The sequence below is a fragment of the Pleurodeles waltl genome, chromosome 5, assembly GCF_031143425.1.
Source record: "Pleurodeles waltl isolate 20211129_DDA chromosome 5, aPleWal1.hap1.20221129, whole genome shotgun sequence".
Taxonomy (NCBI): Eukaryota; Metazoa; Chordata; class Amphibia; order Caudata; family Salamandridae; genus Pleurodeles; species Pleurodeles waltl.
Window position 1 is genome coordinate 34,564,500 of NC_090444.1, and position 576,716 is coordinate 35,141,215.

At 48.6% G+C, this 576,716-nt stretch overlaps 1 protein-coding gene across 2 annotated transcripts; it reads right to left on the minus strand.

Moving 5' to 3' along the window:
• Positions 1–75,887: 75,887 nt before the first annotated feature.
• Positions 75,888–479,406, minus strand: LOC138295313 (NXPE family member 4-like). 2 transcript variants are annotated; one of them, XM_069233531.1, is made up of 7 exons: positions 479,323–479,395; positions 466,460–466,509; positions 346,806–346,911; positions 228,994–229,721; positions 201,209–201,270; positions 174,939–175,157; positions 75,888–76,910 (listed from the first exon to the last, which is right to left on the minus strand). In XM_069233531.1, coding segments are annotated over exons 2-7 (1,650 nt in total). In that variant the 5' UTR covers positions 466,462–466,509; positions 479,323–479,395; the 3' UTR covers positions 75,888–76,377. The 2 variants fall into 2 exon arrangements, with proteins under 2 accessions (XP_069089632.1, XP_069089633.1); XM_069233532.1 differs by lacking the exon at positions 466,460–466,509 and having other exon boundaries at positions 479,323–479,406.
• Between the last annotated feature and the right edge of the window lie 97,310 nt (positions 479,407–576,716).

Genomic DNA, 576,716 nt, shown 5'->3' on the forward strand with positions numbered 1-576,716 from the left:
TACAGTAAGGAGCCTATCCCTACCTTTTCCAGTAAATGATAGCCATAGGATAGCAGCCCACTGCTTTTGAGGGACATCCTGTACAGCACAGGCCCTCTCAAGTGCAGCAAACCACTTGTTAATGTCATCCCCCTCCTTGTAAGGGGGAACTATCTTATGCAGATTCCTGGAATCATGCTCTTTTGCAGGATGACTATGGGGAATACTGCTGCTGCCACCATGGGTATCTAAACCCATTTTCTGTCTTTCCCTCTCTATTTCTAAAGACTGTCTATCCAAATCCAGCTGTTGCTTCTTGAGCTTCAGTCTGGTTTGTTCCACTCTCAATCTATTGAGCTCCCTTTCCAACAATCTGTCATCAGGGTGGGTGGGAGGGACATTTCTAGATACAGAGGTATGATGGGAATGAACAGAAGGAGACCTGTCCCTTACAGAGGGCACCCTAACAGCTTGGCTACCAGTATAATGTGAGAGCACATCATCAGTATGATGTGATTCAACCTCTGTACCAACTATGCTAGACTGTCTAGTCATGGGCAGGCTGAGAAGTTTCTTTCCTGAACCTTTTCCTGGGGGAGTCCCTGGATCAGATTGAGAACCATTAGCTACTTTTTCTACAGATTGGGCACTTATGGCCTTATCCTGTACTCTAAGCATATTAATTAACAGTTCTAAGGAAGGATTCTTCCCTACACTCAAACCTCTCTCTATGCAGAGACTCCTTGCTCCTTTCCAGCTAAGGTGATCATATGCAAGTTTGGACAGTTCAACTTTTTGGCCTGTGCCAGACATTTTTTAGAGAGAGTTAAAGTGATAGCAAAAGAGAAAAAAGTTTTCAGAACTTTTTGGAAAGACAGAAAAAAACTTTTTAAACTTTTAAGAACTTTTTGAAAGTTTAGAAGTACTTTTCAGCACTTAGAAAAGAGTGAAAAGAGGAAATGCAAAACTTTTTGGCTATGTGTATATACACTGACCTTGTTTTGTATATTTTTCTCTTATGAAAAGTACAATGACAAGAGTGGTAAGTAGTCTCAAAGCACTTATCCCACCACTGCACAACCAATGTAGGAGGCTGGACTGGCTTGTAGTGAGTACCAAGGGGTACTTGCACCTTGCACCAGGCCCAGTTATCCCTTATTAGTGTATAGGGTGTCTAGCAGCTTAGGCTGATAGATAATGGTAGCTTAGCAAAGCAGCTCAGGCTGAACTAGGAGACGTGTGAAGCTACTACAGTACCACTTAGTGTCATATGCACAATATCATAAGAAAACACAATACACAGTTATACTAAAAATAAAGGTACTTTATTTTTATGACAATATGCCAAAGTATCTTAGAGTGTACCCTCAGTGAGAGGATAGGAAATATACACAAGATATATATACACAATAGCAAAAATATGCAGTATAGTCTTAGAAAACAGTGCAAACAATGTATAGTTACAATAGGATGCAATGGGGAAACATAGGGATAGGGGCAACACAAACCATATACTCCAGAAGTGGAATGCGAACCACGAATGGACCCCAAACCTATGTGACCTTGTAGAGGGTCGCTGGGACTATTAGAAAATAGTGAGAGTTAGCAAAATAACCCACCCCAAGACCCTGAAAAGTGAGTGCAAAGTGCACCAAAGTTCCCCTAAGGACAAAATAGTCGTGTTAGAGGGAGAATGCAAGGAAAACACAAATCAGCAATGCAACAACGATGGATTCCTGTCTGAAGGTACCTGTGGAACAAGGGGACCAAGTCCAAAAGTCACAAGCAGCTCGGAGATGGGCAGATGCCCAAGAAATGCCAGCGGTTGGTGCAAAGAAGCTCTTACTAGGCTGAAGAACTGTGAATACTGCAGGAACGACAAGGCCTAGAGACTTCCCCTTTGGAGGATGGATCCCCCACGCCTTGGAGAGTCGTGCAGAAGTGTTTTCCCGCCGGATGGACGCCAACAAGCCTTGCGACACGCAAATCGTGCGTTTGGCGTTTTTGGATGCTGCTGGGGCCCAGGAGGGACCAGGAGGTGGCAAATTGGACCTGCAGAGAGAGGGGACGTCGAGCAAGACAAAGAGCCCTCACTGAAGCAGGTAGCACCCGGAAAAGTGCCAGAAACAGGCACTACGAGGATGCGTGAAACGGTGCTCGCCGAAGTTGCACAAAGGAGTCCCACGTCGCCGGAGACCAACTTAGAAAGTCGTGCAATGCAGGTTAGAGTGCCGTGGACCCAGGCTTGGCTGTGCACACAGGATTTCCGCCGGAAGTGCACAGGGGCCGGAGAAGCTTGCAAAGTCGCGGTTCCCAGCAATGCAGCCCAGCGAGGTGAGGCAAGGACTTACCTCCACCAAACTTGGGCTGAAGAGTCACTGGACCGTGGGGGTCACTTGGACGGTGTCGCTGGATTCGAGGGACCTCGCTCGTCGTGCTGAGAGGAGACCCAAGGGACCAGAGATGCAGCTTTTTGGTGCCTGCGGTTGCAGGGGGAAGATTCCGTCGACCCACGGGAGATTTCTTCGGAGCTTCTGGTGCAGAGAGGAGGCAGACTACCCCCACAGCATGCACAAGCAGGAAAACAGTCGAGAAGGCGGCAGGATCAGCGTTACAGAGTTGCAGTAGTCGTCTTTGCTACTATGTTGCAGGTTTGCAGGCTTCCAGCGCGGTCAGCGGTCGATTCCTTATCAGAAGGTGAAGAGGGAGATGCAGAGGAACTCGGCTGAGCTCATGCATTCGTTATCTAAAGTTTCCCCAGAGACAGAGACCCTAAATAGCCAGAAAAGAGGGTTTGGCTACCTAGGAGAGAGGAAAGGCTACTAACACCTGAAGGAGCCTATCACAAGGAGTCTCTGACGTCACCTGGTGGCACTGGCCACTCAGAGCAGACCAGTGTGCCAGCAGCACCTCTGTTTCCAAGATGGCAGAGGTCTGGAGCACACTGGAGGGGCTCTGGACACCTCCCAGGGGAGGTGCAGGTCAGGGGAGTGGTCACTCCCCTTTCCTTTGTCCAGTTTCGCGCCAGAGCAGGGGCTAAGGGGTCCCTGAACCGGTGTAGACTGGCTTATGCAGAATTGGGTACATCTGTGCCCAACAAAGCATTTCCAGAGGCTGGGGGAGGCTACTCCTCCCCTGCCTTCACACCATTTTCCAAAGGGAGAGGGTGTCACACCCTCTCTCAGAGGAAGTTCTTTGTTCTGCCATCCTGGGCCAGGCCTGGCTGGACCCCAGGAGGGCAGATGCCTGTCTGAGGGGTTGGCAGCAGCAGCAGCTGCAGAGAAACCCCAGGAAGGGCAGTCTGGCAGTACCAGGGTCTGTGCTACAGACCACTGGGATCATGGAATTGTACCAACAATGCCAGGATGGCATAGAGGGGGCAATTCCATGATCATAGACATGTTACATGGCCATATTCGGAGTTACCATGGTGAAGCTACATATAGGTAGTGACCTATATGTAGTGCACGCGTGTAATGGTGTCCCCGCACTCACAAAGTTCAGTGAATTGGCTCTGAACAATGTGGGGGCACCTTGGCTAGTGCCAGGGTGCCCTCACACTAAGTAACTTTGCACCTAACCTTTACCAGGTAAAGGTTAGACATATAGGTGACTTATAAGTTACTTAAGTGCAGTGTAAAATGGCTGTGAAATAACGTGGACGTTATTTCACTCAGGCTGCAGTGGCAGGCCTGTGTAAGAATTGTCAGAGCTCCCTATGGGTGGCAAAAGAAATGCTGCAGCCCATAGGGATCTCCTGGAACCCCAATACCCTGGGTACCTCAGTACCATATACTAGGGGATTATAAGGGTGTTCCAGTAAGCCAATGTAAATTGGAAAAAATGGTCACTAGCCTGTCAGTGACAATTTGGAAAGAAATGAGAGAGCATAACCACTGAGGTTCTGATTAGCAGAGCCTCAGTGAGACAGTTAGTCACTACACAGGTAACACATACAGGCACACTTATGAGCACTGGGGCCCTGGGTTACCAGGGTCCCAGTGACACATACAACTAAAACAACATGTATACAGTGAAAAATGGGGGTAACATGCCAGGCAAGATGGTACTTTCCTACACCAGCGAGGTGAGGCAAGGACTTACCTCCACCAAACTTGGGCTGAAGAGTCACTGGACTGTGGGGGTCACTTGGACAGCGTCGCTGGATTCGAGGGACCTCGCTCGTCGTGCTGAGAGGAGACCCAAGGGACCGGTAATGCAGCTTTTTGGTGCCTGCGGTTGCAGGGGGAAGATTCCGTCGACCCACGGGAGATTTCTTCGGAGCTTCTGGTGCAGAGAGGAGGCAGGCTACCCCCACAGCATGCACAAGCAGGAAAACAGTCGAGAAGGCGGCAGGATCAGCGTTACAGAGTTGCAGTAGTCGTCTTTGCTACTATGTTGCAGGTTTGCAGGCTTCCAGCGCGGTCAGCGGTCGTTTCCTTATCAGAAGGTGAAGAGGGAGATGCAGAGGAACTCGGCTGAGCTCGTGCATTCGTTATCTAAAGTTTCCCCAGAGACAGAGACCCTAAATAGCCAGAAAAGAGGGTTTGGCTACCTAGGAGAGAGGATAGGCTACTAGCACCTGAAGGAGCCTATCAGCAGGAGTCTCTGACGTCACCTGGTGGCACTGGCCACTCAGAGCAGTCCAGTGTGTCAGCAGCACCTCTGTTTCCAAGATGGCAGAGGTCTGGAGCACACTGGAGGAGCTCTGGACACCTCCCAGGGGAGGTGCAGGTCAGGGGAGTGGTCACTCCCCTTTCCTTTGTCCAGTTTCGCGCCAGAGCAGGGGCTAAGGGGTCCCTGAACCGGTGTAGACTGGCTTATGCAGAATTGGGCACATCTGTGCCCAAGAAAGCATTTCCAGAGGCTGGGGGAGGCTACTCCTCCCCTGCCTTCACACCATTTTCCAAAGGGAGAGGGTGTCACACCCTCTCTCAGAGGAAGTTCTTTGTTCTGCCATCCTGGGCCAGGCCTGGCTGGACCCCAGGAGGGCAGATGCCTATCTGAGGGGTTGGCAGCAGCAGCAGCTGCAGTGAAACCCCAGGAAGGGCAGTTTGGCAGTACCAGGTTCTGTGCTACAGACCACTGGGATCATGGAATTGTACCAACAATGCCAGGATGGCATAGAGGGGGCAATTCCATGATCATAGACATGTTACATGGCCATATTCGGAGTTACCATGGTGAAGCTACATATAGGTAGTGACCTATATGTAGTGCACGCGTGTAATGGTGTCCCCGCACTCACAAAGTTCAGGGAATTGGCTCTGAACAATGTGGGGGCACCTTGGCTAGTGCCAGGGTGCCCTCACACTAAGTAACTTTGCACCTAACCTTTACCAGGTAAAGGTTAGACATATAGGTGACTTATAAGTTACTTAAGTGCAGTGTAAAATGGCTGTGAAATAACGTGGACGTTATTTCACTCAGGCTGCAGTGGCAGGCCTGTGTAAGAATTGTCAGAGCTCCCTATGGGTGGCAAAAGAAATGCTGCAGCCCATAGGGATCTCCTGGAACCCCAATACCCTGGGTACCTCAGTACCATATACTAGGGAATTATAAGGGTGTTCCAGTAAGCCAATGTGAATTGGTAAAAATGGTCACTAGCCTGTCAGTGACAATTTGAAAGTAATGAGAGAGCATAACCACTGAGGTTCTGGTTAGCAGAGCCTCAGTGAGACAGTTAGGCACCACACAGGGAACATACACATGCACACCTATGAGCACTGGGGCCCTGTGTGACAGGTTCCCAGTGACACATACATATAGGCCACAAACCTATGAGCACTGGGGTCCTGACCAGCAGGATCCCAGTGACACATAACAAACATACTGAAAACATAGTGTTTTCACTATGAGCACTGAGGCCTGGCTATCAGGATCCCAGTGAGACAGTGAAAACAGTGACAAACACCCTGACATACACTCACAAACAGGCCAAAAGTGGGGGTAACAAGGCTAGAAAGAGGCTACCTTCTCACACAACCCCCCCCCCAAACGAAGGACAATAAGGCTAACCTTGGCCAGTTGAGACTTTATTGTCTAAGTGGTGATAAGTAGAGAGTAGCTCTGCAATAGACTGGTTACTCCCTTTATCATCCACTATATGGTTACTTCCCTGTGGGGATGTAAACCACCCTGTTTGAAGTTTTTTAGCTAACCAACAATGTGAAGATGTATTTTCAGAGTTTCTATCAGTAAGTTTTAGTTTAGAGCAGTGGGAATTATCCACTGAACCTATTTGTAATGATGGAAATGCCAGACAGGGATACTGTCTCAGTAAAGCCATAGCTGGGCAAAAACTTTGTCCATTTGGCTGGAAGAGGGAACAGGGATGCTGTTTCTCTTGAGTTGGAGCAGGGCAGGGATGCTGTCCTATGAGCTCCACACTAGGGCAGGGATGCTGTCCTAAGTGTTGTGAGGCAGTACAGGGTTTCTGCACTAACGTTTCTCTGGGAGGGTTGGAGGGATGCTCCATGTTAACTAAAATGGTGCTCTTTTTCTCACCAATGTTAGTTATCCCACAGAGAGGTACTTCCACCTCAGGGAGTCCAGCTTTGCTAGCTGATGATTCCCTTGGAACAGGTGCCACCCCAGGAGAGGTTTCTCCCACCACAGGAATAGTATCCTGAATGGTAGGGTGGTTAGGGGATACTGTGATACCCTTTTTACCTGTTGATGGAGAGGGATCCTGAGTTTTCAGGCCTTCTCTCCTTTGCTTTTTCATTTCACTTGAAATGAGAGGGAACAATTCCTCAGGGATGCCCAGCATGGCTGCATGGGCATAAAACTCTACATCAGCCCAACCTGAGGCCTCTAATTCATTACCTAAGAGACAGTCTACAGGTAAGCTAGGTGATACCACCACCTGCTTAGGGCCAGTAACTCCACCCCAACTAAACTGAATTATAGCTAAGGGAAGAAACTTAGTGGAGTTATGGACATCAATAATCTTATACTGTTGTCCAATGATGTGTTGATCAGGGTGCACTAGGTTTTCAGTCACCAAAGTGAAACTGGCACCTGTGTCCCTGTAGGCCAAGGCCTCAACACCATTTATTGAAACTGTCTGCCTGTACTTATCCATTGTAAGGGGACAAGCAGCCAGTGTGGCAAGGCCAATGCCACTAGGTGTGACAGAAACTGTCTTGGGACTGATTACATCAGTTTCCACTATGGACCCATAAGTGAACCCAACTACACCTTTTGCTTGACTGTTGCCAGCAGTCCCACCACTAGTACCACTACTGCTAGGGGCACTAGAGCTTGATGTATTAGTGGTGGTAGGCTCAGGGGGTTTACCTGGACAGGACTTATCCCCTGGCCTATGGCCTCTGTTTTTACACACAAAGCACCAAGGCTTTTTAATGTGTGCAGGTTGGGAAGAAGAGGAAGAATTTGTTTTATCCCCACCCTCTGAAGAGTGTTTAAGATTTGAAGTGGGATCTTTGGTTTTACCCTTATCCCCATGCTTATCTTGAGATTTTTCACCATCTTTCTTCTTATTGCCATCTTTGTCACCCCCTGTATGAACTTTTCTGTTCACCCTTGTTCTGACCCATTTGTCTGCCTTCTTTCCCAATTCTTGGGGAGAGGTCAGATCAGAGTCTACCAGGTACTGGTGCAACAAATCAGACACACAATTATTAAGTATATGCTCTCTCAGGATTGTGTTATACAGGCTTTCATAATCAGTAACTTTACTGCCATGTAACCACCCCTCCAAGGCCTTCACTGAATGGTCAATGAAATCAACCCAGTCTTGTGAAGACTCCTTTTTGGTCTCTCTGAACTTTATCCTGTACTGTTCAGTGGTTAAGCCATAACCATCCAGGAGTGCATTCTTAAGAACTGTAAAATTATTGGCATCATTTTCTTTCACAGTAAGGAGCCTATCCCTACCTTTTCCACTAAATGATAGCCATAGGATAGCAGCCCACTGCCTTTGAGGGACATCCTGTACAGCACAGGCCCTCTCAAGTGCAGCAAACCACTTGTTAATGTCATCCCCCTCCTTATAAGGGGGAACTAACTTGTGCAGATTCCTGGAATCATGCTCTTTTGCAGGATGACTATGGGGAATACTGCTGCTGCCACCATGGGTATCTAAACCCAACTTCTGTCTTTCCTTCTCTAATTCTAAAGACTGTCTATCCAAATCCAGCTGTTGCTTCTTGAGCTTCAGTCTGGTTTGTTCCACTCTCAATCTATTGAGCTCCCTTTCTAACAATCTCTCATCAGGGTGGGTGGGAGGGACATTTCTAGATACAGAGGTATGATGGGAATGAACAGAAGGAGACCTGTCCCTTACAGAGGGCACCCTAACAGCTTGGCTACCAGTATAATGTAAGAGCACACCATCAGTATGGTGTGATTCAACCTGTGTACCAACTATGCTAGACTGTCTAGTAATGGGCAGGCTGAGAAGTTTCTTTCCTGAACCTTTTCCTGGGGGAGTCCCTGGATCAGATTGAGAACCATTAGCTACTTTTTCACCAGATTTGGCACTCATGGCCTTATCCTGTACTCTAAGCATATTAATTAACAGTTCTAAGGAAGGATTCTTCCCTATACTCAAACCTCTCTCTATGCAGAGACTCCTTGCTCCTTTCCAGCTAAGGTGATCATATGCAAGTTTGGACAGTTCAACATTTTTGCCTGTGCCAGACATTTTTTTTTTAGAGAGAGTTAAAGTGATAGAAAAAAAAGAAAAAAGTTTTCAGAACTTTTTGGAAAGACAGAAAAAAACTTTTAAAAATTTTAAGAACTTTTTGAAAGTTTAGGAGTACTTTTCAGCACTTAGAAAAGAGTGAAAAGAGGAAATGCAAGACTTTTTGGCTATGTGTATATACACTGACCTTGTTTTGTATATTTTTCTCTTATGAAAAGTACAATGACAAGAGTGGTAAGTAGTCTCAAGCACTTATCCCACCACTGCACAACCAATGTAGGAGGCTGGACTGGCTTGTAGTGAGTACCAAGGGGTACTTGCACCTTGCACCAGGCCCAGTTATCCCTTATTAGTGTATAGGGTGTCTAGCAGCTTAGGCTGATAGATAATGGTAGCTTAGCAGAGCAGCTTAGGCTGAACTAGGAGACGTGTGAAGCTACTACAGTACCACTTAGTGTCATATGCACAATATCATAAGAAAACACAATACACAGTTATACTAAAAATAAAGGTACTTTATTTTTATGACAATATGCCAAAGTATCTTAGAGTGTACCCTCAGTGAGAGGATAGGAAATATACACAAGATATATATACACAATAGCAAAAATATGCAGTATAGTCTTAGAAAACAGTGCAAACAATGTATAGTTACAATAGGATGCAATGGGGAAACATAGGGATAGGGGCAACACAAACCATATACTCCAGAAGTGGAATGCGAACCACGAATGGACCCCAAACCTATGTGACCTTGTAGAGGGTCGCTGGGACTATTAGAAAATAGTGAGAGTTAGAAAAATAACCCTCCCCAAGACCCTGAAAAGTGAGTGCAAAGTGCACTAAAGTTCCCCTAAGGACAAAGAAGTCGTGTTAGAGAAATAATGCAGGAAAGACACAAACCAGCAATGCAACAACTGTGGATTTCCAATCTAGGGTACCTGTGGAACAAGGGGACCAAGGCCAAAAGTCACAAGCAAGTCGGAGATGGGCAGATGCCCAGGAAATGCCAGCTGCGGGTGCAAAGAAGCTTCGACTGGACAGAAGAAGCTGAGGTTTCTGCAGGAAAGAAAAGGGCTAGAGACTTCTGCTTTGGTGGACGGATCCCACTCGCCTTGGAGAGTCGTGCAGAAGTGTTTTCCCGCCGGAAGGACGCCAACAAGCCTTGCTACACGCAAATCGTGCGTTTGGCGTTTTTGGACGCTGCTGGGGTCCAGGAGGGACCAGGAGGTCGCAAATTGGACCTGAAGAGAGAGGGGACGTCGCGCAAGATAAAAAGCCCTCACTGAAGCAGGTAGCACCCGGAAAAGTGCCAGAAACAGGCACTACGAGGATGCGTGAAACGGTGCTCGCCGAAGTTGCACAAAGGAGTCCCACGTCGCCGGAGACCAACTTAGAAAGTCGTGCAATGCAGGTTAGAGTGCCGTGGACCCAGGCTTGGCTGTGCACGAAGGATTTCCGCCGGAAGTGCACAGGGGCCGGAGTAGCTGCAAAGTCGCGGTTCCCAGCAATGCAGCCCAGCGAGGTGAGGCAAGGACTTACCTCCACCAAACTTGGGCTGAAGAGTCACTGGACTGTGGGGGTCACTTGGACAGCATCGCTGGATTCGAGGGACCTCGCTCGTCGTGCTGAGAGGAGACCCAAGGGACCGGTAATGCAGCTTTTTGGTGCCTGCGGTTGCAGGGGGAAGATTCCGTCGACCCACGGGAGATTTCTTCGGAGCTTCTGGTGCAGAGAGGAGGCAGGCTACCCCCACAGCATGCACAAGCAGGAAAACAGTCGAGAAGGCGGCAGGATCAGCGTTACAGAGTTGCAGTAGTCGTCTTTGCTACTATGTTGCAGGTTTGCAGGCTTCCAGCGCGGTCAGCGGTCGTTTCCTTATCAGAAGGTGAAGAGGGAGATGCAGAGGAACTCGGCTGAGCTCGTGCATTCGTTATCTAAAGTTTCCCCAGAGACAGAGACCCTAAATAGCCAGAAAAGAGGGTTTGGCTACCTAGGAGAGAGGATAGGCTACTAACACCTGAAGGAGCCTATCAGCAGGAGTCTCTGACGTCACCTGGTGGCACTGGCCACTCAGAGCAGTCCAGTGTGTCAGCAGCACCTCTGTTTCCAAGATGGCAGAGGTCTGGAGCACACTGGAGGAGCTCTGGACACCTCCCAGGGGAGGTGCAGGTCAGGGGAGTGGTCACTCCCCTTTCCTTTGTCCAGTTTCGCGCCAGAGCAGGGGCTAAGGGGTCCCTGAACCGGTGTAGACTGGCTTATGCAGAATTGGGCACATCTGTGCCCAAGAAAGCATTTCCAGAGGCTGGGGGAGGCTACTCCTCCCCAGCCTTCACACCATTTTCCAAAGGGAGAGGCTGTCACACCCTCTCTCAGAGGAAGTTCTTTGTTCTGCCATCCTGGGCCAGGCCTGGCTGGACCCCAGGAGGGCAGATGCCTGTCTGAGGGGTTGGCAGCAGCAGCAGCTGCAGTGAAACCCCAGGAAGGGCAGTTTGGCAGTACCAGGGTCTGTGCTACAGACGACTGGGATCATGGAATTGTACCAACAATGCCAGGATGGCATAGAGGGGGCAATTCCATGATCATAGACATGTTACATGGCCATATTCGGAGTTACCATGGTGAAGCTACATATAGGTAGTGACCTATATGTAGTGCACGCGTGTAATGGTGTCCCCGCACTCACAAAGTTCAGGGAATTGGCTCTGAATAATGTGGGGGCACCTTGGCTAGTGCCAGGGTGCCCTCACACTAAGTAACTTTGCACCTAACCTTTACCAGGTAAAGGTTAGACATATAGGTGACTTATAAGTTACTTAAGTGCAGTGTAAAATGGCTGTGAAATAACGTGGACGTTATTTCACTCAGGCTGCAGTGGCAGGCCTGTGTAAGAATTGTCAGAGCTCCCTATGGGTGGCAAAAGAAATGCTGCAGCCCAAAGGGATCTCCTGGAACCCCAATACCCTGGGTACCTCAGTACCATATACTAGGGAATTATAAGGGTGTTCCAGTAAGCCAATGTGAATTGGTAAAAATGGTCACTAGCCTGTCAGTGACAATTTGAAAGTAATGAGAGAGCATAACCACTGAGGTTCTGGTTAGCAGAGCCTCAGTGAGACAGTTAGGCACCACACAGGGAACATATACATGCACACCTATGAGCACTGGGGCCCTGTGTGACAGGTTCCCAGTGACACATACATATAGGCCACAAACCTATGAGCACTGGGGTCCTGACCAGCAGGATCCCAGTGACACATAACAAACATACTGAAAACATAGTGTTTTCACTATGAGCACTGAGGCCTGGCTATCAGGATCCCAGTGAGACAGTGAAAACAGTGACAAACACCCTGACATACACTCACAAACAGGCCAAAAGTGGGGGTAACAAGGCTAGAAAGAGGCTACCTTCTCACACTAGCCAAGGTGCCCCCACATTGTTCAGAGCCAATTCACTGAACTTTGTGAGTGCGGGGACACCATTACACGCGTGCACTACATATAGGTCACTACCTATAGGTAGCTTCACCATGGTAACTCCGAATATGGCCATGTAACATGTCTATGATCATGGAATTGACCGCTCTATGCCATCCTGGCATTGTTGGTACAATTCCATGATCCCAGTGGTCTGTAGCACAGACCCTGGTACTGCCAGACTGCCCTTCCTGGGGTTTCACTGCAGCTGCTGCTGCTGCCAACCCCTCAGACAGGCAGCTGCCCTCCTGGGGTCCAGCCAGGCCTGGCCCAGGATGGCAGAACAAAGAACTTCCTCTGAGATAGGGTGTGACACCCTCTCCCTTTGGAAAATGGTGTGAAGGCAGGGGAGGAGTAGCCTCCCCCAGCCTCTGGAAATGCTTTGTTGGGCACAGATGTGCCCAATTCTGCATAAGCCAGTCTACACCGGTTCAGGGACCCCTTAGCCCCTGCTCTGGCGCGAAACTGGACAAAGGAAAGGGGAGTGACCACTCCCCTGACCTGCACCTCCCCTGGGAGGTGTCCAGAGCTCCTCCAGTGTGCTCCAGACCTCTGCCATCTTAGAAACAGAGGTGCTGCTGGCATACTGGACTGCTCTGAGTGGCCAGTGCCACCAGGTGACGTCAGAGACTCCTGCTGATAGGCTCCTTCAGGTGTTAGTAGCCTTTCCTCTCTCCTAGGTAGCCAAACCCTCTTTTCTGGCTATTTAGGGTCTCTGTCTCTGGGGAAACTTTAGATAACGAATGCATGAGCTCAGCCGAGTTCCTCTGCATCTCTCTCTTCACCTTCTGATAAGGAATCGACCGCTGACCACGCTGGAAGCCTGCAAACCTGCAACATAGTAGCAAAGATGACTACTGCAACTCTGTAACGCTGATCCTGCCGCCTTCTCGACTGTTTTCCTGCTTGTGCATGCTGTGGGGGTAGCCTGCCTCCTCTCTGCACCAGAAGCTCCGAAGAAATCTCCCGTGGGTCGACGGAATCTTCCCCCTGCAACCGCAGGCACCAAAAAGCTGCATTACCGGTCCCTTGGGTCTCCTCTCAGCACGACGAGCGAGGTCCCTCGAATCCAGCGACGCTGTCCAAGTGACCCCCACAGTCCAGTGACTCTTCAGCCCAAGTTTGGTGGAGGTAAGTCCTTGCCTCACCTCGCTGGGCTGCATTGCTGGGAACCGCGACTTTGCAGCTACTCCGGCCCCTGTGCACTTCCGGCGGAAATCCTTCGTGCACAGCCAAGCCTGGGTCCACGGCACTCTAACCTGCATTGCACGACTTTCTAAGTTGGTCTCCGGCGACGTGGGACTCCTTTGTGCAACTTCGGCAAGCACCGTTTCACGCATCCTTGTAGTGCCTGTTTCTGGCACTTCTCCAGGTGCTACCTGCTTCAGTGAGGGCTCTTTGTCTTGCTCGACGTCCCCTCTCTCTGCAGGTCCAAATCGCGACCTCCTGGTCCCTCCTGGGCCCCAGCAGCGTCCAAAAACGCTAAACGCACGATCTGCGTGTAGCAAGGCTTGTTGGTGTCCTTCTGGCGGGAAAACACTTCTGCACGACTCTCCAAGGCGAGAAAAATCTGTCCACCAAAGGGGAAGTCTCTAGCCCTTTTCGTTCCTGCAGAAACCTCAGCTTCTTCTGTCCAGTCGAAGCTTCTTTGCACCCGCAGCTGGCATTTCCTGGGCATCTGCCCATCTCCGACTTGCTTGTGACTTTTGGACTTGGTCCCCTTGTTCCACAGGTACCCTAGATTGGAAATCCACAGTTGTTGCATTGCTGGTTTGTGTCTTTCCTGCATTATTCCTCTAACACGACTCTTTTGTCCTTAGGGGAACTTTAGTGCACTTTGCACTCACTTTTCAGGGTCTTGGGGAGGGTTATTTTTCTAACTCTCACTATTTTCTAATAGTCCCAGCGACCCTCTACAAGGTCACATAGGTTTGGGGTCCATTCGTGGTTCGCATTCCACTTTTGGAGTATATGGTTTGTGTTGCCCCTATCCCTATGTTTCCCCATTGCATCCTATTGTAACTATACATTGTTTGCACTGTTTTCTAAGACTATACTGCATATTTTTGCTATTGTGTATATATATCTTGTGTATATTTCCTATCCTCTCACTGAGGGTACACTCTAAGATACTTTGGCATATTGTCATAAAAATAAAGTACCTTTATTTTTAGTATAACTGTGTATTGTGTTTTCTTATGACATTGTGCATATGACACTAAGTGGTACTGTAGTAGCTTCACACGTCTCCTAGTTCAGCCTGAGCTGCTCTGCTAAGCTACCATTATCTATCAGCCTAAGCTGCTAGACACCCTATACACTAATAAGGGATAACTGGGCCTGGTGCAAGGTGCAAGTACCCCTTGGTACTCACTACAAGCCAGTCCAGCCTCCTACAGTCATGCCATTGCTTTTGGAGCTCTTGGCTGGCCTGAAGGTTTTTACTGGCCTTTTTCATTTACTCAGCAAATCCTTGCCTCCCCACGCCAGACTGCATTGCTGGGAACCGCGACTTTTGCAGCTACTCCGGCCTCCGTGCACTTCCGGCGGAAATCCTTTGTGCACAGTCCAGCCTGGGTCCACGGCACTCTAACCTGCATTGCACGACCTCCTAAGTTGTCCTCCGGCGGCGTGGGACTCCTTTCTGCAACTTCGGGTGAGCACCATTTCACTCCATTTCGTAGTGCCTGTTCCAGCACTTCTGCGGGTGGTGCCTGCTTCTGAGAGGGCTCCTTGTCTTGCTCGATGCCCCCTCTATCCCCAGACGCAATTGGCGACATCCTGGTCCCTCCTGGGCCACAGCAGCATCCAAAAACCCTAACCGCACGATTTGCAGCTAGCAAGGCTTGTTGGTGGTCTTTCTTCAGGAAAATACTTCTGCACGACTCTCGACGGTGTAAGGGATCCATCCTCCAAAGGGGAAGTCTCTAGCCCCTGTCGTTCCTGCAGAACCTTCAGCTTCTACTGTCCAGTAGCAGCTTCTTTGCATCCACAGCTGGCATTTCCTGGGCATCTGCCCATCTCCGACTTGCTTGTGACTTTTGGACTTGGTCCCCTTGTTCCACAGGTACCCTCGACTGGAAATCCATCGTTGTTGCATTGCTGGTTTGTGTCTTTCCTGCAGAATTACCCTATCACGACTTCCATTTCCTTTTGGGAACTTTAGTGCACTTTGCACTCACTTTTCAGGGTCTTGGGGTGGGCTATTTTTCTAACCCTTACTATTTTCTAATAGTCCCAGCGACCCTCTACAAGGTCACATAGGTTTGGGGGCCATTCGTGGTTCGCATTCCACTTTTGGAGTATATGGTATGTGTTGCCCCTATCCCTATGTGTCCCCATTGCATCCTATTGTAACTATACATTGTTTGCACTGTTTTCTAATACTATTACTGCATATTTTGGTATTGTGTACATATATCTTGTGTATATTTGCTATCCTCATACTGAGGGTACTCACTGAGATACTTTTGGCATATTGTCATAAAAATAAAGTACCTTTATTTTTAGTATAACTGTGTATTGTGTTTTCTTATGATATTGTGCATATGACACTAGGTGGTACTGTAGTAGCTTCACACGTCTCCTAATTCAGCCTAAGCTGCTCTGCTAAGCTACCATTATCTATCAGCCTAAGCTGCTAGACACCCTATATACTAATAAGGGATAACTGGGCCTGGTGCAAGGTGCAAGTACCCCTTGGTACTCACTACAAGCCAGTCCAGCCTCCTACAGCAGTCGACAGGGAGTCCTCCCTGTAGTGTTGGTTTTCCGCAGGTCGAGCCGGGGGCGTCGGGTGCAGATTGGAAAGTCTCACGCTTCCGACGGGAAACGTGAAGTCTTCAAAGTCGTTTCTTTGTTGCAAGAAAGTTGCAGGTTGTTGAACATGGCCGCTGTTCACAGGAGTTTCTTGGTCCTTGGTTTCAGGGCAGTCCTCTGAGGCTTCAGAGGTCACTGGTCCCTGTTGGATGCGTCGCTGTTGCAGTTTTCTTCGAAGTTGGGAAACAGGCCGGTAGGGCTGGGGCCAAAGCAGTGGTCGTCTCCGTCTTCACTGCAGGGCTTCAGGTCAGCAGTCCTTCTTCTGGTTAAGGTTGCAGGAATCTAGTTTCCTAGGTTCTGGGGAGCCCCTAAATACTGAATTTAGGGGTGTGTTTAGGTGTGGGAGGGCAGTGGCCAATGGCTACTGTCCTTGAGGGTGGCTACACACTCTTTGTGCCTCCCCCCTGTGGGGAGGGAGGCACATCCCTAATCCTATTGGGGGAATCCTCCATCCACACGATGGAGGATTTCTAAAAGTAAGGGTCACCTGAGCTCAGGACACCTTAGGGGCTGTCCTTACTGGTGGGTGACTCCTTCTTGTTTTTCTAATTATCTCCTCCAGCCTTGCTGCCAAAAGTGGGGGCAGTGGCCTGAGGAGCGGGCATCTCCACTAGCTGGGATGCCCTGTGGCGCTGTAACAAAGGGGGTGAGCCCTTGAGGCTCATCACCAGGTGTTACAGTTCCTGCAGGGGGCGGTGAGAAGCACCTCCACCCAGTACAGGCTTTGTTTGTGGCCACAGAGTGATAAAGACACTCTCCCCATGTGGCCAGCAACATGTCTGGTGTGTGGCAGGATGGCAAAAACTAGTCAGCCTATACTGGAAGTCGGGTATGTTTTCAGGGGGCATCTCTAAGGTGCCCTCTGGGTGTATTTTACAATAAATTGCACACTGGCATCAGTGTGCATTTATTGTGCTGAGAAGTTTTATACCAAACTTCCCAGTTTTCAGTGTAGCCATTATGGAACTGTGGAGTTTGTGTTTGACAAACTCCCAGACCATATACTCTTATGGCTACAATGCACTTACAATGTCTAAGGTTTTGCTTAGACACTGTAGGGGCATAGTCCTCATGCACTTCTACCCTCAACTGTGCTATAGTGCACCCTGCCTTAGGGCTGTAAGGCCTGCTAGAGGGGTGACTTATCTATGCCACAGGCAGTGTGAGGTTGGCATGGTACTCTGAGGGGAGTACCATGTCGACTTAGTCATTTTCTCCTCACCAGCACACACAAGCTGTGAGGGAGTGTGCATGTGTAGGAGGCTGGCCTGGTTTGTAGTGGTACCAAGGGGTACTTACACTCTGCACAGGTCCAGTTATCCCTTATTAGTGTAGAAGAGGTGTCTAGAAGCTTAGGCTGATAGAAAAGGTAGCTTAGCAGAGCAGCTTAGGCTGAACTAGGAGACATGCAAAGCTCCCACTATACCACTGGTGTCATATGCACAATATCATAAGAAAACACAATACACAGATATACTAAAAATAAAGGTACTTTATTTTTATGACAATATGCCAAAAGTATCTCAGTGAGTACCCTCAGTATGAGGATAGCAAATATACACAAGATATATGTACACAATACCAAAAATATGCAGTAATAGCAATAGAAAGCAATGCAAGCAATGTACAGTCACAATAGATTGCAATGAGAGCACATAGGTATAGGGGCAAGACAAACCATATACTCTAGAAGTGGAATGCGAACCACGAATGGACCCCAAACCTATGTGACCTTGTAGAGGGTCGCAGGGACTGTAAGAAAACAGTGAGGGTTAGAAAAATAGCCCACCCCAAGACCCTGAAAAGTGGGTGCAAAGTGCACCTAAGTTCCCCAGAGAGCACAGAAGTTGTGATAGGGGAATTCTGCAAGGAAGACCAACACCAGCAATGCAACAACGATGGATTTCCTGACGAGAGTACCTGTGGAACAAGGGGACCAAGTCCAAGAGTCACGATCAAGTCGGGAGTGGGCAGATGCCCAGGAAATGCCAGCTGTGGGTGCAAAGAAGCTGCCACCGGATGGTAGAAGCTGTGGATTCTGCAAGAACGACAAGGGCTAGAAACTTCCCCTTTGAGGGATGGATGTCCCACGTTGTGAAGAAGCTTGCAGAGGTATTTCCGTGCAGAAAGATCGCAAACAAGCCTTGCTAGCTGCAAGGGTCGCAATTAGGGTTTTTGGATGCTGCTGTGGCCAAGGAGGGACCGGGATGTCGCCAGTTGCGTGAGGAGACAGAGGGGGTGTCCAGAAAGACAAAGAGCCCACTCAGAAGCAAGAAGCACCCGCAGAAGTGCCGGAACAGGCACTACAAAGTGGAGTGAACCGGAGCTCACCCGAAGTCACAAAAGAGGGTCCCACAATGCCGGAGGACAACTCAGGAGGTTGTGCACTGCTGGTTAGAGTGCCGGGGACCCAGGTTTGGCCGTGCACAAAGGTAATCCTGGAAGAGTGCACCGGAGCCGGAGTAGCTGCAAAACACGCGGTTCCCAGCAATGCAGTCTAGCGTGGGGAGGCAAGGACTTACCTCCACCAAACTTGGACTGAAGAGTCACTGGACTGTGCGAGTTACTTGGACAGAGTTGCTGAGTTCAAGGGACCTCGCTCGTTGTGCTAAGAGGAGTCCCAGAGGACCGGTGATGCAGTCTTTTGGTGCCTGCGGTTGCAGGGGGAAGATTCCGTCGACCCATGGGAGATTTCTTCGGAGCTTCTAGTGCAGAGAGGAGGCAGACTACCCCCACAGCATGCACCACCAGGAAAACAGTCGAGAATGCGGCAGGATCAGCGTTACAAGGTCGCAGTAGTCGTCTTTGCTACTTTGTTGCAGTTTTGCAGGCTTCCAGCGCGGTCAGCAGTCGATTCCTTAGCAGAAGGTGAAGAGAGAGATGCAGAGGAACTCTGATGAGCTCTTGCATTCGTTATCTAAAGAATTCCCCAAAGCAGAGACCCTTAATAGCCAGAAAAGGAGGTTTGGCTACTTAGGAGAGAGGATAGGCTAGCAACACCTAGAGGAGCCTATCAGAAGGAGTCTCTGACGTCACCTGCTGCCCTGGCCACTCAGAGCAGTCCGGTGTGCCAGCAGCACCTCTGTTTCCGAGATGGCAGAGGACTGGAGCACACTGGAGGAGCTCTGGGCACCTCGCAGGGGAGGTGCAGGTCAGGGGAGTGGTCACTCCCCTTTCCTTTGTCCAGTTTCGTGCCAGAGCAGGGCTGGGGGATCCCTGAACCGGTGTAGACTGGCTTATGCAGAGATGGGCACCATCTGTGCCCATCAAAGCATTTCCAGAGGCTGGGGGAGGCTACTCCTCCCCAGCCCAGACACCTTTTTCCAAAGGGAGAGGGTGTAACACCCTCTCTCTGAGGAAGTCCTTTGTTCTGCCTTACTGGGCCAAGCCTGGCTGGACCCCAGGAGGGGAGAAACCTGTCTGAGGGGTTGGCAGCAGCAGCAGCTGCAGTGAAACCTCGGGAAAGGTAGTTTGGCAGTACCCGGGTCTGTGCTAGAGACCCGTGGGATCATGGGATTGTCTCACCAATGCCAGGATGGCATTGGGGGGGCAATTCCATGATCTTAGACATGTTACATGGCCATATTCGGAGTTACCATTGTGAAGCTATACATAGGTAGTGACCTATGTATAGTGCACGCGTGTAATGGTCCGGGGAATTTGCCCTGAACAATGTGGGGGCACCTTGGCTAGTGCCAGGGTGCCCACACACTAAGGGCCGTATTTATACTTTTTGGCGCACAACTGCGCCAACGCAGTTGTGCGTCAAAAAATTTAACGCCGGCTAACGCCATTCAAAAGCGCCATGCGGGCGCCTTATTTATGGAATGACGTTAGCCGGCGGAGCTGCCTCGTGTGCGTCAAAAAAAATGACTTACACCAGGCAGCGCCGGCGTAGGGGAAAATGGAGCTTGGGCGTAAAAAAATGGGGCAAGTCAGGCTGAGGCAAAATTTTCACCTCAACCCGATTTGCGCCATTATTTTTGACTCCCAACCCCCATTTAAATGACTCCTGTCTTAGCAAAGACAGGAGTCATGCCCCCTTGCCCAATGGCCATGCCCAGGGGACTTATGTCCCCTGGGCATCGTCATTGGGCATAGTGGAATGTAGGGGGGCACAAACCAGGCCCCCCTATGCCACCCAAAAAAAAAAAAAAACCTGAACTTACCTTAAGTTCCCTGGGATGGGTCCCTCCATCCTTGGGCGTCCTCCTGAGGTGGGCAAGGGTGGCAGGGGGTGTCCCTGGGGGCATGGGAGGGTACCTCTGGGCTCCTTCCGAGCCCACAGGTCCCTTAACGCCTGCCCTGACCAGGCGTTAAAAAATGACGCTAAAGCGGCTGGACGTCATTTTTTTTGACCCGCCCACTCCCGGGCGTAATTTTTGCCCGGGAGTGTAAATACGTCGCACATGCCTCGGAGTCATTTTTTAGAAGGGAACGCCTACCTTGCATATCATTAACGCAAGGAAGGTGTCCACGCTAAAAAATGACGCAAACTCCAAGATCTTTGGCCAAAGTATAAATATGGAGTTAGTTTTGCGTAAAAAAAAACAACGCAAATCCGGCGCAAACAGAGTATAAATTTGCCACATTAGCACCCAACCTTTACAAGGTAAAGGTTAGACATATAGGTGACTTATAAATTACTTAAGTGCAGTGGTAAATGGCTGTGAAATAATGTGGACGTTATTTCAATCAGGCTCCAATGGCAGGCCTGTGTAAGAATTGTCAGAGCTCCCTATGGGTGGCAAAAGAAATGCTGCAGCCCATAGGGATCTCCTGGAAACCCAATACCCTGGGTACCTCAGTACCATATACTAGGGAATTATAAGGGTGTTCCAGTATGCCAATGTAAATTGGTGAAATTGGTCACTAGCCTGTTAGTGACAATTTGGAATGAAATGAGAGAGCATAACCACTGAGGTTCTGGATAGCAGAGCCTCGGTGAGACAGTTAGTCATAACACAGGTAAGGGCTTTTCAGGACAGGTGCAGAGCACATGGCCTGCTTCAGCTCCTCAAAAGCTTTCTGACAGTTTGCTGTCCATAATACCTTTTTAGGCATTTTCTTGGATGTGAGGTCATTAAGAGGGGCTGCAATGGAGCCATAGTTCTTAATGAACCTCCTGTAATACCCAGTTAGGCCTAGGAAGGCTCTCACCTGAGTCTGAGTGGTAGGGGGAACCCAATCAATAATAGTTTGGATTTTCCCCTGAAGTGGTGCAATCTGTTCCCCACCAACAAGGTGTCCCAGATAAACCACCTTACCCTGCCCTATCTGGCACTTTGAAGCCTTGATAGTGAGGCCTGCCTTTTGCAGGGCCTCCAAAACTTTCCATTGGTGGACCAGGTGATCCTCCCAGCTGGAGCTAAAGACAGCTATATCGTCCAAATATGCTGCACTGAAAGCTTCCAGCCCTTGCAGGACTGTGTTCACCAACCTCTGAAAAGTGGCAGGTGCATTTTTCAAACCAAAAGGCATTACAGTAAACTGGTAATGTCCTCCAATGGTAGAAAATGCAGTCTTAGGTTTAGCATCTTCTGATAATTTGATCTGCCAATACCCTGCAGTCAAATCAAAAGTGCTTAGATACTTGGCAGATGCCAGTGTATCTATAAGCTCATCTGCCCTGGGTATAGGGTGAGCATCAGTTTTGGTTACCAAGTTGAGACCTCTATAGTCTACACAAAACCGCATTTCCTTCTTTCCATCTTTAGAATTGGGTTTTGGTACCAGTACCACAAGAGAAGCCCATGGACTGTCAGAGTGCTCAACCACTCCTAGTTCCAACATTTTCTGAACTTCTTGCTTTATGCAGTCCCTGACATGGTCAGGCTGCCTATAGATCTTACTTTTGACAGGTAAACTGTCTCCAGTATCTATAGTGTGCTCACACCAAGAAGTGGTGCCTGGCACAGTAGAGAAGAGTTCTGAAAATTGTCCTAGGAGATTTATGCAATGGTCTTTCTGCTCAGCAGTAAGACAATCTGCCAAAACTACACCTTCCACAAGAGCATCTTGTTCTGTGGAAGAGAAGAGATCAGGTAGAGGATCACTGTCTTCTTCCTGTCCCTCATCAGTTGCCATGAGCAGGGTGAGATCAGCCCTGTCATAGTAGGGTTTCAGGCGGTTGACATGGAGCACCCTAAGGGGACTCCTGGCAGTGCCTAAGTCAACCACGTAGGTGACTTCACCCTTCTTTTCAACAATTGTGTGGGGTCCACTCCATTTATCTTGGAGTGCTCTTGGGGCCACAGGCTCCAAGACCCACATTTTCTGCCCTGGTTGGTACTGAACCAAAACAGCCTTCTGATCATGCCATTGCTTCTGGAGCTCTTGGCTGGCCTGAAGGTTTTTACTGGCCTTTTTCATGTACTCAGCCATCCTAGATCTTAGGCCAAGTACATAGTCCACTATGTCTTGCTTAGGAGCTTTTAAAGGTTGTTCCCAACCCTCCTTTACAAGTGTGAGTGGACCCCTAACAGGGTGTCCAAATAGGAGTTCAAAGGGGCTGAAGCCCACTCCTTTCTGGGGTACCTCCCTGTAGGCAAAAAGGAGGCATGGTAGAAGGATATCCCATCTCCTGCGGAGTTTTTCAGGGAGACCCATAATCATGCCTTTGAGAGTTTTATTAAATCTCTCCACCAGTCCATTTGTTTGTGGTTGATAGGGTGTTGTGAACTTGTACGTTACACCACACTCCTTCCACATGGCCTTTAAGTATGCAGACATGAAATTGCTTCCTCTGTCTGATACTACTTCCTTTGGGAAGCGCCCCCTGGAAAATATTCCCAGGAGGGCCTTTGCCACTGCAGGAGCTGTAGTGGTCCTTAAAGGAATAGCTTCAGGATATCTTGTGGCATGGTCCACTACCACCAAGATAAACCTTTTGCCTGAAGCAGTAGGAGGGTCAAGGGGGCCAACTATGTCAACCCCTACCCTTTCAAAGGGAACTCCAACCACAGGCAGTGGGATAAGGGGTGCCTTTGGGGTGCCACCTGTCTTGCCACTGGCTTGACAGGTTTCACAGGACTTACAAAATTCCTTTGTGTCCTAAGACATCCTAGGCCAATGAAACAGGGGAACAAGCCTGTCCCAAGTTTTCATTTGTCCTAGATGCCCAGCTAAGGGAATGTCATGTGCCAGTGTTAGGAGGAACTTTCTGTACTCCTGAGGAATCACTAATCTCTTGGCAGCTCCAGGTTTAGGATCCCTATGCTCAGTGTACAAGAGGTTGTCCTCCCAGTAAACTCTGTGAGAGTCACTGACATCCCCATTAGCCTGTTTGACATCTTGCTGTCTGAGACCCTCTAATGTGGGACAGGTTTGCTGTGCCACACTCAGCTCTTCTCTGGCAGGCCCCCCTTCACCCAAAAGCTCAGCAGTGTCTGCTTCCAGCTCCTCTGGTGTAGGTTCTGCACAGGGAGGGAATTCTTCTTCCTCAGAAGTAGAATCCACTGTAGAGGGAGGGATAGTAGGAAGTGGTTTGCTTCTACTAGCCCTAGCTTTAGGGAGCACTTGGTCCATTGTTCCAGGATCCAAGCTTCCCTGTCCCTTTTGCTTTTTGGCCTGAGCCCTTGTCAAAGCAAAAATATGCCCTGGGATGCCCAGCATTGCTGCATGGGCCTCCAACTCCACATCTGACCAAGCTGATGTCTCCAAATCATTCCCTAATGGACAGTCTACAGGTAATTCTGAAGCTACCACAACTTTCTTTGGACCAGTTACCCCCCCCCAGTTGAGATTTACAACAGCCATGGGGTGGCTTTGTGTTATGTTGTGAGCATTGGTTACTTGGTACTGGTGTCCAAGTATGTGTTGTTCAGGGTGCACCAGTTTCTCAATCACCATTGTGACACTGGCACCTGTGTCCCTGTAAGCCTGGACCTCAACACCATTTATTAGGGGTAGTTGCTTGTACTTCTCCAAGTTATGGGGGCAAGCAACCAAAGTGGCTAAATCAATAGCCCCTTCAGAGACTAAAGTAGCCTCTGTGGTCTCACAAATCAGACCAACCCCAACTAAGTTACCAATAGTGAGCCCAGCTACTCCCTTGGATTGGCTATTAGTAGGTTTGCTCCCACCACCACTGCTATTAGTAGGGACACTAGGTGTAGCAGTAGGGGTTGTAGTGGTAGGAGCAGTGGTGCCTTTCTTTGGACAACTGGGATCTGTTGTCCAATGGCCTTTTATTTCACATAAATAGCACCATGGTTTCTTTTCTTTGTTTTGATTTGAAGAGGATTTGGGCCCACCAGAGTGTTTTTGTGAGCCTGATGAAGACTCATTTTTAGATTTGTCCCCCCCCTTGTCAGAAGACTTACCATCCTTGTCACCCCCTGTTTTCCCGCCGGAAGGACGCCAACAAGCCTTGCTAGTCGCAAATCGTGCGTTTGGCGTTTTTGGACGCTGCTGGGGCCCAGGAGGGACCAGGAGGTCGCAAATTGGACCTGAAGAGAGGGGGGACGTCGAGCAACACAGAGAGCCCTCACTGAAGCAGGTAGCACCCGGAGAAGTGCCAGAAACAGGCACTACGAGGATGCGTGAAACGGTGCTCGCCGAAGTTGCACAAAGGAGTCCCACGTCGCCGGAGACCAACTTAGAAAGTCGTGCAATGCAGGTTAGAGTGCCGTGGACCCAGGCTTGGCTCTGCACAAAGGATTTCCGCCGGAAGTGCACAGGGGCCGGAGTAGCTGCAAAGTCGCGGTTCCCAGCAATGCAGTCTAGCATCGGGAGGCAAGGACTTACATCCACCAAACTTGGACTGAAGAGTCACTGGACTGTGGGAGTAACTTGGACAGAGTTGCTGAGTTCAAGGGACCTCGCTCGTCGTGCTGAGAGGAGACCCAGAGGACCGGTGATGCAGTCTTTTGGTGCCTGCGGTTGCAGGGGGAAGATTCCGTCAACCCACGGGAGATTTCTTCGGAGCTTTTAGTGCAGAGAGGAGGCAGACTACCCCCACAGCATGCACCACCAGGAAAACAGTTGAGAAGGCGGTAGGATCAGCGTTACAAGGTCGCAGTAGTCGTCTTTGCTACTCTGTTGCAGTTTTGCAGGCTTCCAGCGCGGTCAGCAGTCGATTCCTTAGCAGAAGGTGAAGAGAGAGATGCAGAGGAACTCTGATGAGCTCTTGTATTCGTTATCTAAAAAATTCCCCAAAGCAGAGACCCTAAATAGCCAGAAAAGGAGGTTTGGCTACTTAGGAGAGAGGATAGGCTAGCAACACCTGGAGGAGCCTATCAGAAGGAGTCTCTGATGTCACCTGCTGGCCCTGGCCACTCAGAGCAGTCCAGTGTGCCAGCAGCACCTCTGTTTCCAAGATGGCAGAGGTCTGGAGCACACTTGAGGAGCTCTGGGCACCTCCCAAGGGAGGTGCAGGTCAGGGGAGTGGTCACTCCCCTTTCCTTTGTCCAGTTTCACGCCAGAGCAGGGCTTGGGGATCCCTGAACCGGTGTAGACTGGCTTATGCAGAGATGGGCACCATCTGTGTCCATCAAAGCGTTTCCAGAGGCTGGGGGAGGCTACTCCTCCCCAGCCCTGACAACTTTTTCAAAAGGGAGAGGGTGTAACACCCTCTCTCTGAGGAGGTCCTTTCATCTGCCTTCTTGGGCCAAGCCTGGCTGGACCCCAGGACGGCAGAAACCTGTCTGAGGGGTTGGCAGCAGCAGCAGCTGCAGTGAAACCCCCAGAAAGGCAGTTTGGCAGTACCCGGGTCTGTGCTAGAGACTCGGGGGATCATGGAATTGTCTCCCCAATGCCAGAATGGCATTGGGGTGACATTTCCATGATCTTAGACATGTTACATGGCCATGTTCGGAGTTACCATTGTGACGTTCTACATAGGTAGTGACTTATGTATAGTGCACACGTGTAATGGTGTCCCCGCACTCACAAAGTCTGGGGAATTTGCCCTGAACGATGTGGGGGCACCTTGGCTAGTGCCAGGGTGCCCACACACTAAGTAACTTTGCACCCAACCTTCACCAGGTGAAGGTTAGACATATAGGTGACTTATAAGTTACTTAAGTGCAGTGGTAAATGGCTGTGAAATAACGTGGACGTTATTTCACTCAGGCTGCAGTGGCAGGCCTGTGTAAGAATTGTTAGAGCTCCCTATGGGTGGCAAAAAAAATGCTGCAGCCCATAGGGATCTCCTGGAACCCCAATACCCTGGGTACCTTAGTACCATATACTAGGGAATTATAAGGGTGTTCCAGTATGCCAATGTGAATTGGTAAAATTGGTCACTAGCCTGTTAGTGACAATGTGGAAAGCAGAGAGAGCATAACCACTGAGGTTCTGGTTAACAGAGCCTCAGTTAGACAGTTAGTCATCACACAGGGAACACATACAGGGCACACTTATAAGCTCCTGCCCACTCTCGACACTGTCGCGACTATTGGACTTGGTCCCCTTGTCTTACAGGTACTCAGGTCCGGAAATCCACTGTTGTTGCATTGCTGGTGTTTGTTCTTCCTGCAGAATCCCCCTATCACGACTTCTGTGCTCTCTGGGGGTAGTAGGTGCACTTTACACCTACCTTTCAGGGTCTTGGGGTGGGCTATTTTTCTAACCCTCACTGTTTTCTTACAGTCCCAGCGACCCTCTACAAGCTCACATAGGTGTGGGGTCCATTCGTGGTTCACATTCCACTTTTGGAGTATATGGTTTGTGTTGCCCCTATACCTATGTGCTCCTAATGCAATCTATTGTAATTCTACACTGCTTGCATTACTTTTCTTGCTATTAATTACCTAATTTTGGTATTGTGTATATATATCTTGTGTATATAACTTATCCTCATACTGAGGGTACTCACTGAGATACTTTTGGCATATTGTCATAAAAATAAAGTACCTTTATTTTTAGTACTTCTGTGTATTGTGTTTTCTTATGATATTGTGCATATGACACCAGTGGTATTGTAGGAGCTTTGCATGTCTCCTAGTTCAGCCTAAGCTGCTTTGCCATAGCTACCTTCTATCAGCCTAAGCTGCTAGAAACACCTCTTCTACACTAATAAGGGATAACAGGACTTGGCACAAGGTGTAAGTACCTCTGTAGTGTGGTCAGTTTTTACATATCCTTTGCGCATTAGCTTCGGGTTTTAGGCTTTTTTGCATTTTGCCCTGGATGTATTTTATTCCTTTGCTCGCAGCCTAGAGCCTCTGTGCACTTTGCTCTAAATGCTTTTATTCTGCTTCGTACTGTTATTTTTCAAATAGCCAGTTCTACGGTCTTGTTTTCATATCACACTGTTTAGCCTACTTCAGCACTGAAGTTCTCCATAACACATTCACTCTGTGCTTCAGTCAAGGATACAGTCTGGTACATTGCCGATAGACGTGATAGGAGTTTAGTCTTTGGCATTCCTGCGTAGGGACATTTTGTGATCACGCTGACATGTTAGTTATAAAAACACTTCCTTGTCCCAATACACGCGAGAGGGAGATTCCGACCAGGGAACCACAACTAGACGCTGACTGCCTCGTTGCAGATGCTGAATCAGATCACAGGCCTTTGCTCAGGTATGAGGGCTGATGTCTCCCCAGGGATTCAGAAAGACAAGTTAGAAGCTTAACATGCTGTGCTCGAAATAGAACTAGCTAAGGGAGAGTAGAAATTGTTAAACACCATGATAGCGTTGTTCTTATTTTTCACTCTCCTCGTGACTATTTCAATCCTACTGTGTTGTATGGTTCTGGTTATTGCGGCTCACGCCTTAATATCTAAAATGCAGTCGTTTTATTAAAACATTATATAAAACTTACACTGCCTTTGTCATTTGTATATGAAATCATACTGTAAATAAGAGAGTTGGTTTGGATCTCAGTGACCACGACTTCCCTGAGAAGTTCCAAAGATGTCATGCGCTCGGCTGCCTAATCATCTCTTCCCTTTTGGAGAAATGAGGCACTGCTAGTTAGCCGGAGCAAAACCGGATTTAGGGTGACAGAGTTCCTTCCAAGTGGGTCCGACTCAGTCCCCCAAACTGTGAACGATCCTGCTACCCAGAAATCCAGTAGTCTCATTTAGTATAATGAGAGCCCACGCAACATGGTGCCGCCAACGTTTGGTCTGGCTCTAATTTTCGGGTCCGGCTGACTTTCTCGGTCTCATATATATATTGACTCCTCGGTTCCGTATACGGAGACGTCCGTGGCACTGAGGACTTCCACCACCGCAATATAAGTAGATCCTATTAATAGCGGTTGGTTGTTCAAGCTTGAACTTTGAAAGGAAAACCCCGTTATTGGTGTGCCTTCTCTGCCCTAGTGCTATTTTATAATGGCGAATCCTCAAGTAGTAAACATAGCGCTTAATATGCGCCAACCGCTCACGGGACATCTGATAGCACATGGACTGACGGTCCAGGCGGGGTCCAGTCACATTTGTGATGGACGCCCATGCAGCCTATAGGTCAGAACTTTTTTATTCTTGGGTCGTATTTCCAGCAGTTGATGGGGGTACCAACACTTTTCACGATTACACTGTTGCGAATGTCCCTGGTCAGTACAGGGCATATGCATACTTAGAAATACCTTTATCTTATCAAGAACACCATAATTGGCTTGATGGCGCCCTCCCAAACACAGTAGCACAAGTTAGGTTAGGTCCACTGAGTAATGATGGTCCTACCTGGCCTTTAATGGCTACATATACACCATATCCTGCGGTTGCTAACTTGGCAGTGGCTGACGTTCGTCGTTTATATATCGACTTAGCGACTACATACAGAAGACTGGTTCAGTTTGTAATGCAGACTTTAAATACTAATGCAGCGCGTGCTGCTCCGGCACACTCACAGGCAGTGGTTCCGGGTATCAATCCGGCCACTGTACACTCAGTTATGGGTAAGGTACCGGCTAAACGTGAGGACACTCCATTTTGGCTGGCGCAAAAAATGTATACGCTGGAAGCAGTGTTTCCCCATACGGGACCTCAGGATAACCATAGAATATTGACGATGTGTTTGCCGTATGGAATGGTTCCCACAGTGGACCATTGTAATACCTGGGGCACGGTATTTGCCGCGCTCTACACTACAGCACACGGTACACCAACATTGGCTAATCTACCGGAAGTGCTTAAACAAATTCAAGATGAATATGGGGCTGCCCCAGCCTTAGATTTAGGCATGCAGCTGATGGGCAATTTTGCCGCAGTTTCCTCTATTATTTTGAGTAATCTCAAGGGAGAAGCAGTGGCGTTAGCCGTGTGTATGCGTCTTCAAGACGTTCCGCAACTTAATCAGGAGCGGGAAATCCCGAGAATAATAGCAGAAACATATTCCAGTATTGGTCGTGATAGCCTAGGGGCTAGACCACAAAAACCCCAATTACAGGGTAAAAATAGTAAAGATAATGTTACAAATCAGCAGCCTGAGGGTACTAAGAAGCGCTGGGAGAAAAAGCAACAGACACCTAAGAAAGATGGGGGGCAGTCTCCGCAGCCGGAGACCCCGCAGAATAGGTATAATCTCAGGAATAGGGATAATTTGAAAACGCCTGATAGATATCAAAATACTGATACACGCCAATCTCGTTCCTTTCAGGACTCCTCGGACAAAAGAAGTGAGAGAGGTGGGCGGTCAGAGCAGAGAACTGAGTACGTGAAACCGAGACAGGAGTCACAACGCTCAACTGAGGTTTCTGTTAAACAGGAAGAGAAACCGCTCGAACAAAAGCAACAATTTAAAAAGAAGAAAGTGGCAGCAGTCTCATTTAGACATGCCTCTCAAAAAGAGAGTTCTCTTGACGAACAAGACATGGGCGTTAGCACTGTTAGACAGCGCGGCAGAGGTCACAATAGTTCGCCGGAGTCTTCTAGAGCATCTGGAGGTGAAAGCAACTGATGACTTCATACAAGTCGAAACGGCAGATATGCGTGTCTCTGATCCTGATAGAGTATATAAAGTAACTTTGCAATTAGAAGGGGACATTGACCGCATTGTACAGGCCATCTTTTGGGACCATATGGTACAATTGTATGACGTTCTGCTGGCCGAACAAGATTGGCCACCTGACTTTGTTCGCGACTGTCCGGTTGGGGAGGAGGTTATTACACCTTCGTTCTCACCACTTGTTCCGAGAGAACTAGCGGAGTCCTATAGTAAATCATGGGCTCTAGCACAGGCCCGCCCTATATAGAAATAATGTGGGGTGGGATAAACTATCACCTTATCATGTAATTCCAATAAAAGGCAAACCTCAGCCGCAGTATCCTATCAAATTTGAGGCAAGGGCATCGGTTAGGAAAATTCTTACACAATTGGAGTACCAGGGTGTAATTGAACCCTGTGTCTCGCCGATGAATAATCCCTTATTTCCAGTTGCTAAACCGGACCATTCATATAGGATAGTGGTGGATTACAGACACTTAAATGAACATACACGCACATATGCAATACAGAATTCACACAGCGCAGAGCTTATGAATAATATTGTGAGTAAAAAATACAAAACAAAATTAGATATCTCGAATGGATTTTTCTGCCAAAATATAGCGCCCGAAAGTCGGGACTATACCAGTTTCAGTGCGTTTGGCTCTCAGAAAAAGTTTTGTCGTTTGCCTCAGGGGTATAAGAATAGCCTAGGACTATTTTCGGCTCGTGTAACTGAAATTCTGCACAAGTTGGACCCTGAAGCGTTATCATATGTTGATGACATATATTTGACAGACGATGAAATTCTGCAACATCTAAGGGGTGTAGCATGCATTGTTGTGGGGTTTGCTGAAATTGGCTATAAGTTTAATTTTAAGAAATCGAAGATTGCCTTCCTCAGCGTCATTTTCCTGGGTTATGAGTTGTCGAATGAGGGCAAGAGCTTAGCGCCACATTTTTGGGAGAAATGTCCTCAATTGAAGCCTCCTAATACGGTTCGGAAGCTCCAGTCATTGTTGGGGTTTCTGAATTTTGGCAGAACTTACATTCCTGATTATGCTACATGTATAAAACCCTTATACGAGTTGATTCGCCCACATTTTTCGAGTAGATTTTGGACGATTGCGCATACACATATTCTTCGAGATCTACAAGCTGATCTCTTAGCAGTTAAACATTTACACACTAGGGACAATAAAACGCATTTGGTCATCAGGGTAATACCTGGTGCTGTTGGGTTTACATATGTCACCTTTAATGAGGGTGAAACAGTCCTGATAGCATACAAGTCCCACTTGTATTCTGCTGCAGAACATCGATTTGCACAAACTGAGAAAATACTCACTGCTGTACAGATGGCTGTGATTAAAGAAAGACCTCTGGCCCAGGGCCAACGCATCATTGTCGTTTCCCCGATTCAGGCCTTAGAGGCTGTTACTAAAGCGAGTGTTCCTAATTCAAAAGCTTTACACCCGCGATGGATACAATGGGCTACGTCTTTGACAGCCACTGATGTAGATTACATCTTTGACCCTAAACTGCAGACTCAAGAATTTCTTCAATATGAAATGGAGTACCCAGTTCCCGCTGGCACATTGCCTATTGATCAATATCAGGTGGTCATGTACACCGATGGCTCTGCGCAACCAGCGGTTGGGACTAAACAACAGTATTCTGCTGCATGTGCAGTGGTGAGCGGCACTATGGAGGGGGAAGTGTTCTGCCCCCGGCATACTTATACGCAGACCTTGGGTGATTGTACAGCGCAGTTGGCTGAGCTCAAAGCTCTATTGTTAGCCTTGGAACACGCGGATCCGGCGATACTAACCTTGCTGGTCTGTGACTCCTACTACTATGTTCAGTATTTCAATGAATATTTACACTACTGGAGGTTGAATGGGTTCAGAGATTCTAAAGGAAACACCATTAAATACAAATTGCTGTGGGGGAAGGTTGCGAATCTGAAAGAAACGCTTCCTAAAGTCCATGTTGTACATACACTTGGACACCAGCGCGTTGGGATACACGTTGCTGGAAATACTTTGGCTGATGAAGCCGTGAAATCGGCAGTGGTGGTTGCCACTGTGGCCGCAGTGACTCGTTCGAGTTCCAAACCAGACGCAGAGATTTTGGCTGCCATAAAGGCTACGGCTGATGGCACGCCATTTCCTAAAGGATTCCCTTCTAAATATAGTTACTGCATGGGTAGTATGCTAAACGCTGTAGTTAAAATCCCAGGCGTTGGTGTACGTAAAGTGCCCAATAAAGTTGAGAGACCTCGATTAATATCTGCAGCACATGAGGGGGCGGCATCTGCACACGCTGGTGTGGCTGCCACGATTTCGCTCTTACAGGCTCGTTACTGGTGGCCTGGTCTCTATAAAGAGACGAAGCAGTATGTCCTTTGTTGTGACGTCTGTCAACAAATTAAAGTTTCAACGGCTAGACGCCCGCAGCAGACGCCCCTTCTGATTTCAAATAAACCTTTACAGTGTGTGTACTTGGATCATTGTGGTCCACTGACGCCAGATAGTGCATACAAATTTATATTGGTTGCTGTAGATTCGTGCTCCAGATTTGTGTGGGTCTGGCCACAGCGCTCGGCTGACGCTCTGACTGTTATTAAAGATTTGCGCATCTTTGTCGATACATTTGCAGTTGCGGCTTTTTATTCGGACCAGGGCCTTGCTTTTGCCTCTAAGGCATTCAGGGACACCATGGCTTCGTTGGGGGTCCAACTCCAATTCTCGTCTCCATTTCATCCTGAGGGAAATTCGGTCATGGAGCGTTTAAATCGTGATTTAAAGCAAACCTTAACGGCCAGAGTTATAGGTACGGTCGTATTTGGCTAGGCCACCTGTATGGAGTACAGAGAGCACTTAATAACTTGCCTAGAAGGTCCCTGGGGGGTTGTACTTCATATGAGTGCCTGTTTGGAACACAAATGTATGTTCCTGATCTAGATGGTCCTGGTGTGGAGACGGCAGATACGCCCTTTGACATAAATGATCGTGTCACTGTTTTGCAGGATTTACAACAATTCCGTGAAGATAACTCTTCTGCGAGTGCTGCCTCCACAGGAATTAAGGATGAGCCAGTAACGCCTACTGGTTGGATACCCAGGATTGGGGATCTTGTGCGTGAAAAGGTCGCAGTTAAGAAAGAATTTGGTCCTTCTTATCGAGCACCAGTCCCTGTATTAGGGGTTAGCGGCACGAGAACTGTAATTTTACCGCCGCTGCACGGGGCCAAAGGAAATCGCTTTGTTTCCATTGATAATGTCAAGTTACAACATGTGGCCGATTCTGCACAGCAGACCAAGAGGGACACCCAGTAGTTCCGGAATCCCTCTCACTATTGGGGAAGAAGTCCCGCTGCAGGTGATTTGCACCGATGCTGTTTCCTCTCTGAGCTTGGGGAGGGTGGAAGCTGATCTTGCGATTGTTCCACAGACGACGATTAATTTGGAATCTTTTGATCAAGTGGCTGTACGTTCTAATGATATGTCTGAACATGTGGTTTATAGCGTGCCAAGGCGAGAGCCACCATCTGCTTCTTTGTTCACGGTTGCACCTTTTGCACGAACTGCCTCTGGCTGCTTCAACGACACTGATGTTATCGGGTCTGACTCCACGTCCTCTCTATCTTCAGCCCACGGTCCACGTAAGCTGCTGTGTTGGATTAAACGCACATATTTTGTTTCTCCTTGGATCTATTTGTGGCTTTCTATGACTGTAATGACTATTTTCTTGTGGTTGGGATTTGTAGTTACCTTTTTTTTGGTAATACATGGTCATTTTCTTCCTGAACGATCTGACATTGAGCACGTGGAGACGGTGTTGAGACCACATTTTTCGTCTCATATGGTTCGAAGAGACTTGTCCTATGTGAACATTTCTGCAATACCGATTCCGGATGGGATTGTGTGGGATAAAGTGATGTTTGATACATATGGTCCCACTGAATTGATTCAAATACCGTATGTTCTCAAATTATCAATGAATGATATCGTTATACCAGGCATTGTTTCTGATGATTGGGATGTGAAGGCAGTAGATTCTATGCTGACAGAATTACAATATTATACTGTCTATGACGATGAAGATGCTTACCTATTTAGAGATAATCATGGTGACATGTTTTGCTACAATTATTATGGACACCACTTTATTCATAAAGCGAGTAGCCCTAAATCGATATTTGAATATGTGCAATGGGAACATTGCCCGACTCCTCCACAGGGGAGTTCTAAAACGTATTATGATAAATTTGCATATTTTTCTGGGCATAATCAACAGAATGCTAAGTCTTACTATTTTAAAGTTACTCCGTATGCTAATAAGCAAATGTTGTTGACCGATACTAAATTACTGTATTCAAATTTGTTTGTATCTAAACTTTCGGTTGAGGGGTATGAATATTGGTCCAAGACTGTTGACTTGAAAAGTGTCTGGGGAACGAAAAATTGGCAAATGCGAGGCAGGGACACTTTATTTAGGGCATGTATTATTCCTGTCCAAATGATTTTCCTCAATGACACTGTGCAACAGACTAGTTGTTTGGGCTTAGCAACGATTGGGAATTTGAATTTGCCTGGTATTCCTGTCCCTTCCAAATTGAACAATTGGCAGCGATATGTTAATGTCACATTTAGTGAGCTTACACACTGGGTCCAGAACGGTACGCTTAACACTTCATTGATACATCCGGGCGGGTGGTTATTATGGCCCATAGACACTAATGGGTGTCATCAGCGTTTTGTGACCTCTTCAAGGGGGTTCAGGACTAGTAGGGCAGACCCTCGCTACATATCACCAGAACATGCTGATATCATTACTACATACAGCGTGGGGAAGCTTTGTCAGCAATGGTTGAAATCATCCACGCTGGATGCAGTTAAGTCACATCTCACGTTACTGTCTAATGATACTGACTTACAAGATTTTTTGTCAGGACCACGAATGCCGCGGAAGAAGCGTTTTCTATATGAGGTATATAATGAGATTTGGAAACTTTCACAACAGGAGGCAGCGGCCCGGTTGAGACAAATTGATCAGGAAAATTTGATACAGGCTTTGTCTGTTGTGGATAATGGGATGCATACCCTTTCAGACCGTGTTTATACAATTGACAACATCGTTTCCTCTGCTATAGACATTATTAAATCGGATATGTCTTCTTTATATCATGGGCAGAGTCAGACGCGGTCCATCATGCAGCTGGGTTGGACTCTACAGACCTTGAAGGCAGGTCGCGTTCCATGGCAGCACATTCGTGCCAGGGAGATTTTTATTTCCTTTAATTTGACTTGTCAACAACAGCTGATGGCTAAAAAGGAAGCGACATATGTTATGTTAAATATTGAAAAATTGGAGAAACTGCCTTTTACGGTTGCTGAGATTCCATCAGCTGAGTGGTTGATTCATGGGGTTATTAATCTGCCTATCTCCACTCTGCAATTTACTTCTTGTTTAAAGCACATTCCGGTGGGTAGATATGAACGGTTGGGAGACAGTTACATACACGAGGTGTGGGAGCTTCCCTTTCGATACAGGTGTATTAGTGGTTTGAGGGAGGTTTTTGTTAGCGGTAGCGAATGCGAAACTTCTGTCAGCCATTCCATGGTTTATAAACAGCTGTCCTTGCACGGGGCATGTAATGCCTCGATTGCTAACTTAGCTTGTTATCTGAAGGGAGTTCCAGTCCCAGTAATTAAAAACCCTTTCCAGGTGCTTTCAAACGGCAGTTACGTCCTTCTTAACAATGAACCCTGTTGCGGCATGCGTGCCGGAATAGTTTACGTAATCGTTGTCAACAAGGCCGTTACGTGCTGCTGGAATGTGTTGTTTCCCCCCACTCAAATTAGGGAGGTAGCAGACATCTGGCCTCATATTGCTACTTCCAAAGTAAATTTCGACAAGTTGAGTCGACTAAAGGCTCTATTGTTTCAAAAGCATGTGGCCCTTACATCTGTTAGCGAGATCTACGCACTTCAGGTGGCAAGATCATCGGCGGAAATACAGTCCCTTTTAAATACTAACTTTCCGAGTCACTTTGGTGAACTCGTGGGACGTATATTTAATGCGTCCAGCACTGCTGGAATTGCACATTTTTTCAAAGCCGTTGGTGTTGGTTTTGCTCACACCTTCTCTTCCATATTCAGTTTAATACCTTTGGCTATTCACTCTATTTTCGGAAGCATTTTTGGGAGTTTCCCAATTACTTTGGCTTTATTGGCTGGGGTTTTGCTGTTGCTGCTGTTCTTCCGCAATGGCTGTCCCGCCGCGACGAGGTCCTATATTGGTGCTCCCGTCGGCGCAGCTGTGTCGTGAACGCATGATGCAGCATTTTGGAGCGACACTCCTGGGACAATTGGAGTGTGACTGGTCTCTGACATTCCGTCCGGTTTTGGATTGTGTGCAACCCGTGATTCGGTGCCTCTGGTGCTCGTTTGAACATGCACTGGCTCTTTGTCTCTCACTGCAGCGCCCCCCCGGTGGTCGATGCTGATCTGTTGATGTTCCCAATTAGGGCTCATTCCCAGACTTGTGCACTGCGGTTGCGTTTGCTTCGTGAGGCAGTTTATGAGATTCCCTTCCTGGAGGAAGATGGTATTGTCTCATTCATAGGCCCTGCACGGGGTGCCGCCCTGAATGATTTTTGGGCTTTGGAACACACCTGCTCCATGGTACTTTTTGGCGTGGATCTTCTGATATTGACATATATCGAAGTGGAGGAACTCCTGCTTTCTGTTGCTTTTGTCTGACGATTGGATATATATTTTTTTTTTATAACATAAAAGGAAATTGACATTATATCAAATTCGGCTTTATCGTCACATGCTTCCTAAATTTATGACTTTGTTGTCCTCTGACCTTGTCGAAATGTACATTTTATGTCTTGTTTATATCTGGGGCATACTTTTATATTTTTAGAACCACTTGCTACCGACAAGGGGAGGGTGTAGTGTGGTCAGTTTTTACGTATCCTTTGCGCATTAGCTTCGGGTTTTAGGCCTTTGTGCATTTTGCCCTGGATGTATTTTGTTCCTTTGCTCGCAGCCTAGAGCCTCTGTGCACTTTGCTCTAAATGCTTTTATTCGGCTTCGTACTGTTATTTTTCAAATAGCCAGTTCTACGGTCTTGTTTTATATTTCATATCACACTGTTTAGCCTACTTCAGCACTGAAGTTCTCCATAACACATTCACTCTGTGCTTCAGTCAAGGATACAGTCTGGTACATTGCCGATAGACGTGGTAGGAGTTTAGTCTTTGGCATTCCTGTGTAGGGACATTTTGTGATCACGCTGACATGTTAGTTATAAAAACACTTCCTTGTCCCAATACACGCGAGAGGGAGATTCCGACCAGGGAACCACAACTAGACGCTGACTGCCTCGTTGCAGATGCTGAATCAGATCACAGGCCTTTGTTCAGGTATGAGGGCTGATGTCTCCCCAGGGATTCAGAAAGGCAAGTTAGAAGCTTAACATGCTGTGCTCGAAATAGAACTCGCTAAGGGAAAGTAGAAATTGTTAAACACCATGATAGCGTTGTTCTTATTTTTCACTCTCCTCGTGACTATTTCAATCCTACTGTGTTGTATGGTTCTGGTTATTGCGGCTCACGCCTTAATGTCTAAAATGCAGTCGTTGTATTAAAACATTATATAAAACTTACACTGCCTTTGTCATTTGTATATGAATTCATACTGTAAATGAGAGAGTTGGTTTGGATCTGAGTGACCACGACTTCCCTGAGAAGTTCCAAAGATGTCATGCGCTCGGCTGCCTAATCATCTCTTCCCTTTTGGAGAAATGAGGCACTGCTAGTTAGCCGGAGCAAAACCGGATTTAGGGTGACAGAGTTCCTTCCAAGTGGGTCTGACTCAGTCCCCCACACCGTGAACGATCCTACTACCCAGAAATCCAGTAGTCTCATTTAGGATAATGAGAGCCCACGCAACACCTCTGGTACCCACTACAAGCCAGGCCAGCCTCCTACACCAGGGAATGTTGTGGGTTCTTCCTCATAGATCAATAACAGTTTTTTCCACAAACCTGCCTGCAACCTGATATAACGGACTCTTCTGCTGTCTTACAGAAGTTGCAAATTATCATCCTGTATGAGTTACAAAGCTTAAGCTGATTGTCTTTGCACTCATGAACCAACTTGATCGTTGTTGAACATTGCACTTGCTGCCTCTGATTAAGTGCATGTATTTCAGAGAGTATTCAGATATTTAAATTTTGGTGCACATATACCGTTCGTTTCTAGGATTGTCTAGCCTTAAATGTCTCTGTCACTAGGTCTATCCTCCTTTATCATTGTCTCCTACTGCACATTGAACAAGTGGGAACTGACATCTGCAGCTGTTTGCCCAAATCCATAATCTGTCTTGAATTTCTTTCATCAAAACTCTGACTTGAATAAACAAGAAATCTAGTAGGATAGAAAAGTCCCTTGCATGGTGATAGACGTGTACCTCTGCCCTGACCACTCCAGCTGCAGCCATGTCTCGATCCCTGGTGCTGATCTGTTTTTGTTGTTGTCATGGGCAAGCACAATCTCACATGTGGGCCATGACATAGGCCTACCTCATGGATTGCGGTCTTGTTAGACCGCGGGGCTGCCCAAAGTGCTACTCTTACAATGGTGAAAGGCTACTGCTTTTGCAAGGAGGAAGGCGAGCCAGGTTCTTCAGTACACTTCATAGAGTGCTCAGAGATAGGTCGCTAGGAAGGAATCTGGGCACATCTCAGTAAGAGATGGGGCTGATAAGAGAATCATTAATAGTAGGGTTGAGGCCCTTTGTTAACCTTTTGATGCACATCTCACTGTGGCTGACGTCCAGGTGTCAACCTCTAGTCACTCCAATGGCCTGTGTTGCGGGGCTGTCAGATTTGGAGTTGCTCCTTCTGCTATAGACTGCTTTCTAGAGGAAGGGCAAGACAGAGGATTGGGCACTGCAAAAGGAAGCAGATCCCCAACACAAACATCAAAGACTTAGACCCTAAATCACATTTAGTTTCTGGAAATGGACTAAAAGAAGTGGAGCTTAAGGCCCCCAAAAATTGTCAAATGTCAAGCAGCCAGTTGAGCTGTGTGAGGAGAAGCAGCTCCGGAAGGCTTTGGCTAAGACCAGCCAGTCTCCCAGCTAGGTAACGGGATATCACTTAGGGAAATCTAAGTCCACCTGCCCTGTAGCCTGGAGCAAAGCTGCTTGGGTGGATTGAGGTCTAGCAGGGATCCTGGCATGTGGATCCCCATGGCAAGGTGTGAGCAGACAGCTTTGCACTGATCTAGCTTTAAGCAGATTCTAGTCAGTGACCCCATATGCAGATGAGCTGCTATGAAGTTAGCGGTGGTTGCACCGATCGGGCCATAGCCCATACGAGAAGTAAAGTCAATTACCCCATATACCAGAGAGGCCTCTATAAAGATCACTGCCATTCCGATCGGGGAAGTGGAACTCAGGGACCTGCCTATCAAAAACTAGAACTCCAACCTCAGGGGACTGTGTGTATTGTTTGTGTGTATCATACTTCACTTTGTGTTCCTATATAAGTACTCCCTTTTTATCATAAAAGCTTGTACTGAGGTTGCATTCCCCCGTTGTATCCCCTGACATGTGGGATGAGTGAATTTGTCAACAGGACAGGAGTACTGTGGTGGAATGGCTGGATATGATGGAGGGTTAGTGCAGTTCAACCGTCTCTACACTGATTGTTCACCTAACCCTAGGAGATGGTGGAGTGTGGATGGGGACAAGACTTCAGCCTGCTGTTACCCTGCTTTAATAGGATACCCATTGTGTCAGTGGAGGTCATTGAATGAACAGACCGATGACCCTTACGATCTTGCACACACCATGGCCACCCCCTGTCCACACCATGCCATTCCAGTGGGTAACAGATCGTTCTGGCCAAGAAAGCCAGGGGTAGCTGACTCTCCAATAAAGTTTGAAGAACCTTGCAGGAGAATCCTGAGAAGTAACAAAAAGCCAAATTCAAGTTCCTGCCAGTGCTACATGTTGGCCTTGGGAGATCTGTAGACAGAGTAGCCTGGGACAAGGCCCTGGAAAACACATGCCTGAGGTTATATTTTCTTTAAAACATGGAGAATTGTGGTGCATCGGCCCTCCGAAACAAATATAGTTTCCTCTCCTGTTGTTTATTTACCCTCCTTATCCAAATCCCATTAACCTTAATGCTGTTCCCTTACCCTTAACCCTTGCCCTTAACCTTTCCTGTAACACTTAGGGGGTCATTCTGACCCCGCCGGTCATGGACCGCCGGGGCCAGGGTTGGCGGGAGCACCGCCAACAGGCTGGCGGTGCCTCGCAGGGCATTCTGACCGCGGCGGTTTGGCCGCGGTCAGAAGAGGAAAACCGGCGGTCTCCTGCCGGTTTTCCGCTGCCCAAAAGAATCCTCCATGGCGGTGCAGCTCGCTGCGCCGCCATGGGGATTCTGACACCCCATACCGCCATCCAGATGGCAGTATGGGGTGTCGTGGGGCCCCTGGGGGCCCCTTCTGTGCCCATGCCAATGGCATGGGCACTGCAGGGGCCCCCGTAAGAGGGCCCCACTTTGAATTTCACTGTCTGCATTGCAGACATTGAAATTCGCGACGGGTGCAACTGCACCCGTCTCACCTTCCCACTCCGCCGGCTCCATTCAGAGCCGGCGTCCTCGTGGGAAGGTTGTTTTCCACTGGGCTGGCGGGCGGCCTTTTGGCGGTCGCCCGCCAGCCCAGTGGAAAACCCAGAATCACCGCAGCGGTCTTATGACCGCGGAGCGGTGTTCTGGAGGGGGGAACTCTGGCGGGCGGCCTCCGCCGCCCGTCAGGGTTAGAATCACCCCCTTAATCCTTACACTTACCCCTTACTAAATACCTTTAACGTGTTCCCACGTATCTGCTTACCTTTAACTCTTTATACTTAACTTTTTACTCTTCACCCCTTTCTCTTACCCTTGGTTTCACCCATAATCCCTTGACCACTTCAGATTACCTCCTTAACCTTACATCTTTAAACTGGTGCCCCTTTACACTTGACACACAACAGCTTAACATTAAACACTTAGGCCCTTATTATGACCCTGGTCTCACCGCCAACAGGCTGGCTGTGATGACCGCCACATATTGAGTGTGGCGATTTGACATCTGCTAACCCGCCACATCCCCACTCATACCACCGGGGCGGTCGAAGCAGCTGGGCCAGAGATGAGCATCTCTGACCCAGCAGCCCACAAAAGACCGCCAGTGGTATTAGGAGCGGCCTTTCCATCAGGATTTCCGCGGCGGTAGCACTGCCACGAACACTCTGGCGGAAAGGCTACCGGTGACAGGAAATAAGCACAATACCTCCCCAAGCCCCCACTCCCTACATGTACAGCGCCCCCTACCCCTCTTCCCACATACATGCACAAAGACACCCACATGCACCCTGCATACACTCATTCACCAACACTGACATACACGCATTCAGTCACATGTATCCATACATGCATTCACCACAACACTCATACTCGCATTCACCTCAACACTCAGACTTGCATTCACCACAATACTCATGCTCGCATACACACGCATACACACTTAAATTCATACATGCATACACACTTGCATTCATACATGCACTCACTTCTACATTCATACCAGCATACAACCACATATCCACCCATACATGCACACAGGCAGACAACACCTATTCACACGCACACACAACATCCCCCACCCTCCCACCCCTCCCTTATCGAACAATCAACTTACCTGGTCCGGGGAGGAGGTCATCCAGCAGGTAGGGGGCACTTCCTCCTTCGGTAGCACTATGCCATCAGGACACCGCCACGCTGTATTATTGCACATAATACGGCAGATGGAGTCCTTCTGGCGGGGCGGGGCAGGCGGTGGATCGCCGCAGCACCTCCGCCAGCCAGCATGACTACTGCTGGATTTCCTCCCAAAATATGGCAGGAATCCAGTAGTACTTGTGATATTGTGGGCAGAAGACCGCCGTCACTGGTGGTCTTCTAGCGCCCGTGGCTTTGGCGGTCTTGCAATAAGACTGTCAAAGTCATAATGAGGGCCTTAATCTTAACCCCTTACCTTTACATGTTTCACTTCTGCGGACCTTTCCCTAAATAACTCCCATAACCCCTTGTTGTCACCCATAATCCTTTTCCCCTAACTCCTACACTTACCCCCCTATCTTTGCACCTTTAATTTATTTTCCTATTTGCCTGTGTGTGTTTAACACTTTACACTTAACCCTTTATCTTTGCACCTTTCATCTTTTTCCCATGGACACGTACATATAATCTTAACCCTTTATCCGTAGCTCCTTACCCTTAAACCCTTATTTGCATGCTTTATCTTGACATTGTTAATGTCTTACCCCTTTTCATTACTCTTTTCTCCTTACTGAGGGTTTCTTCTGCAATAGTTGGGAAATCGCACGTGTCCAAGCATCTGTGAAGGTCTTAGAAAAGGTGGAGACATCCTGAATGGGTGGATTGCAATAGTCAGGAGTAGGTGTGGTATAGGCAGAGGACCAATGGGGCCCCTAAATGGATGGACTTCATATCAGGTTATTCTGGGGTGATGAAAGGATATGTGTTTAGCATTGTGTAGGAAGTTGGCTCTGTATGTACTATTTCAAAGTAAGAAATAGCATGCACAGAGTCCAAGGGTTCCCCTTAGAGGTAAGATAGTGGCAAAAAGAGATAATTCTAATGCTCTATTTTGTGGTAGTGTGGTCGAGCAGTAGGCTTATCAGAGGGTAGTGTTAAGCATTTGTTGTACACACACAGGCAATAAATGAAGAACACAAACTCAAAGACAATTCCAGGCCAATAGGTTTTTATATAGAAAAATATATTTTCTTAGTTTATTTTAAGAACCACAGGTTCAAGATTTACAATCAATACTTTAAATGAAAGGTATTTCACTCAGGTATCTTAGGAACTTTGAATCAACACAATAGCATGTACAGTTGTGGCAAAAATGGCAATACGCTATTTTAAAATTGGACACAGTGCAAAATTCAACAGTTCCTGGGGGAGGTAGGTATTTGTTAGTTTTTCAGGTAAGTAAAGCACTTACAGGATTCAATGTTGGGTCCAAGGTAGCCCACCATTGGGGATTGAGGGCAACCCCAAAGTTACCACACCAGCAGCTCAGGGCCAGTCAAGTGCAGAGGTCAAAGTGGTGCCCAAAACGCATAGGCTTCAATGGAGAAGGGGGTGCCCCGGTTCCAGTCTGCCAGCAGGTAAGTACCCGCGACATCAGAGGGCAGACCTAGGGGGTTTTGTAGGGCACCGGGGGGGACACAAGTCAGCACAAAAAGTACACCCTCAGCTGCACTGGGGCGGCCGGGTGCAGAGTGCAAACAGGCGTCGGGTTTGTAATAGGTTTCAGTGGGAGACCCAGGGGTCTCTTCAGCGATGCAGGCAGGCAAGGGGGTGGCTCCTCGGGGTAGCCACCACCTGGGCAAGGGAGAGGCCACCTAGGGGTCGCTCCTGCACTGGAGGTCGGATCCTTCAGGTCCTGGGGGCTGCGGGTGCAGTTTGTTTCCCAGGCGTCGGGTTCTTTGAAGCAGGCAGTCGCGGTCAGGGGGAGCCTCTGGATTCCCTCTGCAGGCGTCGCTGGGGGGCTCAGGGGGTTCAACTCTGGCTACTCACAGGGTCGCAGTCGCCGGGGAGTCCTCCCTGTAGTGTTGTTTCTCCGCAAGTCGAGCCGGGGGCGTCGGGTGAAGAGTGCAAAGTCTCACGCTTCCGGCGGGAAACGTGGAGTCCTTTTAAAGTTGTTTCTTTGTTGCAAAGTTGTTTCTTCTTTGGAGCAGAGCCACTGTCCTCGGGAGTTCTTGGTCCTTTTAGATGCAGGGTAGTCCTCTGAGGCTTCAGTGGTCGCTGGACCCTGTGGAACGCGTCGCTGTTGCAGTTTTTCTTGAAGTGGGGAGACAGGCCGGTAGGGCTGGGGCCAAAGCAGTTGGTCTCTCCGTCTTCTCTGCAGGGCTTCAGGTCAGCAGTCCTTCTTCGTCTTCAGGTTGCAGGAATCTAGTTTCCTAGGTTCTGGGGAGCCCCTAAATACTGAATTTAGGGGTGTGTGTAGGTCTGGGAGGGCAGTAGCCAATGGCTACTGTCCTTGAGGGTGGCTACACCCTCTTTGTGCCTCCTCCCTGAGGGGAGGGTGGCACATCCCTATTCCTATTGGGGTAATCCTCCAAAATCAAGATGGAGGATTTCTAAAGGCAGGGGTAACCTCAGCTGGGTGACTCCTCCTTGTTTTTCTCATTATCTCCCCTGGACTTGCTTCCAAAAGTGGGGGCTGTGTCCAGGGGGTGGGCATCTCCACTAGCTGGAGTGCCCTGGGGCATTGTAACACAAAGCCTGAGCCTTTGAGGCTCACTGCTAGGTGTTACAGTTCCTGCAGGGGGGAGGTGTGAAGCACCTCCACCCAGAGCAGACTTTTGTTTCTGCCCTCAGAGAGCACAAAGGCCCTCACCACATGGGGTCAGAAACTCGTCTCTCAACAGCAGGCTGGCACAGACCAGTCAGTCCTGCACTGAACAACTGGATAAAATACAGGGGGCATCTCTAAGATGCCCTCTGTGTGCATTTTTTTATAAATCCAACACTGGCATCAGTGTGGGTTTATTATTCTGAGAAGTTTGATACCAAACTTCCCATTATTCAGTGTAGCCATTATGGAGCTGTGGAGTTCGTTTTTGACAAACTCCTAGACCATATACTTAATATGGCCACAACTGTACTTACAATGGCTAAGAATAGACTTAGACACTGTAGGGGCATATTGCTCATGCAGCTATGCCCTCACCTGTGGTATACTGCACCCTGCCTTAGGGCTGTAAGGCCTGCTAGGGGGGTGACTTACCTATGCCACAGGCATCATTTTGTGTGCATGGCATCCTGAGGGGGATGCCATGTCGACTTTGCCTTTTTCTCCCCACCAACACACACAATCTGCAATGGCAGTGTGCATGTGTTAGTTGAGGGGTCCCTTAGGGTGGCACAACATATGCTGCAGCCCTTAGGGACCTTCCCTGGTCACAGTGCCCTGGGTACCACTGGCACCTTTTACAAGGGACTTATCTGTGTGCCAGGGTGTGCCAATTGTGGGTACAATGGTACATTTTAGGTGAAAGAACACTGGTGCTGGGGCCTGGTTAGCAGGGTCCCAGCACACTTCTCAGTCAAGTCAGCATCAGTATCAGGCAAAAAGTGGGAGGTAATTGCAAGAGGGAGCCATTTCCTTACACATTGGTTTGTTGGATAAGATCAGAAGATGTTTGTTTGAAGTTGCTGTACAAGTCTGACACCTGGTGAGTATTAGAGCAGACAGGCTCAGCAGGCATCCTCTGACTCACTGTGAATGATGTCTTCACCTGTAGATAGTTCAGGGCGTCTTTGACTGGTGGTACGTCCCTGCCTCTGCTAGCCCTGAACTAAGCTTTGTGAATCTGGTATTCTGCCCTGTTGAGTCAGGGCATCTACCCTCCGCTCTGGCCAACACTTCATAGAACATCCTTCCAAGCAATGGGGTAGGATTCTACATCCAGACCTCCACAGCCTACGCGATCAACGCACTCATGCATTGAGATTTCACCAGAAAGCAAGGGAAACCCTATGATCACTAGGGACCCTGGGTGTCAATTAACAATGGCTCCTAATAAAATGTCATTGAAATCAAAGTCATTTTTTTAAATGAATAAATTATACATATATTCACCATTTTTACTCCAACAGTAAATCACAGAGTACAGTGAGGTTCAAAAGTGTCTGTGTGTGGTGCTCAGAAGAGTGACACACATGAAATTGAGAAATAGTTGTGGAAATAAAGATTTTCTCTTAAAATTGTGATCCAATAGCAGATCAGCACATTTGTGACTTAGATTAAAGAAGGAGAACAACAGGACACAGCTCCCAATGACGGTAAACATCCAGATACAACTAGATTACTCAGAACCACCAATAGCAACTAGTCATTTTGCTGATAGCCATTTATGTAACAGTTCAGCCACCTTTACCTCGTTTTGGCAGAAATGTGTGTGGCCTTCATAGTTCATTTGTAGGGTAGCTGGCTCCCTCAAAGAGACTGTTTCACCAAGTGCTGTGATTTAGTCACTGAGCTTCCAATGTTGCACTACTTTTTCGTGGCAAAAGTCAGACCGTGCAAAGAACTCCACACTAGAGGCTCTGACCACAGATCGAGGATTAGCCACCTGGAAGATCCTCTGCCGGAGCATGAAATCCCCCACATGAATTAAAATAGCTCAGGGGTAGTGGACAGTTCCCCCCTTTCCTAGACTGCTGAAATGAAAAATGATGTGCCCAGTGAATCATGGAATCCATATCCCAAGCAAGCAAAGCAGGGAAGGTATCTCTGAAGGACAAAGAATATACCCTCTTGGATCATCTCCTCTGCAACCCTCAGGAATATCTATTATTCAGAGATTATTCCTTTGAGGTATGTTCTCCAGATCATCAATCTTAGATGAAAGACTCTCCAGCAGAGAGTCATGCTTTTGAAGAACGTACTTGTTTTCTCTAACTAACCCTTGAAGAGCGACCTGACTTGCCTCTACAACTCCCCTTTGGGTATAAAGAATATCAAAGCTTCTCAGCAGCTTTCTCAGAACTACCTGCTCTTCAGGTGAACTGTTTTTAACAAGAGAGAGTCCTTCCTATACTCTTCCATGTGCAACTGAAGAAGATTGTAATTACCTGATAATGTGGGAGAATCGGCTGAGGTGACTTTTTGCGGTTCTACACTGGCTGACCATCAAATTAGCAGTTGAAAGGGGTGAGGTCAATTGTTGCTCAAAAGGAAGAGTGCTTGTAGGTGTACGTTCCAGACCCTCTGGACCCAGAGCAGTTCTTACTCAACTTTGGAACTAACAGGTTAAGCTCTCCCTGGGCAAAATCATTGGTGACCAGATCTTCCAGCTGCATTTTGTTCGGGGTCTAGTCCCAGCCTCCATTATACTGCTGCCAACTGCCTCACTTCCTGTAATCTCCTTAGAGCTGGAAAGTAGTCAGTTCCTGAGATCCCTGTCAGCCATATCTCCAGTATCACACCGGGAGAGCTTTTCATCTTCAACATCAGAGAGGCTATCCGAGTTTGAAAGTGGGTAAAAAACATCTGAGTTCTCCTGTGGGTTACAAAATGGGGTAGAGCCAAAGCAGTCTCTTGATCCTCCCTAGAAGTGACCTTCCTCTGCTGTAACATTTGCCCTGGCTTGGTTGCTGACTGGTTCTATCCAGCCTGGCACCTCCAGACACCCAATCTACAGACCTTGGGGGAGAGCCCTGTCTCTGGATTGTAGAACAATGCCTTTCCTGGATGGAGGTGCTAATCCCTCAGGAATGTACGTTGCCCTGCTGGTGAGCTTCAAAGGGATTACCGCCCCTGAAACTCGACCCCCGCCCAGGCCTGTGGCTTGCAGCAGATGGCCTCTGTTTTGCAAACCCCTACGTTTGGCAGGAGCAAAAGCAGGAAACTACACAAAGAGTACGGGGAGTGGCCCCACCTGGCAGCACCACCCCTAAGGTGCTGCCTGTGAGGTGGACACTCCATTTCATTTTCATCCATCTTACATGGAAGGAAAATAACCAATCAGGGATAGGGAAGTGATCCTTCCCACAGGAAGTGGTCACTGTAGTGGTTGCAGCCATCCTAACATAGGTGTCCCATTGGACACTGCCAGGTACCCCCTAAAATGCCCACTAAATTCAGTATTTAGTGGGAATCCTTAGACCAAGAAATCTGATTTGAGGGACAAAAAGAATACCAGCACCAAGAAGATCCAAGGCATGAAAACTATGGACTTGCTGCGCAAAGAAAAGTCCCCAAACCCTGCCTGCTGCACCCAGGACCAAACAATCGCTGCTGCCGAGCTGTTGGGCAACTGGACTGACCTCAAGAACCCCGGCGGACGGACCTCTAGGCTTCAATCAATCACCTAAGTACTACCTCCAGAGTGGAGGTACCACTCTGCTACAAAGAAGAAACCAGTAACCCAGTGAGGGTCACTTCACTGACCAGCTGCTAACTCCCGAACTGGAAGTCGCAGCTGGACCCAATGACACACAAATGAGCGCCATGATAAACCCTGCAAGTGCGCCAAGTTTGGTGGCACTGAACACTCCTTTGGTCAAACCGTGCCAATATCCTGGGTATTGGTCAGCTGACCTCGGACACAAGGAAAACCAGCCTGCCCAGGGCTGAAAAAGGACCAGGAGGAAGCCCTAGTCAAGGGACTTCAGGAACACTGCGGACCTCCCACCAGAGTGCCACTGTTGTCCTGCAAACGAACCTTCAACCGACTTACCTCCAGTTGTAAATGGCATCGTTGAGCACAGCTCCTGGCTCACCGATTCGCTCTGCAACCATTCGCCCTGTGCCCTGCAACAAAGAACCTGCTGTGCCCTAAGGGTTCCTCAACCCTTGCAACTTTGACTCTCCAAGGAGACCCCAAAGAACTACCTCTGAACTTAACTGCACAGACCTTTTCCAAGTGGTCCTCTGCAGTGGCCCTGCACTGTATGAGTATTGCACAAATACTTCACACATATTAAGCCTGACTGCTCAGTGCCAAGCTACCAAAGGGTGGGCACAGGATAATTTGGATTGTGTGTGACTTACCCTGACTAAGATTGTGGTCCCTACTTGGACAAGGGTGTATACTTCTGCCAATTAGAGACCCCATTTCTAATATTGATGTTAAAAAAGTTGTCATGAGTGCTGTAATATCTGGGGAATTATCAGTGCATGGTGGGAGCGCGAGTTATAGTTACCTCACGGCACGAGTTATAGTTATTTGAAAGATTTGTAAATATAACAGGTGAATGTCTATGGTTTTGCATGGGTAAATTTAGAACTTAATTATAACGTCCCTGTACCCTTTGCTTTTTTCAGTGAATTTCTATGTTTTTTTAAACTCTGTTTCCTATGAATTTCTATGTTTTTTTTTATGTAAAGTGTGAGAAGGTAGCCTCTTTCTAGCCTTGTTACCCCCACTTTTGGCCTGTTTGTGAGTGTATGTCAGGGTGTTTGTCACTGTTTTCACTGTCTCACTGGGATCCTGATAGCCAGGCCTCAGTGCTCATAGTGAAAACACCATGTTTTCAGTATGGTTGTTATGTGTCACTGGGATCCTGCTGGTCAGGACCCCAGTGCTCATAGGTTTGTGGCCTATATGTATGTGTCACTGGGACCCTGTCACACAGGGCCCCAGTGCTCATAGGTGTGCATGTGTATGTTCCCTGTGTGGTGCCTAACTGTCTCACTGAGGCTCTGCTAACCAGAACCTCAGTGGTTATGCTCTCTCATTACTTTCAAATTGTCACTGACAGGCTAGTGACCATTTTTACCAATTTACATTGGCTTACTGGAACACCCTTATAATTCCCTAGTATATGGTACTGAGGTACCCAGGGTATTGGGGTTCCAGGAGATCCCTATGGGCTGCAGCATTTCTTTTGCCACCCATAGGGAGCTCTGACAATTCTTACACAGGCCTGCCACTGCAGCCTGAGTGAAATAACGTCCACGTTATTTCACAGCCATTTTACACTGCACTTAAGTAACTTATAAGTCACCTATATGTCTAACCTTTACCTGGTAAAGGTTAGGTGCAAAGTTACTTAGTGTGAGGGCACCCTGGCACTAGCCAAGGTGCCCCCACATTGTTCAGAGCCAATTCACTGAACTTTGTGAGTGCGGGGACACCATTACACGCGTGCACTACATATAGGTCACTACCTATATGTAGCTTCACCATGGTAACTCCGAATATGGCCATGTAACATGTCTATGATCATGGAATTGCCCCCTCTATGCCATCCTGGCATTGTTGGTACAATTCCATGATCCCAGTGGTCTGTAGCACAGACCCTGGTACTGCCAGACTGCCCTTCCTGGGGTTTCACTGCAGCTGCTGCTGCTGCCAACCCCTCAGACAGGCAGCTGCCCTCCTGGGGTCCAGCCAGGCCTGGCCCAGGATGGCAGAACAAAGAACTTCCTCTGAGAGAGGGTGTGACACCCTCTCCCTTTGGAAAATGGTGTGAAGGCAGGGGAGGAGTAGCCTCCCCCAGCCTCTGGAAATGCTTTGTTGGGCACAGATGTGCCCAATTCTGCATAAGCCAGTCTACACCGGTTCAGGGACCCCTTAGCCCCTGCTCTGGCGCAAAACTGGACAAAGGAAAGGGGAGTGACCACTCCCCTGACCTGCACCTCCCCTGGGAGGTGTCCAGAGCTCCTCCAGTGTGCTCCAGACCTCTGCCATCTTGGAAACAGAGGTGCTGCTGGCACACTGGACTGCTCTGAGTGGCCAGTGCCACCAGGTGACGTCAGAGACTCCTGCTGATAGGCTCCTTCAGGTGTTAGTAGCCTTTCCTCTCTCCTAGGTAGCCAAACCCTCTTTTCTGGCTATTTAGGGTCTCTGTCTCTGGGGAAACTTTAGATAACGAATGCATGAGCTCAGCCGAGTTCCTCTGCATCTCCCTCTTCACCTTCTGATAAGGAATCGACCGCTGACCGCGCTGGAAGCCTGCAAACCTGCAACATAGTAGCAAAGACGACTACTGCAACTCTGTAACGCTGATCCTGCCGCCTTCTCGACTGTTTTCCTGCTTGTGCATGCTGTGGGGGTAGTCTGCCTCCTCTCTGCACCAGAAGCTCCGAAGAAATCTCCCGTGGGTCGACGGAATCTTCCCCCTGCAAACGCAGGCACCAAAAAGCTGCATTACCGGTCCCTTGGGTCTCCTCTCAGCACGACGAGCGAGGTCCCTCGAATCCAGCGACACCGTCCAAGTGACCCCCACAGTCCAGTGACTCTTCAGCCCAAGTTTGGTGGAGGTAAGTCCTTGCCTCACCTCGCTGGGCTGCATTGCTGGGAACCGCGACTTTGCAAGCTACTCCGGCCCCTGTGCACTTCCGGCGGAAATCCTTCATGCACAGCCAAGCCTGGGTCCACGGCACTCTAACCTGCATTGCACGACTTTCTAAGTTGGTCTCCGGCGACGTGGGACTCCTTTGTGCAACTTCGGCGAGCACCGTTTCACGCATCCTCGTAGTGCCTGTTTCTGGCACTTCTCCGGGTGCTACTTGCTTCAGTGAGGGCTCTTTGTCTTGCTCGACGTTTCCTCTCTCTGCAGGTCCAATTTGCGACCTCCTGGTCCCTCCTGGGCCCCAGTAGCGTCCAAAAACGCCAAATGCACGATTTGCGTGTAGCAAGGCTTGTTGGCGTCCATCTGGCGGGAAAACACTTCTGCATGACTCTCCAAGGCGTGCGGGATCCATCCTCCAAAGGGGAAGTCTCTAGCCCTTGTCGTTCCTGCAGTATTCACAGTTCTTCAGCCTAGTAAGAGCTTCTTTGCACCAACCGCTGGCATTTCTTGGGCATCTGCCCATCTCCGAGTTGCTTGTGACTTTTGGACTTGGTCCCCTTGTTCCACAGGTACCCTCAGTCAGGAATCCATCGTTGTTGCATTGCTGATTTGTGTTTTCCTTGCATTTTCCCTCTAACACGACTATTTTGTCCTTAGGGGAACTTTGGTGCACTTTGCACTCACTTTTCAGGGTCTTGGGGAGGGTTATTTTTCTAACTCTCACTATTTTCTAATAGTCCCAGCGACCCTCTACAAGGTCACATAGGTTTGGGGTCCATTCGTGGTTCGCATTCCACTTTTGGAGTATATGGTTTGTGTTGCCCCTATCCCTATGTTTCCCCATTGCATCCTATTGTAACTATACATTGTTTGCACTGTTTTCTAAGACTATACTGCATATTTTTGCTATTGTGTATATATATCTTGTGTATATTTCCTATCCTCTCACTGAGGGTACACTCTAAGATACTTTGGCATATTGTCATAAAAATAAAGTACCTTTATTTTTAGTATAACTGTGTATTGTGTTTTCTTATGATATTGTGCATATGACACTAAGTGGTACTGTAGTAGCTTCACACGTCTCCTAGTTCAGCCTAAGCTGCTCTGCTAAGCTACCATTATCTATCAGCCTAAGCTGCTAGACACCCTATACACTAATAAGGGATAACTGGGCCTGGTGCAAGGTGCAAGTACCCCTTGGTACTCACTACAAGCCAGTCCAGCCTCCTACAGGTGGTGGGTGTGCTGGTGATGGTAGTAGTGGCTGTAGAGGTGGTGCATGCAGGTGTGAGTGTAGACGAGACTGGGAGGGAGGAGGGAGACGAGGAGGAGGGGGACACAGTGGAGGCAGTGGATGTTGGTGTGTCTGCATGGGTGTGCTTGGGATAGGCTGAGGTACAGGGGATTGGGTGTGGGTGGAGGAAGTTGGAGGGGGGAGGCTAGACACAGGGACAATGGCTGCCATCAGTGCTGAGGCCAGATTCTGAAAAGCTTGCTGAAGGGCCGCCTGACCAGAATGAATGCCCTCCAGGAATGCATTTGTTTGTTGCAACTGCCTTTCTACACCCTGGATGGCATTCAAAATGGTAGACTGCCCAACAGTGAGGGACCTGAGGAGGTCAATAGTCTCCTCACTGAGGGCAGAAGGGGTGACTGGGGCAGGGCCTGAGGTGCCTGGGGCGAAGGTGATGCCCACCCTCCCGGGTGATAGGGCACGGGGCGAAGGCTGAGGGGCTGCTGGGAGGGCGGTGCTGGAAGGGGGGGTGGCGGCTGTACCTGTAGATGGGGAGGGCACAGATGTTGCTGCCACCACAAAGGAGCTCCCATCAGAGGACGAGTCCGTGTCACTGGTCTCAGCTCCTGTCTCCGCCGTGGAGCTCCCCTCGCCCTCCGTCCCACTGGTCAAGTCCAATTCCGTAGTGTGGCCCTCCATGGCCATGTGGGATGCAGCACCCTCGTGCTCCGGTGCCACTGCTCCTCCCCTGATGAAGCTAATGCACACAAGAACAGGGAGACCACAAAAAGGGGGGGGGGAACGACAGAAGAAAGACATGTTGAGTGCATGCATTACCGCTACCGTTGGCGGACACGACAGACACAGAAGCCCCCTGCACTACGCGCGCTCTTGGGCTCCACTGTTTAATTCCTGGGAAATGGCCTACTAGGCTGTGGACGACATCAACACAAATGGATGACACAGGGGCATGACTAGGTGTAATTGGCACTCTACAGAAGTGCGGTGGGGTGCCACATGGCCTGCCTTACGGAGGGACCTTGCCTACGGAACTCGCCCTGGCCTAGGGAAACCCACAGCCCACCTCCCCCACCCAGACACCTCCACTGCGCGCAAAATCAGCAGAATATGAGTGTACTCACCCCCTTGTGGCTGCTGTGATGCCTTCAAGTGCCCATCCAACTCCGGGTACACCACCGCCAGGATCATGAACATCATGGGGGGTCATGGTGCGAGGGGCACCCCTCCCATGTTGGGAGGCCATCCCCACCTGAGCCTCCACCGTCTTCTTGCTCCAGAGGCGAATGTCCTCCCATCTTTTCCAGCAGTGGGTGCTCCGTCTGTGGTAGACCTCCAGGGTCCGGACGTCGTTGGCGATGGCACGCCAAATATGTTTTTTCTGGTGGGCGCTGACCTACATGATTTGTACTGGGGGATGAGAAAGTTATTTCCAACTGCACCGTCAAAGTGATTGGCCCCCATCCCTACCCTTGCCATGTGGCACATGCACTCACCGTCGTTTCATGCACACCTCACTCTCCCCCCTTCCTTCTTACATCCACTCCTCTCCACACAGGCATAGCCCATACAGCATGCTCCCAGTGTACTTACCTGTTTGTCTGGAGGACCGTAGAGTAGCGTGTACTGGGGCAGGACCCCATCCACGAGTTTCTCCAACTCCTCCGATGTGGAGGCAGGGGCCCTTTCCCCAGACACTCGAGCCATTGTCTCTTCCAGACCGAGGTCACAGCAGCACTTGCGGTGTAGGTCCTCTCCTGTCAAAGATCAGGTATCGAGTGATTGAACATATAGAATATGGCGGTCACGTCCTCAGCGGTGCGTACCGTCACCGCCGGCGTACATCGTCATTGGCTCCTGGGACCCATAGGATCCAATGCTAACCAATGCATCATTGCGTCGCGGTCTTCGACCGCCTACCGCGACGGTGTACAATGCAAGCGCAGTTACCTCACATCCCATTGTCCCACTTTACAGGTCAGGCAGCCACCATTTCAGGGACTCACATGCCTACAATTTCAACTGCGTCACACATACCTCGGCCTTGCCTCAACACTCATACAGGCCGAATTTCAGATTATGATTTGTGTTCTGTGTAAGCTGTGGGTACGTACCTCTGAGTTGGTTGACTCTGTGGTCGCTGTTGTCCTTCATCGGCACCGTCCGCTGGGACATGTGAGGAGATGGCGACATCCTCCGGTGTACCGACCATTGGTGGACCTGTCGACAATGGAGGAAAGACATATGATAATCACATACAGGCTTGACTGTTCCACAATCCAGGAACTGTGTACCCAGTTGGAGCCAGACCTGATGTCAGCTATCTGCCATCCCACAGGAATCCCCCTCAAGTGCAGGTGCTGTCAGCGCTCCATTTCCTTTCAAGTGGGTCATTTCAAACAACAGTGGCCATTACATCAGGGATGTCCCAGCCTATGTTTTCCAACGTGTTGTCCACAGTGTTGTCTGCCCTGCTGAAACACATGCGGAGCTACATCGTTTTCCCTCAGATGGAGGATTTGCCTACAGTGAAAGGTGATTTCTATGCCCTGGGACATATCCCCAACATCATAGGTGCCATTGATGGGACACATGTGGCTTTGGTACCCCCCCACAGGAGTGAACAGGTGTACAGAAACTGGAAGAGTTATCATTCGATGAATGTACAGATGGTATGTTTGGCAGACCAGTACATCTCCCATGTGAATGCCATGTTCCCTGGCTCAGTGCATGACGCCTACACCCTGCGGAATAGCAGCATCCCTTATGTGATGGGTCAACTCCAGAGGCACCGTGTGTGGCTTTTAGGTGAGCACCTGGAAGCTAGTCAGTGGGAATGGTTGTGTGGGTCTGGGGATATCCCTCCAGGTTAGTGTGTGTCTAACAGTTGTCCCTCGCCATTTGCAGGTGACTCTGGTTACCCCAACTGTCATGGCTACTTACCCCAGTGAGGAATCCCAGGACAAGGGCAGAGGAACGCTACAATGAGGCCCATGGGCGAATTAGGAGGGTGATCGAGCGGATCTTCGGCCTCCTGAAGGCCAGGTTCAGTTGCTTCCATATGACAGGTGGATCCCTATGTAGAATGATCTGGCACACCTTCTTTGGTGAGTAGTTCACCAAAGAAGGTGTGCCAGATCATCGTGGCCTGCTGTATGCTTCACAACTTGGCTTTGCGACGACAGGTGCCTTTTCTGCAGGAGAATGGTCCAGATGGCGGTGTTGTGGCAGCTGTGGAGCCTGTGGACAGTGAAGACGAGGAAGCAGAGGAAGAAGACATGAACAACAGGGACTCAGTGATCCAGCAATATTTCCAGTGACACACAGTTAAGAATACAGACCTGCCTACTACATGTACTTAAACACTACTGCCTCTCTACCGTTTGTCGTTTTCACCCAGTGTATGGTCACTGAGTTGTCACTTTCCCTTACGATTTCACAGATGTGGGTCCCACTGTGTGACATCTGCTTTGATTCCTCATGGACTAGAGCTGTGTGACATAGGTATGTTGACATTACCAATGAAAAAGCTTTTTGCCACAGTTATTGCTAATACAGTATTCCGAAATCACATACAGACTCCAGATTGTTTTGTGCTTTAAGGGTGTTTATTTAAGTGCTCAATATTGGAGGGGGTGAGGGGTGATGGCGGAGGAATGTCCATGGCAGAGCACAGTCGATTAGTCTCACAGGTGCATTGCCCATATGGGCATAGGAAGTGGAGCTGGGGCAGTTTAAGGATGGACAGGGTGACAATGTGGGACAGTAGGATGACAATCAGGGTTGTTTCATTTCTTGGAGGGGGTCTTGGCATCGTTCTCTGTCTTTGTCCTGGATCTCAGGGACCATTTGCGAGGTGGTTCTCCCTCTGCAGGGGGTGGGGTGCTGGTGTGGTGGTCCTGTGGCGGTGCCTCCTGTCCACTAGCGCCGGCGGAGGTGGTGGGCAGTTCATCGTCCAGGCTAGTGTCAGGGGACGCTTGTAGTGCCACAGTGTCCCTCCTGGTGTTGAGTACTTCCTTCAGCACCCCTACGATGGTGCCCAGGGTGGAATTGATGGTTCTGAGTTCCTCCCTGAAGCTCAAATACTGTTCCTCCTGCAGGTGCTGGGTTTCCTGAAACTTGGCCAGTACCGTTGCCATTGTCTCCTGGGAGTGGGGGCAGGCTCCCATGATGGAGGAGAGGGCCTCGTGGAGAGTGGGTTCCCTGGGCCTGTACGCCCCCTGTCGCACAGCAGCCCTCCCAGTTCCCCTGTGTTCCTGGGCCTCCGTTCCCTGGACCGTGTGCCCACTACCATTGCCCCCAGGTCCCTGTTGTTGTTGGGGTGGTGGGTTAGCCTGGGTTCCCTGTAGTGGTGGACACACTGCTGATTGACGTGTCCTGGGGACAGAGGTATGGGCCATCTTGGTGGGTGCTGTGCTGGTGTTTCCAGAGGGGGAAGCTTTGTGGTAGCCTGTGACTGGGTGTGGGGAACCAACTGTCCTGAGGTCCCCGATGGGCCGGGCTGGTCATCTAGATCCAATTGGACAGAGGTGCTGTCATCACTGTGGGCCTCTTCTGTTGGTGATGTGGACATGTGTGGACCCTCCTGTCCGGTGACGTTGGGTAGGGGTCCTGCAGGGGAATAAACGGATGGTTATTACATCTGTGTGTGTCATGGTGTGCAATGGGTGGGTGACCGTGTACCCCAGTGCTTGCATTCCTTTGTGGGACCTTGTATAATGGTGGTTTAGGGGGGTGTATGTGTATGTGCAGTGGGCATGCTTTAGTGATGGGTGTCCTTGCTTTGTTGTTGCATGCAGGGCTTGGTGTTAGGATGTGTGGTTTGTGATGTTGGGACATTTGTGAGAAGTTAGAGTGATGGGGTGAGGGTGAGGGTGGGGGTATGTGCTGGCATGCAGGTAGGGTGGTGGATGTAATAGTTAAGATTTGACTTACCAGAGTCCATTCCTCCACCTACTCCTACGAGGCCTTCAGGATGCAGAATCGCCAAGACCTGCTCCTCCCATGTTGTTAGTTGTGGGGGAGGAGGTAGGGGTCCACCGCCAGTCCGCTGAACCGTCAGAACGCACCTTCCCCCGTAGGTTGTTCCACCTCTTCCTGATGTCCTCCTGATTTCTTGGATGCTGTCCCACTGCGTTGACCCTGTCCACTATTCTTCGCCATAGCTCCATCTTCCTTGCAATTGAGGTATGCTGCACCTGTGCTCCGAATAGCTGTAGCTCTACTCGGACGATTTCCTCCACCATGACCCTGAGCTCCTCCTCTGAGAACCTGAGGTGTCTTTGCCGTGCCATGGGGTGGTGTAGGTGATATGTGGGGTGGTGTGTGGCGTGATAAGTGTGCTGATATGTAGTGGTGTGTAGTGTGCAGTGTGTGGAAGTTATGTGGGTGATGGTGTTGTGTACCTGTGGATGCTAGTGTTGTTGATGGTGGTATCTCTCTCTGCCCTTCATTCGTGATTTGTTGTCATAAGGGTTTGTGGGTGATGTGGGTGTGTGTTTTATATAGTATTGGGTGTGTGGGAGTGGTGTGTGTATGTGTATCAGGTGTGTGTATTTCGAATTGTCCAATGTGGCTGTATTTCGTAAATGTGTGTGTATTTTGAGCGCGGCGGTGTGTACCACCAATGGAATACCGCGGTTGAAAGACCGCTGCGTGGACTCGTGGGTCATGGTAATGTGGGCGTATTTCTTTTGGTGTGATGGTGGAGGTTTTGTTTTCGCCAGTTTATCACTGACCTATGGTGTGGCGGACTTGTGTGGGTGTCTGAATTTTGGCAGATTCCGAGCAGTGGGTCATAATAGCTGTGGCAGATTTCCGAGGCCGCGGCGGTGTGTTGGCGGTCTTCTGCACGGCGGTAAGCGGCTTTTACCGCCAGGGTTGTAATGAGGGCCTTAGTCTCTTTTTTGGAGATTATCTTCACTGGGACGAACCTGCAAGTCAGGCCGGGTCGCAGTTGAGGCAAGCCGGCTAGAGTTGCCACGGCGGGTCGGTCCCTCTATGGAGCTTTTTTTCAAAAGTTCTCCAAAGTTCTCCAAACTTCTGGATCTTCTTCCAGATGTTCCTTTAATGTTCTTTTGGGGTCCACAGCTCACCCCAAGGTTCCAGAAGCTCTGAGATGATCATTGGGGGTGTGGACTACAACCCCCAGTATGCACCTGGCGCATACTCATTTTTGGCCACTGGACAGTGGTCAGCTGGTTGGTTTCTTCAGGAGTTGGTGCAGGGGACTCTGGTTAGCAATTTTTCACCTGTAGCAAACAGGGAGTCCCTCCTTGAACCAGTTGAAGCCAGGCAAAGTCCTTCTTGTGGTGAAGCCCAAGTGTGCAGCTGGTGCAGTCCTTCAGAGTGCAGGGTCCAGGTGCAGGCCAGGGGTCCAGCAGGGCAGTCCTTCTTCTCCTGTAGTTCTTCCTTGTTTGAATCTGATGGGGATCTGAGGTGTGGGTGAAGGTCTGCCAGTTGTATCCCTGCTCCTGGGTGAAAAAACAGGGGGGTCCTGGTTCCCCAGTCAGGTGCATGGTCCTTCCCCCTGTGATGGCCACTTCCTGGGAAGTGCGGCAAAAATCAATCCCAGGGAGCAACATTCCTCAAAAATCCTGGCTGAAAGTGATTTTTGGAGGTTACATCTGGCTGAGCCCACCCACTGGTGTGGCTAAAAATCGTAAACACCCCCCTTGCCTGCCCTCTCCTAATCTAATCAAGGGGGCACCTAATTGTCTGGGTTTGCAGGATGTGAGGGTGTTGCTGGGTTGCTCCAAATGTCTTTCTCTGCCTTTGAAGACCAGTTTGGCAGCCCCTCCCCTTCCTGCCTCACCATCTGATGAGGGGAGATCTCCTCCCACAGGCACATCTCTTTGTGTGAAGCCAGGCCACTTCACACCTCATCAAGTCAGCCTGGCCAGGCTGCCAGAGGCTGGCCAATCAGAACACAGCAGCAAAAACACTGCAGGGCTGAAGTTGGCAACTTTTCAGGTAAAGGTTAAAACTCTTTACCGGAACAAGTTATATTAAATCCAACAACTGGAAGTTGTGGGACTTATTATAACAATTAAATTGATACCAAACTATTTGTATCTGTTACTTAAGGGGACTTTTAAAATTAAAATAAAGTCTCCCCATTCTAGCCTATGGAGGCCATTCGCTACAATAAGGGAAAAACAAATTTAGCTGTTTTACCTCACCAGGGCTTATAAAACTATTTTATAAGGTCCCTGCTAATAGTTACAAGGCACCCAGCCCTAGGGGCACATAGGGCACACTTTAGGGGTGACTTATATGTAATAATAAGGTAGTTTAAGACTTTGGAACTACTTTTAATTCCAAAGACGAATTTGCATTTAACTTTAGTTTAAAAGCAGCCAGCAAGGCATGCCTGCCTTTAAAATTACACTGGGCATCTCAGCAGTGCACCTATGGGGGCACTACCTATGCTGGGGTCCCTAAACCTCTATGCCCTTCCATATACTAGGGACTTATAGGTAGGTTAACTTTGCCAATTATAATTAGCCTAATTTGCATATCCACTTTACACAGCGCACTGGCCCTGGGACTGGTAAGCAGTACCCAGGGCACAGCCAGGAGTCAGTAACCACCAGTACCTGTCCAACAAGTGTGAATGGGACCAGGGCAAAAAGGAGGGCTTTCCTACAATGTACATATGTGTTTTATATGTCCTGGTAGTGGAAAACTCCTAAATTCGTTTTCCACTACTATGAGGCCTGCTCCTTTCATAGACTAGAATTAGGTCTACCCTCATATAATTTTTGAGTGGTAGATTCCGACCTGAAAGATAAACGGGTCATATTTAGGATGGCCAGAATGGTAATGGAAATCCTGCTTATTGGTGAGGTTGGATTTTATATTACTATTTTAGAAATTCCACTTTTAGAAAGTGAGCATTTCTCTGCACTTGAAACCATCTGTGCCTTACAGCCTGTCTCCAATCAACGTCTGGTCTGTGCTGGTTGACAACCCCCTTGTGCATCTCAACCAGACAACCACAAACAGAGGACACTCAGTCACACCTGCATTAATTTGCATATTGAATGGGTGATCCTGGGCTGGAAGGGTGGAGGGCCTGACACTTACTTTTCAAAGGCCAGTGGCCTGTCCTCACACAATGGACTGTTAAACCCACTACTGGGACCCTGGCAGACAGGACTGAACTGAACAGGGAACTTGTGCACTTCAAAACCACTCTTTGAAGTCCCCCCACTTTAAAGGCATTTTGGGTATATAAACTGGGTCTCTGACCCCACCAAACCAGACACCTCTGGACCTACACCTGCACCTTGTCACTGGAGCTGCCTGGCTGCCCAAAGGACTCATCTGGACTGCTTTGCTGAGAAGGACTGCTGCCCTGCTGTTGCCCTGCTGGCCTCTGACTTTGCCCAGAAGGACTCTGCCTTCTACAAAAGTGCTCTCCAAGGGCTTGGATTGAGCTTGCCTCCTGGTTTTTTAAGTCTTAGGGCCAAAAAGACTTCATCTCTTCAGGAAACTCTTTGTGTATTGAAAATCGACGCACTGCCTGCCGAAATCAATGTAAAGCCTGCATTGCAACTGAAAAATCTCTGCACAGCTGATCGGCGATGCAGCCCCAACTTCTCGGCTCTAAATTCAATGCAGCACCTACCAGATCGATGCAGCGCTAGTGCTTTCTTCCCATATCTCCAGGATTTTTCCCGCATCATCCCTGGATGTCAAAATATCCTAGCACCGCAGTGAGGAACCAAGACTTTGTGCTGAAAAACGACACAAACCCCTTGCAGTGTGAAAAAAAACAATGCATTGCCTGTGAAGCGTCAGAAAATTTGATGCAACACTCTATTTTCCCACGCATCTTTTCTATGGTCTCTGTGCGTCGTTATTTTTTATACATACCAGGTTCCATGTGTAACGAAGACAACTGTTTATTTCTATGGATTAAGACTCTCTTAAACCTTTTAAAAGTGATATTTCAACTTGTGCTTTTTGGATCTTTGTCATGTTGCCCTTATTTCATTCAGATAAATATTATCTATTTTTCTAAACCTGTGTGGTGTATTGTTGTGGTGTTTTTACTGTGTTACTGTATGATATATTGCACAAACACTTTACACATTGCTGTCTAAGTTAAGCCTGACCGCTCAGTGCCAAGCTACCAGAAGGTGAGCACAGGATAATTTGGATTGTGTGTGTCTTGTCTTGACTATGATTGTGGTTTCTACTTGGACAAAGGTGTATACCTCTGCCAACTGGAGACCCCATTTCTGACAAAGGTCCTTTAGGAGTCCACAACTCATCCCAAGATTCCAGAAGCTCTGAGTTGCTCCTTGAGGGTTAGGAACCCAACTCCCTGAATTTACCTGGTTCAAATCCAAAAATGACCACTAGCCACTGATCAGCGCGTGATGCAGGTGACTCTGGTCAGCTATTTTCTACCTGTTGCAAACAGGGAGTCCCTTCTTGAACCAGTTGAAGAGAGGCAGAGTCCTTTTTGTGGTGAAGCCCAAGTGTGCAGCTGGTGCAGTCCTTCAGAGTGCAGTGTCCAGGTGCAGGCCAGTATTGTTTATGGTAGGGATCTGAGGTGTGGGTGCAGCTCTGCCATATTTATCCTTGCTCCTGAGGTGGAAAGCAGGAGGGTCTCTTGACCCATCACATGCAGGCCAAAACCCTCTTGAGTCACCACTTCCTCTGAAGTGTGGCAAAAATCAATTCCAGGTAGCAACATTCTCCCAAAATCCAAGATGGCAAAAATTCAATTTTAGAGGTTGTGTGTGGCTAAGCCCATCCACTGGTGTGGTTAGGTTTACCTTAGCACACCCCTTTCCAGCCCTCTCATAATCTAATCAGAGGGGCACGTGGTTGTCTGGGTTTGCAGGAAATGAGGGAGGTACAGATGTTGTTCCAAATGTCCTTCCTTCCTTTTGAAGAGCAGTTTGGCTGCTCTCCCCCCATCCTACTCTGCCATCTGCTGAAGCAGCTCTCCTTCCCCAGGCACTTCCTTTGTGTCCAGCCCAGGCCACTCTACACCTCATCAAGGAAGCCTGGCCACAAACTCTTTCTAGGTGCAAGTTATATGGGTTTATTATAACAATATGTTTCATACCAAACTTGAAATATTTAGCTCCTTCGCAGCCTTTATTAATTTAAACTAAAGTCTCCCAATGTTAGTCTATGGAGCCCATTCAGTACAACAGGGGGAAACTAATTTAGCTATCCCCTCCCACCAGGGCATATAAAACATATTTTATAAGGTCCCTGCTTATAGTTACACTGCACCCATCCCTGGGGCACCTAGGGCACACCTTAGGGGTGACTTGTATGTAAAAATAAGGTATATCAAGTCTTTGGAAATACTTTTGATTCCAAAGTCGAATTTGGGGTTAATTTTAATTCAAAAGCAGCCAGCAAAGCAGACCTGCGTTTAGAATTACACTGGGCACCACAGCAGTACATCTATCGGGTACTACTTATGCTAGGATCCCTAAACCTACATGCCCTGCCATATACTCAGGACTTTTAGGTAGGTTGGCATAGCCAATTATAATTAGTCTAATTTCAATATGTCACTTTAATCAGAGCACAGGCCCGGGAACTGTTTAGCAGTGCCCAGGGCACCATCAGAGTCAGGAAATCACCAGCATGAGTGAAAAATGGGGCAAAACGTTTGGGGGCTTCTGTAATCAGCCCAATTTTCTCACAGACATTATATTCTGAATTTACTCGTACAAAACCGCACATGTTGCAGTGAGAATATGAAATATGGCATAGAATATGTCATCAATGATATAAGATATGGAGTAATTAGCTGTGCATGGTGAAGGCACGAGTTACAGTTACCTTAAGATGCAAGTTATAGTTACTTGAAAGAACTCTAACTATAACTGCTGAAATAAATTCTGTGCTTTTGTACAAGTAAATTCAGGACCTAACTATATCGTCCCTGTAACCTTTGTTTCTTTCACTGAATTTATATGTGTTTTTTATCACACATGTTAATATTTGTGTCAGATTGTGGCAAGCCAATCAGGACCTTGCTTTTCCCAAGGATCGAGGAAGATCCGTGGAGGATCCGAGGAGGATCCGCAAATCCACAGATCGGCCCAAAAAATAAATGACAATTTTTGGCCCATGAGGGGTCCCTAAGGGATCCCTTTATGTGTCCTATAGGGTCAGAATACCTGTATCTTGACCCCTTCTATGTTTTTACACTGTTTTTTTCCAACACCCAGCCTCCCCTCCCCAACCAAGCAATGGGAGAAACAAAATGGCACCTGCAACTTCTCTGTTAGGTTGCAGGCAGCAAATCAGGGCCTTGCTTTTCCTCTGAATCCGCAGAGGATTTGAGGAGGATCCACGTCCCTATATATACAAATTTGTCTTCCAGTTAATAACAAGAAAACCACTGAACAGATTCACACCAAATCAAATAAAGGTCACTTTCTGGACCAGGACCGACCTTTCTGCTAAATTTGGTGTCATTCTGTTAAGTAGTTTTGGCTTAATCGCTGTTCAAAATACCTACGGAAAAATGAATGGAGGAAAAGCATTTTGGGACCCTCACTTTTTCTCGGCTCCTGCTTGACCGATCACTCCAAAATTTTCCAGAGAGTATCTGGCAATCTTTTGGGGGTCATTTTGTGAAGATTCATCAACCAGTGCCAAAGATATAGGCAAGTAAAAATATGCTTTTTCTATAGAAACTAGGTCCTAACTATAACTACCCAGTGGCAACCGCTATATATCTTTGACACAGTGCGCAACAAGCAGCTCCACCAGAATGCCCTCGTGCTCCCGCCCTCGCTGCTGCCGTGAGTTCGAGTCCCTCCGCCACCCACAGGCACCCGCCTGCGCCTCATCCCTGGTGCCTAGTGGTGGGCGTGAGTATTGTTGTTCCTACTGTTGTGCCATTTTTTAACTCGTGCCTTTTTTGCTTTGATTGTTCCTTGTTGTTGTGCCTTGTTATTGTGCCTTTTATTGTGCCATCTTAGTTTGCTGTTCATTGTGCCTTTCTCGGGCTTCCCCGCCCGTTTTTGGCCCTGCCTGGTTCCCGCCGCTGCATCCCCTGTGGCCCACCCCTTCGTGCCCCCATTCGTCACTCCCTCCCACCTCCCAGCTGCTCCTCCCTCCCACCTCCCCTTCTTAACGGCGGCAGCTGCGTGCTGCCCAGAGTGACCCCTGACCTGATTTAGGCCAGGAACTACTCTGCGCGACGAGCAGCTCCACCAGACTGCCCTCGTGCGCCCGGCCCCACCTTCACTGCTGCAGCGAGTTCGAGGCCCTCCACCACCCTCAGGCACCTGCCTGCGCCTCATCCCTGGTGCCTAGTCGTAGGCATGAGTATTGTTGTTCCTACTTGTAGGAGGCTGGACTGGCTTGTAGTGAGTACCAAGGGGTACTTGCACCTTGCATCAGGCCCAGTTATCCCTTATTAGTGTATATGGTGTCTAGCAGCTTAGGCTGATAGATAATGGTAGCTTAGCAGAGCAGCTCAGGCTGAACTAGGATACGTGTGAAGCTACTACAGTACCACTTAGTGTCATATGCACAATATCATAAGAAAACACAATACACAGTTATACTAAAAATAAAGGTACTTTATTTTTATGACAATATGCCAAAGTATCTTAGAGTGTACCCTCAGTGAGAGGATAGGAAATATACACAAGATATATATACACAATAGCAAAAATATGCAGTATAGTCTTAGAAAACAGTGCAAACAATGTATAGTTACAATAGGATGCAATGGGGAAACATAGGGATAGGGGCAACACAAACCATATACTCCAAAAGTGGAATGCGAACCACGAATGGACCCCAAACCTATGTGACCTTGTAGAGGGTCGCTGGGACTATTAGAAAATAGTGAGAGTTAGAAAAATAACCCTCCCCAAGACCCTGAAAAGTGAGTGCAAAGTGCACTAAAGTTCCCCTAAGGACAAAGTAGTCGTGTTAGAGGAATAATGCAGGAAAGACACAAACCAGCAATGCAACAACTGTGGATTTCCAATCTAGGGTACCTGTGGAACAAGGGGACCAAGTCCAAAAGTCACAAGCAAGTCGGAGATGGGCAGATGCCCAGGAAATGCCAGCTGCGGGTGCAAAGAAGCTTCGACTGGACAGAAGAAGCTGAGGTTTCTGCAGGAACGAAAAGGGGTAGAGACTTCCCCTTTGGTGGACGGATCCCTCTCGCCTTGTAGAGTCATGCAAAAGTGTTTTCCCGCCGTAAGGACGCCAACAAGCCTTGCTAGTTGCAAATCAAGCGTTTGGCGTTTTTGGACGCTGCCGGGGCCCAGGAGGGACCAGGAGGTGGCAAATTGAACCTGAAGAGAGAGGAGACGTCAATCAAGACAAAGAGCCCTCACTGAAGCAGGTAGCACCCGGAGAAGTGCCAGAAACAGGCACTACAAGGATGCGTGAAACGGTGCTTGCTGAAGTTGCACAAAGGAGTCCCACGTCGCCGGAGACCAACTTAGAAAGTCGTGCAATGCAGGTTAGAGTGCCGTGGACCCAGGCTTGGCTGTGCACAAAGGATTTCCGCCGGAAGTGCACAGGGGCCGGAGTAGCTGCAAAGTCGCGGTTCCCAGCAATGCAGCCCAGCGAGGTGAGGCAAGGACTTACCTCCACCAAACTTGGGCTGAAGAGTCACTGGACTGTGGGGGTCACTTGGACAGAGTTGCTGGATTCAAGGAACCTCGCTCGTCGTGCTGAGAGGAGACCCAAGGGACCGGTAATGCAGCTTTTTGGTGCCTGCGGTTGCAGGGGGAAGATTCCGTCGACCCACGGGAGATTTCTTCGGAGCTTCTGGTGCAGAGAGGAGGCAGGCTACCCCCACAGCATGCACAAGCAGGAAAACAGTCGAGAAGGCGGCAGGATCAGCGTTACAGAGTTGCAGTAGTCGTCTTTGCTACTATGTTGCAGGTTTGCAGGCTTCCAGCGCGGTCAGCGGTCGATTCCTTATCAGAAGGTGAAGAGAGAGATGCAGAGGAACTCGGCTGAGCTCATGCATTCGTTATCTAAAGTTTCCCCAGAGACAGAGACCCTAAATAGCCAGAAAAGAGGGTTTGGCTACCTAGGAGAGAGGATAGGCTACTAACACCTGAAGGAGCCTATCAGCAGGAGTCTCTGACGTCACCTGGTGGCACTGGCCACTCAGAGCAGTCCAGTGTGCCAGCAGCACCTCTGTTTCCAAGATGGCAGAGGTCTGGAGCACACTGGAGGAGCTCTGGACACCTCCCAGGGGAGGTGCAGGTCAGGGGAGTGGTCACTCCCTTTTCCTTTGTCCAGTTTCGCACCAGAGCAGGGGCTAAGGGGTCCCTGAACCGGTGTAGACTGGCTTATGTAGAATTGGGCACCTCTGTGCCCAACAAAGCATTTCCAGAGGCTGGGGGAGGCTACTCCTCCCCTGCCTTCACACCATTTTCCAAAGGGAGAGGGTGTCACACCCTCTCTCAGAGGAAGTTCTTTGTTCTGCCATCCTGGGCCAGGCCTGGCTGGACCCCAGGAGGGCAGATGCCTGTCTGAGGGGTTGGCAGCAGCTGCAGTGAAACCCCAGGAAGGGCAGTTTGGCAGTACCAGGGTCTGTGCTACAGACCACTGGGATCATGGGATTGTGCCAACTATGCCAGGATGGCATAGAGGGGGCAATTCCATGATCATAGACATGTTACATGGCCATTTTCGGAGTTACCATTGTGAAGCTACATATAGGTAGTGACCTATATGTAGTGCACGCGTGTAATGGTGTCCCCGCACTCACAAAGTTCAGTGAATTGGCTCTGAACAATGTGGGGGCACCTTGGCTAGTGCCAGGGTGCCCACACACTAAGTAACTTTGCACCTAACCTTTACCAGGTAAAGGTTAGACATATAGGTGACTTATAAGTTACTTAAGTGCAGTGTAAAATGGCTGTGAAATAACATGGACGTTATTTCACTCAGGCTGCAGTGGCAGGCCTGTGTAAGAATTGTCAGAGCTCCCTATGGGTGGCAAAAGAAATGCTGCAGCCCATAGGGATCTCCTGGAACCCCAATACCCTGGGTACCTTAGTACCATATACTAGGGAATTATAAGGGTGTTCCAGTAAGCCAATGTGAATTGGTAACATTGGTCACTAGCCTGTTAGTGACAATTTAAAAGTAATGAGAGAGCATAACCACTGAGGTTCTGGTTAGCAGAGCCTCAGTGAGACAGTTAGGCACCACACAGGGAACACATACATGCACACCTATGAGCACTGGGGCCCTGTGTGACAGGGTCCCAGTGACACATACATATAGGCCACAACCTTATGAGCACTGGGGTCCTGACTAGCAGGGTCCCAGTGACACATAACAAACATACTGAAAACATAGTGTTTTCACTATGAGCACTGGGGCCTAGCCATCAGGATCCCAGTGAGACAGTGAAAACAGTGACAAACATCCTGACATACACTCACAAACAGGCCAAAAGTGGGGGTAACAAGGCTAGAAAGAGGCTACTTTCTCACACTACTGTTGTGTCATTTTCTAACTCGTGCCCTTTTTGCTTTGATTGTGCCTTGTTGTTGTGCCTTGTTATTGTGCCTTTTATTGTGCATCTTAGTTTGCTGTTCATTGTGCCTTTCTCGGGCTTCCCCGCCCCCATTCGTCACTCCCTCCTGCCTCCCAGCTGCTCCTCCCTCCCACCTCCCCGGCCGAAGGCGCGCCAGAGGCAAGCCCGTCTGCACCTGTCCGCACCTAGACTGCACCCAGCGCCCGTCCCCCTCGCCCACACCCACCCACGTCCCTAAAAGCCTCTACTCCACCGCAGAGCTCCACGCACTGCCTGTGCCCAGGCTGACCCCAGACACACCCACGGACCTTTCACATGTCACTTATAACACTTCTCCTGCAATCAAGCCAACAAACACCACAACAACACCAGACACCCCAACCACCTCAGCTGCATTCTCCTCAACACCCGGTCCGTCCACAAGCACGCCATCGAGCTCTGGGACCTACTCACGACAGTGTCTCCCGACATCACCTTCTTCACGGATGAACCCCTCATCTGAGCCCAACATCGCTATAGGATACTAAGGATACAAAATCACCCGAAGAGACCGTATCAACAAACCAGGAGGAGGAATCGCCATAGTACACAGAAGTTCCATCAGGATTTCCACCAACACCAGCGACACCCTGGATGCTGCAGAACACCTACACTTTCAGGTACACATCTACGCGAACACCACCTTGAGAGGAACCCTCGTCTCCAGACCGCCAGGCCCCGACACCCTATTCTGTGATGCCATCGCCGATGCTATCCGCTCCCATGCCCTCGCCTCCCCGGACTACCTGCTCCTCGGCGACCTAAATTTCCACCTAGAGAACACCAGCAACTGCTACTCCATTGCCCTGCTGGACAACCTCGCACAGCTCGGCCTCAAGCAACTGGTCACCTCGCCCACCCACTCAGTCGGACACACGCTTGACGCCATATTCTCCGCCAGAAGCCACATCACCTTCACTCACACCACCGAACCCTATTGGACTGACCACCACTGCATTCACTTATCCTTCCTGAAGCCCACGACCCACCACTAACAACATCCTATCCCTCACCGCAAGTGGAACAAGATCTCCAAAGAACAGCTGATCTCCAACCTCGCCCAATCTACTCCACCCATTTCCAACGACCCCAATGCTGCCGCCCTCAACTTCAAACGATGGCTCGAGGACTGCGCAAACACCCTCGCTCCACTCAAAAAAACAACCAACACCCGCACCAACAAGACAGCTCCCTGGTTCACCGCTGAACTTCAGACCTGCAAACGAGAATGCCGTAAAATTGAGAAGGCCTGGCGCCAAGACCAATCAGTGAGCAACTTCTCCGTCCACAAATCAGCCACGCGTAAACACCACCAGCTCATCAGCACCACCAAGAGATCCTTCTACAAAGAGTGTATAGGCAACAATGCACCCAACAGCAAGGAACTATTCACCATCATCAAAGAACTCACCAAACCCAAATCCTGTGCCATCGACCCTCTGCACTCACAAGACCTCTGCAAGTCCCTCTCCAGCTACTTCCATCGCAAGATCACAGACATTCATGAAAGCTTCTGTAGGAGGCTGGACTGGCTTGTAGTGAGTACCAAGGGGTACTTGCACCTTGCACCAGGCCCAGTTATCCCTTATTAGTGTATAGGGTGTCTAGCAGCTTAGGCTGATAGATAATGGTAGCTTAGCAGAGCAGCTTAGGCTGAACTAGGAGACGTGTGAAGCTACTACAGTACCACTTAGTGTCATATGCACAATATCATAAGAAAACACAATACACAGTTATACTAAAAATAAAGGTACTTTATTTTTATGACAATATGCCAAAGTATCTTAGACTGTACCCTCAGTGAGAGGATAGGAAATATACACAAGATATATATACACAATAGCAGAAATATGCAGTATAGTCTTAGAAAACAGTGCAAACAATGTATAGTTACAATAGGATGCAATGGGGAAACATAGGGATAGGGGCAACACAAACCATATACTCCAAAAGTGGAATGCGAACCACGAATGGACCCCAAACCTATGTGACCTTGTAGAGGGTCGCTGGGACTATTAGAAAATAGTGAGAGTTAGAAAAATAACCCTCCCCAAGACCAGGAAAAGTGAGTGCAAAGTGCACTAAAGTTCCCCTAAGGACAAATAAGTCGTGTTAGAGGAATAATGCAGGAAAGACTCAAACCAACAATGCAACAACTGTGGATTTCCAATCTAGGGTACCTGTGGAACAAGGGGACCAAGTCCAAAAGTCACAAGCAAGTCGGAGATGGGCAAATGCCCAGGAAATGCCAGCTGCGGGTGCAAAGAAGTTTCTACTGGACAGAAGAAGCTGAGGTTTCTGAAGGAACGAAAAGGGCTAGAGACTTTCCCTTTGGTGGACGGATCCCTCTCGCCGTGGAGAGTCGTGCAGAAGTGTTTTCCCGCCGAAAGAACGCCAACAAGCCTTGCTAGCTGCAAATCATTTGGTTAGCGTTTTTGGACGCTGCTGTAGCCCTGGAGGGACCAGGAGGTCGCAAATTGGACCAGGAGAGAGAGGAGACGTCGAGCAAGATAAGGAGCCATCTCAGCAGCAGGTAGCACCCAGAGAAGTGCCAGAAACAGGCACTAAGAGGATGCGTGAAATGGTGCTCACCCGAAGTTGCACAAAGGAGTCCCTCGTTGCCGGAGACCAACTTAGAAAGTCGTGCAATGCAGGTTAGAGTGCCGTGGACCCAGGCTTGGCTGTGCACAAAGGATTTCCGCCGGAAGTGCACAGGGGCCGGAGTAGCTGCAAAAGTCGCGGTTCCCAGCAATGCAGCCCAGCGAGGTGAGGCAAGGACTTACCTCCACCAAACTTGGACTGAAGAGTCACTGGACTGTGGGGGTCACTTGGACAGAGTCGCTGGATTCGAGGGACCTCGCTCGTCATGCTGAGAGGAGACCCAAGGGACCGGTAATGCAGCTTTTTGGTGCCTGCGGTTGCAGGGGGAAGATTCCGTCGACCCACGGGAGATTTCTTCGGAGCTTCTGGTGCAGAGAGGAGGCAGACTACCCCCACAGCATGCACAAGCAGGAAAACAGTCGAGAAGGCGGCAGGATCAGCATTACAGAGTTGCAGTAGTCGTCTTTGCTACTATGTTGCAGGTTTGCAGGCTTCCAGCGCGGTCAGCAGTCGATTCCTTGGCAGAAGGTGAAGAGAGAGATGCAGAGGAACTCGGATGAGCTCTTGCATTCGTTATCTAAAGTTTCCCCAGAGACAGAGACCCTAAATAGCCAGAAAAGAGGGTTTGGCTACCTAGGAGAGAGGATAGGCTAGCAACACCTGAAGGAGCCTATCACAAGGAGTCTCTGACGTCACCTGGAGGCACTGGCCACTCAGAGCAGTCAAGTGTGCCAGCAGCACCTCTGTTTCCAAGATGGCAGAGGTCTGGAGCACACTGGAGGAGCTCTGGACACCTCCCAGGGGAGGTGCAGGTCAGGGGAGTGGTCACTCCCCTTTCCTTTGTCCAGTTTCGCACCAGAGCAGGGGCTAAGGGGTCCCTGAACCGGTGTAGACTGGCTTATGCAGAATTGGGCACATCTGTGCCCAAGAAACCATTTCCAGAGGCTGGGGGAGGCTACTCCTCCCCTGCCTTCACACCATTTTCCAAAGGGAGAGGGTGTAACACCCTCTCTCAGAGGAAGTCCTTTGTTCTGCCATCCTGGGCCAGGCCTGGCTGGACCCCAGGAGGGCAGATGCCTGTCTGAGGGGTTGGCAGCAGCAGCAGCTGCAGTGTAACCCCAGGAAGGGCAGTTTGGCAGTACCAGGGTCTGTGCTACAGACCACTGGGATCATGGGATTGTGCCAACTATGCCAGGATGGCATAGAGGGGGCAATTCCATGATCATAGACATGTTACATGGCCATATTCGGAGTTACCATTGTGAAGCTACATATAGGTAGTGACCTATATGTAGTGCACGCGTGTAATGGTGTCCCCGCACTCACAAAGTTCAGGGAATTGGCTCTGAACAATGTGGGGGCACCTTGGCTAGTGCCAGGGTGCCCTCACACTAAGTAACTTTGCACCTAACCTTTACCAGGTAAAGGTTAGACATATAGGTGACTTATAAGTTACTTAAGTGCAGTGTAAAATGGCTGAGAAATAACGTGGACGTTATTTCACTCAGGCTGCAGTGGCAGGCCTGTGTAAGAATTGTCAGAGCTCCCTATGGGTGGCAAAAGAAATGCTGCAGCCCATAGGGATCTCCTGGAACCCCAATACCCTGGGTACCTCAGTACCATATACTAGGGAATTATAAGGGTGTTCCAGTAAGCCAATGTAAATTGGTAAAAATGGACACTAGCCTGTTAGTGACAATTTGGAAAGAAATGAGAGAGCATACCCACTGAGGTTCTGATTAGCAGAGCCTCAGTGAGACAGTTAGTCACTACACAGGTAACACAGTCAGGCACACTTATGAGCACTGGGGCCCTGGGTTACCAGGGTCCCAGTGACACATACAACTAAAACAACATATATACAGTGAAAAATGGGGGTAACATGCTAGGCAAGATGGTACTTTCCTACAGCTTCATAACGACGTCACCCACCATCACCACCACTGACACAGCCAACCCCACCGCACACCACCACACCAACGTACTGAGCACCTGGACCCCCGCCAACGATGAAGAAACCACCAAGACCATGAGCACCATCCACTCAGGCTCTCCAACAGACCCCTGCCCCACCACGTCTTCAACAAGGCCAGCCAAATCATCGCTCCCCAGCCCCGGTCCGTCATCAACAGCTCCTTCAAGACCGCCACCTTTCCAGATATTTGGAAACACGCCGAAGTCAACACCTTGCTAAAAAAATCAAAGCAGACCCCGAAGACCTCACAAACTACCGACCTATCTCTCTACTCCCCTTCCCCGCGAAGGTCATAGAGAAAGTAGTCAACAAACAGCTGTCCAGCTTCCTGGAAGACAACAATATACTCGACGTTTCCCAATCTGGATTCCGCAAAAACCACAGCACCGAGACCACCCTCATCGCCTGCACCGACTACATCAGGACCAGACTTGACAAGGGTGAAACCGTTGCCCTCATCCTTCTCAACCTCTCCTCAGCCTTCGACACCATATGCCACAAAACCCTTTGCACACGCCTCTTTGATGCCGGTATTTGCCACAAAGCCCTGGACTGGCTCACTTCCTTCCTCTCTGAGAGAACCCAAAGTGTTTGCCTCCCCCCATTTCGGTCTGAAGCCACTAAACCCATATGTGGAGTCCCCCAAGGATCATCACTCAGCCCCACCCTCTTCAATATCTACATGGCGCAGCTCGCCAACATCATCCGACCCCACTGCCTCAACATCATTTCCTACGCCGACGACACCCAGCTCATCCTCTCCCTCACGAGGAACCCCTCTACCGCCAAGAACAACCTCCACACAGGTCTTCTCACCATCGCTAATTGGCAAGCCACCTCAAACTGAACTCAGGAAAAACCGAGATCATCATCTTCGGACCCAACAAGTCAGCATGGAACGAATCATGGTGGCCTGCCATCCTAGGAACACCCCAGAAACCCACCACCCACGCACGCAATCTCGGCTTCATACTTGACTCATCTCTCTCCATGACTCAGCAATTCAACGCCATATCGTCTCCTTGCTTCAACACCCTCCCTTTGCTCCGCAAGACCTTCAAGTGAATTCCAACAGAAACCAGAAGAACGGTCACCCACGTCCTAGTCAGTAGCAGGCTGGACTACGGCAACGCCATCTACACTGGGGCCACAGCCAAGCTCCAGAGAAAACTCCAACTCATCCAAAACACCACAGCATATCTCATCCTCAACCTCCCTCGCCACAAACACATCTCCGCCCACCTCAGAACCTTACACTGGCTACCCATCAACAAAAGGATCGTCTTCAAAATCCTAATCCACGCACACAAAGCCCTCCACAACTCCGGACCGTCCTACCTAAACAAACAACTTAACTTCCACATCCCAAACCGCCAACTCTGCTCTGCCAACCTCGCCATTGCAACAGGCCCTCGCATCCAACGCACCACATCCGGCGGAAGATCTTTCTCCCACCGCGCCACCAAAACCTGGAACTCTCTCCCCACCACCCTACGTAATACCCAGGACCTCCTAACCTTCAGAAATTGCCTCAAAACATGGCTCTTTGAGCAGTAGCACCCGAACCCCCACACCCCAACCTCCAGCACCTTGAGACCCTTCTGGGAGAGTAGCGCGCTTAACAAATTATTGCTTGATTGATTGATTGACACAGTATTCTCACCGCACAACATTTTTGTTACCGATATTCTGTCAGTGATTCATCAATGAGACATTAATTTATCATTCATAATCAAGGGTCTGTGCTGACAATCTCAGCCCCTCACTTCACTCCACATACACCTATTCTAGAATACCTTAATCAGCTTCGTAGGCAGGCTAGATTAATCTGAAAAATCTCTGTATATATGGACCTGCATCTCACTATGTGCCACCCCCCAGATCAACAGTGTGTTCATAATCTCCCTTCCTGTAGCAGATCTTCCATAGTGGGCTGTGCTTTCACAGGTATTAAGTACAGTGCCACCAGACATTAAGTTATCTTTCCACATTTTATTTAGGAAAAAAAAAACTTAAAAAACCCTTTTATTTAGTTAATTGGTCTTGTCTCGCCACAAAAGTAGTGTTCTGCAGCGCCATGACCCCCTCGGGTGAAAGAGTATGTTATAAGTCTACCAAACATGCCATGGCACAAGACTGAGGGAGGGACAGCCTCCCCGAGAGTGGAAGTGAATTGCCTGAGTTCCGGTGGCTGGAGGGTGAAGATTCAGACATGGAAAAGAGAAGGATCGAGGCAGGGCCACCTTTAAAAATTACATGAGGACTAGGGAGGGTTTGCAGATTAGTTTGTCCGGGGCCACCGCCGCTTGCTTGGTGGTAGGAGTGAGGGGTGGGACTGCAGTTTCTCTTGTTCAAGGTGAGGAAGTTTCTGGGCAGGTCTTGCCCTTTTGGTCGCCCCTAATTACTGATTTAGAGAGACTGATGACAGCTTGGTGAAGACACCTCACACTTCACTGTGCCCAGCGTTTGGGTGCTTCCTGCTGCAAGAAGCATCACTTTACACACAGGCTGTGTCTGGAGAGCAGCCTCAGAAGGACAAGTCCAAAGGACCACAACAAACATCTTCTGAAGTTTGAGACCCACATCCCCTGTCTAGAGCAGGTGCACGAAAGCTCCAGCTCCAGGTTCTTCATGACCAAAGAAAGGAGTGTTTTGCAGAATATTCAAAGGGCAGTTGTGTGACCAGAGCTGGCATCTGTCTGAAAGGTCTCCCAGAGGTGAGGGGACATCAACTGAAGGTTGCACTTTCTGCTGGATGATCTGAGAGACTGCCTAGCAACTAGAAGCCTGGCTTCCTTGCTTAGAAAGTTAAGGGTTCACCCTGGCCCAGCAGGAGGAAAGACTGCTCAGGAAGAGGAGCCCAGGAATGTGGTGAATACCCAGAGAAAGAGAGCCTCTTGAACTGCAGTGGTCCAGAGCACACATTGATTCAGAGAGAAAGCTTCACCGTGAAATTGTTACGTTGTCCCAGAAGAGGATTGTCCTAATGGTGACGTTTGTCTGTATCGACAGAGAAGCTGATCGTGATTGCTAACCATAAGACCTGCCGACATCAGCCTGGACAAATGCTGAAGATGCCAGAATCTTGATGACAGCAGGTGGCTGAATTGCTTTTCATCTGTTTTCCTGGGAGATCATGAATGTAGAAGATGTGGGTAGCACTCGACCTTCCTCCTTGACTGTGACACAGACAACAAGTGCTGAGGGCGTTGTCGGAAGTAAGAACGGCGTAAGACCTGCCTTTTCAACTAGCCAACCTACCATAGGCAGGTCTAGGCACACACACCTGCTCGGTGCCACAATACCCCCACGAGTGACAGTGCGCTTTACACATACACATAACAATGCTGAGTCAAGCACAAAGGACTTGAGACTGAATCTGCCCACATACCTCTATAGGGGTGGGACCAGAGTTATTGAATGCACATTTAAAATCTGTGGAGACGGTATATGATGTGAATCTTATTTACTCTTTTGTTAGGAGCCTGAGGAGGGGACTACAGTGCATAGGGTCACTCCAGGGGAAACAGAGCCTTGAATAGAGAGGTGGTCAGGCAGCACCACATGAGAGGCAGATCTGTGAGCAAGAGAAACACTCTGCCTCTGTGAATCACGTGTATTTTGAAGTTCTTTATATTCCCAAAGACAGGCACTGGACTGCACATTCTAGTTTTTGTGCCTGCTGGTTGATTATTGGGTTCTCGTGTCTTGTCCCAGTTTGGAGAACATTATTAAGATGGGGCCCAGGACACCAACAGCAAACAACCTTCCCCATCATGGACTGGGCCCAGAAGACCCTGTTTACTCTGTGGCACCCGTGTGAGATCTGACAATCTCTTTCACTACTACGACCACCTCGGACAGGAATTAATTACAAATGTAGATTTTGTCACTGTGTATTGTTCAACCACACTAGTACTTAGCACAACAGGATTGGAACAAACACTTGAAATATGATGTTTTTATGGCCTAAATATTTAAATGGTGTCTTACATTATTGTTCATTTGGGTTAATGTCACTGTTAGACATGTGAGTGAGTCAGTCGGTCAGGGAGTGAGTGAGCCTTTGAATAAGTGAGTCAGTCGGTGGAGTTTTAACTTCTTGTTTCAGGGACTGAGCCACCTCAGTCCATGGATCCTCAGCTTCTCAAATATAATCCCAAATCAGTAACTAAATATCATTTGATCTTCTTTGTAGATATTCTTTTTCTAGATTTCCGCCTGACACCATTTTGTGATCCTCAACAGATGAGGGTTAGGAAAAGATTTATTTCGTTTTCGATCACTGTTGGTGACGGGTGCATATTGTTTGATGCAAAGGCAGTGGTGATGTCCCATGCATCAACTACTCCAACGTTCAGACCACGGAATATGGAATTTAATATTGAGTATTGAACAAATCCATGAAAGTCACTAAGCTTTTCGAAGTCTCTCTCCATGTCACTCGTGTTCTCTGTTTTGATGACTACCCGGGTCTCTGGGCTCCGCAGGAAGAGGCGTTCGATGGCCCTGCGGATGTTGATGGCCCTTCGGATGAAGAGATGCATGGGGAAAGCCCGGAAGTGTGCACCAAGAGACAGGGCAATCACTGTATGCTCGTTTCCTCCAACTTGATCGATCTGCCGAGGGATTGTTCGGTCCTCCCTTACCGAGTAGAAGCCACAGGCAAATGGATTTCCATGTTTCTTATACCTGATTTGAATGTTTCTGTCAACATCAACAGCCATTAGCATCTTCTGCCATCCTCCTTCATACAGGTCCAGCTCCTTCAGGGCTGTGGATGAATGAGAAGAGAGTTGAGAATTAGAGGACATGATGCAGTCAACTGAATCACATTCCCTTGCATGCCTCGCCCACGTGTGCAGGTATCAGTCTAATTGAAAGCCTCTTCTATTGACTACTGGGGCTGAGTGAGGCGTTACAGAGGGCGCTACCACATGACGGGCATCATGGCACTGTATGGGAAGCAGAATGTTAAGGGAGTACATCTGGTTGATGTGTGAAGGGATAAGCTGAAAGAGGTTTTCTGAACAGAGACAGGCGTGCTGGCACTGAAGAGGAGAGGGAGGAATGTTCCAGAGAGTAACCATTAGGAATGAGAAATGATGACCGCCTTTTGTGATTCTTGACACTGAGAGCAGGACCGCTGAAGTTGATCTTAAAAGATGGGTAGGAACTGGTCTGGTGAACATACACGTGAAGTTTGGTGGGCTTGTGACTGCTGTGCTCACAAAATATACGTTTATGGGAGGTTAGTTATTTATAGCCTATGGAACTCAGCTGTAACTTGGTGACGGGACTGAGAAGTCCCCTGCATGGTGATGGATGTACACCCCTGCCTGAGTGCCTCAGCTGCATCTGGAAACTTTGTACTGATTTTTGGTCATGGGTGATCATGGATGTGTGCCATGACCTAGGCATGTGTCATGGTAATGTGGTCTTGTTAGACCAAGCAAGGCACCCCAAGCACTACCCCGTAACAGTAGACAGCCACAGGCATGGTGGTGGCAGCACGCCGGTTTTATGTTCAGTAGTAATCAGTACTGTGAACAGGCCTTTTTACGCGTGTCCCAGAAGTAATGCCTACCGGCCACTCATGTAAAGTTGTGCAGCTGGGTCTACTTGATGTTATTATGTACTGCCCTGCAGCGCATGATGCTTGCATCTGTGTGCTTGAATGTATGCGGTTTCCATTTTGAAAAGCAAGGGCCTGGAAAGGCTAGTTGGAGGTGAGGCGTCCAGTACCCCACACAGATGTAGATCCCTGGCTTTCCTGAAGGTGGCAACACACACACTGGAGGAAGCGCAGGTCAACCTCTGTGCACATCAAAGTGCTCTCTGATTCCCGAAGAGTTATTGTTCAGTGGGATACGGACTCATTGTCAGGTGAGATGGTGGGTCTGGTAAGGTTGACACTGTTGGAGCAAGGAATCATAGTATGCTTAGTCCTATGGACCTTTGTGAGGCTGACCTCTGGTCAGCGTCTTCTGCTCCCCACTGCGCAGCTCCACCAGTATGCTGCTGCTCCTCACGCTGCTGTGCAAGCTCTGCTGCTGTGAGTTCGAGGCCCTCTACCCGCTGGCTCCTGCCTGCGCCTCATCCCTGGTAGCCCAGTGGCGAGCCTCTCTCTGTCTCTGCCTTGTTTCTTCTTATTGTGCTTTTTCCTCTTATCTCTTCTTTTTGCTCTTTATCCTGCTTTTGCTCTTTCTTGTGCTTTTTCCTTCGCTCCTCTCATCCTCCCTTCTGCTGCTCCTCTCCCTTCCCGCATCTGCCGCTGCTTCACCCCTGCAGCCCCCCCTCAGCGTCACAATTCCTGCCTCCCAGCTGACAAGCCCCTCCCACCTCCCTGCCCTTATTAATGGCGGCCGCTGTGTGGCTGCACCCCTGTCATGCCGAAGGCTCACCAAAGCAAGCCCATCTGTGCCCAGACAGTTCCCAGCGCCGCAGACCCTGGTTCCCACACAATCCAATGGTACGACTCCAGCACCCTCCACTGCCTCAACACTGGAGGATCCACTGACTGCTACCACCACTGCAATTGCACCTTTATCTGCCTTTGAACCCCGGACCCACCCAGTACACACCCACCAGGATACCTCAGCTGAAGGGCTGCTCAACACCTGCTCCCTCGTCAGACAAGGCATAGAGATATGGGACCTGCTAGACACCATCTTCCCAGACGTCGCCTTCTTCACGGAAACCTGGATAACTCCCACCTCAGCCCCAGACTTTGCCACTGCCATCCCCAATGTCTACAAGATCATCCACAAAGACCACATCAACCAACCAGGAAAGGGTGTTTCCATAGTCCACAAAAACACCCTCCGCCTCACAAACAGCTCTGGCAACCACTCACCCAGCATGGAACATCTCCACTTCCAGTTTCAGACCAGAACAACACCATCTGCTGCACCCTCATCTACAGACTGCCAGGACCCTGCCCCCAATTCAGCAAGACCATAGCCAACTGCATCGGGCCACATGCCCTCACCTCAAGGGACTACATCCTCCTAGGTGACCTCAATTTCCACAAAGACAACCTCAGAGACCAGAACACCTCAACCCTACAAGAGAACCTCACCACCCTCGGACTTGAACATCTGTTCAACTCCCCAACCCATTCAGCAGGACACACCCTTGACCCAGTCGTATCTGCCGGAAACATCCCTGTCTCACACACCTCCGAACTACACTGGATTGACCACCACTGTGTCCACTTCTCCTTCACCAAGAAGACAGAATGCCACAACACCCACCACCACCCCGGCAGAAGCTTGAGCAAGGTCTCAGAAGCCCACCACTGGACACCACAGACGCCAACGCGTCAGCCCACAACCTTCACCAATGGATCTCCAACGGCACCAACACTCTGGCCCCCCTCAGGAAACCCTCCAACAATCAACACCACAAGAAATCAGCTGGTTCTCCCTTGACCTCCAAGAATCCAAGCACACCTTTAGACGATTCGAGAGAAAGGGAAGAAGCAGAAAAAACACGGCAGACCACAAAGCCTTTAAAACTGCCGTCACTGCGCTCTACCTCCTTATCAGAACAGCAAGAAAATCAGCCATTCAGTAACGCTTCAACACCAACGCCTGTAGGAGGCTGGCCTGGCTAATAGTGGGTACCTGATGGTACTTACACCTTGTGCCAGGCCCAGTTATCCCTTATTAATAGATTAGTAGTATTCTAGCAGCTTAGGCTGATAGAGGTAGCTATAGCAGAGCAGTTTAGGCTGAACTAGGAGACATGCAAAGCTCCTACTATACCACTTATATCATATAGCACTATATCATAAGAATCACAATACTCAGAGTTACTAAAAATACAGGTACTTTATTTTAGAGACAATGTGCCAAAAATATCTCGGAGGATATACTCCCTTAGGAAGTAAGTAAAATACACAAAATATACACACAAACCAAAATCAGGTAAGTAAGCAGTTAAAAAGTAGTGCAAACACTGTAGAATACAATAGGATGCAATAGGCCTAGGGACAACACAAACCATAAACTAAGAAAGTGGAATGTGAACCACTTAGGGACCCCAGGCCTAGTGTAGTGTGTAGAGGGTCGCTGGGAGTGTAGGAAAACACTAAGGGTGTCCAAGATACCCCACCACAAGACCTTGAAAAGTAGCAGTAAAGTTACCTTACTTACCCAGAAATACACTAAATTCGTGATAGGAGATTCTGCAAAGACCACAACTGACTGCAAAGCACTGAAGACAGATTCCTGGACCTGAGGACCTGTAAAGGAAAGGGACCAAGTCCAAGAGTCACGAAAGTGTCCAGGGGGGTGCAGGAGCCCACTCAACCCCGGATAAAGGTGCAAAAAGGATGCCTCCGGGTGGAAGAAGCTGAAGATTCTGCACCAACGGAAGATGCCAGGAACTTCTCCTTTGCACAGATGTCCCACAGCGTGCTGGAGGATGCAAAGTTGTTTCCTTGCAGAAAGACCACAAACAAGCCTTGCTAGCTGCAAAGGTCGTGGATGAAGAAAATGGGGTCTGCCTGGGCCCAGGAAGGACCAGGAGGTGGCTCCTTGCAGGAGGAGACAGAGGGGGTGCTCAGCAATACAGAGAGCCCACGCAGAAGCAGGCAGAACCCGCAGAGGTACTTGAACACGGGTTCAAGAAAACTGAGCACAGCGGTTGTCTCCACACTACAAAAGAGGGTCCAACTAAGCCAGTGGTCATCTAAGCGAGTTGAGCAATGCAGGACAGAGTGCTGGGGACCTGGGCTGTGCTGTGCATGAAGGATTCCTTGCAAAAGTGCACAGAAGCCCTAGCAGCTGCAGTTCACGCAGTACACAGGATTACTGTCTGGCCTGGGGAGGCAAGAACTTACCTCCACCAAATTTGGTTAGATGGACCACTGGACTGTCAGGGTCACTTGGATCCAGCTCCTGTGTTCCAGGGACCATGCTCGTCACGATGAGAGGGGACCCAGAGGACCAGTGAAGCAGAAGTTTGGTGCCTGCGTTAGCAGGGGAAGGATTACGTCGACCCACAGAAGATTTCTTCTTGCCTTCCACTGCAGGGTGAAGGCAGACAGCCCCCAGAGGATGCACCACCAGGAAACAGTCAAGAAAGCCGGCAGTATTAGGCGCTACAATATCTCTGGTGGTCTTCTTGCTACTTTGTTGCAGTTTTGCAGGCGTCCTGGAGCAGTCAGCAGTCGATCCTTGGCAGAAGTCAAAGAGGGAGATGCAGAGGAACTCTGGTGAGCTGTTGCATTCATTATCTGACGAGAAGCCCACAGGAGAGACCCTATATAGCCCTCAGAGGAGGATTGGCCATCTAGACAGGTAAGCACCTATCAGGAGGGGTCTCTGACATCACCTGCTGGCACTGGCACTCAGAGGCCTCCATTGTGCCCTCACACCTCTGCATTCAAGATGGCAGAGGTCTGGGACACACTGGAGGAGCTCTGGGCACCACCCCTTTCCTTTTTCCAGTTTCGCCACAGCAGGGGCTGGAGGGTCCCTTGTAGGAAAGTACCATCTTGTCTGGCATGTTACCCCCATTTTTCACTGTATATATGTTGTTTTAGTTGTATGTGTCACTGGGACCCTGGTAACCCAGGGCCCCAGTGCTCATAAGTGTGCCTGAATGTGTTACCTGTGTAGTGACTAACTGTCTCACTGAGGCTCTGCTAATCAGAACCTCAGTGGTTATGCTCTCTCATTTCTTTCCAAATTGTCACTGACAGGCTAGTGACCAATTTTACCAATTTACATTGGCTTACTGGAACACCCTTATAATTCCCTAGTATATGGTACTGAGGTACCCAGGGTATTGGGGTTCCAGGAGATCCCTATGGGCTGCAGCATTTCTTTTGCCACCCATAGGGAGCTCAGACAATTCTTACACAGGCCTGCCACTGCAGCCTGAGTGAAATAACGTCCACGTTATTTCACAGCCATTTTACACTGCACTTAAGTAACTTATAAGTCACCTATATGTCTAACCTTTACCTAGTAAAGGTTAGGTGCAAAGTTACTTAGTGTGAGGGCACCCTGGCACTAGCCAAGGTGCCCCCACATTGTTCAGAGCCAATTCACTGAACTTTGTGAGTGCGGGGACACCATTACACGCGTGCACTACATATAGGTCACTACCTATATGTAGCTTCACCATGGTAACTCTGAATATGGCCATGTAACATGTCTATGATCATGGAATTGCCCCCTCTATGCCATCCTGGCATTGTTGGTACAATTCCATGATCCCAGTGGTCTGTAGCACAGACCCTGGTACTGCCAAACTGCCCTTCCTGGGGTTTCACTGCAGCTGCTGCTGCTGCCAACCCCTCAGACAGGCAGCTGCCCTCCTGGGGTCCAGCCAGGCCTGGCCCAGGATGGCAGAACAAAGAACTTCCTCTGAGAGAGGGTGTGACACCCTCTCCCTTTGGAAAATGGTGTGAAGGCAGGGGAGGAGTAGCCTCCCCCAGCCTCTGGAAATGCTTTGTTGGGCACAGATGTGCCCAATTCTGCATAAGCCAGTCTACACCGGTTCAGGGACCCCTTAGCCCCTGCTCTGGCGCGAAACTGGACAAAGGAAAGGGGAGTGACCACTCCCCTGACCTGCACCTCCCCTGGGAGGTGTCCAGAGCTCCTCTAGTGTGCTCCAGACCTCTGCCATCTTGGAAACAGAGGTGCTGCTGGCACACTGGACTGCTCTGAGTGGCCAGTGCCACCAGGTGACGTCAGAGACTCCTTGTGATAGGCTCCTTCAGGTGTTAGTAGCCTTTCCTCTCTCCTAGGTAGCCAAACCCTCTTTTCTGGCTATTTAGGGTCTCTGTCTCTGGGGAAACTTGAGATAACGAATGCATGAGCTCAGCCGAGTTCCTCTGCATCTCTCTCTTCACCTTCTGATAAGGAATCGACCGCTGACCGCGCTGGAAGCCTGCAAACCTGCAACATAGTAGCAAAGACGACTACTGCAACTCTGTAACGCTGATCCTGCCGCCTTCTCGACTGTTTTCCTGCTTGTGCATGCTGTGGGGGTAGCCTGCCTCCTCTCTGCACCAGAAGCTCCGAAGAAATCTCCCGTGGGTCGACGGAATCTTCCCCCTGCAACCGCAGGCACCAAAAAGCTGCATCACCGGTCCCTTGGGTCTCCTCTCAGCACGACGAGCGAGGTCCCTCGAATCCAGCGACTCTGTCCAAGTGACCCCCACAGTCCAGTGACTCTTCAGCCCAAGTTTGGTGGAGGTAAGTCCTTGCCTCACCTCGCTGGGCTGCATTGCTAGGAACCGCGACTTTGCAGCTACTCCGGCCCCTGTGCACTTCCGGTGGAAATCCTTTGTGCACATCCAAGCCTGGGTCCACGGCACTCTAACCTGCATTGCACGACTTTCTAAGTTGGTCTCCGGCGACGTGGGACTCCTTTGTGCAACTTCGGTGAGCACCGTTTAATGCATCCTCGTAGTGCCTGTTTCTGGCACTTCTCTGGGTGCTACCTGCTTCAGTGAGGGCTCCTTGTCTTGCTCGACGTCCCCTCTCTCTGTAGGTCCAATTTGCGACCTCCTGGTCCCTCCTGGGCCCCAGCAGCGTCCAAAAACGCCAAACGCACAATTTGCGTGTAGCAAGGCTTGTTGGCGTCTTTCCGGCGGGAAAATACTTCTGCACGACTCTCCAAGGCGAGCGGGATCCGTCCACCAAAGGGGAAGTCTCTAGCTCTTTTTGTTCCTGCAGAAACCTCAGCTTCTTCTGTCCAGTCGAAGCTTCTTTGCACCCGCAGCTGGCATTTCCTGGGCATCTGCCCATCTCCGACTTGCTTGTGACTTTTGGACTTGGTCCCCTTATTCCACAGGTACCCTAGATTGGAAATCCACAGTTGTTGCATTGCTGGTTTGTGTCTTTCCTGCATTATTCCTCTAACACGACTCTTTTGTCCTTAGGGGAACTTTAGTGCACTTTGCACTCACTTTTCAGGGTCTTGGGGAGGGTTATTTTTCTAACTCTCACTATTTTCTAATAGTCCCAGCGACCCTCTACAAGGTCACATAGGTTTGGGGTCCATTCGTGGTTCACATTCCACTTCTGGAGTATATGGTTTGTGTTGCCCCTATCCCTATGTTTCCCCATTGCATCCTATTGTAACTATACCTTGTTTGCACTGTTTTCTAAGACTATACTGCATATTTTTGCTATTGTGTATATATATCTTGTGTATATTTCCTATCCTCTCACTGAGGGTACACTCTAAGATACTTTGGCATATTGTCATAAAAATAAAGTACCTTTATTTTTAGTATAACTGTGTATTGTGTTTTCTTATGATATTGTGCATATGACACTAAGTGGTACTGTAGTAGCTTCACACGTCTCCTAGTTCAGCCTAAGCTGCTCTGCTAAGCTACCATTATCTATCAGCCTAAGCTGCTAGACACCCTATACACTAATAAGGGATAACTGGGCCTGGTGCAAGGTGCAAGTACCCCTTGGTACTCACTACAAGCGAGTCCAGCCTCCTACATTGGTTGTGCAGTGGTGGGATAAGTGCTGGAGACTACTTACCACTCTTGTCATTGTACTTTTCATAAGAGAAAAATATACAAAACAAGGTCAGTGTATATACACATAGCCAAAAAGTTTTGCATTTCCTCTTTTCACTCTTTTCTAAGTGCTGAAAAGTACTTCTAAAACTTTCAAAAAGTTCTTAAAAGTTTAAAAAGTTTTTCTGTCTTTCCAAAAAGTTCTGAAAACTTTTTTCTCTTTTTCTATCACTTTAACTCTCTCTAAAAAATGTCTGGCACAGGAAAAAATGTTGAACTGTCCAAACTTGCATATGATCACCTTAGCTGGAAAGGAGCAAGGAGTCTCTGCATAGAGAGAGGTTTGAGTGTAGGGAAGAATCCTTCCTTAGAACTGTTAATTAATATGCTTAGAGTACAGGATAAGGCCATAAGTGCCCAATCTGTAGAAAAAGTAGCTAATGGTTCTCAATCTGATCCAGGGACTCCCCCAGGAAAAGGTTCAGGAAAGAAACTTCTCAGCCTGCCCATTACTAGACAGTCTAGCATAGTTGGTACAGAGGTTGATTCACACCATACTAATGGTGTGCTCTCACATTATACTGGTAGCCAAGCTGTTAGGGTGCCCTCTGTAAGGGACAGGTCTCCTTCTGTTCATTCCCATCATACCTCTGTATCTAGAAATGTCCCTCCCACCCACCCTGATGACAGATTGTTAGAAAGGGAGCTCAATAGATTGAGAGTGGAACAAACCAGACTGAAGCTCAAGAAGCAACAGCTGGATTTGGATAGACAGTCTTTAGAAATAGAGAGGGAAAGACAGAAGTTGGGTTTAGAAACCCATGGTGGCAGCAGCAGTATTCCCCATAGTCATCCTGCAAAAGAGCATGATTCCAGGAATCTGCACAAGATAGTTCCCCCTTATAAGGAGGGGGATGACATTAACAAGTGGTTTGCTGCACTTGAGAGGGCCTGTGCTGTACAGGATGTCCCTCAAAAGCAGTGGGCTGCTATCCTTTGGCTATCATTTACTGGAAAAGGTAGGGATAGGCTCCTTACTGTAAAAGTAAATGATGCTAATAATTTCCAAGTTCTTAAGAATGCACTCCTGGATGGTTATGGCTTAACCACTGAACAGTACAGGATAAAGTTCAGAGAGACCAAAAAGGAGTCTTCACAAGACTGGGTTGATTTCATTGACCAGGCAGTGAAGGCCTTGGAGGGGTGGTTACATGGCAGTAAAGTTACTGATTATGACAGCCTGTATAACTTAATCCTGAGAGAGCATATTCTTAATAATTGTGTGTCTGATTTGTTGCACCAGTACTTGGTGGACTCTGATCTGACCTCTCCCCAAGAATTGGGAAAGAAGGCAGACAAATGGGTCAGAACAAGAGTGAACAGAAAAGTTCATACAGGGGGTGACAAAGATGGCAACAAAAAGAAGGATGGTAAGTCTTCTGACAAAGGTGGGGACAAATCTAAAAATGAGTCTTCATCAGGCCCACAAAAACACTCTGGTGGGGGTGGTGGGTCCAAATCCTCCTTTAATCAGAACAAGGAAAAGAAACCATGGTGCTATTTATGTAAAATAAAAGGCCATTGGACAACAGATCCCAGTTGTCCAAAGAAAGGCACCACAGCTCCTACCACTACAACCCCTACTGCTACACCTAGTGTCCCTACTAATAGCAGTGGTGGTGGGAGCAAACCTACTAATAGCCAATCCAAGGGAGTAGCTGGGCTCACTTTTGGTAATTTAGTTGGGGTTGGTCTGATTAGGGAGACCACAGAGGCTACTTTAGTCTCTGAAGGGGCTATTGATTTAGCCACTTTGGTTGCTTGCCCCCATAACTTGGAGAAGTACAAGCAACTAACCCTAATAAATGGTGTTGAGGTCCAGGCCTACAGGGACACAGGTGCCAGTGTCACAATGGTGATTGAGAAACTGGTGCACCCTGAACAACACATACTTGGACACCAGTACCAAGTAACCGATGCTCACAACATAACACAAAGCCACCCCATGGCTGTTGTAAATCTCAACTGGGGGGGGGGGGGTAACTGGTCCAAAGAAAGTTGTGGTAGCTTCAGATTTACCTGTAGACTGTCTATTAGGGAATGATTTGGAGACATCAGCTTGGTCAGATGTGGAGTTGGAGGCCCATGCAGCAATGCTGGGCATCCCAGGGCATATTTTTGCTTTGACAAGGGCTCAGGCCAAAAAGCAAAAAGGACAGGGAAGCTTGGATCCTGGAACAATGTACCAAGTACTCCCTAAAGCTAGGGCTAGTAGAAGCAAACCACTTCCTACTATCCCTCCCTCTACAGTGGATTCTACTTCTGAGGAAGAAGAATTCCCTCCCTGTGCAGAACCTACACCAGAGGAGCTGGAAGCAGACACTGCTGAGCTTTTGGGTGAAGGGGGGCCTGCCAGAGAGGAGCTGAGTGTGGCACAGCAAACCTGTCCCACATTAGAGGGTCTCAGACAGCAAGCTGTCAAACAGGCTAATGGGGATGTCAGTGACTCTCACAGAGTTTACTGGGAGGACAACCTCTTGTACACTGAGCATAGGGATCCTAAACCTGGAGCTGCCAGGAGATTAGTGATTCCTCAGGAGTACAGAAAGTTCCTCCTAACACTGGCACATGACATTCCCTTAGCTGGGCATCTAGGACAAATGAAAACTTGGGACAGGCTTGTTCCCCTGTTTCATTGGCCTAGGATGTCTGAGGACACAAAAGAATTTTGCAAGTCCTGTGAAACCTGTCAAGCCAGTGGCAAGACAGGTGGCACTCCAAAGGCACCCCTTATCCCACTGCCTGTGGTTGGGGTTCCCTTTGAAAGGGTAGGGGTTGACATAGTTGGCCCCCTTGACCCTCCTACTGCTTCAGGCAATAGGTTTATCTTAGTGGTAGTGGACCATGCCACAAGATATCCTGAAGCAATTCCTTTAAGGACCAATACAGCTCCTGCAGTGGCAAAGGCCCTACTGGGAATATTTTCCAGGGTGGGCTTCCCAAAGGAAGTAGTATCAGACAGAGGAAGCAATTTCATGTCTGCATACTTAAAGGCCATGTGGAAGGAGTGTGGTGTAACTTACAAGTTCACAACACCCTATCACCCACAAACAAATGGACTGGTGGAGAGATTTAATAAAACTCTCAAAGGCATGATTATGGGACTCCCTGAAAAACTCCGCAGGAGATGGGATATCCTTCTACCATACCTCCTTTTTGCCTACAGGGAGGTACCCCAGAAAGGAGTGGGCTTCAGCCCCTTTGAACTTCTTTTTGGACACCCTGTTAGGGGTCCACTCACACTTGTAAAGGAGGGTTGGGAACAACCTTTAAAAGCTCCTAAGCAGGATATTGTGGATTATGTACTTGGCCTCAGATCAAGGATGGCTGAGTACATGAAAAAGGCCAGTAAAAACCTTCAGGCCAGCCAAGAGCTCCAGAAGCAATGGCATGATCAGAAGGCTGTTTTGGTTCAGTACCAACCAGGGCAGAAAGTGTGGGTCTTGGAGCCTGTGGCCCCAAGAGCACTCCAAGATAAATGGAGTGGTCCACACACAATTGTTGAAAAGAAGGGTGAAGTCACCTACTTGGTTGACTTAGGCACTGCCAGGAGTCCCCTTAGGGTGCTCCATGTCAACCGCCTGAAACCCTACTATGACAGGGCTGATCTCACCCTGCTCATGGCAACAGATGAGGGACAGGAAGAAGACAGTGATCCTCTACCTGATCTCTTCTCTTCCACAGAACAAGATGCTCTTGTGTAAGGTGTAGTTTTGGCTGATTGTCTTACTGCTGAGCAGAAAGATAATTGCATAAATCTCCTGGGACAATTTTCAGAACTCTTCTCTACTGTGCCAGGCACCACTTCTTGGTGTGAGCACACTATAGATACTGGAGACAGTTTACCTGTCAAAAGTAAGATCTATAGGCAGCCTGACCATGTCAGGGACTGCATAAAGAAAGAAGTTCAGAAAATGTTGGAACTAGGAGTAGTTGAGCACTCTGACAGTCCATGGGCTTCTCCTGTGGTACTGGTACCAAAACCCAATTCTAAAGATGGAAAGAAGGAAATGCGGTTTTGTGTAGACTATAGAGGTCTCAACTTGGTAACCAAAACTGATGCTCACCCTATACCCAGGGCAGATGAGCTCATAGATACACTGGCATCTGCCAAGTATCTAAGCACTTTTGATTTGACTGCAGGGTATTGGCAGATCAAATTGTCAGAAGATGCTAAACCTAAGACTGCATTCTCTACCATTGGAGGACATTACCAGTTTACTGTAATGCCTTTTGGTTTGAAAAATGCACCTGCCACTTTTCAGAGGTTGGTGAACACAGTCCTGCAAGGGCTGGAAGCTTTCAGTGCAGCATATTTGGACGATATAGCTGTCTTTAGCTCCAGCTGGGATGATCACCTGGTCCACCTATGGAAAGTTTTGGAGGCCCTGCAAAAGGCAGGCCTCACTATCAAGGCTTCAAAGTGCCAGATAGGGCAGGGTAAGGTGGTTTATCTGGGACACCTTGTTGGTGGGGAACAGATTGCACCACTTCAGGGGAAAATCCAAACTATTATTGATTGGGTTCCCCCTACCACTCAGACTCAGGTGAGATCCTTCCTAGGCCTCACTGGGTATTACAGGAGGTTCATTAAGAACTATGGCTCCATTGCAGCCCCTCTTAATGACCTCACATCCAAGAAAATGCCTAAAAAGGTATTATGGACAGCAAGCTGTCAGAAAGCTTTTGAGGAGCTGAAGCAGGCCATGTGCTCTGCACCTGTCCTGAAAAGCCCTTGTTACTCTAAAAAATTCTATGTCCAAACTGATGCATCTGAATTAGGAGTAGGGGCAGTCCTATCACAACTTAATTCTGAGGGCCAGGATCAACCTGTTGCTTTTATTAGTAGAAGGTTGACCCCTAGAGAAAAGCGTTGGTCTGTCATTGAGAGGGAGGCCTTTGCTGTGGTCTGGGCTCTGAAGAAGTTGAGGCCATACCTGTTTGGCATTCACTTCATTGTTCAGACAGACCACAAACCTCTACTTTGGCTAAAACAAATGAAAGGTGAAAATCCTAAATTGTTGAGGTGGTCCATATCCCTACAGGGAATGGACTATACAGTGGAACATAGACCTGGGAGTAGCCACTCCAATGCAGATGGACTCTCCAGATATTTCCACTTAGACAATGAAGACTCATCAGGTAATGGCTAGTCTTATTGTCCTTCGTTTGGGGGGGGGTTGTGTAGGAAAGTACCATCTTGCCTGGCATGTTACCCCCATTTTTCACTGTATATATGTTGTTTTAGTTGTATGTGTCACTGGGACCCTGGTAACCCAGGGCCCCAGTGCTCATAAGTGTGCCTGAATGTGTTACCTGTGTAGTGACTAACTGTCTCACTGAGGCTCTGCTAATCAGAACCTCAGTGGTTATGCTCTCTCATTTCTTTCCAAATTGTCACTGACAGGCTAGTGACCATTTTTACCAATTTACATTGGCTTACTGGAACACCCTTATAATTCCCTAGTATATGGTACTGAGGTACCCAGGGTATTGGGGTTCCAGGAGATCCCTATGGGCTGCAGCATTTCTTTTGCCACCCATAGGGAGCTCAGACAATTCTTACACAGGCCTGCCACTGCAGCCTGAGTGAAATAACGTCCACGTTATTTCACAGCCATTTTACACTGCACTTAAGTAACTTATAAGTCACCTATATGTCTAACCTTTACCTGGTAAAGGTTAGGTGCAAAGTTACTTAGTGTGAGGGCACCCTGGCACTAGCCAAGGTGCCCCCACATTGTTCAGAGCCAATTCACTGAACTTTGTGAGTGCGGGGACACCATTACACGCGTGCACTACATATAGGTCACTACCTATATGTAGCTTCACCATGGTAACTCCGAATATGGCCATTTAACATGTCTATGATCATGGAATTGCCCCCTCTATGCCATCCTGGCATTGTTGGTACAATTCCATGATTCCAGTGGTCTGTAGCACAGACCCTGGTACTGCCAAACTGCCCTTCCTGGGGTTTCACTGCAGCTGCTGCTGCTGCCAACCCCTCAGACAGGCAGCTGCCCTCCTGGGGTCCAGCCAGGCCTGGCCCAGGATGGCAGAACAAAGAACTTCCTCTGAGAGAGGGTGTGACACCCTCTCCCTTTGGAAAATGGTGTGAAGGCAGGGGAGGAGTAGCCTCCCCCAGCCTCTGGAAATGCTTTGTTGGGCACAGATGTGCCCAATTCTGCATAAGCCAGTCTACACCTGTTCAGGGACCCCTTAGCCCCTGCTCTGGCGCGAAACTGGACAAAGGAAAGGGGAGTGACCACTCCCCTGACCTGCACCTCCCCTGGGAGGTGTCCAGAGCTCCTCCAGTGTGCTCCAGACCTCTGCCATCTTGGAAACAGAGGTGCTGCTGGCACACTGGACTGCTCTGAGTGGCCAGTGCCACCAGGTGACGTCAGAGACTCCTTGTGATAGGCTCCTTCAGGTGTTAGTAGCCTTTCCTCTCTCCTAGGTAGCCAAACCCTCTTTTCTGGCTATTTAGGGTCTCTGTCTCTGGGGAAACTTGAGATAACGAATGCATGAGCTCAGCCGAGTTCCTCTGCATCTCTCTCTTCACCTTCTGATAAGGAATCGACCGCTGACCGCGCTGGAAGCCTGCAAACCTGCAACATAGTAGCAAAGACGACTACTGCAACTCTGTAACGCTGATCCTGCCGCCTTCTCGACTGTTTTCCTGCTTGTGCATGCTGTGGGGGTAGCCTGCCTCCTCTCTGCACCAGAAGCTCCGAAGAAATCTCCCGTGGGTCGACGGAATCTTCCCCCTGCAACCGCAGGCACCAAAAAGCTGCATCACCGGTCCCTTGGGTCTCCTCTCAGCACGACGAGCGAGGTCCCTCGAATCCAGCGACTCTGTCCAAGTGACCCCCACAGTCCAGTGACTCTTCAGCCCAAGTTTGGTGGAGGTAAGTCCTTGCCTCACCTCGCTGGGCTGCATTGCTGGGAACCGCGACTTTGCAGCTACTCCGGCCCCTGTGCACTTCCGTCGGAAATCCTTTGTGCAGAGCCAATCCTGGGTCCACGGCACTCTAACCTGCATTGCACGACTTTCTAAGTTGGTCTCCGGCGACGTGGGACTCCTTTGTGCAACTTCGGCGAGCACTGTTTCACGCATCCTCGTAGTGCCTGTTTCTGGCACTTCTCCGGGTGCTACCTGCTTCAGTGAGGGCTCCTTATCTTGCTCGACGTCCCCTCTCTCTGCAGGTCCAATTTGCGACCTCCTGGTCCCTCCTGGGCCCCAGCAGTGTCCAAAAACGCCAAACGCACGATTTGCATGTAGCAAGGCTTGTTGGCGTCCTTCCGGCGGGAAAACACTTCTGCACGATTTTCCAAGGCGAGAGGGATCCGTCCACCAAAGGGAAAGTCTCTAGCCCTTTTCGTTTCTGCAGAAACCTCAGCTTCTTCTGTCCAGTCGAAGCTTCTTTGCACCCGCAGCTGGCATTTCCTGGGCATCTGCCCATCTCCGACTTGCTTGTGACTTTTGGACTTGGTCCCCTTGTTCCACAGGTACCCTAGATTGGAAATCCACAGTTGTTGCATTGCTGGTTTGTGTCTTTCCTGCATTATTCCTCTAACACGACTCTTTTGTCCTTAGGGGAACTTTAGTGCACTTTGCACTCACTTTTCAGGGTCTTGGGGAGGGTTATTTTTCTAACTCTCACTATTTTCTAATAGTCCCAGCGACCCTCTACAAGGTCACATAGGTTTGGGGTCCATTCGTGGTTCACATTCCACTTCTGGAGTATATGGTTTGTGTTGCCCCTATCCCTATGTTTGCCCATTGCATCCTATTGTAACTATACATTGTTTGCACTGTTTTCTAAGACTATACTGCATATTTTTGCTATTGTGTATATATATCTTATGTATATTTCCTATCCTCTCACTGAGGGTACACTCTAAGATACTTTGGCATATTGTCATAAAAATAAAGTACCTTTATTTTTAGTATAACTGTGTATTGTGTTTTCTTATGATATTGTGCATATGACACTAAGTGGTACTGTAGTAGCTTCACACGTCTCCTAGTTCAGCCTAAGCTGCTCTGCTAAGCTACCATTATCTATCAGCCTAAGCTGCTAGACACCCTATACACTAATAAGGGATAACTGGGCCTGGTGCAAGGTGCAAGTATCCCTTGGTTCTCACTACAAGCCAGTCCAGCCTCCTACATCCCTGAACCGGTGTAATGTAATGTAATGCAATGTAATGTAATGTAATTCGAGATTTATAAAGCGTGTTCCTGCTCAAAGAGCATCGAAGCGTGTAGACTGGGTTATGCAAGGAGGGCACCATCTGTGCCCTTCAAAGCATTTCCAGAGGCCAGGAAAGGCTACTCCTCTCAGGCCCTTAACACCTATTTCCAAAGGGAGAGGGTGTAACACCCTCTCTCAGAGGAAATCCTTTGTTCTGTCTTCCTGGGACTGGGCTGCCCAGACCCCAGAAGGGTAGAACCCTGTCTGTGGGTTGGCAGCAGCGGTAGGTGCAGAGAAAACCCCAGAGAGCTGGTTTGGCAGTACCCGGGGTCCATGCTGGAGCCCTGGGGATGCATGTGATTGGCACCCCAATACCAGATTTGGCATGGGGGTACAATTCCATGATCTTAGACATGTTACATGGCCGTATTCGGAGTTACCATTGTGAAGCTACATATAGGTATTGACCTATATGTAGTGCATGTGTGTAATGGTGTCCCCGTACTCACAAAGTCCGGGGAAATTGCCCTGAACTATGTGAGGGCACCTTGGCTAGTGCCAGGGTGCCCTCACACTTAGTAACTTGGCACATAACCTTCACCAAGTGAGGGTTAGACATAAAGGTCACTTATAAGTTACTTACGTGCAGTGTGAAATGGCTGTGAAATAACATGGACGTTATTTCACTCAGGCTGCAGTGGCAGTCCTGTGTTAGAATTGTCTGAGCTCCCTATGGGTGGCAAAAGAAATGCTGCAGCCCATAGGGATCTCATGGAACCCCAATACCCTGGGTACCTAGGTACCATATACTAGGGAATTATAAGGATGTTCCAGTGTGCCAATTAGAATTGGTAAAAAATAGTCACTAGCCTGCAGTGACAATTTTAAAGTCAGAGAGAGCATAAGCACTGAGGTTCTGATTAGTAGAGCATTAGTGACATAGTTAGGCACCACACAGGGAACACATTCAGGCCACAACTATGAGCACTGGGGTCCTGGCTAGCAGGTTCACAGTGAGACAGGCAAAAACAAACTGACACACAAGCAAAAAATGGGGGTAACATGCCAGGCAAGATGGTACTTTCCTACAACGCTCAGAACAGCAAGGAACTCTTCACCGTAGTCAAAGAATTCACCAAACTTAGTACGGACTCCACAGACATCCCACCCTTCCAAGATCTCTGCGACAATCTCACCATTTTCTTCCACCGCAAGATCCAGGATATCCATAACGGATTCACCACCCAAGACACCCCCACCCTGCCCACTGCCATCATACCCCAAAGACTCCACCAGCCTGCCAACCCTCCACCAATGGACCCCCGTCACCTCAGAAGACACCCTCAAGATCATGAAATCAATCCACTTCGGGCCGCGGATAGCCCGGGGGCTGTCAGAGTGCTCTATCACTTCTTTATATACTATATCAAAGTGAGATATATTGTGCACAGAGTCCAGGGGCTCCCCAAAGGCTTAACAGAGGCTAAAGTAGATAATACTAATGCTCTCTTTTGTGGTAGTGTGGTCGAGCAGTTAGGCTTATCAGAGGGTAGTGCAAAGCATATGCACAAAGCACAAAGCACACAGAAAAGAGAAGCACACACTCAATGACTTAACTCCAGACCAATGGTTTTTATATTGTAAAAATATATTTTTAAAGTTATTTCTAGGACCACAAGGTTAAAGTTGCAGGTAAGTACCTTAAAAGACTTGTATTTCACACAGGTATCAACAGTACTTTGTTTGAAATAGGTAAGTAATACAGTTTTTGAATTATTGGCAATAATGTGTTTTAAAAGTGGACACACTACAGTTTTTAGAACAGTTCCTGGGGGAAAGAAGTGTTAAGTTGGTTTACAGGTAAGTACAACACTTACAGTTTCAGGCTCCGGGTTTTAGGAAGTCAACCCATTGGGGTTCAAGTTAACCCCAAACACCCACCACGAGCAACAAGGGGTCGACCGGGTGCAAAGGTCAAAGTTGAGCAAATTTAACATTAGCTCCTATGGAGACAGGGAGTACTCGGGAGGCCTGCCTGCAGGTACGTACCCGCAGCTCGGAGGGCAGACCAGGGGTTATTAGAAGAGCACTGAAGATGTCACAAGAAGGCACCAAACACACACCCTCATCGGTTCAGGGGCGGCCGGGTGCAGGGTGCCAACAGGATGTCAGGTTTTAAATGCTGGTCTATGAGGAGACCTTGGGGGTCCCGCAGAGGCAGCAGGCGAGGTCCAGGGGGTTGTCTCGGGCACACCATCGGTCGGACAGGAAGGAGGACCGCCTGCTGAATGATGATGCACTGGGAGTCAGTTTCTCGAAGGCTTGGGGGCTGCGGGTGCAGTGTGTTCTTAGGCATCAGATATCTTCGTCCGGAGCTTCACCGTCAGGGGGGTCCTCGGATTCCCTCTGCAGGTGTCGTCGTCGAGGGGCAGAGAGGTAAACCCAGGGTGGGCACTTGCTCGCAATCGCCTGGGGAGCCTCTCTTGCTGGATGGACCACCTGGACACGGGCCGTGGATGTCGGGTGCACTGGGGTCAAGACTCATGCATCCGGAGTGAGGTGGGAATCCTTGGTTGTAGGTTTATTTAGACAGAGTCGCTCTGGAGTTCCTTGTCCTTTTGGAAGCAGGGCAGTCCTCTGGACTTGGCAGAGGTCGCTGGGCCCGCTGGACGCGTCGCTGGTCTTTTTGCTGGTTCTTTGAAGCAAGAGACAGGCCGGTAGGGCTGGGGCCAAAGCAGTTGTCATCTTCCTTCTTCTCGGCTGGGAGTTCAACTTAGCAGTCCTTCTTCTTCTTCTTCTTCTTCTTGTAGGCTGCCAGGGATCTGGTGAGCTGGGCTCAGGGAGACCCTTAAATCTTAGATTTAGGAGCGTTCTTAGGGGTCAGAGGGCAGTAGCTACTGTCCCTGAGGGTGGCTACACCCGCCTTGTGCCCACTCCCTTTGGGGAAGGTAACACATTCCTATCCCTATTGGTTCCTGTTCTCCATACCAAGATGGAGGATTCTGCATGGAGGAAGGGTCACCTTAGCTCTGGACACCTTAGGGGTGGTCCTGGCTGGGGGGGGTCACCCCTCCCTGTTTTCCCTTATTTTCCCATCGGACTTACCACCAAAAGTGGGGCTTTGTCCTGGGGCAGGCATCTCCACTAGCTGGAGTGCCCTGGGGCACTGTAACCCGAGGCTTGAGCATTTAAGGCTCACTGCCAGATGTTACGGTTTCCTGCGGGGAAAGGTGTGAAGCACCTCTACCCAGGACAGGCTTTGTTTCTGATCACAGAGTGCACAAAGGCACTCACCCCATGTGGTCAGAAACTTGTCTGAAAGTGGCAGGCTGGCACAGACCGGTCAGTCTTACACTAGCAATTTGGCTAACATGCAGGGGGCATCTCTAAGATGCCCTCTGCGTGCATTTTTTAGTAAATTCCACTCTGGCATCAGTGTGGGTTTATTGTGCTGAGAAGTTTGATACCAAACTTCCCAGTATTCATTGAAGCCATTATGGAGCTGTGGGGTTCGTAATGACAAACTCCCAGACCATATGCTCAATATGGTTACACTGCACTTACAATGTCTAAGAATGGACTTCAACACTGTAGGGGCATATTGCTCATGCAGCTATGCCCTCACCTGTGGTATAGTGCACTCTGCCTTAGAGCTGTAAGGCTTGCTAGAGGGGTGACTTACCTATGCCACAGGCAGTGGTTTGTGGGCATGGCACCCTGATAGGGGTGCCACGTTGACTTTGTCTTTTTCTCCCTACCAGCACACACAAGCTGCATAGCAGTGGGCATGTGCTGAGTGAGGGGTCCCCAGGGCGGCATAATGCATGCTGTAGCCCTTAGCGACCTTTCCACAGGGCTCTTGATACCATGGGTACCTTTTACAAGGGACTTAACTGTGTGTCAGGGCTGTGCCAATTGTGGAAACAAAGGTACAGTTTTAGGTAAAGGACACTGGTGCTGGGGCCTGGTAAGCAGGGTCCCAGCACACTTCTAATCAAAGTTGGCATCAACACTAGGCAAAATGTGAGGGGGCAACCATGCCAACGGTGGCACATTCCTACCCTTGCTCTCACATCTTCAACCGAGCCGGCTCCACCATTGCTCTGAACTGTGCCACACCATCAACTGCTCCATTGAGGCAACCATCTTCCCGGAAGACCAGAAACATGCAGAGATCAGCCCTCTGTTGAAAAGCCCTCCATCGACCCGATGGACCTGAAAAACTGTGGACCCATCTCACTGCTTCCCTTCCGAGCCAAAGTTGTTGAGAAGGCCATCAATGCCCAGCTCCCAAATCCATCAAGACCAACCACATCTTGGACCCCTCCCAATCTGGATTCAGGAGCAACCACAGCACGGAGACCGCACTCCCCACAGCCACAGCTGACATCCGCACCCTCCTCGACCGCAGCGAAACAGCAGCCCTCATCCTCCTGGACCTTTCTGCTGCTTCCGACACCATCTCCCATGCCACCCTCTGCACCAGACTACATGACGCCTGCATCCACAACAAAGCCCTTCAGTAGATTGCTCCTTCCTCACCTGCCGAACCCAGAGAGTGCATGAACCTGCTTGCCAACATTGTCAGACATGGTCTCAACATCGTCTTCTACGCCGACGACACGCAGCTGATTCTCTCCCTCACCGACAAACCATCACCAGCCAAGAACAACTTCCACAATAGAACAAAGGCATTCTCCGCCTGGATGAAAGACAACTGTCTCAAGCTCAACTCTGACAAGACTGTGGTCCTCATCCTGGCCTCCACCCCCTCTGTCTGGGACGACTCCTGGTGGCCCCCAGCTCCCCTCACCCACTGACCCTCATCCTCGACTCCTCATTCTCAGTGGCCCACCGTCAATGCCGTCTCATCATCGTGATTCCACATGCATCGCCTGTCCCGAAATATCTTCAAATGAATCCCCATAGAGGCAAGAAGAAGTAACCCAGCCGGCAGCAAGCTTGACTAGAGTAACGCACTTTATGCCGGCTTCACCAAGAAATTCCAAACAAGACTCCAAAGAATCCAGAACGCTGCGGCTAGACTCATCCTTGACATCCCCACCACAAGCACTTCACTGCACACCTGAGAGACCTCCACTAGGTACCGTTCAACCAAAGAATCACCTTCAAGCTGCTCACACATGCATACAAGGCCCTACACAACATCAGACCTGCCTACCTCAGTCACTGCCTATCCTTTTACATTCCCACCTGACAGCTCCGCTCCATCCAGCTGCCTCTCTACCTCAGGCAATCCCCCTCGCTCATCCAGTACAGAAGGAACCTCACGACCTGGCTCTTCGACTGATCCACATCCTTCCCCACAGCGCCTTGAGACCCTCTAGGTGATAAGCCACACTTTAAAAATACCTGATTGATTGATTGATTTTAGTGGAGGTTGACAGCCAGGTTTGATCCCCAGTTACTCTCTTGGCTTGTATTGTAGGTAATTAAGAACTCTTGGCGACTCCAAACCCAACCCGTTTGTCAGGTGGGAACCACTGTGATGTCAGTGCTGTTACTCTCACTGAGTGAAGGCGGCAACTTTCAAGTCAAGTCAAGGAAATCCTAGCCGAAGGATCACCCATGAGTAGCCTGCCCCAGAGATCACCGCCATTGTGGTACTTACCAACATCCAAAGAGCCAGAGAGAGAATGTCTGACATGGGCTGTCCGGAGGCTGTGGCAGCCCGACACGTCATTAGAAAAAGACCTGGAGAGGTCACAGTCCACCAGCATCAAGAGCCCAGTGCCCACAAATATGTGACTTGGTTTTCCTGCACTCATTGGCTGCCATCAGGTTGGGTAAGGCTTTCTCGGCCTCCTGGGGACTTGCATGAATCAAGTGCATAGTGCTGCTGAAGTTGACTCATAAGGCCAAAAAACAGACTTTGTCACATAGGGACTAGCGTGGGCCAGGTCTGAATGTCATTTTCATTACTGAATGGAGAATAAAGAGTTGCACTAGAAGGGAAAGATGGACTGTTGTTCCTAAAACCACAAGAGACATATGAACTGCCAAGTACTTCTTTTTTAGTCTTCTGGGGGGTAGTGCAGCTGAAGAGTCAAGACTGACACTTGAAGGTAGCGCACTGTTAGAACATCAGACACAGGGAACAGAGATAACATGCTAATGACCATTTGTAGGATGCTGGCCTGGTGTGTGGTGGGTACCTGAGGTACATACACCATATACCAGGTCCAGGGATTCCCTATTAGTGTAGTGTAGTCAGTTTCTAGAAGCCAGGCTCTCTAGAGGTAGCTGTGGATGAGCAGCCACGATTTATCTAGGAGACATGTAAAGCTCATGTAATACCACTGTAGTCACACACCACTTACACACATAAAAGTAAACACTCAGTGTACAAAAATAACAGTACTTTATTTTAGTGACACAATTACCAAAAACTACTAGAGAGGCAACCCTCCAATAGGAATTAAGTAACACACTAGATTTGTACACTAGTAGTCAGGAATAGGCATAGAAAGTGATAGAAAACAGTGCAATAGCAAATAGGCAATAGTGACCCTAGGGGGAGCCAACCATACACTAATAAAAATGGAATGCGAATGCAGGACCCCCACCTAGGTAAGTGGAGTGTATAGTGAGGAGCTGGGGGAACTAGGAAACCCCAAAGGTAAATACCACAGTGCCCCCCAGCGACCAGGAAGAAAGGAGTAAGTTACTGGATTTTCCAAAATGACGATAAAGAAGATAATACAACACCCAGACAAGACTGCGAGAAACCAGCTGGGGATTCCTGAAGAGGAATACCTGTGGAAGAAGGGAACCAAGTCCAGAAGTCACAGAAGTGTCCAGTGGGGGCAGGAGCCACTACCCAACCATCTGTGGTTGCAGGAGTTCGTTCACCATAGGACAAAGATGGTCAGCAATGCGGCCCTGGAGTTGGTGAAGACTTCCTGGAAGATGCAGTCAACGTCCCATGCTGGATGGATGATTGCAGTCGGTCAGTGGTGTGGAGAAGCCACCAAAAAACCTTGGCAAAAGCAGAAGTCACAGTGAGGCAAAAGTGGAACTGCCAGGGACCAGCAAGGTCCAGGAGGACTCAACCCACAGCAGGAGTCCTGGGGCGACCCTCAGCAAGGAAGAGAGTTCACAGAAAAAAAGGCAGCCCCCAGAGGAGAACCAATGGAAGAGGACCCAGGAGTTGCAGAGGAACCCACGCAGCACAACTGGAGAAGGGTCTCACACCGCAGGAGAAGCACGCAGAGGACTGTGCGTCGCAGGAAGAAGTGCTGGGGGCTGGGGCTACACGGAGCTTGAAGCTTGGAGGAGATGCCAACAAGCCTTAGTAGCTGCAAGAGACACGGTGAACAGGGCTACTGTCCTGTGTGGGAAGGCAAGGGGTTACCTTTACCAAAGTTGGACAGCTGGCAGAGAGGACCAAGAGGACTACTCCGGACCACCACCCGCGATGTAGGATCTATGTCGCTCACGATGAGAAGAAATCAACGCAGCCAGTCCTCATTGCAGTTGGTGCCTGCGGATGCAAGGGAGTGACTCCTTCACTCCAAGGGAGATTCCTTCTTCCTTCTCGTGCAGATTAAAAACCGGTTGCCCTCAGAGAGAAACAACCCCGTTCTCTCTTACAGCCATGTGGACAAACTTTTTGCTCAGCTATGGCTTTACTGAGACAGCATCCCTGTCTGGCATTCTCTTCATTTGACATAGGCCCAGTGGACCAATCCCACTGCCCAACTTTAAAAGTTACAAATAGAAACTCTGAGAATTTACGCTCACACTGTTGTTTAGGTAAAAATCTCCAAACAGGTTGGTTTACATCCCCACAGGGAAGTAACCATACAGTGGACGATAAAGGGAGTAACCACTCTATTGCAGATCTTCTCTCCACTTACCACTACTTAGACAATAAAGTCTCAACTGGCCAAGGTTAGTCTTATTGTCCTTCCTTTGGGGGAGGGGGGGTTATGCATGGTTACTCCCATTTCTGGCCTGTTTGTTAGTGTGTGTCAGTGTGTTTTTACTGTCTCACTCGGATCCTGCTAGCCAGAATCCCAGTGCTCATAGTTAAAACCTTATTTGTCAGTGTGTTTTACCTGTCTCACTGGGATCCTGATAGCCAGGACCCCAGTGCTCATAGTGTGTGGCCTATGTGTGTGTTATCAGTATGCTCAATTGTGTCACTGAAATTCTGCTAACCAGAACTCCAGTGCTTATGCTCTCCCTACTTACCAAACTGGTCACTATAGTTTAGTGACTTCAAATTCCAATTCCAATTGGCACACTGGACTCCCCTTATAAGTCCCTAGTATATGGTACCCAGGGCATTGGGGTTCCAGGAGATCCTTAGGACCGCAGCATTTCTTTTGCCACCCATAAGGAGCCCAGACAAACCTTTCTTCAGGACTGCCACTGCAGCCTGAGTGAAATAGTGCCCACACTATTTCACAGCCATTTTCACTGCACTTAAGTAACTTATAAGTCACCTATATGTCTAACCTTCATTTACTGAAGACTAGGTGCAACGTTACTAAGTGTGAGTGCACCCTTGCACTAGCAAAGGTGCCCCCACGTTATCCAGGGCCAATTTCCCGGACTTCGTGAGTGCGGGGATACCGTTACATGCATGCACTACATATATGTCAATACATATATGTAGTTTCACAATGGTAACTCCAAATATGGCCATGTGAGGTGTCTAAGATCATGGAATTGTCCCCCCATTCCAAATCTCGTATTGGGTGGGGGTGCAATCCCATGCACCCTGGGTGCTCCACCATGGACCCCCAGTACTGCCAAACCAGCTCTCTGAGGCTTCCACTGCAGCCACAGCTACTGCCACCTCAAAGACAGGTTTATGCCCTCCTGGGGACTGAGCAGCTCATTCCCAGAAAAGCAGAACAATGCATTTCCTTTGGGAGGAGGGTGTTACACCCTCTCCCTTTGGAAATAGCTGTTACAGGCTTGGGAGGGGTATCCTTTCAGAGCCTCTGGAACTGCTTTGAAGGGCACAGATGGTGCCCCCCTTGCATAAGCCAGTCTACACCGGTTCAGGGACCCCGAGTCCCTGCTCTGCCGCAAAACTGGACAAAGCAAAGGGGAGTGACCACTCCCCTGTCCATCACCACCCAGGGGTGGTGATCAGAGATCCTCCAGTGTGTTCCTGGCATTAGCCAACTTGGATTCCAAGGTGTGGGGGCACTCTGGAGACCTCTGAGTGGCCAGTGCCAGCAGGTGATGTTAGAGACCCCTCCTGATAGGTGCATACCTGGGTAGGTCGCCAATCCCCCTCTCAGGGCTATTTAGGGTCTCTCCTCTGGGTGGTTCCTCAGATTCAGCTTGTAAGACTCCTCCAGGAATTCTCTGTACCCTCTGCGTCAGCTTCTGACCGTCAGATCAACTTCAGACTGCTCCAGGAACCCATGTAACTGCAACAAAGTATCCAGGATGACTCCTGTGACCTGCAACTTCAGCTCCAGCCAGCGTTTGCAACAGTTTCCAAGGTGTGCACGCTCTGAGGACTCCTTGTCTTCACCCTGCACTAGAATACCTGAAGGAATCCCTGTGGAGTGACAGTCATTTCCCTGCTCCTGCAGGCATCCTTCTGGGACTCCTCTCCTGATGACGAGTGTGCTTCCTGGAACACAGGTGGTGGACCGACACATCCCAGATGTCCTAAGGTCCAACTGTCCATCCTTGGTGGAGGTAAGAGCTTGCCTTACCGGTTTGCGGCAGTACCCCTGTGCACCTCGTCATCTCTAGCTCCTTGGGCTTCTGTGCACTTCTTCCAAGAATCCTTTGTGCACAGTGTAACTCATGTCCCCAGCACTCCATCCTGCTAAGCACAACTCGCTGAGTTGTTCTCTGGCGGGGTGGGACCTTCTTTGGTTGTGCTGCACCAACCGCACTTTGCATCTTCTTTGTCCCTGTGTCCTGGGACTCCCGTGGGTGCTACCTGGTCATCTGTGGGCTCCCTCCAGTGCTGAGAACCCCCTCTGTCTCCTCAGTCCGAGTTGAGACCCACAGGTCCCTCCTGGGTCCAGGCAGCGCCATTTTGACGCAAACCTCAAACCTGCTTGAACCAAGGCTTGTTGGACTAATCCAGAGATGCAAACAGCCTGCGTCCAACAGTTCGATGTGGGACATCTCCTGTCCCACGCAGGAACCCGCAGCCATCTTCTTTTGTGCTTTTCTGCATGGGGCTCCTGTCCTTCTTGGAATGTTCTGGGCTTGGTCTTCTCTCTTCACAGGTCTTCAGGTCCAGGAATCCACCGTTTGTTGATTGCAGTCTTGCTTGGTTCTTGCAGTATCTCTTATCACAACTTGTAGTGTGTCGTGAGGAAACTTGCAGGTCCTTACTCCTACTTTCCTGGGATCTGGGGTGGGGTACTTTACTTACCTTTGGTGTTTTCTTACACTCCCAGCAACCCTCTACACACTACACTTGCCTTTGGGAGAATTTGCGATTCGCATTCTGCTTTCTTAATATATGGTTTGTGTTGCCCCTAGGCCTATTGCATTCTATTGTATTTTCTACTGTTTGCACTATTCTATGACTATTTACTTACCTGATTTTGGTCTCTAGTCTATATATTGTGTATAATACTTACCTCCAGAAGGAGCATTGCCTCTAAGATATTTTTGGCCTTGTGTCACTAAAATGAAGTACCTTTATTTTTGGTAACACTGAGCATTGCCTATTATTGTGTATAAGTACTGTGTAACTATAGTGGTATTGCAGGACCTTTGCATGTCTCCTAGTTCAGCCTAAGCTGCTCTGCTACAGCTACCTCTAGACAGCCTTAGCTGCTAGAACACTGCCTACATTTCACAAATAAGGGATAACTTTACCTGGTATTAGGTACCAACTACAAACCAGGCCAGCCTCCTACAATCACCTACCAGGAGGGGGGTCTGACATCACCTGCCTGACCTGGCCGCTCAGATGCTCCCAGAGGCCCCTGTCCTCCTTGGATTCAAGATGGCAGAACCCAGGGACCCTCTGGAGGAGCTCTGGGCACCACCCCTGGGGTGGTGATGGACATGGGAGTGGTCACACCCCTTTCCATTGTCCAGTTTTGCCCCAGAGCAGGGACTGGGGGGCCCTGAACTGGTGTAAACTGGTTTATGCACAGATGGCACCAATGTGCCCTTCAAAGCATACCAGTGGCTTGGGGAGGCTACCCCTCCCAAGCCATGAAACACCTTTTTCCGAAGGGCGAGGGTGTTACCCCCTCTCCCAAAGGAAATCCTTTGTTCTGCCTTTCTGGGCTTGAGCTGTTCAAGCAGCAGGAGGGCAGAAACATGTCTGAGGAGTGGCAGCAGTTTGGGCTGCCTGGAAAACCCCAGAAGGCTGGTAGGAGCTATACTGGGTATCTTCTAAGGAGCCCCCAAGGTGCATGGAATCATACTTCCAATACTGGCAACAGTTTGGGGTATGATTCCGACATGTTTGATACCAAACATGCCCAGGTTCGGAGTTACCATTAGGTAGCTGGACATAGGTAGTGACCTATGTCCAGTACACACATAAAATGGTATCCCTGCACTCACAAACTCCAGGAAAATGGAACTGGAGTTTGTAGGGGCACCTCTGCTAGTGCAGGGTTACCCTCACCCACAAGTACTTGCACCCTGCCCCCTGGGCTAGGAGGGCCTACCATAGGGGTGACTTACAGTGACCAGGTACAGTGCCCTGTAGTGAAAAGGGTGCATGCACCCTTCACGCAGGCTGCAAAGGCAGGCCTGCAGATACACTTTGCATGGGCTCCCCATGGGTGGCATAACACATGCTGCAGCCCATGGGGATCCCTTGCTACCCCAATGCCCTGGGTACCATATACTAGGGACTTACATGGGGCATCAGTATTCCAAATGTGAGGTGTATGTGGTTCAAGTAACTAAGTTTAAAGGGAGAGAGCATAATCACTAGGGGCCTGGTTAGCAGGATCCCAATGAACACAGACAAACAGGCAGAAAATGGGGGTAACCATGCCAAGAAAGAGGGTTCTTTCCTACACCATTGTTCAGACAATATTATTTGTCTTCAGGATAAGATATTGGACTTTTTCTCTTAGGCTCAGCTGCGTGGTAAGGAGGGCCTGTTAAGCTGTGTTTATCAATGTAGGATAAAGCCCAGGGACACCCTGGGTTGTCTATGTACATATGGTGGTCACCAGCAACCGACTTATTGCATCAATTTGGTGTCTGGTGTACCCCAGCGTGGCAGAGTGGTGGGCTCTCTCAATGGGTTCTCAGTGGGGGGGTGCAGTGGAAGGGACTGGTTTACTTCCACATGGATTACTTTCACCTCAGAGGCAATAGGGAATTAAATCCTATGGGGTAATCATATTATTCTCTGGTTCTCTTCCTCTCATTGATGTTTTTTTTTTTGCATTATAATGTTTTCCAGCTTTTTAAAAAAATGCACTGCGGCACCCTAAAAAGCAGTTTTTTGACATTACCAGGTATGTGCGAGAGAGCACCCAGGCCAGGTGAGATGTGGGATTTTTTTGATAACTACTTGTTTAAAATGTGTTATTTAATTTTATTTTACACACAGAACCACCTGTTTTCTGACATGGAACTATCACACGCTTGCCTTTATTAAGGAGGTGGCCCGATGAAGATCTTGTGGAACTAAGTCCCTGGGAGATCGAAATGCATAGGCAAAGGCATCGGGGAGTTGGGCTGCTATCTATGATAATGAACTGAGCTCTTGACACTGGATTTCTTGACACTGTTGTACACCCAAGCCATGGGTCACTTATGAAGGGACTTTTTGCTTTGAAAAAAATGTGTGATCAAAAAAACACTGCAGAACTGTGAAAAGTTGTTGAATGGTTGATCAAGAAAAAGTCTGGAGAGCTGTGAAATGCTTTTTAATGGTGTTTGTTATTAATTAGGTTTTGGTTGTTGGTATTTGTATTGGTTAGGCACTACCTTTTAAGCATTGGTTAACAATATACTTGTTTGTATAGTAAGATTTTTCTGCATGTAAGTAAACTTATTATAAGACATGATGAAAAATGTACTTGCAAGTCCCTTGTAAATGGTACTACATGTATTAAGGGCCTCTAAATTAAATTCTTCTAGTAAGCTGCAGCACTCATAGTGCTACCTACTAAAGTAGCCCTGTACAACATGTCTCAAGCCTGCCACTGCAGCCTGTAGAGCAGTTTTAAACTACCATTTCAAACTGCCAAAATAAACCTTTTGCCAGGCCTAAACCTTTCTTTTTGTATATGATGTCACTCTTAATGTAGGATCTAAAGGCTCATAGGGTAGGGTTCATAGGACATGTGGTTTTAAGGTTTGCATGTCCTGGTAGTAGAAAACTAAAGTTGTTTTTAGCTGTTTTAAGGCCTATCTCCCCCATAGACTCACACTGGGCTACTTTATTACATTTCATAAGTTCTAACTTTAGATTGGGAGCAGACAGAGACATGTTTTTTCATTCAAATGAACTGTAATTTAAAATTCTCTTTTAATAGTAAAGTCGAATTTTAAATTATAATTTTGAAAATGCCACTTTTAGAAAGTTTGGATTTTCCTGCCCAAAGTTTCTGAGGCCTTTCTATGAGTTTCCAGCTTTGTTGGCCTGTTAATAGTTCCCCCCTCAAGAATGTGTATTGGGTCCGGACAGTGAACAATTGGATTCTGGTGTAGGTGGGAGAGATCCTTTCTGGCAGGATGGCTGGAGAGAACATTTCAAAGGACTTTGCCTACAGCCCACACAGGAACCTGAAACGAGGTCTGCCCCTGGCTTGGTCACCTTAGACAGCTTGGAGTCAGGCGACTCCTCTAACCTCCAGGTCAGCATCTGTTCGCCCTCCTCTGTGCAGCTCCACCTGTTTGCTGCTACTACTGCCTCTGCTGCAAGCGAACTGAGTGCCTGCCTGACTCTCAGTTCGAGGCCCATCCCTGCTGGCCTACTGGCCATCTGCTTGTAAGTATCTTTCTGTCTCTCTTTACCCCTGCTTTTTACTTCTGCTTATTTTTCTGTCATTTTTATTTAATTTGGCTTTTCTTTCCTTCTTGTCTCTTTCTCTCTCCTTTCACTCTCCCCACGTTTTCCCGTGCTGTTGCTGCCCTGCCCCCTCCCTCCCTGTGAAGCGCTTTCCCACCATCCCGTCTCCCAGCTGACCGGATCCCCTGCCTCCCTCTGCTTCTGAATGGTGGCCACTGCACACTGAGAGGGCGACTCCTCTGACCTCCTGGTCAGCGTCTGTTTGCCCTCCTCTGTGCAGCTCCACCTGTTTGCTGCTGCCTCTGTGTAGGAGGCTGGCCTGGCTTGTAGTGGGTACCTTGTGGTACTTACACTCTGTACCAGGTCCAGTTATCCCTTATTAGTGTAGAAAAGGTGTTTCTAGCAGCTTAGGCTGATAGAAGGTAGCTATAGCAGAGCAGCTTAGGCTGAACTAGGAGACATGCAAAGCTCCTACTATACCACTGGTGTCATATGCACAATATCATAAGAAAACACAATACACTGATATACTAAAAATAAAGGTACTTTATTTTAGTGACAATGTGCCAAAAATATCTCGGAGGATATACTCCCTTAGGAGGTAAGTAAAATACACAAAATATACACACAATTCAAAATCAGGTAAGTAAACAGATGGAAAACTTGTGCAAACACTGTAGAATACAATAGGATGGAATAGGCCTAGGGGCAACACAAATAATATACTAAGAAAGTGGAATTGTAAGAGGCTGGCCTGGCTTATAGTTGGTACCTTATGGTACTTACACCTTGGGCCAGGTCCAGTTTCCCTTATTAGTAGATTAGTAGTTGTCGTAGTTTGGACCCTTGCTCTGGGCAAGACTGCTGGTTAAAGGATGACAGTACTTTTGCTTGTAGGCGACTATGCCTATCCTACAACAAGTCGCAACTGTTGTCCCAACCTTACCGGCTCAGTAGCAGTACCTCGCCAGAAACACAATAGTAAAACACAATACTCAGAGTTACTAAAAATAAAGTTACTTTATTTTTATGACAATATGCCAAAAGTATCTCAGTGAGTACCCTCAGTAAGAAGGTAAGTGATATACATAAGTTATATGTACACAAACCCAAATCAGGTAAGTTAGAGTAAGAAAAGTAATGCAAACAGTGTAGAATTCCAATAGGATGCAATAGGTGAACATATGTATAGGGGCAACACAAACCATATACTCCAAAATTGGAATGCGAATCACGAATTGACCCCAGTCCTATGGGAGCTTGTAGAGGGTCGCTGGGACTGTAAGAGAACAGTCAGGGTGTCCAAGATACCCCACTCTAAGACCCGTAAAAGTAGGAGTAAAGTACACCTACTACCCCAAAAGGACACAATAGTCGTGATAGGGGGATTCTGCAAGAACAACAAACACCAGCAAAGCACTGAAGATGGATTCCTGGACCTGAGGACCCACAAGGCAAGGGGACCAAGTCCAAGAGTCGCGATAGTGTCCGGGGGGCAGCAGCCCAGGAAACCCCGGATGAAGGTGCAAGGAAGCTGCCTCTTGATGGAAGATGCTTAGGATTCTGCAACAACGAAGAGGACTAGGAACTTCTCCTATGGATGGAAGATGTCCCATGTCGTGCTGAAGGTTGCAGAAGTGTTCCCACACAGAAATACTACAAACAAGCCTTGCTAGCTGCAAGGGTCGTGGTAGAGGTTTTTGGGTGCTGCTGGGGACCAGGAAGGACCAGGATGCTGCCCCTTGGAGGAGGAGACAAAGGGGGCACTCAGCAATTCAGAGAGCCCCTACAGAAGCAGGCAGCACCTGCAGAAGTACCAAAACAGGCACTTAGAAGGTTTGTGAACCAGAGCTGGCTCAGAGTCACAAAGGAGGGTCCCACGACGTCGAAGGCCAACTCAGCAGGTTGAGCACTACGGGACAGAGTGCTGGGGACCCAGGCTAGGCTGTGCACGAAGGAAATCCTGGAAGAGTGCACAGGAGCCGGAGCAGCTGCAAATCACACCGTACACAGGTTTGCAGTCTAGTGTGGGGAGGCAAGGACTTACCTCCACCAAACTTGGACTGAAGGATCACTGGACTGTGGAAGTCACTTGGATAGAGTTCCTGTGTTCCAGGGCCAATGCTCATCAGGATGAGAGGGAACCCAGAGGACCGGTGATGCAGTCTTTTGGTGCCTGCGGCAGCACGGGGAAGATTCCATCGACCCACGGGAGAATTCTTCTTGGCTTTCAGTGCAGGGTGAAGGCAGATGACCCCCAGAGCATGCACCACCAGGAAACAGTCGAAAAAGCTGTCAGGATGAGGCGCTACAATGTTTCTGGTAGTCATCTTGCTACTTTGTTGCAGTTTTGCAGGCGTCCTGGAGCATTCAGCGGTCAATCCTTGGCAGAAGTCGAAGAGGGAGATGCAGAGGAACTCTGGTGAGCTCTTGCATTCGTTATCTGAAGAATTCCCCAGATGAGAGACCCTAAATAGCCAGAACAGGAGGTTTGGCTACCAAGAAAGGAGGATTGGCTACCAAGAAAGGTAAGAGCCTATCAGAGGGGGTCTCTGACGTCACCTGCTGGCACTGGCCACTCAGAGCAGTCTAGTGTGCCCCCAACACCTCTGTTTCCAAGATGGCATAGGTCTGGTACACTGGAGGAGCTCTGGGCACCTCCCCTCGGAGGTACTGGTCAGGGGAGTGGTCGCTCCCCTTTCCTCTGTCCAGTTTCGCGCCAGAGCTGGGCTGGGGGGGATCCCTGAACCGGTGTAGACTGGCTTATGCAAGGAGGGCACCATCTGTGCCCTTCAAGGCATTTCCAGAGGACAGGAGAGGCTACTCCTCCAAGGCCCTTCACACCTTTTTCCAAAGGGAGAGGGTGTAACACCCTCTCTCAGAGGAAATACTTTGTTCTGCCTTCCTGGGCCAGGGCTGCCTGGACCCCAAGAGGGCAGAATCCTGTCTGAGGGTTTGGCAGCAGCTGCAGTGGGGACCCCGGAAAGGCTGTTTGGCAGTACCCGGGTTCTGTGCTAGAGACCCGGGGGATCATGGAATTGTCCCCCCAATACCAGAATGGTATTGGGGTGACAATTCCATGATCTTAGACATGTTACATGGCCATGTTCGGGGTTACCCATGTGATGCTATACATAGGTAGTGACCTATGTATAGTGCACACGTGTAATGGTGTCCCCGCACTCACAAGGTCTGGGAATTTGCCCTGAACAATGTGGGGGCACCTTGGCTAGTGCCAGGGTGCCCACACAGTAAGTACCTTGGCACCCAACCTTCACTAAGTGAGGATTAGACATATAGGTTATTTATAAGTTACTTATGTGTAGTGAAAAATGGCTGTGAAATAACGTGGACGTTATTTCACTCAGGCTGCAGTGGCGGGCCTGAGTAAGAATTGTCTGAGCTCCATATGGGTGGCAAAAGAAATGCTACAGTCCATAGGGATCTCCTGGAACCCTAATACCCTGGGTACCTCAGTACCATATACAAGGGAATTATATGGGTGTACCAGTGTGCCAATGAGAATTTGTAAATTTAGTCACTAGCCTGCAGTGACAAATTTAGAAAGCAGAGAGAGCATAACCACTGAGGTTCTGGTTAGCAGAGCCTCAGTGATACAGTTAGGCACCACACAGGGAACACATACAGGGCACATACTATGAGCACTGGGGTCCTTCCTAGCAGGATCCCAGTGACACAAGGGCTGAAACAACATACATACAGTGAAAGATGGGGCTAACATGCCAGGCAAGATGGTACTTTCCTACAAGAATTAAATAATTAAATGGGCTAAGACAGAGCAAGCTAAGTAGGTTAAAAGTCACTAGGTGACGGGGCACAAGTCTGCAAGCCAGCGGCTAAGCTAACTCCTGTTATCCCATTAAAACGAACTAGGATTCACTACACCCTCCCCATTGCCGTAACAGGTATGACGAAGGTACAGGAACCCAAACGCAAAAATTGCTCTGAACTAAAAAGCCAAAAGCATAAAATCAACAAAAAAATCTTTAAAACGTGTTAAAAAGATAATAAAAACAATTCCGCGAAAACACATACAGAGATGTTAATGTCAACCGTGACAAGCACAGCGTGCCAAACCAAAGTTAATTTAAATGCATAATTTTGAATCGGGAATGGCAAGTCAATTCATCAAATTATTTGCTGTACGCATGATCTTGAAGAGTGTCATCGAAGTCACCAACCAAGGACCTAAAAAATGAGTCAACATCATCTGATGTTAAATCGAGTGCTGGGTGGACAACCGGATCCACAGAGCAGTAGTGAGCAGTATTTCCTGGTGTAACGTTATCCGTTGTAGTGTCCTCATCCACGGTAGATCTCAAAACGGAAAGCTGATAGGTGGCCTCGCGGAGCAACCTTAGTCTCAAGGGGCATGACCGTGTATGACCACTCATCGTGGACATCAGCAGTTCATGGCCCACAGGAGATGTCGGTGCAAAAGCAAACAGACCATGGGCAGATGTTCAAAGAGGCACCATATGCAGCAGAAGACTGGTTGTATGCACCAGAGAAGGGGCCAAAATGACAACGACCAGTCATGCTCCAATTCCACTGCAAGGGTGCACCGAAGATCCGAACCATGCGCTCACGGCACAGTGGAGTTGGTGGGAGCGGCTCCATTGCTCTGCGTTGCTGGAAAGAAACAACTACTGCGAATCAGAAGAAATAGCAGTAGTAGTACGCCAATCAAAGCCAAATTAATTGGAAAGCCACCAAACACACTTGAAAAGAGCGAATGGATGGCTGACGGGATGACTCCGAAGACAGTCTGGAAGATGGACACAAAACCAGATCCAACAGCCTTAAAGAAATGAACAATCCCAGTGGTGCTTGAAGCATTGAATATTCTGGATACCAGTTCTCCAAAGTGCTTGGGGAAGTTGGTATTTCATAGGGATTGTATCTCAGCTGATGATCTCGCAATCTGGAGAGCATATGTCTCCTTTGCGGATGTCAAGGCGACCTGTTTCTGAAACAATAGCGCCTTTAGCTTGCTCAGCTTGTCATAGCTCACATTACTAGTATCTATGTGGGGCCACATGTTAGATACTTTTATCTCACATGTGGGGGGAAACAAAACATGTCCACAACACGTAACAACCTTCGAGACCGAGATTGCGTAGGCAATTCCTGGTTGCATGCCGCAACAGCTTTGATCGTTCAGTACCACATAACTTCCATTGGAAAGTACATAAAATACTAGGCGAATCAAAGGGACGGGAGTACCCTTCAGCAAACAGGCCAAATTTGCGACCCCCGCATTGCAAAGACCATGAAGAGACACCTGCTTGCATATCATGGAATGACGAACAGCAGTCTCACATTCGCTAAGAAAGACCTCTGTTTCGCCCCTCAGATAACTCCCACTCTTCCTTAATATAGCTCTCTCCTAGTTGCTCGTACCTTCCTACTGCAAGATGTTTCAGGCAGCTCGAGAAACGAAAGGTCAAAATCGGTAAATTAACTATGCCAAGTAAGAGCCAGATAGTTGAAGGACACTCTGCTACCGAGAAGGGCAACTTATCTACGTGAAGCATGGTGAAACTAGCCTCCCTTTTAGCTATTGTCTGTTGTTCCTTGGAAAAATTAAAAGCAGTGAAGAATTCACTCGCATTAATATACTTCCATGGAATGCGGCCACTTTTCAGTGTCTGTAATGTCCAACCTAGCTGCATGATGGAACGTAGCTCTGTTTGCCCATGATATAACCGGGACAAGTCTGTCTGAGTGATATCAATAGCAGACAACACTATGCTTGATAGTGAATAAATCCTGTTGGACAGTGTATTCATGCCGTTGTCGACAACTGCTAATGCCTTTTCTAAATTTTCTTTATCCAATTGTCTTAAATGTGCAGCAGCCTCAACCTGGGAAAGTTTCGAAATTTCATTGTACATAGCATATAAAAACCTTTTTGAGCGCTTTTTCCTAGGACCCAGCAGAAAATCCAGCAAGTCTACAACTTCAGAAAGAGTGTTCAGGTGTTTCTTAACTGCGGCTAACGTGTTGGTCTGTACCCATTGCTGGCACAGCTTACCCACACTGTATGTCGTAACTATACCTGTATGTTGACACGATACAAAGCAAGGGTCTGGCCTGTTAATTGATAAACCCCCTGAAGAGTTCAAAAAACGCGATTGACACTCATTAGTGTCAGTGGGCCATATTAACCACCCGCCGGGACTGGAAAGTGAAGAATTGTAGGTACCAGCCTTGACCATTGCATCTAGCTTGTCCTCAGTGATATTAAGTAAGTATTGCTAATCTTTAAACCTTGCTGGAGTGGGGATACTGGGCGTGTTCAAGTCTTTAATTTTTGCTAACCCTAGACAGGATGTCTGCTGAATAGTGTCATTTAAGAAAATCATTTGCACAGGAATCAGGCATGCTCGAAATAAAGCCTCCCTACCATGTATCTGCCAATCTTGTGTTCCCCATACACTTTTCAAATCAATAGTGCTCTTCCTGTATTAACCTTCAACTGCGAGCCGGGAAACAAAGGGATCTGAATAAATCAGTTTTGCATCAGTTAGCAGAACTTTCCTAATTTGTGCCAGAGGTATTTTAAAATAATACGACTCTGCTTTTATTGTGTCATGCCCATAAAAGTATGTACATTTATCACTATAGTACTTTGGGCTCCCCACCGGTGGTGTAGAACAGTGTTCCCACTGTGTGTAGTTTAACACTGGCCTGAATCTAGTGGCACGGTGTAGGTAGTAATGTCCCCAATAGTTATAGCAGAACATTTCCCCATAATTCATTGTATATTCATATACATCAACACTTTCAAAAGCGGAATAGTCCTTCATTTCAGTTAGCATGGAAACAACTGTTTGGACATCCCAATCATCAGAGACATCAGGTGTAATTACATCAGTCATTGAAATTTTAAACACGTATGGTATTTGAATAATTTAAGTAGGCCCGTATATATCAAAAGGAACTTTGTTCCACACAATCCCATCAGAAATCGGTATTGCTGTAATATTTACAGGGGACAAATCTCTTCGGACCTTATGTGAAAAATGATATGGAGTTAAAACTTCATCAACTGGCTCCACAGAGGAGCGATCAGGAATATAGTGACCATTTATAAGCAAAAAGAAAACAGTCACAAAACCAATCCATAAAAATAATGCAAAAAATGTCAAACAGAACCATAAATAGTTCCATGGGTATTTCAAATAGTTCTTTTCAAGCCATTGATACAGCTTACTTCTTTTTGAAACAGTGTCAATCACAGTAGTGGATGAATCCGAAGAAAAACCATCAATGTCAATTAAATAGCCAGAGGCAGTCTCTGCAAACACGGGAGCCGGTGCACCATCTGTACTTTGGTCCACCTCACCTGGGGGCTCTTGGTAGACAGTGCCGTTAGTCTGTGATGTGTTTGTGTAAAAAACAGCCAAATCTTGGACCGGGGTAGTCACTGAAGTAGTGACAGGAACTAGCAAGAGCTCATTTTCCGCCCTCCCCATGGTCGAGGAGGTGTCTGGAACAGAATTAGACATTGTTGCATAGTCTGTAGTAGTGTTGTTCATCCTACTATGTAGATGTATGTCCTGTTGGGTAGTGAGAGGGGATCGGGAACCACCCAAGGGACCTCTTGATCTACTGTGAAGGATCGGCCACATGGTGTAGTTTGATGTCATCAATGGAGATGAATCTGTTCGTTTTAGAACCAGACAGTGGTGGTAAGATGACAGTCCTGGTGCCTTGAATTCCCAAGACCGATACAGGTGCTCTTTATGATGGACCGAACTCCTTTTTCACTGTGATCTTGTCACAAACCAGATCCCCAACTTTAGGAATCCAGCCAGTCAAAGTTTTCGCTAAATCCCTTATTCCTAAGGTGGCAGCAGATGATTTATCATCACAAAATTGCTGAAGCTCCTGTAAAACAGTGAGACGCTCATTTATGTCGAATGGTGTTTCTGCTGCCACCATACCAGGGGCATCAAGATCTGGGACATATATTGGTATCCCAAAGAGAACCTCATATGGAGTGCGTCCACCTAAAGACTGTCTAGACAGAATATTCAGTGCTCTCTGGACCCCATATAGGTGATGTAACCAACTGCAGCCTGAACCTAATACTCGAGCTGTTAAGGACTGCTTTAGACCACAATTCCGCCTCCCCATGACCGAATTTCCCTCAGGATGGTATGGTGAGGAGTGATGGAGTTCAACACCTATCGTCCCCATGGTGTCCCTGAATGCCTTAGAGGCAAATGCAGGGCCCTGGTCCGAATGGAATGCTGCAACGCATCTGTACCGATAAAGATCTTTTATAACAGTCCGGGTGTCAGCCGACCGCTGTGGCCATACCACTCAGGATCACCATCAGACCCATGCCCTCACCACGTGTACATCAAAGCCGACGCAGCCATCGCTCCCCAACTACGGAAGGTCATCAACATATCCTTCAAAACAGCAACATTCCCGGAAAGCTGGAAACATGCCGAAATCAACACCCTCCTTAAGAAGCCCAAGGCAGACCCCCAGGACCTCAAGAACTTCCGACCCATCTCCTTGCTCCCGTTCCCGACGAAGCTCATTGAGAAAATCTTCAACACACAACTGACCCGCCACCTCGAAGACAACGACATCCTGGACCCCTTCCAGTCTGACTTCAGACGAAACCACAGCACCGAGACTGCCCTCCTCGCCGCCACAGACGACATCAGATGCCAAATGGACAATGGCGAAACATCAGCCCTCATCCTCCTGGACCTGTCAGCCGCCTTTGATACAGTATGCCATCGCACTCTAAGAACACGCCCCCTCGAAGTCGGAATACAAGAGAAAGCCCTCAAATTAACCACATCCATCCTCTCCGGCAGAACCCAGAGAGTCCGCCTCCCTCCCTTCCGTTCCAAAGCCACCAACATCATCTGCGGCTTACCCCAGGGCTCATCCCTCAGCCCAACACCAACCGACCACGCACGCAATCTGGGCTTCGTCCTCGACTCCTCCCTCTCCATGTCAAAACAGGTCAACGCAGTCTCCTCCTCCTGCTACAACACCCTCTGCATGCTCTGCAGGATCTACAAGTGGATCCCGACAGAAACAAGAAAAACAGTGACACAGGCCCCCGTCAGCAGCGGGCTAGACTACGGCAACGCACTCTACACAGGCATCCCGGCCAAACACCTATGACGCCTCCAACGCATCAAAAACGCCTCCGCCCGCCTGATCATTAACGTACCCCTCCACAGCCACATCACACCCCACTTGAGAGACCTTCAAAACAGCAACATTCCCGGAAAGCTGGAAACATGCCGAAATCAACACCCTCCTTAAGAAGCCCAAGGCAGACCCCCAGGACCTCAAGAACTTCCGACCCATCTCCTTGCTCCCGTTCCCGACGAAGCTCATTGAGAAAATCTTCAACACACAACTGACCCGCCACCTCGAAGACAACGACATCCTGGACCCCTTCCAGTCTGACTTCAGACGAAACCACAGCACCGAGACTGCCCTCCTCGCCGCCACAGACGACATCAGATGCCAAATGGACAATGGCGAAACATCAGCCCTCATCCTCCTGGACCTGTCAGCCGCCTTTGATACAGTATGCCATCGCACTCTAAGAACACGCCCCCTCGAAGTCGGAATACAAGAGAAAGCCCTCAAATTAACCACATCCATCCTCTCCGGCAGAACCCAGAGAGTCCGCCTCCCTCCCTTCCGTTCCAAAGCCACCAACATCATCTGCGGCGTACCCCAGGGCTCATCCCTCAGCCCAACACCAACCGACCACGCACGCAATCTGGGCTTCGTCCTCGACTCCTCCCTCTCCATGTCAAAACAGGTCAACGTAGTCTCCTCCTTCTGCTACAACACCCTCCGCATGCTCTGCAGGATCTACAAGTGGATCCCGACAGAAACAAGAAAAACAGTGACACAGGCCCCCGTCAACAGCAGGCTAGACTACGGCAACGCACTCTACACAGGCATCCCGGCCAAACACCTATGACGCCTCTAAAGCATCAAAAACGCCTCCGCCCGCCTGATCATTAACGTACCCCTCCACAGCCACATCACACCCCACTTGAGAGACCTTCACTGGCTCCCCATAGACAAGAGGATCATATTCAAGCTCCTCACCCACGCACACAAAGCACTCCACAACACCGGACCTGCCTACCTGAACAACAGACTCAGCTTCTACACCCCCACCCGAGAGCTCCACTCTACAGGCCTCGCCCTCGCCATCGTCCCCCGCATCCATCGAAAGACATCCGGCGGCAGATCCTTCTCCTACCTCGCCGCCAAGACCTGGAACACTCTCCCTACCAACCCACGACAGACCCAAGACCTACTCACCTTCAGAAGACTCCTCAAGACCTGGCTCTTCGACCAGTAGCAGCAACCCCCCAACCCCCCAGCGCCTTGAAACCCTAGCAGGTATGTAGCGCGCCTTACAAATGTGCTGATTGATTGATTGATTGATACCCACAGGAATCTAGAACAAGAATCTACAGCGACTAAAATGTATTTGTATGCACCATCAGGCTGTAAGCGACCACAATGGTCCAGGTACACACACTGTAGTGGCCTGTTGGACACTAAGAGGGATGTCTGTGGTGGGCGTTTGATATTAGAGCCCTTTATCTGCTGGCAAATGTCACAGCAAAGGACATACTGCTTTGTTCTTCTGCATAGACCAGGCCACCTGAAGCGTTTCTGTAGGAGTGTTATCGTGGCCGATATGCCAGCATGTGCAAAAGTGACACCCTCATGCGCTGCTTTAATTAGATCTAATCTCTGGTCTTCATTGGGGATCACTCGATCTCCAACCCCAGGAATTGTTGTGAAAGCAACATTCTGCGCACTGATATGGTAAGTATAGTTTGTAGGGTATCCTTTTGGAAGGGGCTTGCCTGCAACCGAGTCTTTAATGGCAGTCAATATTTCATTATCCAATCTCGTCTGAGAACGAGTCACTGAAGCCACAGAAGCCGTAGCTACTGCTGCTTTGGCCGTTTCATCGGCCAATGTATTGCCAGTAACGTGTACTCCTACACGTTGGTTTCTCAATGTATGTACTACATGGACACACAATAGCTTATCCTTAAGATCAGCCACCCTACCCCACAATATTTTGTGTTTAATGATGTTCCCCTTAGAATCTCTAAACCCGTTCAGTTTTCAATGATTGAGATAGTCATTGTATGACTGGACGCAGTAATAAATGTCACAGACTATTAAAGTCTGGCATCCTGGCTCAGTATGTTCGAGCGCTAGAATAAGAGCTTTAAGTTCAGCCAACTGTGCCGTGCAGTCCCCTAGGGTCTGCGTGTAGGTGTTGTGTGGGTGGAAGACTCCATCTTCCATCACTCCGCTCACGGCTGCGCAAGCTGCAGAGTATTGATGTTTAGTGCCTACAGCCGGTTGTGCTGAACCATCAGTGTATGTGACAGTATGGTAGCTGTCTAGTGGCAAGATATTTAGAGGAGCGGGGTACTCTTGTTCGTACTGGAGAAACTCTTGTGTCTGAACTTTTGGATCGAATATATAATCAACATCAGTGGCGGTCAGAGCCGTTGCCCATTGAATCCAACGTGGATGTAATGCTTTAGCGTTACGAACGCTCGCTTTGGTGACAGCCTCTAAGGCCGGCACCGGGGAGACAACAATAATACGTTTGCCCTGGGCAAGTGGCCTCTCTTTTATGACGCCATCTGAACTGCCGTCAGAATCTTTTCTGTAGGTGCAAAACGAAGTTCAGCATTGTAGTATAAATGTGATTTATATGCTATGGATACCGTGTCATCCTCATTGAAGGTGACATAAGTAAATCCAATGGCATCAGCAATTATTCTGATGACCAAATTTTGTTTTATTGTCACATGTGTGCAAGTATTTAGCTTCTAGCAGGTCCTGTTGCATTTCCTAAGGATGCAGCTGTGTTCAACCGTCCAGTGTCTGCTAGAAAAATTGGGCTGAACCAAGTCATAAAGTGGCTTGATCCGTTGTGCATAATCTGGAATGTATGTTCTGCCAAAGTTAAAGAAACCTAGTAATGACTGTAGTTTCTTAAGTGTGTTAGGAGGGTGCAGTTGTGTGCATTTTTTTAGAAAGTGCGGGGCCAGGCTCTTTCCCTCGTTTGATAGCTCATATCTCAGAAATAATACACTAAGAAAGGCTATCTTGCTTTTCTTAAAATTGAATTTGTAACCGAGGTCTGCAAATCCCAAAATGATCCGATCAACCCTTGCAAGATGAATATCGAGGAAGTCGTCTGTGAGATATATGTCATCCACGTAGGATAACGCCTCATAATCAATATCATGTAATATTGATGTTACATCGGCTGAAAATAGCCCCGGGCTATTTTAATAGCCTTGAGGTAAACGACAAAAGCGTTCTGAGAACCAAATGAGAATGCACTCAGGTCCCGACTTTCATGTGCTAAATTCTGGCAGAAGAATCCATTAGATATGTCTAACGTTGTTTTATATTTTTTACGCACTATATTGTTTATTAGTGCTGTGCTGTGTGAATTTTGTATAGCATATGTGCGTGTATGACTATTTAAGTGTATATAATCAATGACTATTCTATATGAATGGTCCGGCTTTGCAACGGGGAATTATGTATTATTCATTGCAGATGTACAGGGCTCTATCACTCCCTGGTACTCAAGTTGGGCGAGGATCTCTCTCACCGGAGCTTTTGCTTCATGTTTAACAAGATATTGTGGCTGCGGTTGGGGTGTAGACCTGATGGGAATAACATGACAAGGAGACTCCTTACCCCAACCTACATGATTGCAATATAACGCAGGTGCCTGTGCTAAAGCCCATTGAGAAGCATAGGCTTCTTTGTCTGCTTCCGGAACAAGATCAGAGAAAGAAGGCAAAATAACATCTTCCCCATGTGGGAGCTTTCAGACGTATTCAGGTGGCCAGTCTCTTTCGGCTAATAGGCACTCCACGTCTCCCTCTATCTGAATTTTTAAACCATAAACCCTATCGGGGGGAGAACGTGGCCATCCGCTGTTTCAACTGCGATGTAATCGCTAGTTGCTGTCGCATCCAGATGATCTTTCAGACTCTGGCGACATATCGTGACCTCTGCTGCGCTGTCTAACAGAGTCACTGCCCACGTCTTGTTCCTCAACAGTGTTCTCAAGTATACGGGCATTTTTAGCTGTCAGTGCTGCCACCTTCTTCTTTTTAAACTGTGGCTTTTGCTGAGGAGTCTTTTCTCTTTTAATGGTAGATTGTTGTGAGTCTTTCTTTTCTTTCACGTATTCAGAATGCCGATCTTGACGGCCCCTTCTCTCGCTACATCTATCCGGTGCGTCCTGAAAGGAACAAGAGGTACGTAAATCAGTACATCTGTCTGGAGTTTTAATATTTTCCCTATTTCTGAGATTATATCTCCTTTCGGAGTTCTCCGGGTATGGAGAATCAGCTCTCTTATTTTGTCTTTCTTTTAAATCTTTTTGTTTGTCCCAGCGCTTCTAAGAGCCCTCTTGTGCCTGCTTTGTACCCTACTTATGGGTGGTACCTTGTAGCTCCAATTTCTTTGGTTTGGCTCCCAAACTATCTCGTCCTATACTAGTATAAGTGTCGGAAATTATTTTCGGTAGGTGTCTCTGTTGTTCCTGGTGTGGATTTTCCCGGAGACGCTGCCGTATTGCCATTGCTACGGCTTCCCCTTTAATATTACAGAGTATTATTGAGGAAACTGCGTCAAAGTTACACATTAATTTCATCCCCAAATCCAGGGCTGGTGCAGCCCTTTGCTCATTTTGTATTTGTTTTAGCACTTCCGGTAAATTGGCAAGTGTCGGGGCACCATGTGTGGTAGTATATATGGCAGGGAAGACTGTACCCCATGTGGCACAGTCATCCAGCAAGGGAACCATTCCAAAAGGCAAGCACATAGTGAGCAGTCTATGTTCTTCCTGTGGTCCCGCATGGGGAAACACAGCTTCCAGCTGATTTGTTTTCTGGGCAATCCACAATGGTATTTTTTCCCGTTCCGGGGGATACTTTACCCATGATAATATGCACTGTTTGTGGATTAATCCCAGTAGCCAACTGATAACCACCAGGTGCTGGCAGTGCTGGACGCACTGGTGTTGTGTTCAATGTTCACATTACGAACTGAACTAATCGTCTATATAATGTCACTAATTCATTATATAAATCTCGCAGATCTGCAGTCAGCATATTTTGTATGCCTGGGTGAGGTGTGTATGTGGCAAACATAGGCCATGTTGGTCCGTCATTACTTAATGGACCTAACCTCACTCTTTGTAGTACATGTGGTAGGGCGCCTTCAAACCAGTTCTGATGCTCTTGGTATTTGAGGGATATTTCATGATACTGGTATGCTTGGTACCGTTGAGGTACGTTTGCAATTTCATATGTGTGGAACGTATGTGTTCTTTGGTTGACCTCAGGAAAGGTGACCCAACAGTAAAATGTTTCTGTTTGGTATGCTTCATTAGCTTCTATTATAAGAGTAACATCCCCACCCTCATCTGTAAGGCCATTCATTAATAAATGTAGTGTTAATGCTTGTCTAGCATTATCAGGAATGTCTATGGCAGCAGCCATTTTGTTTAGAGAAACGGAACACCAAACTGAGGAGTACAAGTCCTTTTATGAGTTTGAGCTCGAACAACCTACAGCTTAGTCAGGTGTTACCTTTTCAGCTGAGGAGGATTTTCCTAAAGACCACGGATGTCTCTGTATAATGGTACTTAGGGTACCTGTTGTTTGTGAGAAAATGATAGCAGGGGTATCCGTAAATTAGTGACAATACACCATTGTTGGTGGTGCCATCTCGTAGTTTGGACCCTTCCTCTGGGCAAGACTGCTGGTTAAAGGATGACAGTACTTTTGCTTGTAGGCGACTATGCCTATCCTACAATAAGTCGCAACTGTTGTTCTAACCTTACCGGATCACTAGCAGCACCTTGTAGGAAAGTACCATCTTGCCTGGCATGTTACTCCCATTTTTCACTGTATATATGTTGTTTTAGTTGTATGTGTCACTGGGACCCTGCCAGCCAGGGCCCCAGTGCTCATAAGTGTGCCCTGTATGTGTTACCTGTGTTATGACTATCTGTCTTACTGAGGCTCTGCTATCCAGAACCTCAGTGGTTATGCTCTCTCATTTCTTTCCAAATTGTCACTAACAGGCTAGTGACCAATTTCACCAATTTACATTGGCATACTGGAACACCCTTATAATTCCCTAGTATATGGTACTGAGGTACCCAGGGTATTGGGGTTCCAGGAGATCCCTATGGGCTGCAGCATTTCTTTTGCAACCCATAGGGAGCTCTGGCAATTCTTACACAGGCCTGCCACTGCAGCCTGAGTGAAATAACGTCCACGTTATTTCACAGCCATTTACCACTGCACTTAAGTAACTTATAAGTCACCTATATGTCTAACTTTTACCTGGTAAAGGTTAGGTGCAAAGTTACTTAGTGTGTGGGCACCCTGGCACTAGCCAAGGTGCTCCCACATTGTTCAGGGCAAATTTCCCGGACTTTGTGAGTGCGGGGACACCATTACACGCGTGCACTATACATAGGTCACTACCTATGTATAGCTTCACAATGGTAACTCCGAATATGGCCATGTAACATGTCTAAGATCATGGAATTGTGATGGCATTGGGGAGACAATTCCATGATCCCCCAAGTCTCTAGCACAGACCCGGGTACTGCCAAACTGCCTTTCCCGGGGTTTCAATGCAGCTGCTGCTGCTGCCAACCCCTCAGACAGGTTTCTGCCTTCCTGCGGTCCAGCCAGGCTTGGCCCAGGAAGGCAGAACAAAGGACTTCCTCAGAGAGAGGGTGTTACACCCTCTCCCTTTGGAAAAAGGTGTCAGGGCTGGGGAGGAGTAGCCTCCCCCAGCCTCTGGAAATGCTTTGATGGGCACAGATGGTGCCCATCTCTGCATAAGCCAGTCTACACCGGTTCAGGGATCCCCCAGCCCTGCTCTGGTGCGAAACTGGACAAAGGAAAGGGGAGTGACCACTCCCCTGACCTACACCTCCCAGGGGAGGTGCCCAGAGCTCCTCCAGTGTGCTCCAGACCTCTGCCATCTTGGAAAACAGAGGTGTTGCTGGCACACTGGACTGCTCTGAGTGGCCAGTGCCAGCAGATGACGTCAGAGACTCTTTCTGATAGGCTCTTACCTGTGTTACTAGCCTATCCTCCTTCCTAGGTAGCCAAACCTCCTTTCCTGGCTATTTAGGGTCACTGCTTTGGGGAATTCTTTAGATAACGAATGCAAGTGCTCATCCGAGTTCCTCTGCATCTCTCTCTTCACCTTCTGCCAAAGGATCGATCACTGACTGCTCAGGACGCCAGCAAAACCGCAACAAAGTAGCAAAGACGACTACTGCAACCTTGTATCGCTTCTCCTGCCGCCTTCTCGACTGTTTCCTGGTGGTGCATGCTCTGGGGGTAGCCTGCCTCCTCCCTGCACTAGGAGCTCTGAAGAAATCTCCTGTGGGACGACAGAATCCTCCCCGTGCAACCGCAGGCAATGAAAAGACTGCATCACCGGTCCTCTGGGTCCCCTCTCAGCACGACGAGCGTGGTCCCTGGAACTCAGCAACTCTGTCCAAGTGACTCCCACAGTCCAGTGACTCTTCAGTCCAAGTATGGTGGAGGTAAGTCCTTGCCTCCTCCCGCTAGGTACTGCGTGATTTGCAGCTGCTCCGGCTCCTGTGCACTCTTCCAGGATTTCCTTCGTGTACAGCCAAGCCTGGGTCCCCGACACTCTAACCTGCAGTGCACAACCTTCTGAGTTGTCCTCCGGCGTCGTGGGACTCCCTTTTGTGACTTTTCGTGGACTCTGGTTCACTCCTCTTCTAAGTGCCTGTTCCGGTACTTCTGCGGGTGCTGCCTGCTCCTATGAGGGCTCCCTGACTTGCTGGGCGCCCCCTCTGTCTCCTCATCCAAGTGGCGACATCCTGGTCCCTCCTGGGCAACAGCAGCACCCAAAAACCCTAACCGCGACCCTTGCAGCTAGCAAGGCTTGTTTGCGGTCTTTCTGCGTGGGAACACCTCTGCAAGCTCCTTCACGACGTGGGACATCCATCCTCAGAAGGAGAAGTTTCTAGCCCTCTTTGTTCTTCCACAGCTTCTACCATCCAGTGGCCGCTTCTTTGCACCCTCAGTTGGCATTTCCTGGGCATCTGCCCACTGTCGACATTGTTGCGACTCTTTTCGACTTGGTCCCCTAGTTCCACAGGTACTCAGGTCTGGAAATCCGCTTTGGTTGCTTTGCTGGTGTTGGTCTTCCTTGCAGAAACCCCCTTCTGTGCTCTCTGGGGGTTATAGGTGCACTTTACACCTACTTTTCAGGTTCTTGGGGTGAGCTATTTTTCTAACCCTCACTGTTTTCTTACAGTCCGAGCAACCCTCTACAAGCTCACATAGGTTTGGGGTCCATTCGTGGTTCGCATTCCACTTTTGGAGTATATGGTTTGTGTCGCCCCTATACCTATGTGCTCCTATTGTAATCTACTGTAACTTTACATTGCTTGCATTACTTCCTTTTGCTATTACTGCATATTTTTGGTATTGTGTACATATGTCTTGTGTATATTTGGCAGCCTCATACTGAGGGTACTCACTGAGATACTTTTGGCATATTGTCATAAAAATAAAGTACCTTTATTTTTAGTATATCTGTGTATTTTGTTTTCTTATGATATTGTGCATATGACACCAGTGGTATAGTAGGAGCTTTGCATGTCTCCTAGTTCAGCCTAAGCTGCTCTGCTATAGCTACCTTCTATCAGCCTAAGCTGCTAGCAACACCTCTTCTACACTAATAAGGGAGAACTGGACCTGGTACAGAGTGTAAGTACCCCTTGGTACCCACTACAAGCCAGGCCAGCCTCCTACACTGCCTTTTGCAGGGCCTCCAAAACTTTCCAGAGGTGGACCAGGTGATCATTCCAGGTGGAGCTAAAGACAGCTATATCATCTTGATATGCTGCACTAAAAGCTTCCAAACCTTGCAGGACTGTGTTCACCAACCTTTGAAAAGTGTCAGGTACATTTTTCAGACCAAAGGGCATCACAGTGGGTTGATAGTGCCCTCCATTGGTGGAAAATGCAGTCTTGGGTTTAGCATCTTCTGATAGCCTAAGCTGCCAATACCCTGCAGTTAGATCAAACGTGCTTAGATACTTGGCAGAAGCCAGTGTATCTATGAGCTCATCTGCCCTTGGTATAGGGTGAGCATGTGTCTTGGTTACTTGGTTGAGCCCTCTATAGTCAACACAAAACCTCATCTCTCTTTTACCATCCTTAATGTGAGGTTTTGGGACAAGCACCACTGGGCTAGCCCATGGGCTTTCTGAAGGTTCAATCACTTCTAAGTCCAACATCTTCTGTACCTCTTGTTTAATGTAATCTCTAACATGGTCAGGCTGCCTATAAATCTTACTTTTGACAGGTAAACTGTCTCCAGTATTGATTGTGTGCTCACACCAGGTAGTTGTACCTGGTACCAGTGAGGAGAGTTGTAGGAGGCTGGCCTGGCTTATAGTGGGTACCTCGCGGTACTTACACATTGTGCCAGGTCCAGTTATCCCTTATTAGTAGATTAGAGGTGTTCTAGCAGCGTAGGCTGATAGAGGTAGCTATAGCAGAGCAGCTTAGGTTGAATTAGGAGACATGCAAAGCTCCTGCTATACCACTTTGTGAGAAGGTAGCCTCTTTCTAGCCTTGTTACCCCCACTTTTGGCCTGTTTGTGAGTGTATGTCAGGGTGTTTGTCACTGTTTTCACTGTCTCACTGGGATCCTGATAGCCAGGCCTCAGTGCTCATAGTGAAAACACCATGTTTTCAGTATGGTTGTTATGTGTCACTGGGATCCTGCTGGTCAGGACCCCAATGCTCATAGGTTTGTGGCCTATATGTATGTGTCACTGGGACCCTGTCACACAGGGCCCCAGTGCTCATAGGTGTGCATGTGTATGTTCCCTGTGTGGTGCCTAACTGTCTCACTGAGGCTCTGCTAACCAGAACCTCAGTGGTTATGCTCTCTCATTTCTTTCCAAATTGTCACTGACAGGCTAGTGACCATTTTTACCAATTTACATTGGCTTACTGGAACACCCTTATAATTCCCTAGTATATGGTACTGAGGTACCCAGGGTATTGGGGTTCCAGGAGATCCCTATGGGCTGCAGCATTTCTTTTGCCACCCATAGGGAGCTCTGACAATTCTTACACAGGCCTGCCACTGCAGCCTGAGTGAAATAACGTCCACGTTATTTCACAGCCATTTTACACTGCACTTAAGTAACTTATAAGTCACCTATATGTCTAACCTTTACCTGGTAAAGGTTAGGTGCAAAGTTACTTAGTGTGAGGGCACCCTGGCACTAGCCAAGGTGCCCCCACATTGTTCAGAGCCAATTCACTGAACTTTGTGAGTGCGGGGACACCATTACACGCGTGCACTACATATAGGTCACTACCTATATGTAGCTTCACCATGGTAACTCCGAATATGGCCATGTAACATGTCTATGATCATGGAATTGCCCCCTCTATGCCATCCTGGCATTGTTGGTACAATTCCATGATCCCAGTGGTCTGTAGCACAGACCCTGGTACTGCCAGACTGCCCTTCCTGGGGTTTCTCTGCAGCTGCTGCTGCTGCCAACCCCTCAGACAGGCAGCTGCCCTCCTGGGGTCCAGCCAGGCCTGGCCCAGGATGGCAGAACAAAGAACTTCCTCTGAGAGAGGGTGTGACACCCTCTCCCTTTGGAAAATGGTGTGAAGGCAGGGGAGGAGTAGCCTCCCCCAGCCTCTGGAAATGCTTTGTTGGGCACAGGTGTGCCCAATTCTGCATAAGCCAGTCTACACCGGTTCAGGGACCCCTTAGCCCCTGCTCTGGCGCGAAACTGGACAAAGGAAAGGGGAGTGACCACTCCCCTGACCTGCACCTCCCCTGGGAGGTGTCCAGAGCTCCTCCAGTGTGCTCCAGACCTCTGCCATCTTGGAAACAGAGGTGCTGCTGGCACACTGGACTGCTCTGAGTGGCCAGTGCCACCAGGTGACGTCAGAGACTCCTTGTGATAGGCTCCTTCAGGTGTTAGTAGCCTTTCCTCTCTCCTAGGTAGCCAAACCCTCTTTTCTGGCTATTTAGGGTCTCTGTCTCTGGGGAAACTTTAGATAACGAATGCATGAGCTCAGCCGAGTTCCTCTGCATCTCCCTCTTCACCTTCTGATAAGGAATCGACCGCTGACCGCGCTGGAAGCCTGCAAACCTGCAACATAGTAGCAAAGACGACTACTGCAACTCTGTAACGCTGATCCTGCCGCCTTCTCGACTGTTTTCCTGCTTGTGCATGCTGTGGGGGTAGTCTGCCTCCTCTCTGCACCAGAAGCTCCGAAGAAATCTCCCGTGGGTCGACGGAATCTTCCCCCTGCAACCGCAGGCACCAAAAAGCTGCATCTCCGGTCCCTTGGGTCTCCTCTCAGCACGACGAGCGAGGTCCCTCGAATCCAGCGACACCGTCCAAGTGACCCCCACAGTCCAGTGACTCTTCAGCCCAAGTTTGGTGGAGGTAAGTCCTTGCCTCACCTCGCTGGGCTACATTGCTGGGAACCGCGACTTTGCAAGCTTCTCCGGCCCCTGTGCACTTCCGGCGGAAATCCTTCGTGCACAGCCAAGCCTGGGTCCACGGCACTCTAACCTGCATTGCACGACTTTCTAAGTTGGTCTCCGGCGACGTGGGACTCCTTTGTGCAACTTCGGCGAGTACCGTTTCACGCATCCTTGTAGTGCCTGTTTCTGGCACTTCTCCGGGTGCTACCTGCTTCAGTGAGGGCTCTTTGTCTTGCTCGACGTCCCCTCTCTCTGCAGGTCCAATTTGCGACCTCCTGGTCCCTCCTGGGCCCCAGCAGCGTCCAAAAACGCCAAACGCACGATTTGCGTGTAGCAAGGCTTGTTGGCGTCCATTCGGCGGGAAAACACTTCTGCACGACTCTCCAAGGCGTGGGGGATCCATCCTCCAAAGGGGAAGTCTCTAGCCCTTGTCGTTCCTGCAGTATTCACAGTTCTTCAGCCTAGTAAGAGCTTCTTTGCACCAACCGCTGGCATTTCTTGGGCATCTGCCCATCTCCGAGCTGCTTGTGACTTTTGGACTTGGTCCCCTTGTTCCACAGGTACCCTCAGTCAGGAATCCATCGTTGTTGCATTGCTGATTTGTGTTTTCTTTGCATTTTCCCTCTAACACGACTATTTTGTCCTTAGGGGAACTTTAGTGCACTTTGCACTCACTTTTCAGGGTCTTGGGGAGGGTTATTTTTCTAACTCTCACTATTTTCTAATAGTCCCAGCGACCCTCTACAAGGTCACATAGGTTTGGGGTCCATTCGTGGTTCGCATTCCACTTCTGGAGTATATGGTTTGTGTTGCCCCTATCCCTATGTTTCCCCATTGCATCCTATTGTAACTATACATTGTTTGCACTGTTTTCTAAGACTATACTGCATATTTTTGCTATTGTGTATATATATCTTGTGTATATTTCCTATCCTCTCACTGAGGGTACACTCTAAGATACTTTGGCATATTGTCATAAAAATAAAGTACCTTTATTTTTAGTATAACTGTGTATTGTGTTTTCTTATGATATTGTGCATATGACACTAAGTGGTACTGTAGTAGCTTCACACGTCTCCTAGTTCAGCCTGAGCTGCTTTGCTAAGCTACCATTATCTATCAGCCTAAGCTGCTAGACACCCTATACACTAATAAGGGATAACTGGGCCTGGTGCAAGGTGCAAGTACCCCTTGGTACTCACTACAAGCCAGTCCAGCCTCCTACATTGGTTGTGCAGTGGTGGGATAAGTGCTTGAGACTACTTACCACTCTTGTCATTGTACTTTTCATAAGAGAAAAATATACAAAACAAGGTCAGTGTATATACACATAGCCAAAAAGTTTTGCATTTCCTCTTTTCACTCTTTTCTAAGTGCTGAAAAGTACTTCTAAAACTTTCAAAAAGTTCTTAAAAGTTTAAAAAGTTTTTTCTGTCTTTCCAAAAAGTTCTGAAAACTTTTTTCTCTTTTTCTATCACTTTAACTCTCTCTAAAAAAATGTCTGGCACAGGAAAAAATGTTGAACTGTCCAAACTTGCATATGATCACCTTAGCTGGAAAGGAGCAAGGAGTCTCTGCATAGAGAGAGGTTTGAGTGTAGGGAAGAATCCTTCCTTAGAACTGTTAATTAATATGCTTAGAGTACAGGATAAGGCCATAAGTGCCCAATCTGTAGAAAAAGTAGCTAATGGTTCTCAATCTGATCCAGGGACTCCCCCAGGAAAAGGTTCTGGAAAGAAAATTCTCAGCCTGCCCATTACTAGACAGTCTAGCATAGTTGGTACAGAGGTTGAATCACATCATACTGATGATGTGCTCTCACATTATACTGGTAGCCAAGCTGTTAGGGTGCCCTCTGTAAGGGACAGGTCTCCTTCTGTTCATTCCCATCATACCTCTGTATCTAGAAATGTCCCTCCCACCCACCCTGATGACAGATTGTTAGAAAGGGAGCTCAATAGATTGAGAGTGGAGCAAACCAGACTGAAGCTCAAGAAGCAACAGCTGGATTTGGATAGACAGTCTTTAGAAGTAGAGAGGGAAAGACAGAAGTTGGGTTTAGAAACCCATGGTGGCAGCAGCAGTATTCCCCATAGTCATCCTGCAAAAGAGCATGATTCCAGGAATCTGCACAAGATAGTTCCCCCTTATAAGGAGGGGGATGACATTAACAAGTGGTTTGCTGCACTTGAGAGGGCCTGTGTTGTACAGGATGTCCCTCAAAGGCAGTGGGCTGCTATCCTATGGCTATCATTTAGTGGAAAAGGTAGGGATAGGCTCCTTACTGTGAAAGAAAATGATGCCAATAATTTTACAGTTCTTAAGAATGCACTCCTGGATGGTTATGGCTTAACCACTGAACAGTACAGGATAAAGTTCAGAGAGACCAAAAAGGAGTCTTCACAAGACTGGGTTGATTTCATTGACCATTCAGTGAAGGCCTTGGAGGGGTGGTTACATGGCAGTAAAGTTACTGATTATGAAAGCCTGTATAACACAATCCTGAGAGAGCATATACTTAATAATTGTGTGTCTGATTTGTTGCACCAGTACCTGGTAGACTCTGATCTGACCTCTCCCCAAGAATTGGGAAAGAAGGCAGACAAATGGGTCAGAACAAGGGTGAACAGAAAAGTTCATACAGGGGGTGACAAAGATGGCAATAAGAAGAAAGATGGTGAAAAATCTCAAGATAAGCATGGGGATAAGGGTAAAACCAAAGATCCCACTTCAAATCTTAAACACTCTTCAGAGGGTGGGGATAAAACAAATTCTTCCTCTTCTTCCCAACCTGCACACATTAAAAAGCCTTGGTGCTTTGTGTGTAAAAACAGAGGCCATAGGCCAGGGGATAAGTCCTGTCCAGGTAAACCCCCTGAGCCTACCACCACTAATACATCAAGCTCTAGTGCCCCTAGCAGTAGTGGTACTAGTGGTGGGACTGCTGGCAACAGTCAAGCAAAGGGTGTAGTTGGGTTCACTTATGGGTCCATAGTGGAAACTGATGTAATCAGTCCCAAGACAGTTTCTGTCACACCTAGTGGCATTGGCCTTGCCACACTGGCTGCTTGTCCCCTTACAATGGATAAGTACAGGCAGACAGTTTCAATAAATGGTGTTGAGGCCTTGGCCTACAGGGACACAGATGCCAGTTTCACTTTGGTGACTGAAAACCTAGTGCCTCCTGAACAACACATCATTGGACAACAGTATAAGATTATTGATGTCCATAACTCCACTAAGTTTCTTCCCTTAGCTATAATTCAGTTTAGTTGGGGTGGAGTTACTGGCCCTAAGCAGGTGGTGGTATCACCTAGCTTACCTGTAGACTGTCTCTTAGGTAATGACCTAGAGGCCTCAGGTTGGGCTGATGTAGAGTTTTATGCCCATGCAGCCATGCTGGGCATCCCTGAGGAATTGTTCCCTCTCATTTCAAGTGAAATGAAAAAGCAAAGGAGAGAAGGCCTGAAAACTCAGGATCCCTCTCCATCAACAGGTAAAAAGGGTATCACAGTATCCCCTAACCACCCTACCATTCAGGATACTATTCCTGTGGTGGGAGAAACCTCTCCTGGGGTGGCACCTGTTCCAAGGGAATCATCAGCTGGCAAAGCTGGACTCCCTGAGGTGGAAGTACCTCTCTGTGGGATAACTAACATTGGTGAGAAAAACAGCACCATTTTAGTTAACATGGAGCATCCCTCCAACCCTCCCAGAGAAACTTTAGTGCAGAAACCCTGCACTGCCTCACAACACTTAGGACAGCATCCCTGCCCTAGTGTGGAGCTCATAGGACAGCATCCCTGCCCTGCTCCAACTCAAGAGAAACAGCATCCCTGTTCTCTCTTCCAGCCAGATGGACAAAGTTTTTGCCCAGCTATGGCTTTTCTGAGACAGCATCCCTGTCTGGCATTTCCATCACTACAAATAGGTTCAGTGGACAATTCCCACTGCTCTAACCTAAAACTTACTGATAGAAACTCTGAAAATACATCTTCACATTGTTGCTTAGCTAAAAAACTTCAAACAGGGTGGTTTACATCCCCACAGGGAAGTAACCATATAGTGGATGATAAAGGGAGTAACCAGTCTATTGCAGAGCTACTCTCTACTTATCACCACTTAGACAATAAAGTCTCAACTGGCCAAGGTTAGCCTTATTGTCCTTCGTTTGGGGGGGGGTTGTGTGAGAAGGTAGCCTCTTTCTAGCCTTGTTACCCCCACTTTTGGCCTGTTTGTGAGTGTATGTCAGGGTGTTTGTCACTGTTTTCACTGTCTCACTGGGATCCTGATAGCCAGGCCTCAGTGCTCATAGTGAAAACACCATGTTTTCAGTATGGTTGTTATGTGTCACTGGGATCCTGCTGGTCAGGACCCCAGTGCTCATAGGTTTGTGGCCTATATGTATGTGTCACTGGGACCCTGTCACACAGGGCCCCAGTGCTCATAGGTGTGCATGTGTATGTTCCCTGTGTGGTGCCTAACTGTCTCACTGAGGCTCTGCTAACCAGAACCTCAGTGGTTATGCTCTCTCATTACTTTCAAATTGTCACTGACAGGCTAGTGACCATTTTTACCAATTTACATTGGCTTACTGGAACACCCTTATAATTCCCTAGTATATGGTACTGAGGTACCCAGGGTATTGGGGTTCCAGGAGATCCCTATGGGCTGCAGCATTTCTTTTGCCACCCATAGGGAGCTCTGACAATTCTTACACAGGCCTGCCACTGCAGCCTGAGTGAAATAACGTCCACGTTATTTCAAAGCCATTTTACACTGCACTTAAGTAACTTATAAGTCACCTATATGTCTAACCTTTACCTGGTAAAGGTTAGGTGCAAAGTTACTTAGTGTGAGGGCACCCTGGCACTAGCCAAGGTGCCCCCACATTGTTCAGAGCCAATTCACTGAACTTTGTGAGTGCGGGGACACCATTACACGCGTGCACTACATATAGGTCACTACCTATATGTAGCTTCACCATGGTAACTCCGAATATGGCCATGTAACATGTCTATGATCATGGAATTGCCCCCTCTATGCCATCCTGGCATTGTTGGTACAATTCCATGATCCCAGTGGTCTGTAGCACAGACCCTGGTACTGCCAAACTGCCCTTCCTGGGGTTTCACTGCAGCTGCTGCTGCTGCCAACCCCTCAGACAGGCAGCTGCCCTCCTGGGGTCCAGCCAGGCCTGGCCCAGGATGGCAGAACAAAGAACTTCCTCTGAGAGAGGGTGTGACACCCTCTCCCTTTGGAAAATGGTGTGAAGGCAGGGGAGGAGTAGCCTCCCCCAGCCTCTGGAAATGCTTTGTTGGGCACAGATGTGCCCAATTCTGCATAAGCCAGTCTACACCGGTTCAGGGACCCCTTAGCCCCTGCTCTGGCGCGAAACTGGACAAAGGAAAGGGGAGTGACCACTCCCCTGACCTGCACCTCCCCTGGGAGGTGTCCAGAGCTCCTCCAGTGTGCTCCAGACCTCTGCCATCTTGGAAACAGAGGTGCTGCTGGCACACTGGACTGCTCTGAGTGGCCAGTGCCACCAGGTGACGTCAGAGACTCCTGCTGATAGGCTCCTTCAGGTGTTAGTAGCCTTTCCTCTCTCCTAGGTAGCCAAACCCTCTTTTCTGGCTATTTAGGGTCTCTGTCTCTGGGGAAACTTTAGATAACGAATGCATGAGCTCAGCCGAGTTCCTCTGTATCTCCCTCTTCACCTTCTGATAAGGAATCGACCGCTGACCGCGCTGGAAGCCTGCAAACCTGCAACATAGTAGCAAAGACGACTACTGCAACTCTGTAACGCTGATCCTGCCGCCTTCTCGACTGTTTTCCTGCTTGTGCATGCTGTGGGGGTAGTCTGCCTCCTCTCTGCACCAGAAGCTCCGAAGAAATCTCCCGTGGGTCGACGGAATCTTCCCCCTGCAACCGCAGGCACCAAAAAGCTGCATTACCGGTCCCTTGGGTCTCCTCTCAGCACGACGAGCGAGGTCCCTCGAATCCAGCGACACCGTCCAAGTGACCCCCACAGTCCAGTGACTCTTCAGCCCAAGTTTGGTGGAGGTAAGTCCTTGCCTCACCTCGCTGGGCTGCATTGCTGGGAACCGCGACTTTGCAAGCTACTCCGGCCCCTGTGCACTTCCGGCGGAAATCCTTTGTGCACAGCCAAGCCTGGGTCCACGGCACTCTAACCTGCATTGCACGACTTTCTAAGTTGGTCTCCGGCGACGTGGGACTCCTTTGTGCAACTTCGGCGAGCACCGTTTCACGCATTCTCGTAGTGCCTGTTTCTGGCACTTTTCTGGGTGCTACCTGCTTCAGTGAGGGCTCTTTGTCTTGCTCGACGTCCCCTCTCTCTGCAGGTCCAATTTGCGACCTCCTGGTCCCTCCTGGGCCCCAGCAGCGTCCAAAAACGCCAAACGCACGATTTGCGTGTAGCAAGGCTTGTTGGCGTCCATCTGGCGGGAAAACACTTCTGCACGACTCTCCAAGGCGTGGCGGATCCATCCTCCAAAGGGGAAGTCTCTAGCCCTTGTCGTTCCTGCAGTATTCACAGTTCTTCAGCCTAGTAAGAGCTTCTTTGCACCAACCGCTGGCATTTCTTGGGCATCTGCCCATCTCCGAGTTGCTTGTGACTTTTGGACTTGGTCCCCTTGTTCCACAGGTACCCTCAGTCAGTTATCCATCGTTGTTGCATTGCTGATTTGTGTTTTCCTTGCATTTTCCCTCTAACACGACTATTTTGTCCTTAGGGGAACTTTGGTGCACTTTGCACTCACTTTTCAGGGTCTTGGGGAGGGTTATTTTTCTAACTCTCACTATTTTCTAATAGTCCCAGCGACCCTCTACAAGGTCACATAGGTTTGGGGTCCATTCGTGGTTCGCATTCCACTTTTGGAGTATATGGTTTGTGTTGCCCCTATCCCTATGTTTCCCCATTGCATCCTATTGTAACTATACATTGTTTGCACTGTTTTCTAAGACTATACTGCATATTTTTGCTATTGTGTATATATATCTTGTGTATATTTCCTATCCTCTCACTGAGGGTACACTCTAAGATACTTTGGCATATTGTCATAAAAATAAAGTACCTTTATTTTTAGTATAACTGTGTATTGTGTTTTCTTATGATATTGTGCATATGACACTAAGTGGTACTGTAGTAGCTTCACAAGTCTCCTAGTTCAGCCTAAGCTGCTCTGCTAAGCTACCATTATCAATCAGCCTAAGCTGCTAGACACCCTATACACTAATAAGGGATAACTGGGCCTGGTGCAAGGTGCAAGTACCCCTTGGTACTCACTACAAGCCAGTCCAGCCTCCTACAACAAGCAACTAACCCTAATAAATGGTGTTGAGGTCCAGGCCTACAGGGACACAGGTGCCAGTGTCACAATGGTGATTGAGAAACTGGTGCACCCTGAACAACACATACTTGGACACCAGTACCAAGTAACCGATGCTCACAACATTACACAAAGCCACCCCATGGCTGTTGTAAATCTCAACTGGGGGGGGGTAACTGGTCCAAAGAAAGTTGTGGTAGCTTCAGATTTACCTGTAGACTGTCTATTAGGGAATGATTTGGAGACATCAGCTTGGTCAGATGTGGAGTTGGAGGCCCATGCAGCAATGCTGGGCATCCCAGGGCATATTTTTGCTTTGACAAGGGCTCAGGCCAAAAAGCAAAAAGGACAGGGAAGCTTGGATCCTGGAACAATGGACCAAGTGCTCCCTAAAGCTAGGGCTAGTAGAAGCAAACCACTTCCTACTATCCCTCCCTCTACAGTGGATTCTAATTCTGAGGAAGAAGAATTCCCTCCCTGTGCAGAACCTACACCAGAGGAGCTGGAAGCAGACACTGCTGAGCTTTTGGGTGAAGGGGGGCCTGCCAGAGAGGAGCTGAGTGTGGCACAGCAAACCTGTCCCACATTAGAGGGTCTCAGACAGCAAGCTGTCAAACAGGCTAATGGGGATGTCAGTGACTCTCACAGAGTTTACTGGGAGGACAACCTCTTGTACACTGAGCATAGGGATCCTAAACCTGGAGCTGCCAGGAGATTAGTGATTCCTCAGGAGTACAGAAAGTTCCTCCTAACACTGGCACATGACATTCCCTTAGCTGGGCATCTAGGACAAATGAAAACTTGGGACAGGCTTGTTCCCCTGTTTCATTGGCCTAGGATGTCTGAGGACACAAAACAATTTTGCAAGTCCTGTGAAACCTGTCAAGCCAGTGGCAAGACAGGTGGCACTCCAAAGGCACCCCTTATCCCACTGCCTGTGGTTGGGGTTCCCTTTGAAAGGGTAGGGGTTGACATAGTTGGCCCCCTTGACCCTCCTACTGCTTCAGGCAATAGGTTTATCTTGGTGGTAGTGGACCATGCCACAAGATATCCTGAAGCTATTCCTTTAAGGACCACTACAGCTCCTGCAGTGGCAAAGGCCCTCCTGGGAATATTTTCCAGGGTGGGCTTCCCAAAGGAAGTAGTATCAGACAGAGGAAGCAATTTCATGTCTGCATACTTAAAGGCCATGTGGAAGGAGTGTGGTGTAACTTACAAGTTCACAACACCCTATCATCCACAAACAAATGGACTGGTGGAGAGATTTAATAAAACTCTCAAAGGCATGATTATGGGACTCCCTGAAAAACTCCGCAGGAGATGGGATATCCTTCTACCATGCCTCCTTTTTGCCTACAGGGAGGTACCCCAGAAAGGAGTGGGCTTCAGCCCCTTTGAACTTCTTTTTGGACACCCTGTTAGGGGTCCACTCACACTTGTAAAGGAGGGTTGGGAACAACCTTTAAAAGCTCCTAAGCAGGATATTGTGGACTATGTACTTGGCCTCAGATCAAGGATGGCTGAGTACATGAAAAAGGCCAGTAAAAACCTTCAGGCCAGCCAAGAGCTCCAGATGCAATGGCATGATCAGAAGGCTGTTTTGGTTCAGTACCAACCAGGGCAGAAAGTGTGGGTCTTGGAGCCTGTGGCCCCAAGAGCACTCCAAGATAAATGGAGTGGTCCACACACAATTGTTGAAAAGAAGGGTGAAGTCACCTACTTGGTTGACTTAGGCACTGCCAGGAGTCCCCTTAGGGTGCTCCATGTCAACCGCCTGAAACCCTACTATGACAGGGCTGATCTCACCCTGCTCATGGCAACAGATGAGGGACAGGAAGAAGACAGTGATCCTCTACCTGATCTCTTCTCTTCCACAGAACAAGATGCTCTTGTGGAAGGTGTAGTTTTGGCTGATTGTCTTACTGCTGAGCAGAAAGATAATTGCATAAATCTCCTAGGACAATTTTCAGAACTCTTCTCCATTGTGCCAGGCACCACTTCTTGGTGTGAGCACACTATAGATACTGGAGACAGTTTACCTGTCAAAAGTAAGATCTATAGGCACAAGTTGGAAAGTTTTGGAGGCCCTGCAAAAGGCAGGCCTCACTATCAAGGCTTCAAAGTGCCAGATAGGGCAGGGTAAGGTGGTTTATCTGGGACACCTTGTTGGTGGGGAACAGATTTCACCACTTCAGGGGAAAATCCAAACTATTATTGATTGGATTCCCCCTACCACTCAGACTCAGGTGAGAGCCTTCCTAGGCCTCACTGGGTATTACAGGAGGTTCATTAAGAACTATGGCTCCATTGCAGCCCCTCTTAATGACCTCACATCCAAGAAAATGCCTAAAAAGGTATTATGGACAGCAAACTGTCAGAAAGCTTTTGAGGAGCTGAAGCAGGCCATGTGCTCTGCACCTGTCCTGAAAAGCCCTTGTTACTCTAAAAAATTCTATGTCCAGACTGATGCATCTGAATTAGGAGTAGGGGCAGTCCTATCACAACTTAATTCTGAGGGCCAGGATCAACCTGTTGCTTTTATTAGTAGAAGGTTGACCCCTAGAGAAAAGCGTTGGTCTGCCATTGAGAGGGAGGCCTTTGCTGTGGTCTGGGCTCTGAAGAAGTTGAGGCCATACCTGTTTGGCACTCACTTCATTGTTCAGACAGACCACAAACCTCTACTTTGGCTAAAACAAATGAAAGGTGAAAATCCTAAATTGTTGAGGTGGTCCATATCCCTACAGGGAATGGACTATACAGTGGAACATAGACCTGGGAGTAGCCACTCCAATGCAGATGGACTCTCCAGATATTTCCACTTAGACAATGAAGACTCATCAGGTAATGGCTATACAGTGGAACATAGACCTGGGAGTAGCCACTCCAATGCAGATGGACTCTCCAGATATTTCCACTTAGACAATGAAGACTCATCAGGTAATGGCTAGTCTTATTGTCCTTCGTTTGGGGGGGGTTGTGTAGGCAAGGACTTACCTCCACCAAACTTGGGCTGAAGAGTCACTGGACTGTGGGAGTCACTTGGACGGTGTCGCTGGATTTCGAGGGACCTCGCTCGTCGTGCTGAGAGGAGACCCAAGGGACCGGAGATGCAGCTTTTTGCCTGTAGAGTCACTGGACTGTGGGGGTCACTTGGACAGCGTCGCTGGATTCGAGGGACCTCGCTCGTCGTGCTGAGAGGAGACCCAAGGGACCGGTAATGCAGCTTTTTGGTGCCTGCGGTTGCAGGGGGAAGATTCCGTCGACCCACGGGAGATTTCTTCGGAGCTTCTGGTGCAGAGAGGAGGCAGGCTACCCCCACAGCATGCACAAGCAGGAAAACAGTCGAGAAGGCGGCAGGATCAGCGTTACAGAGTTGCAGTAGTCGTCTTTGCTACTATGTTGCAGGTTTGCAGGCTTCCAGCGCGGTCAGCGGTCGTTTCCTTATCAGAAGGTGAAGAGGGAGATGCAGAGGAACTCGGCTGAGCTCGTGCATTCGTTATCTAAAGTTTCCCCAGAGACAGAGACCCTAAATAGCCAGAAAAGAGGGTTTGGCTACCTAGGAGAGAGGATAGGCTACTAGCACCTGAAGGAGCCTATCAGCAGGAGTCTCTGACGTCACCTGGTGGCACTGGCCACTCAGAGCAGTCCAGTGTGTCAGCAGCACCTCTGTTTCCAAGATGGCAGAGGTCTGGAGCACACTGGAGGAGCTCTGGACACCTCCCAGGGGAGGTGCAGGTCAGGGGAGTGGTCACTCCCCTTTCCTTTGTCCAGTTTCGCGCCAGAGCAGGGGCTAAGGGGTCCCTGAACCGGTGTAGACTGGCTTATGCAGAATTGGGCACATCTGTGCCCAAGAAAGCATTTCCAGAGGCTGGGGGAGGCTACTCCTCCCCTGCCTTCACACCATTTTCCAAAGGGAGAGGGTGTCACACCCTCTCTCAGAGGAAGTTCTTTGTTCTGCCATCCTGGGCCAGGCCTGGCTGGACCCCAGGAGGGCAGATGCCTATCTGAGGGGTTGGCAGCAGCAGCAGCTGCAGTGAAACCCCAGGAAGGGCAGTTTGGCAGTACCAGGTTCTGTGCTACAGACCACTGGGATCATGGAATTGTACCAACAATGCCAGGATGGCATAGAGGGGGCAATTCCATGATCATAGACATGTTACATGGCCATATTCGGAGTTACCATGGTGAAGCTACATATAGGTAGTGACCTATATGTAGTGCACGCGTGTAATGGTGTCCCCGCACTCACAAAGTTCAGGGAATTGGCTCTGAACAATGTGGGGGCACCTTGGCTAGTGCCAGGGTGCCCTCACACTAAGTAACTTTGCACCTAACCTTTACCAGGTAAAGGTTAGACATATAGGTGACTTATAAGTTACTTAAGTGCAGTGTAAAATGGCTGTGAAATAACGTGGACGTTATTTCACTCAGGCTGCAGTGGCAGGCCTGTGTAAGAATTGTCAGAGCTCCCTATGGGTGGCAAAAGAAATGCTGCAGCCCATAGGGATCTCCTGGAACCCCAATACCCTGGGTACCTCAGTACCATATACTAGGGAATTATAAGGGTGTTCCAGTAAGCCAATGTGAATTGGTAAAAATGGTCACTAGCCTGTCAGTGACAATTTGAAAGTAATGAGAGAGCATAACCACTGAGGTTCTGGTTAGCAGAGCCTCAGTGAGACAGTTAGGCACCACACAGGGAACATACACATGCACACCTATGAGCACTGGGGCCCTGTGTGACAGGTTCCCAGTGACACATACATATAGGCCACAAACCTATGAGCACTGGGGTCCTGACCAGCAGGATCCCAGTGACACATAACAAACATACTGAAAACATCTCGAAGGAACTCGGATGAGCTCTTGCATTCGTTATCTAAAGTGTTCCCAGAGACAGAGACCCTAAATAGCCAGAAAAGAGGGTTTGGCTACCTAGGAGAGAGGAAAGGCTACTAACACCTGAAGGAGCCTATCACAAGGAGTCTCTGACGTCACCTGGTGGCACTGGCCACTCAGAGCAGTCCAGTGTGCCAGCAGCACCTCTGTTTCCAAGATCTTTTCTAAGACTATACTGCATATTTTTGCTATTGTGTATATATATCTTGTGTATATTTCCTATCCTCTCACTGAGGGTACACTCTAAGATACTTTGGCATATTGTCATAAAAATAAAGTACCTTTATTTTTAGTATAACTGTGTATTGTGTTTTCTTATGATATTGTGCATATGACACTAAGTGGTACTGTAGTAGCTTCACACGTCTCCTAGTTCAGCCTGAGCTGCTCTGCTAAGCTACCATTATCTATCAGCCTAAGCTGCTAGACACCCTATACACTAATAAGGGATAACTGGGCCTGGTGCAAGGTGCAAGTACCCCTTGGTACTCACCACAAGCCAGTCCAGCCTCCTACAACCACTTCTTGGTGTGAGCACACTATAGATACTGGAGACAGTTTACCTGTCAAAAGTAAGATCTATAGGCAGCCTGACCATGTCAGGGACTGCATAAAGCAAGAAGTTCAGAAGATGTTGGAACTAGGAGTGGTTGAGCACTCTGACAGTCCATGGGCTTCTCCTGTGGTACTGGTACCAAAACCCAATTCTAAAGATGGAAAGAAGGAAATGAGGTTTTGTGTAGACTATAGAGGTCTCAACTTGGTAACCAAAACAGATGCTCACCCTATACCCAGGGCAGATGAGCTAATAGATACACTGGCATCTGCCAAGTATCTAAGCACTTTTGATTTGACTGCAGGGTATTGGCAGATCAAAATGTCAGAAGATGCTAAACCTAAGACTGCATTTTCTACCATTGGAGGACATTACCAGTTTACTGTAATGCCTTTTGGTTTGAAAAATGCACCTGCCACTTTTCAGAGGTTGGTGAACACAGTCCTGCAAGGGCTGGAAGCTTTCAGTGCAGCATATTTGGATGATATAGCTGTCTTTAGCTCCAGCTGGGATGATCACCTGGTCCACCTTTGGAAAGTTTTGGAGGCCCTGCAAAAGGCAGGCCTCACTATCAAGGCTTCAAAGTGCCAGATAGGGCAGGGTAAGGTGGTTTATCTGGGACACCTTGTTGGTGGGGAACAGATTTCACCACTTCAGGGGAAAATCCAAACTATTATTGATTGGATTCCCCCTACCACTCAGACTCAGGTGAGAGCCTTCCTAGGCCTCACTGGGTATTACAGGAGGTTCATTAAGAACTATGGCTCCATTGCAGCTCCTCTTAATGACCTCACTAGTAATAAGATGCCTAAAAAGGTATTGTGGACAGCTAGCTGTCAGAAAGCTTTTGAGGAGCTGAAACAGGCCATGTGCTCTGCACCTGTCCTAAAAAGCCCTTGCTACTCCAAGACGTTTATAGTCCAAACTGATGCTTCTGAATTAGGGGTTGGGGTAGTGCTATCACAGTTTAACAGTGAGGGCCGGGATCAACGTGTTGCTTTTATCAGCAGGAGGTTGAACCCTAGAGAAAAGCGTTGGTCTGCCATAGAGAGGGAGGCCTTTGCTGTGGTCTGGGCACTGAAAAAAGTTGAGACCATACCTGTTTGGTACTCACTTTATTGTTCAGACAGACCACAAACAAACTATTATGGCTAAAACAAATTAAAGGTGAAAACCCTAAATTGTTGAGGTCGTTCATATCTCTACAGGGAATGGACTATACAGTGGAACATAGACCGGGGAGCACCCACTCCAATGCAAATGGACTCTCCAGATATTTCCACTTAGACAAAAAAGACTCATCTGGGCAAGGTTAACCTTATTGTCCCTCGTTTGGGGGGGGGGGTTGTGTAGGAAAGCACCATCTTGCCTGGCATGTTACCCCCATTTTTACTTGTGTGTCAGTTTGTTTTTGCCTGTGTCACTGGGATCCTCCTAGCCAGGACCCCAGTGCTCATAGTTTGTGGCCTATATGTGTTCCCTGTGTGGTGCCTAACTGTGTCACTTAGGCTCTGCTAACCAGAACCTCAGTGCTTATGCTCTCTCTGCTTTTGAAATTGTCAGTGCAGGCTAGTGACCATTTTCACCAACTCTGATTGGCACACTGGAACACCCTTATAATTCCCTAGTATATGGTACCTAGGTACCCAGGGTATTGGGGTTCCAGGAGATCCCTATGGGCTGCAGCATTTCTTTTGCCACACATAGGGAGCTCAGACAAGTCTTACACAGGACTGCCACTGCAGCCTGAGTGAAATAACATCCACGTTATTTCACAGCCCTTTTACACTTCACTTAAGTAACTTATAAGTCACCTATATGTCAAACCCTCACTTGGGGAAGGTTAGGTGCAAAGTTACTAAGTGTGATGGCACCCTGGCACTAGCCAAGGTGCCCCCACATTGTTCAGGGAAAATTCCCCGGACTTTGTGAGTGCGGGGACACCATTACACGTGTGCACTACATATAGGTCAATACCTATATGTAGCGTCACAATTGTAACTCCGAACATGGCCATTTAACATGTCTAAGATCATGGAATTGACCCCCATGCCAAATCTGGTATTGGGGTGCCAATCCCATGCATCCCCGGGGCTCCAGCATGGACCCCGGGTACTGCCAAACTAGCTCTCTGGGGTTTTCACTGCAGGTACAGCTGCTGTCAACCCTCAGACAGGTTTCTGCCCTCCTGTGGTCTGGGCAGCCCAGTCACTGGAAGGCAGAACAATGGATTTCCTCTGAGAGAAGGTGTCACACCCTCTCCCTTTGAAAATAAGGGTTAAGGGCCTGAGAGGAGTAGCCTCTCCTGGCCTCTGGGAATGCTTTGAAGGGCACAGATGGTGCCCTCCTTGCATAAACCAGTCTACACCGGTTTAGGGATCCCCCAGCCTCTGCTCTGGCACGGAACTGGACAAAGGAGAGGGGAGTGACCACTCCCCTGTCCATCACCACCCCAGGGATGGTGCCCAGAGCTCCTCCAGTATGTCCCAGACCTCTGCCATCTTGAATGCAGGGGTGTGAGGGCACAATGGAGGCCTCTGAGTGTCCAGTGCCAGCTGAAGACGTCAGTGACCCCTCCTGATAGGTTCCTACCTGGTTAGGTAGCCAAACCTCCACTAAGTGCTATTGAGGGTCTCTCCTGTGGGTTTCTCTTCAGTTAATGAATTCAAGAGCTCACCATAGTCCCTCTGCATCTCTCTCTTCGACTTCTGCCAAGGATCGACCGCTGACTGCTCCAGGACGCCTGCAAAACCGCAACAAAGAAGCAAGACGACTACCAGCAACATTGTAGCACCTAATCCTGCCGGCTTTCTTGACTGTTTCCTGGTGGTGCATGCTCTGAGAGCTGTCTGCCTTCACCCTGCACTGGAAGCCAAGAAGAAATCTCCAGTGGGTCGACGGAATCTTCCCCCTGCTAACGCAGGCACCAAACTTCTGCATCACGGGTCCTCTGGGTCCCCTCTCATCTCGACGAGCGTGGTCCCTGGAACACAGGAGCTGGATCCAAGTGACCCCGACAGTCCAGTGGTCCTTCTGTCTAAATTTGGTGGAGGTAAGTCCTTGCCTCCCAACGCCAGACAGTAATCCTGTGTACTGCGTGAACTGTAGCTGCTAGGGCTTCTGTACACTTTTGCAAGGAATCCTTCATGCACAGCCTAGCCCAGGTCCACAGCACTCTAACACTCTGTCCTGCATTGCTCAACTCGCTGACTTGACCACCGGCTTCCTGGGACTCTTTTGTATTGTTGAGACGACCGCTGTGCTCAGATTTCTTGAATGCCTGTTCAAGTGCTTCTGTGGCTGCTGCCTGCTTCTGCGTGGTTTGTCTCTAATGCTGAGCGCCCCCTCTGTCCCCACCTCCAAGGCCGACCTCCTGGTCCTTCCTGGGCCCGGGCAGCATCCATTTCCTTCAACCGTGACTCTTGCAAGGCTTGTTTGCGGTCTTTCTGCGTGGAAACAACTCTGCTTCCTCTAGCATGCCGCGGGACATCTTCTGTGCAAAGGAGAAGTTCCTGGTACCTTCCGTTGTTGTAGAATCTTCAGCTTCTTCCACCCAGAGGCAGCCCTTTTGCACCTTCATCCGGGGTTTAGTGGGCTTCTACAATGGTTGAAAATGCAGTTTGGGGTTTAGCATCTTCTGACAACTTAATCTGCCAATACCCTGCAGTTAAGTCAAAAGTGCTTAGATACTTGGCAGATGCCAGTGTATCTATTAGCTCATCTGCCCTGGGTATAGGGTAAGCATCAGTTTTGGTTACTTGAGTGAGACCTCTATAGTCAATACAAAACCTCATTTCCTTTTTACCATCTTTACTATGAGGTTTGGGGACAAGCACCACTGAGCTAGCCCATGAGCTTTCAGAAGGCTCAATCACTCCCAGATCCAACATTTTCTGTACCTCTTTTTTATGTAATCTCTGACATGGTCAGGCTGCCTATAAATATTACTTTTGACAGGCAAACTGTTTCCAGTATCTATTGTGTGCTCACGGTAGTTGTACCTGGGATCAGTGAGAAGAGGTCAGATTACTGGTCTAGGAGATTTATGCAGTTGTCCTTCTGCTCAGAACTAAGGCAATCTGCAAGCACCACTCCCTCCACTAAGCCATCAGCTTCAGTGATGGAGAAGAGGTCAGGGAGAAGGTAACTCTCTTCTTCTTGTCCCTCATCAGTTGCCATGAGCAGGGTGAGATCAGCCTTGTCATAATAAGGTTTTAGGCGATTGACATGAAGCACCCTAAGGGGACGCCTGGCAGTGCCGAGGTCTACCAAGTAGGTGACCTCACCTTTCTTTTCAACACTGAGATGGGGTCCACTCCATTTGTCCTGGAGTGCTCTTAGGGCCACAGCTTCTGACCTGGGTGGTACTGGGCCAGGACAGTCTTCTGGTCATGCCATTGCTTTTGGAGCTCTTGGCTGGCCTGAAGGTTTTTACTGGCCTTTTTCATATACTCAGCCATCCTAGATCTCAGGCCAAGTACATAATCCACAATGCCTTGCTTGGGAGATTTTAAAGGTTGTTCCCATACCCTCCTTCACAAGAGCAAGAGGACCTCTTACAGGGTGCCAAAAGAGAAGTTCAAAGGGGATAAAGCCCACTCCTTTTTGGGGTACCTTCCTATAAGCGAAAAGGAGGCATGGCAACAGAACATCCCATCTCCTTCTGAGTTTTTCAGGGAGTCCCATAATCATACCTTTGAGAATTTTAATAAGCCTCTCAACCAGACCATTTGTCTGTGGGTGATATGGAGTAGTGAACTTGTAAGTTACACCACAGTCCTTATGCATAGCTTTGAGGTATGCAGACATGAAGTTACTATCTCTGCATGAGGGGAGGGGGGCACATTCCTATCCCTATTGGGGGAATCCTCCATCTGCAAGATGGAGGATTTCTAAAAGTCAGAGTCGCCTCAGCTCAGGACACCTTAGGGGCTGTCCTGACTGGCCAGTGACTCCTCCTTGTTTTTCTCATTATCTCCTCCGGCCTTGCCGCCAAAAGTGGGGCCGTGGCCGGAGGGGGCGGGCAACTCCACTAGCTGGAGTGCCCTGGGGTGCTGTAACAAAGGGGGCGAGCCTTTGAGGCTCACCGCCAGGTGTTACAGTTCCTGCAGGGGGACGTGAGAAGCACCTCCACCCAGTACAGGCTTTGTTACTAGCCACAGAGTGACAAAGGCACTCTCCTCATGTGGCCAGCAACATGTCTGGTGTGTGGCTGGCTGCTAAAACTAGTCAGCCTACACGGATAGTCGGTTAAGGTTTCAGGGGGCACCTCTAAGGTGCACTCTGGGGTGTATGTTACAATAAAATGCACACTGGCATCAGTGTGCGTTTATTGTGCTGAGAAGTTTGATACCAAACTTCACAGTTTTCACTGTAGCCATTATGGTGCTGTGGAGTTCGTACATGACAGACTCCCAGACCATATACTCTTATGGCTACCCTGCACTTACAATGTCTAAGGTTTTGCTTAGACACTGTAGGGGCATAGTGCTCATGCACTTATGCCCTTACCTATGGTATAGTGCACCCTGCCTTAGGGCTGTAAGGCCTGCTAGAGGGGTGACTTATTTATACTTCATAGGCAGTGTGAGGTTGGCATGGCACCCTGAGGGGAGTGCCATGTCGACTTAGTCCTTTTATCCCCACTAGCACACACAAGCTGGGAAGCAGTGTGTCTGTGCTGAGTGAGGGGTCCCCAGGGTGGCATAAGACATGCTGCAGCCCGTAGAGACCTTCCCTGGCATCAGGGCCCTTGGTACCAGTTACAAGGGACTTACCTGAATGCCAGGGTGTGCCAATTGTGGAAACAAAGGTACATGTTAGGGAAAGAACAATGGTGCTGGGGCCTGGTTAGCAAGCCTCAGCACACTTTCAAATCAAAACTTAGCATCAGCAAAGGCAAAAAGTCAGGGGGTAACCATTCCAAGGAGGCATGTCCTTACACAACCCCCCCCAAACGAAAGAGGATGAGACTAACCTTTTCCAAGAGAGTCTTCATTTTCTAAGTGGAAGAACCTAGAAAGGCCATCTGCATTGGCATGGGCAGTCCCAGGTCTGTGTTCCACTATAAAGTCCATTCCCTGTAGGGAGATGGACCACCTCAACAGTTTTGGATTTTCACCTTTCATTTGCATCAGCCATCTGAGAGGTCTGTGGTCAGTCTGAACTACAAAGTGAGTACCAAAGAGGTATGGTCTCAGCTTCTTCAGGGACCAAACCACAGCAAAGGCCTCCCTCTCAATGGCACTCCAACACTCCTCCCTGGGGAATAACCTCCTGCTAATGAAAGCAACAGGCTGGTCAAGGCCATCATCATTTGTTTGGGACAAAACTTCCCCATCCCATGTTCAGAGGCATCAGTCTGCAGAATGAACTGCTTGGAGTAATCTGGAGCTTTGAGAACTGGTGCTGTGCACATTGCTTGTTTCAGGGTGTCAAAGGCCTGTTGGCATTCTACAGTCCAGTTTACCTTCTTGGGCATTTTCTTAGAGGTAAGTTCTGTGAGGGCTGTCACTATGGATCCATATCCCTTCACAAACCTCCTGTAATACCCAGTCAAGCCAAGAAATGCCCTGACCTGAGTCTGGGGTTTTAGAGCTGCTCAGTCCAGAATAGTCTGGATCTTAGACTGGAGTGGCTGAACTTGGCCTCCACCTACAAGGTGACCAAAGTAAACCACAGTTCCCTGCCCTATCTGACATTTGGATGTCTTGATAGAGAGGCCTGCTGCTTGCAGAGCCTTCAAAACCTTCTTCAGGTGGACCAGGTGATCCTGCCAGCTGGAGCTAAAGACAGCACTATCGTCAAGATAAGCTGCACTAAAGGATTCCAAGCCAGCAAGGACTTGATTCACCAACCTTTGGAAGGTGGCAGGGGCATTCTTTAAACCAAAGGGCATAACAGTAAACTGATAATGCCCATCAGGTGTGGAGAATGCTGTCTTTTCTTTTGCTCCTGGTGCCATTTTGATTTGCCAGTACCCTACTGTCAAGTCAAAGGTATTTAAGTATTTGGCAGCACCTAGTTCGTCTATCAGTTCATCTGCCCTTGGAATGGGATGAGCATCTGTCTTGGTGACAGAATTAAGTCCTCTGTAGTCCACAGAAAACCTCATCTCTCTCTTTCCATCTTTGGTGTGAGGTTTGGGGACTAAGACCACTGGGCTAGCCCAGGAGCTGTCAGAGTGCTTAATGACTCCCAATTCCAGCATCTTGTGGACTTCCACTTTGATGCTTTCCTTAACTTGGTCAGACTGTCTGAATATTTTGTTTTTGACAGGCATGCCGTCTCCTGTGTCCACATCATGGGTACACAGGTGTGTCTGACCAGGGGTTAGGGAAATGAGCTCAGCAAACTGTTGCAGGACCTTCCTACAGTCAGATTGCTGTTGGCCAGAGAGGGTATCTGAATAGATCGCTCCATCAACTGAACCATCTTTAGGGTCTGTGGAGAGGAGATCAGGGAGAGGTTCACTCTCAGCTTCCTGGTCCTCATCTGTTACCATCAACAGATTCACATCTGCCCTGTCATGGAAGAGCTTGAGGCGGTTTACATGGATCACCCTTTTGGGGGTCCTGCTAGTGCCTAGGTCTACCAGGTAGGTGACCTGACGTTTCTTTTCTAGCACTGGGTAAGGGCCACTCCATCTGTCCTGAAGTGCCCTGGGAGCCACAGGCTCCAGAACCCAGACTTTCTGCCCTGGCTGAAATTCAACCATAGCAGTCTTTTGGTCATACCAAACCTTCTGGAGATGTTGGATGGCCTCAAGGTTTTTATTTGCCTTTTCCATGTACTCTGCCATCCTTGAACGTAGGCCTAGTACATAGTCCACTATATCTTGCTTAGGCTCATGAAGAGGTCTCTCCCAGTCTTCTTTCACAAGAGCTAGTGGTCCCCTTACAGGATGGCCAAACAGAAGTTCAAAGGGGGAAACCCCTACTCCCTTCCGAGGCACCTCTCTGTAGGCGAAAAGCAGACGTGGCAAGAGGACATCCCATCTCCTTTTGCGTTTTTCAGGGAACCCTATGATCATGCCTTTCAAAGTCTTGTTAAATCTTTCAACAAGACCATTGGTTTGTGGATGGTATGGTGTGGTGAATTTGTAAGTCACCCCACACTCATTCCACATGTGCTTCAGGTATGCTGACAAAGTTGGTACCTCTGTCAGACACCACCTCCTTAGGAAACCCCACTCTGGTAAAAATACCAATGAGTGCCTTGGCTACTGCAGGGGCAGTAGTCGACCTAAGGGGAATTGCTTCAGGGCATCTAGTAGCATGATCCACTACTACTAGTATGTATTGGTTCCTTGAGGCTGTGGGAGGATCAAGTGGACCCACTATGTCCACACCCACTCTTTCAAAGGGGACCCCCACCACTGGAAGTGGAATGAGGGGGGCCTTTGGGTGTCCACCTGTCTTACCACTGGCTTGACAGGCGACACAGGAGACACAAAACTCCTTGACCTTCTGGGACATGTTGGGCAAATAGAAGTGGTTGACTAGTCTCTCCCACGTCTTGGTCTGTCCCAAATGCCCAGCAAGAGGAATATCATGGGCTAAGGTCAGAATGAACTCCCTAAACTCCTGAGGCACTACCACTCTCCTAGTAGCACCAGGTTTAGGATCTCTTGCCTCAGTGTAAAGGAGTCCATGTTCCCAATAGACCTTATGTGTTCCTGTTATTTTTCCATTGGACTCTTCAGCAGCTTGCTGCCTAAGGTCTTCAAGAGAGGGACAGGTTTCTTGCCCCTCACACAACTTCTCCCTTGAGGGTCCCCTTGGGCCTAGGAGCACAACCTGATAAGGTTCTAACTCCAGAGGCTCAGTCCCCTCAGAGTGCAGAACTTCTTCCTGTGAAGAGAGGTTCTCTTTTTCTTGTTGTGTGGAAGCTTGTTCCCCAGTCTTCTTTCCTTTTCTCTAGGTGGGTTGGGCCCTTTTTCCAGGCTCCAACACCACTTTTTCACCCTGAGCCTTACACTGTGCCCTTGTCTTGACACACACCAGTTCAGGGATACCCAGCATGGCTGCGTGGGTTTTGAGTGACTCCAGGTCATGCCAAGCAAACAATCTACAGGGATATTTGAGGAGACCACCACCTGTTTCAGGCCATTGACCCCGCCCCACTCTAAAGTTACCATAGCCATGGGATCTACTTTAGTCTGATTGTCAGCGTTGGTGACTGGATAAGTTTGTCCAGCCAGGTATTGACCAGGGGAAACCAGTTTCTCTGTCACCATGGTGACACTGGCACCTGTATCCCTCAGGCCTTCTACACTTGTCCCATTAATTAAGAGCTGCTGCCTGTATTTTTGCATGTTAGGGGGCCAGACAGCCAATGTGGCTAAATCCACCCCACCCTCAGAGACTAATGTAGCTTCAGTGTGACCCCTGATTTGCTATGGACACTGTTGATCCCACTTGGAGACTGGCCATTCCAGATTTAGCTGGAGTAGAGTTAGAAGTGGAACCTTTCTTGGGACAGGCCTTGTCTACAGTTTGGTGTCCAGGCTGATTACATCTACGACACCAGGCCTTTTTGGGATCAATGTTTTACCCTTGTTCCCAAAATTGAATTGTGAAGAGGCTCTGGGCCCACCCTCCTGAGCAGGTTTTTGGGGCCCTGTTGAAGACTCTTTACTATTTTTCCCTTTGGATGTCTCAACACTCTTCTCCTGGGGAGGCTTTGTGACCCATTTCTTTTGGTCACCTCCTGTGGAAGTCTTGGTCACCCTAGTCTTGACCCAATGGTCCGCCTTCTTTCCCAATTCTTGGGGAGAAATTGGTCCTAGGTCTACCAGATGCTGATGCAGTTTATCATTCAAACAATTACTTAACAGGTGTTCTTTCACAAATAAATTGTACAGCCCATCATAATCATTTACACCACTGCCTTGAATCCAACCATCCAGTGTTTTCACTGAGTAGTCAACAAAATTAAACCAGGTCTGGCTCGAGGATTTTTGAGCCCCCCTGAACCTAATTCTATACTCCTCAGTGGAGAATCCAAAGCCCTCAATCAGGGTAGCCTTCATGAGGTCATAGGATTCTGCATCTTTTCCAGAGAGTGTGGGGAGTCTATCCCTACACTTTCCAGTGAACATTTCCCATAGGAGAGCACCCCAGTGAGATCTGTTTACTTTTCTGGTTGCACAAGCCCTCTCAAAAGCTGTGAACCATTTGGTGATGTCATCATCATCTTCATATTTAGTTACAATCCCTTTAGGGATTTTCAACATGTCAGGAGAATCTCTGACCCTATTTATGTTGCTGCCACCATGGATGGGACCAAAACCCATCTCTTGTCTTTCCTTTTCAATGGCTAGGAGCTGTCTCTCTAAAGCCAATCTTTTGACCATCCTGGCTAATAGTAGGTGATCTTCACTGAGGCTGTCCTCGGTGATTCCAGAGTTGCTGGACCCTCCTGTGAGAGAACCAGTATCTCTGACTATCACATTTGGAATCAGGGTTTGAGGAGCCCTGATTTCCATAACTAGGACTGGAGGTGGGACTTCCTCCACATCACTAGTTTCCTCCTCTGGGAGGTCATCCTCAGAGGGGTTGTTTTTGGAAAACTCTGCCAAGAGCTCCTGGGGCTGTAATTTGGTAGGGTTTGAACCAGTTTTAAAACTTTTTAATTTGCAGAGAGACCTTAACTCTCTCATCCTAAGATAGAAGTAAGGGGTGATGTCGAGTTCCACCACATTCTCTTCTGCATTAGACATTATGGCCCTGATTCTAACCCTGGTGGTGTAACACCGCCATGGCCGGGGACAGAGGAAGCACCGCCAACAGGCTGGCGGTGCTTCTGGGGCAATTCTGACCGCGGCGGTAAAGCCGCGGTCAGAAAAGGGGAACCGGCGGTTTCCCGCCGGTTTTCCCCTGCCCCAGGGAATCCTCCATGGCGGCGCTGCAAGCAGCGCCGCCATGGGGATTCCGACCCCCTTCCCGCCAGCCTGTTCCTGGCGGTTTACACCGCCAGGAAGAGGCTGGCGGGAACGGGTGTCGTGGGGCCCCTGGGGGCCCCTGCAGTGCCCATGCCACTGGCATGGGCACTGCAGGGGCCCCCTAACAGGGCCCCATGAAGATTTTCAGTGTCTGCTTGGCAGACACTGAAAATCGCGACGGGTGCCACTGCACCCGTCGCACCCCTGCAACTCCGCCGGCCCAATTCGGAGCCGGCTTCCTCGTTGCATGGGCATTTCCGCTGGGCCGGCGGGCGCTCTTTTGGAGAGCGCCCGCCGGCCCAGCGGAAATGTTAGAATGGCCGCCGCGGCCTTTTGACCGCGGGGCGGTCATTCGTCGGCGGGACTTTGGCGGGTGGCTGTGAGAAGGTAGCCTCTTTCTAGCCTTGTTACCCCCACTTTTGGCCTGTTTGTGAGTGTATGTCAGGGTGTTTGTCACTGTTTTCACTGTCTCACTGGGATCCTGATAGCCAGGCCTCAGTGCTCATAGTGAAAACACTATGTTTTCAGTATGGTTGTTATGTGTCACTGGGATCCTGCTGGTCAGGACCCCAGTGCTCATAGGTTTGTGGCCTATATGTATGTGTCACTGGGACCCTGTCACACAGGGCCCCAGTGCTCATAGGTGTGCATGTATATGTTCCCTGTGTGGTGCCTAACTGTCTCACTGAGGCTCTGCTAACCAGAACCTCAGTGGTTATGCTCTCTCATTACTTTCAAATTGTCACTAACAGGCTAGTGACCAATTTTACCAATTTACATTGGCTTACTGGAACACCCTTATAATTCCCTAGTATATGGTACTGAGGTACCCAGGGTATTGGGGTTCCAGGAGATCCCTATGGGCTGCAGCATTTCTTTTGCCACCCATAGGGAGCTCTGACAATTCTTACACAGGCCTGCCACTGCAGCCTGAGTGAAATAACGTCCACGTTATTTCACAGCCATTTTACACTGCACTTAAGTAACTTATAAGTCACCTATATGTCTAACCTTTACCTGGTAAAGGTTAGGTGCAAAGTTACTTAGTGTGAGGGCACCCTGGCACTAGCCAAGGTGCCCCCACATTGTTCAGAGCCAATTCACTGAACTTTGTGAGTGCGGGGACACCATTACACGCGTGCACTACATATAGGTCACTACCTATATGTAGCTTCACCATGGTAACTCCGAATATGGCCATGTAACATGTCTATGATCATGGAATTGCCCCCTCTATGCCATCCTGGCATTGTTGGTACAATTCCATGATCCCAGTGGTCTGTAGCACAGACCCTGGTACTGCCAGACTGCCCTTCCTGGGGTTTCTCTGCAGCTGCTGCTGCTGCCAACCCCTCAGACAGGCAGCTGCCCTCCTGGGGTCCAGCCAGGCCTGGCCCAGGATGGCAGAACAAAGAACTTCCTCTGAGAGAGGGTGTGACACCCTCTCCCTTTGGAAAATGGTGTGAGGGCAGGGGAGGAGTAGCCTCCCCCAGCCTCTGGAAATGCTTTGTTGGGCACAGATGTGCCCAATTCTGCATAAGCCAGTCTACACCGGTTCAGGGACCCCTTAGCCCCTGCTCTGGCGCGAAACTGGACAAAGGAAAGGGGAGTGACCACTCCCCTGACCTGCACCTCCCCTGGGAGGTGTCCAGAGCTCCTCCAGTGTGCTCCAGACCTCTGCCATCTTGGAAACAGAGGTGCTGCTGGCACACTGGACTGCTCTGAGTGGCCAGTGCCACCAGGTGACGTCAGAGACTCCTTGTGATAGGCTCCTTCAGGTGTTAGTAGCCTTTCCTCTCTCCTAGGTAGCCAAACCCTCTTTTCTGGCTATTTAGGGTCTCTGTCTCTGGGGAAACTTTAGATAACGAATGCATGAGCTCAGCCGAGTTCCTCTGCATCTCCCTCTTCACCTTCTGATAAGGAATCGACCGCTGACCGCGCTGGAAGCCTGCAAACCTGCAACATAGTAGCAAAGACGACTACTGCAACTCTGTAACGCTGATCCTGCCGCCTTCTCGACTGTTTTCCTGCTTGTGCATGCTGTGGGGGTAGTCTGCCTCCTCTCTGCACCAGAAGCTCCGAAGAAATCTCCCGTGGGTCGACGGAATCTTCCCCCTGCAACCGCAGGCACCAAAAAGCTGCATCTCCGGTCCCTTGGGTCTCCTCTCAGCACGACGAGCGAGGTCCCTCGAATCCAGCGACACCGTCCAAGTGACCCCCACAGTCCAGTGACTCTTCAGCCCAAGTTTGGTGGAGGTAAGTCCTTGCCTCACCTCGCTGGGCTGCATTGCTGGGAACCGCGACTTTGCAAGCTTCTCCGGCCCCTGTGCACTTCCGGCGGAAATCCTTCGTGCACAGCCAAGCCTGGGTCCACGGCACTCTAACCTGCATTGCACGACTTTCTAAGTTGGTCTCCGGCGACGTGGGACTCCTTTGTGCAACTTCGGCGAGCACCGTTTCACGCATCCTCGTAGTGCCTGTTTCTGGCACTTCTCCGGGTGCTACCTGCTTCAGTGAGGGCTCTTTGTCTTGCTCGACGTCCCCTCTCTCTGCAGGTCCAATTTGCGACCTCCTGGTCCCTCCTGGGCCCCAGCAGCGTCCAAAAACGCCAAACGCACGATTTGCGTGTAGCAAGGCTTGTTGGCGTCCATCCGGCGGGAAAACACTTCTGCACGACTCTCCAAGGCGTGGGGGATCCATCCTCCAAAGGGGAAGTCTCTAGCCCTTGTCGTTCCTGCAGTATTCACAGTTCTTCAGCCTAGTAAGAGCTTCTTTGCACCAACCGCTGGCATTTCTTGGGCATCTGCCCATCTCCGAGCTGCTTGTGACTTTTGGACTTGGTCCCCTTGTTCCACAGGTACCTTCAGACAGGAATCCATCGTTGTTGCATTGCTGATTTGTGTTTTCCTTGCATTCTCCCTCTAACACGACTATTTTGTCCTTAGGGGAACTTTGGTGCACTTTGCACTCACTTTTCAGGGTCTTGGGGAGGGTTATTTTGCTAACTCTCACTATTTTCTAATAGTCCCAGCGACCCTCTACAAGGTCACATAGGTTTGGGGTCCATTCGTGGTTCGCATTCCACTTCTGGAGTATATGGTTTGTGTTGCCCCTATCCCTATGTTCCCCATTGCATCCTATTGTAACTATACATTGTTTGCACTGTTTTCTAAGACTATACTGCATATTTTTGCTATTGTGTATATATATCTTGTGTATATTTCCTATCCTCTCACTGAGGGTACACTCTAAGATACTTTGGCATATTGTCATAAAAATAAAGTACCTTTATTTTTAGTATAACTGTGTATTGTGTTTTCTTATGATATTGTGCATATGACACTAAGTGGTACTGTAGTAGCTTCACACGTCTCCTAGTTCAGCCTGAGCTGCTTTGCTAAGCTACCATTATCTATCAGCCTAAGCTGCTAGACACCCTATACACTAATAAGGGATAACTGGGCCTGGTGCAAGGTGCAAGTACCCCTTGGTACTCACTACAAGCCAGTCCAGCCTCCTACATTGGTTGTGCAGCGGTGGGATAAGTGCTTTGAGACTACTTACCACTCTTGTCATTGTACTTTTCATAAGAGAAAAATATACAAAACAAGGTCAGTGTATATACACATAGCCAAAAAGTTTTGCATTTCCTCTTTTCACTCTTTTCTAAGTGCTGAAAAGTACTTCTAAACTTTCAAAAAGTTCTTAAAAGTTTAAAAAGTTTTTTCTGTCTTTCTAAAAAGTTCTGAAAACTTTTTTCTCTTTGTCTATCACTTTAACTCTCTCTAAAAATGTCTGGCACAGGCCAAAAAGTTGAACTGTCCAAACTTGCATATGATCACCTTAGCTGGAAAGGAGCAAGGAGTCTCTGCATAGAGAGAGGTTTGAGTGTAGGGAAGAATCCTTCCTTAGAACTGTTAATTAATATGCTTAGAGTACAGGATAAGGCCATAAGTGCCCAATCTGTAGAAAAAGTAGCTAATGGTTCTCAATCTGATCCAGGGACTCCCCCAGGAAAAGGTTCAGGAAAGAAACTTCTCAGCCTGCCCATTACTAGACAGTCTAGCATAGTTGGTACAGAGGTTGAATCACATCATACTGATGATGTGCTCTCACATTATGCTGGTAGCCAAGCTGTTAGGGTGCCCTCTGTAAGGGACAGGTCTCCTTCTGTTCATTCCCATCATACCTCTGTATCTAGAAATGTCCCTCCCACCCACCCTGATGACAGATTGTTAGAAAGGGAGCTCAATAGATTGAGAGTGGAACAAACCAGACTGAAGCTCAAGAAGCAACAGCTGGATTTGGATAGACAGTCTTTAGAAGTAGAGAGGGAAAGACAGAAGTTGGGTTTAGATACCCATGGTGGCAGCAGCAGTATTCCCCATAGTCATCCTGCAAAAGAGCATGATTCCAGGAATCTGCATAAGATAGTTCCCCCTTACAAGGAGGGGGATGACATTAACAAGTGGTTTGCTGCACTTGAGAGGGCCTGTGCTGTACAGGATGTCCCTCAAAAGCAGTGGGCTGCTATCCTATGGCTATCATTCACTGGAAAAGGTAGGGATAGGCTCCTTACTGTAAAAGAAAATGATGCTAATAATTTCCAAGTTCTTAAGAATGCACTCCTGGATGGTTATGGCTTAACCACTGAACAGTACAGGATAAAGTTCAGAGAGACCAAAAAGGAGTCTTCACAAGACTGGGTTGATTTCATTGACCAGGCAGTGAAGGCCTTGGAGGGGTGGTTACATGGCAGTAAAGTTACTGATTATGAAAGCCTGTATAACACAATCCTGAGAGAGCATATACTTAATAATTGTGTGTCTGATTTGTTGCACCAGTACCTGGTAGACTCTGATCTGACCTCTCCCCAAGAATTGGGAAAGAAGGCAGACAAATGGGTCAGAACAAGGGTGAACAGAAAAGTTCATACAGGGGGTGACAAAGATGGCAATAAGAAGAAAGATGGTGAAAAATCTCAAGATAAGCATGGGGATAAGGGTAAAACCAAAGATCCCACTTCAAATCTTAAACACTCTTCAGAGGGTGGGGATAAAACAAATTCTTCCTCTTCTTCCCAACCTGCACACATTAAAAAGCCTTGGTGCTTTGTGTGTAAAAACAGAGGCCATAGGCCAGGGGATAAGTCCTGTCCAGGTAAACCCCCTCAGCCTACCACCACTAATACATCAAGCTCTAGTGCCCCTAGCAGTAGTGGTACTAGTGGTGGGACTGCTGGCAACAGTCAAGCAAAGGGTGTAGTTGGGTTCACTTATGGGTCCATAGTGGAAACTGATGTAATCAGTCCCAAGACAGTTTCTGTCACACCTAGTGGCATTGGCCTTGCCACACTGGCTGCTTGTCCCCTTACAATGGATAAGTACAGGCAGACAGTTTCAATAAATGGTGTTGAGGCCTTGGCCTACAGGGACACAGGTGCCAGTTTCACTTTGGTGACTGAAAACCTAGTGCCTCCTGAACAACACATCATTGGACAACAGTATAAGATTATTGATGTCCATAACTCCACTAAGTTTCTTCCCTTAGCTATAATTCAGTTTAGTTGGGGTGGAGTTACTGGCCCTAAGCAGGTGGTGGTATCACCTAGCTTACCTGTAGACTGTCTCTTAGGTAATGACCTAGAGGCCTCAGGTTGGGCTGATGTAGAGTTTTATGCCCATGCAGCCATGCTGGGCATCCCTGAGGAATTGTTCCCTCTCATTTCAAGTGAAATGAAAAAGCAAAGGAGAGAAGGCCTGAAAACTCAGGATCCCTCTCCATCAACAGGTAAAAAGGGTATCACAGTATCCCCTAACCACCCTACCATTCAGGATACTATTCCTGTGGTGGGAGAAACCTCTCCTAGGGTGGCACCTGTTCCAAGGGAATCATCAGCTGGCAAAGCTGGACTCCCTGAGGTAGAAGTACCTCTCTGTGGGATAACTAACATTGGTGAGAAAAAGAGCACCATTTTAGTTAACATGGAGCATCCCTCCAACCCTCCCAGAGAAACTTTAGTGCAGAAACTCTGCACTGCCTCACAACACTTAGGACAGCATCCCTGCCCTAGTGTGGAGCTGATAGGACAGCATCCCTGCCCTGCTCCAACTCAAGAGAAACAGCATCCCTGTTCTCTCTTCCAGCCAGATGGACAAAGTTTTTGCCCAGCTATGGCTTTTCTGAGACAGCATCCCTGTCTGGCATTTCCATCACTACAAATAGGTTCAGTGGACAATTCCCACTGCTCTAAACTAAAACTTACTGATAGAAACTCTGAAAATACATCTTCACATTATTGCTTAGCTAAAAAACTTCAAACAGGGTGGTTTACATCCCCACAGGGAAGTAACCATATAGTGGATGATAAAGGGAGTAACCAGTCTATTGCAGAGCTACTCTCTACTTATCACCACTTAGACAATAAAGTCTCAACTGGCCAAGGTTAGCCTTATTGTCCTTCGTTTGGGGGGGGGTTGTGTGAGAAGGTAGCCTCTTTCTAGCCTTGTTACCCCCACTTTTGGCCTGTTTGTGAGTGTATGTCAGGGTGTTTGTCACTGTTTTCACTGTCTCACTGGGATCCTGATAGCCAGGCCTCAGTGCTCATAGTGAAAACACTATGTTTTCAGTATGGTTGTTATGTGTCACTGGGATCCTGCTGGTCAGGACCCCAGTGCTCATAGGTTTGTGGCCTATATGTATGTGTCACTGGGACCCTGTCACACAGGGCCCCAGTGCTCATAGGTGTGCATGTATATGTTCCCTGTGTGGTGCCTAACTGTCTCACTGAGGCTCTGCTAACCAGAACCTCAGTGGTTATGCTCTCTCATTACTTTCAAATTGTCACTAACAGGCTAGTGACCAATTTTACCAATTTACATTGGCTTACTGGAACACCCTTATAATTCCCTAGTATATGGTACTGAGGTACCCAGGGTATTGGGGTTCCAGGAGATCCCTATGGGCTGCAGCATTTCTTTTGCCACCCATAGGGAGCTCTGACAATTCTTACACAGGCCTGCCACTGCAGCCTGAGTGAAATAACGTCCACGTTATTTCACAGCCATTTTACACTGCACTTAAGTAACTTATAAGTCACCTATATGTCTAACCTTTACCTGGTAAAGGTTAGGTGCAAAGTTACTTAGTGTGAGGGCACCATGGCACTAGCCAAGGTGCCCCCACATTGTTCAGAGCCAATTCACTGAACTTTGTGAGTGCGGGGACACCATTACACGCGTGCACTACATATAGGTCACTACCTATATGTAGCTTCACCATGGTAACTCCGAATATGGCCATGTAACATGTCTATGATCATGGAATTGCCCCCTCTATGCCATCCTGGCATTGTTGGTACAATTCCATGATCCCAGTGGTCTGTAGCACAGACCCTGGTACTGCCAGACTGCCCTTCCTGGGGTTTCTCTGCAGCTGCTGCTGCTGCCAACCCCTCAGACAGGCAGCTGCCCTCCTGGGGTCCAGCCAGGCCTGGCCCAGGATGGCAGAACAAAGAACTTCCTCTGAGAGAGGGTGTGACACCCTCTCCCTTTGGAAAATGGTGTGAGGGCAGGGGAGGAGTAGCCTCCCCCAGCCTCTGGAAATGCTTTGTTGGGCACAGATGTGCCCAATTCTGCATAAGCCAGTCTACACCGGTTCAGGGACCCCTTAGCCCCTGCTCTGGCGCGAAACTGGACAAAGGAAAGGGGAGTGACCACTCCCCTGACCTGCACCTCCCCTGGGAGGTGTCCAGAGCTCCTCCAGTGTGCTCCAGACCTCTGCCATCTTGGAAACAGAGGTGCTGCTGGCACACTGGACTGCTCTGAGTGGCCAGTGCCACCAGGTGACGTCAGAGACTCCTTGTGATAGGCTCCTTCAGGTGTTAGTAGCCTTTCCTCTCTCCTAGGTAGCCAAACCCTCTTTTCTGGCTATTTAGGGTCTCTGTCTCTGGGGAAACTTTAGATAACGAATGCATGAGCTCAGCCGAGTTCCTCTGCATCTCCCTCTTCACCTTCTGATAAGGAATCGACCGCTGACCGCGCTGGAAGCCTGCAAACCTGCAACATAGTAGCAAAGACGACTACTGCAACTCTGTAACGCTGATCCTGCCGCCTTCTCGACTGTTTTCCTGCTTGTGCATGCTGTGGGGGTAGTCTGCCTCCTCTCTGCACCAGAAGCTCCGAAGAAATCTCCCGTGGGTCGACGGAATCTTCCCCCTGCAACCGCAGGCACCAAAAAGCTGCATCTCCGGTCCCTTGGGTCTCCTCTCAGCACGACGAGCGAGGTCCCTCGAATCCAGCGACACCGTCCAAGTGACCCCCACAGTCCAGTGACTCTTCAGCCCAAGTTTGGTGGAGGTAAGTCCTTGCCTCACCTCGCTGGGCTGCATTGCTGGGAACCGCGACTTTGCAAGCTTCTCCGGCCCCTGTGCACTTCCGGCGGAAATCCTTCGTGCACAGCCAAGCCTGGGTCCACGGCACTCTAACCTGCATTGCACGACTTTCTAAGTTGGTCTCCGGCGACGTGGGACTCCTTTGTGCAACTTCGGCGAGCACCGTTTCACGCATCCTCGTAGTGCCTGTTTCTGGCACTTCTCCGGGTGCTACCTGCTTCAGTGAGGGCTCTTTGTCTTGCTCGACGTCCCCTCTCTCTGCAGGTCCAATTTGCGACCTCCTGGTCCCTCCTGGGCCCCAGCAGCGTCCAAAAACGCCAAACGCACGATTTGCGTGTAGCAAGGCTTGTTGGCGTCCATCCGGCGGGAAAACACTTCTGCACGACTCTCCAAGGCGTGGGGGATCCATCCTCCAAAGGGGAAGTCTCTAGCCCTTGTCGTTCCTGCAGTATTCACAGTTCTTCAGCCTAGTAAGAGCTTCTTTGCACCAACCGCTGGCATTTCTTGGGCATCTGCCCATCTCCGAGCTGCTTGTGACTTTTGGACTTGGTCCCCTTGTTCCACAGGTACCTTCAGACAGGAATCCATCGTTGTTGCATTGCTGATTTGTGTTTTCCTTGCATTCTCCCTCTAACACGACTATTTTGTCCTTAGGGGAACTTTGGTGCACTTTGCACTCACTTTTCAGGGTCTTGGGGAGGGTTATTTTGCTAACTCTCACTATTTTCTAATAGTCCCAGCGACCCTCTACAAGGTCACATAGGTTTGGGGTCCATTCGTGGTTCGCATTCCACTTCTGGAGTATATGGTTTGTGTTGCCCCTATCCCTATGTTCCCCATTGCATCCTATTGTAACTATACATTGTTTGCACTGTTTTCTAAGACTATACTGCATATTTTTGCTATTGTGTATATATATCTTGTGTATATTTCCTATCCTCTCACTGAGGGTACACTCTAAGATACTTTGGCATATTGTCATAAAAATAAAGTACCTTTATTTTTAGTATAACTGTGTATTGTGTTTTCTTATGATATTGTGCATATGACACTAAGTGGTACTGTAGTAGCTTCACACGTCTCCTAGTTCAGCCTGAGCTGCTTTGCTAAGCTACCATTATCTATCAGCCTAAGCTGCTAGACACCCTATACACTAATAAGGGATAACTGGGCCTGGTGCAAGGTGCAAGTACCCCTTGGTACTCACTACAAGCCAGTCCAGCCTCCTACAGTGGCCGAGAGGGCCTATGTTTCTAAAAGTTGGAATACTTTTTAAGAATCCAAAACTACCTCTAGAACTTAATTCAAACTTTTACAAAACTTTTAAACTCTAAAAGAAATGCTAACAGGGACTAACACAAGGCCCTAGCAGGACTTTTGAAAATTTAGAAAAATAGCTCAAATTTCAAAAATCAGTTTCTAATAACAATTTTTTTAATTTAGTCGTGTGATCAGGTACTGGCTGAGTAGTCCAGCAAATGCAAAGTCTTGTACCCCACCACTGATCCACCAATGTAGGAAGTTGGCTCTGTATGCACTATTTCAAAGTAAGGAATAGTATGCACAGAGTCCAAGGGTTCCCCTTAGAGGTAAGATAGTGTCAAAAAGAGATAATTCTAATGCTCTATTTTGTGGTAGTGTGGTCGAGCAGTAGGCTTATCAGAGGAGTAGTGTTAAGCATTTGTTGTACACACACAAGCAATAAATGAGGAACACACACTCAGAGACAATTCCAGGCCAATAGGTTTTTGTATAGAAAAATATATTCTCTTAGTTTATTTTAAGAACCACAGGTTCAAGATTTACAAGTAATACTTCAAATGAAAGGTATTTCAGGTAGGTACTTTAGGAACTTTGAATTAGCAAAATAGCATATACAGTTTTCTCATAAATGACATATAGCTATTTTAAAACTAGACACACTGCAATTTTCAACAGTTCCTAGGGGAGGTAAGTGTTTGTTAGTTTTTGCAGGTAAGTAAACCACCTACGGGGTTCAAGTTTGGGTCCAAGGTAGCCCACCGTTGGGGGTTCAGGGCAACCCCAAAGTTACCACACCAGCAGCTCAGGGCCGGTCAGGTGCAGAGGTCAAAGTGGTGCCCAAAACGCATAGGCTTCAATGAAGGGGGTGCCCCGGTTCCAGTCTGCCAGCAGGTAAGTACCCGCGTCTTCGGAGGGCAGACCAGGGGGGTTTTGTAGGGCACCGGGGGGGACACAAGTCCACACAGAAAGTACACCCTCAGCGGCACGGGGGCGGCTGGGTGCAGTGTGCAAACAAGCGTCGGGTTCTCAATAGAAATCAACGGGAGACCAAGGGGTCTCTTCAGCAATGCAGGCAGGCAAGGGGGGGGCTCCTCGGGGTAGCCACCACCTGGGCAAGGGAGAGGGCCACCTGGGGGTCGCTCCTGCACTGGACGTCGGATCCTTCAGGTCCTGGGGGCTGCGGGTGCAGAGTCTTTTCCAGGCGTCGGGTCTTTGAAGCAGGCAAACGCAGTCAGCGGTAGCCTCGGGATTCCCTCTGCAAGTGTCGCTGTGGGGGCTCAGAGGGGTCAACTCTGGCTGCTCACGGTCTTGTAGTCACCGGGGAGTCCTCCTTGTGGTGTTTGTTCTCCACAAGTCGAGCCGGGGGCGTCGGGTGCAGAGTGCAAAGTCTCACGCTTCCGGCGGGAAACGTGTGTTGTTTCAAAGTTGCTTTTTTGTTGCAAAGTTGCAGCCTTTGGTGAACAGAGCCGCTGTCCTCGGGAGTTCTTGGTCCTTCTAGATGCGGGGTAGTCCTCTGAGGCTTCAGAGGTTGCTGGACCCTGGGAACGCGTCACTGGAGCTGTGTCTTTAAAAGTGGGGTGTCAGGCCGGTAGAGCTGGGGCCAAAGCAGTTGGTGTCTCCGTTTTCTCTGCAGGTTATTCAGTTCAGCAGTCCTCTTCTTCTTAGGTCGCAGGAATCTGAGTTCCTAGGTTCTGGGGAGCCCCTAAAAACTGAATGTAGGGGTGTGTTTAGGTCTGGGGGGTTAGTAGCCAATGGCTACTAGCCCTGAGGGTGGCTACACCCTCTTTGTGCCTCCTCCCTGAGGGGAGGGGGGCACATTCCTATCCCTATTGGGGGAATCCTCCATCTGCAAGATGGAGGATTTCTAAAAGTCAGAGTTGCCTCAGCTCAAGACACCTTAGGGGCTGTCCTGACTGGCCAGTGACTCCTCCTCGTTTTTCTCATTATCTCCTCCGGCGTTGCCGCCAAAAGTGGGGCCGTGGCCGGAGGGGGCGGGGAACTCCACTAGCTGGAGCACCCTGTGGTGCTGTAACAAAGGGGGTGAGCCTTTGAGGCTCACCGCCAGGTGTTACAGTTCCTGCAGGGGGAGGTGAGAAGCACCTCCACCCAGTACAGGCTTTGTTACTAGCCACAGAGTGACAAAGGCACTCTCCCCATGTGGCCAGCAACATGTCTGGTGTGTGGCAGGCTGCTAAAACTAGACTACACGGATAGTCGGTTAAGGTTTCAGGGGGCACCTCTAAGGTGCCCTCTGGGGTGTATGTTACAATAAAATGCACACTGGCATCAGTGTGCGTTTATTGTGCTGAGAAGTTTGATACCACAGTATCAGTGTAGCCATTATGGTGCTTTGGAGTTCGTGCATGACAGGCTCCCAGACCATATACTCTTGTGGCTACCCTGCACTTACAATGTCTAAGGTTTTGCTTAGACACTGTAGGGGCATAGTGCTCATGCACGTATGCCCTCACCTATGGTATAGTGCACCCTGCCTTAGGGCTGTAAGGCCTGCTAGAGGGGTGACTTATCTATACTTCATAGGCAGTGTGAGGTTGGCATGGCACCCTGAGGGGAGTGCCATGTCGACTTAGTCGTTTTATCCCCACTAGCACACACAAGCTGGCAAGCAGTGTGTCTGTGCTGAGTGAGGGGTCCCCAGGGTGGCATAAGACATGCTGCAGCCCTTAGAGACCTCCCCTGGCATCAGGGCCCTTGGTACCAGGGGTACCAGTTACAAGGGACTTACCTGGATGCCAGGGTGTGCCAATTGTGGAAACAAAGGTACAGGTTAGGGAAAGGACACTGGTGCTGGGGCCTGGTTAGCAGGCCTCAGCACACTTTCAAATCAAAACTTAGCATCAGCAAAGGCAAAAAGTCAGGTGGTAACCATGCCAAGGAGGCATTTCCTTACAGTCATCACACAGGGAACACATACAGGGCACACCTATGAGCACTGGGGCCCTATCTGGCACAACCCCTGTATGAAATTACCATCTTGCCTGGCATGTTTTCCCCATATTTCACTGTTTATATGTTGTTTTAGTCTATGTGTCACTGGGACCCTGCCAGGCGGGGCCCCAGTGCTCATAAGTATGTGCCCTGTATGTGTTCCCTGTGTGATGCCTAACTGTCTCACTGAGGCTCTGCTAACCAGAACCTCAGTGGTTATGCTCTCTCTGCTTTCCAAATTTGTCACTAACAGGCTAGTGACTAAATTTACCAATTCACATTGGCATACTGGTACACCAATATAATTCCCTAGTATATGGTACTGAGGTACCCAGGGTATTGGGGTTCCAGGAGATTCCTAAGGGCTGCAGCATTTCTTTTGCCACCCATAGGGAGCTCTGACAATTCTTACACAGGCCTGCCAGTGCAGCCTGAGTGAAATAACGTCCACGTTATTTCACAGCCATTTACCACTGCACTGAAGTAACTTATAAGTCACCTATTTGTCTAACCTTCACCTGGTGAAGGTTGGGTGCAAAGTTACTTAGTGTGAGGGCACCCTGGCACTAGCCAAGGTGCCCCCACATTGTTCAGGGAAAATCCCTGGACTTTGTGAGTGCAGGGACACCATTACACGCGTGCACTGTACATAAGTCACTACCTATGTACAGCGTCACAATGGTAACTCCGAACATGGCCATGTAACATGTCTAAGATCATGGAATTGTCACCCCAATGCCATTCTGGCATTTGGGGGACAATTCCATGATCCTCCGGGTCTCTAGCACAGAACCCGGGTACTGCCAAACTGCCTTTCTGGGATCTCCACTGCAGCTGCTGCCAACACCTCAGACTGGTTTCTGCCCTCCTGGGGTCCAGGCAGCCCTGGCCCAGGAAGGCAGAACAAAGGACTTCCTCTGAGAGAGGGTGTAACACCCTCTCCCTTTGGAAATAAGTGTGAAGGCTGGGGAGGAGTAGCCTCCCCCAGCCTCTGGAAATGCTTTGATGGGCACAGATGGTGCCCATCTCTGCATAAGCCAATCTACACTGGTTCAGGGATCCCCCAGGCCTGCTCTGGCACGAAACTGGACAAAGGAAAGGGGAGTGACCACTCCCCTGACCTGCACCTCCCAGGGGAGGTGCCCAGAGCTCCTCCAGTCAATCAATCAATCAATCAATCAAGGCATTTATAGAGCGCGCTACTCACCTATGAGGGTCTCAAGGCGCTAGGGGGGGGGGGTACTGCTGCTCAAAGAGCCAAGTCTTGAGGCGCTTCCTGAAGGCGAGGTGGTCCTGGGTGGTTCTTAGGTGAGCGGGAAGGGAATTCCATGTCTTGGCTGCCAGGTAAGATAATGATTTACCTCCAGCGGTGGTTCTGCGGATACGAAGGACGGCGGCGAGAGCGAGGCTGGCTGAGCGACGCCGACGGGTGGGCGTGTAGAATGAGAGACGTCTGTTGAGGTATTCGGGGCCCTTTTTGTGGAGGGGTTTGTGTGCGTGGGTGAGGAGCCTAAAGGTGATCCTTTGGTTGACGGGGAGCCAGTGCAGGTGTTTCAGGTTGGCGGATATGTGGCTGTGGAGGGGTATGTCGAGGATGAGGCATGCGGAGGCGTTCTGTATGCGCTGAAGAAGATTCTGTAGCTTTGCGGTGGTTCCTGCGTATAGGGTGTTTCCGTAGTCCAGGCGGCTTGTGACGAGGGCGTGGGTAACAGTTTTTCTAGTTTCGGCGGGGATCCAGCGGAAGATTTTTCGGAGCATGCCAAGGGTGTAGAAGCAAGAAGACGAGACGGCGTTGACTTGCTTGGTCATGGTGAGGAGGGGGTCCAGGATGAATCCGAGGTTGCGTGCGTGGTCTGAGGGGGTTGGTGCGGTGCCCAGGGCCGTGGGCCACCAAGAGTCGTTCCAGGCGGACGGGGAGTGTCCGAGGATGAGGGCCTCCGTCTTGTCAGAGTTCAGCTTCAGGCCGCTGAGCTTCATCCATTCTGCAACGTCTTTCATTCCATCCTGCAGGTTGGCTTTGGCGGTGGCTGGGTCTTTGGTGAGGGAGAGTATTAGCTGGGTGTCGTCGGCGTAGGAGATGTTGTTGATGTTGTGTTTGCAAGCGATGTTGGCGAGGGGGCTCATGTAGATATTGAAGAGGGTAGGGCAGAGCGAAGAGCCTTGTGGAACACCGCAGATGATCTCGGTGGGTTCTGAGCGGAAGGGCAGGAGGTAGACTCTTTGGGTTCGGTCAGCGACGAACGAGATGATCCAGTCCAGGGCCTGTCCTTGGATTCCAGTGGAGCGGAGGCGGGTTATTAGGGTGCGGTGGCACACAGGGTCGAAAGCAGCCGAGAGGTCTAGGAGGATGAGGGCGGTTGTTTCTCCGTCGTCCATCAGGGTTCTGATGTCGTCGGTGACTGAGATGAGGGCGGTCTCCGTGCTGTGGTTGCCACGAAAACCTGATAGGGAGGGGTCGAGCAGGTTGTTATCTTCAAGGAAGGTGGTCAGTTACTTGTTGACGGCCTTCTCGATGACCTTGGCCGGGAAGGGGAGAAGAGAGATGGGGCGGAAATTCTTCAGGTCGTTGGGGTCAGCTGTGGGTTTTTTCAGGAGAGCATTGACTTCCGCGTGTTTCCAGTTCTCGGGGAAGGTGGCAGATGTGAACGAGTTGTTGATGATGCTCTGGAGATAGGGGGTGATGATGGCGTCGGCTTTGTTGAAGATGTGATGGGGGCATGGGTCCGAGGGGGAGCCGGAGTGGATGGTGTTCATAGTGGTTCTGGTTTCTTCGGAGCTGATGGGGGTCCAGGCGTTGAGGGTAGTTGCTGGGGCTGTAGGTTCAGTGGTGGGCGGCGGGATTTGGGGTCCGAAGCTGTCGTGTAGGTCGGTGACCTTTCGATGGAAGAAAGTAGCAAAGGAAGTTGCATAGTTCTTGTGAGGGCGTGATGGTGTTGGAGCTGGCGTTGGGGTTGGAGAGCTCTTTGACGATGTTAAAGAGTTCTTTGCTGTTGTGGGTGTTGTTGTCAAGTCTCTCTTTGAAAGATGCCCTTTTGGTGGAGCGGATCAGCTGGTGGTGTTCACGGGTGGCGATCTTGAGGGCTGACAAGTTTTCTGCGGTTTGTTCTTTGCGCCAGGTTTTTTCGAGGGTACGGCAGGATTTCTTGGATTCTTTGAGGGCGTCTGTGAACCACGGGGTTTCCTGATGTTGGTCTCTCTTGGGTGGCCTCTGAGAGGGGCAAGGTTGTCGGCACATATGGTGATCCACTGTGTGAGGCTGAGGGCTGCGTTGTTGGCGTCGGTGGTGATAGCTGGTTGGTTATGGTTTAGAGTTGAGAGTAGCTGCTCTGTGGAGATTTTGTTCCAGGGTCTGCGGGGAATTTGTTGTGTGCGAAGGTGGTGGGTCTCACGTTTGAAGATGAAGTGGACACATCTGTGGTCGGTCCAGTGTAGCTCAGAGGAGTGGATGAAGGATATGTGGTTGCTGGCGGAGAAGATGGGTTCGGCGGTGTGGGTGGGGGTGTTCACCAGTTGCTTGAGTCCGAGGTTGGCAAGGTTGTCGAGCAGGGTGGCGGTGTTGGTGTCGTTGTTCTTCTCCAGGTGGAAGTTCAGGTCCCGAGGTGGATGTAGTCTGGCGAGACTAGGGCATGCGGGGTGATGAAGTCGGTGATGGATTCGCTGAATAGGGCGCGTGGGCCAGGGGGCCTGTAGACAAGAGTACCTCTGAGGGTGGTCCTGGGGTCGGTGTGGATCTGGAAGTGCATGTGTTCGGCGGCGAGGGAGGTGTCTTCGGTGGAGGTCGTGATGTTGATAGAGTTCTTGTAGATGATGGCAATTCCTTCCCCAATTTGGTTGGCGCGGTCTTTCCGGGTGATCTTGTAGCCGTCGGGGATGGGTATGGCGATGTCAGGAGCCGAGGAGGTGTTCATCCAGGTTTCTGTGATGAAGGCAACGTCAGGTGCTGTTGTGTCCAGGAGGTCCCATAATTCGATGGCGTGCTTGTGGACGGAGCGTGTGTTGAGGAGGATGCACTTGAAGTGGTTGTTGGCGCGTGGGCCGGTGGAAGGTGTACTTGCAGGCTTGACAGGCGAAGGGTCCATGAGTGCGTTTGGGGCTGGCTTGGTAGCAGTTGGCTGTTTGTCCGGGGTTGAGTGCATTGATGGAGGCGGCGTCGTATCTAAGATGGGGGTTTTGGGTGCGGTGGGGACCAGGGGTTCTGGCGCTGGGAGCGGTCCAGGCGCGGACGGGTGCAGACGGGCTTGCCTTTGGCACGCCAGCGGCGCACCAGCTGCGCACGGCTGCGCGGCGCCGCCATAAGAGGGAATGGAGGGGAGGAGGGGTCAGCTGGGAGGCGGGAGGGGGGACAACGAATGGGAGCGGGGGGCGGGGCCGCAAGGGGACTGCGGCGGGAAAGCGGAATGCGGGGGAGCGGGGAGGCGGGAAGGCGGGAGAGAAAAAGGCAAAAGAGCTATAATGTTAAAAGAGAGAAAAAGGCAAAAAGAGAGAAAAAGGCAAAAGAGAGAAAAGGGCAAAAGAGAGAAAAAGGCAAAAGAGAGAAAAAGGCAAAGGAGCGAGAAAGGCAAAGGAGCGAGAAAGGCAAAGGAGCGAGAATGGCAAGGGAGCGAGAATGGCAAGGGAGCGAGAATGGCAAGGGAGCGAGAAAGGCAAAAGAGCGATAAAGGCAGAAAAGAGAAAAAGGCAACAAGAGAGAAAGAAGGCAACTTAGTAGCAAGCGCAGGAGTGGAGTCTAAGATCTACACACAGGTGGCAGGGGCGTGGACAGGTGGAGCTGCAGCGGCGGGGGAGCGACCTACCCGAGGGTCAAGGGTCGCTCCCAGTGTGTCCCAGACCTCTGCCATCTTGGATTCAGAGATGTTGCTGGCACACTGGACTGCTCTGAGTGGCCAGTGCCACCAGGTGACGTCAGAGACTCCTTCTGATAGACTCTTACCTCTCTTGGTAGCAAATCCTCTTTCCTAGATAGCCAAACCTCCTTTTCTGGCTATTTAGGGTCTCTGCATTGGGGATCTCACCAGATAACGAATGCAAGAGCTCATCAGAGTTCCTCTGCATCTCTCTCTTCACCTTCGACCAAAGGATCGACCGCTGACTGCTCAGGACGCCTGCAAAACCGCAACAAAGTAGCAAGATGACTACTAGCAACCTTGTATCGCTTCATCCTGCCGGCCTTCTCGACTGTTTCCAGGTGGTGCATGCTCTGGGGGTAGCCTGCCTCCTTCTTGCACCAGGAGCTCTGAAGAAATCTCCCGTGGGTCGACGGAATCTTCCCCCTGCAACCGCAGGAAACAATAGACTGCATCACCAGTCCTCTGGCTCCCCTCGCAGCATGACGAGCGTGGTCCCTGGAACTCAGCAACTCTGTCCAAGTGACTCCCACAGTCCAGTGACTCCTCAGTCCAAGTTTGGTGGAGGTAAGTCCTTGCCTCCCCACGCTAGACTGCAATGCTGGGTACTGCGTTATTTGCAGCTGCTCCGGCTCCTGTGCACTCTTCCAGGATTTCCTTCGTACACAGCCAAGCCTGGGTCCCCGACACTCTAACCTGCAGTGCACAACCTTCTGAGTTGTCCTCCGGCGTCATGGGACTCCCTTTTGTGACTTCGGGTGGACTCCGGTTCACTTTTCTTCTAAGTGCCTGTTCAGGTACTTCTGCAGGTGCTGCCTGCTTCTGTGAGGGCTCCCTGACTTGCTGGGCGCCCCCTCTGTCTCCTCATCCAAGTGGCGACATTCTGGTCCCTCCTGGGCCACAGCAGCATCCAAAAACTCTAACCGCGACCCTTGCAGCTAGCAAGGCTTGTTTGCTGTCTGGGAACACCTCTGCAAGCTTCTTCACGACGTGGGACATCCATCCTCCAAAGGGGAAGTTCCTAGTCCTCTTCGTTCTTGCAGAACACCAAGCTTCTTCCAACAGGTGGCAGCTTCCTTGCACCCTCAGCTGGCATTTCTTGGGCTCCTGCCCACTCTCTACACTGTTGCGACTCTTGGACTTGGTCCCCTTGTCTTACAGGTACTCAGGTTCAGAAATCCACTGTTGTTGCATTGCTGGTGTTTGTTCCTCCTGCAGAATCCCCCTATCACGACTTCTGTGCTCTCTGGGTGTAGTAGGTGCACTTTACACCTACCTTTCACGGTCTTGGGGTGGGCGTTTTTTTTAACCCTCACTGTTTTCTTACAGTCCCAGCGACCCTCTACAAGCTCACATAGGTTTGGGGTCCATTAGTGGTTCGCATTCCACTTTTGGAGTATATGGTTTGTGTTTCCCCCATAGCTATGTGCTCCTATTGCAATCTACTGTAACTTTACATTGCTTGCATTACTTCCTTTTGCTATTTTCTGCACAATTTTGGTTTGTGTACATATATCTTGTGTATATTTCTCATCCTTATACTGAGGGTACTCACCGAGATACTTTTGGCATATTGTCATAAAAATAAAGTATCTTTATTTTTAGTATATCTGTGTATTGTGTTTTCTTATGATATTGTGCATATGACACCAGTGGTATAGTAGGAGCTTTACATGTCTCCTAGTTCAGCCTAAGCTGCTTTGCCATAGCTACCTTCTATCAGTCTAAGCTGCTAGACACCTCTTCTACACTAATAAGGGATAACTGGACCTGGCACAAGGTGTAAGTACCTCTGGTACCCACTACAAGCCAGTCCAGCCTCCTACAGTACGTAGGTACCATATACTAGGGACTTATAAGGGGGCACTAGTAACCACTTTTGGGTGACATACTGGGTTACCAGTATGCAGTGACAAAATGTAGAGGAGAGAAAGCATAATCACTGGGCTCCTGGTTAGCAGGATCCCAGTGAACACAAACACACTGACATGAGGCAGAAAATGGGGGTAACCATGGCAAACAGAGGATACGTTCCTACAGTCTGAGAGAGAGATGCCTCCTGAGCAGCACACGTAGGTGGTCTCAGACAGAGACACCTCCTGAGCAGCATACACAGGTGGTCTCAGACAGAGATGCCTCCTGAGCAGTTGAAGAACCAGAACCTTATGGGCCTGACGGCGCAGGGTACGCCTGAAATCTCCTTGGATTCACCTGCCTCAACTAACAGAGACACGGGACACTCTGTCAGGCGTAAAAGATCAGATTTTATTAGCTGCAGCTAGTACAGTTGTCCAAGAAGTACACAAGGTATGTTCTCAGGAGACTGCCACTTTACTTTGTGGCGCACAATCTTATATACCGTATAAAAACATTTATTAACTACATACACTCCCAGAACACATAGAAAGGAGCCAGTAAGAATAACGTAAAGATAGAACAGAGTCAATAGAAATGTCGGAAAACAAGACAGAACAAAGTATCAAGTGACTTAAGGTTGCCTCCCCTCCAGCTGTGTTTGTCACCCCTCCCTTGAACTAATTCATTAACCGATCCACAACGAAGTTGCATGTGGTGCGATAAGTTTGTGTGCGTTTGGAGGACAGTTGTGAAATGAGAGAATACTAGCAAAGGACAGCGAAGGCCAGACGATAAGATAAGATCGGCGGAGAATAGTGTGAGCCTACAGATAGTTGAAACAAGGATTAGAAAACCAGACAGGGATTAGTGTACTCGGTCAGACCTTAATACCAGCCTTGTAAAGATAGAGGCAGAAGACTGTTTTGAACACCATGTTGCAGAATAAGCAGAAAAGGCAGAATGGACTTCGTTCGCTGTGCTGCCTGAGTGAAGGCAACATAAAATGGCGGCGGGCCACAAAATGGCGGGTCGATACGATCGTATTAAAAAATCGAATTTCCTCACAGTACAAGCATGATGTCTCAGACAGAGATGCCTCCTGAGCGGCACACACAGGTGGTCTCAGACAGAGATGCCTCCTGAGTAGGATGCACAGGTAGTTTCAGACAAACGCCCCCTGAGCAGTACACATAGGTGGTCTCAGACAGAGGCCTCCTGAGCAACACACACAGGTGATCTCGGACAGAGATGCCTCCTGAGCAGCACACACAGGTGGTCTCAGACAGAGAGACCTCCTGAGCAACACACACAGCTGGTCTCAGACAGAGATGCCTCCTGAGCAGCACACACAGGTGGTCTCAGACAGAGAGGCCTCCTGAGCAGCACACACAGGTGATCTCGGACAGAGATGCCTCCTGAGCAGCACACACAGGTGGTCTCAGACAGAGAGACCTCCTGAGCAACACACACAGCTGGTCTCAGACAGAGATGCCTCCTGAGCAGCACACACAGGTGGTCTCGGACTGAGAGACCTCCTGAGCAACACACACAGCTGGTCTCGGACAGAGACGCCTCCTGAGCAGCACACACAGGTGATCTCGGACAGAGAAGCCTCCTGAGCAGCACACACAGCTGGTCTCAGACAGCAACGCCTCCTGAGCAGCACACACAGGTGGTCTCAGACAGAGATGCCTCCTGAGCAGCACACATAGATGGTCTCAGACAGAGATGCCTCCTAAGCAGCACACACAGGTGATCTCGGACAGAGATGCCTCCTGAGCAGCACACACAGCTGGTCTCAGACAGAGATGCCTCCTGAGCAGCACACACAGGTGGTCTCAGACTGAGATGCCTCCTGAGCAGCACACATAGATGGTCTCAGACAGAGATGCCTCCTGAGCGGCACACACGGGTGGTCTCTGACAGAGATGCCTCCTGAGCAGCATAAGAATGATGGTCTCTAACAGAGATGCCTCCTGAGCGGCATATAAAGGTGGTCTCAGACAGAGACACCTCCTGAGCGGTACACACAAGTGGTGTCAGACAGAGATGCCTCCTGAGCAGTACAAGCATGGTGGTCTCAAACAGAGACGCCTCCTGAGTGACACACACAGGTGGTCTCAGACAGAGATGCCTCCTGAGTAGGATGCACAGGTAGTTTCAGACAAACGCCCCCTGAGCAGTACACATAGGTGGTCTCAGACAGAGAGGCCTCCTGAGCAACACACACAGGTGATCTCGGACAGAGATGCCTCCTGAGCAGCACACATAGATGGTCTCAGACAGAGATGCCTCCTAAGCAGCACACACAGGTGATCTCGGACAGAGATGCCTCCTGAGCAGCACACACAGGTGGTCTCAGACAGAGAGACCTCCTCAGCAACACACACAGCTGGTCTCAGACAGAGATGCCTCCTGAGCAGCATAAGCAGGTGGTCTCAGACAGACACACCATCCAAGAAGCAGCCACTGGGCTGGATTCACTTGGCACAGACTCCATGGTCACCCTCCTGGAGATCCTCTCCTCGAATCCTGTGGAAAGCCCCCAGTATGTGTCAGAGGCAATAGATGCCCTGCTCAGGAGCAATCATGGAGTTACGACTAAGCAATACTTTCTGGAGAGGTGGGTGTGCAGAGGGAGACCCACGCGGCAGCAGCATAAAGGCAGTCCACTCTTAAGGAATTAATTTGATACAACAGGGGCAGTCTGGTGCACCACAAACCTATGCGTCACCAGTGCAATGCATGAATGCTCCATTATCCATGCATTGAATGGAAGTCATAACAGAAAAAAAGATGTAACCCATTCCTACGTAGTCTCATGCAAGCTCTTTATCGATAAATGGATGTTTTATAGTGAAGGGAGAGTATGCTGTATATCGAGGCTAACATTTAGGACACCAATTAGCAGTAATATGGGCTGATCAAAATCTGAGAGACAGCAGACCAAATGGCTTGGGGGGGGTCCACACAGCCCCCTCTCTCAGTCTATTTTATTTACAGCATAACTTCTGAGAAACAGCAAAATCTATCACTACCCAGAACTAAAAGCAAGAGGTGCGGGAATTCATTCAGCTCCTCAGGGTGTCCCACTGCCCTAGCGTACCCAGGAAAGGGCAGACACACAAAAGTGCAGTATCTGTTTCCTCCTGCTGAACCAGAGCTCTGTCCCACTGAACCTGAGATACGACAGATGAACATGACCCCTGCTTCCCGATACTGCTGGACCTCTCAGCTGCTTTCGACACAGTAGACCAGTGTTCCCCAACCCCCGGGCACCGGTCCGCGGATCAATCGGCACCGGGCCACCCGAGGAACTTCACATCATTTCACTGTGGCGGGCGGCCAAGGCGCAGAGCATATTAAATCAAAACAAGCGGGCCACGGAAAAATTATCAAACATTTACCGGTCCGCGGCGATAAAAAGGTTGGGGCACACTGCAGTAGACCATCCCACCTGCATACACACCCTGGAGTCTTGAACAGGATTCACTGGTTCTTCTACCTTTACAACCAACACCACTTTGTTCACATGGGTATTTCCAGGTCCCAAACTATTCCTATAACTTGTGCAGTCCCCCAGGGTTCCTCTGTTATCATCAACCTCTACAAGGAACCCTTGGGGGCCTTACTCACAGATAACAGCATCACAATTCAACAATGTGCTGACAATACACAACTCTCCTTGAGAATCTCTTATGCTTCACACATCCAATACCTCAAACACTGCCTGTGCCTCAACTTTTCCAGACCTGCATATCCAGTCCTGACCTGAAGTTCAAACCGAGGCAGAATTTCACTTATGTGCCAATAACATCATGCAACATATAATACAAACTCAGCTCAATGACATAAACCTTTCGCGCATTGAACCCCAACGTTCACCATATGCCAAGTCACTTGGAGTCATCCTGGAAACCAACCTCATCCTCCAAGAACACATTGCAAAAACAAACCAAGAGAACCTGGTAATAGCTCTCTCTTCCAAAGAAAGTGAAAGGTTCTTCCAGAAAGCAACCTCAGGATTGCTGTTCAAGCCCTTGTGCCCTCTTACTGGTTGTTGGGGGTGCCTTGCTCCATGGTCTCCCAGATGCCACAGCGGCATCCCTAATGACATTGTCAATACCTTGCAAAGTGTTCTCTGGATGCGTCTTCTAGCTGAGGCTCTGCTCCCACATCTCAGTTCTGTGATGTCTTCTCAACTAGAAGCCTCCTCCTCTTTGACAGGAGTTCTCTCCTGACTCTTCCTATACACGTTTTCTGTTTTGCTGCCTCCCTGGGTATTCCCAAGCCAATGCTGCTGCTCTTCTACAGTGTCATCCGAGCTGGATGTGGTGTAGATACCAAGGTTCCCCTCATTCACTCTAGGACTAAGTTCCACTTACTTTTTACAGTGTCGGTCAGGAAATTCATCCACTGCTTCACCGTTGAGTCTCCCATGAAGTAGATGGTCTTCCCCTTCAGGCAGCTATTGATCTCCTCTGGGGTCCTGAACCTTTTCATGCTACAGGAGACTGGAGTCCATATATCCTGCAAAACGAAGCCTCCGGGGAACGGCGGCCACATCCCGATCTCACACTTCGGTTTTGGAGTGGTGCCATGATCTGAAAAAATATCAGTGAAAATCAATTACACATTCATCAATTCTTATTCAACATTTTTTAAACAGTTTCAGAGCCCTGTGATTTCTTTATGTTAAGAATTTTTCTTGAAGCCCAAACATCTCATTCCATTAGAGCCCCGATAAATTGTGAGCTTGACAACACATTGAGAAGAAGGCGAGGAGGTGGCCGCAGATAAACATTACGGACTGTCTGATCCTAAAATATCCACCAGAGACCTGGCTAAAGATGCAATATGTCACTTCCATTGTCACCTCTTCTGTTTTCAATTGGATCAGAACGCCCGGCTGTAGCCATCGGAGAGACGGACACCATGGTGGGCACAGAAACAAAAGCGGGCCCTTCAGAAGCATTACTATTTGCAGACGACGTCCTACAGAGGTAACTCCCCTTTCCTTTGTCCAGTTTCGCACCAGAGCAGGGACTGGGGGTTCCCTGAACCGGTGAAGACTGGCTTATGCAAGGAGGGCACCATCTGTGCCCTTCAAAGCATTTCCAGAGGCTGGGGGAGGCTACTCCTCCCAGTCCTTAAAACCTATTTCCAAAGGGAGAGGGTGTAACACCCTCTCTCGTAGGAAATTATTTGTTTTGCCTTCCTAGGACTTGTCTGCCCAGACCCCAGGAGGGCAGAAGCCTGTCTGTGGGTTGCCAGCAGCGGTAGCTGCAGAAAAAACCCCAGGGAGCTGTTTTGGCAGTACCCGGGGTCCATGGTGGAGCCCTGGGGATGCATGGGATTGGCACCCCAATACCATATTTGGAATGGGGGACAATTTCATTATCTAAGAAATGTTACATGGGCATATTCAGAGTTACCATTGTGGAGCTACATTTAGGAATTGACCTATATGTAGTGCACATGTGTAATGGTGTCCCCACACTCACAAAGTCCAGGGGAAATTGCCCTGAACCATGTGGGGGTACCTTGGCTGGTGGCAGGGTTCCCTCACACTTAGTGACTTTGCACCTAACCTTCACTAAGTGAAGGCTAGACATATAGGTGACTTAATTAAGTGCAGTGTAAAATGGCTGTGAAACAACGTGTGCATTATTTCGCTCAGGCTGCAGTGGCAGTCCTGTGTAAGAATTGTCTGAGCTCCCTATGGGTGGCAAAAGAAATGCTGCAGCCCATAGGGTTCTCCTGGAACCCCAATACCCTGGGTACCTAGATACCATATACTAGGGAAATATAAGGGTGTTCCAGTGTGCCAATTAGAATTGGTAAAAATTGTCACTAGCCTATAGTGACAATTTTAATGGCAGAGAGAGCATAAGCACTGAGGTTCTGGTTAGCAGAGCCTCAGTGACACAGTTAGTCACAAAACAGCTGTTTTAGGTTTAGCATCTTCTAACAACTTAATCTGCCGATACCCCGCAGTTAAGTCAAAAGTGCTTAGATACTTGGCAGAAGCCAGTGTATCTCTTAGCTCATCTGCCCTGGGCATAGGGTGAGCATCAGTTTTGGTTACTTGATTGAGACCTCTGTAGTCAACACAAAACCTGATTTCCTTTTTACCATCTTTACTGTGAGGTTTTGGGACAAGCACCACTGGGTTACCCATGGGCTTTCAGAAGGATCAATCTCTCCTAGATCCAACATTTTCTGAACCTCTTGTTTTATGCAATCCCTGACATGGTCAGTGTAGGAAAGTACCATCTTGCCTGGCATGTTACCCCCATATTTCACTGTATGTATGTTGTTTTAGTGTATGTGTCACTGGGACCCTGCCAGCCAGGGCCCCAGTGCTCATAAGTGTGGCCTGTATGTGTTCCCATTGTGATGACTAACTGTCTCACTGAGGCTCTGCTAACCAGAACCTCAGTGGTTATGCTCTCTCTGCTTTACAAATTGTCACTAACAGGCTAGTGACCAATTTCACCAATTCACATTGGCATACTGGAACACCCTTATAATTCCCTAGTATATGGTACTGAGGTACCCAGGGTATTGGGGTTCCAGAAGATCCCTATGGGCTGCAGCATTTCTTTTGCCACCCATTGGGAGATCTGACAATTCTTACACAGGCCTGCCAGTGCAGCCTGAGTGAAAGAACGTCCACGTTATTTCACAGCCATCTACCACTGCACTTAAGTACCTTATAAGTCACCTATATGTCTAACCTTCACCTGGTAAAGGTTGGGTGCAAACTTACTTAGTGTGTGGGCACCCTGGCACTAGCCAAGGTGACCCCACATCGTTCAGGGCAAATTCCCCGGACTTTGTTAGTGCGGGGACACCATTACACGTGTGCAATATACATAGGTCACTACCTAGGTATAGCGTCACAATGGTAGCTCCGAACATGGCCATGTAACATGTCTAAGATCATGGAATTGTCACCCCAATGCCATTCTGGCATTGGGGAGACAATTCCATAATCTCCCGGATCTGTAGCACAGAACCCGGGTACTGCCAAATTGCCTTTCCGGGGTCTCCACTGCAGCTGCTGCTGCTGCCAACCCCTCAGACAGGCTTCTGCCCTCCTGGGTCCAGGCAGCCCTGGCCCAGGAAGGCAGAACAAAGGATTTCCTCTGAGAGAGGGTGTGACATCCTCTCCCTTTGGAAATAGGTGTGATGGCTGGGGAGGAGTAGCCTCTCCCAGCCTCTAGAAATCCTTTGATGGGCACAGATGCTGCCCATCTCTGCATTAGCCAGTCTACACCGGTTTATGGATCCCCCAGCCCTGCTCTGGCGCGAAACTGGACAAAGGAAAGGGGAGTGACCACTCCCCTGACTTGCACCTCCCAGGGGAGGTGCCCAGAGCTCCTCCAGTGTGCCCCAGACCTCTGCCATCTAGGAAACAGAGGTGATGCTGGCACACTGGACTGGTCTGAGTGGCCAGTGCCATCAGGTGACATCAGAGACTCCTTCTGATAGGTTCTTACCTTTCTTACTAGCCTATCCTCCTTCCTGGTAGCCAAACCTCCTTTTCTGGCTATTTAGGGTCTCTGCTTTGGGGAATTCTTGAGATACCGAATGCAAGAGCGCATCAGAGTTCCTCTGCATCTCGCTCTTCACCTTCTGCCAAAGGATCGACCGCTGACTGCTCGGGACGCCTGCAAAACTGTAACAAAGTAGCAAAGATGACTACTGCAACCTTGTATCTCTTCATTCTGCCGGCTTTCTCGACTGTTTCCTGGTGGTGCATGCTCTGGGGTAGCCTGCCTCCTTCTTGGACCAGGAGCTCTGAAGAAATCTCCTGTGGGTCTACAGAATCTTCCCCCTGCAACCGCAGGCAACAAAAGACTGCATCACCGGTCCTCTGGGTCCCCTCTCAGCACGACGAGCGTGGTCCCTGGAACCCAGCAACTTTGTCCAAGTGACTCCCACTGTCCAGTGACTCTTCAGTCCAAGTTTGGTGGAGGTAAGTCCTTGCCTCCTCACACTAGACTGCATTGCTTGGTACCGCGTGACTTGCAGATGCTCCGGCTCCTGTGCACTCTTCCAGGATTTCCTTTGTGCACAGCTAAGCCTGGGTCCCCGACACTCTAACCTGCAGTGCACAACCTTTTGAGTTGTCCTCCGGCGTCGTGGGACTTCCTTTTCTGACTTCGGGTGGACTCCAGTTCACTCCTCTTCTAAGTGCCGGATCCGGTACTTCTGCGGGTGCTGCCTGCTTCTGTGAGGGCTCCATGACTTGCTGGGCACCCTTTCTGTCTCCTCACGCAATTGGCGACATCCTGGTCCCTCCTGGGCCACAGCAGCATCCAAAAACCCTAAACGCGACCCTTGCAGCTAGGAAGGCTTGTTTGCGGTCTTTCTGCATGGGAATACGTCTGCAAGCTTCTTCACAACGTGTGGCATCCATCCTCCAAGGGGGAAGTTCCTAGACCTCTCCGTGCTTGCAAAACACCAAGCTTCTTCCATCCGGTGGCAGCTTCCTTGCACCCTCAGCTGGCATTTCCAGGGCTCCTGCCCACTCTCGACACTGTCGCGACTCTTGGGACTTGGTCCCCTTGTCTTACAGGTACTCCGGTCCGGAAATCCACTGTTGTTGCTTTGCTGGTGTTGGTTTTCCTTGCAGAATCCCCCTATCACGACTTCTGTGCTTTCTGGGGGTTGTAGGTGCACTTTACACCTACCTTACAGGGTCTTGGGGTGGGCTATTTTTCTAACCCTCACTGTTTTCTTACAGTCCCAGCGACCCTCTACAAGCTCACATAGGTTTGGGGTCCATTCGTGGTTCGCATTCCACTTTTGGAGTATATGGTTTGTGTCCCACGATGCCAGAGGACAACTCAGAAGGTTGTGCACTGCAGGTTAGAGTGTCAGGGACCCAGGCTTGGCTGTGGATGAAGGAAATCCTGCAAGAGTGCACAGGAGCCGGAGCAGCTGCAAATCACACCGTACCCAGCAATGCAGTCTAGCGTGGGGAGGCAAGGACTTACCTCCACCAAACCTGGACTGAAGAGTCACTGGACTGTGGGAGTCACTTGGACAGAGTTGCTGAGTTCCATGGACCACGCTCGTCGTGCTGAGAGGGGACCCAGAGGACCGGTGATGCAGTCCTTTGTTGCCTGCGGTTGCAGGGGGAAGATTCCATCGACCCACGGGAGATTTCTTAAGAGCTCCTGGTGCAAGAAGGAGGCAGGCTACCCCCAGAGCATGCACCACCAGGAAACAGGCGAGAAAGCCGGCAGGATGAAGCGATACAAGGTTGCAGTAGTCATCTTTGCTACTTTTTTGCATTTTTCAGGCGTCCTGAGCAGTCAGCGGTCGATCCTTTAGCAGAAGGTGAAGAGGGAGATGCAGAGGAACTCTGATGAGCTCTTGCATTCGGTATCTGAAGACTTCCCCAAAGCAGAGACCCTAAATAGCCAGAAAAGGAGGTTTGGCTACCTAGGAGGGAGGATAGGCTAGTAACACAGGTAAGAGCCTATCAGAAGGAGTCTCTGACGTCACCTGCTGGCCCTGGCCACTCAGAGCAGTCCAGTGTGCCAGCACACCTCTGAATCCAAGATGGCAGAGGCCTGGGGCACGCTGGAGGAGCTCTGGGCACCTCCCCTGGGAGGTGCAGGTCAGGGGAGAGGTCACTCCCCTTTCCTTTGTCCAGTTTCGCGCCAGAGCAGGGATGGGGGATCCCTGAACCGGTGTAGACTGGCTTATGCAGAGATGGGCGCCATCTGTGCCCATCAAAGCATTTCCAGAGGCTGGGGGAGGCTACTCCTCCCCAGCCCTGACACCTTTTTCCAAAGGGAGAGGGTGTAACACCCTCTCTCTGAGGAAGTCCTTTGTTCTGCCTTGCTGGGCCAGGCCTGGTTGGACCCCAGGAGGGCAGAAACCTGTCTGGGGGGTTGGCAGCAGCTGCAGTGAAACCCCGGGAAAGGCAATTTGGCAGTACCCGGGTCTGTGCTAGAGACAGAATAGCATTCCATGATCTTAGACATGTTACATGGCCATGTTCGGAGTTACCATTGTGACCCTATACATAGGTAGTGACCTATGTATAGTGCACGCTCGAAATGGTGTCCCCGCACTCACAAAGTCCGGGGAATTTGCCCTGAACAATGTGGGGGCACCTTGGCTAGTGCCAGGGTGCCCACACACTAAGTAACATTGCACCCAACCTTCACCAGGTGAAGGTTAGACATATAGGTGACTTATAAGTTACTTAAGTGCAGTGGTAAATGGCTATGAAATAACGTGGACGTTATTTCACTCAGGCTGCAGTGGCAGGCCTGTGTAAGAATTGTCAGAGTTCCTTATGGGTGGCAAAAGAAATGCTGCAGCCCATAGGGATCTCCTGGAACCCCAATACTCTGGGTACCTCAGTACCATATACTAGGGAATTATAAGGGTGTTCCAGTATGCCAATGTGAATTGATGAAATTGGTCACTAGCCTGTTAGTGACAATTTGGAAAGCAGAGAGAGCATAACCACTGAGGTTATGGTTAGCAGAGCCTCAGTGAGACAGTTAGTCATCACACAGGGAACACATACAGGGCACACTTATGAGCACTGGGGCCCTGGCTGGCAGGGTCCCAGTGACACATACACTAAAACAACATATATACAGTGAAATATGGGGGTAACATGCCAGGCAAGATGGTATTTTCCTATACCTATATGCTCACATTGCAATCTATTGTAACTTTACACTGCTTGCATTACTTCTGTTTGCTATTACTGCATATTGTTGGTATTGTGTACATATATCTTGTGTATATTTGGCATCCTCATACTGAGGGTACTCACTGAGATACTTTTGGCATATTGTCATAAAAATAAAGTACCTTTATTTTTAGTATATCTGTGTATTGTGTTTTCTTATGATATTGTGCATATGACACCAGTTGTATAGTAGGAGCTTTGCATGTCTCCTAGTTCAGCCTAAGCTGGTCTGCTATAGCTACCTTCTATCAGCCTAATCTGCTAGAAACACCTCTTCTACACTAATAATGGATAAGTGGACCTGGCACAAGGTGTAAGTACCTCTTGTAACCACTACAAGCCAGGCCAGCCTCCTACACCTCTTCCAACCTCAGCTTTCTGAGTTCCCTGTCTAGGGTGTTGTCCTCAGTGTGGGAGGCTTGGGAATTCTGAGACACAGAGGAAATGTGGGAATGTGCAGAAGTGGACCTGTCTCTAACTACCTGAACCCTAGTTACCTGGCCTTTTGGAGTGAAAGGTGCCCTACTAGTGTGTGACCCCCTCCCACTACCAGTGTCACTAGGTGGTTTGTCAGCTGTCAGGTCTTTGGAGGAACACTCCCCAGAATCCTCAGGGCCCTCCCCTAAATCTTCCTGGGTACTCTCCTCCTCTACCTCCTATTCCTGGGAATGGGCCAGACTGGTTCTTGTGACCTTCTAGGAGAAGGCTAAGGAGAAGATCAGTGGTAGGGTTCCTACCAATGCTTAAACTTCTTTCTATGCAGAGACTCCTCAAACTTTTAAAGTTTAAACTACCATAGGTGGCCTGGACAACTGTGGGGTGGTCTCTACTACATACATAGTTGTAGGAAAGAGTTTAGGACACAGAAAAAAAAAGTTTAGAAACTTTTTAAAGAAAAGAGAAAAACATTTCAAACTTTTCCAAACTTTTCAAAACTTTTTAGAAAGGTTTTAGAAAGCTTTCAGAAAGAGAGTTAAACTGTTTAGGTTAACTGTGTATATATTTTAAGTATTTTAAATATGTTTTTCTTATGAAAAGCACCAATGACAAAGTGTTACAAGTACTTATGCAACCACTGCACCACCAATGTAGGAGGCTGGCCTGGCTTATAGTGGGTACCTGATGGTACTTACACCTTGTGCCAGGTCCATTTATCCCTTATTAGTAGATTAGTAGTGTTCTAGCAGCTTAGGCTGATAGAGGTAGCTATAGCAGAGCAGCTTAGGCTGAACTAGGAGACATGCAAAGTTCCTACTATACCACTTATATAATATAGCACCATATCATCAGAATCACAATACTCTGAGTTATTAAAAATAAAGGTACTTTATTTTAGTGACAGTGTGCCAAAAATATCTCAGAGGATATACTCCCTTAGGATGTAAAGAAAATACACAAAATATACACACAAACCAAAATCAGGTAAGTAAACAGTCAGAAAAGTAGTACAAACACTGTAGAATACAATAGGATGCAATAGGCCTAGGGGCAACACAAACCATATACTAAGAAAGTGGAATGCGAACCACTTAGGGACCCCTGGCCTAGTGTAGTTTGTAGAGGGTCACTGGGAGTGTAAGAAAACACTAAGGGTGTACAAGATACCCTACCCCCAGACCGTGGAAAGTAGGAGAAAAGTGATACTACTTCCCCTGAAACACACTAAAGTCATGATAGGAGATTCAGCAATGACCACAACAGACTGCAAATTATTGAAGACGGATTCCTGGACCTGAGAACCTGTAAAGGAAGGGAACCAAGTCCAAGAGTCACAAAAGTGTCCTAGAGGGGCAGGTGCCCACTAAACCCCGGATGAGGATGCAAAATGGCTGCTTCAGATGGAAGAAGCTGAAGATTCTGCAACAACAAAAAGGTGCCAGGAACTTCTCCTTTGTGCAGAAGATGTCCCAAGGAGTGCTGGAGGATGCCGAGATGTTTCTTTGGAGAAAGACCGCAAACAAGCCTTGCTAGCTGCAAAGGTCACGGTTGAAGAAAAAGGGTGCTGCCCGGGCCCAGGAAGGACCAGGAGGTTGCCACTTGGAAGAGGAGACAGAGGGGCCCTCAGCAACACAGAGAGCACATGCACAAGAAGGCAGCACCCACAGAAGTACTTGAACACAGGTTGAAGAAAACTAAGCATGGCAGTCATCTCAGCACTACAAAAGAGGGTCCCACGTAGCCGGTGGTCAACTCAGTGAGTTGAGCAATGCAGGATGGAGTGCTGGGGACCTGGGCTAGCCTGTGCACGAAGGATTCCTCGAACGGTGCACAGAAGCCCTAGCAGCTGCAGTTCAAGCAGTGCACAGGATTACTGTCTGGCGTGGGGAGGCAAGGACTTACCTCCACCAAATTTGGACAGTTGGACCACTGGACAGTCTGGGTCACTTGGGTCCACCACCTGTGTTCTAGGAGCCACACTCATCAGGATGAAAGGGGTCCCAGAGTACCGGTGACGCTGAAGTTTGGTGCCTGCTGGAGCAGGGGAAAGATTACGTACACCCACGGACATTTCTTCTTGGCTTCCAATGCAGGGTGAAGGGAGACAGCCCTCAGACCATGCACCACCAGGAAACAGTAGAAAAAACCGGCAGGATTAGGTGATACAATGCCGCTAGTAATCTTCTGGCTACTTTGTTACAGTTTTGCAGGCGATAAATAACAAAAGGCACTCATTATATTAACACAGTTAAAGAAATAGTAATACGTAGTCAGTGTCTGAAAGCAAAACAACATCCCATATATTTCTGGAAGAATATAACAAACATATATTGAAATGAGATACACATAAACTTCAAACGTGTATTCCAATGTCCTGTAATTTATTATCAGTATCCAAGTCGAATTCAATAGATATTGATGAAGATTGTCATGTATGTTGCTCCAATCTGTTTCATGACTAAATGTCAAAGTCCCAAACTGTTCAGTCCATATTCAACGATATTTTCCATGTGTATCATTCGATTTAATCCTCACAGCCGACTTAAACTCACAGCCACCTTCACAGCTAACACGTGTTTCGTCCGGGTGAAGCGATCGGCTCAAGATTTTCCCCTTCTTACGCCAACCTATTTATGGGTTGGTTTGAGGAGAGATGGGTCTGGGGCCCTGTAGGAAAGTACCATCTTGCCTGGCATGTTACCCCCATATTTCACTGTATATATGTTGTTTTAGTTGTATGTGTCACTGGGACCCTGCCAGCCAGGGCCCCAGTGCTCATAAGTGTGCCTGACTGTGTTACCTGTGTAGTGACTAACTGTCTCACTGAGGCTCTGCTATCCAGAACCTCAGTGGTTATGCTCTCTCATTACTTTCAAATTGTCACTAACAGGCTAGTGACCAATTTTACCAATTTACATTGGCTTACTGGAACACCCTTATAATTCCCTAGTATATGGTACTGAGGTACCCAGGGTATTGGGGTTCCAGGAGATCCCTATGGGCTGCAGCATTTCTTTTGCCACCCATAGGAGCTCTGACAATTCTTACACAGGCCTGCCACTGCAGCCTGAGTGAAATAATGCACACATTATTTCACAGCCATTTTCACTGCACTTAAGTAACTTATAAGTCACCTATATGTCTATCCTTTACCTGGTAAAGGTTAGGTGCAAAGTTACTTAGTGTGTGGGCACCCTGGCACTAGCCAAGGTGCCCCCACATTGTTCAGGGCAAATTCCCCGACTTTGTGAGTGCTGGAGACACCATTATATGCGTGCACTACACATAGGTCACTACCTATGTGTAGCTTCACAATGGTAACTCCGAATATGGCCATGTTGTGAGAAGGTAGCCTCTTTCTAGCCTTGTTACCCCCACTTTTGGCCTGTTTGTGAGTGTATGTCAGGGTGTTTGTCACTGTTTTCACTGTCTCACTGGGATCCTGATAGCCAGGCCTCAGTGCTCATAGTGAAAACACTATGTTTTCAGTATGTTTGTTATGTATCACTGGGACCCTGCTGGTCAGGACCCCAGTGCTCATAAGTTTGTGGCCTATATGTATGTGTCACTGGGACCCTGTCACACAGGGCCCCAGTGCTCATAGGTGTGCATGTATATGTTCCCTGTGTGGCGCCTAACTGCCTCACTGAGGCTCTGCTAACCAGAACCTCAGTGGTTATGCTCTCTCATTACTTTCAAATTGTCACTAACAGGCTAGTGACCAATTTTACCAATTTACATTGGCTTACTGGAACACCCTTATAATTCCCTAGTATATGGTACTGAGGTACCCAGGGTATTGGGGTTCCAGGAGATCCCTATGGGCTGCAGCATTTCTTTTGCCAACCATAGGGAACTCTGACAATTCTTACACAGGCCTGCCACTGCAGCCTGAGTGAAATAACGTCCACGTTATTTCACAGCCATTTTACACTGCACTTAAGTAACTTATAAGTCACCTATATGTCTAACCTTTACCTGGTAAAGGTTAGGTGCAAAGTTACTTAGTGTGAGGGCACCCTGGCACTAGCCAAGGTGCCCCCACATTGTTCAGAGCCAATTCCCTGAACTTTGTGAGTGCGGGGACACCATTACACGCGTGCACTACATATAGGTCACTACCTATATGTAGCTTCACAATGGTAACTCCGAATATGGCCATGTAACATGTCTATGATCATGGAATTGCCCCCTTTATGCCATCCTGGCATGGTTGGCACAATTCCATGATCCCAGTGGTCTGTAGCACAGACCCTGGTACTGCCAAACTGCCCTTCCTGGGGTTTCACTGCAGCTGCTGCTGCTGCCAACCCCTCAGACAGGCATCTGCCCTCCTGGGGTCCAGCCAGGCCTGGCCCAGGATGGCAGAACAAAGGACTTCCTCTGAGAGAGGGTGTGACACCCTCTCCCTTTGGAAAATGGTGTGAAGGCAGGGGAGGAGTAGCCTCCCCCAGCCTCTGGAAATGCTTTCTTGGGCACAGATGTGCCCAATTCTGCATAAGCCAGTCTACACCGGTTCAGGGACCCCTTAGCCCTGCTCTGGCGCGAAACTGGACAAAGGAAAGGGGAGTGACCACTCCCCTGACCTGCACCTCCCCTGGGAGGTGTCCAGAGCTCCTCCAGTGTGCTCCAGACCTCTGCCATCTTGGAAACAGAGGTGCTGCTGGCACACTGGACTGCTCTGAGTGGCCAGTGCCACCAGGTGACGTCAGAGACTCCTGCTGATAGGCTCCTTCAGGTGTTAGTAGCCTATCCTCTCTCCTAAGTAGCCAAACCCTCTTTTCTGGATATTTAGGGTCTCTGTCTCTGGGGAAACTTCAGATAACGAATGCAAGAGCTCATCCGAGTTCCTCTGCATCTCTCTCTTCACCTTCTGATAAGGAATCGACTGCTGACCGCGCTGGAAGCCTGCAAACCTGCAACATAGTAGCAAAGACGACTACTGCAACTCTGTAACGCTGATCCTGCCGCCTTCTCGACTGTTTTCCTGCTTGTGCATGCTGTGGGGGTAGCCTGCCTCCTCTCTGCACCAGAAGCTCCGAAGAAATCTCCCGTGGGTCGACGGAATCTTCCCCCTGCAACCGCAGGCACCAAAAAGCTGCATTACCGGTCCCTTGGGTCTCCTCTCAGCACGGCGAGCGAGGTCCCTTGAATCCAGCGACTCTGTCCAAGTGACCCTCACAGTCCAGTGACTCTTCAGTCCAAGTTTGGTGGAGGTAAGTACTTGCCTCACCTCGCTGGGCTGCATTGCTGGGAACCGCAACTTTGCAGCTACTCTGGCCCCTGTGCACTTCCGGCGGAAATCCTTTGTGCACAGCCAAGCCTGGGTCCACGGCACTCTAACCTGCATTGCACGACTTTCTAAGTTGGTCTCCGGCGACGTGGGACTCCTTTATGCAACTTCGGCGAGCACCGTTTCACGCATCCTTGTAGTGCCTGTTTCCGGCACTTCTCCGGGTGCTACCTGCTTCAGTGAGAGCTCTTTGTCTTGAACGACGTCCCCTCTCTTTTCAGGTCCAATTTGCGACCTCCTGGTCCCTCCTGGGCCCCAGCAGCATCCAAAAACGCCAAACACACGATTTGCGTCTAGAAAGGCTTGTTGGCATCCTTTCGGCGGGAAAAAACTTCTGCACGACTCTCCAAGGGGAGAGGGATCCGTCCACCAAAGGGGAAGTCTCTAGCCCTTTTTGTTCCTGCAGAAACCTCAGCTTCTTCTGTCCAGTAGAAGCTTCTTTGCACCCGCAGCTGGCATTTCCTGGGCATCTGCCCATCTCCGACTTGCTTGTGACTTTTGGACTTGGTCCCCTTATTCCACAGGCACCCTAGATTGGAAATCTACAGTTGTTGCATTGCTGGTTTGTGTCTTTCCTGCATTATTCCTCTAACACGACTTCTTTGTCCTTAGGGGAACTTTAGTGCACTTTGCACTCACTTTTCAGGGTCTTGGGGAGGGTTATTTTTCTAACTCTCACTATTTTCTAATAGTCCCAGCGACCCTCTACAAGGTCACATAGGTTTGGGGTCCATTCGTGGTTCGCATTCCACTTTTGGAGTATATGGTTTGTGTTGCCCCTATCCCTATGTTTCCCCTTTGCATCCTATTGTAACTATACATTGTTTGCACTGTTTTCTAAGACTATACTGCATATTTTTGCTATTGTGTATATATATCTTGTGTATATTTCCTATCCTCTCACTGAGGGTACACTCTAAGATACTTTGGCATATTGTCATAAAAATAAAGTACCTTTATTTTTAGTATAACTGTGTATTGTGTTTTCTTATGATATTGTGCATATGACACTAGGTGGTACTGTAGTAGCTTCACACGTCTCCTAGTTCAGCCTAAGCTGCTCTGCTAAGCTACCATTATCTATCAGCCTAAGCTGCTAGACACCCTATACACTAATAAGGGATAACTGGGCCTGGTGCAAGGTACAAGTACCCCTTGGTACTCACTACAAGCCAGTCCAGCCTCCTACACATGTAACATGTCTAAGATCATGCAATTGCCCCCTCTATGCCATCCTGGCATAGTTGGCACAATTCCATGCTCCCAGTGGTCTGTAGCACAGACCCTGGTACTGCCAAACTGCCTTTTCAGGGGTTTCACTGCAGCTGCTTCTGCTGCCAACCCCACAGACAGGTTTCTGCCCTCCTGGGGTCCAGCCAGGCCTGGCCCAGGATGGCAGAACAAAGGACTTCCTCAGAGAGAGGGTGTTACACCCTCTCCCTTTGGAAAATGGTGTGAAGGCAGGGGAGGAGTAGCCTCCCCCAGCCTCTGGAAATGCTTTCTTGGGCACAGATGTGCCCAATTCTGCATAAGCCAGTTTACACCGGTTCAGGGACCCCTCCGCCCTGCTTAGGCGCAAAACTGGACAAAGGAAAGGGGAGTGACCACTCCCCTGACCTGCACCTCCCCTGGGAGGTGCCCAGAGCTCCTCCAGTGTGCTCCAGACCTCTGCCATCTTGGAAACAGAGGTGCTGCTGGCACACTGGACTGCTCTGAGTGGCCAGTGCCACCAGGTGACGTCAGAGACTGCTGCTGATAGGCTCCTTCAGGTGTTGCTAGCCTATCCTCTCTACTAGGTAGCCAAACCCTCTTTTCTTGCTATTTAGGGTCTCTGTCTCTGGGGATTCCTTAGATAACGAATGCAAGAGCTCATCAGAGTTCCTCTGCATCTCCCTCTTCACCTTCTGCCAAGGAATCGACTGCTGACCGCGCTGGAAGCCTGCAAAACTGCAACAAAGTAGCTAAGACGACTACTGCGACCTTGTAACGCTGATCCTGCCGCCTTCTCGACTGTTTTCCTGGTGGTGCATCCTGTGGGGGCAGTCTGCCTCCTCTCTGCATCAGAAGCTGCGAAGAAATCTCCTGTGGGTTGACGGAATCTTCCCCCTGCAACCGCAGGCACCAAAAAGCTGCATCACCGGTCCCTTGGGTCTCCTCTCACGACGACGAGTGAGGTCCCTCGAATCCAGCAACACTGTCCAAGAAACCCCCACGGTCCAGTGGCTCTTCAGTCCAAGTTTGGTGGAGGTAAGTCCTTGCATCCCCACGCCAGACTGCATTGTTGGAAACCGCGACTTTTGCAACTTCTCCGGCCTCTGTGCACTTCCGGCAGAAATCCTTTGTGCACAGCCAAGCCTGTGTCCACGGCACTCTAACCTGCATTGCACGACTTTCTAAGTTGGTCTCCGGCGACGTGGGACTCCTTTGTGCAACTTTGGGTGAGCACCGTTTCACTTTCCTTCGTAGTGCCTGTTCTGGCACTTCTGCGGGTGCTGCCTGCTTTTGAGAGGGCTCTTTGTCTTGCTCGGCGTCCCCTCTGTCCCCAGACGAAATTGGCGACATCCTGGTCCATCCTGGGCTACAGCAGCATCCAAAAACGCTAACTGCACGACTTGCAGCTAGCAAGGCTTGTTGGCGTTCTTTCGGCGGGAAAACACTTCTGCACGACTCTCCACGGTGTGGCGGATCCATCCTCCAAAGGGGAAGTCTCTAGCCCTTGTCGTTCCTGCAGAATCCTCAGCTTCTTCAGTCCAGTAGAAGCTTATTTGCACCCACAGCTGGCATTTCCTGGGCATCTGCCCATCTCCGACTTGCTTGTGACTTTTGGACTTGGTCCCCTTGTTCCACAGGTACCCTCGTCTGGAAATCCATTGTTGTTGCATTGCTGGTTTGTGTCTTTCCTGCAGAATTCCTCTATCACGACTTCTATGTCCTTGGGGGAACTTTAGTGCACTTTGCACTCACTTTTCAGGGTCTTGGGGTGGGGTATTTTTCTAACCCTTACTATTTTCTAATAGTCGAAGCGACCCTCTACAAGGTCACATAGGTTTGGGGTCCATTCGTGGTTCGCATTCCACTTTTGGAGTATATGGTTTGTGTTGCCCCTATCCCTATGTGCTCCCATTGCATACTATTGAAATTTTACACTGTTTGCACTGTTTTCTAAGACTATACTGCATATTTTTGGTATTGTGTACATATATCTTGTGTATATTTCTTATCCTCATACTGAGGGTACTCACTGAGATACTTTTGGCATATTGTCATAAAAATAAAGTACCTTTATTTTTAGTATAACTGTGTATTGTGTTTTCTTATGATATTGTGCATATGGCATTAGTGGTACTGTAGTAGCTTCAAACATCTCCTAGTTCAGCCTAAGCTGCTCTGCTAAGCTACCATTATCTATCAGCCTAAGCTGCTAGACACCCTATACACTAATAAGGGATACCTGGGCCTGGTGCAAGGTGTAAGTACCCCTTGGTACTCACTACAAGCCAGTCCAGCCTCCTACATTGGTTGTGCAGCGGTGGGATAAGTGCTTTGAGACTACTTACCACTCTTGACATTGTACTTTTCATAAGAGAAAAATATACAAAACAAGTTCAGTGTATGTACACATAACTAAAAAGTTTTGCATTTCCTCTTTTCACTCTTTTCTAAGTGCTGAAAAGTACCTCTAAACTTTCTAATAGTTCTTAAAAAGTTTTAAAAAAAAATTTTTCTGTCTTTCCATAAGTTCTGAAAACAGGACATTACCAATTCACAGTAATGCCTTTTGGATTGAAAAATGCACCTGCCACTTTTCAGAGGTTGGTGAATACAGTCCTGCAAGGGCTGGAAGCCTTCAGTGCAGCATATCTGGACGATATAGCTGTCTTTAGCTCCAGCTGGGATGATCACCTGGTCCACCTATGGAAAGTTTTGGAGGCCCTGCAGAAGGCAGGCCTCACTATCAAGGCTTCAAAGTGCCAGATAGGGCAGAGGAAGGTGGTTTATCTGGGACACCTGGTTGGTGGAGAACAGATTGCACCACTACAGGGGAAAATCCAAACAATTATTGATTGGGTTCCCCCTACCACTCAGACTCAGGTGAGAGCCTTTTTAGGCCTCACTGGGTACTACAGGAGGTTCATAAAGAACTATGGCTCCATTGCAGCCCCTCTTAATGACCTCACTTCCAAGAAAATGCCTAAGAAGGTATTATGGACAGCAAACTGTCAGAAAGCTTTTGAGGAGCTGAAGCAGGCCATGTGCTCTGCACCTGTCCTGAAAAGCCCTTGTTACTCTAAAAAATTCTATGTCCAGACTAATACATCTGAATTAGGAGTAGGGGCAGGCCTATCACAACTTAATTCTGAGGGCCAGGATCAACCTGTTGCTTTTATTAGTAGGAGGTTGACCCCTAGAGAAAAGCGTTGGTCTGCCATTGAGAGGGAGGCCTTTGCTGTGGTCTGGGCACTGAAGAAGTTGAGGCCATACCTGTTTGGCACTCACTTCATTGTTCAGACAGACCACAAACCTCTACTTTGGCTAAAACAAATGAAAGGTGAAAATCCTAAATTGTTGAGGTGGTCCATATCTCTACAGGGAATGGACTATACAGTGGAACATAGACCTGGGAGTACCCACTCCAATGCAGATGGACTCTCCAGATATTTCCACTTAGACAATGAAGACCCATCAGGTAATGACTAGTCTTATTGTCCTTCGTTTGGGGGGGGGTTGTGTAGGAAAGTACCATCTTGCCTGGCATGTTACCCCCATTTTTTCACTGTATATATGTTGTTTTAGTTGTATGTGTCACTGGGACCCTGCCAGCCAGGGCCCCAGTGCTCATAAGTGTGCCTGACTGTGTTACCTGTGTAGTGACTGTCTCAATGAGGCTCTGCTATCCAGAACCTCAGTGGTTATGCTCTCTCATTACTTTCAAATTGTCACTAACAGGCTAGTGACCAATTTTACCAATTTACATTGGCTTACTGGAACACCCTTATAATTCCCTAGTATATGGTACTGAGGTACCCAGGGTATTGGGGTTCCAGGAGATCCCTATGGGCTGCAGCATTTCTTTTGCCACCCATAGGGAGCTCTGACAATTCTTACACAGGCCTGCCACTGCAGCCTGAGTGAAATAATGCACACATTATTTCACAGCCATTTTCACTGCACTTAAGTAACTTATAAGTCACCTATATGTCTATCCTTTACCTGGTAAAGGTTAGGTGCAAAGTTACTTAGTGTGTGGGCACCCTGGCACTAGCCAAGGTGCCCCCACATTGTTCAGGGCAAATTCCCCGACTTTGTGAGTGCTGGAGACACCATTATATGCGTGCACTACACATAGGACACTACCTATGTGTAGCTTCACAATGGTAACTCCGAATATGGCCATGTAACATGTCTAAGATCATGGAATTGCCCCCTCTATGCCATCCTGGCATAGTTGGCACAATTCAATGCTCCCAGTGGTCTGTAGCACAGACCCTGGAACTGCCAAACTGCCTTTTCAGGGGTTTCACTGCAGCTGCTGGTGCTGCCAACCCCACAGACAGGCCTCTGACCTCCTGGGGTCCAGCCAGGCCTGGCCCAGGATGGCAGAACAAAGGACTTCCTCAGAGAGAGGGTGTTACACCCTCTCCCTTTGGAAAATGGTGTGAAGGCAGGGGAGGAGTAGCCTCCCCCAGCCTCTGGAAATGCTTTGTTGGGCACAGATGTGCCCAATTCTGCATAAGCCAGTTTACACCGGTTCAGGGACCCCTCAGCCCTGCTTAGGCGCGAAACTGGAAAAAGGAAACGGGAGTGACCACTCCCCTGACCTGCATCTCCCCTGGGAGGTGCCCAGAGCTCCTCCAGTGTGCTCCAGACCTCTGCCATCTTGGAAACAGAGGTGCTGCTGGCACACTGGACTGCTCTGAGTGGCCAGGGCCAGCAGGTGATGTCAGAGACTCCTTCTGATAGGCTCCTTCAGGTGTTGCTAGCCTATCTTCTCTCCTAGGTAGCTAAACCCTCTTTTCTGGCTATTTAGGGTCTCTTTCTTTGGGGATTCCTCAGATAACGAATGCAAGAGCTCATCAGAGTTCCTCTGCATCTCTCTCTTCACCTTCTGCCAAGGAATCGACTGCTGACCGCGCTGAAAGCCTGCAAAACTGCAACAAAGTAGCTAAGACGACTACTGCGACCTTGTAACGCTGATCCTGCCGCCTTCTCGACTGTTTTCCTGGTGGTGCATCCTGTGGGGGTAGTCTGCCTCCCCTCTGCATCAGAAGCTGCGAAGAAATCTCCCGTGGGTTGACGGAATCTTCCCCCTGCAACCGCAGGCACCAAAAAGCTGCATCACTGGTCCCTTGGGTCTCCTCTCACGACGACGAGCGAGGTCCCTCGAATCCAGCAACACTGTCCAAGTGACCCCCACGGTCCAGTGGCTCTTCAGTCCAAGTTTGGTGGAGGTAAGTCCTTGCCTCCCCACGCCAGACTGCATTGTTGGAAATCGCGACTTTTGCAACTTCCCGGCCTCTGTGCACTTCCGGCAGAAATCCTTTGTGCACAGCCAAGCCTGTGTCCACGGCACTCTAACCTGCATTGCACGACTTTCTAAGTTGGTCTCCGGCGATGTGGGACTCCTTTGTGCAACTTCGGGTGAGCACTGTTTCACTTTCCTTCGTAGTGCCTGTTCTGGAACTTCTGCGGGTGCTGCCTGCTTCTGAGAGGGCTCCTTGTCTTGCTCGGCGTCCCCTCTGTCCCCAGGCGAAATTGGCGACATCCTTGTCCATCCTGGGCCACAGCAGCATCCAAAAACGCTAACCGCATGACTTGCAGCTAGTAATGCTTGTTGGCGTCCTTTCGGTGGGAAAACACTTCTGCATGACTCTCCGCGGCGTGGGGGATCCATCCTCCAAAGGGGAAGTCTCTAGCCCTTGTCGTTCCTGCAGAATCCTCAGCTTCTTCAGTCCAGTAGAATCTTCTTTGCACCCACAGCTGGCATTTCCTGGGCATCTGCCCATCTCCGACTTGCTTGTGACTTTTGGACTTGGTCCCCTTGTTCCACAGGTACCCTCGTCTGGAAATCCATTGTTGTTGCATTGCTGGTTTGTGTCTTTCCTGCAGAATTCCTCTATCACGACTTCTATGTCCTTGGGGGAACATTAGTGCACTTTGCACTCACTTTTCAGGGTCTTGGGGTGGGGTATTTTTCTAACCCTTACTATTTTCTAATAGTCCCAGCGACCCTCTACAAGGTCACATTGGTTTGGGGTCCATTCGTCGTTCGCATTCCACTTTTGGAGTATATGGTTTTTGTTGCCCCTATCCCTATGTGCTCCCATTGCATCCTATTGTAATTTTACACTGTTTGCACTGTTTTCTAAGACTATACTGCATATTTTTGGTATTGTGTACATATATCTTGTGTATATTTCTTTTCCTCATACTGAGGATACTCACTGAGATACTTTTGGCATATTGTCATAAAAATAAAGTACCTTTATTTTTAGTATAACTGTGTATTGTGTTTTCTTATGATATTGTGCATATGGCATTAGTGGTACTGTAGTAGCTTCACACGTCTCCTAGTTCAGCCTAAGCTGCTCTGCTAAGCTACCATTATCTATCAGCCTAAGCTGCTAGACACCCTATACACTAATGAGGGATACCTGGGCCTGGTGCAAGGTGTAAGTACCCCTTGGTACTCACTACAAGCCAGTCCAGCCTCCTACACCTATGGGCTGCAGCATTTCTTGTGCCACCCATAGGGAGATCTGACAATTCTTACACAGGCCTGCCAGTGCAGCCTGAGTGAAATAACGTCCACGTTATTTCACAGCCATTTACCACTGCACTTAAGTAACTTATAAGTCACCTATATGTCTAACCTTTACCTGGTGTGTGGGCACCCTGGCACTAGCCAAGGTGCTCCCACATTGTTCAGGGCAAATTCCCCGGACGTTGTGAGTGCGGGGACACCATTACACGCGTGCAATATACATGTGTCACGACATATGTATAGCGTCACAATGGTAACTCCGAACATGGCCATGTAGCATGTCTAAGATCATGGAATTGTCACCCCAATGCCTTTCTGGCATTGGGGAGACAATTGCATGATCCCCCGAGTCTCTAGCTCAGACCCGAGTACTGCCAAACTACCTTTCCCGGGGTTTCACTGCAGCGGCTGCTGCTGCCAACCCCTCAGACAGGTTTCTGCCCTCCTGGGGTCCAGCCAGGCTTGGCCCAGGAAGGTAGAACAAAGGACTTCCTCAGAGAGAGGGTGTTACACCCTCTCCCTTTGGAAAAAGATGTCAGGGCTGGGGAGGAGTAGCCTCACCCAGCCTCTGGAAATGCTTTGATGGGCACAGATGGTGCCCATCTCTGCATAAGCCAGTCTACACCGGTTCAGGGATCCCCCAGCCCTGCTCTGGCGTGAAACTGGACAAAGGAAAGGGGAGTGACCACTCCCCTGACCTGCACCTCCCCTGGGAGGTGCCCAGAGCTCCTCCAGTGTGCTCCAGACCTCTGCCATCTTGGAAACAGAGGTGCTGCTGGCACACTGGACTGCTCTGAGTGGCCAGGGCCAGCAGGTGACGTCAGAGACTCCTTCTGATAGGCTCCTCCAGGTGTTGCTAGCCTATCCTCTCTCCTAAGTAGCAAAACCTCCTTTTCTGGCTATTTAGCGTCTCTGCTTTGGCGAATTCTTTAGATAACGAATGCAAGAGCTCATCAGAGTTCCTCTGCATCTCTCTCTTCACCTTCTGCCAAAGAATCGACTGCTGACCGCGCTGGAAGCCTGCAAAACTGCAACAAAGTAGCAAAGACGACTACTGTGACCTTGTAACGCTGATCCTGCCGCCTTCTCGACTGTTTTCCTGGTGGTGCATGCTGTGGGGGTAGTCTGCCTCCTCTCTGCACTAGAAGCTCCGAAGAAATCTCCCGTGGGTCGACGGAATCTTCCCCCTACAACCGCAGGCACCAAAGAACTGCATCACCGGTCCTCTGGGTCTCCTCTCAGCACGACGAGCGAGGTCCCTTGAACTCAGCAACTCTGTCCAAGTGACTCCCACAGTCCATTGACTCTTCAGTCCAAGTTTGGTGGAGGTAAGTCCTTGCCTCCCCACGCTAGACTGCATTGCTGGGAACCGCGTGTTTTGCAGCTACTCCGGCTCCTATGCACTCTTCCAGGATTTCCTTTGTGCACAGCCAAGCCTGGGTCCCCGGCACTCTAACCTGCAGTGCATGACCTCCTGAGTTGTCCTCCGGCATCGTGGGACCCTCCTTTGTGACTTCGGGTGAGCTCCGGTTCACTGCACTTCGTAGTGCCTGTTCCGGAACTTCTGCGGGTGCTGCTTGCTTCTGAGTGGGCTCTTTGTCTTGCTGGACACCCCCTATGTCCCCTCACGCAATTGGCGACATCCTGGTCCCTTCTGGGCCACAGCAGCATCCAAAAACCCTAACCGCGACCCATGCAGCTAGCAAGGCTTGTTTGCGGTCTTTCTGCACGGAAACACCTCTGCACGACTCTTCACGACGTGGGACATCCATCCTCTAAAGGGGAAGTTTCTAGCCCTTGTCGTTCTTGCAGAATCTACAGCTTCTACCTTCCGGTGGCAGCTTCTTTGCACCCACAGCTGGCATTTCCTGGGCATCTGCCCACTCCCGACTTGATCGTGACTTTTGGACTTGGTCCCCTTGTTCCACAGGTACTCTCGTCAGGAAATCCATCGTTGTTGCATTGCTGGTGTTGGTCTTCCTTGCAGAATTCCCCTATCACAACTTCTGTGCTCTTTGGGGAACTTAGGTGCACTTTGCACCCACTTTTCAGGGTCTTGGGGTGGGCTATTTTTCTAACCCTCACTGGTTTCTTACAGTCCGAGCGACCCTCTACAAGGTCACATAGGTTTGGGGTCCATTCGTGGTTCGCATTCCACTTCTAGAGTATATGGTTTGTGTTGCCCCTATCCCTATGTGCCCCCATTGCATTCTATTGTGACTATACATTGTTTGCACTGTTTTCTATTGCTATTACTGCATATTATGGTATTGTGTACATATATCTTGTGTATATTTGCTATTCTCATACTGAGGGTACCCACTGAGATACCTTGGCATATTGTCATAAAAATAAAGTACCTTTATTTTTAGTATATCTGTGTATTGTGTTTTCTTATGATATTGTGTAAGTGACACTAGTGGTACTGTAGGAGCTTCACTCGTCTCCTAGTTCAGCCTAAGCTGCTCTGCTAAGCTACCATTATCTATCAGCCTAAGCTGCTAGACACCCTATACACTAATAAGGGATAACTGGGCCTGGTGCAAGGTGTAAGTACCCCTTGGTACTCACTACAAGCTAGGCCAGCCTCCTACAGGCCCAGACGCAGCCAAGTGGCACACGGACATACTATACTGGGGTCATTATATTGAAGATTGCCTAATGATTTGGACAGGGAGTGTCGAGCAACTAATTGAGTTTTGTAAATTTCTTAATCTGAATGATACAAATGTGAAATGTACTTACCAGTATAGTAACAGCTGCATTGATTTCTTGGATATACAACTATTCATAGAAAACAATAGAATTCACAGCAGGCTATACAGAAAATCCACTGCATGTAATTCTATCTTATATGCTGCAAGTGCCCACCCACATCACCAATTTTCTGCAATACCTTATGGTGAAATGATTTGGGCGAGACGCAATTGTAGTAAAGATGACGAGTTTGTAACATGCATTGAGGATATGTGTCAGCTGTTTGAACAACGGGGATACCAAAGGCACATTATTAATTAGGCAAGACGTAGAATAAAGTTTATCCACAGGGAGGACACACTAATATCTAAGGAACACACCACTCGAAGTGAGCAAGATAAAGTAAGATTGCTAACAGATTATACTGAAAATTCAAGACTCTTGCGAAAGTTCGTGCATAAACATTGGCATATTTTGTTACGAGATGATACTTTGAGAGGTATTATTGGCACCAATCCTGAAATTACGTACCAGAGAGGTAAATCCCTGAGAAGTATTTTAAGTCCCAGTTATCCTTTAAATCATACCAAGGAGAATTGGCTTTCTGCCCACACAATAGGCTTTCGCAATTGTGGACACTGTGGACTATGTAAATGGGCCAGTCGTAAAAGAACGACATTATGTGTGCTACCAGTGGGTATCAGTAATCCTCATGTGCAAGTGCCCTCGCGTGTTCTCCAATCCCTATTCTTAGTAAGCGAATTGTGCTACCAACATAATAACGATTACATTTGCAAGCGACAGTATAAACCACAAAAGAGGTACCACAATTAATGTTTGATCTAATCTTGAAAGTTTTGCCCGAGTTATCCGTGAATTCCGTTCTTTTACGACTGGCCCGATTTATGATTTCACTGCTACTTTAGCTTTCATTGTTTTACCTCCTCGACAGATGTCATTAACACTAGGACAAGAGCGCTTATGAAGCAGAATATTTTTGGGCGTAGCAACAACGAGTTTTTATTCTCAACATTTGAATGACTGCAAACATACGGTAACTGTAATATGTAGGTAACATTTTGGGTTTGGTTCTTAAATATCAGGGCACATAAGAGGACCGCTATTTAAGTTCACTTGTGATTCGGAAGATTGTGGGGACTATACTTTAAATAGATTAAGAATTCTTATATTAGAACGGTTTCTTATTTCCCACACTTGTGCTCTAACATCACGACTCTTAATCACTCAGTGATGCACAGAATTAAGGGTAGCGATCAGCATATGATTTGACACCTGGAAATAACGTGTTTGAGGATGCATTTGTCTTCTAATATCTATTAACCTTCCATCCCACCCTCGGGTGAATTGGTGGTGGACTTTTATATCATCTTGAAATCTTGATGATTGACTCAGATTTACTTAACAGGAATACCTCTGATATACAATTGCAGCCCTGACGAAGTCATCGGGGCAATCCCCGGATGAGACACGTGTTGGCTGTGAGGTTTAAATCGAATGATACACATGGAAAACATCGTTCAATATAGACTGAACAGTTTGGGCCTTTGACATTTAGTCATGAAACAGATTCGAGCAACATACTTGACAATCTTCACCAATATCTATTGAATTGGACTTGGATACTGATAATTAATTACAGGACATTGGAATACACGTTTGAAGTTTATGTGTATCTCATTTCAATATATGTTTGTTATATTCTTCCAGAAGTATATGGGATGTTGTTTTGCTTTCAGACACTGACTACGTAGTACTATTTGTTTAACTGTGTTAATATAACGAAAGCCTTTTGTTATTTATGGTTTAGAGCTGTGTGTTTTCGCACACAATTAGGGCCCAGGGGTGGGGTCCTTCAAGGGTGCACCGTTTGTTGATATTGTTTCCATTTGATATTTACCTCATTGCCTCGAGCGCTAATTTTCTCCCACTAGATTACACCCGCATTGAGTCAAATTTCAGTTTTGCAGGCCTCCTGGAGCAGTCAGCAATCGACCCTTGGCAGAAGTCGAAGATAGAGATGCAGAGGAACTTTGGTGAATTTTTTCAAATCGTTATCTCAGGAAAAGCCCACTGGAGAGACCCTAAATAGCCCTCAGAGAAGGATTCGCCACATAGTCAGGTAAGCACCTATCAGGAGGGGTCTCTGACGTCACCTGCTGGCACTGGCCACTCAGAGGCCTCCATTGTGCCCTTCTTACCTCTGGATTCAAGATGGCAGAGGTCTGGGACACACTGGAGGAGCTCTGGGCACCACCCCTGGGGTGGTGATGGACAGGGGAGTGGTCACTCCCCTTTCCCTTGTCCAGTTTCACACCAGAGCAGGGACTGGGGGTTCCCTGAACCGGTGTAGACTGGTTTATGCAAGGAGGGCACCATCTGTGCCCTTCAAAGCATTTCCAGAGGCTCGGGGAGGCTACTCCTCCCCAGCCCTGACACCTATTTCCAAAGGGAGAGGGTGTAACACCATCTCTCTGAGGAAATCCTTTCTTCTGCCTTCCTGGGACTGGGCTGCCCGGACTCCACGATGGAAGAACCTTGTCTGAGGGTTGGTAGCTGCGGTAGCTGCAGAGAAAATCCCAGATAGCTGGTTTGGCAGTGCCCAGGGTCCATGCTGGAGCCTCGGGGATGCATGGGATTGGCACCCCAATACCAGATTTGCATGCGGGGAGAATTCCATGATCTTAGACATCTTACATGGCCATATTCGGAGTTACCATTGTGAAGCTACATATATGTATTGACATATATGTAGTGCACGCATGGAATGGTATCCTCGCACTCACGAAGTCCAGGGATTTGGCCCTTGGCAGCGTGGGGGCACCTTTGCTAATGCAAGGGTGCCCTCACACTTAGTAACTTTGAACCTAGCCTTCAGTAAATGAAGGTTATACATATAGATGACTTATAAGTTACTCAAGTGCAGTGTAAAATGGCTGTGAAATATTGTGTGCACTATTTCACTCAGGCTGCAGTGGCAGTCCTGAAAAAAGGTTTGACTGAGCTCCTTATGGGTGGCAAAAGAAATGCTGCAGCCCAGAAGGATCTCCTGGAACCCCAATGCCCTGGGTACCTAGGTGCCATATACTAAGAACTTTTAAGGGGGTCCAGTGTGCCAATTAGAATTGGAATATGGAGTCACTAAACTATAGTGACTAATTTGGTAAACATAGAGAGCATAAGCACTGGAGTTCTAGTTATCAGAACTTCAGTGACACAGTTAAGCACACTGACAACACACACATAGGCCACAAACTATGAGCACCGGGGTCCTGGCTAGCAGGATCCCAGTGAGACAGGCAAAATACACTGACAAATAGGGTTTTAAACTATAAGCTCTGGTATCCTGGCTAGGAGGATCCCATTGGGACAGTAAAAACACACTGACAAACACTCACAAACAGGCCAACAATTGGGGTACCCATGCTAGAAAGAGGCTACTTTCTCACACCTGACACCACAGGGCTCCAGGAGCAGTGCTCCACAGAGTCAACCATACACTGCAGACTGAATGTACAGATGCATCTTCTGAGGGTGGTGAGGGTATGTCCTCACCTCCTGCAGTAAATCCACACGTAGAAAGCAAGCAGAGTAATCCTGTAAGGTTTCCAAACAACCTACATTCATAAAGTAGAGGCAGGCACCACGTGTGCTGTAAGGGGGACAGTATTCTTGCCCTAACTGCTTGTTCACAGAGGCTGGTAGCAGGACTCACCGGTGCAGTTGAAGACCTCAATATCCTGGATGGTATGTGGGATTTCCACTCGAAGGTTGGGCCTAAAAATAATAAGAAAACATAGAATACCTTAAGTACTTTAAAGAAATAAACCTTTTGTGTGTCTCATAGGAGGAATCTATTAGATTACCTGCAGCTGGAAATTCATATTGTTTCAGAATTATCAGTCCAGTACTATACAAGCGACTCAAATATCCAATGAAATGATTGTTGTGGACAGACAGAACTATTACATATTGAAGCAGGACAAATACGTGGACAACATCACATGAACAAGAACAACCACCCGCTTCATAGATACAACTATCAGGACAACAGACAGAACCATCACATGAACAAGAAGACCCATCACATGAAGAGGCACAACCATTGTATGAACAGTAAACACCCATCATACTAAGATGCAGCTGGAAATTCATTTTGGTTCAGAATTATCAGTCCAGTACTATATAAGGGACTCAAATATCCAATGAAATGATTGTGTGGACAGACAGAACTATTACATAGAGAAGCAGTACAGACATACGTGGACAACATCACATGAACAAGAACAACCACCAGCTTCATAGAAACAACTATCAGAGCAACAGACAGAACCATCATATGAACAAGACCCATCACATGAAGAGGCACAACCATTGTATGAACAGCAAACACCCATCATACTAACATACAATCCTAATATGTACAGGAGCAGTCAACACATACTTAGATGGGATCATCATATGAACAGACATGACATCATATGAACTGGAAAAACAGGAACAAACTACATCTGAACATTTACAGCTGTGGCGTGCAGAGGACACGCCCTTGACATGAACAGACACTGCCATCACATAAAAGACACAACCCTCATGATGTAATACAATCACCCTGTGCACAAACACATCATGTAAACTGGAACATTCTTCAGATGCATGAACACAGCCATCATATCAGTAGCACAACCATTGTGTGAACTGGAACAACCATCATCTGAACAGGCACACTCATCTTATGAAGAGGAAAAACCATCATATGAACACAAAACAACATGAAGGACAGACATCACGTAACAGACACAACCATCACATAAAGAGGTACAATCAAATATGAACAGGAAAAACCATTATATGAACAGACAACCATCTGATGAGTAAACACAACCATCATATGTGCAGTTAAAATGCTCCTGTGAACGGGCACATCCATCACTGACCAGGAACATCTGTCATATGAACAGAACATCCATGCAAAGCGACAAACATCAGACGAGCAGACAGAATCATACAGACACACATCACATAAACAGAAACAACTGTAAAAGGAACAATCATCATATCATCAATCATATGACCTGGTACAACCATGAATACACAGACAAAACCACCACATGAACAGGAATAGCCATCATATGAACAGGCACCATCATAAAATGAACAGACACAACCTTCATTGATGAAGCACAAACATGCCATGCACAGACAGACTCATCATATGAAAAGGGACAGCCATCAAATGAACAGGAGCAACCACCACATGGATACACAAACTCAACAACTGGACAGAAGTGACGATCATATCAACAGAAGCAGCAATCATATGAACTAGCACCTCCACCACAAGCACACCTGTCACATGCACAAGCAAAACTATAATTTGATTATACACAGGAACAAAAATATGCATCATATAAGAGGAAACTATTATCATATGACCAGGCACAAGCATTACTTGCACAGATCCTACCACCATCTTCAGAGAGACACAGGTGCAACTGTTACACGTACAGATACAACCACCACCCTCAGAGAGACACAGGTTCAACCATAACAGGCACGGATACAACCTCCACTTGCAGAGAGACCCAGGAGCAACCATTACATGCACAGATACAACCACCAAATGCAAACAGACCCAGACGCAACCATTACATGCACAGATGTAACCACCACCTGCAAAGAGACACAGGCGCAACCGTTACATGCACAGATGTAACCACCACCTGCACAGAGACACAGGCACAACTGTTACACACACACATACAGCCACCACCTGCAGAGAGACACAGGTGCAACCATAACAGGCACGGATACAACCTCCACTTGCAGAGAGACCCAGAAGCAACCATTACATGCACAGATACAATCACCGGACGCAGACAGACCCAGACGCAACCATTACACGCACAGATGCAACCACCACCTGCAAAGAGACACAGGCGCAACCGTTACATGCACAGATGTAACCACCACCTGCACAGAGACACAGGCACAAGTGTTACACACACACATACAGCCACCACCTGCAGAGAGACACAGGCACAACACATTACATGCACTTGTACAAGCACCACCTGCAGAGAGACACAGGGACAACTGTTACACACATACAACCACCATCTGCAGAGCGCCTCAGACGCGAGCATTACATGCACAGATACAACCATCACCTGCAGAGAGACGAAGATGCAATCATTACACACACAGATCCAACCATCACCTGCAGAGATACACAGGTGTAACCATTACATGCGTGGATACATCTACCTGGAGAAAGACCCAAGCGCAACCACTATACTCACGGATACAGCTACAACCTGCAGAGCGACCCAATCACAATCATTACACGCACAGAAACAACCACCACCTGCAGAAAGACACAAGCACAATTGTTACATGCACAGATACAACCACCACCTGTAAAGAGACCCAGGCACAACGTTACATGCACAGATACAACCACCACCTGCAAAGAGACCTGGGTGCAACCATTACACCCACAAATACAACCAGCATCTGTGGAGAGACACAGAGACAACCATTACATGCACAGATACAGCCACCACCTGCAAAGAGACCCAGGCAAAACCGTTACACGCACAGATACAACCACCTGCAAAGAGACCGAGGTGCAACATGTTACACGCACACATACAACCACCACCCACAGAGAGAGGCAGGTGCAATTGTTACATGCACAGATCCAACTACCATCCTCAGAGAGACACAAGCGCAAATGTTACATGCACAGACACAACCACCACCTGCAAAAAGACATAAGAGCAACCGTTACATGCACACATACAACCACCACCTGCAGGGAGACACAGGTGCAATCATTACACACATACAACCACCACCTGCAGACCACCTGCAGAGAGACCCAGGCGCAACCATTACATGTACAGATACAACCACCACCTGCAGAAAGACACAGGCACAATCGTTACATGCACAGATACAACCACCACCTGCAAAGAGACACAGGCGCAACAGTTACACACACAGATACAACCATCACCTACAAAGAGACCCAGGTGCAACCGTTATACACACAGATACAATCACCACCTGCAAAGAGGCCCTGGCACAACGTGTTACGTGCACACGTACAACCATAACCTGCAAAGAGAACCAAAGACAACGAGGCATATCACTTTACATGCAAGCATACACCCACCATAGAGATCTCTTGGTGCCCCAATATCCTGGGTACCTAGGTACCATATACTATGGAATTATAAGGGTGTTCCAGTATGCCAATTGAAATTGGTAAAAGTGGTCACTAGCCTATAGTGACAATTTTAAAGGCAGAGAGAGCATAAACACAGAGAGAGGCAGGTGCAATTGTTACATGCACAGATACAATCACCACCTGCAGAGAGACACAGGTGGAACACATTACACACACACAGATACAACCACCACCTGCAGAAAGACAAAGGTGCAACCATTACACAGACAGATACAACTACCATCGGCAGAGAGACACAGGCGCAACCATTGCATGCACCAAAACAACCACAACAAGCAGCGAGACACAGACACAACAATTACACACACAGTTACAAACACCACCCGCAGACAGACAGTCATCGTATGAACAGAAACATTCTTTAAATGAAGTGGGGCAATAGTCAGATGAACAAGCAGAACCAGTGCAAGCCCAGATACAGCCTGAAATGCAAATCCAAAGCCTTACATTCCCAGCTGCAAATTCCAGCCACAGTCTTCAGATGCCAAAGTACGAGCCTCATAGGCTTAGCTGCAGCCATTAATTGTCCAGATAAACATTACAAGGCAGATTTATTATGGTTGCGCTGTGCTGCACAAAGGGGTTGAAAGCAGTGCACAGCCACATTTACTAAAATGCTGCCTTCCGCTGCTGTCACCCCCTGTGCTTGGACACAAACAAGCTCCTAGGGCCACTTATTACCTTTGCACCAGGGCACATAGGGGTATGTGCAGTTTAGCATAGGATTTGTACTGGATATTTACTCAAAAACATGTGCCAAGGCAAATTCTTAAACATTTCACACGCCATTGCCTTACTCTGCACCAGGGAGGCGTTCCTTGGGCATTGCTGTGGGTTTTCACGTGCAACACCCATGGATTTTGACACATCCCCAGATTTACGAGAGCCTGTAAGTCTGGGGTTGCTCCAAAACCTTATACCTCCAGAGGTGAGGGGTAGCAAGGAGAAATATGTTTTATTTCTCTTAGTTTTTTCTTCTTTCTACATGTGCTGCATTCTGCAGCACCCATACAAAGAGGAAAACACATCTCTGGATTGTTTTTGTACAGGAAGGTGCCAGTGGCCATTTGAGGATTCTGACCAGGTACATTCTGGGAATTGTAGTCCCAACTCCCAAGGAGCAACTCAGAGCTTCTGGAGCCTTGGATCAAGTTGGGGACACTTCAATGACCCAAAAAGGACCTCTGGAATAAGATCCAGAAGTCTGGGGACATTTGGAACAACTGTTATAAACAGTCCCCTAAACTGAACAGTTGCATTTGTGGGAGTTGTAATCCCAGACCCCAAGAGGCAAACCACAGCCTCTGAACCCTTGGCTGGTGATGTGGACCACATTCCTGCATCAAGAAACACTTGTAAGTGTAACAGTGCTACATCACAGGTGGCCTGAACTCGGGACTTTATCCCTGTCCAGTGTGACCTTTTTTTTTTTAACCCTTTGAGCGATTGTTGCTAGTTGCTTTCTAGTTCTGCTAGAAAACATTTATTCCTTAAAAATGTATATCTCCGGTTCCCCTTATCCGATTTTAATTGTTTTAGTGTCATTTTAAAGAAACAAATATACTCTATTTTTATAGATTGGTGTTGGATTTTTATTATGTTTTGTGTTTTACTTATTTACTGTTTTGTGATTTTTAAATGCTTTACACACTTGTCTCCCAAGTTAAGCCTTGTCGCTCTTGCCAAGCTACCAAAGTTGAGTGGGGATTAATTTATTGAGAGCTGACTGGACCCAGTGGGGGTTAGTGACCTATTGCTAAGTGTAGGTATTTACCCGACCTTACCAATAATACAATTTCCAACATTTACTTTAAAAGCAGCAAGCAAGGCAGGCCTGCCTTAAAAAATGACACTGGGCACCTCAGCAGTGCACGTATGGGTGCACAACCTTTGCTGGGGTCCCTAAAGCTACATGCCCTACCATAGACTAGGGACGTATAGGTACAATGACATAGCCAATTATAATTAGCCTAATTTGCATACTCATTTTACACAGAGCAGGGGCCCTGGGACTGGTTAGCAGTACCCAGGGCACCATCAGAGTCAGGAAAACAACAGCAAACAGTGAAAAATGAGGGCAAAAAGTTAGGGGACGTATGCACTAAGACCAGTTTTCTCACATACACACAGGTAGAATTTGATATATATAGGTACAGCCTCATATACACAGGTACAGCCTAATATACACAGGTACAGCCTCATATAAACGGGTACAGCCTCATATACACAGGTACAGCCTCATATACACAGGTGCAGTCTCATATGCACATGTACAGCCTCATATACACAGGTACAGCCTCATGTAAACAGGTACAGTCTCATATGCACAGGTACAACCTAATATACACAGGTATAGCCTTTATATACACAGGTGCAGTCTCATATACACATGTACAGCCTCATATACACAGGTGCAGTCTCATAAACACAGGTACAGCCTAATATACAAAGATACAGCCTTATATATACATGTTCAGCCTCATATGTACATGTTCAGCCTCATATACACATGTACAGCCTCATATAAACAGGTTGCAGTCTCATATACAGAGGTACAGTCTCATATGCACAGGTACAGCCTAATATACACAGATACAGCCTCATATACACAGGTTGCAGTCTCATATACAGAGGTGCAGTCTCATACACACAGGTGCAGTCTCATTTACACATTTTTCAAAAGTAGAGCATTTTCTAGGAAGCCTGCAATGCAATCCTATGGAGGAAAAAAAAGACAGCAATCAAAGTAGAGTGCAACGACTTACAGGACCAATCTCCTGGACTTATGGGGCTTTTGGGGCAAGGCCCAAGGCCACACGAACAGGTCACCTCAGGAGTGTGAGAGGACGGTTCTGGCCATCTGGTTTTGTAGGAGGCTGGCCTGGCTTGTAGTGGGTACCAGAGGTACTTACACCTTGTACCAGGTCCAGTTATCCCTTATTAGTGTAGAAGAGGTGTTTCAAGCAGCTTAGGCTGAACTAGGAGACATGTAAAGCTCCTACTATACCACTGGTGTCATATGCACAATATCATAAGAAAACACAATACACAGATATACTACAAATAAAGGTACTTTATTTTTATGACAATATGCCAAAAGTATCTCAGTGAGTACCCTCAGTATGAGGATAAGATATATACACAAGATATATGTACACAAACCAAAATTAGGTAAGTAATAGAAAGAAAAGTAATGCAAAGAGTGTAGAATTACAATAGATTGCAATAGAAGCACATAGGTATAGGGGCAACACAAACCATATACTCCAAAAGTGGAATGCGAACCATGAATGGACCCCAAACCTATGTGAGCTTGTAGAGGGTCACGGGGACTGTAAGAAAACAGTGAGGGTTATTGAAATAGCCCACCCCAAGACCCTGAAAAGTAGGTGTAAAGTGCACCTATAACCCCCCAGAGAGCACAGAAGACATGATAGGGGAATTCTGCAAGGAAGACCAACACCAGCAATGCAACCAAAGTGGATTTCTGGACCTGAGTACCTGTAAGACAAGGGGACCAAGTCCAATAGTTGCGACAGTGTTGAGAGTGGGCAGGAGCCCAGGAAATGCCAGCTGAGGGTGCAAGGAAGCTGCCACTGGTTGGAAGAAGCTTGGAGTTCTGCAAGAAAGAACAGGACTAGGAACTTCTCCTTTGGAAGAACGATGTCCCACGTTGCGATGAAGCTTTCAAAGGTGTTCCCATGCAGAAAGACCGCAAACAAGCCTTGCTAGCTGCAAGGGTTGTGGTAGAGGTTTTTGGGTGCTGCTGTGGCCCAGGAGGGACCAGGATGTGGCCACTTGGAGGAGGAGACAGAGGGGGCACCCATCAACTCAGGGAGCCCTCACAGAAGCAGGCAGCAACCGCAAAAGTGCCCGCGAAGTCTCAAAAGGGAGTCCCACGATGCCGGAGGACAACTCAGAAGGTTGTGCACTGCAGGAAGGAGTGCCGGGGACCCAGGCTTGGCTGTGCACTTAGGAAATCCTGGAAGAGTGCACAGGAGCCGGAGCAGCTGCAAATCACATGGTACCCAGCAATGCAGTCTAGCGTGGGGAGGCAAGGACTTACCTTTACCAAACTTGGTCTGAAGAGTCACTGGACTGTGGGAGTCACTTGGACAGAGTTGCTGAGTTCCAGGGACCACGCTCGTCAGGATGAGAGGGGACCCAGAGGACCAGTGATGCAGTCTGTCGGTGCCTGCGTTAGCAGGGGGAAGATTCCGTCGACCCACAGGAGATTTCTTTGGAGCTTCTGGTGCAAGGTGAAGGCAGGCTACCCCCAGAGCATGCATCACCTGAAAACAGTCGAGAAAGCCGGCAGGATTAGGTGCTACAATGTTGCAGGTAGTCGTCTGGCTACTTTGTTGAGGTTTTGCAGGCGTCCTGAGCAGTCAGCGGTCGATCCTGTGGTAGAAGGTGAAGAGGGAGATGCAGAGGAACTCTGGTGAGCTCTTGCATTCGTTATCTGAAGAAGTCCCCAAAGCAGAGACCCTAAATAACCAGAAAAGGAGGTTTGGCTACCAGGTTAGGAGGATTGGCTACCAAGAGAGGTAAGAGCCTATCAGAAGGAGCCTCTGACGTCACCTGCTGCCACTGGCCACTCAGAGCAGTCCAGTGTGCCCCCAACACCTCTGGTTCCAAGATGGCTGAGGTCTGGGACACACTGGAGGAGCTCTGGGCACCTCCCCTCGGAGGTGCAGGTCAGGGGAGTGGTCACTCCCCTTTCTTTTGTCCAGTTTCTCGCCAGAGCAGGGCTGGGGGATCCCTGAACCGGTGTAGACTGGCTTATGCAGAGATGGGCACCATCTGTGCCCATCAAAGCATTTCCAGAGGCTGGAGGAGGCTACTCCTCCCCAACCCTTCACACCTATTTCCAAAGGGAGAGGATGTAACACCCTCTCTCAGAGGAAATCCTTTGTTCTGCCTTCCTGGGCCAGGGCTGCCTGGACCCGAGGAGGGCAGAAACCTGTGTGAGGGGTTGGCAGCAGCAGCAGCTGCAGTGGAGACCCAGGAAAGGCAGTTTGCCTGTACCCGAGTACTGTGCTAGAGACCCGGGGGATCATGGAATTGTCCCCCAAATACCAGAATGGTATTGGGGTGACAATTCTATGATCTTAGACATGTTACATGGTCATGTTTGGAGTTACCATTGTGATGCTATACATAGGTAGTGACCTATGTATAGTGCACGCGCGTAATGGTGTCCCCGCACTCACAAAGTCCGAGGAATTTGCCCTGAACGATGTGGGGGCACCTTGGCTAGTGCCAGGGTGCCCTCACACTAAGTAACTTTGCACCCAACCTTCACCAGGTGAAGGTTAGACAAATAGGTGACTTATAAGTTACTTCAGTGCAGTGGTAAATGGCTGTGAAATAACGTGGATGTTATTTTACTCAGGCTGCACTGGCAGGCCAGTGTAAGAATTGTCAGAGCTCCCTATGGGTGGCAAAAGAAATGCTGCAGCCCATAGGGATCTCCTGGAACCCCAATACCTTGGGTACCTCAGTACCATATACCAGGGAATTATATGGGTGTACCAGTATGCCAATGTGAATTGGTGAAATTGGTCACTAGCCTGTTAGTGACAAATTTGGAAAGCAGAGAGCGCATAACCACTGAGGCTCTGGTTAGCAGAGCCTCAGTGAGACAGTTAGGCATCACACAGGGAACACATACAGGGCACATACTTATGAGCACTGGGGCCCTGCCTGGCAGGGTCCCAGTGACACAGACTAAAACAACATATATACAGTGAATTATGGGGGTAACATGCCAGGCAAGATGGTACTTTCCTACAGGTCTGCCCTGATTTTTTGCTTTTTGACCACCTGGTTTTTTACTTTTTACTGTGAGGAGCCTCCTAGTCGGAACTCCCCCACAGTAAACTCATGGTAAAATGGACAGCGCGTGTTTACTGCCGGTGCCACCTTGCTAAGGAAAGGCCGCTGAGGCGCAGCAAGAGTAGGAGGCCCCGGGCTGGTTACACGTGGTCATGTGTGCACATGTGTGTGCACCCATGTGAGGGCTGCGCGGAGAGGATTACTGGTGTGCGCAGACCCAAGAACTGCGCTTATGTATCCTGGCGCAAAAGTAATTATGCAGAGTGGGTGGTGACCTGGGGTAAGCTTCATGAGATGGGTGCACACGCGAGGGATAGTCAGCGTGCTTACTGTCCTTTTACTGCAGGGACACTCCAGTAAATATAAATGGAGAGAGTGGCCTGGGGTATAACTCAGTTCCTCTGGGGTCCACAGAGACCAGAGTAACACCAATGTACACTATAACCTGTATGAAATGAATGATGCAGTAGGTTACAAAAGCATAGTTGTACAACTTATGGGTCATCAAGGAATTTCATATTTCTCTGACTCAGATCAGGATTAAGGTCAAATACTGCTCTACAGCTGCCTGAGCAGGGCCTTGCATCAATCATCCAGCTGTCAGCCCCTGACAGGAAATGAGCGAAGCTCTGGAAGGAATGTTAGGAAGGAGGGACTGAGTTTCAGAGCGCACGTGACCCAAGCTCCTGGCCGACGCCAGTTTGAGCTATCCCAGGAAGTTTGTGCAGGAAGGAGGGGACAGGGGCAAGGAAGTGATGTGGCACATCTGGATAGGCCAGAGGTGCAGGCCTGCTGGACATTTCAACCCACACTTAAAAGGTCCTGCACAGGGGAGAGCTCTCTCTCTGGGCTGGGCTTCACTGCTGGACACTGGGACTGCATACGGGCATCATGGAAAGAACCCCCTGACTGCCTCCTTGGGCAGGGACTCTGCCCCTGATCGACTTCAGGCCCAGCGAGGTGCATGCCAAGGCCAGGTAAGCTGGCCCGCTTACCCCCTTGAGGACCAGTTGGGGGAAAGACAGGGCTGGCGCTGTAGGAAAGTACCATCTTGCCTGGCATGTTACCCCCATATTTCACTGTATATATGTTGTTTTAGTCTATGTGTCACTGGGACCCTGCCAGGCAGGGCCCCAGTGCTCATAAGTGTGCCCTGTAAGTGTTCCCTGTGTGATGCCTAACTGTCTCACTGAGGCTCTGCTAACCAGAACCTCAGTGGTTATGCTCTCTCTGCTTTCCAAATTGTTACTAACAGGCTAGTGACCAATTTCACCAATTCACATTGGCATACTGGAACACCCTTATAAATCCCTGGTATATGGTACTGAGGTACCCAGGGTATTGGGGTTCCAGGAGGTCCCTATGGGATGCAGCATTTCTTTTGCCACCCATAGGGAGATCTGACAATTCTTACACAGGCCTGCCAGTGCAGACTGAGTGAAATAACGTCCACGTTATTTCACAGCCATTTACCACTGCACTTAAGTAACTTATAAGTCACCTATATGTCTAACCTTCACCTGATGAAGGTTGGGTGCAAAGTTACTTAGTGTGTGGGTACCCTGGCACTAGCCAAGGTGCCCCCACATCGTTCAGGGCAAATTCCCAGGACTTTGTGAGTGCGGGGACACCATTTCATGCGTGCACTATACATATGTCACAACATATGTATAGCGTCACAATGGTAACTCCGAACATGGCCATGTAACATGTCTAAGATCATAGAATTGTCACCCCAATGCCATTCTGGCATTGGGGAGACAATTCCATGATCCCCCGGGTCTCTAGCACAAAACCCGGGTACTGCCAAACTGCCTTTCCGGGGTCTCCACTGCAGCTGCTGCCAACCCCTCAGACAGGTTTCTGCCCTCCTGGGGTCCAGGCAGCCCTGGCCCAGGAAGGCAGAACAAAGGATTTCCTCTGAGAGAGGGATTGACACCCTCTCCCTTTGGAAATAGGTGTAATGGCTGGGGAGGATTAGCCTCCCCCAGCCTCTGGAAATGCTTTGATGGGCACAGATGCTGCCCATCTCTGCATAAGCCAGTCTACACCAGTTTAGGGATCCCCCAGCCATGCTCTGGCGCGAAACTGGACAAAAGACTGCACTCCCCTGACCTGCACCTCCCAGGGGAGGTGCCCAGAGCTCCTCCAGTGTGCCTCAGACCTCTGCCATCTTAGAAACAGAGGTGTTGCTGGCACACTGGACTGCTCCGATTGGCCAGTGCCATCAGGTGACGTCAGAGACTCATTCTGATAGGCTCCTACCTTTCTTACTAGCCTATCCTTCTTCCTAGGTAGCCAAACCTCCTTTTCTGGCTATTTAGGGCCTCTGCTTTGGGGAATTCTTCAGATACAAATGCAAGAGCTCACCAGAGTTCCTCTGCATCTCCCTCTTCACCTTCTGCCAAAGGATCAACCGCTGACTGCTCAGGACGCCTGAAAAACCGCAACAAAGTAGTGAAGACGACTACTGCAACCTTGTATCGCTTTATCCTGCCGGCTTTCTCGCCTGTTTCCTGGTGGTGCATGCTCTGGGGGTAGCCTGCCTCCTTCTTGCACCAGGAGCTCTGAAGAAATCTCCTGTGGGTCGACGGAATCTTCCCCCTGCAACCGCAGGCAACAAAAGACTGCATCATTGGTCCTCTGGGTCCCCTCTCAGCATGACGAGCGTGGTCCCTGGAACTCAGTAACTCTGTCCAAGTGACTTCCACAGTCCAGTGACCCTTCAGTCCAAGTTTGGTGGAGGTAAGTCCTTGCCTCCCCACGCTAGACTGCATTGCTGGGTACTGCATGATTTGCAGCAGCTCCGGCTCCTGTGCACTCTTCCAGGATTTCCTTCGTGCACAGCCAAGCGTGGGTCCCCGACACTCTAACCTGCAGTACACAACCTTCTGAGTTGTCCTCTGGCGTCGTGGGACTCCCTTTTGTGACTTCAGGTGGACTCCGGTTCACTCCTCTTCTAAGTGCCTGATCCGGTACTTCTGCGGGTGCTGCCTGCTTCTGTGAGGTCTCCCTGACTTGCTGGGCGCCCCCTCTGTCTCCTCATCCAAGTGGCGACATCCTGGTCCCTCCTGGGCCACAGCAGTATCCAAAAGCCCTAACCGCGACCCTTGCAGCTAGCAAGGCTTGTTTGCGGTCTTTCTGCGTGGGAACACCTCTGCAAGCTTCTTCACGACGTGGGACATCCATCATCCAAAGGGGAAGTTCCTAGTCCTCTTCGTTCTTGCAAAACACCAAGCTTCTTCCATCCGGTGGCAGCTTCCTTGCACCCTCAGCTGGCATTTCCTGGGCTCCTGCCCACTCTCGACACTGTCGCGACTCTTGGACTTGGTCCCCTTGTCTAACAGGTACTCAGGTCCGGAAATAAACTGTTGTTGCTTTGCTGGTGTTGTTTTTCCTTGCAGAATCCCCCTATCACGACTTCTGTGCTCTCTGGGGGTTGTAGGTGCACTTTACACCTACCTTACAGGGTCTTGAGGTGGGCTATTTTTCCAACCCTCACTGTTTTCTTACAGTCCCAGCGACCCTCTACAAGCTCACATAGGTTTGGGGTCCATTCGTGGTTCGCATTCCACTGTAGGAGTATATGGTTTGTGTTGCCCCTATACCTATGTGCTCCTTTTGCAATCTATTGTAACTTTACACTGCTTGCATTACTTCTTTTTGCTATTACTGCATATTTTTGGTATTGTGTACATATATCTTGTGTATATATCTTATCCTCATACTGAGGGTACTCACTGAGATACTTTTGGCATATTGTCATAAAAATAAAGTACCTTTATTTTTAGTATATCTGTGTATTGTGTTTTCTTATGATATTGTGCATATGACACCAGTGGTATAGTAGGAGCTTTGCATGTCTCCTAGTTCAGCCTAAGCTGCTCTGCTATAGCTACTTTCTATCAGCCTAAGCTGCTAGAAACACCTCTTCTACCCTAATAAGGGATAACTGGACCTGGTACAGAGTGTAAGTACCCCTTGGTACCCACTACAAGCCAGGCCAGCCTCCTACAGGCGCAAAGAGAGCGCATCGCTCAGAAGAAAAGGAGGCACTCAGAGGAAAGGCTGGTGCAGGGAGTAAGTGAGACTGGCTCCCTAACATTTGGGAATATTCTAGGCCAGTAGGCATAATTAAAGTACTCCTGGTGGCAAGGAATCGCCACCAGGAGCAAAACAACACCAAGATCATGAAAAACGGCCAAGGAGGCCCAAGATTTCACACGGAAAAAGTAGGTGACGTTTGACCTAATCCAGAGCTAGCGGCGCAGCACATGGGGCTCCGCAGCTGCTCTGGTCGATGCCCCTGTTGTGGTCCAGGGCTCGGGGGGCTGCCCCCAAAAAGAAGTAAGGCTGGGGCCTGCCGTCGTGACCCTCGTGAAGAGGAGCTCGGGGACCACAGACACCATCCCGGGGCCCCACATAGAAGGAAGGCAGGAAGCGCCATTGTGCTCCCCTCGAAAATGTCGAAGGGAGCCCCGGACCCCATCCCAGTGCCCCTTCAAGAAGAACAGTTGGGGACGCTGTCATGTCCCCCGCAAAGATAGCTGCTGGCTGGGGAATAGCCGGGCAGCCAGTATGAAGAGAAAGTCAGAGGCACCGCCGCACTACCTGTGACAAATCGCCAGAGGTGCCCCAGACCTCATCCCAGGGCCCACAAAGAGGCTGAAGGCAGGGAGCACAGTTGCGCTCCCTGGAATGGTGAGGAGGGGCCCGGACTCCAAACTGGGGCCCTGATGAGATGGAGAAGTGAGGGGATTGCCGTCGCCCTACCCCAGGTAGCCTGCCCGGCCGCGGCAGCAGCATGCGTCTGCCCACAGGAGCAGGCACACACCCAATGAAGGGACAGCTCCCGTGGCAGCACCTGGAGGTGCTGGCCGTGCGGGGAGCTGGCAGAAGCGGCCAGGGGTGGTCTCCCCGAGCCACTTCCCAAAGTTACCCACCTAATGGGGGTGTCAAGGTGGGACCAGACACCCCACAAACATTAGGGCAGCCGGGGGTGAGCTCCTCTTGCCGCCCTCCAATGAGGAATCAGCTTGACGGGGTTTCCGGGTGGGACCAGACACCCCCCAACCATGAGGGCAGCTGTGGGTGGGCTCCCTGCCCTGCCCTCAAAAACCAGGAAACATGGCACAAGGCCGCAGAAAAAATTAAGAAAACCCAAGGACATGCAGATGTACCACAAGTCCTTGCGAGGTTGTGCTCAGTTCATGATGAGTTGTGTGCTCAGCTCATGGTGGTCCCAGGAAAATGGGATCACCACCAACCAAGCGCCCATTGCCACGGGGAGCTGCAGGAACAGCACAGCGTCCCCCTACACAACGTTTGTATTCCACCCTCGGTTGGGTGGGACAAAGGAATCATGACCCCCCAAGCATTCCAACCTTGTGTAAAGCCCAAGCATTGGTGAGTTTTTGTTCTTTGCTTGTGGGACTGTACTCTCAAGGGGTGGTGGAGGATATTACATGTAGTTAATCAACAGTAATTTAAAAATAATCTAAAAATAATCCCAATCTTTAACTTATTTCACCATGTTTCTACATGTTCCTTGTTAGTGCTGATTTCAGTAATGATACTGACAACCACCTCTTAGCAAAGTGATGTACTTAATTGCCAGATTTAGGTGTTTTCACTGCAAATTACGTACCAATATGGCATTGGGGGACCAGGAAATGTTTTGCCATGTGGGTTGTCGGATCATATTTCTCCTCTGGGAGACCAGAATGATTACACAATGTCATCCAAGAGTAATTCCATCAATTTGTGTATATTTGTAAATTGTTGCATAGTTTTCAGTAGTGTGTGTGTGTGTGTAATAAATGAACTTTACTATCAAAAGAAAAAGCACAGACTGGGCAAGCATTTCTTGAGTGTCATGCTTGTGTGCTCGTGAATTGGGATTACTAGCCCACACCACCTCCCTTAAGTAAGCCTTTGACTGCTCTCCAACGCTACCCTATGAGAGTTAAGTGCTACAATGGGGTGTTTGGTCCCCAGTGGTGGTTGTGTGAAGACCCATTACTTGTGCAGGTCACACAACTAATGACCCACCTTCCAACAGGGAGGTTCTGGCACGTCCGGGTGCAGGGATTTTTCATGGCGTTGGGTATCTGTTGGAAAATGCGTTATTGGTAAGGGCAGGTAAGTACCTATACTTAGCAATTGGCCATTAACCCCCACTAGGTTTAGTTAGATCTCAATAAATTAACCCCAGCTCAACCCTTGGTAGCTTGGCAAAAAGCGACAAGGTTTAATTTAGGAGACAAAGCGTAAGCATTCAAGTATCACAAAACAGTAAGTAAATAAAAAACAGGATACAGTTAAACAATCCACAACCAATTTATAAAAATAGGAAATATTTTTACCTTTAAAATTACACCGAACTGAAAAACTCCAGATAAAGGGAACCGGAGATGTGATTTTTTAAAGAATTAATGCTTTTTAGTGTTTAGAAACGAATAGCGCCAATCTGGTCATCTGGTCGCACCTCTACTGGGGCAAAGTCAAAGTTTAAGGTAGACCGTGATGGAGCCTTGCTTGGCCGCAGCCCGCTAGAGGCCTCAGACTTAGTTGTTTTCTTGAAGATTTTCTTCAGCAGGACCAAGTCGCCAGTCCAGTCTGACCTCCTGGAACTCTTCCTCGGATACGCGTCGCGGATGCCCTACGTTGGAGATTTCTACGTTCGGACTTAGATGATTTTTCGAGATGAAAATCCTTCGACCGGGGCAAACCTGAATCTTGATCCGACGTCCTTGGAGCCTTCTTCGGATACACTGCCTGTGAGGTCGCGGTAAACTTTCAATGTTCAGACTTAGTTACTTTTTTGGCAATTTTCTTCACTGGAACGAGCCTGCAAGTCGGGCTGGGTTGCGGTTGAAGCAAGCCGGCTAGAGTTGCTGCAGCAGGTCTGTCCCTTTATGGAGCTTTTTTCCAAAAGTTCTCCAAACTTCTCGATCCTCGCCCAGATGTTCTTTTGAGGTTCTTTTGGTGTCCACAGCTCACCCCAAGGTTCCAGAAGCTCTGAGTTGCTCCTTGAGAGTGCAGACTACAACTTCCAGAATGCACCTGGCACAAACTCCAAATTGGCCACTGGACAGTGGTCAGCTGGTCAGTTTCTTCAGGAGTTGGTGCAGGGGACTTTGGTTAGTAATTATTTACCTGTAGCAAACAGGGAGGCCCTCCTTGAACCAGTTGAAGCCAGACAAAGTCCTTCTTGTGGTGAAGCACAAATGTGCAGCTGGTGCAGTCCTCCAGAGTGCAGTGTCCAGGTGCAGGTTAGGGGTCCAGCAGGGCAGTCCTTCTCCTGTAGTTCTTCCTTTTAGGGATCTGAGGTGTGGATGCAGGTCTGCCAGTTTTGTCCTTGCTCCTGGGTGAAAAACAGGGGGTCCTGGTTCTCCAATCAGATGCAGGGTCCTTTCCCCTGTGATGACCACTTCCTGGAAGTGTGGCAAAAATCAGTCTCAGACAGCAACATTCTTCAAATATCCATTATGGCTGAAACTGATTTTTAAAGGTTACATCTGGCTGATCCCACCCACTGGTGTTGCTAAGATCCTAAACACACCCCTCTCCTGCCCTCTCCTAATCTAATCAAGGGGACATCTAATTGTCTGAGTTTGCAAGATGTGAGAGAGGAGCTGGGTTGCCCCAAATGTCCTTCCCTGCCTTTGAATACCAATTTGGCAGCCCTCCCCCTTCGTGCTTCTCCATCTGCTGAGGGAAGTTCTCCTCCCCCAGTCACATCTCTTTGTGTTCAGCCCCGGACACTTCACACCTCATCAAGGCAGCTTGGCCAGGCTGCCAGAGGTTGGCCAATCAGAGAAGGGCACTACAGATCTGAAGTTGGCAACTTTTTAGGTAGAGTTTAAAACTCTTTACCTGAACAAGTTATATTAAATCGAACAATTGTATTTTGTGGGATTTATTATAACAATTAATTTGATACCAAACCTGAGGTATCTGACACTTAAGGGGGCTTTATCAATTAAAATAAAGTCTCCCTATTCTAGCCTATTGACGGCATTCACTACAATGAGGGAAAAACAAATGTGGCTGTTTTACCTCACCTGGGTTTATAAAACTATTTTTATAAGGGCACTGCTTGTAGTTACATGGCACCCAGCCCTAGGGGGACATAGGGCACATCTTGGGGGTGACTTTTATGTAATAATAAGTTAGTTTAAGACTTTGGAAGTACTTTTATTCAAAAGTCAAATGTGCATATAACTTTAGTTTAAAATCAGCCAGCAAGGCAGGCCTGCCTTTAAAATGACACTGGGCACTTCAGCAGTGCACCCATGGGTGCACCACCTATGCTGGGTTCCCTATTCCCTAACCCTACATGTCCTACCATATACTGGGGACTTATAGGTAGGTTAATTTTGCCAATTATAATTAGCCTAATGTGCATATCCACTTTATACAGAGCACTGGTCCTGTGACTGGTAAGTAGTACCCAGGGCACAGTCAAAAGTCAGTAACCACCAGTATGGGCTAGAAGGACATTCCAGGGGAACCAACAGGGGGACTGGACCCTTGAGGTTCATGGGCATGTGGGGGCACCATCGATCCACTCCTCCTCAGGGTGTAGGTCGCAGGTGCAGGGATGTCTTCTGGCATCAGGTCCAGCATTGGAGCTCCTTGCGGATACAGGGGGGCGCGCAGAAACAGTCTGCAGATGTGGACTGGAGGTCTAGTCCGACCGACCCAGCAAGTGGCCTCAGGTCGCATGAGGTGGGGAGACATGGGGACCTTCTGGGTTCTCCTTTTCTGGGTCCAGGGAAGACAGGTGCAGAGGTGTCCAGAGCATCAGATTTTGTTTCCTGATCACTTGCGGTTGCAGAGGAGGGCTGCAGAACCAGTTTGCGGACTCAGTGTCAGAGTCACCAGATCCTCGGGGTCTGTGCACGTTCCGAACACGTCCACCACAAGACAGCTCCAATACTCTTATTAGAATGTCACAGAGTCTAAGAGTCCAAGTGGGGAAAAGGGGACCTGGGAAGGAGACCTGTAGGAAGCAAAAAGGTTAAAACACACAATATCAAGATTATATCATATTAATAATTACTAGAATATGATTCTAAACATTGTCATACTGGAAACATTGATGACTTAAGCATGGACTAAAAATAACTAGGCCTCAAGATGTCTGGATACCTGTGAAGGAATCAAGAAAGATTAATACAACTTTCCAATGAACCTCTCAATGAAATGTTACACATGGATTAGAAACATCAGAACCTTCTAGAATTACGCCTTCAAATTCAAGCATAGTCTTTTGCATGAGGACCAGGAAATAATCTGAATGATTTCTATAACACCATATGAATTGTACTTAAGGAACCTATTATGCACATACAATATAACATCTAGAATGCTAACATTTTTAGGTTTTCTTAAAATGCAAGAACATGAATTGCGCACATTGCGGATTTCCACAAGGGTTTATGAATGCCATGAAACGATTGTGCACAATGAATAACATGAGTTAGTCACAAGAAATGTATCGCGCATCTTGCCAATTCGAAGGCCACCAAGTAAATGCCATAAAGTGGTAGCGCACAATGAACATCGTGATTTAAGCACAAGAAATGAATTGCGCGTCTTGCCGATTCGAATACCACCATGTGAATGCCAAGAAATGGTAGCGCACACTGAATATCATGAATTGAGCACAAGAAATGAATTGCGCATCTTACCGATTCGAATGCCACCATGTGAATGCCATGAAATGGTAGCGTACAATGAAATACATGAATTAAGCACAAGAAATGAATTGCGCGTCTTACCGATTCGAATGCCACCATGCGATTGCCATGAAATGGTAGCGTACAATGAATAACATGAATTAAGCACAAGAAATGAATCGCGTGTCTTGCCGATTCGAATGCTACCTTGTAAATGCCATAAAGGATAGCGCACAATGAATATCAAGAGTTGTAAACGAGTAAAGAATCGCACGTTTTGCTGATTTGAGTGTCAGCATGTAAATGCCATAAAACATCAAGTGCACATTCACACGCACAAGAGTAAAATTCTTTTAACATGCAAATTAGGCCGAAGAACTCGAAAGCCTTCGAGAACGGGATCGGCGGCCCAGCCCGGCCTCCGTCTTACCGCCCTGATCAAGAATCACCGTCAAAGTGAAAGGGCAAGGCCTGGAGGATCAAAGTAGGCCTCCAGAACAGGAGCTCAAGAAGTTGCTGCTGCTCTGCACCGGGGCCTCTGAATAGTGAGCACGTGGAGCTGGGCTGGCTCCCTTATATAGAGTCTTGGCCTAGCCCACAAACCAAACCCAGGCATGCTGCAGGGAAAGCTTCTAGAAGGCCCTGGAAAGGGACCACACCCTGACTCACTCTGAAAGCCTGCAGCAATACATTGCAAATGAACAGTATTTATAAGCACCTTGAACATAAGTCTTCAGGATTCAACTCTGCAGTGCAAAAGGTTAAACAACAGCAGATCAGCACAATGCATAAATTACGTTATCTTGAGAGTGCTGGGTTTTTGCATTCTAGTCGCCCGTAGAGCGCGCACTGCCCTGATGTTGACACTCAGTGGTAAAGTCCACAGTGGGTGAGGACAGGGTGGGCTTCTCTTCAGGAGTGCCTGGGGATCCCACTGACACTGTTGGCCCACTTCAACATGGGCTAGGTGGCTCAGATGCAGTGGTGAAGTCTGGTGTTGGGTTTTTGGCAGTCCTGGTCCTCTTATGGTTTTCTTGGGTGCCTACAGATGATGCAGGGGAGTAGCTCATCTACTCCAAAGGAGTTCCTCCTGGTGATTTGCAGAACACTGGCAACTCTCCCAGTTTCTTTGAGCCTGCAGCAGCAGGACAGGTCAGTGGCTCTCTGGGGGTTGGGTGCAGCAGGCAGGCCGGCAGGGTTTTGGCACCAAGTCAATCGTGCTCCTCGGTCTTGGGTTCAGCAAGCATTTTGTCCGCTTCTCCAGCAAAAATCCAGGGAAGATCTGAGGATCCGGTATCAGGGGGTCCCCTAACTATTCAATTTAGGGGACCTTAAAGGGAGTGAAGGGTAGTAGCCGTGGAGGTACTTACTCTTGGGATCACAACACTCCCTAGATGACCATTCCCTGTAAGAAGTGGGCATCACCCTTCCTAGAGTTCCTAAATTCCATCACACACAAGATGGTAGAATGTCTTAAGTCATGTCCACTTCAGGCTCATCACCCTAGGGGAGTGTCCAGCCTGCAAGGGCGACACGTTTCCTGCATCGTTAATTTCCGACCTGTCCAAGTGCCAGATAGGCCCTGGGCAGGGAGTTTTTGCATCCTCCTCTGAGGAAAGCCAATTCTGCATGCCAAAGGCAGTGGGCTTCTTTGAAGCTCTCTGCCGTAGAATACAGATTTATGGTCATCCTTTTGAGAGGGGTGTGTTACACCCCAACGAGAGAAGGCTTTGTTTCTGACCTCTAGAGAGCAGAGGCTCTCACCCTGGGAGGTCAGATTTTCACTTGTTGGTGGCAGACTGGCCAGAACTGTCAGTCAGCTCACCAGCAGTTGGTAGATTTTTCAGGGGGCACCTCTAAGGTGCCATCTGGGTGCATATATTAATAAATCCATCCTTGGAATCAATGAGGGTTTATTAATACAAGATGTTTGATACCAAACATCGCTAGGTTCAGAGAAACCATCATGTAGCTGGGGAACTCATATTGACCAGTGTCCAGCACATATATCTAAAGTGGCTTCTCTGGTCACTTACTATGTCTAAGACTCGACAAAGACATAGTAGGGGCATAATTGCTCACGCAGGTATGCCATCATATGTAATATAATGCACCCTGCCTTAGGGCTGTGAGGCCTGTGGTAGGGGTGACTTACAGATATTACAAGCAGTGTAAGGGGACATGGCACACAGGCTGTGTGCCATGTCATGTTTGTAATTGTGGGAGCACCTAGTCATGCATTGCAGTCTGCATAAGGTTGGTGCTGGGTCCCTCAGACACAAGTGGCACAAGTTGTGCTGCAGCTCTGAGGGACCCTCTTCAGTACCCATGCCCTAGGTACCAGAGGTACTGTTTACTAGGGTCTTAAAGGGGCTGAATGACCTGGTCACTTGGGGATCAAGTGATCAGGTGTCTTGTTTTTTTAACAAGAGAACACTGGCACTTGGTCCTAGTTAGCAGGAACCCAGTGCACTTCATTCGAAATTGTATGTAAAAACGGGCAAACAGTGGGGGGGATACTGCAACCAGAACCCAGCTCCCTACAAGGGTTCTCCTTGTTTTCCACACATTAACTTTCATGGGCTGCAGAGAGATGACTTTATCAGGCAATCAGTGTTTCTATCCCTATGAAACCTACACAAAAACAGGATAAATAATAATAGAAATAGGTGTGTGTGCAGCCCTCTGTAAGGGACATTTTTCTATGCAATTATTATTAGTAAATGCAACAATTAAACACATTCCTCAAACCTCAGAAAGATGAAAGATTGAGTTGATCTTCCCAGCAATTAAACTAGCAACCTTCAGGTCAACAAAAACCTTCGCAGCAAGTACATGAACTACTGAGCTGTCTCACCAGCCTTATTGATTGAATCCAAACGTGAGCAACGGAGAGCTACCAAGGACCCTCTGGCATTTGTTAAATACATCTACTTCAAATTCTACTACAACTAAATCTACTTCAACTTCTACTTCAAATTCGAAAATAAATGCTCCATTATCCAATCTCGTTTGTGAACGAGTCACTGCAGCCACAGAAGCCGTAGCTACTGCTGCTTTGGCAGCTTCATCAGCCAATGTGTTGCCAGTAACGTGTACTCCTACACGTTGGTGGCCCAATGTATATACTATATGGACACATGGTAGCTTATCCTTAAGATTAGCGACCCTTCCCCCCACAATATTTTGTGTTTAATGGTGTTCCCTTTAGAATCTCTAAACCTGTTCAGCTTCCAATGATTGAGATAGTCATTGTATGACTGGACGCAGTAGTATGAGTCGCAGACTATTAAAGTCAGGCTTCCTCGTTCAGTATGTTCAAGCGCTAGTATAGGAGCTTTAAGTTCAGCCAGCTGGGCTGTGCAGTCCCCTAGGGTCTGCGTGTAGGTATTGTGAGGGTGGAAGACTCTAACTTCCATCACTCCGCTCACGGCTGCGCAAGCTGCTGAGTATTGATGTTTAGTACCTACAGCCGGTTGTGCTGAACCATCAGTGTATGTGACAGTATGATATCTGTCTAGCGTCAAGATATTTAGAGGAGCGGGGTACTCTTGTTCGTACTGGAGAAACTCTTGTGTCTGAACTTTTGGATCGAATATATAATCAACATAAGTGGCGGTCAGAACCGTTGCCCATTGAATCCAACGTGGATGTAATGCTTTAGCGTTACGAACGCTCGCTTTGGTGACAGCCTCTAAGGCCGGCACCGGGGAGACAACAATAATACGTTTCCCCTGGGCAAGTGGCCTCTCTTTTATGACGCCATCTGAACTCCCGTCAGAATCTTTTCTGTAGGTGCAAAACGCTGTTCTGCATTAGAATATAAATGTGATTTATATGCTATGGATACCGTGTCATCCTCATTGAAGGTGACATAAGTAAATCCAATGGCACCAGCAATTATTCTGATGACCAAATTTGTTTTATTATCACGTGTGTGTAATTGTTTAGCTTCTATCATGTCCTGTTGCATTTCCCTAAGGATGCATGTGTGTTCAACTGTCCAGTGTCTGCTAGAAAAATTGGGCTGAACCAAGTCATAAAGTGGCTTGATCCGTTGTGCATAATCTGGAATGTATGTTCTGCCAAAGTTAAAGAAACCCAGTAATGACTACAATTTCTTAAGGGTGTAAGGAGGGTGCAGTTGAGCACATTTCTCTGCAAAGTGCGGGCCAGGCTCTTTCCCTCGTTTGATAGCTCACTTCCCAGGAACAGTACACTGAGAAAAGCTATTTTACTTTTTTTAAAGTTGAATTTGTAACTGAGGTCTGCAAATCCCAAAATGATCCGATCAACCCTTGCAAGATGGATGTCGTCTGTGAGATATATGTCATCCACTTGGGATAACCCCTTGGAATCAATATCATGTAATATTGATGTTACACAGACTGAAAATAGCCCTGGGCTGTTTTTATAGCCTTGAGGTAAACGACAAAAGCGTTTCTGAGAGCCCAATGAGAATGCACTCAGGTCCCGACTTTTGTGTGCTAAGTTCTGGCAGAAAAAGCCATTAGATATGTCTAATGTTGTTTTATATTTTTTACTCACTATATTGTTTATTAGTGCTGTGCTGTGTGAGTTTTGTATAGCATATGTGCGTGTATGACTATTTAAATGTCTGTAATCAATGACTATTCTGTATAAATGGTCTGGCTTTGCAAAGGGGAATAACGGGTTATTCTTTGCAGATGTACAGGGCTCAGTTACTCCCTGGTACTCAAGCTGGGTGAGGATCTCCCTCACTGGGGCTTTCGCTTCATGTTTAACAGGATATTGTGGCTGCGGTTGGGGTGTAGACCTAACGGGAATAACATGACAAGGAGACTCCTTGTCCCAACCTACATGATTGCGGTATAACGCAGGTGCCTGCGCTAAAGCCCATTCAGCAGCATAGGCTTCTTTTTCTGCTTTCGGAACAAGATCGGAGAAAGAAAGTAAAATTACATCTTCCCCATGCGGGAGCTTACGGACGTGTTCAGGTGGCCAGTCTCTTTCGGCCAGTATGATATCAACAGTAAGTTCATCCCAAAATATCACACTAATGGTGCGCTCGACGTCTCCCTCTATCTGAATTTTTAAACCATAAACCCTGTCGGGTGGGAGAACACGGCCGTCTGCAGTTTCAACTGCAATAAAATCACTAGTTGCTGTCGCATCCAGATGATCTTTCAGACTCTGGCGACATATTGTGACCTCTGCTGCGCTGTCTAACAGAGTCACTGCCCACGTCTTGTTCCTGAACAATGTTCTCAAGTGTACTGGCATTTTTAGCTGTCAGTACTGCCACCTTTGTCTTTTTAAACTGTGGCTTTTGCTGTGGAGTCTTTTTTGCTTTTTTAATGGTAGACTGCGGCAAGCTTTTCTTTTGTTTCATGCATTCAGGACGTCAATCTGGATGGCCCCCTCTCTCGCTACGTCTATCCGGTGCATCCTGAAAGGAATGATAGGGACGTGAATCAGTACATCTGTCTGGAGTTTTAATGTTCTTCCTATTTCTGAGATTGTATCTCCTTTCGGAGTTCTCCGGGTGAGGAGAATCAGCTCTCTTATTTCTTCTATCTTTTAAATATTTTTGTTTGTCCCAGCGCTTCTTAGGGCCCTCTTGTGCCTGCTTTGTACCCCCCTTATGGGAGGTACCTTGTAACCCCAATTTCTTTGGCTTGTCTCCCAAACTATCCCACCCTATACTAGTATAGGTGTCGGAAATAATTTTCGGTAGCTGTCTCTCTTGTTCCTGGTGTGGGGTTTTCCGAAGACGCTGGCGTATTTCCAGTGCTACTGCTTCCCCTTTAATATTACTGAGTATTATTGAGGAAACCGCGTCAAAATTACGCATTCATTTCATCCCCAAATCCAAGGCTGGTGCAGCCCTGTGCTCATTCTGTACTTGTTTTAACACCTCCGGTAAATTGGCAAGTGTCGGGGTACCATGTGTTGTAGTGTATATAGCAGCGAAGACTATACCCCATGTGACACAGAGGGAACCATCCCAAAGGGCAAGCACATGGTGAGCAATCTATGTTTTTCCTGTGGTCCCGTATGGGGTAACACAGCTTCCAGCTGATTAGTTTTCTGGGCAATCCAGAAGGGTATTTTTTCCTGTTCTGTGGGTACTTTACCCATAATAGTATGTACTGTTTGTGGATTAATCCCAGTAGCCAATTGGTAACCACCAGGTGCTGGTGGTGCTGAATGCGCTGGTGTGGTGTTCAATGTCCGCATTACGAACTGAACTAATCGTCTATATAATGTCACTAATTCATCATATAAATCTCGCAGATCTGCTATCGTCATATTTTGTATGCCTGGGTGAGGTGTGTATGTGGCAAACATAGGCCACGTTGGTCCGTCATTATTTAAGGGACCTAGCCTCACTCTTTGTAGCACATGTGGTAGGGCTCCTTCAAACCAGTTCTGGTGCTCTTGGTATGTGAGCAATATTTCATGATACTGGTATGCTTGGTACCGTGGAGGTACGTTTGCAATTTCATATGTGTGAAATGTATGTGTCCTCTGGTCCACCTTAAGGTGACCCAACAATAAAATGTTTCTGTTTGGTATGCTTCATTAGCTTCTATTATAAGAGTAACATCCCCACCCTCATCTGTAAGGCCATGCACTAATTAGTGTTGTGTTAGTGCTTGTCTAGCATTTTCAGGAATGTCAATGGTGGCAGCCATTTTTGTTTAGAAAAACAGAACACCAAAATGGGGAGTAAAAGTCCTTTTATGAGTTCGAGCTCGAACAACCTACAGCTTAATCAGGTGTCACCTTTTCAGCTGAGGGGGAATTTCCCAAAGACCACGGACGTCTCTGTATAATGGTACTTACGGTACCTGTTGTCTGTGAGACAGTGATAGTCAGGGTATCCGTAAATTAGTGCCTAAACACCATTGTTGGTGGCACCATGTCGTAGTTTGGACTCTTGCTCTGGGCAAGACTGCTGGTTCAAGGATGACAGTACTTTTGTTTGTAGGTGACTATGCCTGTCCTACAACAAGTCGCAACTGTTGTCCCAACCTTTCCGGCTCACTAGCAGCACCTCACCAGAAACACAATAGTAAAAGGTGATTTGTGGCAGCCTTTACGCATGGTCTCGAGAATAAGACATCTCAGGGAGTGTCGTGGTTAAACGGAGATTACCCTTTTCTCACAGATATATCATGTCTCATACAAACACAGGAAATAACAAAGATGCAGTAGAGTTTCAATAGTTTTTATTTAACACAACTGCAATTTGCGATATGTTGCATGGACTGCAATGATTAGGATAATGAATAGTGCAAGAAACAGAATTGTGAAGACGAGAGTCATTATTACAAAGACCCCCCCCATCCTGCAATGCATGTAAAAGACATACGAGATGTAATGCAAAGCATAACTAGTGGCCTAACTATAAACAAGGCAGCCATCTTAGATGAATTTAATAATTAAATCGGCTAAGACAGAGTAAGCTACGTAAGTTAAAAGTCACTAGGTGACGGGGGCACGAGTCTGCAAGCCAGAGGCTCAGCTAACTCCTGTTATCCCATTAAAACAAACTAGGATTCACTACAAAAAGTGATGGTGGTGCTGTCAAGTATAAATAGGAACACCAACCTAAGAAGTGTTTGTGCTGTACGAAAAACAGTGCAGCTCCACAAACAAGCAATGTTCTGCCAGTGAAAGTAAAGCAGCTGTCGTAAAGCGTGTTAGTGTTCTTTTATGAAATGTATAGTCGCACTAGTGAGAAGTCCGGGCTTTAAAAGTATGGAATCCTTTCTGAGAAGTGCGAGTACTGTGCAGTACAAGTGTGGTAGTAGTGCTGGGAAGTGTGAGTACTGTCCAGTGCAAGTGTGGTAGTAGTGCTGGGAAGTGTGAGTACTGCCCAGTGCAAGTGTGGTAGTCCTGCTGAGACGTGTTAGTACTTTGCGAGTACTGTCCAGTACAAGTGTGGTAGTATTGCTGGGAAGTGCGAGTACTGCCCAGTGCAAGTGTGGTAGTCCTGCTGAGAAGTGTGAGTACTTTGCGAGTACTGTTCAGTACAAGTGTGGTAGTAGTGCTGGGAAGTGCGAGTACTGTCCAGTGCAACTGTGGTAGTAGTGCTGGGGAGTGTGAGTACTGTCCAGTGCAAGTGTGGTAGTCCTGCTGAGATGTGTTAGTACTTTGCGAGTACTGTCCAGTGCAAGTGTGGTAATTCTGCTGAGAAGTGTGAGTACAGTGCAGTCCACTGTCACCCCCCTGCATCCACACAAGCAAGAGTGGATGAAGCTCCTTCTCCTAGCTTGTGGGGAAATCCTAAAACAACTTCCCCCTTCACCTACGGACTTCATCCTCTCTTCTGGAAATCAGGAAATGACTCAAGACCTGGCTGTTCAACTGAGCCCTCAATGCATTAGTGTTCTCAGCACGTGGATACCCTCAGAGGGGATTAGCAACAGCAAATCATGATTGATCGACTAATTGTTCTATTTGTAATGCACAGAATCAAACCATTGTCAGGAAGACAGGTAGCTATATGCCGGATCGCTTGCAATCTGTCAGCATCACAAAACCTGCATTTGAGTCCTAGATTCCTCACATCCACAAACTGTGTGATCCTGAGCAAATTACATTGCCTCAATTTCCTAATGTTTTTTGGAGGGCAAAATATGGTTCAATTTGCAGTTAAGTACAAGTAAACTTTTTTAGCCAAGCAACATATCCCAACACACAAGGCATGTGCATGAATGAAGCAGTTACCTGTCAAAGAGCTGGAGCTCCAGGTTGCTGAGGTAGGTGAGCTCTGTACGCAGGCTTGCGAGTTCTGTGAGGGATCCACAAGGTAGCTGGGTGGGTTTGACACAGTAGAATGCCTCCTCGTCCCTCTCATCAAGGTACTCACACACCTCCTCTTTGCTGTCCAACTCAAACCCACATTGTGTGATGACCTCTTGGGTTGCACTTGTAAACTTCCCCTTGTGGGTGACATATTTATAGCCCATATTTCGCGCTCTCCACAGTGCCGAGGCGCCCTCACTGGGGTGGATGAGGAGCAGTGAGATCCTGACCTTTGCCTCCCAGAAGAGCATGAAATGAACATGGTACGTCCCATTGTTGAAATCTTGGATTGACCCAGAAGCTGCAGCTTTTACACCCGGAGAGTATATCCTCGTCCTTAGAGCATCACCGCCATAGGTCTTCCTGTGGCCCAAGTAGTCGTACATGTCGAGCTGGACTGTCACCTTGTCACCGATGCAGTACCTGTCTCTGGGCTTTACAATGAAGGCCCGGCTCTTCAGTGCGCAGGTGGTGTTGTCTTTGTGGCTGAAGGTGACGTTGGGTACCAGCCGGTCTATTTCACTCATGAACCTCCTGATCTGAAGGTCAGTTTGTGTTGGCTGTGATCCTTTCCTGGACAAGGGGCTATAATTGTCCAGCTGTGATCCTTGGCAGGATTGGGCTTTTCCAAAGTACCTGAAGAGGAGAGACTGACACATAAGGTACCAATTAACAAGACATTTCAACACTGAGCATGGGGAAAAGGAAAATAATAGATATTAAATGAGTCACACAGGGACTTAACTGTCAAACAAAGTATCTGGGCATGGATAGAAGAAAACACATGTGCCCATATTAAAAAGAACATTTGGACAGCTGCTGCTTGAAACCTGTACAGTGCTGTACGCAAATACCGGACCACATTAACAACAAAACATGTTATCCAGTGGAGGAGCATGCAGTCTCTGTGTGGACTTACATGAGAGAGTCAAACACCCCCGCCGACCACATTAGCAACAAAACGTTATCCAGTGGAGGAGCATACGGTCTGTGTGGACTTACATGGCAGAGGCGAACACCCACATTGGACCACATGAGCAACAAAACATTAGCCAGTGGAGGAGCATGCAGTCTGTGTGTAGACTTACAGAGGAAAGGTGAACACCCACTGTGGACCACATCAGCAACAAAACATGTTATTCAGTGGAGGAGCACACAGTCTGTGTGTGGACTTACATGGGAGAGACAAACACCCACTGTGGACAACTTGAGCAACAATACATGTTATTTAGAGGAGGACCACACACTCTGTGTGTGGACTTACATGGGAGAGGCGAGCACCCACTGTAGATCATGTGAGCAACAAAACATGCTATCCATAGGAGGAGCATGCAGTCTGTGTGTGGACTTACCTGGGAAAGGCGAACAGCCACCATGCAACACATTAGCAACCAAACATGTTATCCAGTGGAGGAGCACGCTGTCTGTGTGAGGACTTACATGGGAGGGGCAAACAGCCACTGTGGACTACATTACATTAGAAACTAAACATCTTATCCAGTGGAGGAGCAGGCATTCTGTGTGTGGACCTACATGGGAGAGGTGAACACCCACCATGGACTACATTAGCAACAAAAAATGTTATCCAGTGGAGGAACACACAGTCTGTTTGTGGACTTAATTGGGAGAGGCGAACACCCATCATGGACCACCTTAGCAACAAACCATGTTATCTAGTAGAGGAGCACGCAGTCTATGTGTGGACTTGCATGGGAGAGGCAAACACCCACTGTGGACAACTTCAGCAAAAAAACATTTTATCCAGTGGAGGAGTATGCAGTCTGTGTTGTGGACCTACATGGGAAAGACAAACACCCACCGTGGACAACATGAGCAACAGAACATTTTATCCATTAGGAGGAGCACTTAGGCTCTTTTGTGGACTTACATAGGAGAGGCCAACATCCAAAGTGGACAACATGAGCAACAAAACATGTTAACCAGTGGAGGAGCATCCATTCTCTGTGTGGACTTACATGAGAGAGACCAACATCCATGGTGGACAACATTAGCAACAAAATATGTTATCCGGTGGAGGAGCATGCAGTCTATGTGTGGACTTATTTGGGAGAGGGCAACACCCACTGTGGAACACATTGACAACAAAACATGTTATGCATTGGAGGAGCATGTAGTCTGTGTTTGGACTTACCAGGTAGAGGCCAGCATCCACCGTGGACCACATTAGCAACAAAACATGTTATCCAGTGGAGGAGTACACAGTCTCTGTGTAGACTTACATGGGAAAGGCGAACACCCACTGTGGTCCACATTAGCAACAAAACATGTTATCCAGTGATTGAGCACGCAGTCTCTGTTTGGACTTACATGGGAGTGCATATTTGAGGATGGCGCAAGTACACTATGCAGAGGGTCCAAACAACCACATCTTAGTTTTCAGGGGTTAAAATCAAACCATATAATGCTCTAATTTTTAAGGTAGCTGGTCGAGCAGTTAGGCTAATCCAGGAGATGTGATAAGTATTTGCTGTACTCACAAATCCAATCATGCACCACACACACTTAATGAATAACTCAAGACCAGAGTTTATAAAAATACTTCAGACCTTTTTATAATTTTTAAGACCAAAATATTTTGAATAGGTTAAGTACTTTTCTTGTTATGACTTTTAAAAGTTTGAGCAAAGTTAGTCTTTCAGTGCATAATTACGCACCATTGGAATCAATAGGCGGTCACTTTTAAAAAAATGCATTAAAAATCGTACTATTGAGTTACCAATCTCTTCTTTTGCAGGGTGGTCACAGTGGCCGGTGGGCACCTTGTGCCAGCTGGAGAGCTTGAGGAAGCTCCAGGTTCCGGCGGGAGCAGAGTTGGAAAAGTTCTTGGCACAGGCACAGGGCCACCTGGATGGGCCAATTGGAAAAGGAGCTAGTGAGTTGGAAAGGTTCTTGGCACAGGCAAGGGCCACCTGGATGGGCCACTTGGAAAAGGAACTGGTTTGCAAATTCAAAGTGGTACCTGGGGGTCCCCTTTGGCTGTTGAGGTCACCAGCGGTTGGGGACCCGGGGCACACAGCAGACCCCACAATGCAAGGCCCAGGGCGGCCAGGTGCAGGGAGTTTTGGAGGTCTTGGATGCTGTGTGCAACGAAGTCCACTGGAGTTGGAGGTAAGTCTCTTGGAGGGTCGCTTGCCGGACAAGAGGGGAACTCTGCTCGGAGGTCCGGGGTCTTCCTGAACTCCCTTGACTGGGGCTTCCTCCTGGTCCTTTCTCAACTCAGGAGGAGCTGGTTTTCTCCTGGTCCGATGTCAGCTGATCAGGACCGAGGGTATTGCTCTACCTCGGCCACTGGGGGGTCACAGCACCACCAAACTTGGAACAGTTGGGGGATACTTCTGGACTGTTGTCTGTGTGTCTTTGGATCCAGCTGTGATGTCCGGTCGAGGCGATATACGATTTAGTGAAGTGTACCTCACTGGTTTCTTGGTCTTTTACAGTTTACTTGTTTTCTTGAGTGGTGCCTCCACTCAGGAGGGAGATCTGGGGTGATCCTAGAAGCCTGGAGGTCCCCTGGGTTTCTTGGAGTTGGTCCAGTGTTCAGCTCCTCCACTGTCACGATTGTCGGGACTCTGGTGCAGCAAGCATGGGTCTTAGCGCCTCTTCTGGAGCAGGTGGTCCTTGGTTCTCATCCTGGCGGTTTCTCTGGTGCTGGTCTTCTTGGAATCCTTTTCGAATCTAAAATCTTGGTCCAGGGGAGCCCACTAAATACTGAATTTAGTGGGCATTTTAGGGGGAACCTGGCAGTGTCCAATGGGGCACTTACCCTTGGGTGGCTACACCCACTATAGTGACCTCTTCCTGTGGGAAGGGTCACTTCCCTAAACCTCACTGGCTGTTTTTCTCCATTCCAAGATGGAGACAACTGAATCAGAGGGTCCACTTCGCAAGGCAGCCCTTAGGGGTGGTGCACGGTCAGTGAGGCCACTCCTCCTACCCTTTGTCTGGTTTCCCACCTTTGCTCCTACCAAAAGTTGGGGTTTGCAAAGGGGGAAGCCCTCTGCTGCTTGCAGCAGGCCTGGAGGCTCGAGTTTCAGGGGCTGTAGCCCTTTGAAGTTCACTGCCAAAGTGTTGCACATTCCTGAGGGAGGGGGAGTTAGCTCCTCCACCAAGGAAGGGCATTGTCTTACAAACCAGAGTGCCAAGGCTCTCCCCCAGGTTTGTATATTGGCTGTCTGGAGTGGCAGCTGGATGGAACCAGCCAGCAACTCTGCCAGTTAGGGTTAGCTTTTGCAGGGGGCACCTCTAAGGTGGCCCCTGGGTACATTTAGGGGTAAATCCAATACTGGTATCAGTTTGGATTAAATATTCTGAGTTCTCTGATACCAAATAACCCAGGGTGCAGAGTGGCCATTATGTAGCTGGGGAACCTGTGTTTGACCTCTGCCCAATACATACATTCAAATGGCTGCTCTGTTCACTCACTATGTCCTAGGTTCAGCAAGGACACAGTGGGGGCATATTGCTCATGCAGCTATGCCCTCACATATAGTATGGTGCACCCTGCCTCAGGACTGAAAGGCCTGCTAGTGGGGTGACTTACCCATAACATATGCAGTGTATGGTGGACAGGGCACACAGAGTGTGCCATGTCGAATTTATCCTTTTTGGGTTCCCCCAGTACACTCAGCCTGCAATGGCAATGCTGGGTGTATCTGGGGGCAGAGCCCTTGGGGTTGGCATAATCAGTGCTGCTACCACCAGGGGCCTACTCTTAATATCTCTTGCCCGGGGTACTGGGGTACCCATTTACTAGGGACTTACAGGGGTATTTAAGAGTATAACCAATTGTGCCAAGCATCACAACAGTTTTAGGGAAAGAGCTCTGGCCCAGGGAACCTATTTAGCAGGAGCCCTGGGCACTACCAACTTCTAGAACACATCACCATCAGGCAAAAAGTGGGACCTAACCATGCAAAAAGAGGCCTCCTCTCACAGTGCACTCATCACAAAGCTACAAAACCGCAGACTCACATTTCAATCAAGAGTCTATGAAGCCGCTGCCACACCTGTGAGGCTTTCTGCCCAGCAGGTAATTGGTTATGCAGTGCCTTGCATAAGAAAAGAGCAGGCCAGACAAAGGCCCTCATTATGAGATTGGTGGTAAATCCCGCTTACCGCCACGGTGGTGGCCACCAACATACAACCGCTATGACGGCTATCCGTTCGCCATATTATGACACACACACACCAAACCGACAGAACACAGCCACATACACAAATCTGCCAGCCCAAAGGTCAGTGGTAAACTGTCAGTACCAACATATATGCCGTTACACCAACAAAACAACGCCCATCACATTATGACCCACGAATCACCAAGGCGGACATTCACCGGTGGTAAACCTTTGGTGGTACACACCGCCGCGCCGCGCTCAGAATGGACACCAAAATACTAAACTACACAATATTGGCCAATTAAAAAAAAAAAAAACTGACACCCATACACACAACACACCCATCCACAACACTATAAAAAACACACCCACATTACCCACAACCCTTTACGAATACAAATCATTGCCACCGGACAGACATCAAGACCACTGCGACAACTATACACACACACCCCCATACATCCCTAATGCACTCCACTACACACACCCAACCACAGTACCCAACACCCACACACTTACACATACCACACAACACCCATGGCCCCACAAAGGCAGCCCCGTTTCACAGATGAGGAGTTGCGGGTCATGGTGGAGGGAAATAGTCATGGTAGAGCCACAGTTCTTTGGAGCACAGGTCCAGCAGATATCCATTGCAAGGAAGATGGAGCTATGACGGACAATCGTGGACAGGGTGAATGCTGTGGGACAGCATCCAAAAACAAGGGACAACATCAGGAAGAGGTGGGACGATCTATGGGGGAAGGTATGTTCCATGGCAGCAAGGCACCAGCTCACCATCCAGAGGACTGGCGGTGGTCAATCACCACCCCCCCATAGCTCACAGCATGGGAAGAGCAAGTCTTGGCAATACTGCATCCAGAGGGACTCACTGACGTAGCCAGAGGACTGGACACTAGTAAGTCAACATTTACAACTTATCACACCCCATACCTGCATGCCATCTCACCCCCTTACCCTCACTCACTTCACTCCATCCCACACACTGCACTAACGCAGATGACTAACCCCAATGCTAAGCCCTGCATGCCATACCTGCATAGACACCCATCACCAAAGCATGCACAGCATAGGGGAACTAACAATCCCACAAGACATCACCATACACATTCAAAGGTGGCAGGGCAGCAGCAATGATAGAGTGGAAGCTAGGGATGTACAATATGTCATAGGCCTAAAGCATAATACATCACTTACATCCCCACAGGACCCCCTGTCAATCTCAGTGGAGAGGAGGTGCCACGACCATCTAGTCCCCAACAGAAGATGCCCCCAGTGATGACAGTAACCCTGGACTTCTGGATGAACTGGATTAACTACCTGACCCATCAGGGACCACTGGACAGTCGGTCACCCCAGGCCACTCACAGTCCACTACAGAGCCTCCCCCATCAGTATCCAACACCACAGCACCCACCCAGTGTCTCCACACCTCTGTCCTCAGGACACGCCAATCAGCAGTGTGCCCTCCTGTACAGGGACCCCAGTCCACACCTCGCCCCAAAGACAATCAGGGTCTTAGGGTCAGTGGCAGTGGGAACACCATTCAAGGGACAGGGGCACAGGGCAACAGGGACACTGGGAAGACCACTGTGCGCCAGGGGGAGGACAGGCCCAGGGAACCGACTATTCAGGAGGCAGTTACTAATGTCATGAGGGCTTACCAACAATCCCAGGACACGACAGGCCAGATCCTCAACAAAATGCAGGAGAACAAGCAGCTGCAGGAGGAACACCATCAGGAGATCAGGGAGGACTTGCAGGCCCTCAACACCACCGTGATCTCCATAGCAGGGGTGCTGGCAGACATGGGCAACATCATGAGGGAATAAACAGCAAAGCAGCGAACCACTACCACCAGGCAGTCTATTGACCAGCCCACCACTTCCGCTGCAGCTAGTGTACAGGAGGCCCTGTCACAGGACCCACAGGCCACCAGCACCCCTCCCCCTGCAGAAAGCGAACTACCCCGCAAACATCCCCTGTGACCCAGACAGAAGCCAGAGACACTTGCCAAGAGCAAGGCCACCACCAGGAAATGAAACTCTCCTGATTGTCCCCCTTGTGTCCCACCCTGTCAACTTGTCCACTTTGAACTGCCTTTGCTCCCCTTTCTATGGCCCCTTGGACACTGGACCTGTGCTACAAACATACTGGAACAATAGCCTGGACTTTCCTCTACAATCAACCCATTTCATTGCACTTTTGTAGGAGGCTGGACTGGCTTGTAGTGAGTACCAAGGGGTACTTACACCTTGCACCAGGCCCAGGTATCCCTTATTAGTGTAGAGGGGTGTCTAGCAGCTTAGGCTGATAGAAAAGGTAGCTTAGCAGAGCAGCTTAGGCTGAACTAGGAGACGAGTGAAGCTCCTACAGTACCACTAGTGTCACTTGCACAATATCATAAGAAAACACAATACACAAATATACAAAAAATAAAGGTACTTTATTTTCATGACAATATGCCAAAGTATCTCAGTGGGTACCCTCAGTATGAGGATAGCAAATATACACAAGATATATGTACACAATACCAAAATATGCAGTAATAGCAATAGAAAACAGTGCAAGCAATGTATAGTCACAATAGAATGCAATGGGGGCACATAGGGATAGGGGCAACACAAACCATATACTCTAGAAGTGGAATGCGAACCACGAATGGACCCCAAACCTATGTGACCTTGTAGAGGGTCGCTGGGACTGTAAGGAAACAGTGAGGGTTAGAAAAATAGCCCACCCCAAGACCCTGAAAAGTGGGTGCAAAGTGCACCTAAGTTCCCCAAAGAGCACAGAAGTCGTGATAGGGGAATTCTGCAGAAAAGACCAACACCAGCAATGCAACAACGATGGATTTCCAGACTAGAGTACCTGTGGAACAAGGGGACCAAGTCCAAAAGTCACGATCAAGTCGGGAGTGGGCAGATGCCCAGGAAATGCCAGCTGTGGGTGCAAAGAAGCTGCCACCGGATGGTAGAAGCTGAGGATTCTGCAAGAACGACAAGGGCTAGAAACTTTCCCTTTGGGGGATGGATGTCCCACGTCGTGAAGAGACGTGCAGAAGTGTTTTCGTGCAGAAAGACCCCCAACAAGCCTTGCTAGCTGCAAATGTCGCGGTTAGGTTTTTTGGATGCTGCTGTGGCCCAGGAGGGACCAGGATGTCGCCAATTGCGTGAGGAGACAGAGGGGGCGTCCAGCAAGACAAAGAGCCCACTCAGAAGCAAACAGCACCCGCAGAAGTGCTGAAACAGGCACTACGAAGTGGAGTGAAGTGGAGGTATTGACGTATAAGTGATGTTCTGTTGTCCACATCCTCATCCTCTTCCTCCTCATCCTCACTGTCCTCATGGTCCACTGCTTCCTCAGGGGCGTCTCCAGTCACCTCCTCCTGCAGAAAAGGCACATGATGTCTGAGGTCCAGGTTGTGCAACATGCAGCATGCCACTACTATCTGGCAGACCTTTCCGGGTGAGTAGCACAGGTGTCAGATGGAGGCACCTGAACCTGGCCTTCAGGAGGCCGAAGGTCAGTTCGATTATTCTTCTGGTTCGCCCATGTGCGTCATTATAACGGCCCTCAGCCCCTGTCCTGGCACTCCTCACAGGGGTCAGGAGCCAGAGTCACCTGCAAGCATTGAGGGACAACATTTAGCCTCACACAATGCTATGGGGCTAACACCTTAAGGCATACACTGACATACAGTGGGTGGGGACTCTGGCTCACCTATTAGCCACACCCTGTGCCTCTGTAGTTGGGCCATCACATTTGGGATGCTGCTATTCCTCAGGACAAAGGCGTCATGCGCCGACCCAGGATACTTGGCAGTGATGTGGGAGATATTCTGGTCCGCCAGGCACACCATTTGCACATTCAGGCCCATATTTATACTTTTTTAGCGCCGCATTTGTGCAGCTTTTTGACGCAGAAGCGGTGCAAACTTACAAAATACAATTGTATTTTGTAAGTTTGCACCGCTTTTGCGTCAAGAAATGACGCAAATGCGGCGCTAAAAAAAGTATAAATATGGGCCTCAGTGAGTGAAAACTCTTACGATTCCTGAACACCTGTTAATTCAGGCGGGGGGTACAAACACAATAGTTGTACTGTCAATCTCCCCAATAATAGTGAGGATATGCCTTCACAGTGGCCAAATCTTCAACCTGAGGGAAAACAATGTAGCTGCACCCTTTCCAGCACGATTGAGAACATTGGCTGTGACATTCCTGCTACCAAGCCCATCATCACTTGGAAAGAACCAGTTGCCAGGAAATGGAGCACTGATATCACTTGCACAAGCGGGAGGATCCCAGTGGGATGACGGTTAGCTGATATCGGGTCAGGCTCCAATTGGGCACACAGCTCTGTGATTGTGGCCCTGTCCAGGCTATAGGTGAGTATAATGTGCCTGTCCTCCAGTGTAGCCAAGTCCACAAGGGGTCTGTACACGGGGGCTTGCCTCCTCCTCCTATTCATCCGCAGTGGTTGGTATCTAAGGGACACAAGAGTGAGAACGCTGTCACAATGTGAACAATGGAACCACCACCTCAGTGAACATTAATGTGATGGGACAGTGGGAATGGCAATGTATGTGCAAATCTAGGCAGTGACACAGTTCAGGTTAATCTGATCATTGTCCACCACTATGAAATGGCGACCACCTGTCCTGTGTAGATACAGGTGGAAGTGAGGTAACTCCGCCGACGTTGGGCGTCATGCAGAAGGCGGTCTTGCACCGCCGTGCAATTCCTCATTGGATAATATGGGGCTCTATGGAGTACAGTGGCCAATGGGGATCTGCAACAGCGGTGATGGTGTACACCTCCGCGGATGTGACCGCCACTTTCTATCTGAATCCTCACTTGTTTCCTGACCTTAAACAGGAGAACACTTACACTGCTTGTCCTGCTATGACATGTGTCTGGAACCTACCATGGTCCGTATGACCAGGGAAAGGGCCACTGCCTTCACTGCGGAGGAGTTGGAGCGATTGGTGGATGGGGTCCTGCCCCAGTGCGGATTGCTGTATTGGCCTCCAGACCAACAGGTGAGTACACCTTGGGTACGATGCATGTGGGAAGGATGCATGAAGATGTGTGTGCAAACATCGTGTCATCGGGGGGGAATGTCTTGTGGTGGTGTACATGGTGGGCACCGGCGATGTTTGTGCCAATGGTGATGGAAATGGGATTGGTGGGCTGTATGTGTGACAGGCTGGATTGTATGTGTAATGGTGTCCTCCTGTCTGTATCACCTCTGCAGGTCAGCACCCATCAAAAGAAGGATTTATGGCGTGCGATCACCAAGGATGTGTGGACCCTTGGGGTCTATTGCAGGCGGAGCACCCACTGTTGGAAACGGTGGGAGGACCTGAGACTCTGGGCATGTAAGACCGCAGAGGCCCAGGTGGGTAAGGCCTCCCAACGAGGAAGGGGTGCCCGTCAGAACCTGACCCCCCTGATGGCCCGCATACTGGTGGTGGCCAACCCAGAGCTGGATAGGCACTTGAGGGCATCACAGCAGCCACAAGAGGGTGAGTACAGTGGCAGTTACAACAATAATTGGTAGGCGGCGTGGGATCCGGTTGGTGGGTGTCAGTTAGCGTGTGCCCCTTAATGCCAGACCAGACATTGCTGCGTGATCCAGCTCAAGGATAATGGTTGAAAGGAAAATCCAGGTAATCTAGCTAGGTTGCGTTCCTTGTCAGACAGGGCTTAGTGGGTCCCAGGAGGGGTGTAGTTGACAGTGATTGGCCCTCATCTTGCTGTGGCATCTAGCCAATTCACTGGCAGTGCAATGCATAGTGCTCAATCTTAATCCCTGTGTGTGACGGTGCTGTGTATGCCAACTGTGGTGTTGGTGTTGTAATTGACCCAGTGTTCCCTTTCTCTCTCTCCACCTCTTTTTTTCCGGTCATCCTGTCCATGTGTTCATTAGTATAATCTAGTGGAGGAGCAGGGACACTGGCGACAGAGGGAGCTGCATCCCACAGGACCCAGGAGGCAGAGTCAACCGACGCCGAGGGAACCAGTAGGATGGAGGGCGAGGGGAGCACGAAGGCGGAAACAGGAGGTGACAACAAAGACTCAGATACCTCCTCTGATGGAAGCTTCCTGGTGGTGGTGGACACCTCTGTGACCACTCCAGCTGCAGGTACAGCTGCCACCCCGTACCAGCACTGCCGTCCCAGTTGCCCCTCAGCGAGTTGCCCTTGCCCGCTCACCCAGGAGGGTGGGCATCTTCTTTGCCCCAGGCACCTCAGGCACTGCCCAGTGAGCCATGCGGCCCTGAGTGAGGAGTCTATTGATCTCCTGAGATCAATCTCTGTAGAGCACTCAACCATTGTGAATGCCATACAGGGGCTGGCATTCCAGATGCAGCAATGCAATGCAATGCATTACTGGAGGGCATCCACAGTGGATTGGCGGTCCAACAGAGATCGATTCAGGCTCTGGCCTCCTCTCTGATGGCAGCCATTGTCCCTGTTCCTACCGTCTCCCTTCCAACTTCCACTTCCCAGTCTCCTCAACCCCAACCTATCCCATGCACACATACAGACGAGCATGCACACAAGACAAGAGTGGCACAGTCAAATACAGGCACCACACTTCAGCCCACAAGCACTCACGCAAAACGCCAGACAGTTGCAGACACAACAATATCCACTGCCTCCACTGTCTCCCTCTCCTCCTCCACCTCCCTCACAGTCACGTCCACACTCACATCTGTATGCACTACATCCACCATCAGCATCACCACACCAAGCAGCACACACACCTTCCTAGCAGACACCTCCACAACATCCATCCACGCGTCCCCCGTGTCCTCTCCCACCCTGTCTGTCCCCTCCTCCTAAAGGACACAAACGAAAGCACTCAGACACCCAACAGCCATCCATCTCACACACGCACACTGTCCATGCACCTGCACCCAAGTCCAGCAAACATACACCAACAACCACTCCCTCAACCTCCACTCCCATCCCTCCTCCCCCTTCCCACCCCACTGTCCCTAAGAGGCTTTTCCTTGCCCAACTTAACCTCTTCCCTCCCCCATCCTGGCTGTAAGAGCAGGGTCCCAACGACCCAGCCCAGGACCTCAACCAAACAGTCCACTGGGACAGTGGAGGCCCCTCTTAGTTGTGGAGGCAAGACAGTGAAGTATTCCACTCCACCAGCAAGAATGGTAAGGATCCCACACCTCCTGCCATGAAGGGGAAGAAGCCCGGAACTCCTGCCATGAAGGGGAAGAAGCCCTGAACTCCTGCCATGAAGGGGAAGGAGCCCACACTTCCTGCCATGAAGGGGAAGAAGCCACCAACTCCTGCCATGAAGGAGAAGAAGCCCTCAACTCCTGCCATGAAGGAGAAGAAGCCCTTGACTCCTGCCGTGAAGGGTAAGAAGCCAACAACTCCTGCCATGAAAGGGAAGATGCCCTTGACTCCTGCCATGAAGGGTAAGGAGCCCTCACCTCCAGCAGAGGCTGGCACGGTACCACCACCAGTGGTCATGAAGCCCTCACCTCCAGCTGAGACAGTGCAGCCCTCACCTCCAGCAGAGGCTGCACCTTCACCTGCTGAGACAGTGCAGCCCTTACCTCCAGCTGCGACAGTGCAGCCCTCACCTGCAGCAGAGGGCATGTAGGTCACCGTCCAGGGACTGCTGTACAAGGAGCCCCCTCTAGAACCAGTGTGCAAGTCACCCACCTGAGAGACTGTGACCTTCCACTCCCCAGCAAAGATAATGGGCATGGAGTCCCCTCCAGAACCAGTGGGCAAGTTCCCAACTTCGGCTGAGGTGCCCCACACCCCCATCTCCCTGAGGTGCTTGCCCACTTACAAAATGATTCCCCTGCAGAGTTCTGTGCGGATGATGCCAGGAAGCAAGTTGGGCCTCGGACTGTGCCCTGTGGCCCCGAAGTACTTTTGACTGGGCATTGGCCCTTTGTGGACATTTGTACATATCTCTTTGTTACACAATGGGTTCATTTGGTGGCTGTTCCCATTCAATACATTCTCAGTACTGCCTTATTGTTGTCCTTGCATTATTATGCCATGTGTCGTGTGCCATTGTTTTTCGCCTGCAGCTGGTTGTGTGTATGGTGTGTGTGTGTCTTGTGTGTGTTGTGCATGTGTGTGTGTCACTCTCCTTTTCCTCCCTCCCTCCCTCCCTTGTGTGCTAGGCAGCTGTACTCACCGTCATCGTCTTAGTCGGTGTTGGTGTTCCAGGTGGAGCATGGCATAGAAGAGCATCAGGAAGACTTGCAGTTCCGGTTTTACGGTGCGTTATCCTTCTCTGTCTCTGATGGTGAGTCTTTCGTCTTCTGTGCAGTGTTTCCACCAGGATTTTGATGGCGTTGCTTCTGTCCCAGAAATCGTGGCGGTGTACTGTATTGTGATATGGTGGGCCAATACTTTGACTTCCGCCTGGCTGTTGATGGCTACCACCGTCGTGCATGGTGTTAACGCCCTGGCGGATGCTGTGGTACATTAGCTGTGTTTGGGAGGGATCACTGTCATGGTCATAATTTGGCAGTAATTACTGCCGACCTGTTGGCAGTATTTCCACCACTTTATCACTCACCGCCAATGTTATAATGACCACCTAGGACTCTTATTCTTTTGAAAATTCATATTTTAACTTGTGTATGTTGGATTTTTGTTGTTTTGATCTTGTTTGATTTAGATAAATATTACCTATTTTCTAAACTGCTGTGGTGTCCATTTTGTAGTGTTTTCACTGTATTACTGTGTGTGTTGGTACAAATACTTTACACATTGTTTCTGAAATTAAGCCTGCCTGCTTGTGCCAAGCTACCAAGGGGGTGAGCTGGGTTAACTGAGTGTGAATCTCCTTTACCCTGACTAGAGTGATGGTCCTTGCTTGGACAGAGGGTAACCTGACTGCCAACCAAAGACCCCATTTCTAACAGGCCCAATGATTACAAAGCGACATTTCAAGCCACTAAGTTGCATGCGTTCATGGCTAAAAAAACACAAGCATTGGGAAAGCTAATAGGTCTGTCCTTGGCTCCTGACATTTTGTCTTTGCCAATGCTTTTTATTGAGAACATTTTTTGCAGAAATCCAAACAAGCATTTTCTCAATGATTACAGATGAAGCATGTTGGAGACAGAGGCAGCTCCGGTGGTGCAGAGACCTGAGTGTGAGCCCTGAAGGGTCCCACAGGTGTGTGAGTCAGGAGGGGCCTGGTCAGGATGAGGATACTCGAGGATGGAGAGTATTGAATGACCAGGACTTCTGGCTCTCAGGGTCACCTGAAGGAGGGCATGGCTGTGTGCAGGAGACCTCAAAGGACCGCAGGAGGGGTACAGGAGGCTGAGGCCGGGAAGCAGCTATAAGCAGAATTAAGCCAGCGCTTCATAGTGAGCTGTGAGACTTGCCACCTGCGCCTACCAATAATAATTTGCATTTGAAGTGCAATGGGTTTCGCGTTTGCTCAAGTTAGAGCTATCAGTGTTGTAAATTCCTAACCGGACTTTTCTTGCAACTGAAAAGTAAAACAGTTGACATAAGTGAACCGATTGAAAGCGCCACGGCCGCCATGGGCATGAGCGCAAAGAAGAGACACAAAAAGAAAAAGAGGTTTGCTCACAGTCAAACATATCAGCCAAAGTGCAATTATCCATGAAACAGGGTTGGTGTCCAAGGCAGTCACAACACTGCCCCAAGGAGGGACAAACGGAAAGCATGTACCAATGATAACAAAGGATTTTTGAAAGGCAAGCTCACGAACGAGTGATAGTGATGAGCGTGCGGTGGGCGTGGTTAAAAGCCCACAGATAGATTACAACAGGTCAGGGCGCTTGCGGGCTCAACCTAAAAACAGATTGCCTTCTGAAGTACCAATCCTGAAGTTTTAGACATTTTCTATCAAGGTGCTTTTTGAGCAAGAATGTTTCCTGTAAAGTGAGATAAAGAAAAAAAAACTTCCAAAAAGGCGCATTGTGTCCTTTTAGTGCCAAAATCATATGCAATGCTTCTTCCTTGTGGCAGTTTTGAGCAGTGGTCCAGCAAGAGTACCCGAGGCTTAGTGCAAGAAATTAAAGCGTCCTATGTCTGTTTGGGTATTATACGACAGCTACAATTGTGGTGCATTGGGCCGCTCAAACCCCTGTTCCCAATGCCGCTGCACGTGTTGCACAAATGACAGCTGCTTCCGAAGAGAGTTGCTTACCCAAAGTATAACTTTGATCCCTACGCCATACCAAGTTTTGAGGTATTAACTTGTTGTTTTGATTAGTTGTTACACATGCATCACTCCATCCTTTTCTGAAGAAATCCTTAAAACTTCAGCTACCATTGGTGACCAGAGATTCCTCACTTTTTAGGAGTCAACATGAAGCGTGTGCATTACACTTAATAATTTACCTTTTTCTTGCCACATAATTTAGTCAAAGATGCGAATAATGTGGCCCTACCCTGCCGCATAATTCCAGTGGGACCATGTTAAACCAAATGCATAGACGTGCTGTTTGAAATTCAGTGCTTTCAGCTACTTTCCAAACCGATGGTGGTTGATGTGAGTTTTTAGACAGAAATGTTCTTGGCTTCCTGCGTGTAAGTTCTATCATACTTAGCAACATATTTATACTTTCTTTGTGGTGACTTAGCGTCATTTTTTTTTTTACGCTAATTCAGTGCAAACTTAACTCCATATATTTCTATTTTGACGCTAGACCCGCCTAGCGTCAAAATACTGGAGTTAAAGGCATTTTTTTGATTCGTGAACCCACCTTGCGTCAATGAGATGCAAGGTAGGCGTTCCTGTCCAAACAATGACTTAAGGCCTCTAGCCCCTTATTTATCCTCCAGTGCAAAAAAGGTGCACGGGGGAGGTGGGCCTAAATAATGACGCTAAGCCTGCTTAGCATCATTATTTAACGCCTGGGTCAGGGCAGGTGTTAGGGGACCTGTGAACCCATTTGCATGGTCAAACACCATGGAAAGGGCACACAGGTGCCCACCCCAAGCCCCAGGGACACCAGAGGATGGGGGACCCCATCCCAGGTAAGTAGGGTAAGTAGAGGTAAGTATTTTACAAAAAATGTTAGAGTGCCATTGGGGCCCTGAAGTGGGCCCCCTACATGGCACTGCGTGCAGTGGCCATGCCCAGGGGACCCTTGCCCACTGTTCTGGCCATTGGGATGGTGGGCATGACTCCTGTCTTTTATAAGACAGGAGTAATGTGGCATGGATGGTTTTGCATCTGGAAAAGACGCTAGGCTGGTTAAAGGCATTGTTTTGCCTCTAACCAGCCTAGAGTCATTTTTTTGGTGCAAAACCCCCTTCTCCCATATCGCCACCCCCACCCATCTAACATAATTTTCCAAGACACTAGCCCATCCTTTGCGCTGGCTTACGGGATTCCATAAATTTTGCACCCAGGTGGTGTTCTGGATTGACGCAAGGCAGCGCTATACTTTTTGACGCAAAACTGCATTTGCGCAGTTTTACATGAAAAAGAACAAATATGAGCTCTAGGGGCATATTTGTACTTTCTTTGCACTGAATTAGTGTTATTTTGTTTTACGCTAATTCAGCGCAAACTTAACTCCATATTGATATTTTGACTGTTGACCCGTCTAGCCTCAAAATATTGGAGATAAAGTCATTTTTTGGATGCGTGAAACCACCTTGCGTCAATGAGAGGCAAGGTAGGCGTTTACATCCCAAAAATTACTCTAAGCCCCTAGCGCCTTATTTATCCTCCGGTGCAAAAAAGGTGCACAGGAGGGAAGCGGGCCTACATAATACTGCGATGCCTGCTTAGGTCCATTATTTAACGCCTGGGTCAGGACAGGTGTTAGGGGACCTGTGGACAGTGATGTAGGCATTCAATCTACTGCCCACCCAGAATGCTTTGCGTATGGTATCTAAGCCTTGGGCCTTGCATCTCTGCTGCAATGGGAACTGCTAATAGGTTTTCCTGTGGTGTTAGGCCTGTATCCATCTATATTTGCCTCCCGTGTGTGGAGATCGGGGGCCTCAGTACAACAAGCCAAAAGTTAGCTTCTTCTATTTGTAGAAGGCAGCAAAGGCTCCTGGGAATTTTAGAGCTTACGTTTATATTTAGAACATGTTTTTGTGAATGCAAGAGTCTTTACTTTCCCATCAGACACCTCTTCCTCACACCATAGTTTGAGGGCAGCGTTGAACCCAAAGGTGACCTCAGTGGCACAGCCCGACCTGCCTGCTGGGAAGTCAAGACATGTTCACAAACAATACTCACCTTTCATTGGCTCACCCTCTGTCTGTGTATCCAGCTTATAGTAACTACACTGGACAGCGATTGGTCACCACTGCAGTCAGTAGCTCGGTGGGTTGGGAGCTTGCTGTGGCCATCTCTCTGGATAACCTGCATGTCCAGTGATGGAATGCCAGCAGGATCAACACACCTCTTCAGAATGAAATGAATGCCATTGGGTTCAGTATTGTTCGGTGCCCTATCACCAAAGCGCCTCACCAGGGTTAGTAAGTGCTATGTTAATCTACAGTACAGAACAGGTGTATGGGACACTGCAGTGTACAATGTGGTTCTACAATTGTCTATGCTATTACGCGTACTTTTAACGTTGGAACGCAATTATGGGGGATCCGATCCTGGCTCATGCACTTGACAAAAACTGTGATTCTGGGCTACTTGCTGTATTTCCTTGTACCCCAAACTGTGAATGTCTAATGTATGTATGTTGCATCTATAAAGCGCATTCCGGCTCACAAAGAGCATCGAAGCGCTAGCATAGGTAAAGACGACACCAAACTCATCAGGAGACGCCCCAACCAGCAGAAAAGAAAAAGAGGGCTAACTAGGAAAGAGCCATGTTTTAATCAATTTCCTAAAGCGTAAATAACTAGTTTCTGACCTAATATTTAGAGGGAGGGAGTTCCAGCACTTAGCAGCAGCTATAGAAAATGCTGTATCACCTCACTCAATCTGTTAGTCTGGGGTACCGGAATGTTGCAGGCTGTGAATGACCTGAGTTGTCTCTTTAGTATGTACCAACAGAATGTAGAGGTCAAATATTTGGGACCCTGGCCATGCACGGCTTTATACAACAAGCAAAGAGATTTAAAAAGAATCCGCTGAGCCACCGGAAGCCAGTGTAATTGTCTAAGACTACTTCTCACTGAGGTCCAACGAGAGAGATTAAGAACAGCTCTGGCAGCCAAATTCTGAATCAACTGCAGCCTATTGAGCAGGCCTTATCTAAATTGAGAAACAAGGCATTGCAATAGTCTACGTTAGACATTACCAAAGCTAAAGTGGCGGAAACTCTTGATTTATACTGGAGAAAAGGAAAAACTTTCCTTAACATTTTAATCAGCGACAGACAAGTTTTTACTGTGTGATTCACCTGATGTTTGAAAGACAATTGGTCATCAAACATTATACCCATGTTCTTGCTGACGTTGGTAGGGGTGGGAAGGGACCCACAATTTGTCGGCCCACCAACGGGGATTCCATTGTTTAATACCGGACCCGAAACAAAGAATTTCAGTTTTGGCAGCATTCAATTTAAGCCAGTTGGTCCCCATCCAATTACTGACTTCCTTCATACAATGGTTAAAACGGTCTGCCACCTCCTCCCAGTTTTTATTTACTGGGAAAATAAGCTGTATATCATCTGCGTATGAGGTGGGGATGAAACCAAAGGATCGGACCAGATTAGCCAGCGGGGCAACATAGATATTAAACAAGGTAGGGCTCAGTGAGGAACCCTGTGGAGTCCCACAAGGTAATAGATAAGGTGTAGAGTCAAAATTACCACATCTTACAGTGGTCCATCTATTTGTTAAAAAGGACTCCAGAAGTTGCCTCTGATGCCTACTTGATGAAGGCGAGTCATCAAAATCTGAGGAGATATGGTATCAAAGGCTGCCGACAAATGTAATAAGACTAAAACGGCCCCTTGTCCCTCATCCACCAGTCTTCGAATGGAGTCAGTGGATGAGATGAGAGCAGTCTCCGTACTATGCGCTTTCCTGAAGCCATGCTGAGAGGAATCTAAACCTTCCACTTCCCCAAGAAAATCTGCTAGTTCCCTATTCATGATTTTCTCCACGATCTTAGCAAAGAAAGGGAGGAGCACAATTGGCTGTAAGTTGTCTAAATCCTGCCTATCCCCATCTAGCTTCTTTTACAAAGGAACTACTATAGTCTCCTTCCATCTGGCAGGATAACATCCAGAACTAAGGAAAAATAGGAACTGAAGCCCGAGCCATAAAGTCGGGGGCCATTTGAATCACAGAGGGAGGACAGAGATCCAGAGAGGAACCAGACTTGATATTGAGAATAGGTTTTCTAATACAGTCTTAGGTCGGACATTGAAAATCAGACAGGATTAATCCACCTACTGTGGGATCGGAAGAGGTCGGAGAGAATGGCTCCCTAACTTCCTCGGGGGAAGCAAAGTTTGCATAAGAACAGAGAATTTTATTTGCAAAGTGCTTCGCTACCTTATCACAAAACTCTTGTGAATTTACTATTTCAGGGGGCCTAGCGGGAGCAGATAATTCCTTGATCACCTTGAAAAGTTCCCTCGGAGCATTCAAGGCCTCCTGAACCTTCGCCGTATAGAAGTTAGATTTGGCTTTGAAACGCGCCGCTTTTTAGATTTTAAAAGTAGACTTAAGTAAGTCTCTTTCCTCTGGCCAGGATTCAATTTCCAGCGTCGCTCAAGTTGACGACATTTCCTCTGAAGAGATTTAAGTTTACTAGTAAACCAGGGTTGATTCATTCCGACTAGAGGGCCTAAGGGTCTTGGGAGGACCACCTGTTGGCCCTATCCCAGCCCTTTTCCAAAGCCGGTACAAGTTCTTCCTGTTTGATCTGTTTCCATGGTCTAATTACTTGATTCTCCCTATTACAAAAAATGGTGGGGGGTCAGTTCATGACAATTTTAAACAACAGGAGATGATGGTCAGTCCAACTTAAGTGGAAGTTAGTTAACTCCATCCGTACCTCAGTACGTACAAAAACCCATTCTAATACTGTATATGGCCGGCTATGTGCATGGCAGATGTAAATTTAAGAATCCAATCCAAAGCTGCCATGAGATCAAGGAATTCCTGCACCATTGGATTAGAGGACTCGTCAAAATGAACATTAAAATCTCCTAGTATTATTGCCTTAGTAGACATAACCATAGGTTACAAGAGGGACACCCAGGTTTGAAAATGTTTTACAAAAGGACCAGGTGGCCTGTAAATCAACAACCCCTCAAGAAACACCTGGTCATTCTGTGAAATCTTAAAAGCCATCACTCCACATGTTTTAGAAGGAATGATCGTCCAAATACAGGAAAACATAATCCGGCAAATAATAGCCAGACCACCTCCTGACCCACAGGCCCATCCAATCTATAGTACGTACACCCTGGGGGAGTGGCTTCAACAAAATCAGGATCAGACTCTAACTTACCCCAGGTTTCTGTCATAAAAAGACAATCAATATGCCAAGCTTCAATCATTTCCCTAATTTCTAATTTATGTTTAGGAAGAGACCGAACATTAACCAGTGCCTGACAAAACGGCTTAGCATAAGCCATGTTACACCCTTATTTGTATTGCCTAACTACACCATGCTACTACGCTCAGCTGTGACTCCCTTTAGGGTCAGGGGGGGATGCATAATTTCCAGTTGCATACCTCACACACCCAATCTGACCTACAATCTAAAGGTGCTTTGTGTTTGCAAGATTTAGCCAAACCCCCTACCCTTAATGTGTCAAGATAAGTACCATTAAAAAAAAGACCAGTGTTTCTGGCCCCTGGGCCCGTTCGGGCGCAGACGGGCTTGCCTTAGGCACGCCAGCAGCGCAGCCGCTCTCTAGCTTCCATTTAAAGACGCGTGGTCTAATGACTAGAACGCTGACTCTTCAGCGTCTGCAGACGGGGACCGGAAGAAGGGCTCTTACAGACCCTTACTTCCGCCTCGATTTGCCCAAAAAAGAAATCAACGCGAAACGGTAATATTTTACAATAAAAGAAACCCCACCCCTGTGCCACTAAAAAAGCCTCAGCAGAATTAAAACATTTAAAAGGTGAGCGACTCTTAAAAACTTATATTTTTTTTAAAAACAAAGTCGCCTCCTGTGTTGCGCGCGCTTACCTACTGCTGTGAGTCCGCTCTCCAGCTTTCATTTAAAGACGCGTGTTCTAATAAAATATGCTGCAGGTCTGAGTTGTGTGCAATGTAGTGGCGTCCCAACTACATGTTACACCCATCTGCCCCCCAGCCCCAGGTGACATCCACACCGATGTACCCGAGGCCCCGCCGGCCCCATCCGCCACCCTGCTCTGTGTAAAGTGGCTGTGTGCGGTGTGATGCGCCGGCTGAAAAAAAAATGTTCTCTGTAAATAGCCTTGTTGCTCTCAAGTGTTTGATATTTGTTTTACCGAAATTCAAAGTAGAGAATTCTAAGGGCCAGATTTATACTTTTTGACGCAAACCTGCGTTAGTGCAGGTTTGAGTCAAAAAGTATAGCGCCGGCTAGCGCCATTCCTGGACGCCAGCCCGGCGCCATATTTAAGGAATGGCGCAAGCCGGCACTAAGGCCCAATTAGTATCAAAATACATGATGCTAACCAGGTGCGGGAGGCGTAGGGAGAACTGAAGGTTGTCCGTGAAAGAATGGCGCTATTATTCTAACCTGACTAGCCTAATTTCTTTGACTCACAACCATCATGGACATGACTCCTGTCTTAGTAAAGACAGGAGTCAGGCCCCCAAGCCCAATGCCCAGGCCCAGGGGACTTATGTCCCCTGGGCATGGCCACTGGGCACAGTGCCATGTAGGGGGCCCAAGTCGGGGCCTCCTATGGTACTTTGAAAACAAAATTTAAAATACCTACCTGGACTTACCTGGGATGGGTCCCTCCATCCTTAGGTGTCCTCCAGGTGTGGGTAGGGGTAGGTGGGGGTGTCGATGGGGGCAGGGAAGGGCACCTGTGGGCTGTTTCCATTGTCTCTGACCATGGAAATTAACCCACAGGTCCCCTAATGCCTGCCCTGACCCAGGCGTTAAATAATGGTGCTAAACAAGCTTAGCACCATTATTTAAGGCCCTCCTCCTCCTGTGCGTGATTTTTGCATGGGAGGATAAGAAAGGCGCTAGGGCCTTTGAGTCATATTTTGCCCGGGAACGCCGACCTTGAATCTCATTGATGCATGGTAGGTTTTCACAGTAAAAAAATTACGCTAGCTCCATAACTTTGCCGTTAGGCGGGTCTAGCGCCAAAGTGTTAATATGGAGTTAGGTTTGCGTCGAATTAGCGTAAAAAAATGATGCTAATTCGACGCAAACAGAGTATAAATATAGGCCAAAATATCAAAACTATCATTGAACCGGGACACAACTGCCAGATTTCTTCTGAAGCCTTCGCACTTCTAGACATTGTGGCAATACAAGGTGTAAGCGGCAAGCCTTTCACAGTGGAGGACACTGTCCCTACTCAGGGGTGCAGCGCCACAACTTTATATTCTAAGAGAGGGTTTGTGTGAGCCCTAGCGCCTCGACACGGTCTGCATCACATTAAGTCAATGTTAACGATATTGTCTATGATGCTGATTATCAAGGCTGTTTCCAAGCGCTCGCACTTTTGAAATAGGAGTTAACCAAGTGACAATGCGATCTGATAATTGTAGGAGGCTGGCCTGGTTTGTAGTGGTACCAGGGGGTACTTACACTCTACACCAGGTCCAGTTATCCCTTATTAGTGTAGAAGAGGTGTTTCTAGCAGCTTAGGCTGATAGAAGGTAGCTATAGCTGAGCAGCTTAGACTGAACTAGGAGACATGCAAAGCTCCTACTATACCACTGGTGTCATATGCACAATATCATAAGAAAACACAATACACAGATATACTAAAAATAAAGGTACTTTATTTTTATGACAATATGCCAAAAGTATCTCAGCGAGTACCCTCAGTATGAGGATAGCAAATATACACAAGATATATGTACACAATACCAAAATATGCAGTATTAGCAATAGAAAGCAATGCAAGCAATGTACAGTCACAATAGATTGAAATGAGAGCACATAGGTATAGGGGCAACACAAACCATATACTCTAGAAGTGGAATGCGAACCACGAATGGAGCCCAAACCTATGGGAGCTTGTAGAGGGTCGCTGGGACTGTAAGAAAACAGTGAGGGTTAGAAAAATAGCCCACCCCAAGACCCTGAAAAGTAGGTGTAAAGTGCACCTATATTCCCCAGAGAGCACAGAAGTCGTGATAGGGGAATTCTGCAAGGAAGACCAACACCAGCAATGCAACAGAGGTGGATTTCCGGACGAGAGTACCTGTGAAACAAGGGGACCAAGTCCAAGAGTTGCGACAAAGTCGAGATTGGGCAGATGCCCAGGAAATGCCAGCTGAGGGTGCAAAGAAGCTGCCACCGGATGGTAGAAGCTGTGGATTCTGCAAGAACGAAGAGGACTATGAACTTCCTGTAGGAAAGTACCATCTTGCCTGGCATGTTACCCCCATTTTATCACTGTATATATGTTGTTTTAGTTGTATGTGTCACTGGGACCCTGCCAGCCAGGGCCCCAATGCTCATAAGTGTGCCCTGAATGTGTTACCTGTGTTATGACTAACTGTCTCACTGAGACTCTGCTATCCAGAACCTCAGTGGTTATGCTCTCTCATTTCTTTCCAAATTGTCACTAACAGGCTAGTGACCAATTTCACCAATTCACATTGGCATACTGCAACACCCTTATAATTCCCTAGTATATGGTACTGAGGTACCCAGGGTGTTGGGGTTCCAGGAGATCCCTATGGGCTGCAGCATTTCTTTTGCCACCCATAGGGAGCTCTGACAATTCTTACACAGGCCTGCCACTGCAGCCTGAGTGAAATAACGTCCACGTTATTTCACAGCCACTTACCACTGCACTTAAGAAACTTATAAGTCACCTATATGTCTAACCTTTACCTAGTAAAGGTTGGGTGCTAAGTTACTTAGTGTGTGGGCACCCTGGCACTATATGGCCATGTAACATGTCTATGATCATGGAATTGCCCCCTCTATGCCATCCTGGCATTGTTGGCACAATCCCATGATCCCACGGGTCTCTAGCAGAGACCTGGGTACTGCCAAACTGCCTTTTCAGTGGTTTCACTGCAGCTGCTGCTGCTGCCAACCCCTCAGACAGGTTTCTCCCCTCCTGGGGTCCAGCCAGGCTTGGCCCAGGAAGGCAGAACAAAGGACTTCCTCAGGGAGAGGGTGTTACACCCTCTCCCTTTGGAAAAAGGTGTTAAGGCAGGGGAGGAGTAGCCTCCCCAGCCTCTGGAAATGCTTTCATGGGCACAGATGGTGCCCATTTCTGCATAAGCCAGTCTACACCGGTTCAGGGACCCCTCAGCCCTGCTCTGGCGCGAAACTGGTCAAAGGAAAGGGGAGTGACCACCCCCCTGACCTGCACCTCCCCTGGGAGGTGCCCAGAGCTCCTCCAGTGTGCTCCAGACCTCTGCCATCTTGGAAACAGAGGTGCTGCTGGCACACTGGACTGCTCTGAGTGGCCAGGGCCAGCAGGTGATGTCAGAGACTCCTTCTGATAGGCTCCTTCAGGTGTTGCTAGCCTATCCTCTCTCCTAAGTAGCCAAACCCTCTTTTCTGGCTATTTAGGGTCTCTGCTTTGGGGAATTCCTTAGATAACGAATGCAAGAGCTCATCAGAGTTCCTCTGCATCTCTCTCTTCACCTTCTGCCAAGGAATCGACTGCTGACCGTGCTGGAAGCCTGCAAAACTGCAACAAAGTAGCAAAGACGACTACTGCAACACTGTAACGCTGATCTAGCCGCCTTCTCGACTGTTTTCCTGGTGGTGCATGCTGTGGGGGTTGTCTGCCTCCTCTCTGCACTAGAAGCTCCGAAGAAATCTCCCGTGGGTCAACGGAATCGTCCCCCTGCTACCGTAGGCACCAAAGAACTGCATCACTGGTCCTCTGGGTCTCCTCTCAGCACGACGAGAGGGGTTCCTTGAACTCAGCAACTCTGTCCTAGTGACTCCCACAGTCCAGTGACTCTTCAGTCCAAGTTTGGTGGAGGTAAGTCCTTGCCTCCCCACGCTAGACTGAATTGCTGTGAACCGCGTGTTTTGCAGCTACTCCCGCTCCTGTACACTGTTCCAGGATTTCCTTTGTGCACAGCCCAGCCTGGGTCCACGGCACTCTAACCTGCATTGCACGACCTCCTGAGTTGTCCTCCGGCGGTGTGGGACTCTCTTGTGCAACTTCGGGTGAGCACCGTTTCACTCCACTTCATAGTGCCTGTTCCAGCACTTCTGCGGGTGCTACCTGCTTCTGAGAGGGCTCCTTGTATTGCTGGACGCCCCCTCTGTCCCCTCACACAATTGGTGACATCCTGGTCCCTCCTGAGCCACAGCAGCATCCAAAATCCCTAACCGCGAGCTTTGCAGCTAGCAAGGCTTGTTTACGGTCTTTCTGCAGGAAAACACTTCTGCACAACTCTTCATGACGTGGGACATCCATCCTCCAAAGGGGAAGTTTCTAGCCCTTGTCGTTCTTGCAGAATCCTCAGCTTCTACTGTCCAGTAGCAGCTTCTTTGCACCCACAGCTGGCATTTCCTGGGCATCTGCCCACTCTCGACTGGATCGTGACTTTTGGACTTGGTCCCCTTGTTCAACAGGTACCCTCGTCTGGAAATCCATCATTGTTGCATTGCTCGTTTTGGTCTTTCCTGCAGAATTCCCCTATCACGACTTCTGTGCTCTTTGGGGAACTTTAGTGCACTTTGCACTCACTTTTCAGGGTGTGGGGTGGGCTATTTTTCTAACCCTCACTGTTTTCTTACAGTCCCAGCGACCCTCTACAAGGTCACATAGGTTTGGGGTCCATTCGTGGTTCGCATTCCACTTTTGGAGTATATGGTTTGTGTTGCCCCTATCCCAATGTGTCCCCATTGCATCCTATTGTAACTATACATTGTTTGCACTGTTTTCTATTGCTATACTGCATATTTTTGGTATTGTGTACATATATCTTGTGTATATTTGCTATCCTCATACTGAGGGTACTCACTGAGATACTTTGGCATATTGTCATTGTAGGAGGCTGGACTGGCTTGTAGTGAGTACCAAGGGGTACTTGCACCTTGCACCAGGCCCAGTTATCCCTTATTAGTGTATAGGGTGTCTAGCAGCTTAGGCTGATAGATAATGGTAGCTTAGCAGAGCAGCTTAGGCTGAACTAGGAGACGTGTGAAGCTACTACAGTACCACTTAGTGTCATATGCACAATATCATAAGAAAACACAATACACAGTTATACTAAAAATAAAGGTACTTTATTTTTATGACAATATGCCAAAGTATCTTAGAGTGTATCCTCAGTGAGAGGATAGGAAATATACACAAGATATATATACACAATAGCAAAAATATGCAGTATAGTCTTAGAAAACAGTGCAAACAATGTATAGTTACAATAGGATGCAATGGGGAAACATAGGGATAGGGGCCACACAAACCATATACTCCAAAAGTGGAATGCGAACCACGAGTGGACCCCAAACCTATGTGACCTTGTAGAGGGTCGCTGGGACTATTAGAAAATAGTGAGAGTTAGAAAAATATCCCTCCCCAAGACCCTGAAAAGTGAGTGCAAAGTGCACTAAAGTTCCCCTAAGAACAAAGTAGTCGTGTTAGAGGAATAATGCAGGAAAGACACAAACCAGCAATGCAACAACTGTGGATTTCCAATCTAGGGTACCTGTGGAACAAGGGGACCAAGTCCAAAAGTCACAAGCAAGTCGGAGATGGGCAGATGCCCAGGAAATGCCAGCTGCGGGTGCAAAGAAGCTTCGACTGGACAGAAGAATCTGAGGTTTCTGCAAGAACGAAAAGGGCCAGAGACTTCCCCTTTGGTGGACGGATTTCTCTTGCCTTGGAGAGTCGTCCAGAAGTGTTTTCCCGCCGGAAGGACGCCAACAAGCCTTGCTAGTTGCAAATCGTGCGTTTGGCGTTTTTGGACGCTGCCGGGGCCCAGGAGGGACCAGGAGGTCGCAAATTGGAACTGAAGAGAGAGGAGACGTCGAGCAAGAAAAAGAGCCCTCACTGAAGCAGGTAGCACCCGTAGAAGTGCCAGAAACAGGCACTACGAGGATGTGTGAAACGGTGCTCGCCGAAGTTGCACAAAGGAGTCCCACGTCGCCGGAGACCAACTTAGAAAGTCGTGCAATGCAGGTTAGAGTGCCGTGGACCCAGGCTTGGCTGTGCACAAAGGATTTCCACCGGAAGTGCACAGGGGCCGGAGTAGCTGCAAAGTCGCGGTTCCCAGCAATGCAGCCCAGCGAGGTGAGGCAAGGACTTACCTCCACCAAACTTGGGCTGAAGAGTCACTGGACTGTGGGGGTCACATGGACAGAGTCGTTGGATTCGAGGGACCTCGCTCGTCGTGCTGAGAGGAGACCCAAGGGACCGGTGATGCAGCTTTTTGGTGCCTGCGGTTGCAGGGGGAAGATTCCGTCGACCCACGGGAGATTTCTTTGGAGCTTCTGGTGCAGAGAGGAGGCAGGCTACCCCCACAGCATGCACAAGCAGGAAAACAGTCGAGAAGGCGGCAGGATCAGCGTTACAGAGTTGCAGTAGTCGTCTTTGCTACTATGTTGCAGGTTTGCAGGCTTCCAGCGCGGTCAGCGGTCGTTTCCTTATCAGAAGGTGAAGAGAGAGATGCAGAGGAACTCGGATGAGCTCTTGCATTCGTTATCTAAAGTTTCCCCAGAGACAGAGACCCTAAATAGCCAGAAAAGAGGGTTTGGCTACTTAGGAGAGAGGATAGGCTACTAACACCTGAAGGAGCCTATCAGCAGGAGTCTCTGACGTCACCTGGTGGCACTGGCCACTCAGAGCAGTCCAGTGTGCCAGCAGCACCTCTGTTTCCAAGATGGCAGAGGTCTGGAGCACACTGGAGGAGCTCTGGGCACCTCCCAGGGGAGGTGCAGGTCAGGGGAGTGGTCACTCCCCTTTCCTTTGTCCAGTTTCGCGCCAGAGCAGGGGCTAAGGGGTCCCTGAACCGGTGTAGACTGGCTTATGCAGAATTGGGCACCTCTGTGCCCAACAAAGCATTTCCAGAGGCTGGGGGAGGCTACTCCTCCCCTGCCTTCACACCATTTTCCAAAGGGAGAGGGTGTCACACCCTCTCTCAGAGGAAGTTCTTTGTTCTGCTATCCTGGGCCAGGCCTGGCTGGACCCCAGGAGGGCAGCTGCCTGTCTGAGGGGTTGGCAGCAGCAGCAGCTGCAGTGAAACCCCAGGAAGGGCAGTTTGGCAGTACCAGGGTCTGTGCTACAGACCACTGGGATCATGGGATTGTGCCAACTATGCCAGGATGGTATAGAGGGGGCAATTCCATGATCATAGACATGTTACATGGCCATATTCGGAGTTACCATGGTGAAGCTACATATAGGTAGTGACCTATATGTAGTGCACGTGTGTAATGGTGTCCCCGCACTCACAAAGTTCATGGAATTGGCTCTGAACAATGTGGGGGCACCTTGGCTAGTGCCAGGGTGCCCTCACACTAAGTAACTTTGCACCTAACCTTTACCAGGTAAAGGTTAGACATATAGGTGACTTATAAGTTACTTAAGTGCAGTGTAAAATGGCTGTGAAATAACGTGGACGTTATTTCACTCAGGCTGCAGTGGCAGGCCTGTGTAAGAATTGTCAGAGCTCCCTATGGGTGGCAAAAGAAATGCTGCAGCCCATAGGGATCTCCTGGAACCCCAATACCCTGGGTACCTCAGTACCATATACTAGGGAATTATAAGGGTGTTCCAGTAAGCCAATGTAAATTGGTAAAAATGGTCACTAGCCTGTTAGTAACAATTTGGAAAGAAATGAGAGAGCATAACCACTGAGGTTCTGGTTAGCAGAGCCTCAGTGAGACAGTTAGGCACAACACAGGGAACATATAAATGCACACCTATGAGCACTGGGGCCCTGTGTGACAGGGTCCCAGTGACACATACATATAGGCCACAAACCTATGAGCACTGGGGTCCTGACCAGCAGGATCCCAGTGACACATAACAAACATACTGAAAACATAGTGTTTTCACTATGAGCACTGAGGCCTGGCTATCAGGATCCCAGTGAGACAGTGAAAACAGTGACAAACACCCTGACATACACTCACAAACAGGCCAAAAGTGGGGGTAACAAGGCTAGAAAGAGGCTACCTTCTCACACAACCCCCCCCCAAACGAAGGACAATAAGGCTAACCTTGGCCAGTTGAGACTTTATTGTCTAAGTGGTGATAAGTAGAGAGTAGCTCTGCAATAGGCTGGTTACTCCCTTTATCATCCACTATATGGTTACTTCCCTGTGGGGATGTAAACCACCCTGTTTGAAGTTTTTTAGCTAAGCAACAATGTGAAGATGTATTTTCAGAGTTTCTATCAGTAAGTTTTAGTTTAGAGCAGTGGGAATTGTCCACTGAACCTATTTGTAGTGATGGAAATGCCAGACAGGGATGCTGTCTCAATAAAGCCATAGCTGGGCAAAAACTTTGTCCATTTGGCTGGAAGAGAGAACAAGGATGCTGTTTCTCTTGAGTTGGAGCAGGGCAGGGATGCTGTCCTATGAGCTCCACACTAGGGCAGGGATGCTGTCCTAAGTGTTGTGAGGCAGTGCAGGGTTTCTGCACTAAAGTTTCTCTGGGAGGGTTGGAGGGATGCTCCATGTTAACCAAAATGGTGCTCTTTTTGTCACCAATGTTAGTTATCCCACAGAGAGGTACTTCTACCTCAGGGAGTCCAGTTTTGCCAGCTGATGATTCCCTTGGAACAGGTGCCACCCCAGGAGAGGTTTCTCCCACCACAGGAATGGTATCCTGAATGGTAGGGTGGTTAGGGGATACTGTGATACCCTTTTTACCTGTTGATGGAGAGGGATCCTGAGTTTTCAGGCCTTCTCTCCTTTGCTTTTTCATTTCAGTAGAAATGAGAGGGAACAATTCCTCAGGGATGCCCAGCATGGCTGCATGGGCATAAAACTCTACATCAGCCCAACCTGAGGCCTCTAGGTCATTACCTAAGAGACAATCTACAGGTAAGCTAGGTGATACCACCACCTGCTTAGGGCCAGTAACTCCACCCCAACGAAACTGAATTATAGCTAAGGGAAGAAACTTAGTGGAGTTATGGACATCAATAATCTTATACTGTTGTCCAATGATGTGTTGATCAGGGTGCACTAGGTTTTCAGTCACCAAAGTGAAACTGGCACCTGTGTCCCTGTAGGCCAAGGCCTCAACACCATTTATTGAAACTGTCTGCCTGTACTTATCCATTGTAAGGGGACAAGCAGCCAGTGTGGCAAGGCCAATGCCACTAGGTGTGACAGAAACTGTCTTGGGACTGATTACATCAGTTTCCACTATGGACCCATAAGTGAACCCAACTACACCCTTTGCTTGACTGTTGCCAGCAGTCCCACCACTAGTACCACTACTGCTAGGGGCACTAGAGCTTGATGTATTAGTGGTGGTAGGCTGAGGGGGTTTACCTGGACAGGACTTATCCCCTGGCCTATGGCCTCTGTTTTTACACACAAAGCACCAAGGCTTTTTAATGTGTGCAGGTTGGGAAGAAGAGGAAGAATTTGTTTTATCCCCACCCTCTGAAGAGTGTTTAAGATTTGAAGTGGGATCTTTGGTTTTACCCTTATCCCCATGCTTATCTTGAGATTTTTCACCATCTTTCTTCTTATTGCCATCTTTGTCACCCCCTGTATGAACTTTTCTGTTCACCCTTGTTCTGACCCATTTGTCTGCCTTCTTTCCCAATTCTTGGGGAGAGGTCAGATCAGAGTCTACCAGGTGCTGGTGCAACAAATCAGACACACAATTATTAAGAATATGCTCTCTCAGGATCAAGTTATACAGGCTGTCATAATCAGTAACTTTACTGCCATGTAACCACCCCTCCAAGGCCTTCACTGAATGGTCAATAAAATCAACCCAGTCTTGTGAAGACTCCTTTTTGGTCTCTCTGAACTTTATCCTGTACTGTTCAGTGGTTAAGCCATAACCATCCAGGAGTGCATTCTTAAGAACTTGGAAATTATTAGCATCATTTTCTTTCACAGTAAGGAGCCTATCCCGACCTTTTCCACTAAATGATAGCCATAGGATAGCAGCCCACTGCCTTTGAGGGACATCCTGTACAACACAGGCCCTCTCAAGTGCAGCAAACCACTTGTTAATGTCATCCCCCTCCTTATAAGGGGGAACTATCTTGTGCAGATTCCTGGAATCATGCTCTTTTGCAGGATGACTATGGGGAATACTGCTGCTGCCACCATGGGTATCTAAACCCAACTTCTGTCTTTCCTTCTCTAATTCAAAAGACTGTCTATCCAAATCCAGCTGTTGCTTTTTAAGCTTCAGTCTGGTTTGTTCCACCCTCAACTTATTGAGTTCCCTCTCTAACATTCTGTCATCAGGGTTGGTGGGAGGGACATTTCTAGAAACAGAGCTATGATGGGAATGAACAGAAGGAGACCTGTCCCTTACAGAAGCCACCCTAACAGCTTGGTTTACAGAAACATTACTACCAGTATGGTGAGAATAAATGCTTTTGCTATGATGTGAGACAACACTATTTATTTGGTGTGGCTCATCATCATTACCATCTATGCTAGATTGTCTAGTAATGGGCAGGCTAGGAAGTTTCTTTCCTGAATCTTTTCCTGGGGGAGTCCCTGAATCAGATTGGGAACTATTAGGTACTTTTTCAACAGATGGGGCACCTATAGCCTTATCCTGTTCTCTAAGCATGTTTAGTAACAGTTCCAAGGAAGGATTCTTCCCTACACTCAAACCTCTCTCTATACAGAGACTCCTTGCTCTTTTCCAGCTAAGGTTGTCATATGCAAGTTTGGACAGATCAACACTTTGGCCTGTGCCAGACATTTTTAGAGAGAGTTAAAGTGATAGAAAAAGAGAAAAAAGTTTTCAGAACTTTTTGGAAAGACAGAAAAAAACTTTTTAAACTTTTAAGAACTTTTTGAAAGTTTAGGAGTACTTTTCAGCACTTAGAAAAGAGTGAAAAGAGGAAATGCAAAACTTTTTGGCTATGTGTATATACACTGACCTTGTTTTGTATATTTTTCTCTTATGAAAAGTACAATGACAAGAGTGGTAAGCAGTCTCAAGCACTTATCCCACCACTGCACAACCAATGTAGGAGGCTGGACTGGCTTGTAGTGAGTACCAAGGGGTACTTGCACCTTGCACCAGGCCCAGTTATCCCTTATTAGTGTATAGGGTGTCTAGCAGCTTAGGCTGATAGATAATGGTAGCTTAGCAGAGCAACTTAGGCTGAACTAGGAGACGTGTGAAGCTACTACAGTACCACTTAGTGTCATATGCACAATATCATAAGAAAACACAATACACAGTTATACTAAAAATAAAGGTACTTTATTTTTATGACAATATGCCAAAGTATCTTAGAGTGTACCCTCAGTGAGAGGATAGGAAATATACACAAGATATATATACACAATAGCAAAAATATGCAGTATAGTCTTAGAAAACAGTGCAAACAATGTATAGTTACAATAGGATGCAATGGGGAAACATAGGGATAGGCGCCACACAAACCATATACTCCAAAAGTGGAATGCGAACCACGAATGGACCCCAAACCTATGTGACCTTGTAGAGGGTCGCTGGGACTATTAGAAAATAGTGAGAGTTAGAAAAATAACCCTCCCCAAGACCCTGAAAAGTGAGTGCAAAGTGCACTAAAGTTCCCCTAAGGACAAAGTAGTTGTGTTAGAGGAATAATGCAGGAAAGACACACACCAGCAATGCAACAACTGTGGATTTCCAATCTAGGGTACCTGTGGAACAAGGGGACCAAGTCCAAAAGTCACAAGCAAGTCGGAGATGGGCAGATGCCCAGGAAATGCCAGCTGCGGGTGCAAAGAAGCTTTGACTGGACAGAAGAAGCTGAGGTTTCTGCAGGAACGAAAAGGGCCAGAGACTTCCCCTTTGGTGGACGGTTCCCTCTCGCCTTGGAGAGTCGTGCAGAAGTGTTTTCCCGCCGGAAGGACGCTACCAAGCCTTGCTAGTTGCAAATCGTGCGTTTGACGTTTTTGGACGCTGCCGGGGCCCAGGAGGTACCAGGAGGTCGCAAATTGGACCTGAAGAGAGAGGGGACGTCGACCAAGACAAAGAGCTCTCACTGAAGCAGGTAGCACCCGGAGAAGTGCCAGAAACAGGCACTACGAGGATGCGTGAAACAGTGCTCGCCGAAGTTGCACAAAGGAGTCGCACGTCGCCGGAGACCAACTTAGAAAGTCGTGCAATGCAGGTTAGAGTGCCGTGGACCCAGGCTTGGCTGTGCACAAAGGATTTCCGCCGGAAGTGCACAGAGGCCGGAGTAGCTGCAAAGTCGCGGTTCCCAGCAATGCAGCCCAGCAAGGTGAGGCAAGGACTTACCTCCACCAAACTTGGGCTGAAGAGTCACTGGACTGTGGGGGTCACTTGGACAGAGTCGCTGGATTCGAGGGACCTCGCTCGTCGTGCTGAGAGGAGACCCAAGGGACCGGTGATGCAGCTTTTTGGTGCCTGCGGTTGCAGGGGGAAGATTCCGTCGACCCACGGGAGATTTCTTCGGAGCTTCTGGTGCAGAGAGGAGGCAGGCTACCCCCACAGCATGCACAAGCAGGAAAACAGTCGAGAAGGCGGCAGGATCAGCGTTACAGAGTTGCAGTAGTCGTCTTTGCTACTATGTTGCAGGTTTGCAGGCTTCCAGCGCGGTCAGCGGTCGTTTCCTTATCAGAAGGTGAAGAGAGAGATGCAGAGGAACTCGGATGAGCTCTTGCATTCGTTATCTAAAGTTTCCCCAGAGACAGAGACCCTAAATAGCCAGAAAAGAGGGTTTGGCTACTTAGGAGAGAGGATAGGCTACTAACACCTGAAGGAGCCTATCAGCAGGAGTCTCTGACGTCACCTGGTGGCACTGGCCACTCAGAGCAGTCCAGTGTGCCAGCAGCACCTCTGTTTCCAAGATGGCAGAGGTCTGGAGCACACTGGAGGAGCTCTGGACACCTCCCAGGGGAGGTGCAGGTCAGGGGAGTGGTCACTCCCCTTTCCTTTGTCCAGTTTCACGCCAGAGCAGGGGCTAAGGGGTCCCTGAACCGGTGTAGACTGGCTTATGCAGAATTGGGCACCTCTGTGCCCAACAAAGCATTTCCAGAGGCTGGGGGAGGCTACTCCTCCCCTGCCTTCACACCATTTTCCAAAGGGAGAGGGTGTCACACCCTCTCTCAGAGGAAGTTCTTTGTTCTGCCATCCTGGGCCAGGCCTGGCTGGACCCCAGGAGGGCAGCTGCCTGTCTGAGGGGTTGGCAGCAGCAGCAGCTGCAGTGATACCCCAGGAAGGGCAGTTTGGCAGTACCAGGGTCTGTGCTACAGACCACTGGGATCATGGGATTGTGCCAACTATGCCAGGATGGTATAGAGGGGGCAATTCCATGATCATAGACATGTTACATGGCCATATTCGGAGTTACCATGGTGAAGCTACATATAGGTAGTGACCTATATGTAGTGCACGCGTGCAATGGTGTCCCCGCACTCACAAAGTTCATGGAATTGGCTCTGAACAATGTGGGGGCACCTTGGCTAGTGCCAGGGTGCCCTCACACTAAGTAACTTTGCACCTAACCTTTACCAGGTAAAGGTTAGACATATAGGTGACTTATAAGTTACTTAAGTGCAGTGTAAAATGGCTGTGAAATAACGTGGACGTTATTTCACTCAGGCTGCAGTGGCAGGCCTGTGTAAGAATTGTCAGAGCTCCCTATGGGTGGCAAAAGAAATGCTGCAGCCCATAGGTATCTCCTGGAACCCCAATACCCTGGGTACCTCAGTACCATATACTAGGGAATTATAAGGGTGTTCCAGTAAGCCAATGTAAATTGGTAAAAATGGTCACTAGCCTGTTAGTGACAATTTGGAAAGAAATAAGAGAGCATAACCACTGAGGTTCTGGTTAGCAGAGCCTCAGTGAGACAGTTAGGCACCACACAGGGAACATATACATGCACACCTATGAGCACTGGGGCCCTGTGTGACAGGGTCCCAGTGACACATACATATAGGCCACAAACCTATGAGCACTGGGGTCCTGACCATCAGGATCCCAGTGACACATAACAACCATACTGAAAACATGGTGTTTTCACTATGAGCACTGAGGCCTGGCTATCAGGATCCCAGTGAGACAGTGAAAACAGTGACAAACACCCTGACATACACTCACAAACAGGCCAAAAGTGGGGGTAACAAGGCTAGAAAGAGGCTACCTTCTCACAGTCATAAAAATAAAGTACCTTTATTTTTAGTATATCTGTGTATTGTGTTTTCTTATGATATTGTGCAAGTGACACTAGTGGTACTGTAGGAGCTTCACTCGTCTCCTAGTTCAGCCTAAGCTGCTCTGCTAAGCTACCATTATCTATCAGCCTAAGCTGCTAAACACCCTATACACTAATAAGGGATACCTGGGCCTGGTGCAAGGTGTAAGTACCCCTTGGTACTCACTACAAGCTGGTCCAGCCTCCTACAGTTGTCCTCCGGCGTCGTGGGATTCCCTTTTCTGACTTTGGGTTGACTCCGGTTCACTCCTCTTCTAAGTGCCTGATCTGGTACTTCTGAGGGTGCTGCCTGCTTCTGTGAGGGCTCCCTGACTTGCTGGGTGCCCCCTCTGTCTCCTCATCCAAGTGGCGACATCCTGGTCCCTCCAGGGCCACAGCAGTATCCAAAAACCCTAACCGTGACCCTTGCAGCTAGCAAGGCTTGTTTGCGGTCTTTCAGCGTGGGAACACGTCTGTAACCTTTTTCACTACGTGGGACATCCATCCTCCAAAGGGGAAGTGTGAGAAAGTAGCCTCTTTCTAGCCTTGTTACCCCCACTTTTGGCCTGTTTGTGAGTGTATGTCAGGGTATTTGTCACTGTTTTCACTGTCTCACTGGGATCCTGATAGCCAGGCCCCAGTGCTCATAGTGAAAACACTATGGCCCTCATTACAACTTTGGCGGGCGGCGGAGGCCGCCGGCCAAAGCTGCGCGTCGTGAATACCGCACCGCGGTCGGAAGACCGCGGCGGGTATTCAGAGTTTTCCCCTTGGCTGGCGGGCGACCGCCAAAAGGCCGCCCGCCAGCCCAGGGGAAAACTACCTTCCCACGAGGACGCCGGCTCGTAATCGAGCCGGCGGAGTGGGAAGGTGCGACGGGTGCAGTGGCACCCGTTGCGTATTTCACTGTCTGCAATGCAGACAGTGAAATACAAAGTGGGGCCCTCTTACGGGGGCCCCTGCAGTGGCCATGCCATTTGCATGGGCACTGCAGGGGCCCCCAGGGGCCCCATGACAACCCATACCGCCATCCTGTTCCTGGCGGGCGAACAGCCAGGAACAGGATGGCGGTATGGGTTGTCAGAATCCCCTCGGCGGCGCAGCGAGCTGCGCCGCCTTGGAGGATTCAAACGGGCAGCGGGAAACTGGCGGGAGACCGCCAGTTTTCCTGTTCTGACCGCGGCATTACCGCCGCGGTCAGAATGCCCTGCGGGGCACCGCCAGCGTGTCGGCGGTGCTCCCGCGTCACACGGCCCTGGCGGTCCAAGACCGCCAGGGTCGTAATGAGGGCCTATGTTTTCAGTATGTTTGTTATGTGTCACTGGGACCCTGCTGGTCAGGACCCCAGTGCTCATAGGTTTGTGGCCTATATGTATGTGTCACTGGGACCCTGTCACACAGGGCCCCAGTGCTCATAAGTGTGCATGTATATGTTACATGTGTAGTGACTAACTGTCTCACTGAGGCTCTGCTAACCAGAACCTCAGTGGTTATGCTTTCTCATTACTTTTAAATTGTCACTAACAGGCTAGTGACCAATTTTACCAATTCACATTGGCTTACTGGAACACCCTTATAATTCCCTAGTATATGGTACTGAGATACCCAGGGTATTGGGGTTCCAGGAGATAACTATGGGCTGCAGCATTTCTTTTGCCACCCATAGGGAGCTCTGACAATTCTTACACAGGCCTGCCACTGCAGCCTGAGTAAAATAATGCCCACATTATTTCACAGCCATTTTCACTGCACTTAAGTAACTTATAAGTCACCTATATGTCTAACCTTTACCTGGTAAAGGTTAGGTGCAAAGTTACTTAGTGTGTGGGCACCCTGGCACTAGCCAAGGTGCCCCCACATTGTTCAGGGCAAAATCCCCGACTTTGTGAGTGCTGGAGACACCATTATATGCGTGCACTACACATAGGTCACTACCTATGTGTAGCTTCACAATGGTAACTCCGAATATGGCCATGTAACATGTCTAAGATCATGGAATTGCCCCCTCTATACCATCCTGGCATAGTTGGCACAATTCCATGCTCCCAGTGGTCTGTAGCACAGACCCTGGCACTGCCAAACTGCCTTTTCAGGGGTTACACTGCAGCTGCTGCTGCTGCCAACCCCACAGACAGGCTTCTGCCCTCCTGGGGTCCAGCCAGGCCTGGCCCAGGATGGCAGAACAAAGGACTTCCTCAGAGAGGGGGTATTACACCCTCTCCCTTTGGAAAATGGTGTGAAGGCAGGGGAGGAGTAGCCTCCCCCAGCCTCTGGAAATGCTTTGTTGGGCACAAATGTGCCCAATTCTGCATAAGCCAGTTTACACCGGTTCAGGGACCCCTCGGCCCTGCCTGGGCACGAAACTGGACAAAGGAAAGTGGAGTGACCACTCCCCTGACCTGCACCTCCCCTTGGAGGTGACCAGAGCTCCTCCAGTGTGCTCCAGACCTCTGCCATCTTGGAAACAGAGGTGCTGCTGGCACACTGGACTGCTCTGAGTGGCCAGTGCCCACAGCTGACGTCAGAGACTCCTTCTGATAGGCTCCTTCAGGTGTTGCTAGCCTATCCTCTCTCCTAAGTAGCCAAACCCTCTTTTCTGGCTATTTAGGGTCTCTTTCTTTGGGGATTCCTCAGATAACGAATGCAAGAGCTCATCAGAGTTCCTCTGCATCTCCCTCTTCACCTTCTGCCAAGGAATCGACTGCTAACCGCGCTGGAAGCCTGCAAAACTGCAACAAAGTAGCAAAGACGACTACTGCAACCTTGTAACGCTGCTCCTGCTGCCTTCTCAACTGTTTTCCTGGTGGTGCATCCTATGGGGGTAGTCTGCCTCCTCTCTGCATCAGAAGCTGTGAAGAAATCTCCTGTGGGTCGACGGAATCTTCCCCCTGCTACCGCAGGCACCAAAAAGCTGCATCACCGGTCCCTTGGGTCTCCTCTCACGACGACGAGCGAGGTCCCTCGAATCCAGCAAGACTGTCCAAGTGACCCCCACGGTCCAGTGACTCTTCAGTCCGAGTTTGGTGGAGGTAAGTCCTTGCCTCCCCACGCCAGACTGCATTGTTGGTAACCGCGACTTTTGCAACTTCTCCGGCCTCTGTGCACTTCCGGCGGAAATCCTTTGTCCACAGCCAAGCCTGGGTCCACGTCACTCTAACCTGCATTGCACGACTTTCTAAGTTGGTCTCCGGCGACGTGGGACTCCTTTGTGTAACTTCAGGTGAGCACCGTTTCACTTTTCTTCGTAGTGCCTGTTCTGGCACTTCTGCGGGTGCTGCCTGCTTCTGAGAGGGCTCCTTGCCTTACTCGGCGTCGCCTCTGTCCCCTGACGAAATTGGCGATATCCTGGTCCATCCTGGGCCACAGCAGCATCCAAAAACGCTAACCGCACGACTTGCAGCTAGCAAGGCTTGTTGGTGTCCATCTGGCGGGAAAGCACTTCTGCACGACTCTCCACGGCGTGGGGGATCCATCCTCCAAAGGGGAAGTCTCTAACCCTTGTCGTTCCTGCAGAATCCTCAGCTTCTTCAGTCCAGTAGAAGCTTCTTTGCACCAACAGCTGGCATTTCTTGGGCATCTGCCCATCTCCGACTTGCTTGTGACTTTTGGACTCGGTCCCCTTGTTCCACAGGTACCCTCAACTGGAAATCCATTGTTGTTGCATTGCTGGGTTGTGTCTTTCTTGCATTATTCCTCTATCACGACTTCTGTGTCTTTGGGGGAACTTTAGTGCACTTTGCACTCACTTTTCAGGGTCTTGGGGTGGGGTATTTTTCTAACCCTTACTATTTTATAATAGTCCCAGCGACCCTCTACAAGGTCACATAGGTTTGGGGTCCATTCGTGATTCGCATTCCACTTTTGGAGTATATGGTTTGTGTTGCCCCTATCCCTATGTGCTCCCATTGCATCCTATTGTAATTTTACACTGTTTGCACTGTTTTCTAAGACTATACTGCATATTTTTGGTATTGTGTACATATATCTTGTGTATATTTCTTACCCTCATACTGAGGGTACTCACTGAGATACTTTTGGCATATTGTCATAAAAATAAAGTACCTTTATTTTTAGTATAACTGTGTATTGTGTTTTCTTATGATATTGTGCATATGGCATTTGTGGTACTGTAGTAGCTTCACACGTCTCCTAGTTCAGCCTAAGCGGCTCTGCTAAGCTACCATTATCTATCAGCCTAAGCTGCTAGACACCCTATACACTAATAAGGGATACCTGGGCCTGGTGCAAGGTGTAAGTACCCCTTGGTACTCACTACAAGCCAGTCCAGCCTCCTACACTTACCACTTTGTCATTTTGTACTTTTCATAAGAGAAAAATATACAAAACAAGTTCAGTGTATGTACACCTAACCAAAAAGTTGTGCTTTTCTTCTCTTACACTTTCTGCTAAGTGCTGAAAAGTACTCCTAAACTTTCTAAAAGTTTCAAAACGTTTGAAAAAGTTTTTTTTTTCTGTTATTTAAAAAGTCCTGAAACTATTTCTCTCTTCTCACTGTCCCTAAACCTTCTTCTATTATGTCTGATGTAGGAACTTCTCTTAAAATGGTCAATACAACATTTGACAATCTTAACTTTAAGAGCCTAAGGAGTATCTGCATTGATAGAGGTTTAGTGGTAGGAAAGAATGCTTCTAGAGAATTTCTGTTTAACATGCTCATAGAGAATGATAAGGTCCAGGGTGGCACTTCATCTGAGAAGTTAGTAGATAGCTCACACTCTGACTCAGGGGAGCCCCTTGAGGGAGGTGTATAGGGTTATATTCCTAATCTGCCCCTTAGCAGACCACCTAGCAATACTGGTAGTAATAGAAGCTCTCATCATAGTAGGGATGTTTTTGTTCCTGAAGGCCAGATTATTGGAGTGCAAGCTGTTAGGGACAGGTCTCCCTCTGTTAATTCCAACATATCCTCAGTATCCAAGCATTCCCAACCCACCCACCCTGAAGACAAAATGTTAGAAAGGGAACTCAACAAGTTGAGAGTGGAAGAGACCAGACTGAAGCTTAAACACCAACAGCTGGCTCTAGACAGGGAATCCCTAGATCTGGAGAAGGAGGGACAGAGGTTGGGGTTTGGACCCCATGGTGGCAGCAGCAGTATTCCTGATACCAATCCTGTGAGAGAGCATGATTCCAGGAATCTGCACAAGATAGTTCCCCCTTACAATGAGGGGGGTGACATTAACAAGTGGTTTGCTGCACTTGAGAGGGCCTATATGGTACGGGGGTCCCTCAAAGGCAGTAGGCTGCTATCCTATGGCTATCTTTCAATGGAAAGGGTAGGGATAGGCTCCTTACTGTTAGAGAAAGTGATGCCAATAATTTTGCAGTTTTGAAGGATACACTCTTGGATGGGTTTGGCTAACCACTGAACAATACAGGATTAAGTTCAGAGAAACCAGAAAAGAGTCCTCACAAGACTGGATATACTTTGTTGACTGTTCAGTGAAGGCCTTGGAGGGGTGGTTACATGGCAGTAAAGTTTCTGACTATGAAAGCCTGTACAATCTAATTCTGAGAGAGCATATTCTGAATAACTGTGTGTCTGACTTGTTACACCAATACCTAGTGGACTGAGATCTGACCTCTCCCCAAGAATTGGGAAAGAAGGAAAACAAATGGGTCAGAACAAGAGTGAACAGAAAAGTTCATACAGGGGGTGACAAGGATGGCAAGAAGAAGGATGATAAGTCTTCTGACAAGGGTGGGGACAAATCTAAAATGAGTCTTCATCATGCCCACAAAAACACTCTGGTGTGGGTGGTGGGTCCAAATCCTCTTCTAATCATGTAAAAAAGCCTTGGTGTTATTATGTAAAGTAAAAGGCCATTGGACAACTGATGCCAGTTGTCCAAAGAAAAACACCAAACCTCCCACTACCACAACCCCTACTGCAACCTCTAGTGCCCCTAGTAATAGCAGTGGTAGTGGGAGCATACCTACTAATATCCAATCCAAGGGAGTAGCTGGGCTCACTTTTGGTAATTTAGTTTGGGTTGGTCTTGTTAGGGAGACCACAGAGGCTGTGCTAGTCTCTGAAGGTGCCATTGATTTGGCCACCTTGGTTGCTTGTCCCCTTAATATGGATAAGTACAAGCAACTTCCCCTAATCAATGGTGTTGAGGTTCAGGCCTACAGGGACACAGGTGCCAGTGTTACCTTGGTGATAGAGAACCTGGTACACCCTGAACAACACCTACTTGGTCACCAGTATCAAGTGACAGACGCTCACAATGGACCAAGTGCTCCCTAAAGCTAGGGGAAGCAAGGGTAAATCCCTACCCAATATCCCTCCCTCTACAGATGATTAAACTTCTGAGGAAGAAGAACTTCCACCCTGTGCAGAACCTTCACCAGATGAGCTGGCAGCAGACACTGCTGAGCTTTTAGGTGGAGGGGGACTGCCAGGGAGGAGCTGAGTGTGGCACAGCAATCCTGTCCCACATTAGAGGGTCTCAGACAGCAAGCTGTCAAGCAGCAAAATGGGGATGTCAGTGACTCACATAGAGTTTACTGGGAGGACAACCTCTTGTACACAGAGGCAAGGGACCCAAAACCTGGAGCAGCCAGGAGATTGGTCATTCCCCTGCAGTACAGAGAGTTCCTCCTAACTCTGGCACACGACATTCCCTTGGCTGGACATTTGGGTCAAATTAAAACATGGGAAAGGCTTGACCCCCTGTTTCACTGGCCTAGGATGTCAGAGGACACAAAAGATTTTAGGTAAGTCTTTCGTGACCTGCAAAGTCAGTGGCAAGACTGGTGGCACTCCAAAGGCTCCCCTTATTCCACTACCTGTGGTTGGGGTTCCCTTTGAAAGGGTAGGGGTTGACATAGTTGGCCCCCTTGACCCTCCTACTGATTCAGGCAATAGGTTTATCTTGGTGGTAGTGGACCATGCCACAAGATATCCTGAAGCTATTCCTCTAAGGACCACTTGTAGGAGGCTGGCCTGGTTTGTAGTGGTACCAAGGGGTACTTACATTCTGCACCAGGTCCAGTTATCCCTTATTAGTGTAGAAGAGGTGTCTAGCAGCTTAGGCTGATAGAAAAGGGTAGCTTAGCAGAGCAGCTGAGGCTGAACTAGGAGACGTGTAAAGCTCCTACTATACCACTGGTGTCATATGCACAATATCATAAGAAAACACAATACACAGATATACTAAAAAAAAAGGTACTTTATTTTTATGACAATATGCCAAAAGTATCTCAGTGAGTACCCTCAGTATGAGGATAGCAAATATACACAAGATATATGTACCGAATACCAAAAATATACAGTAATAGCAATAGAAAGCAATGCAAGCAATGTACAGTCAAAATAGATTGCAATGAGAGCACATAGGTATAGGGGCAACACAAACCATATACTCCAAAAGTGGAATGCGAATAACGAATGGACCCCAAACCTATGTGACCTTGTAGAGGGTCGCTGGGACTGTAAGAAAACAGTGAGGGTTGGAAAAATATCCCACCCCAAGACCCTGAAAAGTGGATGCAAAGTGCACCTTAGTTCCCCAGAGAGCACAGAAGTCGTGATGGGGGAATTCTGCAAGGAAGACCAATACCAGCAATGCACCAACGACGGATTTCCAGACGAGAGTACCTGTGGAACAAGGGGACCAAGTCCAAAAGTCACGATCAAGGCGGGAGTGGGCAGATGCCCAGGAAATGCCAGCTGTGGGTGCAAAGAAGCTGCCACTGGATGGTAGAAGCTGTGGATTCTGCAAGAACAAAGATTACTAGGAACTTTCCCTTTGGAGGATGGATGTCACACGTCAAGAAGAAGCTTGTAGAGGTGTTTCCGTGCAGAAAGACCGCAAACAAACCTTGCTAGCTGCAAGGGTTGCAGTTAGGGTTTTTGGATGCTGCTGTGGCCCAGGAGGGACCAGGATGTCGCCAATTGTGTGAGGAGACAGAGGGGGCGCCCAGCAAGACAAAGAGCCCACTCAGAAGCAAGCAGCACCTGCAGAAGTGCCGGAAAAGGCACTACAAAGAAGAGTGAACCGGAGCTCAACCGAAGTCACAAAAGAAGGTCCCACGACGCCGGAGGACAACTCAGGAGGTCGTGCACTGCAGGTTAGAGTGTCGGGGACCCAGGCTTGGCTGTGCACAAAGGAAATCCTGGAAGAGTGCACAGGAGCCGGAGCAGCTGCAAATCACGCGGTGCCCAGCAATGCAGTCTAGCGTGGGGAGGCAAGGACTTACCTCCACCAAACTTGGACTGAAGAATCACTGGACTGTGGGAGTCACTTGGACAGAGTTGCTGAGTTCCAGGGACCACGCTCGTCGTGCTGAGAGGGGACCCAGAGGACCGGTGATGCAGTCTTTTGTTGCCTGCGGTTGCAGGGGGAAGATTCCGTCGACCCACGGGAGATTTCTTCGGAGCTTCTAGTGCAGAGAGGAGGCAGACTACCCCCACAGCACGCACCACCAGGAAAACAGTCGAGAAGGCGGCTGGATCAGTGTTACAAGGTTGCAGTAGTCGTCTTTGCTACTTTGTTGCGGTTTTGCAGGCGTCCAGAGCAGTCAGCGGTCGATTCCTTGGCAGAAGGTGAAGAGAGAGATGCAGAGGAACTCTGATGAGCTCTTGCATTCGTTATCTAAAGAATTCCCCACAGCAGAGACCCTAAATAGCCAGAAAAGGAGGTCTGGCTACTTAGGAAGGAGTATAGGCTAGCAACACAGGTAAGAGCCTATCAGAAGGAGTCTCTGACGTCACCTGCTGGCCCTGGCCACTCAGAGCAGTCCAGTGTGCCAGCAGCACCTCTGTTTCCAAGATGGCAGAGGACTGGAGCACACTGGTGGAGTGTAGACTGGCTTATGCAGAGATGGGCACCATCTGTGCCCATCAAAGCATTTCCAGAGGCTGGGGGAGGCTACTCCTCCCCAGCCCTGACATGTTACATGGCCATGTTCGGAGTTACCATTGTGACGCTATACATATGTCGTGATATATGTATAGTGCACGCGTGTAATGGTGTCCCCGCACTCACAACGTCCGGGGAATTTGCCCTGAACAATGTGGGGGCACCTTGGCTAGTGCCAGGGTACCCACACACTAAGTAACTTAGCACCTAACCTTATGACTTTTGACTTTTATGACTTATAAGTTACTTAAGTACTTAAGTGGGCCAACTAGGGACTAGGGAGTTCAGCCTAAACTGCTCTGCTATAGCTACCTTCTATCAGCCTAAGCTGCTAGAAACACCTCTTCTACACTAATAAGGGATAACTGGACCTGGTACAGAGTGTAAGTACCCCTTGGTACCCACTACAAGCCAGGCCAGCCTCCTACAGTCCCCAAAGCAGAGTCAGCCTAAAGATGTATCAAATAAAAATATTTGCTTATCAACTCGCTGTGCTCTCCCCTCAATCTCTACAGGTTTTTGGCTTTTTTCTGTTGCAGGCACCTGGGCCACCCACACAAGTGAAGTATCATTTTTATCGGGAGACTTGGGGGAACGCTGGGTGGAAGGAAATTTGTGGCTCCTCTCAGATTCCAGAACTTTCTGTCACTGAAATGTGAGGGAAAACTGTTTTTGTTGGACAAATGTTGAGGTTGGCAAAGGTTTCTGGGTAACAGAACCTGGTGAGAACCCCACAAGTCACCCCATCTTGGATTCCCCTAGGTCTCTAGTTTTCAAAACTGCAAAGGTTTGCTAGGTTTCCCTAGGTGCCGGCTGAGCTAGAGGCCAAAATCCACAGCTAGGCACTTTGCAAAAAACAGCTCTGTTTTCTTTGGGAAAATGTGATGTGTCCATGTTGCGTTTTGGGGTGTTTCCTGTCGCGGGCGCTAGGCCTACCCACACAAGTGAGGTACCATTTTTATCGGGAGATTTGGGGGAACACTGGGTGGAAGGAAATTTGTGGCTCCTCTCAGAATCCAGAACTTTCTGTCACCGAAATGTGATGAAAAAAGTGTTTTTTTGCCAAATTTTGATGTTTGCAAATGATTCTGGGTAACAAAAGCTACACAAGTCACCCCGTTATGGATTCCCCTACGTGTCTAGTTTTCACAAATGCACAGGTTTTATAAGTTTTCCTAGGTGCCGGCTGAGCTAGAGGCCAAAATCTACAGCTAGGCAGTTTCCAAAAAACACGTCAGTTTTCAGTGTAAAAATGTGATGTTTCCATGTTGCATTTCCTGTCGTGGGCATTAGGCCTCCCCACGCAAGTGAGGTACCATTTTTATCAGGAGACTTGGGGGAACACAGAATAGCAGAACAAGTGTTATTGCCCCTTGTCTTTCTATGCGTATTTTCCTTCCAAATGGAAGACATTTGGTAAAAAAGACGTCTATTTGAGAAATGCCCTGTAATTCACATGCTAGTGTGGGCACCCCGGAATTCAGAGATGTGCAAATAACCACTGCTTCTCAACACCTTATCTTGTGCCCATTTTGGAAATACAAAGGTTTGCTTGATACCTATTTTTCACTCTTTATATTTCAGCAAATGAATTGCTGTATACCCGGTATAGAATGAAAACCCATTGCAAGGTGCAGTTCATTTATTGGCTCTGGGTACCTAGGGTTCTTGATGAATCTACAAGCCCTACATATCCCCGCAACCAGAAGAGATGGTATATTGCTTTCAAAAATTCAACTTTGTAGGAAAAAGTTACAAGGTAAAACATGGAGACAAATGGCTGTTTTCAGCTCAATTTCAAAATGTGCTTATTTCAGCTGTTATTTTCTGTAGGAAAACCTTGTAGGATCTACACAAATGACCCCTTGCTGAATTCAGAATTGTGTCTACTTTTCAGAAATATTTAGCTTTCTGGGATCCAGCATTGGTTTCACACCCATTTCTGTCACTAACTGGAAGGAGACTGAAAGCACAAAAAATAGTAAAAATGGGGTATGTCCCAGTAAAATGCCAAAATTGTGTTGAAAAGTTTGGTTTTCTGATTCAAGTCTGCCTGTTCCTGAAAGCTGGGAAGATGGTGATTTTAGCACCAGAAACCCTTTGTTGATGCCATTTTCAGGGAAAAAACCACAAGCCTTCTTCTGCAGCCCCTTTTTTCCCATTTTCTTTAAACGATATTTTCGCTGTATTTTGGCTCATTACTTGGTCTCCTTCATGGTACCCACAAACTCTGGGAACCTCTAGAATCTCTGCGTTGTTGGAAAAAAGGACGGAAATTGGCCGGATAACTTATGTGGACAAAAAGTTATGAGGCCGAAGCGCGAACTGCCCCAAATAGCCACAAAGGGCCCAGCACTGGGGGGGGAAGGCCTGGCACAGGAGGGGTTGATATACATGAAACTTCTTGTGCTCCTCTGCGCCCCCAACTCTGCCCCGAAGAAACATTCCTGCAAACACTTTTTATACATATATCTCTGAAATGAAAGATTCCGGTGACCGCTCGGGCTGCAGCGCCCTTGTTTCTGAGTCCTAGTGAACTACGCGCTATGAGAGAAAGAGATTATAATTCGTGGGAATAATTAAACAAGAATTTCCATAGATTTATGATTTTTTCAGCCCATGACTGATACTGAAAAACCAAACGTGTATTTGCCAAAGGTTTTGTTTCATTTCGTCGGCTGTTGATGGAAAGTATTCAGTGCACTGACAGCCCCGACCCTGACTCCCTGCAAACATGTGAAACTATTCGGCAATTTGCTGTTTTTAGGAAACCCTGAGTGTTGCAGAGGCGACGCCCCATGTTCGGTAATACAATCTGCTTTCTCCACTTTGCAGAACACATCTTTTGGATTTTAATTTCTAACTCACTTTCGACCCCGGTGCCTTTCACCGAACTGAACAACATCTCGCTATTGTGCAACAAAGCCTCATTTGTAGCGCTAACATTCGTGCAGTCTCGAAGCACTTTACTGAAAGCTGTCACTCTTATTATTAACATTAATAATCCCAACAATACCAACTCACACGTCCTTAATGCAAACACGATCCTACAGTTAGAGCCGAGCCGATGGCCTCACAACACTCGTTCACATTCATTCACCGGGGACATTCTCATTGTAGCTATATATCTTTATATAAATATTACCCACAAATCCCAGACTTTTTAAAGTATGTCAAGGACTTTCAATATGGACAACGTCACGGGTCTAGCGCTTCGGGACCGGCTCTTTAGTCAGAGCACTATGCAACAAGTGACATACCTTGGAAGTCAGATTCAGAAAAAACATAAAAAAACACAAACAGAACTCATTTTTTCAGAGTTATTGGAGTTTCCATAAAGTTCCTCATCCAAAGGAAAGTGCTTTTGACAACAGCTTCTACAGCACAGCTCTCCCATGGACCCTCTCTCCCATCCTGTACTGCTCAGCCCTCCCATGGACACTCTGTCCCATCCTGTACTGCACAGCTCTCCCATGGACACTCTGTCCCATCCTGTACTGCACAGCTCTCCCATGGACCCTCTCTCCCATCCTGTACAGCACAGCTCTCCCATGGACACTGTCCCATCGTGCACTGCACAGCTCTCCCATGCACACTCTGTCCCACCCTGTACTGCTCAGCTCTCCCATGGACACCCTGTCCCATCCTGTACAGCACAACTCTCCCATGGACACTGTCCCACCCTGTACTGCACAGCCCTCCCATGGACACTCTGTCCCATCCTCTACTGTACCGACAGCTCTCCCATGGACACTGACCCATCCTGTACTGCACAGCTCTCCCATGGACACTGTCCCATCCTGTACTGCACAGCTCTCCCAAGGACACTCTGTCCCACCCTGTACTGCACAGCTCTCCCATAGACACTCTGTCCCACCCTGTGCTGCACAGCTGCCCCATGGACACTCTGTCCCATCCTGTACTGCACAGCTCTCCCATGGACACTCTGCCCCATCCTGTGCTGCACAGCTCACCCATGGACACTCTGTCCCATCCTATACTGCACAGCCCTCCCATGGACACTGTCCCATGCTGTACAGCACAACTCTCCCATGGACACTGTCCCATCCTGTACAGCACAACTCTCCCATGGACACTGTCCCATCCTGTACTGCACAGCTCTCCCATGGACACTCTGTACCATCCTGTACAACACAGCCCTCCCATGGACACTGTCCCATGCTGTACAGCACAACTCTCCCATGGACACTGTCCCATCCTGTACAGCACAACTCTCCCATGGACACTGTCCCATCCTGTACTGCACAGCTCTCCCATGGACACTCTGTACCATCCTGTACAACACAGCCCTCCCATGGACACTGTCCCATGCTGTACTGGACAGCCCTCCCATGGAAACACTGTCCCACCCTGTGCTGCACAGCTCTCTATTGGACAGCCTGTCCCATCCTGTGCTGCACAGCTCTCCCATGGACACTGTCCCATCCTGTACGCACCAGCTCTTCCATGGACACGCTGTCCAATCCTGTACTGCACAGCTCTCCCATGGACACTGTGTCCCATCCTGTGCAGCACAACTCTCCCATGGACAGTTTGTCCCATCCTGTACTGCACAACTCTCCCATGGACACTCCGTCCCATCCTGTACTGCACAACTCTCCCATGGACACTCTGTCCCATCCTGTACTGCACAGCTCTCACAAGGACACTCTGTCCCACCCTGTACTGCACAGCTCTCCCATGGACACTCTGTCCCATCCTATACTGCACAGCTCTCCCAAGGACACTCAGTCCCATCCTGTGCTGCACAGCTCTCCCATGGACACTCTGTCCCATCCTACACTGCACAGCTCTCCCAAGGACACTCTGTCCCATCCTGTACTGCACAGCACTCCCATGGACACTGTCCCCATCCTGTACTGCACAGCTCTCCCAAGGACACTCTGTCCCACCCTGTACTGCACAGCTCTCCCATGGACACTCTGTCCCACCCTGTACTGCCCAGCTCTCCCATGGACACTGTCCCATCCTGTACAGAACAGCTCTCCCATTGACACTCTGTCCCATCCTGTACTGCACAGCTCTCCCATGGACACTGTCCCATCCGGTACAGCACAGCTCTCCCATTGACACCCTGTCCCACCCTCTACTGCACAGCTCTTCAATGGACACGCTGTCCCACCCTGTATTGCTCAGCTCTCCCATGGACACCCTGTTCCATCCTGTACTACACAGCTTTCCCATGGACACTGTCCCATCCTGTACTGCACAGCTCTCCCATGGACACTCTGTCCCACCCTGTGCTGCACAGCTCTCCCACGGACACAGTTTCATACTGCACATCTATCCCATGGACACTCTGTGCCATCCTGTGCTGCTTAGCCCTCCCATGGACACTGTCCCATCCTGTACAGCACAGCACTCCCATTGACACCCTTCCCATCCCGTACTGCACAGCTCTCTCATGGACACTGTCCCATACTGCACAGCTCTCCTATGGACATTCTGAACCATCCTGTACTGCACAGTTCTCCCATGGACACTCTGCCCCATCCTGTACTGCACAGCTCTTCCATGGACACCATGTCCCATCCTGTACTGCACAGCTCTCCCATGGACACTCTGTCCCACCCTGTGCTGCACAGCTCTCCCATGGACAGCCTATCTTATCCTGTGCTGCACAGCTCTCCTATGGATACTGTCCCATCCTGTACAGCACACCCCTCCCATGGACACTGTCCCATGCTGTAGGAAAGTACCATCAGCCTCCTACACATGCTGTACTGGACAGCCCTCCCATGGAAACATTGTCCCACCCTGTGCTGCACAGCTCTCCCATGGACAGCCTGTCCCATCCTGTGCTGCACAGCTCTCCCATGGACACTGTCCCATCCTGTACGCACCAGCTCTTCCATGGACACTCTGTCCAATCCTGTTCTGCACAGCTCTCCCATGATCACTGTGTCCCATCCTCTACAGCACAACTCTCCCATGGACAGTCTGTCCCATCCTGTACTGCACAACTCTCCCATGGACACTCTGTCCCATCCTGTACTGCACAGCTCTCCCAAAGACACACTGTCCCATTCTGTACTGCACAGCTCTCCCATGCACACTCAGTCCCATCCTATACTGCACAGCTCTCCCATGGACACTCTGCCCCATCCTGTACTGCATAGCTCTCCCATGCACACTCAGTCCCACCCTGTACTGCACAGCTCTCTCATGGACACTCTGTCCCATCCTGTACTGCACAACTCTCCCATGGACACTCTGTCCCATCCTGTACTGCACAGCTCTCCCAAAGACACACTGTCCCATTCTGTACTGCACAGCTCTCCCATGCACACTCAGTCCCATCCTCTACTGCACAGCTCTCCCATGGACACTCTGCCCCATCCTGTACTGCATAGCTCTCCCATGCACACTCAGTCCCACCCTGTACTGCACAGCTCTCTCATGGACACTCTGTCCCATCCTGTACTGCACAGCTCTCCCATGGACACTCTGTCCCATCCTGAACAGCACAACTCTCCCATGGACACCCTGTCCCATCCTGTACTGTACCAACAGCTCTCCCATAGACACTGACCCATCCTGTACTGCACAGCTCTCCCATGGACACTGTCCCATCCTGTACTGCAGAGCTCTCCCAAGGACACTCTGTCCTACCCTGTACTGCACAGCTCTCCCATGGACACTCTGTCCTACCCTGTACTGCACAGCTCTCCCATATACACTCTGTCCCACCCTGTACTGCACAGCTCCCCCACGGACACTCTGCCCCATCCTGTGCTGCACAGCTCTCCCATGGACGCCCTGTCCCATCTTGTACTGCACAGCTCTCCCATTGGCACTGTCCCGTCCTGTACTGCACAGCTCTGCCATGGACACACTGTCCTATCCTGTACTGCACAACTCTCCGATGGACACTCTCTCCCATTCTGTACTGCACAGCTCTCCCATCATGTACTGCACAGCTCTCACATGCACACTCTACCCTATGCTGTACTGCACAGCTCTCCCATGGACACTGTCCCACCCTGTACTGCTGAGCCCTCCCATGGACACTATGTCCCACCCTGTGCTGCACAGTTCTCCCATGGACACTCTGTCCCATCCTGTGCTGCACAGCTCTCCCATGGACACTGTCCCATCGTGCACTGCACAGCTCTCCTATGCACACTCTGTCCCACCCTGTACTGCTCAGCTCTCCCATGGACACCCTGTCCCATCCTGTACAGCACAACTCTCCCATGGACACTGTCCCACCCTGTACTGCACAGCCCTCCCTTTGACACTGTGTCCAGTACTGCACAGCTCTCCCATGGACACTCAGTCCCACCCTGTGCTAAACAGCTCTCCCACGGGCATAGTTTCATACTGCACACCTCTCCCATGGACACTCTGTGCCATCCTGTGCTGCACAGCTCTCCCATGGACACTATGTCCCATCCTGTACTGCACAGCTCTCCCATGGACACTCTGGCCCATCCTGTACTGTTCAGCTCTCCCATGGACACTCTGTCCCATCCTGTACGGCGCAGCCCTCCCATGGACACTGTCCCATGCTGTACAGCACAACTCTCCCATGGACACTGTCCCATCCTGTACAGCACAACTCTCCCATGGACACTGTCCCATCCTGTACTGCACAGCTCTCCCATGGACACTCTGTACCATCCTGTACAACACAGCCCTCCCATGGACACTGTCCCATGCTGTACTGGACAGCCCTCCCATGGAAACACTGTCCCACCCTGTGCTGCACAGCTCTCTATTGGACAGCCTGTCCCATCCTGTGCTGCACAGCTCTCCCATGGACACTGTCCCATCCTGTACGCACCAGCTCTTCCATGGACACGCTGTCCAATCCTGTACTGCACAGCTCTCCCATGGACACTGTGTCCCATCCTGTGCAGCACAACTCTCCCATGGACAGTTTGTCCCATCCTGTACTGCACAACTCTCCCATGGACACTCCGTCCCATCCTGTACTGCACAACTCTCCCATGGACACTCTGTCCCATCCTGTACTGCACAGCTCTCCCAAGGACACACTGTCCCATTCTGTACTGCACAGCTCTCCCTTGCACACTCAGTCCCATGCTGTACTGCACAGCTCTCCCATGGACACTCTGCCCCATCCTGTACTGCACAGCTCTCCCATGGACACTCTGCCCCATCCTGTACTGCACAGCTCTCCCATGCACACTCTATCCCATGGACACTCTGTCCCACCCTGTACAGCACAGCTCTCCCATGGACACCCTGTCCCCTCCTGTACTGTACCGACAGCTCTCCCATGGACACTCTGCCCCATCCTGTACTGCACAGCTCTCCCATGCACACTCAGTCCCATCCTGTACAGCACAGCTCTCCCATGAACACTCTGTCCCATCTTGTACTGCACAGCTCTCCCATGGACACTCTGCCCCATCCTGTACAGCACAGCTCTCCTGTAGCGGAATTCTGCCGCCACAACGGTATGTTGGCGGTCTTCAGCACGGCGTAAAGCGAGATTTACCGCCAGGGTTGTAATGAAGGCCTCTGTCACATCCTGTACTGCACAGCTCACCCATGGACACTGTCCCATCCTGTACTCCACAGCTCTTTCATGGACATTCTGCCCCATCATGTACTGCACAGCTCTCCCATGGGCACTCTGTCCCATACTGCACAGACCTCCCATGGACACTGTCCCATCCTGTACTCCACAGCTCTCCCATGGACACTCTGCCCCATCCACAGCTCTCCCATGGACACTCTGTCCCATCCTGTACTGCACAGGTCTCCCATGGACCCTCTGCCCCATGCTGTACTGTACAGCTCTCCCATGGACCCTCTGTCCCATCCTGTCCGGCACAGCTCTCCCACAGACACTCTGTCCCACCCTGTACAGCACAGCTCTCACATGGACACTCTGCCCCATCCGCAGCTCTCCCCCGGACACCCTGTCCAAACCTGTACAGCACAGCTCTCCCATGGGCATTCTGCCCCATCCTCTACTGCACAACTCTCCCATGGACACTCTGTGCCATCCTGTACACATTGGACCTGTGAATGAGCTTTCTAATTCCAGGTACGTTATAAGGGGGCATTAAGTGAATGAGCGCTGTAGGAAAGTACCATCTTGCCTGGCATGTTACCCCCATTTTCAATGTATTTATCTTTGTTTTTGCCCTTGTGTCACTGGGATCCTGCTAGCCAGGACCCCAGTCATAAGTGTGCCCTGTATGTGTTCCCTGTGTGGTGCCTAACTCTATCACTGAGTCTCTGCTAACCAGAACCTCCGTTTTTATGCTCTATCTGCTTTCTAAAATTGTCACTGCAGGCTAGTGACTAATTTTACCAATTCTCATTGGCACATTGGTACACCCATATAATTCCCTTGTATATGGTACCTAGGTACCTAGGATATTGGGGTTCCAGGAGATCCCTATGGGCTGCAGCATTTCTTTTGCCACCCATAGGGAGCTCAGACAATTCTTACACAGGACTGCCAGTGCAGCCTGAGTGAAATAACGTCCACGTTATTTTACAGCCATATACCACTGCACATAAGTAACTTATAAGTCACCTATATGTCTAACCCTCACTTGGTGAAGGTTAGGTGCCAAGTTACTTAGTGTGAGGGCACCCTGGCACTAGCCAAGGTGCCCCCACATTGTTCAGGGAAAATTTCCCTTAACTTTGCGAGTGCGGGAACACCATTACACGCGTGCACTACCCATAGGTCACTACCTATGTATAGCGTCACAATGGTAACTCCGAACATGGCCATGTAACATGTCTAAGATCATGGAATTGTCACCCCAATACCATTCTGGTATTGGGGGAACAATTCCATGATCCCCCGGGTCTCTAGCACAGAACCCGGGTGCTGCCAAACTGCCTTTCCGGGGTTTCCGCTACAGCTGCTGCTGCTGCCAACCCCTCAGACAGGATTCTGCCCTCCTGGGGTCTGGGCAGCCCCAGCCCAGGAAGGCAGAACAAAGGAATTCCTCTGAGAGAGGGTGTTACACCCTCTCCCTTTGGAAATAGGTGTGAAGGGCTGGGGAGGAGTAGCCTCCCCCAGCCTCTGGAAATGCTTTGATGGGCACAGATGGTGCCCATCTCTGCATAAGCCAGTCTACATTGGTTCAGGGATCCCCCAGCCCTGCTCTGGTGCGAAACTAGACAAAGGAAAGGGGAGTGACCACTCCCCTGAACAGTACCTCCGGGGGAGGTGCCCAGAGCTCCTCCAGTGTGTCTTAGACCTCTGCCATCTTAGATTCAGAGGTGTTGGGGGCACACTGGACTGCTCTGAGTGGGCAGTGAAAGCAGGTGACGTCAGAGACCCCCTCTGATAGGTTCTTACCTCTCTTGGTAGCCAAACCTCCTTTCTTGGTAGCCAAACCTCCTTTTCTGGCTATTTAGGGTCTCTCCTCTGGTATTCTTCAGATAACGAATTCAAGAGCTCACCAGAGTTCCTATGAACTTTCCTCTTCGACTTCTACCAAGGATCGACCGCTGACTGCTCCAGGACGCCTGCAAAACCGCAACAAAGTAGCAAGACGACTACCAGCAACATTGTAGCGCCTCATCCTGCCGGCTTTCTCGACTGTTTCCTGGTGGTGTATGCTCTGAGGGCTGTCTGCCTTCACCCTGCACTGGAAGCCAAGAAGAAATCTCCTGTGGGTCGACAGAATCTTCCCCCTGCTAATGCAGGCACCAAAAGACTGCATCACCGGTCCTTTGGGTCCCCTCTCATCCTGATGAGCGTGGACCCTGGAACACAGGAGCTGGGTCCAAGTGACTCCCACAGTCCAGTGGTCCTTCAGTCCAAGTTTGGTGGAGGTAAGTCCTTTCGTCCCCCCGCCAGATGACAAACCTGTGTACTGCGTGATTTGCAGCTGCTCCGGCTCCTGTGCACTCTTCCAGGATTTCCTTTGTGCACAGCCTGGCTTGGGTCCCCAGCACTCCGTCCTCTAGTGCACAACCCTCTGAGTTGGCCTCCGACATCGTGGGACCCTCTTTTGTAACTTTGCGTGGACTCCGGTTCACTTTTCTTCTAAGTGCCTGTTGGGGTACTTCTGCGGGTGCTGCCTGCTTCTGTGAGGGCTCTCTGAGTTGCTAGACGCCCCCTCTGTCTCCAAAAGGCGACATCCTGGTCCTTCCTGGTCCTCAGCAGCACCCAAAAACCTCTACCACGACCCTTGCAGCTAGCACGGTTTGTTTGCGGTATTTCTGCATGGGAACACCTCTGCAAGCGTCATCGCGACGTGGAACATCTGTCTTCCAAAGGAGAAGTTCCTAGTCCTCTTCTTTCCTGCAGAACTCCAAGCTTCTTCCAACCGGAGGCAGCTTCCTTGCACCTTCATCCAGGGTTTCCTGTGCTCCTGCCCCCCCTGGACACTGTTGCAACTATTGGACTTGGTCCCCTTGCCTTGCAGCTCCTCAGGTCCGGAAATCCATTATCAGTGCACTGCTGGTGCTTGTTCTTCCTGCAGAATCCCACTATCACGACTATTGTGCTCTTTTGGGGTAGTAGGTGTGCTTTACTCCTACTTTTCAGGGTCTTTGGGTGGGGTATTTTTCTAACCCTCACTGTTTTCTTACAGTCCCAGCGACCCTCTACAAGCTCACATAGGTCTGGGGTCCATTCGTGATTCGCATTCCACTTTTGGAGTATATGGTTTGTGTTGCCCCTATACCTATGTTTGCCTATTGCAACCTATTGTAATTCTACACTGTTTGCATTACTTTTATTGCTCTTACTTACCTGATTTTGGTTTGTGTACATATAACTTATGTATATTACTTACCTTCTCACTGAGGGTACTCACTGAGATACTTTTGGCATATTGTCATAAAAATAAAGTACCTTTATTTTTAGTATATCTGTGTATTGTGTTTTCTTATGATATTGTGCATATGACACCAGTGGTATAGTAGGAGCTTTGCATGTCTCCTAGTTCAGCCTAAGCTGCTTTGCCATAGCTACCTTCTATCAGCCTAAGCTGCTAGAAACACCTCTATTCTACTAATAAGGGATAACTGGACCTGGCACAAGGTGTGAGTACCTCTGGTACCCACTACAAGCCAGGCCAGCCTCCTACATTGGTTGTGCAGCAGTGGGATAAGTACTTGTAACTACTTACCATTGTGTCATTTTGTATTTTTCATAAGAGAATCATTTACCAAACAGTTCCGTGTATGTACACTTAATCAAAAAAGTTTGCTTTTCTTCTTTAAAACTTTTTACAAAGTTCTGATAAGTTTCTCAAAACTTCTAAAAGTTTTCTAAAAGTTAGAAAAAGTTTTTTCTCTGTACTTTCAAAAGTTCTAAAACTTTTTCTTTCCTCTCTCTATCTCTAAACCTTTTTGCTATCATGTCTGTGGTAGATTCTGCTCCCAAAACTGTCAATGCTACTTATGACATTTTGACTTCCAAGAGCTTAAGGAGTCTCTGCTTAGATAGAGGTTTAGTTATAGGAAAGAACCCTACAAAAGAGTTTCTGTTTAACATGCTTATGGTGAATGACCAGAAACAGTCTGGTCCATCCAATGAGAGGTTAATAGAAGCTTCCCAGTCTGACTCAGAGGAACCCACTGAGGAAGCTGGGGAGGGTTCTGAACAGGGTCTGCCCCCTAGCAGGACACCCAGTAATGTTGGTAGTAATGGAGGTTCCCATCATAGTAGCGCATCCTTTATTCCTAGAGGCCAAGTTACCAGGGTCCAGACAGTTAGGGACAGGTCCCCCTCTGAAGTTTCCAATTTGTCATCTGAGTCAAAGCATTCCCAACCCACCCACCCTGAGGATAACTTGTTAGAAAGGGAACTCAAAAGGTTGAGGGTTGAAGAGACCAGACTGAAGCTTAAACAGCAACAGTTGGCCTTAGATAGGGAATCCCTAGATATTGAGAAGGAAAGACAGAGGTTGGGGTTAGCACCCGATGGTGGCAGCAGCAGTATTCCTGGCAGTAATCCTGTTAGAGAGCATGATTCCAGGAATCTGCACAAGATAGTCTCCCCTTACAAGGAGGGGGATGACATCAACAAGTGGTTTGCTGCACTTGAGAGGGCCTGTATGGTACAGTTGGCCCCTCAAAGGCAGTGGGCTGCTATTTTGTGGCTATCCTTCAATGGAAAGGGTAGGGATAAGATCCTTACTGTTAGAGAAAGTGAAGCTAACAATTACACTGTATTGAAGGATACACTCTTGGATGGATTTGCCTTAACCACTGAACAATACAGGATTAAGTTGAGACACCAGAAAAGAGTCCTCTCAAGACTGGATAGATTTTGTGGACTGTTCATTGAACGCCTTGAAAGGGTGGTTGCATGGCAGTAAAGTTTCTGACTATGAAAGCCTGTATAATCTTATTCTGAGAGAGCATATTCTGAACAACTGTGTGTCTGACTTGTTACACCAATATCTAGTGGACTCGGATCTGACCTCTCCCCAAGAATTGGGAAAGAAGGCAGACAAGTGAGTCAGAACAAGAGTGAACAGAAAAGTTCATACAGGAGGTGACAAGGATGGCAAAGGGAAGAATGGTAGGTCTTCTGACAAGGGTGGGGACAAAAGTAAACATGCTGAGTGCAACATTTAGGTGAGTGTTGTTTGGCAGTTATTGTTGTGACTTGTGTAGTTGTGATGTGTGAGTGTGTAGATGAGTGTATAGTTGTGTTGGTTGTTCTGGTTGTGTTTTGTGTGATGTTGGGGGACACATATGGCAAAGGTACACTGTGGGTGTGTGACTTCCCTCCTTTCTGTAGCCACTACCACTGTCCACTGTCCATTGGGTCCCACAATGTCCTCTTTCTGTCAACGAACCACCAGTACACTGCCTGCAGGACTGTAACATCTAAATATGGTGGGCGGAACACCATCAATTTGAAAGTCTTCTTGGTGCGTTGCTCCAGTTTGTTGGTAACACCACAATGATCTAAATCAAGCCCTGTCTCTGTTACATATAGCTGGAATTTTACACTTTTTACATTTTTTGCTAAAATTGGGCCCGTGGAGAGCTCTTGTTTATGTTGTGGAGATTCTAGAAAGAGTTGTAAAATGCACTTTTAGGGCACGTCTTGCATGGTTAATGATGGGAGTCCCCAAGCCAGAAACACTGGCCAATTATATTCCCCGCAATTACAGATTTCAACACAGCACAACATCAGACACTAGTGTATGAAATCCAGCCAGCATCTGTGGTATTACTTCTGCTGTTCACAAGTATTGGCTTGATACCAGTACCTGGATGATGACTGCCCTAATTCATAGTGGCTAAATACGCAGTATTTAAAAGAAGGTGCATCAGCAATATTGACTGAGATATGCTGTAATGCAACGCACGACAGAAGAACATACATAACTGAAAAAAAACACACAGCCTAAAACAAGGCTGGACTTTCTTTCCTTTTTTGTGAGTAATGAAATGTGTAGGATGAAGACCCAACTGTGAGAAAGTAGCCTCTTTCTAGCCTTGTTACCCCCACTTTTGGCCTGTTTGTGAGTGTATGTCAGGGTGTTTTCACTGTCTCACTGGGATCCTGCTAGCCAGGGCCCAGTGCTCATAGTGAAAACCCTATGTTGTCAGTATGTTTGTTATGTGTCACTGGGACCCTGCTAGCCAGGACCCCAGTGCTCATAAGTTTGTGGCCTATATGTATGTGTTCTCTGTGTGATGCCTAACTGTCTCACTGAAGCTCTGCTATCAAGAACCTCAGTGGTTATGCTCTCTCTTTACAAATTGTCACTAACAGGCTAGTGATCAATTTCACCAATTTACATTGGCATACTGGAACACCCTTATAATTCCCTAGTATATGGTACTGAGGTACCCAGGGTATTGGGGTTCCAGGAGATCCCTATGGGCTGCAGCATTTCTTTTGCCACCCATAGGGAGCTCTAACAATTCTTACACAGGCCTGCCACTGAAGCCTGAGTGAAATAATGCACACATTATTTCACAGCCATTTTCACTGCACTTAAGTAACTTATAAGTCACCTATATGTCTAACCTTTACCTGGTAAAGGTTGGGTGCTAAGTTACTTAGTGTGTGGGCACCCTGGCACTAGCCAAGGTGCCCCCACATTGTTCAGGGCAAATTCCCCGGACTTTGTGAGTGCGGGAACACCATTACACGCATGCACTACACATAGGTCACTACCTATGTGTTGCTTCACAATGGTAACTCAGAATATGGCCATGTAACATGTCTAAGATCATGGAATTGCCCCCTCTATGCCATCCTGGCATTGTTGGCACAACCCCATGATCCTACGGGTCTGTAGCACAGACCCTGGTACTGCCAAACTGCCTTTTCAGGGGTTTCACGGCAGCTGCTGCTGCTGCCAACCCCTCAGACAGGTTTCTGCCCTCCTGGGGTCCAGCCAGGCTTGGCCCAGGATGGCAGAACAAAGGACTTCCTCAGAGAGAGGGTGTTACACCCTCTCCATTTGGAAAAAGGTGTTAAGGCAGGGGAGGAGTAGCCTCCCCCAGCCTCTGGAAATGCTTTCATGGGCACAGATGGTGCCCATTTCTGCATAAGCCAGTCTACACCGGTTCAGGGACCCCTCAGCCCTGCTCTGGCGCGAAACTGGACAAAGGAAAGGGGAGTGACCACTCCCGTGACCGGCACCTCCCCTGGGAGGTGCCCAGAGCTCCTCCAGTGTGCTCCAGACCTCTGCCATCTTGGAAACAGAGGTGCTGCTGGCACACTGGACTGCTCTGAGTGGCCAGGGCCAGCAGGTGACGTCAGAGACTCCTTCTGATAGGCTCCTTCAGGTGTTGCTAGCCTATCATCTCTCCTAAGTAGCCAAACCCTCTTTTCTGGCTATTTAGGGTCTCTGCTTTGGGGAATTCCTTAGATAACGAATGCAAGAGCTCATCAGAGTTCCTCTGCATCTCTCTCTTCACCTTCTGCCAAGGAATCGACTGCTGACCGCGCTGGAAGCCTGCAAAACTGCAACAAAGTAGCAAAGACGACTACTGCAACTCTGTAATGCTGATCCTGCTGCCTTCTCGACTGTTTTCCTGGTGGTGCATGCTGTGGGGGTAGTCTGCCTCCTCTCTGCACTAGAAGCTCCGAAGAAATCTCCCGTGGGTCGACGGAATCTTCCCCCTGCAACTGCAGGCACCAAAGAACTGCATCACCGGTCCCCTGGGTCTCCTCTCAGCACGACGAGCGAGGTCCCTTGAATCCAGCAACTCTGTCCAAGTGACTCCCACAGTCCAGTGACTCTTCAGTTCAAGTTTGGTGGAGGTAAGTCCTTGCCTCCCCACGCCAGACTGCATTGCTGGGAACCGCGTCTTTTGCAGCTACTCCGGCCTCTGTGCACTTCCGGTGGAAATCCTTCAGCCTATCAGAAGGAGTCTCTGACGTCACCTGCTGGCACTGGCCACTCAGAGCAGTCCAGTGTGCCAGCAGCACCTCTGTTTCCAAGATGGCAGAGGTCTGGAGCACACTGGAGGAGCTCTGGGCACCTCCCAGGGGAGGTACAGGTCAGGGGAGTGGTCACTCCCCTTTCCTTTGTCCAGTTTCGCGCCTAAGCAGGGCTGAGGGGTCCCTGAACCGGTGTAAACTGGCTTATGCAGAATTGGGCAAATCTATGCCCAAGAAAGCATTTCCAGAGGCTGGGGGAGGCTACTCCTCCCCTGCCTTCACACCATTTTCCAAAGGGAGAGGGTGTAACACCCTCTCTCTGAGGAAGTCCTTTGTTCTGCCATCCTGGGCCAGGCCTGGCTGGACCCCAGGAGGGCAGAAGCCTGTCTGTGGGGTTGGCAGCAGCTGCAGTGAAACCCCTGAAAAGGCAGTTTGGCAGTACCAGGATCTGTGCTACAGACCACTGGGAGCATGGGATTGTGCCAACTATGCCAGGATGGCATAGAGGGGGCAATTCCATGATCAATGACATGTTACATGGCCATATTCGGAGTTACCATTGTGAAGCTACACATAGGTAGTGACCTATGTGTAGTGCACGCATATAATGGTGTCTCCAGCACTCACAAAGTCGGGGAATTTGCCCTGAACAATGTGGGGGCACCTTGGCTAGTGCCAGGGTGCCCACACACTAAGTAACTTTGCACCTAACCTTTACCAGGTAAAGGATAGACATATAGGTGACTTATAAGTTACTTAAGTGCAGTGAAAATGGCTGTGAAATAATGTCTGCATTATTTCACTCAGGCTGCAGTGGCAGGCCTGTGTAAGAATTGTCAGAGCTCCCTATGGGTGGCAAAAGAAATGCTGCAGCCCATAGGGATCTCCTGGAACCCCAATACCCTGGGTACCTCAGTACCATATACTAGGGAATTATAAGGGTGTTCCAGTAAGCCAATCTGAATTGGTAAAATTGGTCACTAGCCTGTTAGTGACAATTTGAAAGAAATGAGAGAGCATAACCACTGAGGTTCTGGATAGCAGAGCCTCAGTGAGACAGTTAGTCACTACACAGGTAACACAGTCAGGCACACTTATGAGCACTGGGGCCCTGGCTGGCAGGGTCCCAGTGACACATACAACTAAAACAACATATATACAGTGCAAAATGGGGGTAACATGCCAGGCAAGATGGTACTTTCCTACACACCCCCCCCCCAAACGAAGGACAATAAGACTAGTCATTTCCTGATGGGTCTTCATTGTCTAAGTGGAAATATCTGGAGAGTCCATCTGCATTGGAGTGGGTACTCCCAGGTCTATGTTCCACTGTATAGTCCATTCCCTGTAGAGATATGGACCACCTCAACAATTTAGGATTTTCACCTTTCATTTGTTTTTAGCCAAAGTAGAGGTTTGTGGTCTGTCTGAACAATGAAGTGAGTGCCAAACAGGTATGGCCTCAACTTCTTCAGTGCCCAGACCACAGCAAAGGCCTCCCTCTCAATGGCAGACCAACGCTTTTCTCTATGGGTCAACCTCCTACTAATAAAAGCAACAGGTTGATCCTGACCCTCAGAATTAAGTTGTGATAGGACTGCCCCTACTCCTAATTCAGATGCATCAGTCTGGACATATAATTTTTTAGAGTAACAAGGGCTTTTCAGCACAGGTGCAGAGAACATGGCCTGCTTCAGCTCCTCAAAAGCTTTCTGACAGCTTGCTGTCCACAATACCTTTTTAGGCATTTTCTTTGAAGTGAGGTCATTAAGAGGGGCTGCAATGGAGCCATAGTTCTTTATGAACCTCCTGTAGTACCCAGTGAGGCCTAAAAAGGCTCTCACCTGAGTCTGAGTAGTAGGGGGAACCCAATCAATAATTGTTTGAATTTTCCCCTGCAGTGGTGCAATCTGTTCTCCACCAACCAGGTGTCCCAGATAAACCACCTTCCCCTGCCCTATCTGGCACTTTGAAGCCTTGATAGTGAGGCCTGCTTTCTGCAGGGCCTCTAAAACTTTCCATAGGTGGACCAGGTGATCATCCCAGCTAGAGCTAAAGACAGCTATATCGTCCAGATATGCTGCACTGAAGGCTTCCAGCCCTTGCAGGACTGTATTCACCAACCTCTGAAAAGTGGCAGGTGCATTTTTCAATCCAAAAGGCATTACTGTGAATTGGTAATGTCCTCCAATGGTTGAAAATGCAGTTTTAGCTTTAGCATCTTCTGATAATTTGATCTGCCAATACCCTGCAGTCCTATCAAAAGTGCTTAGATACTTGGCAGATGCCAGTGTATCTATGAGCTCATCTGCCCTGGGTATAGGTTGAGCATCAGTTTTGGTTACCTGGTTGAGACCTCTGTAATCAACACAAAACCTCATTTCCTTCTTTCCATCTTTGGAATGAGGTTTTGGCACAAGTACTACAGGAGAGGCCCATGGACTTTCAGAGTGCTCAACCAATCCTAGTTCTAACATCTTCTGGACTTCTTGCTTTATGCAGTCTCTGACATGGTCAGGCTGCCTATAGATCTTACTTTTGACAGGCAAGCTGTCTCCAGTATCTATAGTGTGCTCACACCACGTAGTGGTACCTGGCACAGTAGAGAAGAGTTCAGAAAACTGACCCAGGAGATTTATGCAATGGTCTTTCTGCTCAGCAGTAAGACAATCAGCCAAAACTACACCTTCCACTAGAGCATCTTGTTCTGTGGAAGAGAAGAGATCAGGTAGAGGATCACTGTCTTCTTCCTGTCCCTCATCAGTTGCCATGAGCAGGGTGAGATCAGCCCTGTCATAGTAGGGTTTCAGGCGGTTGACATGGAGCACCCTAAGGGGACTCCTGGCAGTGCCTAAGTCAACCAAGTAGGTGACTTCACCCTTTTTCTCAACAAATGTGTGGGGTCCACTCCATTTATCTTGGAGTGCTCTTGGGGCCACAGGCTCCAAGACCCACACTTTCTGCCCTGGTTGGTACTGAACCAAAACAGCCTTCTGGTCATGCCATTGCTTCTGGAGCTCTTGGCTGGCCTGAATGTTTTTACTGGCCTTTTTCATGTATTCAGCCAGCCTTGATCTGAGGCCTAGTACATAATCCACAATATCTTGTTTTGGAGCTTTTAAAGTTTGTTCCCAACCCTCCTTGACAAGTGTGAGTGGACCCCTAACAGGGTGTCCAAAGAGGAGTTCAAAGGGGCTGAAGCCCACTCCTTTCTGGGGTACCTCCCTGTATGCAAAAAGGAGGCATGGTAAAAGGATATCCCATCTCCTGCCTTTGAGAGTTTTATTAAATCTCTCCACCAGTCCATTTGTTTGTGGATGATAGGGTGTGGTGAACTTGTATGTCACCCCACACTCTTTCCACATGGCCTTCAAGTAAGCAGACATGAAATTGCTTCCTCTGTCTGAAACTACCTCTTTTGGGAAGCCCACTCTGGAAAAGATTCCCAGGAGGGCCTTTGCAACTGCAGGAGATGTAGTGGTCCTTAGAGGAATTGCCTCAGGATATCTTGTGGCATGGTCATTACCACCAAGATAAACCTATTGCCTGAAGCAGTAGGAGGGTTAAGGGGGCCAACTATGTCAACCCCTACCCTTTCAAAAGGAACCCCAACCACAGGCAGTGGAATAAGGGGTGCCTTTGGAGTGCCACCTGTCTTGCCACTGGCTTGACAGGTTTCACAGGACTTACAAAAATCTTTTGTGTCCTCAGACATTCTAGGCCAATGAAACAGGGGAACAAGCCTGTCCCAAGTTTTCATTTCCCCCAAATGTCCAGCAAGGGGAATATCATGAGCAAGAGTTAGGAGGAACTTTCTGTACTCCTGAGGAATCACTAATCTCCAGGCAGCTTCAGGTTTAGGATCCCTTGCTTCAGTGTACAAGAGGTTGTCCTCCCAGTAAACTCTGTGAGAGTCACTGATATCCCCATTTGCTTGTTTGACAGCTTGCTGTCTTTGACCCTCTAGTGTGGGACAGGTCTGCTGTGCCACACTCAGCTCCTCCCTGGCAGGCCCCCCTTCACCCAAAAGCTCAGCAGTGTCTGCTTCCAGCTCCTGGTGTAGGTTCTGCACTGGGTGGAAACTCTTCTTCCTTAGAAGAAGAATCCACTGTAGAGGGAGGGATAGTAGGAAGTGCCTTATTTCTACTAGCCCTAGCTTTAGGGAGCACTTGGTCCATTATTCCAGGATCCAAGCTTCCCTGTCCATTTTGCTTTTTGGCCTGGGCCCTGGTTAAAGCAAAAATATTCCCTGGGATGCCCAGCATTGCTGCATGGACCTCCAACTCCACTTCTGACCAAGGTGATGTCTCCAAATCATTCCCTAGTAGACAGTCTACAGGCAAATCTGAGGCTACCACAACTTTCTTTGGACCAGTAACCCCCCCCCCCCAGTTGAGATTTACAGCAGCCATGGGGTGGCTAAGTGTGTTGTTGTGAGCATCGGTTACTTGGTTCTGGTGACCAAGTAGGTGTTGTTCAGGGTGTACCAGTTTCTCAATCACCATTGTGACACTAGCACCTGTGCCCCTGTAGGCCTGGACCTCAACACCATTTATTAGGGGTAGTTGCTTGTACTTATCCATGTTAAGGGGACAAGCAACCAAGGTGGCTAAATCAATAGCCCCCTCAGAGACTAACACAGCCTCTGTGGTCTCCCTAATCAGACCAACCCCAACTAAGTTACCAAAGGTGAGCCCAGCTACTCCCTTAGATTGGCTATTAGTAGGTTTGCTCCCACCACCACTGCTATTAGGAGGGACACTAGGTGTAGCAGTAGGGGATGTAGTGGTAGGAGGCTTGGTGCTTTTCTTTGGACAACTGGGATCTGTTGTCCAATGGCCTTTTATTTTACATAAATAGCACCATGGTTTCTTTTCTTGATTTTGTTTAGAAGAGGATTTAGGCCCACCACCCCCACCAGAGTGTTTTTGTGGACCTGATGAAGACTCATTTTTAGATTTGTCCCCACCTTTGTCTGAAGGCTTACCATCTTTCTTCTTGCCATCTTTGTCACCCCCTGTATGAACTTTTCTTTTCACCCTTGTTCTGACCCATTTGTCTGCCTTCTTTCCCAATTCTTGGGGAGAGGTCAGATCAGAGTCTACCAGGTATTGGTGCAACAAATCTTACACACAATTATTAAGAATATGCTCTCTCAGGATTAAGTTGTACAGGCTTTCATAGTCAGTCACTTTACTGCCATGTAACCACCCCTCCAAGGCCTTCACTGAATGGTCAATGAAATCAACCCTGTCTTGTGAAGACTCCTTTTTGGTCTCTCTGAACTTTATCCTGTATTGTTCAGTGGTTAAGCCATAACCATCAAGGAGTGCATTCTTAAGAATAGTGAAATTGTTGGCATCACTTTCTTTCACAGTAAGGAGTCTATCCCTACCCTTACCACTAAATGATAGCCATAGGATAGCAGCCCACTGCCTTTGAGTGACATCTTGAACAACACAGGCCCTCTCAAGTGCAGCAAACCACTTGTTAATGTCATCCCCCTCCTTATAAGGGGGAACTATCTTATGCAGATTCCTAGAATCATGCTCTTTTACAGGATGACTATGGGGAATACTGCTGCTGCCACCATGGGTTTCTAAACCCAGTTTCTGTCTTTCTCTTTCTATCTCTAGAGACTGCCTATCTAAATCCAGCTGTTGCTTCTTGAGCTTCAGCCTGGATTCCTCCACTCTCAATCTATTGAGCTCCCTTTCTAACACTCTGTCATCAGGGTGGGTGGGAGGGACATGTCTTGAAACAGAAGTATGGTGAGAATGGACAGAAGGAGACCTATCCCTTACAGAAGCCACCCTAACAGCTTGGCTAACAGTGTAATGTGAGAGCACACCATCTGTATGATGTGACCCATCCTCTGTACCAACTATGCTAGACTGTCTAGTAATGGGCAGGCTAGGAAGTTTCCTTCCTGAATCTATCTCTAGGAGAGTCCCTGGATCAGATTGGGAACCATTAGCTACTTTTTCAACAGATGGGGACCTTCTGGCCTTATCTTGTTCTCTAAGCATGTTAAGCAACAATTCCAAAGAAGGATTCTTCCCTACACTCAAACCTCTTTCTATGCAGTGACTCCTTGCTCCTTTCCAGCTAAGGTGATCATATGCAATTTTGGACAGATCAACAGTTTGACCTGTACCAGACATTTTTAGAAAGAGTTAAGTGATAGAAAAAGTGAAGAAAAAGTTTTTCAGAACTTTTGGAAAGACAGAAAAAAAACTTTTTAAACTTTTTAGAACTTTTAGAAAGTTTAGATGTACTTTTCAGCACTTAGAAAAGAGTGAAAAGAGGAATTGCATTTTTTTTTAGTTATGTGTACATACACTGAACTTGTTTTGTATATTTTTCTCTTATGAAAAGTACAATGTCAAGAGTGGTAAGTAGTCTCAAAGCACTTATCCCGCCGCTGCACAACCAATGTAGGAGGCTGGACTGGCTTGTAGTGAGTACCAAGGGGTACTTACACCTTGCACCAGGCCCAGGTATCCCTTATTAGTGTATAGGGTGTCTAGCAGCTTAGGCTGATAGATAATGGTAGCTTAGCAGAGGAGCTTAGGCTGAACTAGGAGACGTGTGAAGCTACTACAGTACCACTAATGCCATATGCACAATATCATAAGAAAACACAATACACAGTTATACTAAAAATAAAGATACTTTATTTTTATGACAATATGCCAAAAGTATCTCAGTGAGTACCCTCAGTATGAGGATAGCAAATATACACAAGATATATGTACACAATACCAAAAATATGCAGTATAGTCTTAGAAAACAGTGCAAACAATGTATAGTTACAGTAGGATGCAATTGAAGCACATAGGGATAGGGGCAACACAAACCATATACTCCAAAAGTGGAATGCGAACCACGAATGGACCCCAAACCTATGTGACCTTGTAGAGGGTCGCTGGGACTATTAGAAAATAGTAAGGGTTAGAAAAATACCCCACCCCAAGACCCTGAAAAGTGAGTGCAAAGTGCACTAAAGTTCCCCAAAGGACATAAAAGTCGTGATAGGGGAATTCTGCAGGAAAGATACAAACCAGCAATGCAACAACAATGGATTTCCAGTCGAGGGTACCTGTGGAACAAGGGGACTAAGTCCAAAAGTCACAAGCAAGTCGGAGATGGGCAGAAGCCCAGGAAATGCCAGCTGTGGGTTCAAAGAAGCTTCTACTGGACAGAAGAAGCTGAGGATTCTGTAGGAACGACAAGTGCTAAAGACTTCCCCTTTGGAAGATAGATCCCGCACGCCGTGGAGAGTCGTGCAGAAGTGTTTTCCCACCAAAAGGACGCCAACAAGCCTTGCTAGCTGCAAGTCATGCGGTTAGCGTTTTTGGATGCTGCTGTGGCCCAGGATGGACCAGGATGTCGCCAATTTCGTCTGGGGACAGAGGGGACGCAGAGCAAGACAAGGAGCCCTCTCAGAAGCAGGCAGCACCCGCAGAAGTGCCAGAACAGGCACTACGAAGAAGAGTGAAACGGTGCTAACCCGAAGTTGCACAAAGGAGTCCCACGTCGCCGGAGACCAACTTAGAAAGTCGTGCAATGCAGGTTAGAGTGCTGTGGACCCAGGCTTGGCTGTGCACAAAGGATTTCCGCCGGACGTGCACAGAGGCCGGAGAAGTTGAAAAGTCACGGTTTCCAACAATGCAGTCTGGCGAGGGGAGGCAAGGACTTACCTCCACCAAACTTGGACTGAAGAGTCACTGGACCGTGGGGGTCACTTGGACAGTGTTGCTGGATTCGAGGGACCTCGCTCGTTGTCGTGAGAGGAGACCCAAGGGAATGGTGATGCAGATTTTTGGTGCCTGCGGTTGCAGGGGGAAGATTCCGTCAACCCACGGGAGATTTCTTCGCAGCTTCTGATGCAGAGAGGAGGCAAACTACCCCCACAGGATGCACCACCAGGAAAACAGTCGAGAAGGCGGCAGGATCAGCGTTACAAGGTCGCAGTAGTCATCTTAGCTACTTTGTTGCAGTTTTGCAGGCTTCCAGCGCGGTCAGCAGTCGATTCCTTGGCAGAAGGCGAAGAGAGAGATGCAGAGGAACTCTGATGAGCTCTTGCATTCGTTATCTAAGGAATTCCCCAAAGCAAAGACCCTAAATAGCCAGAAAAGAGGGTTTGGCTACTTAGGAGAGAGGATAGGCTAGCAACACCTGAAGGAGCCTATCAGAAGGAGTCTCTGACGTCAGCAGAGGGCACTGGCCACTCAGAGCAGTCCAGTGTGCCAGCAGCACCTCTGTTTCCAAGATGGCAGAGGTCTGGAGCACACTGGAGGAGCTCTGGGCACCTCCCAGGGGAGGTACAGGTCAGGGGAGTGGTCACTCCCCTTTCCTTTGTCCAGTTTCACGCCTAAGCAGGGCTGAGGGGTCCCTGAACCGGTGTAAACTGTCTTATGCAAAATTGGGCACATCTGTGCCCAAGAAAGCATTTCCAGAGGCTGGGGGAGGCTACTCCTCCCCTGCCTTCACACCATTTTCCAAAGGGAGAGGGTGTAACACCCTCTCTCTGAGGAAGTCCTTTGTTCTGCCATCCTGGGCCAGTCCTGGCTGGACCCCAGGAGGGCAGAAGACTGTCTGTGGGGTTGGCAGCAGCAGCAGCTGCAGTGAAACCCCTGAAAAGGCAATTTGGCAGTACTAGTGTCTGTCCTACAGACCACTGGGAGCATGGGATTGTGCCAACTATGCCAGGATGGCATAGAGGGGGCAATTCCATGATCATAGACATGTTACATGGCCATATTCGGAGTTACCATTGTGAAGCTACACATAGGTAGTGCACGCATATAATGGTGTCTCCAGCACTCACAAAGTCGGGGAATTTGCCCTGAACAATGTGGGGGCACCTTGGCTAGTGCCAGGGTGCCCACACACTAAGTAACTTTGCACCTAACCTTTACCAGGTAAAGGATAGCCATATAGGTGACTTATAAGTTACTTAAGTGCAGTGAAAATGGCTGTGAAATAATGTGTGCATTATTTCACTCAGGCTGCAGTGGCAGGCCTGTGTAAGAATTGTCAGAGCTCCCTATGGGTGGCAAAAGAAATGCTGCAGCCCATAGGGATCTCCTGGAACTCCAATACCCTGGGTACCTCAGTACCATATACTAGGGAATTATAAGGGTGTTCCAGTAAGCCAATGTGAATTGGTAAAATTGGTCACTAGCCTGTTAGTGACAATTTGAAAGAAAAGAGAGAGCATAACCACTGAGGTTCTGGATAGCAGAGCCTCAGTGAGACAGTTAGTCACTACACAGGGAACACAGTCAGGCACACTTATGAGCACTGGGGCCCTGGCTGGCAGGGTCCCAGTGACACATACAACTAAAACAACATATATACAGTGAAAAATGGGGGTAACATGCCAGGCAAGATGGTACTTTCCTACAGGAGCTCATAGGACAGCATCCCTGCCCTGCTCGAACTCAAGAGAAACAGCATCCCTGTTCTCTCTTCCAGCCATATGGACAAAGTTTTTGCCCAGCTATGGCTTTACTGAGACAGCATCCCTGTCTGGCATTTCCATCACTACAAATAGGTTCAGTGGACAATTCCCACTGCTCTAAACTAAAACTTACTGATAGAAACTCTAAAAATATATCTTCACATTGTTGCTTAGCTAAAAAACTTCAAACAGGGTGGTTTACATCCCCACAGGGAAGTAACCATATAGTGGATGATAAAGGGAGTAACCAATCTATTGCAGAGCTACTCTCTACTTATCACCACTTAGACAATAAAGTCTCAACTGGCCAAGGTTAGCCTTATTGTCCTTCGTTTGGAGGGGGGTTGTGTGAGAAAGTAGCATCTTTCTAGCCTTTTTAACCCCACTTTTGGCCTATTTGTGAGTCTCTGTCAGGGTAGTTTCACTGTCTCACTGGGATCCTGCTAGCCAGGGCCCAGTGCTCATAGTGAAAACCCCATGTTTTCAGTATGTTTGTTATGTGTCACTGGGCCCCTGCTAGCCAGGACCCCAGTGCTCATAAGTTTGTGACCTATATGTATGTGTTCCCTCTGTGGTGCCTAACTGTCTCACTGAGGCTCTGCTAACCAGAATCTCAGTGGTTATGGTCTCTCTGTACAAATTGTCACTAACAGGCTAGTGATCAATTTCACCAATTTACATTGGCATACTGGAACACCCTTATAATTCCCTAGTATATGGTACTGAGGTACCCAGGGTATTGGGGTTCCAGGAGATCCCTATGGGCTGCAGCATTTCTTTTGCCACTCATAGGGAGCTTTGACAATTCTTACACAGGCCTGCCACTGCAGCCTGAGTGAAATAATGCACACATTATTTCACAGCCATTTGCACTGCACTTAAGTAACTTATAAGTCACCTATATGTCTAACCTTTACCTGGTAAAGGTTGGGTGCTAAGTTACTTAGTGTGTGGGCACCCTGGCACTAGCCAAGGTGCCCCCACATTGTTCAGGGCAAATTCCCCGGACTTTGTGAGTGCGGGGACACCATTACACATGTGCACTACACATAGGTCACTACCTATGTGTAGCTTCACAATGGTAACTCCGAATATGGCCATGTAACATGTCTAAGATCATGGAATTGCCCCCTCTATGCCATCCTGGCATTGTTGGCACAATCCCATGATCCCACGGGTCTGTAGCACAGACCAGGGTACTGCCAAACTACCTTTTCAGGGGTTTCACTGCAGCTGCTGCCAACCCCTCAGACAGGTTTCTGCCCTCCTGGGGTCCAGCCAGGCTTGGCCCAGGATGGCAGAACAAAGGACTTGCTCAGAGAGAGGGTGTTACACCCTCTCCCTTTGGAAAAAGGTGTTAAGGCAGGGGAGGAGTAGCCTCCCCCAGCCTCTGGAAATGCTTTCATGGGCACAGATGGTGCCCATTTCTACATAAGCCAGTCTACACCGGTTCAGGGACCCCTCAGCCCTGCTCTGGCGCGAAACTGGACAAAGGAAAGGGGAGTGACCACTCCCCTGACCGGCACCTCCCCTGGGAGGTGCCCAGAGCTCCTCCAGTGTGCTCCAGACCTCTGCCATCTTGGAAACAGAGGTGCTGCTGGCACACTGGACTGCTCTGAGTGGCCAGGGCCAGCAGGTGACATCAGAGACTCCTTCTGATAGGCTCCTTCAGGTGTTGGTAGCCTATCCTCTCTCCTAAGTAGCCAAACCCTCTTTTCTGGCTATTTAGGGTCTCTGCTTTGGGGAATTCCTAAGATAACGAATGCAAGAGCTCATCAGAGTTCCTCTGCATCTCTCTCTTCACCTTCTGCCAAGGAATCGACTGCTGACCGCGCTGGAAGCCTGCAAAACTGCAACAAAGTAGCAAAGACGACTACTGCAACTCTGTAACGCTGATCCTGCCGCCTTCTCGACTGTTTTCCTGGTGGTGCATGCTGTGGGGGTAGTCTGCCTCCTCTCTGCACTAGAAGCTGCGAAGAAATCTCCAGTGGGTCGAAGGAATCTTCCCCCTGCAACCGCAGGCACCAAAGAACTGCATTACCGGTCCTCTTGGTCTCCTCTCAGCACGACGAGCGAGGTCCCTTGAATCCAGCAACTCTGTCCAAGTAACTCCCACAGTCCAGTGACTCTTCAGTCCAAGTTTGGTGGAGGTAAGTCCTTGCCTCCCCACGCCAGACTTCATTGCTGGAAACCGCATCTTTTGCAGCTACTCCGGCCTCTGTGCACTTCCGACGGAAATCCTTTGTGCACAGCCAAGCCTGGGTCCACGGCACTCTAACCTGCATTGCACGACTTTCTAAGTTGTCCTCCGGCGGCGTGGGACTCCTTTGTGCAACTTCGGGTGAGCACCGCTTCACTCCTCTTTGTAGTGCCTATTCCGGCACTTCTGCGGGTTCTGCCTGCTTCTGAGAGGGCTCCTTATCTTGCTGGGCGCCCCCTCTGTTTCCTGACGCAATTGGCGACATCCTGGTCCCTCCTGGGCCACAGCAGCATCCAAAAACCCTAACCGCACGATTTGCAGCTAGCAAGGCTTGTTGGCGGTCTTTCGGCGGGAAAACACTTCTGCACGACTCTTCACGACGTGGGACGTCCGTCCTCCAAAGAGGAAGTTCCTAGCCCTTGTCGTTCCTGCAGAATCCTCAGCTTCTACTGTCCAATGGCAGCTTCTTTGCACCCACAGCTGGCATTTCCTGGGCATCTGCCTATCTCTGACTTGCTTGTGACTTTTGGACTTGGTCCCCTTGTTCCACAGGTACCCTTATTTGGAAATCCATCGTTGTTGCATTGCTGGTTTGTGTCTTTCCTGCAGAATTCCCCTATCACGACTTCTATGTCCTTTGGGGAACTTTAGTGCACTTGGCACTCACTTTTCAGGGTCTTGGGGTGGGCTATTTTTCTAACCCTCACTGTTTTCTTACAGTCCCAGCGACCCTCTACAAGGTCACATAGGTTTGGGGTCCATTCATGGTTCGCATTCCACTTTTGGAGTATATGGTTTGTGTTGCCCCTATCCCTCTGTGTCCCCATTGCATCCTATTGTAACTATACATTGTTTGCACTGTTTTCTAAGACTATACTGCATATTTTTGGTATTGTGTACATATATCTTGTGTATATTTGCTATCCTCATACTGAGATACTTTGGCATATTGTCATAAAAATAAAGCACCTTTATTTTTAGTATATCTGTGTATTGTGTTTTCATATGATATTGTGCAAGTGACACTAGTGGTACTGTAGGAGCTTCACTCGTCTCCTAGTTCAGCCTAAGCTGCACTGCTAAGCTACCATTATCTATCAGCCTAACCTGCTAGACACCCTATACACTAATAAGGGATACCTGGGCCTGGTGCAAGGTGTAAGTACCCCTTGTTACTCACTACAAGCCAGTCCAGCCTCCTACACCCACCACGAAGTTTCTCCTCACTTGTTAGAGGCTGACAAATCACTTGAAAAGAGAAATAGTCTTTAAGCCGCAGTGCAAAGCGATAACCTCCACAGGCATGTGTAGACTGAGGTGCAGCAGAGAGAAGCTTTAATGGTGATCTACGGTCTCTTGTAGTCAAGGTACATGTCCTTCCTATGAACAGTCATCTGGATCCTTTCCATATGTCAATCTTCGTGTGCTTTCCTAATCCAGACTAGCTGCAAATTGAGTAATTTGTACTTAAGTGAAGACATATAGGTTCTCTAATGTTCATTGCTTCTTTTTTTTATCTGGAAAGGTTTGTGGAAAGACATATAAAGGTGCAGTAGTTATGTGTCTTGTGCTGTTTACAGGGCGTGGTCCTCTAACCAAGCTAATTTTGCTCCAATTTAAAGGAGCGACAGTGAGCCTTCAGTATCAATGAGCGATTTGATGCAATAGGGCATAGATATTATAGGCCATGAGCCAGGACTCCAAATTTAGGCCATTGGTACCACTCGGTGAAGGTGGGTTCTAGCATGATGTTCTTGCAAGTATGGATGCCTAGAGATGGAAAATGTGATAGCAAAAGATCACTCTTTGCCTTTTCTGTGATATTATTGAATTAGCAACTATAGCCCAAAAAAAATGGTTTTCATATTTTTTATAAATAGCATACATATTCATCATAATATGTGTGGGGGGGAAAAACAAATTCCACCAGCTTGGCTAACTGCAATATCATTTTAAAATAATTATGATTATTAATTGTAATAATAACAATCTAGTCCTTAAACAATAACAATAAAACTTCATTGTATTCCTCATATATTGATATAGATTATATGCATAGTTTTCACTTACAATTTCAAATAATAGTTGTCACATGTTACAATATATGTCATGAGTGAACTTACACACAATTTTATCATTCATATTCGTTGTCTTCTGAATAGGTGTCATCACTCTCTGTCTGATTGATTTCACAGACAGGAAGTCGGCACGTCAGCAGACACATGTTGGCAGTTTGCAGTGACTACTGCAGTTGCAAGTTAGTAGATCTAACACAGCTGAGGTGCTGGCTGCCCCTCCATCCAACTCCACGACCAGTTGCCCCGCTCCCTCGTGTTTTTCCAACTTCCCTCTCCCAATTGGATTGGGTGTCTGTGGATCATTCAGAAGACATCTTTTGCTTTTAGCGGCTTGATAATTCTTATCTTCAGCATGTTTTTTCCGATAGACAGTCAACAACTTCCACCGTGCAGGGACTATCTCACCATTCTTTTGTGTAGAATAGGTGATAACTCAACTCAAGTCAAGTGATGAACCGAAGAATTTGGTGCTTACAGCAAGCACAAGAATTGCTCCAATTTGTCCATTAGTTTTTCAGACTGATCCCATTTGTCTCAGAACTGCAAAAGTGTTTCCTGTTTGTCTTTCAGCAGACAGGAGTTTGAATGCACTTACTTTTCCTTTTACCGGAAATGTGCTTACTGTGTCACATCCGGTAAACAAATGGAGACCTATCATAGCTTGACAATTATTTTCACCAAGAGTTAAAGCTATTTTCCTAATTTCAAGAACTGGCATATGTATTTTAGTATCACATTTCGGAAACAGTTTATCCGTGATTCGGTCATGGAACCCCAAACACATAATAAACACATCTCTGTCATCTGAACTTATCATTACTGCCTCATGAGGCACCTCCATTTTGTGTTCCTCTGTGCATCTTCCCTGTGTCCTGATACAGCCCAGTGTTCAAGGATTGCAAAAAGACCTAGGTAAGGAGCCCAAAGATATTTCTGGCTAAATAGTATTATTTGTTCAAACAGTGTTTGTTTTACTGTGGACTCTCTGTGTTTTCAGGCAGCCTGGCCTCTTTTAAATTGGTGTTTTTTTTTTAATCGTTTTTTGCCGTGACTGTGTGAATTCCCTTGCTAGTTTGTGGCACCCTCCCCCCCTCTGCCCCCCTTCCCCCCCCCTATTCTTAGTAAAAAGGCTATATACATCTTTCAGAGTGTGGTTTTAGGAGACTGTTTTAATCTGTTTGTGTGATTTAAATTGTGCTTAAAAACTGTCTGCCCCCCTTGTATTTTTGCCTTAAAAAAAGCCAGATTTTAGAGTGTGCGCCCAGCACTATTGAAGTGTTTGTCTCTTAAACAATCACCCCCTTACCTGGAAAGTAGACTCTGCTAGCTTGGAAGTGTGGATTCAGCCTGTCTGTATCCAAGGAGATACTGAATTGAGCAGCAGTTGCCTTCCCCCCTGCCCACAGGGACTGGAGTTTAGTTAACTTACTCCTTATATAAGTTCCTTGTGGTTGTTGCTTATGCTGATGTAATAGGTTGTTGGGAGATGGCGTTTCATTGGTTGCTAGCTCCAGGGATGCAGTTATGATTGGTGGATAGGGCTGAGATTCTGATTGGCTGTTGGTTCTAGGGCTGTGATTGGTGGATAGGGATAGGATTCTGAGTGGCTGTTGGTTCTAGGGCTGTGATTGGTTGATAGGGCTAGGATTCTGATTGGCTGTTGGTTCTAGGGCTGGGGCTGTGATTGGTCGTCAGGAATAGGGCTGTGACTGGTGAATAGGGCTGGGTCTCCCATTAGTTGGCTAAATCAGGGTTTAAAATTGGATTGGCTAGGGTTAGGACAAGCTTCTTATTGGCCAGTAGGGCTATAAAAGGCCAGGACTCAGGGCGTCTGAGCCCGGGCGTCCAGGCTAAGGGCAGTTGTCTGTTTGGGCCTGTTTGGGACAGGCAGGGACTAGGGCCAGAAATGCTGCCCAATTCACATATGAGCAGGAATAGTGTCAACCCCCACACATCCCTCAACATGCAAACACATTATCTGCACAGATATCCAACTCATGCATCACAAACTGACCAGAGACAGATTGCATTGCCCCACCAACCAACACAATACCCTACATACAACACATACACACATATCCCCCACAACTACTACAGTCAAACACCTTCATTCTCACAGCAAACACTACTCTGTCCCCTCCCACTAACATTACCTGCCACCACCCACACAATACAAAATTACAACATACATTTCTCCCAGTTCCAGTTTCCCAGATACACACTCTCTGCTGATACTAACCAACAACACTATCCGCTGGTCGCTCCCCACGGACCACCTGGCATCATAACAATGCCCAAACCCTGCATTCAAACACATCATCTACAAACACTCTTCCCCTCTCCTCACCAATTACACACAACCATACAATCCCCACATTTCACTCCACCACACATATTACCTCTTCCGGTCATCTCAACTAATACTTACTTCCCTGACACACACCCATCACCTCTTACACAGCTCATACATTCATCTCCAAAACACAGCAACAACCCATCTAACACTCAAATTCCACTTAGCAGCACTAACTCACATACAAATCCCTCACCAAAAACAACTACACCAATATCCCCTCTCATTAATCCACAAAAACAATACCGACCACAAACATCAACACATCAAAGCAACACAAACTTACATTACACTCATCGTCATACCCACTCCCACCCCCAGGAACACAAAGGATACAAATTCCATCCTATCTCCACCCCTACCCCCCCACTCTTCACAAACACCTTCCACAAGCACCCCATCCCAGCAACATTCATTCACTCGCCTCTCCTCCATTGCACAATTTAGAGCCTTACATCATGATCCACATGCTCCTCCACTACCCCTAACCCATACTCCATCCACACTAAACAAACGCAAACAAAATAAAAAACATGCCACTCATAGCAACCTCGCATCCCCTTGTCTGTTACATAATAAAACTACCCTACAAACAACACTACACTCCTCACGGCTCTCTCAGCCACCAAGTCCACCACCCACACACACAGACCCAACAAAATGCCTCCTTAACCTGCTGGAAGAGGAACACTATATTGAAAAGCAAGACTATTGTGAGCCTCAAACAGTTATCACAACTAGCAACACTCCTGCTTCAAGCTCACATTACACTACTTACCCTTCTACTAAACAAAACAACACTACCACTAACACACCTTATCTAAACTGCCAGCTCATAAATGCTCGATCACTCTCAAAAAACAAGCACCACATCTATGACCTGCTCACAGACACACAACCTGACTTACTATTCATTACGGAATCCTGGTTGGGAGATGACATGGCACCAGTGTTGCACGAAGCCCTTCCTCCGGGCTATCAAACCATCACACAAAACCGTATAGGCAAGAGAGGAGGTGGACTAGCTATTATATTCAAACAGGCAATAAACCTCAGTAAAACAGACAACATCTCCATACAAGGTTGTGAAGCCCTCCTTACCAGATGCCACCCTACTCCAACTTCCTCCTGTAACTTTCTCCTCCTTTACAGGCCTCCACCTAACAACTCCACTTTCCCAGATGCTTTTCTTGACACAGTCTCAAACCTTATTACACTATACTCCAATCTATGCATTCTTGGGGATCTAAACATTTGGTTTGACAAACCCAATATGCCCCATCCAAAAGCTATCACCACTGGCCTACTCGCATTGAACCTACATCAGTTTGTACACAATCCCACACACATCGCTGGTCACATCCTAGATGTCATTTTTGCTAAGCCTGAACTCGTTACTATTCATAGTATCACACCAACCACCTGGTCAGACCACCATCTGATAACTTTCCGACAGACAACTCCACAAATCAATACACCCCACAACCACTTACATACATACACCTATCGACCATGGAGCAAACTCAATTTGGATCACACAACTAACAGCAAACACAGATCTAGATACAATTAATTCTGTACCAAAACTTTATGAATGGCTACAGGAAGCTTTTGATGTCCTAATACCACTCAGAAAAACTAAACACAACAAAAGAAAACCAACACCTTGGAGAAACACAGAACTTAAAAAGATAAAGCAACAAATCAGAAAGTTGCAGCGGACCTGGCTCAAAACAAACAACAGTCAAGACAAACTGCAGCTACACAAACTTAACAGGATATACAAATCATCAATCAAAAAAGCTAAAAAAAGATACTACTCAGACAGAATTCTAAATGCTCAATCTACAACCAAGGAATTTTATAAAGTTCTCAATGAATTTCGAAAACCTACATGCATGGAAGGAAGTCATCCCACCACTCAAGATTTCACAAACAAATTGGCAACTCACTACACAACCAAGGCAGACACATTGGACTCCTATTAAAACAGAAGAAAAACATCAGCACCAACCCCTTTACTAAAATACCCTTTAAGAATAAACCATCCCAACCTCTACAGTCCTTCAAACAAATATCCCAGGATGAATTTATGGATTTGGTCAAAGCAAGCAGACCTTCTGGTTGCCCTTCTGACCCTTGCCCACCACAAATCTTCAAGAACATCCTGCTATCTACTTCTGCTGCCACACCTGTAAGAAGAATCATCAACAACTCTTTAACTTCAGGAACTTTTCCTGTAGACCTGAAAAAGGCATACATACGACCATTATTAAAGAAAACAAACCTAGACCCGCAAGACCCCAACAACTACAGACCAATCACAAATAGACCTTTCTGGGCAAATTGATAGAAAGAGTAGCATTCGCCCAGGTGTCACAATTAATTGAAGACAATTCTATACTTTCAGACTTCCAAACTGGATTCCGCCCAGGAAGAAGCACTGAATCAGCACTCATGGCAATCTGGGACGATCTTAAAAACAGAGTCGACCGAAATGGATTTGCTGCACTACTTCTCTTGGGCCTCTCAGCTGCCTTTGATACGGTTGACCATGACACCCTAACTCAAAGACTCCACGAAGCCGGCATACAAGGGATTGCTCTAGACTGGATTACTTCCTATCTCCAAAAAAGAGCGAATATCATCCACTCGCCCTCCTTCTCGTCCGAACCCTACCTCACAAAAGCAGGGGTCCCCCAAGGGTCAATCGTCTCACCTTTGCTTTTCAACATCTACATGATATCTTTACCAGAACTGATCAATCATTTCCATCTCACATGCTACAACTATGCAGATGACACACAAATACTACTTAAATTAGAAGACCCCAAAAACATTGAAAACTCAGAAATCTTCAGTTGCCTCAGAGCCGTTGATCAGTGGATGACCTGGAGCCATCTCAAACTAAATACCTCCAAAACAGAAATACTCATATGTGGTGTAGGAGGCTGGACTGGCTTGTAGTGAGTACAAAGGGGTACTTGCACCTTGCACCAGGCCCAGTTATCCCTTATTAGTGTATAGGGTGTCTAGCAGCTTAGGCTGATAGATAATGGTAGCTTAGCAGAGCAGCTTAGGCTGAACTAGGAGACGTGTGAAGCTACTACAGTACCACTTAGTGTCATATGCACAATATCATAAGAAAACACAATACACAGTTATACTAAAAATAAAGGTACTTTATTTTTATGACAATATGCCAAAGTATCTTAGAGTGTACCCTCAGTGAGAGGATAGGAAATATACACAAGATATATATACACAATAGCAAAAATATGCAGTATAGTCTTAGAAAACAGTGCAAACAATGTATAGTTACAATAGGATGCAATGGGGAAACATAGGGATAGGGGCAACACAAACCATATACTCCAAAAGTGGAATGCGAACCACGAATGGACCCCAAACCTATGTGACCTTGTAGAGGGTCGCTGGGACTATTAGAAAATAGTGAGAGTTAGAAAAATAACCCTCCCCAAGACCCTGAAAAGTGAGTGCAAAGTGCACTAAAGTTCCCCTAAAGACAAAGTAGTCGTGTTAGAGGAATAATGCAGGAAAGACACAAACCAGCAATGCAACAACTGTGGATTTCCAATCAAGGGTACCTGTGGAACAAGGGGACCAAGTCCAAAAGTCACAAGCAAGTCGGAGATGGGCAGATGCCCAGGAAATGCCAGCTGCGGGTGCAAAGAAGCTTCTACTGGACAGAAGAAGCTGAGGTTTCTGCAAGAACGAAAAGGGCTAGAGACTTCCCCTTTGGTGGACGGACCCCTCTCGCCTTGGAGAGTCGTGCAGAAGTGTTTTCCCGCCAAAACGACGCCAACAAGCCTTTCTAGACGCAAATCGTGCGTTTGGCGTTTTTGGACGCTGCTGGGGCCCAGGAAGGACCAGGAGGTCGCAAATTGGACCTGAAGAGAGACGGGACGTCGAGCAAGACAAAGAGCCCTCACTGAAGCAGGTAGCACCCAGAGAAAAGCCAGAAACAGGCACTACGAGGATGCGTGAAACGGTGCTCGCCGAAGTTGCACAAAGGAGTCCCACGTCGCCGGAGACCAACTTAGAAAGTCGTGCAATGCAGGTTAGAGTGCCGTGGACCCAGGCTTGGCTGTGCACACAGGATTTCCGCCGGAAGTGCACAGGGGCCGGAGTAGCTGCAAAGTCGCGGTTCCCAGCAATGCAACCCAGCGAGGTGAGGCAAGGACTTACCTCCACCAAACTTGGGCTGAAGAGTCACTGGACTGTGGGGGTCACTTGGACAGCGTCGCTGGATTCGAGGGACTTCGCTCGTCGTGCTGAGAGGAGACCCAAGGGACCGGTAATGCAGCTTTTTGGTGCCTGCGGTTGCAGGGGGAAGATTCCGTCGACCCACGGGAGATTTCTTCGGAGCTTCTGGTGCAGAGAGGAGGCAGACTACCCCCACAGCATGCACAAGCAGGAAAACAGTCGAGAAGGCGGCAGGATCAGCGTTACAGAGTTGCAGTAGTCGTCTTTGCTACTATGTAGCAGGTTTGCAGGCTTCCAGCGCGGTCAGCGGTCGTTTCCTTATAAGAAGGTGAAGAGAGAGATGCAGAGGAACTCGGGTGAGCTCTTGCATTCGTTATCTGAAGTTTCCCCAGAGACAGAGACCCTAAATAGCCAGAAAAGAGGGTTTGGCTACCTAGGAGAGAGGATAGGCTACTAACACCTGAAGGAGCCTATCAGCAGGAGTCTCTGACGTCACCTGGTGGCACTGGCCACTCAGAGCAGTCCAGTGTGCCAGCAGCACCTCTGTTTCCAAGATGGCAGAGGTCTGGAGCACACTGGAGGAGCTCTGGACACCTCCCAGGGGAGGTGCAGGTCAGGGGAGTGGTCACTCCCCTTTCCTTTGTCCAGTTTCGCGCCAGAGCAGGGGCTAAGGGGTCCCTGAACCGGTGTAGACTGGCTTATGCAGAATTGGGCACATCTGTGCCCAAGAAAGCATTTCCAGAGGCTGGGGGAGGCTACTCCTCCCCTGCCTTCACACCATTTTCCAAAGGGAGAGGGTGTCACACCCTCTCTCAGAGGAAGTTCTTTGTTCTGCCATCCTGGGCCAGGCCTGGCTGGACCCCAGGAGGGCAGATGCCTGTCTGAGGGGTTGGCAGCAGCAGCAGCTGCAGTGAAACCCCAGGAAGGGCAGTTTGGCAGTACCAGGGTCTGTGCTACAGACCACTGGGATCATGGGATTGTGCCAACTATGCCAGGATGGCATAGAGGGGGCAATTCCATGATCATAGACATGTTACATGGCCATATTCGGAGTTACCATTGTGAAGCTACATATAGGTAGTGACCTATATGTAGTGCACGCGTGTAATGGTGTCCCCGCACTCACAAAGTTCAGGGAATTGGCTCTGAACAATGTGGGGGCACCTTGGCTAGTGCCAGGGTGCCCTCACACTAAGTAACTTTGCACCTAACCTTTACCAGGTAAAGGTTAGACATATAGGTGACTTATAAGTTACTTAAGTGCAGTGTAAAATGGCTGTGAAATAACGTGGACGTTATTTCACTCAGGCTGCAGTGGCAGGCCTGTGTAAGAATTGTCAGAGCTCCCTATGGGTGGCAAAAGAAATGCTGCAGCCCATAGGGATCTCCTGGAACCCCAATACCCTGGGTACCTCAGTACCATATACTAGGGAATTATAAGGGTGTTCCAGTAAGCCAATGTAAATTGGTAAAAATTGGTCACTAGCCTGTTAGTGACAATTTGAAATAAATGAGAGAGCATAACCACTGAGGTTCTGGTTAGCAGAGCCTCAGTGAGACAGTTAGGCACCACACAGGGAACATATACATGCACACCTATGAGCACTGGGGCCCTGTGTGACAGGGTCCCAGTGACACATACATATAGGCCACAAACCTATGAGCACTGGGGTCCTGACCAGCAGGATCCCAGTGACACATAACAAACATACTGAAAACATAGTGTTTTCACTATGAGCACTGAGGCCTGGCTATCAGGATCCCAGTGAGACAGTGAAAACAGTGACAAACACCCTGACATACACTCACAAACAGGCCAAAAGTGGGGGTAACAAGGCTAGAAAGAGGCTACCTTCTCACACAAACCCCCCCAAACGAAGGACAATAAGGCTAACCTTGGCCAGTTGAGACTTTATTGTCTAAGTGGTGATAAGTAGAGAGTAGCTCTGCAATAGACTGGTTACTCCCTTTATCATCCACTATATGGTTACTTCCCTGTGGGGATGTAAACCACCCTGTTTGAAGTTTTTTAGCTAAACAACAATGTGAAGATGTATTTTCAGAGTTTCTATCAGTAAGTTTTAGTTTAGAGCAGTGGGAATTGTCCACTGAACCTATTTGTAGTGATGGAAATGCCAGACAGGGATGCTGTCTCAGAAAAGCCATAGCTGGGCAAAAACTTTGTCCATATGGCTGGAAGAGAGAACAGGGATGCTGTTTCTCTTGAGTTGGAGCAGGGCAGGGATGCTGTCCTATGAGCTCCACACTAGGGCAGGGATGCTGTCCTAAGTGTTGTGAGGCAGTGCAGGGTTTCTGCACTAAAGTTTCTCTGGGAGGGTTGGAGGGATGCTCCATGTTAACTAAAATGGTGCTCTTTTTGTCACCAATGTTAGTTATCCCACAGAGAGGTACTTCTACCTCAGGGAGTCCAGCTTTGCCAGCTGATGATTCCCTTGGAACAGGTGCCACCCCAGGAGAGGTTTCTCCCACCACAGGAATGGTATCCTGAATGGTAGGGTGGTTAGGGGATACTGTGATACCCTTTTTACCTGTTGATGGAGAGGGATCCTGAGTTTTCAGGCCTTCTCTCCTTTGCTTTTTCATTTCAGTAGAAATGAGAGGGAACAATTCCTCAGGGATGCCCAGCATGGCTGCATGGGCATAAAACTCTACATCAGCCCAACCTGAGGCCTCTAGGTCATTACCTAAGAGACAGTCTACAGGTAAGCTAGGTGATACCACCACCTGCTTAGGGCCAGTAACTCCACCCCAACTAAACTGAATTATAGCTAAGGGAAGAAACTTAGTGGAGTTATGGACATCAATAATCTTATACTGTTGTCCAATGATGTGTTGATCAGGGTGCACTAGGTTTTCAGTCACCAAGGTGAAACTGGCACCTGTGTCCCTGTAGGCCAAGGCCTCAACACCATTTATTGAAACTGTCTGCCTGTACTTATCCATTGTAAGGGGACAAGCAGCCAGTGTGGCAAGGCCAATGCCACTAGGTGTGACAGAAACTGTCTTGGGACTGATTACATCAGTTTCCACTATGGACCCATAAGTGAACCCAACTACACCCTTTGCTTGACTGTTGCCAGCAGTCCCACCACTAGTACCACTACTGCTAGGGGCACTAGAGCTTGATGTATTAGTGGTGGTAGGCTCAGGGGGTTTACCTGGACAGGACTTATCCCATGGCCTATGGCCTCTGTTTTTACACACAAAGCACCAAAGCTTTTTAATGTGTGCAGGTTGGGAAGAAGAGGAAGAATTTGTTTTATCCCCACCCTCTGAAGAGTGTTTAAGATTTGAAGTGGGATCTTTGGTTTTACCCTTATCCCCATGCTTATCTTGAGATTTTTCACCATCTTTCTTCTTATTGCCATCTTTGTCACCCCCTGTATGAACTTTTCTGTTCACCCTTGTTCTGACCCATTTGTCTGCCTTCCTTCCCAATTCTTGGGGAGAGGTCAGATCAGAGTCTACCAGGTACTGGTGCAACAAATCAGACACACAATTATTAAGTATATGCTCTCTCAGGATTGTGTTATACAGGCTTTCATAATCAGTAACTTTACTGCCATGTAACCACCCCTCCAAGGCCTTCACTGAATGGTCAATGAAATCAACCCAGTCTTGTGAAGACTCCTTTTTGGTCTCTCTGAACTTTATCCTGTACTGTTCAGTGGTTAAGCCATAACCATCCAGGAGTGCATTCTTAAGAACTTGGAAATTATTAGCATCATTTTCTTTTACAGTAAGGAGCCTATCCCTACCTTTTCCACTAAATCATAGCCATAGGATAGCAGCCCACTGCCTTTGAGGGACATCCTGTACAACACAGGCCCTCTCAAGTGCAGCAAACCACTTGTTAATGTCATCCCCCTCCTTATAAGGGGGAACTATCTTGTGCAGATTCCTGGAATCATGCTCTTTTGCAGGATGACTATGGGGAATACTGCCGCTGCCACCATGGGTATCTAAACCCAACTTCTGTCTTTCCTTCTCTAATTCAAAAGACTGTCTATCCAAATCCAGCTGTTGCTTTTTAAGCTTCAGTCTGGTTTGTTCCACCCTCAACTTATTGAGTTCCCTCTCTAACATTCTGTCATCAGGGTTGGTGGGAGGGACATTTCTAGAAACAGAGCTATGATGGGAATGAACAGAAGGGGACCTGTCCCTTACAGAAGCCAGCCTAACAGCTTGGTTTACAGAAACATTACTACCAGTATGGTGAGAATAAATGCTTTTGCTATGATGTGAGACAACACTATTTATTTGGTGTGGCTCATCATCATTACCATCTATGCTAGATTGTCTAGTAATAGGCAGGATAGGAAGTTTCTTTCCTGAATCTTTTCCTGGGGGAGTCCCTGAATCAGATTGGGAACTATTAGGTACTTTTTCAACAGATGGGGCACCTATGGCTTTATCCTGTTCTCTAAGCATGTTAAGTAACAGTTCCAAGGAAGGATTCTTCCCTACACTCAAACCTCTCTCTATACAGAGACTCCTTGCTCTTTTCCAGCTAAGGTTGTCATATGCAAGTTTGGACAGATCAACACTTTGGCCTGTGCCAGACATTTTTAGAGAGAGTTAAAGTGATAGAAAAAGAGAAAAAAGTTTTCAGAACTTTTTGGAAAGACAGAAAAAAACTTTTTAAACTTTTAAGAACTTTTTGAAAGTTTAGGAGTACTTTTCAGCACTTAGAAAAGAGTGAAAAGAGGAAATGCAAAACTTTTTGGCTATGTGTATATACACTGACCTTGTTTTGTATATTTTTCTCTTATGAAAAGTACAATGACAAGAGTGGTAAGTAGTCTCAAGCACTTATCCCACCACTGCACAACCAATGTAGGAGGCTGGACTGGCTTGTAGTGAGTACCAAGGGGTACTTGCACCTTGCACCAGGCCCAGTTATCCCTTATTAGTGTATAGGGTGTCTAGCAGCTTAGGCTGATAGATAATGGTAGCTTAGCAGAGCAGCTTAGGCTGAACTAGGAGACGTGTGAAGCTACTACAGTACCACTTAGTGTCATATGCACAATATCATAAGAAAACACAATACACAGTTATACTAAAAATAAAGGTACTTTATTTTTATGACAATATGCCAAAGTATCTTAGAGTGTACCCTCAGTGAGAGGATAGGAAATATACACAAGATATATATACACAATAGCAAAAATATGCAGTATAGTCTTAGAAAACAGTGCAAACAATGTATAGTTACAATAGGATGCAATGGGGAAACATAGGGATAGGGGCAACACAAACCATATACTCCAAAAGTGGAATGCGAACCACGAATGGACCCCAAACCTATGTGACCTTGTAGAGGGTCGCTGGGACTATTAGAAAATAGTGAGAGTTAGAAAAATAACCCTCCCCAAGACCCTGAAAAGTGAGTGCAAAGTGCACTAAAGTTCCCCTAAAGACAAAGTAGTCGTGTTAGAGGAATAATGCAGGAAAGACACAAACCAGCAATGCAACAACTGTGGATTTCCAATCTAGGGTACGTGTGGAACAAGGGGACCAAGTCCAAAAGTCACAAGCAAGTCGGAGATGGGCAGATGCCCAGGAAATGCCAGCTGCGGGTGCAAAGAAGCTTCTACTGGACAGAAGAAGCTGAGGTTTCTGCAGGAACGAAAAGGGCTAGAGACTTCCCCTTTGGTGGAAGGATCCCTCTCGCCTTGGAGAGTCGTGCAGATGTGTTTTCCCGCCAAAACGACGCCAACAAGCCTTTCTAGATGCAAATCGTGCGTTTAGCGTTTTTGGACGCTGCTGGGGCCCAGGAGGGACCAGGAGGTCGCAAATTGGACCTGAAGAGAGAGGGGACGTCGAGCAAGACAAAGAGCCCTCACTGAAGCAGGTAGCACCCGGAGAAGTGCCACAAACAGGCACTACGAGGATGTGTGAAACGGTGCTTGCCGACGTTGCACAAAGGAGTCCCAGGTCGCCGGAGACCAACTTAGAAAGTCGTGCAATGCAGGTTAGAGTGCCGTGGACCCAGGCTTGGCTGTGCACAAAGGATTTCCGCCGGAAGTGCATAGGGGCCGGAGTAGCTGCAAAGTCGCGGTTCCCAGCAATGCAGCCCAGCGAGGTGAGGCAAGGACTTACCTCCACCAAACTTGGGCTGAAGAGTCACTGGACTGTGGGGGTCACTTGGACAGCATCGCTGGATTCGAGGGACCTCGCTCGTCGTGCTGAGAGGAGACCCAAGGGACCGGTAATGCAGCTTTTTGGTGCCTGCGGTTGCAGGGGGAAGATTCCGTCGACCCACGGGAGATTTCTTCGGAGCTTCTGGTGAAGAGAGGAGGCAGACTACCCCCACAGCATGCACAAGCAGGAAAACAGTCGAGAAGGCGGCAGGATCAGCGTTACAGAGTTGCAGTAGTCGTCTTTGCTACTATGTTGCAGGTTTGCAGGCTTCCAGCGCGGTCAGCGGTCGTTTCCTTATCAGAAGGTGAAGAGAGAGATGCAGAGGAACTCGGGTGAGCTCTTGCATTCGTTATCTGAAGTTTCCCCAGAGACAGAGACCCTAAATAGCCAGAAAAGAGGGTTTGGCTACCTAGGAGAGAGGATAGGCTACTAACACCTGAAGGAGCCTATCAGCAGGAGTCTCTGACGTCACCTGCTGGCACTGGCCACTCAGAGCAGTCCAGTGTGCCAGCAGCACCTCTGTTTCCAAGATGGCAGAGGTCTGGAGCACACTGGAGGAGCTCTGGACACCTCCCAGGGGAGGTGCAGGTCAGGGGAGTGGTCACTCCCCTTTCCTTTGTCCAGTTTCGCGCCAGAGCAGGGGCTAAGGGGTCCCTGAACCGGTGTAGACTGGCTTATGCAGAATTGGGCACATCTGTGCCCAACAAAGCATTTCCAGAGGCTGGGGGAGGCTACTCCTCCCCTGCCTTCACACCATTTTCCAAAGGGAGAGGGTGTCACACCCTCTCTCAGAGGAAGTTCTTTGTTCTGCCATCCTGGGCCAGGCCTGGCTGGACCCCAGGAGGGCAGATGCCTGTCTGAGGGGTTGGCAGCAGCAGCAGCTGCAGTGAAACCCCAGGAAGGGCAGTTTGGCAGTACCAGGGTCTGTGCTACAGACCACTGGGATCATGGGATTGTGCCAACTATGCCAGGAAGGCATAGAGGGGGCAATTCCATGATCATAGACATGTTACATGGCCATATTCGGAGTTACCATTGTGAAGCTACATATAGGTAGTGACCTATATGTAGTGCACGCGTGTAATGGTGTCCCCGCACTCACAAAGTTCAGGGAATTGGCTCTGAACAATGTGGGGGCACCTTGGCTAGTGCCAGGGTGCCCTCACACTAATTAACTTTGCACCTAACCTTTACCAGGTAAAGGTTAGACATATAGGTGACTTATAAGTTACTTAAGTGCAGTGTAAAATGGCTGTGAAATAACGTGGACGTTATTTCACTCAGGCTGCAGTGGCAGGCCTGTGTAAGAATTGTCAGAGCTCCCTATGGGTGGCAAAAGAAATGCTGCAGCCCATAGGGATCTCCTGGAACCCCAATACCCTGGGTACCTCAGTACCATATACTAGGGAATTATAAGGGTGTTCCAGTAAGCCAATGTAAATTGGTAAAAATTGGTCACTAGCCTGTTAGTGACAGTTTGAAATAAATGAGAGAGCATAACCACTGAGGTTCTGGTTAGCAGAGCCTCAGTGAGACAGTTAGGCACCACACAGGGAACATATACATGCACACCTATGAGCACTGGGGCCCTGTGTGACAGGGTCCCAGTGACACATACATATAGGCCACAAACCTATGAGCACTGGGGTCCTGACCAGCAGGATCCCAGTGACACATAACAAACATACTGAAAACATAGTGTTTTCACTATGAGCACTGAGGCCTGGCTATCAGGATCCCAGTGAGACAGTGAAAACAGTGACAAACACCCTGACATACACTCACAAACAGGCCAAAAGTGGGGGTAACAAGGCTAGAAAGAGGCTACCTTCTCACATGTGGTGACTGGAAAAAGTATGACCCTCTGTGTGTCTGGCCTGACGATCTCGGACCACCTCCTCAATTATCCAAGGAAGTTAAAAACCTAGGAATCACCATGGATTCCAAGCTAACTATAAATGCCCAAGTAGACAAATTAGCACGCACAAGCTTCATCACCTTAAAGACTTTACGACGCATCTTCCCCCACCTCGGATTTCTACACAAGGTGCAAGCTACTATCTCACTTGTACTATCCAAACTGGATTATGCCAATAGCCTCTACCATGGATCATCTCTATCTGTTATGAAAAAACTACAACGTATCCAGAATTCCGCAGCCAGGCTACTACTACATATAAAGCCGCAAGCCCACATCTCCCCTGCCTTGAGAGCACTACACTGGTTACCCGTTGCCAGAAGATGCACTTTCAAGCTGCTTTGTATCACCCACAAAGCTATACATGGAACAGGACCGCTTTTTATCAGAAAGAAAATTACCAAATACATCCAACAAAGAACCCTCCGCTCAAGACTGGCACCCCGCCTTAGAACACCACCATACAAGAAAAAGACTGTTGGTGGTACATCCTTCTCCGTCCAAGCAGCCAAACTATGGAATTCATTACCCCCAACTATAAGAGCCACAGATAACTTTCTTGTCTTCAGAAAACTACTCAAGAGTTGGCTCTTTCCTTCATAACCACCTTTTTCAAACAACTATGAACTGCATATGCCTATGTGGATAAATATTTTTTCAGATTATATGTATATTTCTATTTATTTATAGTTTCTTTGGAAAATATGTATTGCTACTGTCATAACAATAAAATACACACACACTCTTTAAACCTGTCTGACTAAGTATTTTCTTTACCCATGATTCTAATTATGTATTGTATGTGCAAATGTGTGTGTATTCATGTCTGTGTGTGTGTGTGTGTGTATATATATATATATATATATATATATATATATATATATATATATATATATATATATATGTATGTGTATATGTTGTTTCTGTGCTTGGCATGTTCGTGGATCATTGCATGGCTCCTGGTTTTTGGGTTGTTATACTAGATATCTATGAACTTCTGCTCTCATCTTATCACACTTATCTACTTATCACTCTTATGTCATGTCTCTATCAAACTATCCTCCATTCTCACTCTGACTCATCCCAAATCCCTTCTACCACTTTCATCTCCTAAATATCTCTGCCTAAGCTCTTCCCTCCACCTCCACATCTAACTCACCAAACCTCACTCTACCTCTGTGACCTCCCACACAACCCTACTAAATTCTCCTGCATTCATCTCACCCTGCTACTATGCTCTCCCTAACCCTTCCACATACTCTTCCCCCTCCGCCCCCCTTTATTCATCCCAAGCCTTTGGGTTGAGTAAATGAAGGATATACTCCCAATTAACACTTCTGGATTTCTTTCCTCCTCCACCCCTCCATTACTCCAGTCAATCTAACTAACAAACTCTCATATCCGCGGCTCAAATTAACTCATAATAATACTAAAACTGTACTCATTATTAAACAATACTAATCCATCACTAATTCTTGTTGGGTTCCGGAGTAGCGTGCTACTCATCGAAAAGCGCTTTGACGCCTCGTCAAGGGTAGTAAGCGCTATATAAATACGATTACAATACAATACAATACAATCAGGCCCACAGAAATCCTCTGGGGGTGGTGGGTCCAAATCCTCTTCCAATATACAACCTAAAAAGCCTTGGTGTTATTTGTGTAAAGTTAAAGGCCATTGGGCAACTGATTCCAGCTGTGTAGGAGGCTGGACTGGCTTGTAGTGAGTACCAAGGGGTACTTGCACCTTGCACCAGGCCCAGTTATCCCTTATTAGTGTATAGGGTATCTAGCAGCATAGGCTGATAGATAATGGTAGCTTAGCAGAGCAGCTTAGGCTGAACTAGGAGACGTGTGAAGCTACTACAGTACCACTTAGTGTCATATGCACAATATCATAAGAAAACACAATACACAGTTATACTAAAAATAAAGGTACTTTATTTTTATGACAATATGCCAAAGTATCTTAGAGTGTACCCTCAGTGAGAGGATAGGAAATATACACAAGATATATATACACAATAGCAAAAATATGCAGTATAGTCTTAGAAAACAGTGCAAACAATGTATAGTTACAATAGGATGCAATGGGGAAACATAGGGATAGGGGCAACACAAACCATATACTCCAAAAGTGGAATGCGAACCACGAATGGACCCCAAACCTATGTGACCTTGTAGAGGGTCGCTGGGACTATTAGAAAATAGTGAGAGTTAGCAAAATAACCCTCCCCAAGACCCTGAAAAGTGAGTGCAAAGTGCACTAAAGTTCCCCTAAGGACAAAATAGTCGTGTTAGAGGGAAAATGCAAGGAAAACACAAATCAGCAATGCAACAACGATGGATTCCTGACTGTGGGTACCTGTGGAGCAAGGGGACCAAGTCCAAAAGTCACAAGCAACTCGGAGATGGGCAGATGCCCAAGAAATGCCAGCGGTTGGTGCAAAGAAGCTCTTACTAGGCTGAAGAACTGTGAATACTGCAGGAACGACAAGGGCTAGAGACTTCCCCTTTGGAGGATGGATCCCCCACGCCTTGGAGAGTTGTGCAAAAGTGTTTTCCCGCCGGATGGACGCCAACAAGCCTTGCTACACGCAAATCGTGCGTTTGGCGTTTTTGGACGCTGCTGGGGCCCAGGAGGGACCAGGAGGTCGCAAATTGGACCTGCAGAGAGAGGGGACGTCGAGCAAGACAAAGAGCCCTCACTGAAGCAGGTAGCACCCGAAGAAGTGCCAGACACAGGCACTACGAGGATGCGTGAAACGGTGCTCGCCGAAGTTGCACAAAGGAGTCCCACGTCGCCGGAGACCAACTTAGAAAGTCGTGCAATGCAGGTTAGAGTGCCGTGGACCCAGGCTTGGCTGTGCACGAAGGATTTCCGCCGGAAGTGCACAGGGGACGGAGTAGCTTGCAAAGTCGCGGTTCCCAGCAATGCAGCCCAGCGAGGTGAGGCAAGGACTTACCTCCGCCAAACTTGGGCTGAAGAGTCACTGGACTGTGGGGGTCACTTGGACGGTGTCGCTGGATTCGAGGGACCTCGCTCGTCGTGCTGAGAGGAGACCCAAGGGACCGGTAATGCAGCTTTTTGGTGCCTGCGGTTGCAGGGGGAAGATTCCGTCGACCCACGGGAGATTTCTTCGGAGCTTCTGGTGCAGAGAGGAGGCAGACTACCCCCACAGCATGCACAAGCAGGAAAACAGTCGAGAAGGCGGCAGGATCAGCGTTACAGAGTTGCAGTAGTCGTCTTTGCTACTATGTTGCAGGTTTGCAGGCTTCCAGCGCGGTCAGCGGTCGATTCCTTATCAGAAGGTGAAGAGAGAGATGCAGAGGAACTCGGCTGAGCTCATGCATTCGTTATCTAAAGTTTCCCCAGAGACAGAGACCCTAAATAGCCAGAAAAGAGGGTTTGGCTACCTAGGAGAGAGGAAAGGCTACTAACACCTGAAGGAGCCTATCAGCAGGAGTCTCTGACGTCACCTGGTGGCACTGGCCACTCAGAGCAGTCCAGTGTGCCAGCAGCACCTCTGTTTCCAAGATGGCAGAGGTCTGGAGCACACTGGAGGAGCTCTGGACACCTCCCAGGGGAGGTGCAGGTCAGGGGAGTGGTCACTCCCCTTTCCTTTGTCCAGTTTCGCGCCAGAGCAGGGGCTAAGGGGTCCCTGAACCGGTGTAGACTGGCTTATGCAGAATTGGGCACATCTGTGCCCAACAAAGCATTTCCAGAGGCTGGGGGAGGCTACTCCTCCCCTGCCTTCACACCATTTTCCAAAGGGAGAGGGTGTCACACCCTCTCTCAGAGGAAGTTCTTTGTTCTGCCATCCTGGGCCAGGCCTGGCTGGACCTTAGGAGGGAAGCTGCCTGTCTGAGGGGTTGGCAGCAGCAGCAGCTGCAGTGAAACCCCAGGAAGGGCAGTCTGGCAGTACCAGGGTCTGTGCTACAGACCACTGGGATCATGGAATTGTACCAACAATGCCAGGATGGCATAGAGGGGGCAATTCCATGATCATAGACATGTTACATGGCCATATTCGGAGTTACCATGGTGAAGCTACATATAGGTAGTGACCTATATGTAGTGCACGCGTGTAATGGTGTCCCCGCACTCACAAAGTTCAGTGAATTGGCTCTGAACAATGTGGGGGCACCTTGGCTAGTGCCAGGGTGCCCTCACACTAAGTAACTTTGCACCTAACCTTTACCAGGTAAAGGTTAGACATATAGGTGACTTATAAGTTACTTAAGTGCAGTGTAAAATGGCTGTGAAATAACGTGGACGTTATTTCACTCAGGCTGCAGTGGCAGGCCTGTGTAAGAATTGTCAGAGCTCCCTATGGGTGGCAAAAGAAATGCTGCAGCCCATAGGGATCTCCTGGAACCCCAATACCCTGGGTACCTCAGTACCATATTCTAGGGAATTATAAGGGTGTTCCAGTAAGCCAATGTAAATTGGTAAAAATGGTCACTAGCCTGTCAGTGACAATTTGGAAAGAAATGAGAGAGCATAACCACTGAGGTTCTGATTAGCAGAGCCTCAGTGAGACAGTTAGTCACTACACAGGTAACACATTCAGGCACACTTATGAGCACTGGGGCCCTGGGTTACCAGGGTCCCAGTGACACATACAACTAAAACAACATATATACAGTGAAAAATGGGGGTAACATGCCAGGCAAGATGGTACTTTCCTACACAACCCCCCCCCAAACGAAGGACAATAAGACTAGCCATTACCTGATGAGTCTTCATTGTCTAAGTGGAAATATCTGGAGAGTCCATCTGCATTGGAGTGGCTACTCCCAGGTCTATGTTCCACTGTATAGTCCATTCCCTATAGGGATATGGACCACCTCAACAATTTAGGATTTTCACCTTTCATTTGTTTTAGCCAAAGTAGAGGTTTGTGGTCTGTCTGAACAATGAAGTGAGTGCCAAACAGGTATGGCCTCAACTTCTTCAGAGCCCAGACCACAGCAAAGGCCTCCCTCTCAATGGCAGACCAACGCTTTTCTCTAGGGGTCAACCTCCTACTAATAAAAGCAACAGGTTGATCCTGGCCCTCAGAATTAAGTTGTGATAGGACTGCCCCTACTCCTAATTCAGATGCATCAGTTTGGACATAGAATTTTTTAGAGTAACAAGGGCTTTTCAGGACAGGTGCAGAGCACATGGCCTGCTTCAGCTCCTCAAAAGCTTTCTGACAGCTTGCTGTCCACAATACCTTTTTAGGCATTTTCTTGGATGTGAGGTCATTAAGAGGGGCTGCAATGGAGCCATAGTTCTTAATGAACCTCCTGTAATACCCAGTGAGGCCTAGGAAGGCTCTCACCTGAGTCTGAGTGGTAGGGGGAACCCAATCAATAATAGTTTGGATTTTCCCCTGAAGTGGTGCAATCTGTTCCCCACCAACAAGGTGTCCCAGATAAACCACCTTACCCTGCCCTATCTGGCACTTTGAAGCCTTGATAGTGAGGCCTGCCTTTTGCAGAGCCTCTAAAACTTTCCAAAGGTGGACCAGGTGATCATCCCAGCTGGAGCTAAAGACAGCTATATCATCCAAATATGCTGCACTGAAAGCTTCCAGCCCTTGCAGGACTGTGTTCACCAACCTCTGAAAAGTGGCAGGTGCATTTTTCAAACCAAAAGGCATTACAGTAAACTGGTAATGTCCTCCAATGGTAGAAAATGCAGTCTTAGGTTTAGCATCTTCTGACAATTTGATCTGCCAATACCCTGCAGTCAAATCAAAAGTGCTTAGATACTTGGCAGATGCCAGTGTATCTATAAGCTCATCTGCCCTGGGTATAGGGTGAGCATCAGTTTTGGTTACCAAGTTGAGACCTCTATAGTCTACACAAAACCTCATTTCCTTCTTTCCATCTTTAGAATTGGGTTTTGGTACCAGTACCACAGGAGAAGCCCATGGACTGTCTGAGTGCTCAACCACTCCTAGTTCCAACATTTTCTGAACTTCTTGCTTTATGCAGTCCCTGACATGGTCAGGCTGCCTATAGATCTTACTTTTGACAGGTAAACTGTCTCCAGTATCTATAGTGTGCTCACACCAAGAGGTGGTGCCTGGCACAGTAGAGAAGAGTTCTGAAAATTGTCCTAGGAGATTTATGCAATTATCTTTCTGCTCAGCAGTAAGACAATCAGCCAAAACTACACCTTCCACAAGAGCATCTCGTTCTGTGGAAGAGAAGAGATCAGGTAGAGGATCACTGTCTTCTTCCTGTCCCTCATCTGTTGCCATGAGCAGGGTGAGATCAGCCCTGTCATAGTAGGGTTTCAGGCGGTTGACATGGAGCACCCTAAGGGGACTCCTGGCAGTGCCTAAGTCAACCAAGTAGGTGACTTCACCCTTCTTTTCAACAATTGTGTGGGGTCCACTCCATTTATCTTGGAGTGCTCTTGGGGCCACAGGCTCCAAGACCCACACTTTCTGCCCTGGTTGGTACTGAACCAAAACAGCCTTCTGATCATGCCATTGCTTCTGGAGCTCTTGGCTGGCCTGAAGGTTTTTACTGGCCTTTTTCATGTACTCAGCCATCCTTGATCTGAGGCCAAGTACATAATCCACAATATCCTGCTTAGGAGCTTTTAAAGGTTGTTCCCAACCCTCCTTTACAAGTGTGAGTGGACCCCTAACAGGGTGTCCAAAAAGAAGTTCAAAGGGGCTGAAGCCCACTCCTTTCTGGGGTACCTCCCTGTAGGCAAAAGGAGGCATGGTAGAAGGATGTCCCATCTCCTGCGGAGTTTTTCAGGGAGTCCCATAATCATGCCTTTGAGAGTTTTATTAAATCTCTCCACCAGTCCATTTGTTTGTGGATGATAGGGTGTTGTGAACTTGTAAGTTACACCACACTCCTTCCACATGGCCTTTAAGTATGCAGACATGAAATTGCTTCCCCTGTCTGATACTACTTCCTTTGGGAAGCCCACCCTGGAAAATATTCCCAGGAGGGCCTTTGCCACTGCAGGAGCTGTAGTGGTCCTTAAAGGAATAGCTTCAGGATATCTTGTGGCATGGTCTACTACCACCAAGATAAACCTATTGCCTGAAGCAGTAGGAGGGTCAAGGGGGCCAACTATGTCAACCCCTACCCTTTCAAAGGGAACCCCAACCACAGGCAGTGGGATAAGGGGTGCCTTTGGGGTGCCACCTGTTTTGCCACTGGCTTGACAGGTTTCACAGGACTTACAAAATTCCTTTGTGTCCTCAGACATCCTAGGCCAATGAAACAATGGTACCAATCTGTCCCAAGTTTTCATTTGACCCAGGTGCCCAGCTAAGGGAATGTCATGTGCCAGTGTTAGGAGGAACTTTCTGTACTCCTGAGGAATCACTAATCTCCTGGCAGCTCCAGGTTTAGGATCCCTATGCTCAGTGTACAAGAGGTTGTCCTCCCAGTAAACTCTGTGAGAGTCACTGACATCCCCATTAGCCTGTTTGACAGCTTGCTGTCTGAGACCCTCTAATGTGGGACAGGTTTGCTGTGCCACACTCAGCTCCTCTCTGGCAGGCCCCCCTTCACCCAAAAGCTCAGCAGCGTCTGCTTCCAGCTCCTCTGGTGTAGGTTCTGCACAGGGAGGGAATTCTTCTTCCTCAGAAGTAGAATCCACTGTAGAGGGAGGGATAGTAGGAAGTGGTTTGCTTCTACTAGCCCTAGCTTTAGGGAGCACTTGGTCCATTGTTCCAGGATCCAAGCTTCCCTGTCCTTTTTGCTTTTTGGCCTGAGCCCTTGTCAAAGCAAAAATATGCCCTGGGATGCCCAGCATTGCTGCATGGGCCTCCAACTCCACATCTGACCAAGCTGATGTCTCCAAATCATTCCCTAATAGACAGTCTACAGGTAAATCTGAAGCTACCACAACTTTCTTTGGACCAGTTACCCCCCCCCAGTTGAGATTTACAACAGCCATGGGGTGGCTTTGTGTTATGTTGTGAGCATCGGTTACTTGGTACTGGTGTCCAAGTATGTGTTGTTCAGGGTGCACCAGTTTCTCAATCACCATTGTGACACTGGCACCTGTGTCCCTGTAGGCCTGGACCTCAACACCATTTATTAGGGTTAGTTGCTTGTACTTCTCCAAGTTATGGGGGCAAGCAACCAAAGTGGCTAAGTCAATAGCCCCTTCAGAGACTAAAGTAGCCTCTGTGGTCTCCCTAATCAGACCAACCCCAACTAAATTACCAAAAGTGAGCCCAGCTACTCCCTTGGATTGGCTATTAGTAGGTTTGCTCCCACCACCACTGCTATTAGTAGGGACACTAGGTGTAGCAGTAGGGGTTGTAGTGGTAGGAGCTGTGGTGCCTTTCTTTGGACAACTGGGATCTGTTGTCCAATGGCCTTTTATTTTACATAAATAGCACCATGGTTTCTTTTCCTTGTTCTGATTAAAGGAGGATTTGGGCCCACCACCCCCACCAGAGTGTTTTTGTGGGCCTGATGAAGACTCATTTTTAGATGTGTCCCCACCCTTGTCTGAAGACTTACCATCCTTCTTTTTGTTGCCATCTTTGTCACCCCCTGTATGAACTTTTCTGTTCACTCTTGTTCTGACCCATTTGTCTGCCTTCTTTCCCAATTCTTGGGGAGAGGTCAGATCAGAGTCCACCAAGTACTGGTGCAACAAATCAGACACACAATTATTAAGAATATGCTCTCTCAGGATTAAGTTATACAGGCTGTCATAATCAGTAACTTTACTGCCATGTAACCACCCCTCCAAGGCCTTCACTGCCTGGTCAATGAAATCAACCCAGTCTTGTGAAGACTCCTTTTTGGTCTCTCTGAACTTTATCCTGTACTGTTCAGTGGTTAAGCCATAACCATCCAGGAGTGCATTCTTAAGAACTTGGAAATTATTAGCATCATTTTCTTTTACAGTAAGGAGCCTATCCCTACCTTTTCCAGTAAATGATAGCCATAGGATAGCAGCCCACTGCTTTTGAGGGACATCCTGTACAGCACAGGCCCTCTCAAGTGCAGCAAACCACTTGTTTATGTCATCCCCCTCCTTATAAGGGGGAACTATCTTGTGCAGATTCCTGGAATCATGCTCTTTTGCAGGATGACTATGGGGAATACTGCTGCTGCCACCATGGGTATCTAAACCCAACTTCTGTCTTTCCCTCTCTATTTCTAAAGACTGTCTATCCAAATCCAGCTGTTGCTTCTTGAGCTTCAGTCTGGTTTGTTCCACTCTCAATCTATTGAGCTCCCTTTCTAACAATCTGTATTCAGGGTGGGTGGGAGGGACATTTCTAGATACAGAGGTATGATGGGAATGAACAGAAGGAGACCTGTCCCTTACAGAGGGCACCCTAACAGCTTGGCTACCAGTATAATGTGAGAGCACACCATTAGTATGGTGTGATTCAACCTCTGTACCAACTATGCTAGACTGTCTAGTAATGGGCAGGCTGAGAAGTTTCTTTCCTGAACCTTTTCCTGGGGGAGTCCCTGGATCAGATTGAGAACCATTAGCTACTTTTTCTACAGATTGGGCACTTATGGCCTTATCCTGTACTCTAAGCATATTAATTAACAGTTCTAAAGAAGGATTCTTCCCTACACTCAAACCTCTCTCTATGCAGAGACTCCTTGCTCCTTTCCAGCTAAAGTGATCATATGCAAGTTTGGACAGTTCAACATTTTTTCCTGTGCCAGACATTTTTTAGAGAGAGTTAAAGTGATAGAAAAAGAGAAAAAAGTTTTCAGAGCTTTTTGGAAAGACAGAAAAAACTTTTTAAACTTTTAAGAACTTTTTGAAAGTTTTAGAAGTACTTTTCAGCACTTAGAAAAGAGTGAAAAGAGGAAATGCAAAACTTTTTGGCTATGTGTATATACACTGACCTTGTTTTGTATATTTTTCTCTTATGAAAAGTACAATGGCAAGAGTGGTAAGTAGTCTCAAGCACTTATCCCACCACTGCACAACCAATGTAGGAGGCTGGACTGGCTTGTAGTGAGTACCAAGGGGTACTTGCACCTTGCACCAGGCCCAGTTATCCCTTATTAGTGTATAGGGTGTCTAGCAGCTTAGGCTGATAGATAATGGTAGCTTAGCAGAGCAGCTTAGGCTGAACTAGGAGACGTGTGAAGCTACTACAGTACCACTTAGTGTCATATGCACAATATCATAAGAAAACACAATACACAGTTATACTAAAAATAAAGGTACTTTATTTTTATGACAATATGTCACAGTATCTTAGAGTGTACCCTCAGTGAGAGGATAGGAAATATACACAAGATATATATACACAATAGCAAAAATATGCAGTATAGTCTTAGAAAACAGTGCAAACAATGTATAGTTACAATAGGATGCAATGGGGAAACATAGGGATAGGGGCAACACAAACCATATACTCCAAAAGTGGAATGCGAACCACGAATGGACCCCAAACCTATGTGACCTTGTAGAGGGTCGCTGGGACTATTAGAAAATAGTAAGGGTTCGAAAAATAGCCCACCCCAAGACCCTGAAAAGTGAGTGCAAAGTGCACTAAAGTTCCCCTAAGGACCAAATAGTCGTGTTAGAGGGAAAATGCAAGGAAAACACAAATCAGCAATGCAACAACGATGGATTCCTGACTGAGGGTACCTGTGGAGCAAGGGGACCAAGTCCAAAAGTCACAAGCAACTCGGAGATGGGCAGATGCCCAAGAAATGCCAGCGGTTGGTGCAAAGAAGCTCTTACTAGGCTGAAGAACTGTGAATACTGCAGGAACGACAAGGGCTAGAGACTTCCTCTTTGGAGGATGGATCCACCACGCATTGGAGAGTCGTGCAGAAGTGTTTTCCCGCCGGATGGATGCCAACAAGCCTTGCTACACGCAAATCGTGCATTTGGCGTTTTTGGACGCTGCTGGGGCCCAGGAGGGACCAGGAGGTCGCAAGTTGGACCTGCAGAGAGAGGGGACGTCGAGCAAGACAAAGAGCCCTCACTGAAGCAGGTAGCACCCGGAGAACTGCCAGAAACAGGCACTACGAGGATGCGTGAAACGGTGCTCGCCGAAGTTGCACAAAGGAGTCCCACGTCGCCGGAGACCAACTTAGAAAGTCGTGCAATGCAGGTTAGAGTGCCGTGGACCCAGGCTTGGCTGTGCACGAAGGATTTCTGCCGGAAGTGCACAGGGGCCGGAGTAGCTTGCAAAGTCGCGGTTCCCAGCAATGCAGCCCAGCGAGGTGAGGCAAGGACTTACCTCCACCAAACTTGGGCTGAAGAGTCACTGGACTGTGGGGGTCCCTTGGACGGTGTCGCTGGATTCGAGGGACCTCGCTCGTCGTGCTGAGAGGAGACCCAAGGGACCGATAATGCAGCTTTTTGGTGCCTGCGGTTGCAGGGGGAAGATTCCGTCGACCCACGGGAGATTTCTTCGGAGCTTCTGGTGCAGAGAGGAGGCAGGCTACCCCCACAGCATGCACAAGCAGGAAAACAGTCGAGAAGGCGGCAGGATCAGCGTTACAGAGTTGCAGTAGTCGTCTTTGCTACTATGTTGCAGGTTTGCAGGCTTCCAGCGCGGTCAGCGGTCGATTCCTTATCAGAAGGTGAAGAGAGAGATGCAGAGGAACTCGGCTGAGCTCATGCATTCGTTATCTAAAGTTTCCCCAGAGACAGAGACCCTAAATAACCAGAAAAGAGGGTTTGGCTACCTAGGAGAGAGGAAAGGCTACTAACACCTGAAGGAGCCTATCACAAGGAGTCTCTGACGTCACCTGGTGGCACTGGCCACTCAGAGCAGTCCAGTGTGCCAGCAGCACCTCTGTTTCCAAGATGGCAGAGGTCTGGAGCACACTGGAGGAGCTCTGGACACCTCCCAGGGGAGGTGCAGGTCAGGGGAGTGGTCACTCCCCTTTCCTTTGTCCAGTTTCGTGCCAGAGCAGGGGCTAAGGGGTCCCTGAACCGGTGTAGACTGGCTTATGCAGAATTGGGCACATCTGTGCCCAACAAAGCATTTCCAGAGGCTGGGGGAGGCTACTCCTCCCCTGCCTTCACACCATTTTCCAAAGGGAGAGGGTGTCACACCCTCTCTTAGAGGAAGTTCTTTGTTCTGCCATCCTGGGCCAGGCCTGGCTGGACCCCAGGAGGGCAGCTGCCTGTCTGAGGGGTTGGCAGCAGCAGCAGCTGCAGTGAAACCCCAGGAAGGGCAGTCTGGCAGTACCAGGGTCTGTGCTACAGACCACTGGGATCATGGAATTGTACCAACAATGCCAGGATGGCATAGAGGGGGCAATTCCATGATCATAGACATGTTACATGGCCATATTCGGAGTTACCATGGTGAAGCTACATATAGGTAGTGACCTATATGTAGTGCACGCGTGTAATGGTGTCCCCGCACTCACAAAGTTCAGTGAATTGGCTCTGAACAATGTGGGGGCACCTTGGCTAGTGCCAGGGTGTCCTCACACTAAGTAACTTTGCACCTAACCTTTACCAGGTAAAGGTTAGACATATAGGTGACTTATAAGTTACTTAAGTGCAGTGTAAAATGGCTGTGAAATAACTTGGACGTTATTTCACTCAGGCTGCAGTGGCAGGCCTGTGTAAGAATTGTCAGAGCTCCCTATGGGTGGCAAAAGAAATGCTGCAGCCCATAGGGATCTCCTGGAACCCCAATACCCTGGGTACCTCAGTACCATATACTAGGGAATTATAAGGGTGTTCCAGTAAGCCAATGTAAATTGGTAAAAATGGTCACTAGCCTGTTAGTGACAATTTGAAAGAAATGAGAGAGCATAACCACTGAGGTTCTGATTAGCAGAGCCTCAGTGAGACAGTTAGTCACTACACAGGTAACACATTCAGGCACACTTATGAGCACTGGGGCCCTGGGTTACCAGGGTCCCAGTGACACATACAACTAAAACAACATATATACAGTGAAAAATGGGGGTAACATGCCAGGCAAGATGGTACTTTCCTACAAGCTGTCCAAAGAAAAACACCAAACCTTTCACCACCACAACCCCTGCTGCAAATTCTAGTGCCCCTAGTAATAGCAGAGATGGTGGGAAACCTAAAAATTGCCAATCCAAGGGTGTAGCTGGGCTCACTATTGGCAATGTAGTTGGGGTTGGTCTTGTTAGGGAGACCACAGAGGTTGTTTTAGTCTCTGAAGGTGCCATTGATTTGGCCACCTTGGTTGCTTGTCCCCTTAATATGGATAATTACAAGCAACTTCCCCTAATAAATGGTTTTGAGGTTCAGGCCTACAGGGACACAGGAGCCAGTGTAACTATGGTCGTAGAGAAACTGGTCCACCCTGAACAACACCTACTTGGTGCAGGAGGCTGGCCTGGCTTGTAGTGGGTACCAGAGGTTCTTACACCTTGTGCCAGGTCCAGTTATCCCTTATTAGTGTAGAAGAGGTGTTTCTAGCAGCTTAGGCTGATAGAAGGTAGCTACGGCAAAGCAGCTTAGGCTGAACTAGGAGACGAGTGAAGCTCCTACAGTACCACTGGTGTCATATGCACAATATCATAAGAAAACACAATACACAGAAGTACTAAAAATAAAGGTACTTTATTTTCATGACAATATGCCAAAAGTATCTCAGTGAGTACCCTTAGTATGAGGATAGGATATATACACAAGATATATGTACAAAAACCAAAATTATGCAGGTAATAGCAAGAAAAGTAATGCAAGCAGTGTAAAGTTACAGTAGATTGCAATAGGAGCACATAGGTATAGGGGGAACACAAACCATATACTCCAAAAGTGGAATGCAAACCACAAATGGACCCCAAACCTATGTGAACTTGTAGAGGGTCTCTGGGACTGTAAGAAAACAGTGAGGATTAGAAAAATAGCCCATCCCAAGACCCTGAAAGGTAGGTGTAAAGTGCACCTACTACCCCCAGAGAGCACAGAAGTCGTGATAGGGGGTTTCTGCAGGAAGAACAAACACCAGCAATGCAACAACTGTGGATTTCGGGACCTGAGTACCTGTAAGACAAGGGGACCAAGTCCAATAGTCGCGACAGTGTCAACAGTGGGCAGGAGCCCAGGAAATGCCAGCTGAGGATGCAAGGAAGCAGCCACCTGTTGGAAGAAGCTTGGAGTTCTGCAAGAAAGAAGAGAGCTAGGAACTTCTCCTTTGGAGGATGGATGTCCCACGTCGCGATGAAGCCTGCAGAGGTGTTCCCACGCAGAAAGACTGCAAACAAGCCTTGCTAGCTGCAAGGATTGCAGTAGAGGTTTTTGGGTGCTGCTGTGGCCCAGGAGGGACCAGGATATCGCCACTTGGAGGAGGAGACAGAAGGGGCGCCCAGCAACTCAGGGAGCCCTCACAAAAGCAGGTAGCTCCCGCAGAAGTACCTGAACAGGCACTTGGAAGAAGAGTGACCCAGAGTCCATGTGAAGTCACAAAAGGGAGTCCCACGACGCCGGAGGACAACTCAGAAGGTTGTGCACTGCAGGTTAGAGTGTCGGGACCCAGGCTTGGCTGTGCATGAAGGAAATCCTGGAAGAGTGCACAGGAGCCGGAGCAGCTGCAAAGCACATGGTACCCAGCAATGCAGTCTAACGTGGGGAGGCAAGGACTTACCGCCACCAAACTTGGACTGAAGAGTCACTGGACTGTGGGAGTCACTTGGACAGAGTTGCTGAGTTCCAGGGACTACGCTCGTCGTGCTGAGAGGGGACCCAGAGGACCAGTGATGCAGTCTTTTGGTGCCTGTGGTTGCAGGGGGAAGATTCCGTCGACCCACGGGAGATTTCTTCAGAGCTCCTGGTGCAGAGAGGAGGCAGGCTACCCCCAGAGCATGCACCACCTGGAAACAGTCGAGAAAGCCGGCAGGATGAAGCGATGCAAGGTTGCTAGTAGTTGTCTTGCTACTTTGTTGCGGTTTTGCAGGCGTCCTGAGCAGTCAGCGGTTAATCCTTTGGCAGAAGGTGAAGAGGGAGATGCAGAGGAACTCTGATGAGCTCTTGCATTCGTTATCTGGTGAGATCCCCAAAGCAGAGACCCTAAATAGCCAGAAAAGGAGGTTTGGCTACCGAGGAAGGAGGATTGGCTACCAAGAGAGGTAAGAGCCTATCAGAAGGAGCCTCTGACGTCACCTGCTGGCACTGCCCACTCAGAGCAGTCCAGCGTGCCACAAACACCTCTGTTTCCAAGATGGCAGAGGTCTGGGACACACTGGAGGAGCTCTGGGCACCTCCCCTGGGAGGTGCAGGTCAGGGGAGTCGTCACTTCCCTTTCCTTTGTCCAGTTTCGCGCCAGAGCAGGGCTGGGGGATCCCTGAACCAGTGTAGACTGGCTTCTGCAGAGATGGGCAGCATCTGTGCCCATCAAAGCATTTCCAGAGGCTGGGGGAGGCTTCTCCTCCCCAGCTCTTCACACCTATTTCCAAAGGGAGAGGGTGTAACACCCTCTCTCAGAGGAAATCCTTTGTTCTGCCTTCCTGGGCTGGGGCTGCCCAGACCCCAGGAGGGCAGAATCCTGTCTGAGGGGTCGGCAGCAGCAGTAGCTGCAGTGGAAACCCCGGAAAGGCAGTTTGGCAGCACCCAGGTTCTGTGCTAGAGACCCAGGGGATCATGGAATTGTCCCCCCAATACCAGAATGGTATTGGGGTGACAATTCCATGATCTTAGACATGTTACATGGCCATGTTCGGAATTACCATTGTGACGCTATACATAGGTAGTGACCTATGTATAGTGCACGCGTGTAATGGTGTCCCGCACTCACAAAGTTCTGGGAATTTGCCCTGAACAATGTGGGGCACCTTGGCTAGTGCCAGGGTGCCCACACACTAAGTAACTTGGCACCTAACCTTCACCAAGTGAGGGTTAGACATATGGGTGACTTATAAGTTACTTATGTGCAGTGGTATATGGCTGTGAAATAACGTGGACGTTATTTCACTCAGGCTGCAGTGGCAGTCCTGTGTAAGAATTGTCTGAGCTCCCTATGGGTGGCAAAAGAAATGCTGCAGCCCATAGGAATCTCCTGGAACCCCAATACCCTGGGTACCTAGGTACCATATACTAGGGAATTATAAGGGTGTTCCAGTGTGCCAATCAGAATTGGAAAAATTAGTCACTAGCCTGCAACGACAAATTTAGAAAGCAGATAGAGCATAAACACTGAGGTTCTGGTTAGCAGTGAGGGCGAGCTCTCAGAGGGTCGGGTGTAGGAGGCTGGACTGGCTTGTAGTGAGTACCAAGGGGTACTTGCACCTTGCACCAGGCCCAGTTATCCCTTATTAGTGTATAGGGTGTCTAGCAGCTTAGGCTGATAGATAATGGTAGCTTAGCAAAGCAGCTCAGGCTGAACTAGGAGACGTGTGAAGCTACCACAGTACCACTTAGTGTCATATGCACAATATCATAAGAAAACACAATACACAGTTATACTAAAAATAAAGGTACTTTATTTTTATGACAATATGCCAAAGTATCTTAGAGTGTACCCTCAGTGAGAGGATAGGAAATATACACAAGATATATATACACAATAGCAAAAATATGCAGTATAGTCTTAGAAAACAGTGCAAACAATGTATAGTTACAATAGGATGCAATGGGGAAACATAGGGATAGGGGCAACACAAACCATATACTCCAGAAGTGGAATGCGAACCACGAATGGACCCCAAACCTATGTGACCTTGTAGAGGGTCGCTGGGACTATTGGAAAATAGTGAGAGTTAGAAAAATAACCCTCCCCAAGACCCTGAAAAGTGAGTGCAAAGTGCACTAAAGTTCCCCTAAGGACAAAATAGTCGTGTTAGAGGGAGAATGCAAGGAAAACACAAATCAGCAATGCAACAACGATGGATTCCTGTCTGAGGGTACCTGTGGAACAAGGGGACCAAGTCCAAAAGTCACAAGCAGCTCGGAGATGGGCAGATGCCCAAGAAATGCCAGCGGTTGGTGCAAAGAAGCTCTTACTAGGCTGAAGAACTGTGAATACTGCAGGAACGACAAGGGCTAGAGACTTCCCCTTTGGAGGATGGATCCCCAACGCCTTGGAGAGTCGTGCAGAAGTGTTTTCCCGCCGGATGGACGCCAACAAGCCTTGCTACACCTAAATCGTGCGTTTGGCGTTTTTGGACGCTGCTGGGGCCCAGGAGGGACCAGAAGGTCGCAAATTGGACCTGCAGAGAGAGGGGACGTCGAGCAAGACAAAGAGCCCTCACTGAAGCAGGTAGCACCCGGAGAAGTGCCAGAAACAGGCACTACGAGGATGCGTGAAACGGTGCTCGCCGAAGTTGCACAAAGGAGTCCCACGTCGCCGGAGACCAACTTAGAAAGTCGTGCAATGCAGGTTAGAGTGCCGTGGACCCAGGCTTGGCTGTGCACACAGGATTTCCGCCGGAAGTGCACAGGGGCCGGAGAAGCTTGCAAAGTCGCGGTTCCCAGCAATGCAGCCCAGCGAGGTGAGGCAAGGACTTACCTCCACCAAACTTGGGCTGAAGAGTCACTGGACTGTGGGGGTCACTTGGACGGTGTCGCTGGATTCGAGGGACCTCGCTCGTCGTGCTGAGAGGAGACCCAAGGGACCGGAGATGCAGCTTTTTGGTGCCTGCGGTTGCAGGGGGAAGATTCCGTCGACCCACGGGAGATTTCTTCGGAGCTTCTGGTGCAGAGAGGAGGCAGACTACCCCCACAGCATGCACAAGCAGGAAAACAGTCGAGAAGGCGGCAGGATCAGCGTTACAGAGTTGCAGTAGTCGTCTTTGCTACTATGTTGCAGGTTTGCAGGCTTCCAGCGCGGTCAGCGGTCGATTCCTTATCAGAAGGTGAAGAGGGAGATGCAGAGGAACTCGGCTGAGCTCATGCATTCGTTATCTAAAGTTTCCCCAGAGACAGAGACCCTAAATAGCCAGAAAAGAGGGTTTGGCTACCTAGGAGAGAGGAAAGGCTACTAACACCTGAAGGAGCCTATCACAAGGAGTCTCTGACGTCACCTGGTGGCACTGGCCGCTCAGAGCAGTCCAGTGTGCCAGCAGCACCTCTGTTTCCAAGATGGCAGAGGTCTGGAGCACACTGGAGGAGCTCTGGACACCTCCCAGGGGAGGTGCAGGTCAGGGGAGTGGTCACTCCCCTTTCCTTTGTCCAGTTTCGCGCCAGAGCAGGGGCTAAGGGGTCCCTGAACCGGTGTAGACTGGCTTATGCAGAATTGGGCACATCTGTGCCCAACAAAGCATTTCCAGAGGCTGGGGGAGGCTACTCCTCCCCTGCCTTCACACCATTTTCCAAAGGGAGAGGGTGTCACACCCTCTCTCAGAGGAAGTTCTTTGTTCTGCCATCCTGGGCCAGGCCTGGCTGGACCCCAGGAGGGCAGCTGCCTGTCTGAGGGGTTGGCAGCAGCAGCAGCTGCAGAGAAACCCCAGGAAGGGCAGTCTGGCAGTACCAGGGTCTGTGCTACAGACCACTGGGATCATGGAATTGTACCAACAATGCCAGGATGGCATAGAGGGGGCAATTCCATGATCATAGACATGTTACATGGCCATATTCGGAGTTACCATGGTGAAGCTACATATAGGTAGTGACCTATATGTAGTGCACGCGTGTAATGGTGTCCCCGCACTCACAAAGTTCAGTGAATTGGCTCTGAACAATGTGGGGGCACCTTGGCTAGTGCCAGGGTGCCCTCACACTAAGTAACTTTGCACCTAACCTTTACCAGGTAAAGGTTAGACATATAGGTGACTTATAAGTTACTTAAGTGCAGTGTAAAATGGCTGTGAAATAACGTGGACGTTATTTCACTCAGGCTGCAGTGGCAGGCCTGTGTAAGAATTGTCAGAGCTCCCTATGGGTGGCAAAAGAAATGCTGCAGCCCATAGGGATCTCCTGGAACCCCAATACCCTGGGTACCTCAGTACCATATACTAGGGGATTATAAGGGTGTTCCAGTAAGCCAATGTAAATTGGTAAAAATGGTCACTAGCCTGTCAGTGACAATTTGGAAAGAAATGAGAGAGCATAACCACTGAGGTTCTGATTAGCAGAGCCTCAGTGAGACAGTTAGTCACTACACAGGTAACACATACAGGCACACTTATGAGCACTGGGGCCCTGGGTTACCAGGGTCCCAGTGACACATACAACTAAAACAACATATATACAGTGAAAAATGGGGGTAACATGCCAGGCAAGATGGTACTTTCCTACACAACCCCCCCCCAAACGAAGGACAATAAGACTAGCCATTACCTGATGAGTCTTCATTGTCTAAGTGGAAATATCTGGAGAGTCCATCTGCATTGGAGTGGCTACTCCCAGGTCTATGTTCCACTGTATAGTCCATTCCCTGTAGGGATATGGACCACCTCAACAATTTAGGATTTTCACCTTTCATTTGTTTTAGCCAAAGTAGAGGTTTGTGGTCTGTCTGAACAATGAAGTGAGTGCCAAACAGGTATGGCCTCAACTTCTTCAGAGCCCAGACCACAGCAAAGGCCTCCCTCTCAATGGCAGACCAACGCTTTTCTCTAGGGGTCAACCTTCTACTAATAAAAGCAACAGGTTGATCCTGGCCCTCTGAATTAAGTTGTGATAGGACTGCCCCTACTCCTAATTCAGATGCATCAGTTTGGACATAGAATTTTTTAGAGTAACAAGGGCTTTTTAGGACAGGTGCAGAGCACATGGCCTGCTTCAGCTCCTCAAAAGCTTTCTGACAGTTTGCTGTCCATAATACCTTTTTAGGCATTTTCTTGGATGTGAGGTCATTAAGAGGGGCTGCAATGGAGCCATAGTTCTTAATGAACCTCCTGTAATACCCAGTGAGGCCTAGGAAGGCTCTCACCTGAGTCTGAGTGGTAGGGGGAATCCAATCAATAATGGTTTGGATTTTCCCCTGAAGTGGTGCAATCTGTTCCCCACCAACAAGGTGTCCCAGATAAACCACCTTACCCTGCCCTATCTGGCACTTTGAAGCCTTGATAGTGAGGCCTGCCTTTTGCAGGGCCTCCAAAACTTTCCAAAGGTGGACCAGGTGATCATCCCAGCTGGAGCTAAAGACAGCTATATCATCCAAATATGCTGCACTGAAAGCTTCCAGCCCTTGCAGGACTGTGTTCACCAACCTCTGAAAAGTGGCAGGTGCATTTTTCAAACCAAAAGGCATTACAGTAAACTGGTAATGTCCTCCAATGGTAGAAAATGCAGTCTTAGGTTTAGCATCTTCTGACATTTTGATCTGCCAATACCCTGCAGTCAAATCAAAAGTGCTTAGATACTTGGCAGATGCCAGTGTATCTATTAGCTCATCTGCCCTGGGTATAGGGTGAGCATCTGTTTTGGTTACCAAGTTGAGACCTCTATAGTCTACACAAAACCTCATTTCCTTCTTTCCATCTTTAGAATTGGGTTTTGGTACCAGTACCACAGGAGAAGCCCATGGACTGTCAGAGTGCTCAACCACTCCTAGTTCCAACATCTTCTGAACTTCTTGCTTTATGCAGTCCCTGACATGGTCAGGCTGCCTATAGATCTTACTTTTGACAGGTAAACTGTCTCCAGTATCTATAGTGTGCTCACACCAAGAAGTGGTGCCTGGCACAATGGAGAAGAGTTCTGAAAATTGTCCTAGGAGATTTATGCAATTATCTTTCTGCTCAGCAGTAAGACAATCAGCCAAAACTACCCCTTCCACAAGAGCATCTTGTTCTGTGGAAGAGAAGAGATCAGGTAGAGGATCACTGTCTTCTTCCTGTCCCTCATCTGTTGCCATGAGCAGGGTGAGATCAGCCCTGTCATAGTAGGGTTTCAGGCGGTTGACATGGAGCACCCTAAGGGGACTCCTGGCAGTGCCTAAGTCAACCAAGTAGGTGACTTCACCCTTCTTTTCAACAATTGTGTGTGGACCACTCCATTTATCTTGGAGTGCTCTTGGGGCCACAGGCTCCAAGACCCACACTTTCTGCCCTGGTTGGTACTGAACCAAAACAGCCTTCTGATCATGCCATTGCTTCTGGAGCTCTTGGCTGGCCTGAAGGTTTTTACTGGCCTTTTTCATGTACTCAGCCATCCTTGATCTGAGGCCAAGTACATAATCCACAATATCCTGCTTAGGAGCTTTTAAAGGTTGTTCCCAACCCTCCTTTACAAGTGTGAGTGGACCCCTAACAGGGTGTCCAAAAAGAAGTTCAAATGGGCTGAAGCCCACTCCTTTCTGGGGTACCTCCCTGTAGGCAAAAAGGAGGCATGGTAGAAGGATATCCCATCTCCTGCGGAGTTTTTCAGGGAGTCCCATAATCATGCCTTTGAGAGTTTTATTAAATCTCTCCACCAGTCCATTTGTTTGTGGATGATAGGGTGTTGTGAACTTGTAAGTTACACCACACTCCTTCCACATGGCCTTTAAGTATGCAGACATGAAATTGCTTCCTCTGTCTGATACTACTTCCTTTGGGAAGCCCATCCTGGAAAATATTCCCAGGAGGGCCTTTGCCACTGCAGGAGCTGTAGTGGTCCTTAAAGGAATTGCTTCAGGATACCTTGTGGCATGGTCCACTACCACTAAGATAAACCTATTGCCTGAAGCAGTAGGAGGGTCAAGGGGGCCAACTATGTCAACCCCTACCCTTTCAAAGGGAACCCCAACCACAGGCAGTGGGATAAGGGGTGCCTTTGGAGTGCCACCTGTCTTGCCACTGGCTTGACAGGTTTCACAGGACTTACAAAATTCTTTTGTGTCCTCAGACATCCTAGGCCAATGAAACAGTGGTACCAATCTGTCCCAAGTTTTCATTTGACCCAGGTGCCCAGCTAAGGGAATGTCATGTGCCAGTGTTAGGAGGAACTTTCTGTACTCCTGAGGAATCACTAATCTCCTGGCAGCTCCAGGTTTAGGATCCCTATGCTCAGTGTACAAGAGGTTGTCCTCCCAGTAAACTCTGTGTGAGTCACTGACATCCCCATTAGCCTGTTTGACAGCTTGCTGTCTGAGACCCTCTAATGTGGGACAGGTTTGCTGTGCCACACTCAGCTCCTCTCTGGCAGGCCCCCCTTCACCCAAAAGCTCAGCAGTGTCTGCTTCCAGCTCCTCTGGTGTAGGTTCTGCACAGGGAGGGAATTCTTCTTCCTCAGAATTAGAATCCACTGTAGAGGGAGGGATAGTAGGAAGTGGTTTGCTTCTACTAGCCCTAGCTTTAGGGAGCACTTGGTCCATTGTTCCAGGATCCAAGCTTCCCTGTCCTTTTTGCTTTTTGGCCTGAGCCCTTGTCAAAGCAAAAATATGCCCTGGGATGCCCAGCATTGCTGCATGGGCCTCCAACTCCACATCTGACCAAGCTGATGTCTCCAAATCGTTCCCTAATAGACAGTCTACAGGTAAATCTGAAGCTACCACAACTTTCTTTGGACCAGATACCCCCCCCAGTTGAGATTTACAACAGCCATGGGGTGGCTTTGTGTTATGTTGTGAGCATCGGTTACTTGGTACTGGTGTCCAAGTATGTGTTGTTCAGGGTGCACCAGTTTCTCAATCACCATTGTGACACTGGCACCTGTGTCCCTGTAGGCCTGGACCTCAACACCATTTATTAGGGTTAGTTGCTTGTACTTCTCCAAGTTATGGGGGCAAGCAACCAAAGTGGCTAAGTCAATAGCCCCTTCAGAGACTAAAGTAGCCTCTGTGGTCTCCCTAATCAGACCAACCCCAACTAAATTACCAAAAGTGAGCCCAGCTACTCCCTTGGATTGGCTATTAGTAGGTTTGCTCCCACCACCACTGCTATTAGTAGGGACACTAGGTGTAGCAGTAGGGGTTGTAGTGGTAGGAGCTGTGGTGCCTTTCTTTGGACAACTGGGATCTGTTGTCCAATGGCCTTTTATCTTACATAAATAGCACCATGGTTTCTTTTCCTTGTTCTGATTAAAGGAGGGTTTGGGCCCACCACCCCCACCAGAGTGTTTTTGTGGGCCTGATGAAGACTCATTTTTAGATTTGTCCCCACCCTTGTCTGAAGACTTACCATCCTTCTTTTTGTTGCCATCTTTGTCACCCCCTGTATGAACTTTTCTGTTCACTCTTGTTCTGACCCATTTGTCTGCCTTCTTTCCCAATTCTTGGGGAGAGGTCAGATCAGAGTCCACCAAGTACTGGTGCAACAAATCAGACACACAATTATTAAGAATATGCTCTCTCAGGATTAAGTTATACAGGCTGTCATAATCAGTAACTTTACTGCCATGTAACCACCCCTCCAAGGCCTTCACTGCCTGGTCAATGAAATCAACCCAGTCTTGTGAAGACTCCTTTTTGGTATCTCTGAACTTGATCCTGTACTGTTCAGTGGTTAAGCCATAACCATCCAGGAGTGCATTCTTAAGAACTTGGAAATTGTTAGCATCATTTTCTTTTACAGTAAGGAGCCTATCCCTACCTTTTCCAGTAAATGATAGCCATAGGATAGCAGCCCACTGCCTTTGAGGGACATCCTGTACAGCACAGGCCCTCTCAAGTGCAGCAAACCACTTGTTAATGTCATCCCCCTCCTTGTAAGGGGGAACTATCTTATGCAGATTCCTGGAATCATGCTCTTTTGCAGGATGACTATGGGGAATACTGCTGCTGCCACCATGGGTATCTAAACCCATTGTCTGTCTTTCCCTCTCTATTTCTAAAGACTGTCTATCCAAATCCAGCTGTTGCTTCTTGAGCTTCAGTCTGGTTTGCTCCACTCTCAATCTATTGAGCTCCCTTTCCAACAATCTGTCATCAGGGTGGGTGGGAGGGACATTTCTAGATACAGAGGTATGATGGGAATGAACAGAAGGAGACCTGTCCCTTACAGAGGGCACCCTAACAGCTTGGCTACCAGTATAATGTGAGAGCACATCATCAGTTTGATGTGATTCAACCTCTGTACCAACTATGCTAGACTGTCTAGTAATGGGCAGGCTGAGAAGTTTCTTTCCTGAACCTTTTCCTGGGGGAGTCCCTGGATCAGATTGAGAACCATTAGCTACTTTTTCTACAGATTGGGCACTTATGGCCTTATCCTGTACTCTAAGCATATTAATTAACAGTTCTAAGGAAGGATTCTTCCCTACACTCAAACCTCTCTCTATGCAGAGACTCCTTGCTCCTTTCCAGCTAAGGTGATCATATGCAAGTTTGGACAGTTCAACTTTTTGGCCTGTGCCAGACATTTTTAGAGAGAGTTAAAGTGATAGACAAAGAGAAAAAAAAGTTTTCAGAACTTTTTGGAAAGACAGAAAAAACTTTTTAAACTTTTAAGAACTTTTTGAAAGTTTAGAAGTACTTTTCAGCACTTAGAAAAGAGTGAAAAGAGGAAATGCAAAACTTTTTGGCTATGTGTATATACACTGACCTTGTTTTGTATATTTTTCTCTTATGAAAAGTACAATGACAAGAGTGGTAAGTAGTCTCAAAGCACTTATCCCACCACTGCACAACCAATGTAAGAGGCTGGACTGGCTTGTAGTGAGTACCAAGGGGTACTTGCACCTTGCACCAGGCCCAGTTATCCCTTATTAGTGTATAGGGTGTCTAGCAGCTTAGGCTGATAGATAATGGTAGCTTAGCAAAGCAGCTCAGGCTGAACTAGGAGACGTGTGAAGCTACCACAGTACCACTTAGTGTCATATGCACAATATCATAAGAAAACACAATACACAGTTATACTAAAAATAAAGGTACTTTATTTTTATGACAATATGCCAAAGTATCTTAGAGTGTACCCTCAGTGAGAGGATAGGAAATATACACAACATATATATACACAATAGCAAAAAATATGCAGTATAGTCTTAGAAAACAGTGCAAACAATGTATAGTTACAATAGGATGCAATGGGGAAACATAGGGATAGGGGCAACACAAACCATATACTCCAGAAGTGGAATGCGAACCACGAATGGACCCCAAACCTATGTGACCTTGTAGAGGGTCGCTGGGACTATTGGAAAATAGTGAGAGTTAGAAAAATAACCCTCCCCAAGACCCTGAAAAGTGAGTGCAAAGTGCACTAAAGTTCCCCTAAGGACAAAATAGTCGTGTTAGAGGGAGAATGCAAGGAAAACACAAATCAGCAATGCAACAACGATGGATTCCTGTCTGAGGGTACCTGTGGAACAAGGGGACCAAGTCCAAAAGTCACAAGCAGCTCGGAGATGGGCAGATGCCCAAGAAATGCCAGCGGTTGGTGCAAAGAAGCTCTTACTAGGCTGAAGAACTGTGAATACTGCAGGAACGACAAGGGCTAGAGACTTCCCCTTTGGAGGATGGATCCCCCACGCCTTGGAGAGTCGTGCAGAAGTGTTTTCCCGCCGGATGGACGCCAACAAGCCTTGCTACACGAAAATCGTGCGTTTGGCGTTTTTGGACGCTGCTGGGGCCCAAGAGGGACCAGAAGGTCGCAAATTGGACCTGCAGAGAGAGGGGACGTCGAGCAAGACAAAGAGCCCTCACTGAAGCAGGTAGCACCCGGAGAAGTGCCAGAAACAGGCACTACAAGGATGCGTGAAACGGTGCTCGCCGAAGTTGCACAAAGGAGTCCCACGTCGCCGGAGACCAACTTAGAAAGTCGTGCAATGCAGGTTAGAGTGCCGTGGACCCAGGCTTGGCTGTGCACACAGGATTTCCGCCGGAAGTGCACAGGGGCCGGAGAAGCTTGCAAAGTCGCGGTTCCCAGCAATGCAGCCCAGCGAGGTGAGGCAAGGACTTACCTCCACCAAACTTGGGCTGAAGAGTCACTGGACTGTGGGGGTCACTTGGACGGTGTCGCTGGATTCGAGGGACCTCGCTCGTCGTGCTGAGAGGAGACCCAAGGGACCGGAGATGCAGCTTTTTGGTGCCTGCGGTTGCAGGGGGAAGATTCCGTCGACCCACGGGAGATTTCTTCGGAGCTTCTGGTGCAGAGAGGAGGCAGACTACCCCCACAGCATGCACAAGCAGGAAAACAGTCGAGAAGGCGGCAGGATCAGCGTTACAGAGTTGCAGTAGTCGTCTTTGCTACTATGTTGCAGGTTTGCAGGCTTCCAGCGCGGTCAGCGGTCGATTCCTTATCAGAAGGTGAAGAGGGAGATGCAGAGGAACTCGGCTGAGCTCATGCATTCGTTATCTAAAGTTTCCCCAGAGACAGAGACCCTAAATAGCCAGAAAAGAGGGTTTGGCTACCTAGGAGAGAGGAAAGGCTACTAACACCTGAAGGAGCCTATCACAAGGAGTCTCTGACGTCACCTGGTGGCACTGGCCACTCAGAGCAGTCCAGTGTGCCAGCAGCACCTCTGTTTCCAAGATGGCAGAGGTCTGGAGCACACTGGAGGAGCTCTGGACACCTCCCAGGGGAGGTGCAGGTCAGGGGAGTGGTCACTCCCCTTTCCTTTGTCCAGTTTCGCGCCAGAGCAGGGGCTAAGGGGTCCCTGAACCGGTGTAGACTGGCTTATGCAGAATTGGGCACATCTGTGCCCAACAAAGCATTTCCAGAGGCTGGGGGAGGCTACTCCTCCCCTGCCTTCACACCATTTTCCAAAGGGAGAGGGTGTCACACCCTCTCTCAGAGGAAGTTCTTTGTTCTGCCATCCTGGGCCAGGCCTGGCTGGACCCCAGGAGGGCAGCTGCCTGTCTGAGGGGTTGGCAGCAGCAGCAGCTGCAGAGAAACCCCAGGAAGGGCAGTCTGGCAGTACCAGGGTCTGTGCTACAGACCACTGGGATCATGGAATTGTACCAACAATGCCAGGATGGCATAGAGGGGGCAATTCCATGATCATAGACATGTTACATGGCCATATTCGGAGTTACCATGGTGAAGCTACATATAGGTAGTGACCTATATGTAGTGCACGCGTGTAATGGTGTCCCCGCACTCACAAAGTTCAGTGAATTGGCTCTGAACAATGTGGGGGCACCTTGGCTAGTGCCAGGGTGCCCTCACACTAAGTAACTTTGCACCTAACCTTTACCAGGTAAAGGTTAGACATATAGGTGACTTATAAGTTACTTAAGTGCAGTGTAAAATGGCTGTGAAATAACGTGGACGTTATTTCACTCAGGCTGCAGTGGCAGGCCTGTGTAAGAATTGTCAGAGCTCCCTATGGGTGGCAAAAGAAATGCTGCAGCCCATAGGGATCTCCTGGAACCCCAATACCCTGGGTACCTCAGTACCATATACTAGGGGATTATAAGGGTGTTCCAGTAAGCCAATGTAAATTGGTAAAAATGGTCACTAGCCTGTCAGTGACAATTTGGAAAGAAATGAGAGAGCATAACCACTGAGGTTCTGATTAGCAGAGCCTCAGTGAGACAGTTAGTCACTACACAGGTAACACATACAGGCACACTTATGAGCACTGGGGCCCTGGGTTACCAGGGTCCCAGTGACACATACAACTAAAACAACATATATACAGTGAAAAATGGGGGTAACATGCCAGGCAAGATGGTACTTTCCTACATCGGGCCACTGTGAGAGTTAGTGAGGTAAGAGACACCAGAGATGCACGTCTCTCCTCCTGTCTGTCCTCCTCTGCTTTGGGCCTGCAACACATACCATGGTAGAGCTCCAAAAGGTCAGAGCTGCTTCTCCTGGTGGCTATCCTTCTGCCGGAGCTGCAACTTCTGCACTCACTCGGTCAAGTAAAAGCTCACACTGATATCCCTGGGCCCGGCCAGAGGCCCAAGGTTCCACCTCCAAGAAAGGAAGATGGTCTCCCTGGTCACTGGGGCAGAAACACAGGGAGGTTTAGATACTGTTCCAGCTCAAGGAATGCTTCACTGAGGAGCTCTCTGCGGTCCTCTCCATCTCGAGGGGGACTTTGGAGAGTACCGCAAAGTACCCAAGGTTCAGGTCTACGGATGAGCCACTACCTACTCTTCACTCAATATCCCCTGCACTACTCGCTCGCCCTGTTGTAATCTGCACTGAAGCTAGCCAAAGCCTGCCTGAACGCTCTGTATCGAACAACTTCCACAACTGGAACCACTCAACCACTGTCCAGATACCAGTCATATCAACCCCAGATTCATGCGCTGCCAACAACCCCAATTCATTAATACGTAGTCAGTTCATGGGTCCCCTGAAAGCCCCAACATGAAGATACCTCCTGCCCAATTGTGACAGGAGATCCCTTCACCTTGAAGGATCTACATCTTAGGCTCAGTGCGACCTCTAGAACTCCTTAGAGGATGGACACCTCTACTGTACGTCTCGATATGCGGCTAGGAGGTGCTCGTGCCCTGCCCTAGTAATTCCCCACACAACTGTAGGAGTCCTGCCATCCCTCCACCCTTCACATCATCTGTTCATGTCCTGGTGGTCCCGGTGTAGGACGGCACGGCCATGCTCGATTCCAGGCCAACTGCCTCGTGTCCATGCAACTTCTTCCTTCACCTTGTCCACAGAGCCTTGTCCACAGAGCCTTGTCCACAGAGCCTCGAGAGACATTTAAGTGGCATGCAGCACTTTACAAAAGTCCCAATATAAATACATTATTTAGGCCACATGTATTAAAAAATTACTACATGTCCAAGTTCCTAAAGCTTTAAAGTGCATTATTGATATCTTACCTTTTGGGTAAACTGATAATAAATAGAACCGATAACGAAAACCATAATAAGTGTTAGAAAGAGTCGTAAGTTACACTTCGTCCATATGTGAAGCCACATGTTGATCCTGAAAATACAAAACAGAACATGTCAGAAGCTGTGCACATAACACACACACGCATAACCTGATAAATAGGTGCACAGGAGCCGTTATTTGATGCTTTCCAACTGAACTGAGCCAAGGTCCACCCGGCATCCTGTCCTCCTGGCAAACGGAACACACGCTACTTATAGCGCCTACAAACAGCAGCAGTGTGTGTAGGAAAGTACCATCTTGCCTGGCATGTTACCCCCATTTTTCACTGTATGTATGTTGTTTTAGTCCTTGTGTCACTGGGACCCTGCCAGACAGGGCCCCAGTGCTCATAGTATGTGCCCTGTATGTGTTCCCTATGTGGTGCCTAACTGTCTCACTAAGGCTCTGCTAACCAGATTCTCAGTGTTTATGCTCTCTCATTACTTTCAAATTGTCACTAACAGGCTAGTGACTACATTTACCAATTCACATTGGCATACTGGTACACCCATATAGTTCCCTTGTATATGGTACTGAGGTACCCAGGTGTTGGAGGCTGGACTGGCTTGTAGTGAGTACCAAGGGGTACTTACACCTTGCACCAGGCCCAGGTATCCCTTATTAGTGTATAGGGTGTCTAGCAGCTTAGGCTGATAGATAATGGTAGCTTAGCAGAGCAGCTTAGGCTGAACTAGGAGACGTGTGAAGCTACTACAGTACCACAAATGCCATATGCACAATATCATAAGAAAACACAATATACAGTTATACTAAAAATAAAGGTACTTTATTTTTATGACAATATGCCAAAAGTATCTCAGTGAGTACCCTCAGTATGAGAAATATATACAAGATATATGTACACAATACCAAAAATATGCAGTATAGTCTTAGAAAACAGTGCGTACAGTGTAAAATTACAATAGGATGCAATGGGAGCACATAGGGATAGGGGCAACACAAACCATATACTCCAAAAGTGGAATGCGAATCACGAATGGACCCCAAACCTATGTGACCTTGTAGAGGGTCGCTGGGACTATTAGAAAATAGTAAGGGTTAGAAAAATACCCCACCCCAAGACCCTGAAAAGTGAGTACAAAGTGCACTAAAGTTCCCCCAAAGACACAGAAGTCGTGATAGAGGAATAATGCAAGAAAAACACAACCCAGCAATGCAACAACAATGGATTCCTAGTCGGGGGGACCTGTGGAACAAGGGGACCGAGTCCAAAAGTCACAAGCAAGTCGGAGATGGGCAGATGCCCAAGAAATGCCAGCTGTTGGTGCAAAGAAGCTTCTACTGGACTGAAGAAGCTAGGAATTCTGCAGGAACGACAAGAGCGAGAGACATCCCCTTTGGAGGATGGATCCCCCACGCCGTGGAGAGTCGTGCAGAAGTGTTTTCCCGCCGGATGGATGCCAACAAGCCTTGCTAGCTGCAAGTTGTGCAGTTAGCGTTTTTGGATGCTGCTGTGGCCCAGGTTGGACCAGGATGTCGCCAATTTCGTCTGGGGACAGAGGAGACGCCGAGCAAGCCAAGGAGCCCTCTCAGAAGCAGGCAGCACCCGCAGAAGTGCCAGAACAGGCACTACAAAGTAAAGTGAAACGGTGCTCGCCTGAAGTTACACAAAGGAGTCCCACGTCGCCGGAGACCAACTTAGAAAGTTGTGCAATGCAGGTTAGAGTGCCGTGGACCCAGGCTTGGGTGTGCACAAAGGATTTCTGCCGAAAGTGCACGGGAGCCGGAGAAGTTGCAAAAGTCGCAAAAACCAACAATGCAGTCTGGCGTGGGGAGGCAAGGACTTACCTCCACCAAACTTGGACTGAAGAGTCACTGGACCGTGGGGGTAACTTGGACAGTCTGGCTGGATTCAAGGGACCTCGCTTGTTGTCGTGAGAGGAGACCCAAGGGACCGTGATGCAGCTTTTTGGTGCCTGCGGTAGCAGGGGGAAGATTCCGTCGACCCACGGGAGATTTCTTCGCAGCTTCTGATGCAGAGAGGAGGCAGACTACCCCCACAGGATGCACCACCACGAAAAACAGTCGAGAAGGCAGCAGGAGCGGCGTTACAAGGTTGCAGTAGTTGTCTTAGCTACTTTGTTGCAGTTTTGCAGGCTTCCAGCGCGGTCAGCAGTCGATTTCTTGGCAGAAGGTGAAGAGAGAGATGCAGAGGAACTCTGATGAGCTCTTGCATTCGTTATCTGAGGAATCCCCAAAGAAAGAGACCCTAAATAGCCAGAAAAGAGGGTTTGGCTACTTAGGAGAGAGGATAGGCTAACAACACCTAAAGGAGCCTATCAGGAGGAGTCTCTGACGTCAGCTGTGGGCACTGGCCACTTAGAGCAGTCCAGTGTGCCAGCAGCACCTCTGTTTCCAAGATGGCAGAGGTCTGGAGCACACTGGAGGAGCTCTGGGCACCTCCCAGGGGAGGTGCAGGTCAGGGGAGTGGTCACTCCCCTTTCCTTTGTCCAGTTTCGTGCCCAGGCAGGGGCTGAGGGGTCCCTGAACCGGTGTAGACTGGCTTATGCAGAATTGGGCACATCTGTGCCCAAGAAAGCATTTCCAGAGGCTGGGGGAGGCTACTCCTCCCCTGCCTTCACACCATTTTCCAAAGGGAGAGGGTGTAACACCCCCTCTCTGAGGAAGTCCTTTGTTCTGCCATCCTGGGCCAGGCCTGGCTGGACCCCAGGAGGGCAGAAGCCTGTCTGTGGGGTTGGCAGCAGCTGCAGTGTAACCCCTGAAAAGGCAGTTTGGCAGTGCCAGGGTCTGTGCTACAGACCACTGGGAGCATGGAATTGTGCCAACTATGCCAGGATGGTATAGAGGGGGCAATTCCATGATCTTAGACATGTTACATGGCCATATTCGGAGTTACCATTGTGAAGCTACACATAGGTAGTGACCTATGTGTAGTGCACGCATATAATGGTGTCTCCAGCACTCACAAAGTCGGGGAATTTGCCCTGAACAATGTGGGGGCACCTTGGCTAGTGCCAGGGTGCCCACACACTAAGTAACTTTGCACCTAACCTTTACCAGGTAAAGGATAGACATATAGGTGACTTATAAGTTACTTAAGTGCAGTGAAAATGGCTGTGAAATAATGTGGGCATTATTTCACTCAGGCTGCAGTGGCAGGCCTGTGTAAGAATTGTCAGAGCTCCCTATGGGTGGCAAAAGAAATGCTGCAGCCCATAGGGATCTCTTGGAACCCCAATACCCTGGGTACCTTAATACCATATACTAGGGAATTATAAGGGTGTTCCAGTAAGCCAATGTGAATTGATAAAATTGGTCACTAGCCTGTTAGTGACAATTTGAAAGTAATGAGAGAGCATAACCACTGAGGTTCTAGTTAGCAGAGCCTCAGTGAGACAGTTAGTCACTACACAGGTAACACAGTCAGGCACACTTATGAGCACTGGGGCCCTGTGTTGCAGGGTCCCAGTGACACATACAACTAAAACAACATATATACAGTGAAAAATGGGGGTAACATGCCAGGCAAGATGGTACTTTCCTACACCAGGGTATTGGGGTTCCAGGAGATCCCTATGGGCTGCAGAATTTCTTTTGCCACCTGTTGAAGTTAGCTCTGTATGTACTATTTCAAAGTAAGAAATAGCATGCACATAGTCCAAGAGTTCCCCTTAGAGGTAAGATAGTGGCAATAAGAGATAATTCTAATGCTCTATTTTGTAGTAGTGTGGTTGAGCAGTAGGCTTATCAGAGGGTAGTGTTAAGCATTTGTTGTACACACACAGGCAATAAATGGGGAACACACACTCAAAGATAATTCCAGGCCATTAGGTTTTTATATAGTAAAAATAACTTTTCTTAGTTTATTTTAAGAACCACAGGTTCAAGATTTCCCAACAATACTTTCAATGAAAGGTATTTCACTCAGGTATCTTAGGAAATTTGAATCATCACAATAGCATGTACAGTTTTGGCAAACATGGCAATAAGCTATTTTAAAAATGGACACTTTGTGCAAAATTCAACAGTTCCTGGGGGAGGTAAGCATTTGTTAGTTTCACAGGTAAGTAAAACATTTAAAAGGTTCAAAGTTGGGTCCAAGGTAGCCCACCGTGGGGGGTTCAGAGCAACCCCAAATTTACCACACCAGCAGCTCAGGGCCGGTAAGGTGCAGAGTTCAAAGTGGTGCCCAAAACGCATAGGCTTCAATGGAGAAGGGGGTGCCCCGGTTCCAGTCTGCCAGCAGGTAAGTACCCGCGACTTCAGAGGGCAGACGAGGGGGGGTTTTGTAGGCCACCGGGGTGGACACAAGTCAGCACAGAAAGTACACCCTCAGCGGCACGGGGGCGGCCGGGTGCAGAGTGCAAACAGGCGTCATGTTTGCAATAGATTTCAATGGGAGACCCAGGGGTCTCTTCAGAGAAGCAGGCAGGGAAAAGGGGGGCTCCTCTGGGTAGCCACCACCTGGGAAAGGGAGAGGGACACCTGGGGGTCGCTTCTGCACTGGAGGCCGGATCCTTCAGGTCCTGGGGGCTGCAGGAACAATGTCATTACCAGGTGTTAGTTCCTGGAAGCAGGCAGTCGCGGTCAGGGGGAGCCTCTGGATTCCCTCTGCAGGTGTCGCAGGAGGGGCTCAGGGGGGGTCAACTCTGGCTACTCACAGGGTCGCAGTCGCCGGTGAGTCCTCCCTGTAGTGTTGTTTCTCCGCAGGTCGAGCCGGGGGCGTCGGGTGCAGAGTGGAAAGTCTCACGCTTCCGGTGGGAAACGTGGAGTCCTTTTAAAGTTGTTTCTTTGTTGCAAGTTTTGGTTTCTTTGGAACAGGGCCGCTGTCCTCAGGAGTTCTTGGTCCTTTTAGATGCAGGGTAGTCCTCTGAGGCTTCAGAGGTCGCTGGATCTTGGGGACCGCGTCGCTGTTGCAGTTTCTCTTGAAGTGGGGAGACAGGCCGGTAGGGCTGGGGCCAAAGCAGTTGGTGTCTCCGTCTTCTCTGCAGGGCTTCAGGTCAGCAGTCCTTCTTTGTCTTAGGTTGCAGGAATCTAGTTTCCTAGGTTCTGGGGAGCCCCTAAATAGGTCTGGGAGGGCAGTAGCCAATGGCTAATGTCCTTAAGGGTGGCTACACCCTCTTTGTGCCTCCTCCCTGAGGGGAGTGGGGCACATCCCTATTCCTATTGGGGGAATCCTGCAAAACCAAGATGGAGGATTTCTAAAGGCAGGGGTCACCTCAGCTCAGGGCACCTTAGGGGCTGTCCTGACTGGAGGGTGACTCCTCCTTGTTTTTCTCATTATCTCCCCTGAACTTGCCGCCAAAAGTGGGGGCTGTGTCCAGGGGGCGGGCATCTCCACTAGCTGGAGTGCCCTGGGGCATTGTAACACGAAGTCTGAGCCTTTGAGGCTCACTGCTTGGTGTTACAGTTCCTGCAGGGGGGAGGTGTGAAGCACCTCCACCCAGAGCAGGCTTTTGTTTCTGTCCTCAGAGAGCACAAAGGCCCTCACCTCATGGGGTCAGAAACTCGTCTCTCAGCAGCAGGCTGGCACAGACCAGTCAGTCCTGCACTGAACAATTGGGTAAAATACAGGAGGCATCTCTAAGATGCCCTCTGTGTGCATTTCTTAATAAATCCAATACTGGAATCAGTGTGGGTTAATTATTCTGAGAAGTTTGATACCAAACTTTCCAGTATTCAGTGTAGCCATTATGGAGCTGTGGAGGTCGTTTTTGACAAACTCCCAGACCATATACTTAATATGGCCACAACTGTACTTACAATGGCAAAGAATAGACTTAGACACTGTAGGGGCATATTGCTCATGCAGCTATGCCCTCCCTTGTGGTATAGTACACCCTGTCTTAGGGCTGTAAGGCCTGCTAGAGGGGTGACTTACCTATGCCACAGGAAGTATTTTGTGTGCATGGCATCCTGAGGGGGATGCCATGTCGACTTTGCCTTTTTCTCCCCACCAACACACACAATCTGCTATGGCAGTATGCATGTGTTAGGTGAGGGGTCCCTTAGGGTGGCACAACATATGCTGCAGCCCTTACGGACCTTCCCTGGTCACAGGGCCCTTGGTACCACTGGTACCTTTTATAAGGGACTTATCTGTGTGCCAGGGGTGTGCCAATTGTGGGTACAATGGTACATTTTAGGTGAAAGAACACTGGTGCTGGGGCCTGGTTAGCAGGGTCCCAGCACACTTCTCAGTCAAGTCAGCATCAGTATCAGGCAAATAGGGGGGGTAACTGCAACAGGGAGCCATTTCCTTACACCACCCATAGGGAGCTCAGACAATTCTTACACAGGACTGCCATTGCAGCCTGAGTGAAATAATGCCCACATTATTTCACAGCCATTTTTCACTGCACATAAGTAACTTATAAGTCACCTATATGTCTAACCTTCACTTAGTGAAGGTTGGGTGCCAAGTTACTTAGTGTGGGGGCACCCTGGCACTAGCCAAGGTGCCCCCACATCGTTCAGGGCAATTTCCCCGGACCTTGAGAGTGCAGGGACACCATTACACGCGTGCACTATACATAGGTCACTACCTATGTATAGCGTCACAATGGTAACTCCGAACATGGCCATGTAACATGTCTAAGATCATGGAATTGTCACCCCAACACCATTCTGGTATTGGGGGGACAATTCCATGATCCCCCGGGTCTCTAGCACAGAACCTGGGTGCTGCCAAACTGCCTTTTCAGGGTTTCCACTGCAGCTGGTGCTGCTGCCAACCCCTCAGACAGGTTTCTGCCCCCCTGGGGTCCAGGCAGCCCTGGCCCAGGAAGGCAGAACAAAGGATTTCCTCTGAGAGAGGGTGTTACACCCTCTCCCTTTGGAAATAGGTGTGAAGGGCTGGGGAGGAGTAGCCTCCCCCAGCCTCTGGAAATGCTTTGATGTGCAGATGGTGCCTATCTCTGCATAAGCCAGTCTACACCAGTTCAGGGATCCCCTAGCCCTGCTCTGGCGCAAAACTGGACAAAGGAAATGGGAGTGACCACTCCCCTGACCAGTACTTCCCAGGGGAGGTGCCCAGAGTTCCTCCAGTGTGTCCCAGACCTCTGCCATCTTGGAAACAGAGGTGTTGGGGGCACACTGGACTGCTCTGAGTGGCCACTGCCAGCAGGTGATGTCAGAGACCCCCTCTGATAGGCTCTTACCTTCCTTGGTAGCCAATCCTCCTTCCTTGGTGGCCAAACCTCCTTTTCTGGCTATTTAGGGTCTCTGCTTTGCGGAACTCTTCAGATAACGAATGCAAGAGCTCACCAGAGTTCCTCTGCATCTCCCTCTTCGACTTCTACAAAGGATCGACCGCTGACTGCTCCAGGACGCCTGCAAAACCGCAACAAAGTAGCAAGACAACTACCATCAACATTGTAGCGCCAAATCCTGCCGGCTTTCTCGACTGTTTCCTGGTGGTGCATGCTCTGAGGGCTGTCTGCCTTCACCGTGCACTGGAAGCCAAGAAGAAATCTCCTGTGGGTCGACAGAATCTTCCCCCTGCCAACGCAGGCACCAAACTTCTGCATCACCAGCTGGGTCCAAGTGTCTCCCACAGTTAAGTTGCCCATCTGTCCAAATTTGGTGGAGGTAAGTCCTTGCCGCCCCATGTCAGACAGTAATCCTGTGTGCTGCGTGATCTGCAGCTGCTCCGGCTTCTGTGCACTTTTCCAAGGATTCCTTTGTGCACAGCCTAACCTGGGTCCCCAGCATTCTGTCCTGCATTGCCCAACTTGCTGAGGGGCGACATCCTGGTCCTTCCTGATCCCCAGCAGCACCCAAAATCCTCAACCACGACTATTGCAGCTAGCAAGGCTTGTTTGCAGTATTTCTGTGTGGGAACACTTCTGCACCCTCCAACACACCGTGGGTCATCTTCTGACCAAAGGAGAAGTTCCTGGCTCCTTCCGTTGTTGCAGAATCTTTGGCTTCTTCCACCTGGAGGCAGCCCTTTTGCACCTTCATCCGGGGTTTAGTGGGCTCCTGCCCCACCTGGACACTTGCGTGACTCTTGGACTTGGTCCCCTTCCTTTACAGGGTCTCAGGTCCAGGAATCCGTCTTCAGTGTTTTGCTGGTGGTTGTGGTTCTTGCACAATCCCCTATCTGAACTATACTGTCTTTCCGGGGTAGTTGGGTAACTTGACTCCTACTTTTCAGGGTCTTGGGGTGGGGTATCTTGGACACCCTTACTGTTTTCTCACAGTCCCAGCGACCCTCTACAACCTACACTAGGCCTGGGGTCCATTTGTGATTCGCATTCCACTTTTGGAGTATATGGTTTGTGTTGCCCCTAGGCCTATTTCTACCTATTGCATCCTATTGTGATTCTACATTGTTTGCACTACTTTTCTAACTGTTACTTACCTGTATTGGGTTTGTGTACATATAATTTGTGTATATTACTTACCTCTTAAGTGAGGGTATCCTCTGAGATCTTTTTGGCATATTGACACTCAAATAAAGTAACTTTATTTTTAGTAACTCTGAGTATTGTGTTTTCTTGTTATATAGGGCCAGATGTATCATCACGGCCCTTTGCAATTCGGTAATAGAGATTTTTAAGAAATCGCTATTACCGACTCGCAAAGTGCCATGTATCACATTTGCAAATCGGTAATAGTGATTTCTTAAAAATCGCAAATGCTATTACCGAATCGCAAATTGCGATACCGGCCCCATTCGCAGCTACGGGCCTGTTGGCCCATAGCTGCGAATTTTTTGCATTTCCAAAATTGCCATTTCTGAACCAGAAAGGCCAGGGTCTTGGAGGCCTAAGACCCCCTCTGCTGCGCCCAAAAATCATTTTTAGCAACATGTAAGGTACACACATGCCAAAAGGGCAATTGTGCTTTACATGTTCAATTTAAAAATGCAGTACCACCTGGTTGCATATCATGGTATTTTGCATGTGCAAAATGCCATTCTGCGAAAAATCGCAATTTGCGATTTTTTGCAGCATTGCCTTGCGACCTGGATTTTGCGAATCGCAAATCCAGGTCGCAACGCTAGAAATCGCAATTTTAACGATTTCTACTTTGTGGTCTGCGATTGCCTTTCATGCATTGCAGACCACTATTTTGCACTTGCAAACGGCCGAATGTACCGATTTGCACCGTTTGCGAGTGCAAAATATTTTCATACATCTGGCCCATTGTGCTATATGATATAAGTGGTATAGTAGGAGCTTTGCAGGTCTCCTAGTTCAGCCTAAGCTGCTTTGCCATAGCTACCTCTATCAGCCTAAGCTGCTAGAACACCTCTATACTGCTAATAAGGTATAACTGGACCTGGCACAAGGTGTAAGTACTACAAGGTACCCACTATAAGCCAGGCCAGCCTCATACATTGGTGGTGCAGCGGTGGGATAAGTACTTGTAACTGCTTTACCACTCTGTCATTTGGTGCTTTTCATAAGAAAAACATATACCAAATATTTCAATATATGTACATTGAACCAAAACAGTTTACTTTTCTACTCTAAAACTTTCAACTAAGTTTCTGAAAAGTTATGAAAACTTTTTAAAGTTTTCAAAAAAGTTTGAAAAAGTTTTTTCTCTGTACTTTCAAAAGTTCTAAAACTTTTTCTCTCTCTGTCTTAAACCTTTTCTATCATGTATTCAGTAGAGCTCACTCCCAAAGTTGTTCAGTCAGCCTATGAGAGTTTAAACTACAAAAGTTTGAGGGGTCTCTGCTTAGAAAGAGGTTTAAGCATTGGTAAAACTCCTACAAAATAGATTCTCTTCAACCTGCTCTTAGAAAATGACCAGAACCAGTCTGGCCCATCTCAGGAAGAGGGGGTAGGAGGGGAAGCTGCCCAGTCAGACTCAGAGGAGTTCCCTGAAGAGGCTGGGGGTGTTCTTACAAAGACCTGCCATTTAGCAGGCCACCTAGTGACACTGGTAGTGTTAGAGGGTCACACATTAGTAGGACATCTTTCACTCCTAGAGGCCAGGTTACTAGGATCCACCTAGTTAGGAACAGGTCTCTCTATTCCAATTCCCAAATCTCCTATGTGTCCAAACATTCCCAAGCCTCCCACCCTGAGGATAACTTAATGGAAAGGGAACTCAGAAAGCTGAGGTTGGAAGAGACCAGACTGAAGCTTAAACAGTGTGAGAAAGTAGCTTCTTTCTAGCCTTGTTACCCCCACTTTTGGCCTGTTTGTGAGTGTATGTCAGGGTATTTTCACTGTCTCACTGGGATCCTGCTAGCCAGGGCCCAGTGCTCATAGTGAAAACCCAATGTTTTCAGTATGTTTGTTATGTGTCACTGGGACCCTGCTAGTCAGGACCCCAGTGCTCATAAGTTTGTGGCCTATGTATGTGTTCCCTGTGTGGTGCCTAACTGTCTCACTGAGGATCTGCTAACCAGAACCTCAGTGGTTATGCTCTCTCTGTACAAATTGTCACTAACAGGCTAGTGACCAATTTTACCAATTCACATTGGCATACTGGAACACCCTTATAATTCCCTAGTATATGGTACTGAGGTACCCAGGGTATTGGGGTTCCAGGAGATCCCTATGGGCTGCAGCATTTCTTTTGCCACCCATAGGGAGCTCTGACAATTCTTACACAGGCCTGCCACTGCAGCCTGAGTGAAATAATGCACACATTATTTCACAGCCATTTTCACTGCACTTAAGTAACTTATAAGTCACCTATATGTCTAACCTTTACTTAGTAAAGGCTGGGTGCTAAGTTACTTAGTGTGTGGGCACCCTGGCACTAGCCAAGGTGCCCCCACATTGTTCAGGGCAAATTCCCCGGACTTTGTGAGTGCGGGGACACCATTACACGCGTGCACTACACATAGGTCACTACCTATGTGTAGCTTCACAATGGTAACTCCGAATATGGCCATGTAACATGTCTAAGATCATGGAATTGCCCCCTCTATGCCATCCTGGCATAGTTGGCACAATCCCATGATCCCACAGGTCTGTAGCACAGACCCTGGTACCTAGTAAAGGTTGGGTGCTAAGTTACTTAGTGTGTGGGCACCCTGGCACTATATGGCCATGTAACATGTCTATGATCATGGAATTGCCCCCTCTATGCCATCCTGGCATTGTTGGCACAATCCCATGATCCCACAGGTCTGTAGCACAGACCCTGGTACTGCCAAACTGCCATTTCAGGGGTTTCACTGCAGCTGCTGCTGCTGCCAACCCCTCAGACAGGTTTCTGCCCTCCTGGGATACAGCCAGGCTGGGCCCAGGATGGCAGAACAAAGTACTTCCTCAGAGAGAGGGTGTTACACCCTCTCCCTTTGGAAAAAGGTGTTAAGGCAGGGGAGGAGTAGCCTCCCCAGCCTCCTGAAATGCTTTCATGGGCACAGATGGTGCCCATTTCTGCATAAGCCAGTCTACACCGGTTCAGGGACCCCTCAGCCCTGCTCTGGCGCAAAACTGGACAAAGGAAAGGGGAGTGACCACTCCCCTGACCTGCACCTCCCATGGGAGGTGCCCAGAGCTCCTCCAGTGTGCTCCAGACCTCCGCCATCTTGGAAACAGAGGTGCTGCTGGCACACTGGACTGCTCTGAGTGGCCACGGCCAGCAGGTGACGTCAGAGACTCCTTCTGATAGGCTCCTTCAGGTGTTGCTAGCCTATCCTCTCTCCTAAATAGCCAAACCCTCTTTTCTGGCTATTTATGGTCTCTGCTTTGGGGAATTCCTTAGATAACGAATGCAAGAGCTCATCAGAGTTCCTCTGCACCTCTCTCTTCACCTTCTGCCAAGGAATCGACTGCTGACTGCGCTGGAAGCCTGCAAACCTGCAACAAAGTAGCAAAGACAACTACTGCAACTCTGTAACGCTGATCCTGCCGCCTTCTCAACTGTTTTCCTGGTGGTGCATGCTGTGGGGTTAGTCTGCCTTCTCTCTGCACTAGAAGCTCCGAAGAAATCTCCCGTGGGTCGACGGAATCTTCCCCCTGCAACCGCAGGCAGCAAAGAACTGCATTACCGGTCCTCTGGGTCTCCTCTCAGCACGATGAGCGAGGTCTCTTGAATCCAGCAACTCTGTCCAAGTGACTCCCACAGTCCAGTGACTCTTCAGCCCAAGTTTGGTGGAGGTAAGTCCTTGCCTCCCCACGCCAGACTGCATTGCTGGGAACCGCATCTTTTACAGCTACTCCGGCCTCTGTGCACTTCCGGCGGACATCCTTTGTGCACAGCCAAGCCTGGGTCCACGGCACTCTAACCTGCATTGAACGACTTTCTAAGTTGTCCTCCGGCGGCATGGGACTCCTTTGTGCAACTTCGGGTGAGCACTGTTTCACTCCTCTTCGTAGTGCCTGTTCCGGGTGCTGCCTGCTTCTGAGAGGGCTCCTTGTCTTGCTGGGTGCGCCCTCTGTCCCCTGACGCAATTGGCGACATCCTGGTCCCTCCTGGGCCACAGCAGCATCCAAAAACTCTAACCGCACGATTTGCAGCTAGCAAGGCTTGTTGGCAGTCTTTCGGCGGGAAAACACTTCTGCACGACTCTTCACGACGTGGGACGTCCATCCTCCAAAGGGAAAGTTCCTAGCCCTTGTCGTTCCTGCAGAATCCTCAGCTTCTACTGTCCAGTAGCAGCTTCTTTGCACCCACAGCTGCCATTTCCTGGGCATCTGCCCATCTCCGACTTGCTTGTGACTTTTGGACTTGGTCCCCTTGTTCCACAGGTACCCTCGTTTGGAAATCCATCATTGTTGCATTGCTGGTTTGTGTCTTTCCTGCAGAATTCCCCTATCACGACTTCTGTGCTCTTTGGGGAACTTTAGTGCACTTTGAACTCACTTTTCAAGGTCTTGGGGTGGGCTATTTTTCTGACCCTGACTGTTTTCTTACAGTCCCAGCGACCCTCTACAAGTTCACGTAGGTTTGGGGTCCATTCGTGGTTCGCATTCCACTTTTGGAGCATATGGTTTGTGTTGCCCCTATCCCTATGTGTCCCCATTGCATCCTATTGTAACTATACATTGTGTGCACTGTTTTCTAAGACTGAGCTGCATATTTTTGGTATTGTGTACATATATCTTGTGTATATTTGCTATCCTCATACTGAGGGTACTCACTAAGATACTTTGGCATATTGTCATAAAAATAAAGTACCTTTATTTTTAGTATATCTGTGTATTGTGTTTTCTTATGATATTGTGCAAGTGACACTAATGGTACTGTAGGAGCTTCACTCGTCTCCTAGTTCAGCCTAAGCTGCTCTGCTAAACTACCGTTATCTATCAGCCTAAGCTGCTAGACACCCTATACACTAATAAGGGATACCTGGGCCTGGTGCAAGGTGTAAGTACCCCTTGGTACTCACTACAATCCAGTCCAGCCTCCTACAAACAGCAGCAGCTGGCCTTAGACATGGAATCCCTGGATGTACAGAGGGAAAGACAGAGATTGGGGTTAGTTCCCCATGGTGGCAGCAGCAGTGTTTCAGATAGTAATCCTGTTAGAGAGCAAGATTCTAGAAACCTGCATAAGATAGTCCCCCTTACAACGCGGGGGATGGCATTAATAAGTGGTTTGCTGCACTTGAGATGACCTGTATGGTACAGTTGGTCCCTCAAAGGCAGTGGGCTGCTATTTTGTGGCTATCTTTCACTGGAAAAGGTAGGGATAGGCTCCTTACTGTCAGAGGAAGTGATGCCAATAACTACAAAGTACAAAGGATGCACTCTTGGATGGATTTGGCTTAACCACTTTACAATACAGGATTACGTTCAGAGACACCACAAAAGAGTCCTCTCAAGACTGGACAGATTTTGTTGACTGTTCAGTGAAGGCCTTGGAGGGTTGGTTGCATGGCAGTAAAGTATCTGACTATGAAAGCCTGTATAATCTGATCCTGAGAGAGCATATTCTTAACAATTGTGTGTCTGATTTGTTGCACCAGTACTTGTAGACTCAGATCTGACCTCTCCCAAAGAATTGGGAAAGAAGGCAGACAGATGGGTCAGAACAAGAGTGAACAGAAAAGTTCATACAGGGGGTGACAAGGATGGCAAGATGAAAGATGGGTGGGGACAAAAGTAAGCATTCTTAGTCTTCATCAGGCCCACAAACATCCTCTGGGGGTGGTGGGTCCAAATCCTCTTCAAACAATCAGAAAAAGCCTTGGTGTTATTTATGGAAAGTAAAAGGCCATTGGGCAAGTGATTCCACTTGTCCAAAGAAAAACACCAAACCTCCCACCACCACAACCCCAACTGCAACCTTTAGTGCCCCTAGTAATAGCAGTGGTGGTGGGAAATCTACTACTAATAGACAATCCAAGGGTGTAGCTGTGCTCACTATTGGCAGTGTAGTTGGTGTTGGTCTTGTTAGGGAGACCACAGAGGCTGTTTTAGTCTCTGATGGTGGCATTGACTTTGCTACCTTGGTTGCTTGTTGTAGGAGGCTGGACTGGCTTGTAGTGAGTACCAAGGGGTACTTGCACCTTGCACCAGGCCCAGTTATCCCTTATTAGTGTATAGGGTGTCTAGCAGCTTAGGCTGATAGATAATGGTAGCTTAGCAGAGCAGCTTAGGCTGAACTAGGAGACGTGTGAAGCTACTACAGTACCACTTAGTGTCATATGCACAATATCATAAGAAAACACAATACACAGTTATACTAAAAATAAAGGTACTTTATTTTTATGACAATATGCCAAAGTATCTTAGAGTGTACCCTCAGTGAGAGGATAGGAAATATACACAAGATATATATACACAATAGCAAAAATATGCAGTATAGTCTTAGAAAACAGTGCAAACAATGTATAGTTACAATAGGATGCAATGGGGAAACATAGGGATAGGGGCAACACAAACCATATACTCCAAAAGTGGAATGCGAACCACGAATGGACCCCAAACCTATGTGACCTTGTAGAGGGTCGCTGGGACTATTAGAAAATAGTGAGAGTTAGAAAAATAACCCTCCCCAAGACCCTGAAAAGTGAGTGCAAAGTGCACTAAAGTTCCCCTAAGGACAAAATAGTCGTGTTAGAGGGAAAATGCAAGGAAAACACAAATCAGCAATGCAACAACGATGGATTCCTGACTGAGGGTACCTGTGGAACAAGGGGACCAAGTCCAAAAGTCACAAGCAGCTCGGAGATGGGCAGATGCCCAAGAAATGCCAGCGGTTGGTGCAAAGAAGCTCTTACTAGGCTGAAGAACTGTGAATACTGCAGGAACGACAAGGGCTAGAGACTTCCCCTTTGGAGGATGGATCCCTCACGCCTTGGAGAGTTGTGCAGAAGTGTTTTCCCGCCGGATGGACGCCAACAAGCCTTGCTACACGCAAATCGTGCGTTTGGCGTTTTTGGACGCTGCTGGGGCCCAGGAGGGACGAGGAGGTCGCAAATTGGACCTGCAGAGAGAGGGGACGTCGAGCAAGACAAAGAGCCCTCACTGAAGCAGGTAGCACCCGGAGAAGTGCCAGAAACAGGCACTACAAGGATGCGTGAAACGGTGCTCGCCGAAGTTGCACAAAGGAGTCCCACGTCGCCGGAGACCAACTTAGAAAGTCGTGCAATGCAGGTTAGAGTGCCGTGGACCCAGGCTTGGCTGTGCACAAAGGATTTCCGCCGGAAGTGCACAGGGGCCGGAGTAGCTTGCAAAGTCGCGGTTCCCTGCAATGCAGCCCAGCGAGGTGAGGCAAGGACTTACCTCCACCAAACTTGGGCTGAAGAGTCACTGGACTGTGGGGGTCACTTGGACGGTGTCGCTGGATTCGAGGGACCTCGCTCGTCGTGCTGAGAGGAGACCCAAGGGACCGGTAATGCAGCTTTTTGGTGCCTGCGGTTGCAGGGGGAAGATTCCGTCGACCCACGGGAGATTTCTTCGGAGCTTCTGGTGCAGAGAGGAGGCAGGCTACCCCCACAGCATGCACAAGCAGGAAAACATTCGAGAAGGCGGCAGGATCAGCGTTACAGAGTTGCAGTAGTCGTCTTTGCTACTATGTTGCAGGTTTGCAGGCTTCCAGCGCGGTCAGCGGTCGTTTCCTTATCAGAAGGTGAAGAGGGAGATGCAGAGGAACTCGGCTGAGCTCATGCATTCGTTATCTAAAATTTCCCCAGAGACAGAGACCCTAAATAGCCAGAAAAGAGGGTTTGGCTACCTAGGAGAGAAGAAAGGCTACTAACACCTGAAGGAGCCTATCAGCAGGAGTCTCTGACGTCACCTGGTGGCACTGGCCACTCAGAGCAGTCCAGTGTGCCAGCAGCACCTCTGTTTCCAAGATGGCAGAGGTCTGGAGCACACTGGAGGAGCTCTGGACACCTCCCAGGGGAGGTGCAGGTCAGGGGAGTGGTCACTCCCCTTTCCTTTGTCCAGTTTCGCGCCAGAGCAGGGGCTAAGGGGTCCCTGAACCGGTGTAGACTGGCTTATGCAGAATTGGGCACATCTGTGCCCAACAAAGCATTTCCAGAGGCTGGGGGAGGCTACTCCTCCCCTGCCTTCACACCATTTTCCAAAGGGAGAGGGTGTCACACCCTCTCTCAGAGGAAGTTCTTTGTTCTGCCATCCTGGGCCAGGCCTGGCTGGACCCCAGGAGGGCAGATGCCTGTCTGAGGGGTTGGCAGCAGCAGCAGCTGCAGTGAAACCCCAGGAAGGGCAGTTTGGCAGTACCAGGGTCTGTGCTACAGACCACTGGGATCATGGGATTGTGCCAACTATGCCAGGATGGCATAGAGGGGGCAATTCCATGATCATAGACATGTTACATGGCCATATTCGGAGTTACCATTGTGAAGCTACATATAGGTAGTGACCTATATGTAGTGCACGCGTGTAATGGTGTCCCCGCACTCACAAAGTTCAGGGAATTGGCTCTGAACAATGTGGGGGCACCTTGGCTAGTGCCAGGGTGCCCTCACACTAAGTAACTTTGCACCTAACATTTACCAGGTAAAGGTTAGACATATAGGTGACTTATAAGTTACTTAAGTGCAGTGTAAAATGGCTGTGAAATAACGTGGACGTTATTTCACTCAGGCTGCAGTGGCAGGCCTGTGTAAGAATTGTCAGAGCTCCCTATGGGTGGCAAAAGAAATGCTGCAGCCCATAGGGATCTCCTGGAACCCCAATACCCTGGGTACCTCAGTACCATATACTAGGGAATTATAAGGGTGTTCCAGTAAGCCAATGTAAATTGGTAAAAATGGTCACTAGCCTGTTAGTGACAATTTGAAAGTAATGAGAGAGCATAACCACTGAGGTTCTGGTTAGCAGAGCCTCAGTGAGACAGTTAGGCACCACACAGGGAACATATACATGCACACCTATGAGCACTGGGGCCCTGTGTGACAGGGTCCCAGTGACACATACATATAGGCCACAAACCTATGAGCACTGGGGTCCTGACCAGCAGGACCCCAGTGACACATAACAAACATACTGAAAACCTAGTGTTTTCACTATGAGCACTGAGGCCTGGCTATCAGGATCCCAGTGAGACAGTGAAAACAGTGACAAACACCCTGACATACACTCACAAACAGGCCAAAAGTGGGGGTAACAAGGCTAGAAAGAGGCTACCTTCTCACACTTGTCCCCTTAATATGGGTAAGTGCAAGCAACTACCCCTAATCAACAGTGTTGTGGTTGAGGCCTACAGGGACACAGGAGCCAGTGTAACTATGGTGATAGAGAAACTGCTTCACCCTGATCAACACCTACTTGGTCACCAGTACCAAGTGACTGATGCTCACAATAACACACTTAACCACCCCATGGCGGTTGTGAATCTCAACTGGGGGGCGTTACTGGTCCAAAGAAAGTGGTGGTAGCCACTGTATTACCTGTAGATTGCTTACTGGGCAATGATTTGGAAACATCAGCTTGGGCAGAAGTGGAGTTGGAGGCTCATGCAGCAATGCTGGGCATTCCTGGGCATATTTTTGCTTTGACAAGGGCTCAGGCCAAAAAGCAAAAAGGACAGGGAAACTTGGATCCTGGAACAATGGACCAAGTGCTCCCAAAAGCTAGGGGTAGAAAGGGTAAATACCTGCCCACGATCCCTCCCTCTACAGAAGATTCCCCTTTTGAGGAAGAGGAATCCTCTCCCTGTACAGAACCTACACCAGAGGAGCTGGCAGCAGACACTGCTGAGCTTTTGGGGGCAGGGGGGCCTGCTAGGGAAGAGCTGAGTGTGGCACAGCAGACCTGTCCCACATTAGAGGGTTTAAGACAACAAGCTGTCAAGCAGCAGAATGGGGAAGTCAGTGATAGCCAAAAGGTTCTATTGGGAAGACAACCTCTTGTACACTGAATCAAGGGACCCTAAACCTGGAGCTGCCAGGAGATTGGTCATTCCCTTGCAGTACAGAGAGTTTCTTCTTACTTTGGCACATGACTTTCCTTTAGCTGGGCATTTGGGCCAGACGAAAACTTGGGAGAGACTTGTTCCCCCTGTTTCACTGGCCTCTTATGTCAGAGGATACCAAAGAGTTTTGTCGCTCTTGTGTGACCTGCCAAGCCAGTGGCAAGACTGGTGGCACTCCAAGGGCCCCCTTAATTCCACTTCCAGCGGTTGCGGTGCCCTTCGAAAGGGTAGGGGTTGACATAGTTGCCCCCCTTGACCCTCCAACAGCTTCAGGCAATAGATTCATCCTTGTGGTAGTGGACCATGCCACTAGGTACCCTGAAGCCATCCCCTTAAGGACCAGTATAGCTCCTGCAGTGGCAAAGGCCCTCCAGGTAATCTTTTCCAGGGTGGGTTTCCCTAAGGAAGAGGTGTCAGACAGAGGTAGTAACTCTGCATACCTCAAAGCAATGTGGAAGGAGTGTGGTATAACTTACAAGTTCACAACTCCTTACCATCCACAAACTGATGGTCTGGTTGAGAGGTTTAATAAAACTCTTAAAAGGTATGATAATGGGACTCCCTGAAAAACTCAAGAGATGGGATGTCCTGTTACCTTGTCTCCTTTTTCCTTACAGGGAGGTACCCCAAAAAGGAGTGGACTTCAGCCCTTTGAACTCCTCTTTGGGCACCCTGTGAGAGGTCCCCTTGCTCTTGTGAAGGAGGGTTGGGAACAACCTTTAAAAGCTCCTAAACAAGACATAGTGGATTATGTACTTGGCCTAAGATCAAGATTGGCTGAGTATATGAAAAAGGCCAGTAAAAATCTTCAGGCCAGCAAGGAGCTGCAAAAACAATGGCCTGACCAGAAGGCTGTCCTGACTCAGTACTACCCAGGACAGAAGGTGTGGGTATTGGTGCCTGTGGCCCCAAGAGCACTCAGGACAAATGGGGTGGACCCCACCTAATTGTTGAAAAGAAGGGTGAGGTTACATATTTGGCCTAGCAGTTCGGGCTGGACTGTTCCCATGGGGAACAGGGTCAAGACTGATTTGCATATGGCTGGGTCCAAACTGGGGTGACGTGGCGAGCAAAATAACTATGGATTAAACCCAGATCTGTGACTGGGGGTGAGTGTTTGAAAAGTTTCAACACTCCATCATTTTATTTTGTTTTGTGATGTTGCTTTGTGCGCCCTAAGTGGCAGGGGTATGCCCAGATGTGGGTCCCTTGCTCGCTGTGCCACTGGATTCAAGCTAGCCTGGCTGATGAAGGGTGATATCCAGAAACCGGTCCCAGGATGCCTGTTTCCAGTCCAGGGAGGACCTGGCCTAGCAGTTCGGGCTGGACTGTTCCCATGGGGAACAGGGTCAAGACTGATTTGCATATGGCTCGGTCAAAACTGGGGTGACATGGTGAGCAAAATAACAATGGATTAAACCCAGATCTGTGCCTGGGGGTGAGTGTTTGAAAAGTTTCAACACTCCGTCCATCATTTTAATTTGTTTTGTGATGTTATATATTTGGTAGACCTAGGCACTGCCAGGAGTCCCCTTATGGTGATTCATGTCAACCGCCTAAAACCCTACTATGACAGGGCTGATCTCACCCTGCTCATGGCAACAGATGAGGGACAGGAAGAAGAGAGTGACCCTCTCCCTGATCTCTTCTCCACTACTGAAGCTGATGGCGTAGTAGAGGGAGTGGTCTTAGCAGATTGTCTTACTGCTGAACAGAAAGACAACTGTGTCAATCTCTTAAGTGAGTTTTCTGACCTCTTTTCACTTATACCAGGTACTACTACTTGGTGTGAACACACAATTGATACTGGAGACAGCTTGCCTGTCAAAAGTAAAATGTATAGGCAGCCTGACTATGTCAGGGATTGCATTAAACAAGAGGTACAGAAAATGTTGGACTTAGGGGTGATTGAGCCTTAAGAAAGCCCCTGGGCTAGCCCAGTTGTGTTTGTCCCAAAACCTCACACCAAAGAGGGAGAGAGAGAGATGAGGTTTTGTGTTGATTATAGAGGGCTCAACCAAGTAACCAAGACAGATGCTCACCCTATACCCAGGGCAGATGAGCTCATAGGTACAATGGCTTCTGCCAAGTATCTAAGCACTTTTGATCTAACTGCAGGGCATTGGCAGATTAGGTTATCAGAAGATGCTAAACCCAAGACCGCATTTTCAACCATTGGAGGGCACTACCAATTCACAGTAATTCCCTTTGGTCTGAAACATGCACCTGCCACTTTTCAGAGGTTGGTGAACACAGTTCTGCAAGGGTTGGAAGCTTTTAGTGCAGCATATCTAGATGATATAGCTGTCTTTAGCTCACCCTGGGATGATCACCTGGTCCACCTATGGAAAGTTTTGGAGGCCCTGCAAAAGGCAGGCCTCACTATCAAGGCCTCAAAGTGCCAGATAGGGCAGGGGAAAGTGGTTTATCTGGGCCACCTGGTAGGTGGAGAACAAATTGCACCACTACAGGGGAAAATCCAGACTATCATGGATTGGGTTCCCCCTACAACTCAAACCCAGGTGAGAGCCTTTTTAGGCCTGTAGGAGGCTGGACTGGCTTGTAGTGAGTACCAAGGGGTACTTGCACCTTGCACCAGGCCCAGTTATCCCTTATTAGTGTATAGGGTGTCTAGCAGCTTAGGCTGATAGATAATGGTAGCTTAGCAGAGCAGCTTAGGCTGAACTAGGAGACGTGTGAAGCTACCACAGTACCACTTAGTGTCATATGCACAATATCATAAGAAAACACAATACACAGTTATACTAAAAATAAAGGTACTTTATTTTTATGACAATATGCCAAAGTATCTTAGAGTGTACCCTCAGTGAGAGGATAGGAAATATACACAAGATATATATACACAATAGCAAAAATATGCAGAATAGTCTTAGAAAACAGTGCAAACAATGTATAGTTACAATAGGATGCAATGGGGAAACATAGGGATAGGGGCAACACAAACCATATACTCCAAAAGTGGAATGCGAACAACGAATGAACCCCAAACCTATGTGACCTTGTAGAGGGTCGCTGGGACTATTAGAAAATAGTGAGAGTTAGAAAAATAACCCTCCCCAAGACCCTGAAAAGTGAGTGCAAAGTGCACCAAAGTTCCCCTAAGGACAAAGTAGTCGTGTTAGAGGAATAATGCAGGAAAGACACAAACCAGCAATGCAACAATTGTGGATTTCCAATCTAGGGTACCTGTGGAACAAGGGGACCAAGTCCAAAAGTCACAAGCAAGTCGGAGATGGGCAGATGCCCAGGAAATGCCAGCTGCGGGTGCAAAGAAGCTTCAACTGGACAGAAGAAGCTGAGGTTTCTGCAAGAACGAAAAGGGCTAGAGACTCCCCCTTCGGGGGACGGATCCCTCTCGCCTTGGAGAGTCGTGCAGAAGTGTTTTCCCGCCGAAAGGACGCCAACAAGCCTTGCTAGGCGCAAATCGTGCATTTGGCGTTTTTGGACGCTGCTGGGGCCCAGGAGGGACCAGGAGGTCGCAAATTGGACCTGAAAAGAGAGGGTACGTCGAGCAAGACAAAGAGCCCTCACTGAAGCAGGTAGCACCCGGAGAAGTGCCAGAAACAGGCACTACGAGGATGCGTGAAACGGTGCTCTCCGAAGTTGCACAAAGGAGTCCCACGTCGCCGGAGACCAACTTAGAAAGTCGTGCAATGCAGGTTAGAGTGCCGTGGACCCAGGCTTGGCTGTGCACAAAGGATTTCCACCGGAAGTGCACAGGGGCCGGAGTAGCTGCAAAGTCGCGGTTCCCAGCAATGCAGCCCAGCGAGGTGAGGCAAGGACTTACCTCCACCAAACTTGGACTGAAGAGTCACTGGACTGTGGGGGTCACTTGGACAGAGTCGCTGGATTCGAGGGACCTCGCTCGTCGTGCTGAGAGGAGACCCAAGGGACCGGTAATGCAGCTTTTTGGTGCCTGCGGTTGCAGGGGGAAGATTCCGTCGACCCACGGGAGATTTCTTCGGAGCTTCTGGTGCAGAGAGGAGGCAGGCTACCCCCACAGCATGCACAAGCAGGAAAACAGTCGAGAAGGCGGCAGGATCAGCGTTACAGAGTTGCAGTAGTCGTCTTTGCTACTATGTTGCAGGTTTGCAGGCTTCCAGCGCGGTCAGCAGTCGTTTCCTTATCAGAAGGTGAAGAGAGAGATGCAGAGGAACTTGGATGAGCTCTTGCATTCGTTATCTAAAGTTTCCCCAGAGACAGAGACCCTAAATAGCCAGAAAAGAGGGTTTGGCTACCTAGGAGAGAGGATAGGCTAGCAACACCTGAAGGAGCCTATCACAAGGAGTCTCTGACGTCACCTGGTGGCACTGGCCACTCAGAGCAGTCCAGTGTGCCAGCAGCACCTCTGTTTCCAAGATGGCAGAGGTCTGGAGCACACTGGAGGAGCTCTGGACACCTCCCAGGGGAGGTGCAGGTCAGGGGAGTGGTCACTCCCCTTTCCTTTGTCCAGTTTCGCGCCAGAGCAGGGGCTAAGGGGTCCCTGAACCGGTGTAGACTGGCTTATGCAGAATTGGGCACATCTGTGCCCAACAAAGCATTTCCAGAGGCTGGGGGAGGCTACTCCTCCCCTGCCTTCACGCCATTTTCCAAAGGGAGAGGGTGTCACACCCTCTCTCAGAGGAAGTTCTTTGTTCTGCCATCCTGGGCCAGGCCTGGCTGACGGTGAGTCTCAAATGCTCACCCCTTTTGTTACAGCGCCACAGGGCATCCCAGCTAGTGGAGATGCCCGCCCCTCCACCCACTGCCCCCACTTTTGGCAGCAAGGCTGGAGGAGATAATGACAAAAACAAGGAGAGTCACCCACCAGTGAGGACAGCCCCTAAGGTGTCCTGAGGTGACCCCTGCCTTGAGAAATCCTCCATCTTGAGTTTGGAGGATTCCCCCAATAGGATTAGGGATGTGCCCCCTCCACACAGGGAGGAGGCACAAAGAGGGTGTAGCCACCCTCAAGGACAGTAGCCATGGGCTACTGCCCTCCCAGACCTAAACACACCCCTAAATTCAGCATTTAGGGGTGTGAGAAAGTAGTCTCTTTCTAGACTTGTTACCCCCACTTTTGGCCTGTTTGTGAGTAGATGTCAGGGTGTTTTCACTGTCTCACTGGGATCCTGCTAGCCAGGGCCCAGTGCTCATATGTTTGTGACCTATATGTATGTGTTCTCTGTGTGATGCCTAACTATCTCACTGAGGCTCTGCTAACCAGAACCTCAGTGGTTATGCTCTCTCTGCTTTCCAAATTGTCACTAACAGGCTAGTGACCAATTTCACCAATTCACATTGGCATACTGGAAGACCCATATAATTCCCTAGTATATGGTACTGAGGTACCCAGGGTATTGGGGTTCCAGGAGATCACTATGGGCAGCAGTATTTCTTTTGCCACCCATAGGGAGATCTGACAAATCTTACACAGGCCTGCCAGTGCAGCCTGAGTGAAAAAATGTCCACGTTATTTCACATCCATTTACCACTGCACTTAAGTAACTTATAAGTCACCTATATGTCCAAACCTTCACCTGGTGAAGGTTGGGTGCAAAGTTACTTAGTGTGTGGGCACCCTGACACTAGCCAAGGTGCCCCCACATCGTTCAGGGCAAATTCCCCTGACTTTGTGAGTGCGGGGACACCATTACACGTGTGCACTACACATAGGTCACTACCTATGTATAGCGTCACAATGGTAACTCCGAACATGGCCATGTAACATGTCTAAGATCATGGAATTCTCACCCCAATGCCACTCTGGCATTGGGGAGACAATTCCATGATCCCCCGGGTCTCTAGCACAGAACCCATGTACTGCCAAACTGCCTTTTCCGGGGTCTCCACTGCAGCTGCTGCTGCTGCCAACCCCCCAGACAGGTTTCTGCCCTCCTGGGGTCCAGGCAGCCCTGGCCCAGGAAGGCAGAACAAAGGATTTCCTCTGAGAGAGGGTGTGACACCCTCTCCCTTTGGAAATAGGTGTGATGGCTGGGGAGGAGTAGAATCCCCCAGCCTCTGGAAATGCTTTAATGGGCACAGATGCTGCCCATCTCTGCATAAGCCAGTCTACACCGGTTTAGGGATCCCCCAGCCCTGCTCTGGCTCGAAACTGGACAAAGGAAAGGGGAGTGACCACTCCCCTGACCTGCACCTCCCAGGGGAGGTGCCCAGAGCTCCTCCAGTGTGCCCCAGACCTCTGCCATCTTGGAAACAGAGGTGTTGCTGGCACACTGGACTGCTCTAAGTGGCCAGTGCCATCAGGTGACGTCAGAGACTTCTTTTGATAGGCTCTTACCTTTCTTACTAGACTATCCTCCTTCCTAGGTAGCCAAACCTCCTTTTCTGGCTATTTAGGGTCTCTGCTTTGGGGAATTCTTCAGATACTGAATGCAAGAGCTCACCAGAGTTCTTCTGCATCTCCCTCTTCACCTTCTGCCAAAGGATTGACCGCTGACTGCTCAGGACGCCTGCAAAACTGCAACAAAGTAGCAAAGATGACTACTGCAACCTTGTATTGCTTCATCCTGCCGGCTTTCTCGCCTGTTTCCTGGTGGTGCATGCTCTGGGGATAGCCTGCCTCCTTCTTGCACCAGGAGCTCTGAAGAAATCTCCCGTGGGTCGACGGAATCTTCCCCCTGCAACCGCAGGCAACAAAAGACTGCACCACCGGCCATCTGGGTCCTCTCTCAGCAAGACGAGCGTGGTCCCTGGAACCCAGAAACTCTGTCCAAGTGACTCCCACAGTCCAGTGACTCTTCAGTCCAGGTTTGGTGGAGGTAAGTCCTTGCCTCCCCACGCTAGACTACATTGCTGGGTACCGCGTGATCTGCATCTGCTCCGGCTCCTGTGCACACTTCCAGGATTTCCTTTGTGCACAGCCAAGCCTGGGTCCCCGACACTCTAACCTGCAGTGCACAACCTTCTGAGTTGTCCTCCGGAGTCGTGGTACTCCCTTTTGTGACTTCGCGTGGACTCCGGTTCACTCCTCTTCTAAGCGCCTGTTCCGGTACTTCTGAGGGGGCTGCCTGCTTCTGTGAGTGCTCCCTGACTTGCTGGGTGCCCCCTCTGTCTCCTCATCCAAGTGGCGACATCCTGGTCTCTCCTGGGCCACAGCAGCATCCAAAAAACCTAACCATGACCCTTGCAGTTAGCAAGGCTTGTTTGCGATCTTTCTGCATGGGAACACCTCTGCAAGCTTCTTCACGACGTGGGACATCCATCCTCCAAAGGGGATATTCCTAGTCCTCTTCGTTCTTGCAAAATACCAAGCTTCTTCCATCTGGTGGCAACTTCCTTGCACCCTCAGCTGGCATTTCCTGGGCTCCTGCCCACTCTCAACACTGTCGCAACTCTGGGACTTGGTCCCCTTGTCTTACAGGTACTCAGGTCCGGAAATCCACTGTTGTTGCATTGCTGGTGTTGGTTTTCCTTTTAGAATCCCCCTATCACGACTTCTGTGCTCTCTGGGGGTTGTAGGTGCACTTTACACATACCTTACAGGGTCTTGGGGTGGGCTATTTTTCTAACCCTCACTGTTTTCTTACAATCCCAGCGACCGTCTACAAGCTCACACAGGTTTGGGGTCCATTCGTGGTTCGCATTCCACTTTGGGAGTATATGGTTGGTGTTGCCCCTATACCTATGTGCTCCTATTACAATCTATTATAGCTTTACACTGCTTGCATTACTTCCTTTTGCTATTACTGCATATTTGTGGAATTGTGTACATATATCTTGTGTATTTTTGACATCTTCATACTGAGGGTACTCACTGAGATACTTTTGGCATATTGTCATAAAAATAAAGTAACTTTATTTTTAGTATATCTGTGTATTGTGTTTTCTTATGATATTGTGCATATGACACCAGTGGTATAGTAGGAGCTTTGCATGTCTCCTAGTTCAGCCTAAGCTGCTCTGCTATAGCTACCTTCTATCAGCCTAAGCTGCTAGAAACAGCTCTTCTACACTAATAAGGGATAACTGGACCTGGCACAAGGTGTAAGTACCTCTGGTACCCACTACAATCCAGGCCAGCCTCCTACAAGGGGCACCCCAGAATCTAGGAAACTAGATTCCTGCAACCTTAACAAGAAGAAGGACTGCTGACTGTAGGAGGCTGGCCTGGCTTATTGTGGGTACCTTGTGGTACTTACACCCTGTGCCAGGTCCAGTTATGCCTTATTATTAGAATAGAGGTGTTTCTAGCAGCTTGGGCTGATAGAAGGTAGCTTTGGAAAAACAGCTTAGGCTGAACTAGGAGACATGCAAAGCTCCTACTATACCACTTATATCATATAGCACAATATCAAAAGAAAACACAATACTCAATTGTCTCACATGATGGCAATGTTTCCTACATTTCTGCAAGGTATGGACCTGATTCACAGTCTGCGTTTGGATCTTAAGTCCTACTTTAGACCTAAAGTGTAACTTCACTAGTAATAATATCAGATTTTAGGTCTAAACTTGGACTTCAGATATAAACTTAGACTTCGTGTCTAAAGTTAGACTTTTGTTCCAAGTTTACCTTTGAGAATCGAGCTCGATATTTATAGTGTACTTCTTGTGCTCAGTAACTTCCACACAGTGTTTTCAAACTCATAATACAGGTTTAAATCCTTTTCGCAGAGTCAGTGAGTTCCCTATACTTCACTTTACGGAGAGCACACTGTTCAATTCTACGGACGACAAACTAAACTTTCTAGACCTTATCCTCTGATATTTCCAGAGGAAAGGCTGGCCCAGTCTACTCCTGCCTCGGGTCGGTTTCTGCTTCCTCATCTTGTTACAGAACTCCCTGTGGTGTGTCTCTCATCTTCCATTAGTTCAAATACAAAATGGCAGAATCTAACCAACTTGTTTATCTTCCACATTCCGGACGTCACGAATCCTTGACCTCTGTGCATTTCTCTGCAAGTCAAGCTGTGCATGTCCTTTTGGTTTTTGTTTGTTTTCCATGACCTGAATTCAATCACACATTTCTTTTTACGTGTCACCACAAGCTGGTTTCAACAATCATCTGGAAAGCATCAAGGCATAACCAGTTCATTTAATAAAGGAAAGCCAAATACACATTTAGATTTTTAGCACTCAAGTCACCACACCGGTCCTTGACAGTGCCAGAGATCCCGTTGTGGCCAACTGTCCATCATGCACCCGGAACCGGCCAGTTTTCCCTCAAGGGCTTGCTGCTTACCACTTGTCACTCAAGGACCCCCTGCTGCCCAAGTGTCCCTTAAAGACCTGCTTCTGGCTGACTCTCCCTCAAGGACCAACTGCTGACAATTGTCTCTCAAAGTACTGCTGCCAGCCAACTGTCCCTCAGTTTGCTGCTTAAGTGTCCCTCAAGGATCAGCTCCTGGCAAGCTGTCCCTCAAGGACCATGTGCTGACAAACATGATGATGTCTCTGGCTGGATAGGGGCCAGCTCACTGTGGATGAAGCCGATCCTGAACTCTATCCTGAATCCAGATGGTGTACTTCTCTGTCCTGCTTCCACCGGGCTGGTGTCTGGGGGGGTCGCTCCTCCCAGCGGCAGAACTATGCCATTGAAGCTGTACCATGCAGGTCCTACTGCAGCTGGGCTTCTGCAGTCTCTGATCAGGTCACTAGCCTGGATAAGGGCACTTCGGCTTCTCAGCAGATTGGTAGGAATCTCTTCCTCCACAGCACCGTCAAAGGAGGCCTGCAGATACTTTACAGACTTAGGAACAGTGTGGAGGGGATGCACCAACCCTATGGTCCACTTCCTGACTCTTTTGAAGTTATGTTGTCTTATTTTATTCCAAGCAACTTTCATTACAAGCAAGGGTTCCATCCCAAGGTCACGTTTGCCAGCGACTACTAAACCCAATGTCACTGATATCCTCGTATCACTCCATTGCCATCACCCCACATTTACAATTTTGACCCCTATATCAAAGGAGGAAGTGGAATGTTTTGTTAAGCATTTCATCCCACAGAACAGAAGAGTGATTCAGTCCTAGCAAGAGTCCTTGATTTAATGAATCATCGGATTATTTGCCAGTAATCTTCATTACTCTTAGTCCACCTCGCCCTTGTCCATTCATTACTAGTGAGGATTACTTCAATCTCAGATACAAGAAACAAAAAAGCAGTGTTTCAGTGAAACCCACCAACCCTCAGCTGGGTGCTGTAAGTAGGATGGCATTTCCATAGCATTTCCTGTAGGCTCTTTCCCTGGTAAATAGGTTTGGATTTTTTTAAGCTAGTGACCTGCTGCAGTTACATACTTTTTCCTCCTGCGCATGAGATTAAAGTAGTCAGCTTGTGGCCTTCCATTCGAACAATTACTGTTAACTTCGACAAGGTGAACCAACTCAAAGCACTATTGTTTCAGACAAATGTGGCGCTCACATCTGCCCATGATACGTTTGAATTTCAAGTTGCAATGTTGTCTTCTGAAATACAGACACTCTTAATCACCGATTTTCAGAGACATTTTGGTGAACTTGTGTGTCGCATTTGTAATGCATCAAACATCGCAGGAATTGTACTCATATCATGCATTGCCCCACAAGAATGACAGGCCACACGCAAGTCAGAATCCGGCCAAGCCTACACTGCATGAAGTGTTCGCCCCTCCCCCAAAGTTAGGGTTTTGTCACGAAGTCATATGCACTTGGAGCCAGAGTTAGGCTGTAAGAGGCTGGGAGCCTGAGTGCCCCTCCAAAGTGGTCACATCCCCCTCAGGGCAGGGGCAGGAAGGGACAGGTCCTTGAGAAAGTAGGACATATGCTGCCATGGCTGCTCATTACAGCATCCAGCAAACTTTCCAGACTAAAGAGATGTGACTGTACTACTTCTGTCCTGAGTATAACTGTGTATCAGTGGGTGAAAACACCAAAGAATCCAGACAAACCATGAGTACAAAGCGCATGTGCCTGTGTAGCACTCATGCACTAAAATACAAGACTGTGCAACTAAAAGAACCTGTAAAAGCAATAAAAACTGCACCCCACTTAAAACTAGGAACCCCTATCATCGCAATGCGCTCCTTGGCAAGCAGCAGTAAGATAGCTCCAAGGCAGGGTGAATCACCAGCAGACACAAAAAGAAAGAGCAAGCTCTCATGAGACGAGCATGTCCTCCACATGCAGCCATACAAGACAGGGTAAACCACCTTTAAAAACAAACAAAGAGCAAGATCTTGTGAAGTGCATAGCCTCCAGTAAAGCAGCAAGACAAAAGAAGGAGCAAGTGAACTGCAGCCATCTTAGAGCCAGGCAAGCAACATAGACATACATAGAGGATGCCATTTTTGAGTCAGGCAGTTGCCTATGTAGTAAAAAACACAAAAAGTGAGTCAACTTCAGCAACAGAATAAAATAAAGCAAAAATATTTCCAAGCATCCAATTCGTGAAAAACTCATAAGATCAGGCTAATACAAAGCAACATTGATTCACTGTCTTCAGCACTAAGTTTATTTTGTGGAATATAGCGGGCCAGCAAACTGCCGCTGGACCAAAGCTTGCGCAACTTTGACATCATCTGAATCCAAAAAACCTGGTACAAAGTAGGAGAATTTTCAAATCTAGCAGGAAAGGCAAAGAACAGAGGGCATCCAAAAGGCAGCTTATCAACGTATATAAGAACCAGCAACATTTTTAATGCAAGCCAACTAGATGTGAAAATCAACTACTTGCTGGCAAAAAAAATTACAAACTGGATCTCGTGTTCGGTGGCAGCCTCAGCCATAATAGTCAATATATATATATAAATCTTCACATCACTCACAGATAAAGAGAACAAACTACTAGAATTACGAGCTACCCACAGGGTAATATCATGGATAATCACCGGAGACGTCAACCTAACCATGACAAACCAACACAAGAGAAGCACCAGAGAAAGGGTACAGGGCAGGAATGGCTCTTCATGAATATTAACTAAGCGATACCATCCTCCTGCGTGCCCTGGAGGCTCTGGGGCTGACGGTCGTTAATGGCAAAACCCCCTCTGCCTCCCAAATGGCAGAGGCCCAGTGTAGGAGGCTGGACTGGCTTGTAGTGAGTACCAAGGGGTACTTACACCTTGCACCAGGCCCAGGTATCCCTTATTAGTGCATAGGGTGTCTAGCAGCTTAGGCTGATAGATAATGGTAGTTTAGCAGAGCAGCTTAGGCTGAACTAGGAGACGTGTGAAGCTACTACAGTACCACTAATGCCATATGCACAATATCATAAGAAAACACAATACACAGTTATACTAAAAATAAAGGTACTTTATTTTTATGACAATATGCCAAAAGTATCTCAGTGAGTACCCTCAGTATGAGGATAAGAAATATACACAAGATATATGTACACAATACCAAAAATATGCAGTATAGTCTTAGAAAACAGTGCAAACAATGTATAGTTACAATAGGATGCAATGGAAACACTTAGGGATAGGGGCAACACAAACCATATACTCCAAAAGTGGAATGCGAACCACGAATGGACCCCAAACCTATGTGACCTTGTAGAGGGTCGCTGGGACTATTAGAAAATAGTAAGGGTTAGAAAAATACCCCACCCCAAGACCCTGAAAAGTGAGTGCAAAGTGCACTAAAGTTCCCCAAAGACATAGAAGTTGTGATAGAGGAATTCTGCAGGAAAGACACAAACCAGCAATGCAACAACAATGGATTTCCAGTCGAGGGTACCTGTGGAACAAGGGGACCGGGTCCAAAAGTCACAAGCAAGTCGGAGATGGGCAGATGCCCATTAAATGCCAGCTGTGGGTGCAAAGAAGCTTCTACTGGACTGAAGAAGCTGAGGATTCTGCATGACCGACAAGGGCTAGAGACTTCCCCTTTGGAGGATGGATCCCCCACGCCGTGGAGAGTTGTGCAGAAGTGTTTTCCCGCCGAAAGGACGCCAACAAGCCTTGCTAGCTGCAAGTCGTTTGGTTAGCGTTTTTGGATGCTGCTGTGGCCCAGGATGGACCAGGATGTTGCCAATTTCGTCTGGGGACAGAGGGGACGCCGAGCAAGACAAGGAGCCCTCTCAGAAGCAGGCAGCACCCGCAGAAGTGCCAGAACAGGCACTACAAAGAAAAGTGAAACGGTGCTCGCCTGAAGTTACACAAAGGAGTCCCACGTCGCCGGAGACCAACTTAGAAAGTCGTACAATGCAGGTTAGAGTGCCGTGGACCCAGGCTTGGCTGTGCACAAAGGATTTCCACCGGAAGTGCACAGAGGCCGGAGAAGTTGCAAAAGTCGCGGTTACCAACAATGCAGTCTGGCGTGGGGAGGCAAGGACTTACCTCCACCAAACTTGGACTGAAGAGTCACTGGACCGTGGGGGTCACTTGGACAGTATTGCTGGATTCAAGGGACCTCGCTCGTCGTCGTGAGAGGAGACCCAAGGGACCGGTGATGCAGCTTTTTGGTGCCTGCGGTTGCAGGGGGAAGATTCCGTCGACCCACAGGAGATTTCATCGCAGTTTCTGATGCAGAGAGGAGGCAGACTACCCCCACAGGATGCACCACCAAGAAAAACAGTCGAGAAGGCAGCAGGAGCAGCGTTACAACGTCGCAGTAGTCATCTTAGCTACTTTGTTGCAGTTTTGCAGGCTTCCAGCGCGGTCAGCAGTCGATTCCTTGGCAGAAGGTGAAGAGAGAGATGCAGAGGAACTCTGATGAGCTCTTGCATTCGTTATCTAAGGAATTCCCCAGAGACAGAGACCCTAAATAGCCAGAAAAGAGGGTTTGGCTACTTAGGAGAGAGGATAGGCTACTAACACCTGAAGGAGCCTATCAGAAGGAGTCTCTGACGTCAGCTGCTGGCACTGGCCACTCAGAGCAGTCCAGTGTGCCAGCAGCACCTCTGTTTCCAAGATGGCAGAGGTCTGGAGCACACTGGAGGAGCTCTGGACACCTCCCAGGGGAGGTGCAGGTCAGGGGAGTGGTCACTCCCCTTTCCTTTGTCCAGTTTCGTGCCAGAGCAGGGGCTAAGGGGTCCCTGAACCGGTGTAGACTGGCTTATGCAGAATTGGGCACATCTGTGCCCAAGAAAGCATTTCCAGAGGCTGGGGGAGGCTACTCCTCCCCTGCCTTCACACCATTTTCCAAAGGGAGAGGGTGTCACACCCTCTCTCAGAGGAAGTTCTTTGTTCTGCCATCCTGGGCCAGGCCTGGCTGGACCCCAGGAGGGCAGAAGCCTGTCTGTGGGGTTGGCATCAGTAGCAGCTGCAGTGAAACCCCAGGAAGGGCAGTTTGGCAGTACCAGGGTCTGTGCTACAGACCACTGGGATCATGGGATTGTGCCAACTATGCCAGGATGGCATAGAGGGGGCAATTCCATGATCATAGACATGTTACATGGCCATATTCGGAGTTACCATTGTGAAGCTACATATAGGTAGTGACCTATGTGTAGTGCACGCGTATAATGGTGTCTCCAGCACTCACAAAGTCGGGGAATTGGCTCTGAACAATGTGGGGGCACCTTGGCTAGTGCCAGGGTGCCCTCACACTAAGTAACTTTGCACCTAACCTTTACCAGGTAAAGGTTAGACATATAGGTGACTTATAAGTTACTTAAGTGCAGTGTAAAATGGCTGTGAAATAACGTGGACGTTATTTCACTCAGGCTGCAGTGGCAGGCCTGTGTAAGAATTGTCAGAGCTCCCTATGGGTGGCAAAAGAAATGCTGCAGCCCATAGGGATCTCCTGGAACCCCAATACCCTGGGTACCTCAGTACCATATACTAGGGAATTATAAGGGTGTTCCAGTAAGCCAATGTAAATTGGTAAAAATGGTCACTAGCCTGTCAGTGACAATTTGGAAAGAAATGAGAGAGCATAACCACTGAGGTTCTGATTAGCAGAGCCTCAGTGAGACAGTTAGTCACTACACAGGTAACACATTCAGGCACACTTATGAGCACTGGGGCCCTGGGTTACCAGGGTCCCAGTGACACATACAACTAAAACAACATATATACAGTGAAAAATGGGGGTAACATGCCAGGCAAGATTGTACTTTCCTACACAAATCATATAGAGATATTGAACATGCTTTCACGCTGCCTCGCACAAGCGCGGCCACCACTTTCAGCAAAGTAGGTTGAGGGAACGAACAGAAAGGGAGTTTCCAAGCCCTTTGACGGAGAGGGCAAGTGGTTCCCAGCTCCCAAGCACCTCTTCAGCACAGCACTGTTGCAGTTGTCCTCAGTCTGGAAAGATGAGCACGTTTCACCTAAGACACAAAACACACAGATACACTCACTTTTCAACAAAAGTGCTAATACCTGCATTTCATGGATCTCATCACATTACTTGGAGTTAAGTTTATGCAAATCCAATAGGTTTCGCCTATGCAAATTTAATTAACTTTGTAAGTGTTTTTTACATATTACAAAACAGTTGAGCTCCTGCGCAATATAACTTAAAGTTGAAAAAGGCGCTATGTCACAGACAATGCTGGCGTGTTATCGCGCTTTTCTTTAAAGCATGTTGCACAGCTGAACTGCTGTGTGGCATGTAAAAAATCATTGACAAAGGCAATAGATTTTTTTGGCCCTCATTACGAACTCAGCAGGAAAACCCGCCGAGTTCGGTGCTGACGGTCAACAGAAGACCGCCAGCGCGCAGAACCCCCTGCCGGCCACATAAAGAACATTCAGCTGGGCCTGGTGCAGAAACAGTGTTTCCTTCAGCTGGCCCAGCTGAATGCAGGGCCTGAACATTGAAGCCGGCTCCAAATGGAGCCGGTGGCAAAGTAGCAGTGCGGCGGGTGCAGCAGCACCCGTTGCGCATTTCACTGTCTGTAAATCGGGCAGTGAAATGCGCAATGGGGCTGTGCATGGGAGCCCCTGCACTTCCCATGCCAAGTGTTTGGGCAGTGCAGAGGCCCCCAAGGTGGCCCGAGTCACCCATTCCGCCAGCCTTTCCCTGGCGGTGCAAACCACCAGAGAAAGGCTGGTGGAACCTGACTTATTATCCGGGGGGCAGCGCTGCCCTGTCAGATATGAAACTCCACCAGGCTACCCAGTGGCGGAAACCTGGCAGTGGTGGAGTTTCAAAATTGCTGGTTCTACCACGTTTATTATATGGCTGTCTGGACCGCCATGCCAGTGGCGGTAATTACTGCCACCGCCGGCATGGCGGCCCAGACCGCCATGTTCATAATGAGGGCCTTTGCATGGGCAAAACCTATTGGCTTTGCCAATGCTTGTTATGTATCTCCTGCTCATGGATTTTTCATTGCTGTGGAACCAGCTGATTCTTCAGGGATACCTGTATAGTCTCTCATCTAGCGACCAAATCAGACACTTCCCCTTGCTCAGCTGGTAAGCTTGCTTTACCTTTCTTATAATTTTCCAAGGATTAGTGAGTCCATCCTATTTGAGGCCAGGGGCTGCCTGATTGTTGATGCGGTCAGTGCACCGGTTATTGTTTAATATTTTTGCGATCTGGTGATGATGATCGCATTCGCATCTAACCTCTATATGAAAGCTCTGAATGTCGTGGAAGGTAGAGGAAGCTGTGAAGGTGCAGTCCAAGGTTGACTCAGAATTCCTTGACCTGGGTGTAGGAAAGTACCATCTTGCCTGGCATGTTACCCCCATTTTTCACTGTATATATGTTGTTTTAGTTGTATGTGTCACTGGGACCCTGCCAGCCAGGGCCCCAGTGCTCATAAGTGTGCCTGACTGTGTTACCTGTGTAGTGACTAACTGTCTCACTGAGGCTCTGCTATCCAGAACCTCAGTGGTTATGCTCTCTCATTACTTTCAAATTGTCACTAACAGGCTAGTGACCAATTTTACCAATTTACATTGGCTTACTGGAACACCCGTCTCTAGCCCTTTTCGTTCCTGCAGAAACCTCAGCTTCTTCTGTCCAGTAGAAGCTTCTTTGCACCCGCAGCTGGCATTTCCTGGGCATCTGCCCATCTCCGACTTGCTTGTGACTTTTGGACTTGGTCCCCTTGTTCCACAGGTACCCTAGATTGGAAATCCACAGTTGTTGCATTGCTGGTTTGTGTCTTTCCTGCATTATTCCTCTAACACGACTTTGTTGTCCTTAGGGGAACTTTAGTGCACTTTGCACTCACTTTTCAGGGTCTTGGGGAGGGTTATTTTTCTAACTCTCACTATTTTCTAATAGTCCCAGCGACCCTCTACAAGGTCACATAGGTTTGGGGTCCATTCGTGGTTCGCATTCCACTTTTGGAGTATATGGTTTGTGTTGCCCCTATCCCTATGTTTCCCCATTGCATCCTATTGTAACTATACATTGTTTGCACTGTTTTCTAAGACTATACTGCATATTTTTGCTATTGTGTATATATATCTTGTGTATATTTCCTATCCTCTCACTGAGGGTACACTCTAAGATACTCTGGCATATTGTCATAAAAATAAAGTACCTTTATTTTTAGTATAACTGTGTATTGTGTTTTCTTATGATATTGTGCATATGACACTAAGTGGTACTGTAGTAGCTTCACACGTCTCCTAGTTCAGCCTAAGCTGCTCTGCTAAGCTACCATTATCTATCAGCCTAAGCTGCTAGACACCCTATACACTAATAAGGGATAACTGGGCCTGGTGCAAGGTGCAAGTACCCCTTGGTACTCACTACAAGCCAGTCCAGCCTCCTACATTGGTGGCAGCGGTGGGATAAGTGCTTGAGACTGCTTACCACTCTTGTCATTGTACTTTTCATAAGAGAAAAATATACAAAACAAGGTCATTGTATATACACATAGCCAAAAAGTTTTGCATTTCCTCTTTTCACTCTTTTCTAAGTGCTGAAAAGTACTTCTAAACTTTCAAAAAGTTCTTAAAAGTTTAAAAAGTTTTTTTCTGTCTTTCCAAAAAGTTCTGAAAACTTTTTTCTCTTTTTCTATCACTTTAACTCTCTCTAAAAAATGTCTGGCACAGGCCAAAGTGTTGATCTGTCCAAACTTGCATATGACAACCTTAGCTGGAAAAGAGCAAGGAGTCTCTGTATAGAGAGAGGTTTGAGTGTAGGGAAGAATCCTTCCTTGGAACTGTTACTTAACATGCTTAGAGAACAGGATAAGGATATAGGTGCCCCATCTGTTGAAAAAGTACCTAATAGTTCCCAATCTGATTCAGGGACTCCCCCAGGAAAAGATTCAGGAAAGAAACTTCCTAGCCTGCCCATTACTAGACAATCTAGCATAGATGGTAATGATGATGAGCCACACCAAATAAATAGTGTTGTCTCACATCATAGCAAAAGCATTTATTCTCACCATACTGGTAGTAATGTTTCTGTAAACCAAGCTGTTAGGGTGGCTTCTGTAAGGGACAGGTCTCCTTCTGTTCATTCCCATCATAGCTCTGTTTCTAGAAATGTCCCTCCCACCAACCCTGATGACAGAATGTTAGAGAGGGAACTCAATAAGTTGAGGGTGGAACAAACCAGACTGAAGCTTAAAAAGCAACAGCTGGAGTTGGATAGACAGTCTTTTGAATTAGAGAAGGAAAGACAGAAGTTGGGTTTAGATACCCATGGTGGCAGCAGCAGTATTCCCCATAGTCATCCTGCAAAAGAGCATGATTCCAGGAATCTGCACAAGATAGTTCCCCCTTATAAGGAGGGGGATGACATTAACAAGTGTTTTGCTGCACTTGAGAGGGCCTGTGTTGTACAGGATGTCCCTCAAAGGCAGTGGGCTGCTATCCTATGGCTATCATTTAGTGGAAAAGGTAGGGATAGGCTCCTTACTGTGAAAGAAAATGATGCTAATAATTTCCAGGTTCTTAAGAATGCACTCCTGGATGGTTATGGCTTAACCACTGAACAGTACAGGATAAAGTTCAGAGAGACCAAAAAGGAGTCTTCACAAGACTGGGTTGATTTCATTGACCATTCAGTGAAGGCCTTGGAGGGGTGGTTACATGGCAGTAAAGTTACTGATTATGACAGCCTGTATAACCTAATCCTGAGAGAGCATATTCTTAATAATTGTGTGTCTGATTTGTTGCACCAGTACTTGGTGGACTCTGATCTGACCTCTCCCCAAGAATTGGGAAAGAAGGCAGACAAATGGGTCAGAACAAGAGTGAACAGAAAAGTTCATACAGGGGGTGACAAAGATGGCAACAAAAAGAAGAATGGTAAGTCTTCTGACAAGGGTGGGGACAAATCTAAAAATGAGTCTTCATCAGGCCCACAAAAACACTCTGGTGGGTCCAAATCCTCCTTTAATCAGAACAAGGAAAAGAAACCATGGTGCTATTTATGTAAAATAAAAGGCCATTGGACAACAGATCCCAGTTGTCCAAAGAAAGGCACCACTGCTCCTACCACTACAACCCCTACTGCTACACCTAGTGTCCCTACTAATAGCAGTGGTGGTGGGAGCAAACCTACTAATAGCCAATCCAAGGGAGTAGCTGGGCTCACTTTTGGTAATTTAGTTGGGGTTGGTCTGATTAGGGAGACCACAGAGGCTACTTTAGTCTCTGAAGGGGCTATTGATTTAGCCACTTTGGTTGCTTGCCCCCATAACTTGGAGAAGTACAAGCAACTAACCCTAATAAATGGTGTTGAGGTCCAGGCCTACAGGGACACAGGTGCCAGTGTCACAATGGTGATTGAGAAACTGGTGCACCCTGAACAACACATACTTGGACACCAGTACCAAGTAACCGATGCTCACAACATAACACAAAGCCACCCCATGGCTGTTGTAAATCTCAACTGGGGGGGGGTAACTGGTCCAAAGAAAGTTGTGGTAGCTTCAGATTTACCTGTAGACTGTCTATTAGGGAATGATTTGGAGACATCAGCTTGGTCAGATGTGGAGTTGGAGGCCCATGCAGCAATGCTGGGCATCCCAGGGCATATTTTTGCTTTGACAAGGGCTCAGGTCAAAAAGCAAAAAGGACAGGGAAGCTTGGATCCTGGAACAATGGACCAAGTGCTCCCTAAAGCTAGGGCTAGTAGAAGCAAACCACTTCCTACTATCCCTCCCTCTACAGTGGATTCTACTTCTGAGGAAGAAGAATTCCCTCCCTGTGCAGAACCTACACCAGAGGAGCTGGAAGCAGACACTGCTGAGCTTTTGGGTGAAGGGGGGCCTGCCAGAGAGGAGCTGAGTGTGGCACAGCAAACCTGTCCCACATTAGAGGGTCTCAGACAGCAAGCTGTCAAACAGGCTAATGGGGATGTCAGTGACTCTCACAGAGTTTACTGGGAGGACAACCTCTTGTACACTGAGCATAGGGATCCTAAACCTGGAGCTGCCAGGAGATTAGTGATTCCTCAGGAGTACAGAAAGTTCCTCCTAACACTGGCACATGACATTCCCTTAGCTGGGCATCTAGGACAAATGAAAACTTGGGACAGGCTTGTTCCCCTGTTTCATTGGCCTAGGATGTCTGAGGACACAAAGGAATTTTGTAAGTCCTGTGAAACCTGTCAAGCCAGTGGCAAGACAGGTGGCACCCCAAAGGCACCCCTTATCCCACTGCCTGTGGTTGGGGTTCCCTTTGAAAGGGTAGGGGTTGACATAGTTGGCCCCCTTGACCCTCCTACTGCTTCAGGCAATAGGTTTATCTTGGTGGTAGTGGACCATGCCACAAGATATCCTGAAGCTATTCCTTTAAGGACCACTACAGCACCTGCAGTGGCAAAGGCCCTCCTGGGAATATTTTCCAGGGTGGGCTTCCCAAAGGAAGTGGTATCAGACAGGGGAAGCAATTTCATGTCTGCATACTTAAAGGCCATGTGGAAGGAGTGTGGTGTAACGTACAAGTTCACAACACCCTATCATCCACAAACAAATGGACTGGTGGAGAGATTTAATAAAACTCTCAAAGGCATGATTATGGGTCTCCCTGAAAAACTCCGCAGGAGATGGGATATCCTTCTACCATGCCTCCTTTTTGCCTACAGGGAGGTACCCCAGAAAGGAGTGGGCTTCAGCCCCTTTGAACTTCTTTTTGGACACCCTGTTAGGGGACCACTCACACTTGTAAAGGAGGGTTGGGAACAACCTTTAAAAGCTCCTAAGCAGGATATTGTGGATTATGTACTTGGCCTCAGATCAAGGATGGCTGAGTACATGAAAAAGGCCAGTAAAAACCTTCAGGCCAGCCAAGAGATCCAGAAGCAATGGCATGATCAAAAGGCTGTTTTGGTTCAGTACCAACCAGGGCAGAAAGTGTGGGTCTTGGAGCCTGTGGCCCCAAGAGCACTCCAAGATAAATGGAGTGGTCCCCACACAATTGTTGAAAAGAAGGGAGAAGTCACCTATTTAGTTGACTTAGGCACTGCCAGGAGTCCCCTTAGGGTGCTCCATGTCAACCGCCTGAAACCCTACTATGACAGGGCTGATCTCACCCTGCTCATGGCAACTGATGAGGGACAGGAGGAAGACAGTGATCCTCTACCTGATCTCTTCTCTTCCACAGAACAAGATGCTCTTGTGGAAGGTGTAGTTTTGGCAGATTGTCTTACTGCTGAGCAGAAAGACAATTGCATAAATCTCCTAGGACAATTTTCAGAACTCTTCTCTACTGTGCCAGGCACCACTTCTTGGTGTGAGCACACTATAGATACTGGAGACAGTTTACCTGTCAAAAGTAAGATCTATAGGCAGCCTGACCATGTCAGGGACTGCATAAAGCAAGAAGTTCAGAAAATGTTGGAACTAGGAGTGGTTGAGCACTCTGACAGTCCATGGGCTTCTCCTGTGGTACTGGTACCAAAACCCAATTCTAAAGATGGAAAGAAGGAAATGCGGTTTTGTGTAGACTATAGAGGTCTCAACTTGGTAACCAAAACTGATGCTCACCCTATACCCAGGGCAGATGAGCTTATAGATACACTGGCATCTGCCAAGTATCTAAGCACTTTTGATTTGACTGCAGGGTATTGGCAGATCAAATTATCAGAAGATGCTAAACCTAAGACTGCATTTTCTACCATTGGAGGACATTACCAGTTTACTGTAATGCCTTTTGGTTTGAAAAATGCACCTGCCACTTTTCAGAGGTTGGTGAACACAGTCCTGCAAGGGCTGGAAGCTTTCAGTGCAGCATATTTGGACGATATAGCTGTCTTTAGCTCCAGCTGGGATGATCACCTGGTCCACCTATATAACGTTTTGGAGGCCCTGCAAAAGGCAGGCCTCACTATCAAGGCTTCAAAGTGCCAGATAGGGCAGGGTAAGGTGGTTTATCTGGGACACCTTGTTGGTGGGGAACAGATTGCACCACTTCAGGGGAAAATCCAAACTATTATTGATTGGGTTCCCCCTACCACTCAGACTCAGGTGAGAGCCTTCCTAGGCCTCACTGGGTATTACAGGAGGTTCATTAAGAACTATGGCTCCATTGCAGCCCCTCTTAATGACCTCACATCCAAGAAAATGCCTAAAAAGGTATTATGGACAGCAAACTGTCAGAAAGCTTTTGAGGAGCTGAAGCAGGCCATGTGCTCTGCACCTGTCCTGAAAGGCCCTTGTTACTCTAAAAAATTCTATGTCCAAACTGATGCATCTGAATTAGGAGTAGGTGCAGTCCTATCACAACTTAATTCTGAGGGCCAGGATCAACCTGTTGCTTTTATTAGTAGAAGGTTGACCCCTAGAGAAAAGCGTTGGTCTGCCATTGAGAGGGAGGCCTTTGCTGTGGTCTGGGCTCTGATGAAGTTGAGGCCATACCTGTTTGGCACTCACTTCATTGTTCAGACAGACCACAAACCTCTACTTTGGCTAAAACAAATGAAAGGTGAAAATCCTAAATTGTTGAGGTGGTCCATATCCCTACAGGGAATGGACTATACAGTGGAACATAGACCTGGGAGTAGCCACTCCAATGCAGATGGACTCTCCAGATATTTCCACTTAGACAATGAAGACTCATCAGGTCATGGCTAGTCTTATTGTCCTTCGTTTGGGGGGGGGTTTGTGTAGGAAAGTACCATCTTGCCTGGCATGTTACCCCCATTTTTCACTGTATATATGTTGTTTTAGTTGTATGTGTCACTGGGACCCTGGTGACCCAGGACCCCAGTGCTCATAAGTGTGCCTGAATGTGTTACCTGTGTAGTGACTAACTGTCTCACTGAGGCTCTGCTAATCAGAACCTCAGTGGTTATGCTCTCTCATTTCTTTCCAAATTGTCACTGACAGGCTAGTGACCATTTTTACCAATTTACATTGGCTTACTGGAACACCCTTATAATTCCCTAGTATATGGTACTGAGGTACCCAGGGTATTGGGGTTCCAGGAGATCCCTATGGGCTGCAGCATTTCTTTTGCCACCCATAGGGAGCTCTGACAATTCTTACACAGGCCTGCCACTGCAGCCTGAGTGAAATAACGTCCACGTTATTTCACAGCCATTTTACACTGCACTTAAGTAACTTATAAGTCACCTATATGTCTAACCTTTACCTGGTAAAGGTTAGGTGCAAAGTTACTTAGTGTGAGGGCACCCTGGCACTAGCCAAGGTGCCCCCACATTGTTCAGAGCCAATTCCCTGAACTTTGTGAGTGCGGGGACACCATTACACGCGTGCACTACATATAGATCACTACCTATATGTAGCTTCACAATGGTAACTCCGAATATGGCCATGTAACATGTCTATGATCATGGAATTGCCCCCTCTATGCCATCCTGGCATAGTTGGCACAATCCCATGATCCCAGTGGTCTGTAGCACAGACCCTGGTACTGCCAAACTGCCCTTCCTGGGGTTTCACTGCAGCTGCTGCTGCTGCCAACCCCTCAGACAGGCATCTGCCCTCCTGGGGTCCAGCCAGGCCTGGCCCAGGATGGCAGAACAAAGAACTTCCTCTGAGAGAGGGTGTGACACCCTCTCCCTTTGGAAAATGGTGTGAAGGCAGGGGAGGAGTAGCCTCCCCCAGCCTCTGGAAATGCTTTCTTGGGCACAGATGTGCCCAATTCTGCATAAGCCAGTCTATACCGGTTCAGAGACCCCTTAGCCCCTGCTCTGGCGCGAAACTGGACAAAGGAAAGGGGAGTGACCACTCCCCTGACCTGCACCTCCCCTGGGAGGTGTCCAGAGCTCCTCCAGTGTGCTCCAGACCTCTGCCATCTTGGAAACAGAGGTGCTGCTGGCACACTGGACTGCTCTGAGTGGCCAGTGCCACCAGGTGACGTCAGAGACTCCTGCTGATAGGCTCCTTCAGGTGTTAGTAGCCTATCCTCTCTCCTAAGTAGCCAAACCCTCTTTTCTGGCTATTTAGGGTCTCTGTCTCTGGGGAAACTTTAGATAACGAATGCAAGAGCTCATCCGAGTTCCTCTGCATCTCTCTCTTCACCTTCTGATAAGGAAATGACTGCTGACCGCGCTGGAAGCCTGCAAACCTGCAACATAGTAGCAAAGACGACTACTGCAACTCTGTAACGCTGATCCTGCCGCCTTCTCGACTGTTTTCCTGCTTGTGCATGCTGTGGGGGTAGCCTGCCTCCTCTCTGCACCAGAAGCTCCGAAGAAATCTCCCGTGGGTCGACGGAATCTTCCCCCTGCAACCGCAGGCACCAAAAAGCTGCATTACCGGTCCCTTGGGTCTCCTCTCAGCACGACGAGCGAGGTCCCTCGAATCCAGCGACTCTGTTCAAGTGACCCCCACAGTCCAGTGACTCTTCAGTCCAAGTTTGGTGGAGGTAAGTCCTTGCCTCACCTAGCTGGGCTGCATTGCTGGGAACCACGACTTTGCAGCTACTCCGGCCCCTGTGCACTTCCGGCGGAAATCCTTTGTGCACAGCCAAGCCTGGGTCCACGGCACTCTAACCTGCATTGCACGACTTTCTAAGTTGGTCTCCGGCGACGTGGGTCTCCTTTGTGCAACTTCGGCGAGCACCGTTTTCACGCATCCTCGTAGTGCCTGTTTCTGGCACTTCTCCGGGTGCTACCTGCTTCAGTGATGGTGTTTTGTCTTGCTCCACATCCCCTCTCTCTTCAGGTCCAATTTGCGACCTCCTGGTCCCTCCTGGGCCCCAGCAGCGTCCAAAAACGCCAAACGCACGATTTGCGTCTAGAAAGGCTTGTTGGCGTTCTTTTGGCGGGAAAACACTTCTGCACGACTCTCCAAGGCGAGCGGTATCCGTCCACCAAAGGGGAGGTCTCTAGCCCTTTTCGTTCCTGCAGAAACCTCAGCTTCTTCTGTCCAGTCGAAGCTTCTTTGCACCCGCAGCTGGCATTTCCTGGGCATCTGCCCATCTCCGACTTGCTTGTGACTTTTGGACTTGGTCCCCTTGTTCCACAGGTACCCTAGATTGGAAATCCACAGTTGTTGCATTGCTGGTTTGTGTCTTTCCTGCATTATTCCTCTAACACGACTTCGTTGTCCTTAGGGGAACTTTAGTGCACTTTGCACTCACTTTTCAGGGTCTTGGGGAGGGTTATTTTTCTAACTCTCACTATTTTCTAATAGTCCCAGCGACCCTCTACAAGGTCACATAGGTTTGGGGTCCATTCGTGGTTCACATTCCACTTTTGGAGTATATGGTTTGTGTTGCCCCTATCCCTATGTTTCCCCATTGCATCCTATTGTAACTATACATTGTTTGCACTTGACTATACTGCATATTTTTGCTATTGTGTATATATATCTTGTGTATATTTCCTATCCTCTCACTGAGGGTACACTCTAAGATACTCTGGCATATTGTCATAAAAATAAAGTACCTTTATTTTTAGTATAACTGTGTATTGTGTTTTCTTATAATATTGTGCATATGACACTAAGTGGTACTGTAGTAGCTTCACACGTCTCCTAGTTCAGCCTAAGCTGCTCTGCTAAGCTACCATTATCTATCAGCCTAAGCTGCTAGACACCCTATACACTAATAAGGGATAACTGGGCCTGGTGCAAGGTGCAAGTACCCCTTGGTACTCACTACAAGCCAGTCCAGCCTCCTACAATTATTAATTAACTTAATTGGTTTTATTCGTAAATAAGTTTTAGTGTTCTTGCATATGTGTCAGTAACAGAATAAATTGTCCTCAGATAGAGAATCCTTCAGACCAATGAACCAGACAGAAAATGAAATGTGAACCATTTCATCAATTTTTCGAGGCTGCCTGTTTGTCGTTAAAACAAAATGGTCGTGTACATAAGTTTAGATTTTATCAGAGAGTGCATCAGCGCAAGTAATTTTTTTCTCAAATTTGAACCTACCAGGCGGACACACAAAATATAAGTACAAAAATGAAACCATGATGTGATGGATGCTGAAGCGTCTACTAGCATTTTCAAAAGAGTAAATTAAAAGAGAAACATCCAACCATTTCTTGCATTAATCAGCCAAGTCAGCAGAGAAATAAGCGGGCGAGATGAAGAAAGCGCTTCAAAGGAGACGTGCATTTTGTGATGACTTGAAGGAGGGGGCGTGTGCAAAGAGTGACCAATGGGCAGAGAGAACGGGGTGAAGACATTTCATGATAGTTGAGAAACAAGGGTTTGTCAATAGACTACATTAGTAGTCTCTGACAAGTCCAATATTTTAGACTTTGTAAAATGCACATAGGTACACAAAGATATAGCCATCGTGTATGCAGGCACACACACTTCTCTTCCGTTGCCAGTTCTTTCCAAATATTTCATTTAACTGGAAGACGGCCTGCTGGCAAAATTGGGACATTTGTTAAGGGTAGGGGCTGTATAACAGCAAGCCCCGGCCAGAGGTGTCATGCACAGCCCCCATTGTTTGCATGAGGGAGCTTTAAAGACTGGAGACAGCTGATTAGTGCAGACAAAGCAGCCATGTACCCCCGGACACTTCGAGCACCAGGGAGGAGGGAAGACGACCTGCTAGCAAAATTTTTTAAAAAGTACCTTCAGAAGTGCATAGCTAGCGGAAGGACACTGGCAAGTAGCCACTAGCCAGTGACTGGAAGTTGAACTTGGGCTAAGCTCTATGCCAAGGCATGGATAGGCAAGCAAAACAGAGAAGTGAGAAGTGAAGACAGAAGTGACAATGTGCTGACCAATGAGAAGCATGGAAAGCAGAGTGACGTTGGAATAGACCAATGGTAAGTTCAGGTAAGTATGAGGTGGGGTCCAAGCCCCTTTTATGATTTTTTTAATTTACAAAAAGCAACGTAAGCATAGCATGCAAGCACCCGCCTTGCAGGTGAAACTTGAAAAAGAGTGGTATATCCAGGCCTTAAGCCAACATAGGCATCAAATTAACGATATCTCAATACATAGCAGCCACTTACCTCAAAAACTTCTATGAAGTAAGAAAAGAGTACAAAACGGCAGTATGGGAGGCCAAGCAAGCCTACATGGGCCAGGAGTGGATAATACTGGTGAGGCTTGTAAGTCAAAGAACAGGTAGCCGTTATGATCCATCATGAACCAAATTGAGGGAGGGCCCGTTGGAGCATCAGGAAATATGGTGTCCAAAGAAAAGTGGGTAGAGCCCATCTTCAAACTATATCGGAACCCAGATAGAAACAAATTTTCGTTGGGCACATCCAGTGGATTTCCATGCCTAACTTCACTGAACAAACAATTGAAGTAAGGATACAGCCCTGTAGAAGCAGCCGGACTCCAGGCCTTGATTGCCTGCCCACAGCGCTACTTAAAAACAATTGAGTTTTCTCTGGCCAGAAAAAGGCCCCTAGGACTAGAACTACTAGGGCTACAAATAGGCAGAGTTCTACAGTCGCCATGAGTAGGAGGCTGGCCTGGCTTATCGTGGGTACCTTGTGGTACTTACACCCTGTGCCAGGTCCAGTTATACCTTATTAGTAGAATACAGGTGTTTCTAGCAGCTTAGGCTGATAGAAGGTAGCTATGGCAAAGCAGCTTAGGCTGAACTAGGAGACATGCAAAGCTCCTACTGTACCACTTATATCATATAGCACAATATCATAAGAAAACACAATACTCAGAGTAACTAAAACTAAAGGTACTTTATTTTTATTACAATATGCCAAAAGTATCTCAGTGAGTACCCTCAGTTAGAAGGTAAGTAGTATACACGAGTTATATGTACACAAACCCAAAACAGGTAAGTAACAGTAGAAAAGTAGTGCAAACAATGTAGAATCACATTAGGATGCAATAGGCAAACATAGGTCTAGGGGCAACACAAACCATATACTCCAAAAGTGGAATGAGAATCACGAATAGACCCCAGACCTATGGGGGCTTGTAGAGGGTTGCTGGGACTCTACGAAAACAGTCAGGGTGTCCAAGTTACCCCACCCCAAGACCCTGAAAAGTAGGAGTAAAGTTCCCCACTACCCCAAAAGGACACAATAGTCTTGATGGGGGATTCTGCAAGAACCACAAACACCAGCAAAGCACTGAAGACGGATTCCTGGAGCAGTCAGCGGTCGATCCTTGGCAGAAGTCGAAGAGGGAAGTGCAGAGGAACTCTCTTGAGCTCTTGCATTTGTTATCTGAAGAATACCCCAGAGGAGAGACCCTAGATAGCCAGAAAAGGAGGTTTGGCTACCAAGAAAGGAAGGATTGGCTACCAAGAGAGGTAAGAGCCTATCAGAGGGGGTTTCTTATGTCACCTGCTGGCACTGGCCACTTAGAGCAGTCCAGTGTGCCCCCAACACCTCTGAATCCAAGATGGCAGAGGTCTGGGATACACTGGAGGAGCTCTGGGCACCTCCCCTGGGAGGTACTGGTCAGGGGAGGGGTCACTCCCCTTTCCTTTGTCCAGTTTCGCGCCAGAACTGGGCTGGGGGATCCCTGAACCGGTGTAGAATGGCTTATGCGGAGATGGGCAGCATCTGTGCCCTTCAAAGCATTTCCAGAGGCTGGGGGAGGCTACTCCTCCCCAGCCCTTCAAACCTATTTCCAAAGGGAGAGGGTGTAACACCCTCTCTCAGAGGAAATCCTTTGTTCTGCCTTCCTGGGCTGGGGCTGCCCAGACCCCAGGAGGGCAGAATCCTGTCTGAGGGGTTGGCAGCAGCAGCAGCTGCAGTGGAAACCCCGGAAAGGCAGTTTGGCAGCACCCGGGATCTGTGCTAGAGACCCGGGGGATCATGGAATTGTCCCCCCAATACCAGAATTTTAGACATGTTACATGGCCATGTTCGGAGTTAGCATTGTGACGCTATACATAGGTAGTGACCTATGTATAGTGCACACGTGTAATGGTGTCCCCGCACTCACAAAGTCCGGGGAATTTGCCCTGAACGATGTGAGGGCACCTTGGCTAGTGCCAGGGTGCCCACACACTAAGGGCCTCATTCCAACCCTGGCGGTCTATGACCGCCAGGGTGGAGGCCGGCTGAAGCACCGCCAACAGGCTGGCGGTGCTTCATTCCATATTCCGACCGCGGCTGGGTGCGGCGGTTTACCGCCAGATTTCCCCCGGCTGGGGGAATAGCGCCGCCATGGGGATTCCGACCCCCTTCCCGCCATCCTGTTCCTGGCGGTTTTTAACGCCAGGAACAGGATGGCGGGAACGGGTGTCGTGGGGCCCCTGGGGGCCCCTGCACTGCCCATGCCACTGGCATGGGCAGTGCAGGGGCCCCCTAACAGGGCCCCATTAAGATTTTCACTGTCTGCTTTGCAGACAGTGAAAATCGCGACGGGTGCTACTGCACCCGTCGCACCCCTGCAACTCCGCCGGCTTCATTCGGAGCCGGCTTCATTGTTGCAGGGTCTTTCCCGCTGGGCCGGCGGGCGCCCTTTTGTCGGTCGCCCGCCGGCCCAGCGGGAAAGTCGAAATGACCCCCGCGGTCTTTCGACAGGGGAACTTCCGCCGCCCGCCATAGTTGCAATGACCCCCTAAGTAACTTGGCACCCAACCTTCACCAAGTGAGGGTTAGACATATAGGTGACCTATAAGTTACTTAAGTGCAGTGTAAAATGGATGTGAAATAACGTGGACGTTATTTCACTCAGGCTGCAGAGGCAGGCCTGTGTAAGGATTGTCTGAGCTCCCAATGGGTGGCAAAAGAAATGCTGCAGCCCATAGGGATCTCCTGGAACCCCAATACCCTGGGTACCTAGGTACCATATACAAGAGAATTATATGGTTGTTCCTGTGTGCCAATGAGAATTGGTAAATTTAGTCACTAGCCTGCAGTGACTATTTTAGAAAGCAGAGAGAGCATAAACACTGAGATTCTGGTTAGCAGAGCCTCAGTGATACAGTTAGGCACAACACAGGGAACACATACAGGCCACAAACCTATGAGCACTGGGGTCCTGCCTGGCAGAATCCCAGTGAAACAAGGGCAAAAACAAACATACATACAGTGAAAATGGGGGTAACATGCCAGGCAAGATGGTACTTTCCTACACAACCCCCCCCCCAAACGAAGGACAATAAGACTAGCCTTGTTTAGATGAGTCTTCATCGTCTAAGTGGAAATATCTGGAGAGTCCATCTGCATTGGAGTGGGTACTCCCAGGTCTATGTTCCACTGTATAGTCCATTCCCTGTAGGGATATGGACCACCTCAACAATTTAGGGTTTTCACCTTTCATTTGTTTTAGCCAAAGTAGAGGTTTTTGATCTGTCTGAACAATAAAGCTTCTGCTAACGGCGAGTCTATTTCCAGTTCTGGACAGACTGACGTAACTGGATGATGCAGCGCAACTACTCTGGAACGCACATGGCAGTATGAAATTCTAGAGGCTCCTAATCAAGACATGATGGGGGACGACTGTGCATTACAAAGCTTGATCCCTTTTGCCTCCTTAGCCCACTGTGGTTCCCAGGTTGGACAATCTTCTTCCCGCCCCTGTATCATCACTTTTCTTTCTACCAACAAAAGGGGACCAGTTGTAGGACAGGGGATCTCCAGTGTCAGGAGGCTAGTCCCGAAGGCTGCAACGCGGTATCTGGTGAACCTTATAAAAAGGGAACTGTTGGTATGAAAGGGGGGCATCAGCCCGCAGGCACTACAAGGGGCCCCAGTTCTATATCTGGTGAACCGACCAAAACCTCTGTGAGTTTACAAATTCACTCTAACTAGGTTAAACTGGACTTTCCCCCTGACTGCTACACCTATGTGGCCATACTAACTGATGTCCCATGACTACGTAGCAACAAAGAGTCGACTGATCAGCTGATAAATAAAGTTTGCCACTGGTTATCGTGAAATACTGAATTCAAGAACAAGGAATTTCAGGACATTCTGTTTGTCAGAAGGGTTAGGTGGGTGGATCCATCATCCAAACATACAATTGGTGACTGCATAGTATTTAATTATAAATATCCTAACCTTGCAGACCGATTAACTAACTGTGGTATTAGGCTCTATTGGGAGGGTGTGGGACCTGGCATAGGCCTTGTTTCTTTGGGGTATTTCTATAAACTCTTTATCCCCCCCCCCCACTCAGAAGGCCTATCTGGTGGAGGTCCCATTTGAAATAGTACTAGAGAGCGGTGGAAAAATATATTCCCTGGCCCTACAGGTTTCAGCCCCTATCGGACCTCAGTAGTGTTGCCTGACACTCGAAGGGTGCTCACAAGCATCATGTGTTGGCAAGTAGAGATTTCTCAAGCTACACATGGCCGTGATAAAGCTAGAAATGGCAGTGCAGGTATCCAACCAGCGATTCCTTAAAAGACTCCCACATGTGGCAGTTAGGCGTACTCACACCTCCAGATTTTGGTAATCCTTCTACCAAACGATATCCTTTTTAAATGGCCGAGGAAATCCCCTACTGTTACTATCTTGGAATATTGCTGGCATGAAGGGGAAAATTACAGACTCCGATTGGGAAATGTTTAATAATTCTTATGATATCATCATCTTACAAGAAACATGGGTGGTGGATAAAACCTTTAGGTTAGGTAATTCAAATTTTAGAATTGAAGCTATGCCATCAACAGCTGGTTGCCCATCTGGTGGCCTTAACCTATGGGTACAAAATCTACCATATTTAACTGTGAAAAGGTTGGGTATCCCTAGCACTGATATCTTGGAATTGAATCTTAGGGTGGTAAGGTTACTGTGTTTATCTGTACAACATCTACAATCATTCTGTCCCCGTAACAAAGAATCCTCCACATTACAACAACTCGCTCAGTACATTGCCAATAGGGTATATAGCCCCACAGTTATGATTGTGGGTGATTTTAGCGCCACCATTGAGCCTTTGAATGGCTTGTCGTCTCTTTTTGGTCGAAAGCACGAGACCAGAGGCATCCCCTCTTTAGAGAGTGAACCACTATATTCATGGTCAGTGACAGCTACATAACTTCTGTCCCTATCCCTGAACCATGGCCTGCAATGGTGCAACGGGAAGTTTCCGTCTGAGACTAAGTGCTCCCACACACGGCGGAATCAATCACATTCTTTGGGACCTGGATCTCTGGCACATAGCAGTTGACTCTGAAATTCTTGTACGTACTGACAGGGATAATATCGCACTGAAGCTCACCTCGGGTGGTCTTTTTTTGTAGCACTGCTAGCCACCGCGGCAGAAGTCACCAAATTGTGTCCAGGGTAATAACTCTGAATCAATCGTCAATCTGGGTAACAACAGTTATGCTTAAGTGGTCCAAGTTGTGCTTTGATACAGGATCCGCAACACGAATTTATGAGGCCTTCAATAATATCCCTAGAACACTCAATGAACATCATTGTGAAGCTCGTCTAATGCCAGACGACCACAATGTCTTATTTGCAATGTTGTGGATCCTATTTAGTTTTAATGGGAGTCAGGAGTTAGCTTAGCCTTCTGGCTTGCAGGCATGTGCCCCTGTCTCCCAGTGACTTTTCACCTACTTAGCTTGCTCTGTTTTAGCATATGTATTTCATAATTTCTTCTAAGATGGCTACCAATTTTATAGTTAGGAAGATGTTTTACTGTCACATTATCACTACCACTCTGTAAACACTATCAGCATCAAAGATAAATGAGATACGTAGGTATTCACATCATGTACTTTCCCACTTTCGTGTGACAGTAACATAATGTACCTTTTCAGGGTATTGTTTATGTATTTGCCACCCCAAGCATGCCTTCTTATCTATTGTTTGGAAACATGGGGGAGATCAATACATCTCACGCAGACAAAGTTATCAGGGGGATTCCTACCTGATGCCATCGACGCTATGCCACACGTCGCCTTGATGCAGACCCAGCCTTCGTGTCCCCACACAGTCTGATCTAGAGACCTCTTTCCAAGGTACCAAGGTAACGAGGGTTGGGGGCTTGTCTCATGGACATGGTACTGGCAGATTAGGTTTAGTACACCTAGCTCTCGTTAGGTTAGAGATTAGGTTTATCATGCTAGGGTTTATTTTACATTTCTTGTTATTGCAAGATGGTGGGGTCTCTATATTCACGACTCTCGTTTTTACAATTCTGTTTCTCGCATTGTTCATTATCGTAATCATTGTAGCCCATGCACTTTACAGTAGATTGCAGTCTTGTTAATAAAACCTATTGACACTTTACTGCATCTCTTTTATTTTCTGTCGGTAAAACTGACACATGTTGTTCATGTGAGAAAGGGGTAATCTCTGTTTAACCACACCACTCCCTGAGATGTCACACTCTTGAGTCCATGCGTGAAGGCTGCCACTAATCACCTTTTACTGTTTGGGTTTTTGGTGAGGTACTGCTTCTGAGTCAGGAGGGTTGGGGCGACAGTTGCGATTTGTTCCAGGATTGGCCTAGTCACCTACAAACAAAAGTGCTGTCATCCCTAAACCAGCAGTCTCTCCTAGAGCAAGAGTCCAACTACGACAGCAGCTCTAAAGCAACATTGCACTCAGGCCCAAAATGGCAAAAACAGATCGTGTCCCCAGACCCCAACATGGTATACTATGAAGTGCCGCAAAGCAAGAGGCCAGCTCATTGAAGCTGTCAGAAAGCGAGCTCTTGGTGAAATCCAGGTTGCCCGTACAAATTACAAACGATAATTACCTGTACTAGACACAGCTGGCTAGATTCAAACTTTTTATCCATAGTTGAGGCTTCCTACAATAATTCTTCTCACTCTTTTTGGCATATCTTTCCGCTCATTTGTCCCAGATCTAGCAGCCCTAAAGAACTAACAATTCAAGCACAACAGTCTATGCATGTGAGAAAGTAGCCCCTTTCTAGCCTTGTTACCCCCAATTTTGGCCTGTTTGTGAGGGTGTTTTCACTGTCTCACTGGGATCCTGCTAGCCAGGGCCCAGTGCTCATAGTGAAGACCCTATGTTTTCAGTATGTTTGTTATGTGTCACTGGGACCCTGCTAGCCAGGACCCCAGCGCTCATAAGTTTGTGACCTATATGTATGTGTTCCCTGTGTGATGCCTAACTGTCTCACTGAGGCTCTGCTAACCAGAACCTCAGTGGTTATGCTCTCTCTGTACAAATTGTCACTAACAGGCTAGTGACCAATTTCACCAATTTACATTGGCATACTGGAACACCCTTATAATTCCCTAGTATATGGTACTGAGGTACCCAAGGTATTGGGGTTCCAGGAGATCCCTATAGGCTGCAGCATTTCTTTTGCCACCCATAGGGAGCTCTGACAAATCCTACACAGGCCTGCCACTGCAGCCTGAGTGAAATAACGCCCACATTATTTCACAGCCATTTACCTCTGCACTTAAGTAACTTATAAGTCACCTATATGTCTAACCTTTACCTGGTAAAGGTTGGGTGCTAAGTTACTTAGTGTGTAGGCACCCTGGCACTAGCCAAGGTGCCCCCACATCGTTCAGGGCAAATTCCCCGGACTTTGTGAGTGCGAGACACCATTACACGCGTGCACTATACATATGTCACAACATATGTATAGCGTCACAATGGTAACTCCGAACATGGCGATGTAACATGTCTAAGATCATGGAATTGTCACCCCAATGTCATTCTGGCATTGGGCAGACAATTCCATGATCCCCCGAGTCTCTAGCACAGACACGGGTACTGCTAAACTACCTTTCCCGGGGTTTCACTGCAGCTGCTGCCAACCCCTCAGACAGGTTTCTGCCCTCCTGGGGTCCAGCCAGGCTTGGCCCAGGAAGGCAGAACAAAGGACTTCCTCAGAGAGAGGGTATTACACTATCTCCCTTTGGAAAAAGGTGTCAGAGCTGGGGAGGAGTAGCCTCCCCCAGCCTCTGGAAATGCTTTGATGGGCACAGATGGTGCCCATCTCTGCATAAGCCAGTCTACACCAGTTCAGGGATCCCCCAGCCCTGCTCTGGCGCGAAACTGGACAAAGGAAAGGGGAGTCACCACTCCCCTGACCTGCACCTCCCAGGGGAGGTGCCTAGAGCTCCTCCAGTGTGCTCCAGACCTCTGCCATCTTGGAAACAGAGGTGCTGCTGGCACACTGGACTGCTCTGAGTGGCCAGTGCCAGCAGGTGACGTCAGAGACTCCTTCTGATAGGCTCTTACCTTTGTTGCTAGCCTATCCTCCTTCCTAGGTAGCCAAACCTCCTTTTCTGGCTATTTAGGGTCTCTGCTTTGGGGAATTCTTTAGATAACGAATGCAAGAGCTCATCAGAGTTCCTCTGCATCTTTCTCTTCACCTTCTGCCAAGGAATCGACCGCTGACTGCTCTGGACGCCTGCAAAACTGCAACAAAGTAGCAAAGACGACTACTGCGACCTTGTAACGCTGATCCGGCCGCCTTCTCGACTGTTTTCCTGGTGGTGCATGCTGTGGGGGTAGTCTGCCTCCTCTCTGCACTAGAAGCTCTGAAGAAATCTCCCATGGGTCGACGGAATCTTCCCCCTGCAACCGCAGGCACCAAAAGACTGCATCACCGGTCCTCTGGGTCCCCTCTCAGCACGACGAGTGTGGTGCCTGGAACTCAGCAACTCTGTCCCTGTGACTCCCACAGTCCAGTGACTCTTCAGTCCAAGTTTGGTGGAGGTACGTCCTTGCCTCCCCACGCTAGACTGCATTGCTGGATACTGCGTGATTTGCAGCTGCTCCGGCTCCTGTGCGCTCTTCCAGGATTTCCTTTGTGCACAGCCAAGCCTGGGTCCCCGACACTCTAACCTGCAGTGCACGACCTCCTGAGTTGTCCTCCGGCGTTGTGGGACCTTCTTTTGTGACTTCGGGTGAGCTCCGGTTCACTCCTCTTTGTAGTGCCTGTCCCGGCACTTCTGCGGGTGCTGCTTGCTTCTGAGTGGGCTCTTTGTCTTGCTGGATGCCCCCTCTGTCTCCTCACACAATTGGCGACATCCTGGTCCCTCCTGGGCCACAGCAGCATCCAAAAACCCTAACCACAACCCTTGCAGCTAGCAAGGCTTGTTTGCGGTCTTTCTGCAAGCTTCTTCACGACGTGGGACATCCATCCGCAAAAGTGGAAGTTTCTAGCCCTCTTCGTTCTTGCAGAATCCTCAGCTTCTACCATCCAGTGGCAGCTTCTTTGCACCCACAGCTGGCATTTCCTGGGCATCTGCCCACTCCCGACTTGATCGTGACTTTTGGACTTGGTCCCCTTGTTCCACAGGTACTCTCGTCCAGAAATCCATTGTTGTTGCTTTGCTGGTGTTGGTCTTCCTTGCCGAATTCCCCTATCACGACTTCTGTGCTCTGTGGGGAACTTAGGTGCACTTTGCACCTTCTTTTCAGGATCTTGGGGTGGGCTATTTTTCTAACCCTCACTGTTTTCTTACAGTCCCAGCGACCCTCTACAAGGTCACATAGGTTTGGGGTCCATTCGTGGTTCGCATTCCACTTTTGGAGTATATGGTTTGTGTTGCCCCTATCCCTATGTGTCCCCATTGCATCCTATTGTAACTATACATTGTTTGCACTGTTTTCTAAGACTACACTGCATATTTTTGGTATTGTGTACATATATCTTGTGTATATTTGCTATCCTCATACTGAGGGTACTCACTGAGATACTTTGGCATATTGTCATAAAAATAAAGTACCTTTATTTTTAGTATATCTGTGTATTGTGTTTTCTTATGATATTGTGCAAGTGACACTAGTAGTACTGTAGGAGCTTCACTCGTCTCCTAGTTCAGCCTAAGCTGCTCTGCTAAGCTACCATTATCTATCAGCCTAAGCTGCTAGACACCCTATACACTAATAAGGGATACCTGGGCCTGGTGCAAGGTGTAAGTACCCCTTGGTACTCACTACAAGCCAGTCCAGCCTCCTACGTTGGTTGTGCAGCGGAGGGATAAGTATTTTGCAACTACTTACCACTTTTGTCACTGTACTTTTCATAAGAGAAAAATATACAAAACAAGTTCAGTGTATGTACACCTAACCAAAAAGTTTTGCATTTCCTCTTTTCACTTCTTTTCTAAGTGCTGAAAAGTACCTCTAAACTTTCTAAAAATTCTTAAAAAGTTTAAAAAGTTTTTTTTCTGTCTGTCCAAAAGTTCTGAAACTCTTTTTCTCACTTTTTCTGTCACTTAAACACTTTCTAAAATGTCTGGCACAGGCCAAACTGTTGATCTGTCCAAACTTGCTTATGATCACCTTAGCTGGAAAGGAGCAAGGAGTCTCTGCATAGAAAGAGGTTTAAGTGTAGGGAAGAACCCCTCTAGAGAACTGTTAGTGAATATGCTTGTTGAACAGGATAAGGCCAAAGCTGGCACTACTGTTGAAAAGTTAGCTGATGGTTCCCACTCTGATTCTGGGGCACCCCTAGCAAAAGATGTGGGAGGGAAACTTCCTAGCCTGCCCATTAGCAGACAACCTAGCATAGTTGGTACTGATGTAGAGTCACATCATACAGATAGTGTGGTCTCACATCACAGTAAGAGCATTCATTCTCATCATAGTAGAAGTGCTGTTCCTCTTAGCCAAGCTGTTAGGGTGCCATCTGTTAGAGACAGGTCTCCTTCTGTTCATTCTCATCATACTTCTGTTTCTAGGCATGTCCCTCCCACCCACCCTGATGACAGAGTGTTAGAAAGGGAGCTCAATAGATTGAGAGTGGAGGAATCCAGGCTGAAGCTCAAGAAGCAACAGCTGGATTTAGATAGACAGTCCTTAGAGATAGAAAGAGAAAGACAGAAAATTGGGTTTGAAACCCATGGTGGCAGCAGCAGTATTCCCAATAGTCATCCTGCAAGAGAGCATGATTCTAGCAATCTGCATAAGATAGTTCCCCCTTATAAGGAGGGGGGTGACATTAACAAGTGGTTTGCTGCACTTGAGAGGGCCTGTGTTGTACAGGATGTCCCTCAAAGGCAGTGGGCTGCTATCCTATGGCTATCATTTAGTGGAAAGGGTAGGGATGGGCTGCTTACTGTGAAAGAAAGTGATGCCAATAATTTTACAGTTCTTAAGAATGCACTCCTGGATGGTTATGGCTTAACCACTGAACAGTACAGGGTGAAGTTCAGAGAGACCAAAAAGGAGTCTTCACAAGACTGGGTTGATTTTGTTGACCATTCAGTGAAGGCCTTGGAGGGGTGGTTACATGGCAGTAAAGTTACTGATTATGAAAGCCTGTATAACTTGATCCTGAGAGAGCATATTCTTAATAATTGTGTGTCTGATTTGTTGCACCAGTACTTGGTGGACTCTGATCTGACCTCTCCCCAAGAATTGGGAAAGAAGGAAGACAAATGGGTCAGAACAAGGATGAACAGAAAAGTTCTTACAGGGGGTGACAAAGATGGCAATAAGAAGAAGGATGGTAAGTCTTCTGACAAGGGTGGGGACAAATCTAAAAATGAGTCTTCATCAGGCCCACAAAAACACTCAGATGGGGGTGGTGGGCCCAAATCCTCTTCTAATCAAAACAAAGAAAAGAAACCATGGTGCTATTTATGTAAAATAAAAAGGCCATTGGACAACAGATCCCAGTTGTCCAAAGAAAAGCACCAAGCCTCCTACCACTACAACCCCTACTGCTACACCTAGTGTCCCTACTAATATCAGTGGTGGTGGGAGCAAACCTACTAATAGCCAATCCAAGGGAGTAGCTGGGCTCACTATTGGTAACTTAGTTGGGGTTGGTCTGATTACGGAGACCACAGAGGCTGTGTTAGTCTCTGAGGGGGCTATTGATTTAGCCACCTTGGTTGCTTGTCCCCTTAACATGGATAAGTACAAGCAACTACCCCTAATAAATGGTGTTGAGGTTCAGGCCTACAGGGACACAGGTGCCAGTGTCACAATGGTGATAGAGAAACTGGTCCACCCTGAACAACACCTACTTGGTCACCAGTGCCAAGTAACCGATGCTCACAACAACACACTTAGCCACCCCATGGCTGTTGTAAATCTCAACTGAGGGGGGGTTACTGGTCCAAAGAAAGTTGTGGTAGCCTCAGATTTACCTGTAGACTGTCTACTAGGGAATGATTTGGAGACATCAGCTTGGTCAGATGTGGAGTTTAGGCCCATGCAGCAATGCTGGGCATCCCAGGGCATATTTTTGCGTTAACCAGGGCTCAGGCCAAAAAGCAAAAAGGACAGGGTGACTTGGATCCTGGAACAAAGGACCAATTGCTCCCTAAAGCTAGGGCTAGTAGAAGTAAAGCACTACCTACTATCCCTCCTGTGAGAAGGTAGCCTCTTTCTAGCCTTGTTACCCCCACTTTTGGCCTGTTTGTGAGTGTATGTCAGGGTGTTTGTCACTGTTTTCACTGTCTCACTGAGATCCTGATAGCCAGGCCTCAGTGCTCATAGTGAAAACACTATGTTTTCAGTATGTTTGTTATGTGTCACTGGGATCCTGCTGGTCAGGACTCCAGTGCTCATAGGTTTGTGGCCTATATGTATGTGTCACTGGGACCCTGTCACACAGGGCCCCAGTGCTCATAGGTGTGCATGTATATGTTCCCTGTGTGGTGCCTAACTGTCTCACTGAGGCTCTGCTAACCAGAACCTCAGTGGTTATGCTCTCTCATTACTTTCAAATTGTCACTAACAGGCTAGTGACCAATTTTACCAATTTACATTGGCTTACTGGAACACCCTTATAATTCCCTAGTATATGGTACTGAGGTACCCAGGGTATTGGGGTTCCAGGAGATCCCTATGGGCTGCAGCATTTCTTTTGCCACCCATAGGGAGCTCTGACAATTCTTACACAGGCCTGCCACTGCAGCCTGAGTGAAATAACGTCCACGTTATTTCACAGCCATTTTACACTGCACTTAAGTAACTTATAAGTCACCTATATGTCTAACCTTTACCTGGTAAAGGTTAGGTGCAAAGTTACTTAGTGTGAGGGCACCCTGGCACTAGCCAAGGTGCCCCCACATTGTTCAGAGCCAATTCCCTGAACTTTGTGAGTGCGGGGACACCATTACACGCGTGCACTACATATAGGTCACTACCTATATGTAGCTTCACCATGGTAACTCCGAATATGGCCATGTAACATGTCTATGATCATGGAATTGCCCCCTCTATACCATCCTGGCATAGTTGGCACAATCCCATGATCCCAGTGGTCTGTAGCACAGACCCTGGTACTGCCAAACTGCCCTTCCTGGGGTTTCACTGCAGCTGCTGCTGCTGCCAACCCCTCAGACAGGCAGCTGCCCTCCTGGGGTCCAGCCAGGCCTGGCCCAGGATGGCAGAACAAAGAACTTCCTCTGAGAGAGGGTGTGACACCCTCTCCCTTTGGAAAATGGTGTGAAGGCAGGGGAGGAGTAGCCTCCCCCAGCCTCTGGAAATGCTTTCTTGGGCACAGAGGTGCCCAATTCTGCATAAGCCAGTCTACACCAGTTCAGGGACTCCTTAGCCCCTGCTCTGGCGCGAAACTGGACAAAGGAAAGGGGAGTGACCACTCCCCTGACCTGCACCTCCCCTGGGAGGTGTCCAGAGCTCCTCCAGTGTGCTCCAGACCTCTGCCATCTTGGAAACAGAGGTGCTGCTGGCACACTGGACTGCTCTGAGTGGCCAGTGCCACCAGGTGACGTCAGAGACTCCTTGTGATAGGCTCCTTCAGGTGTTAGTAGCCTTTCCTCTCTCCTAGGTAGCCAAACCCTCTTTTCTGGCTATTTAGGGTCTCTGTCTCTGGGGAAACTTTAGATAACGAATGCATGAGCTCAGCCGAGTTCCTCTGCATCTCCCTCTTCACCTTCTGATAAGGAATCGACCGCTGACCGCGCTGGAAGCCTGCAAACCTGCAACATAGTAGCAAAGACGACTACTGCAACTCTGTAACGCTGATCCTGCCGCCTTCTCGACTGTTTTCCTGCTTGTGCATGCTGTGGGGGTAGTCTGCCTCCTCTCTGCACCAGAAGCTCCGAAGAAATCTCCCGTGGGTCGACGGAATCTTCCCCCTGCAACCGCAGGCACCAAAAAGCTGCATTTCCGGTCCCTTGGGTCTCCTCTCAGCACGACGAGCGAGGTCCCTCGAATCCAGCGACACCGTCCAAGTGACCCCCACAGTCCAGTGACTCTTCAGCCCAAGTTTGGTGGAGGTAAGTCCTTGCCTCACCTCGCTGGGCTGCATTGCTGGGAACCGCGACTTTGCAAGCTACTCCGGCCCCTGTGCACTTCCGGCGGAAATCCTTCGTGCACAGCCAAGCCTGGGTCCACGGCACTCTAACCTGCATTGCACGACTTTCTAAGTTGGTCTCCGGCGACGTGGGACTCCTTTGTGCAACTTCGGCGAGCACCGTTTCACGCATCCTCGTAGTGCCTGTTTCTGGCGTTTCTCCGGGTGCTACCTGCTTCAGTGAGGGCTCTTTGTCTTGCTCGACGTCCCCTCTCTCTGCAGGTCCAATTTGCGACCTCCTGGTCCCTCCTGGGCCCTAGCAGCGTCCAAAAACGCCAAACACACGATTTGCGTGTAGCAAGGCTTGTTGGCGTCCATCCGGCGGGAAAACACTTCTGCACGACTCTCCAAGGCGTGGGGGATCCATCCTCCAAAGGGGAAGTCTCTAGCCCTTGTCGTTCCTGCAGTATTTACAGTTCTTCAGCCTAGTAAGAGCTACTTTGCACCAACCGCTGGCATTTCTTGGGCATCTGCCCATCTCCGAGCTGCTTGTGACTTTTGGACTTGGTCCCCTTGTTCCACAGGTACCCTCAGTCAGGAATCCATCGTTGTTGCATTGCTGATTTGTGTTTTCCTTGCATTTTCCCTCTAACACGACTATTTTGTCCTTAGGGGAACTTTAGTGCACTTTGCACTCACTTTTCAGGGTCTTGGGGAGGGTTATTTTTCTAACTCTCACTATTTTCTAATAGTCCCAGCGACCCTCTACAAGGTCACATAAGTTTGGGGTCCATTCGTGGTTCGCATTCCACTTTTGGAGTATATGGTTTGTGTTGCCCCTATCCCTATGTTTCCCCATTGCATCCTATTGTAACTATACATTGTTTGCACTGTTTTCTAAGACTATACTGCATATTTTTGCTATTGTGTATATATATCTTGTGTATATTTCCTATCCTCTCACTGAGGGTACACTCTAAGATACTTTGGCATATTGTCATAAAAATAAAGTACCTTTATTTTTAGTATAACTGTGTATTGTGTTTTCTTATGATATTGTGCATATGACACTAAGTGGTACTGTAGTAGCTTCACACGTCTCCTAGTTCAGCCCGAGCTGCTCTGCTAAGCTACCATTATCTATCAGCCTAAGCTGCTAGACACCCTATACACTAATAAGGGATAACTGGGCCTGGTGCAAGGTGCAAGTACCCCTTGGTACTCACTACAAGCCAGTCCAGCCTCCTACATTGGTTGTGCAGTGGTGGGATAAGTGCTTGAGACTACTTACCACTCTTGTCATTGTACTTTTCATAAGAGAAAAATATACAAAACAAGGTCAGTGTATATACACATAGCCAAAAAGTTTTGCATTTCCTCTTTTCACTCTTTTCTAAGTGCTGAAAAGTACTTCTAAACTTTCAAAAAGTTCTTAAAAGTTTAAAAAGTTTTTTTTCTGTCTTTCCAAAAAGTTCTGAAAACTTTTTACTCTTTTTCTATCACTTCAACTCTCTCTAAAAATGTCTGGCACAGGCCAAAATGTTGAACTGTCCAAACTTGCATATGATCACCTTAGCTGGAAAGGAGCAAGGAGTCTCTGCATAGAGAGAAGTTTGAGTGTAGGGAAGAATCCTTCCTTAGAACTGTTAATTAATATGCTTAGAGTACAGGATAAGGCCATAAGTGCCCAATCTGTAGAAAAAGTAGCTAATGGTTCTCAATCTGATCCAGGGACTCCCCCAGGAAAAGGTTCAGGAAAGAAACTTCTCAGCCTGCCCATTACTAGACAGTCTAGCATAGTTGGTACAGAGGTTGAATCACACCATACTAATGGTGTACTCTCACATTATACTGGTAGCCAAGCTGTTAGGGTGCCCTCTGTAAGGGAAAGGTCTCCTTCTGTTCATTCCCATCATACCTCTGTATCTAGAAATGTCCCTCCCACCCACCCTGATGACAGATTGTTAGAAAGGGAGCTCAATAGATTGAGAGTGGAACAAACCAGACTGAAGCTCAAGAAGCAACAGCTGGATTTGGATAGACAGTCTTTAGAAATAGAGAGGGAAAGACAGAAGTTGGGTTTAGATACCCATGGTGGCAGCAGCAGTATTCCCCATAGTCATCCTGCAAAAGAGCATGATTCCAGGAATCTGCACAAGATAGTTCCCCCTTATAAGGAGGGGGATGACATTAACAAGTGGTTTGCTGCACTTGAGAGGGCCTGTGCTGTACAGGATGTCCCTCAAAGGCAGTGGGCTGCTATCCTATGGCTATCATTTAGTGGAAAAGGTAGGGATAGGCTCCTTACAGTGAAAGAAAATGATGCCAATAATTTTACAGTTCTTAAGAATGCACTCCTGGATGGTTATGGCTTAACCACTGAACAGTACAGGATAAAGTTCAGAGAGACCAAAAAGGAGTCTTCACAAGACTGGGTTGATTTCATTGACCATTCAGTGAAGGCCTTGGAGGGGTGGTTACATGGCAGTAAACTTACTGATTATGAAAGCCTGTATAACACAATCCTGAGAGAGCATATACTTAATAATTGTGTGTCTGATTTGTTGCACCAGTACCTGGTAGACTCTGATCTGACCTCTCCCCAAGAATTGGGAAAGAAGGCAGACAAATGGGTCAGAACAAGGGTGAACAGAAAAGTTCATACAGGGGGTGACAAAGATGGCAATAAGAAGAAAGATGGTGAAAAATCTCAAGATAAGCATGGGGATAAGGGTAAAACCAAAGATCCCACTTCAAATCTTAAACACTCTTCAGAGGGTGGGGATAAAACAAATTCTTCCTCTTCTTCCCAACCTGCACACATTAAAAAGCCTTGGTGCTTTGTGTGTAAAAATAGAGGCCATAGGCCAGGGGATAAGTCCTGTCCAGGTAAACCCCCTGAGCCTACCACCACTAATACATCAAGCTCTAGTGCCCCTAGCAGTAGTGGTACTAGTGGTGGGACTGCTGGCAACAGTCAAGCAAAGGGTGTAGTTGGGTTCACTTATGGGTCCATAGTGGAAACTGATGTAATCAGTCCCAAGACAGTTTCTGTCACACCTAGTGGCATTGGCCTTGCCACACTGGCTGCTTGTCCCCTTACAATGGATAAGTACAGGCAGACAGTTTCAATAAATGGTGTTGAGGCCTTGGCCTACAGGGACACAGGTGCCAGTTTCACTTTGGTGACTGAAAACCTAGTGCCTCCTGAACAACACATCATTGGACAACAGTATAAGATTATTGATGTCCATAACTCCACTAAGTTTCTTCCCTTAGCTATAATTCAGTTTAGTTGGGGTGGAGTTACTGGCCCTAAGCAGGTGGTGGTATCACCTAGCTTACCTGTAGACTGTCTCTTAGGTAATGACCTAGAGGCCTCAGGTTGGGCTGGTGTAGAGTTTTATGCCCATGCAGCCATGCTGGGCATCCCTGAGGAATTGTTCCCTCTCATTTCAAGTGAAATGAAAAAGCAAAGGAGAGAAGGCCTGAAAACTCAGGATCCCTCTCCATCAACAGGTAAAAAGGGTATCACAGTATCCCCTAACCACCCTACCATTCAGGATACTATTCCTGTGGTGGGAGAAACCTCTCCTGGGGTGGCACCTGTTCCAAGGGAATCATCAGCTGGCAAAGCTGGACTCCCTGAGGTGGAAGTACCTCTCTGTGGGATAACTAACATTGGTGAGAAAAACAGCACCATTTTAGTTAACATGGAGCATCCCTCCAACCCTCCCAGAGAAACTTTAGTGCAGAAACCCTGCACTACCTCACAACACTTAGGACAGCATCCCTGCCCTAGTGTGGAGCTCATAGGACAGCATCCCTGCCCTGCTCCAACTCAAGAGAAACAGCATCCCTGTTCTCTCTTCCAGCCAGATGGACAAAGTTTTTGCCCAGCTATGGCTTTTCTGAGACAGCATCCCTGTCTGGCATTTCCATCACTACAAATAGGTTCAGTGGACAATTCCCACTGCTCTAAACTAAAACTTACTGATAGAAACTCTGAAAATACATCTTCACATTGTTGCTTAGCTAAAAAACTTCAAACAGGGTGGTTTACATCCCCACAGGGAAGTAACCATATAGTGGATGATAAAGGGAGTAACCAGTCTATTGCAGAGCTACTCTCTACTTATCACCACTTAGACAATAAAGTCTCAACTGGCCAAGGTTAGCCTTATTGTCCTTCGTTTGGGGGGGGGTTGTGTGAGAAGGTAGCCTCTTTCTAGCCTTGTTACCCCCACTTTTGGCCTGTTTGTGAGTGTATGTCAGGGTGTTTGTCACTGTTTTCACTGTCTCACTGAGATCCTGATAGCCAGGCCTCAGTGCTCATAGTGAAAACACTATGTTTTCAGTATGTTTGTTATGTGTCACTGGGATCCTGCTGGTCAGGACTCCAGTGCTCATAGGTTTGTGGCCTATATGTATGTGTCACTGGGACCCTGTCACACAGGGCCCCAGTGCTCATAGGTGTGCATGTATATGTTCCCTGTGTGGTGCCTAACTGTCTCACTGAGGCTCTGCTAACCAGAACCTCAGTGGTTATGCTCTCTCATTACTTTCAAATTGTCACTAACAGGCTAGTGACCAATTTTACCAATTTACATTGGCTTACTGGAACACCCTTATAATTCCCTAGTATATGGTACTGAGGTACCCAGGGTATTGGGGTTCCAGGAGATCCCTATGGGCTGCAGCATTTCTTTTGCCACCCATAGGGAGCTCTGACAATTCTTACACAGGCCTGCCACTGCAGCCTGAGTGAGTGAAATAACGTCCACGTTATTTCACAGCCATTTTACACTGCACTTAAGTAACTTATAAGTCACCTATATGTCTAACCTTTACCTGGTAAAGGTTAGGTGCAAAGTTACTTAGTGTGAGGGCACCCTGGCACTAGCCAAGGTGCCCCCACATTGTTCAGAGCCAATTCCCTGAACTTTGTGAGTGCGGGGACACCATTACACGCGTGCACTACATATAGGTCACTACCTATATGTAGCTTCACCATGGTAACTCCGAATATGGCCATGTAACATGTCTATGATCATGGAATTGCCCCCTCTATACCATCCTGGCATAGTTGGCACAATCCCATGATCCCAGTGGTCTGTAGCACAGACCCTGGTACTGCCAAACTGCCCTTCCTGGGGTTTCACTGCAGCTGCTGCTGCTGCCAACCCCTCAGACAGGCAGCTGCCCTCCTGGGGTCCAGCCAGGCCTGGCCCAGGATGGCAGAACAAAGAACTTCCTCTGAGAGAGGGTGTGACACCCTCTCCCTTTGGAAAATGGTGTGAAGGCAGGGGAGGAGTAGCCTCCCCCAGCCTCTGGAAATGCTTTCTTGGGCACAGAGGTGCCCAATTCTGCATAAGCCAGTCTACACCAGTTCAGGGACTCCTTAGCCCCTGCTCTGGCGTGAAACTGGACAAAGGAAAGGGGAGTGACCACTCCCCTGACCTGCACCTCCCCTGGGAGGTGTCCAGAGCTCCTCCAGTGTGCTCCAGACCTCTGCCATCTTGGAAACAGAGGTGCTGCTGGCACACTGGACTGCTCTGAGTGGCCAGTGCCACCAGGTGACGTCAGAGACTCCTTGTGATAGGCTCCTTCAGGTGTTAGTAGCCTTTCCTCTCTCCTAGGTAGCCAAACCCTCTTTTCTGGCTATTTAGGGTCTCTGTCTCTGGGGAAACTTTAGATAACGAATGCATGAGCTCAGCCGAGTTCCTCTGCATCTCCCTCTTCACCTTCTGATAAGGAATCGACCGCTGACCGCGCTGGAAGCCTGCAAACCTGCAACATAGTAGCAAAGACGACTACTGCAACTCTGTAACGCTGATCCTGCCGCCTTCTCGACTGTTTTCCTGCTTGTGCATGCTGTGGGGGTAGTCTGCCTCCTCTCTGCACCAGAAGCTCCGAAGAAATCTCCCGTGGGTCGACGGAATCTTCCCCCTGCAACCGCAGGCACCAAAAAGCTGCATTTCCGGTCCCTTGGGTCTCCTCTCAGCACGACGAGCGAGGTCCCTCGAATCCAGCGACACCGTCCAAGTGACCCCCACAGTCCAGTGACTCTTCAGCCCAAGTTTGGTGGAGGTAAGTCCTTGCCTCACCTCGCTGGGCTGCATTGCTGGGAACCGCGACTTTGCAAGCTACTCCGGCCCCTGTGCACTTCCGGCGGAAATCCTTCGTGCACAGCCAAGCCTGGGTCCACGGCACTCTAACCTGCATTGCACGACTTTCTAAGTTGGTCTCCGGCGACGTGGGACTCCTTTGTGCAACTTCGGCGAGCACCGTTTCACGCATCCTCGTAGTGCCTGTTTCTGGCACTTCTCCGGGTGCTACCTGCTTCAGTGAGGGCTCTTTGTCTTGCTCGACGTCCCCTCTCTCTGCAGGTCCAATTTGCGACCTCCTGGTCCCTCCTGGGCCCTAGCAGCGTCCAAAAACGCCAAACGCACGATTTGCGTGTAGCAAGGCTTGTTGGCGTCCATCCGGCGGGAAAACACTTCTGCACGACTCTCCAAGGCGTGGGGGATCCATCCTCCAAAGGGGAAGTCTCTAGCCCTTGTCGTTCCTGCAGTATTTACAGTTCTTCAGCCTAGTAAGAGCTTCTTTGCACCAACCGCTGGCATTTCTTGGGCATCTGCCCATCTCCGAGCTGCTTGTGACTTTTGGACTTGGTCCCCTTGTTCCACAGGTACCCTCAGTCAGGAATCCATCGTTGTTGCATTGCTGATTTGTGTTTTCCTTGCATTTTCCCTCTAACACGACTATTTTGTCCTTAGGGGAACTTTAGTGCACTTTGCACTCACTTTTCAGGGTCTTGGGGAGGGTTATTTTTCTAACTCTCACTATTTTCTAATAGTCCCAGCGACCCTCTACAAGGTCACATAAGTTTGGGGTCCATTCGTGGTTCGCATTCCACTTTTGGAGTATATGGTTTGTGTTGCGCCTATCCCTATGTTTCCCCATTGCATCCTATTGTAACTATACATTGTTTGCACTGTTTTCTAAGACTATACTGCATATTTTTGCTATTGTGTATATATATCTTGTGTATATTTCCTATCCTCTCACTGAGGGTACACTCTAAGATACTTTGGCATATTGTCATAAAAATAAAGTACCTTTATTTTTAGTATAACTGTGTATTGTGTTTTCTTATGATATTGTGCATATGACACTAAGTGGTACTGTAGTAGCTTCACACGTCTCCTAGTTCAGCCCGAGCTGCTCTGCTAAGCTACCATTATCTATCAGCCTAAGCTGCTAGACACCCTATACACTAATAAGGGATAACTGGGCCTGGTGCAAGGTGCAAGTACCCCTTGGTACTCACTACAAGCCAGTCCAGCCTCCTACATTGGTTGTGCAGTGGTGGGATAAGTGCTTGAGACTACTTACCACTCTTGTCATTGTACTTTTCATAAGAGAAAAATATACAAAACAAGGTCAGTGTATATACACATAGCCAAAAAGTTTTGCATTTCCTCTTTTCACTCTTTTCTAAGTGCTGAAAAGTACTTCTAAACTTTCAAAAAGTTCTTAAAAGTTTAAAAAGTTTTTTTTCTGTCTTTCCAAAAAGTTCTGAAAACTTTTTACTCTTTTTCTATCACTTCAACTCTCTCTAAAAATGTCTGGCACAGGCCAAAATGTTGAACTGTCCAAACTTGCATATGATCACCTTAGCTGGAAAGGAGCAAGGAGTCTCTGCATAGAGAGAAGTTTGAGTGTAGGGAAGAATCCTTCCTTAGAACTGTTAATTAATATGCTTAGAGTACAGGATAAGGCCATAAGTGCCCAATCTGTAGAAAAAGTAGCTAATGGTTCTCAATCTGATCCAGGGACTCCCCCAGGAAAAGGTTCAGGAAAGAAACTTCTCAGCCTGCCCATTACTAGACAGTCTAGCATAGTTGGTACAGAGGTTGAATCACACCATACTAATGGTGTACTCTCACATTATACTGGTAGCCAAGCTGTTAGGGTGCCCTCTGTAAGGGAAAGGTCTCCTTCTGTTCATTCCCATCATACCTCTGTATCTAGAAATGTCCCTCCCACCCACCCTGATGACAGATTGTTAGAAAGGGAGCTCAATAGATTGAGAGTGGAACAAACCAGACTGAAGCTCAAGAAGCAACAGCTGGATTTGGATAGACAGTCTTTAGAAATAGAGAGGGAAAGACAGAAGTTGGGTTTAGATACCCATGGTGGCAGCAGCAGTATTCCCCATAGTCATCCTGCAAAAGAGCATGATTCCAGGAATCTGCACAAGATAGTTCCCCCTTATAAGGAGGGGGATGACATTAACAAGTGGTTTGCTGCACTTGAGAGGGCCTGTGCTGTACAGGATGTCCCTCAAAGGCAGTGGGCTGCTATCCTATGGCTATCATTTAGTGGAAAAGGTAGGGATAGGCTCCTTACAGTGAAAGAAAATGATGCCAATAATTTTACAGTTCTTAAGAATGCACTCCTGGATGGTTATGGCTTAACCACTGAACAGTACAGGATAAAGTTCAGAGAGACCAAAAAGGAGTCTTCACAAGACTGGGTTGATTTCATTGACCATTCAGTGAAGGCCTTGGAGGGGTGGTTACATGGCAGTAAACTTACTGATTATGAAAGCCTGTATAACACAATCCTGAGAGAGCATATACTTAATAATTGTGTGTCTGATTTGTTGCACCAGTACCTGGTAGACTCTGATCTGACCTCTCCCCAAGAATTGGGAAAGAAGGCAGACAAATGGGTCAGAACAAGGGTGAACAGAAAAGTTCATACAGGGGGTGACAAAGATGGCAATAAGAAGAAAGATGGTGAAAAATCTCAAGATAAGCATGGGGATAAGGGTAAAACCAAAGATCCCACTTCAAATCTTAAACACTCTTCAGAGGGTGGGGATAAAACAAATTCTTCCTCTTCTTCCCAACCTGCACACATTAAAAAGCCTTGGTGCTTTGTGTGTAAAAATAGAGGCCATAGGCCAGGGGATAAGTCCTGTCCAGGTAAACCCCCTGAGCCTACCACCACTAATACATCAAGCTCTAGTGCCCCTAGCAGTAGTGGTACTAGTGGTGGGACTGCTGGCAACAGTCAAGCAAAGGGTGTAGTTGGGTTCACTTATGGGTCCATAGTGGAAACTGATGTAATCAGTCCCAAGACAGTTTCTGTCACACCTAGTGGCATTGGCCTTGCCACACTGGCTGCTTGTCCCCTTACAATGGATAAGTACAGGCAGACAGTTTCAATAAATGGTGTTGAGGCCTTGGCCTACAGGGACACAGGTGCCAGTTTCACTTTGGTGACTGAAAACCTAGTGCCTCCTGAACAACACATCATTGGACAACAGTATAAGATTATTGATGTCCATAACTCCACTAAGTTTCTTCCCTTAGCTATAATTCAGTTTAGTTGGGGTGGAGTTACTGGCCCTAAGCAGGTGGTGGTATCACCTAGCTTACCTGTAGACTGTCTCTTAGGTAATGACCTAGAGGCCTCAGGTTGGGCTGGTGTAGAGTTTTATGCCCATGCAGCCATGCTGGGCATCCCTGAGGAATTGTTCCCTCTCATTTCAAGTGAAATGAAAAAGCAAAGGAGAGAAGGCCTGAAAACTCAGGATCCCTCTCCATCAACAGGTAAAAAGGGTATCACAGTATCCCCTAACCACCCTACCATTCAGGATACTATTCCTGTGGTGGGAGAAACCTCTCCTGGGGTGGCACCTGTTCCAAGGGAATCATCAGCTGGCAAAGCTGGACTCCCTGAGGTGGAAGTACCTCTCTGTGGGATAACTAACATTGGTGAGAAAAACAGCACCATTTTAGTTAACATGGAGCATCCCTCCAACCCTCCCAGAGAAACTTTAGTGCAGAAACCCTGCACTACCTCACAACACTTAGGACAGCATCCCTGCCCTAGTGTGGAGCTCATAGGACAGCATCCCTGCCCTGCTCCAACTCAAGAGAAACAGCATCCCTGTTCTCTCTTCCAGCCAGATGGACAAAGTTTTTGCCCAGCTATGGCTTTTCTGAGACAGCATCCCTGTCTGGCATTTCCATCACTACAAATAGGTTCAGTGGACAATTCCCACTGCTCTAAACTAAAACTTACTGATAGAAACTCTGAAAATACATCTTCACATTGTTGCTTAGCTAAAAAACTTCAAACAGGGTGGTTTACATCCCCACAGGGAAGTAACCATATAGTGGATGATAAAGGGAGTAACCAGTCTATTGCAGAGCTACTCTCTACTTATCACCACTTAGACAATAAAGTCTCAACTGGCCAAGGTTAGCCTTATTGTCCTTCGTTTGGGGGGGGGTTGTGTGAGAAGGTAGCCTCTTTCTAGCCTTGTTACCCCCACTTTTGGCCTGTTTGTGAGTGTATGTCAGGGTGTTTGTCACTGTTTTCACTGTCTCACTGAGATCCTGATAGCCAGGCCTCAGTGCTCATAGTGAAAACACTATGTTTTCAGTATGTTTGTTATGTGTCACTGGGATCCTGCTGGTCAGGACTCCAGTGCTCATAGGTTTGTGGCCTATATGTATGTGTCACTGGGACCCTGTCACACAGGGCCCCAGTGCTCATAGGTGTGCATGTATATGTTCCCTGTGTGGTGCCTAACTGTCTCACTGAGGCTCTGCTAACCAGAACCTCAGTGGTTATGCTCTCTCATTACTTTCAAATTGTCACTAACAGGCTAGTGACCAATTTTACCAATTTACATTGGCTTACTGGAACACCCTTATAATTCCCTAGTATATGGTACTGAGGTACCCAGGGTATTGGGGTTCCAGGAGATCCCTATGGGCTGCAGCATTTCTTTTGCCACCCATAGGGAGCTCTGACAATTCTTACACAGGCCTGCCACTGCAGCCTGAGTGAGTGAAATAACGTCCACGTTATTTCACAGCCATTTTACACTGCACTTAAGTAACTTATAAGTCACCTATATGTCTAACCTTTACCTGGTAAAGGTTAGGTGCAAAGTTACTTAGTGTGAGGGCACCCTGGCACTAGCCAAGGTGCCCCCACATTGTTCAGAGCCAATTCCCTGAACTTTGTGAGTGCGGGGACACCATTACACGCGTGCACTACATATAGGTCACTACCTATATGTAGCTTCACCATGGTAACTCCGAATATGGCCATGTAACATGTCTATGATCATGGAATTGCCCCCTCTATACCATCCTGGCATAGTTGGCACAATCCCATGATCCCAGTGGTCTGTAGCACAGACCCTGGTACTGCCAAACTGCCCTTCCTGGGGTTTCACTGCAGCTGCTGCTGCTGCCAACCCCTCAGACAGGCAGCTGCCCTCCTGGGGTCCAGCCAGGCCTGGCCCAGGATGGCAGAACAAAGAACTTCCTCTGAGAGAGGGTGTGACACCCTCTCCCTTTGGAAAATGGTGTGAAGGCAGGGGAGGAGTAGCCTCCCCCAGCCTCTGGAAATGCTTTCTTGGGCACAGAGGTGCCCAATTCTGCATAAGCCAGTCTACACCAGTTCAGGGACTCCTTAGCCCCTGCTCTGGCGCGAAACTGGACAAAGGAAAGGGGAGTGACCACTCCCCTGACCTGCACCTCCCCTGGGAGGTGTCCAGAGCTCCTCCAGTGTGCTCCAGACCTCTGCCATCTTGGAAACAGAGGTGCTGCTGGCACACTGGACTGCTCTGAGTGGCCAGTGCCACCAGGTGACGTCAGAGACTCCTTGTGATAGGCTCCTTCAGGTGTTAGTAGCCTTTCCTCTCTCCTAGGTAGCCAAACCCTCTTTTCTGGCTATTTAGGGTCTCTGTCTCTGGGGAAACTTTAGATAACGAATGCATGAGCTCAGCCGAGTTCCTCTGCATCTCCCTCTTCACCTTCTGATAAGGAATCGACCGCTGACCGCGCTGGAAGCCTGCAAACCTGCAACATAGTAGCAAAGACGACTACTGCAACTCTGTAACGCTGATCCTGCCGCCTTCTCGACTGTTTTCCTGCTTGTGCATGCTGTGGGGGTAGTCTGCCTCCTCTCTGCACCAGAAGCTCCGAAGAAATCTCCCGTGGGTCGACGGAATCTTCCCCCTGCAACCGCAGGCACCAAAAAGCTGCATTTCCGGTCCCTTGGGTCTCCTCTCAGCACGACGAGCGAGGTCCCTCGAATCCAGCGACACCGTCCAAGTGACCCCCACAGTCCAGTGACTCTTCAGCCCAAGTTTGGTGGAGGTAAGTCCTTGCCTCACCTCGCTGGGCTGCATTGCTGGGAACCGCGACTTTGCAAGCTACTCCGGCCCCTGTGCACTTCCGGCGGAAATCCTTCGTGCACAGCCAAGCCTGGGTCCACGGCACTCTAACCTGCATTGCACGACTTTCTAAGTTGGTCTCCGGCGACGTGGGACTCCTTTGTGCAACTTCGGCGAGCACCGTTTCACGCATCCTCGTAGTGCCTGTTTCTGGCACTTCTCCGGGTGCTACCTGCTTCAGTGAGGGCTCTTTGTCTTGCTCGACGTCCCCTCTCTCTGCAGGTCCAATTTGCGACCTCCTGGTCCCTCCTGGGCCCCAGCAGCGTCCAAAAACGCCAAACGCACGATTTGCGTGTAGCAAGGCTTGTTGGCGTCCATCCGGCGGGAAAACACTTCTGCACGACTCTCCAAGGCGTGGGGGATCCATCCTCCAAAGGGGAAGTCTCTAGCCCTTGTCGTTCCTGCAGTATTCACAGTTCTTCAGCCTAGTAAGAGCTTCTTTGCACCAACCGCTGGCATTTCTTGGGCATCTGCCCATCTCCGAGCTGCTTGTGACTTTTGGACTTGGTCCCCTTGTTCCACAGGTACCCTCAGTCAGGAATCCATCGTTGTTGCATTGCTGATTTGTGTTTTCCTTGCATTTTCCCTCTAACACGACTATTTTGTCCTTAGGGGAACTTTAGTGCACTTTGCACTCACTTTTCAGGGTCTTGGGGAGGGTTATTTTTCTAACTCTCACTATTTTCTAATAGTCCCAGCGACCCTCTACAAGGTCACATAAGTTTGGGGTCCATTCGTGGTTCGCATTCCACTTTTGGAGTATATGGTTTGTGTTGCCCCTATCCCTATGTTTCCCCATTGCATCCTATTGTAACTATACATTGTTTGCACTGTTTTCTAAGACTATACTGCATATTTTTGCTATTGTGTATATATATCTTGTGTATATTTCCTATCCTCTCACTGAGGGTACACTCTAAGATACTTTGGCATATTGTCATAAAAATAAAGTACCTTTATTTTTAGTATAACTGTGTATTGTGTTTTCTTATGATATTGTGCATATGACACTAAGTGGTACTGTAGTAGCTTCACACGTCTCCTAGTTCAGCCCGAGCTGCTCTGCTAAGCTACCATTATCTATCAGCCTAAGCTGCTAGACACCCTATACACTAATAAGGGATAACTGGGCCTGGTGCAAGGTGCAAGTACCCCTTGGTACTCACTACAAGCCAGTCCAGCCTCCTACACCTCCCTCTACAGTGGATTCTAATTCTGAGGAAGAAGAATTTCCACCCTGTGCAGAATCTACACCAGACGAGCTGGAAGCAGACACTGCGGAGCTTTTGGGTGAAGGGGGGCCTGCCAGGGAGGAGCTGAGTGTGGCACAGCAAACATGTCCCACACTAGAGGGTCTAAGGCAGCAAGCTGTCAAACAAGCAAATGGGGATGTCAGTGACTCTCACAGAGTTTACTGGGAGGACAACCTCTTGTACACTGAAGCAAGGGATCCAAAACCTGGAGCTGCCAGGAGATTGGTGATTCCTCAGGAGTACAGAAAGTTCCTCCTAACTCTTGCTCACGACATTCCCCTTGCTGGACATTTGGGGGAAATAAAAACTTGGGACAGGCTTGTTCCCTTGTTTCATTGGCCTAGAATGTCTGAGGACACAAAAGATTTTTGTAAGTCCTGTGAAACCTGTCAAGCCAGTGGCAAGACAGGTGGCACTCCAAAGGCACCCCTTATTCCACTGCCTGTGGTTGGGGTTCCCTTTGAAAGGGTAGGGGTTGACATAGTTGGCCCCCTTGACCCCCCTACTGCTTCAGGCAATAGGTTTATCTTGGTGGTAGTGGACCATGCCACCAGATATCCTGAAGCAATTCCTCTAAGGACCACTACAGCTCCTGCAGTGGCAAAGGCCCTCCTGGGAATCTTTCCCAGGGTGGGCTTCCCAAAAGAGGTAGCATCAGAGGGGAAGCAATTTCATGTCTGCTTACTTAAAGGCCATGTGGAAGGATTGTGGGGTGACATACAAGTTCACCACACCCTATCATCCACAAACAAATGGACTGGTAGAGAGATTTAACAAAACTCTCAAAGGCATGATTATGGGACTCCCTGATAAACTCCGCAGGAGATGGGATATCCTTTTACCATGCCTCCTTTTTGCTTACAGGGAGGTACCCCAGAAAGGAGTGAGCTTCAGCCCCTTTGAACTTCTTTTTGGACACCCTGTGAGAGGTCCCCTAACACTTGTTAATGAGGGTTGGGAACAACCTTTAAAAGCTCCAAAGCAAGACATAGTGGACTATGTACTTGGCCTCAGATCAAGGATGGCTGAGTACATGAAAAAGGCCAGTAAAAACCTTCAGGTCAGCCAAGAGCTCCAAAAGCAATGGCATGACCAGAAGGCTGTTTTGGTTCAGTACCAACCAGGGCAGAAAGTGTGGGTCTTGGAGCCTGTGGCCCCAAGAGCACTCCAAGATAAATGGAGTGGACCCCACACAATTGTTGAAAAGAAGGGTGAAGTCACCTACTTAGTTGACTTAGGCACTGCCAGGAGTCCCCTTAGGGTGCTCCATGTCAATCGCCTGAAACCCTACTATGACAGGGCTGATCTCACCCTGCTCATGGCAACTGATGAGGGACAGGAAGAAGACAGTGATCCTCTACCTGATCTCTTCTCTTCCACAGAACAAGATGCTCTAGTGGAAGGTGTTGTACTGGCAGATTGTCTTACTGCTGAGCAGAAAGACCACTGCATAAATCTCCTGGGTCAGTTTTCTGAACTCATCTCTACTGTGCCAGGTACCACTTCTTGGTGTGAGCACACTATAGATACTGGAGACAGCTTGCCTGTCAAAAGTAAGATCTATAGGCAGCCTGACCATGTCAGAGACTGCATAAAGCAAGAGGTACAGAAAATGTTAGAACTGGGAGTGGTTGAGCACTCTGAAAGTCCATGGGCCTCTCCTGTGGTACTTGTACCAAAACCTCATTCCAAGGATGGAAAGAAGGAAATGCGGTTTTGTGTAGACTACAGAGGTCTCAACCAGGTAACCAAAACTGACGCTCACCCTTTACCCAGGGCAGATGAGCTCATAGATACCCTGGCATCTCCCAAGTATCTAAGCACTTTTGATTTGACTGCAGGGTATTGGCAGATCAAATTATCAGAAGATGCTAAAGCTAAAAGTGCATTTTCAACCATTGGAGGCCATTACCAATTCACAGTAATGCCTTTTGGATTGAAAAATGCACCTGCCACTTTTCAGAGGTTGGTGAACACAGTCCGGCAAGGGCTGGAAGCTTTTAGTGCAGCATATTTGGACGATATAGCTGTCTTTAGCTCCAGCTGGGATGAACACCTGGTCCACCTATGGAAAGTTTTAGAGGCCCTGCAAAAGGCAGGCCTCACTATCAAGGCTTCAAAGTGCCAGATAGGGCAGGGGAAGGTGGTTTATCTGGGACACCTGGTTGGTGGAGAACAGATTGCACCACTTCAGGGGAAAGTCCAAACAATTATTGATTGGGTTCCCCCTACTACTCAGACTCAGGTGAGGGCCTTTTTAGGCCTCACTGGGTACTATAGGAGGTTCATAAAGAACTATGGCTCCATTGCAGCCCCTCTTAATGACTTCACTTCAAAGAAAATGCCTAAAAAGGTATTATAGACAGCAAACTGTCAGAAAGCTTTTGAGGAGCTGAAGCAGGCCATGTGCTCTGCACCTGTCCTGAAAAGCCCTTGTTACTCTAAAACATTCTATGTCCAAACTGATGCATCTGAATTAGGAGTAGGGGCAGTCCTATCACAACTTAATTCTGAGGGCCAGGATCAACCTGTTGCTTTTATTAGTAGGAGGTTGACCCCTAGAGAAAAGCATTGGTCTGCCATTGAGAGGGAGGCCTTTGCTGTGGTCTGGGCACTGAAGAAGTTGAAGCCATACCTGTTTGGCACTCACTTCATTGTTCAGACAGACCACAAACCTCTACTTTGGCTAAAACAAATGAAAGGTGAAAATCCTAAATTGTTGAGGTGGTCCATATCCCTACAGGGAATGGACTATACAGTGGAACATAGACCTGGGAGTACCCACTCCAATGCAGATGGACTCTCCAGATTTTTCCACTTAGACAATGAAGATCCATCAGGTAATGACTAGTCTTATTGTCCTTCGTTTGGGGGGGGGGGGGTTGTGTAGGAAAGTACCATCTTGCCTGGCATGTTACCCCCATTTTTCACTGTATATATGTTGTTTTAGTTGTATGTGTCACTGGGACCCTGCCAGCCAGGGCCCCAGTGCTCATAAGTGTGCCTGAATGTGTTACCTGTGTTCTGACTAACTGTCTCACTGAGGCTCTGCTATCCAGAACCTCAGTGGTTATTGTAGGAAAGTACCATCTTGCCTGGCATGTTACCCCCATTTTTCACTGTATATATGTTGTTTTAGTTGTATGTGTCACTGGGACCCTGGTAACCCAGGGCCCCAGTGCTCATAAGTGTGCCTGAATGTGTTACCTGTGTAGTGACTAACTGTCTCACTGAGGCTCTGCTAATCAGAACCTCAGTGGTTATGCTCTCTCATTTCTTTCCAAATTGTCACTGACAGGCTAGTGACCATTTTTACCAATTTACATTGGCTTACTGGAACACCCTTATAATTCCCTAGTATATGGTACTGAGGTACCCAGGGTATTGGGGTTCCAGGAGATCCCTATGGGCTGCAGCATTTCTTTTGCCACCCATAGGGAGCTCTGAAAATTCTTACACAGGCCTGCCACTGCAGCCTGAGTGAAATAACGTCCACGTTATTTCACAGCCATTTTACACTGCACTTAAGTAACTTATAAGTCACCTATATGTCTAACCTTTACCTGGTAAAGGTTAGGTGCAAAGTTACTTAGTGTGAGGGCACCCTGGCACTAGCCAAGGTGCCCCCACATTGTTCAGAGCCAATTCACTGAACTTTGTGAGTGCGGGGACACCATTACACGCGTGCACTACATATAGGTCACTACCTATATGTAGCTTCACCATGGTAACTCCGAATATGGCCATGTAACATGTCTATGATCATGGAATTGCCCCCTCTATGCCATCCTGGCATTGTTGGTACAATTCCATGATCCCAGTGGTCTGTAGCACAGACCCTGGTACTGCCAGACTGCCCATCCTGGGGTTTCACTGCAGCTGCTGCTGCTGCCAACCCCTCAGACAGGCAGCTGCCCTCCTGGGGTCCAGCCAGGCCTGGCCCAGGATCGCAGAACAAAGAACTTCCTCTGAGAGAGGGTGTGACACCCTCTCCCTTTGGAAAATGGTGTGAAGGCAGGGGAGGAGTAGCCTCCCCCAGCCTCTGGAAATGCTTTGTTGGGCACAGATGTGCCCAATTCTGCATAAGCCAGTCTACACCGGTTCAGGGACCCCTTAGCCCCTGCTCTGGCGCGAAACTGGACAAAGGAAAGGGGAGTGACCACTCCCCTGACCTGCACCTCCCCTGGGAGGTGTCCAGAGCTCCTCCAGTGTGCTCCAGACCTCTGCCATCTTGGAAACAGAGGTGCTGCTGGCACACTGGACTGCTCTGAGTGGCCAGTGCCACCAGGTGACGTCAGAGACTCCTGCTGATAGGCTCCTTCAGGTGTTAGTAGCCTTTCCTCTCTCCTAGGTAGCCAAACCCTCTTTTCTGGCTATTTAGTGTCTCTGTCTCTGGGGAAACTTTAGATAACGAATGCATGAGCTCAGCCGAGTTCCTCTGCATCTCTCTCTTCACCTTCTGATAAGGAAACTACCGCTGACCGCGCTGGAAGCCTGCAAACCTGCAACATAGTAGCAAAGACGACTACTGCAACTCTGTAACGCTGATCCTGCCGCCTTCTCGACTGTTTTCCTGCTTGTGCATGCTGTGGGGGTAGCCTGCCTCCTCTCTGCACCAGAAGCTCTGAAGAAATCTCCCGTGGGTCGACGGAATCTTCCCCCTGCAACCTCAGGCACCAAAAAGCTGCATCACTGGTCCCTTGGGTCTCCTCTCAGCACGACGAGCGAGGTCCCTCGAATCCAGCGACTCTGTCCAAGTGACCCCCACAGTCCAGTGACTCTTCAGCCCAAGTTTGGTGGAGGTAAGTCCTTGCCTCACCTCGCTGGGCTGCATTGCTGGGAACCGCGACTTTGCAGCTACTCCGGCCCCTGTGCACTTCCGGCGGAAATCCTTTGTGCACAGCCAAGCCTGGGTCCACGGCACTCTAACCTGCATTGCACGACTTTCTAAGTTGGCCTCCGGCGACGTGGGACTCCTTTGTGCAACTTCGGCGAGCACTGTTTCACGCATCCTCGTCGTGCCTGTTTCTGGCACTTCTCTGGGTGCTACCTGCTTCTGTGAGAGCTCTGTGTCTTGCTCGACGTCCCCTCTCTCTGCAGGTCCAATTTGCGACCTCCTGGTCCCTCCTGGGCCCCAGCAGCGTCCAAAAACGCCAAACGCATAATTTGCGTGTAGCAAGGCTTGTTGGCGTCCTTCCGGCGGGAAAACACTTCTGCACGACTCTCCAATGCGAGTGAAATCCGTCCACCAAAGGGGAAGACTCTAGCCCTTTTCGTTCCTGCAGAAACCTCAGCTTCTTCTGTCCAGTCGAAGCTTCTTTGCACCCGCATCTGGCATTTCCTGGGCATCTGCCCATCTCCGACTTGCTTGTGACTTTTGGACTTGGTCCCCTTGTTCCACAGGTACCTTAGATTGGAAATCCACAGTTGTTGCATTGCTGGTTTGTGTCTTTCCTGCATTATTCCTCTAACACGACTATTTTGTCCTTAGGGGAACTTTAGTGCACTTTGCACTCACTTTTCAGGGTCTTGGGGAGGGTTATTTTTCTAACTCTCACTATTTTCTAATAGTCCCAGCGACCCTCTACAAGGTCACATAGGTTTGGGGTCCATTCGTGGTTCGCATTCCACTTTTGGAGTATATGGTTTGTGTTGCCCCTATCCCTATGTTTCCCCATTGCATCCTATTGTAACTATACATTGTTTGCACTGTTTTCTAAGACTATACTGCATATTTTTGCTATTGTGTATATATATCTTGTGTATATTTCCTATCCTCTCACTGAGGGTACACTCTAAGATACTTTGGCATATTGTCATAAAAATAAAGTACCTTTATTTTTAGTATAACTGTGTATTGTGTTTTCTTATGATATTGTGCATATGACACTAAGTGGTACTGTAGTAGCTTCACACGTCTCCTAGTTCAGCCTGAGCTGCTCTGCTAAGCTACCATTATCTATCAGCCTAAGCTGCTAGACACCCTATACACTAATAAGGGATAACTGGGCCTGGTGCAAGGTGCAAGTACCCCTTGGTACTCACTACAAGCCAGTCCAGCCTCCTACAGTTATGCTCTTTCATTTCTTTCCAAATTGTCACTAACAGGCTAGTGACCAATTTCACCAATTCACATTGGCATACTGGAACACCCTTATAATTCCCTAGTATATGGTACTGAGGTACCCAGGGTATTGGGGTTCCAGGAGATCCCTATGGGCTGCAGCATTTCTTTTGCCACCCATAGGGAGCTCTGACAATTCTTACACAGGCCTGCCACTGCAGCCTGAGTGAAATAATGCACACATTATTTCACAGCCATTTTCACTGCACTTAAGTAACTTATAAGTCACCTATATGTCTATCCTTTACCTGGTAAAGGTTAGGTGCAAAGTTACTTAGTGTGTGGGCACCCTGGCACTAGCCAAGGTGCCCCCACATGGTTCAGGGCAAATTCCCCGGACTTTGTGAGTGCGGGGACACCATTACACGCGTGCACTACACATAGGTCACTACCTATGTGTAGCTTCACAATGGTAACTCCGAATATGGCCATGTAATATGTATATGATCATGGAATTGCCCCCTCTATGCCATCCTGGCATAGTTGGCACAATCCCATGACCCCACTGGTCTGTAGCACAGACCCTGGTACTGCCAAACTGCCTTTTCAGGGGTTTGACTGCAGCTGCTGCTGCTGCCAACCCCTCAGACAGGTTTCTGCCCTCCTGGGGTGCAGCCAGGCTTGGCCCAGGATGGCAGAACAAAGGACTTCCTCAGAGAGAGGGTGTTACACCCTCTCCCTTTGGAAAATGGTGTGAAGGCAGGGGAGGAGTAGCCTCCCCCAGCCTCTGGAAATGCTTTCATGGGCACAGATGGTGCCCATTTCTGCATAAGCCAGTCTACACCGGTTCAGGGACCCCTCAGCCCTGCTCTGGCGCGAAACTGGACAAAGGAAAGGGGAGTGACCACTCCCCTGACCTGCACCTCCCCTGGGAGGTGCCCAGAGCTCCTCCAGTGTGCTCCAGACCTCTGCCATCTTGGAAACAGAGGTGCTGCTGGCACACTGGACTGCTCTGAGTGGCCAGGGCCAGCAGGTGACGTCAGAGACTCCTTCTGATAGGCTCCTTCAGGTGTTGCTAGCCTATCCTCTCTCCTAGGTAGCCAAGCCCTCTTTTCTGGCTATTTATGGTCTCTGCTTTGGGGAATTCCTTAGATAACGAATGCATGAGCTCAGCCGAGTTCCTCTGCATCTCTCTCTTCACCTTCTGATAAGGAAACTACCGCTGACCGCGCTGGAAGCCTGCAAACCTGCAACATAGTAGCAAAGACGACTACTGCAACTCTGTAACGCTGATCCTGCCGCCTTCTCGACTGTTTTCCTGCTTGTGCATGCTGTGGGGGTAGCCTGCCTCCTCTCTGCACCAGAAGCTCTGAAGAAATCTCCCGTGGGTCGACGGAATCTTCCCCCTGCAACCTCAGGCACCAAAAAGCTGCATCACTGGTCCCTTGGGTCTCCTCTCAGCACGACGAGCGAGGTCCCTCGAATCCAGCGACTCTGTCCAAGTGACCCCCACAGTCCAGTGACTCTTCAGCCCAAGTTTGGTGGAGGTAAGTCCTTGCCTCACCTCGCTGGGCTGCATTGCTGGGAACCGCGACTTTGCAGCTACTCCGGCCCCTGTGCACTTCCGGCGGAAATCCTTTGTGCACAGCCAAGCCTGGGTCCACGGCACTCTAACCTGCATTGCACGACTTTCTAAGTTGGCCTCCGGCGACGTGGGACTCCTTTGTGCAACTTCGGCGAGCACCGTTTCACGCATCCTCATCGTGCCTGTTTCTGGCACTTCTCTGGGTGCTACCTGCTTCTGTGAGAGCTCTGTGTCTTGCTCGACGTCCCCTCTCTCTGCAGGTCCAATTTGCGACCTCCTGGTCCCTCCTGGGCCCCAGCAGCGTCCAAAAACGCCAAACGCATAATTTGCGTGTAGCAAGGCTTGTTGGCGTCCTTCCGGCGGGAAAACACTTCTGCACGACTCTCCAATGCGAGTGGAATCCGTCCACCAAAGGGGAAGACTCTAGCCCTTTTCGTTCCTGCAGAAACCTCAGCTTCTTCTGTCCAGTCGAAGCTTCTTTGCACCCGCAGCTGGCATTTCCTGGGCATCTGCCCATCTCCGACTTGCTTGTGACTTTTGGACTTGGTCCCCTTGTTCCACAGGTACCTTAGATTGGAAATCCACAGTTGTTGCATTGCTGGTTTGTGTCTTTCCTGCATTATTCCTCTAACACGACTATTTTGTCCTTAGGGGAACTTTAGTGCACTTTGCACTCACTTTTCAGGGTCTTGGGGAGGGTTATTTTTCTAACTCTCACTATTTTCTAATAGTCCCAGCGACCCTCTACAAGGTCACATAGGTTTGGGGTCCATTCGTGGTTCGCATTCCACTTTTGGAGTATATGGTTTGTGTTGCCCCTATCCCTATGTTTCCCCATTGCATCCTATTGTAACTATACATTGTTTGCACTGTTTTCTAAGACTATACTGCATATTTTTGCTATTGTGTATATATATCTTGTGTATATTTCCTATCCTCTCACTGAGGGTACACTCTAAGATACTTTGGCATATTGTCATAAAAATAAAGTACCTTTATTTTTAGTATAACTGTGTATTGTGTTTTCTTATGATATTGTGCATATGACACTAAGTGGTACTGTAGTAGCTTCACACGTCTCCTAGTTCAGCCTGAGCTGCTCTGCTAAGCTACCATTATCTATCAGCCTAAGCTGCTAGACACCCTATACACTAATAAGGGATAACTGGGCCTGGTGCAAGGTGCAAGTACCCCTTGGTACTCACTACAAGCCAGTCCAGCCTCCTACAGTTATGCTCTCTCATTTCTTTCCAAATTGTCACTAACAGGCTAGTGACCAATTTCACCAATTCACATTGGCATACTGGAACACCCTTATAATTCCCTAGTATATGGTACTGAGGTACCCAGGGTATTGGGGTTCCAGGAGATCCCTATGGGCTGCAGCATTTCTTTTGCCACCCATAGGGAGCTCTGACAATTCTTACACAGGCCTGCCACTGCAGCCTGAGTGAAATAATGCACACATTATTTCACAGCCATTTTCACTGCACTTAAGTAACTTATAAGTCACCTATATGTCTATCCTTTACCTGGTAAAGGTTAGGTGCAAAGTTACTTAGTGTGTGGGCACCCTGGCACTAGCCAAGGTGCCCCCACATGGTTCAGGGCAAATTCCCCGGACTTTGTGAGTGCGGGGACACCATTACACGCGTGCACTACACATAGGTCACTACCTATGTGTAGCTTCACAATGGTAACTCCGAATATGGCCATGTAATATGTATATGATCATGGAATTGCCCCCTCTATGCCATCCTGGCATAGTTGGCACAATCCCATGACCCCACTGGTCTGTAGCACAGACCCTGGTACTGCCAAACTGCCTTTTCAGGGGTTTGACTGCAGCTGCTGCTGCTGCCAACCCCTCAGACAGGTTTCTGCCCTCCTGGGGTGCAGCCAGGCTTGGCCCAGGATGGCAGAACAAAGGACTTCCTCAGAGAGAGGGTGTTACACCCTCTCCCTTTGGAAAATGGTGTGAAGGCAGGGGAGGAGTAGCCTCCCCCAGCCTCTGGAAATGCTTTCATGGGCACAGATGGTGCCCATTTCTGCATAAGCCAGTCTACACCGGTTCAGGGACCCCTCAGCCCTGCTCTGGCGCGAAACTGGACAAAGGAAAGGGGAGTGACCACTCCCCTGACCTGCACCTCCCCTGGGAGGTGCCCAGAGCTCCTCCAGTGTGCTCCAGACCTCTGCCATCTTGGAAACAGAGGTGCTGCTGGCACACTGGACTGCTCTGAGTGGCCAGGGCCAGCAGGTGACGTCAGAGACTCCTTCTGATAGGCTCCTTCAGGTGTTGCTAGCCTATCCTCTCTCCTAGGTAGCCAAGCCCTCTTTTCTGGCTATTTATGGTCTCTGCTTTGGGGAATTCCTTAGATAACGAATGCAAGAGCTCATCAGAGTTCCTCTGCATCTCTCTCTTCACCTTCTGCCAAGGAATCGACTGCTGACCGCGCTGGAAGCCTGCAAAACTGCAACAAAGTAGCAAAGACGACTACTGCAACTCTGTAACGCTGATCCTGCCGCCTTCTCAACTGTTTTCCTGGTGGTGCATGCTGTGGGGGTAGTCTGCCTCCTCTCTGCAGTAGAAGTTCCGAAGAAATCTCCTGTGGGTCGACGAAATCGTCCCCCTGCTACCGCAGGCACCAAAGAACTGCATCACCGGTCCCCTGGGTCTCCTCTCAGCACGACGAGCAAGGTCCCTTGAATCCAGCAACTGTGTCCAAGTGACTCCCACAATCCAGGGACTCTTCAGTCCAAGTTTGGTGGAGGTAAGTCCTTGCCTCCCCACGCCAGACTGCATTGCTGGGAACCGCGACTTTTGCAGCTACTCCAGCCTCTGTGCACTTCCGGCGGAAATCCTTTGTGCACAGCCAAGCCTGGGTCCACGGCACTCTAACCTGCATTGCACGACCTCCTAAGTTGTCTTCCGGCGGCGTGGGACTCCTTTGTGCAACTTCGGGTGAGCACCGTTTCACTCCTCTTCGTAGTGCCTGTTCCAGCACTTCTACAGGTGCTGCCTGCTTCTGAGAGGGCTCCTTTTCCTGCTGGGTGCCCCCTCTGTCCCCAGACGCAATTGGCGACATCCTGGTCCCTCCTGGGCCACAGCAGCATCCAAAAACCCTAACTGCACGATTTGCAGCTAGCAAGGTTTGTTTGCGGTCTTTCTTCAGGAAAGCACTTCTGCACGACTCTCCACGGCGTGGGGCATCCATCCTCCAAAGGGGAAGTCTCTAGCCATTGTCGTTCCCACAGAATCCTCAGCTTCTACTGTCCAGTAGCAGCTTCTTTGCACCCACAGCTGGCATTTCCTTGGCATCTGCCCATCTCCGACTTGCTTGTGACTTTTGGACTTGGTCCCCTTGTTCCACAGGTACCCTCGTTTGGAAATCCATCGTTGTTGCATTGCTGGTTTGTGTCTTTCCTGCAGAATTCCCTTATCACGACTTCTGTGCTCTTGGGGGAACTTTAGTGCACTTTGCACTCACTTTTCAGTGTCTTGGGGTGGGCTATTTTTCTAACCCTCACTGTTTTCTTACAGTCCCAGCGACCCTCTACAAGGTCACATAGGTTTGGGGTCCATTCGTGGTTCGCATTCCACTTTTGGAGTATATGGTTTGTGTTGCCCCTATCCCTATGTGTCCCCATTGCATCCTATTGTAACTATACATTGTTTGCACTGTTTTCTAAGACTATACTGCATATTTTTGGTATTGTGTACATATATCTTGTGTATATTTGCTATCCTCATACTGAGGGTACTCACTGAGATACTTTGGCATATTGTCATAAAAATAAAGTACCTTTATTTTTAGTATATCTGTGTATTGTGTTTTCTTATGATATTGTGCAAGTGACACTAGTGGTACTGTAGGAGCTTCACTCGTCTCCTAGTTCAGCCTAAGCTGCTCTGCTAAGCTACCATTATCTATCAGCATAAGCTGCTAGACACCCTATACACTAATAAGGGATAACTGGGCCTGGTGCAAGGTGCAAGTACCCCTTGGTACTCACTACAAGCCAGTCCAGCCTCCTACAGAGGTGAATACCCCAAAAACGAAAGTTATGATGCTCGAAACGCACAAAGCCTACAGAGGCAAACTGTTAATGAACGGGGAGCCCTTGCAGATAGTAAGGAACTCTGCCTAGCTGGGATTAGAATAGACAAGAGTACAACCTGGAAATGACATGGACAGAAGAGTAAAACGGTGCCGTTACATTCGGCTTCACTGGTCTCCAAAAGATTCAAAGCATCTTCTCCTAAGTCGGTCTCTCCGTCAGTGGAGGTGTAGAGGGCAAACCAAGGCTGTGGCACTTCATGGACCAGAAATATGGGGCCCTCACATGACAATGGTTTGATAACAAAGAGAATCATGTTTTTAGATTGCTATTCAGCACAGAGTACCCCGAGGTGGCCACTATTTTTTGACACAGTCTTGAAAGGGTGGGTAACGTGGCTATGTTGAAACTCATTTTGTACTGGGTTAGACGGTCATCAACCCCACAGCTTGATCATTACAGGTTGGCTCTGGGCGAAGTGTTGAGACAGTGCAATGCGCCATTGGCTCAGATTTGTTAAATTCCATCTCAATGACCTGGGCCTGGGTGGGTATCAGAACAATCCTTCCAACAATCAGGGTGGATGCTAAGGGCCTAGATAAAGTGGCATTTTGGAATAGAAACGTCATTGACTACCATTGTCAAGGCAAATCTTTGAGCCTAGCGGAGGGTTTCCAAGAATGCAAAGCTGCCCCTATGAGAGAAGAATATCTTGATCAGATTGAACCCCCCCCCCAAATAGCCCGCACACTGTATAGAAAATGAAGGGTGTGAACTTTACTTGTCAATAAGTTCATTTATAGTTGGAAATCCCACCAGCTTCCTTCGCCTGCCTGGGAGTTCTGAAATCAGGAAATTGATCACGTATTATTTTTCAGGCCCAGGAGAAGCTGATTGAAACCCCTATGTATTTTGATGGGGGTAAGACGCTGTTGGGAGGCCAACCACATTTCGTGATCTGACACGAGTCAGACCCTGGTTTGTAGAATCAGTCGATATCTATATACTGTGTGGCTACTCTGGGAAAAGGGGGATTTCGCTCTAGTGTTCACGGTTATTACAAGAGTTTCTTGCTCGAGTGACACACCTCTCCCTATCACTCAGAAAGTGAGGAGCAACTTCTTTTGGAAACTGTGCCACTGATTTTTTGGGAATATTATTGTTGCCATGTCTAGGTGTAGGAAAGTACCATCTTGCCTGGCATGTTACCCCCATTTTTACTTGTGTGTCAGTTTGTTTTTGCCTGTCTCACTGGGATCCTGCTAGCCAGGACCCCAGTGCTCCTAGTTTGTGGCCTATATGTGTTCCCTGTGTGGTGCCTAGCTATATCACTGAGTCTCTGCTAACCAGAACCTCAGTGTTTATGCTCTCTCTGCTTCTAAAATTGTCACTGCAGGCTAGTGACCATTTTCACCAATTCTGATTGGCACACTGGAACACCCTTATAATTCCCTAGTATCTGGTACCTAGGTACCCAGGGTATTGGGGTTCCAGGAGATCCCTATGGGCTGCAGCATTTCTTTTGCCACCCATAGGGAGCTCAGACAATTCTTACACAGAACTGCCACTGCAGCCTGAGTGAAAAAACGTCCATGTTATTTCACAGCCATTTTACACTGCACTTAAGTAACTTATAAGTCACCTATATGTCTAACCCTCACTTAGTGAAGGTTAGGTGCAAACTTACTAAGTGTAAGGGCACCCTGGCACTAGCCATGGTGCCCCCACATTGTTCAGGGCTATTTCCCACAGACTGTTAGTCCAGGGACACCATTACACACGTGCACTACATATCCCCGGGGCTCGAGCATGGACCCCCAGTACTGCCAAACTAGCTCTCTGGGGTTTTCTCTGCAGCTACCGCTGCTGCCACCCCTCAGACAGGTTTCTGATCTCCTGGTGTCTGGGCAGCCCAGTCCCAGAAAGACAGAACAAAGGATTTCCTATGAGAGAGGGTGTTACACCCTCTCCCTTTGGAAGTAGGTGTTAAGGGCTGGGGAGGAGAAGCCTCCCCCAGCCTCTGGAAATGCTTTGAAGGGCACAGACGGTGCCCATCTCTGCATAAGCCAGTCTACACCGGTTCAGGGAGCCCCCAGCCCCTGTTCTGAAGCGAAACTGGACGAAGGAAAGGGGAGTGACCACTCCCCTGTCCATCACTACCCCAGGGGTGGTGCCAGAGCTCCTCCAGTGTGTCCCAGACCCCTGCCATCTTGAAGGCAGAGGTGTGAGGGCACAGCGGAGGCCTCTGAGTGGCCAGTGCCAACAGGTGACATCAGAGACCCCTCTTGATAGGTGCTTACCTGGTTAGGTGGCCAATCCTCCTCTGAGGGCTATTTAGGGTCTCTCCTGTGGGTTTCTCTTCAGATAAAAAATGGAAGAGCTCACCAGAGTTCCTCTGCATCTCTCTCTTCACCTTCTTCCAAGGATCGACCGCTGACTGCTCCAGGACACCTGCAAAACCGCAACAAAGTAGCAAGAGGACTACCAGCAACATTGTAGTGCCTAATCCTGCCAGTTTTTTCGACTGTTTCCTGGTGGTGCATGGTCTGAGGGCTGTCTGCCTTCACCCTCCACTGGAAGCCAAGAAGAAATCTCCCGTGGGTCGACGGAATCTTCCCCTTGCTAACGCAGGCACAAAACTTCTGCATCACCGGTCCTCTGGGTCCCCTCATCACGACGCGCCTGGTCCCTGGAACTGGATCCAAGTGACCCGGACAGTACAGTAGTCCTTCTGTCCAAATTTGGTGGAGGTAAGTCCTTGCCTCTCCACGCCAGACAGTAATTCTGGCTGGCAGGGTCCCAGTGACACATTGTAGGAGGTTGGACTGGCTTGTAGTGAGTACCAAGGAGTACTTGCACCTTGCACCAGGCCCAGTTATCCCTTATTAGTGTATAGGGTGTCTAGCAGCTTAGGCTGATAGATAATGGTAGCTTAGCAAAGCAGCTCAGGCTGAACTAGGAGACGTGTGAAGCTACTACAGTACCACTTAGTGTCATATGCACACTATCATAAGAAAACACAATACACAGTTATACTAAAAATAAAGGTACTTTATTTTTATGACAATATGCCAAAGTATCTTAGAGTGTACCCTCAGTGAGAGGATAGGAAATATACACAAGATATATATACACAATAGCAAAAATATGCAGTATAGTCTTAGAAAACAGTGCAAACAATGTATAGTTACAATAGGATGCAATGGGGAAACATAGGGATAGGGGCAACACAAACCATATACTCCAGAAGTGGAATGCGAACCACGAATGGACCCCAAACCTATGTGACCTTGTAGAGGGTCGCTGGGACTATTAGAAAATAGTGAGAGTTAGAAAAATAACCCTCCCCAAGACCCTGAAAAGTGAGTGCAAAGTGCACTAAAGTTCCCCTAAGGACAAAATAGTCGTGTTAGAGGAAAAATGCAAGGAAAACACAAATCAACAATGCAACAACGATGGATTCCTGACTGAGGGTACCTGTGGAACAAGGGGACCAAGTCCAAAAGTCACAAGCAACTCGGAGATGGGCAGATGCCCAAGAAATGCCAGCGGTTGGTGCAAAGAAGCTCTTACTAGGCTGAAGAACTGTGAATACTGCAGGAACGACAAGGGCTAGAGACTTCCCCTTTGGAGGATGGATCCCCCACGCCTTGGAGAGTCGTGCAGAAGTGTTTTCCCGCCGGATGGACGCCAACAAGCCTTGCTACACGCAAATCGTGCGTTTGGCGTTTTTGGACGCTGCTGGGGCCCAGGAGGGACCAGGAGGTCGCAAATTGGACCTGAAGAGAGAGGGGACGTCGAGCAAGACAAAAAGCCCTCACTGAAGCAGGTAGCACCCGGAGAAGTGCCAGAAACAGGCACTACGAGGATGCGTGAAACGGTGCTCGCCGAAGTTGCACAAAGGAGTCCCACGTCGCCGGAGACCAACTTAGAAAGTCGTGCAATGCAGGTTAGAGTGCCGTGGACCCAGGCTTGGCTGTGCACGAAGGATTTCCGCCGGAAGTGCACAGGGGCCGGAGTAGCTTGCAAAGTCGCGGTTCCCAGCAATGCAGCCCAGCGAGGTGAGGCAAGGACTTACCTCCACCAAACTTGGGCTGAAGAGTCACTGGACTGTGGCGGTCACTTGGACAGTGTCGCTGGATTCGAGGGACCTCGCTCGTCGTGCTGAGAGGAGACCCAAGGGACCGGAAATGCAGCTTTTTGGTGCCTGCGGTTGCAGGGGGAAGATTCCGTCGACCCACGGGAGATTTCTTCGGAGCTTCTGGTGCAGAGAGGAGGCAGACTACCCCCACAGCATGCACAAGCAGGAAAACAGTCGAGAAGGCGGCAGGATCAGCGTTACAGAGTTGCAGTAGTCGTCTTTGCTACTATGTTGCAGGTTTGCAGGCTTCCAGCGCGGTCAGCGGTCGATTCCTTATCAGAAGGTGAAGAGGGAGATGCAGAGGAACTCGGCTGAGCTCATGCATTCGTTATCTAAAGTTTCCCCAGAGACAGAGACCCTAAATAGCCAGAAAAGAGGGTTTGGCTACCTAGGAGAGAGGAAAGGCTACTAACACCTGAAGGAGCCTATCACAAGGAGTCTCTGACGTCACCTGGTGGCACTGGCCACTCAGAGCAGTCCAGTGTGCCAGCAGCACCTCTGTTTCCAAGATGGCAGAGGTCTGGAGCACACTGGAGGAGCTCTGGACACCTCCCAGGGGAGGTGCAGGTCGGGGGAGTGGTCACTCCCCTTTCCTTTGTCCAGTTTCGCGCCAGAGCAGGGGCTAAGGGGTCCCTGAACCGGTGTAGACTGGCTTATGCAGAATTGGGCACACCTGTGCCCAACAAAGCATTTCCAGAGGCTGGGGGAGGCTACTCCTCCCCTGCCTTCACACCATTTTCCAAAGGGAGAGGGTGTCACACCCTCTCTCAGAGGAAGTTCTTTGTTCTGCCATCCTGGGCCAGGCCTGGCTGGACCCCAGGAGGGCAGCTGCCTGTCTGAGGGGTTGGCAGCAGCAGCAGCTGCAGAGAAACCCCAGGAAGGGCAGTCTGGCAGTACCAGGGTCTGTGCTACAGACCACTGGGATCATGGAATTGTACCAACAATGCCAGGATGGCATAGAGGGGGCAATTCCATGATCATAGACATGTTACATGGCCATATTCGGAGTTACCATGGTGAAGCTACATATAGGTAGTGACCTATATGTAGTGCACGCGTGTAATGGTGTCCCCGCACTCACAAAGTTCAGTGAATTGGCTCTGAACAATGTGGGGGCACCTTGGCTAGTGCCAGGGTGCCCTCACACTAAGTAACTTTGCACCTAACCTTTACCAGGTAAAGGTTAGACATATAGGTGACTTATAAGTTACTTAAGTGCAGTGTAAAATGGCTGTGAAATAACGTGGACGTTATTTCACTCAGGCTGCAGTGGCAGGCCTGTGTAAGAATTGTCAGAGCTCCCTATGGGTGGCAAAAGAAATGCTGCAGCCCATAGGGATCTCCTGGAACCCCAATACCCTGGGTACCTCAGTACCATATACTAGGGAATTATAAGGGTGTTCCAGTAAGCCAATGTAAATTGGTAAAAATGGTCACTAGCCTGTCAGTGACAATTTGGAAAGAAATGAGAGAGCATAACCACTGAGGTTCTGGTTAGCAGAGCCTCAGTGAGACAGTTAGGCACCACACAGGGAACATACACATGCACACCTATGAGCACTGGGGCCCTGTGTGACAGGGTCCCAGTGACACATACATATAGGCCACAAACCTATGAGCACTGGGGTCCTGACCAGCAGGATCCCAGTGACACATAACAACCATACTGAAAACATGGTGTTTTCACTATGAGCACTGAGGCCTGGCTATCAGGATCCCAGTGAGACAGTGAAAACAGTGACAAACACCCTGACATACACTCACAAACAGGCCAAAAGTGGGGGTAACAAGGCTAGAAAGAGGCTACCTTCTCACACAACCCCCCCCCAAACGAAGGACAATAAGGCTAACCTTGGCCAGTTGAGACTTTATTGTCTAAGTGGTGATAAGTAGAGAGTAGCTCTGCAATAGACTGGTTACTCCCTTTATCATCCACTATATGGTTACTTCCCTGTGGGGATGTAAACCACCCTGTTTGAAGTTTTTTAGCTAAGCAACAATGTGAAGATGTATTTTCAGAGTTTCTATCAGTAAGTTTTAGTTTAGAGCAGTGGGAATTGTCCACTGAACCTATTTGTAGTGATGGAAATGCCAGACAGGGATGCTGTCTCAGAAAAGCCATAGCTGGGCAAAAACTTTGTCCATCTGGCTGGAAGAGAGAACAGGGATGCTGTTTCTCTTGAGTTGGAGCAGGGCAGGGATGCTGTCCTATGAGCTCCACACTAGGGCAGGGATGCTGTCCTAAGTGTTGTGAGGTAGTGCAGGGTTTCTGCACTAAAGTTTCTCTGGAAGGGTTGGAGGGATGCTCCATGTTAACTAAAATGGTGCTGTTTTTCTCACCAATGTTAGTTATCCCACAGAGAGGTACTTCCACCTCAGGGAGTCCAGCTTTGCCAGCTGATGATTCCCTTAGAACAGGTGCCACCCCAGGAGAGGTTTCTCCCACCACAGGAATAGTATCCTGAATGGTAGGGTGGTTAGGGGATACTGTGATACCCTTTTTACCTGTTGATGGAGAGGGATCCTGAGTTTTCAGGCCTTCTCTCCTTTGCTTTTTCATTTCACTTGAAATGAGAGGGAACAATTCCTCAGGGATGCCCAGCATGGCTGCATGGGCATAAAACTCTACATCAGCCCAACCTGAGGCCTCTAGGTCATTACCTAAGAGACAGTCTACAGGTAAGCTAGGTGATACCACCACCTGCTTAGGGCCAGTAACTCCACCCCAACTAAACTGAATTATAGCTAAGGGAAGAAACTTAGTGGAGTTATGAACATCAATAATCTTATACTGTTGTCCAATGATGTGTTGTTCAGGAGGCACTAGGTTTTCAGTCACCAAAGTGAAACTGGCACCTGTGTCCCTGTAGGCCAAGGCCTCAACACCATTTATTGAAACTGTCTGCCTGTACTTATCCATTGTAAGGGGACAAGCAGCCAGTGTGGCAAGGCCAGTGCCACTAGGTGTGACAGAAACTGTCTTGGGACTGATTACATCAGTTTCCACTATGGACCCATAAGTGAACCCAACTACACCCTTTGCTTGACTGTTGCCAGCAGTCCCACCACTAGTACCACTACTGCTAGGGGCACTAGAGCTTGATGTATTAGTGGTGGTAGGCTCAGGGGGTTTACCTGGACAGGACTTATCCCCTGGCCTATGGCCTCTATTTTTACACACAAAGCACCAAGGCTTTTTAATGTGTGCAGTTTGGGAAGAAGAGGAAGAATTTGTTTTATCCCCACCCTCTGAAGAGTGTTTAAGATTTGAAGTGGGATCTTTGGTTTTACCCTTATCCCCATGCTTATCTTGAGATTTTTCACCATCTTTCTTCTTATTGCCATCTTTGTCACCCCCTGTATGAACTTTTCTGTTCACTCTTGTTCTGACCCATTTGTCTGCCTTCTTTCCCAATTCTTGGGGAGAGGTCAGATCAGAGTCCACCAAGTACTGGTGCAACAAATCAGACACACAATTATTAAGAATATGCTCTCTCAGGATCAAGTTATACAGGCTGTCATAATCAGTAACTTTACTGCCATGTAACCACCCCTCCAAGGCCTTCACTGCCTGGTCAATGAAATCAACCCAGTCTTGTGAAGACTCCTTTTTGGTATCTCTGAACTTTATCCTGTACTGTTCAGTGGTTAAGCCATTACCATCCAGGAGTACATTCTTAAGAACTGTAAAATTATTGGCATCATTTTCTTTCACAGTAAGGAGCCTATCCCTACCTTTTCCACTAAATGATAGCCATAGGATAGCAGCCCACTGCCTTTGAGGGACATCCTGTACAGCACAGGCCCTCTCAAGTGCAGCAAACCACTTGTTAATGTCATCCCCCTCCTTATAAGGGGGAACTATCTTGTGCAGATTCCTGGAATCATGCTCTTTTGCAGGATGACTATGGGGAATACTGCTGCTGCCACCATGGGTATCTAAACCCAACTTCTGTCTTTCCCTCTCTATTTCTAAAGACTGTCTATCCAAATCCAGCTGTTGCTTCTTGAGCTTCAGTCTGGTTTGTTCCACTCTCAATCTATTGAGCTCCCTTTCTAACAATCTGTCATCAGGGTGGGTGGGAGGGACATTTCTAGATACAGAGGTATGATGGGAATGAACAGAAGGAGACCTGTCCCTTACAGAGGGCACCCTAACAGCTTGGCTACCAGCATAATGTGAGATCACATCATCAGTATGGTGTGATTCAACCTCTGTACCAACTATGCTAGACTGTCTAGTAATGGGCAGGCTGAGAAGTTTCTTTCCTGAACCTTTTCCTGGGGGAGTCCCTGGATCAGATTGAGAACCATTAGCTACTTTTTCTACAGATTGGGCACTTATGGCCTTATCCTGTACTCTAAGCATATTAATTAACAGTTCTAAGGAAGGATTCTTCCCTACACTCAAACCTCTCTCTATGCAGAGACTCCTTGCTCCTTTCCAGCTAAGGTGATCATATGCAAGTTTGGACAGTTCAACATTTTGGCCTGTGCCAGACATTTTTAGAGAGAGTTAAAGTGATAGACAAAGAGAAAAAAGTTTTCAGAACTTTTTGGAAAGACAGAAAAAAACTTTTTAAACTTTTAAGAACTTTTTGAAAGTTTAGTAGTACTTTTCAGCACTTAGAAAAGAGTGAAAAGAGGAAATGCAAAACTTTTTGGCTATGTGTATATACACTGACCTTGTTTTGTATATTTTTCTCTTATGAAAAGTACAATGACAAGAGTGGTAAGTAGTCTCAAGCACTTATCCCACCACTGCACAACCAATGTAGGAGGTTGGACTGGCTTGTAGTGAGTACCAAGGAGTACTTGCACCTTGCACCAGGCCCAGTTATCCCTTATTAGTGTATAGGGTGTCTAGCAGCTTAGGCTGATAGATAATGGTAGCTTAGCAAAGCAGCTCAGGCTGAACTAGGAGACGTGTGAAGCTACTACAGTACCACTTAGTGTCATATGCACACTATCATAAGAAAACACAATACACAGTTATACTAAAAATAAAGGTACTTTATTTTTATGACAATATGCCAAAGTATCTTAGAGTGTACCCTCAGTGAGAGGATAGGAAATATACACAAGATATATATACACAATAGCAAAAATATGCAGTATAGTCTTAGAAAACAGTGCAAACAATGTATAGTTACAATAGGATGCAATGGGGAAACATAGGGATAGGGGCAACACAAACCATATACTCCAGAAGTGGAATGCGAACCACGAATGGACCCCAAACCTATGTGACCTTGTAGAGGGTCGCTGGGACTATTAGAAAATAGTGAGAGTTAGAAAAATAACCCTCCCCAAGACCCTGAAAAGTGAGTGCAAAGTGCACTAAAGTTCCCCTAAGGACAAAATAGTCGTGTTAGAGGAAAAATGCAAGGAAAACACAAATCAACAATGCAACAACGATGGATTCCTGACTGAGGGTACCTGTGGAACAAGGGGACCAAGTCCAAAAGTCACAAGCAACTCGGAGATGGGCAGATGCCCAAGAAATGCCAGCGGTTGGTGCAAAGAAGCTCTTACTAGGCTGAAGAACTGTGAATACTGCAGGAACGACAAGGGCTAGAGACTTCCCCTTTGGAGGATGGATCCCCCACGCCTTGGAGAGTCGTGCAGAAGTGTTTTCCCGCCGGATGGACGCCAACAAGCCTTGCTACACGCAAATCGTGCGTTTGGCGTTTTTGGACGCTGCTGGGGCCCAGGAGGGACCAGGAGGTCGCAAATTGGACCTGAAGAGAGAGGGGACGTCGAGCAAGACAAAAAGCCCTCACTGAAGCAGGTAGCACCCGGAGAAGTGCCAGAAACAGGCACTACGAGGATGCGTGAAACGGTGCTCGCCGAAGTTGCACAAAGGAGTCCCACGTCGCCGGAGACCAACTTAGAAAGTCGTGCAATGCAGGTTAGAGTGCCGTGGACCCAGGCTTGGCTGTGCACGAAGGATTTCCGCCGGAAGTGCACAGGGGCCGGAGTAGCTTGCAAAGTCGCGGTTCCCAGCAATGCAGCCCAGCGAGGTGAGGCAAGGACTTACCTCCACCAAACTTGGGCTGAAGAGTCACTGGACTGTGGCGGTCACTTGGACAGTGTCGCTGGATTCGAGGGACCTCGCTCGTCGTGCTGAGAGGAGACCCAAGGGACCGGAAATGCAGCTTTTTGGTGCCTGCGGTTGCAGGGGGAAGATTCCGTCGACCCACGGGAGATTTCTTCGGAGCTTCTGGTGCAGAGAGGAGGCAGACTACCCCCACAGCATGCACAAGCAGGAAAACAGTCGAGAAGGCGGCAGGATCAGCGTTACAGAGTTGCAGTAGTCGTCTTTGCTACTATGTTGCAGGTTTGCAGGCTTCCAGCGCGGTCAGCGGTCGATTCCTTATCAGAAGGTGAAGAGGGAGATGCAGAGGAACTCGGCTGAGCTCATGCATTCGTTATCTAAAGTTTCCCCAGAGACAGAGACCCTAAATAGCCAGAAAAGAGGGTTTGGCTACCTAGGAGAGAGGAAAGGCTACTAACACCTGAAGGAGCCTATCACAAGGAGTCTCTGACGTCACCTGGTGGCACTGGCCACTCAGAGCAGTCCAGTGTGCCAGCAGCACCTCTGTTTCCAAGATGGCAGAGGTCTGGAGCACACTGGAGGAGCTCTGGACACCTCCCAGGGGAGGTGCAGGTCGGGGGAGTGGTCACTCCCCTTTCCTTTGTCCAGTTTCGCGCCAGAGCAGGGGCTAAGGGGTCCCTGAACCGGTGTAGACTGGCTTATGCAGAATTGGGCACACCTGTGCCCAACAAAGCATTTCCAGAGGCTGGGGGAGGCTACTCCTCCCCTGCCTTCACACCATTTTCCAAAGGGAGAGGGTGTCACACCCTCTCTCAGAGGAAGTTCTTTGTTCTGCCATCCTGGGCCAGGCCTGGCTGGACCCCAGGAGGGCAGCTGCCTGTCTGAGGGGTTGGCAGCAGCAGCAGCTGCAGAGAAACCCCAGGAAGGGCAGTCTGGCAGTACCAGGGTCTGTGCTACAGACCACTGGGATCATGGAATTGTACCAACAATGCCAGGATGGCATAGAGGGGGCAATTCCATGATCATAGACATGTTACATGGCCATATTCGGAGTTACCATGGTGAAGCTACATATAGGTAGTGACCTATATGTAGTGCACGCGTGTAATGGTGTCCCCGCACTCACAAAGTTCAGTGAATTGGCTCTGAACAATGTGGGGGCACCTTGGCTAGTGCCAGGGTGCCCTCACACTAAGTAACTTTGCACCTAACCTTTACCAGGTAAAGGTTAGACATATAGGTGACTTATAAGTTACTTAAGTGCAGTGTAAAATGGCTGTGAAATAACGTGGACGTTATTTCACTCAGGCTGCAGTGGCAGGCCTGTGTAAGAATTGTCAGAGCTCCCTATGGGTGGCAAAAGAAATGCTGCAGCCCATAGGGATCTCCTGGAACCCCAATACCCTGGGTACCTCAGTACCATATACTAGGGAATTATAAGGGTGTTCCAGTAAGCCAATGTAAATTGGTAAAAATGGTCACTAGCCTGTCAGTGACAATTTGGAAAGAAATGAGAGAGCATAACCACTGAGGTTCTGGTTAGCAGAGCCTCAGTGAGACAGTTAGGCACCACACAGGGAACATACACATGCACACCTATGAGCACTGGGGCCCTGTGTGACAGGGTCCCAGTGACACATACATATAGGCCACAAACCTATGAGCACTGGGGTCCTGACCAGCAGGATCCCAGTGACACATAACAACCATACTGAAAACATGGTGTTTTCACTATGAGCACTGAGGCCTGGCTATCAGGATCCCAGTGAGACAGTGAAAACAGTGACAAACACCCTGACATACACTCACAAACAGGCCAAAAGTGGGGGTAACAAGGCTAGAAAGAGGCTACCTTCTCACACAACCCCCCCCCAAACGAAGGACAATAAGGCTAACCTTGGCCAGTTGAGACTTTATTGTCTAAGTGGTGATAAGTAGAGAGTAGCTCTGCAATAGACTGGTTACTCCCTTTATCATCCACTATATGGTTACTTCCCTGTGGGGATGTAAACCACCCTGTTTGAAGTTTTTTAGCTAAGCAACAATGTGAAGATGTATTTTCAGAGTTTCTATCAGTAAGTTTTAGTTTAGAGCAGTGGGAATTGTCCACTGAACCTATTTGTAGTGATGGAAATGCCAGACAGGGATGCTGTCTCAGAAAAGCCATAGCTGGGCAAAAACTTTGTCCATCTGGCTGGAAGAGAGAACAGGGATGCTGTTTCTCTTGAGTTGGAGCAGGGCAGGGATGCTGTCCTATGAGCTCCACACTAGGGCAGGGATGCTGTCCTAAGTGTTGTGAGGTAGTGCAGGGTTTCTGCACTAAAGTTTCTCTGGAAGGGTTGGAGGGATGCTCCATGTTAACTAAAATGGTGCTGTTTTTCTCACCAATGTTAGTTATCCCACAGAGAGGTACTTCCACCTCAGGGAGTCCAGCTTTGCCAGCTGATGATTCCCTTAGAACAGGTGCCACCCCAGGAGAGGTTTCTCCCACCACAGGAATAGTATCCTGAATGGTAGGGTGGTTAGGGGATACTGTGATACCCTTTTTACCTGTTGATGGAGAGGGATCCTGAGTTTTCAGGCCTTCTCTCCTTTGCTTTTTCATTTCACTTGAAATGAGAGGGAACAATTCCTCAGGGATGCCCAGCATGGCTGCATGGGCATAAAACTCTACATCAGCCCAACCTGAGGCCTCTAGGTCATTACCTAAGAGACAGTCTACAGGTAAGCTAGGTGATACCACCACCTGCTTAGGGCCAGTAACTCCACCCCAACTAAACTGAATTATAGCTAAGGGAAGAAACTTAGTGGAGTTATGAACATCAATAATCTTATACTGTTGTCCAATGATGTGTTGTTCAGGAGGCACTAGGTTTTCAGTCACCAAAGTGAAACTGGCACCTGTGTCCCTGTAGGCCAAGGCCTCAACACCATTTATTGAAACTGTCTGCCTGTACTTATCCATTGTAAGGGGACAAGCAGCCAGTGTGGCAAGGCCAGTGCCACTAGGTGTGACAGAAACTGTCTTGGGACTGATTACATCAGTTTCCACTATGGACCCATAAGTGAACCCAACTACACCCTTTGCTTGACTGTTGCCAGCAGTCCCACCACTAGTACCACTACTGCTAGGGGCACTAGAGCTTGATGTATTAGTGGTGGTAGGCTCAGGGGGTTTACCTGGACAGGACTTATCCCCTGGCCTATGGCCTCTATTTTTACACACAAAGCACCAAGGCTTTTTAATGTGTGCAGTTTGGGAAGAAGAGGAAGAATTTGTTTTATCCCCACCCTCTGAAGAGTGTTTAAGATTTGAAGTGGGATCTTTGGTTTTACCCTTATCCCCATGCTTATCTTGAGATTTTTCACCATCTTTCTTCTTATTGCCATCTTTGTCACCCCCTGTATGAACTTTTCTGTTCACTCTTGTTCTGACCCATTTGTCTGCCTTCTTTCCCAATTCTTGGGGAGAGGTCAGATCAGAGTCCACCAAGTACTGGTGCAACAAATCAGACACACAATTATTAAGAATATGCTCTCTCAGGATCAAGTTATACAGGCTGTCATAATCAGTAACTTTACTGCCATGTAACCACCCCTCCAAGGCCTTCACTGCCTGGTCAATGAAATCAACCCAGTCTTGTGAAGACTCCTTTTTGGTATCTCTGAACTTTATCCTGTACTGTTCAGTGGTTAAGCCATTACCATCCAGGAGTACATTCTTAAGAACTGTAAAATTATTGGCATCATTTTCTTTCACAGTAAGGAGCCTATCCCTACCTTTTCCACTAAATGATAGCCATAGGATAGCAGCCCACTGCCTTTGAGGGACATCCTGTACAGCACAGGCCCTCTCAAGTGCAGCAAACCACTTGTTAATGTCATCCCCCTCCTTATAAGGGGGAACTATCTTGTGCAGATTCCTGGAATCATGCTCTTTTGCAGGATGACTATGGGGAATACTGCTGCTGCCACCATGGGTATCTAAACCCAACTTCTGTCTTTCCCTCTCTATTTCTAAAGACTGTCTATCCAAATCCAGCTGTTGCTTCTTGAGCTTCAGTCTGGTTTGTTCCACTCTCAATCTATTGAGCTCCCTTTCTAACAATCTGTCATCAGGGTGGGTGGGAGGGACATTTCTAGATACAGAGGTATGATGGGAATGAACAGAAGGAGACCTGTCCCTTACAGAGGGCACCCTAACAGCTTGGCTACCAGCATAATGTGAGATCACATCATCAGTATGGTGTGATTCAACCTCTGTACCAACTATGCTAGACTGTCTAGTAATGGGCAGGCTGAGAAGTTTCTTTCCTGAACCTTTTCCTGGGGGAGTCCCTGGATCAGATTGAGAACCATTAGCTACTTTTTCTACAGATTGGGCACTTATGGCCTTATCCTGTACTCTAAGCATATTAATTAACAGTTCTAAGGAAGGATTCTTCCCTACACTCAAACCTCTCTCTATGCAGAGACTCCTTGCTCCTTTCCAGCTAAGGTGATCATATGCAAGTTTGGACAGTTCAACATTTTGGCCTGTGCCAGACATTTTTAGAGAGAGTTAAAGTGATAGACAAAGAGAAAAAAGTTTTCAGAACTTTTTGGAAAGACAGAAAAAAACTTTTTAAACTTTTAAGAACTTTTTGAAAGTTTAGTAGTACTTTTCAGCACTTAGAAAAGAGTGAAAAGAGGAAATGCAAAACTTTTTGGCTATGTGTATATACACTGACCTTGTTTTGTATATTTTTCTCTTATGAAAAGTACAATGACAAGAGTGGTAAGTAGTCTCAAGCACTTATCCCACCACTGCACAACCAATGTAGGAGGTTGGACTGGCTTGTAGTGAGTACCAAGGAGTACTTGCACCTTGCACCAGGCCCAGTTATCCCTTATTAGTGTATAGGGTGTCTAGCAGCTTAGGCTGATAGATAATGGTAGCTTAGCAAAGCAGCTCAGGCTGAACTAGGAGACGTGTGAAGCTACTACAGTACCACTTAGTGTCATATGCACACTATCATAAGAAAACACAATACACAGTTATACTAAAAATAAAGGTACTTTATTTTTATGACAATATGCCAAAGTATCTTAGAGTGTACCCTCAGTGAGAGGATAGGAAATATACACAAGATATATATACACAATAGCAAAAATATGCAGTATAGTCTTAGAAAACAGTGCAAACAATGTATAGTTACAATAGGATGCAATGGGGAAACATAGGGATAGGGGCAACACAAACCATATACTCCAGAAGTGGAATGCGAACCACGAATGGACCCCAAACCTATGTGACCTTGTAGAGGGTCGCTGGGACTATTAGAAAATAGTGAGAGTTAGAAAAATAACCCTCCCCAAGACCCTGAAAAGTGAGTGCAAAGTGCACTAAAGTTCCCCTAAGGACAAAATAGTCGTGTTAGAGGAAAAATGCAAGGAAAACACAAATCAACAATGCAACAACGATGGATTCCTGACTGAGGGTACCTGTGGAACAAGGGGACCAAGTCCAAAAGTCACAAGCAACTCGGAGATGGGCAGATGCCCAAGAAATGCCAGCGGTTGGTGCAAAGAAGCTCTTACTAGGCTGAAGAACTGTGAATACTGCAGGAACGACAAGGGCTAGAGACTTCCCCTTTGGAGGATGGATCCCCCACGCCTTGGAGAGTCGTGCAGAAGTGTTTTCCCGCCGGATGGACGCCAACAAGCCTTGCTACACGCAAATCGTGCGTTTGGCGTTTTTGGACGCTGCTGGGGCCCAGGAGGGACCAGGAGGTCGCAAATTGGACCTGAAGAGAGAGGGGACGTCGAGCAAGACAAAGAGCCCTCACTGAAGCAGGTAGCACCCGGAGAAGTGCCAGAAACAGGCACTACGAGGATGCGTGAAACGGTGCTCGCCGAAGTTGCACAAAGGAGTCCCACGTCGCCGGAGACCAACTTAGAAAGTCGTGCAATGCAGGTTAGAGTGCCGTGGACCCAGGCTTGGCTGTGCACGAAGGATTTCTGCCGGAAGTGCACAGGGGCCGGAGTAGCTTGCAAAGTCGCGGTTCCCAGCAATGCAGCCCAGCGAGGTGAGGCAAGGACTTACCTCCACCAAACTTGGGCTGAAGAGTCACTGGACTGTGGCGGTCACTTGGACAGTGTCGCTGGATTCGAGGGACCTCGCTCGTCGTGCTGAGAGGAGACCCAAGGGACCGGAAATGCAGCTTTTTGGTGCCTGCGGTTGCAGGGGGAAGATTCCGTCGACCCACGGGAGATTTCTTCGGAGCTTCTGGTGCAGAGAGGAGGCAGACTACCCCCACAGCATGCACAAGCAGGAAAACAGTCGAGAAGGCGGCAGGATCAGCGTTACAGAGTTGCAGTAGTCGTCTTTGCTACTATGTTGCAGGTTTGCAGGCTTCCAGCGCGGTCAGCGGTCGATTCCTTATCAGAAGGTGAAGAGGGAGATGCAGAGGAACTCGGCTGAGCTCATGCATTCGTTATCTAAAGTTTCCCCAGAGACAGAGACCCTAAATAGCCAGAAAAGAGGGTTTGGCTACCTAGGAGAGAGGAAAGGCTACTAACACCTGAAGGAGCCTATCACAAGGAGTCTCTGACGTCACCTGGTGGCACTGGCCACTCAGAGCAGTCCAGTGTGCCAGCAGCACCTCTGTTTCCAAGATGGCAGAGGTCTGGAGCACACTGGAGGAGCTCTGGACACCTCCCAGGGGAGGTGCAGGTCGGGGGAGTGGTCACTCCCCTTTCCTTTGTCCAGTTTCGCGCCAGAGCAGGGGCTAAGGGGTCCCTGAACCGGTGTAGACTGGCTTATGCAGAATTGGGCACACCTGTGCCCAACAAAGCATTTCCAGAGGCTGGGGGAGGCTACTCCTCCCCTGCCTTCACACCATTTTCCAAAGGGAGAGGGTGTCACACCCTCTCTCAGAGGAAGTTCTTTGTTCTGCCATCCTGGGCCAGGCCTGGCTGGACCCCAGGAGGGCAGCTGCCTGTCTGAGGGGTTGGCAGCAGCAGCAGCTGCAGAGAAACCCCAGGAAGGGCAGTCTGGCAGTACCAGGGTCTGTGCTACAGACCACTGGGATCATGGAATTGTACCAACAATGCCAGGATGGCATAGAGGGGGCAATTCCATGATCATAGACATGTTACATGGCCATATTCGGAGTTACCATGGTGAAGCTACATATAGGTAGTGACCTATATGTAGTGCACGCGTGTAATGGTGTCCCCGCACTCACAAAGTTCAGTGAATTGGCTCTGAACAATGTGGGGGCACCTTGGCTAGTGCCAGGGTGCCCTCACACTAAGTAACTTTGCACCTAACCTTTACCAGGTAAAGGTTAGACATATAGGTGACTTATAAGTTACTTAAGTGCAGTGTAAAATGGCTGTGAAATAACGTGGACGTTATTTCACTCAGGCTGCAGTGGCAGGCCTGTGTAAGAATTGTCAGAGCTCCCTATGGGTGGCAAAAGAAATGCTGCAGCCCATAGGGATCTCCTGGAACCCCAATACCCTGGGTACCTCAGTACCATATACTAGGGAATTATAAGGGTGTTCCAGTAAGCCAATGTAAATTGGTAAAAATGGTCACTAGCCTGTCAGTGACAATTTGGAAAGAAATGAGAGAGCATAACCACTGAGGTTCTGGTTAGCAGAGCCTCAGTGAGACAGTTAGGCACCACACAGGGAACATACACATGCACACCTATGAGCACTGGGGCCCTGTGTGACAGGGTCCCAGTGACACATACATATAGGCCACAAACCTATGAGCACTGGGGTCCTGACCAGCAGGATCCCAGTGACACATAACAACCATACTGAAAACATGGTGTTTTCACTATGAGCACTGAGGCCTGGCTATCAGGATCCCAGTGAGACAGTGAAAACAGTGACAAACACCCTGACATACACTCACAAACAGGCCAAAAGTGGGGGTAACAAGGCTAGAAAGAGGCTACCTTCTCACACACATACAACTAAAACAACATATATACAGTGAAAAATGGGGGTAACATACCAGTCAAGATGGTACTTTCCTACACAACCCCCCCCCCAAACGAAGGACAATAAGACTAGTCATTACCTGATGGGTCTTCATTGTCTAAGTGGAAATATCTGGAGAGTCCATCTGCATTGGAGTGGGTACTCCCAGGTCTATGTTCCACTGTATAGTCCATTCCCTGTAGGGATATGGACCACCTCAACAGTTTAGGATTTTCACCTTTCATTTGTTTTAGCCAAAGTAGAGGTTTGTGGTCTGTCTGAACAATGAAGTGAGTGCCAAACAGGTATGGCCTCAACTTCTTCAGTGCCCAGACCACAGCAAAGGCCTCCCTCTCAATGGCAGACCAACGCTTTTCTCTAGGGGTCAACCTCCTACTAATAAAAGCAACAGGTTGATCCTGGCCCTCAGAATTAAGTTGTGATAGGACTGCCCCTACTCCTAATTCAGATGCATCAGTTTGGACATAGAATTTTTTAGAGTAACTAGGGCTTTTCAGGACAGGTGCAGAGCGCATGGCCTGCTTCAGCTCCTCAAAAGCTTTCTGACAGTTTGCTGTCCATAATACCTTTTTAGGCATTTTCTTTGAAGTGAGGTCATTAAGAGGGGCTGCTATGGAGCCATAGTTCTTTATGAACCTCCTGTAGTACCCAGTGAGGCCTAGGAAGGCTCTCACCTGAGTCTGAGTGGTAGGGGGAACCCAATCTATAATAGTTTCGATTTTCCCCTGAAGTGGTGCAATCTGTTCCCCACCAACAAGGTGTCCCAGATAAACCACCTTACCCTGCCCTATCTGGCACTTTGAAGCCTTGATAGTGAGGCCTGCCTTATGCAGGGTGTAGGAGGCTGGACTGGCTTGTAGTGAGTACCAAGGGGTACTTGCACCTTGCACCAGGCCCAGTTATCCCTTATTAGTGTATAGGGTGTCTAGCAGCTTAGGCTGATAGATAATGGAAGCTTAGCAGAGCAGCTTAGGCTGAACTAGGAGACGAGTGAAGCTCCTACAGTACCACTAGTGTCACTTGCACAATATCATAAGAAAACACAATACATAGATATACTAAAAATAAAGGTACTTTATTTTTATGACAATATGCCAAAAGTATCTCAGTGAGTACCCTCAGTATGAGGATAGCAAATATACACAAGATATATGTACACAATACCAAAAATATGCAGTATAGTCTTAGAAAACAGTGCAAACAATGTATAGTTACAATAGGATGCAATGGGAGCACATAGGGATAGGGGCAACACAAACCATATACTCCAAAAGTGGAATGCGAACCACGAATGGACCCCAAACCTATGTGACCTTGTAGAGGGTCGCTGGGACTATTAGAAAATAGTAAGGGTTAGAAAAATACCCCACCCCAAGACCCTGAAAAGTGAGTGCAAAGTGCACTAAAGTTCCCCAAAGGACATAGAAGTCGTGATAGGGGAATTCTGCAGGAAAGACACAAACCAGCAATGCAACAACAATCAATTTCCAGTCGAGGGTACCTGTGGAACAAGGGGTCCAAGTCCAAAAGTCACAAGCAAGTCGGAGATGGGCAGATGCCCAGGAAATGCCAGCTGTGGGTGCAAAGAAGCTTCTACTGGACAGAAGAAGCTGAGGATTCTGCAGGAACAACAAGGGCTAGAGACTTCCCCTTTGGAGGATGGATCCCCCACGCCCTGGAGAGTCGTGCAGACATGTATTCCCGCCGAAAGACTGCCAACAAGCCTTGCTAGCTGCAAATCGTTTGGTTATGGTTTTTGGATGCTGCTGTGGCCCAGGAGGGACCAGGATGTCGCCAATTGCGTCTGGGGACAGAGGGGGAGTCGTGCAAGACAAGGAGCCCTCTCAGAAGCAGGCAGCACCCGCAGAAGTGCAAGAACAGGCACTACAAAGAAGAGTGAAACGGTGCTCACCTGAAGTTGCACAAAGGAGTCCCACGTCGCCGGAGACCAACTTAGAAAGTCGTGCAATGCAGGTTAGAGTGCCGTGGACCCAGGCTTGGCTGTGCACAAAGGATTTCCGCCGGAAGTGCACAGAGGCCGGAGTAGCTGCAAAAGTCGCGGTTCCCAGCAATGCAGTCTGGCGTGGGGAGGCAAGGACTTACCTCCACCAAACTTGGACTGAAGAGTCAATGGACTGTGGGGGTCATTTGGACAGAGTTGCTGGATTCAAGGGACCTCGCTCCTTGTGCTGAGAGGAGACCCAAGGGACAGGTGATGCAGTTCTTTGGTGCCTGCGGTTGCAGGGGGATGATTCCGTCTACCCACGGGAGATTTCTTCGCAGCTTCTGGTGCAGAGAGGAGGCAGACTACCCCCACAGCATGCACCACCAGAAAAACAGTTGAGAAGGCGGCAGGATCAGCGTTACAAGGTCGCAGTAGTCATCTTTGCTACTTTGTTGCAGTTTTGCAGGCTTCCAGCGCGGTCAGCAGTCGATTCCTTGGCAGAAGGTGAAGAGAGAGATGCAGATAAACTCTGATGAGCTCTTGCATTCGTTATCTAAGGAAATCCCAAAGGCAGAGACCCTAAATAGCCAGAAAAGAGGGTTTGTCTACTTAGGAGAGAGGATAGGCTAGCAACACCTGGAGGAGCCTATCAGAAGGAGTCTCTGACGTCACCTGCTGGCACTGGCCACTAAGAGCAGTCCAGTGTGCCAGCAGCACCTCTGTTTCCAAGATGGCAGAGGTCTGGAGCACAGTGGAGGAGCTCTGGGCACCTCCCAGGGGAGGTGCAGGTCAGGGGAGTGGTCACTCCCCTTTCCTTTGTCCAGTTTCGCGCCAGAGCAGGGCTGAGGGGTCCCTGAACCGGTGTAGACTGGCTTATGCAGAAATGGGCACTTCTGTGCCCATGAAAGCATTTCCAGAGGCTGGGGGAGGCTACTCCTCCCCTGCCTTCACACCATTTTCTAAAGGGAGAGGGTGTAACACCCTCTCTCTGAGGAAGTCCTTTGTTCTGCCATCCTGGGCCAGGCCTGGCTGGACCCCAGGAGGGCAGAAACGTGTCTGAGGGGTTGGCAGCAGCAGCAGCTGCAGTGAAACCCCTGAAAAGGCAGTTTGGCAGTACCAGGGTCTGTGCTACAGACCACTGGGATCATGGGATTGTGCCAACTATGCCAGGATGGCATAGAGGGGGCAATTCCATGATCATAGACATGTTACATGGCCATATTCGGAGTTACCATTGTGAAGCTACACATAGGCAGTGACCTATGTGTAGTGCACGCGTGTAATGGTGTCCCCGCACTCACAAAGTCAGGGGAATTTGCCCTGAACAATGTGGGGGCACCTTGGCTAGTGCCAGGGTGCCCACACACTAAGTAACTTTGCACCTAACCTTTACCAGGTAAAGGATAGACATATAGGTGACTTATAAGTTACTTAAGTGCAGTGAAAATGGCTGTGAAATAATGTGTGCATTATTTCACTCAGGCTGCAGTGGCAGGCCTGTGTAAGAATTGTCAGAGCTCCCTATGGGTGGCAAAAGAAATGCTGCAGCCCATAGGGATCTCCTGGAACCCCAATACCCTGGGTACCTCAGTACCATAGACTAGGAAATTATAAGGGTGTTCCAGTAAGTCAATGTAAATTGGTAAAATTGGTCACTAGCCTGTTATTGACAATTTGAAAGAAATGAGAGAGCATAACCACTGAGGTTCTGGATAGCAGAGCCTCAGTGAGACAGTTAGTCATAACACAGGTAACACAGTCAGGCACACTTATGAGCACTGGGGCCCTGGCTGGCACGGTCCCAGTGACACATACAACTAAAACAACAAATATACAGTGAAAAATGGGGGTAACATGCCAGGCAAGATGGTACTTTCCTACACAACCCCCCCCCAAACGAAGGACAATAAGACTACTCATTACCTGATGGGTCTTCATTGTCTAAGTGGAAATATCTGGAGAGTCCATCTGCATTGGAGTGGGTACTCCCAGGTCTATGTTCCACTGTATAGTCCATTCCCTGTAGGGATATGGACCACCTCAACAATTTAGGATTTTCACCTTTCATTTGTTTTAGCCAAAGTAGAGGTTTGTGGTCTGTCTGAACAATGAAGTGAGTGCCAAACAGGTATGGCCTCAACTTCTTCAGTGCCCAGACCACAGCAAAGGCCTCCCTCTCAATGGCAGACCAACGCTTTTCTCTAGGGGTCAACCTCCTACTAATAAAAGCAACAGGTTGATCCTGGCCCTCAGAATTAAGTTGTGATAGGACTGCCCCTACTCCTAATTCAGATGCATCAGTTTGGACATAGAATTTTTTAGAGTAACAAGGGCTTTTCAGGACAGGTGCAGAGCACTTGGCCTGCTTCAGCTCCTCAAAAGCTTTCTGACAGCTTGCTGTCCATAATACCTTTTTAGGCATTTTCTTTGAAGTGAGGTCATTAAGAGGGGCTGCAATGGAGCCATAGTTCTTTATGAACCTCCTATAGTACCCAGTGAGGCCTAAAAAGGCTCTCACCTGAGTCTGAGTAGTGGGGGGAACCCAATCAATAATTGTTTGGATTTTCCCCTGAAGTGGTGCAATCTGTTCTCCACCAACCAGGTGTCCCAGATAAACCACCTTCCCCTGCCCTATCTGGCACTTTGAAGCCTTGATAGTGAGGCCTGCCTTTTGCAGGGCCTCCAAAACTTTCCATTGGTGGACCAGGTGATCATCCCAGCTGGAGCTAAAGACAGCTATATCGTCCAGATATGCTGTACTGAAAGCTTCCAGCCCTTGCAGGACTGTATTCACAAACCTCTGAAAAGTGGCAGGTGCATTTTTCAATCCAAAAGGCATTACTGTGAATTGGTAATGGCCTCCAATGGTTGAAAATGCAGTTTTAGCTTTAGCATCTTCTGATAATTTGATCTGCAAATACCCTGCAGTCAAGTCAAAAGTGCTTAGATACTTGGCAGATGCCAGTGTATCTATGAGCTCATATGCCCTGGGTATAGGGTGAGCATCAGTTTTGGTTACCTGGTTGAGAACTCTGTAATCAACACAAAACCGCATTTCCTTCTTTCCATCTTTGGAATGAGGTTTTGGCACAAGTACCACAGGGGAGGCCCATGGACTTTCAGAGTGTTCAACCACTCCTAGTTCTAACATTTTCTGTACCTCTTGCTTTATGCAGTCTCTGACATGGTCAGGCTGCCTATAGATCTTACTTTTGACAGGCAAGCTGTCTCCAGTATCTATAGTGTGCTCACACCAAGAAGTGGTACCTGGCACAGTAGAGATGAGTTCAGAAAACTGACCCAGGAGATTTATGCAGTGGTCTTTCTGCTCAGCAGTAAGACAATCTGCCAGTACAACACCTTCCACTAGAGCATCTTGTTCTGTGGAAGAGAAGAGATCAGGTAGAGGATCACTGTCTTCTTCCTGTCCCTCATCAGTTGCCATGAGCAGGGTGAGATCAGCCCTGTCATAGTAGGGTTTCAGGCGATTGACATGGAGCGCCCTAAGGGGACTCCTGGCAGTGCCTAAGTCAACTAAGTATGTGACTTCACCCTTCTTTTCAACAATTGTGTGGGGTCCATTCCATTTATCTTGGAGTGCTCTTGGGGCCACAGGCTCCAAGACCCACACTTTCTGCCCTGGTTGGTACTGAACCAAAACAGCCTCCTGGTCATGCCATTGCTTCTGGAGCTCTTGGCTGGCCTGAAGGTTTTTACTGGCCTTTTTCATGTACTCAGCCATCCTTGATCTGAGGCCAAGTACATAATCCACAATATCTTGCTTTGGAGCTTTTAAAGGTTGTTCCCAACCCTCCTTGACAAGTGTTAGTGGACCCCTAACAGGGTGTCCAAAGAGGAGTTCAAAGGGGCTGAAGCCCACTCCTTTCTAGGGTACCTCCCTGTAGGCAAAAAGGAGGCATGGTAAGAGGATATCCCATCTCCTGCGGAGTTTTTCAGGGAAACCCATAATCATGCCTTTGAAAGTTTTATTAAATCTCTCCACCAGTCCATTTGTTTGTGGATGATAGGGTGCGGTGAACTTGTATGTCACCCCACACTCTTTCCACATGGCCTTCAAGTAAGCAGACATGAAATTGCTTCCTCTGTCTGAAACTACCTCTTTTGGGAAGCCCACCCTGGAGAAGATTCCCAGGAGGGCCTTTGCCACTGCAGGAGCTGTAGTGGTCCTTAGAGGAATTGCCTCAGGATATCTTGTGGCATGGTCCACTACCACCAAGATAAACCTATTGCCTGAAGTAGTAGGAGGGTCAAGGGGGCCAACTATGTCAACCCCTACCCTTTCAAAGGGAACCCCAACCACAGGCAGTGGAATAAGGGGTGCCTTTGGAGTGCCACCTGTCTTGCCACTGGCTTGCCAGGTTTCACAGGACTTACAAAAATCTTTTGTGTCCTCAGACATTCTAGGCCAATGAAACAAGGGAACAAGCCTGTCCCAAGTTTTCATTTGCCCCAAATGTCCAGCAAGGGGAATGTCGTGAGCAAGAGTTAGGAGGAACTTTCTGTACTCCTGAGGAATCACCAATCTCCTGGCAGCTCCAGGTTTTGGGTCCCTTGCTTCAGTGTACAAGAGGTTGTCCTCCCAGTAAAATCTGTGAGAGTCACTAACATCCCCATTTGCTTGTTTGACAGCTTGCTGTCTTAGACCCTCTAGTGTGGGACAGGTCTGCTGTGCCACACTCAGCTCCTCCCTGGCAGGCCCCCCTTCACCCAAAAGCTCAGCAGTGTCTGCTTCCAGCTCCTCTGGTGTAGGTTCTACACCAGGTGGAAATTCTTCTTCCTCAGAAGAAGAATCCACTGTAGAGGGAGGGATAGTAGGTAGTGCTTTACTTCTACTAGCCGCTTGCTTTAGGGAGTACTTGGTCCCTTGTTCCAGGATCCAAGTCACCCTGTCCTTTTTGCTTTTTGGCCTGAGCCCTGGTTAAAGCAAAAATATGCCCTGGGATGCCCAGCATTGCTGCATGGGCCTCCAACTCCACATCTGACCAAGCTGATGTCTCCAAATCATTTGCTAGTAGACAGTCTACAGGTAAATCTGAGGCTACCACAACTTTCTTTGGACCAGTAACCCCCCCCAGTTGAGATTTACAACAGCCATGGGGTGGCTAAGTGTGTTGTTGTGAGCATCGGTTACTTGGTACTGGTGACCAAGTAGGTGTTGTTCAGGGTGGACCAGTTTCTCTATCACCATTGTGACACTGGCACCTGTGTCCCTGTAGGCCTGAACCTCAACACCATTTATTAGGGGTAGTTGCTTGTACTTATCCATGTTAAGGGGACAAGCAACCAAGGTGGCTAAATCAATAGCCCCCTCAGAGACTAACACAGCCTCTGTGGTCTCCCTAATCAGACCAACCCCAACTAAGTTACCAATAGTGAGCCCAGCTACTCCCTTGGATTGGCTATTAGTAGGTTTGCTCCCACCACCACTGCTATTAGTAGGGACACTAGGTGTAGCAGTAGGGGTTGTAGTGGTAGGAGGCTTGGTGCTTTTCTTTGGACAACTGGGATCTGTTGTCCAATGGCCTTTTATTTTACATAAATAGCACCATGGTTTCTTTTCTTTGTTTTGATTAGAAGAGGATTTGGGCTCACCACCCCCACCAGAGTGTTTTTGTGGGCCTGGTGAAGACTCCTTTTTAGATTTGTCCCCACCCTTGTCTGAAGACTTACCATCCTTCTTCTTGCCATCTTTGTCACCCCCTGTATGAACTTTTCTGTTCACCCTTGTTCTGACCCATTTTTCTGCCTTCTTTCCCAATTCTTGGGGAGAGGTCAGATCAGAGTCTACCAGGTACTGGTGCAACAAATCAGACACACAATTATTAAGAATATGCTCTCTCAGGATCAAGTTATACAGGCTGTCATAATCAGTAACTTTACTGTCATGTAACCACCACTGAATGGTCAATGAAATCAACCCAGTCTTGTGAAGACTCCTTTTTGGTGTCTCTGAACTTCATCCTGTACTGTTCAGTGGTTAAGCCATAACCATCAAGGAGAGCATTCTTAAGAATAGTGAAATTATTGGCATCACTTTCTTTCACAGTAAGGAGTCTATCCCCACCCTTTCCAATAAATGATAGCCATAGGATAGCAGTCCACTGCCTTTGAGGAACATCCTGTACAACACAGGCCCTCTCAAGTGCAGCAAACCACTTGTTAATGTCATCCCCCTCCTTATAAGGGGGAACTATCTTATGCAGATTCCTGGAATCATGCTCTTTTGCAGGATGACTATGGGGAATACTGCTGCTGCCACCATGGGTTTCAAACCCAATTTTCTGTCTTTCTCTTTCTATCTCTAAGGACTGTCTATCTAAATCCAGCTGTTGCTTCTTGAGCTTCAGCCTGGATTCCTCCACTCTCAATCTATTGAGCTCCCTTTCTAACACTCTGTCATCAGGGTGGGTGGGAGGGACATGCCTAGAAACAGAAGTATGATAAGAATGAACAGAAGGAGACCTGTCCCTAACAGATGGCACCCTAACCGCTTGGCTAACAGTGTAATGTGAGAGCACACCATCTGTATGATGTGACTCAACATCAGTACCAACTAGGTTGTCTGCTAATGGGCAGGCTAGGAAGTTTCCCTCCCACATCTTTTGCCAGGGGTGCCCCAGAATCAGAGTGGGAACCATCAGCTAACTTTTCAACAGTTGTGCCAGCTTTGGCCTTATCCTGTTCAATTAGCATATTCACTAACAGTTCTCTAGAGGGGTTCTTCCCTACACTTAAACCTCTTTCCATGCAGAGACTCCTTGCTCCTTTCCAGCTAAGGTAATCATAAGCAAGTTTGGACAGATCAACAGTTTGGCCTGTGCCAGACATTTTTAGAAGAGTTTAAGTGATAGAAAAAGTGAAGAAAAAGTTTTTCAGAGCTTTTGGAAAGACAGAAAAAAAAACTTTTTACATTTTTTAAGAACTTTTTAGAAAGTTTAGAGGTACTTTTCAGCACTTACAAAAGAGTGAAAAGAGAACATGCAAAAACTTTTTAGTTATGTGTACACACACTGAACTTGTTTTGTATATTTTTCTCTTATGAAAAGTACAATGACACAATTGGTAAGCAGTTACAAAGCACTTATCCCACCACTGCACAACCAATGTAGGAGGCTGGACTGGCTTGTAGTGAGTACCAAGGGGTACTTACACCTTGCACCAGGCCCAGTTATCCCTTATTAGTGTATAGGGTGTCTAGCAGCTTAGGCTGATAGATAATGGTAGCTTAGCAGAGCAGCTTAGTCTGAACTAGGAGACGAGTGAAGCTCCTACAGTACCACTAGTGTCACTTGCACAATATCATAAGAAAACACAATACACAGATATACTAAAAATAAAGGTACTTTATTTTTATGACAATATGCCAAAAGTATCTCAGTGAGTACCCTCAGTATGAGGATAGCAAATATACAGAAGATATATGTACACAATACCAAAAATATGCAGTATAGTCTTAGAAAACAGTGCAAACAATGTATAGTTTCAATAGGATGCAATGGGAGCACATAGGGATAGGGGCAACACAAACCATATACTCCAAAAGTGGAATGCGAACCACGAATGGACCCCAAACCTATGTGACCTTGTAGAGGGTCACTGGGACTATTAGAAAATAGTAAGGGTTAGAAAAATACCCAACCCCAAGACCCTGAAAAGGGAGTGCAAAGTGCACTAAAGTTCCCCAAAGGACATAGAAGTTGTGATGGGGGAATTCTGCAGGAAAGACACAAACCAGCAATGCAACAACGATGGATTTCCAGTCGAGGGTACCTGTGGAACAAGGGGACCAAGTCCAAAAGTCACAAGCAAGTCGGAGATGGGCAGATGCCTAGGAAATGCCAGCTGTGGGTGCAAAGAAGCTTCTACTGGACAGAAGAAGCTGAGGATTCTGCAGGAACGACAAGGGCTAGAGACTTCCCCTTTGGAGGATGGATCCCCCACGCCGTGGTCAGTCATGCAGAAGTGCTTTCCCGCCAAAAGACAGCCAACAAGCCTTGCTAGCTGCAAATCGTGCGGTTAGGGTTTTTGGATGCTGCTGTGGCCCAGGAGGGACCAGGATGTCGCCAATTGCGTTTTGTGACAGAGGGGGCATCGAGCAAGACAAGGAGCCCTCTCAGAAGCAGGCAGCTCCCGCAGAAGTGCCAGAACAGGCACTACGAAGAAGAGTGAAACGGTGCTCACCCGAAGTTGCACAAAGGAGTCCCACGTCGCCGGAGACCAACTTAGAAAGTCGTGCAATGCAGGTTAGAGTGCCGTGGACCCAGGCTTGGCTGTGCACAAAGGATTTCCGCTGGAAGTGCACAGAGGCCGGAGTAGCTGCAAAAGTCGCGGTTCCCAGCAATGCAGTCTGGCGTGGGGAGGCAAGGACTTACCTCCACCAAACTTGGACTGAAGAGTCACTGGACTGTGTGAGTCACTTGGACAGAGTTGCTGGATTCAAGGGACCTCGCTCGTTGTGCTGAGAGGAGACCCAAGGGACCGGTGATGCAGTTCTTTGGTGCCTGCGGTTGCAGGGGGACGATTCCATCGACCCACGGGAGATTTCTTCGGAGCTTCTAGTGCAGAGAGGAGGCAGACTACCCCCACAGCATGCACCACCAGGAAAACAGTCGAGAAGGCGGCAGGATCAGCGTTACAGAGTTGCAGTAGTCGTCTTTGCTACTTTGTTGCAGTTTTCCAGGCTTCCAGCGCGGTCAGCAGTCGATTCCTTGGCAGAAGGTGAAGAGAGAGATGCAGAGGAACTCTGATGAGCTCTTGCATTCGTTATCTAAGGAATTCCCCAAAGCAGAGACCCTAAATAGCCAGAAAAGAAGGTTTGGCTACTTAGGAGAGAGGATAGGCTAGCAACACCTGAAGGAGCCTATCAGAAGGAGTCTCTGACGTCACCTGCTGGCACTGGCCACTCAGAGCAGTCCAGTGTGCAGCAACACCTCTGTTTCCAAGATGGCAGAGGTCTGGGGCACACTGGAGGAGCTCTGGGCACATCCCCTGGAAGGTGCAGGTCAGGGGAGTGGTCACTCCCCTTTCCTTTGTCCAGTTTCGCACCAGAGCAGGGCTGGGGGATCCCTGAACCGGTGTAGACTGGCTTATGAAGAGATGGGCAGCATCTGTGCCCATGAAAGCATTTCCAGAGGCTGGGGGAGGCTACTCCTCCCCAGCCATCACACCTATTTCCAAACGGAGAGGGTGTCACACCCTCTCTCAGAGGAAATCCTTTGTTCTGCCTTCCTGGGCCAGGGCTGCTTGGACCCCAGGAGGGCAGAAACCTGTCTGAGGGGTTGGCAGCAGCGGTAGCTGCAGTGGATACCCCGGAAAGGCAGTTTGGCAGTACCCGGGTTCTCTGCTAGAGACCCAGGGGTTCATGGAATTGTCTCCCCAATGCCAGAATGGCATTGGGGTGACAATTCCATGATCTTAGACATGTTACATGGCCATGTTCGGAGTTACCATTGTGACGCTATACATAGGAAGTGACCTATGTATAGTGTACGCGTGTAATGGTGTCCCTGCACGCACAAAGTCCGGGGAATTTGCCCTGAATGATGTGGGGGCACCTTTGCTAGTGCCAGGGTGCCTACACACTAAGTAACTTTGCACCCAACCTTCACCAGGTGAAGGTTAGACATATAGGTGACTTATAAGTTACTTAAGTGCAGTGGTAAATGGCTGTGAAATAACATGGATGTTATTTCACTCAGGTTGCACTGGCAGGCCTGTGTAAGAATTGTCAGAGCTCCCTATGGGTGGCAAAAGAAATGCTGCAGTCCATAGGGATCTCCTGGAACCCCAATACCCTGGGTACCTTAGTACCATATACTAGGGAAATATGTGGGTGTTCCAGTATGCCAATGTGAATTGGTGAAATTGGTCACTAGCCTGTTAGTGACAATTTGGAAAGCAGAGAGATCATAACCACTGAGGTTCTGGTTAGCAGAGCCTCAGTGAGACAGTTAGGCATCACACAGGGAACACATACATATAGGCCACAAACATATGAGCACTGGGCCCTGGCTAGCAGGATCCCAGTGAGACAGTGAAAACACCCTGACATATACTCACAAACAGGCCAAAAGTGGGGGTAACAAGGCTAGAAAGGGGCTACTTTCTCACACAACCCGCCCCCAAATGAAGGACAATAAGGCTGACCTTGGCCAGTTGAGACTTTATTGTCTAAGTGGTGATAAGTAGAGAGTAGCTCTGCAATAGACTGGTTACTCCCTTTATCATCCACTATATGGTTACTTCCCTGTGGGGATGTAAACCACCCTGTTTGAAGTTTTTTAGCTAACCAACAACGTGAAGATATATTTTCAGAGTTTCTATCAGTAAGTTTTAGATTAGAACAGTGGGAATTGTCCACTAGACCTATTTCTAGTGATGAGAATGCCAGACAGGGATGCTGTCTCAGTAAAGCCATAGCTGGGCAAAAACTTTGTCCATATGGCTGTAAGAGAGAACAGGGATGCTGTTTCTCTTGAGTTGGAGCAGGGCAGGGGTGCTGTCCTATGAGCTCCACACTAGGGCAGGGCTGCTGTCCTAAGTGTTGTGAGGCAGTGCAGGGTTTCTGCACTAAAGTTTCTCTGGGAGGGTTGGAGGGATGCTCCATGTTAACTAAAATGGTGCTCTTTTTCTCACCAATATTAGTTATCCCACAGAGAGGTACTTCCACCTCAGGGAGTACAGCTATACCAGCTGATGATTCCCTTGGTACAGGTGCCACCCCAGGAGAGGTTTCTCCCACCACAGGAATGGTATCCTGAATGGCAGAGTGGGTAGGGGATACTGTGATACCCTTTTTACCTGTTGTTGGAGAGGGATCCTGAGTTTTCAGGCCTTTTTCTCTCCTTTGCTTTTTCATTTCAGTAGAAATGAGAGGGAACAATTCCTCAGGGATACCCAGCATGGCTGCATGGGTATAAAACTCTACCTCAGCCCAACCTGAGGTCTCTAAGTCATTACCTAAGAGACAGTCTACAGGTAAGCCAGGTGACACTACCACCTGCTTAGGGCCAGTAACTCCACCCCAACTAAACTGAACTATAGCTAAGGGAAGAAACTTAGTGGAGTTATGGACATCAATAATCTTGTACTGTTGTCCAGTGATGTGTTGTTCAGGAGGCACAAGGTTTTCAGTCACCAAAGTGATAATGGCACCTGTGTCCCTGTAGGTCTGGGCCTCAACACCATTTATTGAAACTGTCTGCCTGTACTTATCCATTGTAAGGGGACACGCAGCCAGTGTGGCAAGGCCAATGCCACTAGGTGTGACAGAAACTGTCTTGGGACTGACTACCCCAGTTTCTATGATGGACCCACAAGTGAACCCAACTACACCCTTAGTTTGACTGTTGCCAGCAGCCCGACAACTATTACCACTACTGCTAGGGGCACTAGAGTTTGATGTATTAGTGGTGGTAGGCTCAGGGGGTTTACCTGGACAGGACTTATCCCCTTGCCTATGGCCTTTATTTTTACACACAAACACCAAAGCTTTTTAATGTGTGTATATTGTGAAGAGTGTTTAGGATTTGAAGAAGGATCTTTGGTTTAACCCTTATCCCCATGCTTATCCTGAGATTTCTCAGGATCTTTCTTCTTGCCATCCTTGTCACCCCCTGTATGAACTTTTCTGTTCACTCTTATTCTGACCCATTTGTCTGCCTTCTTTCCCAATTCTTGGGGAGAGGTCAGATCTGAGTCCACTAGATATTGGTGTAACAAATCAGACACACAGTTATTCAGAATATGCTCTCTCAGGATTAGATTGTAGAGGCTTTCATAGTCAGAAACTTTACTGCCATGTAACCACCCCTCCAATGCCTTCACTGAATAGTCAACAAAGTCTACCCAGTCTTGTGAGGACTCTTTTCTGGTTTCTCTGAACTTAATCCTGTATTGTTCAGTGGTTAAGCCAAATCCATCCAAGAGTGCATCCTTCAAAACTGCAAAATTATTGGCATCACTTTCTCTAACAGTAAGGAGCCTATCCCTACACTTTGCAGTGAAAGATAGCCATAGGATAGCAGCCCACTGCCTTTGAGGGACCCCTGTACCATACAGGCCCTCTCAAGTGCAGCAAACCACTTGTTAATGTCATCCCCCTCCTTGTAAGGGGGAACTATCTTGTGCAGATTCCTAGAATCATGCTCTCTCACAGGATTGCTATTAGGAATACTGCTGCTGCCACCATGGGGTCCAAACCCCAACCTCTGTCTCTCCTTCTCCAGATCTAGGGATTCCCTGTCTAGAGCCAGCTGTTGCTGTTTAAGCTTCAGTCTGGTCTCTTCCACTCTCAACTTGTTGAGTTCCCTTTCTAACAATTTGTCTTCAGGGTGGGTGGGTTGGGAATGCTTGGACACAGAAGATACATTCAGATCAACAGAGGGAGACCTGCCTCTAACAGCTTGCACTCTAACAACCTGGCCTTCAGGAACAAAAACATCCCTACTATGATGAAAGCTTCTATTACTACCAGCATTGCTATGAGGTCTGCTAGGGGGCAGATTTTGGAAGAGAACTCCGTACCACTCCCACAAGGGGCTCCCCTGGGTCAGAGTGTGAGCTATCTACTAACTTTTCAGATGAGGTGCCACCCTGGGCCTTATCATTCTCAATAAGCATGTTAGATAGACATTCTCTAGAAGGGTTCTTTCCTACCACTAAACCTCTATCAATGCAGAGACTCATTAGGCTCTTAAAGTTAAGATTGTCATATGTTGTATTGACCATTTTAAGAGGAGTTCCTACATCAGACATGATAGGAGAAGGTTTAGAGACAGATAGAAGAAAGAAAAGGTTTAAGGACTTTTTAAAGAACAGAAAAAAAAACATTTTCAAACTTTTTGAAACTTTTAGAAAGTTTAGGAGTACTTTTCAGCACTTAGCAAAAAGTGTTAGAGAAGAAAAGCAAAACTTTTTGGTTAGGTGTACATACACTGAACTTGTTTTGTATATTATTCTCTTATGAAAAGTACACAATGACAAAGTGGTAAGTAGTTTCAAGTACTTATCCCACCGCTGCACAACCAATGTAGGAGGCTGGCCTGCCTTGTAGTGGGTACCAAGGGGTACTTACACTCTGTACTAGGTCCAGTTATCCCTTATTATTGTAGAAGAGGTGTTTCTAGCAGTTTAGGCTGATAGAAGGTAGCTATAGCAGAGCAGCTTAGGCTGAACTTGGAGACATGCAAATCTCCTACTATACCACTGGTGTCATATGCACAATATCATAAGAAAACACAATGCACAGATATACTAAAAATAAAGGTACTTTATTTTTATGACAATATGCCAAAAGTATCTCAGTGAGTACCCTCAGTATGAGGATGCCACATATACACAAGATATATGTACACAATACCAAAAATATGCAGTAATAGCAAAGGGAAGTAATGCAAGCAGTGTACAGTTACACTAGATTGCAATAGGAGCACATAGGTATAGGGGCAACACAAACCATATACTCCAAAAGTGGAATGCGAACCACGAATGGACCCCAAACCTATGTGAGCTTGTAGAGGGTCGCTGGGACTGTAAGAAAAGAGTGAGGGTTAGAAAAATAACCCACCCCAAGACCCTGTAAGGTAGGTGTAAAGTGCACCTACAACCCCCAGAGAGCACAGAAGTCATGATAGGGGGATTCTGCAAGGAAGACCAACACCAGCAAAGCAACAACAGTGGATTTCCGGACCTGAGTACCTGTAAGACAAGGGGACCAAGTCCAAGAGTCGCGACAGTGTCGAGAGAGTTTGCAGATGCCCAGGAAATGCCAGCTGAGGGTGCAAGGAAGCTGCCACCAGATGGGAGAAGCTTTGTGTTCTGCAAGAACGAAGAGGACTAGGAACTTCCCCTTTGGAGGATGGATGTCCCGCATCGTGGAGGAGCTTGCAGAGGTGTTCCCACGCAGAGAGACCGCAAACAAGCCTTGCTAGATGCAAGGGTTGCGGTTACGGTTTTTGGATGCTGCTGTGGCCCAGGAGGGACCAGGATGTCGCCACCTGGATGAGGAGAGAGAGGGGGCGCCCAGCAAGTCAGGGAGTCCTCACAGAAGCAGGCAGCACCCGCAGAAGTACTGGAACAGGCACTTAGAAGAGGAGTGAACCGGAGTCCACCCGAAGTCAGAAAAGTGAGTCCCACGACGCCGGAGGACAACTCAGAAGGTTGTGCACTGCAGGTTAGAGTTTCGGGGACCCAGGCTTGGCTGTGCACGAAGAAAATCCTGGAAGTGTCACGGTTTTGGGCGGGTCTGATCAGGACTCTGGTTGGGACACCCCTTGAGGTCACCGAATATCCTAAAGAGGTAGTGTACTGGGGCAGAAGAGCAGCTAAAGGCACACACGGAAAGGACAGCTATGGGCAGACACAGGAAACAGGAAAGTAAAAGCAGAGCAACCCTTGTGTGAACAAACAGGAAACGGATTACTAGTGGACAAACACGCTGGGGTTGTACACGGAGCAAGGCGCAGAACCTCCCACAGTGACAGGGAATCTCAATGCCTCTGTGCAGTTTGCTCTTACAGATAGTCACCCTGCCAGCCCCATAGAAAGGAGGCAGCAGAAGTGATTCTGTCCCTGGACCCTAGAGCACAAACAAGGATAGTACTTACATACACAAGACACACTCTTGGGGGTCCAGCTGGAAACACAGTGGCGATTCCTGAGAAAACAGCAATAGCACACTGTCACTGTTAGGCAGGAAAGACATCGTATAACACTAGACAAGGATGGGGGATGGAATTGCCTCCTGGAAACCAGGAGCCAACCCCAGTACAAACTAGGACACGTATACACTGGTGAAGACTGATAGAACACTTACCAGACAAAAAGGACCAAGAAGAACCAGAAGGGAACAAACAAAGAGGCAGAGGCAAGAACTGGGAACAGGCTCAGGCTGAAGTAAAGGCAGGACTATGACTTAAAAACAGGGCGCAGACTTCTGGTTGGGACAAACAGAGACAGGACTGGGAAACTGAGAGCAGGCTCTGGCTGGAACAGGCAAGGACAGGGCTGGAATACAGGGAGTAGGAAATGAGCAGTAAACAGAACTGGGAAACAGAGAGAAGGTTCAGGCTGAAACAAGGCAGGAGCAGGGCAGAGAAACAGGGAGCAGGCTCTGGAAGAAACAAGCAGGTACACGGCTTAGAGAGAGGGAGCAGAGAGACTCTGGCTGTAACAATCAGGAGCAGGGCAGAGAAACAGGAAACAGGATCAAGCTGGAACAGAACAGGAACAAAACTGGAACACCATCCGACAAAGGATCTGTAACACAAAGGAATCGAAGTCCAATGCACAACGGGGATCTTGAGGAAATGGCTGCTTATAACCAGTTCCAAGCTGGGTTGCACAGGAGAGGTCTCAGGTGTGTGTAGTTGCAGACACTTGCAAGTCCTGGAGGAGAGGATCCAGTGAAAAGGAGCAACTTGACTTCTCCCATAGAAAACAATGGGAAACAGAATCCGGGCTTTCTTGACTACCAGGCTGTGCATTATGGGATTTGCAGTCCCAGGAAGCAAATGTAGCACTACAAAAGTATACCATGGCCAAAAGAGAAACAAACCGGAGTCAGCAAGGGACTTTAGATAACTGTTCAAGGTGATTCCTAGGCTTCCGACAGTCCCCGTACAGCGCCCCCTAGAGATGGGACGACCGAGTCATAACAGGAAGAGTGCAGAGGAGCCGGAGCAGCTGCAAATCATGCAGTACCCAGCAATGCAGTCTAGCGTGGAGAGGCAAGGACTTACCTCCACCAAACTTGGACTGAAGAGTCACTGGACTGTGGGAGTCACTTGGACAGAGTTGCTGAGTTCCAGGGACCTCGCTCGTCGTGCTGAGAGGGGACCCAGAGGACCGGTGATGCAGTCTTTTGTTGCCTGCGGTTGCAGGGGGAAGATTCCGTCGACCCAAGGGAGATTTCTTCAGAGCTCCTGGTGCAAGAAGGAGGCAGGCTACCCCCGGAGCATGCACCACCAGGAAACAGGCGAGAAAGCCGGCAGGATGAAGCGATACAAGGTTGCAGTAGTCATCTTTTCTACTTTGTTGCAGTTTTGCAGGTGTCCTGAGCAGTCAGCGGTCGATCCTTTGGCAGAAGGTGAAGAGGGAGATGCAGAGGAACTCTGGTGAGCTCTTGCATTCGGTGTCTGAAGAATTCCCCAAAGCAGAGACCCTAAATAGCCAGAAAAGGAGGTTTGGCTACCTAGGAAGGAGGATAGGCTGGTAAGACAGGTAAGAGCCTATCAGAAGGAGTCTCTGATGTCACCTGATGGCCCTGGCCACTCAGAGCAGTCCAGCGTGCCAGTACAGCTCTGAATCCAAGATGGCAGAGGTCTGGGGCATGCTGGAGGAGCTCTGGGCACCTCCCCTGGGAGGTGCAGGTCAGGGGAGTGGTCACTCCCCTTTCCTTTGTCCAGTTTTGCGCCAGAGCAGGGCTGGGGGATCCCTGAACCGGTGTAGACTGGCTTATGCAGAGATGGGCACCATCTGTGCCCATCAAAGCATTTCCAGAGGCTGGGGGAGGCTACTCCTCCCCAGCCCTGACACCTTTTTCCAAAGGGAGAGGGTGTAACACCCTCTCTCTGAGGAAGTCCTTTGTTCTGCCTTCCTGGGCCAGGCCTGGCTGGACCCCAGGAGGGCAGCAGCAGCAGCTGCAGTGAAACCCCAGGAAAGGTAGTTTGGCAGTACCCAGGTCTGTGCTAGAAACTCGGGGGATCATGGAATTGTCTCCCCAATGCCAGAATGGCATTGGGGTGACAATTCCATGATCTTAGACATGTTACATGGCCATGTTCGGAGTTACCATTGTGACGCTATACATAGGTAATGACCTATGTATAGTGCACGCATGAAATGGTGTCCCCGCACTCACAAAGTCCAAGGAATTTGCCCTGAACGATGTGGGGGCACCTTGGCTAGTGCCAGGGTGCCCACACACTAAGTAACTTTGCACCCAACCTTCACCAGGTGAAGGTTAGACATATAGGTGACTTATAAGTTACTTAAGTGCAGTGGTAAATGGCTGTGAAATAACATGGACGTTATTTCACTCAGGCTGCAGTGGCAGGCCTGTGTAAGAATTGTCAGAGCTCCCTATGGGTGGCAAAAGAAATGCTGCAGCCCATAGGGATCTCCTGGATCCCCAATACCCTGGGTACCTCAGTACCACATACAAGGGAATTATATGGGTGTACCAGTATGCCAATGTGAATTGGTAAATTTAGTCACTATCCTGTTAGTGACACATTTGGAAAGCAGAGAGAGCACAACCACTGAGGTTCTGGTTAGCAGAGCCTCAGTGAGACAGTTAGGCATCACACAGGGAACACATACATATAGGCCACAGACTTATGAGCACTGCGGTCCTGGCTAGTAGGGTCCCAGTGACACATAACAGACAAACTGACAACATGGGGTCCTCACTATGAGCACTGGGCCCTGGCTAGCAGGATCCCAGTGAGACAGTGAAAACACCCTGACATACACTCACAAACAGGCCAAAAGTGGGGGTAACAAGGCTAGAAAGAGGCTACTTTCTCACACTAACCTAGTGCTTAATCTGAGCCAGTGCCTTTCGGTGCTCGGCACCAGCACTTTCGCTAGTCGGCCACATGGTGGCGCTGTTTGTCTCAATTACAGATGATCGCATGCACAGTTGTTTATTAATTCAACACACATTAAAGCTACCAATCCCTGCAGCCGCAGCGCTTGTTCCTGCTGCGGGGTCTGGAGTACTCTGGCTTTTCTCACGTGCACCTCAATTGGACACTAGTTGTGCTGGGGTTGTCACTGCGGGGGGCAGGTGCAGAGGGTGCGGTGCACCGCAGTGGCCGCCTGACGAGGGCCCTGGTGCATACTGTATTTTACAAATTAAGCACTGCACTACCCTCTGCCCCCTTCATGCTGCCCCTTCATCACAGACACAGAGAGATAGCTGAGACAGCAGACTGCCCATCCATAGACAGGAAAACAGCTCAGTGGGTTAAGCGCCTTGAAAGAGAGAGACAGGTCACTGTGGTAGAGACAGACAGGTCAGTCTGGTAGAGACAGACAGCTCAGTGCGGTAGAGACAGACAGCTCAGTGTAGTAGACAGACCGGTCACTGTGGTGGAGACAGACAGCTCAGACCCCTCAGGGGCACATTTGCTCACATTTCACACAGTACAACAGAGCAGGGCAGGTTGCCGCGCTGCGCTGTGTGAACAGGAGAGAGCAGAAATGCACCATATTTACAAAGATAAGCACGTTGCTGCTCTCTCCCCCCTGCCGCAGTGTGCAGCCTAGCGCCACGCAGGTGCAAGCGTGGCTGCGAGACAGGCAGGACTGGTTTCATGCAGGAAGGGCCCCCTTAAAGGCATTTTCCTTTTTCTACGTGTGATGCTGAATGTGCATCACACATAGAAGAAGGAACTGATGAGCAGAAATAAAGATATCTCTTCTCCTTACGTCTGGGTTTAGAAGTCTGTGCAAATCTGGGAATGTGCCAAAATCCATGGCTGGATGCGTGGGAGCCCTCACTCCAGCCTGACGCAAGGCTGTGCAAGGCCGCAGCATGAGCTGCCTGGCCTGACCTTAGGGTTTATTAAACCACACAGAGCCACGCAAAGCTTGAGGGCTTGTGCTTCCTTGCGTGACATTAGGGTTTATTAAACCACGCAGAGGAACGCAAGGTTTGAGGGCTTGTGTTGCCTTGCGTGACACGGGGGTACGCAAGCTCTTGGTACATCTGGCACTGTCTACTCGTTGATAGCTCACCGGCGCATTAAAGGGTCTTCGCATCACTTGTCTTCCAGAGAGGAAGATTCCTCTGAGGGTTGGGTAGCTCAGGAACCAAGTGCGGCCTAAAGATTAGAACCCACATCAGTCTCCCCTTTGGAAAAGGAGAAGGCTCTGTGGTGTTTCCAGAGGCCCCACACCCCTTCCTCTTCAGCAGAGACAGGGGGTAGCTCAGCTGCCCAGATCTGCCTGAGGGCCCTGTGGTCACGCCTCGGACTACTTCTTGTAATCTGCTTGTACGAGGTCTGACTGACACCAGATGCGCCTCGGACTGCTTCTTGTAATCTGCTTGTACGAGGTCTGACTGACGCCAGCTGCGCCTCGGACTGCTTCTTGTAATCTGCTTGTAAGAGGTCTGACTGACGCCAGCTGCGCCTCAGACTACTTCTTGTAATCTGGTTGTAAGAGGTCTGACTGACGCCAGATGCGCCTCGGACTGCTTCTTGTAATCTGGTTGTAAGAGGTCTGACTGACGCCAGATGCGCCTCGGACTGCTTCTTGTAATCTGGTTGTAAGAGGCCTGACTGACGCCAGATGCGTCTCGGACTGCTTCTTGTAATCTGCTTGTACGAGGTCTGACTGACGCCAGATGCGCCTCGGACTGCTTCTTGTAATCTGCTTGTAAGAGGTCTGACTGACGCCAGATGCGCCTCGGACTGCTTCTTGTAATCTGCTTGTACGAGGTCTGACTGACGCCAGATGCGCCTCGGACTGCTTCTTGTAATCTGCTTGTACGAGGTCTGACTGACGCCAGCTGCGCCTCGGACTGCTTCTTGTAATCTGCTAGTACGAGGTCTGACTGACACCAGCTGCGCCTCGGACTGCTTCTTGTAATCTGGTTGTAAGAGGTCTGACTGACGCCAGATGTGTCTCGGACTACTTCTTGTAATCTGCTTGTACGAGGTCTGATTGACACCAGATGCGCCTCGGACTGCTTCTTGTAATCTGCTTGTAAGAGGTCTGACTGACGCCAGCTGCGCCTCGGACTGCTTCTTGTAATCTGCCTGTAAGGGGTCTGACTGACGCCAGCTGCGCCTCGGACTGCTTCTTGTAATCTGCTTGTAAGAGGTCTGACTGACGCCAGCTGCGCCTCGGACTGCTTCTTGTAATCTGCCTGTAAGGGGTCTGACTGACGCCAGCTGCGCCTCGGACTGCTTCTGGTAATCTGCCTGTAAGAGGTCTGACTGACGCCAGATGCGTCTCTGACTGCTTCTGGTAATCTGCCTGTAAGAGGTCTGACTGACGCCAGATGCGTCTCGGACTGCTTCTTGTAATCTGCCTGTAAGAGGTCTGACTGACGCCTGCTGCGCCTCGGACTGCTTCTTGTCATCTGCCTGTAAGAGGTCTGACTGACGCCAGCTGCGCCTCGGACTGCTTCTTGTAATCTGCATGTAAGAGGTCTGACTGACGCCTGCTGCGCCTCGGACTGCTTCTTGTAATCTGCCTGTAAGAGGTCTGACTGACGCCAGATGCGCCTCGGACTGCTTCTTGTAATCTGCCTGTAAGAGGTCTGACTGACGCCAGATGCGCCTCGGACTGCTTCTTGTAATCTGGTTGTAAGAGGTCTGACTGACGCCAGATGCGCCTCGGACTGCTTCTTGTAATCTGCCTGTAAGAGGTCTGACTGACGCCAGGTGCGCCTCGGACTGCTTCTTGTAATCTGCTTGTAAGAGGTCTGACTGACACCAGATGCGCCTCGGACTGCTTCTTGTAATCTGCTTGTAAGAGGTCTGACTGACGCCAGATGCGGCTCGGACTGCTTCTTGTAATCTGTTTGTAAGAGGTCTGACTGACGCCAGATGAGCATCGGACTGCTTCTTGTAATCTGCCTGTAAGAGGTCTGACTGACGCCAGAGGCGCCTCGGACTGCTTCTTGTAATCTGCCTGTACGAGGTCTGACTGACGCCAGACGCGGCTCGGACTGCTTCTTGTAATCTGCCTGTAAGAGGTCTGACTGACGCCAGATGCGCCTCGGACTGCTTCTTGTAATCTGCTTGTAAGAGGTCTGACTGACGCCAGCTGCGCCTCGGACTGCTTCTTGTAATCTGCTTGTAAGAGGTCTGACTGACGCCAGGTGCGCCTCGGACTGCTTCTTGTAATCTGCCTGTAAGAGGTCTGACTGACGCCAGATGCGCCTCGGACTGCTTCTTGTAATCTGGTTGTAAGAGGTCTGACTGACGCCAGATGCGCCTCGGACTGCTTCTTGTAATCTGCCTGTACGAGGTCTGACTGACACCAGCTGCGCCTCGGACTGCTTCTTGTAATCTGCCTGTACGAGGTCTGACTGACACCAGCTGCGCCTCGGACTGCTTCTTGTAATCTGCTTGTAAAAGGTCTGACTGACGCCAGATGCGCCTCGGACTGCTTCTTGTAATCTGCCTGTAAGGGGAATGACTGACACCAGCTGCGCCTCGGACTGCTTCTTGTAATCTGCCTGTTAGAGGTCTGACTGACACCAGCTGCGCCTCGGACTGCTTCTTGTAATCTGCCTGTAAGGGGTCTGACTGACACCAGCTGCGCCTCGGACTGCTTCTTATAATCTGCTTGTAAGAGGTCTGACTGACGCCAGATGCGCCTCGGACTGCTTCTTGTAATCTGCCTGTAAGGGGTCTGACTGACACCAGATGCGCCTCGGACTGCTTCTTGTAATCTGCTTGTAAGAGGTCTGACTGACGCCAGATGCGCCTCGGACTACTTCTTGTAATCTGCTTGTACGAGGTCTGACTGACACCAGATGCACCTCGGACTGCTTCTTGTAATCTGCTTGTACGAGGTCTGACTGACGCCAGATGCGCCTCGGACTGCTTCTGGTAATCTGCCTGTACGAGGTCTGACTGACGCCAGATGCGCCTCGGACTGCTTCTTGTAATCTGCGTGTAAGAGGTCTGACTGACGCCAGATGCGCCTCGGACTGCTTCTTGTAATCTGGTTGTAAGAGGTCTGACTGACGCCAGATGAGCATCGGACTGCTTCTTGTAATCTGCCTGTAAGAGGTCTGACTGACGCCAGATGCGCCTCGGACTGCTTCTTGTAATCTGCCTGTATGAGGTCTGACTGACGCCAGATGCGCCTCGGACTGCTTCTTGTAATCTGGTTGTAAGAGGTCTGACTGACGCCATATGCGCCTCGGACTGCTTCTTGTAATCTGCCTGTAAGAGGTCTGACTGACGCCAGCTGCGCCTCGGACTGCTTCTTGTAATCTGCCTGTAAGAGGTCTGACTGACGCCAGATCTGCCTCGGACTGCTTCTTGTAATCTGCCTGTAAGAGGTCTGACTGACGCCAGCTGCGCCTCGGACTGCTTCTTGTAATCTGGTTGTAAGAGGTCTGACTGACACCAGCTGCGCCTCGGACTGCTTCTTGTAATCTGCCTGTAAGGGGTCTGACTGACGCCAGATGCGCCTCGGACTGCTTCTTGTAATCTGGTTGTAAGAGGTCTGACTGACACCAGCTGCGCCTCGGACTGCTTCTTGTAATCTGCCTGTAAGAGGTCTGACTGACGCCAGGTGTGCCTCGGACTGCTTCTTGTAATCTGGTTGTAAGAGGTCTGACTGACGCCAGATGCGCCTCGGACTGCTTCTTGTAATCTGCTTGTACGAGGTCTGACTGACGCCAGATGCGCCTCGGACTGCTTCTTGTAATCTGCTTGTACGAGGTCTGACTGACGCCAGCTGCGCCTCGGACTGCTTCTTGTAATCTGCTAGTACGAGGTCTGACTGACGCCAGCTGCGCCTCGGACTGCTTCTTGTAATCTGGTTGTAAGAGGTCTGACTGACGCCAGATGCGTCTCGGACTACTTCTTGTAATCTGCTTGTACGAGGTCTGATTGACACCAGATGCGCCTCGGACTGCTTCTTGTAATCTGCTTGTAAGAGGTCTGACTGACGCCAGCTGCGCCTCGGACTGCTTCTTGTAATCTGCCTGTAAGGGGTCTGACTGACGCCAGCTGCGCCTCGGACTGCTTCTTGTAATCTGCTTGTAAGAGGTCTGACTGACGCCAGCTGCGCCTCGGACTGCTTCTTGTAATCTGCCTGTAAGGGGTCTGACTGACGCCAGCTGCGCCTCGGACTGCTTCTGGTAATCTGCCTGTAAGAGGTCTGACTGACGCCAGATGCGTCTCTGACTGCTTCTGGTAATCTGCCTGTAAGAGGTCTGACTGACGCCAGATGCGTCTCGGACTGCTTCTTGTAATCTGCCTGTAAGAGGTCTGACTGACGCCTGCTGCGCCTCGGACTGCTTCTTGTCATCTGCCTGTAAGAGGTCTGACTGACGCCAGCTGCGCCTCGGACTGCTTCTTGTAATCTGCATGTAAGAGGTCTGACTGACGCCTGCTGCGCCTCGGACTGCTTCTTGTAATCTGCCTGTAAGAGGTCTGACTGACGCCAGATGCGCCTCGGACTGCTTCTTGTAATCTGCCTGTAAGAGGTCTGACTGACGCCAGATGCGCCTCGGACTGCTTCTTGTAATCTGGTTGTAAGAGGTCTGACTGACGCCAGATGCGCCTCGGACTGCTTCTTGTAATCTGCCTGTAAGAGGTCTGACTGACGCCAGATGCGCCTCGGACTGCTTCTTGTAATCTGCTTGTAAGAGGTCTGACTGACACCAGATGCGCCTCGGACTGCTTCTTGTAATCTTCTTGTAAGAGGTCTGACTGACGCCAGATGCGGCTCGGACTGCTTCTTGTAATCTGTTTGGAAGAGGTCTGACTGACGCCAGATGAGCATCGGACTGCTTCTTGTAATCTGCCTGTAAGAGGTCTGACTGACGCCAGAGGCGCCTCGGACTGCTTCTTGTAATCTGCCTGTACGAGGTCTGACTGACGCCAGATGCGGCTCGGACTGCTTCTTGTAATCTGCCTGTAAGAGGTCTGACTGACGCCAGATGCGCCTCGGACTGCTTCTTGTAATCTGCTTGTAAGAGGTCTGACTGACGCCAGCTGCGCCTCGGACTGCTTCTTGTAATCTGCTTGTAAGAGGTCTGACTGACGCCAGGTGCGCCTCGGACTGCTTCTTGTAATCTGCCTGTAAGAGGTCTGACTGACGCCAGATGCGCCTCGGACTGCTTCTTGTAATCTGGTTGTAAGAGGTCTGACTGACGCCAGATGCGCCTCGGACTGCTTCTTGTAATCTGCCTGTACGAGGTCTGACTGACACCAGCTGCGCCTCGGACTGCTTCTTGTAATCTGCCTGTACGAGGTCTGACTGACGCCAGCTGCGCCTCGGACTGCTTCTTGTAATCTGCTTGTAAAAGGTCTGACTGACGCCAGATGCGCCTCGGACTGCTTCTTGTAATCTGCCTGTAAGGGGTCTGACTGACACCAGCTGCGCCTCGGACTGCTTCTTGTAATCTGCCTGTTAGAGGTCTGACTGACACCAGCTGCGCCTCGGACTGCTTCTTGTAATCTGCCTGTAAGGGGTCTGACTGACACCAGCTGCGCCTCGGACTGCTTCTTATAATCTGCTTGTAAGAGGTCTGACTGACGCCAGATGCGCCTCGGACTGCTTCTTGTAATCTGCCTGTAAGGGGTCTGACTGACACCAGATGCGCCTCGGACTGCTTCTTGTAATCTGCTTGTAAGAGGTCTGACTGACGCCAGATGCGCCTCGGACTACTTCTTGTAATCTGCTTGTACGAGGTCTGACTGACACCAGATGCACCTCGGACTGCTTCTTGTAATCTGCTTGTACGAGGTCTGACTGACGCCAGATGCGCCTCGGACTGCTTCTGGTAATCTGCCTGTACGAGGTCTGACTGACGCCAGATGCGCCTCGGACTGCTTCTTGTAATCTGCGTGTAAGAGGTCTGACTGACGCCAGATGCGCCTCGGACTGCTTCTTGTAATCTGGTTGTAAGAGGTCTGACTGACGCCAGATGAGCATCGGACTGCTTCTTGTAATCTGCCTGTAAGAGGTCTGACTGACGCCAGATGCGCCTCGGACTGCTTCTTGTAATCTGCCTGTATGAGGTCTGACTGACGCCAGATGCGCCTCAGACTGCTTCTTGTAATCTGGTTGTAAGAGGTCTGACTGACGCCATATGCGGCTCGGACTGCTTCTTGTAATCTGCCTGTAAGAGGTCTGACTGACGCCAGCTGCGCCTCGGACTGCTTCTTGTAATCTGCCTGTAAGAGGTCTGACTGACGCCAGATCTGCCTCGGACTGCTTCTTGTAATCTGCCTGTAAGAGGTCTGACTGACGCCAGCTGCGCCTCGGACTGCTTCTTGTAATCTGGTTGTAAGAGGTCTGACTGACACCAGCTGCGCCTCGGACTGCTTCTTGTAATCTGCCTGTAAGGGGTCTGACTGACGCCAGATGCGCCTCGGACTGCTTCTTGTAATCTGGTTGTAAGAGGTCTGACTGACACCAGCTGCGCCTCGGACTGCTTCTTGTAATCTGCCTGTAAGAGGTCTGACTGACGCCAGGTGCGCCTCGGACTGCTTCTTGTAATCTGGTTGTAAGAGGTCTGACTGACGCCAGATGCGGCTCGGACTGCTTCTTGTAATCTGCCTGTAAGAGGTCTGACTGATGCCAGATGCGCCTCGGACTGCTTCTTGTCATCTGCTTGTATGAGGTCTGACTGACACCAGATGCGCCTCGGACTGCTTCTTGTAATCTGCCTGTAAGGGGTCTGACTGACCCCAGATGCGCCTCGGGCTGCTTCTTGTAATCTGCCTGTAAGGGGTCTGACTGATGCCAGATGCGCCTCGGACTGCTTCTTGTAATCTGGTTGTAAGAGGTCTGACTGACGCTAGATGCGCCTCGGACTGCTTCTTGTAATCTGCCTGTAAGGGGTCTGACTGACACCAGCTGCGCCTCGGACTGCTTCTTGTAATCTGCTAGTACGAGGTCTGACTGACACCAGCTGCGCCTCGGACTGCTTCTTGTGATCTGCCTGTAAGGGGTCTGACTGACGCCAGCTGCGCCTCGGACTGCTTCTTGTGATCTGCCTGTAAGGGGTCTGACTGACGCCAGCTGCGCCTCGGACTGCTTCTTGTGATCTGCTTGTAAGAGGTCTGACTGACGCCAGCTGCGCCTCGGACTGCTTCTTGTAATCTGCTAGTACGAGGTCTGATTGACGCCAGCTGCACCTTGGACTACTTCTTGTAATCTGCTTGTACGAGGTCTAACTGACGCCAGATGCGCCTCGGACTGCTTCTTGTAATCTGCTTGTACGAGGTCTGACTGACGCCAGGTGCGCCTCGGACTGCTTCTTGTGATCTGCTAGTACGAGGTCTGATTGACGCCAGCTGCACCTTGGACTACTTCTTGTAATCTGCTTGTACGAGGTCTAACTGACGCCAGATGCACCTTGGACTACTTCTTGTAATCTGCTTGTACGAGGTCTAACTGACGCCAGCTGCGCCTCGGACTGCTTCTTGTAATCTGCCTGTAAGAGGTCTGACTGACGCCAGCTGCGCCTCGGACTGCTTCTTGTAATCTGGTTGTAAGAGGTCTGACTGACACCAGCTGCGCCTCGGACTGCTTCTTGTAATCTGCCTGTAAGGGGTCTGACTGACGCCAGATGCGCCTCGGACTGCTTCTTGTAATCTGGTTGTAAGAGGTCTGACTGACACCAGCTGCGCCTCGGACTGCTTCTTGTAATCTGCCTGTAAGAGGTCTGACTGACGCCAGGTGTGCCTCGGACTGCTTCTTGTAATCTGGTTGTAAGAGGTCTGACTGACGCCAGATGCGCCTCGGACTGCTTCTTGTAATCTGCTAGTACGAGGTCTGATTGACGCCAGCTGCACCTTGGACTACTTCTTGTAATCTGCTAGTACGAGGTCTGATTGACGCCAGCTGCACCTTGGACTGCTTCTTGTAATCTGCTAGTACGAGGTCTGATTGACGCCAGATGCGCCTCGGACTGCTTCTTGTAATCTGCTAGTACGAGGTCTGACTGACACCAGCTGCGCCTCGGACTGCTTCTTGTGATCTGCCTGTAAGGGGTCTGACTGACGCCAGCTGCGCCTCGGACTGCTTCTTGTGATCTGCCTGTAAGGGGTCTGACTGACGCCAGCTGCGCCTCGGACTGCTTCTTGTGATCTGCTTGTAAGAGGTCTGACTGACGCCAGCTGCGCCTCGGACTGCTTCTTGTGATCTGCTTGTAAGAGGTCTGACTGACGCCAGCTGCACCTTGGACTACTTCTTGTAATCTGCTTGTACGAGGTCTGACTGACACCAGCTGCGCCTCGGACTGCTTCTTGTAATCTGCTTGTACGAGGTCTGACTGACGCCAGCTGCGCCTCGGACTGCTTCTTGTGATCTGCCTGTAAGGGGTCTGACTGACGCCAGCTGCGCCTCGGACTGCTTCTTGTAATCTGCTTGTACGAGGTCTGACTGACACCAGCTGCGCCTCGGACTGCTTCTTGTAATCTGCTTGTAAGAGGTCTGACTGACGCCAGATGCGCCTCGGACTGCTTCTTGTAATCTGCCTGTAAGAGGTCTGACTGACGCCAGCTGCGCCTCGGACTGCTTCTTGTAATCTGCCTGTATGAGGTCTGACTGACGCCAGATGCGCCTCGGACTGCTTCTTGTAATCTGTTTGTACGAGGTCTGACTGTTGAGGCAGTGATGTCTGTCACCCTGCGGCTTCCTCGGAGTCTGATCCTGGTAGCTCAGAGGTCTCTTGTCCTGCTGGAGTCTGCTGAGCTCCTCTCCCCCTCCCTGTGTCACCCCCACTGCCCCCCACTTCTCTCCCACCACTTACCGGCTGCGCTCCGTGTCTGTGCGCTATCTCCCTCTGAGCAGCCTCTGCTGTTTCTGCCTCCGCCCGGTTCTCTCCCAGTCCCTCTCACCAGCCCAACCCGTCTGACTGCATCCACAGAGCCCCCGAGGCAGCGGGGCTCAGGTTTACCAACCACCCTTCCGACAACAGCTGCCACGGCTCGGGGTGGCTTCCTGTCCCTGTTCATTACCTCACCGTAGCTAGGAGGCACATGCAAGCACTGAAGGCCAGGGAAACCCAAGTATCAGAGATCACTCCCATCTCAGCACAGAGAAACTCAGTTACCCGCTTCAAAGCAGCAGAAAAGGGAGGGCACTGAGGCCACTGCCCCCCCCCCCCCCCCCCCTCCTCCTGCAATCAGTGGTGCAGAGTAGCATCTCACTAATGTACCCCGAGTCTGCAAGAGGATGTGAGAGGGGCCCTAACAAGGATCCCTGGCTCTGCATAGGACCCCGAGTCTGCAAGAGGATGTGAGAGGGCTTAACAAGGGTCTCAGGCTGTGCATAGGACCCCGAGTCTGCAAAAAATGTGGGAGGGCTTAACAAGGGTCTCAGGCTGTGCATAGGACCCCGAGTCTGCAAGAGTATGTGAGAGGCCCTAACAAGCATCTCAGGCTGTGCATAGGACCCCGAGTCTGCAAGAGGATGTGTGAGGGGCCCTAACAAGGATCTCAGGCTCTGCATAGGACCCAGAGTCTACAACAGCATGTGGGAGGGCTTAACAAGGATCTCTGGCTATGCATAGGACCTGGAGTCTGCAAGAGTATGTGGGAAGACTCAACAAGGATCTCAGGCTGTGCATAGGACCCAGAGACTACAACAGAATGTGGGAGGGCTTAACAAGGATCTCAGGCTGTGCATAGCACCCAGAGTCTGCAACAGGATGTGGGAGGGAGCAACAAGGATCTCAGGCTGTACATAGGAACCGGAGTCTGCAATAGGATGTGAGAGGGGCCCTGAAGGAAAGTACCATCTTGCCTGGCATGTTACCCCCATATTTCACTGTATATATGTTGTTTTAGTCTATGTGTCACTGGAACCCTGCTAGCCAGGACCCCAGTGCTCATAAGTGTGCCTGAATGTGTTACCTGTGTAGTGACTAACTGTCTCACTGAGGCTCTGCTAACCAGAACCTCAGTGGTTATGCTCTCTCTGCTTTCTAAATTGTCACTAACAGGCTAGTGACCTATTTCACCAATTCACACTGGCATACTGGAACACCCTTATAATTCCCTAGTATATGGTACTGAGGTACCCAGGGTATTGGGGTTCCAGGAGATCCCTATGGGCTGCAGCAATTCTTTTGCCACCCATAGGGAGCTCTGACAATTCTTACACAGGCCTGCCACTGCAGCCTGAGTGAAATAACATCCGCGTTATTTCACAGCCATTTACCACTGCACTTAAGTAACTTATAAGTCATCTATATGTCTAACCTTCTCCTGGTGAAGGTTGGGTGCAAAGTTACTTAGTGTGAGGGCACCCTGGCACTAGCCAAGGTGCCCCCACATCGTTCAGGGCAAATTCCCCGGACTTTGTGAGTGCAGGGACACCATTACACGTGTGCACTGTACATAGATCTCTACCTATGTACAGCGTCACAATGGTAACTCCGAACATGGCCATGTAATATGTCTAGGATCATGGAATTGTCACCCCAATGCCATGATCCCCCGGGTCTCTAGCACAGAACCCGGGTACCGCCAAACTGCCTTTCCCGGGGTTTCACTGCAGCTGCTGCTGCTGCCAACCCCTCAGACAGGTTTCTGCCCTCCTGGGGTCCAGCCAGGCCTGGCCCAGGAAGGAAGAACAAAGGACTTCCTCAGAGAGAGGGTGTTACACCCTCTCCCTTTGGAAATAGGTGTCAGGGCTGGGGAGGAGTAGCCTCCCCCAGCCTCTGGAAATGCTTTGATGGGCACAGATGGTGCCCATCTCTGCATAAGCCAGTCTACACCGGTTCAGGGATCCCCAGCCCTGCTCTGGCGCGAAACTGGACAAAGGAAAGGGGAGTGACCACTCCTCTGACCTGCACCTCCCTGGGGAGGTGCCCAGAGCTCCTCCAGCGTGCCCCAGACCTCTGCCATCTTGGATTCAGAGGTGTGCTGGCAGACTGGACTGCTCTGAGTGGCCAGGGCCAGCAGGTGACGTCAGAGACTCCTCCTGATAGGCTCTTACCTTTCTTACTAGCCTATCCTACTTCCTAGGTAGCCAAACCTCCTTTTCTGGCTATTTTGGGTCTCTGCTTTGGGGAATTCTTCAGATACCGAATGCAAGAGCTCACCAGAGTCCCTCTGCGTTTCCCTCTTCACCTTCTGCCAAAGGATCGACCGCTGACTGCTCAGGACGCCTGCAAAACCGCAACAAAGTAGCAAAGACGACTACTGTAACCTTGTATTGCTTCATCCTGCCGGCTTTCTCGCCTGTTTCCTGGTGGTGCATGATCTGGGGGTAGCCTGTCTCCTTCTTGCACCAGGAGCTCTGAAGAAATCTCCCGTGGGTAGACGGAATCTTCCCCCCGCAACCGCAGGCAACAAAAGACTGCATCACCGGTCCTCTGGGTCCCCTCTCAGCATGACGAGCGTGGTCCCTGGAACTCAGCAACTCTGTCCAAGTGACTCCCACAGTCCAGTGACTCTTCAGTCCAAGTTTGGTGGAGGTAAGTCCTTGCCTCCCCACGCTAGACTGCATTGCTGGGTACGACTGCAGCTGCTCCGGCTCCTGTGCACTCTTCCAGGATTTCCTTTGTGCAAAGCCAAGCCTGGGTCCCCGATTCTCTAACCTGCAGTGCACAACCTTCTGAGTTGTCCTCCGGCATCGTGGGACTCCCTTTTGTGTCTTCGGGTGGACTCCGGTTCACTCCTCTTCCAGGTGCCTGTTCCGGTACTTCTGCGGGTGCTGCCTGCTTCTGTGAGGGCTCCCTGACTTGCTGGGCACCCCCTCTGTCGCCTCATCCAAGTGGCTACATCCTGGTCCCTCCTGGGCCACAGCAGCATCCAAAAACCCTAACCGCGACCCTTGCAGCTAGCAAGGCTTGTTTGCAGTCTTTCTGCGTGGGAACACATCTGCAAGCTTCTTCACAACGTGGGACATCCATCCTCCAAAGGGGAAGTTCCTAGTCCTCTTCGTTCTTGCAGAACACCAAGCTTCTTCCATCCGGTGGCAGCTTCCTAGCACCCTCAGCTGGCATTTCCTGGGCATCTGCCCACTCTCGACACTGTCGCGACTCTTGGACTTGGTCCCCTTGTCTTACAAGTACTCAGGTCCGGAAATCCACTGTTGTTGCATTGCTGGTGTTGGTCTTCCTTGCAGAATCCCCCTATCACGACTTCTGTGCTCTCTGGGGGTAGTAGGTGCACTTTACACCTACCTTACAGGCTCTTGGGTTGGGCTATTTTTCTAACCCTCACTGTTTTCTTACAGTCCCAGCGACCCTCTACAAGCTCACATAGGTTTGGGCTCCATTCGTGGTTCTCATTCCACTTTTGGATTATATGGTTTGTGTTGCCCCTATACATATGTGCTCCTATTGCAATCTATTGTAACTTTACATTGCTTGCATTACTTCCTTTTGCTATTACTGCATATTTTTGGTCTTGTATACATATATTTTGTGTATATTTGGCATCCTCATACTGAGGGTACTCACTGAGATACTTTGGGCATATTGTCATAAAAATAAAGGGCCATATTTATACTCTGTTTGCGCCGGATTTGCGTCGGGTTTTTTACGCAAATCCGACGCAAAACGAACTCCATATTTATACTCTGGCGTTAGACGCGTCTAGCGCCAAAGTTCATGGAGTTTGCGTCATTTTTTAGCGTGGACACCTTCCTTGCGTTATTGATATGCAAGGTAGGCGTTCCCGTCTAAAAAATGACTCCCAGGCCTGTGCGCCTTATTTACACTCCCGTGCAAAAATGACGCACTGGAGTGGGCGGGTCCCACAGGTGCCCTCCCATGCCCCCAGGGACACCCCCTGCCACCCTTGCCCACCCCAGGAAGACGCCCAAGGATGGAGGGACCCACCCCTGGGACATTAAGGTAAGTGCTGGTAAGTTTTGTTTTTTAATTTTTGTTTGTGGCATAGGGGGGCCTGATTTGTGCCCCCCTACATGCCACTATGCCCAATGACCATGCCCAGGGGACATAAGTCCCCTGGGCATGGCCATTGGACAAGGGGGCATGACTCCTGTCTTTGCTAAGACAGGAGTCATGTTAATGGCGTCTGGCAGTCAAAAGAAATGGCGCAAATCGTGTTGAGGCAGATTTTTTGCCTCAGACCGACTTGCCCCATTTCTTGACGCCCAAACTCCATTTTCCCCTACGCCGGCGCTGCCTGGTGTGTGTCATTTTTTTTGACGCACACCACTCCGCAGCGCCGGCTAACGCCGGCTAACGTCATTGAATAAATACGGCGCCCGCATGGCGCTTCAGAATGGCGTTAGCCGGCGTTAAATTTTTTGACGCACAACTGCGTTGGCGCAGTTGTGCGGCGAAAAGTATAAATATGGCCCAAAGTACCTTCATGTTTAGTATATCTGTGTATTGTGTTTTCTTATGATATTGTGCATATGACAGCAGTGGTATAGTAGGAGCTTTGCATGTCTCCTAGTTCAGCCTAAGCTGCTCTGCTATAGCTACCTTCTATCAGCCTAAGCTGCTAGAAACACCTCTTCTACACTAATAAGGGATAACTGGACCTGATACAGAGTGTAAGTACCCCTTGGTACCCACTACAAGCCAGGCCAGCCTCCTACATTGGTTGTGCAGCGGTGGGATAAGTACTTGCAACTACTTACCACTTTGTCATTGTGTACTTTTCATAAGAGAATAATATACAAAACAAGTTCAGTGTATGTACACCTAACCAATAAGTTTTGCTTTTCTTCTCTTACACTATCTGCTAAGTGCTGAAAAGTACTTCTAAACTTTCTAAAAAGTTTCAAAAAGTTTGAAAACGTTTTTTTTCCTGTTCTTTAAAAAGTCCTGAAACTTTTTCTCTCTTCTCACTGTCCCTAAACCTTCTTCTATCATGTCTGATGTAGGAACGTCTCTTAAAATGGTCAATACAACATATGACAATCTTAACTTTAAGAGCCTAAGGAGTCTCTGCATTGATAGAGGTTAAGGGGTAGGAAAGAACCCTTCTAGAGAATTTCTATCTAACATGCTCATTGAGAATGATAAGGCCCAGGGTGGTACTTTATCAGAAAGGTTAGTAGATAGCTCACACTCTGACCCAGGGGAGACCATTGAGGGAGGTGTACAGGGTTCTCCTCCAAACCTGCCCCCTAGCAGACCTTATAGCAATGCTGGTAGTAATAGAAAATCCCATCATAGTAGGGATGTTTTTGTTCCTGAAGGCCAGGTTGTTAGAGTGCAAGCTGTTAGGGACAGGTCTCCCTCTGTTCATTCCAATATATCTTCTGTATCAAAACATTCCCAACCCACCCACCCTAATGACAAAAATGTTAGAAAGGGAACTCAACAAGTTGAGAGTGGAAGAGACCAGGCTGAAGCTTAAACAGCAACAGCTGGCTCTAGACAGGAAATCCCTAGACTTAGAGAAGGAGAGACAGAGGTTGGGGTTTGGACCCATTGGTGGCAGCATCAGTATTCCTGATAGTAATCCTGTGAGAGAGCATTATTCCAGGAATCTGCACAAGATAGTTCCCCCTTACAAGGAGGGGGATGACATTAACAAGTGGTTTGCTGCACTTTAGAGGGCCTGTATGGTACAGGGGGTCCCTCAAAGGCAGTGGGCTGCTATCCTATGGCTATCTTTCAATGGAAAGGGTAGGTATAGGCTCCTTACTGTGAGAGAAAGTGATGCCAGTAATTTTGCAGTTTTGAAGGATGCACTCTTGGATGGATTTGGCTTAACCAGTGAGCAATACAGGATTAAGTTCAGAGAAACCAGAAAAGAGTCCTCACAAGACTGGGTAGACTTTGTTGGCTATTCAGTGAAGGCCTTGGAGGGGTGGTTACATGGCAGTAAAGTTTCTGACTATGAAAGCCTGTACAATCTAATCCTGAGAGAGCATATTCTGAATAACTGTGAGTCTGATTTGTTACACCAATATCTAGTGGACTCAGATCTGACCTCTCCCCAAGAATTGGGAAAGAAGGCAGACAAATGGGTCAGAACAAGAGTGAACAGAAAAGTTCATACAGAGGGTGACAAGGATGGCAAGAAGAAGGATGGTAAGTCTTCAGACAAGGTTGGGGACAAATCTAAAAATGAGTCTTCATCAGGCCCACAAAAACACTCTGGTGGGGGTGGTGGGTCCAAATCCTCTTCTAATCAAGTAAAAAAGCCTTGGTGTTATTTATGTAAAGTAAAAGGCCATTGGACAACTGATGCCAGTTGTCCAAAGAAAAACACCAAACCTCCCACTATCACAACCCCTACTGCAACCGCTAGTGCCCCTAGTAATAGCAGTGGTGGTGGGACCAAACCTACTAATAGCCAATCCAAGGGAGTAGTTGGGCTCACTTTTGGTAATTTAGTTGGGGTTGGTCTTGTTAGGGAGACCACAGAGGCTGTGTTAGTCTCTGAAGGTGCCATTGATTTGGCCACCTTGGTTGCTTGTCCCCTTAATATGGATAAGTACAAGCAACTTCCCCTAATCAATGGTGTTGAGGTTCAGGCCTACAGGGACACAGGTGCCAGTGTTACCATGGTAATAGAGAAACTGGTACACCCTGAACAACACCTACTTGGTCACCAGTACCAAGTGACAGACGCTCATAACAACACTCTTAGCCACCCCATGGCTCTTGTGAATCTCAACTGGGGGGGGGTTACTGGTCCAAAGAAAGTTTTGGTTGCTTCAGATTTACCTGTAGGCTGGCTACTAGGAAATGATTTAGAGACATCAGCTCGGGCAGAAGTGGAGTTGGAGGCTCATGCAGCAATGCTGGGCATTCCGGGGCATATTTTTGCTTTGACAAGGGCTCAGGCCAAAAAGCAAAAAGGACAGGGTGACTTGGATCCTGGAACAATGGACCAAGTGCTCCATAAACCTAGGGTTAGTAAGGGTAAATCCCTACCCACTATCCCTCCCTCTACAGAGGATTCTACTTCTGAGGAAGAAGAATTTCCTCCCTGTGCAGAACCTTCACCATATGAGCTGGCAGCAGACACTGCTGAGCTTTTGGGTGGAGGGGGGCCTGCCAGGGAAGAGCTGAGAGTGGCACAGCAACACTGTCCCACATTAGAGGGTCTCAGACAGCAAGCTGTCAAACAGCAAAATGGGGATGTCAGTGACTCACATAGAGTTTACTGGGAGGTGAACCTCTTGTACACAGAGGCCAAAACATGGAGCAGCCAGGAGATTAGTCATTCCCCTGCAGTACAGAGAGTTCCTCCTAACTCTGGCACAGGACATTCCTTTGGCTGGACATTTGGGTCAGATTAAATCATGGGAAAGGCTTGTCCCACTGTTTCACTGGCATAGGATGTCAGAGGACACAAAATATTTTTGTAAGTCTTGCGTGACCTGCCAAGCCAGTGGCAAGACTGGTGGCACTCCAAAGGCTCCCCTTATTCCACTGCCTGTGGTTGGGGTTCCCTTTGAAAGGGTAGGGATTAACATAGTTGGCCCCCTTGACCCTCCTACTGCTTCAGGCAATAGGTTTATCTTGGTGGTAGTGGACCATGCCACAAGATATCCTGAAGCAATTCCTCTAAGGACCACTACAGCACCTGCAGTGGCAAAAGCCCTCCTGGGAATGTTTTCCAGGGTGGGTTTTCCAAAAGCGGTTGTATCAGACAGGGGTAGCAACTTCATGTCTGCGTACTTGAAGGCCATGTGGAAGGAATGTGGTGTAACATACAAATTCACCACACCTTATCATCCACAAACAAATGGACTGGTAGAGAGGTTTAATACAACTCTCAAAGGTATGATAATGGGACTCCCTGAAAAACTCAGGAGGAGATGGGATGTCCTGTTACCTTGCCTCCTTTTTGCTTACAGGGAGGTACCCCAGAAAGGAGTGGGCTTCAGCCCCTTTGAACTCCTCTTTGGGCACCCTGTAAGAGGTCCCCTAACACTTGTAAAGGAGGGTTGGGAACAACCTTTAAAAGCTCCTAAGCAAGACATAGTGGACTATGTACTCGGCCTAAGATCCAGAATGGCTGAGTACATGAAAAAGGCCAGTAAAAACCTTCAGGCCAGCCAAGAGCTCCAAAAGCAATGGCATGACCAGAAGGCTGTTCTGATTCAGTACCAACCAGGACAGAAGGTGTGGGTATTGGAGCCTGTGGCCCCAAGAGCACTCCAAGACAAATGGACTGGACCCCATCTAATTGTTGAAAAGAAGAGCGATGTCACCTACTTGGTTGACCTGGGCACTGCCAGGAGTCCCCTTAGGGTGCTCTATGTCAATCGCCTGAAACCCTACTGTGTCAGGGCTGATCTCACCCTGCTCATGGCAACAGATGAAGGACAGGAAGAAGAGAGTGACCCTCTCCCTGATCTCTTCTCTTCCACAGAAGAGGATGCTCTAGTGGAAGGTGTAGTTTTGGCAGACTGTCTTACTGCTGAGCAGAAAGACAACTGCATAAATCTCCTAGGTCAGTTTTCTGAACTCTTTTCAACTGTGCCAGGCACCACATCTTGGTGTGAACACACAATTGATACTGGAGACAGCTTGCCTGTCAAAAGTAAAATCTATAGGCAGCCTGACCATGTCAGGGACTGCATAAAGCAAGAAGTTCAGAAAATGCTTGAACTAGGAGTGGTTGAACACTTTGAAAGCCCATGGGCCTCTCCTGTGGTGCTTGTACCAAAGCCTCACTCAAAAGATGGAAAAAGGAAGATGAGGTTTTGTGCAGATTACAGAGGCCTCAACCAGGTAACAAAAACTGATGCTCACCCTATACCCAAGGCAGATGAGCTCATAGATGCACTGGCATCTGCCAAGTATCTAAGCACCTTTGATTTGACTGCAGGGTATTGGCAGATCAAGTTATCAGAGGATGCTAAAGCAAAAACTGCATTTTCGACTATTGGAGGGCACTACCAATTCACAGTAATGCCCTTTGGTTTGAAAAATGCACCTGCCACTTTTCAGAGGTTGGTGAATACAGTCCTGCAAGGGTTGGAGGCTTTTAGTGCAGCATATCTGGACGATATTACTGTCTTTAGCTCCATCTGGGATGATCACCTGGTCCACCTGTGGAAGGTTTTGGAGGCCCTACAAAAGGCAGGCCTCACTATCAAGGCTTCAAAGTGCCAGATAGGGCAGGGGAAAGTGGTTTATCTGGGACACCTGGTAGGTGGAGAACAGATTTCACCACTTCAGGGGAAAATCCAAACAATCATAGATTGGGTTCCCCCTAAAACACAGACCCAGGTGAGAGCCTTCCTAGGCCTCACTGGGTATTACAGGAGATTCATTAATAACTATGGCTCCATTGCAGCCCCACTTAATGATCTCACTTCAAAGAAGATGCCTAAATAGGTATTGTGGACAGCTAGCTGTCAGAAAGCTTTTGAGGAGCTGAAACAGGCCATGTGCACTGCACCTGTCCTAAAAAGGCCATGTTACTCCAAGAAATTAATTGTTCAAACTGATGCATCTGAATTAGGGGTAGGGGCAGTCTTATCACAACTTAACTCTGAGGGCCAGGATCAACCAGTAGCTTTTATCAGCAGAAGGTTGACCCCTAGAGAAAAGCGTTGGTCTGCCATATAGAGGGAGGCCTTTGCTGTGGTCTGGGCACTGAAGAAGTTGAGGCCATACCTGTTTGGCACTCACTTCATTGTTCAGACAGACCACAAACCTCTACTTTGGCTAAAACAAATGAAAGGTGATAACCCTAAATTGTTGAGGTGGTCCATATCTCTACAGGGAATGGACTATACAGTGGAACATAGACCTGGGAGTACCCACTCCAATGTAGATGGACGCTCCAGATATTTCCACTTAGACAATGAAGACTCATCAGGTCATGGCTAGTCTTATTGTCCTTCGTTTGGGGGGGGTTGTGTAGGAAAGTACCATCTTGCCTGGCATGTTACCCCCATATTTCACTGTATATATGTTGTTTTAGTCTATGTGTCACTGGGACCCTGCCAGGCAGGGCCCCAGTGCTCATAAGTGTGCCCTGTATGTGTTCCCTGTGTGATGAGTAACTGTCTCACTGAGGCTCTGCTAACCAGAACCTCAGTGGTTATGCTCTCTCTGCTTTCTAAATTGTCACTAACAGGCTACTGACCAATTTCACCAATTCACATTGGCATACTGGAACACACTTATAATTCCCTAGTATATGGTACTAAGGTACCCAGGGTATTGGGGTTCCAGGAGATCCCTATGGGCTGCAGCATTTCTTCTGCCACCCATAGGGAGATCTGACAATTCTTACACAGGCCTGCTAGTGCAGCCTGAGTGAAATAACGTCCACGTTATTTCACAGATATTTACCACTGCACTTAAGTAACTTATAAGTCACCTATATGTCTAACCTTCACCTGGTGAAGGTTGGGTGCAAAGTTACTTAGTGTGAGGGCACCCTGGCACTAGCCAAGGTGCCCCCACATCGTTCAGGGCAAATTCACTGGACTTTGTGAGTGCGGGGACACCATTACACGTGTGCACTGTACATAGGTCTCTACCTATGTACAGCGTCACAATGGTAACTCCGAACATGGCCATGTAATATGTCTAGGATCATGGAATTGTCACCCCAATGCCATTCTGGCATTGAGGGGACAATTCCATGATCCCCCGGGTCTCTAGCACAGAACCCGGGTACTGCCAAACTGCCTTTCCCGGGGTTTCACTGCAGCTGCTGCTGCTGCCAACCCCTCAGACAGTTTTCTGCCCTCCTGGGGTCCAGCCAGGCCTGGCCCAGGAAGGCAGAACAAAGGACTTCCTCAGGGAGAGGGTGTTACACCCTCTCCCTTTGGAAATAGGTGTCAGGGCTGGGGAGGAGTAGCCTCCCCCAGCCTCTGGAAATCCTTTGATGGGCACAGATGGTGCCCATCTCTGCATATGCCAGTCTACACCGGTTCAGGGATCCCCCAGCCCTGCTCTGGCGCGAAAGTACAAAGGAAAGGGGAGTGACCACTCCCCTGACCTGCACCTCCCAGGGGAGGTGCCCAGAGCTCCTCCAGAATGCCCCAGACCTCTGCCATGTTGGATTCAGAGGTGTTGCTGGCACACTGGACTGCTCTGAGTGGCCAGTGCCATCAGGTGACGTCAGAGACTCCTTCTGATAGGCTCTTACCTGTGTTACTAGGCTATCCTTCTTCCTAAGTATCCAAACCTCCTTTTCTGGCTATTTAGGGTCTCTGCTTTGGGGAATTCTTCAGATACCGAATGCAAGAGTTCCTCTGCATCTCTCTCTTCACCTTCTGCCAAAGGATCGACTGCTGACTGCTCAGGATGCCTGCAAAACCGCAACAAAGTAGCAAAGACGACTACTGCAACCTTGTATTGCTTCATCCTGCCGGCTTTCTCACCTGTTTCCTGGTGGTGCATGCTCTGGGGGTAGTCTGCCTCCTCTCTGCACTAGAAGCTCCGAAAAAATCTCCTGTGGGTCGACGGAATCTTCCCCCTGCAACCGCAGGCACCAAAGAACTGCATTACCGGTCCTCTGGGTCTCCTCTCAGCACGACGAGCGAGGTCCCTTGAATCCAGCAACTCTGTCCAAGTGACTCCCACAGTCCAGTGACTCTTCAGTCCAAGTTTGGTGGAGGTAAGTCCTTGCCTTCCCACGCCAGACTGCATTGCTGGGAACCGCGTCTTTTGCAACTACTCCGGCCTCTGTGCACTTCCGGTGGAAATCCTTTGTGCACAGCCAAGCCTGGGTCCACAGCACTCTAACCTGCATTGCATGACTTTCTAAGTTGTCCTCCGGCAGCGTGGGACTCCTTTGTGCAACTTCGGGTGAGCACCGTTTCACTCCTCTTTGTAGTGCCTGTTCCGGCACTTCTGCGGGTGCTGCCTGCTTCTGAGAGGGCCCCTTGTCTTGCTGGGCACCCCCTCTGTCCCCTGACGCAATTGGCTCCTGGGCTACAGCAGCATCCAAAAACCCTAACCGCACGATTTGCAGCTAGCAAGGCTTCTGGCGGGAAAACACATCTGCACGACTCTTCACGACGAGGGACGTCCGTCCTCCAAAGGGGAAGTTCCTAGCCCTTGTTGTTCCTGCAGAATCCTCAGCTTCTACTGTCCAGTAGCAGCTTCTTTCCACCCACAGCTGGCATTTCCTGGGCATCTGCCCACTCTCGACTTGATCGTGACTTTTCGACTTGGTCCCCTTGTTCCACAGGTACTCTCGTCTGGAAATCCATCGTTGTTGCATTGCTGGTGTTGGTCTTTCCTGCAGAATTCCCCTATCACGACTTCTGTGCTCTTTGGGGAACTTTAGTGCACTTTGCACTCACTTTTCAGGGTCTTGGGGTGGGCTATTTTTCTAACCCTCACTGTTTTCTTACAGTCCCAGCGACCCTCTACAAGGTCACATAGGTTTGGGGTCCATTCGTGGTTCGCATTCCACTTTTGGAGTATATGGTTTGTGTTGCCCCTATCCCTATGTGTCCATATTGCATCCTATTGTAACTATACATTGTTTGCACTGTTTTCTAATACTATACTGCATATTTTTGGTATTGTGTACATATATCTTGTGTATATTTGCTATCCTCATACTGAGGGTACTCACTGAGATACTTTGGCATATTGTCATAAAAATAAAGTACCTTTATTTTCAGTATGTCTGTGTATTGTGTTTTCTTATGATATTGTGCAAGTGACACTAGGGGTACTGTAGGAGCTTCACTCGTCTCCTAGTTCAGCCTAAGCTGCTCTGCTAAGATACCATTTTCTATCAGCCTAAGCTGCTAGACACCCCTATACACTAATAAGGGATAACTGGGCCTGGTGCAAGGTGTAAGTACCCCTTGGTACTCACTACAAGCCAGTCCAGCCTCCTATAATGACAATATGCCAAAAGTATCTCAGTGAGTACCCTCAGTATGAGGATGCCAAATATACACAAGATATATGTACACAATACCAAAAATATGCAGTAATAGCAAAAGGAAGTAATGCAAGCAATGTAAAGTTGCAGTAGATTGCAATAGGAGCACATAGGTACAGGGGCAACACAAACCATATACTCCAAACGTGGAATGCGAACCACGAATGGACCCCAAACCTATGGGAGCTTGTAGAGGGTCGCTGGGACTGTAAGAAAACAGTGAGGGTTAGAAAAATAGCCCACCACAAGACCCTGAAAAGTAGGTGTAAAGTGCACCTATATTCCCCAGAGAGCACAGAAGTCGTGATAGGGGAATTCTGCAAGGAAGACCAACACTAGCAATGCAACCAAAGTGGATTTCCGGCCCTGAGTACCTGGGGAATAAGGGTACCAAGTCCAAGAGTCGCGACAATGTCGAGAGAGGGCAGATGCCCTGGAAATGCCAGATGAGGGTGCAAAGAAGCTGCCACCGGATGGTAGAATCTGTGGATTCTGCAAAAATGAAGAGGACTAGGAACTTCCCCTTTGGAGGATGGATGTCCCACGTCGTGAAGAAGCTTGCAGAGGTGTTCCCATTCAGAAAGACCGCAAACAAGCCTTGCTAGCTGCTAGGGTCGCGGTTAGGGTTTTTGGATGCTGCTGTAGCCCAGGATGGACCAGGATGTTGCCACTTGGATGAGGAGACAGAGGGGGCGCCCAGCAAGGCAGGGAGCCCTCACAGAAGTAGGCAGCACCCGCAGAAGTACGGAACAGGCACTTAGAACAGGAGTGAACCAGAGTCCACGCAAAGGGATACTTACACCTTGCACCAGGCCCAGTTATCCCTTATTAGTGTATAGGGTGTCTAGCAGCTTAGGCTGATAGATAATGGTAGCTTAGCAGAGCAGCTTAGGCTGAACTAGGAGACGAGTGAAGCTCCTACAGTACCACTAGTGTCACTTGCACAATATCATAAGAAAACACAATACACAGATATACTAAAAATAAAGGTACTTTATTTTTATGACAATATGCCAAAGTATCTCAGTGAGTATCCTCAGTATGAGGATAGCAAATATACACAAGATATATGTACACAATACCAAAAATATGCAGTATAGTCTTTGAAAACAGTGCAAACAATGTATAGTTAGAATAGGATGCAATGGGGACACATAGGGATAGGGGCAACACAAACCATATACTCCAAAAGTGGAATGCGAACCACGAATGGACCCCAAACCTATGTGACCTTGTAGAGGGTCGCTGGGACTGTGAGAAAACAGTGAGGGTTAGAAAAATAGCCCACCCCAAGACCCTGAAAAGTGAGTTCAAAGTGCACTAAAGTTCCCCCAAGAGCACAGAAGTCGTGATAGGGGAATTCTGCAGGAAAGACACAAACCAGCAATGCAACAACAATGTATTTCCAAACGAGGGTACCTGTGGAACAAGGGGACCAAGTCCAAAAGTCACAAGCAAGTCGGAGATGGGCCGATGCCCAGGAAATGCCAGCTGTGGGTGCAAAGAAGCTGCTACTAGGCAGTAGAAGCTGAGGATTCTGCAGGAACGACAAGGGCTAGAGACTTCCCTTTTGGAGGATGGATCCCCACGCCGTGGAGAGTCGTGCAGAAGTGTTTTCCCGCCGAAAGAACGCCAACAAGCCTTGCTAGCGGCAAATCATGCGGTTAGAGTTTTTGGGTGCTGCTGTGGCCCAGGAGGGACCAGGATGTCGCCAATTGCGTCAGGGGACAGAGGGGACAACCAGCAAGACAAGGAGCCCTCTCAGAAGCAGGCAGCACCCGCAGAATGGCCGGAACAGGCACTACAAAGAGGAGTGAAATGGTGCTCACCCGAAGTTGCACAAAGGAGCCCCACGCCGCCGGAGGACAACTTAGAAAGTCGTGCAATGCAGGTTAGAGTGCCGTGGACCCAGGCTTGGCCGTGCACAAAGGATTTCCGCCAGAAGTGCACAGAGGCCGGAGTAGCTGCAAAAGTCGCGGTTCCCAGCAATGCAGTCTGGCGTGGGGAGGCAAGGACTTACCTCCACCAAACTTGGACTGAAGAGTCACTGGACTGTGGGAGTCACTTGGACAGAGTTGCTGGATTCAAGGGACCTCGCTCGTCGTGCTGAGAGGAGACCCAAGGGACCGGTGAAGCAGTTCTTTGGTGCCTGCGGTTGCAGGGGGACGATTCCGTCGACCCACAGGAGATTTCTTCGGCGTTCTAGTGCAGAGAGGAGGCAGACTACCCCCACAGCATGCACCACCAGGAAAACAGTTGAGAAGGCGGCAGGATCAGCGTTACAGAGTTGCAGTAGTCGTCTGTACTACTTTGTTGCAGTTTTGCAGGCTTCCAGCGCGGTCAGCAGTCGATTCCTTGGCAGAAGGTGAAGAGAGAGATGCAGAGGAACTCGGATGAGCTCTTGCTTTCGTTATCTCAGGAATTCCCCAAAGCAGAGACCCTAAATAGACAGAAAAGAGGGTTTGGCCACATAGGAGAGAGGATAGGCTAGCAACACCTGAAGGAGCCTATCAGAAGGAGTCTCTGACGTCACCTGCTGGCCCTGGCCAATCAGAGCAGTCCAGTGTGCCAGCAGCACCTCTGTTTCCAAGATGGCAGAGGTCTGGAGCACACTGGAGGAGCTCTGGGCACCTCCCAGGGGAGGTGCAGGTCAGGGGAGTGGTCACTCCCCTTTCCTTTGTCCAGTTTCGCGCCAGAGCAGGGCTGAGGGGTCCCTGAACCGGTGTAGACTGGCTTATGCAAAAATGGGCACCATCTGTGCCCATGAAAGCATTTCCAGAGGCTGGGGGAGGCTACTCCTCCCCTGCCTTAACACCTTTTTCCAAAAGGAGAGGGTGTAACACCCTCTCTCTGAGGAAGTCCTTTGTTCTGCCATCCTGGGCCAAGCCTGGCTGGACTCCAGGAGGGCAGAAACCTGTCTGAGGGGTTGGCAGCAGCTACAGTGAAACCCCTGAAAAGGCAGTTTGGCAGTACCAGGGTCTGTGCTACAGACCAGTGGGATCATGGGATTGTGCCAACTATGCCAGGATGGCATAGTGGGGGCAATTCCATGATCATAGACATATTACATGGCCATATTCGGAGTTACCATTGTGAAGCTACACATAGGTAGTGACCTATGTGTAGTGCTCGCGTGTAATGGTGTCCCCGCACTCACAAAGTCCGGGGAATTTGCCCTGAACCATGTGGGGGCATCTTGGCTAGTGCCAGGGTGCCCACACACTAAGTAACTTTGCACCTAACCCTTACCAGGTAAAGGATAGACATATAGGTGACTTATAAGTTACTTAAGTGCAGTGGTAAATGGCTGTGAAATAACGTGGACGTTATTTCACTCAGGCTGCAGTGGCAGGCCTGTGTAAGAATTGTCAGAGCTCCCTATGGGTGGCAAAAGAAATGCTGCAGCCCATAGGGATCTCCTGGAACCCCAATACCCTGGGTACCTCAGTACCATATACTAGGGAATTATAAGGGTGTTCCAGTATGCCAATGTGAATTGGTGAAATTGGTCACTAGCCTGTTAGTGACAATTTGGAAAGAAATGAGAGAGCATAACCACTGAGGTTCTGGATAGCAGAGCCTCAGTGAGACAGTTAGTCATAACACAGGTAACACATTCAGGCACACTTATGAGCACTGGGGCCCTGGCTGGCAGGGTCCCAGTGAAACATACAACTAAAACAACATATATACAGTGAAAAATGGGGGTAACATGCTAGGCAAGATGATACTTTCCTACACAACCCCCCCCCCAAACGAAGGACAATAAGACTAGTCATTACCTGATGGGTCTTCATTGTCTAAGTGGAAATATCTGGAGAGTCCATCTGCATTGGAGTGGGTACTCCCAGGTCTATCTTCCACTGTATAGTCCATTCCCTGTAGGGATATGGACCACCTCAACAATTTAGGATTTTCACCTTTCATTTGTTTTAGCCAAAGTAGAGGTTTGTCGTCTGTCTGAACAATGAAGTGAGTGCCAAACAGGTATGGCCTCAACTTCTTCAGTGCCCAGACCACAGCAAAGGCCTCCCTCTCAATGGCAGACCAACGCTTTTCTCTAGGGGTCAACCTCCTACTAATAAAAGCAACAGGTTGATCCTGGCCCTCAGAATAAAGTTGTGATAGGACTGCCCCTACTCCTAATTCAGATGCATCAGTTTGGACATAGAATTTTTTAGAGTAACAAGGGCTTTTCAGGACAGGTGCAGAGCACATGGCCTGCTTCAGCTCCTCAAAAGCTTTCTGACAGTTTGCTGTCCATAATACCTTTTTAGGCATTTTCTTTGAAGTGAGGTCATTAAGAGGGGCTGCAAAGGAGCCATAGTTCTTTATGAACCTCCTATAGTACCCAGTGAGGCCTAAAAAGGCTCTCACCTGAGTCTGAGTAGTAGGGGGAACCCAATTTATTATAGTTTGGATTTTCCCCTGAAGTGGTGTAATCTGTTCTCCACCAACTAGGTGTCCCAGATAAACCACCTTCCCCTGCCCTATCTGACACTTTGAAGCCTTGATAGTGAGGCCTGCCTTTTGCAGGGCCTCAAAAACTTTCCATAGGTGGACCAGGTGATCATCCCAGCTGGAGCTAAAGACAGCTATATCGTCCAGATATGCTGCACTGATAGCTTCCAGCCCTTGCAGGACTGTATTCACCAACCTCTGAAAAGTGGCATGTGCATTTTTCAATCCAAAAGGCATTACTGTGAATTGGTAATGGCCTCCAATGGTTGAAAATGCAGTTTTTGCTTTTGCATCTTCTGAAAATTTGATCTGCCAATACCCTGCAGTCAAGTCAAAAGTGCTTAGATACTTGGCAGATGCCAGTGTATCTATGAGCTCATCTGCCCTGGGTATAAGGTGAGCATCAGTTTTGGTTACCTGGTTGAGACCTCTGTAGTCAACACAAAACCGCATTTCCTTCTTTCCATCTTTGGAATGAGGTTTTGGTACAAGTACCACAGGAGAAGCCCATGGACTTTCAGAGTGCTCAACCACTCCCAGTTCTAACATTTTCTGCACCTCTTGCTTTATGCAGTCTCTGACATGTTCAGGCTGCCTATAGATCTTACTTTTGACAGGCAAGCTGTCTCCATTATCTATAGTGTGCTCACACTAAGAAGTGGTACCTGGCACAGTAGAGAAGAGTTCAGAAAACTGACCCAGGAGATTTATGCAGTGGTCTTTCTGCTCAGCAGTAAGACAATCTGCCAGTACAACACATTCCACTAGAGCATCTTGTTCTGTGGAAGAGAAGAGATCAGGGAGAGGATCACTGTCTTCTTCCTGTCCCTCATCAGTTGCCATGAGCAGGGTGAGATCAGACCTGTCATAGTGGGGTTTAGTAGCCTCTTTCTAGCCTTGTTACCCATACTTTTGGCCTGTTTGTGAGTGTATGTCAGGGTGTTTGTCACTGTTTTCACTGTCTCGCTGGGATCCTGATAGCCAGGCCCCAGTGCTCATAGTGAAAACACTATGTTTTCAGTATGTTTGTTATGTGTCACTGGGATCCTGCTGGTCAGGACCCCAGTGCTCATAGGTTTGTGGCCTATATGTATGTGTCAACACATAGGTGTGCATGTATGTGTTCCCTGTGTGGTGCCTAACTGTCTCACTGAGGCTCTGCTAACCAGAACCTCAGTGGTTATGCTCTCTCATTACTTTCAAATTGTCACTAACAGGCTAGTGACCAATTTTACCAATTTACATTGGCTTACTGGAACACCCTTATAATTCCCTAGTATATGGTACTGAGGTACCCAGGGTATTGGGGTTCCAGGAGATCCCTATGGGCTGTAGCATTTCTTTTGCCACCCATAGGGAGCTCTGACAATTCTTACACAGGCCTGCCACTGCAGCCTGAGTGAAATAACGTCCACGTTATTTCACAGCCATTTTACACTGCACTTAAGTAACTTATAAGTCACCTATATGTCTAACCTTTACCTGGTAAAGGTTAGGTGCAAAGTTACTTAGTGTGAGGGCACCCTGGCACTAGCCAAGGTGCCCCCACATTGTTCAGAGCCAATTCCCTGAACTTTGTGAGTGCGGGGACACCATTACACGCGTGCACTACATATAGGTCACTACCTATATGTAGCTTCACAATGGTAACTCCGAATATGGCCATGTAACATGTCTATGATCATGGAATTGCCCCCTCTATGCCATCCTGGCATAGTTGGCACAATCCCATGATCCCAGTGGTCTGTAGCACAGACCCTGGTACTGCCAAACTGCCCTTCCTGGGGTTTCACTGCAGCTGCTGCTGCTGCCAACCCCTCAGACAGGCATCTGCCCTCCTGGGGTCCAGCCAGGCCTGGCCCAGGATGGCAGAACAAAGAACTTCCTCTGAGAGAGGGTGTGACACCCTCTCCCTTTGGAAAATGGTGTGAAGGCAGGGGAGGAGTAGCCTCCCCCAGCCTCTTGAAATGCTTTCTTGGGCACAGATGTGCCCAATTCTGCATAAGCCAGTCTACACCGGTTCAGGGACCCCTTAGCCCCTGCTCTGGCGCGAAACTGGACAAAGGAAAGGGGAGTGACCACTCCCCTGACCTGCACCTCCCCTGGGAGGTGTCCAGAGCTCCTCCAGTGTGCTCCAGACCTCTGCCATCTTGGAAACAGAGGTGCTGCTGGCACACTGGACTGCTCTGAGTGGCCAGTGCCACCAGGTGACGTCAGAGACTCCTTGTGATAGGCTCCTTCAAGTGTTAGTAGCCTCTCCTCTCTCCTAGGTAGCCAAACCCTCTTTTCTGGCTATTTAGGGTCTCTGTCTCTGGGGAAACTTTAGATAACGAATGCAAGAGCTCATCCGAGTTCCTCTGCATCTCTCTCTTCACCTTCTGATAAGGAATCGACTGCTGACCGCGCTGGAAGCCTGCAAACCTGCAACATAGTAGCAAAGACGACTACTGCAACTCTGTAACGCTGATCCTGCCGCCTTCTCGACTGTTTTCCTGCTTGTGCATGCTGTGGGGGTAGTCTGCCTCCTCTCTGCACCAGAAGCTCCGAAGAAATCTCCCGTGGGTCGACGGAATCTTCCCCCTGCAACCGCAGGCACCAAAAAGCTGCATTACCAGTCCCTTGGGTCTCCTCTCAGCACGACGAGCGAGGTCGCTCGAATCCAGCGATGCTGTCCAAGTGACCCCCACAGTCCAGTGACTCTTCAGCCCAAGTTTGGTGGAGGTAAGTCCTTGCCTCACCTCGCTGGCCTGTATTGCTGGGAACCGCGACTTTGCAGCTACTCCGGCCCCTGTGCACTTCCGGCGGAAATCCTTTGTGCACAGCCAAGCCTGGGTCCACGGCACTCTAACCTGCATTGCACGACTTTCTAAGTTGGTCTCCGGCGACGTGGGACTCCTTTGTGCAACTTCGGCGAGCACCGTTTCACGCATCCTCGTAGTGCCTGTTTCTGGCACGTTTCCGGGTGCTACCTGCTTTAGTGAGGGCTCTTTGTCTTGCTCGACATCCCCTCTCTCTTCAGGTCCAATTTGCGACCTCCTGGTCCCTCCTGGACCCCAGCAGCGTCCAAAAACGCCAATCGCACGATTTGCGTGAAACAAGGCTTGTTGGCGTCTTTCCAGCGGGAAAACACTTCTGCACGACTCTCCAAGGCGAGAGGGATCCGTTCACCAAAGGGAAAGTCTCTAGCCCTTTTCGTTCCAGCAGAAACCTCAGCTTCTTCTGTCCAGTCGAAGCTTCTTTGCACCCGCAGCTGGCATTTCCTGGGCATCTGCCCATCTCCGACTTGCTTGTGACTTTTGGACTTGGTCCCCTTGTTCCACAGGTACCCTAGATTGGAAATCCACAGTTGTTGCATTGCTGGTTTGTGTCTTTCCTGCATTATTCCTCTAACACAACTCTTTTGTCCTTAGGGGAACTTTAGTGCACTTTGCACTCACTTTTCAGGGTCTGGGGGAGGGTTATTTTTCTAACTCTCACTATTTTCTAATAGTCCCAGCGACCCTCTACAAGGTCACATAGGTTTGGGGTCCATTCGTGGTTCGCATTCCACTTTTGGAGTATATGGTTTGTGTTGCCCCTATCCCTATGTCTCCCCATTGCATCCTATTGTAACTATACATTGTTTGCACTGTTTTCTAAGACTATACTGCATATTTTTGCTATTGTGTATATATATCTTGTGTATATTTCCTATCCTCTCACTGAGGGTACACCCTAAGATACTTTGGCATATTGTCATAAAAATAAAGTACCTTTATTTTTAGTATAACTGTGTATTGTGTTTTCTTATGATATTGTGCATATGACACTAAGTGGTACTGTAGTAGCTTCACACGTCTCCTAGTTCAGCCTAAGCTGCTCTGCTAAGCTACCATTATCTATCAGCCTAAGCTGCTAGACACCCTATACACTAATAAGGGATAACTGGGCCTGGTGCAAGGTGCAAGTACCCCTTGGTACTCACTACAAGCCAGTCCAGCCTCCTACAATCTTGTTCTGTGGAAGAGAAGAGATCAGGGAGAGGATCACTGTCTTCTTCCTGTCCCTCATCAGTTGCCATGAGCAGGGTGAGATCAGCCCTGTCATAGTAGGGTTTCAGGCGGTTGACATGGAGCACTCTAAGGGGACTCCTGGCAGTGCCTAAGTCAACCAAGTAGGTGACTTCACCCTTCTTTTCAACAATTATGTGGGGTCCACTCCCTTTATCTTGGAGTGTTCTTGGGGCCACAGGCTCCAAGACCCACACTTTCTGCCCTGGTTGGTACTGAACCAAAACAGCCTTCTGGTCATGCCATTGCTTTTGGAGCTCTTGGCAGGCCTGAAGGTTTTTACTGGCCTTTTTCATGTACTCAGCCATCCTTGATCTGAGGCCAAGTACATAGTCCACTATGTCTTGCTTTGGAGCTTTTAAAAGTTGTTCCCAACCCTCCTTAACAAGTGTTAGAGGACCTCTCAGAGGGTATCCAAATAGGAGTTCAAAGGGGCTGAAGCCCACTCCTTTTTGGGGTACCTCCCTGTAAGCAAAAAGGAGGCATGGTAAAAGGATATCCCATCTCCTGTGGAGTTTTTCAGGGAGTCCCATAATCGTGCCTTTGAGAGTTTTGTTAAATCTCTCCACCAGTCCATTTGTTTGTGGATGATAGGGTGTGGTGAACTTGTATGTAACACCACACTCCTTCCACATGGCCTTTAAGTAAGCAGACATGAAATTGCTTCCCCTGTCTGTAGGAGGCTGGACTGGCTTGTAGTGAGAACCAAGGGGTACTTACACCTTGCAGCAGGCCCAGTTATCCCTTATTAGTGTATAGGGTGTCTAGCAGCATAGGCTGATAGATAATGGTAGCTTAGCAGAGCAGCTTAGGCTGAACTAGGAGACATGTGAAGCTCCTACAGTACCACTAGTGTCATATGCACAATATCATAAGAAAACACAATACACAGATATACTAAAAATAAAGGTACTTTATTTTTATGACAATATGCCAAAAGTATCTCAGGGAGTACCCTCAGTATGAGGATAGCAAATATACACAAGATATATGTACACAATACCAAAAATATGCAGTATAGTCTTAGAAAACAGTGCAAACAATGTATAGTTACAATAGGATGCAATGGGGACACATAGGGATAGGGGCAACACAAACCATATTCTCCAAAAGTGGAATGCGAACGACGAATGGACCCCAAACCTATGTGACCTTGTAGAGGGTCGCTGGGACTATTAGAAAATAGCAAGGGTTAGAAAAATACCCCACCCCAAGACCCTGAAAAGTGAGTGCAAATTGCACTAAAGTTCCCCAAAGGACATAGAAGTCGTGATAGGGGAATTCTGCAGGAAAGACACAAACCAGCAATGCAACAACAATGGATTTCCAGTCAAGGGTACCTGTGGAACAAGGGGACCAAGTCCAAAAGTCACAAGCAAGTCGAAGATGGGCAGATGCCCAGGAAATGCCAGCTGTGGGTGCAAAGAAGCTGCTACTGGACAGTAGAAGCTGAGGATTCTGCAGGAACGACAAGGGCTAGAGGCTTCCCCTTTGGAGGATGGATCCCCCACGCCGTGGAGAGTCGTGCAGAAGTGTATTCCCGCCGAAAGGCCGCCAACAAGCCTTGCTAGCTGCAAATCGTGTGGTTAGGGTTTTTGGATGCTGCTGTGGCCCAGGAGGGACCAGGATGTCGCCAATTGCGTCTGGGGACAGAGGGTACGTCGAGCAAGACAAGAAGCCCTCTCAGAAGCAGGCAGCACCCAGAGAAGTGCCAGAACAGGCACTACGAAGAAGAGTGAAATGGTGCTCACCCAAAGTTGCACAAAGGAGTCCCACGTCGCCGGAGACCAACTTAGAAAGTCGTGCAATGCAGGTTAGAGTGCCGTGGACCCAGGCTTGGCTGTGCACAAAGGATTTCCACAGGAAGTGCACAGAGGCCGGAGTAGCTGCAAAAGTCACGATTCCCAGCAATGCAGTCTGGCGTGGGGAGGCAAGGACTTACCTCCACCAAACTTGAACTGAAGAGTCACTGGACTGTGGGGGTCTCTAGGACAGAGTTGCTGGATTCGAGGGATCTCGCTCATCGTGCTGAGAGGAGACCCAAGGGACCGGTGATGCAGTTCTTTGGTGCCTGCGGTTGCAGGGGGACGATTCCGTCGACCCACGGGAGATTTCTTCGCAGCTTCTGATGCAGAGAGGAGGCAGACTACCCCCACAGGATGCACCACCAGGAAAACAGTTGAGAAGGCTGCAGGATCAGCGTTACAAGGTCGCAGTAGTCATCTTTGCTACTTTGTTGCAGTTTTGCAGGCTTCCAGCGCGGTCAGCAGTCGATTCCTTGGCAGAAGGTGAAGAGAGAGATGCAGAGGAACTCTGATGAGCTCTTGCATTCATTATCTAAGGAATTCCCCAAAGCAGAGACCCTAAATATCCAGAAAAGAGGGTTTGGCTACTTAGGAGAGAGGATAGGCTAGCAACACCTAAAGGAGCCTATCAGGAGGAGTCTCTGACGTCACCTGCTGGCCTGGCCACTCAGAGCAGTCCAGTGTGCCAGCAGCACCTCTGTTTCCAAGATTGCAGAGGTCTGGAGCACACTGGAGGAGCTCTGGGCACCTCCCAGGGGAGGTACAGGTCAGGGGAGTGGTCACTCTGCTTTCCTTTGTCCAGTTTCGTGCCAGAGCAGGGCTGAGGGGTCCCTGAACCGGTGTAGACTGGCTTATGCAGAAATGGGCACTTCTGTGCCCATGAAAGCATTTCCAGAGGCTGGGGGAGGCTACTCCTCCCCTGCCTTCACACCATTTTCCAAAGGGAGAGGGTGTAACATCCTCTCTCTGAGGAAGTCCTTTGTTCTGCCATCCTGGGCCAGGCCTGGCTGGACCCCAGGAGGGCAGAAATCTGTCTGAGGGGTTGGCAGCAGCAGCAGCTGCAGTGAAACCCCTGAAAAGGCAGTTTGGCAGTACCAGGGTCTGTGCTACAGACCACTGGGATCATGGGATTGTGCCAACTATGCCAGGGTGGCATAGAGGGGGCAATTCCATGATCATAGACATATTACATGGCCATATTCGGAGTTACCATTGTGAAGCTACACATAGGTAGTGACCTCTGTGTGGTGCACGCGTGTAATGGTGTCCCCGCACTCACAAAGTCAGAGGAATTTGCCCTGAACAATGTGGGGGCACCTTGGCTAGTGCCAGGGTGCCCACACACTAAGTAACTTTGCACCTAACCTTTACCAGGTAAAGGTTAGACATATAGGTGACTTATAAGTTACTTAAGTGCAGTGAAAATGGCTGTGAAATAATGTGTGCATTATTTCACTCAGGCTGCAGTGGCAGGCCTGTGTAGTATTTGTCAGAGCTCCCTATGGGTGGCAAAAGAAATGCTGCAGGCCATAGGGATCTCCTGGAACCCCAATACCCTGGGTACCTCAGTACCATATACTAGGGAATTATAAGGGTGTTCCAGTAAGCCAATGTAAATTGGTAAAATAGGTCACTAGCCTGTTAGTGACAATTTGAAAGAAATGAGAGAGCATAACCACTGAGGTTCTGGATAGCAGAGCCTCAGTGAGACAGTTAGTCATAACACAGGTAAAACAGTCAGGCACACTTATGAGCACTGGGGCCCTGGCTGGCACGGTCCCAGTGACACATACAACTAAAACAACATATATAAAGTGAAAAATGGGGGTAACATGCCAGGCAAGATGGTACTTTCCTACACAACCCCCACCCGCCCCCAAACGAAGGACAATAAGACTAGTCATTACCTGATGGGTCTTCATTGTCTAAGTGGAAATATCTGGAGAGTCCATCTGCATTGGAGTGGGTACTCCAAGGTCTATGTTCCACTGTATAGTCCATTCCCTGTAGGGATATGGACCACCTCAACAATTTAGGATTTTCACCTTTCATTTGTTTTAGCCAAAGTAGAGGTTTGTGGTCTGTCTGAACAATGAAGTGAGTGCCAAACAGGTATGGCCTCAACTTCTTCAGTGCCCAGACCACAGCAAAGGCCTCCCTCTCAATGGCAGACCAACGCTTTTCTCTAGGGGTCAACCTCCTACTAATAAAAGCAACAGGTTCCTGGCCCTCAGAATTAAGTTGTGATAGGACTGCCCCTACTCCTAATTCAGATGCATCAGTTTGGACATAGAATTTTTTAGAGTAACAAGGGCTTTTCAGGACAGGTGCAGAGCACATGGCTTGCTTCAGCTTCTCAAAAGCTTTCTGACAGCTTGCTGTCCATAATACCTTTTTAGGCATTTTCTTTGAAGTGAGGTCATTAAGAGGGGCTGCAATAGAGCCATAGTTCTTTATGAACCTCCTAGAGTACCCAGTGAGGCCTAAAAAGGCTCTCACCTGAGTCTGAGTAGCAGGGGGAACCCAATCAATAATTGTTTGGATTTTCCCCTGAAGTGGTGCAATCTGTTCTCCACCAACCAGGTGTCCCAGATAAACCACCTTCCCCTGCCCTATCTGGCACTTTGAAGCCTTGATAGTGAGGCCTGCCTTCTGCAGGGCCTCCAAAACTTTCCATAGGTGGACCAGGTGATCATCCCAGCTGGAGCTAAAGACAGCTATATTGTCCAGATATGCTGCACTGAAAGCTTCCAGCCCTTGCAGGACTGTATTCACCAACCTCTGAAAATTGGCAGGTGCATTTTTCAATCCAAAAGGCATTACTGTGAATTGGTAATGGCCTCCAATGGTTGAAAATGCAGTTTTTGCTTTTGCATCTTCTGATAATTTGATCTGCCAATACCCTGCAGTCAAGTCAAAAGTGCTTAGATACTTGGCAGATGCCAGTGTATCTATGAGCTCATCTGCCCTGGGTATAGTGTGAGCATCAGTTTTGGTTACCTGGTTGAAACCTCTGTAATCAACACAAAAACGCATTTCCTTCTTTCCATCTTTGGAATGAGGTTTTGGTACAAGTACCACAGGAGAGGCCCATGGACTTTCAGAGTGCTCAACCACTCCTAGTTCTAACATTTTCTGCACCTCTTGCTTTATGCAGTCTCTGACATGGTCAGGCTGCCTATAGATTTTACTTTTGACAGGCAAGCTGTCTCCAGTATCTATAGTGTACTCACACCAAGAAGTGGTACCTGGCACAGTAGAGAAGAGTTCAGAAAACTGACCCAGGAGATTTATGCAGTGGTCTTTCTGCTCAACAGTAAGACAATCTGCCAGTACAACACCTTCCACTAGAGCATCTTGTTCTATGGAAGAGAAGAGATCAGGGAGAGGATCACTGTCTTCTTCCTGTCCCTCATCAGTTGCCATGAGCAGGGTGAGATCAGCCCTGTCATAGTAGGGTTTCAGGCGGTTGACATGGAGCACCCTAAGGGGGCTCCTGGCAGGGCCTAAGTCAACCAAGTAGGTGACTTCACCCTTCTTTTCAACAATTGTGTGGGGTCCACTCCATTTATCTTGGAGTGCTCTTGGGACCACAGGCTCCAAGACCCACACTTTCTGCCCTGGTTGGTACTGAACCAAAACAGCCTTCTGGTCATGCCATTGCTTCTGGAGCTCTTGGCTGGCCTGAAGGTTTTTATTGCCTTTTTCATGTACTCAGCCATCCTTGATCTGAGGCCAAGTACATAATCCACAATATCTTGTTTTGGAGCTTTTAAAGGTTGTTCCCAACCCTCCTTGACAAGTGTTAGTGGACCCCTAACAGGGTGTCCAAAGAGGAGTTCAAAGGGGCTGAAGCCCACTCCTTTCTGGGGTACCTCCCTGTGGGCAAAAAGGAGGTATGGTAAGAGGATATCCCATCTCCTGCGGAGTTTATCTGGGAGTCCCATAATCATGCCTTTGAGAGTTTTGTTAAATCCCTCTGCCAGTCCATTTGTTTGTGGATGATAGGGTGTGGTGAACTTGTATGTCACCCCACACTCTTTCCACATGGCCTTCAAGTAAGCAGACATGAAATTGCTTCCTCTGTCTGAAACTACCTCTTTTGGGAAGCCTACCCTTGAAAGGATTCCTAGGAGGGCCTTTGCCACTGCAGGAGCTGTAGTGGTCCTTAGAGGAATTGCCTCAGGATATCTTGTGGCATGGTCCACTAGCACCAAGATAAACCTATTGCCTTAAGCAGTAGGAGGGTCAAGGGGGCCAACTATGTCAACCCCTACCCTTTCAAAGGGAACCCCAACCACAGGTAGTGGAATAAGGGGTGCCTTTGGGGTGCCACCTGTCTTGCCACTGGCTTGACAGGTTTCACAGGACTTACAAAAATCTTTTGTGTCCTCAGACATTCTAGGCCAGTGAAACAAGGGAACAAGCCTGTCCCAAGTTTTCATTTGCCCCAAATGTCCAGCAAGGGGAATGTCGTGAGCAAGAGTTAGGAGGAACTTTCTGTACTCCTGAGGAATCACTAATCTTCTTTCAGCTCCAGGTTTTGGATCCCTTGCTTCAGTGTACAAGATGTTGTCCTCCCAGTAAACTCTGTGAGAGTCACTGACATCCCCATTTGCTTGTTTGACAGCTTGCTGTCTTAGACCCTCTAGTGTGGGACAGGTCTGCTGTGCCACACTCAGCTCCTCCCTGGCAGGCCCCCCTTCACCCAAAAGCTCAGCAGTGTCTGCTTCCAGCTCCTCTGGTGTAGGTTCTGCACAGGGTGGAAATTCTTCTTCCTCAGAAGAAGAATCCACTGTAGAGGGAGGAATAGTAGGAAGTGCTTTACTTCTACTAGCCCTAGCTTTAGGGAGCACTTGGTCCATTGTTCCAGGATCCAAGTCACCCTGTCCTTTTTGCTGTTTGGCCTGAGCCCTAGTTAAAGCAAAAATATGCTCTGGGATGCCCAGCATTGCTGCATGGGCCTCCAACTCCACATCTGACCAAGCTGATGTCTCCAAATCATTCCCTAGTAGACAGTCTACAGGTAAATCTGAGGCTACCACCACTTTCTTTGGACCAGTAACCCCCCCCCCCCCCAGTTGAGATTTACAACAGCCATGGGGTGGCTAAGTGTGTTGTTGTGAGCATCGGTTACTTGGTACTGGTGACCAAGTAGGTGTTGTTCAGGGTGGACCAGTTTCTCAATCACCATTGTGACACTGGCACCTGTCCCTGTAGGCCTGAACCTCAACACCATTTATTAGGGGTAGTTGCTTGTACTTATCCATGTTAAGGGGACAAGCAACCAAGGTGGCTAAATCAATAGCCCCCTCAGAGACTAACACAGCCTCTGTGGTCTCCCTAATCAGACCAACCCCAACTAAGTTACCAATAGTGAGTCCAGCTACTCCCTTGGATTGGCTATTAGTAGGTTTTCTCCCACCACCACTGCTTTAGTAGGGACACTAGGTGTAGCAGTAGGGGTTGTAGTGGTAGGAGGCTTGGTGCTTTTCTTTGGACAACTGGGATCTGTTGTCCAATGGCCTTTTATTTTACATAAATAGCACCATGGTTTATTTTCTTTATTTTGATTAGAAGAGGATTTGGGCCCACCACCCCCACCAGAGTGTTTTTGTGGACCTGATGAAGACTCATTTTTAGATTTTTCCCCACCTTTGTCTGAAGGCTTACCATCCTTCTTCTTGCCATCTTTTTCACCCCCTGTATGAACTTTTCTGTTCACCCTTGTTCTGACCCATTTGTCTGCCTTCTTTCCCAATTCTTGGGGAGAGGTCAGATCAGAGTCTACCAGGTACTGGTGCAACAAATCAGACACACAATTATTAAGAATATGCTCTCTCGCGATTAAGTTGTACAGGCTTTCATAGTCAGTCACTTTACTGCCATGTAACCACCCCTCCAAGGCCTTCACTGAATGGTCAACAAAATCAACCCAGTCTTGTGAAGACTCCTTTTTGGTGTCTCTGAACTTCATCCTGTACTGTTCAGTGGTTAAGCCATAACCATCAAGGAGTGCATTCTTAAGAATAGTGAATTTGTTGGCATCACTTTCTTTCACAGTAAGGAGTCTATCCCTAGCCTTTCCACTAAATGATAGCCATAGGATAGCAGCCCACTGCCTTTGAGGGACATCCTGTACAACACAGGCCCTCTCAAGCGCAGCAAACCACTTGTTAATGTCATCCCCCTCCTTATAAGGGGGAACTATCTTATGCAGATTCCTGGAATCATGCTCTTTTACAGGATGACTATGGGGAATACTGCTGCTGCCACCATGGGTTTCTAAACCCAATTTCTGTCTTTCTCTTTCTATCTCTAGAGACTGCCTATCTAAATCCAGCTGTTGCTTCTTGAGCTTCAGCCTGGATTCCTCCACTCTCAATCTATTGAGCTCCCTTTCTAACACTCTGTCATCAGGGTGGGTGGGAGGGACATGCCTAGAAACAGAAGTGTGATGAGAATGAACAGAAGGAGACCTGTCCCTAACAGATGGCACCCTAACAGCTTGGCTAACAGTATAATGTGAGAGCACACCATCTGTATGATGTGAATGCATGCTCTTACTGTGATGTGAGACCACACTATCTGTATGATGTGACTCTACATCAGTACCAACTATGCTAGGTTGTCTTCTAATGGGCAGGCTAGGAAGTTTCTCTCCCACATCTTTTGCTAGGGGTGCCCCAGAATCAGAGTGGGAACCATCAGCTAACTTGTCAACAGTTTTGCCAGCTTTGGCCTTATCCTGTTCAATAAGCATATTCACCAATAGTTCTCTAGAGGGATTCTTCCCTACACTTAAACCTCTATCTATGCAGAGACTCCTTGCTCCTTTCCAGCTAAGGTAATCATACGCAAGTTTGGACAGATCAACAGTTTGGCCTGTGCCAGACATTTTTAGAAGAGTTTAAGTGATAGAAAAAGTGAAGAAAAAGTTTTTCAGAACTTTTGAAAAGACAGAAAAAAACTTTTTAAACTTTTTAAGAACTTTTAGAAAGTTTAGAGGTACTTTTCAGCACTTAGAAAAGAGTGAAAAGAGGAAATGCAAAACTTTTGGATTAGGTGTACATACACTGAACTTGTTTTGTATCTTTTTCTCTTATGAAAAGTACAATGTCAAGAGTGGTAAGTAGTCTCAAAGCACTTATCCCACCACTGCACAACCAATGTAGGAGGCTGGACTGGCTTGTAGTGAGTACCAAGGGGTACTTACACCTTGCACCAGGCCCAGTTATCCCTTATTAGTGTATAGGGTGTCTAGCAGCTTAGGCTGATAGATAATGGTAGCTTAGCAGAGCAGCTTAGGCTGAACTAGGAGACGTGTGAAGCTACTACAGTACCACTAATGCCATATGCACAATATCATAAGAAAACACAATACACAGATGTACTAAAAATAAAGGTACTTTATTTTTTATGACAATATGCCAAAAGTATCTCAGTGAGTACCCTCAGTATGAGGATAGCAAATATACACAAGATATATGTACACAATACCAAAAATATGCAGTATAGTCTTAGAAAACAGTGCAAACAATGTATAGTTACAATAGGATGCAATGGGAGCACATAGGGATAGGGGCAACACAAACCATATACTCCAAAAGTGGAATGCGAACCACGAATGGACCCCAAACCTATGTGATCTTGTAGAGGGCCACTGGGACTATTAGAAAATAGTAAGGGTTAGAAAAATACCCCACCCCAAGACCCTGAAAAGTGAGTGCAAAGTGGACTAAAGTTCCCCAAAGGACATAGAAGTTGTGATAGGGGAATTCTGCAGGAAAGACACAAACCAGCAATGCAACAACAATGGATTTCCAGTCGAGGGTACCTGTGGAACAAGGGGACCAAGTCCAAAAGTCACAAGCAAGTCGGAGATGGGCAGATGCCCAGGAAATGCCAGCTGTGGGTGCAAAGAAGCTTCTACTGGACAGAAGAAGCTGAGGATTCTGCAGGAATGACAAGGGCTAGAGACTTCCCCTTTGGAGGATAGATCCCCCACGCCGTGGAGAGTCGTGCAGACGTGTTTTCCCGCCGAAAGAACGCCAACAAGCCTTGATAGCTACAAGTCGTGCAGTTAGCGTTTTTGGATGCTGCTGTGGCCCAGGATGGACCAGGGTGTCACCAATTGCGTCTGGGGACAGAGGGGGCGTCGAGCAAGACAAGGAGCCCTCTCAGAAGCAGGCAGCACCCGCAGAAGTGCCAGAGCAGGCACTACGAAGAAGAGTGAAACGGTGCTAACCCGAAGTTGCACAAAGGAGTCCCACGTCGCCGGAGACCAACTTAGAAAGTCGTGCAATGCAGGTTAGAGTGCCGTGGACCCAGGCTTGGCTGTGCACAAAGGATTTCCGCAGGAAGTGCACAGAGGCCGGAGTAGCTGCAAATGACGCGGTTCCCAGCAATGCAGTCTGGCGTGGGGAGGCAAGGACTTACCTCCACCAAACTTGGACTGAAGGGTCACTGGACTGTGGGGGTCACTTGGACACAGTTGCTGGATTCGAGGGACCTCGCTCGTTGTGCTGAGAGGAGACCCAAGGGACTGGTGATGCAGTTCTTTGGTGTCTGCGGTTGCAGGGGGACGATTCTGTCGACCCACGGGAGATTTCTTCGCAGCTTCTGATGCAGAGTGGAGGCAGACTACCCCCACAGGATGCACCACCAGGAAAACAGTCGAGAAGGCGGCAGGATCAGCGTTACAAGGTCGCAGTAGTCGTCTTAGCTACTTTGTTGCAGTTTTGCAGGCTTCCAGCGCGGTCAGCAGTCGATTCCTTGGCAGAAGGTGAAGAGAGAGATGCAGAGGAACTCTGATGAGCTCTTGCATTCGTTATCTGAGGAATCCCCAAAGAAAGAGGGTTTGGCTAGTTAGGAGAGAGGATAGGCTAGCAACACCTGGAAGAGCCTATCAGGAGTCTCTGACGTCACCTGCTGGCACTGGCTACTCAGAGCAGTCCAGTGTGCCAGCAGCACCTCTGTTTCCAACATGGCAGAGGTCTGGAGCACACTGGAGGAGCTCTGGGCACCTCCCAGGGGAGGTACAGGTCAGGGGAGTAGTCACTCCCCTTTCCTTTGTCCAGTTTCGCGCCAGAGCAGGGCTGAGGGGTCCCTGAACCGGTGCAGACTGGCTTATGCAGAAATGGGCACTTCTGTGCCCATGAAAGCATTTCCAGAGGCTGGGGGAGGCTACTCCTCCCCTGCCTTCACACCATTTTCCAAAGGGAGAGGGTGTAACACCCTCTCTCTGAGGAAGTCCTTTGTTCTGCCATCCTGGGCCAGGCCTGGCTGGACCCCAGGAGGGCATAAACCTGTCTGAGGGGTTGGCAGCAGCAGCAGCTGCAGTGAAACCCCTGAAAAGGCAGTTTGGCAGTACCAGGGTCTGTGCTACAGACCACTGGGATCATGGGATTGTGCCAACTATGCCAGGATGGCATAGAGGGGGCAATTCCATGATCATAGACATGTTACATGGCCATATTCGGAGTTACCATGGTGAAGCTATACATAGGTAATGACCTATGTATAGTGCACTCGTGTAATGGTGTCCCCTCACTCACAAAGTCAGGGGAATTTGCCCTGAACAATGTGGGGGCACCTTGGCTAGTGCCAGGGTGCCCACACACTAAGTAACTGTGCACCTAACCTTTACCAGGTAAAGGATAGACATATAGGTGACTTATAAGTTACTTAAGTGCAGTGAATATGGCTGTGAAATAATGTGTGCATTATTTCACTCAGGCTGCAGTGGCAGGCCTGTGTAGTATTTGTCAGAGCTCCCTATGGGTGGCAAAAGAAATGCTGCAGCCTTAGGGATCTCCTGGAACCCCAATACCCTGGGTACCTCAGTACCATATACTAGGGAATTATAAGGGTGTTCCAGTAAGTCAATGTAAATTGGTAAAATTGGTCACTAGCCTGTTAGTGACAATTTGAAAGAAATGAGAGAGCATAACCACTGAGGTTCTGGATAGCAGAGCCTCAGTGAGACAGTTAGTCATAACACAGGTAACACAGTCAGGCACACTTATGAGCACTGGGGCCCTGGCTGGCAGAGTCCCAGCGACACATACAACTAAAACAACATATATACAGTGAAAAATGGGGGTAACATGCCAGGCAAGATGGTACTTTCCTACAGTTACACCCTCTCCCTTTGGAAATAGGTGTGAAGGACTGGGGAGGAGTAGCCTCCCCCAGCCTCTGGAAATGCTTTGATGGGCACAGATGGTGCCCATCTCTGTATAAGCCAGTCTACACCGGTTCACGGATTGCCCAGCCCTGCTCTGGAGCGAAACTGGACAAAGGAAAGGGGCGTGACCACTCCCCTGGCCAGTGCCTCCCAGGGGAGGTGCCCAGAGCTCCTCCAGTGTGTCCCAGACCCATGCCATCTTGGAAACAGTGCCAGCAGGTGAAGTCAGAGACCCCCTCTGATAGGCTCTTACCTTTCTTGGTAGCCAATCCTCCTTTCTTGGTAGCTAAACCTCCTTTTCTGGCTATTTAGGGTCTCTCCTCTGGGGGATTCTTCAGATAACGAATGCAAGAGCTCACCAGAGTTCCTCTGCATCTCCTTCTTTGACTTAACTGCTCCAGGACGCCTGCAAAACCGCAACAAAGTAGCAAGACAACTACCAGCAATATTGTAGCACCTCATCCTGCCGGCTTTCTCGACTGTTTCCTGGTTGTGCATGCTCTGGGGGTCACCTGCCTTCACCCTGCACCAGAAGCCAAGAAGAAATCTCCTGTGGGTCGACGGAATCTTCCCCCTGCTAACGCAGGCACCAAAAGACTGCATCATCGGTCCTCTGGGTCCCCTCTCATCCTGACGAGCGTGGTCCCTGGAACACAAGAACTCTATCCAATTGACTCCCACAGTCCAGTGATCCTTCAGTCCAAGTTTGGTGGAGGTAAGTCCTTGCCTCCCCACGCTAGACTGCAAACCTGTGTACTGCGTGATTTGCAGCTGCTCCGGCTCCTGTGCACTCTTCCAGGATTTCCTTTGTGCAAAGCCTAGCCTGGGTCCCCAGCAACCAGTCCTGCAGTGCTCAAGCCTCTCAGTTGGCCTCCGACGTCGTGGGACCCTCTTTTGTAACTCTGAGTGGACTCCATTTCACAAATCTTCTAAGTGCCTGCTCGGGTACTTCTGCGGGTGCTGCCTGCTTCTGTGGGGGCTCTCTGAGTTGCTGAGCACCCCCTCTGTCTCCTCATCCAAGGGGCGACATCCTGTTCCTTCCTGGTCCCCAGCAGCACCCAAAAACCTCTAACACGACCCTTGCAGCTAGCAAGGCTTGTTTGCGGTATTCCTGCGTGGGAACACTTGTGCATCCTTCAAAGCGATGTGGGACATGTTCCATCCAAATGAGAAGTTCCTAGTCCTCTTCGTTCTTGCAGAACTCCAAGCTTCATCCATCCAGAGGCAGCCTCCTTGCACCTTCATCCGGGGTTTCCTGGGCTTCTGCACACCCTGGACAGTATCGCGACTCTTGGACTTGGTCCCCTTGCTTTGTATGTCCTCAGGTCCAGGAATCTGTTTTCAGTGCACTGCAGGTGTTTGTTGTTCTTACAGAATCCCCCTATCACAACTATTGTGTCCTTTTGGAGTAGTAGGTGGACTTTACTCCTACTTTTCACGGTCTTGGGGTGGGGTATCTTGGACACCCTGACTGTTTGCGTACAGTCCCAGCGACCCTCTACAAGCTCCCATAGGTCTAGGGTCCATTCGTGATTCGCATTCCACTTTTGGAGTATATGGTTTGTGTTGCCCCTAGACCTATGTTCACCTATGTTCACCTATTGTAATTCTACACTGTTTGCATTACTTTTCTGACTCTTACTTACCTGTTTTGGGTTTGTGTACATACAGCTTGTGTATATTACTTACCTTCTTACTGAGGGTACTCACTGAGATACTTGTGGCATATTGTCATAAAAATAAAGTACCTTTATTTTTAGTAACTCTGTGTATTGTGTTTTCTTATTATATTGTGCATATGACACCAGTGGTATAGTAGGAGCTTTGCATGTCTCCTAGTTCAGCCTAAACTGCTTTGCTATAGCTACCTTCTATCAGTCTAAGCTGCTAGAAACACCTCTATTTTATTAATAAGGGATAACTGGACCTGGCACTAGGTGTTAGTACCTTTGGTACCCAGTACAAGCCAAGCCAGCCTCCTACATTGGTGGTGCAGCGGTGGGATACGTACTTGCAACTGCTTTACCACTTTGTCATTTTGTACTTTTCATTAGAGAATCATATACTAAACATTTCAGTGTATGTACACTTAACCCAAAAAGTTTGCTTTTCTATCCTAAAACTTTTTACAAAGTTCTGAAAAGTTTTTAAAACTTCTAAAAGTTTTCTAAAAGTTAGAAAAAGTTTTTTTCTCTGTGCTTTCAAAAGTTCTAAAAACTTTTTCTCTTCTCTCACTGTCCTTAAACCTATACTATCATGTCTGTTGTAGATTCCACTCCCAAAACTGTTAATGCAACATATGAGAGTTTGAACTATAAAAGTTTGAGGGGTCTCTGCCTGGATGGAGGTTTAAGTATAGGAAAGAACTCTACAAAAGAGTTTCTCTTTAATATGCTTATTGTAGATGAACAGACTGTAGGAGGCTGGACTGGCTTGTAGTGAGTACCAAGGGGTACTTGCACCTTGCACCAGGCCCAGTTATCCCTTATTAGTGTATAGGGTGTCTAGCAGCTTAGGCTGATAGATAATGGTAGCTTAGCAGAGCAGCTTAGGCTGAACTAGGAGACGTGTGAAGCTACTACAGTACCACTTAGTGTTATATGCACAATATCATAAGAAAACACAATACACAGTTATACTAAAAATAAAGGTACTTTATTTTTATGACAATATGCCAAAGTATCTTAGAGTGTACCCTCAGTGAGAGGATAGGAAATATACACAAGATATATATACACAATAGCAAAAATATGCAGTATAGTCTTAGAAAACAGTGCAAACAATGTATAGTTACAATAGGATGCAATGGGGAAACATAGGGATAGGGGCAACACAAACCATATACTCCAGAAGTGGAATGCGAACCACGAATGGACCCCAAACCTATGTGACCTTGTAGAGGGTCGCTGGGACTATTAGAAAATAGTGAGAGTTAGAAAAATAACCCTCCCCAAGACCCTGAAAAGTGAGTGCAAAGTGCACCAAAGTTCCCCTAAGGACAAAATAGTCGTGTTAGAGGAAAAATGCAAGGAAAACACAAATCAGCAATGCAACAACGATGGATTCCTGACTGAGGTTACCTGTGGAACAAGGGGACCAAGTCCAAAAGTCACAAGCAGCTCGCAGATGGGCAGATGCCCAAGAAATGCCAGCGGTTGGTGCAAAGAAGCTCTTACTAGGCTGAAGAACTGTGAATACTGCAGGAACGGCAAGGGCTAGAGACTTCCCCTTTGGAGGATGGATCCCCCACGCCTTGGAGAGTCGTGCAGAAGTGTTTTCCCGCCGGATGGACGCCAACAAGCCTTGCTACACGCAAATCGTGCGATTGGCGTTTTTGGACGCTGCTGGGGCCCAGGAGGGACCAGGAGGTCGCAAATTGGACCTGCAGAGAGAGGGGACGTCGAGCAAGACAAAGAGCCCTCACTGAAGCAGGTAGCACCCGGAGAAGTGCCAGAAACAGGCACTACGAGGATGCGTGAAACGGTGCTCGCCGAAGTTGCACAAAGGAGTCCCACGTCGCCGGACACCAACTTAGAAAGTCGTGCAATGCAGGTTAGAGTGCCGTGGACCCAGGCTTGGCTGTGCACACAGGATTTCCGCCGGAAGTGCACAGGGGCCGAAGAGGCTTGCAAAGTCGCGGTTCCCAGCAATGCAGCCCAGCGAGGTGAGGCAAGGACTTACCTCCACCAAACTTGGGCTGAAGAGTCACTGGACTGTGGGGGTCACTTGGACGGTGTCGCTGGATTCGAGGGACCTCGCTCGTCGTGCTGAGAGGAGACCCAAGGGACCGGTAATGCAGCTTTTTGGTGCCTGCGGTTGCAGGGGGAAGATTCCGTCGATCCACGGGAGATTTCTTCGGAGCTTCTGGTGCAGAGAGGAGGCAGACTACCCCCACAGCATGCACAAGCAGGAAAACAGTCGAGAAGGCGGCAGGATCAGCGTTACAGAGTTGCAGTAGTCGTCTTTGCTACTATGTTGCAGGTTTGCAGGCTTCCAGCGCGGTCAGCGGTCGATTCCTTATCAGAAGGTGAAGAGGGAGATGCAGAGGAACTCGGCTGAGCTCATGCATTCGTTATCTAAAGTTTCCCCAGAGACAGAGACCCTAAATAGCCAAAAAAGAGGGTTTGGCTACCTAGGAGAGAGGAAAGGCTACTAACACCTGAAGGAGCCTATCAGCAGGAGTCTCTGACGTCACCTGGTGGCACTGGCCACTCATAGCAGTCCAGTGTGCCAGCAGCACCTCTGTTTCCAAGATGGCAGAGGTCTGGAGCACACTGGAGGAGCTCTGGACACCTCCCAGGGGAGGTGCAGGTCAGGGGAGTGGTCACTCCCCTTTCCTTTGTCCAGTTTCGCGCCAGAGCAGGGGCTAAGGGGTCCCTGAACCGGTGTAGACTGGCTTATGCAGAATTGGGCACATCTGTGCCCAACAAAGCATTTCCAGAGGCTGGGGGAGGCTACTCCTCCCCTGCCTTCACACCATTTTCCAAAGGGAGAGGGTGTCACACCCTCTCTCAGAGGAAGTTCTTTGTTCTGCCATCCTGGGCCAGGCCTGGCTGGACCCCAGGAGGGCAGCTGCCTGTCTGAGGGGTTGGCAGCAGCAGCAGCTGCAGTGAAACCCCAGGAAGGCAGTCTGGCAGTACCAGGGTCTGTGCTACAGACCACTGGGATCATGGAATTGTACCAACAATGCCAGGATGGCATAGAGGGGGCAATTCCATGATCATAGACATGTTACATGGCCATATTCGGAGTTACCATGGTGAAGCTACATATAGATAGTGACCTATATGTAGTGCACGCGTGTAATGGTGTCCCCGCACTCACAAAGTTCAGGGAATTGGCTCTGAGCAATGTGGGGGCACCTTGGCTAGTGCCAGGGTGCCCTCACACTAAGTAACTTTGCACCTAACCTTTACCAGGTAAAGGTTAGACATATAGGTGACTTATAAGTTACTTAAGTGCAGTGTAAAATGGCTGTGAAATAACGTGGACGTTATTTCACTCAGGCTGCAGTGGCAGGCCTGTGTAAGAATTGTCAGAGCTCCCTATGGGTGGCAAAAGAAATGCTGCAGCCCATAGGGATCTCCTGGAACCCCAATACCCTGGATACCTCAGTACCATATACTAGGGAATTATAAGGGTGTTCCAGTAAGCCAATGTAAATTGGAAAAAATGGTCACTAGCCTGTTAGTGACAATTTGGAAGTAATGAGAGAGCATAACCACTGAGGTTCTGGTTAGCAGAGCCTCAGTGAGACAGTTAGGCACCACACAGGGAACATATACATGCACACCTATGAGCACTGGGGCCCTGTGTGACAGGGTCCCAGTGACACATAAATATAGGCCACAAACCTATGAGCACTGGGGTCCTGACCAGCAGGATCCCAGTGACACATAACAACCATACTGAAAACATAGTGTTTTCACTATGAGCACTGAGGCCTGGCTATCAGGATCCCAGTGAGACAGTGAAAACAGTGACAAACACCCTGACATACACTCACAAACAGGCCAAAAGTGGGGGTAACAAGGCTAGAAAGAGGCTACCTTCTCACACAACCCCCCCCCAAACGAAGGACAATAAGGCTAACCTTGGCCAGTTGAGACTTTATTGTCTAAGTGGTGATAAGTAGAGAGTAGCTCTGCAATAGACTGGTTACTCCCTTTATTATCCACTATATGGTTACTTCCCTGTGGGGATGTAAACCACCCTGTTTGAAGTTTTTTAGCTAAGCAACAATGTGAAGATGCATTTTCAGAGTTTCTATCAGTAAGTTTTAGTTTAGAGCAGTGGGAATTGTCCACTGAACCTATTTGTAGTGATGAAAATGCCAGACAGGGATGCTGTCTCAGAAAAGCCATAGCTGGGCAAAAACTTTGTCCATCTGGCTGGAAGAGAGAACAGGGATGCTGTTTCTCTTGAGTTGGAGCAGGGCAGGGATGCTGTCCTATGAGCTCCACACTAGGGCAGGGATGCTGTCCTAAGTGTTGTGAGGTAGTGCAGGGTTTCTGCACTAAAGTTTCTCTGAGAGGGTTGGAGGGATGCTCCATGTTAACTAAAATGGTGCTGTTTTTCTCACCAATGTAAGTTATCCCACAGAGAGGTACTTCCACCTCAGGGAGTCCAGCTTTGCCAGCTGATGATTCCCTTGGAACAGGTGCCACCCCAGGAGAGGTTTCTCCCACCACAGGAATAGTATCCTGAATGGTAGGGTGGTTAGGGGATACTGTGATACCCTTTTTACCTGTTGATGGAGAGGGATCCTGAGTTTTCAGGCCTTCTCTCCTTTGCTTTTTCATTTCACTTGAAATGAGAGGGAACAATTCCTCAGGGATGCCCAGCATGGCTGCATGGGCATAAAACTCTACATCAGCCCAACCTGAGGCCTCTAGGTCATTACCTAAGAGACAGTCTACAGGTAAGCTAGGTGATACCACCACCTGCTTAGGGCCAGTAACTCCACCCCAACTAAACTGAATTATAGCTAAGGGAAGAAACTTAGTGGAGTTATGGACATCAATAATCTTATACTGTTGTCCAATGATGTGTTGTTCAGGAGGCACTAGGTTTTCAGTCACCAAAGTGAAACTGGCACCTGTGTCCCTGTAGGCCAAGGCCTCAACACCATTTATTGAAACTGTCTGCCTGTACTTATCCATTGTAAGGGGACAAGCAGCCAGTGTGGCAAGGCCAGTGCCACTAGGTGTGACAGAAACTGTCTTGGGACTGACTACCCCAGTTTCTATAATGGACCCATAAGTGAACCCAACTACACCCTTTGCTTGACTGTTGCCAGCAGTCCCACCACTAGTACCACTACTGCTAGGGGCACTAGAGCTTGATGTATTAGTGGTGGTAGGCTCAGGGGGTTTACCTGGACAGGACTTATCCCCTGGCCTATGGCCTCTATTTTTACACACAAAGCACCAAGGCTTTTTAATGTGTGCAGGTTGGGAAGAAGAGGAAGAATTTGTTTTATCCCCACCCTCTGAAGAGTGTTTAAGATTTGAAGTGGGATCTTTGGTTTTACCCTTATCCCCATGCTTATCTTGAGATTTTTCACCATCTTTCTTCTTATTGCCATCTTTGTCACCCCCTGTATGAACTTTTCTGTTCACCCTTGTTCTGACCCATTTGTCTGCCTTCTTTCCCAATTCTTGGGGAGAGGTCAGATCAGAGTCTACCAGGTACTGGTGCAACAAATCAGACACACAATTATTAAGTATATGCTCTCTCAGGATTGTGTTATACAGGCTTTCATAATCAGTAACTTTACTGCCATGTAACCACCCCTCCAAGGCCTTCACTGAATGGTCAATGAAATCAACCCAGTCTTGTGAAGACTCCTTTTTGGTCTCTCTGAACTTTATCCTGTACTGTTCAATGGTTAAGCCATAACCATCCAGGAGTGCATTCTTAAGAACTGTAAAATTATTGGCATCATTTTCTTTCACTGTAAGGAGCCTATCCCTACCTTTTCCACTAAATGATAGCCATAGGATAGCAGCCCACTGCTTTTGAGGGACATCCTGTACAGCACAGGCCCTCTCAAGTGCAGCAAACCACTTGTTAATGTCATCCCCCTCCTTATAAGGGGGAACTATCTTGTGCAGATTCCTGGAATCATGCTCTTTTGCAGGATGACTATGGGGAATACTGCTGCTGCCACCATGGGTATCTAAACCCAACTTCTGTCTTTCCCTCTCTATTTCTAAAGACTGTCTATCCAAATCCAGCTGTTGCTTCTTGAGCTTCAGTCTGGTTTGTTCCACTCTCAGTCTATTGAGCTCCCTTTCTAACAATCTGTCATCAGGGTGGGTGGGAGGGACATTTCTAGATACAGAGGTATGATGGGAATGAACAGAAGGAGACCTGTCCCTTACAAAGGGCACCCTAACAGCTTGGCTACCAGCATAATGTGAGAGCACATCATCAGTATGATGTGATTCAACCTCTGTACCAACTATGCTAGACTGTCTAGTAATGGGCAGGCTGAGAAGTTTCTTTCCAGAACCTTTTCATGGGGGAGTCCCTGGATCAGATTGAGAACCATTAGCTACTTTTTCTACAGATTGGGCACTTAAGGCCTTATCCTGTACTCTAAGCATATTAATTAACAGTTCCAAGGAAGGATTCTTCCCTACACTCAAACCTCTCTCTATGCAGAGACTCCTTGCTCCTTTCCAGCTAAGGTGATCATATGCAAGTTTGGACAGTTCAACTTTTTGGCCTGTGCCAGACATTTTTAGAGAGAGTTAAAGTGATAGACAAAGAGAAAAAAGTTTTCAGAACTTTTTGGAAAGACAGAAAAAAAACTTTTTAAACTTTTAAGAACTTTTTGAAAGTTTAGGAGTACTTTTCAGCACTTAGAAAAGAGTGAAAAGAGGAAATGCAAAACTTTTTGGCTATGTGTATATACACTGACCTTGTTTTGTATATTTTTCTCTTATGAAAAGTACAATGACAAGAGTGGTAAGTAGTCTCAAAGCACTTATCCCACCGCTGCACAACCAATGTAGGAGGCTGGACTGGCTTGTAGTGAGTACCAAGGGGTACTTGCACCTTGCACCAGACCCAGTTATCCCTTATTAGTGTATAGGGTGTCTAGCAGCTTAGGCTGATAGATAATGGTAGCTTAGCAGAGCAGCTTAGGCTGAACTAGGAGACGTGTGAAGCTACTACAGTACCACTTAGTGTCATATGCACAATATCATAAGAAAACACAATACACAGTTATACTAAAAATAAAGGTACTTTATTTTTATGACAATATGCCAAAGTATCTTAGAGTGTACCCTCAGTGAGAGGATAGGAAATATACACAAGATATATATACACAATAGCAAAAATATGCAGTATAGTCTTAGAAAACAGTGCAAACAATGTATAGTTACAATAGGATGCAATGGGGAAACATAGGGATAGGGGCAACACAAACCATATACTCCAGAAGTGGAATGCGAACCACGAATGGACCCCAAACCTATGTGACCTTGTAGAGGGTCGCTGGGACTATTAGAAAATAGTGAGAGTTAGAAAAATAACCCTCCCCAAGACCCTGAAAAGTGAGTGCAAAGTGCACCAAAGTTCCCCTAAGGACAAAATAGTCGTGTTAGAGGAAAAATGCAAGGAAAACACAAATCAGCAATGCAACAACGATGGATTCCTGACTGAGGGTACCTGTGGAACAAGGGGACCAAGTCCAAAAGTCACAAGCAGCTCGGAGATGGGCAGATGCCCAAGAAATGCCAGCGGTTGGTGCAAAGAAGCTCTTACTAGGCTGAAGAACTGTGAATACTGCAGGAACGGCAAGGGCTAGAGACTTCCCCTTTGGAGGATGGATCCCCCACGCCTTGGAGAGTCGTGCAGAAGTGTTTTCCCGCCGGATGGATGCCAACAAGCCTTGCTACACGCAAATCGTGCGTTTGGCGTTTTTAGACGCTGCTGGGGCCCAGGAGGGACCAGAAGGTCGCAAATTGGACCTTAAGAGAGAGGGGACGTCGAGCAAGACAAAGAGCCCTCACTGAATCAGGTAGCACCCGGAGAAGTGCCAGAAACAGGCACTACGAGGATGCGTGAAACGGTGCTCGCCGAAGTTGCACAAAGGAGTCCCACGTCGCCGGAGACCAACTTAGAAAGTCGTGCAATGCAGGTTAGAGTGCCGTCGACCCAGGCTTGGTTGTGCACACAGGATTTCCGCCGGAAGTACACAGGGGCCGGAGAAGCTTGCAAAGTCGCGGTTCCCAGCAATGCAGCCCAGCGAGGTGAGGCAAGGACTTACCTCCACCAAACTTGGGCTGAAGAGTCACTGGACTGTGGGGGTCACTTGGACGGTGTCGCTGGATTCGAGGGACCTCGCTCGTCGTGCTGAGAGGAGACCCAAGGGACCGGTAATGCAGCTTTTTGGTGCCTGCGGTTGCAGGGGGAAGATTCCGTCGACCCACGGGAGATTTCTTCGGAGCTTCTGGTGCAGAGAGGAGGCAGACTACCCCCACAGCATGCACAAGCAGGAAAACAGTCGAGAAGGCGGCAGGATCAGCGTTACAGAGTTGCAGTAGTCGTCTTTGCTACTATGTTGCAGGTTTGCAGGCTTCCAGCGCGGTCAGCGGTCGATTCCTTATCAGAAGGTGAAGAGGGAGATGCAGAGGAACTCGGCTGAGCTCATGCATTCGTTATCTAAAGTTTCCCCAGAGACAGAGACACTAAATAGCCAAAAAAGAGGGTTTGGCTACCTAGGAGAGAAGAAAGGCTACTAACACCTGAAGGAGCCTATCAGCAGGAGTCTCTGACGTCACCTGGTGGCACTGGCCACTCAGAGCAGTCCAGTGTGCCAGCAGCACCTCTGTTTCCAAGATGGCAGAGGTCTGGAGCACACTGGAGGAGCTCTGGACACCTCCCAGGGGAGGTGCAGGTCAGGGGAGTGGTCACTCCCCTTTCCTTTGTCCAGTTTCGCGCCAGAGCAGGGGCTAAGGGGTCCCTGAACCGGTGTAGACTGGCTTATGCAGAATTGGGCACATCTGTGCCCAACAAAGCATTTCCAGAGGCTGGGGGAGGCTACTCCTCCCCTGCCTTCACACCATTTTCCAAAGGTAGAGGGTGTCACACCCTCTCTCAGAGGAAGTTCTTTGTTCTGCCATCCTGGGCCAGGCCTGGCTGGACCCCAGGAGGGCAGCTGCCTGTCTGAGGGATTGGCAGCAGCAGCAGCTGCAGTGAAACGCCAGGAAGGGCAGTCTGGCAGTACCAGGGTCCGTGCTACAGACCACTGGGATCATGGAATTGTACCAACAATGCCAGGATGGCATAGAGGGGGCAATTCCATGATCATAGACATGTTACATGGCCATATTCGGAGTTACCATGGTGAAGCTACATATAGGTAGTGACCTATATGTAGTGCACGCGTGTAATGGTGTCCCCGCACTCACAAAGTTCAGTGAATTGGCTCTGAACAATGTGGGGGCACCTTGGCTAGTGCCAGGGTGCCCTCACACTAAGTAACTTTGCACCTAACCTTTACCAGGTAAAGGTTAGACATATAGGTGACTTATAAGTTACTTAAGTGCAGTGTAAAATGGCTGTGAAATAACGTGGACGTTATTTCACTCAGGCTGCAGTGGCAGGCCTGTGTAAGAATTGTCAGAGCTCCCTATGGGTGGCAAAAGAAATGCTGCAGCCCATAGGGATCTCCTGGAACCCCAATACCCTGGGTACCTCAGTACCATATACTAGGGAATTATAAGGGTGTTCCAGTAAGCCAATGTAAATTGGTAAAATTGGTCACTAGCCTGTTAGTGACAATTTAAAAGTAATGAGAGAGCATAACCACTGAGGTTCTGGTTAGCAGAGCCTCAGTGAGACAGTTAGGCACCACACAGGGAACATATACATGCACACCTATGAGCACTGGGGCCCTGTGTGACAGGGTCCCAGTGACACATACATATAGGCCACAAACCTATGAGCACTGGGGTCCTGACCAGCAGGATCCCAGTGACACATAACAACCATACTGAAAACATAGTGTTTTCACTATGAGCACTGAGGCCTGGCTATCAGGATCCCAGTGAGACAGTGAAAACAGTGACAAACACCCTGACATACACTCACAAACAGGCCAAAAGTGGGGGTAACAAGGCTAGAAAGAGGCTACCTTCTCACACTCCGGCCTCTGTGCACTTCCGGCGGAAATCCTTTGTGCACAGCCAAGCCTGGGTCCACGGCACTCTAACCTGCATTGCACGACCTCCTGAGTTGTCCTCCGGCGGCGTGGGACTCTCTTGTGCAACTTCTGGTGAGCACTGTTTCACTCCACTCTGTAGTGCCTGTTTTGGCACTTCTCCGGGTGCTGCTTTCTTCTGAGTGGGCTCCTTGTCTTGCTGGACGCCCCCTCTTTCCCCTCACGCAATTGGTGACATCCTGGTCCCTCCTGGGCCACAGCAGCATCCAAAAACCCTAACCGTGACCCTTGCAGCTAGCAAGGCTTGTTTGCGGTCGTTCTGCACGGAAATACCTCTGCAAGCTTCTTCACGACGTGGGACATCCATCCTCCAAAGGGGAAGTTCCTAGTCCTCTTCGTTCTTGCAGAATCCACAGCTTCTATCATCCGGTGGCAGCTTCTTTGCACCCACAGCTGGCATTTCCTGGGCATTTGCCCACTCCCGACTTGATCGTGACTCTTGGACTTGGTCCCCTTGTTCCACAGGTACTCTTGTCTGGAAATCCATCATTGTTGCATTGCTGGTGTTTGTCTTCCTGGCAGAATTCCCCTATCACAACTTCTGTGCTCTCTGGGGAACTTAGGTGCACTTTGCACCCACTTTTCAGGGTCTTGGGGTGGGCTATTTTTCTAACCCTCACTGTTTTCTTACAGTCCCAGCGACCCTCTACAAGGTCACATAGGTTTGGGGTCCACTTGTGATTCGCATTCCACTTCTAGAATATATGGTTTGTGTTGCCCCTATACCTATGTGCTTTCATTGCAATCTATTGTGACTGTACATTGCTTGCATTGCTTTCTATTGCTATTACTGCATATTTTTGGTATTGTGTACATATATCTTGTGTATATTTGCTATCCTCATACTGAGGGTACTCACTGAGATACTTTTGGCATATTGTCATAAAAATAAAGTACCTTTATTTTTAGTATATCTGTGTACTGTGTTTTCTTATGATATTGTGCATATGACCCCAGTGGTATAGTAGGAGCTTTGCATGTCTCCTAGTTCAGCCTAAGCTGCTCTGCTATAGCAACCTTCTATCAGCCTAAGCTGCTAGACACCCCTCTACACTAATAAGGGATACCTGGACCTGGTGCAAGGTGTAAGGTGTAAGTACCCCTTGGTACCCACTACAAGCCAGGCCAGCCTCCTACATTGGTTGTGCAGCGGTGGGATAAGTACTTGCAACTGCTTACCACTTTGTCATTTTGTACTTTTCATAAGAGAAAAATATACAAAACAAGTTCAGTGTATGTACACCTAACCAAAAAGTTTTGCTCTTCTTCTCTTACTCTTTTGCTAAGTGCTGAAAAGTACCTCTAAAACTTTAAAAAAGTTCTTAAAAAGTTTTAAAAGTTTTTTTCCTGTTCCTTAAAAAGTTCTGAAAACTTTTTCTTTCTTTTTCTGTCCCTTAAACCTTTTCTATCATGTCTGGTACAGGTCAAACTGTTGATCTGACCAGAGTTGCTAATGATCACCTTAGCTGGAAAGGAGCAAGGAGTCTCTGCATTGAAAGAGGTTTAGGGGTAGGGAAGAATCCCTCAAGAGAACTGTTAGTTAATATGCTCATTGAACAGGATAAGATCTTAGTTGGCACCTCTGGTGAGAGATTGGCTGATGGTTCACACTCTGATTCTGGGCCACCCCCAGTAAGAGGGTTAGAAGGGAACCTTCCCAACCTGCCCCTTAGCAGGCCACCTAGCATGGCTGGTACTAATGTGAGTTCTCATCACAGTAGGAGTGTTACTTCTTTAGGCCAGGTTGTTAGAGTGCCATCTGCTAGGGACAGGTCTCCCTCTGTTCATTCACACCATTCTTCTGTGTCAAGGCATGCCCAACCCACCCTCCCTGAAGACAGAGTGTTAAAAAGGGAACTCAATAGATTGAGAGTGGAAGAATCCAGGCTGAAGGGGTGGTTACATGGCAGTAAAGTTTCTGACTATGAAAGCCTGTATAACTTAATCCTGAGAGAGCATATTCTTAATAATTGTGTGTCTGATTTGTTACACCAGTACCTGGTAGACTCTGATCTGACCTCTCCCCAAGAATTGGGAAAGAAGGCAGACAAATGGGCCAGAACAAGGGTGAACAGAAAAGTTCATACAGGTGGTGACAAGGATGGCAAGAAGTCTTCTGACAAGGGTGGGGACAAATCTAAAAATGAGTCTTCATCAGGCCCACAAAAACACTCTGGTGGGGGTGGTGGTCCCAAATCCTCTTTAAATCAAAATCAAGTAAAGAAACCATGGTGATATTTATGTAAAATAAAAGGCCATTGGACAACTGATCCCAGTTGTCCAAAGAAAAGCACCAAGCCTCCCACTACTACAACCCCTGCTGCTATACCTAGTGCCCCTAGTAATAGCAGTGGTAGTGGGAGTAAACCTACTAATAGCCAAACCAAGGGAGTAGCTGGGCTCACTTTTGGTAACTTAGTTGGGGTTGGTCTGGTTAGGGAGACCACAGAGGCTGTGTTAGTCTCTGAGGGGGCCATTGATTTGGCCACCTTGGTTGCTTGTCCCCTTAATATGGATAAGTACAAGCAACTTCCCCTAATAAATGGTGTTGAGGTTCAGGCCTACAGGGACACAGGTGCCAGTGTTACCATGGTAATAGAGAAACTGGTCCACCCTGAACAACACCTACTTGGTCACCAGTGCCAAGTGACTGATGATCATAACAGCACTCTTAGCAACCCCATGGCTGTTGTGAATCTCAACTGGGGGGGGGGGGTTACTGGTCCAAAGAAAGTTGTGGTTGCCTCAGATTTACCTGTAGACTGTCTACTAGGGAACGATTTAGAGACATCAGCTTAGGCAGGAGTGGAGTTGGAGGCTCATGCAGCAATGCTGGGCATTCCAGGGCATATTTTTGCTTTAACCAGGGCTCAGGCCAAAAAGCAAAAAGGACAGGGTGACTTGGATTCTGGAAGAATGGACCAAGTGCTCCCTAAAGCTAGGGTTAGTAAAGGTAAAACACTACCTACTATCCCTCCCTCTACAGTGGATTCAACTTCTGAGGAAGAAGAATTTCCACCCTGTGCAGAACCTACACCAGAGGAGCTGGAAGCAGACACTGCTGAGCTTTTGGGTGAAGGGGGGCCAGCCAGGGAGGAGCTGAGTGTGGCACAGCATACCTGTCCCACACTAGAGGGTCTAAGGCAGCAAGCTGTCAAACAAGCAAATGGGGATGTCAGTGACTCTCACAGAGTTTACTGGGAGGACAACCTCTTGTATACTGAAGCAAGGAATCCAAAACCTGGAGCTGCCAGGAGATTGGTGATTCCTCAGCAATACAGAGAATTACTCCTAACTCTAGCCCATGACATTCCCTTAGCTGGACATTTCGGGCAAATGAAAACTTGGGACAGGCTTGTCCCCTTGTTTCATTGGCCTAGAATGTCAGAGGACACAAAGGAATTTTGTAAGTCCTGTGAAACCTGTCAAGCCAGTGGCAAAACAGGTGGCACCCCAAAGGCACCCCTTATTCCACTACCAGTGGTTGGGGTTCCCTTTGAAAGGGTAGGGGTTGACATAGTTGGCCCCCTTGACCCTCCTACTGCTTCAGGCAATAGGTTTATCTTGGTGGTAGTGGACCATGCCACAAGATATCCTGAGGCAATTCCTCTAAGGACCACTACAGCTCCTGCAGTGGCAAAGGCCCTCCTGGGAATCTTTTCCAGGGTGGGCTTCCCAAAAGAGGTAGTTTCAGACAGAGGAAGCAATTTCATGTCTGCTTACTTAAGGGCCATCTGGAAGGAATGTGGTGTGACATACAAGTTCACCACACCCTATCATCCACAAATGGACTGGTTGAGAGGTTTAATAAAACTCTCAAAGGAATGATAATGGGACTCCCTGAAAAACTCCGGAGGAGATGAGATGTCCTGTTACCTTGCCTCCTTTTTGCTTACAGGGAGGTACCCCAGAAAGAAGTGCGCTTCAGCCCCTTTGAACTCCTATTTGGACACCCTGTAAGAGGTCCTCTAACACTTGTGAAGGAGGGTTGGGAACAACCTTTAAAAGCTCCTAAGCAAGACATAGTGGACTATGTACTTGGCCTAAGATCTAGGATGGCTGAGTACATGAAAAAGGCCAGTAAAAACCTTCAGGCCAGCCAAGAGCTCCAAAAGCAATGGCATGACCAGAAGGCTGTTCTGATTCAGTACCAACCAGGGCAGAAAGTGTGGGTCTTGGAGCCTGTGGCCCCAAGAGCACTCCAATACAAATGGAGTGGTCCCCACATTATTGTTGAGAAAAAGGGAGAAGTCACCTACTTAGTTGACTTAGGTACTGCAATGAGTCCCCATAGGGTGCTCCATGTCAATCGCCTGAAACCCTACTATGACAGGGCTGATCTCACCCTGCTCATGGCAACAGATGAAGGACAGGAAGAAGAGAGTGACCCTCTCCCTGATCTCTTCTCTTCCACAGAACAAGATGCTCTAGTGGAAGGTGTAGTTTTGGCAGATTGTCTTACTGCTGAGCAGAAAGACCACTGCATAAATCTCCTGGGTCAGTTTTCTGAACTCTTTTCTACTGTGCCAGGCACCACTTCTTGGTGTGAGCACACTATAGATACTGGAGACAGCTTGCCTGTCAAAAGTAAGATCTATAGGCAGCCTGACCATGTCAGAGACTGCATAAAACAAGAGGTGCAGAAAATGCTTGAATTGGGAGTGGTTGAGCACTCTGAAAGTCCATGGGCCTTTCCTTTTGTACTTGTACCAAAGCCTCATTCCAAAGATGGTAAAAAGGAAATTAGATTTTGTGTTGACTACAGAGGTCTCAACCAGGTATTTAAAACTGATGCTCACCCTATACCCAGGGCAGATGAGCTAATAGATACACTGGCATCTGCCAAGTATCTCAGCACCTTTGATTTGACTGCAGGGTATTGGCAGATCAAGTTATCAGAGGATGCTAAAGCAAAAACTGCATTTTCAACCATTGGAGGGCACTACGAATTCACAGTAATGCCTTTTGGATTGAAAAATGCACCTGCCACTTTTCAAAGCTTGGTGAATACAGTCCTGCAAGGGCTGGAAGCTTTTAGTGCAGCATATCTAGATGATATAGCTGTCTTCAGCTCCACCTGGGATGATCACCTGGTCCACCTATGGAAAGTTTTGGAGGCCCTGCAAAAGGCAGGCCTCACTATCAAGGCTTCAAAGTGCCAGATAGGGCAGGGGAAAGTGGTTTATCTGGGACACCTGGTAGGTGGAGAACAGATTGCACCACTTCAGGGGAAAATCCAAACTATTATAGATTGGGTTCCCCCTACAACTCAGACTCAGGTGAGAGCCTTTTTAGGACTCACTGGGTACTACAGGAGGTTCATAAAGAACTATGGCTCCATTGCAGCCCCCCACTTCATATCTAAGAAAATGCCTAAAAAGGTATTATGGACAGCAAACTGTCAGAAAGCTTTTGAGGAGCTGAAGCAGGCCATGTGCTCTGCACTTGTCCTGAAAAGCCCCTGTTACTCCAAAAAATTCATTGTCCAAACTGATGCATCTGAATTAGGGGTAGGGGCAGTCTTATCACAACTTAATTCTGAGGGCCTGGATCAACCTGTTGCTTTTATCAGCAGGAGGTTGACCCCTAGAGAAAAGCATTGGTCTGCCATAGAGAGGGAGGCCTTTGCTGTGGTCTGGGCACTGAAGAAGTTGAGGCCATACCTGTTTGGCACTCACTTCATTGTTCAGACAGGCCCCAAACCTCTACTTTGGCTAAAACAAATGAAAGGTGAAAACCCTAAATTGTTGAGGTGGTCCATATCCCTACAGGGAATGGACTATACAGTGGAACATAGACCTGGGAGTACCCACTCCAATGCAGATGGACTCTCCAGATATTTCCACTTAGACAATGAAGACTCGTCAGGTCATGGCTAGTCTTATTGTCCTTCGTTTGGGGGGGGGGGGTTGTGTAGGAAAGAACCATCTTGCCTGGCATGTTACCCCCATATTTCAATGTATATATGTTGTTTTAGTTGTATGTGCCAGCCAGGGCCCCAGTGCTCATAAGTGTGCCCTGTATGTGTTACCTGTGTTATGACTAACTGTCTCACTGAGGCTCTGCTATCCAGAACCTCAGTGGTTATGCTCTCTCATTTTCTTTCCAAATTGTCACTAACAGGCTAGTGATCAATTTCACCAATTTACATTGGCATACTGGAACACCCTTATAATTACCTAGTATATGGTCCTGAGGTACCCAGGGTATTGGGGTTCCAGGAGATCCCTATTGTGAGAAGGTAGCCTCTTTCTAGCCTTGTTACCCCCACTTTTGGCCTGTTTGTGAGTGTATGTCAGGATGTTTGTCACTGTTTTCACTGTCTCACTGGGATCCTGATAGCCAGGCCTCAGTGCTCATAGTTGTAGGAGGCTGGACTGGCTTGTAGTGAGTACCAAGGGGTACTTGCACCTTGCACCAGGCCCAGTTATCCCTTATTAGTGTATAGGGTGTCTAGCAGCTTAGGCTGATAGATAATGGTAGCTTAGCAAAGCAGCTCAGGCTGAACTAGGAGACGTGTGAAGCTACTACAGTACCACTTAGTGTCATATGCACAATATCATAAGAAAACACAATACACAGTTATACTAAAAATAAAGGTACTTTATTTTTATGACAATATGCCAAAGTATCTTAGAGTGTACCCTCAGTGAGAGGATAGGAAATATACACAAGATATATATACACAATAGCAAAAATATGCAGTATAGTCTTAGAAAACAGTGCAAACAATGTATAGTTACAATAGGATGCAATGGGGAAACATAGGGATAGGGGCAACACAAACCATATACTCCAGAAGTGGAATGCGAACCACGAATGGACCCCAAACCTATGTGACCTTGTAGAGGGTCGCTGGGACTATTAGAAAATAGTGAGAGTTAGAAAAATAACCCTCCCCAAGACCCTGAAAAGTGAGTGCAAAGTGCACCAAAGTTCCCCTAAGGACAAAATAGTCGTGTTAGAGGGAAAATGCAAGGAAAACACAAATCAGCAATGCAACAACGATGGATTCCTGACTGAGGGTACCTGTGGAACAAGGGGACCAAGTCCAAAAGTCACAAGCAGCTCGGAGATGGGCAGATGCCCAAGAAATGCCAGCGGTTGGTGCAAAGAAGCTCTTACTAGGCTGAAGAACTGTGAATACTGCAGGAACGACAAGGGCTAGAGACTTCCCCTTTGGAGGATGGATCCCCCACGCCTTGGAGAATCGTGCAGAAGTGTTTTCCCGCCGGATGGACGCCAACAAGCCTTGCTACACGCAAATCGTGCGTTTGGCGTTTTTGGACGCTGCTGGGGCCCAGGAGGGACCAGGAGGTCGCAAATTGGACCTGCAGAGAGAGGGGACGTCGAGCAAGACAAAGAGCCCTCACTGAAGCAGGTAGCCCCCGGAGAAGTGCCAGAAACAGGCACTACGAGGATGCGTGAAACGGTGCTCGCCGAAGTTGCACAAAGGAGTCCCACGTCGCCGGAGACCAACTTAGAAAGTCGTGCAATGCAGGTTAGAGTGCCGTGGACCCAGGCTTGGCTGTGCACGAAGGATTTCCGCCGGAAGTGCACAGGGGCCGGAGAAGCTTGCAAAGTCGCGGTTCCCAGCAATGCAGCCCAGCGAGGTGAGGCAAGGACTTACCTCCACCAAACTTGGGCTGAAGAGTCACTGGACTGTGGGGGTCACTTGGACGGTGTCGCTGGATTCGAGGGACCTCGCTCGTCATGCTGAGAGGAGACCCAAGGGACTGGTAATGCAGCTTTTTGGTGCCTGCGGTTGCAGGGGGAAGATTCCGTCGACCCACGGGAGATTTCTTCGGAGCTTCTGGTGCAGAGAGGAGGCAGGCTACCCCCACAGCATGCACAAGCAGGAAAACAGTCGAGAAGGCGACAGGATCAGCGTTACAGAGTTGCAGTAGTCGTCTTTGCTACTATGTTGCAGGTTTGCAGGCTTCCAGCGCGGTCAGCGGTCGTTTCCTTATCAGAAGGTGAAGAGAGAGATGCAGAGGAACTCGGCTGAGCTCATGCATTCGTTATCTAAAGTTTCCCCAGAGACAGAGACCCTAAATAGCCAGAAAAGAGGGTTTGGCTACCTAGGAGAGAGGAAAGGCTACTAACACCTGAAGGAGCCTATCAGCAGGAGTCTCTGACGTCACCTGGTGGCACTGGCCACTCAGAGCAGTCCAGTGTGCCAGCAGCACCTCTGTTTCCAAGATGGCAGAGGTCTGGAGCACACTGGAGGAGCTCTGGACACCTCCCAGGGGAGGTGCAGGTCAGGGGAGTGGTCACTCCCCTTTCCTTTGTCCAGTTTCGCGCCAGAGCAGGGGCTAAGGGGTCCCTGAACCGGTGTAGACTGGCTTATGCAGAATTGGGCACCTCTGTGCCCAACAAAGCATTTCCAGAGGCTGGGGGAGGCTACTCCTCCCCTGCCTTCACACCATTTTCCAAAGGGAGAGGGTGTCACACCCTCTCTCAGAGGAAGTTCTTTGTTCTGCCATCCTGGGCCAGGCCTGGCTGGACCCCAGGAGGGCAGATGCCTGTCTGAGGGGTTGGCAGCAGCAGCTGCAGAGAAACCCCAGGAAGGGCAGTCTGGCAGTACCAGGGTCTGTGCTACAGACCACTGGGATTATGGAATTGTACCAACAATGCCAGGATGGCATAGAGGGGGCAATTCCATGATCATAGACATGTTACATGGCCATATTCGGAGTTACCATGGTGAAGCTACATATAGGTAGTGACCTATATGTAGTGCACGCGTGTAATGGTGTCCCCGTACTCACAAAGTTCAGTGAATTGGCTCTGAACAATGTGGGGGCACCTTGGCTAGTGCCAGGGTGCCCTCACACTAAGTAACTTTGCACCTAACCTTTACCAGGTAAAGGTTAGACATATAGGTGACTTATAAGTTACTTAAGTGCAGTGTAAAATGGCTGTGAAATAACGTGGACGTTATTTCACTCAGGCTGCAGTGGCAGGCCTGTGTAAGAATTGTCAGAGCTCCCTATGGGTGGCAAAAGAAATGCTGCAGCCCATAGGGATCTCCTGGAACCCCAATACCCTGGGTACCTCAGTACCATATACTAGGGGATTATAAGGGTGTTCCAGTAAGCCAATGTAAATTGGTAAAAATGGTCACTAGCCTGTCAGTGACAATTTGGAAAGAAATGAGAGAGCATAACCACTGAGGTTCTGATTAGCAGAGCCTCAGTGAGACAGTTAGTCACTACACAGGTAACACATACAGGCACACTTATGAGCACTGGGGCCCTGGGTTACCAGGGTCCCAGTGACACATACAACTAAAACAACATATATACAGTGAAAAATGGGGGTAACATGCCAGGCAAGATGGTACTTTCCTACACAACCCCCCCCCAAACGAAGGACAATAAGACTAGCCATTATCTGATGAGTCTTCATTGTCTAAGTGGAAATATCTGGAGAGTCCATCTGCATTGGAGTGGCTACTCCCAGGTCTATGTTCCACTGTATAGTCCATTCCCTGTAGGGATATGGACCACCTCAACAATTTAGGATTTTCACCTTTCATTTGTTTTAGCCAAAGTAGAGGTTTGTGGTCTGTCTGAACAATGAAGTGAGTGCCAAACAGGTATGGCCTCAACTTCTTCAGAGCCCAGACCACAGCAAAGGCCTCCCTCTCAATGGCAGACCAACGCTTTTCTCTAGGGGTCAACCTTCTACTAATAAAAGCAACAGGTTGATCCTGGCCCTCAGAATTAAGTTGTGATAGGACTGCCCCTACTCCTAATTCAGATGCATCAGTTTGGACATAGAATTTTTTAGAGTAACAAGGGCTTTTCAGGACAGGTGCAGAGCACATGGCCTGCTTCAGCTCCTCAAAAGCTTTCTGACAGTTTGCTGTCCATAATACCTTTTTAGGCATTTTCTTGGATGTGAGGTCATTAAGAGGGGCTGCAATGGAGCCATAGTTCTTAATGAACCTCCTGTAATACCCAGTGAGGCCTAGGAAGGCTCTCACCTGAGTCTGAGTGGTAGGGGGAATCCAATCAATAATAGTTTGGATTTTCCCCTGAAGTGGTGCAATCTGTTCCCCACCAACAAGGTGTCCCAGATAAACCACCTTACCCTGCCCTATCTGGCACTTTGAAGCCTTGATAGTGAGGCCTGCCTTTTGCAGGGCCTCCAAAACTTTCCAAAGGTGGACCAGGTGATCATCCCAGCTGGAGCTAAAGACAGCTATATCATCCAAGTATGCTGCACTGAAAGCTTCCAGCCCTTGCAGGACTGTGTTCACCAACCTCTGAAAAGTGGCAGGTGCATTTTTCAAACCAAAAGGCATTACAGTAAACTGGTAATGTCCTCCAATGGTAGAAAATGCAGTTTTAGGTTTAGCATCTTCTGACATTTTGATCTGCCAATACCCTGCAGTCAAATCAAAAGTGCTTAGATACTTGGCAGATGCCAGTGTATCTATTAGCTCATCTGCCCTGGGTATAGGGTGAGCATCTGTTTTGGTTACCAAGTTGAGACCTCTATAGTCTACACAAAACCTCATTTCCTTCTTTCCATCTTTAGAATTGGGTTTTGGTACCAGTACCACAGGAGAAGCCCATGGACTGTCAGAGTGCTCAACCACTCCTAGTTCCAACATTTTCTGAACTTCTTGCTTTATGCAGTCCCTGACATGGTCAGGCTGCCTATAGATCTTACTTTTGACAGGTAAACTGTCTCCAGTATCTATAGTGTGCTCACACCAAGAAGTGGTGCCTGGCACAATGGAGAAGAGTTCTGAAAATTGTCCTAGGAGATTTATGCAATTATCTTTCTGCTCAGCAGTAAGACAATCAGCCAAAACTACCCCTTCCACAAGAGCATCTTGTTCTGTGGAAGAGAAGAGATCAGGTAGAGGATCACTGTCTTCTTCCTGTCCCTCATCTGTTGCCATGAGCAGGGTGAGATCAGCCCTGTCATAGTAGGGTTTCAGGCGGTTGACATGGAGCACCCTAAGGGGACTCCTGGCAGTGCCTAAGTCAACCAAGTAGGTGACTTCACCCTTCTTTTCAACAATTGTGTGTGGACCACTCCATTTATCTTGGAGTGCTCTTGGGGCCACAGGCTCCAAGACCCACACTTTCTGCCCTGGTTGGTACTGAACCAAAACAGCCTTCTGATCATGCCATTGCTTCTGGAGCTCTTGGCTGGCCTGAAGGTTTTTACTGGCCTTTTTCATGTACTCAGCCATCCTTGATCTGAGGCCAAGTACATAGTCCACAATATCCTGCTTAGGAGCTTTTAAAGGTTGTTCCCAACCCTCCTTTACAAGTGTGAGTGGACCCCTAACAGGGTGTCCAAAAAGAAGTTCAAAGGGGCTGAAGCCCACTCCTTTCTGGGGTACCTCCCTGTAGGCAAAAAGGAGGCATGGTAGAAGGATATCCCATCTCCTGCGGAGTTTTTCAGGGAGTCCCATAATCATGCCTTTGAGAGTTTTATTAAATCTCTCCACCAGTCCATTTGTTTGTGGATGATAGGGTGTTGTGAACTTGTAAGTTACACCACACTCCTTCCACATGGCCTTTAAGTATGCAGACATGAAATTGCTTCCTCTGTCTGATACTACTTCCTTTGGGAAGCCCACCCTGGAAAATATTCCCAGGAGGGCCTTTGCCACTGCAGGAGCTGTAGTGGTCCTTAAAGGAATAGCTTCAGGATATCTTGTGGCATGGTCCACTACCACCAAGATAAACCTATTGCCTGAAGCAGTAGGAGGGTCAAGGGGGCCAACTATGTCAACCCCTACCCTTTCAAAGGGAACCCCAACCACAGGCAGTGGGATAAGGGGTGCCTTTGGAGTGCCACCTGTCTTGCCACTGGCTTGACAGGTTTCACAGGACTTACAAAATTCTTTTGTGTCCTCAGACATCCTAGGCCAATGAAACAGTGGTACCAATCTGTCCCAAGTTTTCATTTGACCCAGGTGCCCAGCTAAGGGAATGTCATGTGCCAGTGTTAGGAGGAACTTTCTGTACTCCTGAGGAATCACTAATCTCCTGGCAGCTCCAGGTTTAGGATCCCTTTGCTCAGTGTACAAGAGGTTGTCCTCCCAGTAAACTCTGTGTGAGTCACTGACATCCCCATTAGCCTGTTTGACAGCTTGCTGTCTGAGACCCTCTAATGTGGGACAGGTTTGCTGTGCCACACTCAGCTCCTCTCTGGCAGGCCCCCCTTCACCCAAAAGCTCAGCAGTGTCTGCTTCCAGCTCCTCTGGTGTAGGTTCTGCACAGGGAGGGAATTCTTCTTCCTCAGAATTAGAATCCACTGTAGAGGGAGGGATAGTAGGAAGTGGTTTGCTTCTACTAGCCCTAGCTTTAGGGAGCACTTGGTCCATTGTTCCAGGATCCAAGCTTCCCTGTCCTTTTTGCTTTTTGGCCTGAGCCCTTGTCAAAGCAAAAATATGCCCTGGGATGCCCAGCATTGCTGCATGGGCCTCCAACTCCACATCTGACCAAGCTGATGTCTCCAAATCGTTCCCTAATAGACAGTCTACAGGTAAATCTGAAGCTACCACAACTTTCTTTGGACCAGATACCCCCCCCCAGTTGAGATTTACAACAGCCATGGGGTGGCTTTGTGTTATGTTGTGAGCATCGGTTACTTGGTACTGGTGTCCAAGTATGTGTTGTTCAGGGTGCACCAGTTTCTCAATCACCATTGTGACACTGGCACCTGTGTCCCTGTAGGCCTGGACCTCAACACCATTTATTAGGGTTAGTTGCTTGTACTTCTCCAAGTTATGGGGGCAAGCAACCAAAGTGGCTAAGTCAATAGCCCCTTCAGAGACTAAAGTAGCCTCTGTGGTCTCCCTAATCAGACCAACCCCAACTAAATTACCAAAAGTGAGCCCAGCTACTCCCTTGGATTGGCTATTAGTAGGTTTGCTCCCACCACCACTGCTATTAGTAGGGACACTAGGTGTAGCAGTAGGGGTTGTAGTGGTAGGAGCTGTGGTGCCTTTCTTTGGACAACTGGGATCTGTTGTCCAATGGCCTTTTATCTTACATAAATAGCACCATGGTTTCTTTTCCTTGTTCTGATTAGAGGAGGGTTTGGGCCCACCACCCCCACCAGAGTGTTTTTGTGGGCCTGATGAAGACTCATTTTTAGATTTGTCCCCACCCTTGTCAGAAGACTTACCATCCTTCTTTTTGTTGCCATCTTTGTCACCCCCTGTATGAACTTTTCTGTTCACTCTTGTTCTGACCCATTTGTCTGCCTTCTTTCCCAATTCTTGGGGAGAGGTCAGATCAGAGTCCACCAAGTACTGGTGCAACAAATCAGACACACAATTATTAAGAATATGCTCTCTCAGGATTAAGTTATACAGGCTGTCATAATCAGTAACTTTACTGCCATGTAACCACCCCTCCAAGGCCTTCACTGCCTGGTCAATGAAATCAACCCAGTCTTGTGAAGACTCCTTTTTGGTATCTCTGAACTTGATCCTGTACTGTTCAGTGGTTAAGCCATAACCATCCAGGAGTGCATTCTTAAGCACTTGGAAATTGTTAGCATCATTTTCTTTTACAGTAAGGAGCCTATCCCTACCTTTTCCAGTAAATGATAGCCATAGGATAGCAGCCCACTGCCTTTGAGGGACATCCTGTACAGCACAGGCCCTCTCAAGTGCAGCAAACCACTTGTTAATGTCATCCCCCTCCTTGTAAGGGGGAACTATCTTATGCAGATTCCTGGAATCATGCTCTTTTGCAGGATGACTATGGGGAATACTGCTGCTGCCACCATGGGTATCTAAACCCATTTTCTGTCTTTCCCTCTCTATTTCTAAAGACTGTCTATCCAAATCCAGCTGTTGCTTCTTGAGCTTCAGTCTGGTTTGCTCCACTCTCAATCTATTGAGCTCCCTTTCCAACAATCTGTCATCAGGGTGGGTGGGAGGGACATTTCTAGATACAGAGGTATGATGGGAATGAACAGAAGGAGACCTGTCCCTTACAGAGGGCACCCTAACAGCTTGGCTACCAGTATAATGTGAGAGCACATCATCAGTATGATGTGATTCAACCTCTGTACCAACTATGCTAGACTGTCTAGTAATGGGCAGGCTGAGAAGTTTCTTTCCTGAACCTTTTCCTGGGGGAGTCCCTGGATCAGATTGAGAACCATTAGCTACTTTTTCTACAGATTGGGCACTTATGGCCTTATCCTGTACTCTAAGCATATTAATTAACAGTTCTAAAGAAGGATTCTTCCCTACACTCAAACCTCTCTCTATGCAGAGACTCCTTGCTCCTTTCCAGCTAAGGTGATCATATGCAAGTTTGGACAGTTCAACTTTTTGGCCTGTGCCAGACATTTTTTAGAGAGAGTTAAAGTGATAGACAAAGAGAAAAAAGTTTTCAGAACTTTTTGGAAAGACAGAAAAAAACTTTTTAAACTTTTAAGAACTTTTTGAAAGTTTAGAAGTACTTTTCAGCACTTAGAAAAGAGTGAAAAGAGGAAATGCAAAACTTTTTGGCTATGTGTATATACACTGACCTTGTTTTGTATATTTTTCTCTTATGAAAAGTACAATGACAAGAGTGGTAAGTAGTCTCAAAGCACTTATCCCACCGCTGCACAACCAATGTAGGAGGCTGGACTGGCTTGTAGTGAGTACCAAGGGGTACTTGCACCTTGCACCAGGCCCAGTTATCCCTTATTAGTGTATAGGGTGTCTAGCAGCTTAGGCTGATAGATAATGGTAGCTTAGCAGAGCAGCTCAGGCTGAACTAGGAGACGTGTGAAGCTACTACAGTACCACTTAGTGTCATATGCACAATATCATAAGAAAACACAATACACAGTTATACTAAAAATAAAGGTACTTTATTTTTATGACAATATGCCAAAGTATCTTAGAGTGTACCCTCAGTGAGAGGATAGGAAATATACACAAGATATATATACACAATAGCAAAAATATGCAGTATAGTCTTAGAAAACAGTGCAAACAATGTATAGTTACAATAGGATGCAATGGGGAAACATAGGGATAGGGGCAACACAAACCATATACTCCAGAAGTGGAATGCGAACCACGAATGGACCCCAAACCTATGTGACCTTGTAGAGGGTCGCTGGGACTATTAGAAAATAGTGAGAGTTAGAAAAATAACCCTCCCCAAGACCCTGAAAAGTGAGTGCAAAGTGCACCAAAGTTCCCCTAAGGACAAAATAGTCGTGTTAGAGGGAAAATGCAAGGAAAACACAAATCAGCAATGCAACAACGATGGATTCCTGACTGAGGGTACCTGTGGAACAAGGGGACCAAGTCCAAAAGTCACAAGCAGCTCGGAGATGGGCAGATGCCCAAGAAATGCCAGCGGTTGGTGCAAAGAAGCTCTTACTAGGCTGAAGAACTGTGAATACTGCAGGAACGACAAGGGCTAGAGACTTCCCCTTTGGAGGATGGATCCCCCACGCCTTGGAGAATCGTGCAGAAGTGTTTTCCCGCCGGATGGACGCCAACAAGCCTTGCTACACGCAAATCGTGCGTTTGGCGTTTTTGGACGCTGCTGGGGCCCAGGAGGGACCAGGAGGTCGCAAATTGGACCTGCAGAGAGAGGGGACGTCGAGCAAGACAAAGAGCCCTCACTGAAGCAGGTAGCCCCCGGAGAAGTGCCAGAAACAGGCACTACGAGGATGCGTGAAACGGTGCTCGCCGAAGTTGCACAAAGGAGTCCCACGTCGCCGGAGACCAACTTAGAAAGTCGTGCAATGCAGGTTAGAGTGCCGTGGACCCAGGCTTGGCTGTGCACGAAGGATTTCCGCCGGAAGTGCACAGGGGCCGGAGAAGCTTGCAAAGTCGCGGTTCCCAGCAATGCAGCCCAGCGAGGTGAGGCAAGGACTTACCTCCACCAAACTTGGGCTGAAGAGTCACTGGACTGTGGGGGTCACTTGGACGGTGTCGCTGGATTCGAGGGACCTCGCTCGTCGTGCTGAGAGGAGACCCAAGGGACTGGTAATGCAGCTTTTTGGTGCCTGCGGTTGCAGGGGGAAGATTCCGTCGACCCACGGGAGATTTCTTCGGAGCTTCTGGTGCAGAGAGGAGGCAGGCTACCCCCACAGCATGCACAAGCAGGAAAACAGTCGAGAAGGCGACAGGATCAGCGTTACAGAGTTGCAGTAGTCGTCTTTGCTACTATGTTGCAGGTTTGCAGGCTTCCAGCGCGGTCAGCGGTCGTTTCCTTATCAGAAGGTGAAGAGAGAGATGCAGAGGAACTCGGCTGAGCTCATGCATTCGTTATCTAAAGTTTCCCCAGAGACAGAGACCCTAAATAGCCAGAAAAGAGGGTTTGGCTACCTAGGAGAGAGGAAAGGCTACTAACACCTGAAGGAGCCTATCAGCAGGAGTCTCTGACGTCACCTGGTGGCACTGGCCACTCAGAGCAGTCCAGTGTGCCAGCAGCACCTCTGTTTCCAAGATGGCAGAGGTCTGGAGCACACTGGAGGAGCTCTGGACACCTCCCAGGGGAGGTGCAGGTCAGGGGAGTGGTCACTCCCCTTTCCTTTGTCCAGTTTCGCGCCAGAGCAGGGGCTAAGGGGTCCCTGAACCGGTGTAGACTGGCTTATGCAGAATTGGGCACCTCTGTGCCCAACAAAGCATTTCCAGAGGCTGGGGGAGGCTACTCCTCCCCTGCCTTCACACCATTTTCCAAAGGGAGAGGGTGTCACACCCTCTCTCAGAGGAAGTTCTTTGTTCTGCCATCCTGGGCCAGGCCTGGCTGGACCCCAGGAGGGCAGATGCCTGTCTGAGGGGTTGGCAGCAGCAGCTGCAGAGAAACCCCAGGAAGGGCAGTCTGGCAGTACCAGGGTCTGTGCTACAGACCACTGGGATTATGGAATTGTACCAACAATGCCAGGATGGCATAGAGGGGGCAATTCCATGATCATAGACATGTTACATGGCCATATTCGGAGTTACCATGGTGAAGCTACATATAGGTAGTGACCTATATGTAGTGCACGCGTGTAATGGTGTCCCCGTACTCACAAAGTTCAGTGAATTGGCTCTGAACAATGTGGGGGCACCTTGGCTAGTGCCAGGGTGCCCTCACACTAAGTAACTTTGCACCTAACCTTTACCAGGTAAAGGTTAGACATATAGGTGACTTATAAGTTACTTAAGTGCAGTGTAAAATGGCTGTGAAATAACGTGGACGTTATTTCACTCAGGCTGCAGTGGCAGGCCTGTGTAAGAATTGTCAGAGCTCCCTATGGGTGGCAAAAGAAATGCTGCAGCCCATAGGGATCTCCTGGAACCCCAATACCCTGGGTACCTCAGTACCATATACTAGGGGATTATAAGGGTGTTCCAGTAAGCCAATGTAAATTGGTAAAAATGGTCACTAGCCTGTCAGTGACAATTTGGAAAGAAATGAGAGAGCATAACCACTGAGGTTCTGATTAGCAGAGCCTCAGTGAGACAGTTAGTCACTACACAGGTAACACATACAGGCACACTTATGAGCACTGGGGCCCTGGGTTACCAGGGTCCCAGTGACACATACAACTAAAACAACATATATACAGTGAAAAATGGGGGTAACATGCCAGGCAAGATGGTACTTTCCTACAATAGTGAAAACACTATGTTTTCAGTATGGTTGTTATGTGTCACTGGGATCCTGCTGGTCAGGACCCCAGTGCTCATAAGTTTGTGGCCTATATGTATGTGTCACTGGGACCCTGTCACACAGGGCCCCAGTGCTCATAGGTGTGCATGTATATGTTCCCTGTGTGGTGCCTAACTGTCTCACTGAGGCTCTGCTAACCAGAACCTCAGTGGTTATGCTCTCTCATTACTTTCAAATTGTCACTAACAGGCTAGTGACCAATTTTACCAATTTACATTGGCTTACTGGAACACCCTTATAATTCCCTAGTATATGGCACTGAGGTACCCAGGGTATTGGGGTTCCAGGAGATCCCTATGGGATGCAGCATTTCTTTTGCCACCCATAGGGAGCTCTGACAATCCTTACACAGGCCTGCCACTGCAGCCTGAGTGAAATAACGTCCACGTTATTTCACAGCCATTTTACACTGCACTTAAGTAACTTATAAGTCACCTATATGTCTAACCTTTACCTGGTAAAGGTTAGGTGCAAAGTTACTTAGTGTGAGGGCACCCTGGCACTAGCCAAGGTGCCCCCACATTGTTCAGAGCCAATTCCCTGAACTTTGTGAGTGCGGGGACACCATTAAACGCGTGCACTACATATAGGTCACTACCTATATGTAGCTTCACAATGGTAACTCCGAATATGGCCATGTAACATGTCTATGATCATGGAATTGCCCCCTCTATGCCATCCTGGCATAGTTGGCACAATCCCATGATCCCAGTGGTCTGTAGCACGGACCCTGGTACTGCCAAACTGCCCTTACTGGGGTTTCACTGCAGCTGCTGCTGCTGCCAACCCCTCAGACAGGCATCTGCCCTCCTGGGGTCCAGCCAGGCCTGGCCCAGGATGGCAGAACAAAGAACTTCCTCTGAGAGAGGGTGTGACACCCTCTCCCTTTGGAAAATGGTGTGAAGGCAGGGGAGGAGTAGCCTCCCCCAGCCTCTGGAAATGCTTTCTTGGGCACAGATGTGCCCAATTCTGCATAAGCCAGTCTACACCGGTTCAGGGACCCCTTAGCCCCTGCTCTGGCGCGAAACTGGACAAAGGAAAGGGGAGTGACCACTCCCCTGACCTGCACCTCCCCTGGGAGGTGTCCAGAGCTCCTCCAGTGTGCTCCAGACCTCTGCCATCTTGGAAACAGAGGTGCTGCTGGCACACTGGACTGCTCTGAGTGGCCAGTGCCACCAGGTGACGTCAGAGACTCCTGCTGATAGGCTCCTTCAGGTGTTAGTAGCCTATCCTCTCTCCTAAGTAGCCAAACCCTCTTTTCTGGCTATTTAGGGTCTCTGTCTCTGGGGAAACTTCAGATAACGAATGCAAGAGCTCATCCGAGTTCCTCTGCATCTCCCTCTTCACCTTCTGATAAGGAAACGACTGCTGACCGCGCTGGAAGCCTGCAAACCTGCAACATAGTAGCAAAGACGACTACTGCAACTCTGTAACGCTGATCTTGCCGCCTTCTCGACTGTTTTCCTGCTTGTTCATGCTGTGGGGGTAGCCTGCCTCCTCTCTGCACCAGAAGCTCCGAAGAAATCTCCCGTGGGTCGACGGAATCTTCCCCCTGCAACCGCAGGCACCAAAAAGCTGCATCACAGGTCCCTTGGGTCTCCTCTCAGCACGACGAGCGAGGTCCCTCGAATCCAGCGACTCTGTCCCAGTGACCCACACAGTCCAGTGACTCTTCAGCCCAAGTTTGGTGGAGGTAAGTCCTTGCCTCACCTCGCTGGGCTGCATTGCTGGGAACCGCGACTTTGCAGCTACTCCGGCCCCTGTGCACTTCCGGCGGAAATCCTTTGTGCACAGCCAAGCCTGGGTCCACGGCACTCTAACCTGCATTGCACGACTTTCTAAGTTGGTCTCCGGCGACGTGGGACTCCTTTGTGCAACTTCGGCGAGCACCGTTTCACGCATCATCGTAGTGCCTGTTTCTGGCACTTCTCGGGTGCTACCTGCTTCAGTGAGGGCTCTTTGTCTTGCTCGACGTCCCCTCTCACTTCAGGTCCAATTTGCAACCTCCTGGTCCCTCCTGGGCCCCAGCAGCGTCCAAAAACGCCAAACGCACGATTTGCGTCTAGAAAGGCTTGTTGGCGTCCTTTTGGCGGGAAAATACTTCAGCACGACTTTCCAAGGCGAGAGGGATCCGTCCACCAAAGGGAAAGTCTCTAGCCCTTTTCGTTCCTGCAGAAACCTCAGCTTCTTCTGTCCAGTAGAAGCTTCTTTGCACCCGCAACTGGCATTTCCTGGGCATCTGCCCATCTCCGACTTGCTTGTGACTTTTGGACTTGGTCCCCTTGTTCCACAGGTACCCTAGATTGGAAATCCACAGTTGTTGCATTGCTGGTTTGTGTCTTTCCTGCATTATTCCTCTAACACGACTACTTTGTCCTTAGGGGAACTTTAGTGCACTTTGCACTCACTTTTCAGGGTCTTGGGGAGGGTTATTTTTCTAACTCTCACTATTTTCTAATAGTCCCAGCGACCCTCTACAAGGTCACATAGGTTTGGGGTCCATTCGTGGTTCGCATTCCACTTTTGGAGTATATGGTTTGTGTTGCCCCTATCCCTATGTTTCCCCATTGCATCCTATTGTAACTATACATTGTTTGCACTGTTTTCTAAGACTATACTGCATATTTTTGCTATTGTGTATATATATCTTGTGTATATTTCCTATCCTCTCACTGAGGGTACACTCTAAGATACTTTGGCATATTGTCATAAAAATAAAGTACCTTTATTTTTAGTATAACTGTGTATTGTGTTTTCTTATGATATTGTGCATATGACACTAAGTGGTACTGTAGTAGCTTCACACGTCTCCTAGTTCAGCCTAAGCTGCTCTGCTAAGCTACCATTATCTATCAGCCTAAGCTGCTAGACACCCTATACACTAATAAGGGATAACTGGGCCTGGTGCAAGGTGCAAGTACCCCTTGGTACTCACTACAAGCCAGTCCAGCCTCCTACACCTATGGGCTGCAGCATTTCTTTTGCCACCCATAGGGAGCTCTGACAATTCTTACACAGGCCTGCCCTTGCAGCCTGAGTGAAATAACGTCCACGTTATTTCACAGCCATTTACCACTGCACTTAAGTAACTTATTCGTCACCTATATGTCTAACCTTTACCTGGTAAAGGTTGGGTGCTAAGTTACTAAGTGTGTGGGCACCCTGGCACAAGCCAAGATGCCCCCACATTGTTCAGGGCAAATTCCCCGGACTTTGTGAGTGCGGGGACACCATTACACGCGTGCACTATACATATGTCACGACATATGTATAGCGTCACAATGGTACCTCCGAACATGGCCATGTAACATGTCTAAGATCATGGAATTGTCACCCCAATGCCATTCTGGCATTGGGGAGACAATTCCATGATCCCCTGAGTCTCTAGCACAGACCCGGGTACTGCCAAACTACCTTTCCTGGGGTTTCACTGCAGCTGCTGCTGCTGCCAACCCCTCAGACAGGTTTCTGCCCTCCTGGGGTCCAGCCAGGCTTGGCCCAGGAAGGCAGAACAAAGGACTTCCTCAGAGAGAGGGTGTTACACCCTCTCCCTTTGGAAAAAGGTGTCAGGGCTGGGGAGGAGTAGCCTCCCCCAGCCTCTGGAAATGGTTTCATGGGCACAGATGGTGCCCATTTCTGCATAAGCCAGTCTGCACCGGTTCAGGGATCTCCCAGCCCTGCTCTGGCACGAAACTGGACAAAGGAAAGGGGAGTGACCACTCCCCTGACCTGCACCTCCCCTGGGAGGTGCCCAGAGCTCCTCCAGTGTGCTCCAGACCTCTGCGATCTTGAAAACAGAGGTGCTGCTGGCACACTGGACTGCTCTGAGTGGCCAGTGCCAGCAGGTGACGTCAGATACTCCTTCTGATAGGCTCCTCCAGGTGTTGCTAGCCTATCCTCTCTCCTAAGTAGCCAAACCTCCTTTTCTGGCTATTTAGGGTCTCTGCTTTGGAGAATTCTTTAGATAACGAATGCAAGAGCTCATCAGAGTTCCTCTGCATCTCTCTCTTCACCTTCTGCCAAGGAATCGACTGCTGACCGCCCTGGAAGCCTGCAAAACTGCAAAAAAGTATCAAAGACGACTACTGCGACCTTGTAACGCTGATCCGGCCGCCTTCTCGACTGTTTTCCTGGTGCTGCATGATGTGGGGGTAGTCTGCCTCCTCTCTGCACTAGAAGCTCCGAAGAAATCTCCTGTGGGTCGACGGAATCTTCCCCCTGCAACCGCAGGCACCAAAAGACTGCATCACCGGTCCTCTGGGTCTCCTCTCAGCACGACGAGCGAGGTCCCTTGAACTCAGCAACTCTGTCCAAGTGACTCCCACAGTCCAGTGACTATTTAGTCCAAGTTTGGTGGAGGTAAGTCCTTGCCTCCCTACGCTAGACTGCATTGTTGGGTACCGCGTGATTTGCAGCTGCTCCGGCTTCTGTGCACTCTTCCAGGATTTCCGTTGTGCACAGCCAAGCCTGGGTCCCCGACACTCTAACCTGCAGTGCACGACCTCCTGAGTTGTCCTCCGGCGTCGTGGGACCTTCCTTTGTGACTTCGGGTGAGCACCGGTTCACTCCACTTCGTAGTGCCTGTTCCAGCACTTCAGTGGGTGCTGCTTGCTTCTGAGTTGGCTCTTTGTCTTGCTGGGCACCCCCTCTGTCTCCTCACCCAATTGGTGACATCCTGGTCCCTCCTGGGCCACAGCAGCATCCAAAAACCCTAACCGCGACCCTTGCAGCTAGCAAGGCTTGTTCGCGGTCTTTCTGCACGGAAACACCTCTGCAAGCTTCTTCACGACGTGGGACATCCATCCTCCAAAGGGGAAGTTTCTAGCCCTTGTCGTTCTTGCAGAATCCACAGCTTCTACCATCCGGTGGCAGCTTCTTTGCACCCACAGCTGGCATTTCCTGGGTGTAGGAAAGTACCATCTTGCCTGGCATGTTACCCCCATTTTTCACTGTATATATGTTGTTTTAGTTGTATGTGTCACTGGGACCCTGGTAACCCAGGGCCCCAGTGCTCATAAGTGTGCCTGAATGTGTTACCTGGGTAGTGACTAACTGTCTCACTGAGGCTCTGCTAATCAGAACCTCAGTGGTTATGCTCTCTCATTGCTTTCCAAATTGTCACTAACAGGCTAGTGACCATTTTTACCAATTTACATTGGCTTACTGGAACACCCTTATAATTCCCTAGTATATGGTACTGAGGTACCCAGGGTATTGGGGTTCCAGGAGATCCCTATGGGCTGCAGCATTTCTTTTGCCACCCATAGGGAGTTCTGACAATTCTTACACAGGCCTGCCACTGCAGCCTGAGTGAAATAACGTCCACGTTATTTCACAGCCATTTTACACTGCACTTAAGTAACTTATAAGTCACCTATATGTCTAACCTTTACCTGGTAAAGGTTAGGTGCAAAGTTACTTAGTGTGAGGGCACCCTGGCACTAGCCAAGGTGCCCCCACATTGTTCAGAGCCAATTCCCTGAACTTTGTGAGTGCGGGGACACCATTACACGCGTGCACTACATATAGGTCACTACCTATATGTAGCTTCACAATGGTAACTCCGAATATGGCCATGTAACATGTCTATGATCATGGAATTACCCCCTCTATGCCATCCTGGCATAGTTGGCACAATCCCATGATCCCAGTGGTCTGTAGCACAGACCCTGGTACTGCCAAACTGCCCTTCCTGGGGTTTCACTGCAGCTGCTGCTGCTGCCAACCCCTCAGACAGGCATCTGCCCTCCTGGGGTCCAGCCAGGCCTGGCCCAGGATGGCAGAACAAAGAACTTCCTCTGAGAGAGGGTGTGACACCCTCTCCCTTTGGAAAATGGTGTGAAGGCAGGGGAGGAGTAGCCTCCCCCAGCCTCTGGAAATGCTTTCTTGGGCACAGATGTGCCCAATTCTGCATAAGCCAGTCTACACCGGTTCAGGGACCCCTTAGCCCCTGCTCTGGCGCGAAACTGGACAAAGGAAAGGGGAGTGACCACTCCCCTGACCTGCACCTCCCCTGGGAGGTGTCCAGAGCTCCTCCAGTGTGCTCCAGACCTCTGCCATCTTGGAAACAGAGGTGCTGCTGGCACACTGGACTGCTCTGAGTGGCCAGTGCCACCAGGTGACGTCAGAGACTCCTGCTGATAGGCTCTTTCAGGTGTTAGTAGCCTATCCTCTCTCCTAAGTAGCCAAACCCTCTTTTCTGGCTATTTAGGGTCTCTGTCTCTGGGGAAACTTTAGATAACGAATGCAAGAGCTCCTCCGAGTTCCTCTGCATCTCCCTCTTCACCTTCTGATAAGGAAACGACTGCTGACCGCGCTGGAAGCCTGCAAAACTGCAACATAGTAGCAAAGACGACTACTGCAACTCTGTAACGCTGATCCTGCCGCCTTCTCGACTGTTTTCCTGCTTGTGCATGCTGTGGGGGTAGCCTGCCTCCTCTCTGCACCAGAAGCTCCGAAGAAATCTCCCGTGGGTCGACGGAATCTTCCCCCTGCAACCGCAGGCACCAAAAAGCTGCATTACAGGTCCCTTGGGTCTCCTCTCAGCACGACGAGCGAGGTCCCTCGAATCCAGCGACTCTGTCCAAGTGACCCCAACAGTCCAGTGACTCTTCAGTCCAAGTTTGGTGGAGGTAAGTCCTTGCCTCACCTAGCTGGGCTGCATTGCTGGGAACCGCGACTTTGCAGCTACTCCGGCCCCTGTGCACTTCCGGCGGAAATCCTTCGTGCACAGCCAAGCCTGGGTCCACGGCACTCTAACCTGCATTGCACGACTTTCTAAGTTGGTCTCCGGCGACGTGTGACTCCTTTGTGCAACTTCGGCGAGCACCATTTCACGCATCCTCGTAGTGCCTGTTTCTGGCACTTCTCCGGGTGCTACCTGCTTCAGTGAGGGCTCTTTGTCTTGCTCGACGTCCCCTCTCTCTTCAGGTCCAATTTGCGACCTCCTGGTCCCTCCTGGGCCCCAACAGCTTCTTCTGTCCAATAGAAGCTTCTTTGCACCCGCAGCTGGCATTTCCTGGGCATCTGCCCATCTCCGACTTGCTTGTGACTTTTGGACTTGGTCCCCTTGTTCCACAGGTACCCTAGATTGGAAATCCACAGTTGTTGCATTGCTGGTTTGTGTCTTTCCTGCATTATTCCTCTAACACGACTACTTTGTCCTTAGGGGAACTTTAGTGCACTTTGCACTCACTTTTCAGGGTCTTGGGGAGGGTTATTTTTCTAACTCTCACTATTTTCTAATAGTCCCAGCGACCCTCTACAAGGTCACATAGGTTTGGGGTCCATTCGTGGTTCGCATTCCACTTTTGGAGTATATGGTTTGTGTTGCCCCTATCCCTATGTTTCTCCTTTGCATCCTATTGTAACTATACATTGTTTGCACTGTTTTCTAAGACTATACTGCATATTTTTGCTATTGTGTATATATATCTTGTGTATATTTCCTATCCTCTCACTGAGGGTACACTCTAAGATACTTTGGCATATTGTCATAAAAATAAAGTACCTTTATTTTTAGTATAACTGTGTATTGTGTTTTCTTATGATATTGTGCATATGACACTAAGTGGTACTGTAGTAGCTTCACACGTCTCCTAGTTCAGCCTTAGCTGCTCTGCTAAGCTACCATTATCTATCAGCCTAAGCTGCTAGACACCCTATACACTAATAAGGGATAACTGGGCCTGGTGCAAGGTGCAAGTACCCCTTGGTACTCACTACAAGCCAGTCCAGCCTCCTACGTTGGTTGTGCAGTGGTGGGATAAGTGCTTGAAACTACTTACCACTCTTGTCATTGTACTTTTCATAAGAGAAAAATATACAAAACAAGGTCAGTGTATATACACATAGCCAAAAAGTTTTGCATTTCCTCTTTTCACTCTTTTCTAAGTGCTGAAAAGTACTTCTAAACTTTCAAAAAGTTCTTAAAAGTTTAAAAAGTTTTTTTTCTGTCTTTCCAAAAAGTTCTGAAAACTTTTTTCTCTTTTTCTATCACTTTAACTCTCTCTAAAAAAATGTCTGGCACAGGCCAAAATGTTGATCTTTCCAAACTTGCATATGACAACCTTAGCTGGAAAAGAGCAAGGAGTCACTGTATAGAGAGAGGTTTGAGTGTAGGGAAGAATCCTTCCTTGGAAGTGTTACTTAACATGCTTAAAGAACAGGATAAGGCCATAGGTGCCTCATCTGTTGAAAAAGTACCTAATAGTTCTCAATCTGATTCAGGGACTCCCCCAGGAAAAGATTCAGGAAAGAAACTTCCTAGCCTGCCCATTACTAGACAGTCTAGCATAGTTGGGAATGATGATGAGCCACACCATACAAATAGTGTTGTCTCACATCATAACAAAAGCAATTATTCTCACCATACTGGTAGTAATGTTTCTGTTAACCAAGCTGTTAGAGTGGCTTCTGTAAGGGACAGGTCTCCTTCTGTTCATTCCCATCATAGCTCTGTTTCTAGGAATGTCCCTCCCACCAACCCTGATGACAGAATGTTAGAGAGGGAACTCAATAAGTTGAGGGTGGAACAAACCAGACTGAAGCTTAAAAAGCAACAGCTGGATTTGGATAGACAGTCTTTTGAATTAGACAAGGAAAGACAGAAGTTGGGTTTAGATACCCATGGTGGCAGCAGCAGTATTCCCCATAGTCATCATGCAAAAGAGCATGATTCCAGGAATCTGCACAAGATAGTTCCCCCTTACAAGGAGGGGGATGACATTAACAAGTGGTTTGCTGCACTTGAGAGGGCCTGTGTAGTACAGGATGTCCCTCAAAGGCAGTGGACTGCTATCCTATGGCTATCATTTAGTGGAAAAGGTAGGGATAGGCTCCTTACTGTGAAAGAAAATTATGCTAATAATTTCCAAGTTCTTAAGAATGCACTTCTGGATGGTTATGGCTTAACCACTGAACAGTACAGGATAAAGTTCAGAGAGACCAAAAAGGAGTCTTCACAAGACTGGGTTGATTTCATTGACCATTCAGTGAAGGCCTTGGAGGGGTGGTTACATGGCAGTAAAGTTACTGATTATGACAGCCTGTATAACTTGATCCTGAGAGAGCATATTCTTAATAATTGTGTGTCTGATTTGTTGCACCAGTACTTGGTTGACTCTGATCTGACCTCTCCCCAAGAATTGGGAAAGAAGGCAGACAAATGGGTCAGAACAAGAGTGAACAGAAAAGTTCATACAGGGGGTGACAAAGATGGCAACAAAAAGAAGGATGGTAAGTCTTCAGACAAGGGTGGGGACAAATCTAAAAATGAGTCTTCATCAGGCCCACAAAAACACTCTGGTGGGGGTGGTGGGTCCAAATCCTCCTTTAATCAGAACAAGGAAAAGAAACCATGGTGCTATTTATGTAAAATAAAAGGCCATTGGACAACAGATCCCAGTTGTCCAAAGAAAGGCACCACAGCTCCTACCACTACAACCCCTACTGCTACACCTAGTGTCCCTACTAATAGCAGTAGTGGTGCGAGCAAACCTACTAATAGCCAATCCAAGGGAGTAGCTGGGCTCACTATTGGTAACTTAGTTGGGGTTGGTCTGATTAGGGAGACCACAGAGGCTACTTTAGTCTCTGAAGGGGCTATTGATTTAGCCACTTTGGTTGCTTGCCCCCATAACTTGGAGAAGTACAAGCAACTACCCCTAATAAATGGTGTTGAGGTCCAGGCCTACAGGGACACAGGTGCCAGTGTCACAATGGTGATTGAGAAACTGGTACACCCTGAACAACACATACTTGGACACCAGTACCAAGTAACCGATGCTCACAACATAACACAAAGCCACCCCATGGCTGTTGTAAATCTCAACTGGGGGGGGGGTAACTGGTCCAAAGAAAGTTGTGGTAGCTTCAGAATTACCTGTAGACTGTCTACTAGGGAATGATTTGGAGACATCAGCTTGGTCAGATGTGGAGTTGGAGGCCCATGCAGCAATGCTGGGCATCCCAGGGCATATTTTTGCTTTGACAAGGGCTCAGGCCAAAAAGCAAAAAGGACAGGGAAGCTTGGATCCCGGAACAATGGACCAAGTGCTCCCTAAAGCTAGGGCTAGTAGAAGCAAACCACTTCCTACTATCCCTCCCTCTACAGTGGATTCTACTTCTGAGGAAGAAGAATTCCCTCCCTGTGCAGAACCTACACCAGAGGAGCTGGAAGCAGACACTGCTGAGCTTTTGGGTGAAGGGGGGCCTGCCAGAGAGGAGCTGAGTGTGGCACAGCAAACCTGTCCCACATTAGAGGGTCTCAGACAGCAAGCTGTCAAACAGGCTAATGGGGATGTCAGTGACTCTCACAGAGTTTACTGGGAGGACAACCTCTTGTACACTGAGCATAGGGATCCTAAACCTGGAGCTGCCAGGAGATTAGTGATTCCTCAGGAGTACAGAAAGTTCCTCCTAACACTGGCACATGACATTCCCTTAGCTGGGCATCTAGGACAAATGAAAACTTGGGACAGGCTTGTTCCCCTGTTTCATTGGCCTAGAATGTCTGAGGACACAAAGGAATTTTGTAAGTCCTGTGAAACCTGTCAAGCCAGTGGCAAGACAGGTGGCACCCCAAAGGCACCCCTTATCCCACTGCCTGTGGTTGGGGTTCCCTTTGAAAGGGTAGGGGTTGACATAGTTGGCCCCCTTGACCCTCCTACTGCTTCAGGCAATAGGTTTATCTTAGTGGTAGTGGACCATGCCACAAGATATCCTGAAGCTATTCCATTAAGGACCACTACAGCTCCTGCAGTGGCAAAGGCCCTCCTGGGAATATTTTCCAGGGTGGGCTTCCCAAAGGAAGTAGTATCAGACAGGGGAAGCAATTTCATGTCTGCATACTTAAAGGCCATGTGGAAGGAGTGTGGTGTAACGTACAAGTTCACAACACCCTATCATCCACAAACAAATGGACTGGTGGAGAGATTTAATAAAACTCTCAAAGGCATGATTATGGGTCTCCCTGAAAAACTCAGCAGGAGATGGGATATCCTTCTACCATGCCTCCTTTTTGCCTACAGGGAGGTACCCCAAAAAGGAGTGGGCTTCAGCCCCTTTGAACTTCTTTTTGGACACCCTGTTAGGGGTCCACTCACACTTGTAAAGGAGGGTTGGGAACAACCTTTAAAAGCTCCTAAGCAGGATATTGTGGATTATGTACTTGGCCTCAGATCAAGGATGGCTGAGTACATGAAAAAGGCCAGTAAAAACCTTCAGGCCAGCCAAGAGCTCCAGAAGCAATGGCATGATCAGAAGGCTGTTTTGGTTCAGTACCAACCAGGGCAGAAAGTGTGGGTCTTGGAGTCTGTGGCCCCAAGAGCACTCCAAGATAAATGGAGTGGTCCCCACACAATTGTTGAAAAGAAGGGAGAAGTCACCTATTTAGTTGACTTAGGCACTGCCAGGAGTCCCCTTAGGGTGCTCCATGTCAACAGCCTGAAACCCTACTATGACAGGGCTGATCTCACCCTGCTCATGGCAACTGATGAGGGACAGGAAGAAGACAGTGATCCTCTACCTGATCTCTTCTCTTCCACAGAACAAGATGTTCTTGTGGAAGGTGTAGTTTTGGCTGATTGTCTTACTGCTGAGCAGAAAGATAATTGCATAAATCTCCTAGATCAATTCTCTGAACTCTTCTCTACTGTGCCAGGTACCACTTCTTGGTGTGAGCACACTATAGATACTGGAGACAGTTTACCTGTCAAAAGTAAGATCTATAGGCAGCCTGACCATGTCAGGGACTGCATAAAGCAAGAGGTCCAGAAAATGTTGGAACGAGGAGTGGTTGAGCACTCTGACAGTCCATGGGCTTCTCCTGTGGTACTGGTACCAAAACCCAATTCTAAAGATGGAAAGAAAGAAATGCGGTTTTGTGTAGACTATAGAGGTCTCAACTTGGTAACCAAAACTGATGCTCACCCTATACCCAGGGCAGATGAGCTTATAGATACACTGGCATCTGCCAAGTATCTAAGCACTTTTGATTTGACTGCAGGGTATTGGCAGATCAAATTATCAGAAGATGCTAAACCTAAGACTGCATTTTCTACCATAGGAGGACATTACCAGTTTACTGTAATGCCTTTTGGTTTGAAAAATGCACCTGCCACTTTTCAGAGGTTGGTGAACACAGTCCTGCAAGGGCTGGAAGCTTTCAGTGCAGCATATTTGGACGATATAGCTGTCTTTAGCTCCAGCTGGGATGATCACCTGGTCCACCTATGGAAAGTTTTGGAGGCCCTGCAAAAGGCAGGCCTCACTATCAAGGCTTCAAAGTGCCAGATAGGGCAGGGTAAGGTGGTTTATCTGGGACACCTTGTTGGTGGGGAACAGATTGCACCACTTCAGGGGAAAATCCAAACTATTATTGATTGGGTTCCCCCTACCACTCAGACTCCGGTGAGAGCCTTCCTAGGCCTCACTGGGTATTACAGGAGGTTCGTTAAGAACTATGGCTCCATTGCAGCCCCTCTTAATGACCCCACATCCAAAAAAATGCCTAAAAAGGTATTATGGACAGCTAACTGTCAGAAAGCTTTTGAGGAGCTGAAGCAGGCCATGTGCTCTGCACCTGTCCTGAAAAGCCCTTGTTACTCTAAAAAATTCTATGTCCAAACTGATGCATCTGAATTAGGAGTAGGGGCAGTCCTATCACAACTTAATTCTGAGGGCCAGGATCAACCTGTTGCTTTTATTAGTAGAAGGTTGACCCCTAGGGAAAAGCGTTGGTCTGCCATTGAGAGGGAGGCCTTTGCTGTGGTCTGGGCTCTGAAGAAGTTGAGGCCATACCTGTTTGGCACTCACTTCATTGTTCAGACAGACCACAAACCTCTACTTTGGCTAAAACAAATGAAAGGTGAAAATCCTAAATTGTTAAGGTGGTCCATATCCCTACAGGGAATGGACTATACAGTGGAACATAGACCTGGGAGTAGCCACTCCAATGCAGATGGACTCTCCAGATATTTCCACTTAGACAATGAAGACTCATCAGGTCATGGCTAGTCTTATTGTCCTTCGTTTGGGAGGGGGTTGTGACGGAAAGTACCATCTTGCCTGGCATGTTACCCCCATTTTTCACTGTATATATGTTGTTTTAGTTGTATGTGTCACTGGGACCCTGGTAACCCAGGGCCCCAGTGCTCATAAGTGTGCCTGAATGTGTTACCTATGTAGTGACTAACTGTCTCACTAAGGCTCTGCTAATCAGAACCTCAATGGTTATGCTCTCTCATTGCTTTCCAAATTGTCACTAACAGGCTAGTGACCATTTTTACCAATTTACATTGGCTTACTGGAACACCCTTATAATTCCCTAGTATATGGTACTGAGGTACCCAGGGTATTGGGGTTCCAGGAGATCCCTATGGGCTGCAGCATTTCTTTTGCCACCCATAGGGAGTTCTGACAATTCTTACACAGGCCTGCCACTGCAGCCTGAGTGAAATAACGTCCACGTTATTTCACAGCCATTTTACACTGCACTTAAGTAACTTATAAGTCACCTATATGTCTAACCTTTACCTGGTAAAGGTTAGGTGCAAAGTTACTTAGTGTGAGGGCACCCTGGCACTAGCCAAGGTGCCCCCACATTGTTCAGAGCCAATTCCCTGAACTTTGTGAGTGCGGGGACACCATTACACGCGTGCACTACATATAGGTCACTACCTATATGTAGCTTCACAATGGTAACTCCGAATATGGCCATGTAACATGTCTATGATCATGGAATTATCCCCTCTATGCCATCCTGGCATAGTTGGCACAATCCCATGATCCCAGTGGTCTGTAGCACAGACCCTGGTACTGCCAAACTGCCCTTCCTGGGGTTTCACTGCAGCTGCTGCCAACCCCTCAGACAGGCATCTGCCCTCCTGGGGTCCAGCCAGGCCTGGCCCAGGATGGCAGAACAAAGAACTTCCTCTGAGAGAGGGTGTGACACCCTCTCCCTTTGGAAAATGGTGTGAAGGCAGGGGAGGAGTAGCCTCCCCAGCCTCTGGAAATGCTTTCTTGGGCACAGATGTGCCAAATTCTGCATAAGCCAGTCTACACCGGTTCAGGGACCCCTTAGCCCCTGCTCTGGCACGAAACTGGACAAAGGAAAGGGGAGTGACCACTCCCCTGACCTGCACCTCCACTGGGAGGTGTCCAGAGCCCTCCAGTGTGCTCCAGACCTCTGCCATCTTGGAAACAGAGGTGCTGCTGGCACACTGGACTGCTCTGAGTGGCCAGTGCCACCAGGTGACGTCAGAGACTCCTGCTGATAGGCTCCTTCAGGTGTTAGTAGCCTATCCTCTCTCCTAAGTAGCCAAACCCTCTTTTCTGGCTATTTAGGGTCTCTGTCTCTGGGGAAACTTTAGATAACGAATGCAAGAGCTCATCCGAGTTCCTCTGCATCTCCCTCTTCACCTTCTGATAAGGAAACGACTGCTGACCACGCTGGAAGCCTGCAAACCTGCAACATAGTAGCAAAGACGACTACTGCAACTCTGTAACCCTGATCCTGCCGCCTTCTCGACTGTTTTCCTGGTTGTGCATGCTGTGGGGGTAGCCTGCCTCCTCTCTGCACCAGAAGCTCCGAAGAAATCTCCCGTGGGTCGACGGAATCTTCCCTCTGCAACCGCAGGCACCAAAAAGCTGCATTACCGGTCCCTTGGGTCTCCTCTCAGCACGACGAGCGAGGTCCCTCGAATCCAGCGACTCTGTCCAAGTGACCCCCACAGTCCAGTGACTCTTCAGTCCAAGTTTGGTGGAGGTAAGTCCTTGCCTCACCTCGCTGGGCTGCATTGCTGGGAACCTCGACTTTGCAGCTACTCTGGCCCCTGTGCACTTCCGGCGGAAATCCTTTGTGCACAGCCAAGCCTGGGTCCACGGCACTCTAACCTGCATTGCACGACTTTCTAAGTTGGTCTCCGGCGACGTGGGACTCCTTTGTGCAACTTCGGTGAGCACTGTTTCACGCATCCTTGTAGTGCCTGTTTCTGGCACTTCTCCGGGTGCTACCTGCTTCAGTGAGGGCTCTTTGTCTTGCCCGATGTCTCCTCTCTCTTCAGTTCCAATTTGCGACCTCCTGGTCCCTCCTGGACCCCAGCAGCGTCCAAAAACGCCAAACGCACGATTTGCGCCTAGCAAGGCTTGTTGGCGTCCTTTCGGCGGGAAAACACTTCTGCATGACTCTCCACGGCAAGATGGATCCGTCCACCAAAGAGAAAGTCTCTAGCCCTTTTTGTTCCTGCAGAAACCTCAGCTTCTTCTGTCCAGTAGAAGCTTCTTTGCACCCGCAGCTGGCATTTCCTGGGCATCTGCCCATCTCCGACTTGCTTGTGACTTTTGGACTTGGTCCCCTTGTTCCACAGGTACCCTAGATTGGAAATCCACAGTTGTTGCATTGCTGGTTTGTGTCTTTCCTGCATTATTCCTCTAACACGACTACTTTGTCCTTAGGGGAACTTTAGTGCACTTTGCACTCACTTTTCAGGGTCTTGGGGAGGGTTATTTTTCTAACTCTCACTATTTTCTAATAGTCCCAGCGACCCTCTACAAGGTCACATAGGTTTGGGGTCCATTCGTGGTTCGCATTCCACTTTTGGAGTATATGGTTTGTGTTGCCCCTATCCCTATGTTTCCCCATTGCATCCTATTGTAACTATACATTGTTTGCACTGTTTTCTAAGACTATACTGCATATTTTTGCTATTGTGTATATATATCTTGTGTATATTTCCTATCCTCTCACTGAGGGTACACTCTAAGATACTTTGGCATATTGTCATAAAAATAAAGTACCTTTATTTTTAGTATAACTGTGTATTGTGTTTTCTTATGATATTGTGCATATGACACTAAGTGGTACTGTAGTAGCTTCACACGTCTCCTAGTTCAGCCTAAGCTGCTCTGCTAAGCTACCATTATCTATCAGCCTAAGCTGCTAGACACCCTATACACTAATAAGGGATAACTGGGCCTGGTGCAAGGTGCAAGTACCCCTTGGTACTCACTACAAGCCAGTCCAGCCTCCTACACTGGGCATCTGCCCACTCCCGACTTGATCGTGACTCTTGGACTTGGTCCCCTTGTTCCACAGGTACTCTCGTCTGGAAATCCATCACTGTTGCATTGCTGGTGTTTGACTTCCTGGCAGAATTCCCCTATCACGACTTCTCTGCTCTCTGGGGTACTTAGGTGCACTTTGCACCCACTTTTCAGGGTCTTGGCGTGGGCTATTTTTCTAACCCTCACTGTTTTCTTACAGTCCCAGCGACCCTCTACAAGGTCACATAAGTTTGGGGTCCATTCGCGATTCGCATTTCACTTTTGGAGTATATGGTTTGTGTTGCCCCTATACCTATGTGCTCTCATTGCAATCTATTGTGACTGTACATTGCTTGCATTGCTTTCTATTGCTATTACTGCATATTTTTGGTATTGTGTACATATATCTTGTGTATATTTGCTATCCTCATACTGAGGGTACTCACTGAGATACTTTTGGCATATTGTCATAAAAATAAAGTACCTTTATTTTTAGTATATCTGTGTATTGTGTTTTCTTATGATATTGTGCATATGACACTAGTGGTACTGTAGGAGCTTCACTCGTCTCCTAGTTCAGCCTAAGCTGCTCTGCTAAGCTACCTTTTCTATCAGCCTAAGCTGCTAGACACCCGTCTACACTAATAAGGGATAACTGGGCCTGGTGCAAGGTGTAAGTACCCCTTGGTACCCACTACAAGCCAGGCCAGCCTCCTACAGGAAGTCCTTTGTTCTGCCTTCCTGGGCCAGACCTGGCTGGACCCCAGGAGGATAGAAACCTGTCTGAGGGGTTGGCAGCAGCAGCAGCTGCAGTGAAACCCCGGGAAAGGCAGTTTGGCAGTACTCGGGTCTGTGCTAGAGACTCGGGGGATCATGGAATTGTCTCCCCAATGCCAGAATGGCATTGGGGTGACAATTCCATGATCTTAGACATGTTACATGGCCATGTTCGGAGTTACTATTGTGACGCTATACATAGGTAGTGACCTATGTATAGTGCATGCGTGTAATGGTGTCCCCGCACTCACAAAGTCCGGGCAATTTGCCCTGAACGATGTGGGGGCACCTTGGCTAGTGCCAGGGTGCCCACACACTAAGGGGGTTATTCCAACTTTGGAGGAGGTGGTAATCCGTCCCAAAAGTGACGGTAAAGTGACGGATTTACCACAAGCCGTATTACGAGTCCATTATATCCTATGGAACTTGTAATACGGCTGGTGGTATAACCGTCACTTTTGGGACGGATTACCACCTCCTCCAAAGTTGGAATATCCCCCTAAGTAGTTTAGCACCCAACCTTCACCAGGTGAAGGTTAGACATATAGGTGACTTATAAGTTACTTAAGTGCAGTGGTAAATGGCTGTGAAATAACGTGGACGTTATTTCACTCAGTGTGCAGTGGCAGGCCTGTGTAAGAATTGTCAGAGCTCCCTATGGGTGGCAAAAGAAATGCTGCAGCCCATAGGGATCGCCTGGAACCCCAATACCCTGGGTACCTCAGTACCATATACTAGGGAATTATATGGGTGTACCAGTATGCCAATGTGAATTGGTGAAATTGGTCACTAGCCTGTTAGTGACAACATAGAAAGCAGAGAGAGCATAACCACTGAGGTTCTGGTTAGCAGAGCCTCAGTGAGACAGTTAGTCATCACACAGGGAACACATACAGGGTACACTTATGAGCACTGGGGCCCTGGCTGGCAGGGTCCCAGTGACACATACACTAAAACAACATATATACAGTGAAATATGGGGGTAACATGCCAGGCAAGATGGTACTTTCCTACAAATACCCATGCAGCCATGCTTGGTATCCCTGAGGAATTGCTTCCTCTCATTTCAGCTGAAATGAAAAAACAAAGGAGAGAAAAAGGCCTGAAAACTCAGGATCCTTCTCCAACAACAGGTAAAAAGGACATCAAACTATTCCCTACTCACCTTGCCATTCAGGATGCCATTCCTGTGGTGGGATAAATCTCTCCTGCGGTGGCACCTGTACCAAGGGAATCATCAGCTGGCATAGCTGTACTCCCTGAGGTGGAAGTACCTCTTTGTGGGATAACTAATATTGGTAAGAAAAAGTGCACCATTTTAGTTAACATGGAGCATCACTCCAACCCTCCCAGAGAAATTTTAGTGCAGAAACCCTGCACTGCCTCACAACACTTAGGACAGCATCCCTGCCCTAGTGTGGAGCTCATAGGACAGCATCCCTGCCCTGCTCCAAGTCAAGAGAAACAGCATCCCTGTTCTCTCTTACAGCCATATGGACAATGCTTTTGCCCAGCTATGGCTTTACTGAGACAGCATCCCTGCCTGGCATTCGCTTCACTTGATATAGGTCCAGTGTACAATTCCCACTGCTCTAAACTTAAACATACTAATAGGAACTCTGAGAATATAACTTCACATTGTTGGCTAGCTAAAAACTTCAAACAGGGTGGTTTACATCCCCCCAGGGAAGTAACCATATAGTGGAGGATAAGGGGAGTAACCAATCTATTGCAGAGCTACTCTCCACTTATCACCACTTAGACAATAAAGTCTCAACTGGTCAAGGTTAGCCTTATTATCCTTCGTTTGGCAGGTGGGGTTAAGTAGGAAGGTAGCCTCTTTCTAGCCTTGTTACCCCCATTTTTGGCATGTTAGTGAGTGTTTGTCAATGTGTTTTTACTGTCTCACTGGGATCCTGCTAGTCAGGGCCCAGTGATCATAGTGAAAACCCTATATTATCAGTTTGTTTGATACTTGTCACTGGGATCCTGCTAGCCAGGACCCCAGTGCTCATAAGTTCGTGGCCTATATGTGTTCCCTGTGTGGAGCCTAACTGTATCACTGAGGCTCTGCTAACCAGAACCTCAGTGCTTATGCTCTCTCTGCTTTCTAAAATGGTCACTGCAGGCTAGTGACTAATTTTACCAATTCTCATTGGCACACTGGTACACCCATATAATTCCCTTGTATATGGTACTTAGGTACCCAGGGTATTGGGGTTCCAGGAGATCCCTATGGGCTGTAGCATTTCTTTTCCCACCCATGGGGAGCTCAGACAATTCTTACACGGGACTGCCACTGCAGCCTGAGGGAAATAACGTCCACGTTATTTCACAGCCATTTTTCACTGCACATAAGTAACTTATAAGTCACCTATATGTCTAACCCTCACTTGGTGAAGGTTGGGTGCAACGTTACTTAGTGTGTGGGCACCCTGGCACTAGCCAAGGTGCCCCCACATTGTTCAGGGCAAATTCCCCGAACTTTGTGAGTGCGGGGGCACCATTGCACGTGTGCACTGCACATAGGTCACTACCTATGTGTAGCATCACAATGGTAACTCCGAACATGGCCATGTAACATGTCTAAGATCATGGAATTGTCACCCCAATACCATTCTGGTATTGTGGGGACAATTCCATGATCCCCCGGGTCTCTAGCACAGAACCCGGGTACTGCCAAACTGCCTTTCCGGGGTTCCCACTGCAGCTGCTGCTGCTGCCAACCCCTCAGAAAGGATTCTGCCCTCCTGGGGTCTGGGCAGCCCCGGCCCAGGAAGGCAGAACAAGGATTTCCTCTGAGAGAGGGTGTTACACCCTCTCCCTTTGGAAATAGGTGTGAAGGGCTGGGGAGGAGTAGCCTCCCCCAGCCTCTGGAAATGCTTTGATGGGCACAGATGGTGCCCATCTCTGCATAAGCCAGTCTACACTGGTTCAGGGATCCCCCAGCACTGATATGGCGTAAAATTGGACAAAGGAAAGGGGAGTAACCCCTCCCCTGACCAGTACCTCCCAGGGGAGGTGCCCAGAGCTCCTCCAGTGTGTCCCAGACCTCTGCCATCTTGGATTCAGAGGTGTTGGGGGCACACTGGACTACTCTGAGTGGCCAGTGCCATCAGGTGACGTCAGAGACCCCCTCTGATAGGTTCCTACCTCTCTTGGTAGCCAAACCTCCTTGCTTGGTAGCCAAACCTCCTTTTCTGGCTATTTAGGGTCTCTCCTCTGGGGTATTCTTCAGATAACCAATGCAAGAGCTCACCAGAGTTCCTCTGCACTTCCCTCTTGGACTTCTGCAAAGGATCGACCGCTGACTGCTCAGGACGCCTGCAAAACCGCAACAAAGTAGTAAGACGACTACCAGCAACATTGTAGTGCCTCATCCTGCTGGCTTTTTCAACTGTTTTCTGGTGGTGCATGCTCTGAGGGCTGTCTGCCTTCACCCTGCACTGGAAGCCAAGAAAAGATTTCCCATGGGTCGACGGAATCTTCCCCCTGCTAACGCAGGCACCAAAAGACTCCATCACCGGTCCTCTGGGTCCCCTCTCATCCTGACGAGCGTGGCCCCTGGAACACAGGGGCTGGGTCCAAGTGTCTCCAACAGTCCAGTGGCCCTTCTGTCCAAATTTGGTGAAGGTAAGTCCTTGCCTCCCCATGCCAGACAGCAAACCTGTGTACTGCGTGATTTCCAGCTGCTCTTGCTTCTGTGCACTTCTCCAAGGATTCCTTCATGCACAGCCTAGCCTGGGTCCCCAGCACTCTGTCCTGCAGTGCTCAACCCACTGAGTTGGACTCCGACATTGTGGGACCCTCCTTTTGTGACTCTGGTTTCACAGATCTTCTAAGTGCCTTCTCCGGTACTTCTGTGGGTGCTGCCTGCTTCTGCATGGGCTCTCTGAGTTGCTGAGTGACCCCTCTGTCTCCTCCTCCTAGAGGCGACATCCTGGTCCTTCCTGGTCCCCAGCAGCACCCAAAAACCTCTACTGCAACCCTTGCAGCTAGCAAGGCTTGTTTGCGGTATTTCTGCGTGGAAACACATCTGCAAAATCCAGCACGTCGTGGGACATCTTCCATCAAAAGGAGAAGTTCCTAGCCCTTTTCGTTGTTGCAGAATCTTTGGCTTCTTCCACCCAGAGGCAGTCATTTTGCACCTTCATCTTAGGTTTCCTGGGCTCCTACCCCCCTTGGACACTATTGCGACTCTTGGACTTGGTCCCCTTCCTTTTCAGGTCCTCAGGTCCAGGAATCCGTCTTCAGTGTTTTGCTTGTGCTTGTGGTTCTTGCAGAATCCCCCTATCACGACTATTGTGTCTTTCTGGGGAAGTAGGGTAACTTTACTCCTACATTCTAGGGTCTTGGGGTGGGGTGTTTTGGACACCCTTACTGTTTTCTCACAGTCCCAGCAACCCTCTACAAGCTCCCATAGGTCTGGGGTCCATTCGTGATTTGCATTCCACTTTTGGAGTATATGGTTTGTGTTGCCCCTAGACCTATGTTTACCTATTGCATCCTATTGTGATTCTACATTGTTTGCACTACTTTTCTTACTGTTACTTACCTGTTTTGGGTTTGTGTACATATAACTTGTGTATATTACTTACCTTCTAACTAAGGGTACTCACTGAGATACTTTTGGCATATTGTCATAAAAATAAAGTACCTTTATTTTTAGTAACTATGAGTATTGTGTTTTCTTATGATATTGTGCTATATGATATAAGTGGTATAGTAGGAGCTTTGCATGTCTCCTAGTTCAGCCTAAGCTGCTTTGCCATAGCTAGCTTCTATCAGCCTAAGCTGCTAGAAACACCTCTATTCTACTAATAAGGGATAGCTGGACCTGGCACAGGGTGTAAGTACCAGAAGGTACCCACTATGAGCCAGGCCAGACTCCTACATTGGTGGCAGCAGTGGTATTCAAACTCACGCCTCTGAAAAGACTGGCCAAGAAATTCATTGTTCAAACTGATGCATCTGAATTAGGGGTAGGGGCAGTACTATCACAACTGAATTGTGAGGGCCAGGATCAACCAGTTGCTTTTATCAGCAGAAGGTTTAGCCCTAGATAAAAGCGTTGGTCTGCCATAAAGAGGGAGGCCTTTGCTGTGGTCTGGGCACTGAAAAAGTTGAGACCATACCTGTTTGGTCCTCACTTTATTGTTCAGACAGATCACAAACCTCTACTTTGGCTAAAACAAATGAAAGGTGAAAACCCTAAATTGTTGAGGTGGTCCATATCCCTACAGGGAATGTACTATACAGTGGAACATAGATCTGGGAGTACCCACTCCAATGCAGATGGACTCTCTGTAGGAAAGTACCATCTTGCCTGGCATGTTACCCCCATTTTTTCACTGTATATATGTTGTTTTAGTTGTATGTGTCACTGGGGCCCTGCCAGCCAGGGCCCCAGTGCTCATAAGTGTGCCTGAATGTGTTACCTGTGTTATGACTAACTGTCTCACTGAGGCTCTGCTATCCAGAACCTCAGTGGTTATGCTCTCTCATTTCTTTCCAAATTGTCACTAACAGGCTAGTGACCAATTTCACCAATTCACATTAGCATACTGGAACACCCTTATAATTCCCTAGTATATGGTACTGAGGTACCCAGGGTATTGGGGTTCCAGGAGATCCCTATGGGCTGCAGCATTTCTTTTGCCACCCATAGGGAGCTCTGACAATTCTTACACAGGCCTGCCACTGCAGCCTGAGTGAAATAATGCACACATTATTTCACAGCCATTTTCACTGCACTTAAGTAACTTATAAGTCACCTATATGTCTATCCTTTACCTAGTAAAGGTTAGGTGCAAAGTTACATAGTGTTTGGGCACCCTGGCACTAGCCAAGGTGCCCCCACATTGTTCAGGGCAAATTCCCCGGACTTTGTGAGTGCGGGGACACCATTACACGCGTGCACTACACATAGGTCACTACCTATGTGTAGCTTCACAATGGTAACTCCGAATATGGCCATGTAACATGTCTATGATCATGGAATTGCCCCCTCTATGCCATCCTGGCATAGTTGGCACAATCCCATGATCCCATTAGTCTGTAGCACAGACCCTGGTACTGCCAAACTGCCTTTTCAGGGGTTTCACTGCAGCTGCTGCCAACCCCTCAGACAGGTTTCTGCCCTCCTGGGGTCCAGCCAGGCTTGGCCCAGGATGGCAGAACAAAGGACTTCCTCAGAGAGAGGGTGTTACACCCTCTCCCTTTGGAAAATGGTGTGAAGGCAGGGGAGGAGTAGCCTCACCCAGCCTCTGGAAATGCTTTCATGGGCACAGATGGTGCCCATTTCTGCATAAGCCAGTCTACACCGGTTCAGGGACCCCTCAGCCCTGCTCTGGCGCAAAACTGGACAAAGGAAAGGGGAGTGACCACTACCCTGACCTGCACCTCCCCTGGGAGGTGCCCAGAGCTCCTCCAGTGTGCTCCAGACCTCTGCCATCTTGGAAACAGAGGTGCTGCTGGCACACTGGACTGCTCTGAGTGGCCAGGGCCAGCAGGTGACGTCAGAGACTCCTTCTGATAGGCTCCTTCAGGTGTTGCTAGCCTATCCTCTCTCCTAAGTAGCCAAACCCTCTTTTCTGGCTATTTAGGGTCTCTGCTTTGGGGAATTCCTTAGATAACGAATGCAAGAGCTCATCAGAGTTCCTCTGCATCTCTCTCTTCACCTTCTGCCAAGGAATCGACTGCTGACCGCGCTGGAAGCCTGCAAAACTGCAACAAAGTAGCAAAGGCGACTACTGCAACTCTGTAACGCTGATCCTGCCGCCTTCTCGACTGTTTTCCTGGTAGTGCATGCTGTGGGGGTAGTCTGCCTCCTCTCTGCACTAGAAGCTCCGAAGAAATCTCCCGTGGGTCGACGGAATCTTCCCCCTGCAACCGCAGGCACCAAAGAACTGCATTACCTGTCCTCTGGGTCTCCTCTCAGCACGACGAGCGAGGTCCCTTGAATCCAGCAACTCTGTCCAAGTGACTCTCACAGTCCAGTGACTCTTCAGTCCAAGTTTGGTGGAGGTAAGTCCTTGCCTCCCCACGCCAGACTGCATTGCTGGGAACCGCGACTTTTGCAGCTACTCCGGCCTCTGTGCACTTCCGGTGGAAATCCTTTGTGCACAGCCAAGCCTGGGTCCCCGGCACTCCAACCTGCATTGCACAACTTCCTAAGTTGTCCTCCGGCGGCGTGGGACTCCTTTGTGCAACTTTGGGTGAACACCGGTTCACTCTTCTTCGTAGTGCCTGTTCCGGCACTTCTGCGGGTGCTGCCTGCTTCTGAGAGGGCTCCTTGTCTTGCTCGACGCGCCCTCTGTCCCCAGATGTAATTGGCGACATCCTGGTCCCGCCTGGGGCACAGCAGCATCCTCAAAAACCCTAACCGCACGATTTGCAGCTAGCAAGGCTTGTTGGCGGTCTATCGGCGGGAAAACACTTTTGCACGACTCTCCACGGCGTGGGGGATCTATCCTCCAAAAGGGAAGTCTCTAGCCCTTGTCGTTCCTGCAGAATCCTCAGCTTCTACTGTCCAGTAGCAGCTTCTTTGCACCCACAGCTGGCATTTCCTGGGCATCTGCCCATCTCCGACTTGCTTGTGACTTTTGGACTTGGTCCCCTTGTTCCACAGGTACCCTCGACTGGAAATCCATTGTTGTTGCATTGCTGGTTTGTGTCTTTCCTGCAGAATTCCCCTATCACGACTTCTATGTCCTTTGGGGAACTTTAGTGCACTTTGCACTCACTTTTCAGGGTCTTGGGGTGGGCTATTTTTCTAACCCTTACTGTTTTCTTACAGTCCCAGCGACCCTCTACAAGGTCACATAGGTTTGGGGTCCATTCGTGGTTCGCATTCCACTTTTGGAGTATATAGTTTGTGTTGCCCCTATCCCTATGTGTCCCCATTGCATCCTATTGTAACTATACATTGTTTGCACTGTTTTCTAAGACTATACTGCATATTTTTGGTATTGTGTACATATATCTTGTGTATATTTGTTATCCTCATACTGAGGGTACTCACTGAGATACTTTGGCATATTGTCATAAAAATAAAGTACCTTTATTTTTAGTATATCTGTGTATTGTGTTTTCTTATGATATGGTGCAAGTGACACTAGTGGTACTGTAGGAGCTTCACTCGTCTCCTAGTTCAGCCTAAGCTGCTCTGCTAAGCTACCATTATCTATCAGCCTAAGCTGCTAGACATCCTATACACTAATAAGGGATAACTGGGCCTGGTGCAAGGTGTAAGTACCCCTTGGTACTCACTACAAGCCAGTCCAGCCTCCTACATTGGTTGTGCAGCGGTGGGATAAGTGCTTTGTAACTACTTACCACTTTTGTCATTGTACTTTTCATAAGAGAAAAATATACAAAACAAGTTCAGTGTATGTACACCTAACCAAAAAGTTTTGCATTTCCTCTTTTCACTCTTTTCTAAGTGCTGAAAAGTACCTCTAAACTTTCTAAAAGTTCTTAAAAAGTTTTAAAAGTTTTTTTTTTCTATCTTTCCAAAAGTTCTGAAAAACTTTTTCTTCACTTTTTCTATCACTTAACTCTTTCTAAAAATGTCTGGCACAGGCCAAACTGTTGATCTGTCCAGACTTGCTTATGATTACTTCAGCTGGAAAGGAGCAAGGAGTCTCTGCATAGAAAGAGGTTTAAGTGTAGGGAAGAACCCCTCTAGAGAACTGTTAGTGAATATGCTTGTTGAACAGGATAAGGCCAAAGCTGGCACTACTGTTGAAAAGTTAGCTGATGGTTCCCACTCTGATTCTGGGGCACCCCTAGCAAAAGATGTGGGAGGGAAACTTCCTAGCCTGCCCATTAGCAGACAACCTAGCATAGTTGGTACTGATGTAGAGTCACATCATACAGATAGTGTGGTCTCACATCACAGCAAGAGTATTCCTTCTCATCATAGTAGAATTGCTGTTTCTGTTAGCCAAGCTGTTAGGGTGCCATCTGTTAGGGCCAGGTCTCCTTCTGTTCATTCTGTTCTGTTTCTAGGCATGTCCCTCCCACCCACCCTGATGACAGAGTGTTAGAAAGGGAGCTCAATAGATTGAGATTGGAGGAATCCAGGCTGAAGCTCAAAAAGCAACAGCTGGATTTAGATAGACAGTCCTTAGAGATAGAAAGAGAAAGACAGAAAATTGGGTTTGAAACCCATGGTGGCAGCAGCAGTATTCCCCATAGTCATCCTGCAAAAGAGCATGATTCCAGGAATCTGCATAAGATAGTTCCCCCTTATAAGGAGGGGGATGACATTAACAAGTGGTTTGCTGCACTTGAGAGGGCCTGTGTTGTACAGGATGTCCCTCAAAGGCAGTGGGCTGCTATCCTATGGCTATCAATTAGTGGAAATGGTAGGGATAGGCTCCTTACTGTGAAAGAAAGTGATGCCAATAATTTTACAGTTCTTAAGAATGCACTCCTGGATGGTTATGGCTTAACCACTGAACAGTACAGGATGAAGTTCAGAGAGACCAAAAAGGAGTCTTCACAAGACTGGGTTGATTTTATTGACCATTCAGTGAAGGCCTTGGAGGGGTGGTTATATGGCAGTAACGTTACTGATTATGAAAGCCTGTGTAACTTGATCCTGAGAGAGCATATTCTTAATAATTGTGTGTCTGATTTGTTGCACCAGTACTTGGTAGACTCTGATCTGACCTCTCCCCAAGAATTGGGAAAGAAGGCAGACAAATGGGTCAGAACAAGGGTGAACAGAAAAGTTGATACAGGGGGTGACAAAGATGGCAAGAAGAAGGATGGTAAGTCTTCAGACAAGGGTGGGGACAAATCTAAAAATGAGTCTTCATCAGGCCCACAAAAACACTCTGGTGGGGGTGGTGGGCCCAAATCCTCTTCTAATCAAAACAAAGAAAAGAAACCATGGTGCTATTTATGTTAAATAAAAGGCCATTGGACAACAGATCCCAGTTGTCCAAAGAAAAGCACCAAGCCTCCTACCACTACAACCCCTACTACACCTAGTGTCCCTACTAATAGCAGTGGTGGTGGGAGCAAACCTACTAATAGCCAATCCAAGGGAGTAGCTGGGCTCACTATTGGTAACTTAGTTGGGGTTGGTCTGATTAGGGAGACCACAGAGGCTGTGTTAGTCTCTGAGGGGGCTATTGATTTAGCCACCATGGTTGCTTGTCCCCTTAACATGGATAAGTACAAGCAACTACCCCTAATAAATGGTGTTGAGGTTCAGGCCTACAGGGACACAAGTGCCAGTGTCACAATGGTGATAGAGAAACTGGTCCACCCTGAACAACACCTACTTGGTCACCAGTACCAAGTAACCGATTCTCACAACAACACACTTAGCCACCCCATGGCTGTTGTAAATCTCAACTGGGGGGTGGGGGGTTACTGGTCCAAAGAAAGTTGTGGTAGCCTCAGATTTGCCTGTAGACTGTCTACTAGGGAATGATTTGGAGACATCAGCTTGGTCAGATGTGGAGTTGGAGGCCCATGCAGCAATGCTGGGCATCCCAGGGCATATTTTTGCTTTAACCAGGGCTCAGGCCAAAAAGCAAAAAGGACAGGGTGACTTGGATCCTGGAACAATGGACCAAGTGCTCTCTAAAGCTAGGGCTAGTAGAAGTAAAGCACTACCTACTATTCCTCCCTCTACAGTGGATTCTTGTTCTAAGGAAGAAGAATTTCCACCCTGTGCAGAACTTACACCAGAGGAGCTGGAAGCAGACACTGCTGAGCTTTTGGGTGAAGGGGGGCCTGCCAGGGAGGAGCTGAGTGTGGCACAGCAGACCTGTCCCACACTAGAGGGTCTAAGGCAGCAAGCTGTCAAACAAGCAAATGGGGATGTCAGTGACTCTCACAGAGTTTACTGGGAGGACAACCTCTTGTATACTGAAGCAAGGGATCCAAAACCTGGAGCTGCCAGGAGATTGGTGATTTCTCAGGAGTATAGAAAGTTCCTCCTAACTCTTGCTCACGACATTCCCCTTGCTGGACATTTGGGGCAAATGAAAACTTGGGACAGGCTTGTTCCCTTGTTTCACTGGCCTAGAATGTCTGAGGACACAAAAGATTTTTGTAAGTCCTGTGAAACCTGTCAAGCCAGTGGCAAGACAGGTGGCACTCCAAAGGCACCCCTTATTCCACTGCCTGTGGTTGGGGTTCCCTTTGAAAGGGTAGGGGTTGACATAGTTGGCCCCCTTGACCCTCCTACTGCTTCAGGCAATAGGTTTATCTTGGTGGTAGTGGACCATGCCACCAGATATCCTGAAGCAATTCCTCTAAGGACCACTACAGCTCCTGCAGTGGCAAAGGCCCTCCTGGGAATCTTTTCCAGGGTGGCCTTCCCAAAAGAGGTAGTATCAGACAGGGGAAGCAATTTCATGTCTGCTTACTTAAAGGCCATGTGGAAGGAGTGTGGGGTGATTACAAGTTCACCACACCCTATCATTCACAAACAAATGGACTGGTGGAGAGATTTAACAAAACTCTCAAAGGCATGATTATGGGACTCCCTGAAAAACTCCGCAGGAGATGGGATATCCTTTTACCATGCCTCCTTTTTGCCTACAGGGAGGTACCCCAGAAAGGAGTGGGCTTCAGCCCCTTTGAACTCCTCTTTGGACACCCTGTTAGGGGTCCACTAACACTTGTCAAGGAGGGTTGGGAACGACCTTTAAAAACTCCAAAGCAAGATATAGTGGATTGTGTACTTGGCCTCAGATCAAGGATGGCTGAATACATGAAAAAGGCCAGTAAAAACCTTCAGGCCAGCCAAGAGCTCCAGAAGCAATGGCATGACCAGAAGGCTGTTTTGGTTCAGTACCAACCAGGGCAGAAAGTGTGGGTCTTGGAGCCTGTGGCCCCAAGAGCACTCCAAGATAAATGGAGTGGACCCCACACAATTGTTGAAAAGAAGTGTGAAGTCACCTACTTAGTTGACTTAGGCACTGCCAGGAGTCCCCTTAGGATGCTCCATGTCAATCGCCTGAAACCCTACTATGACAGGGCTGATCTCACCCTGCTCATGGCAACTGATGAGGGACAGGAAGAAGACAGTGATCCTCTACCTGATCTCTTCTCTTCCACAGAACAAGATGCTCTAGTGGAAGGTGTTGTACTGGCAGATTGTCTTACTGCTGAGCAAAAAGACCACTGCATAAATCTCCTGGGTCAGTTTTCTGATCTCTTCTCTACTGTGCCAGGTACCACTTCTTGGTGTGAGCACACTATAGATACTGGAGACAGCTTGCCTGTCAAAAGTAAAATCTATAAGCAGCCTGACCATGTCAGAGACTGCATAAAGCAAGAGGTGCAGAAAAGGTTAGAACTGGGAGTGGTTGAGCACTCTGAAAGTCCATGGGCTTCTCCTGTGGTACTTGTACCAAAACCTCATTCCAAAGATGGAAAGAAGGAAATGCGGTTTTGTGTTGACTACAGAGGTCTCAACCAGGTAACCAAAACTGATGCTCACCCTATACTCAGGGCAGATGAGCTCATAGATACACTGGCATCTGCCAAGTATCTAAGCACTTTTGACTTGACTGCAGGGTATTGGCAGTTCAAATTATCAGAAAATGCAAAAGCAAAAACTGCATTTTCAACCATTGGAGGCCATTACCAATTCACAGTAATGCCTTTTGGATTGAAAAATGCACCTGACACTTTTCAGAGGTTGGTGAATACAGTCCTGCAAGGGCTGGAAGCTTTCAGTGCAGCATATCTGGACGATATAGCTGTTTTTAGCTCCAGCTGGGATGATCACCTTGTCCACCTATGGAAAGTTTTGGAGGCCCTGCAAAAGGCAGGCCTCACTATCGAGGCTTCAAAGTGCCATATAGGGCAGGGGAAGGTTGTTTATCTGGGACACCTTGTTGGTGGAAAACAGATTGCACCACTTCAGGCGAAAATCAAAACAATTATTGATTGGGTTCCCCCTACTACTCAGACTGAGGTGAGAGCCTTTTTAGGCCTCACTAGGTACTATAGGAGGTTCATAAAGAACTATGGCTCCATTGCAGCCCCTCTTAATGACCTCACTTCAAAGAAAATACCTAAAAAGGTATTATGGAAAGCAAACTGTCAGAAAGCTTTTGAGGAGCTGAAGCAGGCCATGTGCTCTGCACCTGTCCTGAAAAGCCCTTGTTACTCTAAAAAATTCTATGTCCAAACTGATGCATCTGAATTAGGAGTAGGGGCAGTCCTATCACAACTTAATTCTGAGGGCCAGGATCAACCTGTTGCTTTTATTAGTAGGAGGTTGACCCCTAGAGAAAAGTGTTGGTCTGCCATTGAGAGGGAGGCCTTTGCTGTGGTCTGGGCACTGAAGAAGTTGAGGCCATACCTGTTTGGCACTCACTTCATTGTTCAGACAGACCACAAACCTCTACTTTGGCTAAAACAAATGAAAGGTGAAAATCCTAAATTGTTGAGGTGGTCCATATCCCTACAGGGAATGGACCATACAGTGGAACATAGACCTGGGAGTACCCACTCCAATGCAGATGGACTCTCCAGATATTTCCACTTAGACAATGAAGACCCATCAGGAAATGACTAGTCTTATTGTCCTTCGTTTGGGGGGGGGGTGTGTAGGAAAGTACCATCTTGCCTGGCATGTTACCCCCATTTTCTCACTGTATATATGTTGTTTTAGTTGTATGTGTCACTGGGACCCTGCCAGCCAGGGCCCCAGTGCTCATAAGTGTGCCTGAATGTGTTACCTGTGTTATGACTAACTGTCTCACTGAGGGTCTGCTATCCAGAACCTCAGTGGTTATGCTCTCTCATTTCTTTCCAAATTGTCACTAACAGGCTAGTGACCAATTTCACCAATTCACATTGGCATACTGGAACACCCTTATAATTCCCTAGTATATGGTACTGAGGTACCCTGGGTATTGGGGTTCCAGGAGATCCCTATGGGCTGCAGCATTTCTTTTGCCACCCATAGGGAGCTCTGACAATTCTTACACAGGCCTGCCACTGCAGCCTGAGTGAAATAATGCACACATTATTTCACAGCCATTTTCACTGCACTTAAGTAACTTATAAGTCACCTATATGTCTATCCTTTACCTAGTAAAGGTTAGGTGCAAAGTTAATTAGTGTGTGGGCACCCTGGCACTAGCCAACGTGCCCCCACATTGTTCAGGGCAAATTCCCCGGACTTTGTGAGTGCGGGGACACCATTACACGCGTGCACTACACATAGGTCACTACCTATGTGTAGCTTCACAATGGTAACTCCGAATATGGCCATGTAACATGTCTATGATCATGGAATTGCCCCCTCTATGCCATCCTGGCATAGTTGGCACAATCCCATGATCCCACTGGTCTGTAGCTCAGACCCTGGTACTGCCAAACTGCCTTTTCAGGGGTTTCACTGCAGCTGCTGCTGCTGCCAACCCCTCAGACAGGTTTCTGCCCTCCTGGAGTCCAGCCAGGCTTGGCCCAGGATAGCAGAACAAAGGACTTCCTCAGAGAGAGGGTGTTACACCCTCTCCCTTTGGAAAATGGTGTGAAGGCAGGGTGAGAGTAGCCTCCCCCAGCCTCTGGAAATGCTTTCATGGGCACAGATGGTGCCCATTTCTGCATAAGCCGGTCTACACCGGTTCAGGGACCCCTCAGCCCTGCTCTGGCGCGAAACTGGACAAAGGAAAGGGGAGTGACTACTCCCCTGACCTGCACCTCCCCTGGGAGGTGCCCAGAGCTCCTCCAGTGTGCTCCAGACCTCTGCCATCTTGGAAACAGAGGTGCTGCTGGCACACTGGACTGCTCTGAGTGGCCAGGGCCACCAGGTGACGTCAGAGACTCCTTCTGATAGGCTCCTTCAGGTGTTGCTAGCCTATCCTCTCTCCTAAGTAGCCAAACCCTCTTTTCTGGCTATTTAGGGTCTCTGCTTTGGGGAATTCCTTAGATAACGAATGCAAGAGCTCATCAGAATTCCTCTGCATCTCTCTCTTCACCTTCTGCCAAGGAATCGACTGCTGACCACGCTGGAAGCATGCAAAACTGCAACAAAGTAGCAAAGACGACTACTGCAACTCTGTAACGCTGATCCTGCCGCCTTCTCGACTGTTTTCCTGGTAGTGCATGCTGTGGAGGTAGTCTGCCTCCTCTCTGCACTAGAAGCTCCGAAGAAATCTCCTGTGGGTCGACGGAATCTTCCCCCTGCAACCGCAGGCACCAAAGAACTGCATTACCTGTCCTCTGGGTCTCCTCTCAGCACGACGAGCGAGGTCCCTTGAATCCAGCAACTCTGTCCAAGTGACTCCCACAGTCCAGTGACTCTTCAGTCCAAGTTTGGTGGAGGTAAGTCCTTGCCTCCACACGCCAGACTGCATTGCTGGGAACCGCGACTTTTGCAGCTACTCCGGCCTCTGTGCACTTCGGGCAGAAATCCTTTGTGCACAGCCAAGCCTGGGTCCACGGCACTCCAACTTGCATTGCACAACTTCCTAAGTTGTCCTCCGGCGGCGTGGGACTCCTTTGTGCAACTTCGGGCGAGCACCGTTTCACTCTTCTTTGTAGTGCCTGTTCTGGCATTTCTGCGGGTGCTGCCTGCTTCTGAGAGGGCTCCTTGTCTTGCTCGATGCCCCCTCTGTCCCCAGACGCAATTGGCGACATCCTGGTCCCTCCTGGGGCACAGCAGCATCCAAAAACCCTACCTGCATGATTTGCAGCTAGCAAGGCTTGTTGGTGGTCTTTCGGCAGTAAAACACTTCTGCAGGACTCTCCACGGCGTAGGGGATCCATCCTCCAAAAGGGAAGTCTCTAGCCCTTGTCGTTCCTGCAGAATCCTCAGCTTCTACTGTCCAGTAGCAGCTTCTTTGCACCCACAGCTGGCATTTCCTGGGCATCTGCCCATCTCCGACTTGCTTGTGACTTTTGGACTTGGTCCCCTTGTTCCACAGGTACCCTCGACTGGAAATCCATCGTTGTTGCATTGCTGGTTTGTGTCTTTCCTGCAGAATTCCCCTATCATGACTTCTATGTCCTTTGGGGAACTTTAGTGCACTTTGCACTCACTTTTCAGGGTCTTGGGGTGGGCTATTTTTCTAACCCTCACTGTTTTCTTACAGTCCCAGCGACCCTCTACAAGGTCACATAGGTTTGGGGTCCATTCGTGGTTCGCATTCCACTTTTGGAGTATATGGTTTGTGTTGCCCCTATCCCTATGTGTTCCCATTGCATCCTATTGTAACTATACATTGTTTGCACTGTTTTCTAAGACTATACTGCATATTTTTGGTATTGTGTACATATATCTTGTGTATATTTGTTATCCTTATACTGAGGGTACTCACTGAGATACTTTGGCATATTGTCATAAAAATAAAGTACCTTTATTTTTAGTATATCTGTGTATTGTGTTTTATTATGATATGGTGCAAGTGACACTAGTGGTACTGTAGGAGCTTCACTCGTCTCCTAGTTCACCCTAAGCTGCTCTGCTAAGCTACCATTATCTATCAGCCTAAGCTGCTAGACATCCTATACACTAATAAGGGATAACTGGGCCTGGTGCAAGGTGTAAGTACCCCTTGGTACTCACTACAAGCCAGTCCAGCCTCCTACACTCTCCAGATATTTCCACTTAGACAATGAAGACTCATCTGGACAAGGCTAGTCTTATTGTCCTTTGTTTGAGGGGTGGTTGTGTAGGAAAGTACCATCTTGCCTGGCATGTTACCCCCATTTTCACTGTGTGTATGTTTGTTTTTGCCCTTGTGTCACTGGGATCCTGCTAGGCAGGACCCCAGTGCTCATAATGTAGGCCGTGTATGTGTTCCCTGTCTGGTGCCTAACTGTATCACTGAGGCTCTGCTAACCAGAACCTCAGTGTTTATGCTCTCTCTGCTTTCTAAAATTGTCACTGCAGACTAGTGACTAATTTTACCAATTCTCACTGGTAGACCCATATAATTCCCTTGTATATGGTACTTAGGTACCCAGGGTATTGGGGTTCCAGTAGATCCCTATGGGCTGCAGCATTTCTTTTGCCACCCATAGGGAGCTCAGACAATTCTTACACAAGACTGCCACTGCAGCCTGAGTGAAATAACGTCCACGTTATTTCACAGCCATTTTTCACTACACATAAGTAACTTATGTCACCTAAATGTCCAACCTTCACTTAGTGAAGGTTGGGTGCCAAGTTACTTAGTGTGTGGGCACCCTGGCACTAGCCAAGGTGTCCCCACATCGTTCAGGGCAAATTCCCCGGACTTTGTGAGTGCGGGGACACCATTACACGCATGCACTTTTCATAGGTCACTACCTATGTATAGCCTCACAATGGTAACTCCGAACATGGCCATGTAACATGTCTAAGATTATGGAATTGTCACCCCAATACCATTCTGGTATTGAGGGGACACTTCCATGATCCCCCGGGTCTCTAGCACAGAACCTGGGTACTGCCAAACTGCCTTTCCGGGGTTTCCACTGCAGCTGCTGCTGCTGCCAACCCCTCAGACAGGTTTCTGCCCTCCTGGGTTCCAGGCAGCCCTGGCCCAGGAAGGCAGAACAAAGGATTTCCTCTGAGAGAGGGTGTTACACCCTCTCCCTTTGGAAATAGGTGTGAGGGATCTGGGAGGAGTAGCCTCCCCCAGCCTCTGGAAATGCTTTGATGGGGACCG

What these genes read in the sequence shown, in the direction of transcription:
- LOC138295313 (XM_069233531.1), bottom strand. An exon ending in ATTATCAGTTTACCCAAAAG is followed by an intron (nt 229,722 to 346,805) that starts GTAAGATATCAA and finishes CTTATGTGTCAG; the next exon opens with TCTCTCCTCTTCAGGTACTT. An exon ending in GAGCTCCAGCTCTTTGACAG is followed by an intron (nt 201,271 to 228,993) that starts GTAACTGCTTCA and finishes TATTATTTTTAG; the next exon opens with GCCCAACCTTCGAGTGGAAA.